The sequence below is a fragment of the Camelus dromedarius genome, chromosome 23 (genome assembly GCF_036321535.1).
Source record: "Camelus dromedarius isolate mCamDro1 chromosome 23, mCamDro1.pat, whole genome shotgun sequence".
Classification (NCBI taxonomy): domain Eukaryota; kingdom Metazoa; phylum Chordata; class Mammalia; order Artiodactyla; family Camelidae; genus Camelus; species Camelus dromedarius.
Genome location: NC_087458.1, coordinates 32132983 through 32709698, shown reverse-complemented (window position 1 = coordinate 32709698; position 576716 = coordinate 32132983). Strand labels below are relative to the sequence as shown.

Sequence of the window (576716 nt, the reverse complement as noted above, 5' to 3'; positions counted from 1 at the left end):
TTAATTGATTAGATAAATTGTTTCACTTCCTTGAGTGCATCATCCAAAGTGACACGGCTACTGAGCCACAAACCTGGGACTGAAAACCACTTGAAAACTGAACACTGCTACACCTCGCAGCCACCCTACTCTGATTCATCACATCACTTTCTGCCGAGCCTACTGAATGTTTGCAAGCATTCTACAAACACAAATGTGATCTACGAGAGCACCCCACTCCCCTACTTAAAATCTGTCAATGACGGTCCACTGCTCTTCAGAGAAAGCCTCACCAGGCCTGAGCACAGCCCAACGGCCCGGCATCCTCGTTCCCTGCGCAGCCACGCCGCCTCACCCACCATGCAGCACAGTGCCGTGTCCAGGACTGGGATGCTGACTCCGTACCACACTGGGCTCGTCTCACTCGAACAATGATCACCCTCTTCAGTGGTCACCTTCTTCAATGCTGACTCTCAGAAAAATGTTTTCTCAGGATGAATCAATATCTTTTTTTCTTACAACTTCCAGTCATTGATAATGAGCTCCCCCAAAAAGAGAGAAGACTTAATCCTCAGTCTCCTTATCTGTAAAGTGGGAATAACAAGGAAATATGTACGGTTTTCAGAGAAATAAAATTCATGTGAGTCTGAGGGACAATTCCCAACATTCAGTAAGCACTCAATATGGGCTTACTTAGTATTAATAAGAATATGTTGCATTCCAGCAACCTTAAATCAATGTTTTAATGCTTTGTCCAACAGACTAATGACAAATAGTTGGACGAACCCCTTTGAGCAGATCAGCACTTGTGTATTGGGAGAGGTAAGCACTGCCTCCAGTTACAGCTCAAACTCTTACATGTTGTTTGAGCATTTAGTTGTTGTTATTGAATAAAGACAGGTGTTCTTTAGTCAAAGCTCCTGAAACATAAATCTTCAAAGATAGATACAAATTAGGTTTCAAGTACAACATTCTCACTAGAAATTACTTGAAAATGATAGTCTTAGCTCCTCTGTACATCAAAAGGGCATGTTCTTAATGTATCTGACTATATACACTGAAAGGATTGTTTAAAAGAAATTAAGATGAAGCCATCCTACATAAGCTCTCAGTATCATCTGCACAGAGCCCCACCCAAGGGTCTCATTTCTCACTTCCACATAGGTGTTCAGGTAGCTTAACCTGGGTCTTGGTTTCTTATAACACAGGGGAGGGAAGAGTTGTGGATAGATTTATGTAGCAAACATAAACCTAGTGTATTTGATGTGTAGGAATCCTAGAAATAAACAAATTGATATATAGTCCCACCCTTAAGAAGCTCAGCCTTTCCATTTACAACAGCATTAAAAATAAAATGGGAGATACATTTAACAAAAATTTACAAGATTTGTACATTAAACAATTTGAAGTATCACTGAAAAGGTTTTAGAAGATCAACATATACGGAAGACATCCCATGTTCATGGAATAGTAGACAATATTGTTAAAAATGTTAAGACTCCCCAAAGTGATCTACAAATTCAGTGGAATCGCTATCAAAATTCCAGCTGACTTCTTTTCAAAAATTGAAAAACTGATCCCAAAATTCCTATGGAAGTGCAAGGGACCCAGGTCAGCCAAAACAATCTTGAAAAAGAAGAGCAAAGTTGGAGGGCTCACTTTAATGGTTACTACAAATCTATAGTACTCAAGTCATTATGGTACTGTCATAAGTTTGGATACATAAATCTATGAGACACAGTAAAAATTCCAGGGGGGAATCTTACATTTACAGTCAGTTTTCAACAAGGGTGCCAACAACACTCCATTGAAAGAATAGTCTATTCAACAAATGGTGCAGGGAAAGCTGGGTATCTGCAGGCAAAAGAATGAATTTAGAATCTGAAACCCCCTATTGTATATAACAAATAAAAATTAATTGAAAATGGATCACAGACAGAAACATAAAATCTAAACCTATAAACTTTCTAAAAGAAGACATAGTATAAATCTTTGTGGTCCTAGCATAGGTTATGGTTTCCTAGATACAATAGCAAGAGCAGAAGTGATAAAAAAAATAAAACCAGATAAACTGGACTTCATCAAAATTAAAACCAATTGTTACAAAAGAAATCATCAAGAACGTGAAGTGAAAGGGGAAGGAGGTAGCTCAAGTGATAGAGTGCATGCCTGGCAATAAATAAATAAATTAAGAAAATAAATGAATAAATCTAATTACCTCCCCTATAAAGAAATTGTCTTAATGTTTAAAAAAAGTAAAGTGGAAAGACAATCTGCAGAATAGTAGAAAAAACTTGCAAAGCATATATCTAATAAGAGACTAATATCCAGGATATAAATCAAATGCTTACAACTGACCAATACAAAGAAAATCGACCCAATTTTTAAATTTACCAAGGAATTAAATAGATACACAAATGGCCAATAAGCATATGAAAAGATGCTCAGCATCACTAGTCAAATCAAAATTAAAATGAGATCTCATTTTACACCCACTAGGATGGTTATAATGAAAACACGGACAATAACAAGTGTCGGTCAGGAGGCAAAAGAATGGGAACCCTCAATATGCAGCCATTGGAAAGGGGCAATGGTGCAGCTTCTTTGGAAAAGCCTGGTGTTTCCTCAAAAGTTTAGTGTTATCATATGGCTCAGCAATTCTACTCCTACATATAGGGTCATCCCTCAGTATCCTCGGGGGATAGGTTTCAGGAACCCACCACCCTGGATTCCATAATCCAAGGATGTTCGAGTCCCTTTACAATCAGCCATCTGGATCCATGAAGTGGAAACTACAGATATGGCGGGCCAACTGTACAGCCAACAGAATGAAAACATATTCTCACAAAAATTTGCACATCAATATTCATAGCAGTATCATTCAGAGTAGCCAAAAGTTACAAACAATATCCATCCATCAATGAATCGGTAAAAAAATTATCAAGAATAGTCCCAAAACTTTTGGTCATTGAATCTTTGACAAAGGAGGTGAGAACATACAATGGAGTAAAGACAGCCTCTTCAGAAAATGGTGTAGGGAAAACTGGACAGCTACATGTAAATCAATGAAGTTAGACTACTCCCTCACAGCACACACAAAAATAAATTCAAAATGGCTTAAAGACTTAAACATGTAGACAAGACACTACAAACCTCTTAGAAGAAAACGTAGGCAAAACATCTGACATGCATCTCAGCAATGTTCTCCTAGAGCAGTCTACTCAAGCAATAGAAATACAAGCAAAAATATACAAGTGGGGTTTAATTAAACTTACAAGCTTTTGCACAGCAAAGGAAACAGTAAGCAAAACAAAAAGACAACCTATGGAATGGGAGAAAATATTTACAATAAATGAGACTGTCAAGGGGTTAATTCCCAGAATATATAAACAGCTTTTACACTTCATAAGAAAGAAAAACAAACAACTCAATCCAAAAATGGGCAGAAGTGCTAAAGAAACTTTTCTCCAATGGAGACATACAAATGGCCAATAGGCACATGAAAAAATGCTCAATATCATTATCAGAGAAATGCAAATCAAAACTACAATCAAGTATCACCTCACAGCAGTCAGAATAGCCATCATTCAGAAGTTCACAAACCATAAATGCTGGAGAGGCTGTGGAGAAAATGGAACACTCCTACACTGTGCTGGGAATGCAGTTTGGTGGAGCCATTGTGGAAAACAGTATGGAGATTCACCAAAAGACAGAAAATTGACTTCCCCTATGACCCAGCAATCCCACTCCTGGGCATATATCCAGAAGTAACCCTAATTCAAAAAGACACCTTCCCCCAAATGTTCACAGCAGCACTATTTACAATAGCCAATATATGGAAACAACCTAAATGTCCACTGACAGATGACTGGATAAGGAGGTTGCAGTATATTTATACCATAAACTACTACTCAGGCATAAAAAATAATAAAATAATGCCATTTGCAGTAACATGAATGGACCTGGAGAATGTCATTCTAAGAGAAGTAAGCCAGAAAGAGAAAGAAATATACCATATGAGATCGCTCACATGTGGGATCTAAAAAAAAATAAAACAACCAACAAACAAAAAGATAAACTTATCTACAGAACAGAACCACAGAGACATAGAAACCAAACTATGGTTACCAGAGGGGAGATGGTGTGGGAAGGGATAACTTGCGAGTTGAGGGTTTGCAGATACTGATTATGTATAGAATAAACAGCAAGTTTATACTGTATAGTACAGGGAAATATGTTTAATATCTTATAGTAACTTATGTTGAAAAAGAATATGAAAATGAATACATGTATATTCCTATATAACTGAAGTGTTGTGCTGTAAACAAGAAACTGATGCAACATTATAAACTGACTAGACTTCAATGAAACCATTTTTAAATAGACCAAAAACAAAAAAAAAAAAAAGAAAAAAGATATTATTAAACCAAAAGAATAAATTACTGTTTCAGGCTACAACATGGATGAACCTTAAAAATGTATGCTGAAATAAGCCAGACACAAAAGGACAAATACTGCCCTTTTATGTGAAGTGTATCTAAGTGTTCATTGTACTACTCCTGTAAATTTTCCGGAAGTTTGAAGTCTATCAAATTAAAAATAAATTGTATTATTCATTAAAAACATAAAACGATTCCTCACAGGAGGGCTTTAAATAATAAATGAAGAAATGCATGTAAATCTCCTGGAACAAAACTTTGCACGTCCACAGTCACTGCTGTCACTGCCACTCAGAGGTTTGTACCAGCGCTGATGAGAGCTGCCTCCACTCGCTGCCCTGCAGACAGGTGTGAGGGCCTGAGGTCTGACAGGCAAGGTGACCTGGAACCTGAGTCAGACACAGCCACGCCACAGACTCTGTGTTACCCAACTTTCTTATACAAACTGCTACATGTAACGTAAACACGCTAGAGGGATGTATCTTACAACATAGGTAATACAGTCAATGTTTTACAATAAGTATAAATGGAGCAACTGTTGTACACCTGAAACATATCATATTGTAAATCAGCTATACATTTAGAAAAAATTAAAAAATAATGTAAAAATGTTATAACTTTAATATCAGTCCAGTTTTTAAGTAACTACTAAACAGCTTAGAATGTATAAAAGCATTTAAGTGTGATGTTTATTAACATATTTATTTACTTTCAGCCTCCTGCTAAAAGAGAATTTAAACAATTTTTTAAACACAGCTTAACAACCATAACAACAAAAAGACAAAACTGAGAGTGAAGAGAAATTGGAGATTCAATACTTAAATGAAACCAGGGGGAGGTAAAGTCATAAAAATGGATGCCATGAAGTCAGGGTAAGTGTTAAAGGCCGACTAGAAATTCAGCTGTAAGATTTTTGGCAGCTAAAGCAAAAAGAAAAAGATGAAGGGGCGGGTGGTAGAGCTCAGTGTTAGAGCGTGTGTATAGCATACGCGGGGTCTGGGTTCAAGCCCCAGGGCCTCCACTAACAAATACACTTAATTACCTACCCCCCCAAAAGAAAAGAGCCCCAAAGAAAAGAAAAAGAGAAATTTGTTTCCTAAAAGAACCTGATATTAAATATAGATTAAATACTTAAAAAAAAAAAAAAGAAAAATAGAAACAAATGAGTGACACAAGCGATAATGCCCATGAGATAATTCTGCGGTGGCAGCTGGCAGGTCCTTATGTCCCACGTGGGAAAATCTGAAACATCCTTCACACCACCCAGAGTCATCCTCAGCCCACCCCACCACTCCCCCTGTTAAATGCAGGAGCACAGCCAGGGCCGGGCCTTTGTTCTCTCTGTGTCATCACAGTGAGACAGGATGGAAGGGGGCAGAGCACAGCCATTCAAGGAAGGCCACAGCAATTAACATCAAAATGGTGAAGGATTCAACCCCCAATAGGCCTTGAGGCTCAAGATGAAGAGATTTAAGTTCTAGCAGATCTTGAGCTTCATTATACACCCATTGTAATAGTAACATGGTGAATAACACGCCCCCAGGCACCATGGCAGTCCAAAGGCTAGCCAAAAAAGTCAAATGGTGGGAAATGGCCAACTCCCTGTGAATTACAGCCCCTTGCTCTTAGGCTGGTCCTTCTACTTATTAGCATATGAAACCACCAAGCCCATGAATACAAGCAACACAGCACCACCTAGGGGTCACACCTCTCTCTCCCGCTTCAGAGAAGGCCCACACTCTGTGGAGTGTGTACCTACTTTTAATCTGAGCATCAAACCCCCACACATCGTGGAATTTCTCTTGCCTTTCAATGAATCTCTCTGAATAAGTCTACCTTTACTCAACAGTGGCTTGCGCTTGAATACTTTCCTGCATGAAGCCAAGTACCCACATCTGGCATGGCACATCCAAGGGGCTCAACCAAAGCCTGGCACACAGCCCTTCTCATGCCCCACTTTTTTTTTCTTGTATCAACAGGACTGGGTTGTGAAGGGAGCTCTAAGGCCCCGGCTAAGGGACAGAAGCAGCCCCAAGGGCTCGAATTGGCGGGCAGCCTCTCCCCCAGCAGGGGCCCTGGGGTCTGCCCGGTTCTCTGTGTTTCTTTGTTGTGCTGAATCCCCAGACATAGAGCGTTCTCCCTAGGCCTGTCCCCACAAAACCCTTCTCTCCAAAATACAAGCACATCATGTCACAGTCCTCTTGTTCAACCAGGAAATGTTCAGCCCACTATTTCCCTCCCCAGTAAAGTACCTAACTGTCCTCCCTCCCATCCCACCACTTCTTTCTTTGTGACAACTCTGCACTCCCCACCCACCATCCTGAACGCAGGTGCCTTGCTGGCTGGGACCGAGATGTTTCAGTCTTACACAGCCTACGTCCTTTCACTTTCCCCTTTCTACCTTAAAAAGCCTTTCCTGAGTCTCCCACCCATCTGATTCTGAACTTCACAAAGTGCTGAGTTTACGGTCACTATGTGCATACATCCCAGGTTTTGACTAGGTTTCCTTCACAAGATCCTCATTAAGGAGCTGCATCAAGAAGTTTAAAGAGGCTATTCTTACATCTGAGAGGAGGAGCCAGCATAAAATTTAAATGGCTTTGAATAGACTGTTAACCAGGGACAGAGAGGTCTCAGGTCCTAGTCAACTGTGTCATGAGGCAAAATGTTCTTCAAAGGCTCAGAGTGGCTTCTGAACACGGAATCGGCAGGGAGGAGGTCACAGGCAGTGAGTGGAGTGTGTGACAGAGCTTACGCTCCCCCAGCTTGGGAAGAATTGAATTTTTTTCTAGTTTTCCAAACAATTTCTTACTACCTTTTTCTCCTATTGTCACATACCATTTCCTACGAATTAAGAAAATCAATATCAGTCATTTGGGCCACTTGGGAGAAGCTACACGATGCCATTCACAGGGCTGGGGCATGACAGCCACGCCAGTCTAGGTTGAAAGACCAGTGGGCGTATTTCCATGGTGATCACGGGCATGCAGCAAACTCCCCAGCTTCAATGACCTCATCTCAAAGGTGGGGCCAATAAAACTACCAAGCAAAGTGCGTGATGATTATGGCCAACATCTGTTTATTAGGTAAGTGCCAATGACAGCTGCCGCTTAATGGGGAATGAGTATGACCAACGAGGCCCAGTCTACCTGGTCACACGCGCCCTGCCTTCCTGCCTTTGTGCAGCAGCAGAGCTTGTTTAGCTGAGATGAACGCCCCCAGAGCAGCCGTGACGGGAAAGGTCCAAGCGCTGCACGGCGAGGCGTGTTCCTTTCCTTCTCAGAGCTGATCACAGTTTGCAGTCATCTTTTTTTATGTTTATCCTTTTTGTAACTGCCTCCACCCTGGAGTTTTGCTCAAGCAGCACAGGGCCAGGTATGTCTTGCTCCCTGCTAGATATTCTGGGCTGGGAGACAGCCGAGCACACATCTGTCTCAGGTGCTGAAAGGAGAGGGCAGAAGGCCCAGGGACCCATGCTGAACTGAGGCCCCTGCACCCAAAATTATGGTCTGACTTTGGGCAAATTACACAGTCTTCTTTACCCTGAGATTCCTCATCTGTCCATGAAAATAACTGCCCATGGCACACAGATTTACCAAGATAAAAGGAAATCACCAAATTCACAACGTATTCAAGGGGCTACCAGTGCATCCTCAACAGACAAATGCTGCCTTTACGGCTCTGACACACGCGAAGCGGGACGTCCACACACAGTGAACACTGCTAAGTGCCAGTGTGTTAAGTGCTTCATGTGTGCTATAATAGTCTTTACAACTTACAACATTCCCAGGAACAAACGAATATTATCATGCCCATTTCACAGATTCACCAACAGGTTAGGAGTGGTTACATTGTAGTCCAAGGCCCCATGGTGAGGAAATGGCGATTTAAACCTGAATCTGGGCCCAGGCCTGGGCTTCATCTCTCTCCCATCCACCTGACCACTTGCCTATGAATTCCACCTGTCCAATACAAAAGTTTGCAGCCGGCCAGCTCTTGAATGCAATGTTTGCCACCGTTTCTCAATGTTCATTAATTACCATAAAGTGTTCTCAGAAGCCACTACAGAAAAGAAAGGTGGGCTTACGTCCCTGCCCACAAAGAAAAGGAATTCTGCCTTCTCCTGTAATGTGCAGAACACCTTCCCTACACCACCAAATTCTTTTGTAAGCTTCCTCCATGTTTATGTTTGCATACGGCTTATTAAATTAGAAGGTACCTGAAGTAATTCCATCTCGGTTGCTTTCCAAGTTTGCAGATTATCCATAATCATTCTGTGACCGAAAATACTACAGTGTGAATGAAAATACTGCAACCATGTCAGTAAACAAAGAATGCTGAAACCAAATCATCAGTGGCTGCCAACACACCCCAGCGAGGACAGGCCTGCAGCCCAGCCTCTACAGCCACTCACAAAGGTGTCCTCTGAGCAGACTCAGAATAAGAAAGGACAGGATACTTGCCCTAGATAGCTAGGTGCTTGTCTAAAGAATGAATTCAGTGAGTCAAAATGTTTGCTTCCTCCCATACATGGAAAAGCACTAAAATCTTGAACTTGAGATACCTGGCTTTCTTTAGATAACAAGCAATCTTTTATTCTTCCAACAACCTTGTCTTTGTTGTAAAGCTCCTATATATCCTAGCTCCTCCTCAACCACTTTGGAACAGTCCCTCCGAGCGATCTGAGAGGCTGTCATCCCGGCTCGAGTCCTCCCGCCAAATAAAACATAACTCTTAACTTTTAGGCTGCACATGTATTTCAGTCAAAAGTTTTGGACACCAGGAAGGGACCCAGAGCAGACTTCTCTCCAGCTGAACTCTCCGAATTACCGGAGCCTTGGTACCAGCATTGGCACTTTGTGCCCATCTGCCTCCTTGGGGAATCCAGATGAATTTGGGCGAGTCTCTCCTGGTTCTCGGATCTCCCATATTGGTTGATGATCCTGAGTTTATTTTGCGGTATATCCAGGTACCTGGCCCTCCAGTTGAAAGAGACTGGGGGGAATTACCCACCAAGTGGAGACATACTGGGTGGGGCCTGGTTGAAAGATAACAGGAAACACCCCACCTTGAGGAGACGTCTGAAGTGGGGCTGGTGGAAACATACCAGGAAAATACTCACCCAGTGAAAACGTCCTGAGTGGGTCCAAGTTGAAAGACACTGGGTTCAGGACTGAGTGGTTATGTAAGAGGCTGGTCTAATGTTGTCCTCGATTTGGTTACCTCCACTGAATTTTTTGGAATAAAAGTAAAACTCCTATGAGGAACCTTTCAACTCCAAAAATGGGACCCTCCTCCTGGCTGGTAACAGCTTTCTTGGGTGATGGAGAAACTTACAGGAATGGTAGATGCAAAGACTTCATGCCATAGTGTTGTCCCTGCGGGAAATCTTACCAGCAATTTTATTCTTAATACCCGACCTTACAATGGGGAATAGAACTTTCAAAAAAAAAAATTAAAAAAAAAAAAACACAGAACAGAAAAGAAAAAGAAATGACAGATTGCCAGCCTCCAACTAATACACTAGCCTGGTTTATATACGTACAAAACTTACAACATTAATTAGGAATTAGAAAAAAAAAAAACTCACCCTGAAAGTAACTAACCAGGCCTGATAAAATATTTTTTGGAATTCTGAACTTATAGGAACAAAATCCCATTTAGGGGGAACTTGGATTTCTCTTCCTGTGTCCTTGAAATGTAAACGTTTTATCTTTCTCTGGGTGTTTTATGTGTGTGTATGTATGTATATATGTGTTTCTTTTATTTTAAACGAAACCTTGGACTCTGTCATACAAAAGGTACAAGTATTGTGTACATATTGTGGCCAAGCAAATAAATTGGGATTCTCAAAAATCCTTTGATTGTACCAATTTTCAGATATTTTGCCATCTTAACCGTTGTTGCATCAGACTGGACCACAAAGGCTTTTAGCTTTTGGAAAGTATATTTTGAATTTTATTTAAGCAACACCCCCACTCTCACGTGGAAAAGTCTCTTCATTTATTGGTTTAAAATCACTATATATATATATTATATAATAATAATATATATATTATTATATATATAATATATATATATAAATTGATGGCCATATGATGGATCCTTTAATTTGGGAAAACTTTTAAATTGGTGAAAGTTGAAAGAGCTCTCATTATAAACAGCCGTTTTATTGGTACCTATTAAAATCAAGTTTAAAGGTAGGAAAATATATCTAATGTTTAACCTAAGAAATTAGTTAAAAAAAAAAAACTGGTTTGAAAAGCTACATTTGTGTTTTTCCTTTCCGATCAATGGTTTTAGAGATGCTAATAAATACTTAGAATAATTAATGTCAATTAGGCTGAATAACTGGAAAAATGATTGTAAAAATGTCGGAAAAAAAAAAAGATAAGGGGCTTATCCCAAATGGATAAATATTTTTATATGGTTATTTTGAATGAGATAAATAAAATGGACATTTTTGGATTTAGATACAAGGTTTTGATACTACACTATGTAAAGTAAAAAAAAAGGGGCCAAAGAGATCACCTACTGCCCCCTAATATTAAAGTTCAAACAAGTCCGCTTTAGCACAGTTTAAAATATATGTATTTATAGAGCTAAAAAAATACATAATTATAGACTGAAATACTTGATCAATGATTGGGACAACAGACCTATTAATCAAATTGAAAATTGAGAAGGGCCTAAGCTCTTTGGCTGAAACTTGGGAATCCCAGAGACTTTTCTATATAATTAGATACAATGCACAAAAAAAAAAAAAAAAAAAAAAAGCTTCTGACACTCCTTCTAGAAATAGGAATTACTGATTAAACCTAATATATATAAAAATTAAGGGTACAAGATTTAATAAAATTGAGATAAAATTTGTAAAATTGGTATATTAAATGGACTTTATATAAAACTTTTGCTTAATTATATTGTGGGATAGATATATTTCAATGGAAAAACGCTTCCCCTTCTTGGTATTATAAGGCTGGGCACATATCTGTCCCTTAGAAAATATTAATTGAACAAAGTAAAGGAAACCAATAGAGTTTCGTGAGCCTTCCAATATAACGTAAAATTAAAAACTAATATTCAGTGGCTAATAGACAATAAAATAAGAGGTTTATCCTGGGTTTAACTTATAACTCAAGGAAAAGAGACCTCACTAAATACCTTATGCAAGCTTTGGAAGACATGCTAAAGTAAATCTTAAAGTTTTAAAACATGGAATTCTTTGTTTACAGCTCTTCTCACTGATACAAAAAAAGCCAAATAAGGAGATACAATTGGGCCTAGATGACAGAGCAGTTCTCTGGGGAACTGGAAGCGTCTGTCTTTGTCTTGCAGATCAGAAATATAAATACAGCAAACAGTGACCTAGGACTGAGCAAAATTAGCTCAATGAGATAATACTTAAGGCCAAGAAATTTTTGGCATTTTAGAACTCAGAATTCTGACGCGTCCTTCAGCATTTGTCAAGAAATCTTAAATGTCGGTTTCATAAATAGTAAGCCTTAGTGATTTGAGCAAGCAAATTCAGCTTACTCCAACTATTATTATACCTATCTTATAAGTAAGTTTTAAAGTGAACCTATGAGATTTCTAGCTTTTGTTTGTTTATAAGCCTGCGTACACATTATAGATGTGAGATATTTCTACAGCTGAAAAAAAAAATCAAAGTCAAAGATCTCTGCTTAATTGACGTAAAAAAAAAATAAGAGCTTACAAATTAAGTATTTTTAAAATAAAAACTGACCAAGTTGACTTTCAGCGTCACGTGAACAGGAAAATATTCAATATTAAGATAATATTTGATATTGTTTAGTTTAAGTATGTTCTAATTAATATAGACATCTTTAAAGTCATCAATATTAAGTACAATACCTTTACTGTACCTAGTTTTAATGAAAGTCAAATAAGATCCTGTTATATCTGTTGCAGAATTGTCAAGAAAAAAAAATAGTAATGTGGTGTAGTAAAATTTTAAGTAAATTAAATGCAAATGAGATGAGAGCTTTGGGTAAATTTTTAAAATATATTTTTAAAATGTATGGTTAAGATAATCTCTAAATGTTTGGTATCTTTAAATTCTAGAGTTGTGCTAAATTAAGTTAAATGATAGGATTTTATTAAATAGCTATGACACTTTCAGATAAAATAAGATTGAAATATGAATTATTTAACATTTAACTTACCCTTACAAAGAAAGTAAAGGTGTTTAGAAATATTAATAAATGGTTGGTGCTACCCTGAAATAATCTCTATTATTAAGGGTATAATCTCAGTATCCTAGGAAAGTAAGATAAATGTGTAAAGGAAGATATATGAATGTAATTATATTTTGTTAATAAAAAATAGTGACTTTCTTCTGAAGCTGGTTACTTCTGAATGGAAGAGAAAATAAAGGACACACTAATGTGAGTATAGAAAGCTGTGGAACGCTTGTGGAAGAGGAACCCTGAGGAAAGAGTTTTGTACGTTGTCAGAATTGTCTAAGTTTAGAATCAACTTGGGCAAAGTAAATGAATCTTAGAAGTAATCTGGTACAAGACTAGATTTGGTTTTCTCTCTGTTAAGATGACAAAATTTTCTAAAAATGTTAATCCACTTTCAGTAACAAATTGTAAAGCTTCTTATACCACATAACTGACCTGTTCTGCTTTTACTTTAACGTATTTTCTTGTTAATGAAAAAGAACTACTTTACAGTGATCTATATGTTTATCTGACCAAGTGTTCTGAAAACCTTTAACAAGCTCCCCAAATATCAATTTCTAATTAAAGTTCTTTTAATCTCCAGTTAAGTTTGGGATGCTACAGAGGGCCCCTGAAACATCCCAAAGAGAGATTTTAAACTAGTAAGTTTCATTTGGCATGCTAAATAACATGGTATTGTCAAATGAATAATAGATCTTCCTAGGTTATATTGTATGAGAAAATATTATTAATATAGATATTCTATAAATTATATGGATTCCCTAAAATTCTGGTATATCTGAAATGTTACCAGTCATAATTCTAGTTATAGTGACCAGCTTTCTTTATCGATTATAGTGTGACGTTGCTTAACCATGCTTTTAAATCACTTGTCATTTATATACAGTTAATTGTTTCCTTCTGATGATTTTGCAAATTGCTTTCTCTTCAAGGAGATTTATTGATTTCAAATAAATTTCGAACTATAGCACTGAACTAACTGGGTAAGAAATTTTAAAGGTCTAATGAAAACTCTGAGTAAAAGAATTAGTTACATGGGACTGAGTAAACTGGTGAATATGGTTATAATTTTTGATTTTGTCTGACATACTACTGGCTTTTAACCTGTTTCCCAGACATAAAGAAACTCTTCTCCTTAAGCTAGTTATGATTCACAGAAATTTGATAAGTTATACCTATGTAAGCAGACTTGGAACAGTTATCTTTTCTCTCTATCTGATCCCTCAAGAGACTAAAAACTCTAAGGTCCCCAGTGGGTCTATCAGACAAATGAGGAAGATCATCTCCTAACAGATATAGCAATCTCAAAGTATTTTAAGGATTTTAAAGAGAAAAGAATTTACCTAAATCTGTAAGGCAGAAATCCATGACAAGCCCTTGACGAGGCATTCTGGGCCTAAGAAAACCTTATTAACATTCTACCCTGAGACTCCTAATTAAAAGTTCCAACACAGCCAATTTAAAAAAAGCCTATATAATCAAATAATCAGACTTAGCTTGTAAATAAATTAATCTTGATTTGACTATATTTGAGAAAACTGAGGGTAACTTTAGAGAGAAAAAAGATTATATTTTAGTGGATATTAATTTCTAGTTTTGTTGATTGAGGTCTATATTTACTTAGACATTTCCCAGATCATTCCTTGCTGTTATGTCACATTGCTGTAAAGGTTAATTGAATTATGAAAAGAATACTCTAGGTTTGTTTCTGAGGCTCAGTAATCTATCCTTGGTAAAGTTCCAATGCCCCATGACCAGCAGCCAGGGTATTATAAATACTGGAACAGGCATGACTTAAAGAACTGTCTCCAACCTGAATGGAAGGACCCTTTATCAGGTACTCTTAACAAGACCATACACACCAAAGCTGAAGGAAACGGACTTTCAGATTCATTTCCTATCAGAAACAGCCCCTGCAGTGCACTGGCCTATAGAGCACTGCTCACCTTAAAACAATGCCCAAATGGAGAAAAATCTACCAGGTCAGGATGAGAAGAAGACAACATCTGAAGAAGACTGCAGACCCAAGACACCGAACCAGGCCTGTATGCCAATTACTTTGATAATTTCTCCTACCTTTGATTATGAACTACTCCAACTGTTAAGTTTATGGTAAATTACCTATGTCTAGTACTTCTGTGTTACCTTGGTGGGTTTCCCTACTCCAAGGCTCTAACTAGATAGCCCTCAGAAACGTTACTCTAAAAAGAAATAATAGTTCTGTTTAGGCCACTGTTGATCTTACAAGATGGGAGACTTCACCTGGCCAATTAATACCTGCTCTGACCCTGACCATAAATATGAAATTTCTCATAAGATCACTCAAACTCAATCAGGAACACAAGGAAAATTTTAACCCAAAAATATAACTTCTCGACTATTAAATTCTTACTCATGACTTTATAAACGTTACTATCTGAATTACTTATATCCTGTCTATATAATAAAATTGTTGTCTGTTACATTTCCCAATGTGTAACTAGGCCTACAAGATTGATGATGGCTAAACATCTTGAAGGAATAGATAAAATTTATAACCCTGTATAAAATAATTGTAATAGTGCGATTCTAGTTATGGTAATGAGCAACGAAGGGTAAACAATTCCTGGATCATAATAGACTAGTTATACAGGCGATCCAGAGAACTTTTAGTATCAATAGGGTCTGATAAAAAACTAGCACCTTGAATGGCAGCTCAGAAGATACTTCACCAGAAGTAGGAATGAGCCATCCTAGCACCATGGGACAAAATTGGTCATGAAACCTCTCTCAAAATATTGGTCGAATTTAGGACCAAGGGGGAGCACTGTGAATGAAAGTACTACAATGTGAAAGAAAATACTGCAACCACGTCAGTAAACAAAGAATCCTGAAGCCAAACCATCAGCAGCCGCTGCCACACCCCAGCGAGTACATGCCTGAAACCCAGCCTCTCAGCCACTCATATTGGTGCCCTCTGAGCAGACTCAGAATAAGAAAGGACAGGATACTTGCCCTAGATAGCTAGGTGCTTGTTAAAGTATGAATTCAGTGAGTCCAAATGTTTGCTTCCCCCCATACATAGAAAACCACTAAATTCTTGAACTTGAGATACCTGGCTTTCTTTAGATAACAAGCAATCTTTTATTGTTCCAACTACCTGGTCTTTGTTGTAAAGCTCCTGTATATCCTAGCTCTTCCCATACCTCTTGGGAGCAGTTCCTCAGAGTGATCTGAGAGGCTGTCATCCCGGCTCGAGTCCTCCCGCCAAATGAAACACAACTCTTAATTTTAGGCTGAACGTTTATTTCAATCAAGTCCCAAAATAGACACAACTCATCACTTCTGTAATGGAATACACTGGATCAGGAACCAAAAGCGTGTTCTAGTCCTGAAAAACTACTGGTTCCTCTTTCTTCCTGTCATTATACAGTCCCACCAGAACTCATTACTTTTCTGTCTGCTCATCTGGTAACCAAACTCAGAGAAGAGTCAACTCAGCAGACTGCCCTACTGGGGAGAACAGCCGGCAAAAGCACTGTGGGTTGCCTGCCCTCCCGCACGCTCTGCTGACACCTAGTGTCCTCTGTGGAGACCAGGGCAACAGAGATGTTCCCAACAGCTGCAAAGTCCCACACGTTAAGAAAATCATTTTATTTTATATGATATGTTACGTATATACCCATCTCTGAAAACAGCTTTGCCAGAAGCCCAAATATTCAACATTAATCTGCAAAGGCATATCTGGTCCCTAAGTGAAAACAAGTCTCAAGACGACGCTAAGGACTCCAAAGTTCTCTCCACGACCATCAACCAAGCTCCCTGCAGGTCTGCAGCTGCAGGCGGCAACATGTCTGCTTTTAAAGCAAACCCATCCTGCCCTCGGGTGCTACAATGTCCCTCTACGCCCTCCCATCTCAGGGTAAGAGCAGCCGCTACAGAACCTCACAGGGAAGCACTGACAGGACTGGACAGAGAGGATCAGAGCTAAACTAAGCCTTCTGATGACACGAGCTTGTCACTGTGTCACTTTAGAGTTGAAGATATATATAGAGAGAACTGGGGTGATCTTGCTCAAAGTCACACAGCTAATAAGTGGCAAAGTCTATAACTCTGCTCCTCCCTCCGGCGTGACGCCCCAGCTGGGATGCCCACAGGGTTCTCTCATGCCTGCCTGACCAGTCCTTTCCTGTCACTCATAAAACACCACAGGGTCTGAACCTAGCCTGCTTTTTCAGCATCTTTTACCTCCAGTCTCTCAGGAACAAGGCTGCTCGGGCCACTGTATGACTTCTGGCTTCCCAAACACTCCGTGCTCAGGCTGGTCTTGCCTGTGCATCCTTCCCCCTGCTCAGAGGCTCTTCCTCACCTGCAGGAGGACGTTTCCACTCTCTGCAGGGACACCCCCTCAGGGAAGCCCTCTTTTCGCCCTCAGCATTGCAGGTGTCCCAGGCCACATCCCGGGCTGCCCCATTAGGACTGCATGTGCCCAGGGGACTAATCAGACTAGCAGCCTCAGAGGCAGGGATTATGCCCGGGTCTCCCTGCAAACCTACTGCCGGCCTAACAGTCCCCAGCCAGCAGGTCACCTGGAAGTCACAGCAAGTGCCCCACCCAATCCAGAAGTCTCTTCATTTGCCAGCACCGCTGAAGAGTGGTTTCCAAACTTTGGTCAGTTTTGCACAAAAAGACCTTCCACTGTGAACCGGGAGGGGTTTTGCTTATGCTACTCACCCTTACTGGAAACGTCAAGGGAAACCAAAAGGCCTTTTCTTGACACTTTTTTGATGACACCCTCCCACCCACAATACTCAAATGTTCAACAGAATTGGGTCCACGTGATTTTGTTTTCCTTACGCTAAGTGGCTCAAAACACTGCAAGGTTCTTTCTCTTTTGAGGGTATTTGTACTAAGTTTATAGGCTTTAATCTGCTTTTGTCTCACTCTTCAGTATCCCTAGCAGTTGCCACTTCTTAATCCCTTCAGCAGCCTCCCTCCCAACATCTAGTCTAGGAAATCAGCTGTGATGAGGGGCCCAGGGGCAGTCACAGAAGATGCAACTAAGGCACAGAGAGGCGACATAATTTGCCCAAGGTGATCAGCTTCCACCCCTAACAGTGTGTGTCACGTCCCTCTGTTTAACTCTTATGCTAAGCAAGTTAACTTTTTGTAGATTATAGTTATAAACAGATGAGGTATCAAAATATACACAAGGACACACATCAAATCTAAGATGTTGATTAACTCCACTATTTTGTTTCTATTTATTTTATTTCTCTTAAAAAATTAAGAACCTCTGCAGTCAATAATGCAAAATGTTACTGGGTTTTAAATCCAGAATATAGAGGTGTTAAGTGTGTCATTGCTCATCCTTATTTGTATGTTCACAAGACAAAATGATTTGAAAGACTCTCTCCCCTCCCCCTTCTCACTACTGGCTCTCACCAGAGCTCCATGTCCACACATCTAACAGCCTTTCATTTACCCACAGCTGAACTCATCAGATTTTCCCCAGAACTCCCTCTGCAGGTTTCCCTCATCACAGCACAGCAGGGCTATCATTTACCTCATTAATCCACCCAGAAACCTGGGCCTTACTCCATTCTAACTTCACAGACAGCATTCATCCTTTCCTTTTTACCATCGAAACATGTCTTCAATCTGTTCGCTTTAACAAACTGACCGTCCCACCGCTCAAGTGGAAGCCACCAACACTGCACTCCTGGACTCACGAGTCTCCCAATTGGCCCTACAGCCGCTCTCCCCTACTTGAGACAAATGGGATTGTGTCACTCCCGCGCTTTTAGGACTCTTTTCAAACCCACTTTTCTTAGAAGAAACTCCCAGTTCTTCACCTGGTGAAGCTCTTTGCCATCAAACTGTCAGCTCAGGGAGGGCAGGACACGCCCTCTCCCCTTGGCCCCACCCTCTGGCAGAGCATCAGCATGGGAGGACCTGCTGAGCTACACCAGCCTGTATTCTAAACCTGGTCTTGATTTCTTAGCAAACTGCTTCACTTATCCATACAAATCCAAGGTAGATTAGAAAGATTTTAGATGTTGATCTAGACTATTGATTTGGGGATTTTGCACTAGCAACCTGCAAGTACATGTTCTAATGATTCTGTCTTCTAAAACCACACCCAGATTTAAGTAGTACTTGTAGAATGTCTTCGGAGTAAAAGGGACTGTAGTTTTACAGAATTTATATTTTATAACATGAACAACCTGCACAGGGTCACAAATTGAACTGCCTCACAAGTGACAGAAGACAGGTGAGAGGCATATAGCAACAGGTCACAAAGATGGTAAGAGAAACGTTGATTCTCCAACCCCCGAAAAAATTCCTCAATGAACTGAAAACTCTGAATTTTGAAAGTAAAATACTATCATATAAAGAAATAAAATAAATAATCCTCTTCATCAGGGTTTCAAGATCTGACTCCAGAATTTTTAGCAGGCTATACTGAATCCTAGCAAAGGAAAATCATATACACTAGTGGTGAGTAAGTTCCAGGGAAACGGCAGCAATTCCTCCACTTGTAAAAGGACATAATTCACTTGTCAAGGTGAATGTAAACTGCATTCTGGAGAAATTCGGTAGCTCCAAGGCTCTGCTTCTGGGTGGCAAGTACACGGACAGCTTCGAAGCATGCTTCTAACTGAGTCACCGGCATTCTTACACTTCAGGGGGAAACGGAGGCCCTCAGTCATGAGCTGAGATGTTCCTGTCTTGTCTCACTGCCCGTGCCTCGGGGACTCAGTGCCCTGCAGCAACCCGGCCCCAGGCCAGGACCCGTAGCGTGGCCAATCAAGCATGAGGTGCACTGTGCTTGAGAAAGCCCATCCCCGATGGGGGCAAGAGGTGCTGGTGGGGTTGTGTGAACCTATAAATGCTCACAGAAATACACCTACATACAATGAAGTGATACAATTAAGAGTAGCAGGCTATTTAACAAAATTTCAATTGTCAGTGGAAATTTTACCATTCCTTTCCACTTGTCCCCTGCACTCTGAGACAGGCTTAGGCTCTCTCACACCTGCAGCTCTGATGCAATCGTTGTGAATTCATTTTGCTTTGCTGCAAGTGTCTTCGCTCCCCTTGTCGCTGTGAATGTCGTCTCTTAACAGAGTCAGATGTCTTCCTGGATCTCTCCCTGAATTCCTTGCTCCTGCTTCTCAGATCCTAAGATAAATGGCAAGTGAAGACACATGAGTATAAAAGGCACTGTGGACTTGACTAAAGCCTTCAGTGTCCCCTAGGTGAGTGCTGCCCACCCCTTACCTTCGATTCTCAAGGTTCTGCCCAGGGTGACATCCAGACAGGATAGCGTCCTGGGCCAATTAAATGCTGTGTGGCTTGGGCGCACGGACAGGTGCAGGAGCTGGTTCCGGAGCCGGGCACCTCCCCACCTCTGCTCGTCTCTCTCCCGAAGCCCCGCTTCCAAGCCCCCAGGCTCCCTAATCTTCTGTCCTTCTCTTCTATTTTACTCCAAGCCCTTTTCCTCTTCCTTTATTCCCTACTTATCCCCAGCTGGAGTGATTTTTCAATCACAGTATCTGAAAAAATTTTCTGCAGCTAAAAAAGAGGTCTCCAGAGGTCAATGCCCATATGCTGGTTCTTGAAGAGAGCCCCAGGTTAGGGAGACCCTCACCAACACTCACAGGGCATCAGACTTGTTGCAGGTTCGACCACCCCCAACAAGAGTTTGCTGTGACCCCAAGGCACGCACAGCATCGCTGCTCACAAAAATGTAGTTGGCTCATTTATCCATTATTGAGAAAAAAAATTAAAAATTGTTCATGTTCCTTACTAAAATTATTTATGAGGTGGAAAAAGGAATTGTAATAGAAAAGAAAAAATTTGACTTAATGTTAGATGTTTTCCTTTGGCTTTAAACCTGTGCCCTGTTTTCTAGGCTTAGACATGCTAGCTCTGCACCGTTTGTAAAAGAAAGTTGCCTTTAGCCTGAAATATCCAGGAGGGCCTATTCTGCGGGCTCTGATCTTTAAGGATGTTAGCTCTTCTACACTTATGTAGAGATGGCAATTTGCAAAATAGAGAATAACCTGTTTGTTTTTTTTTTTGGAGGTTTTAAAGGGTCACCGTGATTTGACCCACATGGACAGCTGCAAGAACAAAGGATTCCAAGGAAATCAATTCGTACAGCAAGAAGTTTGCAACAACCAACCACATCCCCACCCCTGTTTAGTAAAAAAGGAGACTGAATTCTGACTTGGGGAAGAGGGTTCTCCAGGATATCAGTATGCCATCTTCTGGGTCTGCCAGCTTTTCAAATAAAGTCACTATTCCTTGCTCTAACACATCATCTCCCGATTTACTGGCCTGTCATTCAGGAGGCAGAACTAGCTTTGACGTGGTAACTAAATGACTTCATTGGAGGTAGTATGTCTCCACTGTTTCCCCATTTCCAATATGTCACAACCTATAAATTTTATATGCTGTTTAGCAACACAACCAAAAAACCTAACATAGGGAATTGATTCCATGGAAATAAAATTATTCCTACTCCTTCAAATCTTTTTTCTTTTCTATTTTATTTTGTTTTGCTTATTGAAAAGAAAATAAAAGTCAAATCTGTTTATTTCATGTATTTTTGTTATAGCTGCATATTTTAAATACTAAAAAGATATTTAAATTGCAATAAAAAATTGTTCATATATTAGTGTAAAGATATATAAACAATTAATGTGGATTAGGAAATATATGGATATTTACTAAAATTCCACTGCACATCCAGTCTTTTACAAGCATATCCTGGAATATAAACTCTATGATCCAGGGGTCCACCACCCACATTCTCACTGCCGAGTTCCTTAGTAATCAACTACCAAAGCACCAACATAGAACCACGTGATCAGTACTTTAGGTATAAATGAGGGAATTAGCTCATTCAATTCTATAAAAAAAAACCTTAAAATATTTACTGAACTTACTTACAGACAAAGAAAATTGGACACAAAGAAGTACAGTTTCTTCCCCAAGGTCACAAAGCTAATAACTGGTAAACGCAAGATTTGAACTCATCTGCCTGATTCTAAAAACCAGGTGGAAATCCCGTTTGACTGTGGAGGGTCCAGCAGCACAGCCTATCACCATATCTTTGTTCAGATCTAGCCTTAGACAGCCTGAGACAGCACCCCATTCCTTTGGAACTCGAGGGCAAGTGATATCAATAAGGATTTTGTATTCAGTAGTTTCTTAGGCCTCATTTGTATAAAGTGTCAGCAGGTCAGCAGAAAAACTCTGGGAAATATGAGTGGATCCAGAGCTTTTTGCTGATTAGAAACTCAGTCTAACAGGACATTGTGGCCTTCCCATGAGAGGCCACATGGACATAAACTAAAGACAGCTGAGCAATGAAAACTAGCAAGACCCTGGAACTCAAGCAAGAAAGACCCCTGCCATCCCCTGCCCAGTTGCCTCTTCGCCCGCATGGACACGATGGCAGAAGACCCAGGTTCTTGTCCAAGTTACAACATCATGGATTCTCAACCATAAAAATTTACGGCTCTATGATCTTAAGTACTTTCCAACTCAAATATGATTAAACCAATATCTCAGCAGAATGTCTATATCTTCACTGTCTCTCTTCTATTAGGAGAATATTTCTATGGCAACAAAGCAGAAATCCAATTAAAAACACCATGCAAGAAGCCGGGAGAAATTCTGCATAAGAGACTTTGTTCTCACGCTCAGTGAATGGAAACACAGAAAAAGTGTTCCTTCTCCCTCAGCAAGTGGGAGGTAGCCTGATTGTGTGTGTGTGTGTGCGTGTGTGTGTGCGTGTGTGTGTAAATGAAATACAATGAATTCTGGGATATTTACAGATTTTTTTATCTTACAGTCATTTCATGAGGATGAGACAACCTTTAAAGTAATTTGAATCTAGTGTTCTGAGAGAGTCTCAGGCTCTTATGGTGAAAGAGGGGAAAGGGGAAAGGAAAGGAGGAAAGAAGTAAATGTAGCAAAGGAGTACGAATACTGCTAGGGAAAGGCAAGACATTAATTTTTTTCCTAATTACATCATACACAAATTATGGACTGGCTTTCCCCAAGTCTTGTCAAGCACTGAGTTGCAGAAGAAAGGTGACAGCCCATTTCTTACTGAGCTTGTGATTGTACGTGGCATCTCATAGACACAAATCATTTACGCTGATCAAACACTCTAGCAGCAGGCCGTAATTCTCCTGTTTTGAGAGACAAGAAAACAGGAGTTCAAAGCGGATATATAACTTGACAAAAGTCAGAGGACCAGTAAACAAGAGAGGATGAATTCAAACTCAGATCTGAATGCAGAGTCTGCTCTTCCCACTCCAGGACTGGAAAATCCTTAACACACAGGCTGCCTAGCTCCCCTGCAGTGTTCCTGGCCCCAAGCATTTCCCATGTTAATGGTCGCCAGTTCTCACAGTCACAGCGCTCTGTGCAGCCAATGGCCTCCATCGGACCTTGATCATCTACCTGTCACGCCCAACAGGCTTCTCCACAAAGGCAGGAAAGCTCGCTTTCCAGTGCATACAAAGCCATCCCTGGTCTAACCTGGGCTCTTCTGCGGCTTCTCCAGCCTAAAGGCAGCCATGAAACTGCTCAGAGTTTGTACATAAGCCACACTACCTCTCTCCATCTGTCTCCCCAAATATACTACTTAGCTATGACCATTTTGATAATCTTGGAAACAAATTTTTAAAACAGAAAAGAAAGGATTCTGGAACAAGTACTTAATACTTACAATTTTAAATGACAATTTACAAAGTGAGTATTTACAAACCGATTCTGCCTTCCTAGGTGTCAGGTTTAACAGTTACAAAATATAATAGCAAAAATTCTCACTTACAGAATTAACAAAGACATCAACAATAATCTGGAATAAACTCAAAATTAAAGCCCATGTTCTACATGGAGAAAACTACTGGACTCTACTGAGGAGTAAAGTAAGAGGTGTGAATGTAGAGACATCAACATATTGCATGGAGGAAAGCAGTTTTGTAAGATGTACGTTCTTCTAAAGATAATTCAAAACTTACTAAAAAATCCCATGAAAACCCTTATCTGTGTTTTTTAACTTGAACAAAGTATTTTAGAATTCTTCAGGAATAATAAATTCATACTAACCAAGAAAATTTGTGATGGAAGAAAAGAATCAAAAAAAATCACACTTTCAGTTATTAAATAAATTTTTACAATATGTAAGATATAGCGCTGGAGTAAGAAAGTAAAATTGACAGAAATAACCATGAGCTCAAAAAGAGACTCTAGTGTACATAAGTATATTTTACAGTTGGGATTTCAAATCAAAGAGCAAAGTATGAATTCAATAATTTTCCTGGGACAATCAGAGAATCACCTGGAAAGAACAAATTCTATTCCTGTGCTAATGACCACAAGAAAAATTACAGATAGTGATGTAAATATTAAAATACTAATAACAACAAATGCAACTCTTTGCTCATATTAATTCAACTTCTCCTCACTATAACAAGTACTATTATCATCTCCATCTTAGAGATTAAAAAAACTTACAGAAGAGATTTATATCATTATAAGAAAGTGTTTCTAAGAATAATACCAAAGATAAAACCCAAAAGGAAGACATTTACAATCTTAAAAATATTTTGGGCCACAAAGAAAATAAAAAAACTACTGAACAAAATGAAAGGCAAGAAATGACAAGAAAAAGCTCTGTGATACATGTTGATGAAGACAAGGGGTTAATGTTCATAACATACAAAGAGCTGTCACAAAGCAACAAGAAGCTCCCTCACTTAAATGTGTGCAAAGGACAAAAGGGATCATTCACTTTTAAAAAGTCAGATGGCTAATGAGTGAAAAATGCTCAATACCTCACTGGTCATCAAATACAAACTAAAACAATGAAAAAGCACTTTTGTTCATCATATTGGCAAAAATTTATAAACGATAATCTAGCTAGTGTCCATCTGTGAGAGAACAAACTGTGAGTGACATTTTGGAGGACGACATGTCAATGGATATGTAAACTCTGAAAAACGTGTGTACACACAGACTCAACTCAACTTCTAGGAATCATTTCATTTAGAAAAAAATCAGTTCAAAAGATGTACTCATCAGAGCATTTACACAGCACTGTTTACAATGGTGGGATGAAAAGCTGAAGTGAAATCATATCCTGTGATAGAGAATTGGTTACATAAGTTATTTACAGCTTTTCATTCCCACTGGAGAAGCAATTTCTAGAGTCACTTGAAAGGAGCCTGTGATGAATGTAAATGTCACATCCAGGGACTAAATTTCCAGAAGCCTTAACTAAAGGAATACTCATACAAGATCACAGGTATGTTTGTACAAGAGGGATGCCAGTCAAACATCCTTTCTGAAAGTGGAAAATGGAGAAAACTTAAGGGTCCAACATCAAGAAAATGATGCGGTAAATCACGGCAAGATGTGGGCTCTGAAGGGGCCGGCGATTCGGCATTGTCCAGGGCCTTGTCCACATCACTCTCCCACCAAAGGTGTCCTTCCACAAGAGACCACACCTGCACATCAGGAGACCCCTCCTCTCTATCTGAAAGGACCGGGTGAGTCTGGAGTGGGAGGACGTCTATGATATACCCGTGAGTGAATAAAGCGAGCTGCAGAACACATATAGTACGGTCTTATTTTTCAATAAAGCATATATACACACACATATACATAGATTTCTCATATAAGTGTATGTATGTAGGTATGTATGTATTTATGGGTATATATATATGTCATAGGCATAAAGGTCATGAAATATATACACCACATTGTCAACAGCTTTTACACTCAGGAAATAAGGGGAAGGGATTTAGGGGCCTTTCGGTACCACCACAGTTCTCTTTTCAGTATTTCAGTTAAGTATACTTGAAATTAAAAGTTTATTTAAGTCCGAAGTAAAATGGACGATGCCTCCACAAGACATAATGCTATACTGGTCATTAAAAATCATGCCAGCGGAGATAGAATATTGCAGAAAAACATGTAATAAGCCGAATGGAAAATGGAGGTCTCCACACAGTAAACAGGCACAGAGTGATCGCTGCTTTTTATGACAGAGGTGATACACACTGACGAAAAGGACAGAAAATAGATGTTAAAGTGTTTAATTACTGTCTCTGAGTAGTGGACAAGGATACCCTCTTTTTGCCCCTTTTTTCAGACGTATTATATTAAATACACATTACTTTTCATCTGAAAAAAGCATTTTTAGATGTCTAGTACCATGCATTGGAGAAAATACATGAGTACTTACAGAAACAAATAACTAGGAGACACCGCAGCAGCTTCAAACAATGTAGAATGGGCGATCCTGAATAACAATGCGCAGTTACATAAGGACCCACAAAGTGAGAGCACCTGCTGTAACAGGGCATGGCCCCCTTCTATTTGTCAGTTGTGTCTTCAGGGCTGAGGCAGATCTGAGCACGGCCAGTGTCAGTGCTGGTGTCTGGATGGATGCCACTGGAGGTGAGGGCACCTGCAAGCCGAGAGGAAGAACAGAAATCATCCTCTACTTTTTCTGTCTTGTTTCTTTGTTACTGTAAAAGAGAGGCATAAATAAGATAAACTAAATCTTCCCTGCTGAAATTTAAGTAATGAAACCGTTTTTAAAGTCTTCACAGCTTATATTCTGCGTATAACTGTATTTACAACAAAGCATCATATTTATTAAATGTTAATTAACTCAATTAACTCCCTGTTGAAACCTATTAAAGAACATGAAATGCACTACGTGAAAGCACCACGCCTGCAGTGACTACCTCAGCTGTCTTGACGGCAGTGAAGTCAGCCCCCACCATCCCGTGGCCCTGAGCTCCTGATGCTGCAAAGAGAGCACGCTGCCTCCTCAGATGGAGAGGAACTGTGAAAGCATTTTCTGAAGTCAACAGAACTGACAAAACATAACTGACAAATCCCAGGCTTCTTGGAGGATGTCATTTTCTGTTTCTGGCCAACACCCATCAATGAGCAGAACCACCCCATTCCGAGCCATGAGACTCACGTGGGAAGCAGTTTTGGAGAAATTTCCAGGTATAGAATGTAACCAACTATACATAGAACTCTGACAAAGGAAAAGATGAAATACTGTGATTTTGGAAGACACTCAAAATATTCTCCTAAGCCTTAGTAGCTGGAAAGGCTGGGCTTCTCCTCATCCACTTATTTATTTCACATCCAGTGAGAATCTCCCACAAACCCTGTTTCCCTGTGTCTGCTGGGAGCCTCAGGCACACTGTTGCTGTCGATCTTATAAGTCACAGCAATCTTATAAGTCTTATATTTCTCACGCCTGCAACCCTCACACAAGCTCGCCTCCTAGCCTCACTGTCTGAACTTGGCCCCATTTTCTCACCTGTTTTTTGGTATCTGTTCTTCTGTAAGCTGCCTGAAATGCTTTTTGGAACAAGTCAGAAGAATGAGTGGGTAGAGAACTGGACAGATGGACAGGTGAGAGGTGGGCAGACAGACAGAGAGACTCCAAGAAAAGGGGAACAAAGAAAATTTCCTATGCAGAACCCTCTTCTAGTCAGGGAAGAAAACCGCCACGGAGACGTGTGAAGAGGCAGGTGGCTTAGGGCTGTTTCCCTGGATTCCATGAAAAGCCACAACAAGAGATGAGAGGGTAGAACTATAAATAATAAAAGAAAAAAAGCATGCATGCTTGAAAAATATATCTACAATATGTACTTTCTAAAGAATAGATTCAAATCAGCAAGGCCCAATAACACAATTTTTGGGTATTTAGAGAAGTGAGAATCCCACATCCAAACCAGAAGACATCCCTTTGGCACACTGAGAGTCTACACGGGGTGGTCATAAAGCTGTCTCTGCAAATCCATTCTATCCTGCACTTACGAGGAATGAACAGCTGTGCTCGGGCTGCCCACTTGCGTCATTTACACCCCACAGCACCTCTAAGGGGGAGGGACGCCTAGTGAGACCCGTCTCTGCAGGACAGGAAACAAGTATGGGAGAGGCTAAGCCGACCTACCAGTTCTCCATCTCACAGGACTGGTCACTCCAGAGCAGGACTCGATCTCAGACCCATGTTTGTAACCACAGAACTACCGTGCTTTATGTGCTTTTTGTGTGTATAACACATTTGTTTCTGGCATGAAAGGATATTTAATAAATTTTCGGTTGTCTTGTCTATCTCATTAGCTCACAATCAATCTTTATACAGTTGAACTGTACTATTTCAAAAAGAGTACAACGGAAAGAGCAGGGGTCAGAATAAGAGGGGTTGCAATCTTTATCTGGTACCTCATCTCATCCAAGTCCCCAACCAGGGAGAAGGAGCAAATGTTTTCATCTTTTAAAGAGAGGGCTCCAGTGATGGTGACTTACTCAACTCCAAAACCAAGGCTGGGGGTAGGGCACAGGCAGCAACCAGAGCAGTATCACCTGTAGGAAGGAGAAAAGAGCTCACGGGAGGGCTCAGGGGCTCAGCCTGATTTAATTTCAATTGATAAAAGAATACCACAGTTTGAAAATACTACCATGCCATGGATTTGCGCTTTCTTGACATCTAGCAAGTTTCCACAGCCCACATGTAACATTATCATGTACCAGTGAAAGGAAGAGTGTACAGAGAGGGAAAATCAATGCCACAGGCAGGCTGAAAACCAGACTAGATGAAAGGAAGACAAAGGGCATAGTTAAGAGGAGGGGAAAGGCTGGGAAAAAGACATCATCAGAAGGACTCTCAAGCATCATCCAACAATCATATAATCATTCATTCAAGAGAGGGTTAATGAGGTCCTATTTTGTGCAAGATTTTTCACAGGGCAAAGAAAGAGCGCAGCCTACATGGTGGCAGCAATTGGCAGGGCTCAAATACACTTCTGATCCTGGTAACTTGCACACTTTTACTCAGTATAAAGGCAAAGAAAAAAAGTAAAATAATACTCTATAAACAAAATGCATTGCTGAAAAAAATTAAAGAAGTCCTAAATACCTGGACAGACACACCATGCACATTCCTGGATCAGAAGACAGTGTTCTTGGAGTGGCAGTGCTCCCCAGAGCGATCCATACATACAACGTGGTTTCGATTACAATCCCAGCAGGCTCCTCTGCAAAAACTGACTAGCTGCTACTACAATTCATATGGGAATTCGAGGGTCTCAGTAACCAAAACGTACTTGTAAAAGAAAAACAACATGAGAGGACTTGTAATTCTCAATTTCAAACCTTACAACTGTATCTCCAAGTGATATTTGAAGCCATTTTTAAGTTATTATTGTGTTTATCCTTATTTTCCAAATTCTCTAAAATGAATATATCTTTTACAATAAGAAAAATAAAAAGTAAGGTATCTTTTAAAACATGCACACCGATTCATTCATTGGGAAAAAAATATTTTAATTATAAAGAGGTAAACAAATATCTAGTGAAAAAGGACTACTTAAAAACAAGAGTGCATTTACATTTTTCATAAATTGAAATCTGAAAGCACAAACACATCAAGATTCTAAGGAGACCGATGCAACATATTAATATTTATTTCCAAAATTCTAATTTAACAATGAAAACTCAAGAAAGGTAAAATCATGTTTGACAGCCAACTGCAAACACATGGAGAGCAAAGTCCTAGAAATCACAGTTCCTTTAACTCTGCTACTACCTCAGTAGGAGAGGAAATTCCTCACTGAGAGGACAGTGGAATCCCATGCATAAGACAGGATACACAGTACAAACTGCACTAGAATCAGGGGTGATTTTCTTAGACGAACTCTAAGGCTACAACATTGCTGAAAAACTATAAAAACATTGACAGGCATATTAAAACACAGTCATATATATTATACAGAAACATATGAAGTCTGCTCCCATGTTGCATAGAAATACAAACATATTTGTTCATTTATGGGCACTGATTACTTTTTCCCAGGTAGAATATTTCAACTAAAACAAATAATCAATAATACAATCCTCTTGTCAAATCTAGTTGATAAGTTACTCTGCTATGTAACCATAATGTGTCTAAGATAGTTCTAAAATTAGTGAAAAAATCTTTTTATGGTTACCTGAACTCTTCTCAAAATTCCAAGCTAAATTTTAAAATAGATCAGAGCAGTATTTCTATATGATCTTTTCCCTCGTGAAATGAACACAGTCTGTTGTCAAAATTCTGTCCTTAAAATGGTTCACGAGCACTGTATCCTAAAAAAACTGCTGGACAGCAAGGCACTATCCAGACAATGTGACCAAACCAATGAAACACAAGGAAGACAGTGACCCTATTCTGGAGGGCTTATATATGTGTCAACACAGGGGTTTTTATTTGATTGGTTTGATTTGTTAGAAAAATAAAATCACTCAAGTACTTTCTTCTTTGAGCATTCTGTAAGTCATGACTGTGTTTTTAGTGTCATGAGCAGGAAAGACTTAAGCATGACTTGATTAGGTCAACTAGCAACAATCATCACTGGAGAGTGAGTAATAAAGGAGTAAACTGATAGCAATGCTTCTGCCTACATGAGACCTAAAATAAACCTACACTGACCTCTGCAAGGAAAATGAGGAGATGAGGTCCCCAAAGAGAAAACAAACAAGAAATCAAAAACGGAAACACTTTTTCATTAACGATTCCAGGAAGGAGTGGAGCATGTTGATGAAAAGCACAGATGTTGGGGACAAACATGAGGGTCTGAACTCCCACAGCACTGGGTAGCTGTGACACTGATATGACAGTGAAATTTTCTGCATCTCAGTCTCCTGTCCATAGACTGGGGACAACAACAGCACCCGTCTCCTAGAACAGTCCTAAATTAAGTTATTTTATATATAAAAGTTTAAATAAAATACCTCAGATTTTAAATATTACCCCAAAAGCACAAGGAACAAAGAAAACAGAGATAAATTGGAGTTCATCAAAAGTGAAAACTTTGCTTCAAATGACACAATCCAGAAAGTGATAAAACAACACACAGGACAAAATTTTTTCAAATCATTTATCTGATTAGGAATTTGTATCTCCAAAAAAAAAAAAAAATCTCCTACAACTAAACAATACAAAGGCAACTCAATTAAAAATTGAATAATGGATCTGAAAAGGTATTTTTCAAGGAAAATATACAAATGGCCAATAAGCACAAAGAAACGATGTTCAATATCATTAGCTATAATTGAAATCAAGTCAAAACCACTAGGAGAAACTGCTTCACACTCACTAGAGTAGTATATACTCAAAAAGAGAATAACAAACAGTAATGAGGCCACAGAGGAAGCGAAGATCCCAGCCCTTGCTGGTGAGGACTTAACACAGCGAGGCCACTTTGGAAAACAGCCTGGAAGGTCCTCAGAGAGTTAAACATTTGGTTTATGAATGACCCAGCCTTTCTGCTCTCTGGGCATACACGTAAGAGAACTGAAAACAAGTGTCCACATAAAAACTCCTACAGGAATGTTCACGGCGCCATTATTCATCACAGACAAAAAGCAGAAACAAACAAAATGCCTATCACCTGATGAATGGGTAAACAGTGGGGCCCAGTCATACAGTGGAATATTATTCAGCAATTGCAAAGCATAGAGTACTGACCCAGGCCACAAGTTTGACAAACATTGAAAACATTACTCAGTGTGAAAGAAGTCAGTCATAATAGACGGTTTCATTTACTTGAAATGACTCGATTTACATGAAAATGTCCAGCACAGGCAAATCCTCATAGAGAGAACAGTGGCTCCTTGGGGCTGGGGGAGGATGGGGAAGATGTGAATAACTGCTTATGTATACGGGGCTTCCTGTTGGGGGATGAAAATGTTCTAAGATTGACAGGAATGCACAATTCTGGGCATAGAGTAAAAACCGCTGTACATTTTAATGAGTGAATTGTATTAAAACTGTTAAGAACAAAAGCACCTAGGGCCAGTACCTTCCCATAGTAAACGCAAATTGCTAATTTTATTACAGGAAGAAGAAACTGCCCTCAGCATGAAAGCAGGAGATCTTCAAATGTGGGTAAACAGAAATTGGACAAGAGCATTTCACTTGAAACACTTGCTGAGTTTACACGAAATATTCAGAAATAGGAAAATCAGTCTGACATCACGAGGAAGCATTCTGCTTCAAATGAAGATCAAGGATTCGGCAAGCCCAGCTGCTAAAAATGACCAGAGAAGAAACCTGGTTCTTAAAACAAGCACCAGAGCCAACAAGGAAATGGTGGTGAGGAAAGCAGGAGGCCGAAAATCTGGAACAGTTAGCTACAAATAATTTCTCCACTGAAAATTCAAATATAAAATGAAAGCGACGCAATGCTGTGTTGACCTCACGTGAATGGGCTTCCTACGGTGCTCGACATTTCTGTAACCCCGAATGAGAGACTCAGGAGAATCAGCATGGTTACTGGGAGCCCCAAGTGACTGCCCACCAGCACGCAGACCACCATCACATCTGCCAGGTTTCAATTGCAGACAAGAGACCAAGTACTGAAAGGCACAGGAAATGTTGACCGGGGAAGAAAAGGCTGCAGTCAGTCCTGGGACAGAGGCCCTGTGAGCAGAGGCCAGAAGGCTGCAGGTGAACTGGAGTTGCCCTGCGGCAGGAAGGGACCACAAGGAAGCAGATCTCAATTCTCTACTCTCTCTCCCTCGGGTAGGAGAGATAAACCTGCATCTTTCTCACCTGGAACTGTGGGTTCTGGCTGGCAGAAATCTTACAGACACGGAATGATTATTCAAGACTGGAAAAAGTCCAGCAATCGATAGGGAGTAGGGAGCCAACTCCACGAGCCTATCAAATGCTCCCATATTTATTGTGTATAATCAAAGGAAATAGTCATTAACAGTTGTGTGATAGTAAGCAGAAACTTGGGAAAAGTGGATGAGACAGAGATTACAGAATCCAACATGAGTACAAAGTCTTAGTGTATCTTTAGGGAAGTCATGGGGTGAGGGGAACAAAATACATTCTTTAGATATGTGAATTTCAAAACAGACCACCAAACCTGCCAGTTCCTTGTTTTGCGGATAACAGACTATCTAACAGCACACAAGCCCAGCTTTTATAGCTGAGGTCCTGGGTCCTTGCTTTGCAATGAGCAGAGTGCTATCTAAAACCTCAACTACGCAAGCAAAGCACTGTCTCTGCTTTTTAAGGCAAGGAGACAGGAGTGAGGATGCACAGGCGCTTGCTTGCAAAGCAGTTACTAAGCATAGTTTTTCTTCTTAAAGTTGACAGGCGGCCTGGGTCTGCTACAATTTGTTAACCCAATCAAGGGCTCCCACATTGAACCATTATGGAGAATATCCTGGGATGACAAATCCTGGTTTTGGGTCTTTTCCTGCCAGCTTCAGCCACTCTAGAAGGGTCTATGCACATCCCTGAATAACGATCCCACAAAACCACCCACACTCATAACTCCTGGTGCTTGAAACTTAATTTTAGCTCTACACAACTTAACTTAGAAAAGTTTCAAAAATAAAAGATATTATATACTTTTTATAGCTCATCATAGGATTGATTTTTCTGATTGCTCTAAGCTGCTTCTACTTGGTAAAGCACCTAAATCTGCCGGTGAATTCAATACTTTCCATTGGGAATAACTAGCCAGTTTGAGCTCGTTAACTTCAATTGGTCAAATATCGATACACTTAATTGATTTTATTGTTCATCAGTTTCAGCCGGGAGGAGAGGGAGTGTCACTCTGTTCCTCAGCCCACCCTCAACTGTTTTCTCATCAGCAACTCAGGCCTCCTGAAAACAAACAAACAAAAAAGCATTTGTTTCCCTTCTTCTACACATTCCACAAACCAAACAGTAAACATCAGCCTGAAGAAAGAATTCAACACAAATGTTAAAACAAAAATCTATAAACCTGAAGTATCTCCATCTCCGAATCATGATACACAATGACATGAGAGTAAGTATGTCAGGCACAAAGCATGCGTCAGCCTAACCACCTGATTTATATTCTTCAAAGGAAGGAAGGTTTTCGTATTTTTTATTATCACTCTTTCTCATTGCTTCTGATTAAGCCAAAAAATAGTTTATGAAATTATTTAGCACTGCAATAACAGATTTTTGTTGTATCAATTACAGAAGGCATTCAGAGGGGATAGGAAAACCCACCTCTGTAAAAAATTCAAAATATCTTCCCCTGTTAAGAACACGTATACAGAATGCAACAGGGAATTCAAATTCTTGTGGAGAGGAGCAAAAGCCACAGAAAAAAAAACAAAGTAATACTATGAGTCAAATCAAAATTCACTGGACAAACATGCTCAATGCATTCAATGAATTTTAAAGGCACACGGCAAGCCATTCACTTAATGATATGCAGGCTAGAGGAAGAATTTCCCTCTTTAACACACAGCAGAAATCAATAGGGTGCTCCACCAAACAACGACCAAAGAACAATCAAGTTTTTAACAGTTCTGATAAATCAGCATGTTCTAAAGATGAAAATCCAAAAATTTTAAACATTCATTCACACCACAATGAAACAAGCACTTAAAAAAACCAAAAAACCCCAAAGAAACTAAGCATATAGATCATGTACATAGATCAATGAGAATTTCTTTTGCCGCTGGAAGAAAGAACAGGCTATAGCCTTTTCCTTGAAAAATAAAACTACTTTTAAAGATAAATGTTAAAACACATTTCATCATTCATGTTGCCTTGAAAAATCTGAGGCACTTATATCTGATTAGAAAAGCAATTCTGAGTAATAGTAAGTTACAATTCAGTGCCAGTTTGCTTTAGAATAAAAGAGAAAAGAAAAGCTACTGTTCCTCAAATCCTGCACAAAGTGTGAAGTGCCTCCCTGCCTCTTTCTCCTCCCGTTTTCTAAGCTCATGCTCCCCAACCCTTCTGAAACAAGTATGAGAACCTCTTATTCCCAATATGCCAAATGACAAAAGAACATCAATTTATTTGTGTAAATATATGCCTACACCTTGAACTGGAGGAGAAAGGTATCAGAAGTCTATATGGAACTTATTTCTACCTTCCTGAAATCACACACACAATCGTTCACAGAGACACAAACATATTCCCCCTGGATTACTGGGCACTTCACAAGCTTAGGACTTCCAACTTCTAGAAGATAAATTTGTAATTAGTTTAAAATACAAAACTGTCAGCTTTTGAAAGCCTTGATCATCTGCTAAACCATCCAATTATCAAAGAGACCCAATTAGCCTTCTCTGTAGAATGTAATTTCCCATGATGACAAAACAGACCCTAAGAAGTACTGGATCCAAGTCTGGTGTTTATCACTAGCTATGATCGTTTTTAAGCACATTAACAGATTCAGAAAGGTTTGTCCCAACAACATTTATTCTTCTTGATATAGTATACGTGTTCAAATGCCTATACAGAGACTATGTCCCATGATGGTGTTTAAGAGCTCTTTTGTGTATTACAATATTTATTTTTAAGTGCAGACAAGGAGGGTGGGTGTTACTCAGTTGTAGGCCACCTGCTTAGCATGCAAAATATCCTGGCTTCAGTCCCCAGTACCTCCAAAAAAATAAATAAAAATAAGTGCATATTTAAAAATGAGTAAAGATATAAAAAAATGCAGACTAAAAACCACTGCAATCTAGGAGCCACAATTGGAATAAAAAAACAAGTGTTTCTATGAAATATTGACTATATGCCAATCACAGAGACAACCACAAATCACACCTGATAACCATCACGTGTGATTCTCAGCAACACTAGTAAGTAGACATGGATGAGAAACCCGGCACTGCGGATGAGGAGACGGGGCTCGGAGGAGCCGGGGACGCTGACCGTCCTGCTCCCCGTGACACCGCGTCTGCCCAGGGCAAGCTCTGACAGACCTGCTCTGAGGGGACACCCAGCTGTATGGAACGTTGGGGCACTGGGGAGTCCCAGAAAACACAAAAATTTTTCAGTGAAAAACCAGCTCAAATATATTACACTGTGCCACATCCTTTAAACAGGGAACATGACTGAGAATTTTTGATGCCTCTGTGTCCTTTCTGCCATCATTAATATTTGCCCTCTCAGCGTGACCAGTGATGAACTGGACCCCATATGAAGTGCACTCAGATGGAAGATCATTTGAAGCTGTTTTATGAAGTTTGTAGGACTCTGTCTATGCCTCACACAGGCGGTCATCCATCACTTCTCCCCGGTGTGGATGTACCACCTGAAATCGCTCCTTTCTGCTTTTTAAAGTCCCTTCATCTACTCCAGACTTTTCAACAGCAAAGAATCAGCTCAACCACAGACAGTGGACAGTTTCTCACCAAAGGGATTTGAACAGCCCATCGGATTACCTGGAAGCCCTTTTCTTCTATTAAACCCACTTTGAGGTAGTTCATCATTTTCTGATTGGTGGACTTGGCCTCTGACTGGCCTTCTCAGAAAGCTTCCAGCCTCACATCCGGGGATGGGATAGGACCCTGATATTGGGTAAAAAAGTTCTGAAGGCGGACATCATCCAGTCAGGTCTGCAAGGGTAGAAGTGCCACAACGTGCTCAAAAATTATGCAGTCAGCACCCCTGGGCTCCCATGGACTGATTTCACATTAACCAAACTCATGAGACACTGATGCAAGAAAACCAGAAACTTAACTTATTAATGTAACAGAAGACGTGAAACTATGAACCAGACTGAAATATCAGAGTTCAACCATGAGTACATTTTCTCCTCAATGTACCAATCACGGGCAGGCAGTCACATGGCAAGCATGGACAGAAGTAGAGCAGGAAGGGTTTTTAGATTAACTCAATGGACTAAATTTCTGTTATACCAACAGATCTACTGCCTGGAAAATAACGCTAATCACGGTGCACTCTTCATGGACAGTGGCCGAGACACGACTGTGAGCAACTGTGTGACTCTCCTTTCCCTGTCCTTTCTGGGCTAATGGATGCACAGACGTACAGTGATCAAGGCATGCAGATAGATCTAAACACCCAAAGCCCGTCTCTGTGAGCCTCAAAACCAGACAGCCAGGGTTTAAATACAAGCTCTGCCACTTACTAGCTCTGTGACCTTGGCCAACATACCCTCTGTGTGCCTCAATTTCCACACTGTAAAGCTGGGATAAAAATCAAACCTTCCTTACTCGCTTGTTGAGAAGATTGAAGGATACACTTCTGTAAAACGCTCAGAAAAGAATGTAGCACTTTTATGGTGCTCAACAAATGTCAACTTAATATTACAGTGGTTTACAAGTCTCCCTTCTAATCATCTTCTGTGTTTCCTGGCACGTCAAATTTCCAAAGAAAATCCTTATTTCTCCTTTTATAAACTCTTGGGGTGCACCCTTCTGTTGATCCCACCACGTCTTTAAACTGAGGGAGGGGATGCCTCCTCCCCACTCCTCTGGGCCATGGAGAGTGCTTCCCCCTTCACACCCCTGACACCTTGCCCACAGCTAGCCCTCCTCACACTAACAGAGTGAGGTGTGATTCCAGGGAGACAAGCAGGGCATGTGAAACCCTTCCTTTCCCTCCAGGTTTGGCCACCCTTGGGAAGCACCCGGGATGCTCAGCTCCATGGCAGGACATCCCTGTGCATGATGGGGCAGATCCTCTCAAGGGAAGGCCCGCTGTGGCACAGAGATACCTGGGACAGGGTAAGTCTCTACTTCTGGGACACAGTATCACGACACTCATTTACCCACAGCCCTGAAGTTCATGGAGAACGTGGCTTCATCAGTAAAAAATAAGACATTTAACGCCTGCCTACTCTTTTGTGTCATCTCTCAGTTGGCTGCTGGAGACAACATGTGTATAAGTATTGGATCCCCTTAAGCCCCAACATATATGAAGTAACAAAAAATTCTGTGGCTTAACATTATTTCAGGGCCACTGTGTAACAGTTCTGACTCTGCTGATGCTAAATTATGGGTATATGATCTATGGAACCTCCTCAAATATCTTTCATCATAAAACCAGCTTTTCTTATTTTCGTGCTTCTTAGTAGTTGCCAAAGACAGTCAAATGATGGCTTCACACAAAACAGCAGCAAAAGTTTAAGAGCCCTCTTGACATACCCACTGTGGTAAACATTTTACATAACTTCTAATTCTCAGAATTCTACAAAGCAGATACGAGGGTCCCCATCTCACAGACGAGGGGAAGACTCAGAACGAACTGACTCAGGCTCAAGTGGCTCAGTGGCAGCACGTGCAGACAAACCCAAGTCAAAACACTACACCCCTTCTTATATGTACCAAATCATCTCCCACCAAAAAGCACACAGCAGCGGGGTCAATACTCAGGGAACTCAATACACTTTTCACCTTTAAGGTGTTCCAGAGGCCGCTTAGAGCTGTTTTATAAAATTCACGGTCACTGGTTTCTAACATGGGAAGAAAAGTCCGATTTTGCCATTGTTTGCACAGCAAGTCTGAAAAGTTCACAGCGAGATGACAGAATAAAACTAAGATATAAGCAGAATAATTTTTCCAGGCAGACAGACACAATGGACATTGTGGTATTCTGAAGCTTTAAGAAAAGTAATCAAAATAAAATCACGTTGTTTAAGCCTTCTTTTAAAAACAGGAAAATTAAGACTGTAAGAAGGTGCAACAGTGCCACCTATGGCTAAAAAGACCTTCCAGGTTGCCGGGAAACATGCAACACAAAAATTGCCTGTAGGATGAGAAACGAGAATCAGGTAACTAAAAGCTTGTGTACCACATACTGCACTTTGCTTCAGGGGAAGGGAGGGGTAGTCAGTATTTAATCTGATATTGCTAATACTCCTGAATATAAACAAAAGACACAGGCTCATGGAAACTCATCTTAGAAGAGGAAAGAATCCAGTCCAGCCACTTCATTTTACAGGAGGGGAGACTGAGACCTGGGATCTGTCCTCCTGTCAATCCGGAGCAAAGTTCCCCTAGGCCTCATGTCTTGCACTGTAGCAAAAACCAACAGATCTGTACTAGGCCTATATTCATAAAAGTCACGTCTGTATTTATCCAAAAGCAGATAATCTAAGTATCTTGCAAAATACTTCTCAAAGAGCCAGAAATCATATAAGTTTGTTGAAATACAAAAACATTTATTTACATAGTAAAACAGCATGAGCTTTATTCTCTCTATTAAAAAGTGACACGTCAAATCAATGTTTTGATATTTTAAACCTGTTAAGAGTGCAGGAAAAAAAATCAAAATTTTCTTTAATCACAAAATTGAGAAGCTTACTCCCTGAAAATGATCAATGTGGATTTTTCTAAATTTAATGGATCTGTTCAGAATCAGACGAATTTAAATGTCTGAGGGGGTGGTTACACGGCAACATGAATTCTGAGATGTAACAATACATATTCTGAGTAAATAATCTTCAAGGTCGTCTGCTTAAGGCAATTTAACTAGTCCCTGTCTCATTAGAATGATACAGATTTCATTAAAACTTCATACTGCACACAAAAATAAAAAGAATCCTTGTTACCTTAAACCATATTCATATATATCATATATAAACATTTTGAATATGCATCAGAAATAAGCCACATTCTTTAGTATTCAGAGTTGATCATTCTAGCTATCTGGCTTTGTGACAGCATATTTTTATTAAGCACACCTTGGGTGCTTTGTATACAAGGCGTCTAACTCTAACAGTCAGACAACTTAAACAATATTACTCAAATTTCACAAATGAGGAAATGTACTTAAGTCATGAAAACAAATTACATATTCATCATCAGGAAAGAAAAGAGTAAAGATTTTAGTTACAATATTCACTGACAATCTTTTCTTCAATACTAAGACTACATAAAACCAATTCAGTCTTTGTAAGTATATCTGTCAATAAGGGCCACTAGAGAAAAACATGTAACATCATAAGCAATGGTTGGACTTTCAAAGCCCACTACTCTTTTGCACAATAATTATTTTAAATGTTTTGTTTTAATGCTTACAGGGCACTAAAATAAAAAAATACTAAATTTTTAAGTCATTACCTGAGAATAAATCATTTCTGAAAATGTGCAATTTTAATTTATGCCACTCTGTCTCACATTCTCACTGGTGTCTCTCCTTTCAAGGCCTCATCAGGCTGAGATCACTAAAATCGGCCATTTATGGACTTAGAGGTGTTCGGGAATGCACTCAATGGGAGGCTGATTAGAGGAGCAATTAAAAATGCATCCTGTGCAGCCAGGGTTCCAGAACAGAGGTAGCCACCACCAGCTGGGTATGATTTGGGACAAGCTGCTCCATCTGAAAATCCTCAGCTGCAAAAAAGGAGACAATGATACTTACGCTCAAACACCTGCTATGAAATAAAACATGAGGAAAGCACTTTAGCCTTAGGCAGGTGTCCACTCACAGCGAGTTTGGTCATTATGATGATGAGGATGGCTGTTAATAAATTAAGCTAGACCAAAAAGTAGAAATCACCATAAAGGAGAAATATTTTAAGTCAATGAACATTTCCTTTTGGATGGATTGCAGAATAATCTATTGATTTTTTTAATACACCAAGTATTGTCCATTAATTATAGATTTACAGATTCACGGATAAGTCTCCAGAAAAAGAATTAGAGGCCTCTAAACTCTGAATATTAAGAAACTAATGTTTAAAAAAAACAGGGGGGAGATTATACCTCATTTGGGAGAGTATGTGCTTAGCATGCATGAGGCCCTCAGTTCAGTCCCCAGTAACTCCATTTAAAAAAATTTTTTAAGAAATGGAGAATTAAAGCAAAATGATGGAGGAATACAGAATTTTTTTAGAGACTCAACTCAGATTTAAGATGGGGAAAAAAACATCCATTTCTCAGAGGAATTCTTGAGAACTATGTAAACTGGGTCTGAGATGTCTAGTCTTTTAACATTATTCAAGAATTCATATTACCAAGTCTTAAAACTACCTGATAACCCACAGTGGTGATAGTGATCGTAACAGCTGCCAACACGGATCGAGTTCCGGCTAGGACTGCTCTGTTCTGACATCTCTGCCCCTGAGGCCTCACCAGGCTGAGAGCACTAAATTCGGTCATTCATGAGCATCACGTGTAAGTCCTACATTTGTGCTTCTCACTCCCCCCTCCCCAGCCCCTCTGAGGGAAGCATTGTTATCATGTTCTCCACCCGCAGACAAGGCCACTGAGGCACTGAGACTAAACCCGTTCCAGGTCACATCGGCATTAAAGGACGTCTGTATTTCTGCTGTTTTGCTTTTGACAAAGGAATCTGAGATATCAATTCAAGAGAGACTGTTAAATAATCAAGTCTGTCTGGTCTTCACCTCAAAGAGCAGATACTATAAATTCCTGATGTAGGATGAGGCTGCCGCCACAAACTGACTCAGCTTGAAATTAATATCCAAGATGAAGCAGCGGATACACGTAAATATTCACGAGTGTCAACTCCGCTCACGGGTCTGAGCCCTTCACTGCCTGAACGGGGGTGAAGTCCCCACCCGTGTCTGGGAGGGAAGCGTGGCTCTTCCAGGTCGCACCTAGGCTTCACGGGCTCTTTCCCCCCACAGACTGTCCTCAATGATTTAAAAGCTCTCAATATTTTTACACCATGCAAAACTGAAAGACATTTCTGCAGATGGAGTAATTTCTCAGGCTTAAACCTTTTTTGCCTACACTTAGCAAAGGGGAAAAATGAAACATGACTCTGCAAAGTGTCTGAGCCTCACCACTCACAGGAGTAGAAAGGCCACAGCAGAATATGACTCTTCACATTGCAGGATGAGGCCAAAATAAAGCAGCCCCAACAACAGGCACTCCCAGAGACAGCGCTCAGCAGTCTTCTGCACACTCACGGTTGTGCAGCCCTCACCACCATCTATCTCCAGAACACTCCATCATCCAAAAAGAAACCCCCTGTCCACTAGTAGTCACACCCCATCCCCCCTCCACCCAGCCCCTTGCAACCATCACCTGCTCTCTGCCTCTGCATGTGCCTATTCTGGGCATTTCAGATCACTGAAATCAACAATATGTGGCCGTTTGTGTCTGGTTCCTTTCACTTAACATGCTGTTATCAAGGCTAGTAGATGTTGAAGTGGTATCAGCATCTCGCTCTGTTTTTTTTTTTTTTTTGAAAACGTTAAAGTTTATTAGAAGGTGGTAAGTACTATCAAAAAGAGTAGATTGGAGCATAAGGTATTGTGTTTCAAAGGGAAAAAGTCGGGTTGAGCAGTCAGGGTGGACTTCCCAGAACAGGTGGACTTTTTCATCTTCCCCTTTATTTTTTTTTCTTTTTTATTCACTCTTACGTCTGAATAATGTTCCAATACATGGAGATACTACATTCTGTTCATCCATTCAGCAGCTATGTATGGACGAGGTCCAGAAGAATGAGTTTAAGAGGTGACTAGCAGGGATGACATTAAACAAAGGGCAAGATGTGCTTTAAAAAAAAAGCCAACCAATGGAGGCACAAGGAAATTCACTGCGTTTCTGAACAAAGTGCATGTTTGCTTTGGCAGCATTACCGTGCAGGGCTGGGGAGGATATTGGCAGGAATCACGGGGAGGGAATCACCTGAGAAGACGCCCCACTGCAAGTAGCTCAGCCAGTTCTCCTCCCTCATCCTGTATTGTTAGAGCCATGTTTCTTGGTTTCTCTTATTTCAAGTAATAGCACTTTAACTACACATCTGATCATCTGCATCAGACCACCTTACCTCCAAGCCACAGAAAATCATTCACTGACCGGAGCAGCTCCAGGACATAACGGTGATGGATCAGGGAGTACTGCAGCATCCCTGCCTGCAACCACAAACCACACATGTGCCCTGGTGATGTCCGGAAAATAAAATGCATGGAAATATCTCACTGCTGTTACACGACATCTAACCCTAAATTTCCCCAAAATCATGCTGTCAAAGTATTACTCAACCCTCTTACTACAAACAACAACAACAACAACAACAAAAACAGCTAAGAAGGCAAATTTAGGCTCTTCCATTGAAAACCAGCAACCATCAATGCCAGTATCTGAGCTGGAATGCTCCTGACTTCAAAAACCACTGCGCAGTTACTTTTGAATCGTGAAAGGCCCATATGTATTCCGTGGATTATATTACAGTAGGATTTTTCATTTCAAAATTTCCAGTTGCAACTTTAGCACAAAAAAGTTTATGTTTCAGATTTCAAATAAATCAATTATCTTCCACATTCTTAATGTTGATCCTATTATTATTTTATAAAGGGAGCTATGCTGCATATTATAAACCAACTGTTTGGTTTCTGCAAACAAGACCTTTATGACCTCACTATTTCAGAGCAAACTTTTATGATGCTTTGAGAGGTGGGGCCTGGGGCGCTCCCTAACAGCTCTTTAAATACTGACAAGGATGTGCTATTAAATAATGCAAAGGCTCTAATTCCACATTAACTAGGAAACCAAAGAAACTACACCAAAGCCTTATCATTTTTAAATATTCCTATTTTTTGAATATTAATGTTCTTAAAAGATATGATTTTTTTTGAGAAAGATAACAGCTGTATTAAATTTCCTCTCACCAAGAACGCAATTTTTATCAAGAATAAAACACCTATGGAAATCCAAAAGACGGATATTTCTACCAGAGTGTATATGCAGATCTGAACACAAACCTAAATCCTATCAGATCTCAAGCGAACGAGCTCAACAAAGTCCTGGGCTACCCTGGAACTTAGCTCTTCTGTTCCAAATGTTGGCTGAGCTAAGATCATCACACAAGGCAGGGAAGGAGAGAAGAGGAAATTCCACCTGGTGGCCTCCATCTGTTTTCTTCCAGCCAAAAGGCGCCGCAAGGGCGGCCCCGCTAAAAAGCCCTCCCCATAAGAAAATCCGTCATCCACACTGCCCCTGCCGTCCCCAAGCAGCCCCGACGCCCCTCTCCCACGGGTCACCTCCCAGCCTGTGAATGGTTTTCTAATGACCCCCCCAGTTGGTGGCACCCTCCCGCTCTTCCCCGCTACACACACACACACACATACACACAGAGCAACGGCAGCCTTCCCAAAGCACAAATTTGATTACATCACCCCCACTTCAAACCCTTCAGAGGCTCCCTGGTGGAGTTCTAGCCCCACCCCCGACACTGCTCACCCAGCCTCACCACAGTTCCCAGGTCCCCAGTAACCTCAGGGGCCCCCTGACCTGCTCCTACTTCCCACTTGCCTCCAGGCTCATTTTGACTGTTTCTCAAGGAAGCCTTCCCTCCCCCCAACCTCCACACTTTGTTCCTCTGTTCCTAGAACATTCTAGGCTAAGTCAACTTCTGACACTGCTAAGCTCCCAAGAAGCAAATACATTTTGCTTACTAATGTGGGTCCACTCTCTCTCCCCTGGCCACTCAGAAGTGCTCGTGTAATGAATAAATGAATGACGGGGTGGGACTCCAAGTTACAGACATACCTGCTCTCACCCATCCCGACCCTTTTTTCTGTAGAATATCAGAAGCAAAACCAGAAGTAACTTTTCTGAGGGTCACTACCTGCTGACACCCTTCACTGCCTCCTGTGTCAGTTCTAGTAAAACCCAAACTCATCCAAAGCCCTCCACCCAAGGTCATCTCCAGTGTCCTCCCCAGCAGGGCACCCTCCACCCTGGACCACACAAGGCACACTCCCCGAGTTTCCACCCCACAAGCCTCCAGGCCTCTGCCCGGGCTGCTCCTGCCACGTGAGCCATCCTCTTGATGCCTTCTCCTGGCTGACACTTACTATGTCCTCACAACTGAATATAGAGCCCATTTCTTCCAGGAAGTCCTCTCTGATAATGTCCTTTAGGTCTTGACTGGGCTCCCTCTACATCAGCACTGCATGGAGACCAACTGGGTGTTTGCCTGCTCCTTTGAGACCACGACCTCTTGGGGGCCACTTGTGAAGGAGTGAGAGATTACAAGAGGGGTGGGAGAAGCAAAAAGCAAAAATCACAGCTGAAATCCCAAATTCAAGGATTCTTTCTCAGAAAAAAAGAATAAAATATTTCACACGTATGCAATATGGTTACTATTTTTGTGGCTTGTGGACAGCAAGAGCTTGGTGTTCTAGTCCAAAATCCAGGTTACATGCAAAGAAATGTATATATTCATATCCAAAGGAAACCAGAGCTGCTCAACAACAGTTTGCAGTTAGAATTGAAAGGAATATTGATAAGGGCAGTCTCTCTCTCTCTCTTTTTTGTTTTCTAGCATCATATAATTTTAGAAGTATTTGCGTGACTAAGAGATGGCTACAGCCCATAATTCTGCACTGGAGTGTTTGGGGCTGAGGAAGCCCAGATTACATGCACTGTGTAAATGCAATCACACCAACACAAAGACAGCGCCCTGGTGGTGGAGCTGATGTTCCAAAGCAGGCAGCCTTATGCAGTAAGAGAACTCTAAATAGAAAGGAAGAAATGCAATGTTCTCTACTCAATTTCATTAGCTATAAGGGCCATGAACTGATAGTATATCTTGTCTAGTGAAACCCAAAAATAAATTGTCAAAGTCGATTTTCTTCATCTGACCGTTTTATGCTAACTTTATATATGAAACCCTCACTCCATACGGAAAGCTCAGGCCTACGCTGCAGCACATTTACATCCCGCGGAAGAAAGTCTATCAAGGGAGAACTAGAGAGTTTCCCTTCAGAAGCTGCTAAGTCTGGTTTTGCACCTGTACGTCATTTGCAACCACGTCATCGTCAAAAGAGTAAGACCTTACCTCTGTGGGGCGAAAAGCACTGCGGTGCCGAACCATCAAAGAACACTGAGATTTGTGAAACAGTCCTGAGGCACATAAGTTGCACTTTCTCTGAAAGGCTCCAAAACTGACCCACTTCACCATTCCACGTACAACAGGGAGGTACCGGAATTAGTAGAGAAAACATGCTCTTGAAATCTGACAAGGCCCTGCTTGAATCTTGCTACAGCATTTACTAGCCGCAAAACAGACCAATTCCTTAACCCCTCTGAGAAGGCTTCCCAATCTGCAAAAGGGGGCTGCCACCACCCACCTGGGAGGCATGGATGTGAATGCAACACGCAAGTAGGGCGGCCAACTGGTACCTGACACGGGGCCTGGCTCGTTTCCCTCCGCTGCCCTCCTCCCCCTTCAAACTTGCTCTGTTCCCCCCGGTAAGGGTCAAGCCCCCGGAACAGAATGCCTGATTCTTCTGTGTGTCCCCGGATACATGACTTACCCTTAGGAGGCCAGAAAAACAACTGTCTCCTCCCCAGTCACCATCAATGTTCTTAAGAGTCTGAGAATTTTTAACTCTATTTTGCAGGGAGATTATTCCAAAACTGTCCAAGCACCATTCTCCAGGTTGACTCCCCTCCCAGCCCCCATCCCTTCTCACCTCAGATCCTCTGTCTGATTGCCTTCTGTTCATGGGAAAGCGAGTCCAGTAGGGTGGGGACTTCCTAGGCCTCCCTCTCACCCTCACAGATGGGTGTGACTACCTTCTCCCCACTCCAACTCTAGCTTCTGAGGAGATTCCCCTCCCGGACCCTGGACCCTGCAGCCACTGCATCGTCCCAAGACGCGCAAACGTGGCCACAATCTTCCCTTCAGATTTCTTCCTGGGTGGCCCTCCCCATCCCCCCGCCCCTTAAGGTTAAATGGTATTGCTCTGAAAATCGCAAACGCTGCCGCTGACTGACACACCAAACCTGCATTGTCTGGGCATTCCTCTAACCGAGGCACAGCCCTGCCCCCCCTCAGCCTCAGTCTGCACCTCTCAAGATGAGCTCATCCACCTACACGGCTGTGAACACCAGCTAAGAATGACGACTCACAACGTGTATATCTAGACTGGCACCTTCACCTGGGCCCCAGGCTCATAGACCAGAGTGCGTCTTTGAAGTCCTAACTTGGATGACAAATGGCATCTTAAAAATGCCTCATGTCCACCATTTACTCTGGAATTCGATTTCTGGAGGTACCTCCCACGCTCCCCATATTAGTAACAGCCCCAGCACCCACCTATGTGTTTGAGGTCACATTAAATTTCCCCTGTTCCCTCCACCTAGCCCTGCACTGGAATCTGTCTTGTCATTTCCATCGCTAAGCCCATCTCAAGTCTGGTTCTGCAGGGACCACGGCCGGAACCCCACAAGCTCATAGCATGGTGCAGTGAGTCACAATCTTCTGAAGGGAGCTCCCTGGATGGGGAGGCCATCTCCTGGCACGGGTCACCTCAGTAGGCACTGGATTCTCACAAAGGAGGCCCTGGAGAAGGGACTCAAGGTTCTCCCGTGGTCTGAACTTTGAAGAGCCCGAGGTCTGTGGAAGCTCCTAATTAGCAGACACACTTGCCAGTGAGCAGATGAGGATGGAGGAACCCAGGCAAGGCTGTTCTCACTCTGAACCCTGGGCTCTCAGGAGCCACGGGAAAGGCCTGTGTCCAGGGCACAGCCCAGCCATCACAGATCCAAGCCTGCATTTGCCAACCCGGACAGCCTAGACTCCTTCTACTTGTGACACTTACATCTGTTCTCTTCCCCCCGAGAATGTGATGGACTCTTTCAGAAAGCCTGGCCTGTCTCAAGCGAGACCAAGTCAGTGAAGGGTGAAGTGTCGACATTTGGACCAGAGCATGAAAGGAGAACAAGGCCTCATGGCCAGCATGACGGTGGTGGCCAAACACTTCCCCCAGGTGAGATGAACCAGAGTGGGGGTAAAAATCCAAAGTCCTAGGTCGGTCAAAGCTTCTTCCTACACGGCTGATTTAGGTGTTGGAGACTCACTCGGCAAACTAACGACACGGCCGTCAGTGGTGGACGTCAGCTGCAACAGACACAGAGTCAGCTACTTACTGAAAACATGTGTTAAAAGTAAAGTCCTGTGTAGGGAGGACAGCATGGCTGCTGAGCCAAACCACAGACCTGGCTCTGCATGCCAACTGGCTGAAGCAGAGAGGAAGCCACTGTCCCCTTTAGAGGACCCTGTGTCCACCAGATCCAGGTGAGCCAGCTACTTAGGAGAAGGCAATGTTGTCCTGATACTCAGAAAAAACAGCCTCGTAAAGGGAACAAAAGAGTGGCATGGATTTTAGACCCGCTTCTGCCCCTTTATGAAGGCAAAGTAAAATAAATGGCACTGGGAATTTGAATGCAAAAAAAAAAAAAACCGGTGACTGCTTCCTCCAACAGCTGCTCACCCATGAGCCGGCCACTTCCTCACCAGTGACCGCCGGCCAGGCAGCACCATCACGCACGTCACAGAGCGACAGCCAGGAACCGCGTGCCGAGCACGTTTGTGGAAAAGCAGGAATTGAGCAAGATGCTGCAGACTTTGACTTGACAAGATTAAATACTCCATGAAAAGAATCCCTCAGCAGCCGCCTAAATCAATTCGTATCTCACTTCTTAAAAACAATCAAATTTAATAAGGGCGCATTTGTCAACCAATATAAGGAGGACCAAACAGGTTCCTCAAAGCAAGGATTTTAACAGGTATCAAACACCAGTGGGTGATGTGATAACAAAGCAAACATACCAAAAATAAGAAAATAAAAAGATGACTAGGATAATACATGGATCAAGGCAGCTGTTAACTTTTTGTCTTTTAAAGTGATGGAGACTGCACGGAGGGCGATCCAGCTATTTCCAATGCAGGGTGTGCACAGCCCACCTTTTCAGACGCAACAACATACTCAAAGGCCAGTACAAGAGAAAAAGGGAAAAAGAAAAAGGAAAAGAGGAACAAGCGAAAATTAGAAACACACAAGAACAAAAATGAATTTGACAGCCTGTACAAGAATTTACGTGAGTGTGTGAGGCCAGGGACGCAGGGACAGTGAGACCCATTCTCACCTCCTGCTCCAGGGAAGGCAGGGGCCTGTGTGGAGCAGTGCTGCCGGGGGACACCAAAGTGGTCAGAGCCCCAAACCAAAACTCCACCTACATGCGTCTAGATAGATTTTGAGCTACAAATTATGGTCACATTTCAGGCTGGACAGTTTTACTCACTCCCACCAAGAGTAGCAGGAGAGGATTAGGCTCTGCTCCTGCGTCAAACATTGTTTTATAAATTAATGACTGTAGAATAGTAAAAGGAACAATGGAGTAAAAGTGACTGGAGAAGAACGTGCTTGACCCGAGCTCACAGGCCGCGTTATCTCACTGACGTTCTGATGCTGGCTGGGTGCTTTTTGTACCACAACAGACAGACCCACCAGGAGGGAGGTTTAATGCGCTGCTGTATTTTGATGCTGAGAACCATGCCTGGTACACGAGGTTCTGGGTAAACAATGGTGACAGTGTCAAACACTATGGGCTAAGCACACATCCAACTATTCTGCGAAATCCCAAGGAAAGACTTGAAAAGGCAAAAACAAGCTGGCATTCTCTGGTGGGTCTACAGACTCAGAGCCAAGCAGTTGCTGAGCAAAAATGTCACCAGTGCCTCCTATGACAATAGAGGAGGCAATGGCCACGGGGCTGGGGCATGGCTCCAGGCTTCCACTGCTCACGCAGCAGTCTGTCCAGGGGGAGAAGTTAGTCCCTTCTTACGTTGCACCGATGCACCTACCTGGACTAATGCCTGGGGGCTCAGCAGGAGGTGACAGGTGAGGTGAACGGAGCCAGTCTGGGAGAAGCCCGGTGCTGGCAGCTGTGCCTTCAGCAGTGCCCAGTCTCCTAAACCTGCCACCTCATCTCCAAGGAGCAGAAGGGGAGTGCGGACATGTAGATCCCAGGACCCTGTGAGGACAAGTACAGATCATGGCCACGACATTACTTGCCCCTTCCTTAAGCCACAGAAGAATCTCCGGGGAGGAACTGAAAATTCATCCAGAGTTCTCCAGGCAACACACGCAGGTGGGACTCGGGTCCCCTGTGCCTCTCACTCACAGGGATGTTCTGGACTTTCTTTTTATCAATTCTCTGGCACCTTCTCCTCCAACTGACCAACAACCAGAAATTAGGATCTGATCTTAAGTAAGTTCAAGAACCACAGATCACCGCCTCCACAGCGGACCCAGCTGCACATTCTAGGAGCTCCGACCGTCACCTGTGAGACCGCCATGAGCGCTCTCCAGACTCAAGGCCCAAGGCCGTAGGCCGGGGAGACACAGATTCCCTCACTCTCCGCAGCAAAGGAGGACCACCTCTCTGCAAAGGCATCTTAACCTCTCTTGCCCGAGGGAGAGCATGTTGGACACACGGGGAAACAGAGCAGAAAGTGGGGAGTAGGCAGCCCAGAAGAGCTCGTCTGCACTTTCGAGGCAAAGTGAGGCCTTTGACATAATCACAGGGACAAAGTGAATATGAACCTTTCCCTGCTCTGTCCCAAACTCCGTGACAAGCCTTTTCCTGCATAAGGAGTTCTTTCGGAAGTCCCTGGCGGTGTTTCTGATGTCTTAACCTGGCATGGTGACTGTCAGGCATGAAGAGAGGGCCTGAGCCGTGCAGGTGCTGAGCCTAGGAGTCAGGAGACACAGGCTCCACCCCCACCTCAACCGGAGCCTCATTCTGCATCTTGGGATTCAGCATCTCATCTATAAGCAAAGGGATGAGACTATCCCAGGACACGCTGCCCATCAGTAATGAAATGAGATCCATGTAAAGAAAGTTTCCCAGTTGCCACATTTAAAAAGTAAACAAAGAACTAAACAAACAAACAAAAACAAATACTAGAAACTGATTTTAAGAACAGATCTTACTTATTCTACTGTATGTAAAATACTATCATTTTGACATGTAATCAATATAGAAAGTAACAAGATAGTTTACATTCTTTTTCCTAGACAAGTCTCAGCATCTGATGTGCATTTGACCTACAGCACCTCTCAGCTCAGACCAGCCTCCTCCCCAGAGCTCCTAGCATCAGTGGCTGTGGCTAATCTATTGGACAGCAACTCCAAGTGTCCCACCAGGGTTCCTGTCTGAAAAGTGGGAGGCAGTGTCCACACTAACCCTAAAAGGATCTCTCTGAAACAAAGGCGGATTCACTTTTAAATGTCTGTAAACCGGCGGGCTGCACCTCCCTCCACCCTTGGCTACTAGACAGCCCTCTTCCTTGTAGATCCCTTTCTGGATGTAGGGAAGCAACCTGGCACAGAACCAGGGCGGGCGTGCCGCCAGGTAAATTACCTTCAGTCTGTGTCCAGTCCCATGAAGTCCTCCTTCTCAAAGAGGATGCAGAGGAGCGGGATCTTGTCCCCAGAGTTGTCGGGGGCCCCATCCAGCCACTTAGACTTGAGCGAGATGAAGAGTGACTCAGTGAAGCCCTCGATCCTCTTCACCACACTGCAGTCCTTGTAGATTGAACGCCACGTCGGTGCGTGTCTGCTCGGCTACCTCCCCATGCAGCACAAAGACAAAGAGCTGCGAGTCATTAAGCGTGGTGCCATACAGCTCCTCTGCATGTGGAGCTTATCGAAGGCCTTGGCCAAGAGGCAGTCCGCAATGGTGACAAGGCCCACGACCTTGCGGTTGGTCTGGAGTTCGCTCCACCCATTCTCGGGCGCATAGTGGTGCCTATAGTAGATACAGAGTGCCCACTGGGAGCCGCAGGGGATGATCCGGTTCACCAAGGAGATTTGCTTATAAATGCAAAAGAAATTCTCCTCTGAGATGATCCCAACGGCTTGGACCACCACGGGGAGAGTCTTGTAGTCCTCAGCACTCTGAACGTAGTCAGGGATGCTCGTGTTGCAGGCCCTGCAGAGAGGGGAGAGGAGATCGAAGTACATACTGTGCTGCGGGCTGCGGGCCCCTCTGGATTGCGGTGACCTGGTGTGTACCAGCCAGAAGGCAAGGGAAGTCCAAGCAAAGCTGGGGGTACAGTTTGTCCTCAGAGTCTGCACATGGCTACCGTAGCTCGGATCACATTACCCAGCTTTTGGTCTAGGCTTCCGGGCCCTGCAGAGAAGGATCATTTATTGTTTACTGTACCAAGCACCTAGCCAGACCCTTATGCATAGTCAGTCCTCAAAACTGCTGAATAAAGAAATGAACAAAGGAACTGCTTTCCCGAACCCGCTTCAGCAGAATATAAACAAAAGAACCACAGTGGGATCAAAACATCTGGATTTCAACTCCAATTTATTTGAACTCCTAAGTTGCAGAATAATGGATAAGAAAACTTGCCTTGGGGAGGAGGGCACAGTTCAGTGGTGAGCACGTGCTTAGCAAGTACAAGGTCCTGGGTTCAATCCCCAGTACCTCATTTTAAAAAATGAAACAAATAAATAAATCTAATTACTCTCCTCAAAAAATATTTTTTAATTCAAAATTCAAAAAACACCTTGCAATTGACACAACATTGTAAACTTGAGTATACTTCAATTAAAAAAAAATCCGTGCCTTACAAGAATATATCTGGATTATGGATATGTAAAATGTAAAATGCCTAGGGTTCCACCTGCATAAAAAATGGGAACTGTACAAATTTACTATCCCTCCTTTATGAACTATATTTCCTTTGGGGGGTTTATAACTTCGCAGAGCTAATTTTCTCAGATTAAAAAAGAAAATATTACCTGATTATCAGTACTGCTGAAGAATCAGATAACCCTATGAAAGCATCTGACCCACTGAGGTTAGTCAATAAAAGTTTGTTGAATGAATGAATAAACAAGCAAAGTGAATGCTGCTGCCTGCCACAGACCATCATATTGGTACTGCCTGGAAATTCCAAGCCCACATTCCACCTGACTCTACATTAACCATGTGGGTGACCTGGGCATGCCTGTGTGCTTCTCTAAGACCCAGGTTAATCATGAATAGAAATGAGGGCAATAACACAAACCTCAAAGGGTTAGTGAGTCAGTAATGTATTGTATCCCAACTTTGCAAGGTGGAACCATTAAGGAAAATTGGGCAAAAGACCATAGGCCCTCTCCATATAATCTCTTACGACTACATGGGAATCTACATTACATCTTAAAATAAAAAGTCTAATTTTTTAAAGAGGCTATTGAGGTTAAATGAGCTCACAGTCTCAAATAAGGAACACACAGTACAAATAGAACAATGCCCAGCCCATGAGATACACTCAGTTAAATTTCAAACTGAACCCACTTGTCCCTCCAACTTAAGAGCACGAGGATGTGTCCTCGTGGCCAGAGGACATTGCACCTGAAACTAACAAAGCTAATGTTCCCCACTTCCAACAGCCCCTGTCACCACCCTAGGTCTTATTTTGTATTCATAATTTTTTTTTCTTTTTATTAAATAGAAACCCCTAGTTGCATAGCCTTCAGGTCACCAAAAACTGACCACACAGATCATGATGGCAGCCTTTCTTGGTGAAACAATAAAATGAAAAGCCATTTCCACAAGGCCTTTGTGTAAATATACTAGGGAACTTCATCCTGGACTGAGAGGAAGAGGACTGGGGTGGGGGGGCAATCTGAGGCACACAGACCCATGGGCCACCTGTCCCATTGATGGACTTTAGACTCAACCCTCACTCCCCAGAAACTTCAAAATACACACAGACAGATTGCTATGGACAAGATTTTTTTTTTTTTTCGAAGAAATCCCTGACTCCTTAGCAGGTCTTGTTTCTACCGAGACACAAATGGTTTATGTGTATAATGTTTCACAAAAGCCTTAAAATATTATCACCCCAACTTGACACATTAAGAAACTGAGGGAGAGAGGTTTATCACATTGTGCAAGATTAGAGAGAGGCCACGTCAGTCACCGTATTTAAACCCAAGCCCCTACTCCAGTGCTCACACTAGAAAGTGTGACATACTGACCCTTTCCTGCTTTTTCCTTGCAATAAATCACTGAAGAGTCTTTTCTATGACACCTGGAATCACAATCACATCAATTTTCCACAAAGAGCTATGTCACTCCTTGGAGGACTTATCAAAATCTAAATTGTTGGGATGGGAGGAGAGATTTGCATTTTTTGTTTCTCAAAGGAAACATGGCTTAAAAAGAAACTGAAAAGGACTTATCTAGTCTAAACCCTCATTGTGCAGAGAAGGAAATGGAGGCTCAGAAGAGATGAGGAAAGGGCCTTATTAACAGATATTGCCTCAGCATAGCACCAAACCTTCCCTCGGCACTTCTGGGGGAGGATCTGGGAGGCCCAGGAGAATATGTGTTAGAAAAAGGAAAGAGAAGAAGCATACACGTCCTTGTATCTACAACACAATACCATGAATTTCCACCAAATTACCCAGTATGGGTGCAGCCAATATTAAGGTGGGCTAAACAGATTATAGAAACCTGGAATTCTCAACCATAGTGGAAATTCCAACATTTAATATGCTTTTTTCCTAGTTCAAGCATCAGCTCAGTGGGCGCTCCATACCAGGGACGACACTAGGCCTGGAGTTCTCCCAAATACAGATCTCTATTACCACGTGTGCAAAACACATAGAGGCCCACCAGAAAAAAAAACGCCCACAGATAAGATGGAATTACTGAAACTGAAAGCAGCCAACCAGCATATATTACTACGAAAAACGGTGCTGCCAGAAATGGATTCATGTAGATAGAAAGCAAACTGTGTTTAGCAGGCAGGAAAGGGGGGATTAACAGATACACATTAATAAATATAAAATAAATGACAAGGACCTACTATATAGCACAGAGAACTATATTCAATTTCTTGTAATGAGTTGTACTAAGAACAATCTAAAACATGTATATACATATGAATATGTTTATAACTGAATCTCTGTTGTACACCTGAAACTAACATTGAAAATTGACTACACTTCAATGAAAATAATTTAAAAAATAAGTAAAAATAAAAGCAACGCCATTAAGAAAAAAATAGAAGAAAACTCTAATCCCCTTAGCAGTAGGTGGTGGAGAATTCTGGTTGCAAGCACCAAGTCCACTGGATCACTCCAGCACTGACTGAAATCTTTCTCACCATCAGAGAGTTACTTGGCTTCACTGAGGTTACTTTTGTCTCCTGTGAAAGGCAACAGTTGCAACTAACGATGTATAGAATCTCATCATTCACAAGCCCCAAAATTAGTGAGGACTTCCCATGGGCCAGGCTCTGGACAGATGAAAAGATAGGATCCCAGATTTATTCATGCGTAGAAGAAGTTTAAGCCATAAAGACATTAATTCTTCCTGTCTTGATAGACAGTTTCAATGCAATTCTGATTAGAATACCAACCAGATATTTCATGGAATGTAACAAGTTAATTTAGGGTCAGGAACAGCCAAGAAACTTCTTTAGAACCACCACTGGGGAAGGGTAGTTAGGTCATTCATTTCCACTGTTCTTTCTGAAGTGATGAAAACGTTCTAGAATAATAATGGTTGCACCACTGTGAATATGCTAAACGCTGCTGAATTGTACCATTTAAATGGATGGACTTCACAGTGTGTGAAGAATATCACAATAAAGCTGTTATATGAAAAAATATTTCTTGACAATTATTTTTCACTCTATACAACTAGTCTGCCCCACAATTTAAGAAAAAGAAAAAACCAAAACAAACCAAACTGTGCCAGGAGCTCTTTAGGACTGCAATGTCCCTAGGTCTTCAACGCCTCTGGTGGTGCTGTTCCTGTTAACACATACTAGCTGGGCTGGACTACTTAGGGACTGTAACTGTATTCCTAAAATCAGCGGTCACATGTTTCACTCTGGGAGAGGGAAGGAAGGAGGATGTCGCAGCCTCATGCCTTCAGTTCATTTCTAACTGAACAAAGCCCTGCTTTCAACACTGTAATCCCTCTCACTACAAAAACACGTGTCATCAACAAGCACCGCCATCATAAAAACTGAAAGTGTTCAAGGTACTTACCTGGGGCAGAAACACTGAGGGAGGAGAAGGAAGCTCCCTCAGCACTGGCGCTCCCTTTTCCTGACTCCACCAGGAGAAGCTGGGCTTTACAGCTGGAGACTCTCAGCCCGGGGAGCAGCACCCACGCTGCTGAGCTTGTCCTCAGGGAGCGGGAAAGGGAGAGGAGGGGAGCCCCGGGGTCGCGGGGCAGGGAAAGTGGCGGTGTGTGGACGCGGGCTGCAGCCCCGCTCGGAGGCCAGCTCCAGCCCCAGCTGCCCGCCCCCGTTTGGGTCCACAGACCCCGCCTGCCCAGGACACAGCCCTCCCAGGGGCAGGGACGGGCCGGCAGCCGAGGAGAGGAAGCCCGGGAGGAGAGGACTCACGAGCGGGAGAGGGGAAGGGGACGCCAGCCGCGGACTCAGGGGAGCCCGGCTGGGGCGAGAGGCGGCAGGTGCACACCTGGCCCTGGGCAGCTGTGGCCGGGGCGCCGGGGCAGGTGGTGCGATCAGAGGTGCCTGGTCCAAGGAATTCAGCTGAACACACGCTGACTCACGCCCTCGTGTGCTGTGACACGCAGACCGCCCTCCCGCAGCCGCCTGACCCCTTTCCCGGGAGACCCCAACTTGCACTTCCACAGCAAGAGGCCCAGGCTTCTGGAAGGAGCCAAAGCCTACAGGGAGACAGAGTTGAGAAGCCTTTGGGGCCGATTCCCGGCTTGGAGCTGGGGCTTCCAACCCGGCGGTCCAGCGTGCACCGACTTTGCATGCGCAGGAGGACCAGGGATCCTCTTGGTTCTGCGAGAAAAGCTGGGGCAGCAATGGAGGGATAAGATGGGAGAAGGAGGAGAGGAGGGGAAAGTGGAGTGAAACAGATGGACAGGAGGTGCAGAGAGAAGGGAGGGATCTGGAGAGGGGAGGGGAGTAGTGGAGATGGGGAGAAAAATCTTTACCTCTGGGGGCACCACAAAGGAGGAGGCAGTCCTGCCTCTGTACCCTTCTCTAACACTTCAAGGCCCGCAGCTCAAGTTTTACCTCCCTGGTCCAGCCCTCCAGCCAAGGCCTCTGCAGAACCCCTACAGGGATCACACCCGTTGCCCCCACGCAGAGCTGGGTTTTCTGTTGCTCTGGGAACCAAGCGCCCGAAGGTGTTGTCGCTCAGAACTACCTTGGGAAGAGTACATATTCAGCTTTTACACGCTGGGAAACAGGCAGGCACGATCTCTGCCTTGGCTCCACTGTCCCAGTTGTTGGGCTGGTGGGGAGCGGGAGGTAGATCAGAGCCCCAGACAGAGCAGACTGCCTCAGTGTTGGTGCATAGTCCCTATCCCTCCTGGGTAAACCACACCCCACCCTAGTGGAACCATCAAGGGCTCACAGTAGTTCCCTGGGTGTGGGAAAGATGTCCTCAGTTCCAGTGCCCAGCTTGCTAGGTAGATAGGAGTGTTACCGAGTCCAAATTCATTCTCCTCAGTTTAGGACAGGCCAATAAGTTCGGAGACCAGGTGTTGGGGCATGGAATAGCAAGTTTCTGTAGACCTAGATGGCAAACTAATGTCCTGGAAAACCATCTCCCCAAGTCAGAATTCAGGCTCCTTTCCTACGTGCTTAGTTGTAGCAAACTTCTTGGTGTAGGAATTCTTTGTTTTTAGAATCCTTTGTTCTTGCAGCTATCTGCCTGGGTCAAATCTCTGTAAACCTCCAGCAAAACAAACGTTATTTTCTATTCTGCAACTTGTAATCATTTTATGAATGAAAAAGTGCTAATATCCTTAAAGGGCAGAGCCTTCAGAATAGGCTGTCCTGTATATTTCAGGCTCTAGGCAACATTTTTATACAAGCAAGATGAAGCCTTGGAGGCAGAGCACAGGGTTAAAATCAAAGGAATAGATCTAATATGGAGACAGATTTGTTCTTTTCTGTTACCGGGGAAGAAGCCACTTCAGTATTTACATGACTTTAAGTTAAATATAACTAAAACTTTAAAGGAATTTACATACATAGGTGGGAATGTGCATAGCATATCTGGAAAATCACACAAAGATTAGTAAACAGTGGCATCTCCAGGGAGGGCTGAAAGAACAGGGGATGAGGGAAAACTTCTTTCACTTGTGTATTTTTGTGCTCTGTTTGAATTTTTTTAACCACATGCATGTATTTCTTTTTCAGTAAAAAAAATTGTAATGGAGCAAAGGAGTAACTAGCACAGCAAATACAGCAGCCATGGAATCACTGAACCATCACTTTTGACTTAAGCCAGGAACCATTTATTGACTCTCTCCTATGTGCCCAGTGCTGTTTTAAGTATTCCATTATTATTATTATTATTATTAATTATTATTAATAATAATAATAATAATAATAATAATTATTATTATTATTATTATTATTAATTTTATAAAATTGTAACATGCTATCCCTCACCCCTGCCCTTGGTTTGTGTAAAACCCACTGAGTTTTTATTGAGTTTTTTCCAAGGTGTAGGGATGAGTTGTAAACAGAACACATTTTCAGGGCAAAAGAATCGGAGTGATTTCCAGCAAGCCAGATATCTATGAAGAGTTTGTTATAGAGGCGCCCAGAGGCTGAGAGAGAAAGCCTCCAGGACCCTATAAAAAGCTGCCCAAAGTGCCTTCTCCATGGTACTACTGAAGTAGGAAAGAACAAATCTGACTCCATATTAGATCTGTTCCTTTGACTTTAACAAAGCCAAGTTAATATGCTCCAGTCTTTTCATGGGTTATGATGTCACAGAGGAGACGGACAGGTCAACAAGGAACCACTCTGCCGTGATCACGGAGCCAGGGAACGGGAAGGGCGGCAAGACGTATGATGCATCCTCAGCTGTGCCTGCGCTTCTAGGCAGGTACCCAAAGTCACCTCGACAAGGTGTCAAATGCTTGTGACCACGTCCTCATCACCTGACATGAATTAAAGAGAAATGGAAACCTATAAAATTCCAATACACTTGGTGGGTACACCATCCAAAGAACAAAGTCACAGTTTGACAACTGGCCATCAGAGTTCCCTGGGATTCATTCTTGGAGAACCTTAAAAACCACTCCTCTGTCCTCAAGGACTGCTGAATATTTGTCCTATTTTTGGCTCAGGGATGGAGCTCATTCAAGTGAACTTCAATGTCTGCACAGATTTGACTGTCTTTGTCCAGGTTCACTTGTCCATTCTAAAGAGGCTTGAGCTAAGTCCATCCTCCATAAGATCTGTTCCCTCCAGTGAAAACTCATCGAGCCTGCAATTAAAAGCCAACTGAACAAGACTCTCCTCAGCTAAAAAGTTCACCCACTCTTCACTGATTTCTTAATCTCCTTTCCTAGCTAATTGCAACAGACTAACAACTCCCTCCACCAAGCTCCCCAACTATGTCAGTTTGTCTCCCCAAACAGAAAGTGAGGTCCATAAAAGAGGTGACTCCATAGTCACCTCTGAATTCCTAGCATACAGTAATGTCAATAAATAGAACTATGATTATGGCTTCTTTCCTTTAAAACCTTTCTGGTTATTTGAATGAGACCTTGGAAGAGAGGTGTTTGCGGTCCAGTATCTTGATCCACAAGACTCTGGAGGCCTTTTTCGGAATGGCTGTTCACTGATCCATTCAAAACACAATTTCTCATTCCAGGAGTAGCTGTGTTTTTCTGCCAGGAGTTTGTGGTCACTCTCATGCCAGAACAGCTTTAAATTATATCCCTACTTTGGATTTGTTATTTTCCCCTCTCCCAACAAAATTGACTTTCCTTACTTTCTTGCCTTGAGGAATTTTTTTTTCTTAGTTCACCCTTTAGTAAACCAGGCTTCTCAGGATCTGCTTGGCCTTACATAAGATCAGCCACTCAACTCCCATTGTGAGAGGCTTGGGGCTCAACTCCTGCCCTCCTGTCAGGGCATTTGAAACCCAGCTCAGGAGCCAAACGGCCCCCCAAGCGCTTCTAATGCTCGCTTACTTCCCAGAATCCCTTTCTTGTTTGTCTTGGATTCTGAGTATTTCCCCTCACTTTCTTGGCAATTAGCTGTGCAGCTGGAAAGATGAGGAAGGAAGGTTTTATTTCTTAATCAGCATTTTAAGGAACTTATGTAATGAAGGTTTTAACGAGTTTCTATATCACTCCATTGCCGAGACAGGAAACACACTAGATATTTTCTAAATTTAGGTATCATGTGCATTTTTTCTTTGCTTTTCTTTTCTTAACTAACAGATACTGTTTAATTAAAAAAAATAAGGCCCCAAATAGGATAGAACCTTGAAATGGCATACAAAATTAAAGGGCAAAGACAGAAAAATGAGAAATACTCTACAAAGTTAATAAAATACATACATAATGGATCAGAGCAGCAATTCTCAGTAACAGCTAATTGAAACATAACCATGAGGTAGAACTTCTCTCCTGTCAGGAGATGGCCAACAGAAAATAGAATTAAAACAACAAACTGAAATTCTACGTCTGGCAAGGTACAGAAGGCTACCAGCTAAATGTGTCTTCTTCTGGAAAAGAGGGAGGCCCACCAGCTCTTTAATGTGGAGCCAGAGCCCAGGGGAGGGCGGTGAAGAACCGCCCTGTAAGTACCCAATTAGGAAAGTGGGTGATGAATAAAGAGACGTGAGCTTTCATGACAGAGATGATACTACTATTCACTTGTCCTGTAAAGTATGTCTTCACGTTCAGTGATCAATACCTCGGCGTCCTCAGGGATTGAGATTATAGGAAAATGTACAGCCTGAGCCCAGACCTCCTCTTTGAGCTCGTGACATTGCACTTAGATGTCTCAAGGGCACCTCCAACTCCACCTGCAAAGAGCTGACTTCATGGATCTCCTCCCATAGCCGTCCTGCCCAGGGCCACTGGTTGGGGGGCAAGGTCTCTCTGCCTCTCCCAGCTCAGGCCCATCACTCACAGATGTGACTGGACCCATCCTTCAGGGCCCAGATTTCCTCAGTCACCGAGCCCCACCACCCACACCTGACCTACCAGGTACTCACTGGAACTCACTCAGCACTGACTTTGTGCTGGGGTCCATGCTGCACACTGTGAACACGTTATCTCCCTGGATCTCCACAGCAGTCCTGGGAAGTCGGTACGTCACTGCTTTAATTGATTAGATAAATTGTTTCACTTCCTTGAGTGTGTCATCCAAAGTGAAACGGCTACTAAGCCACAAACATGGGACTGAAAACCACTTGAAAATTGAACACTGCTACACCTCGCAGCCACCCTACTCTGACTCATCACATCACCTCCTGCCGAGCCTTCTAAATGTTTCCCAGCATTCTACAATACAAAAGTGATCTATGAGAGCACCCTACTCCCCTATTTAAAATCTGTCAATGACGGTCCACTGCCCTTAAGAGAAAGCCCCACTGGGCCTGAGAACAGCCCAATGGCCCGGCATCCTCATTCCCTGCACGACCACGCCACCTCACCCACAACGCAGCTCTACACTGGCCATGACCAAGACAGGGATGCTGACTCCGTACAACCTGGGGCTCATCTCACTCGAACAATGATCACCTTCTTCAGTGGTCACCCTCTTCATTGCTGACTCTCAAAAAAATGTTTTTTCAGGATGAATCAATATCTTTTTCCTCACAACTTCCAGTCATTGATAATGAGCTCCCCCCAAAAGAGAGAAGACCTAATTCTCAGTCTCCTTATCTGTAAAGTGAGAATAACAAGGAAATATGTGAGGTTTTAAGAGAAATAATATTCATGTGAGGCTGAGGGACAATTCCACCATACAGTAAGCGCTCAATATGTGCTTACTTAAAATTAATAAGAATATATTCCATTCCAGCAAACTTAAATCAACGTTTTATGGCTTTGTCCAACAGACTACAGACAAACTGTTGGATGAAACCCTTTGAGCAGATCAGCACAAGCGTACAGGGAGAGGTAAGCGCTGACTCCATTTACAGCTGCAGCCAACCAGCACTATGGGGCGGGGGCAGTTTGCTCAAACTCTTACATGTTGCTTGAGCATTTAGTTGTCATTATTGAATAAACATGTGTAGTTTAGTCAAAGCTCCTGAAACATAAATCTTCAAAGATTGATGCAAATTGGGTTTCAAGTACAACACTCTCTCTAGAAATTATTTGAAAATGATAATCTTAGCTCCTCTGCACATCAAAAGGGCATGTTCTTAATGTATCTGACTAAATACACCGGAAGAGTTGTTTAAAAGAAATTAAGATAAAGCCATCCTGAATAAGCTGTCAGTATCATCTACACAAAGCCCCACCCAAGGGTCTCATTTGTCATTTCTCACTTCCACATAGGTGTTCATGTAGCCTAACTTGGGTCTTGGTTTCTTATAACACAGGGTTGGGAAGAGATGTGGATAGATTTATGTAGCAAATTTAAACCTAGGGTATTTGTTGTGTAGGAATCCTAGAAATAAACAAATTGATATATAGTCTGCCTGAAGAAGCCTAGCCTTTCCATTTACAACAGCATTAAAAATAAAATGAGAGATACATTTAACAAAAATTTACAAGATTTGTACTTTGAACATTTTGAAGTATCACCGAAGAAAACTTTAAAAGATTTACATATATGGAAGGCATCCCATGTTCATGGAATAGTAGACAATATTGTTAAAAATGTTAAGACTCCCCAAAGTGATCTACAAATTCAGTGGAATCGCTATCAAAATTCCAGCTGAATTCTTTTCAAAAATTGAAAAACTGATGCCAAAATTCATATGGAAGTGCAAGGGGACCAGGACAGACAAAACAATCTTGAAAAAGAAGAACAAAGTTGGAGGACTCACTTTAAAGTTTACTAAAAAGCTATAGTACTCAAGTCAGTGTAGTGCTGGCATAAGTTTGGATAAATAAGTCAATGTGACACAATAAAACCCAGAGGGGAAAAAGTTACATTTACAGTCAGTTTTCCACAAGAGTGCCAACAACACTCCATTGAAAGAATAGTCTATTCAACAAATGGTGCAAGGACAGCTGGGTATCTGCAGGCAAAAGAATGAATATGGAATCTGGACCCCCCATAATGTATATAACAAATAAAAATTAATTCAAAATGGATCACAGACAGAAACATAATAACTAAACCTATAAACTTTCTAAAAGAAGACACAGTATAAATCTTTGTGGTCCTAGGATAGGTTTTGGTTTCCTAGATAGAATACCAAGAGCAGAAGTGACAGACGATAAAGGCAGATAAACTGGACTTCATCAAAGTTAAAACCTTTTTCTTACAAAGGACATCATCAAGAAAGTGAAATTACAGGGGAAGGTTGTTTCTAAGGGATAGAGTGCGTGCTTAGCAAGAAAAATAAAATAAATCAATACATCTAATTACCTCCCCTATAAAGAAATTGTTTTAATGTTTAAGAAAACTAAAGTGAAATGAGAATCTGCAGAATAGGAGAAAAATTTTGCAAAGCATATATCTAATAAGAGACTAGTATCCAGGATATATAACAAATGCTTACAACTGAACAAGACAAAGAAAATCGACCCAATTTTTAAATTTGCCAAGGATTTAAATAGATACACAAATGTCCAATAAGCATATGAAAAGATGCTCAGCATCACTAGCCAAATCAGTATCAAAATGCGATCTCATTTTACACCCAATAGGATGGTTATAATCAAACATGGACAATAACAAGTGTCCTTCAGGAGGAAGAGATACCTTATATGTGGCCATTGGAAAGGGACAATGGTGCAGCTTCTTTGCAGAAGTCTGGTGTTTCCTCAAAAGTTTAGAGTTATATGGCTCAGCAATTCCCCTCCTACATATTGAGCCATCCCTCAGTATCCTCGGGGGGTTGATTTCTGGAACCCCCACCCTGGATTCAATAATCCAAGGATGTTCGAGTCTCTTTACAATCAGCCATCTGGATCCATGAAGTGGAAACTACACATAAGGTGGGCCAACTCTACACCCAAAAGAATGAAAACATATTCTCACAAAAAACTTGTACATCAATATTCATAGTAGCCAAAAGTTACAAACAATATCCATCCATCAATGAATGTATAAACAAAATTACCAAGCATAGTCCCACAAAGTTTTGGTCTTTGAATCTTTGACAAAGGAGGTGAGAACATACAATAGAATAAAGATAGCCTCTTCAGCAAATGGTGTAGGGAAAACTGGACAGCTGCATGTAAATCAATGAAGTTAGACTACTCCTTCACAGCATACACAAAAATAAATTCAAAATGGCTTAAAGACTTAAATATGTAGACAAGACGCTATAAACTTCTTAGACGAAAAGATAGGCAAATCATCTGACATACATCTCAGCAATGTTCTCCTAGAGCAGTCTACTCAAGCAATAGAAATACAAGCAAATATATATAAGTGGGATCTAATTAAACTTACAAGCTTTTGAACAGCAAAGGAAACAGTAAGCAAAACAAAAAAACAACCTATGGAATGGAAGAAAATATTTGCAATGAATTAAACTGACAAGGGCCTAATTCCCAGAATATGTAAACACCTTTTACACTTGATAAGAAAGAAAAACAAACAATTCAATCCAGAAATGGGCAGAAGACCTAAACAAACATTTCTCCAATGAAAACATACAAATGGCCAATAGGCACATGAAAAAATGCTCAATATCATTATCAGAGAAATGCAAATCAAAACTGCAATCAAGTATCACCTCTCACCAGTCAGAATAGCCATCATTCAGAAGTTCACAAACAATAAATGCTGGAGAGGCTGTGGAGAATAGGGAACGCTCCTACATTGTGGTGAGAATGCAGTTTGGTGGAGCCATTGTGGAAAACACTATAGATGTTCCTCAAAAGACAAAAAATTGACCTCTCATATGACCCAGAAATCCCACTCCTGGGCTTATATCCAGAAGTAACCCTAATTCAAAAAGACACCTACACCCCAATGTTCAGAGCAGCACTATTTACAATAGCAAGACATGGAAATAACCTAAATGTCCACTGACAGATGACTGGATAAAGAGGTTGTAGTATATTTGTACATTAGACTACTATTCATCCATAAAAAAATAATAAATTAATGCCATTTGCAGCAGCATGAATGGACTTGGAGAATGACATTCTAAGTGAAGTAAGCCAGAAAGAGAAAGAAAAATACCATATGAGATCGCTCACATGTGGAATCTAAAAAAAAATAAAACAACCAACAAACAAAAAGATAAAGTTATCTACAGAACAGAAACAGACACAGAGACATAGAAACCAAACTATGGTTACCAGAGGGGAGAGGGTATGGGAAGGAATAAATTGGGAGTTCAAGATTTGCAGATACCGACTATGTATAGAATAAACGGCAAATTTATACTGTATAGCACAGGAAAATATATTTAGTATCTTATAGTAAATTATGTTTAAAAAGAATGTGAAAATGAATACAGGTATGTTCCTATATAACTGAAGTGTTGTGTTGTACACAAGAAACTGATGCAGCATTATAAACTGACTAGACTTCAATTAAAATATGTTTAAATAGACCAAAAACGAACAAAAAGAAAAAGGATATTATCAAACAAAAGAATAAAGTACTGATTCAGGCTACAACATGGATGAACCTTCAAACTTTATGCTAAAAAAAGCCAGACACAAAAGGGCTAATTGTGCCCTTTTAGGTGAACTGTATCTAAGCGTTTATTGTACTATTCCTATAAATTTTCCGGAGGTTTGAATTCAATCAAAATCAAAATAAAATGTATTATTCATTAAAAACATAAAACGATTCCTCACAGGAGGGCTTTAATTATTAAATGCAGAAATGCATGTAAAGCTCCTGGAACAACAATTTGCATGTCCACAGACAGTCACTGCTGTCACTGCCACTCTGGGGGTGGTGCCAGCGCTGATGAGACCTGCCTCCACTTGCGGCCCTGCAGGCAGGAGTGAGGGCCTGGGCTCTGACAGGCAGGGTGAGCGTGAACCTGGGTCAGACACAGCCACGCCCCAGACTCTGCGATAACCAGCTTTCTTATACAAACTTCTCCATGTAACATAAACACACTACAGGGATGTATCTTACAACACAGGGAATATAGCCAATGTTTTACAAAAACTATAAAAGGAGCATAACATTAAAAATTGTGCATATATTTAACACCCTGATACTTATATCATATTGTAAATCAGCTATAACTTTATAAAAAATTAAAAAAGTGATTTTAAAATGTTTTCCCTTTAATATTCCATTCGGTTTTTAAGTAACTACTAAACAGCTTAGAATGTATAAAAGCATTTAAGTGTGATAAATTTGTTTACATATATATTTACTTTCAACTTCCTGCTAAAAGAGAATTTAAACAATTTTTTAAACACAGCTTAACAACCATAACAACAAAAAGACAAAAGTGACAGTGAAGAGAAAAAGGAGATTCAATACTTAAATGAAACCAGGGGGAGGTAAAGTCATAAAAATGGATGCCATGAAGTCAGGGTAAGTGTTAAAGGCCGACTAGAAATTCAGCTGTAAGATTCTTGGCAGCTAAAGCAAAAAGAAAAAGATGATGAGGTGGTGGTAGAGCTCAGTGGTAGAGCGAGTGCTTAGCATGCACGGGGTTCTGGGGTCAAGCCCCAGGGCCTCCACTAACAGATAAATACACCTAATTGCTTAACCCCCAAAAAGAGCCCCAAAGAAAAGGAAAAGAGAAATTTCTTTATGAAAGATATCTGATATTAAATTTCGATTAAATACTTAAAAAATAAATAGAAAAAGATGAGTGACACAAGCGATAATGCCCGTGAGATAAATCTGCGGTGGCTGCTGGCAAGTCCCCATGTCCCACGTGGGAAAATCTGAAACATCCTTCTCACCACTCAGAGTCATCCTCAGCCCACACCACCCCTCCCCCTGTTAAATGCAGGAGCCCAAGCAGGGCCTGGCCTTTGCTCTCTCTGTGTCACCACAGTGAGACAGGATGGAAGGGGCCAGAGCACAGCCATTCAAGGAAGGCCACAGTAATTAACATCAAAATGGTGAAGCATTCAACCCCCAATAGGCCTTGAGGCTCAGGATGAAGAGATTTAACTTCTAGCAGAACTTGAGCATCATTATACACCCACTATAATAGTAACATGGTGAATAACACAACCCCAGGCATCATGGCAGTCTCAAGGCTAGCCAAAAAAGGTCAAATGGTGGGAAATGGCCAACTCCCTGGGAATTCCAACCCCTTGCCCTTAGGCAGGTCCTTCTACTTATTAGCATATGAAACCACCAAGCCCATGAAAACCAGCAACACAGCACCACCTCGCGGGCACCCCTCCCTCTCCCTCTTTGGAGAAGGCCCACACTCTGTCTGTGGAGTGTGTACCTACTTTTTTTTTAGTTAGCATTAAAGATTTTTATTTCAAAATACAGACGTTTTCTAAGCATTACAGCCAACAGATGACACTTAAAATTCAGCAACGCTTTGTTTACGCTTTAGCCATAGTTCTAACAGATTTCATGCTCAAAAAAAACAAAAAAAAAGAGAAAGAAGAAATTGAAAATAATAAAAAACCCTGCCATATTTGAAAGAATTAAGATCAACTATAGTCAAATTTCAAGTAAAAATGCATTTCACACAAAATAGAGAAAATGCTCAGAAAGGGTTTTATATCTGGAACCATTCCTTGAAAACTTCCTCACATTCTTTTTTTTTTTTTTACATTTTTTATTGATTTATAATCATTTCACAATGTTGTATCAAATTCCAGTATTCAGCACAATTTTTCAGTCATACATGCACATATTAACACTCATTGTCACACTTTTTTCTCTGTTAGTTACCATAACACTTTGTGTAAATTTCCCTGTGCTGTACAGTATAATCTTGTTTATCTATTCTACAATTTTGATATCCCAGTACCTACTTTTAATCTGAGCATCAAACCCCAAAACCTCGTGGTGTTTCTCTTGCCTTTCAATGTATCTATCTGAATAAATCTACCTTTACTCAACAGAGGCTTGGTTTTGAATTCTTTCCTGCATGAAACCAAGGACCCACATCGGACGGGGCACATTCCAGGGGCTCAACCAAAGCCTGGGGCACAGCCCTTCTCATGCCCCATGTTTTTTTTGTATCAACAGGACTGGATTTTGAAGGGAGCTCTGAGGACCCAGCTAAGGGACAGAAGCAGCCCCTAGGGCTCGAATTGGCGGGCAGCCCCTCCCCCAGCAGGGGCCTGGGGTCTGCTCAGTTCTCTGTGGTTCTCTGTTGTGCTGACTCCCCAGCCAGAGAGAGTTCTCCCTAGGCCTATCCCCACAAAACCCTTCTCTCCAAAATACAAGCACATCATGTCACAGTCCTCTTGTTCAACCAGGAAATATTCAGCCCACATTTTCCTTCCCAAGTAAAAACCTAACTGTCCTCCCTCCGATCCCACCACTTCTTTCTTTGTGAGAACTCTGCACTCCCAACACACCATCGTGAACGCAGGTGCCTTGCTGGTTGGGACCGAGATGTTTCAGTCTCACACAGCCTGCGTCCTTTCACTTTACCCTTGCTACCTTAAAAAAGTCTTTCCTGAGTCTCCCACCCAACTGATTCTGAACTTCAAAAAGTGCTGAGTTTACGGTCACTATGTGCATACTTCCCTGCTTTTGGCTAGGTTTCCTTCTCAAGATCTTCATTAAGGAGCTGCATCAAGACGTCTTAAAGAGGCTATTCTTACATCTGAGCAGATGAGCCTGCATAAAATTTAAATGGCTTTGAAGAGAGAGTTAACCAGGGACAGAGAGGTCGCAGGTCCTAGTCAAGAGTGTCATGAGGCAAAATGTTCTTCAAAGGCTCAGAGTGGCTTCTGAACACGGAGTCAGAAGGGAGGAGGTGCCAGGCAGTGAGTGGGGTGAGTGACACAGGGTACGCTTCCCAGCTGGGGAAGAAATGGTTTTTTTTCTATTTTTCCAAAAAATTTCTTACTATCTTTTTCTCCTATTGTCACATACCATTTCCTATGAATTAAGAAAATCAATGTCAGTCATTTGGGCCACTTGGGAGAAGCTACATGATGCCATTCACAGGGCTGGGGCATGAGAGCCACACCAGTCTAAGTTGAAAGACAAGCGGGGTTATTTCCATGGTGATCACGGGCATGCAGCAAATTTCCCAGCTTCAATGACCTCATCTCAAAGGTGGGGCCAATAAAACTACCTAGCAAAATGCATGATGATTATGGCCAACATCTGTTTACTAGGTAAGTGACCGTGACAGCTGCCACTTAATGGGGAATGAGAATGATCAACGAGGCCCAGTCTACCTGGTCACAAGCACCCTGCCTTCCTGCCTTGGTGCAGCAGCAGAGCTTGATTAGCTGAGATGAACGCCCCCAGAGCAGCCCCGACGAGAAAGATCCCAGCGCTGCACTGCGAGGCCTGTTCCTTTCCTTCTCAGAGCTGATCACAGTTTGCAGTCATCTGTTTTTATGTTTATCACTTTTGTAACTGCCTCCCCTCCGGAGTTTTGCTCAAGGAGCACAGGGCCAGGTGTGTCTTGCTACCTGCTGGATATTCTGTGCTGGGTGACAATCGACCCCACATCTGGCTCTGGTGCTTAACGAAGAGGGTAGAAGGCCCAGGGGCCCATGCCAAATCGAGGCACCTGCACCCAAAATTATGGTCTGACTTTGGGCAAATTACACAGTCTTCTTTACCCTGAGATTCCTCATCTGTCCATGAAAATAACTGCCCATGGCACACAGAGTTACAAGGATTAATAGAAATCACCAAATTCACAACGTATTCAAGGGGCCACCAGTGCGCCCTCAACAGACACATGCTGTCTTTACGGCTCTGACACACGCGAAGCGGGGCGGCCGCACACAGTGAACACTGCTAAGTGCCAGTGTGTTAAGTGCTTCATGTGTGCTCTAATACTCTTTACAACTTACAACAATCCCAGGAACCAAAGAGTATTATCATGCGCATTTCACAGAATCACCAACAGGTTAAGAGAGGTTACATTCTATTCCAAGGCCCTATGGTGAGGAAATGGCGATTTAAACCTGAATCTGGGCCCAGACGTGGGCTCCATCTCTCTCCCATCCACCTGACCACTTGCCTATGAAATCCACCTGTCCAATACACAATTTCCAGCTGGCCAGCTCTTAAATGCATTGTGTTCCAACTTTTGTCAATGTTGGTTAATTACCATAAATTGTTCTCAGAAACCACTACCGAAAAGAAAGGTGGAATCACGTCCCTGCCCACAAAGGAGAGGAAATCTGCCTTGCCTTCTCCTGTAATGTGCAGAAAGCCTTCCCTACACCACCAAATCATTTTGTATCCTTCCTCCATGTTTATGTTTGCACGCAGCTTATTAAAGTAGAAGGTACCTGCAGTAATTCCATCTCGGTTGCTTTCCAAGGTTGCAGATTATCCATAGTCAGTCTGTGAAAGAAATTATTACAATGTGAATGAAAATACTGCAACCATGTCAGTAAACAAAGAATGCTGAAACCAAGTCATCAGCGGCTGCCAACACACCCCAGCAAGGACAGGCCTGCAGCCCAGCCTTTCAGCCACTCACAGTGGTGCCCTCTGAGCAGACTCAGAATAAGAAAGGACAGGATATTAGCCCTAGATAGCTAGGTGTTTGTCTAAAGAAGGAATTCAGTGAGTCCAAATGTTTGCTTCCTCCCATACATAGAAAAGCACTAAATTCTTGAACTTGACATACCTGGCTTTCTTTAGATAACAAGCAATCTTTTATTGTTCCAACTTCCTGGTCTTTGTTGTAAAGCTCCTATATATCCTAGTTCCTCCCGAACCTCTTCTGAGCAGTCCCTCAGAGAGATCTGAGAGGCTGTCATCCCAGGTCAAGTCCTCCTGCCAAATAAATCATAACTCTTAACTTTTAGGCTGCACATGTATTTCAGTCAAAAGTTTTGGAAACCATGAAAGGACCCAGAGCAGACTTCTCTCCAGCTGAACTCTCCGAGGAACTGGAGCCTTGGTACCAGCAGTGGCCCTTTGTGCCCGTCTGCCTCCTCGGGGAGTCCAGATGAATTTGAGTGAGTCTCTTCTGGTTCTAGGATCTCCCATATTGGTTGATGATCCTGAGTTTTATTTGGCAGTGTATCCAGGTACCTGGCCCTCCAGTTGAAAGATACCTGGGGAGAATTACCCACCCAGTGGAGACATGCTTGGTGGGGCCTGGTTGAAAGATAACAGGAAACACCCAACTTGAGGAGACGTCCAAAGTGGGGCTGGTGGAAACATACCAGGAAAGTACTCACCCAGTGGAGACGTCCCGAGTTGGTCCAAGTTGAAAGACACTGGGTTCAGGACTGAGTGGTTAGGTAAGAGGCTGGTCTAATGTTTTCCTCAATTTGGTTACCTCTACTGAATTTTTCAGGATAAAAGTAAAACTCTTATGAGGAACCTTTCAACTCCAAAATTGGGACCCTTCTCCTGGCTGGTAACAGCTTTCTCCAGTGACAGAGAAACTTGCAGGATTGGTAGAGGCAAATACTTCATGCCATATAGTTGTCCCTGTGGGAAAACTTACTAGCAATTTTATTTTGAGAACCCGACCTTAGAATGGGGAATAGAACTTTCAAAAAAAGAAAAAAAAAAAGAAAAGAAAAGAAAAAGAAATGACAGATTGCCAGCCTCCATCTTATACCACAGCCAGGTTTATATACGTACAAATCTTACAACATTAATTGCAAAAAAAAAAAAAAAAAAAAAAAAAAAAAAACCTCACCCTGAAAGTAACTAACCAGGACTGTTAAAAACATTTTTAGGAATTCTGAACTTATAAAACAAAATCCCCTTTAGGGGTATCTTGGATGTTTTTTCCTATGTCCTTGAAATGAAAACTTTTTATCTTTCTCTGGGTATTTTATTTTTGTGTACGTATATATATATGTGTTTCATTTTTTTTTAAAGGAAACCTTGGAATCTGCCATACAAAAGGTAGAAATATTGTGTACATATGGTGGCCACGCAAATAAATTGGGATTCTCAACAATCCTTTGATTGTACCAATTTTCAGATATTTTGCCATCTTAACCTTTGTTTCATCAGCATGTACCACAAAGGCCTTTAGCTTTTGGAGAGTAAACTTTTGAATTTTATTTAGGCAACACACCCACTCTCATGTGGAAAATCCTCTTCATCTTATTGGTTTAAAAAATATATATATATTTTATTTTATATAAATGAATATATATAAATTGATGGCCATATGTTGGATCCTTTAATTTGGAAAAACTTTTAAATTGGTGAAAGTTGAAAGAGCTCTCTGTATAAACATCTGTTTTATTGGTAACTAATAAAATCAAGTTTAAAGGTCGAAAAATATATCTAATGTTTAACTTAATAACTCAGTTAAAAAAAAAAAACTGGTTTCAAAAGCTACATTTGTGTTTTTACTTTCCAATCAATGGTTTTAGACATGCTAATAAAAACTTAGAATAATTAATGTTAATTAGGTTGAATAACTGGAAAAAGAATTGTAAAGATGTAGGAAAAAAAAAGATAAGGGGCTTATCCCAAATGGATAAATATTTTTATATGGTTATTTTGAATGAGATAAATAAAATGGACATTTTTGCATTTACATGCAAGGTTTTGATACTACACTACGTAAAGTTAAAAAAAAAAGAGCCAAAGATATCACCTACTACCTCCAACATTAAAGTTCAAACAAGTCCGTTCTATTTACCACAGTTTTAAATATATGTATTTATAGGGCTAAAATATATATATATATATATATATATATATATATATATATATATATATAAATATATATAGACTGAAATACTTGATCAATGATTGGGACAACAGACCAATTAATGAAATTAAAATTGAGAAGGGCCTAAGCTCTTTGGCTCAAACTTTGGGATCCCAGAGACTTTTCTATAAAATTAGATACAATGCACGGAAAAAAAAAAAAGGCTTTTGGCACTCCTTCTAGAAATAAGAATTATTGATTAAACATAATAAATATAAAAATTAAAGGTATAAGATTTAATAAAATTGAGATAAAAGTTTGTAAAATTGGTATATTAAATGGGCTTTGTATAAACATCTTCCTTAATTATCTTTTGGGATAGATATGTTTCAATGGAAAAACGCTTCCTTTTCTTGGTATTACAAGGCTGGGCACGTATCTATCCCTCAGAACATATTAATTGAACACAGTAAAGGAAACCAATAGAGTTACATGAGCTGTCCAATATAACGCAAAACTAAAAACTAATATTCAGTAGCTAATAAAAAATATAATAAGAGGTTTACCCTGGGTTTAACTTATAACTCAAGGAAAAGAGACCTTACTAAATGCCTTATGCAAGCTTTCAAAGGCAAGATAAAGTAAACCTTAAATTTTTAAACATGGAATTCTTTGTTTACAGCTCTTCTCACTGATACAAAGAAGCAAATTAAGGAGATACAATTGGGCCTGCATGACAGAGAAATTCTCTGGGGAACTGGAAGCGTGTGTCTTTGTCTTGCAGATCAGAAATGTAAATACAGCAAACAGTGACCTAGGACTGAGCCTAATTAGCTCAACGAGATAAAACTCAGGGCCAAAGAAATTTGTGGCATTTTACAACTCAGAACCCTGATGGGTCCTTAAGTCTTTGTCAAGAAATCTTAAATGTCTGTTTCATAAATGGTAAGACTTAGTGATTTGAGCAAGCAAATTCAGTTCACTACAACTATTATTATACTTATCTCATAAGTAAGTTTTGAAGTGAAGCTATGAAATCTCTAACTTTTGTCTGTTTATAAGCCTGCGTACACATTGTAGATGTGAGATAATTCTACAGCTGAAAAAATAAAAATCAATGTCAAAGAGCTCTGCTTAATTGGCGTAAAAAATAAGAGCTTACAAATTAAGTAGTTTTAAAATAAAAACTGACCAAATTGACCTTCAGCTTCATATGAACTGGAAAATATTCAATATTAAGATAATATTTGATATTGTTTAGTTTAAGTATGTTCTAATTAATATAGACATCTTTAAAGTCACCAATATTAAGTATAGTACTTTTACTGAACCTAGGTTTAATGAAAGTCAAATAAGATCCTGTAATATCTGGTGCAGATTTGTTAAAAAATATAATAGTAATGTGGTGTGGTAAAATTTAAATAAATTAAATGCAAATGAGATGAGAGCTTTGGGTAAATTTTTAAAATATATTTTTAAAATGTATATTTAAGATAATCTCTAAATGTTTGATATCTTTAAATTCTAAGGTTGTGCTACATTAAGTTAAATGATAGGATTTTATTAAATAGCTATGCCATTTTCAGATAAAATAAGATTGAAATATGAATTATTTAACATTTAACTTCCTCTTACAGAGAAAATAAAGGTGTTTAGAAGTATTAATAAATGGTTGGTGCCACCTTGAAATAGTCTTTATTATTAAGGGAATGATCTCAGTATCCTAGGAAAGTAAGATAAATGTGTAAAGGAAGATATAAGAATGGAATTATATTTTGTTAATGAAAAATAGTGACTTTGTCCTGAAGCTGGTTACTTCTGAATGGAATAGAAAATAAGGAACAAACTAATATGAGTATAGAAAGCTGTGGAAGGCTTGTGGAAGAGGAACCCTGAAGAAAGGGATTTGTACGTGGTCGGAATTGGCTAAATTTAGAATCAACTTGGGCAAAGTAAATGAATCTTAGACATAAACTGGTACAAGAGTAGATTTGGTTTACTCTCTGTTAAGAGGACAAAATTGTCTTGAAATGTTAATCCACCTTCAGTAACAAATTGTAAAGCTTCTTATACCACTTACCTGATCTGTTCTGCCTTTACCTTTGACGTATTTTCTTAATGAATAAGTACTACTTCACAGTGATCTATATGTTTACGTGACCAAGTGTTTTGAAATCTTTTAACAAACTCCCCAAATATCAATTTCTAATTAAAGTTCTTTTAATCTCCAGTTAAGTTTGGGATGCTACAGAGGGCCCCTGAAACATCCCAAAGAGAGATTTTAAACTAGTAAATTTATTTGGCATGTTAAATACATGGTATTGTCAAATGAATAATAAATCTTCTAAGGTTATATTGTATGAGAAAATATTATTAATATAGATACTCTAGAAATTATATGGACTCACTAAAATCTGGCATATCTAAAATGTTACCAGTCATATTTCTGGTTATAGTGACCAGGTTTCTTCATCGATTATAGTGTAACGGTGTCTAAACATGCTTTTAAATTTTTGTCATTTATAGACAGTTAATTGCTTTCTTCTGATGATTTTGCAAAATGCTTTCTCTTCAAGGAGATTTACTGGTTTCTAATAAATTTCAAACTATAACACTGAACTAAACTCGGTAAGAAATTTTAAATATCTAATGAAAACTGATTAAAAAATTAGTTACATGGGACTGAGTAAACTGGTGAATATGGTTATAATTTTTGATTTTGTCTGACATACTACTGGCTTTTAACCTGTTTCCCTGACATAAAGAAACTCTTCTCCTTAACTAGTTATGATTCACAGAAATTTGATAAATTATACCTATGTAAGCAGACTTGGAACAGTTATGTTTTCTCTCTATCTGATCCCTCAAGAGACTAAAATCTCTTAGGTCCCCAGTGGCTCTATCAGACAAATGAGGAAGATCATCTCCTAACAGATATAGGAATCTCAAGGTATTTTAAGGATTTTAAAGAGAAAAGAATTTACCTAAATGTGTAAGGCAGAAAACCATGACAAGACCTTGATGTGGCTTTCCTGGCCTTAGAAAACCTTATTAACATTCTACCCTGAGACTCCTAATTAAAAGTTCCAACACAGCCAATTTAAAAAAGCCTATATGATCAAATAATCAGACTTAACTTGTAAACAAATTACTCTTGATTTGACTATATTTGAGAAAAATGAGGGTAACTTTAGAGAGAAAAAAGATTATATTTTAGTGGATATTAAATTCTAGTTTTGTTAATTGAGGTCTATATTTACTAAGACATTTCCCAGATCATTCCTTGCTGTTATGTCACATTGCTGTAAAGGTTAATTGAATTATGAAAAGAATACTCTAGGTTTGTTTCTGAAGTTCAGTAATCTATCCTTGGGTAAAGTTCCAATGCCCCATGACCTGCAGCCAGGGGATTATACATACTGGAACAGGCATGACTTAAAGAACTGTCTACTACCTGAATGGAAGGATCCTTTATCAGGTACTCTTAACTAGACCGTACATACCAAAGCTGAAGGAAATGGACTTTTGGATTCATTTCCTATCAGAAACAGCCCCTGCAGTGCACTGGCCTATAGAGCACTGCTCACCTTAAAACAATACCCAAATGAAGAAAAATCTACCCAGGCCAAGATGAGAAGACGACGACATCTGAGGTAAGACAGCTGACCCAAAACACCCAACCAGGCCTGTATGCCAATTACTTTGATAATTTCTCCTACCTTTGATTATGAACTACTCCAACTGTTAAGTTTATGGTAAATTACCTATGTCTAGTACTTCTGTGTTACCTTGGTGGGTTTACCTACTCCAAGGCTCTAACTAGATAGCCCTCAGAAACGTTATTCTAAAAAGGAAATTATAGTTCTTTTTAGGCCACTGTTGATCTTACAAGGTGGGAGAACTCACCAGGCTAATTAATACCTGCTCTGACCCTGACCATAAATATGAAATTTCTCATAAGATGACTCAAACTCAATCACGAACACAAGCAAAATTTTAACCCAAAAATATAACTTCTCGACTATTAAATTCTCATTCGTGACTTTATTAACTTTACTAGCTTTATTACTTATATCCTGTCTATATAATAAAATTGTTGTCTGTTACATTTCCTAATGTGTAACTAGGCCTACAAGATTGATGATGGCTAAACATCTTGAAGAAATAGATAAAATTTATAACCCTGTATAAAATAATTGTAATAGTGTGATTCTAGCTATGGGAATGAGCAACGAAGGGCAAACATTTCCTCGATCATAATAGACTAGTAAGACAGGCGATCCAGAGAAATTTTAGTATCAACAGGTCCTGATAAAAAATCTAACACCTTGAATGGCAGCTCAGAATATTCTTCAACTTAACTAGGAATGAGCCATCCTAGCACCATGGGACAAAATTGGTCATGAAATGTCTCTCAAAATATTGGTCGAATTTAGGACCAAGGGGGAGCACTGTGAATGAAAATACTACAATGTGAATGAAAATACTGCATCCATGTCAATAAACAAAGAATGCTGAAACCAAGTCATCAGCAGCTGCTGCCACTCCTCAGCGAGTACAAGCCTGCAGCCTAGCCTCTCAGCCACTCACAGTGGTGCCCTCTGAGCGGACTCACAGTAAGAAACAACAGGATACTGGCCCTAGATAGACAGGTGCTCGTTAAAGAATTGAATTCAATGATCAAAATGTTCGCATCCTCCCATACATAGAAAAACACTAAATTCTTGAACTTGAGATACCTGGCTTTCTTAGATAACAATCTTTTATTGTTCCAACTACCTGGTCTTTGTTGTAAAGCTCCTATATATCCCAGCTCCTTCCCTACCTCTTGGGAGCAGTCCCTCAGAGTGATCTGAAAGGCTGTCATCCCGGCTCGAGTCCTCCCTCCAAATAATACATAACTCTTAACTTTAAGGCTGAATGTTTCTTTCAATCAAGTCCCAGAATAGACACAACTCATCAATTATGTAATGGAACACACTGGATCAGGAACCAAAAGCGTGTTCTAGTCCCGAAAACCACGGGTTCCTCTTTCTTCCTGTCATTATACAATCCCACCAGAACTCATTACTTTGCTGTCTGCTCAGACCAAACTTAGAGAAGAGTCAACTCAACAGAGTGTCTTGCTATGGAGAACCCCCTGCAGAAGCAAGGCGGTCAGCCTGCCCTCCCGCACGCTCTGCTGACCCCTACTGTCATCCGTGGAGACCAGGCCAACTTAGCTGTTCCCAAGACCTGCAAAGTCCCACACATTAAATAAAAGCATTTTATTTTATACCATATGTTATGTATATACCCATCTCTGAAAACAGCTTTGCCAGAAGCTCAAATCTTCAACATGGATCTGCAAAGTTAAATCCAGTCCCCAAGGGAAAACAAGTTTTATGAGGATACTAAGGCCTCCAAAGTTCTCTCCACTAACTTCAACCAAACTGCCTGAAGGTCTGCAAATGCAGGCGGCTACAAGTCTGCTTTTAAAGCAACCTCTTCCTGCCCTCAGGCTCTACAATGTCCCTCTGCGCCCTCTCATCTCAGGGTAAGAGCAGCCGCTGCAGAAACTTGCAGGGTAGCACTGACAGGACAGGACACAGAGGATCAGAGCTAAACTAAGCCTTCTGATGACACGAGCCTGTCACTCTGTCACTTTACACATCAAGATATATGTAGAGAGAGGTGGAGTGATATTGCTCAAAGTCACACAGCTAATAAGTGGCAAAGTCTATAACTGCTCCTCCCTCTGGCGTGATGCCCCAGCTGGGATGGCCACAGGGTTCTCTCGTGCCTGCCTGACCAGTCCTTTCTTGTCACTCATAACCCACCACAGGGTCGGACCATTGCCTGACTTTTCAGCATCTTGTCCCTCCAGTCTCTCAGGAACAAGGCTGCTCAGGCCACTGTATGACTTCCGGGTTCCCAAACCCTCCGTGCTCAGGCTGGTCTTGCCTGTGTTTCCGGCCCCGTGCTCAGAGGCACTTTCTCCCCTGCAGGAGGATGTTTCCACTCTCCACAGGGACACCCCCTCAGAGGAGCCCTCTTCTCGCCCTCAGAATGGCAGGTGTCCCAGGCTACATCATGAGCTGCCCCATTAGGACTGCGGGTGCCCAGGTCTGCTAATCAGACCAGCAGCCTCAGAGCCAGGGATTATGCCCGGGTCACCCTGCAAACCTACTGCCCTCCTCACAGCCCCCAGTCAGCAGGTCACCTGGAAGTCACAGCAAGTGCCCCACCCAATCCTGAAGTCTCTTCATTTGACAGCACCGCTGATGACTGGTCTCCAACCTTTGGTCAGTTTCGCACAAAACAGCAGCTTCCACTGTGAAGAGGGGGTTTTCGCTCCTCTGCCCCATCCTTACTGGAAATGTCAAGGGAAACCAAAAGGCCTCTTCTCAACACTTTTCTGATGACATCCTCCCACCCACAATACTCACATGCTCAAGAGAATTGGGTCCACGTGATTTTGTTTCCCTTACGCTAAGTGGCTCAAAACACTGCGGGATTCTTTCACTTTTGAGGGTATTTGTACAAAGTTTATAGGCTTTAATCTGTTTTTTTGTCTCTCTTCAGTATCTCTAGCATTTGCCACTTCTTAATCCCTTCAGCAGCCTCCCTCCCAAAATCTAGTTTAGGAAATCAGCCGTGATGAGGGGCCCGGGGGCAGTCACAGAAGATGCTACTAAGGCACAGAGAGACTACAAAATTTGCCCAAGGTGATCAGCCTCAACCCACAACATTGTGTGCCCCGTCCCTTTTTTTAAATCTTATGCTAAACAAGCTTTTGTAGATTATGCTTATAAAGAGATGAGGTATCAAAATACATACAAGGACACACATCAACTCTAAGATGTTGATTAACTCCACTATTTTGTTTCTATTTGTTTAATTTCTATTAAAAATTTAAGAACCTCTGCACTCAATATAACAAAATGTTATTGGGTTTTAAATCCAGAATTTAGAGGTTTTGTGTGTCATTACTCATTCTTATTTGTATGTTCACAAGACAAAATGATTTGAAAAACTCTCTCCCCTTCCTCTACTCACTACTGGCTCTCACCTGAGTTCCCAGACCACACATCGAGCAGCCTTTCACTTTACCCACAACTGAACTCATCAGTTTTCCCCCCGAAATTCCTCTGCAAGTTTCCCTCCTAAAAGCACAGCAGGACCATCATTTACCTGATTAATCCACCCAGAAAGCTGGGCCTTACTCTATCCTACCTTCACAGACAGCATTCATCCTTTCTTTTTGCCATCTAAACATGTCTTCAATCTGTTCGCTTTTACCCACTGACCATCTCACCACTCAAGTGGAAGCCACCAACACTGCACTCCTGGACTCACGAGTCTCCCAAGTGGCCCCACAACCGCTCTCCCCTACTTGAGTCAAATGGGATTCTGTCAGTCCCGCGCTTATAGGACTCTTTTCAATCCCACTGTTCTTAGAAGAGACTCCCAGTTCTTCACCTGATGAAGGTCTTTGCCATGAAACTGTCAGCTCAGGGAGGGCAGGACACGCCCTCTCTCCTAGGCCCCGCCCTCTGGCAGAGCATCAGCATGGAAGGACCTGCTGAGCTACACCAGCCTGTATTCTAAACCTGGTCTTGTGTTCTTAGCAAACTGCTTCACTTATCCATATAAATCCAAGGTAGATTAGAAAGATCTTAGATGTTGAGCTAGAGTATTGATTTGGGGATTTTGCACTAGCAACCTGCAAGTATATGTTCTAATGATTCTCTCTTCTAAAAACCACACTCAGATTTAAGTAGTACTTGTGGAATGTCTTCAGAGTAAAAGGGACTGTACTTTTACAGACTTTATGTTTTATAACATGAACAAACCAGACAGGGTCACAAATGGAACTGCCTCACAAGTGACAGAAGACAGGTGAGAGGCATATAGCAACAGGTCACATAGATGGTAAGAGAAAAGTTGATTCTCCAACCCCCCCCAAATTTCCTCAAAAAACCAAAAACTCTGAATTTTGAAAGTAAAATACTATCATATAAAGAAATAAGATAAATAGTCCTCTTCATCAGGGTTTCAAGATCTGACTCCAGAATTTTTAGCAGGCTATACTGAATCCTAGCACAGAAAAATCAGATGGAATAGTGGTAAGTTTCAGAAAAACTGCAGTAATTCCTCCAATTGTAAGTGGACATGCACTCACCTATCGAAGGTGAATGTAAACCGCATTCTGGAGAAATTCGGAAGCTCCCAGGCTCCGCTTCTGGATGGCAAAGACACGGACAGCTTTGAAGCATGCTTCTAACTGAGTCACCGGCATTCTTACACTGCAGGGGAAACGGATGCTCTCAGTTATGAGCAGAGATGTTCCTGTCGTGTCTCACAGCCCGTGCCTGGGGACTCAGTGCCCTGCAGCAGCCCGGCCCAAGGTGAGGACATGCAGCATGGCCCACCCAAGAAGGAGGTGCACTGTGCTTGAGAAAGCCCATCCCTGATGGGGTCAAGAGGGGCTGGTGGGGTTGTGTGAACCTATAAATGCTCACAGAGATATACCTGCCTACATTCAAGTGATACAATTAAGAGTAGCAGGCTGTTTAACAAAATTTCAATTGTCAGTGGAAATTCTACCATTCCTTTCCACTTGTCCCCTGCACTCTGAAACAGGCTTAGGCTCTCTCATACCTGCAGCTCTGATGCAATAGTTGTAAAGTCATTTTACTTTGCTGCAGGTGTCCTCGCTCCCCGTTTCGCTGTGAATGTCCTCCCTAACACACTCAGATGTCTTCCTGGATCTCTCCCTGAGTTCCTTGCTCCTGTTCCTCAGATCCTAAGATAAAGGACAACTGAAGACACATGACCAGAAAAGGCACTTTGGACTTGAACAAAGTCCTCTGTGACCCCCTATGTGAGTACTGCCCACCCCTTAATTTTGTTCTCAAGGTTCTGCCTAGGGTGACGCCCAGACAGCAGAGAGTCCTGGGTCATTAAAGGCTGTGTGTCTTGGGCGCGGGGACAGGTGCAGGAGCTGGTTCTGGAACCGGGCCCATCCCCACCCCAGCTTCTCTCTCTCCGGAGGCCTCGCTGCCAAGCCCCCAGGCTCCATGATCTTCTGTTCTTCTCTTGTACTCTACTCCAAGCCCCTTTCCTCTTCCTTTATTCCCTAATTTTCCCCAGCTGGAGTGATTTTTCAATCACAGAATCTGAAAAAATTTCCTGCACCTGAAAAAGAGGTCTCCAGAGGTCAATGCCCATATGCTGGTTCCTGAAGATAGCCCCTGGTTAGGGGGACTCTCACCAAGGGTCACGGGGCAGCAGGCATGTTGCAGGGTCGACCACCCCCAACAAGAATTTGCTGTGACCCCAAGGCACGCACAGCATCCCTGTTCACAAAAATGTATTTGGACCACTTATCCGTTATTAAGAAGCAAAAATAAAAAAAAATTGCCCATGTTTCTTAATAAAATTATTTATGAGGTGGAAAAAGAAATTGTAATAGAAAAGAACAAATTTGACTCCATATTAGATGTGTTCCTTTGGCTTTAAACCTCTACCCTGTTTTCTAGGTTCAGACTTGTTAGCACTGGAGCTTTTGTAAAAGAAAGTTGCCTTTAGCCTGAAATATCCAGGAGAGACTATTCTCCGGGCTCTGATCTTTAAGGATGTTAGCTCTTCTGCACTTATATATAGATGGCAAGTAGTAAAACAGAATAAACTTTGTTTATTTTTGGAGGTTTTACAGGGGCACCATGATTTGACCCACATGGACAGCTGCAAGAACAAAGGATTCCAAGGAAATCAATTCGTACAGCAAGAAGTTTGCAACAACCAACAACACCCCCGCCCCTTTTTAGTAAAAAAGGAGACTGAATTCTGACTTGGGGAAGAGGGTTCTCCAGGATATCAGTATGCCATTTTCTGGGTCTCCCAGCTTTTCAAATAAAGTCAGTATTCCTTGCTCTAACACCTCATCTCCCGATTTACTGGCCTGTCATTCAGGAAGCAGAACTAGTTTTGACGTGGTAACTAAATGACTTCATTGGAGGTAGTATGTCTCCACTGTTTCCTCATTTCCAATATGTCACAACCTATCAATTTTATATGCTGTTTAACAACACAACAAAAAAACCTTTGTTAGGGAATTGATTCTACGGAAAGAAAGTTATTTCTACTCCTTCAAACCTTTTTTTTTCTTTTCTATTTTATTTTGTTTTGCTTATTGAAAAGAAAATAAAAGTGAAATCATTTTATTTCACGTATTTTTGTTACAACTACATATTTTAAATTCTACAGAATTATTTAAATTGCATTATAAATTTGTTCATATATTAATATAAAGATATATACACAATCAATGCGGATTAGGAAAGGAATGGATATTTACTAAAAATCCACTGCACATCCAGTCTTTTACAAGCATATCCTGGAATATAATAAGCTCTAGAATCCAGGGGTCCCCCACCCCCTTTCTCCCTGCCGAGTGCCTTAGTAATCAACAACCAAGGCACCATCATAGAGCCACGCGATATATATTTTAATTATAAATGAGGAAATTAACTCATTCAACTCTAAATCAAAAACCTTAAAATAAATACTGAACTTATTTACAAACAAAGAAAATTGAACACAATTAAGTACAGTTTCTTCCCCAAGGTCACTAAGCTAATAACTGGTAAAGGCAAGATTTGAGGTCATCTGCCTGATTCTAAACACTAAGGTGGAAAACACATTTGATTGTGGAGGGTCCAGCAGCAAAGCCTATCACCCTATCTTTATTCAGATCTAGCCTTAGACAGCCTGAGACAGCACCCCATTCCTATGGAACCTGAGGATAACACAAAGGATTTTATATCCAGTAGTTTCTTAGGTCTCATTTATATAAAGTGTTAGCAGGTCAGCAGAAAAAACTCTGGGAAATATGAGTGGGTCCAGAGCTTTTTGCTGATTAGTAACTTTATTTATCAGAACAGCGTGACCTTCCCATGAGAGGCCACATGGACCTTAACTAAAGGCAGGTGAGCAATGAAAACTAGCAAGACCCTGGAACTCAAGCAAGAAGGATCACTGCCATCCCCCACCAAGTTGCCTCTTCACCCTCGTGGGCACGATGGCAGAAGATCCAGGTTCTTGTCCAAGTTACACTATCATGGATTCTCACCCATAAACAGATACGACTCTATGCTGTCTTAAGTCCTTCCCAACTCAAATATGATGACACCAATATCTGAGCAGAATGTCTATGTCTCCACTTCCTCTCTTCTGTTAGGAGAATAATTCTATGGCCACAAAGCAGAAATCCAACTAAAAACACCATGCATGAAGCCAGGTGAAAGTCTGCGTAAGACACTTTGCTCTCACGGACAGTGAATGAAAACTCAGAATAAGTGGTTCTTCTTCCTCTGTAAGTGGGAGGTAGCCTGATTGTGTGTGTGTGTGTGTGTGTGTGTGTGTGTGCGCGCGCGTGTGTGCGTAAATCAAATACAATGAATTCTGGGATGTGTACAGATTTTTTTATGTTACTGTCATTTCATGAGGATGAGACAACCTTTAAAGTAATTTGAATCTAGTGTTCTGAGACATTCTCAGGTTCTTTTGGTGGAGGAGGGGAAAGGGGAAATGAAAGGAGGAAAGAAGTAAATGAAGCAAAGGAGTAAGAATACTGCTAGCGAAAGGCAAGACATTAATTTTGTTCCTACTTGCATCACACACAAATTAGGGACTGGCTTTCCCCAGGTGTCTTGTCGAACACTGAGTTGCAGAAGAGGCAACAGCCCATTTCTCACTGAACTTGTGACAGTACGTGGCATCTTATAGACACAAATCATTTACCCTGATCAAACACTCTAGCAGCAGGCCGTAGTTCTCCTATTTTGAGACAGAAGAAAACAGGAGTTCAAAGCGGATATATAACTTGACAAAAGTCAGAGGACCAGTAAACAAGAGAGGATGAATTCAAACTCAGATCTGAATGCAGAGTCTGCTCTTCTCACTCCCAGGACTGGAAAATCCTTAACACACAGGCTCCCCAGCTCCCCTGCAGTGTTCCTGGCGCCAAGCATTTCCCATGTTAATGGTCGCCAGTTCTCACAGTCACAGCGCTTTGTGCAGCCAATGGCCTCCATCGGACCTTGATCATCTACCTGTCACGCCCAACAGGTTTCTCCACAAAGGCAGGAATGCTGGCTTTCAAGTGCATAAAAAGCCATCCCTGGTCTAACCTGGGTTCTTCGGAGGCCTCTCCAGCCTAAAGGCAGCCATGAAAATGCTCACAGTTTGTACATGAGCCACACTACCTCTATCCATCAGTCTCCCCAAATATACTACTTAGCTACGACCACTTTGATAATCTTGGAAACAAATTTTGAAAAACAGAAAAGAAAGGATTCTGGAACAAGTATTTAATACTTACAATTTTAAATGACAAGTTACAAAGTGAGTATTGACAATCCGAATCTGCCTTCCTAGGTGTCAGTTTGAAGAGTTAAAAAATATAATTGCAAAAAATTCTCACTTACAAAATTAAGTAAAACATAAACAATAATCTGGGCTAAACTCAAAAATAATGCCCATGTTGTACATGGGGAAAAATACAGGACTATACTGAGGGGTAAAGTAAGAGATGTGAATGTAGAGACATCAACATATTGCATGGAGGAAAGCAGCTTTGTAAAATGAATGCTCTGTTAAAGATAATTCAAAACTTACTAAAAAATCCTATGAAAACCCTTATCTATTTTTATTCTTTAACTTGAACAAAGTATTTTAGAATTCTTCAGGTATAATAAAGTCATAATACTAGCCAAGAAAAATTGGGATGGAAGAAAAGAATCAAAAAAAAAATCACACTGTCAGATATTAAATAAATTTTTACAATATGTAAGTTATGGTGCTGGAGTAATAAAGTAAGATTGACAGAAATAAACCATGAGCTCAAAAAGAGACTTTAGTGTACATAAGTATTTTGTGCATGTGGGATTTCAAATCAAAGAGCAAAGTATGAATTCAATAATTTTCCTGGGAAAATCAGAGAATCACCTGGAAAGAACAAATTCTATTCCTGTCATAATGACCACAAGAAAAATTACAGATAGTGATGTAAATATTAAAAAGTACTAATAACAGCAAATACAACTCTTTGCTCATATTAATTCAACTTCTCCTCACTATAACAAGTACTATTATCATCTCCATCTTAGACATTAAAAAACCTACAGAAGAGATTTGTACCATTATAAGAAAGTATTTCTAAAATAATACCAAAAATAAAACCCAAAAAGAAGACATTTACTATCTTAAGTATATTTTGGGCCACAACAAAAGTAAAACTACTGAATAAAATGAAAGGCAAGAAATGACAAGTAAAAACTGCGTGATACATATTGATGAAGTCAAGGGGTTAATGTTCATAACATACAAAGAGCTGTCACAAAGCAACAAGAAGCTCCCTCACTTAACTGTGTGCAAAGGACAAAAGGGATCATTCACTTTTTAAAAGTCAGATGGCTAATAAGTGAAAAATGCTGAATACCTCATTGGTCATCAAATGCAAACTAAAACAATGAAAAAGCACTTTTGCTCATCATATTGGCAAATATTTTTAAAAGTTGTTCTAGCTAGTGTCCATCTGTGAGAGAACAAACTGTGAGCAACGTGTTTGGAGGGCGACATGTCAATGGATATGTAAACTCTGAAAAACGTGTGTACACACAGACTGAACTCCCCTTCTAGGAATCGTTTCGTTTAGAAAAAAATCAGTTCAAAAAGATGTACTCATCAGGATATTTTCACAGCACTGTTTACAATGGTGGGATGAAAAGCTGAAGTGAAATCAAATCCTGCTATAGAGAAATGGTTACATAAGTAATTCTACATCTTTTCATTCCCCACTGGAGATGGAATTTCTAGAGTCACTTGAAAAGAGCCTGTGATGAATGTAAATGTCACATCCAGGGACTAAATTTCCAGAAGCCTTAACTAAAGGAATACTCATACGAGATCACAGGAATATTTACAGAAGAAGGATGCCAGTCAAACATCTTTTCTGACAGTGGAAAATGGAGAAAACTTAAGTGTCCACCATCAATACAATGAAGCGGTAAATCACGGCGAGCTGTGGGCTCTGATGGGGCCGGCGTTTCGGCATGATTCAGGGCCTTGTCCACAGCACTCTCCCACCAAAGGTGTCCTTGCACAAGAGAACACACCTGCACAACAGGGGACCCCTCCACTCTATCTGAAAGGACCGGGTGAGTATGGAGTGGGAGGACGTCTATGTTATACCCCTGAGTGAATAAAGCGAGCTGCATAAAACATGTATTATGGCCTTATTTTTCAATAAAGCGTATATACACACACATATACATAGATTTCTCAGATTCGTGTATGTATCTATGTATGTATGTGTATATACATAGGCATAAATGTCATGAAATATATACACCACATTGTCAACAGTTTTGCCCTCAGGAAAAAAGGGGAAGGGATATAGGGGCCTTTCAGTACCACCACAGTTCTCTTTTCAGTATTTCAGTTAAATATACTTGGAATTTAAAAGTTTATTTAAGTCCGAAGTAAAATGGACAATGCCTCCACAAGACAGAATGCTATACTGGTCATTAAAAATCATGCCAGGGGAATTAGAATATTGTAGAAAAACATATAAAAAGCCAAATGGAAAATGGAGGTCTCCACACAGTAAACAGGCACAGAGTGCTCACTGGTTTTTATGAGAGAGTTGATACACACTGGTGAAAAGAACAGAAAATAGATGTTAAAGTGTTAATTATTATCTCTGAGTAGTGGGATAAGGATAGCCTCTTTTGCCCCTTTTTTCAGACTTATTATATTAAATACACATTATTTTTCATCTGAAAAAAGCATTTTAAGATGTGTAGTACCACACATTGGAGAAAATACACGAGTACATACAGAAACAAGTAACTAGGAGACACCGCAGCAGAGTCATGTAATGTAGAACGGGCGATCCTGATTAACACCGCACAGTTACATAAGGACCCACTAAGTGAGAGCACCTGCTGTAACAGGGCGTGGCCCCCTTCTGTTTGTCAGTTGTGTCTTCAGGGCTGAGGCAGTTCTGAGCACGGCCAGTGTCAGTGCTGGTGTCTGGATGGATGTCACTGGAGGTGAGGGCACCTGCAAGCCGAGAGGAAGAACAGAAATCATCCTCTGCTTTTTCTGTCTTGTTTCTTTGTTACTTTAAAAGAGAGGCATAAATAAGGTAAACTGAATCTTCCCTACTGAAATTTCATTAATGAAACCGTTCTTAAAATCTTCACAGCTTATATTCTGCTTATAACTGTCTTTTCAAAAAATTATCATATTTATTAAATGTTAATTAACTCAATTAACTCCCTGTTGAAACCTTCTATTAAAGAACATGAAATGCCGTATGTAAAAGCACCACGCCTGCAGTGACTACCTTAGATGCCTTGACGGCAGTGCAGTCAGCACTCACCATCCCGTGGCCCTGAGCTCCTGATGCTGCTAAGAGAGCACACTGCCGCCTCAGATGGAGAGAAACTGTGAAAACATTCTCTGAAATCTACAGCACTGACAAAACATAACTGACAAATCCCAGGCTCCTTTGAGGCTGTCATTTTCTGTTTCTGTCCAAACACCGTCAATGAGCAGGACCACCCCATTCCTGAGCCATGGGACTCATGTAGGAAGGAGTTTTGGAGAAATTTCCAGGTATAGAATGTAACCAACAATATGTAGAACTCTGACAATATAAAAGATGAAATACTCTGATTTTGGAAGACACTCAAAATATCCTCCTAAGCCTTAGTAGCTGGAAAGGCTGGGCTTCTTCACATCCACTTATTTATTTCACAGCCAGTGAGCATCTCCCACAAACCCTATTTCCCTGTGTCTGCTGGGAGCCTCAGGCACACTCTTGTTGTCGATCTGATAAGTCACAGGGCAGAGGCGTGTGTCTCACGCCTGCAAACATCACACAAGCTCGCTTCCTAGCCTCACTGTCTGAACTTGGCCCCATTTTTTCACCTGTTTATTTGGTATCTATTCTTCTGTAAGCTGCCTGAAGTGCTTCTTGGAACATGTCAGAAGAATGAGTGGGTAGATAAATGGACAGATGGACAGGTGAGAGATGGGCAGACAGAGAGAGAGACTGCAAGAAAAGGGGAACAAAGAAAATTTCCTATGCAAAACCATCTTCTAGTCAGGGAAGAAAACCACCACGGAGAAGTGTGAAGAGGCAGGTGGCTTAGGGCTGTTTCCTGGATTCCATGAAAAGTCACACCAAGAGATGAGAGAGTAGAACTGTAAATAATAAAAGAAAAAAAGCACGCATGCTTGAAAAAATATATCTACAATATGTACTTTCCAAAGAATAGATTCAAATCAGAAGAGCCCAATAACACAATCATTGGGTATTTACCGAAGTGAGAATCCCATCTCCAAACCACAAGTCTTCCCTTTGGAGCACTGAGAGTCTACACGGTGCGGCCATAACGCCGTCTCCGCAAATCCATTCTATCCTGCACTTACGAGGAACGAGAAGCTGTGCTTGGTCTGCCCATGCACGTCATTTACACCCCACAGCACCTCTATGGGTGTGGGACGCCTAGCGAGTCCGTCTTTGCAGGACAGGAAACAAGTCCGGGAGAGGCTAAGCTGACCTAACATTTCTCCATCTCACAGGACTGGTCACTCCAGAGCAGGACTCGAACTCGGACCCACATTTGTAAGCACGGTACTAACGTGCTCTGTGTGCTTTTTGTGTGTATAATACATTTTTTTCTGGCATGAAAGTATATTTAGTAAATGTTCGGTTGTCTTGTCTATCTCATTAGCTCACAATCAATCTTTATACTGTTGAATTGTACTCTTTTCCCCTGGAGAAAGGAACGGAAAGAGCTGGGGTCAGAATGAGGTGGGGCTCCATTCTTTATCTGGTACCTCATCTCATCCAAGTCCCCAACAAGGGAGAAGGAGGAAATGTTGTCTTCAAATTTTAAAGAAAGTACTCCACTGATGGTGACTTACTCAACTCCAAAACCAACGCTGGGGGCAGGGACATGCAGCAACCAGAGCAGTATCACCTGTAGGAAGGCAGAAAAAGCTCATGGGAGGGCTCAGGGGGTAATCCTGATTTAATTTCAATCGATAAAAGAATAACACACTCTAAAAATACTAGCATGCAATGGATTTGCTCTTTCTTGTCATTTAGCAAGTTTCCAAAGGGCACATGTAAGATTATCGTGAACCAGTGAAAAGAAGATTCTACAGACAGGGAAAATCAATGCCACAGGCAGGCTGAAAACCAGGCTGGAGGAAAGGAAGGGAAAGGGCTTCATTATGAATAGGGGAAAGGCTGGGAAAAATACATCATTACAAGGACTCTCAAGCATCATTCAACAATCATATTATCATTCATTCAAAAGAGAGTTACTGAGGTCCTATTTTGTGCAAGATTTTACACAGGGCAAAGCAAGAGTGCAGCGTCCATGGTGGCAACAATTGGCGGGGCTCAAATACACTTCTGATCCCGGAACTGGCACACTTGTCCTCAGTATAAAGGCAAAGAAAAAAAAGTAAAATAATTCTCTGTAAACTCAAAGCATTTTTGAAAAAAATTAAACAAGACCTAAATTCCTGGACAGACACAGCACGCACATTCCTGGATCAGAAGACAGCGCTCTTGGAATGGCAGTGCTCCCCAGAGCGATCCATAAATGCAACGTGGTTTTGATCACAATCCCAGCGGGTTCCACTGCAGAAACTGACTAGCTGCTGCTACAATTCATATGGGAATTCGAGGGTCTCAGTAACCAAAATGTGCTTGAAAAAGAACAACGTGAGAGGACTTGTAATTCTCAATTTCAAACCTTACAACTGTATCTCTAGGTGAGGCTAGAGGCCATTTTTAAGTTATTATTGTGTTTATCCTTATTTTCTAAATTCTCTACAATGAATATAACTGTTACAATAAGAAAAATAAAAAGTAAGGTATCTTTTAAAACATGCACACAGATTCATTCATTGGGAAAGTAATATTTTAACTATAAAGAGGTAAACAAATATCTAGTGAAAAAGGACTACTTAAAACAAGAGTGCATTTATATTTTTCATAAATTGAAAACTGAAAAGTACAAACACATCAAGTTTCTAGGGAGACTGATGCGACATATTAATAGTTATTTTCAAAAATTCTAATTGAAGAATGAAAACTCAAGAAAGGGAAAATCGTGATTGACAGCCAACTGCAAACACATGGAGAGCAAAGTCCTAGAAATCACAGTTCCTTTAACTCTGCTACTACCTCAGTAGGAGAGGAAATTCCTCACTGAGGGAAGAGTGGAATCCCATGCATAAGACAGGATACACAGTACAAACTGCACTAGAATAGGGGGTGATTTTCTTAGAAGAATTCTAAGGCTACAACATTGCTGAAAAACTATAAAAACACTGACAGACAGATTAAAACACACAGTCATATATATTATACAGAAACATATGAAGTCTGCTCCCATGTTGCATAGAAATACATATATATATGTTCATTTATGGGCACTGATTACTTTATCCCAGGTAGAATATTTCAACTAAAACAAATAATCAATAATACACTACTCTTGTCAAATCTTGTTGATAAGTTACTCTGCTATGTAAACATAATGTGTGTAAGATAGATCTAAAATTAGTGAAAAAGATCTTTATATGCTTTCTTGAACTCTTCTCAAAATTCCAAGCTTAATTTTAAAATAGATCTGAGCAGTATTTCTATATGATCTTTTCCCTCGTGAAATGAACAACACAGTCTGTTGTCAAAATTCTGTCCTTACAATGATTCACGAGCACCGTATCCTAACAAAACTGCTGGACAACAAGGCACTATCCAGACACTGTTACTAAACAAATGAAACACAAGGATGACAGTGACCCTATTCTGGAAGGCTTATAATCAATTCCAACATAGGGGTTTTTATTTGATTGGTTTGATTTGTTAGAAAAATAAAATCACTCAAGTACTTTCTTCTTTGAGCATTCTGTAAGTAATGACTCTCTTTTTAGTGTCATGAGCAGGAAAGAGTTAAGCATGACTTGATTAGTTCAACTAGCAACAATCATCACTGGAAGGTGAGTAATAAAGAAGTAAACTGCTTCTGCCTACATGAGACCTAAAATAAACCTACACTGATCTCTGCAAGGAAAATGAGGAGTTGAGGTCCCCAATGAGAAAACAAACTAACAAGAAATCAAAAAAGGAAAGACTTTTTCCATAACGATTCCAGGAAGGAGTGGAGCATGGTGGTGAAGAGCACAGATGCTTGGGACAAACATGAGTGTCTGAACTCCCTCAGCACTTGGTAGCTTTGACACTGATATGTCAGTGAAATTTTCTGCATCTCAGTCTCCTATCCATAGACTGGGGACAACAACAGAACCCGTCTCCTAGAACGGTCCTAAGAATTAAGTTATTTTATATATAAATGTTTAAATAAAATATCTCAGATTATAAATATTACCCCAAAACACAAGGAACAAAGGAAACAATGATAAATTTGAATTCATCAAAATGTAAATCTTTTCTTCAAAGGACACCATCCAGAAAGTGAAAAAGCAACAGGAGAAAATTTTTTCAAATAATTTTCTGATTAGGAATTTTTATCTTCAAATTAAAAAAAAAAAACTCCTATAACTCAACAATAAAAAGGGAACTCAATTAAAAAGTGAATAAAGGATCTGGAAATGTATTTTTCAAAGAAAATATACAAATGGCCAATAAGCACAATCAAACGATGTTCAATATTATTAGCTGTAATGGAAATCAAGTCAAAACCACTAGGAGAAACGGCTTCACACTCACTACAATAGGTTATAATAACAAAAAGTGTAACAAGCTCTAATGAGGACACAGAGGAAGCGGAACTCGCAGCCCTTGCTGGTGAGGATGTAACGCTGTGTGGCCACTTTGGAAAACAGCCTGGCAGGTCCTCAGAGATTTGAACATTTGGTTTATGAATGACCCAGCCTTTCTGCTCTCTGGGCACACACGTAAGAGAACTGAAAACCAATGTCCACATAAAAACTCCTATAGGAATATTCACGGCGCCATTACTCATCACAGCCAAAAAGCAGAAACAACACAAATGACTATCACCTAATGAATGGGTAAACAGTGGGGCCCAGCCATGCAGTGGAATATTATTCAGCAATAGCAAAGCATAGAGTACTGACCCAGGCAACAACATGGACAAACATTTAAAAGATTACTCAGTGTGAAAGAAGTCAGTCATAATAGACGGTTCCTTTTACATTAAATGACTCGTTTTACATGAAATGTCCAACACAGGCAAATCCACAGAGAGAGAACAATGGCTGCCTGGGGCTGGGGGAGGATGGGGAAGATGGGAATGACTGCTTGTGCGTACGGGGCTTCCTGTTGTGGGATGAAAATGTTCTAAGATTGACTGCAATGCACAATTATGGCATAGAGTAAAAACCGCTGTACATTTTAATGGGTGAATTGTATTAAAACTGTTAAGGACAAAAGCACCTAGGGCCAGTACTTTCAAATAGTAGATGCAAATTGCTAACTTTTATCACAGGAAGAAGAAACTGCCCTCAGCATGAAAGCAGGAGATCTTCAAATGTGGGTAAACTGAAATTGGACAAGAGCATTTCATTTGAAACACTTGCTGAGTGTACACGAAATATTCAGAAATAGGAAAATCAGTCTGACATCACGAAGAAGCATACTGCTTCAAATGAAGATCAAGGATTCGGCAAGCCCAGCTGCTAAAAATGACCAGAGAAGAAACCTGGTTCTTAAAACAAGCACCAGAGCCAACAAGGAAATGGTGGTGAGGAAAGCAGGTGGCCGAAATTCTGGAACAGTTAGGTACAAATAATTTCTCCACTGAAATTTCAAAAATAAAATGAAAGTGACGCAATGCTGTGCTAGCCTCACGTGAATGGGCTTTCTCTGGTGCTCGACAGTTCTGTAACCCCGAATGAGAGACTCAGGAGAATCAGCATGGTTCCTGGCAGTCCCCAAGTGACTGCCCACCAGCACACTGACCACCATCACATCTGCCAATGTTGTATTGCAGAGAAGAGACCAACTTCTAAAAGGCACAGGAAATGTTGACCAGGGAAGAAAAGGCTGCAGTCAGTCCTGGGACAGAGGCCCTGTGAGCAGAGGCCAGAAAGCTGCAGGTGAACTGGAGTTGCCCTGGGGCAGGAAGGGACCATGAAGGAGCAGATCTCAATTCTCTACTCTCTCTCCCTCGGGTAGGAGAGATAAATCTGCATCCTTCTCACCTGGAACTGTGGTTTCTTGCTTGCAGAAGTCTTAGCTACAGTAAATGATTACTCAAGACTCTGTGGAAAAAACCCAGAAATCGATAGGGAGTAGGGAGCCAACTCCACGAGCCTATCAAATGCTCCCATATTTATTGTGTATAATCAAAGGAAAAAGTCATTAACAGTTGTGTGATACTAAGCAGGAACTTGGGGAAAGAAGGGATGAGAAAGAGATTGTAGAATCCACCATGAGTACAAAGTCTTACTGTATCTTTAGGGAAGTCATGGGTTGAGGGGAATAAGATACATTCTTTGATATGTGAATTACAAAGCAGACCACCAGAACAGCTAAGTCCTTGTTTTGGGGATAATAGACTATCTAACTGCACACAAGCCCAGCGTTTATACCTGAGGGCCTGGGTCCTTGGTTTGCAATGAGCAGAGTGCTATCTAAAATCTCAACTATGCAAGCAAAACATTGTCTCTGCATTTTAAGGCAATAAGACAGGAGTGAGGATGCACAGGCGCTTGCTTGCAAAGCAGTTACTAAGCTTTTTTTTTTTCTCCTTAAAGTTGACAGGCGGCTGGGGTCTGTTTCAATTTGTTAATCCAATCATGGGCTCCCACATGGAACCATTATGGAGGACACCCTTGGGTGACAAATCCTGGCTCTGGGCCTTTTCCTGTCAGCTTCAGCCTCTCTAGCAGGGTCTAGGCAGATCCCTGAATAACGATCCTACAGAACCACCCACACTCTTAACTCCTGGTGCTTGAAACTTAATTTTAGCTCTACACAACTTAACGTAGAAAAGTTTCAGAAATAAAAGGTATTATATTCATTTTATATCTCATCATAGGACTGATTTTTCTGATTGCTCTAAGCTGCTTCTTCTTGGAAAAGCAACTAATTCTGCAGGTGAATTCAGTACTTTCTTTGGGCATAACTAGCCAGTTTGGTCTCGCTGAATTCTATTGGTCAAATACCGATACACATAATTGATTTCATTGTTCATCAGTTTCAGCTGGGAGTATAGGGAGTGTCAATTTTTTTCCTCAGCTCACCCTCAACTCTTTATCATCAGCAACTCAGGCCTCCGGAAACCAAAAAAAAAAAAAAGCATTTGTTTCCCTTCTACACTTTCAACATACCCAACAGGATACATCAGCCTGGAGAAAGAATTCAACACAAATGTTTAAACAAAAATCTATAAACCTGAAGTAACTCCATCTCCGAATCATGATACACAATGGCATGAGAGTAAAGCATGGGTGGGCCTGACCACCTGATTTCTATTATTCAAAGGAAGGAAGGTTTTCCTATTTTTATTATCACTCTGTCATTGTTTCTGATTAAGCCAAAAACTAGTGTATGAAATAATGAAGCAGTGCAATAACAGATTTTTGTTGTATCAATTACAGAAGGCATTCAGAGGGGTTAGGAAAACCCACCTCTGTAAAATATTCAAAATTTCTTCCACTGTTAAGAACACGTATACAAAATGCAACAGAGAATTCAAACTGTTGTGGAGAGGAGCAAAAGCCACAGAAACAAAGCAAAGTCATTATTATGAGTCAATTCAAAATTCACTGGACAATCATGTTCAATGCATTCAAGGAAATTTAAAGGCACACTGAAAACCATTCACTTAATGATCTGCAGGCTAGAGGAAGAATTTTTCTCTTTATCAGACAACAGTAATCAATAGGGTGCCCCACCAAACAAGGACCTAAGAACAATCAGTTTTTTAACAGTTCTGATAAATCAGCATGTTGTAAAGATTAAAATCCAGAAATTTTAAACATTCATTCACACCACAATGAAACAAGCACTTAAAAAAAAAAAAAACAAAAAGCCCAAAGAAACTAAGCACATAGATCATGTACCTGGATCAATGAGTACTTCATGTACCGCTGGAAGAAAGAAAAAACTATACCCTTTTCCTTGAAAAATAAAACTACTTTTAAAGATAAATGCTAAAACACATTTCATCATTCATGTTGCCTTGAAAAATCTGAGGCACTTGTATCTGATTAGAAAAGCAATTCTGAGTAATAGTATGTTACGATTCAGTGCCAGTTTGCTTTAGAATAAAAGAGAAAACAAAAGCTACTGTTTCTCACATCCTGCAGTGTGTGAAGTGCCTCCCTGCCTCTTTCTCCTCCCGTTTTCTAAGCTCATGCTCCCCAACCCTTCTGAAACAAGTATGAGAACAACTTATTCCCACCAATATGCCAAATGACAAAAGAATATCAATTTATTTGTGTAAATACATGCCTACAGCTTAAACTAGAGGAGTAATATATCAGAAGTCTATATGGAACTTCTTTCTACATTCCTGAAATAACACACACAATCGTTCACAGGGACACAGACATATTCCCCCTGGATTACTGGGCACTTCACAAGCTTAGGACTTCCAACTTCTAGAAGATAAATTTGTAGTTAGTTTAAAATACAAAACTGTCAGCTTTTGAAAGCCTTGATCATCTGCTAAACCATCCAATTATCAAAGAGACTCAATTAGCCTTCTCTGTAGAATGTAATTTCCCATGATGGCAAAGCAGACCCTAAGAAGTACTGGATCCAAGTCTCGTGTTTATCACTAGCTATGATCGTTTTTAAGCACATTAACAGATTCAGAAAGGTTTGTCCCAACATTTATTCTTCTTGATATAGTATACATGTTCAAATGCCTATACAGAGACTATGTCCCATGATGGTGTTAAGAGTTCTTTTGTGTATTGCAATATTTATTTTTAAGTGCAGACAAGGAGGTTGGGTGTTACTCAGTTGTAGGCCACCTGCTTAGCATGCAAAATATCCTGGATTCAGTCACCAGTACCTCCAAAAAAATAAATAAAAATAAGTGCTTATTTAAAAATGAGTAAAGTTATAAAAAAATTCAAATAAAAACCACTTCAATCTAGGAGCCACAATTGGAATAAAAAAAACAAGTGCTTCTATCAAATATTGACTTTATGCCAATCACAGAGACAACCACAAATCACCCTTGACAACCATCACGTGTGATTCTCAGCAACCCTACTAAGTAGACACAGATGAGAAACCCGGCACTGAGGATGAGGAGACGAAGCTCGGAGGAGCCGTGGACGCTGACCGTCCTGCTCCCCGTGACACCACGTCAGCCCAGGGCAAGAGCTGACAGAGCTGCACTGAGGGGACACCCAGCTGCATGGAACCTTGGGGAACTGGGGAGTCCCAGAAAACACTAAAAATTTTTCAGTGGAATACCAGCTCAAATATATTACACTTTGCCACATTCTTTAAAAAGGGAACGTGACTGAGACCTTTTAGATGCCTCCGTGTCCTTTCTGCCATCATCAGTTACTTGCCCTCTCAGCAAGACCAGTGATGATCTGGACCCCTTATGAAGTGCACTCAGATGGCAGAGCTTTTAAAGCTGTTTTATTAAGTTTGTAAGACTCTGTCTATGCCTCACACAGGCGGTCATCCATCAATTCTCCCCGGTGTGGATATACCACCTGAAATCATTCCTTTCTGCTTTTTAAAATCCCTTCATCTAATCCAGACTTTTCAACAGCAAAGAAGCAGCTCAACCACAGACAGTGGACAGCTTTTCACTAAATTACTCGAACAGCCCTTCGGACTACCTGGAAGCCCTTTTCTTCTATTAAACCCACTTCCAGGTACTTCATCATTTTCTGATTGGTGGACATGGCCTCTGACTGGCCTACTCAGAGAGCTCCCAGCGTCACATCCAGGGATGGGAAAGGACCCTGCAGTTGGGAGAAATCATTGAGGAACGCGAACATCCTCCAGTCAGGTGTGCACTGCTAGAAGTGCCACAACGTGCTAAGAAATTATACTGTCTTTACCCCTGGGCTCCCATGGACTGGTTTCATATTAACCAAACTCATGAGACACTGATGCAAGAAAACCAGAAATTTAACTTATTAATGTAACAGAAGACGTGAAAATATGAACCAGACTGCAATATCAGAGTTCAACCATGAGTACATGTTCTCCTCCATGGCCCAATCACGGGCAGGCAGTCACATGGCAAGCATGGACAGAAGTAGAGCAGGAAGGGTTTTTAGATTAACTCAATGGACTAAATTTCTGTTATACCAACAGATCTACTGCCTGGAAAATAACGCTAATCACGGTGCACTCTTCATGGACAGTGGCCGAGACACGAATGTGAGCAAATGTGTGACTCCTTTCTCTGTCCTTTCTGGGCTAACTGATGCACAGATGTACAGAAATCCAGGGATGCAGATACATCTAAACACCCAAAGCCCGTCTCTGTGAGCCTCAAAACCAGACAGCCAGGGTTTAAATACCAGCTCTACCACTTACTAGCTCTGTGACCTTGGCCAACTTACCCTCTGTGTGCCTCAATTTCCACACTGTATAGCTGGGATAAAAATCAAACTTTTCTTACTCGCTTGTTGAGAAGATTGAAGGATACATTTCTGTAAAACGCTCAGAAAAGAATGTAGCACTTTTTTGGTGCTCAACAAATGTCAAATTAATATTACAGTGGTTTACAAGTCTCCCTTCTAATCATCTTCTGTGTTTCCTGGCTAGTCTAAGTCACAAAGAAAACCCTTATTTCTCCTTTTATAAAATATTGGGGTGCACCGTTCTGTTCCATCCCACCACATCTTTAAACTGAGGGAGGTGATACCTCCTCCCCACTCCTCTGGGCCATGGAGAGTGCATCTCCCTTCACACCCCTGACACCTTGCCCACAGCTAGCCCTCCTCACACTAACAGAGTGAGGTGTGATTCCAGGGAGACAAGCAGGGCATGTGAAACCCTTCCTTTCCCTCCAGGGTTAGCCACCCTTGGGAAGCACCTTGGATGCTCCGCTCCATGGCAGGACATCCCTGTGCATGATGGGGCAGATCCTCTCAAGGGAAGGCTCGCTGTGGCCCAGAGATACCTGGGACAGGGTAAGTCTCTACTTCTGGGACACTGTATCACGACACTCATTTACCCACAGCCCTGAAGTTCATGGAGAACTTCGCTTCATCAGTAAAAAATAAGACATTTATCGCCTGTCTACTCTTTTGTGTCATCTCTCAGTTGGTGCTGGAGACAACATATGTATATTATTGGATCCCCTTAGGCCCCAACATATATGAAGTAACAAAAAATTCTGAGGCTTAACATTGTTTCAGGGCGACTGTGTAACAGTTCTGACTCTGCTGATGCTAAATTATGGGTATAAGAACTATGGAACCTCCTCAAATATCTTTCATCATAAAAACAGCTTTTCTTATTTTCCTGTTTCTTAGTAATTGCCAAAGACCATCAAATGAATGCTTCACACAAAACAGCAGCTAATGTTTATGAGCCCTCCTGACATACCCACTGTGGTAAACACTTCACAGAACTTCTAATTCACACAATTCTACAAAGCAGATATGAGCGTCCCCATCTCACAGACGAGGGAAAAACTCAGAACGAACTGACTCAGGCTCACGTGGTTCAGTGGCAGCACGTACACACAAATCCAAGTCAAAAAACTACACCCCTTTGTATATGTACCAAGTCATCTCCCACCAATTAACACACATCGGCGGGGTCAATTCTCAGGGAACTCAACACACTTTTTAGCTTTAAGTTGCTCCAGAGGCCGCTTCTTGCTCTTTTATAAAATCCCGGCCCACTGATTTCTAACACTGGAAGAAAAGTCCGATTTTGCCATTGTTTGCACAGCAAGTCTGAAATGTTCACAGCGAGATGACAGAATAAAACTAAGATATAAGCAGAATAATTTTTCCAGGTAGACAGACACAATGGACATTGTGCTATTCTGAAGCATTAAGCGAAGAAATCAAAATAAAATCATGTTTTTTAAACCTTCTTTTATAAACAGGAAAATTAAGACTCTAAGAAGGTGCAACAGCGCCACCTACGGCTAAAAATACCTTCCAGGTTCCCTGGAAACATGCAACACAAAAATTGCCTGTAAGATCAGAAAAGAGAATCAGGTAACTAAAAGCTTGTGTACCACATACTGCACTTTGCTTTGGGGGAAGGGAGGGGTAGTCAGTATTTAATCTGATATTGCTAATACTCCTGAATATAAACAAAAGACACAGGCTCATGGAAACTCATCTTAGAAGAGGAAAGAATCCAGTCCAGCCACTTCATTTTACAGGAGGGGAGACTGAGACCTTGGATATGTCCTCCTGGCAATCCTCAGCAAAGCTCTCCTAGGCCTCATGTCTTGCACTGTAGCAAAAACCAACAGATCTGTACTAGGCCTATATTCATAAAAGTCACGTCTGTAATTTTCCAACAGCAGGTAATCAAAGTATCTTGCAAAATACTTCTCAAAGGGCCAGGAAATCATACAAGTTTGTTGAAATAAAAAAACATTTATTTACATATTAAAACAGCCTGAGATTTATTCTCTCTATTAAAAATGTGACATGTCTAATCAAAATGTTGATATTTTAAAACCTGTTAAGAGTGCAGAAAAAATATCAAAAGTTTGTTTAATCACAAATGAGAGAAGCTTATTCCCTGAAAGTGATCAATGCGGATTTTTCTAAACTTAATGTTTCTGGTCACAATCCCACGAATTTAAAAGTCTGAGTGGATGTTTACACGGCAACATTAATTTTGAGCTTTAACACTACACATTCTGTGTAAATAATCTTCTAGGTCTTCTGCTTAAGGCAATTTAAGTATTCCCTGTCTCACAAGAATGATACAGATTTCATTAAAACTTCATACTGCACTAAGGAAAAAAAAAATGAATCCTCGTTATTTTAAGCCATATTCATATATATCATATATATACATACTGAATATGCATCGGAAATAAGCTACACTTTTTAGTATTCAGAGTTGATACTTCTAAAGTATCAGTCATTGTGACAGCATGTTTTTATTAAGCACCTCTACGGTGCTTTGTATACAAGGAGTCTAACTCTCACAGTCAGACAAGGTAAACGATATTACTCAAATTTCACAAATAACGAAATGTATTTCAGCCATGAAAACAACTAACATATTCATCATCAGGAAAGAAAAGAGTAAGGATTTTACTTACAATACTCACTGAAAATCTTTTCTTCCATACTAAGGCTACATAAAAACAATTCAGTCTGTGTAAATTTTTCAGTCAATAAGCTCCCCTAGAGAAAAACTGTAACATCATTAACACCGGTTGGATTTTCAAAGCCCACTTCTATTTTGCACAATAATTATTTTAAATGTTTTGTTTTTAGTGCTTACAAAGCACTAAAATAAAAAATAATTACCTTTTTAAGTCATTACCTGAGAATAAAACATTTGTGAAAATGTACAATTTTAATTTATGCCAGTCTGTCTCACATTCTCACTGGTGTCTCTCCTTTGAAGTCCTCATCAGGCTGAGATCGCTAAAATCGGTCATTTATGGACTCAGAGGAGTTCGGGAAACCACTCAATGGGAGGCTGATTAGAGGAGCAATTGAGATTGCATCCTGTGCAGCCTGGATTCCAGCACCGAGCTAGACACCACCAGCTGCGTGTGATTTGGTACAAGCTGGCCTATCTCTCAATCACTCAGCTGCAAAAAAGGAGACACTGATACCTACCCTCAAACACCTGCTATGAAGTAAAACATGAGGAAAGCATTTTAGCCTTAAGTAAGTGTCCAATCACAGAGAGTTTGGTCATTATGATGATGAGGATGGCTGTTAATAAATTAAGCTAGACCAAAAAGGAGAAATCACCATAAAGGAGAAACATTTTATGTCAATGAGCATTTCCTTTTGGATGGATTGCAGAATATTCTATTGATTTTTTTAATAAAACAAGTTTTGTCCATTAATTATAGATTTACAGGTTCATGGACAAGTCTCCAGAAAAAGAATTAGAGGCCTCTAAACTCTGAATATTAAGAAACTAAAGTTTAAAAAAAAAAAGGGAGGAGATTATACCTCATTTGGGAGAGTATGTGCTTAGCATGCACGAGGCCATCAGTTCAGTCCCCAGTAACTTCATTTAAAAAATTTTTTTAAGAAATGGAGAATTAAAGCAAAATGATGGAGGAATACAGAATTTTTTTAGAGACTCAACTCAGATTTAAGATGGGGAAAAAAAAATCCATTTCTCAGAGGAATTCTTGAGAACTATGTAAACTGGGTCTGAGATGTCTAGTCTTTTAACATTATTCAAGAATTCATATTACCAAGTCTTAAAACTACCTGATAACCCACAGTGGTGATAGTGATCGTAACAGCTGCCAACACGGATCGAGTTCCGGCTAGGACTGCTCTGTTCTGACATCTCTGCCCCTGAGGCCTCACCAGGCTGAGAGCACTAAATTCGGTCATTCATGAGCATCACGTGTAAGTCCTACATTTGTGCTTCTCACTGCCCCCTCCCCAGCCCCTCTGAGGGAAGCATTGTTATCATATTCTCCACCCGCAGACAAGGCTACTGAGGCACTGAGACTAAACCCGTTCCAGGTCACATCGGCATTAAAGGACGTCTGTATTTCTGCTGTTTTGCTTTTGACAAAGGAATCTGAGATATCAATTCAAGAGAGACTGTTAAATAATCAAGTCTGTCTGGTCTTCACCTCAAAGAGCAGATACTATAAATTCCTGATGTAGGATGAGGCTGCCGCCACAAACTGACTCAGCTTGAAATTAATATCCAAGATGAAGCAGCGGATACACGTAAATATTCATGAGTGTCAACTCCGCTCACGGGTCTGGGCCCTTCACTGCCTGAACGGGGGTGAAATCCCCACCCGTGTCTGGAAGGGAAGCACGGCTCTTCCAGGTCTCACCCAGGCTTCACGGGCTCTTTCCCCCCACAGACGGTCCTCAACGATTAAATGCTCTCAAGATTTTTACACCATGCAAAACTAAAAGACATTTCTGCAGATGGAGCACTTTCTCAGGCTTAAACCTTTTTTGCCTACACTTAGCAAGGGTGAAAAAAGAAACATGACTCTGCAAAGTGTCTGACCCTCACCACTCACAGGAGTAGAAAGGCCACAGCAGAAGATGACTCTTCACGTTGTAGGATGAGGTCAAAATAAAGCCGCCCCAACAGCAGGCACTCCCAGAGACAGCGCTCAGCAGTCTTCTGCACACTCACGGTTGTGCAGCCCTCACCACCATCTATCTCCAGAACACTTCATCACCTGAGAAGAGCACCCCTGTCACTAGCAGTCACTCCCTAACACCCCTCCACCCAGCCCCTTTCAACCATCACCTGCTCTCTGCCTCTGCATGTGCCTTTTCTGGGCATTTCAGATCACTGAAATCAACAATATGTGGCCGTTTGTGTCTGGTTCCTTTCACTTAACATGCTGTTATCAAGGCTCGTAGATGTTGAAGTGGTATCAGCATCTCCCTCTTTTTTTTTTTGAAAATGTTAAAGTTTATTAGAAGGTGGTAAGTACTGTCAAAAAGAGTATAGTGGAATATAATGGATTGGGTTTCAAAGATAAAAGGTCGGGTTGAGCAGACAGGGTGGACATCCCAGAACAGGAGGCCTTTTTCATCTGCCCTTTTATTTTTATTTTTTCTTTTTTTGTCACTCTTACATCTGAATAATATTCCACTACATGTAGATACTACATTCTTTTCATCCATTCAGCAGCTATGTATGGACGAGGTCCAGAACAATGAGTGAAAAATGTGAATAACAGGGATGGCATTTAAACAAAGGGCAAGATGTACCTTAAAAAAAAAGCCAACCAATGGAGGCACAAGGAAATTCACTGCGTTTCTGAGCAAAGTGCATGCTTGCTTCGGCAGGATTACCGTGCATGGCTGGGGCTGATATTGGCAGGAATCACGGTGAGGGTGTCATCTGAGAAGACTCTCTACTGCAAGCAGCTCAGGTAATTCTCATCCCTCATCCTGTATTTTTAGAGCCATCTTACTTGGTTTCTCTTATTTCAAGTAATAGCACTTTAACTACACATCTGATCATCTGCATCAGACCACCTTACATCCAAGCCACAGAAAATCATTCACTGACCGGAGCAGCTCCAGGACATAACGGTGATGGATCAGGGAGTACTTCAGCATCCCAGCCTGCAGGTATAAACCCAACATGTACCCTGTTGATGTCAAGAAAGTAAAATGCATGGAAATATCTCACTGCTGGTGCATGACATCTGCCCCCAAATTGCCCCAAAATCATGCTGGCAAAGAACTACTCAACCCACTCACTACAAAAAAAAAAAAGAAAAAAAGCTAAGAAGGCAAATTTGGGCTCTTCCATTGAAAACCAGCAACCATCACTGCCAGTATCTGATGTGGAATTCTCCTGACTTCAAAAACCACTGCGCAGTTACTTTTCAAACATGAAAGGTATATATGTATTCCAAGTAGATGATATTACAGAAGGATTTTTCTTTTCAAAATTTCCAGTTGCAACATTAGAACAAGAAAGTTTTTGTTTCAGCTTTAAAAAAAATCAATTATCTTCCACTTTCTTAATGTTGATCCTATGTTTATTTTATAAAGGGAGCTATGCTGCATATTATAAACCAACTGTTTGGCTTCTGCAAACAAGAACTGTATGACTTCACTATTTCAGAGCAAACTTTAATGATGCTTTGAGAGGTGGGGCCTGTGGCGCTCACTAACTGCTCTTTAAATACTGACAAGGATGTGCTATTAAGTAATGCAAAGGCTCTAACTCCACATTAACTCAGAAACCAAAGAAACTACACCAAAACCTTACTTTATCATTTTTAAATATTCTGATTCTTTTGAATGCTAAATTTCTTAAAAGATATGATTTCTTTTTGAGAAAAACAACAGCTGTATTAAATTTCCTCTCACCAAGAAAGCAATCTTTATCAAGAATAAAAACCCCTATGGAAATCCAAAAGACGGGACGTTTCTAGCTAAGTGAACATGCAGATCTGAACACAAACTTATGTCCTATCAGATCTCACTCGAACGAGCGGAACAAAGTACTGGGCTACCCTAGAACTTACCTCTTCTGTTCCAAATGTTGGCTGAGCTAAGATCATCAGGCAAGGCAGGGAAGGAGAGAAGTGGAAAGTCCACCTGGGGACCTCCATCTGTTTCCTTCCAGCCACAAGGTGCCGCTAGGGCGGCCCCGCTAACAAGCCCTCCCCAAAAGGAAATCCGGCATCCATACTGCCCCTGACTTCCCCAAGCAACCCCGACGTCCCTCTCCCACTGGTCGCCTCCCAGCCTGAGAATGGCCTTCTAATGCCCCCCCCAGTTGGTGGCACCCTCCCCCTCTTCCCCGCTACACACACACACACACACACATAGCCAGGGCCGCCTTCCCAAAGCACAAATTTGATTACATCAACCCCCACTTCAAACACTTCAGAGGCTCCCTGGTAGAGTTCTAGCCCCACCCCTGACCCTGACCCTGACCCTGCTCGCCAAGCCTCACCTCAGCACCATGGTCCCCAGTGACCTCAGGGGACCCCTGAATTGCTCCTACTTTCCACTTGCCTCCAGGCTCATCTTGACTATTTCTCAAGGAAGCCTTCCCTCCCTCCAACCTCGGCACTTTGTTCCTCTGTTCCTAGAATATTCTAGGCTAAGTCAACTTCTGACACTGCTAAGCTCCCAAGAAGCTAATAAATTTTGCTTATTAATGTGGGCTCACTCTCCCCTAGACACTCAGAACTGCGCATGTTATGAATAAATGAATGACGGGATGGGTCTCAAAGGGAGAGACTTACCTGCTCTCGCCCATCCCTGCCCTTCTTTCTGTAGAATATCAGAAGCAAAACCAGAAGTACCTTTCCTGAGAGTCACTTACTGCTGACACCCTTCACTGCCTCCTTGGTCAGTTTTAGTAAAACCCAAGCTCCTCCAAAGCCCTCCTCCCAGGTCCTCTCCATTGTCCTCCCCAGTAAGGGCACCATTCACCCTGGACCACAGAGGGCACTTTCCCCGGGTCCCCACCCCAAAAGCCTCCATGTCTCTGCCCGGGCTTCACCTGCCACCTGAGCCACCTTCTTGACTCCTTCTCCTGGCTGACTCTTAGTCTGTCCTCAGAACTGTATGTAGAGCCCATTTCTTCCAGGAAGTCCTCTCTGATAATGTCCTTTAGTTCTTGGCTGGGCTTCATCTAGAGCAGCAGTGCATGGCGACCAAATGGTGTTTGTCCACCCACTCCTTTGAGACCATGACATCTTGGAGGCCACGTGGGAAATAGGAGTGAGATGACAAGAGGTTAGGGAAGAGCTAAAACCAAAATCAGAGACTAAGTTCAAAATTTAAGTATCTTTTCTCAGAAAAAAGGAATAAAATGTTTCATACGTGTGTCATTTGGCTACGATTTTTGTGGCTCATGGAAAACAAGAGCTTGGTGTTCTAGTCCAAAAACCAAGTTACATGCAAAGAAATGTATATATTCATATATAAAGCAAGCCAGAACTGCTCAACAACAGTTTGCAGTTTAATTCCAAAGGAACTATGATAAAGGCAATCTCTCTCTCCCTTTTTTTTTTTTTTTTTTTTTTGGAATCATAGTTTCAGAAGTATTTGTATAACTAAGTGATTGCTACAGCCCATGATTCTGCACTGGAGTGTTTGGGGTTGAGGAAGCCCAGATTACATGCACTGTGGAAATGCAATCACACCAACACACTGACAGGCGCCCTAGTGGCTGAGCTGAATTTTCAAAGCAGACAACCTTACAATGGAACACAGTTCTAAGTAGAAAGTAAGAAATGCAATGTTCTGTACTCAATTTCATACGTTATATGGGCCATTAACCGATAGTGCATCTTGTCTAATGATACCCAAAAATAAATTGCCAACGTCGATTTTCTCCATCTGATCGTTTTATGTTAACATTGGTTATCAAACCCTCAATCCATACGGAAAACTCAGGCTTACGCTGCAGCAGAGTTACATCCCGCAGAAGACAGCGGATCAAGGAAGAACTGGAGAGTTTCCCTTCAGAAGCTGCTAAGTCTGGTTTTGCACCTGTATGTCATTTGCAACCACGTCATCGTCAAAGGAGTAAGACCTTACATCGGTGGGGCGTAAAGCACTGCTTTGTTTCCGAACAATCAAAGAACACTGAGCTTTGTGAAACAGTCCTGAGGCACTTAAATCGCACTTTTTCTGAAAGGCTCCAAAACTGACCCACTTCACCATTCCAGGTACAACAGGGAGGTACCGGAATTAGTAGATAAAACATGCCCTTTAAGTCTGACAAGGCCCAGCTTGAATCCTGCTACAGCATTTACTAGCCGCTAAATGGACCGATACCTTAACCCCTCTGAGAAGTCTTGCCAATCCGCAAAAGGGGGCTGCCACCGCCCACATGGGAGGGATGGATGTGAATGGAACACGCAATTAGGGCGGCCAACTGGTACCTGACACAAGGCCTGGCTAGTTTACCTCCGCTGCCCTTCTCCCCCTTTAAACTTGCACTGTTGCCTCTGGTAAGGATCAAGCCCCCGCAAGAGACTGCCCGATTCTTCTGTGTATCCCCGTATACATGACTTACCCTTAGGAGGCCAGAAAAACTGCCTCCTCCTCAGTTACTGTCAATATTCTTTAGAGTCTGTGTTTTTTTAACTATTTTGCAGGAAGACTATTCCAGAACTGTCCAAGCACCATTCTCCAGGTTGGCTCCCCTCACAGCACCCATCCCTTTTCATCTCAGATCCTCTGTCTAATTGCCTTCTGTTCATGGGAAAGAGAGTCCGGTAGGGTCGGGACTCCCTAGGACTCTTTCCCACCGTCACATGTAAGTGTGACTACCTTCTCCCCACTCCCCAATCCAACTCCAGCTTCTGAGGAGTCTCCCCTCCCGGACCCTGAAGCCTCTGCATCTTCCCAAGATGCACACATGGCCACGACCCTCCCTTTATATTTCATCCTGGCTGGCCCTGCCCACCACCCGGCCCTTTAAGGATAAATGGCATTGCTCTGAATATCCCAAATGCCACTGACTGACACACCAAAGCTGCATTATCTGGGCTTTCCTCCAACCGAGGCACAGCCCTGCCCTCCCTCAGCCTCAGTCTGAACCTCTTGAGAAGAGCTAACCCACATGTAAGGCTGTGAACTCCAGCTAAGAAGGACAATCCCAACGTGTGTCTCTAGTCCGGCACCTTCACCTGAGCCCCAGGCTCATAGACCCGAGTGCCTCTTTGAAGTCCTAACTTGGATGACAAATGGCATCTTAAAAATGCCTCATGTCCACCATTTACTCTGGAATTCAATTCCTGGCAGGTACCTCCCAGGCTCCCCATTTAACTAACAGAACCATCACCCACCTAGGTGTTTGAGGTCACATTCAATATCCCCTGTTCCCTCCCACCAGCCCTGCCCTGGAATCAGTCCTGTTATTTCCATTGCTAAGCCCATCTCAAGTCTGGTTCTGCAGGGACCATGGCCGTCACCCCATAAGCTCACAGCATGGTGCAGTGAGTCACAGTCCTCCAAATGGTGCTCCCTGGAGGAGGAGGCATCTCCTGCCTCTGGTCACCTCAGAAGGCACTGTATTCTCACACAGGAGGCCCAGGAGAAGGGACTCAAGGTTCGTCCATGGTCTGAGCTTTGAAGGACCCGAGGTCTGGGGGAGCTCCTAATTAGCAGACACACCTGCCAGTGAGCAGAAGAGAATGGAGGAACCCAGGCAAGGCTGTTCTCACTCCGACCCCTGGGCTCTCAGGAGCCACGGGAAAGGCCTGTGTCCAGGGCACAGCCCAGCCATCACAGATCCCAGCCTGCATTTGCCAACCCGGACAGCCTAGACTCCTTGTATTTGCGACATTTATTTCTGTTCTGTTCCCCACCCAGAATGTGGTGGACTCTTTCATAAATTCTGGCCTGTCTCAAGCAAGACCAAGTCAGTGAAAAACGCAGTGTCGACATTTGGACCAGAGCATGAAAGGAGAAACAAAGCCTCAATGTCAGCATTATGGTGGTGGCCAAACCCTTCCCCTGGGTGAGATGAACCATGGTAGGGGTGAGAATGCAAGGTTTGGTCGGCCAAAGCATCTTCCTTCAAGGCTGACTAGGGTATTGGGGTCTCACTACCGAAAAGTAACGACATGGCCGTCAGTGGTGGACGTCAGCTGCAAGAGACACTGAATCAGCCATTTACTGCCAACGTGGGTTAAAAGTAAAGGCCAGTGCAGGGAGGCCTCCACGGCTGCTGAGGCAAACCACAGACCCAGTTCTGAATGCCCACTGGATGAAGCAGAGTGGAACATACGGTCCCCTTTAGAGGTCACTGTGTCCACCAGATCCAGGTAAGCCAGCCTCTTCGGAGAAGGCCATGTTGTCCTGATACTCAGAATAACCAGCCTCGTACAGGGAACAAAAGAGTGGCATGGATTTTGGACCCGATACTGCCCCTTTATGAAGGCAAAGTAAAGTAAATGACATAGGGGAATTTGAATGCAAAAAAAAAAAGTGACTGCTTCCTCCAACAGCGTACCCTGCAGCTGCTCACCCCCGAGCATGCCACTTCCTCACCAGTGACCACCGGCCAAGAAGGGCTATCACGCACGTCACACAGCGACAGCCAGGAACCGCGTGCTGAGCACTTTTGTGTAAAAGCAGATATCGAGCAAGGTGCTGCAGACTTTGACTTTAGAAGTTTAAATACTCCATGAAAAGAATCCTTCAGCAGCCGCCTAAATCAATTCCCATCTCACTTCTTCAAAACAAACGAACAAATTTAATAAGTGCGCATTCGTCACCAAATATGAGGAGGACCAAACAGGTTCCTCAAAGCAAGGATTTTAACAGGTATCAAACACCAGTGGGTGATGTGTTAACAAAGCAAATATTCCAAAAAATTAGAAAATTAAAAGCTGTCTAGGATAATACATGGATCAAGGCAGCTGTTAAGTTTTTGGTTTTTAAAGCGATGGAGACAGCATGGAGGGTGATCCAGCTATTTCCAATGCAGGGTGTGCACAGCCCACCTTTTCAGATGCAACAACATACTCAAAGGGCAGTACAAGAGAAAAAGGAATAAAGAAAAAGGAAAAGAGGAACAAGCGAAAATTAGAAACACACAAGAACAAAAATGAATTTGACAGCCTGTACAAGAAATTACGTGATTGTGTGAGGCCAGGGACGCAGGGACAGTGAGACCCATCCTTACCTCCTGCTCCCGGGAAGGCAGGGGCCTGTGTGGAGCAGCGCTGCCAGGGGACACCAACGTGGTCAGAGCCCCAAACCAAAACTCCACCTACATGCGTCTAGACAGCTTTTGAGCTACAAATTGTGGTCACATTTCAGGCTGGACAGTTTTACTCACTTCCACCAAGAGTAGCATTAGAGGATTAGGCTCTGCTCCTGCACTAAAGCGTTGTTTTATAAATTAATGACTGTAGAATAGTAAAAGGAACAATGGAGTAAAAGTGACTGGAGAAGAACGTGCTTGACCCGAGCTCACTGGCCGCGTTATCTCACTGACGTTCAGATGCTGGCTGGGTGCTTTTTGTACCACAACAGACAGACCCACCAGGAGGGAGGTTTAATGCGCTGCTGTATTTTGATGCCGAGAACCATGCCTGGTACACGAGATTCTGGGTAAACAATGGTGACAGTGTCAACCGCTATGGGCTAAGCACACATCCATCTACTCTGCCAAATCCCAAGGTCAGACTTGAAAAGGCAAAAACAAGCTGGCATTCTCTGGTGGGTCTACAGACTCAGAACAAAGCAGTTGCTGAGCAAAAATGTCACCAGTGCCTCCTATGACAAAAGTGGAAGCACTGGCCATGGGGCTGGGGCATGGCTCCAGGCTTCCACTGCTCACCGAACAGTCTGTCCAGGGGGAGAAGTTGGTCCCTTCTTACGTTGCACTGATGCACCTACCTGGACTAATGCCTGGGGGCTCAGCAGGAGGTGACAGGTGAGGTGAACGGAGCCAGTCTGGGAGAAGCCCGGTGCTAGCAGCTGTGCCTTCAGCAGTGCCCAGGCTCCTAAACCTGCCACCTCATCTCCAAGGAGCAGAAGGGGTGTGCGGACATGTAGATCCAGGGCCGTGTGAGGACAAGTACAGATCATTGCCACGACATGCCTTGCCCCTTCCTTAAGCCATAGAGGAATATCCGGGGAGGAACTGAAAATTCATGCAGAGTTCGCCAGGCATCCACACGCAGGTGGGACTCAGGTCCCCTGTGCCTCTCACTCACAGGGCTGGTCTGGACATTCTTTTTTTCAATTCTCTGGCACCTTCTCCTCCAACTGACCAACAACCAGAAAGTAGGATCTGATCTTGGGCAAGTTCAAGAATCACAGATCACCGCCTCCACAGCGGACCCGGCTGCACGTGCTAGGTTCTCTGACCGTCACCTGTGAGACCGCCATAAGTGCTCTCCAGACTCAAGGCCCGAGGCCGTAGGCCGGGGGTACACAACTTCCCTCACTTTCCCCAGCAAAGGGGGACCACCTATCGGCAAAGGCATCTCAACCTCTTCTGCCCGAGGGACGGCACAATGGACACACGGGGAAACAGAGCAGAAAGTGGGGGTGGTGGGTAGGCAGCCCATAAGAGCTCATCTGCACTTTCGAGGCAAAGTGAGGCCTTTGACCTAATCACAGGGACAAAGTGAGGATGAACCTTTCCCTGCTCTGTCCCATACTCCGTGACACGCCTTTTCCTGTGTAAGGAGTTCATTCGTAAATCCCTGGCGGTGTTTCTGATGACCTAACCTGGCATGGTGGCTGTCGGGCATGAAGAGAGGACCTGAGCCGTGCAGGTACTGGGCCTAGGAGTCAGGAGACACCGGGTCCACCCCCAGCTCAACCAGAGCCTCGTTCTGCATCTCGGGATTCAGAATCTCTTATCTAAGCAAAGGGATGAGACTGTCGCAGGACAGGCTGCCCAAAAGAAATGAAATGAGATCCATGTAAAGAAAGTTTCCCAGTTGCCACATTTAAAAAGTAAACAAAGAAACAAACAAAAAACAAATACTAGAAAGTGATTTTAAGAACAGATCTTACTTATTCTACTGTACATAGAATACTATCAATTTGACATGTAATCAATATAGAAAGGAACAAGGTAGATTACATTCCTTTTATTAGATGTCTCAGCATCTGATGTTCATTTGACCTACAGCACATGTCAGCTCAGACCAGCCTCCTCCCCAGCTCTCCTAGCATCAGAGGCTGTGGCTACTCTATTGGACAGCAACTCCAGGGGTCCCACCAGGTGTCCTGGCTGAAAAGCTGGAGTAAGTGTCCACAATATCCCTAAAAGGATCTCTCTGAAACAAAGGCGGATTCACTTTTAAATGTCTGTAAACCAGCGGGCTGCACCTCCATCCACTCTTGGCTACAAGACAGCCCTCTTCCTTGATGATCCCTTCCTGGATATAGGGAAGCAATCTGGCACACATCGAGGGTGGCCGGGCCTCCAAGTAGACTTACCTGCTGTCTGTGTCCAATCCCATGAAGTCCTCCTTCTCAAACAAGGTGCAGAGGAGGGGGATCTTATCCCCAGACTTGTTGGGGGCCCTATCCAGCCACTTGGACTTGAGCATGATGAAGAGAGAGACAGTGAAGTCCTCGATCCTCTTCTCCACCAGCCTGCAGTCCTCGTAGATTGAAGGCCACGTCGGTGCGCTTCTGCTCGGCTACCTACCTATGCAGCACAAAGAACTAAGTCATTAACGATGTGCCATACAGCTCCTCTGCACGTGGAGCTTCTCGAAGGCCTTGGCCGAGAGGCAGTTGGCAATGGTGACAAGGCCCACCACCTTGCTGTGGGTCTGGAAGATTCCCCACCCATTCTCGGGTGCATAGTGGTGCCTGTAGTGGATACAGAGTGCCCAATGGGAGCCACAGGGGCTGATCTGGCTCACCAAGGTGATTCGCTTATAGATGCAAAAGAAATTCTCCTCTGAGATGATCCCAATGGCTTGGACCACCACGGGGAGAATCTGGTCGTTCTCAGCGCACTGCACGTAGTCAGGGGTGCTCATGTTGCAGCCCCTGCCGAGAGGGGAGAGGAGATCGATATACTTACTCTGCTGTGGGCTGTGGGCCCCTCTGGATTGCGGTGAGCTGGTGTGTATCAGCCAGAAGGCAAGGGAAGCCCAAGCAAAGACGGGGGTACAGTTTGTCCTCAGTGCCTGCACATGGCTACTGTAGGTCGGATCACATTACCCAGCTTTTGGTCTAGGCTTCCTGCCCCTGCAGAGCAGGGTCATTTCTTGTTTTCTGTTCCAAGCACCTAGACAAACCCTAATGCAAAGACAGTGCTCAAAACTGCTGAATAAAGAAATGAACAAAGGAACTGCTTTCCACACCCCTTTAAGCAGAATATAAAGAAAAGAACCACAGTGGGATCAAAATATCTGGATTTCTATCCAATTTATTTGAACTCCTAAGCTGCAGAATAATGAATAAGAAAACTTGCCTTGGGGAGGAGGGTACAGTTCAGTGGTAGAGCACGTGCTTATCAAGTATGAGGTCCTGTGTTTAATCACCAGTACCTCATTTTAAAAAATGAAACAAATAAAAAAACCTAATTACCCTCCTCAAAAAATATTTTTTAATTCAAAATTCAAAAAACAGCTTGAAATTGACACAACATTGTAAACTTGACTATACTTCAATTAAAAAAAAAATCATTGCCTTAGAAGAAATTATCTGGATTACTGAAGTTTGCAAATGTTAAATGCCTAGGTTACAACCTGCATAAAAAGGGGGGACTGTACAAATTTACTATCCCTCCTTTATCAGCTATATTACCTTTCGGGGGGTTATAACCTCTCAGAGCTAATTATCTCAGATTAAAAAACAGAAAACATTACCTGATTTTCAGTACTGCTGAAGAATCTGATAACCCTATTAAAGCATCTGACACACAGAGTTTATTCAATAAATGTTTGTTGAATGAATAAACAAGCAAAGTGAATGCTGCTCCCTGCCACAGACCATCATAATGGTACTGCCTGGAAATCCCAAGCCCACTTTCACCCGACTCTACACTAACCATGTGTGTGACCTGGGCAGGCCTGTGTGATGCTCTAAGCCCCAGTTTAATCATGAATAGAAATGAGGGCAATAACATAAACCTCAAAGGGTTAGTGAGTCAGTAATGAATTGTACCCGAAATTTGCAAGATTGAACCGTTAAGGAAAATTGGGCAAATTGTCCATAGGCCCTCTCCATATTATCTCTTACAACTACATGGGAATCTAAGTTACATCACAAAATTAAAAGTCTAATTTTTAAAGAGGCTATTGAGGTTAAATGAGCTCACTGTCTCAAATAAGGAACACACAGCACAAATAGGACAATCCCTAGACCATGAGATACACTCAAATTTCCCACTGAACCCACTGGTCCCTCCAATTTCAGAGCACGAGGATGGGTCCTCGTGGCCAAAGGCCACTGCACCTGAAGCTAACAAAGCTAATGGCCCCCACTTCCAAGAGCCCCTGTCACCACCCTAGGTCTAAGTTTGTATTTGTAATTTTTTTTCTTTTTATTAAATAGAAACCCCCAATTGCATAGCCTTCAGGTCAGCAAAACCTGACCACAGAGATCATGATGGCAGCCCTTCTTGGTGAAACAATAAAATGAAAAGCTATTTCCACAAGAACTCTGTATAAATCTACTAGGGAACGTCATTCTGGACTGAGAGGAAGAGGACTGGGGAGGAGGGGGCAATCTGGGGCACAGAGGACTATGGGCCACCTGTCCCATGATGGACTTTAGTTTCAACACTCACCTTCCAGGAACTTCAAAATACACACAGACAGAGTGCTATGGACAAGATTTTTTTTTTTTAAAGAAATCACTGACACCCTAGCAGCTCTTGTTTCTACCGAGAAACAAATGGATTATGTGTATAATGTTTCACAAAAACCCAAAAATACTATCACCCCAACTTCATACATGAAAAAACTGAGGGAGAGAGGTTTATCACATTGTGCAAGATTAGAGAGAGGCCACATCAGACACCGTATTTAAACCCAATCCCCTGCCCCATTGCTCACACCAGAAAGTGTGACATACTGCTCCTTTCCTGCCCTTTCCCTGCAATAAATCTCTGAAGAGTCTTTCCTGTGCCACCTGGAATCACAATCACATCAGCTTTCCACAAAGAACTATGTCACTCTTTGGAGGACATATCAAAATCTAAAGGGTTGGAATGAGAGGAGAGATTTGCATTTTCTGTTTCTCAAAGGAAACATGGCTTTAAAAGAAACTGAAAAGGACTTATCTAGTCTACGGTCTCATTGTGCAGAGAAGGAAACGGAGGCTCAGAAGAGATGAGGAAAGGGCCTTATTAACAAATATTGCCTGAGTGCAGCACCAAGCCAGCCCTGGGCACTGTTGTGGGAGGATCTGGGAGGCCCAGGAGAATGAGTGTTAGAAAAAGGATAGAGAAGGAGCATACAAAGCCCTGTCTCTACATCACCATACCATGGAGTACCACCAAATTACCCAGTATGGGTGCAGCCAACATTAAGGTTGGCTAGAGAGGTTATAGAAACCTGGAAGTCTCAACTATAGTGGAAATACCAACATTTACTATGCTTTTTTCCCAGTTCAAGCATCAGCTCAGTGGGCGCTCTCTACCAGGGACTACACGAGGCCTGGAGTTCTCCAAAATACAGATCTCTATTACCACGTGTGCAAACCACATACAGGTCCACCAGAAGAAAAACGCCCACAGATAAGATGGAATTACTGAAACTGAAAGCAGCCAAGCAGCATATATTAACTAGGAAAAATGGTGCTGCTAGAAATGGACTCATGGGCATAGAAAGCCAACTGTGGTTAGCAGGCAGGAAAAGGGGGATTAACAGATACACATTAATAAATATAAAATAAATGACAAGGACCTGCTATATAGCACAGGGAACTATATTCAAGTTCTTGTAATGAGTTGTACTAAAAACAATCTAAAACGTATGTATATACATATGAATATGTTTATAACTGAATCTCTGCTGTACACCTGAAACTAACATTGTAAGTTAACTACACTTCAATAAAAAATAATTAGAAAAATAAAAGCAAGTCTTTAAAAAAATAAAAGAACACTGTAAACCCCGTAGCTGTAGGTGGTGGAAAATTCTGGCTGCAAGCAGCAAGTCCACTGTATCACTCCAGCACTGACTGTCACCCTTTCTGACTATCAGAGAGTCACTTGGCTTCACTGAGGTTACTTTTCTCTTCTGTGAAAGGCTACATTTGCAACTAACAATGTATAGAATCTCATCATTCACAAGCCCCAAAATTAGTGAGGACTTCCCATGGGCCAGGCTCTGGACAGATGAAAAGGTAGGGTCTCAGATATATTCATGGTTAGAAGAAGTTTATGCCGTAAAGACATTAATTCTTCCTGTTTTGATAGACAGATTCAATGCAATTCTGATTAGAATTACTACCAGATATTTCATGGAATATAGCAAGTTAATTTATGGTCAGGAACAGCCAAGAAACTTCTTTAGAACCACCACTGGGTAAGGGTGAATAGGTCATTGATTTCCACTGTTCTTTCTGAAGTGACGAAAACGTTCTGGAATAATAATGGTTGCAGCACTGTGAATATGCTAAAAGCTGCTGAATTGTACCATTTAAATGGATGGACTTCACGGTGTGTGAACAATATCACAATAAAGCTGTTATATGAAAAATAATCTCTTGACAATTATTTTCCCCTCTATACAACTAGTCTGCCCCACAATTTAAGAAAAAGAAAAAACCAAAACAAACCAAACTGTGTGCCAGGAGCTCTTTAGGACTGCAATGTCCCTAGGTCTCCAACGCCTCTGGTGGTGCTGTTCCTGTTAACACACCCAAGCTGGGCTGGGCTAGTTAGGGACTGTAACTATCTTTCTAAAATCAACGGTCACACGTTTCAGCCTGGGAGAGGGAAGCCTGGAGGATGTCACATACTCATGCCTTCAGCTCATTTTTAACTGAACCAAGTCCTGCTTTCAACACTGTAATCCCTCTCAGTATAAAACCACGTGACATAATCAAGCACCCCCATCATGACACCTGAAAGTGTTCAAGGAACTTACCTGGGGCAGAAACACTGAGGGAGGTGACGGAAGCTCCCTCAGCACTGACGCTCCCTTTTGCAGACTTCACCAGGACAAGCTGGGCTTTACGGCCGGAGGCTCTCAGCCTGGGGAGCAGCGCCCACGCCACCGAGCTGGTCCTGAGGGAGCGGGAAAGGGAGAGGAGGGCAGCCCAGGGGTCACGGGGCAGGGAAAGCGGGGGATTGGGGACGCGGGCTGCAGCTCCGCTCGGAGGCCAGCCCCAGTCCCAGCTGCCCCGTCCGGGTCCGCAGACCCAGCCGCCCCGGGACACAGCCCTCCCTGGGACGGGGACGGGCCGGCGGCTGAGGAGAGGAAGCCCGGGAAGAGAGGACTCGCGGGCGGGAGAGGGGAAGAGGATTCCAGCCGCAGACTGAGGGGAGACCAGCTGGGGCGAGAGGCGGCAGGTGCACACCTGGCCCTGAGCAGCTGTGGCCGGGGCGCCGGGGCAGGTGGCGCGGGCAGAGGGGCCTGGCCCGAGCAATATAGCTGAACACACGCTGAATCATGCCCTCGCGGGCTGTGACACTTGGACCGCCCTCCAGCAGCCGCCTGAACCTTTCCCGTGAGCCCCCCACCTTGCACTTCCACAGCCGGAGCCCCGGCCCCAGGGCAGGAGCTAAAGGCTTACCGGGCGACATAGCTGAGAAGATTTTGGGGCAGATCCCCGGCTCGGAGATGGAGCTTCCAAACAGCGGTCCACCTGGCACTGACTGCGCATGCGCAGGAGGGCCAGCGATCCTCAGGTTTCTGTGAGAGAAGCTGTGGAAGTGAGGGAGGGAGAAGATGGGAGGAGGAGGGGAGGAGAAGAAAAGTGGAGGGAGACAGATGGACAGGAAGTGCAGAGAGAAGGGAGGGATCTGGAGAGGGGAGGGGAGTAGCAGAGATGTAGAGAAAAATGTTTACCTCTGGTGGCATCCTGAAACAGAATTCAGTCCTGCCTCTGTACCCTTCACTAACACTTCAAGGCCCGCAGCTCAAATTTTCCCTCCCTGGTCCAGCCCTCCAGCCGAGGCCTCTGCAGAACCCCTACGGGATCACACCCGTTGATCCCACGCAGAGCTGGGTTCCCTGTTGCTCTGGGAACCAAGCACCCGAAGGTGTTGTCGCTCAGAACTACCTTGGGAAGAGTTCATATTCCCCTTTTACACGCTGGGAAACAGGCAGGCACGATCTCTGTCTTAGCTCCACTGTTCCAGGTGTTGGGCTGGTGGGGAGCGGGAGGTACAAGATCAGAGCCCCAGACAGAGCAGACTGCCTGAGTGTTGGTGCATAGTGCCCATCCCTCCTGAATAAACCACACCCCACCCTAGTGGAACCATCAAGGGTTCAGAGTAGGTCCCTGGGTTTGGGAGAGCTGTCCTCAGATCCAGTGCCCAGCTTGCTAGGTAGATAGGAGTGTTACCGAGTCCAAATTCATTCTCCTCAGTGCAGGACAGGCCAATAATTTCAGAGACCAGGTGTTGGGGCATGGAATAGCAAGTTTCTGTAGACCTTGATGGCAAACAAATGTCCTGGAAAACCATCTCCCCAAGTCAGAATTCAGGCTCCTTTCCTACGTGCTTTGTTGTAGCAAACTTCTTGGTGTAGGAATTCTTTTTTGTTAGAATCCTTTGTTCTTGCAGCTATCTGCCTGAGTCAAATCTCTGTAAACCTCCAGCAAAACAAACGTTATTTTCTTTTCTGCAACTTGTTATCTTTTTATGGATGGAAAAGTGTTAAATATCCTTAAAGGTCAGAGCCTTCAGATTAGGCTCTTCTGTATATTTCAGGCTCTAGGCAACACTGTTTCACAAGCAAGATGAAGCCTAGGAGACAGAGCACAGGGTTAAATTCAAAGGAAAAGATCTAGTATGGAGTCAGATTTGTTCTGTTCTATTACCCAGGCAGAAGCCACTTGAGGATTTAAACCCCTTTAAGTTAAAAATAAGTAAAAGTTTAAAGGAATTTACATACATAGGTGGGAATGTGCATAGCCTATTTGGAAAAGCAAACAAAGGATAATAAACAGTGGCATCTCCAGGGAGGGCTGAAAGAAGAGGGGATGAGGGAAAATTTCTTTCACTTGTGTATTTTTGTGCTGTGTTTGAATTTTTTTAACCACATGCATGTATTTCTTTTTCAGTTAAAAAAAATGTGTAATGGAGCAAAGGAGTAGCAAGCTCAGCAAATACAGCAGCCATGGAATCACTGAGCCATCAATTTTGATTTTAGCCAGGAAGCATTTATTGACTCTCTCCTATGTGCCCAGTGCTGTTTTAAGATTTCTTTTATTTTTTTTTATAAAATAATAAAGTGCTATTCCTCACCCCTGCCCATGGCTGGTGGAAAACCAACTGAGTTTTTATTGAGTTGTTTTCCAAGGAGTAGAGATGAGTTATAAACAGAACGCATCTTACGGGCAAAACAGTCGGAGTGGTTTTCCAGCAGGCCAAACAGCTATGAAGGGTTTGCAATAGAGGCGCCCAGAGGCTGAGAGAGAAAGCCTCCAGGACCCTACAACAAGCTGCCCAAAGTGCCTTCTCCATGGCACTACTGAAATAGGAAAGAACAAATCTGACTCCATGTTATATCTGTTCTTTTGAGTTTAACCCTGTGCCCTGTTTCCTAGGTTTAGTCTTGTTTGTTCTGCACCTTTTGTAAAACAATGTTGCCTAGATCCTGAAATATACAGGAGACACTATTCTCAAGGCTCTGACTTTAAAGGATATTAACACTTTTCCATTCATATAAGGTAACATGTTACAGAATAGAAAATAACATTTGTTTGTTGGAGGTTTACACGGATCTGACCCAGGCTAAGAGCTGCAAGAACAAAAGGCTCTAACAGCAAAGAATTCATAAACCAAGTTTGCAGCAACCAAGCATTCCTGCTTCCCCTTTTTAATATAAAAAGAGCCTGAATTCTGACTTTGGGGAATGGTTTTCCAGGACATTAGACTTCCATCTTCTCAGCTCGGTTTCCAAATTAAAGTCGCTGTTTCTTGCCCCCAAAACCTGGTCTCCCGATTTATTGGCCTGTAATGCACGAGCAGAACAAGTCTGGACTTGGAAACACAAACATTCATTGAAAGTACCCATTTGGTATATTAAATGACCTGCTTCCACTTGTCTTCCTGACGTTTTCTTCTCTTGACAACTCCTGCTATGTTTATGAAAACCCTGTCATGTGGACACATTTGCATCTCTAGCCACTACCCTTCCAGGTAAGAACTGATGCCAAGGAGTCAATGGAAGCTGCTAGAATGTATTACCTGGCCAGAAAAGAGCAAATGTTGTTACTGGCTTATGTTCAGGAGCAGGGTGGGACACCTGACAAGATGTCATAAGTACGAATAGACAGCTGGGCACCAAAGGAGAAGCTTCTAATCCTCCATGAGGGACTTGTTGGATAGGAAGGAGAAGTCACAACCTATATCTCTGATCCCACCACTAGCTTCCTGGGCGAGGCTGGACAAGTCACTTAAATTTTCTAGGCCCGTGCTGTCCATCATGGGAGCCACCAGCCACATTCAGGATTATGAAGTTATTATGTAGGCAGACAGAATTATAAATACACATTTTATTGCAAAGGTACAGCAAGTATAATATTTAAAAACATTATTGGTTATCTTGCCCTAACGAGTTATTTTTGTATGTGTAGCTTACTGTGGTTTGCAATGCCTGCGACTAATGTTTCCCTTACAGTGAGTTATTTTGAAATTATAAGTTACTGGACACAGTACCCTCATATCACACTTGAAAAAAATTGATCCACATAAGCAAGGTGATCTGACTTAGTAGTTATGAGCAGGGGCTCTCGGGTCAGCCTGCCTGAGTATAAATTCTCACTCTGCCTCCAGGGGTTCTGTGTGAATCTTGGAAAAATTGTTGTTGTTGTTGTTGTTGTTGTTGTTGTTGTTGTTGTTGTTGTTGTTGTTATTTGTGCCTCTTTTTCCTTCCCTTTTAAATAGCGAGGAATATGTAGACTCTATCTCGTACCGTGTTGCCAGGATTAAATGTGTAAACGTCTGTGCTGCCCACTTCCCTGGGTTTCAGCATTCTCCAGGCAATCAGTGTCAAACTCAGAGGCATTCTCCACTGTCTTCGTCAGTCTGGGATGCTGTAACAAATTACCATGGGCCAGGTGGCTTAAACAACCAGCATGTTCCTTAAGTTTTGGAGGCTGAGGTCAATGCATCTGGGAGATGATAGCCTTCATGACTCGAAGATGGCTGTCTTCCCACTATCTTCATGGGCCAGAGAGAAGCAAGCAATCTGGGGCCCTTTATAAGGGCACTAATCCCATTCATGAGGGCTCTACTCTCATGACCTTATTTTATCCTAGTAATCACTTCCCAAAGGCCCCGCCTCCCAATACCATCACCCTGGGAGATGGGGTTTTGACATACGGATTTTGAGGGGATGCAAACATTCAGTCCACACATCGGCTAACTCTCCCCAACATGCAATCATCAAACCTGTAGCTAATTTCAAAGTAATGTTTATATCTCTCTGCCCATTTCCATTCCTGCATCCACTAACACTGAAGCACTGTTATATTTTATTCCTTATTTTTCTGGTAGAGATTTATTTGATTCCTCTACTCCAATGCTCTCCTCACACCAAACAGTCCTATTAACAGCCCTGCCAGGTAGGTCTTCCTTAAAACACCTTTCCACTGCACCTGTTTGTTTTTTAGGTGAAAATGTCAGAATCCTCTCCACACCCCAGCCTAGAACTTTAATCCCTTACACTACGGCTCACTATGTTATTTTTCTATTACCACTGTAACAAACTTCCATAAGCTTAACAGCTTAAACCAGCACAGATTTATCAGCTTATGGCTGTGGAGGTCAGAGATCCAACACAGTTTTCATTGAGCTAAATTCAAGTTGCCAGCAGAGTTCCTTCCTTCTAGAGGATCTAGAAGAGAATGTTTCCTCGTTTTTGTTTTTTTTTTCCAGTTTCCAGAGGTCACCCACCTTCCTTAGCTTGTGTCCCACGACTTCCTCCATTTTCATGGCCAGCAGCCTTTCTGAACACTGCTCCATGGCTACACCTCCCTCTGATTTTAAACTCAGCTGGGCTACGTCCTCAATTTTAAAGACCCCTGTGATTACATTGGGCCCACCTGGACAATCCAGGCTACTCACCCTATTGTCTCATCTCAGGATCCCCTTCTCCCCTCCCATTCAGGCATTATGTATGTGGCTGTGACACTCACCTTGTGTGACATTTCCTCCCATGAGCAATTTAAGTTTCAAGGCACTTATGAATGACTTTTTGTTTTTCTTCCTTAGTCTTTCTACCTTCAGTATGTGTGGTGAGATTATATGAATCCTTTTTATTTGTGGCCCTCCACTAAACTTTAATAATGTATCATGGGTTTAAAAGGCTAATAGAGAATTTAGAATACCGAAATCCTCTAAGATATTTCTCCTAATATATCTGTCATCCCTTTTGCCATGTACAGAAACATGTCACTGTTGGCTAACCTGTGGCAGGGGAGGAACATGATTCTGCCACCACACTCCCCTCATTCACACCAATTTGATGATCGGCTAACCAAGGATCTATGCTCCCCGCTTCGCTCACTTCCTCCTCCTTTCCCCTGACTATCCTGTTCCCACGGCTCCTTCATTCACCACATCAGGATTTCATGACCACATTCTTCTCTAAATAAAATGGATATCTTGCATCTAATGTCTGATAACTGTTCTTATTGTATATGCACACATTGACCTACACATAACCCCACACATCTGTTTATTTTCCTAGAAGTTTCCAGAGGAATCAGTTCCATGATGATGATGATGATGATACTGACAGTGATGACAGGGGCCTCTCAAGAATTCTGACAAAGAGGGAATCAACAAAGGGAGGGAATCATTGCAAAATTGCCCCAGAAGCAGGATTAAAAGTAAATAACTGCTAAAGTGTTTAATGGAATTGGCTAATATTTAACTATTTTTAAAACTTTGTAACACTGAATTTAAAATTTTAATGGGAATTTTCATTCACCCCTAACCAAGATTCAACTCTAGGACCAAAATCTAAGGATTTCTAACTTCTAACAAATTGTCCACTAGCCTTTTAAACACGTGATCCTTTAAAAAGGGTAAGTGCTGGGCTGAAAATAAGCAGGATTCATATAATCTCACCAGACACAGTAAATGTGGAAAGACCAATGAAGAAAAACAAAAAGCCATTCATAATGTCTTGAAACTTACATTGCACACAGGAGAAAATGTTAGCCATGGTGAGTGTCACACCAACATGACGCCTGAGTGGGATGGGGAAGCTGATCTTCCTCATCAGACATTTATGCTGATTTGTTAAATGCCAACACAGTTTCCTCATTGGATTTGCTTCTAATAAGTATGGAAGAGTTTAGGCTCTACCAAGAGCAGACTAAACATTTTCCCCTGCTGTCAGGTCACTGGACTGAATGTCCCCACAAGAAGGATATGATTATGTTTCATAGGGAAGTCTTCCTGAGAAGTAATAGGCATTTCGAGGGCAGAACTGCAGGTTCGGGCATGGAGGGCTGGAGGAGGGCTAGAGGGGACACTGGAAAAACAGCAGGAGTGAGTTCAGATACTGCTGCTCTAGTCGCCAAAGTCAGCAGTGTTATCTCTAAGGATATGTCATTCTCCCAAAAGTTCCATGAGTGAAGGGGCCTGTGAACACTAAGCAGGTTTTTAAGACACAGCAGCACATAATTTGCATCACAACTCAATTACAGTATGTTTTCATATTTGGAAAATAATTAGCCAATTGTTCTTTGAAACTGCAGCAGTAGTAATAGAAATAAAAAAGACCTAGCCGTCTTGGAGACAACAATCAATAAACAATTCCAAATCTGCAGGATTCCTTGACAATATGCAAACAATGAGATAGACGTGTGCTGCAGATACCTCTTACTGCAGGGCTCACTCCTGCAAAGCATAGAACTAGTTTTCTCAGCAGACAGAGGGAACCAAGTCAAGATTCCTAATCTTGAGAGGTTTACAATATGGCAGGAAAGATCAGACAAGTGCATAAAGCCAAATATGAATAAATGTAATCAAATATTAAGAAATGTGAATGGAGCACAGATGAAAGAGAAATTACTTTCACCTAGGATCTAGAGAGACCTCTTCAGAAAATGTGGCTTTGGAGATGGCCAAAGACATGGGTGGAATTTTGGCAGAAGAGGATGTAAGGAATTTAAAAACTGATTCTAAAATTCACATGAAAATGCAAAGGATCCCAAATATCCAAAACAACTTTGAACAAGAAAAACAAATTTGGAAGACTTACACTATCTGATTTTCAGACTTTTTTTTATAAAGCTACAGTAATCAGAATGTATGGTGTTGGTGTAAAACAGGGAAGTAGAATAATGGAGCAGAATAGAAAGTTCAGAACTAAACGAACACTTATATAGACAATTGATTCTCAAAAGGTTGCAGTGGAGAAAAGGATCTTTTCTACAAGTAGTGCTGGAATTGTTAGATAGTGATATGCAAAAAAAAAAAATGAACTTTGATCCACACTTCACAAAATATACAAAAATTAACTCTAAGTGGATCATAGATCTTAATAGGAAATCTAAAACTATAAAACAGCTAGGAGAAAAAGCATAGGCTTAAGCTTTATGATCTTGGGTTTGGCAAATATTTCTTTGCTATGACACCAAAAGTATAATCTATTTTAAAAAAAGTAACTGATAGAGTGAACTTTACAAAAATGAAGACTCTTCAAAGCTCTTCTAAACACTGCAAAGCAAATGAAAAGACAAGCCATAGACAGAAGCTATTTGCAAATCATATATCTGGTAAAGGTCTTTCTTTGTGTCTGATCCAGAATAAAAAGTTTTCAAAACTCAATAATAATGCAAACACCTGAATGAATGAATGAGGCCAGAAAACACACTTCAGTGAAGATATCCAGATGGATAATAAGCATATGAAAAGATGCTGATTAAAGATGCCATTAGTCATTAGAGAAATGCTTTTAAAAACCACAGTGAGATAGTAGTATACATACCTACTAGAATGTATACGATTAGAAAGACCGACCTTACAAAGTGCTGGCAAGGAAATAGAGCAACCAGAACTGATACACACCACGAGGAATTTACAATAGCACAACCATTTTGGAAAACTGTTTAACAGTTTCTTTAAAAATGGTAAACACCCATCTGCCATATAAGCCAGATATTCCTCATCTGATGCTTTAGAACATAAAAGCATATGTCCATACAAAGACTTGTAACTAAATATTCACTTCAATATTATTTATAATAGCTCAAGTTGTAAACAACCCATGCATCCATCAAGAAGTAAATGAAGAAACAAAGGATGTTCTATCCAAACACTGCTCACAATAAACTATTCAGGAAAAACTCAGCACTAAGCAATACTCTGCTATAAGAAAAATAAGCTATTAATACAGGAACACAGATGACTCTGAAAATAATTACACTGAATGAAAGAAGTCAGACAACATAGAGTAGATACTGCATGAATCCATTCATACAAAGATCTTGAAAATGCAAACCAGTATGTTGTGATAGAAAGCAGATCAATGGTTTCCAGGGGAATAGATGGGGAGGGAGGGAGGGACAACAAAATGCAGGAGAAGAGTTTTGTGGGTGATGGGTATGTTCACTCTCTTGAATGTGGTCATGGTTTCTTGGGGATACACATGTCAAAATGTATTAAGTTGTACACTTTAAATGTGTGAAAATTATTTTGCCAAGTATACCTCAAAGCTGTCTTAAGAAAAACGGCACTTCTGTCCTGACACAACTCAGGGCCTGATTGGAGTGAGATGATCAGTCCCTCACCCTGTCTGCCTAACGGGAAGGTAGAAAACCTCTTACGGAAGATAAGATATGGATTTTTCATTTGCAATGTCTTCCATGTAATAAAGAATTTCTAGACATGCAACATGTCAAGACTATATGATGGATAAAATGAGAATAAGAAATATTAGACAAAGGATGCAAACCCCAGGTGATGTAGGCATCAGAGTTAAAAATAAAGGCTATAAAATACTTTTAACACATTCAAGAAAATAAGGAAATGATGGGAGAATATATAACAGGGTCAAGACTTTCACCAGAGAAATATACTGGAATGTATTTTTAAGAAAAATCAAACAGATACTCTAGAACTGAATCTTTCAGCTCTGGAAACAGGTAAACAGAGCTAATTAGGATCCCTTTTAAGTAAAACTTTCAGTAATGCCGGATAAAATACAACAAAAGTAACACAGAGCTAACTATGGAAAGAGAAGTTCCCAGGTTACAATACAAAGAGGACACTTAACGCCAAAATGGTAATCTTGTGAGCTGATGCCACCGCACCCTGGAGGGAAGGGGTTTTCATCTGCACATAAATAGGGATACAATGTCCATTTAGGAAACAGGGTCCATACCAGATGTAGAAGAGTCTTCCTTTATAGAAACCTCTGCATAAGACGTATTGGAAGACTTGCCTCTTCACTGAAAGGGAGACTCAAAGTTCTCCACATGTGCACACAGGAAAGGGGTGTAACAACCGGTTCTCTAGGGAAAAACAAAGTCTCCCTTAAAAAATCTAATCTCCACGCCCCTGCTTTATATGAATGTGGAATCCAAATTGATACTCCACTGAAGATTCCGGAATTCCCAAACCAAAAATATAATAATTCAAGGTTGATCATATCACCTGGAGCCTTAGGATAAGCAACACAAAATTGTTCTCTAGGGAAACTTTAAAAACCAAGATGTAAGGGACAATCATAGGAAAAAATATGTACTCACTATAGAGAAGCTCCCACAACTCTACACACACACAGACACACAACTAAAAACAGAAGGAAATCAGTGCCACTGGGAAGAAAGATCTAACCGTAAAACACAAGATGATTAATATTCCAGAGCCTAAAATTATGAAACAATCTAAGAGAGAGCATAAAAGAAGTATGACTGAATCATTAAAAGATAAAATGAATCTTATATAACATAATGAACAATCAGGACATCATGAAAAAGAAAACAGATCAATTTTTTAAAGAACCAAACAGAAATTATGGAAATAAAACACAGATATCATTTGGTATATAAAATTCAATGAATGGGTTAAGTAACATTTTAATCTTCAATATCTAGGGTGTTCATTAAAATTCAACAGTAATCTCTAAAGTAATTGTTTAAAAAGAGAATAAAAATAAAGAAGTCAAAATGAAGAACGCAAAATAGGCCGGTCACTATTCTAAGTTCTTCATCTATTTTATCACTTAATGCTCACAGTCTTTGAGGCGGATAGTACCACTTTTTGTACATGAAGAAAGTGAGTCTCAAAGGGATTACATATACTGGTTACATGGTTAGCAAGGGAGGGAACCAAGCCCGGATAGGCTGTCTCTAGACGCCATGCTCTTAACCATGACTGCAAGGTATATAACAGGCAGGAGAAAAGCAGAGCAAAGCAAATAGAAATCACAAAACAAGATGCCAGAAATAAAACATCATCACTAATCACAATGTATTTAGATGAAATATATAATGAGTTGAAAGATTTACAGATTTTATTTGTTTACCTGAGACAAAGCAGAATTAAAACTTAAAACTGGTTGAAAGCTTAGAAGAATAACAGAAAGAAGTCAAAAGTTAGAGCCAGAAAAGAGACACCTGAGAAATACTAATCAATGGAAAGAGAATCCCTCAAGCCTCCCTCAGGTTCATAGGTACCTGAAACCCACCTTGGCCTGACACTTACCAGCTCTGTGCCTGAGCGAAACTCTCAGTCCCCCGGAATCTTCGTTCACTCACCTGTGAATGAAAGGAACGATCCCTCCTTCCATCCGGCCAATTTGTATTGACTGCTGTGCCACGGGTACAGGTCAAGCCACCTGAGGTCCGTCAGTGAACAAATAAGGATCCTTGTCCCTGTAGGACTGAGGAGGAGCAGAACATAAACTACAGTCTTGACAGTCATGTGAAATATATGGTATTCTAGAAGGTGATAGAAATAATATGATCAGGGAGAGGGGGTTTCTGGGGCAGAGACAAGGGGAAGGCAGTTTCCAGGTTAAAATGAGATGGCCAGAGCTGGGCTCACTGAGGACCTTGAGAACGCGGTGCTAGTTGCTGAGCTCCCTCTAACACAGCACCGCACACTGGGTGACATGAACCACAGAGGCTCACTGTCTCACAGCCCTGGGGGCGGGGAGTCTGCAGGCAGGGTGTCAGCAGGGCAGGCTCCTCCTGAGGGCTGGGAGGGAGAGGCTGGTCCAGGCCTCTCTCCTTGGCTTGGAGACGACCGTCTTCTCTCCACATCTCATCACGTCATCTCCCATGTACACGTGTCTCTCTGTCCACATTGCCCCTATATATCCGGACACAAGTCATACTGGATTAGGGCCCAACTTAATGACCTCTTCTTAACCAATGACATCTGCAACAACCCTATTTCCAAGTGGGGTCATGTTCTGTAGTCCTGGGGTTCAGGACTTCAGCATATGAGTTGGACAGAGACCGGCCAGGGCAACAGGCCTGTGGGTGCATGTCTGATATTCCCAAGGGACAGCAGGGAGTCCAGTGTGGCTGGAGCGGAGTGAGCCAGGGAGAAAACCGGAGATGAGCTCAGCTTCGGGAGGGGGAGGAAAGCTGTAAGGTCACCATAAGGACACTCGCTTCTTCACTGAGTGAAATGAGAAGCCATTGCAGGAATTTGAACAGAGAAGATCACACCCAGGGTCTCAATCATGCCTGACTTAGGTGTTGAGGATGAAAATACTTAGGCTTTTGAGCTGATAATAGTTAGACTACATGTTGGACTTTGAGTTGATGGTGTAGTAAATGAGACTCTGGAGGGTGTTGGGATGAGGTGGATGCATTTTTCATGTGGGATGGACAAGAACCAGTGGGGCCAAAGGGAAGAACTCGGTAGAATAATGGCCCCCAATATGTCCACGGTCTGATCCCTAGAACCTAGGAATGTCACTGTGCATGGCAAAAGGGACTCTGCAGGTGTGACTGTCAAGGACCTTGGGATGGCAGATCACTGTGGGAAGCAAACGTCATCACGGAGGTCCTTAGAGGAGAGAGGCAGATTGGTCAGAGACAGAGATGTGATGTGGCAGCAGAAGTCACAGTGACACAGGGCTCTGGGCCAAGGAGTGTGAGCACCTCTGCAAGCTTGGAAAGGTAGTAAGATGAATCCCTCCCAAGAGCCTCAGTGTGGAACGTAGCCTTGGCCACACGTTGGTTTTAGCCCACTGACATTGACTTTGCATTTCTGCACCCTAGAACAGTGAGACAATGGATGTGTGTTACTTTAAGCCACTGAGTCTGTGGTCCTTAGTTACAACAGCAATAGGAAAAGAGCTCAGAAAAGCAACATGAACATGAACCCCAGGCTGCCTGCTGTGCCGGCAGGAAGTCCTTTGTCTCTGATCCTGGGGAAGTGTCCTGTGTTCTGGCAGCATCCACAGACTACCTCATGCTAACCTGGCAGCTTGCAGGGGGTCAAATCTTAACCCTGCACAGTTCTTGATATTTAGTTAATAAAAAAGATGGTGTCATCATGGGTATTTTTCCATCTTTTAAATACACTTCAGTCTTCTAATTGAGAGACTGTGTAAATAGTTTTCAATCTTAATAATAAATAACTGTGGTATTATTTGGTTAATTAAATAATGAATAATAATATTCACATTAGTAAAAGTTATTAAAGTCAACATTTTTCAATGAAAATATCAAATTTCTTTTTGCATGAACATGTATTAACTACAAGAAATGTTCCATGCTTTCTTCTACGATTTAGTGTTAGAGTCTTAAAGAATAATATTTTCCTCAAAAGATATTATGGCGAGGGGATTTCTTTTGGTGGTACAGTTCCTACATAAAGTCTGCTGCATGGCTCAGGCCACTGGGAACCTAGAGATGATAGAAATAAGGAGGCATTATAAACACAACATTTTTAAAGGAATTAAAAAACTGGATGAGTGAAAACAAAGAATCAGAGAATATTTTGGTGAAATAAAAGTATTTTTCAGCTTAAGCAAGACACTGGGTGAATAAATCTAAAATGAAAAAACCACCCAGAGATTAGCAGCGAGTCATGCATGCAGTGTGACTGATCAAAACCAAGTTGTTTCCAAACCAGTGTGTAGGCTTGATGCCTTCATTAATCAAGTCTGTGTGGCACCAGGCCACCTCGAATAAATGTTGATGAGGTATATATAAGCTCTTCACCATCCCAGCTCAAAGCCCACACATGAGCTACACGACCATCACCTACACATCTGCAAAACACCCATCATGGTGAATAGCACTTTTCTTGCTCAGTAGCCGGTGGCAGGGCACTGTGAGCAGACAGAGATACAGGGACGCAGAGAAACAGAGGCACCTCACCTCACTCAGCTGATAACCTTCCGTGCATTCCTGGGGACAGGATTGTCATAAAATGCACCATGGATTGATCCTCCTCCTAGGAAAGGAACGGTAGGGCTGTCCTTAGGTTGGAGCAAGGGTGGCCGGAGGATCTCAGAAGAGCTGTTTCAGCACAACCAATAGAAATGATGGCCACCGTGACCACGAGAGACGTCCCCTGCCATCTCGGTAGGCTCTTGGGCTCCTGACAAAAGCTGGGCTCAGTAAAGGGTTGGGTAGAAGGCACAGGCCTAAGGGATGCCCCAGCAAGAGACAGGAGGTAGGGCCTGGTTTATACTGCTCTGGGTGTATCCCAGCCTCATCCGAATAAGAAATCAGAAATTTGCAAAACAGCAGAGCTGGGATGGATCACCTACTCCAGACTCCTCTCCTTACTGTTAAAAGGGTGGCAGCTCTGAGAGGCAAAGCAACGTGCTAAAGGCAGAGCATGGATGTGGCAGCGCCAGATGAAATACACCGTGCCAATCCCCATTCAAGGCCGCTAACACTGAGTATGGGGCCAAGGTTTCCAACTAGGAGAATGAGACAATGTAAATACTTTGTTCCCCCCAAAACCCCAAATGTTTTTAAAGGCACAAAACTCACCTTAACTAGCTCTCTTCTGAGGGGGTGCTCTTCTGTCCCCGTCTTTCTGTCTGTCTCCATTTCTCTCTCTCAGACACAAACACATACAATTTTGTGAAAGGGGAATTCCTGCCATACAAAGACAAACTTCACATCTTTAGAAAGACACTTGACAAAGCACGTTTCTCAATTCAAGTCTATGTGTGAGGTCTGAGCAACTGGCTTATCTTCTAGAACAATTGGTGGTTCCAAAATCAGGAGATCATCTTCCCCAAAGGAAGAGTTCTGGTCCGTATTGATGAAGTTGGGGATGTCACATTTTATGAGCCCGTTCGCCTCCTCCTCTGGCCACCTGCTGCATCTGATGGCTTCCTGAAGCTGAATATCTCTGTCAAGGGCTATGGTTGGGATAGCAAATTTGGCCTTGTCCAAGTGGCCCACATGATTGATGTAGCAGTGAAAGAGGGACCTAGATTCGTCATTGCCCTGCCAGAGAACACCTTGGGCACCAGCGGTCTTCCAAAGTCTGACACAAAGCTGTTCAGGCTGAATCTCTTCTCGGGAGACTCTGCATTGCTATAAAGAAAACCAAAATAAAAGATCACTCACACTCTAGCTCGGTGACCTGAAGAATCATAGTTTTTGCCATCTACTGAGTGCAAGTCCCTGCACAGAGCATGCTGACAAGCACTGGAAATGAGAGACATCACTTCTGAACACATACAATTAAACCCAAGGCAAAAGTCTCAAGTGAGGGACCTTGGACCAACCTGAAAAGACATCGTTCCCTGAGAATCCTCAGTATTGCTGAATCGCACCCCAGTGTTTCTCATTGGGACACTCAGATCATCTTCATCAGAATTAGTTAAAGTGCTTCTTAAAATGCAGAATTCTGAGGTGCAGACCCTCAGCGTCTCCAGAGTTTGGGACCTGTAGTCTGTATTTTTAGAGCAGCCAAGATCACTGAACACGCTCAGGTTTAGCACCGCGGTCTACATCGGGTCACCTGAGCATCGACAATGCTGTCTCACATGGTGGCGTGTTGCCTTGTGTGTCACGGTTCTGTCCTACCCACGAGACTCCCCTGATTCTCAGAACTGTCAGTGCTGCCCCATTGGGCAAAAAATACCACCATTTCACAATGCATACACAGGGCGCCCGACTGACAGATACAATCAGTGATGGGAGAGGGGACAAAATTCATGTTCCTGATCCCTTGTTTCACTTACTATGGGACAAATGATCAATTCAAAGGTAATAAATCAGTGAATGAGTGAATAACATGACTCTCGTTAGTCCCAAGAGTGCCTGGAAGAGTGAGCCTGGGCATACTGAGGACCATAACAGCCCATCTACTTAATTGCCATCCTTCCCAGATTTGTGTAAAGGTTACTTCCACCCAGGCAGTGACACCTGAAGGGCAAGAATCATGTCTGAACACACTCTCAAATCCAGAACAGAACCTGACAACAATAAGGCTCTGGAGTCTGTGTTTAGCGAGTGTGGAATCTCAGTGATTCCAGCTCTTAGACCTTGCCTTCCCATCCCACCCCTCACGATATGGACCTTATGACCAGCTCTCCCGGGGCTGGGGCCACGGAACCCATTTACAGGACTGGAAGAATCTGATCATGTAAACCAAGCCCCAGAATATCATCAAGAGTCACCTGCATTTCAGGGATCAGTAATCCCAGAAGCTTTGCAGTTCAGGCAGCTGAGGGATTTTTATATCAGTTCTGTCTTCTACTGTGACTGCCTGGGTGACATCAGACAAGGAATTCTCAAAAGCCTGAGCTTTTCCTTTCAGGAATAATCTACTTAACAAATCTCATTGACCATTTAACAAATGTGATCTGAAGATCAATGATTTACACAGGAGTACAACATTCATTAGGTCGTGGATTTTGAATCCGAGAAAAATCATTTGAGAAAGATTGACAGAATGTAGCTTTAATGCAAATTTAAGTATTCTTACCTTTCAGCAAATCATCTTCTTCCCCTACTTATCACTTCATCCAAGTTTAAAAGATGTTTGAGAACAGGGATGATTGTGCCAGGAATCTGTGACCCAATAACCTAAAATGTCACCTAGGAAAAAAAGGGGAGTGACACATTTTTAAAAAGTATGGTGAGGACAGCAGGGCCACCCCCCAACTCCACACTAAGGAGCTCTGAGTAATAGCTTTCCTGCCTGCCTTGGGCATCAGCTGATGTGAAAACCCACCTAGAAACCACACTGTCCAGCAGCTCTTCCTTAACATAGGCTACACATTCTCAGAATTAAGAATTGGGTCCAGTAACCCCTTCGCTGAAGAATAAAGACAAATGAGAACAATAGAGTTCTGCCCCTCCCCAGGGGAGAGCCCAGACCTTGGGCTGCATGCACTTCGCCCACCTCCCAGGAGAAGGAAATACTGGAGAAGGACGTCCTGCGAAACTAGGGCAGCAAAGGTAGAGATGGGAACAAATAGACCAGCTGGCCTGGGACAGCCCCCTCCGTCGCTGCCTTGGCAGCTGCCTCTGCCCCCTCAGCACATCCTGCCCACCTCAGGTGGCTAAGCTGTCAGGGAAACTGTGCTTTGCAACCTGGGGCAACAGAGGCTGCCCCCAGGCCAAGCTGCTGGGGAGATGGGAGCTAAACCACCAGCTCCCAAGCGGCAGGCTCCATACCTTCGACATCACCCCGCCACCCCCGCACCTTAACGCAGCCCCGGGGCAATATGACCCTGAGAAGTGTGACCTGGGAACGAGGGGCGGCAGAGGCCGCCCCCATGTCAGGCCTCCAGAGAGATGGGAGGTTATCCTCCAGCTCACAATAGGCAGCACCCCTCTCCTCCCCAACCCCTGATCTCACCGCGCCCACCTCCCAGGAGCAACCTGACCTGGTGTGGTGTGTCAGACGAATCTTGGGCGGGAGAGGCCGTCCCCAGGCCAGGTCAGGGGAAAGGAGAAGAAGTGGCCCCATTAGGAAGCTGCGACGGCCGGCTGCCCCTGCCCCTCGACCTCATCGCGTCCGCCTCCCAGGAGCAAGCTGACCTGGAGAAGGGCATCCAGCTTCTTGGGCAGCAAAGGACACCCCCAGGATTGGCCGCGGGGAAGAGGGGAGCAAATTGACAAGCCCCGCGCTGCAGGTCCTCTACCTCCGCCTTTGCCACCCTCGCACCTTAAAGGCACCGCCCAGGGCGACCCTTCCCAGCAGGCTGAATGGGACAGGTGTGTCTGGTGATCTAGGGCAGGAGAGACGACTCCCACACCAGGCCATCAGGGAGACAGAAGCCAATCCACCAACTCCCCAAGGCATCCCCATCCCCCCGCATCAGCCACCGCTCCTGCCCCCTGACCTCTCGGTGGCCGCCTCTAGGGAGCAGGCTGACCTGGAGATGGACGTCCGGTGAACTTGGGGCAACAGTGACCGCCCCCAGAGCAAACCATGAGGGGAAATGGGAGCAAATGGACCAGCTTCATGGGAAAACCCACCGCTGCTGCCACCACCCCCAACGTACCACGCCAGGCACCCGGGGTCAGGCCGACTAGGATACACGTGTCCCGTAACCCATGGCAACAGAGACCGCCCCCAGGACAAGCCGCGGGGAAGATGGGATCAAATGGGCCAGCTTCCCAGCTGCAGGCCCCCGAACCCCGCCACCCCTGCACCCTGACTACCCTGCCTCCCGCCCCCAGTTAGCTAAGTGGGACAGGGGTGTCCCGGGACCTGGGGCAGCAGAGGCCGTTTGCAGGCCATGCGGTGCAGACATGGAGCTAATACACAAGCTACCCCGGGGCAGCCACCCTATCCCCGCAGCCACCAACTTACCAGCTCCCTGACCGCACCGCACCCATCTCCCAGGAGCAAGCTTACCTGGAGTAGGACCTCAGGGAAATCTCCGGCGGCAGAGGTCGCCCACAGGCCAGGCCGCGGGGGAGAGAAGAAATGGAGCAACTCCCTGGAAAGGACCCCCTCCCCCTGGCGCCGCTGCTCCCACCTCCCAGGACCAAGCTCACCTGGAGACCGGCGTCCCGCCTCTAGAGCAGCGGAGGCCGCCCCCAGGGTCCGCCGCGGGGGAGTGCGGAGAGAATTGACCGGCTGCCCCGCGGCAGCCCCCCTACCCCCGTGGTCCCCGCACATTAACGGCACCGCCTCCACTCCCCACTCAGCAAGCTGAGTGGGACAGGTGTGTCCGGCGACCTGGGGCAGCAGAGGCTGCTCCCAGGCCCGGCAGCCGGGAGAAGGCAGCTATTCCACCAGTTCGCCAGGGGCAGACCCGCTCCGCCCCCCTACCACTGCCGACGCCTGCTGACCTAACAGCCCCACCTCCCAGGAGCAAGCTTACTTGGAGTCCAACATCTGGCGAATCTCCGGCGGCCAAGGCCCCCCCAGGCCAGGCTGCAGGGAAGAGAAGAAATCGACCGGCTTGCCCGGGCAGCCTCCCACCCGCCGCCACCTCCGCTTCCGCCGCCCCAAACCATTGCACTAGCCTCCCGTGGTCAGGCTGACTGAGAAGATGTGCACTTGCCTGAGCACCTCCCTGCACCCCTACACTCCCTGTACCTCTGCACCCCTGACACTCCCTGCACTGCCTGCACCCCCACAACCCCTGAACTGCCTTCACCCTCCACAGCCCCTGCACCCCTGCCACCACTTACACCTTTGCACTGCTTACAGTCCTGCACCCCTGTATGTCCCACACACCACCTCTTGGGCCTGTGGCAGAGTCTCTGCTGTTAGACCAATGCACATGAACTCACATATTTGCCAGTATATGATGCATCAGTGGACGTCTGGGGTTGGCTGCAGGAAGGTACATGTTCCCGGTCACTAGCCTGGGCCACTAGAGTGATCTCTGTGAGGTCGCCCAGGACGGGCTCAGAGATGCTGTTCTCTGGGAAGAGAGGAGTAGAAACCGGTCTTGAGGGCAGAGCTGTGCTCACCAGGCCGTTCACGCTTCATGTTTTACACAGGGCTTCGGAGAAGTGAAATGGATCCGGCTAAGTAAGACCTGCCTGCTATGCACCCACCTCAGTCCTGGGCTCTGAGGCAGACCAACTGGCTCCCACCTTCAAGACACCTGAATGGGCACCTGAATGGTCCCTTTGAGGCATCCCATCAGTTCTCAGGAAGAAGTCTATCTGCTTCCACCCCATGGCCCTCCCTCCCACTGTGCTGGCCTCAGGAAGGTTCCTTATTTGGGGAAGGCAGCCCACCCCTTACCCCACCCCTCACCTTTCTCTAACCCAGGCTGGTGTTTCTCTGCCCTTCAGAGTCTGGAAAGCCATTCCTCTTCAGTTATGTCCCTTCTGAAATGGACTTGCTTCCACTCAATTCTAGGTGAGGATGCACCATGGAATGCACTGGGTAAGAGAACCAAAATAAATAGTTTTTTCTGTGAGGTTTTCTGTTTATCTACTGGGATGGGCTGTGTGTAGTTTGCTACAGCCATTGGTGTGAGAGGCAAAAGCTGCCTGTGTGTCCTTGTTTTCATCCGCCCGCTGTCTTTGGGTTTTCCCTAGACACTCCTGAGACATTAACTTCTTTTAATTTTATTCCGGTTATTACACAGAGGCCCTACTGACATGGAGGTAAGGTGTTGGGGTAGTGGAACAGAGCAGGGCATCTATACTCCTGTGAGTAGTTCTCATTGAGCCTGTGCCCTGAGCTGTGACCTCCACAAGTGTGTCTCTTTCCCTTCACCCCAATTTGGGTGAGACAGAAGGGATTTCCCTTCCCCCAGGCTGGTTAGGCTCTGGTAAAATAATTTCTCATTTAAAAAAAAAACACAACCCCCCACAATGGAAGAGAATGTTCTGGGTGTATTTCATTAGAGTTATTTTATCCTTTCCTGGCAGGAAGCATGAGGAGTTTTCCTATGATTTTCACTCTGAGAACAGGGTACTTTCCTCGAAGTAAAATGCATGAAAAAGAGCAGGGGGCCCCTCTGACTGGCTCCCTGAAGTTGTCACACTCAGACTTCCCCACGCTGTTTCCAGCTGGCCTCAGGGACCTGTTAAATCTGCCTGCCCCCTAGTTTCTTACAATAGCGGGTTCTGCCCTGGGAGCTGTGACTCTCCAAGCCTGCCCGGCTGCCTCTCTGGGTTGGGAGCAGCTTTCCCCCTCAGTTTTCTTGTGGGTCTAAGAACAGCAGTGGGATTTCAGCTCCCTCAGCTCTGGTGTTGTTTTCAGGACAGAAGGAGCAATTTCTGAGCTCCACACGAGCTGGACCAGAGGCTGGAAGCCTCCCCTCCTCTGCCTCCATGCAGACAATCAGTGGCTGTGGTTCTGGCCGAGTTTCTGAAGATGTGGATTTAAACACACACATCCCAGCCCCACAGGAGCACACAGTCCCATAAATCCCTACAACTTCCACTGGTAACTACGGAACTGATGAGGACACGCGTTTCGGGGCTGCAGAGGCCTGAATGCACGACTTTCTCCGTGGCCTATTAATGTGGTTGTTATGGGCCTTGTCTGAAGTGGCTTGCATACCGCACCTGGTACATGGGAAATATAAAATAAGTACTAGAACCTCCACTTTTTCTCCCTCTTGGGCCTTCCAACCTAAAAAGTAATACGTGAACTCAGACGGCCTAGTCACCACAATGAGGTCAGGCCAGCCCGGCTCTCCTGAGTGATGGGCACTGACTTGTGCATTAACTCGGAACAGTAGGGGAACTGTCTTCCTCTAACTGGGCCTCTCCCCACACCAGGCACTCCCTCAGCTGAGAAGGGGCCAACTCCCCCATTGAGGTGTGTGCTGGTGGCTTCAGTGTGACCTGGCCCTGCCGGGACATGAACCTGCAGTGAGGTGGAGTGTCAGGAGGAGGGGGGGTCCCTGCTGGGGTAGCAGGGGGCCCAGTAGCACCCTGCACAGCCTGGTGCCTGGGGCTCCCCAATATCTCCTACGGCCCCAGGGTCGGCTCTGGTCTGGGCCACTCCATGCACCCTCCCTGTATCTTTTCATTAAGTCCCTTTTTGGTTTTTATCAGCCAGAGGTGGCTTCTGTTGCTTGTTCAGTGAAACAGTGCATCAGGAAACCAGACTATTTCTAAGATCAGTAAAATACGAACTTTGGTCAGCTCGCCGGGCAGACCGTGCAGCACAAATTCCCGCACAGGGCTGTGCAAATGCCTTACGTGAAGGGTCCTCATCATCTGTCTTCAGAGATACAGAAGCTCGGGGTTCAGGTAAAACCTCATGGAGGGATTGAGGAATCCAAAGCTGGTTGGTTTCAAAGACTAACCGGTCGGACCAGACCCCTGAGCTGTGGTCAGAAGCCTGGCTCAATGTCACGCAGACTCAGCACCCTAAGTGTCCAGTGGGGCTGGTGCTGTTTCCTTTACAAGCTCTCGTTGGGGAATCACTGTAGCCCCTTACACTCAGCAGGGAATCCAGCCCTTTTAGCCCCCACCCTGAGTGTTCCATGACACAAATCTCGGGAGTGTTTAATTTTCATCTTTGTTTAGGAGGATGAAGGTGGGGCAAGAGGAGAGATAAATTCACACTTAGTGACACCAAGTCACAGCCAGTACCTCCTCCTCGGAGAGCTATACGCTCCCACAGTGGTGGCTGAGGGGCTGGGCAGAGCCCCTCCTCTGGTCACAGAGGGACTCACTCCTCTGACTGCAACTGATGGGTTGGACAACCAATCCAGAGAGGACAGAGCATCTTTCCCAGGAATTTGGAACTGACACACAGAAATTAATTTCACTCATCTGGGGATTGGGAGGAGGGTGGGAATCAAATGAAACCAGAGCAGGAGAGAAAGTTACAAGTGAATGAGAGAGAGACAGAGAGACTGAACTTGTGAGAGTAAATAGTGTGAAGGAAGGATAACAATCAGGGCACAGAAGAATTCCAGCTCCTGGCTGTCTAGTGTGTCCCAGCCCATCAACAAACCTGCGGGATGGTTAACATCATTCCAGTTTTGCAGATTAGGAAACAGGCTGAAACAGACAGGGGTTGGCTTTGGGTGCACAGTTAATTTAATTGCCACTGGACCCCTTAATTCCCACTGCCTGAAGGCACCGTGTTCCTCACAGGGACCCTGCAGTGCTGACAGCCTAGCACCCTGATCAAAGGGACCCTGCGGGAGTGGGAACCTCTCTGAGTTTGGAGAGTTCCTTGCACCGAGATTCCATGCATCAGCCGGCTCCCGCTCACCCCAGGTTAACGTCTCCCCAGCTGTGTAGTCTCCCGACCCGCTTCCCTCCCTGCCAGGCACCCCCGTTCTTACCACCGAGTGTACTGCAGGAATTCAGGCACAGGGATGCCCAAAGCAACACAAGCCCACCGGCTGTACAAACAGCAGACTCCCAGGCCCAACTGGGCTCCATGGGGATAGTAGGTGTCCTCACCTTTCATGTACCTAAGGCAATCTGTTTCTTCAGCTGGAGGCTATAGAGAAAAATAAAAGGTCCAAAACATTGTTCAGTGAGGAATTCCTCCAAGGACCTGACTTCAGAATCTACAACCAGTTGTGCTGGCCGCTCTTACCCCCGGACTTTGGGTGAGGTGGATTATTGATCAGCACATTTGCCGGTGGCCCAGCTGCTGGGCTTGGCTGTCCAGAGGGGGCTGGGGGAATGGGTAAGGCCAGGGCACTCAGGAAGAGCACAGAGGACCTGACATCTCGCCTCCGCAGTTGTAAACCCTTCCCCATATCTCAAGGCATCGGACAGAGTGCAGCCACCACAATAATGAGATGTTCCCATCTCTTCACTCACTCCTGTTGGTTCACATACATGCTGAGCATCCACTGGGTCACAGGACATGACACACAGGATGGCCGATGGGACAGGCTTGGTACTTCCCCCTGGATCCTGTTCAATCTGATGGAAGAATGATCACTCATAAACGGTTTCTCAAAAGGATACATAGACAGGAGACAAACTGCAGAGTGAATCAAATTTTAAAATATAAATGAAGATCCCCCAGTCTCCCCGCCTAAGGTTAACAGCATAAAGAAAATTGATCTTGCCTTTAATCACCAAGGAAGTGGTCAACCCCTCTCAGGAGGAAAGGAGAGTTAATCTTTGAGCAGGACACAGAAGTGCTCCATCGAATTGGACCAGGACCTCTGCATTCATTCAGCAAATCTGTATAAGCTCCTACTACTTATGGGAATCTAGTAACTATACCCGTTCCCAAGGCTCTTGGGCTTTATTAGTCAACAAAATAGACACGACTCCCCATCACTGGGGGCTCAGAATTTTAGCAGAGAAAACAGGCAACATGATGGGGGTAGCAAGAGCTTGGGGAAAAATAAGAGTGATATGAGCAAACTCAGGTGATGGTGGTGGGGTGGGAGGCAGGCAGGAGGGAATAAGGCAATCCTGGCAGATCTCACGGAGTAATGAACTTGAAGCAGAATAGATCTGGAGGAAGAAGGAAGAGCCGGAGCCAGAGGCCCCCAGAGTGATGGGGAGAATGTGGGCGGAGAGGCAGAGCAGGCCGGGTCCTGGAAGACTTTGGGACGACTTTGGCTCCTAATGGAATGGTGACCCTTTTAGTGAGTTTTGATGGGATGGGTGATGTCCAATTTATGCTTTTGTTTTGGGTTTTCTTGGGAGGAGGTTAATTTATTTATTTTAGTGAAGGTGCTGTGGTTTGAACCCAGGATCTCATGCATGCTAAGCATGCACTGTATCACTGAGCTACACCCACCCCCTCAATGTATGCTTTTATAGGCTCCCTCTGACTCTGTGTGGATGAGATTGTAGAAAAGCAAAGATGGAAGAAGGAGGCTATTTGGTGTCCAACAAGGGGTTGAAGGTGGCTCCTAGGAGGGTGGGGAACAGGGAGTAGGTGGTTAATGAATTCAGAGTAGCCAGGATTTTCTAACAAGCTGTATTTGCTGTGTGTGTGTGTGTGTGTGTGTGTGTGTAAGTGAAAGAGAGAGAAAGAACATGGTTCCAATATCTGGACCTGGAAAATGGGATGGATGTCCTCTCCATCCACAGGGGATGGGACAAGATGGGGCTGAGCAGGTGGAAAGGGGTAGGAATCAGCTCAGTTCTTCAATGTCATGGTTAAGGAGTCTATTAGATATTGCCACAGAAATGCCTAATAAGTAGAGGAGTTTGGGTTTCTTTTTCTTTCTTATTAACATTAAAAAATATAATTTAAATGTATTGATTTTATTATGTGAATGATTTTGGAATTTTATTTCATGCCAATGTATATGTTATAATAGCCAAATGGAAAATATATCAGAAAAGAGGAGAAATGAGGGCTTTCACATAAACTGACTGTCCATAACGTAGGTAAAATTTCAATAAAACCAGTCTTCATGCAAAAACCTCATCTTGGTGTTACATAAAATTAAATGAAAAAGGACTATGTTGATGTATCATTATTTCATGTTACATAATAGCCCCAAACAAACACACTGTTTAACTATGAGGCTTGTAGAAATACTATTCACTTTATTGACATAAATACAGAAATGCAGAAAGGTTCTAAGGTAGAATAAGCATCTTAGTGGAAATAATAGAGATCTGAGCATTTTACATGATATGTATGGACTGATTCAAAATTTGGAAAAGTAATTTACACAGTAGAACATATGTATGAATGTGAAAGCAAGATGAATGAAAGAAAAAGAATATGAGTATCAGGGAGAGAGTTCCAAATGGAAAGGGCAAATCAGGGAGTTTGGACAAATCGAGAAATTGATGGCATGTCAATTTCCAAGTCTGGTTGCTTCCACCAAAGTTATAGCAGAGAGATTGAGGAGAGACCCAGGACCCAACTCCGGGGCACATTCGCAGTAAATGTTTGGAAAAAAGAGGAGACGTTGGCAAAAGACCAGCCAGAAGATCAAAAGCAGAGCGATAGGCTGGAGGTCAAGTAAAGCAGGAACACGGGGGAGGAGGGATGGAAGAGCTGGGTCAAATGCTGCCAAAGGGCCAAGCATGATGAAGACTAAAAACTGACCACTATATTTAGCAACGTGGGGTCACTGATGGCCTTGACAGAGAAGTTTCCATAGAGCGAGGGATCAGGGGAAAAGCCAGAGTGGGTGCAAAAGGGGATGGCTCAAGAAAATATGTCGACAGTGAGTTTAAACTACTCATTAAAGATTTGCTGCAAAGACATGGGGTGGCAATTGGTGGGGGCGAATTAGGGTCAAGGAGTGCTGTTTGTTTCTTTTAAGAGGATGGACTTTTATATACTGATGGGAGCCAACTAGCAGGAGAACAAAATAGATGAGGTAGTGACAGAGAGGATGGATGTGGGAGATACAGCCCGGAGCAGATTGGATGGATGGGCCCCCTGGCGACTTTTGGATGATATGGCTTTTGATGTCACCTGTAATAAGAGGTGGGGAAGCGAGAGTGAGATCACAGACATCAGAAGGTGAGCGGATGTGCTAGGAGTTGCTGGTGAATGTTCTCTTCTGTTGGCTTCAGTTTGCTTGGTTAAAGTAGAAAAGTAAACTTACCAGCTGAGGAAAGAGGAGGAAGAGTTACTGGAGTCATGAGCCTTCAGGGACAATGGGACAGTGAAAAGAACAGAGGGAGACGGGGGGAGTGTGCTCTCAGAAAGTTACATTTTATCTTTGAGGTCCCCAATTGTTGAATGTGTAATTGTCCTTCCTGCTGTCTACGAAATAAAAATTGAGTATGGTTCAGGGAAAATGCTATTTCATTCTAAGAGGCTGCCTGTTTCTCAGGAATGGTCATCTTAAACTGCAAACATTACAAAAATGTTGAAAAGAAGAACTTGTGTACCCAATGACCCACTATTTTCTATAAAATTGGTTGCTATTTAGTTCCCCTATCAATACCACAGAACCGATACTGCCTAGGATGGAGATACATCGATGCTTAAATGGAAATGAAATCTGTATCTTTTTCCTAAACTCCATGGCTTCCTTAACATCCCATTCCCCTTGGAATTTAGGGGTGTCTGGTATAAGAAATGAGAAACAGTTTGAGAAAATCCTGGCTCAGAATTACACAGCACAACCACAGTTAAGTATACAGCCGTAAAAATGTTTAGAAGAAAAACTCCATAACTACTCTTAAAGAATTTTGCAAACCTGGGCCTGCCCAGATGTTTCCAAACTGGAAAGGTACTCCTATCACTTGACCGGTACGGGAACCAGAGGCTGGTCAGCCTTTTCTGTAAAAGCCAGAGAGTAAATATTTTCAGTTTTGCAGATCATTTTGTTGTAACCATGCAGGTCTGCAATAAGAAAGCGAAGAGCACTGGGAGACAGGAAACAAATGGGCATGCCCACACCCACCCTTCCACTCAGGGCAGATTCTCTGTGGTGGGGAGATTTGCCACAATGATTTGTTTCTTTGTTTCCATTGGTTTCTTTTGTTCCACCTTACTGCTCAAGCTCAGAACTTCAAGTGAGCCTGGTCCTTCATCATCCATGCAGAGAGAAGGCTGAGTGGGGGTGGGGACCCCACCTGACAGAGGAGAGATGGCTTGTCACCATGACATGAGACAATCACACCTTCCGGGATGAAAGGGAACAAAGATAAAGGAGGGGAACAGCAGTGGGACCCCTGGGTCACCTGCCAGGCTTGCTCTCCCTCCACGGCCACCCTGGGGGCCTGGGTGGTGTTGGAACTGAGCTACAGTGATTAGGCTGAAGGGACTCAGGATAAACGACCCTCCGTCTCCACACCGGGTTCCAAACGCAGCCTCTCTAAATCTACCCTCTGAGTTTCTGGAACTCAGCTGGAAGAATACATGATCAGGCCAGACCCAGAGCCCAAGCCAAACACGACAGGGGTCATGTGGGTTTGTAACCCCGTGCTCAGTGGTCGGGGTCTCCTTGCAAATCTGCAGAAATCCCTGTTCTGCCTCATTCCTGGGAGAAACTCCATATCTCCTCCTGCTCTGTTCTTCTCTTGAGGCTATTGTCCTGGAGGGATGCAGAGTCCTTGAACCTGGCCCTCCAAACGTACATAAGCAGCCTGTTCAATAAAACAAAGTATGCACTTCTTCACATTTGCCAGTTTTTTGATTCCAGAAAGGCTGCGGGACTCTTTCCCACTGTCTCCTGTGCCCCCACCACTTGGTGGCCCTCTCCTCATGGAAACACGATTTCCCACAACTGCACCCTGCCTCCCAGCTTGTCAGAGGGGAGTGACCCACAAAGACACACGTGTTTGTGAGGATCCTGTCGCCCAGCAGAAAGCCTACTCCTGGAGCCACGGACAGAGATCTGGCCTCCTGATCAGCTCAGCTCTAGTTGAAAACGTAAACTGGGGACCCCAAACATTGCTGAATGACTTTCTGAGTCACCTGGACTGGAGGGGCCTGATTTTTCTTTCCAGGAATGGATGTAGCGCAGCCTCCATTTTCAGGGCTGACATTCATGATGGATCTATTTCCCCGAACTGCACCCCAGGAAGGAAAGGCCCTTCCATCCCACTGGTTAGTATCCCAGCCCAGGGGAGTTCCTAAGCACCACATCGCTGTCAGGTCCATCATCCCTGTAGAGTGGCCCCTGCCCCTGAATGAGCCCCTTGCCTGGGCCTTCCCTGCCCCGACATGACCACACCCCAGATGGTGCTGGGGAAGGCAGGGAGTGCAGTGAGGGGTGGGGGGAGCAGAGCCCCTTGCTCTGGAGTGAGGGTTCTTGGGGAGAACACAGAGCAAGTCACACACCACCCCCACCCTATACCCCAAACTCTTAGCCCCGCCTACACAGGGGCCGCTCTGAGTCCTCTCACCATGGCTCTCCTGTCAGACTGCACCTAACCCGGCATCTGGCACCCCAGCCCTACCTCCCCTCTTATGACAGATCCCGTCTTCTTGGAAACTGCCTAGCAGCAAGTATTCAAGGCCGGCAGCGGGCCTGGCGGATCTGCACTTCAGGTGCCCTACCTGGCCAGCCGTGCGTGCCTGGGCTCAGTCCTCTATCTTGCCCACTGGTAGCCTGGGTCCACGTCCGGTGCAAGCGGAGGTCACGGAGCCCAGGCTGATCCCCACACAGGGACAGGTGAGGGTGTCCCCGTCTCGCTGCCCCGCTGCCCCACTGCCCCGCCCACTGGTGGCAGCACCGCCCCAGCCTCCGCCCGGCGCCACCTGCAGGTCAGGACTTCCGAGCGGCCCCGCCCGGCTGCCCCATAAGCCTCCCCCACCTCCGTCCTGGCCGCGCCCTGGCTCCCATTGGCTCCGCAAGTTCTGCCCTAGCACATCTAGACTCGGGAAGACACTCGACGCAAGCGCTAGAGGATGGCCCTGCGGCGTTGCCATGGTTACAGGCGCCGCGCTCCGCGCGGGCCGGCCTGAGCTTCTGGGGCGGGCAGCGGGCTCCGGAAGTGTGCAGCTGCCCGGGACCATGGCGGTGCTTGCTGCTGGGGATGGCGGCTTGCTCGGCCAGGCGACTAGTTCTGGCCTGGTCAGTAAGCGGCCGACATCTTGTTTGGGGCGGCGTCTCACAGATGGTAAACGTATATCCGCGCCGTCGGCGGGGCCGGTGGACATGAACCAGGGTGGGATCGGTGTTGGGGTGGTGGCCGGGGAGGGCTGTGGTGCCGGGGAGTGTGTTGGGGCGGGGCGGGACAGGGCTTGGGCACAGACTCAAGCTTTCCTCCCCCTCAGGCCCTGGGGCTGGGGCCGCGAGTCTGGGTAGCCCTTGGTGGCCGCGGCCTCCCAGAACCCACCGGGACGGGCAGGCGGAGGACCCCTCTTAGATGAAGCGGGTCCTTACCCGGGTTTTGAAAAGCCCCAGAGTCAGATGTTGGAATGATGTGGTTTATCAGCCTTGTTTATCTGCAGGGAAATTTCAGTTCCATCCAGATGTTGGTTCCTTCAGTCAACCTCAGGAATAAGACACAAGGGTCAGTGCCGATAAGCAGTTATCTAGGGCTTGACTCAAAATAAACTATGCGGGGTGTAGGGATGGTAGATGGGACCCTCCCTCTTGAAGTTAGCAGTCTTCTGGGATTAGAGGCCCCAGTTGAGGATTACATCCTCATCTGCAGTAATGGAGCTTGTGAGAAACACACAGAGAAGGGAGGGGTGTTTTGGCGGTAACTCATTACAGAATCCAGGACCCTTGCCTGGCTCTTGTGTAGAAGAGTCTCGCCTTGGATAGGGCAACAGTTATCAAAGTGTATCCAAGGCCCCTGAGGTGCAAGACCATTTTCATAGAAACGCCGGGATGTCACCTGCCTTTTGCACACTCTTGCTCTCCCGAGTTCCTGCGGGGTTTTCCAGGGAAAACCTGGCCTGCGATATCACAAAACAGGGAATGCAGAGGCAGATAGGAGAATTCAGCTCTCACCAGTCCAAAAGAGATTTGCAGAAATTAAAATCACTGCTATTCTTCTCACTAATGATTTTTCTTTTGAAAAATAGAAATATATTTTGTTTAAGAGTATTAATGGTAACATACAGTAGATTGTTAATATTTTTAAGTGAATTCATACACTTTCTCTAACTTCTTATTTAACTTCTAACACAGGAAATAGTGATAGATTAAACTCACATAAATAGCAGCCTTTTGGAGTTCTCAGTAATTGTTAAGAGTGTATAGGGTTCTGTAGAACAAGAAGTTTGAGAGCCCCTGGAGAACGGGTGCTCAGGTGCTAGTCAGGTGCTTGGTGTTAGACGGATGCCAAGATGTCTTCCACAACTGCTCCCGGACTTGAAGTAATTGGCCACATGGAGATGGGTGGGCAGTGCCTCCACTTTACAAACCAGAAGCTGCTGAATGTGTCTGGATTGTAGGCCATGGGCTGTGCAGGGATTCCCGTTGTATCTGTTCTATCTAAGCCGGGATTCCTGTGCAGAGGCCTGGCCCTGATGACCCGCTCTCCTTTGCTCCCTGCCAGGTACCTTCTGTGTGACGTCAACCCTCCAGAGGGATTCAGCCTCCGTAGGAACGTCTGCATCCACATTGCTTTCCTCCTGAAGACCCTGATGAAGATGGAGGAGCCGGTACTTGTGCTATTCCCTTGGGGCCACCTCTACCACTGGCAGAGCCCCGATCCCTGGTCCGACTCCTTTGACCTCCCAAGTCTCAACAGAAACATCCCTGACATTGAGTACGAGCAGTTCATTGCAGGTGAGGTGGTAATTTAACTGGGGCCAGGGGGTCGTTGTTCTGGTTCCGATCTGAACAACGGGCCATCTTACTTTGGGTTTGTCGGTCTGCTTAGGGGCCCTGCTCATGTTTCCCACACTGCAGGTGAATTTGGTTTTTCCATAGTTTTTTCGGGAAATCAATTTGAAGTGTATGAGCTCTATGTCCGCTCACCTCTGAAAAACCTGGCCTCCTGGTGAGATGGAGCGGTGACAAGGAGGCCACTGCCACAGAGGCCTTGTCCCAGAAGGACTCACTCCCTGTGCTGTTTTGTTAGTTTCAGGTATACAGCATAGTGATTAAGTTGTAAATATACATAGTCTATTCTTTTTCAGGTTCTTTTCCATTATAGGTTGCAAGATACTGAATACTGTTCCCTGTGTTCTACAGTGAATCCTTGTCGTTTGTCTGTTTTACATATAGTAATTTGTATCTGTTAATCCCAAACTCCTAAGTTTGTTTTACAAGTCTGTGAGTCTGTTTTTGTTTTATAAATAAGTTCATTTGTATCATTTTTTTTAAAATTCCACATATAAATGATATCATATGATATTTGACTTTGTCTGACTTATTTCAGTTAGTGAGATAATCTCCAGTTCCATCCAAGTTGCTGTAAATGGCTTTATTTCCTTCTTTGTTATGACTGAGTAATATTCTGTTATATCTAAATACCACATCTTTATCCAGTCATCTGTCAGTGGACGTTTAGTTTGCTTCTATGTCTTGGCCATTGTAAAGAGTGCTCCTGTGAACATTGGGGTGAAGGTATCTTTTGGAATGAAGGTTCCCTCTGGATATATGCCCAGGAGCAGGATTGCTGGACTAGGTGATAAGTCTTTTTTTTTTTTTTTTTTTGTCTTTTGAGGAATCTCCATACTGTTTTCCACAGTGTCTGCACCAAACTACATTCCCACCAACAATGTAGGAGGGTTTCCTTTTCTCCACAGCCTCTCCGGCATTTATGGTTTGTGGACTTTTAAATGATGGCCATTCTGACTGGTGTGAGATGATAACATTGTAGTTTTGAGCTGCAATTCTCTGATAACTGAGCGATACTGAGCATTTTTTTATATGCCTATTGGCCATTTGTGTGTCTTCATTGGAGAATTGCTTGTTTAGCTGTTCTGCCCATTTTTGGATTTGGTTGTTTATTTTTTTCTTATTAAGTTGTATGAACAATTTATATAGTCTAGAAATTAAGCCAATGTCAGTCTCATATTTTGCAAATATTTTCTCCCATTCCATAAGTTGTCTTTTTGTTTTACTTATGGTTTCTATTGCTGTGCAAAAGTTTATAAGTTTAATTAGGTCTCATTTATTTATTTTGGCTTTTATTTCTGTTGCTTGGGTTGCTTAGATTGCCCTAGGAAACCATTGCTGAGATGTATGTCAAATAATGTTTTGCCTATATTTTCTTGAGAGAAGTTTGTAGTGTCTTGTCTAATATTTAAGTCTTTAAGCCATTTTGAGTTTGTTTCTTTTTGGTTTTTTTGTGACTGTATTGTATGCTTTTGATTTGTGGTTACCTTATTCTTCAAATATATCAACCCATTACTATATCTATTTTCTTTAGACTGATAATCGCTTAGGCTCCAACACATCCTAAGAATAATGAAGAAAAAAAAGAAAGAAAAAAATCTATATTTTCTTGTTCCCCTCTCCCATTCCCACCTTTTTTTATTTTGATGTCCTTTTTCATTTTTACATCTTTATGTTTATTCTCTTGTAACTCGTTATTGCATTTCCAACTATGGTTTTCCTGTTTCTACAGCACCCTGCTTCCTTTCTGTTTAGAATAGAACATTGTAATGTCTCTGTTAGGTTCAATATTGCTGAGTTATCTCCCCTCCCCCCTCCCCTTCCCACCCCAGGCCTCTGAATACTCGGTCAAGGAAAGCTAAGTCCATTCTAGCCTTCATCGGTTCTGGGAAAGCAATCTTCAGAGTGGGAAAAAACATTGAAAAATAATATTCTGTGAGTTGCTTTCTACCCTAGTCCAGAGATGAGAAACATCTGAAGGTGGAGGAAAAAAGTTGGAGGTGGGGAACAAAGTCTTTTCTCCTTTTGCTACTGAAGAAATGATTGCTTTTGTAATTAGTGATGGTGCCCTTTAAATTGGTGAGATCGAGATTCCAGAGCTTCAGCGCCTGTGAATAACCAGCCGGGAGAAAGCTCTCTAGGGCCCCTGCAGTGGGAAAGGCAGCCCCTCTGAGCACCTGTTGTTCTGTATTCTTCCTGCCTCCACACGGGTTTGCTAGGCACTGTGCAGGACAATGCAGTTACCCAAGGTGGAGGACTGGGAGACCCCTGCTGTGTGGCGAGCCACAGGAGCCCACACTTGTAGGACAAAATGTAGAGTAGTGGGGCGGTCATATGAACAGAGGATGGTTGAGACCCAGGATAGTGTCCTGGATTCCAGCAGGCGAGGCTGGCGGGGCAGATGGGGCCCTGGGGCATGGGCAGTCCTTGAGGGATATGAAACAAAGATAGGAACAAAGAGACTGGATTCTTGTGGGGGTACGGCGCCCCCGGAGGCTGCGGGGCAGCTCAGCGAGCCCAGGGGGAGCGGGCACTTCCCCAAACCTGGGTTGACAGGTCACAACCAACTCACTGGGGACCGAGAGGCACTGAGACATTTTAACCTTTTGTCCCTCTTCCTGGAAAAGAAACTGCTGCCTGTTAAATAGCCTGTGTCATTAGTGAGAATTAAAGACATGAAGCAAGAGTGCCTCAAAAGTCATCCATTGTGTAGTTGTTAATAAGTGTCAAATGCAAACTTGAATAGATGAAATGAAGCATTCATCAGAGGATTTTAAAATCCTTTAAAATAAAAATTCTTGCTGCCTTTGTTCTTCATTTCAGGGTTCAATTGGTGATAATAATAGTAACCAAAGCAATAGCAAACCCTTACAGAACTCTGTCCTGCTGTTCCATGAACGCTGTGTTCATGACAACCCAATGAGTTCGCACCACTATGAGTTCCACTTTAAAGGTAAGGACATTAATTAATCACACGGCTAATAAATGGCAGAGCTGGGAATTGAACCCAAGATGTCTGGCCCCAGAGCCCCCTCTCAGCCCCTTCACTGCAGCACATCACTTGGCATGCCCGACACAGGCCAGCATTTAAGAGCAGCGTGACCTTGGCCAAGGCTGCTTCACCGCTTGGTCTCGGATTCCTCATCTGTAGAATGGGGGTGTGGGCAGTGAACTCTGTGGGCTCAGTGATCACTTCCTCTGGCTCTGCTATTCTACTGCTTTGAGTTAGTTTGGTAAGTATCCGAGCCCCTACATGGCCCAAACATGGGCTGGCGCTTTGCTAGGCTCTGGGTTACGGAGAAAAGTAAGATCAGCCTGCTTCTCCGAGGAGCCTGTGTCCCTCCACGGGAAGCAGCTTCAAGGCCCAGGCTCCCTCGCTGGCAGTCGGGGGCTGGGCAGGAAAGTCTGATAAGAAAAGATGGAGGCAGGGCCCCTCCGGGAACAGTGGTGGCCACACAGACCTCAGGAGCTGGAGCGTCTGTCCAGGCTGCTGAGAGGGGATCCTCATGAGGCCAGTAGTCCCCCCAACCTAAGCCCTCAGGACAAAGATCCAGCCATCCCTTCAGTGTCACCATAGAGCCAGTCCATCCTCATCACTGTGCCCCTGTGCTCCTTTGTCCTGGGGCCTCTCTTCCCCCTACACCCAGAAGACTCTTCTCCCTCTCTTCTCTGAGTGTCCCCTCACTTCACCCGTGGTCCCTGCTTCCTGGGTAACCATCTCTGGAGTTGACACTTTGCCCCCTCACAACCCCAGTTTGACCAGGAGCCTGGGTTTGCCTCCTTGTGCTCACTTTCCACCTTCAGATGATTGATCCTCCCCTCGTGGGAGCACCTGGAAAACACGGATCCTTTCCTATCAGTGCCTGCCACCCTGGCCTCCCTGCTCATCTGCCTAATTCAGGAGCACCTGGACCACCAGCTCTGTATTGCCTCGCCTCCTACCATCAAGACGTCAAAGTTCATTCTCCCTCCTCCACCCAGTGTGGTCATTTTAGGGTCTTCTTCTCCGTCAGCCTGAGCCAGCCACCCCCCATTCACCCTACCCCCGGGCTCATACCCGGTTGTGTCTCCACCCCAGGTCTAGCCTCTCTCCTTTAAGTGCCCACTTCTAGCCGTCAAGCTGCTTCTCCACCAGCCTCCCTGGCACTCCTTCACCCTCACTGGGGCATCATGCACTGACTCTGCTTTCCTGCCTGTCCTCGTTCCTCTTACTTCCACTTCCCCACCTTCCAGCTCTGCATCCACAGTCAGCGCTCTCTTTATGAGAGACAAAACCCCCTTGAGCCTTGACTTTTTCAGTTCCTCACCAGGCCGACTTCTATCTCGGTTCACCCAGCTCTACTTGTTCTGAGCCTGCAGGCAGCAGGCTCTCCCAGCACAGGTTTCTAAGACTACAAATCAATTCCCACCATGTTGCCGCTGCCAGGCAATCCTCCAGGATTTCTCTAGTGAGCACATTTCCCCACTTATCACTCAGTGGTGTTAACGTTCTCTGCTCTCTGCACACCTTGAAGCTTCCCTCTGTCTCTTCCCTGACTCCCAGCAGATGGCCTTGCCTCCTGCTTCAGAGAGAATGACATGTTACTGGAAAGGATCTCGCTCACCTGCAGCAAACCTGCTCACCTCAAATTTTAACTGTCTCTCTCCCACCTGGACTCTGGCTGTAGTTGTTCTTAATTTAGTGAGTTTAGTTGTCATATATATACACAGTTAAAAGCATAGCACACTATAGGCCACCTTCTAGGGCTTACTTTTTCAATTTACCATAGAGTGTAAGATTCATCCATTTCATTGCATGTACCTGCAGTTCATTTGTTTTAACTGATCTTAAATATTGTGTGTGTGAAAATAACACAAGAGAAGGGTAAGCCAGGAGTCAGGATGATGGTTATTTCCTATGAGAAGAGGCCAAGAACAGGATAGGGAAAGAGGACACAGTATGTCTCTGTCAATATTCCTGTTATGATGCTGGGTGATATGTTCATAACTGTGTCTTTTAATATTAATTTTAATACATAAATACCTCTGACAGGCACCTATGATGAGAATGTGTCATGAACCAAGACATACAATGGGTAAAATTACATCATAATTGTTATGTAATCTTGTTATATTATATATTAATCATAATCTTACATTATTTGTTATGGGTTATATATTACATAGATGCATGAATTATATGTTATGTATATAAACACCTACATATATATTATATACTATCTGCTAATAAATAAACAGAACATAATATGCTAGTATATCTTCTATTATGTATTATTTAATAAATAATATCATTCTATATCTTGTTATATGACATGGCACATAATCTTTAATAAAATAAGAAATCTATCAATATATATTGGTAATTAATAAAATTTAAATTAAAAGCCCTCAGCTTTTAACACCGACACCGCACCAGCTGTCACTGTCTTTTCTCTTCCCTTTCATGGTCGAGGTACTCAAAGTGCTATCCGTTCCCCCTTTCATCTCCTTATCCTGAACCTTCATCCTCCTCCCTTCCCATGCTGGCTTCTGCCGCGTGGTCCCTCTAGTCACCAGCGGCCTCTGGGGCACTGATTTGCGGGCACTGTCTCAGGCCCCAGCTCACCTGCCTGTCCGCCACCTCTGCCACCGCTGGTGGGGGTGGGGTTGGGGGCAGAGTGCACCTCTTGTCCTGGAAGAGAACACAGCACAGACTCAGTGACCAGCATCAGGTGTGGCCAGGACCTGCAGGACTGGGTGGAGAGCCAGACTGTCTGCATCCAGACCGGGGGCACTTGGAGTGTGAAGAAGCCCCGTCCTCACTGCCCCTGAAGTGAGGAAAACACCCTCAGGTGAGTTAAAGTGCTTATGACCTAGGTCTGTTGGCTGGAAAGGAGAAACGGGCCCCTAAGGGGAGGGTAGTTGATGTTCCAGGCCCCATCAAAGCCCTAAGGGCTGGCGGGGAACCAGGCTGGACGCTCCACTGGACCCAGTGCCCCCTCGGGGGTGGGGCTTTCGGGAACAAGCAGAAAGCCCTCGGTCTCTGGGTGGAACCGGGCAGTGTGGGCGCATCCCTGCAGTGAGTCAAGTGAAGTCAGGGCCTGTGGGATCCGTTTGTATGGCCACATCGAGCCTCAGTAGAAGCCACAGCAGGAATGGATTCCTGTCTCTCCAGCTGTCATCCTCGTGTCTGAGTGCCAGGCTTCAGACCCGATCCCCTGGGGCGCTAGGACAGTTACAGAGAGAGGCGGTACGGGGAGGCCTCAAGAGGGCGGTACTGGCCTTCCTGCCGACAAGATTACACAAAGATCAAACAATCCATCGATGGGAAGAAAAGAAGAACCATGGTCACATCTGGACACGAAGCTTAGACGTGGTGCATGGCTGTCATTTATCGACAATCCAGCGAGGTTCTGGCCAGAGTTAGAGGCCAGGGCAGCAAGCCGGGAGTGACACTGAGGAGCATCATTGTGCAGAGGCTGGACTGGTGGTCTGCAGGCTCCTCCCAGGAGAAGCCTCAGTGTTTGGGAGGTGGCTAACATGTCTCCTTCGTGTCACCAGCAAGTGATGCCACCTGCAGAAAATCAGCTGTGATCCTGAGATGGGTCAGCCCTGGGTGATGTGATAAAGCCTCCTACAAGAGGGGGCGCCAGATGGACAGTGAACCAACCAACAGGCTGATGAGATTCCCACCTGTGTTTATCGTGCTTTCGTAGCCAAGAATGAGGAGAGAGTTGAATGGCTCACCATGAATATTTTAACAACTTGAGAGGGTTCCATGTCTCACTGCATTTAAGTGTCACCTGGAGGAATTCAGGCAGTGTTTAGACCCAGTGGAGAAAAACGGCCTCTCGGTTCCTCGTCAACCTGGCAAGCCCACCAGCCCTCTATGGCCAGACATTGGCAAGTGCATTCCCTTGTTAGAACAAAACCCTTCCCACGCACGCCTGTGGTAAGCTTTTGTTTTTTTTAATTAATGGGAATGATGATACATTACAGCCTCCTCAGAACTTTCCTTAGGGCTTCTCGCCTTAGACCCCTTCAAGGGGACACGCTGCCCTCGGTCCTGCACTGTAGACTGTCCCCCTGGCCCTGATACTTCCTCTGGCCACCCCCTCCATCGGGTGGCGTCAGCAGGACCAAGGGGACATGGTCATTGGCTCCACCCCGTGCTCTAGAAAACCAGGACCCCGAATGCCCTGCCTCAGCAGCCCCTGACCCATTTCTAGTGCCTGCACCGGCTCTCCCCGGATTTCAGATACCCAGGACTCACAGAGAGACTAAAGGGCAGCTGTTTGCATGGAGGTTATAGGCAGAGCCCGGACGTGAAATCTGAGTGTCCCCCTGTGCACATCCAAAGCCCCTTATGGCAAGGGATGGACCCAGCATTGGGAAGAAAAGGGTCAGGCTAGTGATCAGAGTCTGGGAATCAGCTCTCCCCTCACGCTCACTTTCTTTGCAGGACTCCCCTGTGTCTGGGAATTCTAATTTTGAACCTGGCCTTCCTGCTTATAATAAATATATATTTGTAAAGGCAGGACTTTAGAACCTACTGCACTTAAAATGTTTAGATATATAGGATGTGAGCTCCCAGGTATGCTCTGGAACTGCACTTCCAAAGGTCCAGAGCATTTATGTTGGCTCTACTGAGACTGTAAGTGGCAAAGACCGTCTCCAGCGACGAAGGGCTCCTGCTTCACGCTCCGAAGTCAGGATCTTCTGAGCGGATAAAACAATGGACACTGAGACCCTCAATTGCAAATTGATTTAGAATAATGCCAAAGGAGGTTATGACATGTGTGTGCGCACGAACGCACCTGGGGAATTTTGTGGTACATGACTGTGAGTGTGTATGTGGCTGTGCACAGGCGCCCCTGGGGATATATGTGGTTGTGTGCATGCTATGTGTGTGTGTGGTACATGAGTCCATGTACGTGTGTGTGTAGGGATGTATGTGGATCAGAGTCAGTGTGTCTGCACGTGTATTTGTGTGTACGTTCATGCATTAGTTTTAACAGTAGAAGCTGTCCTTTAGAATTCTGAAGTAGTAAAATTTGTATGATGTCTTTCGCTGTATAATTCAAAATTTAAAAAATCTTCAGTCATCAGAAATTTATTCCGCCCCGATTCTGATTTTTTTTTTTTACCATATTGATATGTCTTCATTTTACTGTTGAGGAAACTTAGCTTAGAGATGTTAACTGACTCAACCAAGGGCATGGAACTCGCGCGCCAAGGGCCAGGACGCAGCCCAAGCCACGCTGCTCCAGAGGCCTGGAGCCCTGCTCACGATCACGCGTGGCCTCATGGCGGGGGAACAGATTTTGATGGGCTGTGGCCAGCGTGCAGACTGCCCAATCCGGGGACTCGGGAAGCCGGGCAGAGTACCAGACAGCAGACAAGAGTGAAGCCCTGCTCAGAAATCAGATAGGTTCCTAGGTCTTGGATGAGTAAGGAGGCTTACTGCTCATCCTTGATCCCTTTGCTGGTGGCCAAAAGGGACCAAGACCCAAGAGAGCACTTCTGGGAGCTGTCTGCCAAAATCTGGAAAAGGACTGCTCAGGACTGGCTCTGCAGTAGGAGCAGAGGAAGGAAATGACGCCTCTTGGTGGACATTATTGATGATGGCAGTAGGAGGCCTAGCAGCCTTGTTATGGGGGTGGCAGGACAGGGTCCTAGTGGATGATCGTTTCACCTCTCTTAAAAATCATTGCTTCATATATTGTATCCATTTTGTGGTTTAATTTAGGATGGTAAATACTCCATATTAGCTGGATTGATAATTTTTTTTATTGTTAATTTTCTCTTCAATGATTTGGAAGCTATATTGCCTTTCAATGAAAATTCTCTCTAAATTTTTATAAATCATTTCTAAGTTCATAACTTTCTATGTAATTGGACCAGTATTCCTATAACACTATCAAAAATGAAATAATCTATTAGATCCTGTTCCACAATAATGATAAATTTAGCATATTTTACCTCTCTGCTGTTCCAGATTGTGTGTGTGTGTGCGTTTGTGTGTGTGTGTGTGTGTGTGTAAGTGTCCTCCAGTTACTACTTTTTGACAGTTGCTTTCAGTTTGTTATATTAACAATGAAAATATAGGTATAAACTTCTTGGATTTCATTGCTCACTATCACTATTTAATACCATGTCTTTCCCACTTTTGAGTTATTTACTTATCGGGATTTTCAAATCAACTGGACACATGATTGGCTAAGTTTTTCCGAGCGGTGGACTTGGAAAACATTCATGTCTATATGCAGCTTTATGTTCTCCTCCTCAACAACTCTCAGCGTGTTGTTGATGGCCCAAGCCTTGTTTTAAATTATGGCATTGTTTATCATCACCAAAAAACAAAAACAGTTTTCTTGATTTAAAGTGCTGTCTTTTTATGACTGGTTAGTCTTGTCTGCTGGATAGAGATTTCCTTAACCTTCCTCCTTCTTTTCGCCATAACTCAGATTCATTGAGATGCATGTTTTTACCATTTCTCAGATGGGCTTCCACTGTGACTTCTGCTTTAAACCATCACCCCACTCTTTTTCTCCATGCTTATTCCTGAAAAAGTGAGCTCTCTATTGGATTAAAGATGGTTCCCATCCGAGATGTGTGGCTCCCTGTCCAAAGGTCCAAATGAAGAGAAAAGGAAAGATTCCTGTTTCTGGTGGTTACATTTTGTCAGCTTAGAGATCTAGTTATCCGTGTGGCTGCGGTGGAATCTGCAATATCTTGGCACAGAGTTTCCTTTTTCTGGCTTACTAGGGGAGCCGCATTAGCTGGGGTCACGGCGCTGTGGCCGTTGTCAGGATCCCGGGGCTGAGGCAGCCCCTCTCCCTCCTTGTTATTTTGATCTTGCAAACTGGGTCCCAGCTATGTGAACCCTGCACCTGGCGGCCAGGATCGCCCCCCATGCACCGTGTCCCCAGTTCCTCGTCGTCCCTCACTGCTATCAGCTAGTTCCAGTAAGAGTACGAGATGGCTTCCGCTGCGGTCCTTCCTCCTTCCTCTCCAGGCAGGCCCTCCTTTCCCACTAGTTGGCCCTAAGCCTTCTCTCCTGCGCTACATACGCTGACGGAATTCCTCAGGGTTTCCATCAGGTAGATGGCGCTCTTCTATGTTTGGACCCCTTCAGTGCTTGCAGTGGAAATTTAGGAGGTGGGAAGGAGGAGCTTGGGGGTTCTCCGTATCTAGGGGCTCCCTATCCAGCAGATTCAACTAACTGTGGATTGAAAATACTCGGGAAAAAACACAAAGTTTCAAAAAGCAACACTTGAATTTGCCATACACTGGCAACTACTTACATAGCATTCATGTTGTATTAGATACCAGAAGTAACCTAGAGATAATTTAAAGTACACAGGAGGACACAGCAAAAGAGAAAGTGACAACAAATATACGTGTATATTCATGTATAACTGAAAACTTCTGCTGTATGCTGGAATTTGATACAATGTTTTAAAATGACTATATCTCAATAAAAAAAGTTTGTATATATATTGAAAAAGTACACGGGAGGGTGCACATAATTTCCATGCAAGTCCTATGCCATTTTATACAAGAGGCGTCAGCATCCATGGATGTTGACGTCGGGGGAGTCCTGGAAAAAATGCCCCATGATTACCAAGGGATGACTGGAAGTCCAGGCTCCTTATCCCAGCCTGTCATGTCCCCACGTGGTCTGAATCCTACCTGTACCACACTTCCCTTGTCACTCTCCTCCAGACCTGGCAGACTGCCCTCTTATTCTTGAACAGGCCACACTCACTGCGCTTCATGTCTGGCCCCTAGAAATACCAGTTACTTTCTGAGAATGGTCTGCTTTCACAAAATGGGCTGCATTTTCACTAGAGAAGACAGTGTGGAATTTCCTTTAAAAGCTGAAAATAGACTTAACTCATGATCCAGCCTTCCCACTCCCGGGTATATGTCAGAAGAAAACTCTAATTCAAAAAGTCACATGCACCTCACTGCTTAATGCAGCACTATTTATAATAGCCAGGACATGGCAACAACCCAAATGTCCATCGACAGCTGACTGGATAAATATATAGTAGTATATTTATACAAAGGTATACTGCTCAGCCATTAAAAAGAACAAAATAATGCCATTTGCAGCAACATGGATGGACGTAGAGATAGTCATTCTAAGTGAAGTAAGCCAGAAAAAGAGAAAAATGCCATATGATTTCAATTATATGTGGAATCAAAAAAGACACAAATGAACTTAACTACAAAAGAGAAACAGACCCACAGACATAGAGAAACAAACTTACGGTTACCAGGGAGAGAAGGGGATGGGAAGGGATAAATATGGGAATTGGAAAAGTGTCCCTCTTGGGGAGTTACGGAAATGTTAGCTATCTTGATTGTGGTGATGGTTTTCTGGGTGTAGACATCTATCAAATTCATCAAATAGTACATGTGAAATATGTGTAATTTACTATACAGGAATCATACCACAATAAAGGTGCCTGTAAAAAAATAAATAAATAAATAAAAGATTGGCGGCATTGTGTCCTACGTTTTTATGTGTCTTTAGTGAGTGGGTCTTCAAGTTTCCGGTCTGCCATATTTTCTGAACCAGAAGTGCCCTCCTTCCCTTTTCTTTGATAAAATGTCAGTGGGTGGCATTTATTCCCGTGGCTTCAACTGCTCTCTGTCCACTGATTAACTGTCAAATCTTTTCCAGCAAGGACATCTCAGTTCAGTCCCAGAAATATACTTATAATTGACAAGTAGACATTCCTAATTGATTAGCCCATAAAAATCTCAAGCTCTGTGTGTTTGAATTTACACTCGCTCAGTAGTATGTTTACTTCTTCAAACAATGGCATCACTATCCCATCTGTTTTCCGTGCCATACATCTGGGAGTTTTCCTTTACTTTTCCACTCCCTCACCCCCGTCAGTACTACAATTCTATTCCTTAATATCCCCCAACTAAGTCCACGCCCCTCACTCCCCAGTGCATTAATTCCCACCCCTTGCTAGTTTCCCCAGTGCTGTTCTTTAGAGTGAACAATCCACTTTGCTCACTTTTAATGGCTAATCTGTGTCACTCTCCTCCTTAAAACCCCAAAGAATTCCCCGCTGCATAAGTGAGGAAGTCCAAGCTCCCTGATTTAACGTCACACCTTCTCATAACCTAGTTGCTGCTTTTTTTCAGCCTCAGCTTCCGTTAGTTCCTCACAGCCTCTAGCCTCACTGACCTTCCTTCCCTAATTGCAAAGTGCTGTTAGACACGACCAGACCTCTGCACGAGACACGCAAGCTGCTGAGAATCCCGTCCCCACCACGCACTCTCCTGGTCTACAGATTTGCTGGAATCCTTCAGATGTCAGTGCAGAAAGCATTTCCTCTCTGACACCTTCCCTACCTTCTAGAACCCTGCCCCAGGCAGTGCAAAAGCCCCTCTGAACATACAGTAAACATGATGCCAAGTGAATCTTAACACATTGTTTTGAAAACCTATTTAAATTTGTCTCTTCCATGACACACTGTGATCTCCTTGAGGGATGGGGGCTGTGTGGTATTTGTCTAGACAGCTAATGTCTGGCACAGACCCCGGGCCATCGGAAACAGTCTGCTGACTCATCAAGAAGAATTGTTGCCTTTGCGACGTAAGACAGACTACATGATCTCTGATCTTACACCATTCGGCAAGGGTCAAAATAATTTCACATAGAGCTACACAGGAAAAATATGTGTATTCTTTTTCTCTCTGTGAGCCCAAGATCATAGGCAGCCTGGAACGGAGGTGTCACTCTAAGTTGTCTGTCCCCTAGGCTGTCACGTCCAACTTCAACATATTTTTTAGAAGTTGTAGGGATACGTGTACATCACCCCGTCATAGAGTAAACGGCGCTTCATCCTGACCCAGTTTAATGTCCATATGAAAATCAGAAATCTTCCAAACTGAAGCCTGAGGAAATATTTCCCGTCTCTCCTTCCAGTCTGTCTGCCATCTTCATCCCACATCCCCACTGCTCACATGCGTCAGACCACCTTCCATCTATAAACATTTTCAGTGGGACAATTGGATGAGAACTAATTACAGCAGTAATGAAAATGGTCCCATGAACGTAGGCTCTGCACAACAAGGATGCTTTGACCGGAGGCCTCAGCTGTGGCCTGCAGGGTCTGTTCACGTTTTCTGCCTGGCTTCCCTGCAGAAGTTGTACAGAAAATCAAGCCTGCAGTCAAAGTCATAGAATGCCCAAGAAATCCAGAAAAATAGAGTGAGAGTCATCTCCTTGGGAATATTTTTGAAAACCATCCACTAATAGGAAGAAGAGCATTAAGAGGGTCATTTCAGATCAGATGATGTCCAACTGCAGGTGGGTCAGTTTTGTCATTGTTGCTCGCTAGTTGTCTTTCTGCTGCTTCTAACACGTCTCTGTTTAGAGAAGTGGCCTGAGTCTACCCTCAGAGCAGAAAGGTAAGCTGGGCCTGGCGACAGCCTAGCTTCTGTGCTGTGTAGTACCCCACTGAGAATGAAGGGATGGCCCAGGGCTTCCTCTGACTCTCTCCCTCAGTTATAAACTCTCTGAAGGGAAAATGGAGTAAAAAATTCTTAATTCAGTATGGTATTGTCAAAGTATAAAAATAATTGTATTTGGAGGGGAGGGTATAGTTCAAGGGGTAGAGTACGTGCTGGGTTCAATTCCCAGTACCTCAATGTAAAAAAATAATAAGGAAAATTCTGTTTTAACAAAAGAAAAAGAACAAAGAAGAAAAGAGATCTCAAACAATCCAACTTTAAAAGAAAAAACATTTTTTACATAGTAATCAGCTCAGTCTTTTGCTAGATTAGGAGTTTGGGATTAACAGATACACACTACAATGAATAAAATAAATAACCAACTCCCACGTCCTTAATAACCTAGTTCAACCTGAATTCTTTCTCTTTTTTCCCCTAAGCAACCCGTGGAAACCTCTGAAATTCTCACCTTATAAAGAATTCATTTAAAGGTGGCATGAAATTTACTGGTTAAAACAGTTATTTGTGGTTCCATGAATATAAGTCTAGTAAGAAAGATAGACAATAAGCCAGTAAGCAAATAAATATATTATGAACTGCCAGGTGCTTATAATTGCCACAAAGAAACATAAAACTTATTAGGAGAGAAAATGATTGAATAAGAAATATGTGTGTGCTATTTTAAATAATGTGGTCAGATAAGTCCTTTCTGTGGGTAAAATAATTTGAACAAAGTCCTGAATGAAGCAAAAGAATAAGCCACGTATGTAACAGACAAGAAAAGCCTCCCAGGCCGGGAGAAGTGTAGGTATGAGACTTGGAGTTACAAACAGAGCTGTCACATTGGGGACCATCTGGGCGGTGAAGATGGGCTGGAGCAGAACGGTGAGACCTGAGGCTGCAGAGACGGGTGAGGGACCGGATCACACAGGGCCTTGGTAGGGACTCCGGATATCCTTCTGAATACAACAGAAAATCACAAGAGTATTTTGCAAAGCAGAACAACTTGATCTGATTCATACTTTAATAAGACCGCTGTGGGTAACATATGGGGAATAAGCAATGGAAGCAGGGCAAGGTAAGCTGATGGGAATGCACTGGGAAGAGTGCTGCTGACCTGGAGAGAGACACCGAGTTTGGGCTGGGATGATGGTGGGAGAAGGGCTGAAATGGGGACACGATTTGACAGTAACGGTCACAGGCCTTAATGCTCGAGTTGGACACAGACACAGAGTGGTTCAGGGTGATGGGTATGTGATATTTGGGGCTGAGCCACAGTTTTTGTACAGAGACCTGACAGGAGAATAAAGTGGGGACGTTGACGTTGGTAAGAAGGGTTGGTGGGTGTTTAATTCCCCCTAGAGCCGCGTCTCTGTTTCTCTGTAGATGAAGTCAGCAGAGCAGGGATGGGTGTTCCTACTTCTGCAGAGAATTGCGTGTCTCCCTCATCGACAAATTCGAGAGGCCGATCTGCCCATCCAATTGCAACATCTTGAATCTGCTTCTTTCTATCCAGGAGGAGATTTCCAACTAAGATGCCTATCAAAAATTCCCGTGTCCACAGTTAGAGCTGTGTGCCTTTGGAATGATCTCAGAGATGCCTACACAGAGGCTCGGTGTGCTCTCTCTCACTCAGAGCACACAGTTCCCTTCAGTCCACGGGGTCTCAGCAGAGAAGATTTCACAAGTAGCCCCTCTCAGGCCCTGGGGACCAACCTCCCGCTTGGCCGAGTTCTGAAAATGAGCACGAGTTCCGGGCAAAGGGCCTTCTCCAGGGCGCCATCTGGCAGATTACATGAGGACAGTGTACAGAAGAGTGGGAGGGTTGATGGTATAAATGGATTTTAATTTTTGCTCTGAATCTGATTCTGTCCTTCCATTTTATTAAGGAAGTGTTCTTAGGCCAGACATGATTCTCCATTTTTCCTTTCTATTTGATCATCCAAGAGGTTTAGATAGGGTATTTGTTTTAGGGTAAGAATCTTTAAAAAAAAAAAAAAAAACCTTGCAAATAGCGTCTTGTTAGGCATTTGGACAAGACAACCAGTAAATTCTCCCAGCAGTATTGAACCCCATTGTTCCTCCAGGGGGTCTCCAAAGGTATACATGTTCCAAATCTGGCCCAAAAGCAATGAGCTTTTCTTTTTTTTTTAATCACTTCACCATGGACAAAAGATATCACTAAAGAAGGTTAGAAAAGAGCAGGTCCCCAGCATTCAGGGTCCCTCCCAAAGAGCCCACAGAAGTAAAGAGGAGATGAACGAGAGAAACGGTTTATTTATAGACACGTAGGAGCCAACCAGAAAAGTAACTACCATGTTAAATGGTGAAATTTGAAGGCTTTTTTTATCAAACTAACTTAATAGGGCAAAGGGAGAGGAGAAAATTGGTTTCCATGACAGGTTTTCTTCTACATCTATTGAATCTCAGGTATCTTCAGCTAAAGTGCTTTTGTATTAACCGTGGGTTCCATCTGACTTTCCATTCCTCGAACTTTGTTCTTCTTTCATGAATTCTGAGCCCCTGGCTTTTCCACGTGAATTTTATATTGATTGTCAATTCCTGGAAAACACCACCTGGGATTTGGGTAGGCATACTTTGAATCCTTACATCTATTCATGGACTACTGTCATCTTAGTAGAATGAAGCCTTCTGCTCCATGAATATGGGATTATTCTCTGTGAATGTAGGTCTTAATTTCTCTTGACAGAATCTCTCATCTATTGTAATCTTCAGTGTCCATGTCTGGTCCTTCTTCCTCACCTCTATTGGATGCTGATTCAGAAGAGACACGACCTCCTGGAGAACCTCTACTGCCACGGAGCTGACATGGAACTGAGTCCTGAGAAGGCTTTATATTCTTTTAAAAATAGGATTAATGTACATTAATTACTCCATAGATGAGCAATGAATGGGTCACATTAACATAGGATTTTAATCCTTTTAGGATTAGTAGAGTAATAAAGACACAGTATGAAAAATTGAAATACTGCCTAAAAGAGAAGAGATTTGTAATTCCCACCCACAGAGGTGACTGTCATGAATGATTTGGTGCTTATGTCTCAGTCTCTGTGTCTCTCAGTATGTCTTTCTCCATCTCTGTCTCTCGCACACTCACAATCAGATCAGTTTACATCTATACTGATTTCACACATATGTGGTCATGCAGATGGGACCCTGGATGCAGACAGTGGGTCTGCATACTTCCACCCTGAGGCCTCCCTTGACATTGGGTTGAGACCAGACACCCACTTTTCCAACTGCACAGCATTCATTCATCCACATGAACCAGAACTAGTGGATCCAATCCCCTCTCCATCAACATTAGTGTTGCTTTAATTCCGACTGTTGCAACCAGTGCTGTGATGAACACCCTTGAAAAGGCATCTTTGAATAGGTGTGTAAGGATTTTAGTGGGATGAACTGTAAGGATCAGAACTTCTGGGGAAGAGATGCGTCTGTGGCCCTTTGATGCGTCCTGCACCCTGTTCTCCTGAAGAGGAGCGTCCCTTCACTCTTCCCTCCAGGGGATCTGCTGGAGCCTCTGCCTGCTTACATTGTCACCAGGGCTGGTTGTCACCTGACTAAAGACCCGCCAGTGTTATGGTGACCGGTGTTGTCTCTGCAGTGTTTCCGTCTGCCTGTGTTCTCACCTGAGAGGTCAAGCATCTCTAACACACACTGGCCACCTGCATTGCCTCTAATTGGAACTGACCATGTCTGTTCTGTTTCTGTTTAGAACACTGCGTTTTGAAAGATTTTTGGACTACAGGGATGGGAAAACTTTCTCCAAACTTGAGTTATGAGCAATGCTTTTTCCAGGTTGTGGTTTGTCTTTCAAGCAGTTTTTCTGGGCTTTTGCTAATTTTTTTGATTTGTTTCGTTTTGTTTTTGCCACAGGAAGAGCTAAGCATCTCCCTTATGTCTTCTGGCTGTGGTGTCACAGGGGGAACAGCAGTGTCTACCCTGAGATTATGCACAGAGTTACTAAAAGGGCTTCATTTTGTACATCACATCTTTAATCCCCCTGTATATCCCCTTAAAATAATAAAAATGCTGTTTCAAGTGAAAACTGAAAAACCAGCAGCCCCTGCTGAAAACATGTGGGAAGGCACAAAAAGCCAACTATCATAAAGTTTCTTTGAAAGGGAACACCCAGCAGAGGTAAAGACACGCAGAAGGAAAGAGGACTTGGGGTTGTCAGGGGCTGGGCGAGGAGGGAGGGTAGTGCGCTCTCTGGATCCATGGTTTCACTTTGAGGAAAGAAATAGTGTGAAACTAGATGTTAGTGATGGTCTCACAACATTGTCAATGCCCATAATGCTCATGAATTGCACAATTTAAAAGGGGAAAAGTATATTTTATTACATGAAACTCTAAAAAGAAAAATAAAGGATGCCATAAATGATGTGAAACAAAGAAAGGAAACTAAAGAAAACCAAACAAAAACATCTCCAGTGGAAGGAACAGCAAGTTTGGGGGGGGACTGACGGTGGGATTTTGGAGTACATTTTGGAGAAGAAGGTGTGGGTGGGTGCAGAGGGGGCTCTGCCCCAGGGGGTGGTGATGTCTGAACTGGTTCTCCGTTGCCCAGCAGTCCAGCTGCAGATGCAAGTTCAGGATGAGCTGCAGGAGTGGCAGGAGGGAGCTCGGGGTCTCCTGCTGGATCCAGATCGTCCTTTTTTTGGTCTCTGACATCTTCCCCTGCCCCTGCCTCCTCTGTAACTATTGGATGTGGAGAGTGTTTTAAGTCTTGTGGAAGAGCTTATGCTGTGAGAGGAAAAATTTATCCACCTGACTCCTTTTCCATATGCCTCTTTAAAGACAGAAACCTTCCCAGAGCTTTCCAGACAGTCCCACCCAGAAAGTGCCCACACGATGTGTTCTGTGACTGAATTCTTCCAGACAGGTGGTCTGAGGCCATTTTTTGCTCTGGTCCCAACGGTAGTCTCTGGGGAAACCTCCCTGTGTGGCCCAGCCCTCTCCCCTCCCCCACCTGCACACATGCACCAGCCCTGCATTTCTGACCTTCGGGCTCTGCTTCGGGGGCTCCTGGTCCTCCACCTTATTTGCAGCGAGGTGGGCACGGTGCTCCAGGTCAGAGCCGGGTGTGCTGAGTAACCCGTCTGCCCCGGACAGGTCCCTGGGGGGAGCCCTGGGTGTTGTCTGGGTCGGAGGCCTGCCCCACTGATTCCTGGGCCATGGTGGTGGGGACCCCTCATTATTCAGACCCACCTGGATACTGCGCTGGCCCTCAGAAGAGTGGCACATCAGCCCTTCATTTGGAGAGGGGGCGTTGGTATTCTTATTCATCAGCTGCTGTTCAATATATGGTATCTAGTTCTGCAATGACAGTGACCAGCAGCTGACCCGGCCTGGAAGTCTCAGAGCCCTGCCCGGCCAGGAACACTCCTGCTTCTGTCCACTCGACCCTCTGCTGCCAGATCAGACCGAGACTTTGTTCAGCTCAGACACCCGGGAGGGAAAAGACATACCCAGAATGCATGGGCTCCACCTTGGGCAGCAGGACACTTCCCTGGCTCTCCACATCCCAGCCAGCCAGCTTTGCCCTGGGCTGTGGATGTGACCGGCCCACCAGGCCTCTGAACTGCTCTTGCTTGAGGCAGAAACCCATCCCCAGCATGACTGCTCCACCTCCACCAGCCAGGACGGGGCCGTGGGGATACCTGGGTGGGATCTGAGTGGTGGCCCGGCCTGGGCAGGCCTGCTCTGGGCCTCCCTGTGTTACCTTTGGGTCTCTCTGGCCAAAAGTCCAGAGGAATCTTGGGTGAGACATGACCCAGCCCCGGCAGCGTTGGTACAGCCCCTCGCTGCGGGCTTTCCGGGAGCTGCGGCCTCGGGATAATGGGATGCAGCAGAACATGCCTCTGTCTCCAATCAAGTGAGCTGAGTAGGGACTTCTCTACAGAGTGGGTGCCTGGTGAATTTGGTTCCAAGTTCTGTTGGGCTCTATTGCCAGGGAAGTGAGGTCACTTCCTGGGGTCCACTTACCCAAGCTTCCTCCTGACACATAGCTCCCCAAGGGCCTTTCTGGGCTGCCAATCTCTCATTTCTCACTCCATGCCATGTCCACACACAGTGACACCAACTCAGCCCCCCTCATAGCCCTGGAGAGGCCAGGATGCAGCCAAGGCTGCAGCTCTGAAGACACAGCTGGGTTCAGACATGGCTCCCCCCACTCAGCAGTGCTATCAACATGGAAAAGCCATGTTCCTCTCAGGGTCTCCCCAATCTCCCATCAGCACACTGGGGATCATTCTGGCCCCTGTTTCCTAGAGAAGCCATCCTGTCTCTAGACCTAGAAACACCTACTGCATCTGTCACCCACACGGGCTGGCATCACAGGGAGCTCATGAACAGACTCAGCAAATGAAGGACCCCACAGAGGGCTGGCGGAGCACAGAGCAAATGCCACACAGGCCTGGGTCTGCCCTGAGGTCTGGAGAAAGTCTCTTTCCTTATTGCTTGCTTCCCATCTCTCAGTCGTGCGACTAAATTTAAATACAACTCTGACATCGTCCGCTCTGGCATACAACCTCCTAGGTCATTCTGTCATGTTGACATACAGGCCCAGTGTCCCATCTCGGCCTCTGTGGTGGGCTGCCCCACAATGGCTTCATATTTTTTGCCTTCTGTTCCCACGCCCTTGTGTGATCCCCACACCCTCCTCTGGAGGGTGGATGGACTTTGAGACCAGGTTCTGACATGCAGACTGACTTGTGAAAATTTGCGTGAGTTCCACTCCTTCACAGCTCCAGTGTTCCTTCTCTCTGTCTCTGTTTCTCAGTGCCTCTCTCTCTGTTTTGTCTCTCTCTCTGTTTCTCTGTCCCCCTGCTTCTCTGTGTTTCAGTCTGTCTGTCTCTTTTCCTGTATGTATGTGTGTATATATTTATGTGTATATGTGTGTATTTATGTTTGTGTATTTTTCGGGCTCAGGGCAGGTCACTTCTGAAAATCCCTTGATGACATATTGATTATTTTGAATTCATGTTACTAAAGAAAAATTATCTTTGAAAATTGTGCACTTTGGTGGGATCTTATCTAAGGACCAGCACTGCTAGGGAAGGGATGTTCCTGTGGCACTTTGATGTATCCTGTACCTTGTTCTGCTGGAGAGGAGCGTCCATTTCCTCTTCCCTCCAGGGGACCTCCTGGGGCCTCTGCCTGCTCACGTTGTCACCAGGGTTGGTTGTCACCGGGCTAAAGACCTGCCAGTGTGATGGTGGCCAATGCTATCTCTGCAGTCTGTCCATCTGCCTATGTCCTCAAATTACAGGTCGAGCATCTCTAGCACACACTGGCCACCTGCACTGCCTCTCGTTGGAACTGCCTGTGTGTGTTTTGTTTCTTTTCAGAACACTGGGCTTCAAGAGGTTTTTGCACCACAGCGATGTGAAGCTTTACTCCGACCTTAGGTCTTGAGGAAAGCTTTTTCCAGGTTGTGTTTTTTCTTTCCAGCTGTCTTTCTTGGCCTTTGTTTTCTGCTTTAGTTTGGTTTTATTTTGCCACAAGAAGAGCTAAGCATCTCCCTTCTGGCTCTGGTTTCACACTTAGAACAGCAGTGCCTACCACGAGATTATGCCCAGAGTTACCAAAAGGGCGTCATTTGGTACGTCTCATCTTTAATCCATCTGGATTTTCCTCTCAAAATACAAAAATGCTAATTAACATGAAAACAAATAAACAAAAAATTCACCCGTCCCTACTTAAGATATATGGGAAGCGAGAAAAAAAAGCCACATTTTATATGATTTCATTGATAGGGAACCTCCAGGATAGGTAAAGAAATAGAGAGAGAAATGAGATTATTGCTTCTCATGGGCTGGGGGAGGTAGGATGTGTGGTGCGCTTTGTATACAAGCTTTTAGTTTGAGAAGGCAATTGTCTAAACCAGTGGTATTGTTCTCACAGCATTGTGAATGCACTTAATGCTCTTTAAAATTGCACAATTTAAAATGGGAAAGGCTAAACTTTATTCTTATAAACTTAAAACAAAAATAGAATATAGTATAATAAAAAAGAAAAAAATCCGACTCCATAGAAGATCGGTCATTTTGGCTTTAACCCTGTGCCCTCTTTTCTAGGCTTAATCTTATTAGCTCTGCACCTTTTGTAAAACAATGTTGCCTTTAGCCTGAAATATACAGGAGAGCCTGTTTTCAAGGCTCTGATCTTTAAGGATATTAACACTTTTGCACTTATATAAAGATGACAAGTTGCAGAATAGGAAATAACTTTTGTTTTATTAGAGGTTTTACAGAGGCACTATGACCTGGTCTACATAGACAGCTTCAGACCAACATAATGGCAGACTAATATCTTGGAGAACCATCTTCCCCAAGTCAGACTTTAGGCTCCTTTTCTAGTAAATAGGGGAGAGGCTGTGGTTGGTTGTTGCAAACTTGTTCGTGTAGGAATACTTTGTTCTTTGGAATCCTTTGCAGCTGTCCACGTGGGTCAGATCATGGTGTTCCTGTAAAACCTGCAACAAAACAAACTTTTTCTATTCTGCAACTTGTTATCTTTATAGGAGTGCAAAAGTGTTAATATCCTTAAAGGTCAGAGTTTTGAGAATAGGATCTTCTGTTTATTTCAGGCTAAAGGCAACATTGTTTTACAAAAGGTGCAGAGCTAACAAGAGTAAGCCTAGAAAACACGGCAGAGGGTTAAAGGAAAAGGCACAGATCCAATATGGAGTCAGATTTGTTCTTCTTTATTACAGTGCCTTTGGGTGAGAGCTAAGAGTATGATTCCTGGGTGGGTCCTCTATTGTCCCAGGATGGAGTTCAGGCAGGAACCCTGCCAGATGCACCATGACTTTGGACCTGATCTCCCGCAGAAAAAGTGACAATTATTGGATTAAAATTACCTGTCAAAATCCCTTCAATTGCCTGTAAACTATACCACAGCAGGGGATGTCCCATTGGCCAGTCAACTGCCAGTCTCCCCTGATGCAAGGGACCAGCGTCGCCGGCGGGCTCCATGGTGGCCAGGCAAGTGCACCTTCCTACATTTCTCTCCAGCCTTAGCTTCCTAACTTTGATGCTTTAAAATCTCCCGTCCCTCTTCCCTCTGGCCTGGTGTGAATGAACAATATCCCTGCACCCACCTGGGCTGAGGCCAGGCCACACACACAGCCCCATGCACACAGCCCACCATCTGCTGTCTACCCCTGGGCTCAAGTGCACCCTCTGAACTCCCCCACCCCAAAGGTCCGCCTGCCCAGTGCCTCCGCCCTAGGGGTCCAGACCACCATCAGGACCTTCAACCACCCAAGGCCCACAGGCCAGTGGCTGGCAGCCTGGGATCACCTTGACCCATCGGGTCAGATGAGACACAGAGTGCGGGGATCAGGGTGCCAGGGCAGGAATTGGAACCGCCTTCAGCCCAGCCTGCCTCGCCCTGTAGCCTCAGACATTAAATATGAAGGTGCACACTAGGCTGGATTCCCCACTGGTGGCAGTAGTCATCATTCCTGGAGCCCGGATTTCCCCACCCCAACCACAGGGTGAGGGGTGAGGGAAAGAGCTCAGGTTAGGGGTGCGCTCAGAGTGAAGGGGATCCCATGGTGAGGGGGTACAGGTTGTGGGGTGTGGGGCCCACTTAGAATGGAACTGACCTGGCTGAGAGGTGAGGGTGACAATTTCAGGATGTTGGGCCTCCTGTGGTGAGGCATGAGGGGTAAGCTTGTGGGTGTAGGGGCCATAGGTTAGGACCTAGCAGGTTGGAGTGTCAGGGCAGGGACCTCGGTGTGAGGAGAAGGAGCCCTGTCTTCAAGTTCTGGTGGGAGACTGGGCCTGGCCAGGGGTGGGAGGGTAGTAACAGGGAGGGGAAGGTGAGCAGGGGAAGTGGGGCTGGCGGGGTGTGGCCTGGCTCAGGGCAGTCGTGGTTCTATTTCAGTGCCAGGACCCAGTCGGTGGCGGGGTGAAGGCTCTGGGGATGGAGACCCGGCGGGACGAGCAGGAGGGGCCCCACCTGGCTCCTCCCGGCCCCAGTGGCCTGGTCCGGTAAAGCAGGAGACCCACCCGAGCAGTTTGCGCTGCAGGCGGGAGGAGGAGGCGCGCGCACGCGCAGACGCACAGATGCGCGGACGCTGGAACCCGCCCAGAAAGCGTGGAAGCTGGCGGGAGCCGGTTGTTCCTGGACCAGCTCCTGGAAGAGGAACACGGCCTGGGGTCTGGGCCGCCGCTTGCCCTCGGTTCGGCTGCCGCTGCTGGGCAGTTAAGGGGGCGCTGGTGGGGGCGCGCTGCTCGGGGAGCCGGTGGGTGACACCTGGGCTGTGCGGCTGGGGAGGCGTACAGGGAGGGGTGCGGAGGTGAAGTCCAGGCCGCGCGTCCCGTTAGGACCCTGAGGCGGGTCCCAGCCGCCGCTGTAATTCGTGGTAATCCCGCTATTAGTAGTTCCTGAACCCCGCGTTTTTGCCGCCGCTTATGTCCGGGTTTAGGAGAGCAGGCACAGCCCCGGGAGGTGGGAGGGCACAGGACGGCTCTGGAGCATCTCCGACTGGCCCTCAGACAATGGCCTGCTCCTGGAAGGCGGGTGCGGTGCGGTCGCGGGGCCTCGGATGGAATGGGGTCTGCCCCATGAGAGCCCCTGGATTTGCTCCCATCTTCCCCGTGGCCTGACCTTGGGGGCGGCCTCTAAATCCCCAGGATCTTGTGACTCAGGTTACAGGTCAGGCTGCTCCTGGGAGGTGGGCGCGGTGCGATCAGTGTGCTGGAATGGCTGCAGCAGCAGCGGGAAGTGGTTGCAACCCCTGCGCTCTCACAAGGCAGCCCCAATCCCGCCATCGCAGCCGCCGCCTTTCCCTGACAGCACAGCACCCGCCTTCCAGCAGCAGGCTGACCTGTAACCTGAGTTCCACGAACCTGGGGCAGCAGAGGCCAAGCTCAGGCCATGTGCTGTGGAGTTTGAAGCAAATCCACTGGCACACATGGGCTGACCACATAACCAGCCACTGACTGTGACCACACCGCGCCCTCCTCCTGGGAGCAGGCTGACCTGGGGTCCGTGCCTGGAGCAGCAGAGGCCGAGCCCTGGACAGGCCGTGGGGGAGATGGGGGCAAATCGACCAGCTTGCCAGGTCGCTGCCCATCTCCCTGCCGCTACCCCAGGTTCGTGGACCACTTGTTTTCAAGTCAGTGGGTTCCTGAGATACAGGAGCGGTGCAGTCAGGAGGCAGGGTCTGCGGGGAGGGGTGCTGCCCGAGGGGGAGCAGGTGGACTTGCTCCCATCTCCCCCAGGGCCAGACCTGGATACGGCCTCTGCTGCCTCAGGTTTGCAGGACATATGTCATGTCAGCCTGTCCCTGGGAGGAGGGTTCAGGTTACTCGGGGCAGCCTCTGTGGCTGAGAAGGATTTTAGAAGTGGGCTCTAGCCCAGCATAACTAAATCCTTTCTTCTCTTGCTTCCTCAGTTGGTGGCTGTATCGGCTTTTTCATTATAGGTTATTGCTGGATAATGAACATAGTTTTCTGTGCTATACAGAAGAAACTTTATTTAAAATCTATTTTTATATATAGTGGCTAACATTTGTAAATCTCCCAGATTTATCCCTTCCCATCCCCTTTCCCTGGTAACCTTAAGATTGTTTACTAAGTCTGCAAGTCTGTTTCTGTTTTGTAAATGTGTTCACAGTGTCTTTTTCTCTCTTTTTTTAGATTGCACATCTGAGTGGTATCATTTGGTATTTTTCTGTTTCTGGTTGCTTTCACTTAGAATGACGATCTCTAGATACATCCATGTTGCTGCAAATGGTTTTATTTTGTCCTTTTCATGGTAGAGTAGTATTCCAGTATATAAATATACCACAACTTCTTTATCCAGTCATCTGTTGCTACATTTAGCTTGCCTCCATGTCTCAGCTATTGTATACAGTGGTGCTATGAATACTGGGGTGCCGGTATCTTTTCACATTGGAGTTCCTTCCAGTTATATACCCAGAAGTGGGATTGCTGGGTCATAGGGTAAGTCTACTTTTAGTTTTTTGAGGGATTTCCATGCTTTCCATAATGAGTACACCAAACTGGATTCCCACCAGCAGTGTAAGAGGTACCCTACACTCTTCTGCCTCTCTAGCATTTATCATTCATGAAATTCTGAGTGATGGCCATTCTGACTGGTGTGGGCTGATACCTCATTGTAGTTTTGATTTGCATTTCTCAGTTTATTAGTGATACTGAGCATTTTTTCATGTATCTATTGGACATTTGTGTCTTCATTGGAGAAATGCTGGTTTAGGTCTTCTGCCTATTTTTGGATTGAGTTTTTTTTGTTGTTGTTGTTGTTAAGTTGTATGAGCTGTTTATATATTCTGAAAATTAAGCCTTTGTTAGTCGTATCATTTGCAAATATTTTCTCCCATTCATAGGTTTATGTTTTCTTTTACTTATGGTTGCCTTTGCTGTGAAGGAAATTATAAGTTTAATTACGTCCCATTTGTTTGTTTTTTTCTCTTATTTCCATTGCCTGGGTAGATTGCCCTAGGAGAACGTTGCTAAGATATATGTCAGATAATGTTTTGCCTATGTTTTCTTTTAGGAGATTTATCAAGTCTTGTCCATCTGCAGCTTAAGCCTGTACTCTAGATCTGTGCTTCAGTTTTGAATTTTGAGCTTCTTAGAGAACACCTACTCTTAGCTCATATGTCAGATTCAACATGTCTAAAGCTGATTTCATAATCTTTTTTCTTGCAGCGTCTCCACTTATTCAGTGGGATCATCATTCTTCTGGTCTTGAATAGCCAAAGGCTTGGAATGGACTTTGATTCATCTTTCTCTCACCACCCTCCACATTTTGTCAGCTTCTGGAACTGTATGTTTTTGGTTTCAAGTGTCTATTCTGATTGCTGATACTCTGATGAAGAGCTTTCATCCCTGATACATGAATTTTTCCTTCTGTAGAATTCTTGGATATTCTCTCACCTCCCCTTTTCAGTCAACCTACCATTTTGACCTTCCAACATCTAGAGTCAAGTCAAAGACTTACCACAACCAGTTCTCAGACAGGTAGGCTTGAACCTTCATCACTTTGGCCTTACCTTATGTGTTCCAATCATTATGTGACTTAGCCTCCGAGGGTAACCTGTGCCTTATTAAAAACCAGGAGTCACCAGTCTTTTCCTCTCCAGTCCTCAGTTAAAACAGCTTAGAATTGCCCTGAGAACTAGTTGAATCCCTATCCCCTTCATAGAATCTTCCCTATTTACTCCAAATACTTCTAGCTCCTCTTTGTATTCCTGCACTGTTTATGATCGGTAGCCTGTTATCTTGGCTTTGAGTACTGACTTGGTACGATTCCTGGGTGGTTTCCAATGTGTCTCCTCACTGAGCTGGTAACTGGAGAAGACTCCATTGTTCAGCCTCCTTTATACCCTCACCCTGCTTAGCATCGGGCAATAGCAGGCATCCAGGCAGTGCTAAACTACTTTAGTTATTCGCAGGGGTGGTGGTGTGGAGTATAGCTAATAACTATTAATTCAGTGTTGCAATTAAAAAAGAAAGCCAAGAAAATCCATGGAGAAAAACTTTATCTCCATGTTCAGTTTAGCGCTTTACCTCAACAGTTTTCTTAACTCTGTGTTTACATTCACATAGTGTTCAGTGCTTGTACAGTTCCCTGAGGCAAGCAGGTGAGATGTCATTATGTTTGACTTTCACGTTACATTTCATATTGGATATATTTGTGCAATGACAAAACCTTCTTTTATAAGTAAACAGCCGGAAGCCCAGAGAGACTAACAGCCTAACCCAGGGTCACCTGTTTAGTGTTTGGCACAGGCCAGGACCGCGGTTCACATCTTCCAGCTGCTCCTCTTCCAGTGCCTTTTCATTCCAGTGCTGGGAAATGTAGCCCCATCAGCCAAACGGCCAAGTCCCATTGCTGCCCCTTTACCTGCCAGTGATGGCAGTGCTACAAAACGTGGCAAAGGAAAGGTCAGAAATAGGAGTGATAAAAGACATGGAAGTGCTGGAAATGGATCGTCAGCCTCTTCCTCCTTATTTGAGCGCCTCACAAGTGTCCCACTCTGACACTGCTGTTCATTGATTATAACACAGTCTTTAAAATCAGACTGATCTTTTGTAGGACATGCTTTTATCCTGGTCCCTTTCCTGCTAGTAGTCACCGTCATGGGCAGAAAGTGCCTGACTGTGCTCTGTTTGTCACGTAGGTGGGAGGGGAAGTGGGAGAGTAAGCGGGTTGAACTGAAGCCGAGCTTTTTACAGCTCTGTTGTTCTAGGACCAGAGCAGTTCCACTCCTGCTTTCATCACCTCTCCACCTCTGAGTCCCAGCCACCCACTTCTGCATGCTTCCCCACATGCCACGTCCTGGGGGAGGACAGTGTGGTTGGCAATGCCCCCTCCACCCTCCGCCTTCCGCCCTGGGAGGTGCAGGAGTCTGCTTCAACTTTTGAGCTGTTTTGGTAGTTGGGCTTTTCCAGCCTTTCTAGGCATCTGCTTTCCAGCTCTGGGAAATTGGAGATGTAACTTAACCATACAAGTTCTATACTAATGTATTCAGTGGCATTAATGTGATGTTGTCTTTAAGGTGTTCTGGGACTGGATAGGAGGTTTTTAACACAGGATGCTTCACATCCAATTCTAAAGGCCTACAGGATGCAGGTGTAATTCAAGTTCTTACATGGCTGTAAGGCAGACATGGACATTATTTTATAATATGACCATATGTTCATAGATTACGGTTAGTCCGCCGGCTCTGTATCTAATAAAAGTTTAAATTCCAAACGCTTGAAGAAAATTTGCGGACCATGTCTTTTTGCCTGTAACTAGTTGCAAAAACTGAAATCAAGACTCTACCACAAGCCAGTGTTTCCCAGTAGAGAAACCCTCTAATTTTACAACCTCTAAGTAATGCGGTGGTTCTTTGGGTGAGATAAGGGATGCCAGAGTATTTTGTTGGGACACTAGAGTGGCATGACAAGTATTCTGGGACTGGTTACAGTTGAATCTCTGCTTCCTATATCCTGGACTGATTACAGAGTCAATGTTAGTGCGTTAACCAGCTTCTGAATGCAAGGGTAGCTAGGAAGACAACAGAGAAAATAGAAGGATATAAAGTAATGGAGAGACTTCAGAGCAGTACAAATGTTGACTTTGACACCACCAGCTGCTGACGTGAACTTGGAAGGAATTTGTGAGAAATGGTGGGTGTCACTGCAAGCAGGAGAGTCCTGCAGCTTTTGGGGTGAACAGGCAAAGGGGAGAACAGTTATTGTGACCACTCGGGGGCTGATTATTTGTGTCCTGAATGTGAAAATGTCTGGTCTCCTGTTCAATTTTGCAGCCACAACTTCACGTGACTCAGGGCATTATTTCCACCAGAAAACCATAAAAACATAAACAACCTCTGTTTCCCAAAGTGTTTGTTTTCGATCTGAGATGATTGTCCTGTGGTGGGAGGTAAGTGGGCGGTGGGTCCTATTACATCACTCCCTTTCACTAAAAGTCTACCTCGCTGTTTTTCACCCTACTGAAGAGGTGCTGCCATTCTGTTACACCTAGACCTATAAGACGGGCTTGCCTGAATCCTCAGGTGAATAGGGATAGTTATGTGAAATTTTAAATAATTGCTTGGGTCATGTGGTCCTTTGTTCCCTCCATTGGAAATCACTATTCCAGAGCAAATAGTATGAATCTATATAAACTATATTGTTTGTAAGATGTCTTCAGAAGTTTTGCAGTAGGTTTAAATATTTGCTTGGTGATGGCATCTTGATTGTTTGAAGGAGGCAACACTCACTAGGGGCTTTGTTGGCTCCCTTAGAGTTCCCTTACTGGCAGTAGAGTGATTGTAGGCAGAGTTAGAAATTTAACTGTGCTGAGAAGCCAAATTTGCCCTCAGCTGGGAATTGGCAGAAGAGTCAGTTATGGAAGGAAGGCTTTAGGATTATCTGGTAGCAGAGTTGTGGGATCCAAGCACTGGGAAACCTCAGCTTTTGTATAGTATGTTCTGTAACAATAGGCTATTGGATAATTTTAACACTTGTTATGGGATGTAGAGTTGGGGAAAGACTTAAAAGTGAAAGAACCTTAAAAAAGAATCTCCAAATATTTTAAAGAAAACAGTACTCAGATTGAGAGCTTTCCTGGAAAAGAGTAGTTCTTCACTTCACAGGGGAAGCAGGGAGAAGATGTAACTGCACTTACGGTAACTTAAAATGTAAACCTTACCCTCCCACTTAGCTGTTTCCTGGTGTAAGTTCATATTCCACATCTGTAGTTTTAGACATGATGTGTCATTTTCTGGTACTCTATTCTGCTTCTGAGTGAGAGACTGACGCAAAGTCACATAGCAATTGAAAAATTGCACAAAAGTCTTTATTGTTAAAAATGTAGATATGTGGCAGGGTGCTGCATTTGCAAATGACTTTCAGTACAGAGAACACTTAAAAGAATGCAGTGTTATTTCTTTTTTTATTCCTTTAAGCCTTTGAATAGAAGGTTTTCTTTGCAGAGTTTCTGGAGTACATCAGAACAAGCAGGAACTAAAAATAGCTTTAAGAAAGCACCAGTATAGATGTTGCTTATAGTATGGTATCTGTCTTAAAGTTAACTCTTTAAAGCAGGAAGTTGTAACTCTCAATTTCTTAAGCAAATATAAACATTCTTGACTCATAATGACATTCTTTGTGGGGTGAAGCCGCTTTTGCTTCCATTCTGAGCATTGAAAGGCCTTCAAGGATAATTCTACCAGTCCTCAATATTTTATTTTCCCTCTGTTGTGAACTTGTTATTAAACTTGAAGCAGATATAAATATCATTAACTTGCTACATATGTAGATATTTAGTGTTACATAGTCAGAAAGTTTGTGTACATCACACGTATCTACATAATTCCCCAGTTTCCAACTGTGTTCCTGATGAAAGGATGGTGGGAAATGGCATTATGGGGATATGTCTTACAGTACATTGTTTCCCCTGTTCCCTCTACCAGATCTGGATGTTCTTTCATCTTTCGGCTTCTAGAATTTCTAGCTCTTTTTCTTAAGACAGGTGTAACTCTTCCCCCTTCTCACACAAACATGCTTACACACACACACACACAATCTGCCGTAGGGAGTAGCGTGCACCATCCCATTCTCCGACTCCAGCTCTGATCCCACCCACTGGAGGCAGTGTCTTGCACGAATTCATTTGTAAGTTCCTTTTTAAAACTCGAGTGGTCGGGAAATAGGACTGATATCCTCACCTAGTAGGCAGGCCCTCAAGGATAACTCCTATGGTTAATGCAAGGTTATCTTAATGTTTGAGTACCTGGGTTTCATGGCTTCCTGTACCACCTGTGTGACCCATGATTCGCACAGTTCTGTCTCCCGTTAGACTTTTTCTCTCCAACTCTGGACTCTTATAATATTCTGCTGATTTAACATCTTCACTTGGAACTCTGATATCTTAAAACCAACGTGTGTAAAAACTGAGCTTTTGGTCCTCCTACCCCCCAAACTGGTTCTTTATGCAGCCTCCCCCATTCAGTTAGTGGAAACTTAATCCTTCCAGCTGCTTGGGTCAAAAAACTTGGAGTTATTCTGACTTTCACTGACATACCACATGAATTCTGTCAATAGATCTGGTTTAACACTGCCTTTAAAACATATCCAGAACCAAGCCACTTCTCACCATGGCTCCTGCCTCCACTGCTGCTTCCCTTCCCTGAGCCACTGTCCTCTCCTCCTCCATAGCCCTTCTCAGTAGCTTCCCACCTTTCATCTCTGACCCGTTTGCACTATTCTCACCCGGCAGTCAAGTGAGCCTTGAAAACCTAAGTTAGATTGTGTCGTCCTTCTGCAGTGCCTCCTCATTTCACTCCCGGTAAAAGCCACAGTCCTTACAATGTCCTCCAAGGCCATACAGGATCTGCACTGACCCTTCTCCGCAGCTCCAGCTGTGCCCCCATTCTGGAACATGCGAGGTCAAGCTGGCTTTTGTGATGGTTATTCCGTCCACCTGGGACTTCTCACCTCCTAGTCTTAATTCTAACCTCAGTTCACAGTGTGCCCTGCTCTGGTATTTAATACAACATCACCCTCATCCTATACCCTCAACTCTCTTTACTTTGCCCTTTTTACTTTTTTCCATGGTTCCTCTTTCCTAGCATGCCACCTCCTCTGCTGCTCTGTTGTGTGAATTGTCATCTCCACCCCCCACCCCAGCTAGACTCCAACCAAGCTCCGTGAGGACAGGACTTTTGTTTTGTTTATTGATCTTTTCCTAGTGCCTAGAGTAGTCCTGGGTACATTGCAGGCCTTCAAAAATTATTTGCTGAATAAATTAAAAGGCTATTTTAAAAATGAATCATCCTTTCAGGAACAGGTGAGGAAAGGAAGCTGCATGAAGGAAAATGTTGCAGTAAATAATGATATTTGCCTGTTGTACTATGTGTGATATATATATATGTGTTTTAATCTTAATTTGGTATCTCAGTTTCTTAATTTAATAGCTGTATTAAGGTGTAATTTACAGGACATACAATTCATATATTATAATTGTACAAGTCAGCCATTTTAGCTATTTCTAGAGTTGTGCAACTGTGTCCTCAAAAAGTCCCCTTGTGTCCGTCCATATGCAGTTCGCCCTCCCCTCAGTGGCACCCTGATTTTATTTGTTTTTGGTTTTTTTGGCAATCACATCTTAAAAGAATAATTTACACAGCAGTACTAATATAGCTTTGCACTTTTAGAAATGACACACTTAAATATGAAATCAGGAGTCATTGCTGAATGTAGGCAGCAGTATCAGACATCGGTGAGAAGAATGGACTTGAGTGTCAGACTGGCTGCGATATTACCCAGCTCCACCATTTACCAAGTTACCCAAATTATTTTCTGCCTCAAGCTCTTTATCTGTTATATGGGGGTAATAATAGCACCTTACAGAATTGTTGTGAGGATTAAGCAAACAGGGAAACAAAATTTAGTATAGTGGCCAGCTTATGTTATTACCTAAGAAATAGCCTTGCAGGTAGAGAGCAAAATTCAAATCAGTTTCTAAAGTATGTGTAAAATATGATCCAGTTCCTGCCTGGTTTGTAAACACATATGCCTACTGCAGAATATAAAAGCAGGCTAATTTCCAACAGAAAAGATCATTTCTCAGCATTTCTTTCAAAGGTAGTTGCAAAATAATTTTTACTAAATTTTCTGTGCCCATCTCTGACAGAGCTTTGACACCAGGGAAGTAATTATCTACATTTTTGTTAAAATGATGCTGACCATCAGGAAGTGTTCCGAATTATATTTTAGCCTTTATGTTGGGAAATATTGTGAAACTTCTTCTAAATTAATGGGGGAGGGGCATTCACTGTAGCTCTTGTAGCCTGATAAGGCTTCTCTAAATTATCTTTTTTTAAATTTTAATTAAAATAATTAATTAATTTTTTGCAGGGGGTGGTAATTAGGTTTTTATTTATTTTATTTTTTAAGAAGTTCTGGGGATTGAACCCAGGCCCTTGTGCATGCTAAGAATATGATCTTTCACTTGAGCTATACCCCCCTAAATTATCTTTAATAAGGTCTTTTTCTCTGTTTTGTTATTTTCTTTTATGTACAGATGCACAAAGCAGGGTCATCAGAAGCCTCTCAATTCCAAAGATGATTATAGTGAAAAACATTGCACAATGACAGTGAATCCTTGGAATATGAAGAAAGATTGTAAAGTCCTGAATGAATTAAGAAGGAATTGTTACATTAACTTACATGTAACCATGGCTCTCTTACCTTTATTTTTCACTTTATAATGAAGATATTCCTCACCCGTCAAGGTTGCTTTGTTAGATATAGGGAATATCTAAAGCCTTTTCTGGAAGTTTTTTAAATAAATAAGAGCAGGTAATTTATCAGAAGTGTGAATGGTGTAATCTGCTCTGTCTAGTATGGTAGCCACCAGCCACATGTGGCTATTGTGAATTGAGATGTTCTATAAGTGGAAAATACATAATAGATTTTCAAGATTTGTACAACAAAAATAATGTAAAATATTTATTAATAAGTTTTAAAATTGTTAATCACACTTTTGAAATGATAGTATATTGGATATTTTGGGATAAATATAATTATTCCTGGAATTAAGTACACTTGTTCCTTTTTATTGTCTAAATGGGATTACTGGAAAATTGTGACTTGCACTATGTTTCTATTGACAGTGCTGGCTTCTAACTTATTGCAAATAATATGAAAAAAACTTTGATTAAGTATTTTATAATTGAGTAGTTGATTTCCATCATATTATTTTCAGGTGTACAACACAGAGGCTCAACATCTTTATATATTATATTCCATTTAAAATCACCATAAAATAATGGTTATATTTCCCTGTGCTGTATGATACAGCCCTATAACCTATCCATTTTATACATAGTACTTTTTACCTCTCAATCCCTTACCCCCTTCCTGCCTCCCTCTCCTCCTTCTCCCCATTGGTAACCACCAGTCTGTTCTGTGTACCTGTGAGTCTATTTCTGTTTTATTATAGTAATTAATTTGTTTTATTTTTTAGATATACATATAAGTTAATAAATAGAATATTTGTTTTTCTTTCTCTGACATATTTCACTTAGCATAATACCCTGTAGGTCCATCCATGTTATTGCAAAAGACATTATTTAATTTTTTAATGGCTGAGCAGTATTCCATTGTGTGTGTGTGTTCATGTGTATATATGTGTGTGTATATGCGTGTATATATGTAAATATACATATATATATAATATACCACAACTTCTTTATCCAATCATCTGCCAGTGAACATTTGGGTTGTTTCAGTGTGTTGGCTATTGTAAATAGTGCTGCTGTGAACACTGGGGTGCATGTGTCTTTTTGAATTATATTTTTCTCCAGACATATACCCATGAATGGGATTGCTGGATCACACGGAAGTATATTTTCAAGTTTTTTAAGGAAACTCTATACTGTCCTCCATGGTGGCTGCAACATTTACATTCCCACCAACCGAGTAGGAGGGTTCCTTTTTCTCTTAAAAGGTCAAAAATTCTCTACATTTATATACTTTCCTTACAGTTTAGGACACAATTTGGCAAAAGCCAGATAGAATTTAATAGGAGTAAATACAGTATTTTTTCAAATGTCCATGCATTATGGATAGATATGTTATTGATGAGTTGGTTCCCTATTTTTGTAGATGCAGAAGTTTTTATAGCTTCACAGACATTTCAGTCTTGCAGAAAGAAAAATGTCTTTGCATTTTGCTGAACTTGTCCGGGTGGCTTTATGGAATTTGGTCCAGGCCTGCAGAGGTGAATACACATCCAAACCTGAACCATTTGAATGTCTGCAAGATTTTAAGAGTCTAGAATGTCAGATCTGGACTATAACTCTGGTGAATGACATCAGTGAGTGGACTCAAGAAAACTCCATTTGAGTGCAAAGCTTTTCATAAGCCAAAAAAGGCTTTGAAATTGTGGCAAAGCCAGAGACTTTTGTGCACCACATATGGCCACAAACCCATGGGGACAACCACAGGCCTTCTGGAGTGCCAAGGGAATTCCATGTGAGGAGTCCAGCACTCACAGGAATCCAACAAGTCCCTGCCAGCCAGAGCACCTTCATTGCTACTGTGGTATTTTGAGCAAATGTCTTTTCTTCAGGTTCAAATTGGTTTGTTGTTTTTTTTTTTAATAAAAGAAAATCAAACAACTTCTTGTTCCCTTGGTGAAAGTAAAAGCCTAACATTTTCTGATTTCTTTTGACAGAGAAAATTTGAGCCTATGAATCTAAACTCATCTGTGATGGTCTGCAGCTGGGAGCAAGCAGATCAGTGTCAGTCCCTTTGCAGCCGTTGGCTGGGAGCCTGCATGTTCCCTGGAATGATATTTGAAACATGTCACCCTAGCCGTGCCTTCGCTCTGGACTGGGAGGCGAGTCAGTCAGAATCTGCATTATGGAATGTATGTTTCAGATCCAAAGCTAGGAGATCTTTTTTAATAGCCAGAGAATGTAGTCATAAATATATCTATTAATGTATTTATGCAAGAACAATTTTAAAGTGTTTTTATTATAAAAATTTCCCCCAAAATTGAAAATGAAAGAACATTGGAATTAAAATCCAATGGAATTAAAAACAGTGGAATTAAAAATCATCTGTACCTTAGTTATACATAAAGAATCTTAAAATCCTTCTAAACATTTTTTTGTTCAAATGTAGATATTTTTCCCTTCCAAAAATGAAAATTATTATTTCACATTTTTTTCTTTTTCCTTTTATTATATATTCCATATTAATAAATATAATTCTTTTAAATCCTTTTTAATGGCTGTTTAACATTATATTGAACAGATATGTAAATAGTCCTAGGTTTAAGAAATTTAAAAAATTGTCATTACAATGCCCCTGCAAAGAATTTTTTCGTGTTTCTATTTTTAGTTACTAATTTGGACTAAAAGTTAACAAGTTTACTTTTCTTCATCTAAAACATTGGTTATTTTATGAATGAATTGTAAGGATTTTAAATAACTTTTCAGTAATTTCAACAAAGAAATTAACTTTAAGGCAAAAATGTATGATGGTTTGCAAATCTATTTTCATTATATCTTCACTTTTACCAGTGTCATATCTGTGTGTGTTTGCACAAGTGCTTTAACTACCAGCAATGTAAGAAAAATCTGTGTACTAAAAATGTGAAAATAGTTTCCTGGTTTGTGTTTTCATTCTCCCAATATAGGTTTTGGATGACAAGCTTGTATTTGCAAATGTACACACCCTGTGGGAGGTGCTCTGTACATACGCTGAGATACTGTACATAAAATTGCCTCTGAATCCCAATCATCTGAAAACCGTGTCCTCAGCCTTTGATACCTTCAGCTGTTTTATGAAAGTCCTCCAAGTGGATGAAAGTATCAACAACCGGAACAAGAGTTTTTCATTGCCCTATTTGAGAAGAGCTGCGTGAACGACTTTTATATTCAGGATAGAGATACATTCATCAATCCAACCACCAGGAGCCTCACTGTAAGTCTAAACCGAGTTTAGCTGCTGTCTTGGGGGTGATTTAGAACCTGCTGTTGAATTATAAGTGATTTGGTTTTGTTGGTTTGGTTTGGTTTTTAAAAGCTGCCCATAAAAATGAAAAAAGAGAAAGAAAAGAAATATGCCTACAGATTCCTGTTAGGATAGTAAACAGTGGCTGGTTATTTACCCTGTATAAACCACACGCTTTCTTAGAATCTATTTAGGTTTACTTCATCCTTTCTCAGATCAAGTATCAAGTAAGGGACAGTTTTTAAAAAAATTTCAGGATTAACTGGCTTGTGAGCTCCGGGATCTGCAAGGCAGCTTTCCTTTCCCATGGTGTAAGTCAAATGGCAGAAATGAAATAAAGCACTTCATGTATCCTCCGGTGTTAACAGGAAAAGGTGAGTCTTCTTGACCTTGTTACTTCCTGGGTAAAATGAAGATAATATGTCAGGAGTCGACAAGCCCATTTAGGGCAGGAACCATGTTGTCTTGATCACTGCTGAATCCCAGGCACCAGGAAGGCTGAGTTTAACAAGTGGGTGAATGAATGAACTGTAGTTCCCCCAGAGTTACCATGTGGGGCAGTGTGGATTAGCAGCTAAGAGCATAGACTCGAGAGGTGAGGGTACAGCTCAAGTGATGGGGCGCATGCTTAGCACGCATAAAGTCCTGGGTTCAGCCCCCAACACCTCCTCTAAAATAGACAAATAACCCTAATTACCTCCCCACCCCCCACCAGAATTACCTTATTATCTCCCTGCCACCAAAAAAAAAAAAAAAAGGTAGAAGTGGCCAAGAGCATAGACTCAGGCTGGAACACTTGTGCTGGTTTCTCGCTGTCTACCTTGTAAAAGTCATTTAGCCTCTGTGTTTATCAAGTTCCTCATCAATAAAATGGGGATAGTAATAGTACCCACCTCGTAGAGATGCTATGGGGATTAATGAATCTGTTTGAATTTTAGAACAGCCCTGGCTAATAGTAAGTACTATGCATTTGCCAGCTCTTTTCATAATTACTGACAGATGTTATTATCAACCAAAGAAGTATTAGTTCTTTGTAAGGGAAATGCATGTTAGATCATTTCATTTATCATTTTCTGTAATTCAGGCTTTTTCCCTCTGAAATACCATTTTCTGTCTGTGCACTAGTAAATCACAGGGCTTTCCAAATTTCATCTGTCTGAGTTCTTGTCATGATGACAATACTGCAGAGTTTTGACATTTTTTAGGGACTCCATCTGAGATGACAGCAACCCCTCAAATTCAGAAGCACTTCTCTAACTGACAACATCTCGCATGAAATGAAGTTTGTAAAATGTAAGAGCTTCAGACCCTAAATGATGCCATAAATGCAAAGATGTTATATCTAAGCTCTTTAAATAAATCCTGTCATTGAAATAAAGGAAATACTATATTATAGCGCTCTATGACTTTGTTACCTTGCTATCCGTTTATCTGACTCTCTAAGACAAAAGAAAGCAAAGACTGAGATTGATCATTACTACTGTGTGGTACACGTATTTGTGGATGAAGACCATACTGAAATGCACTGTCTAAGATACTAAAATGGACACTAAACAGCTGCTTGATGCACATGTATGAACAGAACAGGGAGCTGGTTGCAGGGAGCAGACACTGAGCTTCCTGGATCAGAGACTCAGCATAGCAGTCCAGCCCAGCAGTCCACATGTTTTATATTTATATCCCAGCAAAATTAGCAGTGAGAGTCTGAAATGAACTTTGGGGACACTTGCAAACAGCTGTCATGATTACTAATGTGGGACACCAGGATTCTACAGTGTTTAGTTGGCATCTGCACACAACCATTTCTTTTCCACTAAAGCCTGTTGTAATTGCTGGTTCCACATCCAGGCTGAGGAATCATCTCATGTGGTGTTTGGGAGGGAGGTAAGTGGAGTCAGGACCCATGCTAAGGCTGGGTGGGTAATAATCTGGTTCTAGTACAGGAGAAAGGAAAGTAGGTCAGGTGGGAAGGAGAATGACTGGATTTAAATTTTGTTTCTTGAGTAAGCTAAATATATAACATCATGTCAAGTTTCTTTATTGTTTATATTCCATGTGCTGTCACCGAATAACTACTGAATTGTGGGGACAAAATAGCCTAGGTTTTAGAATTGACCCTGCCCCTAAACAGCCAGAGTCCAGGTTCCTCTGGGTGTCCAAGGAGGGGGCTGCTGCCTCCACTGAAGCAGTTTGGGCACTTGGGTGGCGTAGTTTTTTTTGCTGTGGAAGACTGGCCCGGTTGTAGGACATTAAGCATCTGCAAGGCCCTCACCAGGTACCCACGGTGGTCCCAGGACTGTAACATCCAAGTGTTCCTTTCCAGCCACGTTTGCAAATGACCCTCAAGGGGTTAGTATTAATCTTCGGTGAGAATTATGAAAAATTATATGGTACCTCCATCCCTTCTGGCAAAGGAGGGCCCCTTATTTACAAATGACCACAAAGTGTTAGCACCACATTTTATTAGCAGAACATTTGAACACGTGGTGACAGTGACGCTCACCTGTTTGCTTCTGCTTCCCAGTGCAACTTCAGCCTCCATCAGAGGACCTCAGCTGCCCCAGCGAACAGGGCCTTCTGTACAGGGAATGTGCTCCTCCTCGAAGCATAGACAAGAAGCAGCCCTTAGATCTCATCAGGTGAGCTGTTGTGGAGAGCACTCCAGTGGGAAGGGCTCAGGGTTGCCCTCATGGCTTCTGAGTGTGACAGTCCTCCAAGAGTGTTACCAACCAGGAAGCTCACAGGAGCTCTGAGCTTTGTTGCCCCAAGTTTTTACTGGAGACTTTATTACAAAGACATGATTTATTGGGTCACTACTGACATGGCTACCCAAAACACTAACTGTAAGTCAAAGCCCTAACATTTGAGCCCCTACCTCTCCTGATGGTCAGTCACTTGTCACAAAGCTCAAAGCCCCACTCCTCTAATCACATGGTTGGTGTCTCTGGCTGGCCAGTCCCCATCCTGAGTTATCTCATGAACACAAGCCATCCAAGGGTCCACCATGAATAGTAAAGACACTCCTATCTTGGGAAATTTCAAGGCTTTAGGAGTTGCCGTCCAGGAACTGGGAACAAAGACCTACCAAATTCTTCATTAAACAGGAGTAAATGTTAGGTTTCACTTAAATTATAAAATAAGAGAAGTATTCTCACTGCTTAGCTTTATCTGCTGTTCGACACCGTTTCACTACACCAAGTGACTGTAATGTCGCGCTCAGCATGTGTATTCTCAGAGCATCAGCGCCGGCTGCTCCCCGGGAGCTTATGCTGTTTGTGCAAGGCTGCTGGGAGGAGGGAGGCCAAGGACAACTGAGCAAACAAAAATAATCGGGCTAATAAGGAAACAATTTCAGATTGAAATGAAGGAAATAATACAGTGTTGAGATGGGAGACTTGGGGGAATGGAGTCAAGAAAGCTATCTTTGAGAAGGTGACATGTGAGCTGAGATGGTGATAAGGAGGCTGGTCTTTGAGGATCTGGGATAAGTCACCCCAGGAATAGAGGCAGCTTGTCCATTGCCCCGAGGCACAAATGTGCTCAGCAGGTTTGAGGAGATACTGGAGCCAACGCTGGTGAGAGTGATGAGACGCGAGGTTTAGAAGGGCATCAGGAGCACGGAAAGTAGTGTGGACTCTAAGTGCAGTGAGAAGCAGTCATGATAGTTTAAGCACTAAGGTAATTTTCTCTCACAATTTGCAAAGATAATGTGGAGAATGAATTGCAGGGACCCAGGAAGCAGGGAGGCCTGGTCGGAGGCTCTTGGAGTGGGCCAGATGAGAGATGGTGGGAGCCAGGGAGAATGCGTTTGGGGAGTGGAGCTGACAGGATGCAGTTATGGGCTGGCTGTGGATGGTGAGGAGAAGAGAAGGGTCAAGGTAGCCCCAGGTCAGCCTGGAGCCAGGTGCCTGATCTTCCTAATCTCAGTGCCCCATTCAGATGCCCACCTACTTGGGCAAACCTCTTAACCTTCCAAGTGAGGGTTTTAAATCACTGAAGTCTTTTTGTTTGTTTCACATTTTATGGAAAGATTCAAACACGTACAGAAGTAGAGAGAACAGCACAGCCAGCCTGTCTGTATCAGTCACCCATCTCCAGAATTATCAACTCAGAGTCACTGTTGTTGCAACTTTCATCTCCACCTCTTCCCCTCCCCCACTTCGGGATCATTTTGAAGGCAATCCTACGTAGCTTAACCTTTCATTAGTGAAATGACAAGGTCTCTTTCAAATACAATTGGAATATTCATTATTTTTAGGGTTACAAAATAATTCCCTGATTGTCACAAAAATACACTTTTAAGCAGTTTTGGGGTTGAAATCAGGATCCAGACTAAGTTCACACATTGCAGCTAGCATATCTCTCAAGTGGGTTCTAATCTATAATTTTCCTGTTTCTCATTTTCCTTGAAATTGCTGAGGGATTTCTCTATTTCCTGTTTGGTTGATTTCATTCTCCCCTGTGGTTAGACTTATTTCTCCATCCTATGTATTGGCTTTAGCTAAGTGATTTGATCCTCCCCTAAAAGCTTGATCTGAACGAGGTTCAAATTTGTGCAAGAATATTTGTTATATGAAGTTTTGTACTCCTGTCATAAGGTACATAATGTCCAGTTGACTCTCTTTTTTGTGATGACAGCAGCCAATAATGATTGTCACCCGGGATCATTATTTCATAAGGGATTTTATTTCGTGTGGTCATACTCTAATTTCCTCCCACAATTATCAGCAGGATCACAGTCATGAAGAGGCACTTTCTCATTAACCCAGATTATCCTGAAGAACAGTTTTAAAAGAGGAAGTTTATATATTTGTAAATATTTAAAGTTGATACATTTTTCTATTGTTTCTAATGTTTTTTTCTAATGGAGGTACTGAAGATTGAATCTAGGACCTTATGCTTGCTGAGCACACACTCTGCCACTGAGTGTACCCCATCCCCCTTGAGATTCATATTTATATGATATATTCCTTCTGTTATTTTTGTTTTATGTTATACAGAATTTGATGGCAGGGCAATGGGTTTGATGGCTATTTAATCATTCTTTATGGGCTTTTGGGGTTGGTGTGTGTGTTTGTGTTTGTAAAGAAAACAATTTTCCCACTATTTTAAGTATGTTTTGTGAAGGAAATTATGTTGATCTGTTCCCTTCTCCTGGTCCATGTATTCCCTTGTTGCTTCCCACTAGTGGCCCCTTGAGCTCTGTGACAAGACTAGCATGTCGTTAATCCAGGTTGAAGGAGATCTGAAGAGATTTATTCAAGGAGATGAAATTTGTAGACAATGAATTGGAAAGTAATGAGAAAGTTATTCATTAGGAGAAGGTATGGGGTTGAATTGTTAAGCGCAGAGAAATCTAAGCTATGAACCACCAAGACAATTATTAACTCCAGGAAAAACAAAGTAGGGAATAAAAAAGTAAGCCTAGCAGACAACTTGCTACAGCTGTGAACAGTCTGTACAGAGTCCTAATAATGTAAAGCAAGGATACTGAGCTGATCAAAATTATAATGTATTTGTATCAAAAGGTTGGAAGAATGAAGGTTTGGGTGTGTAGAGGAGATGTGGTTTGAAAGAGAGCTTAATATTCATTTTCCAAAATAGAAAGTTAAATAGGTGATACATAAAGCTGAAAAAGTCAGTAGGCTGTGTTACAAGTATATTAGTCAGAAATAGGGAGTTTTTATTCCAAGAGTCAGCAGTAGGAGCTGAACATTGTTGCTTCTGACCAGGAAATGGGGTGGTTGTTGGGAACTGCTCCTTTTTACAATCGGTGTTCGAGAACTGTTTGACTCTTTAATGAATGTATGGTATAAGATTGATAAAAAGAAATCAAAGCTGAATTTTGAAAAATTGATGTTAAGAATTGGGGTGTTTTTGACAGAGAGAGATAACAATCAGACAAAACTACATTTGAAGGGATCCTCATTATTTCTAGCCTTTCAGCAAGGACTAGGGGGCAGACATCTGTTTAAGGTTCAAAAATTCTTTCTGACATTCTTGCCGACATGTAACCTTTGGAAGTAATGAACTCTCCGTCATTGTAAATATGCAGGCAGAGGCTGCCTGACCAGCTCTCTAACTGTAGCAGGGTGTGTTTACCATTGGCCAGTTGGAGCAAGCAACTTCTAACATTCTTTCAGTTTTGAATGTGGCATTTTCAGGATGGATAGTTGATAAGAATCTATTACAAAAAGCTTAACAAGAAAGAGTCCAAGACATCTCAAACCCATTGCCAGGGTTTTCTCTGCCAGACACCATCCTGAGCCTGCCATCTGTGAGCCAGGCCACAAAGACCAGTCACATGAGAATGAAAACACTTTGTCCCTCCTATCTGATTTGGCATCGGGCTCAGCCATTTTCCCCATGGAATGGTCCACGCCCAGGTCTCTGACGATGGATCTGGTCTCACAGCAGCCCTGTGAGCGCTGGTCCAGCCCTAGGGGTTCCTGCGTGAAGTTTCTCAGTACTCCAGGCTGTTCTCAGAGCTGAGTCCCCCCTAGGCTAGGCCCTCGGAGCTCATCTCAGCTCCAGACTGAGCCGGAAGCTTCCGAGAGAACTCAGAGCTGAGGAAAGTCACAGGGTTTACCCAGCACTGCCGCGTCAGCAGTGCTCCAGCTGAGGGAAGTATCAGCAGCAGCAAACACACCTGAGCCGCCGCCTCATTGTTCCGCCTCATCCCTAAGCCCACTGTGTCTGCCTGTCTGTGTCTGTTTCCCTTTCAGGACCAGCCTGGCACCGCTTCGTGCCCTGCCTCCTTTCTTCTAATCTTGCCTCCCTGGCCTGTTCCGTCTACTCCAGATTAACTGAGTAACATTGAAGGGTTTTTGAAACCTAGGAACAGACGACGTGCTAGATACAAAGAATACAGGGCAGTTCCTTACTCAGCCACATCCCTCCTGCCCTCTCCCATTCCCACATGAGTTTTATAAATATTTTGTCAGAGAGACATTGCACTCCCAGTTGTTATCATTATCAGCCATTTCCTTATTATCTGTGGTTTACGATGCATTTGCTCCAGGGAAGTTCCCGAGATAAGGCAGACGCAGATGACTGAGCCAGTAGTTGAAGTCCACTTGTGTCAAGCCTGTTAAGAATGATCTTTGGTGGGATTTGTTGAATGTGCCAGACTGTCCAGTGAGTGGTGATGATCCCCTGCATCTGCTCCGGAGTCGGCCTCGTCCCCTCCTTTGCTCTGTTCTCATTTATCTCTCTTCAGCAGGTGAACCAGTGATCTGTATTTCTATGATACGTAAAATACTTCTTATTTCACGGTAGAATTTGGGGGCTGCTGTGAAAACGCATATGTTTTAAGTGTGAATTGAGTCAGAGGTTTAAACTTAAAGCCCCCTTGATTTAGAATCAGAAATTAGTATGATGGAAGGAGGGTATAACTCAGTGGTAGAGTGAATGCCTAGCATGCATGAGGTACTGGGCTCAATCCCCAATGCCTCCATTTAAAAAACAAATAAATAAACCTAATTATGCCCCACCAAAAAACAAAGAAAAAAGAAATTAACATGAGGATGAAGCTACAGAGTGAATATGTGTTTCTTCTGAAACTACCTTCTGTCTTTCTGCAGGAAATTCTACGGAGAGAAGGTCGGAATCTACTTTGCTTGGGCTGGGCTATTACATTCAGATGCTCCTCCTGGCAGCTGTCGTGGGGGTGACTTGCTTTCTGTATGTATATTTTAATCAAAATAACTGTACTTAGAGGTAACTTCTCTTTATTCCTTGTTACGGTGCTTACTTAACTTAGAATAACATTCTCCAGGAGCATCCACGTTGCTGCAAATGGCCCTATATTGTCAGTTTTTATAGCCGAATAGTTTTCCATTGTATAAATATACCACTTCTTTAGCCAGTCATCCGTTGATGGACATTTAGGCTATCTCCATGTCTTGGCTATTGTAAATAGTGCTGCTATGTATATTGGGGTGCAGCTGTCATCCTGAAGTAGGGTTCCTTCAGGATATATGCACAGGAGTGGGATTCCTGTGTCATATGGCAATTCTATTGCTAGTCTTTTGAGGAAACTCAATACCTATTCCACAGTGGCTGCACCAAACTGCATTCCCACCAGAAGTGTCGGAGGTTTCCCTTTGTCCACAGCCTCTCTAGCATATGTCATTTGTGGATTTTTGAATGATGGCCATTCTGACTGGTTTGAGGTGATACCTCATTGTACTTTTGATTTGCATTTCTCTGATAATTAGTGATATTGAGCATTTTTCATGTGCCCATTGATAATTTGTATATCTTCCTTGGAGAATTGCTTGTTTTGGTCTTCTGCCCATGTTTGGATTGGGTTATTTGGTTGTTTCTTAGTAAGTCATATGAGCTGCTTATATATTCTGGAGATCAAGCCTTTGTTAGTTTCATTTGCAAAAATGTTCTCCCATTCTGTAGGTTGTCTTTTTGTTTTACTTAAGGTGTCCTTTGATGTGCAGAAGCTTGTAAGTTTCATTAGGTCCCATTTGTTTATTCTTGCTTTTATTTCTATTGCTTGGGTAGACTGCCCTAGGGGAAGATTTCTGAGATGTATGTCAGATATTTTGCCTGTATTTTCTCCTAGGAATTTTATTGTATCTTGTCTTATGTTTATCTTGCTGAAGAGACTGTCTTTATTCCATTGTATATTCTTGCCTCCTTTGTTGAAGATTAGTTGACCTTAATATTTGGGTTCATTTCTGGGCTCTCTATTCTGTTCCATTTGGCTATATGTCTGTTTTTGTACTAATACCATGCTGTCTTGACGACTGTAAGTCTATAGTATTGTCTCAAGTCTGGGAGAGTTACTCTTCCAGCCTCTTTCTTTTTTTCTTCAGTAATGCCCTGGAAATTCTATGTCTTTGATGGTTCCATATAAATTTTATTGTGATTTGTTCTAGTTCTATGGAATATGTCCAGGATAATTTGGTAGGGATTGCATTAAATCTGTAGATTGCCTTGGGCAGTGTGACCATTTTAACAATATTGCTTCTTGCAATCAAAGAGCATGGGATACCTTTCCATTTTTTAAAGTCTTCTTTAATTTCCTTCACCAATGCTTTATAGTTTTCTGTGTATAATTCTGTCACGTCTGTGGTTAGATTTATTCCTAGATATTTTATTACTTTGGGTGCTATTTTAAAGGGGATTGTTTCTTTACTTTCTTTTTCTGTTGATTCATCATTTGTGTAAAGAAATGCAACTGATTTTTGAACATTAATCTTGTAACCTGCTACTTTGCTATATTCTTCGATCAGCTCTGGTAGTTTTTGTGTGGACCTTTTAGGGTTTTCTATATATATTGTCATGTCATCTGCATAGTGTGACACTTTTACCTCTTCTTTTCCAATTTAGACCCCTTTTACTTCTGTTACTTGCCTGATTGCTGTGGCCAGGACTTCCAAGTCTATGTTGAATAGGAGTGGTGATAGTGGGCATCTTTGACTTGTCCCAGATTTTAGTGGGAATCTTTTGAGGTTTTCACCGTTGAGTGCTATGCTGGCTGTAGGTTTGTCATATATAGCTTTTATGATGTTGAGATATGTTCCCTCAATACCCACTTTGGTGAGAATTTTTATCATAAATGGGTGTTGAATTTTATCAAAAGTTTTCTGCATCTATTGAGATGATCATGTGGTTTTTGTCCTTTCTCTTGTTGATGTGAAGTATTACATTGATTGATTTTCATATGTTGAACCACCCTTGTGTCCCTGAGATGAACCCCACTTGAGCATGATGTATTATTTTTTTATGTGCTGTTGGATTTTATTTACTAGTATTTTGGTAAGGATTTTTTTATCTGTGTTCATCAGTGATATTGGTCTGTAATTCTCTTTTTTGGTGGTGTCTTTGCCTGGTTTTGGTATCAGGGTAATGGTGGCTTCATAGAATGAGTTTGGGAATATTCCTTCTTTTCAATCTTCTGGAAGAGTTTGAGAAGGACTGGTATGAGTTCTTCTTTGTATGTGTGGTAGAACTCCCTGGTGAAGCTGTCCAGTCCTGGACTTTTATTTGTAGGGAAGTTTTTTATTGTTAATTCAATTTCATTCCTAGTGATCCATTTGTTCAAGTGGATAGTTTCTTCTTGATTCAGTCTTAGTGGACTGTATGTTTCCAGAAACTTGTCCATCTCCTCTAGGTTATCCACTTTTCCATGTAGTTTTTCATGATATTCTCATATGATATTCTGTATTTCTATGTTATTTGTTGTAATTTCTCCATTTTCCTTTCTTATTTTGCAAATTTGTGCTCTCTCTTCTTCTTTGTGAGTTTGGCCAGAGGTTTGTCGATTTTATTTACTCTTTCAAAAAACTAGCTTTTGGTTTGATTGATTATTTTCTCTATTTTTTAATCTTTATTTTATTTATTTCCTCCATGATCTTTATTATTTCCTTCCTTCTGCTGACTTTTGTGTGTTTTTGCTCTTCTGTTTCTAGTTCTTTCAGCTGGTGGGTTAGATTGTTTATTTGGTATTGTTCTTCTTTTTTGAGGAAGGCCTGCATTACCCTAAACTTTCCTCTTAGTACTGCTTTTGCTGTGTACCGTATGTTTTGTGTGGTTGTGTTTTCATTTTCATTTGTCTCAAGGTATTCTTTAATTTCAACTTTGATTACATCATCGACCCATTTGTTTTCTAATAGCATGTTGTTTAATCTCAATGCTTTCCTTTCTTTCTCCTTTGTTTCTCTGAAGTTGATTTCTAGTTTCAATGGCATTGTGGTCAGTAAAGATGCTTGAGATAATTTCTATCTTCTTAAAATTGTTGAGGCTTCTTTTGTGACTAAGTACATGATCAATCCTAGAAAGTGTTCCACACACATTTGAAAAGAATGTGTATTCTATTATGGAGGATTGTAATGCTCTGAAAATATCTACTAAATCCAATTATTCTCTTGTATCATTTAATTTCTCTGTTGCCTTATTTATTTTCTGTCTGGAAGATCTGTCTAGTGATGTTAATGTGGTGTTAAAATTTCTGACAATGATTGTATTCCCATCAATTTCCCCCTTTATCTCTGTTAGTAGTTGTTTAATGTACTTAGGTGCTCATGTTGGGTGCTTATATATTAATGATTGTAATATCTTCATCTTGTATCACTCCTTTAATCATTATAAAATGTCTTTATTTATCTTTCTTTATGGCCCTTGTTTTAAAGTCTATTTTGTCTGAAATCAGTACTGCTACACCTGCTTTTTTGGCATTTCCATTTGCATGGAATATCCTTTTCCGTCCATTCACTCTCAATCTATGTGTCCTTCTCCCTAAAATGTGTCTCTTATATGCAGTGTATTGAAGTTTCTTGCTTTATTATCCAGTCTGCTACTCTGTCTTTTGACTGGAGCATTTAGACCATTAACATTTACAGTAATTAATGATAGATGAGAGTTTATTGCTATTTTGAACTTATTTTTGCAGTTGATTTGGTATTTCTTCTTGGTTCCTTTCTTCTTCCTTTTGTGGTATGGTAATTTTCCTTTGTATTGTATTTAGTTTTTGTGACTCACTTGTAAGTTTTTGGCTTGTGATTACACTTTTTTTGTAAGTCTGTTAACCAATTACTGTAACTGTGTAACTAAAGAGATATTAATGTAATCTCAAACCCATCCTACTGAGAACAAAAGATTTAAAAACAAAAGAAGAAAGAAAAAATACTCTCACATTCATGAATTCTCATTTCTGTAGCATCCTGCTTCTTTTCTATTTAGAGTAGACCTTTCAATATTTCTTTTAGCATGGGTTTAGTGTTGCTAAATTCTTTTAGTTTTGCTTCTCTGTAAAATTCTTTATCTCTCCTTCTATTCTAAAGGATAGCCTTGCTGGAGACAGTATCCTAGGCTGCATCTTTTTTTTTCATTCAGGACTTTGAATATATCTTGCCACTCCCTTCTGGCCTGTAGTGTTTCTGTAGAGAAATCAGCTGAGAGCCTTCTCTTGTAACTCACTCTTTGTTTTCCTCTTGCTGCCTTTAGGATCATTTCTTTATCCTTCAGTCTAGCCATCTTGATTTATGATATATCTTGGCATGTTTCTCTTTGGGCTCTTCCTGTTTGGGACCCTCTGATCCTCCTGTGCTTGGGTGTCTGATTCCTTCTTTAAGTTTGGGAAGTTTTCAGTCATGATTTCTTTAATTACCTTTTCCATCCCCTTTGTTCTTTCTTCCCCTTCTGGAACCCCTATTATGCATAGATTGGCATGCTTTATATTATCCCATAGGTTCCTTATATTGTTTTCATTGTTTTATATTTGTTTTTCTCTCAGCTGTTCTGATTGGGTGCTTTCTGTTGTCCTGTCTTCTAGGTCACTTATTCGTTCTGCTGCATTATCTAGCCTGCTTTGTACAGCCTTTAGGTCAGATCTCATTTCAGCCAATGAATTTACCAATTCTACTTGGCTCTTCTTTATAGCTTCTATTTTGTTTTTGATATATTTTATGTCTCTAAAGACTATCTCTTTTAGTTCCTTCAGTAATTTGATCACTTCTTTTTTGAAATCTTGATCTAGTAGGCCATCAATGTCTATTTTATTGATCGTTCTTTGAGGGGATTTCTCTTGCTCTTTTAATTGGCAGGACTTCCTCTGCTTCTTCATTCTGCTCATATCTCTCTGGCACTGTGGCTTAAGGAGTATCAGTTATCTATTGTGGTCCTTAAAGGAGTTTATTTATTTATCTATATAAAGCCTATGTGGGAATAAAACTTAAAAGAGAGAGAGAGAGAATTTTAAAAGAATGGAGGAAATGAAGGTTTGAAAACAGTGTATAATCAATAATAGAAGAGCAATTTGAAGCAGAATAGGAATCGAGTTGAGATATCTTTTAAGAATCTTAATAAAAAGAAGAGAAAATTCAAAATACAATATTTGAAACCTGTGACTAATAAATAACAGATCAAAACCAAGAGAATTAAAAATGAAATGAGAATTGTAAACATATAGAACTGTTTAAAAATAAAGATTAAATATGTAATAGGTATAAAACAGATATAAAAAGATTTTAAAAACAAAGATGTGTTCTCCTAGAGACTGTGTGCTCTTAATGGTTTTATTGAGAGGCCTTTGTGTCTTCGCCCTGTTTCACGAACTCACCTTGCTCTGTTGGCCCCCTTGTCTGTGCTGCTCACAGTGTCTGTCGGCAAGAAGATTGCACCCCTCCAACACTGGGTCAGGTGATCCTTTCCTTTGTGGTGGGTGGGTGGGTCACTCCCCCTCCAGATGCTGCAGTCAGTGCTTGGCCAGTTGCTCCATATGTGGGCTCAGCTTCAAGAGTAATAGCTTTATGGATATATAATTCACATACCATAAAATGCAGCCTTTGAAATTGTGCATTAGATTTTAAGTACATTTCAGGGTTTTGTAGCCATCACTCCCAAAAGAACCAGTACTCTTTAGTAAGTCACTCCCTAAACTTCCTTTCCCTTAGACCCCAGCAGCCACCACTCTACTTTCTGTCTCTACGGATTTGCCTGTTCTGGGCATTTCATATAAGTAGAACCATACAGTATGCTGCCTTTTTTGATTGCCGTCTTTCATTTAGTGTGACGTTGTCAAGACTCATCCATGGTGTAGCATATATCAGTACCCAAAGTCCTTTTTGTGTTCAAATAATATGCCATTGTTATAAATACACCACTTTGCTTATCCATCCATCAGTTGATGATGAATAATTCTGCTGTAAATGCTCATGGACAAGTTTTTGTGTGAACACATATTTTCAGTTCTCCTCAGGATATATCAAAAAATGGAATTGCTGGGATGTATTCTACTTTTAACATTTTGAGGAATTGCTAAAGTAGTTTTTAAAGTGACTGCACCATTTTATATTTCCAGTAGTAATGTATGAGGAGTCCAGTTTCTCCACATCCTCATCAACACTTTTTATTACCGGGTTTATAGATACATATTTATATATCATATATCATATATATTTGTCATCCTAGTTGGTATGAAGTGGCATGTCATTGTGCTTTTGATTTCTGTTTCCCTAATGCCTACTGATGTTGAACATCTTTTTATGTGCTTATTTCCCATTTGTATGTCTTCTTTGGAGAAACATCTATTCAAATTCTTTGCCAATTTTAATTGTATTTGTCTTTGTATTGTCATGTTTTAAGTCTCCTTTGTCTATTCTGGATAAAAAGTCCCTTATCAGGGAAAATATTGGAAATATTTTCATCCATTCTGTGGATTGTCTTCTTACTTTCTTGATGAAGCCCTTTGAAGCACAGAAGTGTTTAATTTTACTGAAGTCCAGTTTACTTGATTTTTTTTCTTTTGTTGTTTGTGCTTTTGCTGTCATATCTTAGAAGTATTTGTACTTCAAAATCCTGAAGATTTTCTCATTGTTCATTATCTAAAAGATTTATAGTTTCAGGTCTGTGATTTATTTTGAGTTAAATTTAATAAATGGTGTTAAGGTAAAAGTTCAGTTTTCTTTCTTTCCAGGTGTATGTTCAGGTGTCCCAGCATCATTTTTGTAAAGATTAATTTTTCCCCATTGGATTGTCATGGAACCTTTATGAAAAATTAACTGGCTACGTGTAAGAGTTTGTTTATGGACTCTCAGTTCTTTTCTCTCAATCTATTTGTGTGTCCTTTATGCAAGTACCACACTGTATGGATTACCATTTTGTTACTGAGTTTTGAATTTGGAAACTTCAAAACTTTGTTCTTTTTCAAGATTGCTTTGACTATTCTGGGTATCTTGCATTTCCATAGTTTTAGGAACAGTTTGCTCATTTCTCCCAAAAAGCCAGATTTGCATTGAATCTATAGGTCATTTTGAGGACAAATGCCATCCTAACAATGATAAGGCTTCTGATCCATGAACACAGAAGAGCTTTCCATTTATTTTAGGTCATTTTTAACTTCTATCAGTAGTATTTTAGTTTTCAATATACAAGTTTCAGACATTTTCCTCAGTATTCCACATATTTTTCTTAATATTCCTAAGTATTTTATTCTTTTTGATGCTATTGTAAATGAAAATGTTTCCTACATTTTATTTTTAGATTATTCACTGCTGTTGTATAGAAATATAATTACTTTTTTATATATCAATTTGTGTCTTACAATTTTGGTCAAACTATTTTGTTAATTCTAATAGTTTTTTTTTTCTCTCTCTCTCTCTCTTTTTTCTTTGTGGATTCCTTGTGATTTCAATGTATAATATCATGTCATCTGGAATTGAAATAGTTTTATTTCTTTCTTTCTAATCTAGAGGCTTTATTTTCTTTGTCTGTTTGCTTTGACTAGAACCTCTAGTACAATGTTGATTTTGGGAGGAAATAATTCAGTCTTTCACCATTATGTATGATCTTTGCTCCAGGTTTTTCATAGATGTTCTCTGTCAAGTTGAGGAAGTTCTCTTCTATTCCTAGTTTTTATCTATTATTCTATTAATATGGCATATTACATGAATTGACTTGTATGTTGAAGTGCCTTTGCATACCTGGATACATCTCACTGAATTGTGGTCTATTTTATATGTTAATGGATTGGATTTGCTTGTATTCTGTTGAGGACTTTTGCATTTATATCCATAAGAGATAGTCTTTAGTTTTCTTGTGATGCCTTTGTCTGGTTTTGGTATCAGTGTGATACTCGTGTCATTGAATGAATTGGGAAGTGTGCCCACCTCTTTATTTTTAGACGAGTTTGTGAAGCATTTTTTTGTTTGTTTGTTTTTTGTTTTTGTTTTTTCTTTAAGTAGTTGATGGAATTCACCAGCAAAGCCATACTGGCCTAGCATTTCCTTGTGGGAATGTTTTGGATTACTGTTTCAGTCACTACTTATTGTAGGATTATTTGAGTTTTCTATCTCTCCTTGAATTAGATTTAGTCACATATCCTTCTAGGAATTTATCCATTTCATCTAGATTATCTCATTTATTGGCTATACAAGTATTCATGGTATTCCCTTATATTCCTTGTTATTTTTGTTAGGGCAGTAGTGACATCCTTCCTTTCATTTCTCATCTTAGTAATTTGAACCTTCTCCCTTTTTTTCTTCAGTACTAGCTAAAAATTTGTCAATTTTCTTGATCTTTTCAAAGAACCAACTTTTCTTTTTGTTGATTATTCTCTGTTATTCATCTATTCTCTATTCCATTTATTTCTGCCTTTACTATTTTGATTAGAATATTTAATTCATTTACATTAATGTAATTTCTTATCAGGTTGAAGTTACATCTGCTATCTGCTTTCTATATGACTTTTTATTTCCCCAATGCTCTATTACTACACTTTTTTGTACAAAGTAGGCATTTTCAAGTGTGCCATTTTAATTTGTTGTTTATTTTATCTTTTTCTTCTCCTCCTCCTCCTCCTCTTCCTCCTCCTCCTTCTCCTCCATTGCCCTGGAGATTATTATTAACATATTGTTTTAAAGCAATCTAGTTCACATGAATGCCAACTTAATTTCAATAGTACACAAAAACTTTGCTTTGATATCAATCTTTTCCCTCCCCCTCCTCATGCTGTCACTGTCATACAAGTTACACCTTTATGCATTTATAAGTGCATCTACACTGTTTCATAAGTATTGTTTTATGTAGTTGTCTTTTACATCAATTAGAAGAAAACACGTACATGTAATACTGTATTTATACTGTTTTATTTTCTTACTCATGTAGTAGTGCTCTTTATTTTTCAGGTGAGTGTCTTTTCATTTACACCTGCTGGACTATCCTTAGTATTTCTTGTAGGGCAGGCCTGCTAGCAATGGATCCTTTCAGATTTTGTAGGAGTGTGTTAATTTCTTCTTTTTTTTTTTTTGAAGAATCATTTTGTTGGCTATAAAATACTTGGTGACAGTATTTTCCTTTTATCACTTTGACGATACCATCCCACTGCCTTCTGGTCTCCATGGTTTTTGATGAGAAATCAACTGTCTTACTGAGGAGCCTTTGAATATGTTGAGCCTCTTTTCTCTTTCTGCTGTCAAGATTCTTGGTTCTTCTCTTTTGACACACTTAGTCTGATGTGCCTATTTTCGATGTCTCTACGTTCATACCACGTGGAGTTTGTTGAGCTGCTGGGATGTACAAATTAATGTTTTCATCAAATTTGGGAAGTTTTCAGCCATTATTTCTTTATATACTTTTTCTACCCCTTTTTTTCTCTCCTTCTTTCTGGCGCTCACATTATATGTGTATTGGTATTGTTGATGGTGTCCAACCTATCTCTGACACAGTGTTCATTTTTTTTCATTCCTTTTTCTTTCTGTTCCACAGACTGGATAATCTCAGTAGTTTTAAATTAACTGACTTTTTCTTCAACAAGTTCATATCTACAGAGAAATCTCTTATTGAATTTTTCATTTTAGTCAATATATTTGTACCTCTAGAATGTCCAGTTGGTTTTTAATGTAAATTTTATCTATTGATATTCTCTGTACAATGAGATGTTCACATACTTAAATTCTTTAGGCATGGTTTCGGTTAGCTCTTTGATCATATGTGTAATTCCTTATTTATGTCTTTGTCTAGTAAGTCCAGTGTCTGGGTTTCCTCAGGGAGTTTCTATTGACTACTTTCTCCCCTGTGTTATGGCCAAACTTTTCTGTTTCTTTGTACATCTTGTAATTTTCTGTTGAAAACTGGACATTTAAAATATTACAATATGGCAGATCTGAAAGCCAGATTTTCCTCATCTCCAGGGTTTATCATTGTTTCCATTGTCATTGCTGCTGCAGATATTTATTTAGTTACTTTCCTGAACAAAATCTGTAAAGTCTGTATTCTTTATCATGCATGGCCATGAGATCTGTATGTGTGCAGAAAGCCTAGTTGTCATCACTGTAATAATGATTGGACAGTGAATTCTTTCAATGCCTGGAGCCAATCGTTTGAGCTGTTGCCAGGTGGCTGTGTGCCTGCATGCTGAGGGATGCCCTCAGCACCGGCAGGCAGTCTGCAGCTATTCTGTAGCCTTTAGTTCTTGCTTATGCAGAACCTCAAGTTCAGCCAGAGTTGAAGGCTTAAGATTTTCTCAGATCTTTCCTTGCCATATGCCACACATGTGTACGGCCTTCTACAATTCTCAGAATTTTTTTGAGCTATTTAACACTACCTCCACCCCCAGAAAGTCTCAATACTCAATTTTGCCTTCTAAGTTTCCTAGTCAGCATCTAATTAGCCTGTACTGGTACCACTGCCTCATGCAGTTGTAAAGTTACTCACTGCTGATTGTTTTCCACAAACACTCTGGGGACAGGCTGTTTGCACAGCATGAGTTTGAGATAGGTGAATTAGTGACAGCTCTCTGGGGGCGGATTTTTTGGGTAACTTCAAATCACTTCTGCCCCTTCCTTGATTGTGAGACTGTTGCTTTTAAAGGCCACCATTTAGGTGAGGATATGGGGATGGGGGTAGTTCAAGTTACGATATGACAAAACTGACTATCTTTATGGAGATTTAGCTGTTATTTTTTCTCAAATAAACATTCCCCTTATTGCTGGAAGCCTTGGTTAAATTTCCAGAGTTCTGCAGAGGTTAATTTTAACAAATTTTCCCATTGTCATTGCTTAACAGAGGAGTAAGTTTTCCAAGATTTTTACTCAAATATTGTAGAAGTGTATCCCATTTGCATTTGTTTTTAACTGAGTTACTTGCAAGAGTAACTAATTCTACAGCTCCAGCCCCATTCACATAAGAGTCCATCTGCATGGCTTCTCCTACAGGGAGAAGTGTGCAACCTGTTGTCCGTTTGTTGTTTTACTTATTAAAGTGTATGGGTTTTTAAGAATATGCTCATGAATAGCCCTTTGTCATTTTTACACGTTACAAATCTTCCACTAGTCTGTGGTTATTTTTTTCCCTTTATTTTAGTTGTTTTAATGAAGTTCTCAGTTTTAAGGATTTTCAGTATAGCAATATGTGGATGCTGATTACACGGGTGAGGCATTTAACTACTGTCTAAACCTCAGTCTTTGCTCTGATTCACTGTCTAGAACATCTGAACATATCTACTGAACCCCATATACCAATGGACACTGACAGTCCTAATTAAAAAAATGCTTTTTAAGTAAAGCAAAAAATATTATCTTTGACACTGGAAAAGACAAATTTCAAATTTACTAGCTGATCTTGTTTTCTGTGATCATTAGCTACATCATGTTTATAGAGCCGAGAGGCATATTGAGCTACTGATTTTATTTCATCGGATTTTAGAATGTAGAACACATTTCAGGCCCACTTATAGCACCATATGTGTATCTTTAAGGATATGTACATATGATGATGTCTTTATTATAAGTACCTTATTTTATTTTAAGTACCAACTGCTGTGAACCTCATTAAGGAAACCTTGGAACAGCGGGACTAAAATTTTTCACACCACCACCATCCCGTAGCATCTCTTTTGCACTTAGATGTTGTGTGGCAGAGTATTTTTCTGCTCCCTAGGAATGATCAATGTTGAAGGGGGAAAAAAATCCCTCCTCTAATTAATAAAGTCCAAATCACATATTTATCTGAACAATGGCCACCATTTTAGTCCACACCAATCCATCTACTCATACTGACTCAGAGTCCTTAACACAGACAATCCACAACTGTACTCAGGGTCCTCAGCCCACGTTGTATCCCCTCCCCATTCTTTGTTGATTCTGACCTACTTTTGTCCAACACGTCCTGCCAGCCTCTTCGCTACCTTACTGCAGTTTTTAATTTTTACCTTTGAGTCCCAGGCTGTGCCTAGTGATTTCCAGAGAAACGCGAGACACCTGGCTCATCAGGAGGGGTGGGGAGGATTTCAGGAAGCTATTACCAAAACTCACTTGCAGATCAGTAAGTGGCTGTTGTGAGCATTCCTTCTAGATCTCTGCCATGCCCGCTGCATCCACCCCAGCAAAATAACGTAGCTCCTCCACCCACCTTTGCCTCCATTCATCTGGGTTTCTGCTTTAAGTGACACTCAGAAGCTGCTGATGGGCATTATATATATATATATATATATTTTTTATTTGAAGTATAGTCAGTTACAATGTGTCAATTTCTGATGTACAGCACAATGTTCCAGTCATTCATATACACATATATATGTATGAATTCCTTTCCATATTATTTTTCATTAAAAGTTATTACAAGATATTAAATATAGTTCCCTGTGCTATACAGAAGAAATTTAGTTTTTTTAGCTATTTTTATATATAGTAGTTAATATTTGTAAATCTCAATCTCTGATGGGCATTTTTAAAGCCACATCTGGAACCCTTGCTGCAGAAGAGTCTGAGAAATATATTTTCAACCTCATAGCATTTTGGTTAGGAAGTTGGAATAAAGGCTGAGCAGTCTCACCTAACTTTTCTGCCTTTGTGAGTAAAGAGGTCTGGAGATTCAAGGCCCAATGAAATGTCCCAGCCCTTCAGTAGCAAACTCTTAAAGCAACCAAAATGCTCCCATTTGCCAGAGCATGACTTGTCCTTAGATACTGCTGGCCATAACCACCAATGCTGTCTAATGCATCGTCTTCATCTGGTGCACACTTTCTTTAGATGTCTAATATCCTGATTAAGAGGACAAGCTGGTTTGGATTCCCAAGGTCACAGGCAGCCTTCTGCCTGACTTTGATGTATATATGTTCATTGAAGAGTCCTCTCTCAGTTCAGCTACAGCTGCCTGGTGTGTGGCTTGCCAGAGAATGTGGGTATATTGCTCCCCACCAGAGTCCTACCAGTTGTTTTATTGCAGGAAGAGAGAGAGCAAAAGAGACAGAACAGAAAGTTCTTGTCCAGCCTCAAGCACAGTCACCCCTGCCCAGGGCCCTTGCTCTGGGACACGAAGAAGTACAGGTCAGCATCGACGTGGCCCTGGTGTACTCCAAAACATGGTGTGGTTTTACTGGGCTATCTGTGTCTTTCATGGACCCTGCAAAATTCTCCCCATTTGTGAAATGGGGTGCTAAGGAACTCCCACCCATGCCTGTAGCTCCCAGGGTTTCCACCCTTATGGGTTTTGAGGATTTGCTGGCAATTCATTCTTTTACACCAGGTCATTTCTCAGTTACACGGCAGTCCTGTGACTTCCTCATCAGAACTACTCCTTAAGTTCGGGATTCAGTGAAAGATGCCATTCATGTTCAGGGAGGAGGAGGAAGACAGCACAGATCAGAATTTCTGTTTTGCTTTTTTTGTTGTTGTTGTTTTCATAAGCCGTCTCCAGTTGTCGAAGAGACCCTGAGCAAATGAATGACTGTTACACTCCCATTTGAAGGATGAGGAAAATGACACTCAGGGAGAGGAGGCAAATATCCTGAGGTTCCAAAGACAAAAAGGGATGAGCACAGAATAAGATCCCTGCAAATTTCTTGGCTGTCATCAGCCTTTAGGTCAGTGACAGAGTGCCGTGTGTAGTAGTAAAGTTGTAGCGTGCATTTAGAAGGGTGCAGATATTCTTGTTTTAGTTGATACAATCACACTGTTTTGTCTGGGACTCTGAAAAAGAGAAATGGGTTAGAAAATGTTGGTTTCTCATCCTTGGTCCTTCCTCACCCTCACCCGTCTCATGAGATCAGTACTCATTCATTTCATCCCTGCCCACCTGTAGGTGATAAAGCATAGCATGATTTTCATGTCCTGCTTCACTGATTCTTGTGAAATTAGGTGTTTGAAGATAGGAAGTCATGAAAGGAAGCTGCTTTTTTTTAATAAAGTGCAGTAATTTTCTTAGCAGTGTAGGAAATTGAGGATTTTCTTCATTGAAAATCAATAGAGATTTCAAGAATATCTGTATTTCTGATGTGTAGATTAAAATGACAAAATCTAGAGGGATTACAGAAACACAAGGATGATACAAAAAGTATCTTTAAAGAGCTTTCCTAAGACTGGGCTTGTAAAGAGACTGTTAGTTGACAGAGACCTTCTTCTCACCCATAGTCCCTCTCCTTAGGTTGCAAAGGGCCAGCGTTTCCCCTGTGTGCAGTCCTGGTGCTTCAAGTGAGTTGTGGAGTAGGGTGGTGCACATGGTGCTGCCTTCAGTTTGTCCACCCTAAGTAACCTCTAACAGTCAAGGGGCGAGTGTGTTGTAACGGCATGAACCATGCGCCATGCTCTCCGGGGTGTGTGCCCATCTCAGCTCATCCCAGCTCAGGTGATGGCAGAGCAGAGAGTGGTGGCAAGAGGTCAGCCATGAGTAGCAGGGAGCACCTGTAGTCAGCTGGGACCCAAGAGGCTAGGAGTTCCAGGTGGAAATCCCAGGACTTCCCACAGCTCATTCATTCAGCTAATACTTCTCCAGCACCTGTGATGTGCTGGTGCTTCCTTTGTGAACAGAACCAAATCCTTGTCCTCCTGAAGTTGATGTTCTAGTGGAAATAAGAAATGATACACACAGGAGCAGATCCTGGTCAGGACACATGAGTGCTGTCTATTTTGGAGTGCACAAGGTGAGATCCTTTGGGAAGGAATGTATGATACAGGAAAATGTGGGGGAGAGGATGGCCATATCCCAGGTCGTATTTGGGTCCCTGGGATGCACCTCACCAAGTGTGGGTCCTTGGTTTGCCCAGCAACGAATTCGAGAGCCACAGTTCAGTAAAAGTAGATTTATTCAGAGAGATATATACACCATAAGCAGAGTGGGCTGTTTCAGAAGGCAACAGAAAGGCCATGAGGCATGGGGGTTGGGTGCTCCAGTTTAAAGTAAAAGTAGATACACACTCCACAGACAGTGTGTGGGCTGTCTATCTCAGCAGAGAGAGCAACCACGAGGTGTGGGATTGTTAGATTTTATGCACTCAGTATCTTCATATGCTAATAAGTGGGAGGAATATTCCAACTGCTTTGGGAAAGGTGTTGGGATTCCCAGAAATTGGGCCACCACTCACCCTTTGACATTTTATGGTCAGCCTTGAACCTGTCCTGGGACCTGTGGGAGTGCCATTTAACATCCTGCTGTATTTCGGTGAGTGTGTATTGAAGCTCAAGATCTACTGGGAGTTGACTTTTCCACCATCTTGGTGCTAAAGGCTGTGCCATTCCTTTATTGGATTTGCCCGGCCCCTTCCTTCCTTTCTCATGAGGGAGCTCTGGACTGATTGCACAATTGCAGAGCAGGGGACACAGTGGAAAGAACTTCATAAGTGGAAGGTGGAAGGCAGTGTTTTCAGTAGAATTCTCAAATCAATTACAAAGTAACGGTCTTCTTTTTGCTGGGGGTACATGGTGTCACATGAGGGAACTGTGAGCCTTGGATACTGTAGTGAGTGGGTGGCTCACTGTGTATACTGTGTTGCTTCTTAGGTGGCCCGAGGACAGTTGGCTTATAGGTGACCCATTCCCTCAAGCAGGGGTCTCTTTGGGGATTTTCTGCATGTGAGGGTAACATGGGTCACTTGGGGGGCAGGACCAGCCAGTCACAGCTTGGTCCACAGTCACCTAGTGCCCTCAAGGCTTTCACCCCATGGATGCATCACCTCCCCCTGGATGGGGACAAGGGCACAAGTGGTGGGGCAGCTTCTCAGTGGTGGAGGCATTGCTCTCCAGACCCAACACTCAACAGCGTGGACCCCTGGTGTTGGCCACAGTCTTGGCTAGATGAGGCTGTTCGGTAGCTGAGCTCATGAGACGTGGGTGCTATGCTTCCATTCTCACCAAGAGCTCTAGTTTCGAAGGTTCTCGTCAGACAGCCACAAATACTCCATAGCCCATAAACAAAGAACAGTCTCCTTCAATCAGGGAAGGGCACACAGAAGGAGAACGGATGTTCCCGAGAGCAGGAGAGGACAAATCCGTCCTGCCATCAGGGATCTGACAGACGAGCCAGCTCAGTTCCTCTTACTAGTTGTTTACTTGGAGGATCTGGGGTATTTGGGTGACCTGCAAGTGTCAGGAAATAGTACACGAGGGCTTTGTAGATTTTCTGGTCCGGTGTTTACTCACCCCATTGTAGCTGTCGTGTAAGGAAACAAAACTTGTTGGACAACAGGCCATGGCCTCTGCTCCCTGGTGGAGCCAGGAGATTACAATATTAAGTACGACTGCGGGGGCATCATTTCTATGTTGAGAGGCCAGATGGCCTTACATAACTCTCATGCTGGATGTCTAAGTTGCAGAGGGAAACTGGATTCCATCCAGCTCTCCAGCCAAGGAGGATACCAGAAGTGGCCTCCGCCACCAACTGTGAGCTCTTTGCCTCCACTGACAGCAGCATCTATAGCAAAAAGCTGGGCTGCCACCTGCGTTTCCGTGTAAACATCCGAGTACCCACAGCAATGGCCTCGTGAGTGTTGGTGTGCCCAAGGAAGCGGTGTGTGAGATGGAGGGAGCAGTGCCGGGGTCAGACACCGGGCGGGCAGGCAGGCAGTGACGACATCTGTGCAGCGCAGGGCCCATGGAACTGAGCCAAAGGGAGGCGGGTTTTGGAGCAGGGAACCTGGGCAGTGCCGTGTTATTCGTAAGAAGATCCTGGGCTCTGGATCCACGAAGTCATTGGCTTGATTCCAGACACTAACCTTCATCTTGGGCAAATGTTTGAAGCTTTCTGTGACTCTGTTTCTTGGTGTCCCAAATGGGGACAATAGTAGCAATTACCTCTGAGAGTCAGGAGTGCCTTTATAGTTGTCATTTCATTACGCTCACAGCAGCCCACGAGCACGGTTCTAGGTCCCCCAGTTTACACGTGGCAGACCGGTAACCTTTTAATCAGTAATCACGCAGCTAAGAATGGTCAGAACGAGCATTTGAATTTGATCCCTGTGTCCAGATTATTTCTATTCTCACCCAGTATTACTGGAAAAGTAGTAAACTCAGAAGAAACACTGCTGGGAAGTGGGTGCTTGAAACATGTTTGTCATTGGGGAGTGTTGAGTTCACGTTCCTCACAGCCCATCCGAGGCTCCCTGCATCTCCGGCTGCCCTTGCTGGGGTCTGCAGGGCTCTGGGAAGCTTCTCCTTGATCTCTACCCCAAGGCTCTCTGCTCTCTACAGGTTGATTCTCAACCCTGACTGCTCAGTAGAGCTAATGTCTAAAAACAAAAAAATGGTGGGGAGGGTATGGCTCAGTGGCTGAGCACTTGCTTAGCATGCAAGAGGTCCTGGGTTCAATTCCAAGTACCTCCATTAAAATAAATAAAACTAACTACCCCCCCAAAAAAGGAAAGTATTTAAAAAACAATATACAGTACAAAGGCCCCACACCAGGCTGGGGCGCACTATGTTTTAAAGGCTCCCAGATGCTTTCCATGTGCAGGACGGTGAGAGCTACCCCTCTACATCTCTTCTCGTGAGCTTGTCCACTCACAACCATTAGCCTCTTGAAGCAGGAAAACTACTTGGCTCAGCCTAGAACTTTCTCCCGATTTCTAGACTTTTATTTGCCTATTGGACATCTCTCCTGGAGCCCACAGGCACCCAGCCAGAACTGAATCAGTTGTCTCCTCTCACGACTTGCTCCTCTTCCTGCCCTTCTTGTTTTAGGAAATGGCACTATAATTTAGGACACTGCCAAAGCCAGAAAGCTGCTCGGCATCTTTGACCTCTTCCTGCCCTTCCATCACATCTGTGGCCAATCCGTCCACCTGCTGAAATGTTTTCTTCTCTCTCCTCCTAGCGGGGCCTCAGCAGGCCTTCACATGAACCTGCCAATAGGTCTCCCTGCCTCTATCTTTTTTCTTTCTAGATCACTTTGCATGTCTCCTTTACCTTGGAGGCACACAGAGTCCTGTGTGATGTGCACCTGTGATCTCTCCACCTGGTTGCCTCACCTGCCTCCCACACCCTGTTCTCACTTCTAGACTATTTGCAGTTCCTGGAAGTGACCTGGCTCTCTTTGGCCTCCCTCCTTTGCATGTGCAGCTCCCCAGGGAGAAATGGCCTTAACATTATAACTTCACCTGATCACTTCTAGGGCATCTCAGAACTCACCACAGTGGTTTCCTCCTCTGGGAGAGCGTTGGCTACAGTTCCGGCTCTCTGCCCCGAGCACCCACTGCTGACTGTTATCCAAGACGTCTTAACACGCCTCCTCAGCCATCATTTCATGATGAGTCCTGTGCACCTAGGAGCTCCCGGAAGCAGGGACTGTGTCTTTTTTCTCTTTATTCTCAGAGCATGGTAGAGACTCAGGTATAATGGTGGAGGGAACAGTGGTTATTCTGGAATTTCTCTAGAGTTAGGGCCTAGGGGTAACAGTCTGGTTGGAAGAAGGGCTTAGGGGATTTACCCTGAAGCCACATTTTTCAATAAACATTTCATGTTGTTTTTGTCTACTATTTGAAGTTACGAGTCTTAAAACAGATTGACGATTTCTAAAAATTACTTTACCGAAGATTGAGGAAAATGGCAGTTTTCCATATTTAAGAATATTATTTTAATTTTGTGTGACTGGGGTGGTGGAAAATAGAAATGCAAGGGTTACTAAAGCATTGTTATCCCCTTCCCCACCCTCAGGTCCTTTGGACAGAAGAGACAGGGATGTGAGGAGAAGGCTTGGAGGGTGGACCGTGCACTGCTTTTAAATTGTGACAGTTAATTTTACTTTTTTTTAATTTTCTTTTTTAATGGAGGTACTGGGGTTGAACCCAGGACCTTGTACATGCTTAGCACGTGCTCTACCACTGAGCTATACCCATCCCCCTGATATTTGTGTTTTTAGTGGGCATAATGTGCTGGTAGCAGGTACTGTAGCATCAGACACAGTCACCTGCGTCTGACCATCACGTTAATAAATTTTTCTTGAGCTAGAGAGCTAGTCTGTTTCCAAAAGTTCAATAAATAATCTACATTTTCTTTTTTCTTAAAAAAAGGCATTAACTCATGTTTCTCTTTAGTATCGCCTATAAATAAATGTGATTTTATTAACCGTTTACCAAAGTGTTAACGGTAATAAATACTAAGTACTGGTTTCTGAAGCATCAGTCATCACTGAAGATCCACATTCTGCTGTTCTCTCTCTCTGTTAGTCACCTTACTTCTGGAGTTCTGGAAGCGGCGCCAGGCAGAACTTGAGTAAAAATGGGACACGTTTGAACAGGAAGAACAAGTCCAGCCAGAATAGGAGGCGCGGTGTCCCCACGTGGAGACAGATGAGATTACCCAGGAAAAGCGGGCGCTCTTTAGATGCACTTTAGTCTGTTTACTTCTGGGCTTGTCAGCCTTGGCTGCATGTTGGAATCACCAGGGTACCTTAAAAAATGTTGGTGCCTGGATTCCATCACTGCTAACTCGGATGGTACTTAGTGGCCTTTGGTGCATTCTGGCATAGGGAAGTTTTTAAAGCTCCTCTGGTTATTCTAATGTGCAGCCAAGTTGAAGGAGCACTGACTGGAATGGTGTACACAGAAGAGAAGTGTGGTCCTTCATTCATAGTAACAGTAAAAAGGGGGAAAAGAAAAAGTCTTGTATAAGTGTATAAGAAAAGAGGCATTGACTTTTATCCTTTCATAACACCAATAAATAAATGCAAAATATAAATTAGCTGCTATGACATAGATGTAGGAGGAAAGACACATTGGTTTTTATAGTTGACTCCCATTTTTTCACATGTGCCTTCATTATTGCCGCCTCCTTTTCATCGTAGACTAGGTGCCCCTTTGTCTTTAACTAAGTCCCGGTCACTGCTCCCACTTCCGGTTGGGATGTGCACAAAGCAGCATGACTCTCATCCTAAAGTCAGAGAAAGGTTAGGAGAAGCAGGGAAACATTTGTTGAGATGCCATCAGTGTTTGAGCAGTGTTTGAGCTAGGCATTTTATATAATTGGAAATGTAAATTTATTGCTGCCACTCCTGCTGCAAAATTAAAAAAATAATAATATATATCTTTGTATCAACGTTCCAGAGCTATGAAAAGATGATTTTTTGAGTCATCTGTATTATTGCTTCTTTCCATCAGCTGAGATAATTTAGAGCTGATGGTACTTGCAGTCAGCAGCAGCAGGACAGTATGTTGTGAACATGAATAACTCTTGGAAAGAAAATGCTTTTACTAGGAGCATCTGAAAATGTCTCCAACTATAGATTTAATAAATTGAATCACAGATCTACAGAATGTTGGCACTGAAAAGTTCTGGAGGGAGCAGGTAAAACTCCTCTTTTTATAAATGGAAAAAAATGAGGTTCAGCTACCAATAGAAAGTGACATTTGTCTTTTACAATGTAATAAGCTTCTAATAATCCCCATTATGAATATTTCCCATTGTTTACAACTGAAGATGGGGGTCAAAGCATATGTTGGTAAAAGACTGTACATTCAGAGTTGAAAGCTGAAACTTAGACAAAATTAGATGTTCATAATGCTTTTGAGTCCTGAAAAACAAAAACGTATCATATTGGCAGCATACAAAAAATACTGAAGAAAAGTTTTTTGGTCATTTAAACTGCCAATTTTAAATTTAAAATTGCCAGCTAATAAGTTTAAATTTTCATTAGAACATGCTTGTTGAAAAATTGAAGATGAAAACTCATTTCACTTTATCGTACTTCCTTTTTTAAAAAATTGCCTAATATTTTTTTGTTTAGTATTTAATTGAAGCATTTTACTTTACTTGCGAAAGTATGCTCCATTGTTTAGAGAAGCCAGCGTTGTGGTAGTGAGAGCTTGGGAATGAAGTTGCCTAAATTCATATTTGAACACAGCAGCTTGCTTCCTGAGTGATCTTGGACAACTTAACTTCTCTGTGCCATAGTTTCCTATAAAATAAGAATAAGAGGGTTTCTTCTTCATGACTGTGGCAATGACGGGTCGAAGTAATGTACAGAATCTACTTGGAAGACTTCCTGGCTCAGAGGAAGGGCCATGTACTTAGGGACAGCTATTATTATACTATATCTGTTTTTATAATCCAGGTAAACCTTGATTCTTACTGATTTCATCTCTTAAAAATATTCAAAATATAAACTCTAAAATGTAAACTCTAAAACTTCATAGTTGTAGCTAATTAACACATAAAGCTCAACCAAGAAACACACAGTGGAGACCAGTTAGCTGCCGACACCTGTGAAACATTCTGTCCTGCACGGACTCTATGCTGTCACTACCGTCACTTCTGAAATCTAAGGCAAGCTCAGGCCTCGTCAGGTACCCAGACCCCCAAGCTCAGACCATGGCAGGGAAATAGTTTACTGTTCACATATGCATTTTCAAAAAATAGTATTAAAATGAACACTGTACGTATTTTGTTGTTTGTTTGACATCGTTAACAGAAAAGAAAAGAACAAAAAAAAGGAAAAAACCCATGCAATTACAAATAATGAGGCTATGTCTGAAAATTATTTTTTTTAAATTATGTTTAGGATTTATTGACCAATTAGGAGAAAAGTCATTTCATTGGTGTAATCCCTTGATTGACTTAACTTGTTTTTTTAATTAGGAAGAAGAGAGTTTTCCATTTACCACCTGGGGAAAGTTTATACATATAACCCTTTGTGCAAGTGCTCTTTTTCTGGGTAAGAACCTGCCACAGACTTTTTAAAATCTAATGTGAAATCCTGAGAAAACTGAAAATCAAGCTGGGAACTATGAAGTCTCATAGAGAAAACTTTTTCCAGAGAACATCTGAGCAAATGCAGGGCGCCACTCTGGAGGTTCCACAGTCTCTTCTGCTCACAGTGCTTCCCCCTATTCTTTTCACCTCATTTGTTCAAATCAGATCAGTGGTTTAGGATTCTCCAGGGTCTGATTAAGAGACCAGATGGAGGCATTAAGATTTCTAAAATTTTCCAAGAGTAACAACAAAGGTAAAATGTCTAAGAATAACCTAAGAAAAGGATAGTAGGAACTATCAAAAAATAAAAGTAAAAACTACTGAAAGATATAAAAGATGCTTTAATCACATGATTCTAGATTAAAAGATCATATCTCCAAAATATCAGAAGTTATAAAATTGATTTGGGGTTTATTGTGAATAAAATCATATTAGTAATATAATAATTAATAAGATAATGAGACTTTTAGTAGTTCAAGAATAGCCAGATTAGAAAATAGGACAGGAAGTCCAGATATGGGCTCTGATATCAATAATAATTTAATATAAGAGATGGAAGGCATTACAAATCAGGGAGATAAATAAAGGTTATTCAGTGAATGGAACACTCGTTAGCTACTTGGGGGGAAAAGAAAAGATTGAAATCATACAGTGAACCATATATTGTGATAAATTCCAGAAACATTTAAAAAGTAACACAATTAGAAAAAAACTAGAAATAAATATGGATGTTTACACAAACTCTAGATGAACAGTAAATTTCTGAGGAAAGTATACAAAGATTTCCATGCATCAGAAGCATCCTAATTTTAAACAAAACACCAGAGGATGTTATTTGTTTACAAATCCAACAAGGGGCTAATTCCTTCAATACATAGAGAGTTCAGATCACTTCAAAGGTAACATCAAAAAATCTCAGGAGCATAGAAGGCAGAGAAAAGGAACACACATTCACAAAGAAAAATAGATGTCACACTCCAATAGTAATTCACTCAGTTCACATCAAAATGAAGTAGTTTTCCACCCCTCAAGTGACACAGCTCTGTTTATGAGGATGAAATGTCAGTGATCACCAATCCCTTGCCTAGGTTACTGGATATTTTTTGTGAAGTATGGTTGATTTACAATGCTGTGTTAATTTCTAGTGTACTTCTCAAGCTTTCTTAGAAAGCAGTCTGGCAGTTGATATCAAGAGTCAAAAATATTCCTATGTTTTAATCAACTAATTTAGCTTTGAAAAATTTTTAATCAGGAAGTATTTCAAAATGGCAGGGAAAAGTCAGTACGGATGCAAGTCACAGACATATTTTTATATGTATATATATATATATATAAAATCTCAGCCAAAATATTCTTCCAACCCTTCACAAAGTACAACAATACGCAGCCATGAAAAAGTGTGTCCATGAAAATATTTTATGACATGTCAAAGTGTTACACTTACGATAGGCTTGAGAATAAAATTAATATATAAAATGATTTGTAATATACAAACAATGTACCCTTCTGAAGGAATTATGTCTATAGGTAGAAGCATTTTCCTTATTTTATTTTTTATTCATTTTCAGAGTTGGAGTCCTTTCATTGTAGGTGACAAAATCAATTTCCAATGTGTTTAAACAACACCCAAAAAATGGGGATGCATGGGATTTTTTGGTTCCTGTAAATGAAAACCTCAGATCTGAGGTCTGGCTTCAGTCAAGGAGAGATACTGTAGCCCAGATGATGTCAAGGGCTGGTCTTGTCCTGTCTTCATTCTGTGTCCAATGATGTCTCAGCATGCTGCTTCTAGGCACTCAGCATCCCAGATCATCCATCCAAACCAAGAGAGGTCTCTTTGGCAGCTTCCTCTCTTGATAGAGGAAGCTTATCATTCACATGGGCACAAGCACGTATCTCCTCACATAATAGTGGCTCTTACTGGGTTATTTGCCAATTCTCCAATCATGTGCGAGGCCAATACAATGAGGGGTATTATTTGTCTTAAACCAACTGAGATCTACCTCTGGTGCTTCAGAATGAGTTGGTTAATCGAGCTTAAATCACAGGACTAAAAACAAAAGGGAGGTTATTTATCCTAAAGCAATTCTGGGCCCTCTTCTAAGACTGGGGACAGATCCAGGACAACAGTTCTGTCCAGTACTGAGTACTTTCAAATTATCTTTAATGAGCAAATGTTAAAATTATGATCAGAAAAGATGATAAATAAGAAGAAACTTGAGGAAGGAGAATGGAAAGCTTTCCTGTTTCATAAGAAATATTGAACCCATTAAGTGCTTGGAAGAAAAATGGAAATGTGTCAAGTTTGTAAAAGTTCTGAAATGAATTACAATTGATTTCACAGACCATGTAGTAGACAGTGCTCTACAGTTAGTGTGTCTTTGGGCTCTTTGAGTATTTCAGTTCTTTCACTTAATAGTTGCTTCATTTGGGGCAAATTGCATCATCTCCATGTGGCTCTATTTCCTCATCTGTAAAAGAGATATAATATTACCTTCCCAACAGGGTGATTGTGAGGATTTAGAAAAATAGATGTGTGCTGAAGCAATAGTAAGCATTTAAAGAATCTTAACTATTAAGTTTACTTAATACATAATTAAAAAATTATTATGCAGACTTTTTAAAAATGCATAGTATTTAAATAGCCTATATGTGCTGTACAAGAGAGGAAGGCTTAATATACCTTGTATAATACATTTTTCACAGCCTTAACTAATTTTCACATTTAATCACACACACACCAAAAAGTTATCCCTTTCACAATCATGAAGACTTACTGTGAAGAAAAGGATGATGAAAGAGAGTAGAGGAGAAAATAAAATGCTTTCTCTACAAAGTGATGGCTTAAAAACTAAGAAAAACACCTTTTTAAGACTTTGGTCACCATATTCATAGCTAATACTTAGGTATAGTTTTTCACATGCCTGTGGTTAATGTTCTAATTGTTTTCACAATTAGTAAATCATTGACTCATCACAATAGTCCTATAAATTGCTATTATTATCCCCCCATTATATGGGTGAGGAGATTGAAGCCCCTAGAAGTTAAGAAATTTGCACAAGGCCCCACAGCTAGCATCGGAGCTGGGATCCAGATGCAGGAGTGTGGCTCCAGGAGGGGCTTGTAAACACTCCATCTGCTCTCCCCTGCAGGTGCAAGCCAGCCTCCCGCTGTTACTGTAAATAACATGATGTGGTTCACCTAGTCTTGAAATTCACATTCTTTGTAGCTTTCTCTCTGGGGCAGCCATCAGGAGCAGCCATGGACCCTGAGTACATGCTTCTGGACTATGACCAAGAAGGTAGATGGAAGGAAAACAGTTTAAAAATGGGACCTTTAATGTGCATTCTTCAGTGGGCAGAAAAATACCTGCCTAGTGAGGAACTGAAGCCTTACCAGCCACGTGCAAATTATGCTTCAGACACTCCCGTTGCCCTTGAGTCCACACAGTCAGAACTACAATGGATCAGGGACATGAATCTTGTGCAAATGCAGGGAGTAGGAGTACCTGCCATTTTAAGATCTCAAGGAGTATGAAAAGCATGTGAAGCTTTCATCAGCAGAGACCTGCAGTCACTTCCACTATTTCCCTCAGGGCATGTCCACAGCTTCACTGGTCCTATTCAGAATGAAGATGACAGCTAGCACCTGCTGACCCCTGAATCAGTGATAGGTTCTCCCTTGAAAGGAAGCATATCCCCTTCATGGGTTACAACTAGTTCATAACCTAAATAATTCTATAGATGTAGAAGGGATACTTTCATTGGTTCTGCTATCACAGACTTGTCTCCAAAAGAACATGCCACCAGTTACTCCATTTTCAGCCATTTAAAGATATACTTAACAGGCTTCCTTCTTTAGTGCAGTTTTAGGTTTACAGAAAAATTCACAGAAAGTGGAGTTCCCATATATTCCTTATGCTCTGCACACAGCTGCTCCTGCTGTCAGCATGTTACATTAGTGGATGTACTCATTCTTTTTGACATCCTTCATTCCTCCTCCCCTAAAATTTAACATGCCGGATATTCACGTCTCTTGTGGCATTTACATGCGATTTACATCACTTCTCAGGTTTATGTGAGGTTTACAGCACGTGCATGTTGTCTGTTTAAGCGTAGATTGGGGGCAAGTTTTCTGTGTAAAAATATGATCATTCGTGAGCCTTATGCTGCTGGGCTTTTGGGTTGTCAGGTCCTGTTGACCATTGCTTCAGTTATTGGGATCATTGTCTACGGACTTTCAGTGTTCATTGTATTTTCAGCAGAACTTCCCAAGAACCTGAATGGAAGAGACCCAATCAAGAAGTACCTGACTGTGCAGGTGGGCCACGCCCATCACTGCTTCCCTCATCAGTTTTAAAATCATCGTGACCCTGAACGCCATATATGAGAAAGTGGCAATCAAGATGACTGAGTCTGTTAAGCTCCTTCTGCAGCTGAGGTCATTTCTACACCAGTTTTAGAACCAGGTCAAAACAGAGACTTTATCTTTTAGGCACTTCAATTCCAGTACATTACAGTCTTTAGAAAACTTCAAGTGTAAACGTATTTTCTCTAGCCTATATGAGAAGTGAATTAGCTGCAGCTATGCATTAGTAAAAGGGACAAAGAAAGCTTTAGAATGTCCAAGCTCTGTGTAAATATGTCAGTGCTTAATAATAATTTCAATTACATTAGATCATGTACCCTATTGTTGAAAGTAAATAGTCTCTCTATTGCAAATAAGTGGAAGAGGGTCGTGGTTCCAGTGGCAGATTTGCTTGTGCGTTACGGAGAGGACAAGTAATCACACTGTTTTGTGTCCTCCCCCCATGCTGTTCCTGTTAGTGTAGCTCCATTCTCATCAGCTGTGGCTTCTATAACAAATGTTTCTTCTCTCTGGCTTGTATCCCAGCCAGCGGCTTAGCGGCCCTAGTTAACTGCTTCCCACACACTGCATGTGGCTGGGTCGTTCTCCCAGTTGTCTGCTCAGTGGTCATCTTCTGAAAACACTAAGACCAATTCAAATTTTGAACTAGCAGGATGTTTTATGTTCCCCAAATGCTTCTAGCAAGTTGCCCCGTGTTTTGTTTGTTTTCTTCAATAGTCCTACCTTCCTGCCGTTCAGGGAGACAAGAGAATTTCACTTAGCAGGATGTTTAGAAGTAGCTTTCTTTCAACTTACACCTGACAGAGGACAGTTCTTGCCCATTGGATACTGTTGTGCTTATAAATTTTAAGGAACGGGTGACTTTGTTTTTTTTTTTGCCTTGTGTGATATTGCATTCATAGTGGGAGAAACTCTTACAACAGTGTGTACAGTTGGAATTAACATAGTAGCTATTTTAAGGAATTCAAAACAGCTTATATGAAAAAAGTGTGAATTGTGTATATATATATATATATACATACTTAGCTTGTTAACTCATGTGTCCGTGGCTTTGATTAGGGTCTCAAAGCTGTTCACAGTTTTACAGACTTAACTTTTCTTTATTCTAGCTGCAGAGATCCCAAGGACCAGACTGACTATGAGAACAACCTAGCCATGAAGGTGTTCTTCTTCCAGTTTGTCAAATACTACTCCTCGTGTTTCTACATCACATTCTTTAATGGCAGATTTGTGACTTATCCTGGAGATCTGGTGTATTGGCTGTGAAAATACAGAAATGAAGACGTGTGAATACAGCTTTGTGTTCGGACAGTCTAACCTGTTTCTTGTATTCTCTTAGTTGCCCAATGAAGAGTGTCTTTACTCTCTGTTCCTTAGATTTTTTAGGCATAAAATAATGACTTTATTTCATGTTAGAGCTATCTAAAATTTAAATGAGATTTTCTTTCTAATATTCCAGTGTGACCCAGGTGGCTGTCTCCTTGAACTGATGATGCAGCTGACAATAATCATGGGAGGACAGTCCATCTGGAATAACATACAAGAGGTGTTACTTCCGTGAGTACTAAGTTATGTGATCTTGGGGTGAGAACGGCCCACCCATCCAAGTAATTTTCCTGCATGCCCATCTCTAAAACAGGGGAGACTCTCTGCTTATTAAAGCTCTCCAGATAAGATGATCCAGCCAACAGTGTAAACATACCTCCTGTTTAATAATTATGTTTAAATTCCTTCCTTTTTATGTTTAAATTAAATCCTCAAGTGCTACAGTTTCTGCTTATTAGCCCATCACTGGGGACTGACTGATCAGAGCCCGTTGAGAGATGGCCCTTTTTGGGGCCATGAACTAAGTTTTCCCACAACTTCCCGCAACTTTCTCCTCCTTTTATACATGCATTTAAAAATCCATAACAGGAATTTGTTGAGTGCCTAGTATGTGTTAGTCACTGTATTAAATGTTGTACATATATGTGTGTGTGTGTGTACAATTTAATCACCCAAACAATCCTTATTCTTATCTTCCTTTTCAAATGAAGATCCTGTGGCTTAAAGAGGGTAAATGATTTGCCCAAGTTCTCATTGCCAATAAGAGACCACTGTGGGACTCAGATGTAAGACCCTATCTCATGGAATTCATGTTCTTCTAAGAACAGAGACTCTCTTGGTGTCCTAAGGCACAGGGCTACATAATATTTTAAGAGACACTTGTCTAAAATAATAACTACAGAGGTTTTGACTTACTGTTATCTTCCTAAAAATGAGAAAAGCAGATGTTAGCAAAGGTCACACTGTCCTTTGGATTTTCACATAAGCCCTATCCCATATCAAAGTGGACATTCCAGTGTTATCTGCAATTTCTGAACATTTCAAGGAGCTTAGTGTATTCACTTTCTTTTGTAACAAGTATCCCCAAATGACATGGTAGTAGGAAGAAAAAAGAAATAGTCTCCACTAAACAACACAAATTTAACCTTGTAGGGTTCTTGAACGCAGGAGCCTGCTGAAGTCAAAATATTGGCACGGCTGTTTCTGAAGGCCTCAGGGGAAACTGTATCTTTGACTTTTCTGGCTTCCAGAGGCCACCTACGTCTCTTGGCCTGTGACCTCTTTTCCTTCTCTCAAGGTCAGCATGGTTGTGTGCCTCTGACTCTGATCCTGTGGTCAAATCTCCTCTCCTCTCTCCCCTCTTCTGTCTCCCTCTTCCTACTTTAATGACCCTGGTGATTACAATGGGCTCACCTCTATAATCCAGCTCGTCTCTCTTAGAGAAGGCTGGTTAGCAACGTTAACCGCATCTGAAATCATAGACCCCCTTTGCAAGGGAAACTGACCTCTTCCTATTTTCTGCTGATAAGGACATAGACATATTGGGGGGGAACATTTTTCTGCCCACCACACTAAGCTTTTTAAGATAATTTCTGGCTTTGAGTTTCTGTCCTCATGAAACTGTTGATCTCTCTTCTGTCTTGCCTTCCACAAAATCATTCTGCTCCTGGCCAACCTAACTGCATTGCTCACCACTCTCTGTGGTGTCCCCCAAAACCAATTACACAAGCAATTCTTACTGTTGTTTGGAGCATGGAGGAGAAACTCAAACAACTTGAATTTTGAAATAAAAACCTCCATCATTTTAAAATCTTCCATGCCACTATAAAAAAAATTATTTTTTAACTTCATTTTTTAATTTTTAAACTATTTTAAACTTTGTAACTTTTTTTAAACTTTACTTTTTTTCTTATCATCCTTCATTGTAAGCTCCAGAAACCTGCTATTCTGCCCACCGCATCCAAGTTCCCTTTCACTGTTTCTCCTCCCTTCCCTAACTTTCCTTCACTCTCCCTTATTACCAATTTTCTGTCCATTCTCTTTATAGGGCAGTTAAATTATTTTTTCTTTCCTTCTTTCTGTTTTTGCAGAGTGAACACATTTGTGTGTCAGTGTGTCCTTCCACATTTCTTCACAAGGTCTTCATCTTTCAGCTTCAGGATGGATTACTGTGGTCTGTCTCTAAACAAAGGCATTTCCCTTGTCCCCCAGCTCACCATGCCCCTCAAAAAAAAGATTCTGATCTTTGCTGTGAAATGAATCTTTTTTTTCCCTACTGTGCAGTAGACAACTCTTACCCTGAGCTCACAATCAGATTTCTCCAGAGGAGTAAAAGTAGCTCATGTGCAAATAATACTACTTTTCTCTGTGAAAAGAAATAGATCAGATAGAGGAAATACTTAACTCAGATTACTCAAAAGCATTTCCTGAAGGAAATAGGTTATTTATTTAACACTAAATTTTGTTGAATCTGGTTATCAGTGAGCTATTTTTACCAATCAAGAAGGATATATTTCCTAAATTGGTACTGAGCAATTCATGTGAAATGAAACTTGCTCACATGAACTAGTTTAAAGTAAAGGATGCATTATAGTATCTGTGGTCTGTTTATACCTTCGCTTAAGTAAGCACATTGTTGTAGGTTCCAGTGAGCTGAACTTTGCCTACATGTATTTCTAATCTGGGCTAAAATATTTAGGGAAAATATTTTGAATTATGTTTCCCTTTTTTGAATACCAGAAATTCTGAATGGTAGCCAAGTTCGAGGGTGGCTTGTGGTTTCCTCACTGCCTCTTCTCTTTGTATAAGGTGCCAGTTTCCTTCTTAATTTTTCATATAAAATCCTAACATACTAAAGATCTATCAATTACTCTTGCTGCCCCAAAACTATACCCATCCTCAAAAATACATAGGAAGGGAAAAGAAAACTTATCAAAGTTAGTGACTATTTTCATGCTATTTAAATATGTCTAAAGGAACATAATGAAATGAATTTTACCATATCTCACCTGCCTCCACCCCCCAATCCCATGTGGGTTTGTTGAGTAGGATTCTGGGAGCAAATGAAGAAGGACAGTGATGCCGTGATCCAGGCTCTCTCTGGGGTCTCCCCAGCACTTGGATCGGCACTTGGTATAAAGTAGGTCTCAGTCCGAGCCAGCTGAATGAGTGAGTGACTCACAGGCATCGAATGAGTAACATCAGTGAATTAACAGCATTCTTTATAGGACTCAGAGAATAAGCTGAGTGCCCTATGGCCTTCCCAGCCTCACGTACTATTTTGATGTTGGGGTCATTTCTGGGAATGTTATTCTGTACTTGACAAAAGTCTAGTACAATTCCAGGGTTAAGTAACTTGCCCTAGGGAAATTTTATGATAAAATATTAAGAAAAATGGTTAAATGCCCAACATGACATAGCACTGTCCTTTGGTGTTTAGATAATGTATGGCTGTAATTTTCTTACTTTATATGCTTTCTACATTTTCCACCGTGTGTACGCACTACTATGTAGTAAGAAAATGCAAATATTTAAAAGAGAATATCTCTCTTCTCCAGATATGATTTGGTTAGAGGATGAGTCAGATAGATATATTAAGAGAATCTTAAATACATGTGTCCATAATTCACTCTTTAAATCCAGGAACAGGAAACTCAGGAATGAAATAGATTAAGAGAATCAAAGATACTTGTATTCAAGATTAGCAAGTAGGAGTGTCCTCAAAAGAAATGGTGATTATCTATAATTCAGGGATTAAATGTGATAATGAACGTACAAAGACAACATGAAGTAGAAAATGCCACGTGGGAAGCACTGAGTAAAGGGCAATTTACCATGATTTTGCCAATATGTGTGGTCAATTCCCAAGCAAATTATTGTGTAACCCCTGCTAGAGGGAGAAAGCTTCCAGCCTTGGCTGGACAGTGGGGAGGATCCAGTGTCTGTATTTTTTAAAATGTCTACAGGTGTTTCTCATGTGCAAATTGGTATCCCTGCATGAGAACCATAAACCAACAGAAAACCCAAAAGACCGAGGACAATGATGGGTTGCCGACAGCCCAAGCTTTTCTGCCACAGAAGAGTGGTTCCAGTCAGGAAGACTGAGCAAGAGGCTCAGAGTCTTAGCTAAGGACAAGCAAGTCGGGACTTCTAATACGACCTAATGTCATCGACGGGGGAGGGCAGTTCAGCACAAGAAGGGAGCACCAGGTGAGTTAACATGGATGTTACATCCTGGATCCAAGCCGTGATGGATTTGGGTCCCGGAGGGTTAAAGCCCTGCTTCCGTTGGGCATGGACCGCATTCCACAAGAGGCTGAGACAGGAATTATGAGGCAGAGAAAAATTCCCCCAGGGGACTCCCGAGTCTGGGTGCCTGGAAGGGTGATGGACGAGCGCGTTCCCAGCTCCACCCGCACCGCAGGGCTCCGAGTGGCTGTGGAGCTGTGCGCTCCCGGCCGGACCTCAGACCTGACTGCAGTGCTCCGGGCTGCGGCCTGGGGAGCGGAGTCAGGAGCAGGCTGTCCCCGTCATTCTCGTAGGTGCTGCAGTGACCCCCACCCCGGTGGCCACGGCGTTCCCAAGCCAAGGGTCTAAGTGACTTCAACCTTATTTACAGGTGACCACAGCTGGTTAGCCTGTGCTGCTCAAAAAGAAGATCCCATATGGGGTTTTGATGTGTTAGGGGGTTTGCTAATACCTGGCCTGCTTTGAATCGTTTCATCTTGACAGCAGCCTGGGCAGTCGAAGTTTCACCTCCCAATTTTATTTCAACATTTTTTGTTGAAAGTATAGTTGGTGTACAATATTGTGTTAATTCTTGGTATACAGCATAGTGATTCACATATACATACATATATATATATATATATTCCTTGTCATATACTTTTCCACTATAGGCTATTAAAAGTTATTGAATGTAGTTCCCTGTGCTATACAGTAGGATCTTGTTTGAAACAAAAATTACTAAACAAAGTAACAAAGGAAGCAGACTAAACCTATCCATGTATACGGCACAGTTGAGTTTATCTCAGGATTTAAATGTGGTTTTGAACTCCAGGATCTCTTTATCATCTTATCATATGTAAAGTGCCTGTGGAACACTTCTCAGAAAAATGTTTAAAAATCATAAGATTTAGAGAGTAAAGAAGGAAGATAATTATACTGAAAAGCAGGTATCAAAATATAGAAATGGGCATTTGTGATACAGTAATATCTGAATTATTGGAAGGACGTGTTGAATAAGAGGATCCAGTGGTGGGTCTACTGACCGCAACATTCTGCCACAGCAGTGAGTGTAAATCAACTTCTGAGATCTGCAACAATTGCATTTTGAATGTAAATAAAGTTAAATAACAAATAAGCCATGAAGTGTGGATTCAGATTCAGGGGTATCTCGAGTCCATATCCCCACCCCCTCACAGAGCTCCCTGCTCTTCCCCTAATGTCATTGAAAGAATTGGCGAAAGTTTGTGAAGCGAAGGGCATGTTCCATTGCAAAGAAATCTCGTAGCAACCCTGGGAGCATGGCCAGGGAAAGGTTAACGCTGAGATCAGAGGCAGTGGGAAACCTAGCAGGGGCAGCTCTTTACAAGTCACATCATATACTCTGTGTGTGTACACGTGTGTGTGCATACAGACGTGTGGGCATGTATGATGTATACACCTGCCTTTCGTGTGAAGCCGCCTCACTGTCCAAATTTGAAATCCATCCAAACGTGCAGTGCAGTCAGCCGAAGCTCCGCCAGATGCTAAGTTGTCTGTTGTTGCTCTGTCTCTTCTGCTGAACTCCACGAGTAAACCACGCGCCAGCTGTTGCTTTCAGGGACAACAGCTCTGTAGGCTACAGGTCCATGCCTTGTTTCACTGCCAACTCCGAATTCCTTTCAGGACAAATTGCCATTTGAAAAAGGGGGAAGAATTCAGTTGTCCCACAAGCCTCTGAGTGAGGAAATAATATAACCTTATAGACAGCTCTGTGAGACAACATCCAGAAGGGGACAGAGCACTGGGCTGCAAGTCGAGGCTGTTTATTTCAAGCTCTGCACTGAATTTGAGGTGGCATGTCACTTCTTTGGCCCTTGATTTGTTCAGCTTAAATTAGGGTCTTGGACCTGTTCGATCCAACTTTTGACTATCAATTTTCTGCTCAGTGATCCTCCATGGCTCCACAATTCCTTCAGAGGGAAAAATGCCCACATCCTCACAGCAGCCTCTAAGGCTCCACCCCCCAAAACCACCACTTATTTCCTATTCACTCTGGCCCACACCAGCCTCCATGCTGTCTGTCCAGCGTGAGGGACCTCAAGGCCTGTGATCACTGTTCCCTCTGCCCACCCCTTTGCCTCCGTCTTTGCCTTATTCAAAGGTCACTTGCCCCATCCACACTCCTCCCTACCACACATTCCTCGCCCTCCTTTATTTTCCTCTGCAGCACTTATCACCAGCTCACAGACCCTGTATTTCTTTCTTTTACTTATTTTGTCTGACAATTAACAGACTGGAAAGGCCATGGTGGATAATAGCAGAGAAATGGGGGAAAAAACAAATGAGGGTAGGTATCTTCTAAAAGCTAAAGTGCCTACCTGAAAAGGAGGTAGGAGATAAAGTAGTAGTAGTCGTTACAATTTTGGTAAACCCAAGGTACGTATTCAGGGCTAGTTTTCACAATATTTGAGGGTAGGGAGGCAGCAATTAAAAGAAATTTATCCTGAAAACAAGAAATTAAATTCTTGGGAAGATGATGTGTTCAGCTTGAAATGTCAGTAATACTTTTATGACCTTGGTCTGATAATATCTTGCCTTATAATTTGATCTGTTTGGCAGCTGGTTCATGAATCTAATGATGCCACAGTTTCGGGAGCAGAACATACCACCCCACGATGGGAATGGGACAACAATCTGTATCCCACGGGCAAACTGGGGTTATTTTATGAATACCCTGAAATGAGTAAGTCATCAGTGGAGATTTCTGTGCTGTCGGTTATACTAGAATATGCTTTGGGTCTCAGAAGCATCGGTTACCGAGCCAAACAAAGACCTAGCATACCGAAACGGAGCCCGCTTTTCTCAATTAGATGCAATTATGCAGTTAGGCTTTCAAATAGGTTGCCTGTGTATATCTTTGTCAATATTTATGTTGTACAAAGCTGAAGGTTTACTGCCAAAGAATGAAATGGAATACTCATTCAGGTAAGTCTCCATCATTGATTCTCAGATCCTTCTGGTCATGTCGTCTAAGGATGAACTCAGAACCGTTACTAGATGTGACTCAGCTCGGGCTGCAGCCCGTGTGGCACAGCTGTTGGCTGATATCCTTCTAAACAGAGTCATGTGAGCCCTCCAGCCTGTGCAGAAAGCCCGCAAGAGCATCCTGCCTCATGGCAGCAAGGGTCACAGGGTCAACCCTTCCACACCTCACACCTGCCTTTGACATTTTTTCTATTTCTTCTGGCAGATGGTTTCTGCCTGGTTCCTTGAGTGACCTCATGGCACATCACTGGCTTGAATTCAGGATGAATTTGCTGATTTGGAGTATTGGTAGAACACAGATCCCCTCCTTCTCCAATGTCTTTGTCCATTTCTGTACATTTGCTTGGCCTTTGTTTCTCTTTGTTTGAACTTGGTTTTGAGCTCTCGTTTGCCTTTAAATTGTTGCATCTCAAAATAGATTTCCATAGGAAACTTCATCTTTTCTATTATGCATGGCGCACATTTATCTACTAGAAGGCTGATGATGTGCACGTTTTGTATCTGAGCCCTTTCAGCTCACCACTGCCTTGAATTACTTTTTTTTTTTTAAGCTTAGGAGACAGGAAAGTATTTTGGTCAATAGGCTTTGCATTTATGCATGCGGGTTCATGTCTGCAAGACACCCCATTGGGCTTCCTGTTTATAAGTCTACAGAAAGAGGTAGTTTTCTTTTTCCTAAATTACATGCTATATATATAATAATTGCTTTTAAAATATATAATATACATAGAAACGCATCTGATTCCCTCGGTGAATGAAAGGTCATTTTGTGGCATCTTCAGTCAGCTATGTTTTGTGGCCTGGTGTCTGATTTGAGTTTCATCTTTGTTTTGTTGTGCTTAGTGACCAGGTTCGATTAAGGGTGCAGCTCCTCTCCCTGGTGTAGAAATTATGTTCGTTTTTTCTGCTTATTTTCAAAAGGACTTTAAGCCAATGACCTGTTATTCCAAAATGAGTCGTAATTGTAAATATTTCTTATTGGGGCTATTATCAGCATTAATAATAACAACAACATTCTGAGGGCAGCATATCATTTGGTATTTTAACACACACGAAAAATGCCTTGGAAAATAGTTATTGTTCTAGTTAAGTCAAATAAAGGTCATTGAAAGGAAAAGTTGTACGCTTTTGGGAGAAATGGATAGGACTTTTAGAACTTTATAGTCTCATTAAAATACTAATTAAATAATTCAGCCTAACTCTACCCTACATAACAGGATGGAGTAACAGCTATTCTAGAGAGATTGTTCAGATTTATTCGTTTTCCTATTCTCTAAATAATCCCTAACGAATTAGAAAATTCAATCCATTTCTGAGAGTAGGCAGTCTGTTATTCTATATTCAACGCTGGAGTGAAACTTATTTTGTGTTCTTTTCATTCATGGGAGATAGAATTTCCAAGTGCTTTTTGAATTATTTTTGTTCCTCTCAAATAAAGTGCCTTTGATGGTGATATCCTGACCTTAGTTTCCTCCTCCCAGTTTTCCCCATGATCATTAATGACACCCCACCTGCCTTTTTAGTTATGCCTCTTAGCTGCTGAAGGGGAACAGCTTCTGACAGATGACCCTGGAGCCCTCCACCCTTGCTTCTTTAGGCCTCACACCCAGCCACCATCCCTAGTCTCCTTCGCCAGAAGTATCTTTCTCTGCTTTTCTGCCTGGAAGGAATCTTGCCAAGCCTTGGCAGGAAACCCTCCACTTTTTAGAGATTTTCTGCTCTCCTCTCTAAACATGAATTGCAGTTGATTCTTGCCTTGATGGTGCGTGATCGTGTCCGTGTCCATTGCGCTCCCCGGCTGGACTGATCCTGTCGGAGGCAGTAGTCAGGCTTTTCATCTTCCCGTGCATGTCTGGAGCACCACAGCCTGGACCCTGTTTGTCATACGTGTTTAAGTGACTTGAGCATGGAGTTTCAACACACTCACATACAACTGTTAGATGAGTTGGCGGTAACATTACCCCCAAGGCCCCCACAAGGTTCTATAGGGCATATGTTTTTTTCTGAGTGAAATTTCTCTTTTATTTGTTTTAGTGATTTTCCCACTGTCCTTTTAGATTATTAGAGTAACCCTGAGTTATTAACCACAATAGCTCACCCCCAGAAGCAAAAGATCCTGCTGTTTGAGAACTCAGACACGGGACATAAGAGAAATAATCTATCAGTCTTAAAATCTGGAAGCCATAAGATACAGTTTTGTACTTAGAGCACCCACAGCACAAACACCAGTCTCTCAAGAACTTGGCACTGCCTTCCCAGAGGGCGGGTGCCGTAAGTGAAATGCAGTGAGTGATGAAGTGAGAGCTCTTCGTCTCTGGTACTGCCTTTTCCATCCTTGCTGTTTTAACTTGATCTTCCCTTTATTTATTATGTTCTCTATTTAATTTACTGCATTTAATATCAGTTGTTCTTCAACATCTCCTTGCACCCGCCCCCTCCATTCCCTCTCTCTCCAGTGCTCTCCCACCCACGCCTCTCCTGCGCTCTCCAGGACCGCCTTTCTCCCCCACACCCTCACCTCTGTTCTGTCTGCTCACCACCTGCACTGACATTTCCTTAACTCCGCAGAATGAACTTTCCAAAATGGCAGCTGAGTAACTGGGGGGGATTGTAGACCTCTCATCTCTTTACTGATTCATTCGTTTATCTATCCAACAAACACTGAGCACCTGCTATGCCAAACACTGTATCAACTGCTGGGGAGACCAAGACAGGTAAGACATGGTGTCTGCACTCTGCAGGGCAGGCGAGACTTGGCGAGTAGTTGATGGATTGCTAAGCAGGTGAACACACATTGGACTTCATAGAGCTGGAAATATTTGAACTGAATTTTGAAAGGTGAAAGGAAGTTAGCTCTCTAATGTGTGGTAGAGGGAGTGGACACTTCATGCAGAGAGGTAGAGACATATAAGAGTACACGGCATGAAGCGGCTTGGCCAGACTGAAGAACAACAAGTAGGGTTAGAACAAAGTATCCACAGGTGGGAATATCAGGTGCACAAGGCCTCTGTCATGATGGGTCTTGTGTGCTTAGGCTTGAATGTATCCTTAAAAAAACAGCGCTATATTGGAATATATGTAAGCAAGAGAATTGCATAATGATTATGTTAAAGAAGATCTGGTTATACTGGCAGCAGAATGGAAAATAATATTTTTGGGGGGAGGCCCATATTTTGGTGGGAAAGGATATTTCGGGGGCCACTCCAGGTAATCCAGACAAGTGGCACATGCCTGCAGAGAGGCCCTGGGCAGAGGGAGAGAGACGTGGGCGGCAGAAGTAGTAACTGCTGCAGAGGGGACTGCAGGGCCGCGGCGGCGGGCCGCAGAGCTGCTGAGGTGACTTTCCAGTGACCCATCTGGAGAGTGGATCTGCAGTGGGAGTGTAAGAGGAGGAGATGCTTTCGAGGAGATGGTTCTGTGTGTGGCATTTTGATTGCAAAGTGTCTATGGGACATCTGAGGAGTGATGCCCGTTGTTAAGCTGGATTCAACAGTCAGGAGCTCAGAGGAGCTGCGGGTGAGGCCGTGGGGGCGATTCATTCCTGCCAAGTGAAGGATTGAGGACGAGGCCCTGGGGAAAAGGGCCATGTACATGGCACATGGGAGAAGAGAAATCCAGCAAGAGAAAGAATAATATCAGAGCAGTTGGGAGAAACTAGTTGAGGCAACACAGAGAAAGCTGTAACCTGGCTTCAGAGGGATTTGAACACTGACTAAAAGGAGCATAGTGAGAAAGGGTGTGTGTGTGGGGCAAAAAAGCAAGAGCTAAAACCCAGCTTTAATTGCCAAGACTGGGGAAAAGGCAGAGGAGGACTATACTTAGGTAGACTTTAAAAAACAGATCTGTGTGTATCTGTGTGTGTGCATATGTGCACACACAATTTTCTGTCTGGGCTTTTTAAATTTATTTAAGTAAAACAAAAATTAAGGGGGGAAAATATTCCACTGAGAGGAAAATATTTGTCCACGGCTAAAGCTAACTGGTAATCAAATAAATAGGAGCTGAAAGTGCCGACTAGTTTGAAACACGCAGCCACCGGCAGTGCAACTCCTGTCTCAGTGCTGCGATGAGGGCCGTGGGGGATGCAGGGCTCTGAGCCCTGGAGAAGTCTTCAGCGCAGGTACTTCTCCAAGAAACTGGACTTTAAAGGGAAGAAGAAAGTGTAGAAAGTATCAGAGAGCAACACAGGACCGTGAGAGAGGGTTGGGCGAGGGTTAGTTTTGTTTTACAGTGGGCGTTTCTGGCCTTGCTGAGTTGCTGGGCCTTTGCTCTTTTTGGTCTTTGTTCCAAAAGCTTTTTAGAAAGTTCTTCTCGCTTGAAAATCTGAACAGATTAAATCATGTTGGGTTATTTCTGGTGTTTTATTTTTTAATTAAAAAATTATCTGGAATTTATTTTAATGTCATAAATGAGGACACTGTACCAGGTCTTCCAATGATTTAGCTAATTACTGCAGTACTTGAATCCACTGATTTGAAGTGTCAGTTTTATAATATTACTAAAATCTCACAAATATCCACGTCTATTCTTGAAATGTAATCTATTTCATTCATACTCTCAGTGCACTATTTCTATAATGTTTCCATGAACATAGATTAATACCTCCTAGAGTTGGTCCTGTTTTATCCTTTTCCAGAATGTCTCTAATACTACAAATTCAAACATCCCTCCTCATTATTTTATTTGTATATATGGGTATATTTCTGGAATACATTTAGGATCACCTTTCAGATTTTTTTCTTAAATCCATTTGGGATTATTAACTAAATTTGCATTCAGATACTAAATTTATTTTGGAGAAAAAATGATCTATGTCCCCCAAATTTGAGTCTGCCCACTGAAGAGGGTGGTGCATTCTACTGTTCATTTTTTTCTTTTTTTAAATCATTTATCAGAATCTTCTTAATATTTTCATTAATTTATTTCTGAATAGTCTGTGCCTTCTTTGTCATTATAAAATGATATCTTTTCTGGGTTTTGATCTGGGTTGATTGCTAATAAACTCTTAATTTCTGGTTTCTCTTGAATAAGAAGGAGATCTGACACCATGAGGCCCTATTTCCAATATGGTGACGGTGAGCATTGCGTTTCCTTAGGATGCCCACTTGCCAATTTGCCAGTGGCTGCACCCACTCCACACATTTTTGCTACTTACCTGCCCCCTTAGGCAGATGAGCTCATGTAGGGTTAGGTGGGTTATGGGACGCAGATACTGACATCACAGCTGCCACGCTACTGACCCTGTGGCGTCAGTAACTCTGGTTCTTGCTCTCTGACCTCCCTGAATATGACAGCTCCTTTTGGGCTGTGGACCTGCTGCATCTTTCCAGCACTATCGGCTTTTCTGCAACACAACCCTGCCTCTCAGGTCAGAAGCAAATGTCAGCTTCTCCTACCCATCCACAACATCCACGGTCTTGCCGTTCCTGGCCAGAGTGGTCCCTACCCCTTGACTGAGCAGTAACACTAAAGGGACTATAAATTTGTTTCTCATCCACTCTCTTAGTTACATACCTGTGCTAGTTTGCTTTAAAGGTCTGCCAGTTAGGAGGGGAGGGTCTAAAAGTCTTTTAGATCTCTGACCTTATCATTTCTAACTGCTCCACCACCCTATGGAACAGCTTACCACAGATCTCTGCTGCCCCATCTGTAGCATTGCCCTGTAAATTACACACAGAGAGAAAAGAACTTCTAAGCCACCACCATAACTTTGACTTCCTGTGACCTCACAGACCATAGAAATATCAAGATAAAAATTCCTGAAGAAGAATATTTTGCTTAGGAAGACACTTTAATTGCATACCTTTCTGTGACTTGTAATAACTTCATAGACCCTCTGAATGTGCTGCACTCACCTTCCCAGACTCAAGGGAGCTTGCTCACTTGCCTATATTCAGTGTATTTCTTCCAACGTTCTCTATGCATACCTTTCCCAAAGGTACATTTCTTATTTCTATTTAAATTGTTAGATACATCCACAATATTCTTTTTTTAATCCTCAAATAAAAATCATCTTCCAAGATTGTATTATTTCAACACTGAGAGTGAATAATATGCTTCAAGATTCCCAAGTTTATTATGAGCAAATAACTATGGTTGGTTGAAGATTTTTAAGTATGTTATTCCTACTAAGGGTATATATGTGAAAGAAACAGGTTGTAATGAGTCTTCTTCCCAGAGATTTTATATTTGCCTTTTGTTTGGATTCTTTCACTGTTGAACATTATTATTACCATGAATGTCTTTTCTCTTTGGGATTTAGTTCACCATTACCCCCTCTCTCTTTACAGGAGTAAAAGAAGTTATGTTGTCCTTCCATCCTTCCACCACTCCATGTTGTGTGTCCATTCCTTCAACAGGTATTCAGTTTGGGTTCACCACAGTATATGTGGCCTCTTTCCAGTGGCCCCTCTGTTGGCTCTGGAGAACAATATATTGGAAATCAGAGTGGGTACGTGGAACCTTGACTACCCAGTATAGACGTATGGTGCCAGAAAAAGCCCAGAACATCTCAGCATGGCAGCCAACCATGCAAGGAACAGCAATTCTGGCTGTGGTGGACCAATGTGAATAAAAAGGCTTCATTGGGTGAAGACTTAGAAAAGTCGAAAAATGCATTGGCGTTGCTTCCTACGGAGTCCAGTGTTGGGTACTGTTTAATATGAGAGGGAGATGCTAACACTAACATCGTTATAAACAACATAGTTGTTGTAACTGTAATTGTTATTATTTTTAATATATTTTCTTTATAATTATTATTTGTGACTTACAAGACCCTTACAGAGGCAGTTGTTAAGGAGCGTGGCCGTTATACTCTTGCTGAAGTGTTAATTCAGTAGAAGCATGGTAAGAGCATTAATAAGTACTCACTCTTTTGATCCTCACATGGCTCTAAAAGTCACCCAGCAGTGCTTGTATAATGGAGATAGAAATCTATCCGTTTAATTGTTTGTAGAACCTAAAATAAGAGCAGTCATTCCACCGCATTTGACCATATATTCCAGACTATCAGTTTAAAGTAGGAACTACCTGATGAGGCCATAGAAACCCTTTGTGCCTCCCCAATCGTTCATTACCTTCCTGTCCCCTGGGGCAGAGTTTCTTCCATAAGGTGGCCCCATCTCTCCTCCCCACCCCACTCTTGGCCTTTGCTACCCACTGTTGGTCATTAGCTAAGCATCCTCATGTTCTGCATGTGTCTGAGCTGTGAGGGAACAGAACTCAGCTGTTTACAAACTCTATTGACTATAACTAGTCTGAACAGCCTCTCTCCTTCCCTGCCCACAACCCCACAGGGCAACAGGGGGCTCACAACCACAGCGATTCCCATGCCAGCCCATCAGGGAACCTTCTTCCCTAGAAATATTCTTACAACCAGGGCTGTTTCCTCCCTTACTTCACTGCCAGTTTCACTCCCAAGTTACAGTCCCCAACAAAAGGCTATCCCAGTTTGAATTTCTTAATCAAGTCGCATTGACCCTGAGTACCTGGCATTTTCACATGAGCACTCATATAAATAGAACAGGGCCTGGCAGTGGCTGTGGGCCAGGTTCCTGGGTGAGGGGACTTGGTTCTGTAGCCTGGCCCGAGCTGAGCTCCCAGCACGGCGTCTTCCCATCTGCATTATTTCGGGCCAGGCTTCAACAGTTCAGAGTTTCATTTTATCATCTGCAAACAGAATAATTCCCTGCTGCATATTTTAAGACTGTTATGTACCACAAAGGGTGCTTAGGGAATTCAGTGAGTCAATGCATGGAAGTCACATAACCTGGTCCTCAGGAAATGTTAGTTATCTTCATTATGCACCATCGATAAATTTGGCTCACAGACTCGGCCAGGTATCAAAGCTACAGGCACAGGAATTTGACAATGTTTTACTGTCTGGATCATAGTCACAATTTTACACAGTAAAACAAGCTACCTGGGACCACCCAGCTGTCAGCCCACCCGACTCCCCACCCCAGGATCCCTCAATTTATCTGATTTGCTTGCTACCCCTACTTTTTGGAGAAAGTTGGCAAATCACAGTCAATGGCTGCTAGGTTATGTCCATTCCCATTCACTCAAATTGCCCCATTTTCAGTATCCACTGTGCTGCAAAACATAGACTAATGTTCAGAAATATGACAGCAAGGCCTTTCCCGTTCCACAGTCAGAGAACTACGAATCTGTCATGTTTAATATGCCATGTGACACTAAGCAAGGCAGGAAAACAGGCTCCTGTGCTTTAAGAAAGTTTTTAACAATGACGTTTGAAACTAAAAGTGTTTTTGTTTGACCTTCAGCTAACCAGAATATTCAATTGACTCCTATTACCCATTACTCAGATGTCCTGGTTTGATTGTATTAGGCACTTTTTCCTCATCTCCCCAGCATGATTTGGCTCCATCAGCACAGATGGAGTGTCTCCAAGGCTGCTCCGTGTGCATGGGCGTGTGAGTGCACACATGTGCACCCACTGAATGGTGCCACTGATTCATATCCAGGAGTTGTTCTGTCTTATAACTCAAGCATTGCTTTATTATATCCTAGAAAACTGCTTTTAGATCATTGATTTAACTATAGACCATCCTCTTGCCCACATTAGGAATTGACATCTTCCAAGACACAGGTCCTATGTGTTTGTATATATGTATAAGTAAGAATTAAATATGTATGTCATCCCCTCACATATTTAATTTGTGCCTTCCCAATTGAATGTGCACAGTAAAGGCTAACTTCCCATAACAGGAGAACTTTTAGGAAGTAAGAAGAATGAATTAGCCACCAGGGAGAAGACAGGATATCAAGCAGGAGTTTGGTATAAAGTCATTTATTCTAAAGCTGCTCTGGCTCAATAAATAAGTGGAATTGACATTGTTGTATCATGCCAGAGCATCTGCTATTGAAGACCGATTTTAATTTACTTTGATATAAGTGGAAAATTGTGTCGGAAGAGCATGGGAAATGAAGAACACTGCATCTATCTGTACTCCTGAAGTGTGTTTCAGAGCTGCTCAATTTTGAGGAAAATTATCTTTTCTGGAGACAATCGAATTATTTTCATTTTTGGAATTATTGTAGCTTCCAGAAGCACATCAGCAGGTGATTCTGTAAAAGTCTAGAGTTGACTTAAATAGCAGGAAATTTTAGCCTATTGAAATCAGGAGAAGTGAAATGTTTTTGCCTACCACCACCACCGCCACCACCACCACCAGGCAAGCACTTGTACACCCAGAGAGATTTCACATCAGAGGGAATGACAAAGCTGGTTCTGTTACTGAGGCCAAACTTGTTCTGCTCACTGCACAACAGTGATAAATAAATAAATCAGGAGACAAGGTTTTGGGGCAAGGAATAGTAACTTTATTCAGAAAGCTGGCAGACCAAGAAGATGGGGGACTAATGTCCTGGAGAATCATCTTTCCCAAGTCAGAATTAAGGCTCCTTTTGAACTAAAATGGGGAAGGGGTGTGGTTGGTTGTGCAAACTTCTTGCTGCCGGGATTCTTTGTTCTTGCAGCCATCCATGTGGCTCAGGCTATTGTGTCCCTGTAAGCCTCCAACAAAACAAAGGTTATTCTCTATTTTGCGACTTGCCATCTCTGCATAAGTGCAGAAGTGCTAACATCCTTAAAGGTCAGAGCCCCGAGAATAGGCTTTCCTGTAGGTTTTAGGCTAAAGGCAACGTTGTTTTACAAAAGGTGCCAAGCCAGCAAGATTAAGCCTGGAAAACAGGGCACAGTGCTTCAAACTGAAGGAACAGATCCAATATGGCGTCAGATTTGTTCTCAATTACAGTTTTAGTTAGGGGAAATTTTGCAGCAGAAAATCCCCTCAGTTGTTTTTCTTGCTTTGCCTGAGATCTTGTTTGCTGGCTTGTGGTCTCATGGTGTCAAAACCATATGATCAGATGAATACTATTAAAATCATATGGTGCACAAAACATACCTATTCTGCTTCAAAAAAATGACTGAAACATTTAGCTTGGTTTATTCCCATAGAATTTGGATTGAATCTATTCTCGACTTTCTTCTTCTTCAAACCAGTTTTTTACTGAAGGATTTAAAGCCCAAATTAAAGAATTTTGGAGAAGACTCATGTAATTTATAAGACGTTTACATCCGAATTTAAGACTGACTCATATTTGTACTTTTAATCAAGGAACACAATAAACTTTGTTAGTCAAACATTTATGACGTTTTAAACTTTGTCCATGTAATCTTTTGGAAGTTGAGAGGCTTAGACAATTGATACAACAAAACAGGTATCATTGCTTAACTGTGTGAATGAAAGAATCCCAGTATAGTTTCCTGAAATTATATTTTATTAAAAATAATAATGAATTCTTTCTCTCTAATATAGCAACAGACAGAAGCACATACTGAGTGTTTAAAATAAATAATACTGTGGGAAAAATTATCTAAGCAACTCAAGATAGTATAGAGAAAAAAGGGTGAACTTGAAGGAAAATAAATATTGTGCAATTAATATCTTATTTTTAAGAAGCAAATGATAAAAAAAACCAATTTTTAAATGATTTATTGAAAAAGGATTTATATAAAGCCAACTTATTTTCATAAGTATTACATAAAACAGGGCTATCTAAATCTATATTATTAAAGAATAAAATATATGAAATATATCTCCAAGGTTAATTGATTTTCATAATATTATAATTTTTGAAAATATAACTTACATATACATATCCAAGAAGCTCTTCAGATAAACAGAGTAACCTAGTATACAGTTATACCTATTCCACATAAAAAATGAAAAGGCAAGGATAATGCCCTTGCTTACGAACTGCCACTGGACTTCTGGATATTCCTTTAGGTTAAAGACCAAAAGCAAAGTAACTAGTCTACTTTGAAGCGGTCGCTCAAGATTTTAAGATATTCACTATCTATATCCAGTTACAGGAAAGACTTAAGTTTTCTGAAGTTTAAAAAAAAGAAATCAACTGCTGAAAACGAAATTCTGTAATGTCTCATGGCCATAACTATAAAGGCTATAAATTAATGCTCCCTTAACTGTTTTTCTACAAGCACAGGTCATGATCATCACATTCAAATTCCATTTATGCTAGATGAACGAACGTCTCCCCACATGCTCAATTCTGAGAGTTAAGTGTGTGTGAAAGCCGTCAGTCACCTACCTTATTGAGAAAACACAGTTTCATTTAAGTGGGAAACAACACTACATACATACATATGGGGAGGAACAAGTTCCAGCTGGGAATTAAAGTGAAAACTGCAGGAACTTAAAATCGGCAGAGGAAACATACTGAGAATCCAGAGTAAGTGTTTTAACTGCAAACCATTTCCCTTAAGCTAGATGAACGAATGTCTTTCCACATGATCAATTCTGAGATATAAGTGTGAGTGAAAAAGTCAATCACGTAGCTTGTTGGGAACACAGCTTCTTTTCAGTGGGAAACTACACTACATACATATATATGGGGAGGTTCTAGCTCCAAATCTGTTTTACAGTAAAAACTGCATGAACTTTCAACAGGCACTAGGAAACATACTGAAACCAGAGTAAGTGATTCTACTGAAACTCACTACATTTGAGTTAGATGAACGAATATCTCTCCACATGCTATGGTCTGAGATATAAGTGTGAGTGAAAGAAGACATTCACTTAGCTCGTTAGGAAAACAAACTTCTTTTCAGTTGGTTTCTACACTACATAAATATATATTTATTGTTACTACCTCGAACTCGGGTTTACAGTGAAAACTGCATGAATTAAAACCCGGCATTTCGAAACAGAATGAGAAACCAGAGTAAGTGATCCTACAGCATCCAATTCCGTCTGTGCTACATGAAAGAACATCTCTCCAAATGCTCAGTTCTCAGGTATACGTGTGTGTGTGGCCGTCAATCATCTAGCTTGTTGGGAACATAAAGTTTCTCTAATTTGGAAGCAACACGACATACATATATATGGGGAGGTACAAGCTCCAACTCGATTTTACACTGAAAATTGCATGAACTTCAAAACGGTACTAGGAAAAATACTGAGAAACCAGAGTAAGTGTTTTTACAGCAACCCATTTCCTTTGTGCTAGATGAACAAACGTCTCGCCACATGATCAGTTCTCAGAGATAAATGTGTGTGAAAGACGACATTCACATATTTGGATGAAAAAAAGGTTATTTTCAGTTGGAAAAAACAGAAAATATATATATGTGTGGAGGTACAAGCTCCAACATGGTTTTAAGGTGAAAACTGGATTAATTCCAAACCAGCACTATTAAACATACTGAGAAACCACAGTAAGTGTTTCTACGGCAACCCCTTCCGTTTCTGCTAAATTATAGAACGTCTCTCCACAGGCTCATTTCTGAAAGATAAATTTGTGTGAAAGCCTAACTTCACCTAGACTATAGGGAACATACAGCTCCTTTTAAGTTGGAAATTACACTCCATACATATATATGGAGAGTTTCTAGCTCCAACACGGTATTACAGTGAAAAATTTAAAGTTCAAACAGGAAATAGGAAAAAGACTGACTAACCAGAGTAAGTGTCTCAACTTCAAGCTGTTCCCTCTGTGCTAGATGAACGAACGTCTCTAAACAAGCTCAGTTCTGAGAGATAAGTGTGTGTGAAAGCCGAACTTCACATAGATTGTTGGGAACACAAAGTTTCCTTTCACTTAGAAACAACACAGCATGGATATATATAGGGAGGTACTAGCTCCAAATAGGTTTTACAGTGAAAAATACAGGAATATCAAACCGGCACTAGGAAAGAGACAGAAAAAACAGAGTAATTGTTTCACCTGCAACCCGTTCCCATTGTGCTAGATGAAAGAAAGTCTCTCAACATACTCAGTTCTGAGAGATAATTGTGTGGGGAAGCCGACTATCACCTAGCTTGTTGGGAACACAAAGTTTCTTTTTAGTTGGAAACTACACTGCATAAATATATACGGGGAGGTACAAAATCCAACACGGTTTTTCATTGAAAACTGCAGGAATTTCTTACCAGCACTAGGAAACAGACGGAGAAAAGAGAGTAATTGTTTATCTTTCAAACAGTTCCCTTTCTACTACATGAGCGAACGTCTCTCCACATGCTCAGTTCTGAGAGATAAGTGTGTGTGAAAGCTATGCTTCACCTATCTTGTTGGGAACACAAAGTTTCTTATCAGTTGGAAACAACACGACATACATATTTATGGGGAGATACTAACTCCTAGTCGATTTTACAGTGAAAACTGCATGAATTTGAAAACGGCACTACGAAAAAGACTGAGAAACCAGAGTTAGTGTTCTACAGCAACAAATTCCTTTTGCGCTAGATGAACGAACGTCTCTCCACATGCTCAGTTCTGAGAGATAATTGTGTGTGAAAGCCGTCCTTCAACTATCTTGTTGGGAACATAAAGTTTATTTCAGGAAGAAACTACATAATATACATATATATGTTGTGGTATTTGCTCCAACACGGGTTTACAGTGAAAATTGCAGGAACATCAAACCGGCAGTAGGAAACAGACTGAGAAACCAGTATAAGAGTTTCCCCTGCAACCCGTTCCTTTTGTGCTGGATGAACGAACGTCTCTCCACATGCTCAGTTTTGAGAGATAATTGTGTGTGAAAGCCGTACTTCACCTAGCTTGTTGGGAAAATAAAGTTTCTTTTCACTTAGAAATTACACTATATACATATATCTGGGGTGTTACTATCTCCCGCTTGGTTTTACAGTGAAATCGGCAGGAATTTGAAACAGGAACTAGGAAGCAGAGTGAGAAAAAAGAGTAAGTGTTTCTCCTGAAAACTTAACTTTTGTGCTAGATGAACAAACGTCTCTCAACATGTTCAGATCTGAGATATATGTGTGTGTGAAAGCCGTCCTTCACCTAGAGTGCTGGGTACACAAAGTTTCTTTTAAGTTTGAAACTGAAATATATACATATATATGGGGAGGTACAAGCGCCAATACGGTTTTTCAGTGAAAACAGCAGGGACTTCAAACAGAACCTAGGAAACAGACTGAGAAAACAGAGAAAAATATTTTCCCTGCAACCCGTTCCCTTTCTAATAGGTGAACGAACGACTCTCAACATGCTGAATACTGAGGGATACTTTTGTGTGGAAACCGTCCTTCAACAAGCTTGTTGGGAACACAAGATTCTTTTCAGTTGGAAACTACACTACATACATATATATGGGGAGTCACTAGCTCCAACTCGTCTTTACAATGAAAACGGCAGGAATTTGAAACCGGTACTAGGAAAAAGCATGAGAAACCAGAGTAAGTGTTCTCCTGCAAACCGTTCCTTTTGTGCTAAATAAACGAACGTCTCTCCACACGCTCAGTTCTGAGAGTTAAGTGCGTGTGAAAGCCGTCCTTCACCTAGCTTGTTGGGAACACAAAGTTTCTTTTAATTTGGTATATACACTTCATACATATATATGGCTAGGTACTAAATCCAACTCAGTTTTACAGTGAAAAGGGCAGGAATTTAAAACCGGCACTAGGAAACAGAATGAGAAACCAGACTATGTGTTTCTCCTGCAAACTGTTCCCTTCGTGCTAGATGAACGAACGTCTCTCCACATGGTCTTTTCGGAGAGAGAATTGCGTGTGAAAGCAGCCCTTCACATATCTTGTTGGCAACACAAATTTTCTTTTCATTTTGAAACTACATTACTTACACATATATGGGGAGGTACAAGTTCCAGCTCGGTTTTACACTGAAAACTGTAGGATCTTCAAACCGACAGAAAGAAAAACACTTTGAAAGCAAAATGTTTCTCCTTTATCACGTTCCCTTCGTGCTAGAGGAACGAATATCTCTCAAAATGCCCAGTCTGAGAGATACGTATGTGTGAAATGCGTACTTTACCTTAATTGTTGGGAAGACAAAGATTCTTTACAGTTAGAAATTTTACTACATACATATATATTTGGGGAGGTTTTAGCTGCAACTCTGTTTTCAGTGAAAATTGCAGGAACTTGAAACGGGAACTGGGAAACTGACTGAAAATCCAGTGTAACACTTTCAACTATTACACTTTCCCTTAGAGCTTGATGAACGAAATTCCTCCACTTCCTCAGTTCTGAGAGCTACGTGTGTGGGAAAGCCACCCTTCACCTAGCTGTTTGGGAACACAAGGATTATTTTTAGTTCAAATTACAATGCATAAATGTATAAAGGGAGGTACAAACTCCCACTCGTTTTTTCATTGAAAACTGCAGGAATTTCTAAACGGAACTAGGAAACAGACTGAGAAAACAAAGTAAATGTTTCTCCTACAACCAGTTCCCTTTGGACTACATGAAGGAACGTCTCTCCACATGCTCAGTTGAGAGAAAATTTTTTGTGAAAGCCGTCCTTCAACTAGCTTGCTGGGAACATAAAATTTTTTATCAGTTAGAAAGTACACTATATGGATATATATATTGAGGTACTAGCTCCAATAAAGTTTTACAGTGAAAACTGCTGGAACATCAAACGGGCACTAGGAAACAAACTGAGAAAGCAGAAAAAAGTTTCCACTGCAAACCGTTTCCTTTGTGCTTGATGAACGAACGTCTGTCAACATGCTGTGTTCTGAGAGATGTTTCTTAGAAAGCCGTCTTTCATATATCTTGTTGAGAACACAAATTTTTTTCAGATGAAAAACATTATCTACATATATATGGGGAGGTAGAAGTTCCAACACGTTTTAAGTTTGAAAACTTCATAAACTTCACACAGGCACAAGGAAACAGACTAAGAAACAAGAGAAAGTATTTTCCCTGCAACCCTTTCCCTTTGTGCTGGATGAACGAACGTCTATACACATGCTAAGTTCTGAGAGATAATTTTTTGTGGAAGCCGCCTTCACCAAGCTTGTTGGGAACACAAAGATTCATTTCCTTTGGAAACTACACTACATACATGTATATGTAGATGTAGTAGTTCCAAGTATTCATTACTGTGACAACTGCAGGAGCTTCAAATCGGCACTAGCAAACAGACTGAGAAAACAGAGTAAGCGTTTCTCCAGCAACCCGTTCTCTTTGTGCAAGTTGAACGAACTTCTCTCCACTTACTCAGTTCTGAGGGCTATCTGTGTGTGAATCCGTCCTTCAGCAAACTTTTTGTGAAAGCAAAGTTTGTTTTCATTTGGAAACTACACTTCATACATATATATGGGGTGGTACTAGCTCCAACTCTGTTATAGAGGGAAAACTGCATGAACTTTAAACAAGCCCTAGGAAACAGAGTGATAGAACAGAGTAAATGTTTCCCCTGAAAACCGTTCCCTTTTTGCTAGATGAACGAACGTCTATCCACATGCTCATTTCGGAGTATTAAGTGTGTGTGAATGCCGTCCTGCAGCTAGCTTGATGGGAACACAAAGTTTCTTTTCAGTTGGAATCTACACTACAAACATATATATGAGGAGCTACTAGCTCCAACTCGATTTTACAGTGAAAACTGCAGGCACTTCAAACAGACCCAAGGAAACAGACTGAGAAATCACTGTAATTGTTTCCCAGCAACCTGTTCCCTTTGTTCTAGATGAACGAAAGTAGATCCACGTGCTCATTTCTGAGAGATAATTGTGTGTGGAATCAGTCCTTCAACAAACTTTCGGGAACACAAATTTCTTTCCCTTTGGAAACTACCAAACATAAATATATACAGGGAGGCACAAGTTCCAACTCAGTTTGACAGGGAAAAGGGCAGGATATTGAAACCTGCACTAGGAAACAGACTGAGAAATGAGAGTAATTGTTTATCCTGCAAAAACTTCCCCTTGTGCTAGATGAACGAATGTCTCTCCACATGCTCTGTTATGAGAGATTAGTGTGTGTGAAAGCCGTCCTTCAGATTGCATGTTGGGAACGCAAATATCTTTTCAGTTGGAATCTACTCTTCATACATATATATTGGTGGGTTCAAGCTCCAACTCGGTTTTACAGGGAAAACTGCAGCCATTTCAAACAGGCACTAGGAAACACTATGAGAAAACAGATTAAGTGATTTCCCTGCAACCCGTTCCCTTTGTGCTAAATGAACGAACTAAATGAACGAACGTCTCTCCACGTGCTTTTTTCGGAGAGATAAGTATGTGTAAAAACCTTCCTTCACCTAGCTTGTTAGGAACATAAAGTTTCTTTACATTTGGATACTGCACTTCTTACATATATTTGGGGAGATAATAGCTCCATTACGGTTTTAAAGTGAAAACTGCAGGAACTTCAAACCGGCACTAGGGAACAGACTGAGAACCCAGATTAAGAGTTTTCCCTGCGGCCGTTCCCTTTGTGCTAGTTGAATGACCGTCTCTCCACAAGCTCAGTTCTGAGAGATAATTGTGTGTGAAAACCGAACTTCACAAGGTTTGTTGGGACCACAAATAATCTGTTCAGTTTGAAACTACAGTACATACGTATATATAGGGAGGTACTATCTTCAACTCGGTTTTAGATTGAAAACTGCAGGCACTTCAAGCAGACACAAGGAAACAGAGTGCGAAAACTGAGTAAGTGATTTTCTTGTAAACGTTCCCTGTGTGCTAAATGAACGAACTTCTCTCCACATGCTCAGATCTGAGAGATAAGTGTGTGTGAAAGCCGTTCTTCACCTATCTTGTCGGTAACATAAAGGTTCTTTTCAGTTGGAAACTACACTACATACCTCTATAAGGATATTTAATAGCTCAAACTCGGATTTACAGTGAAATCTGCAGGAACTTCAATCCGGCACTAGGAACAGTCTGAGAAACCAGAGTAGGTGTTTCTCCTGCAATTCGTCCCCTTTTTTCTAGATGAAAAACTTCTCTCCACATGCTCACTTCTCAGATAATGGTGTATGAAAGCAGTCCTTCCCCTAGCTTGTTGGAAACACAAAGATTGTTTTCAGTTGCAAACTATACTCGATACATATATATGGGGAGGTACTAGCCCGAACTCGATTTTACATTGAAAACCGCATGAACTTCAAACAGGCCCTAGGAGACAGACTGAGAAACCAGAATATTTCTTTTACTAGAATCCACTCCCTTTAAGCTAAATGAACGAACGTCTGTCTATATGTTTAATCCTGAGTGTTAAGTGTGTGGGAATTCTTCTATCTTCTATCTTGTTTGGAACACATTTTCTTTTCAGTGGGTAACTACACTGCATACATATATATGTGGAATTACTAGCTCCAACTCGACTTTACAGAGTAAACTTCATGAATTTCTAAAGGGCACTAGGCAAAGATTCTGAGAAACCAGTGAAATTTTTTCTACCTCAATCAGTTCCATTTTTGCTAGATGAAACATCGTCTCACCACATGCTCTATTCTGAGAGATAAATGATTTTGCAAGCCATCAAAAACCTTACTTGTTTGAAACACATTTTGTTTTCAGTGGGTAACTACACTACATGAATACATGTGTGGAGGTATAGCTCCAACTCCGTTTTACAGTGAAAACTGCATTAATTTCCAAGCGGCACTAGGAAATATACTGTATGTCCAGGGTAAGTGTTTCTATTTGAACCCTTTACCTTTGTGTAGATGAACGAATGTCTCTCCACTTGCTCAATTCTGAGAGTTAAGTGTGTGGGAAACCTTCAATCACCTAGCTTGTTGGGATCACACAGTTTCGTTAGAACCGGGAAATTCACTTCTTACATATATAATGGGAAGTACTATCTCCAATTCGGTGTTACAGTGAAAACTTCATTAACTTCAATCTGGCACGAGGAAAACATACTGAAAACCCAGTAGAAGTCTTTCTAGTAGAAACCATTCCATTTAAGCTAGATGAACGAACTTCTCTCCACATGCTCATTTATGAGATTTAATTGTGAAGCCATCAATCTCCTTGCTTGTTGGGAACACACAGTTTCTTTTATGTGGGGACTACACTTCTTATATATGTATATGGATGTACTAGCTCAAACTCGGTTTTATCGTGAAAACATCATGAACATTAAACCGGCAGTAGAAAACATACTGAGAAACCCGAGTATGTGTTTCTACAAACCCGAGTACGTGTTTCTACAAACCCACTCCCTTTATGCTAGGTTATCGAACGTCTTTTCATATTTTCAATTCTGACTTTTAAATGAGTATGAAAGCCGTCAATCACGTAGCTTGTTGGGAACACACAGTTTCTTTTGTGTGGAAAATTAAGCTAAATAAATATATTTTGGGAGGTACAAGCTCCAACTCTGTTTTTCATTGAGAACTGCATGAATCTCCAACCGGCACTAGGAAAACATACTGAGAAACCAGAGCAAGTGTTTCGACTGCAACCCATTATTTCATGCTAGATGAATGAACGTCTCTCCACTTGCACAATTCTGAGAGTTAAGTTGTGTGAAAGTCTTCAATCAGCTAGCTTGTTGGGAACACACAGTTTCTTATGAGTGGGTAAATTCACTACACTTGTGTAAATGTGAAGGTACTAGTTCCAACTGGGATTTACAATGAAAACTGCATGAAATTCAAACCAGCACTAGGAAGCTTACTGAGAATCCAGTGTAGGTGTTTCTACTGCAAACCATTCCCTTTATTATACACAAAAGAATGTCTCTCCACATTCTCAATATTCAGAACTGAATGAGTGTTGAAGCCATCCTTCACCTACTTTGTTGGAAACCCAGAGTTTCAGTCCAATGGAAACTACCCTTCTTTCATATATATGGGGACTTTCTAGCACGGACTCGGTTTTACACTGCAAACTGCTTTTATTTGAAACCGGCTTTGAGAAACATGCTGACAACTCAGAAAATCTGTTTCTGTATATCACAACCTTCAATGCTGGATGAAAAAACGCCTCTCCACAGGCTTACTTCTGACATCTGAATTTGTTTTGGAGACGTCCTACACCTATCTTTTTGGAAAACCAGATTTTCTGGTATAGGGGAACTACGCAACTTACATATCTAAGGGGAGGCACTTGCTCCAACGTGGTTTTCCACACTAAATCGCTTTTACATTGAAAACGGTGTTAGGAAACATGCTGAAATTTTAGAGAATGTGTGTCTATAATACCTCTGCATTTTATGTTGCATGAAGGAACTCCTCTCAACATGCTCAATTTTCATAACTGTATGAGTTTGGAAACCGTATTTCACCCAGCTTGTTGGAAACCCAGAGTTCCAGTCCAAGGTAAACTACGCTCCTTCCATATATATCGAGACGTACTAGTACGAACTCGATTTTACACTGCAAACCGCCTTTACTTGAAACCGGCTATGAGAAACATGCATAGAAATCAGAGTATTTCTTTCTGTATGTCCCTTAACCTTCAATGCTGGATGAAGGAACGCCACTCCACAAGCTCACTTCGGATATCTGAATGTGTCTTGGAGCCATTCTTCAACTAACTTGTTGGAAACGCAGAGTTTGTGGTATAGAGGAATTAAGCTGCTTACATATCTAAGGGGAGGCACTTGCTCCAACTTGGTTTTCCACAGCAAACCGGTTTTACTTTGAAAACGGTGGTAGGAAACCTGCTGAGATAACAGTGTGTGTGAAGAATACCTCTGCATTTTATGCTGCATGAAAGAACGTCTCTCCACCTGCTCAATTTTCAGAGCTGTATGATTTTGGAAGCCGTACTTCACCTAGGTTGTTGGAAATCCTGAGTTACAGTTAAGGTAAACTAAGCTGATTTCATATATATAGGGACGAACAAGCACGAACTCGGTTTTACACTGCAAACGGCTTTTAGTTGAAACCGGCCTTGAGAAGCATGCTGAGAAATCAGAGTAAATGTTTATGTATGTCACGTAAACTTTAATGCTGGATAAAAGAACGCCTCTTCACAAGCTCACTTCTGACATCTGTATTTGTGTTGGAGCCGTCCTTCACCTAACTAGTTGGAAACCCAAAGTTTCTTGTATAGGGGAACTACGCTTCTTACATATGGAAGGGGAGGCACTCGCTCTAAAGCGGTTTTCCACAGCAAACCGCTTTTACATTGAAAACGGTGTTAGCAAACATGGTGAGACATCACAGATTGTGTGTGTAGACTACCTCTGCCTTTTATGCTGCATGAAGGAACGCCTCTCAACATGCTCAGTTTTCAGAAATGTATGAGTATGGAAGCCGTACTTCACCTAGCTTGTTGGAAACCCAGAGTTTCAGTCCAAGGTAAACTATGCTGCTTTCATATATATGGGGACGTACTGGCACCAACAAGGTTTTTCACAGTAAACCACTTTTATTTCAAACCGGCTTTGAGGAACATGCTGAGAAATCAGAGAATTTATTTCTGTCACTTAACCTTCCATGCTGGATGAAAGAAAGCCTCCCCACAAGCTCACTTCTGACATCTGAGTTTGTGTTGGAGCGGTCCTTCAGCTAACTTGTTGGAAACCCAGAATTTCTGGTATAGGGGAACTACGCTACTTACATATCTAAGGGGAGGCACTCGCTCCTAAGTGGTTTTCCACAGCAAACTGGATTTACGTTGAAAAAGGCGTTAGGAAACATGTTTAGAAATCAGAGAATTTGTGTCTCGAATACCTCTGCCTTTTATGCTGCATGAAGGAACGCGTCTCAACATAATCAATTATCAGATCTGTATGAGTGTGAAAGCCGTTCTTCACCTAGCTTTTTGGAAACTCAGTGTTTCAGTCCAAGGTAAACTACGCTGCTTTCCAATATATGGGGATGTACTAGCACGAACTCGATTTTTTTCAATGCAAACCGCTTTTACTTGAAAACGGCTTTGAGAAACATGCTGAGAAATCAGAGTACTTGTTTCTGTATGTAACTTAACCTTCAAGGCTGGATGAAAGTAACCTCTCCACAAGCTCACTTTTGACATCTGAATTTCTCTTCGAGCCTTCCTTCACCTAACTTGTTGGAACCCCAGAGATTCTTGTATAGAGGAACTATGCAACTTACATATGTAAGGGGGGGCTCTCGCTCCAACTTCGTTTTCCAGATCAAACCACTTTTACATTGAAACCGGCGTAAGAAACACGGTCAGAAATCAGAGAATGTGTGTCTAGAAGTCCCTCTGCCTTTTATGCTGTAGGAACGCCTCTCCACATGCTCAATTTTCAGGAATGTAGGAGTGTGGAAGCCGCATTTCACCTAGCTTGTTGGAAACCCAGACTTTCAGTCCAATGTAAACTTCGCTGCTTTCATATATATGGGGATGTACTAGCACGAACTCAGCTTTTCACTGCAAACCGCTTTTACTTGAAACCGGGTTTAAGAAACATACTGAGAAATCAGAGAACGTGTTTGTACATCTCACTCTGACTTTTATGTTTACTGTGAAACGCTAGTTTCAAAAAAATTACTTTGCTTTGGTAAACTGTTTTGAATCGTGTTCCTCTGCTTTGATATGTAAATTGGGTAGTTCCCGTATTCCAGAAACTCTGGTTTTCCAACATGTTAGGAGAAGGACGTCTCCAACACAAATTCAAATGTCAGAAGTGATCTTGTGGAGAGGCGTACTTTCATCCAGCATTGAAGGTTAAGTGACATACAGAAATACTTATTCTGAATTCTCAGCATGTTTCCTAATGCCAGTTTCTAAGGAAGAGTGGTTTGCTGTGGAAAACCGCTTTGGAGCGAGAGCCTCTGCTTAGATATGTAAGCAGCGTAGTTCCCCTAGACCAGAAACCCTTGTTCTCGAAGAAGTAATGTGGAAGAATGGCTTCAACTCACATTTAGATGTCAGAAGTGAGCATGTTGTGAGGCGTTCCTTCTTCCACCATTGAGGGTTAAGTGACATACTGAAACACTCACTCTGATTTCTTAGCATGTTTCTGAAATCCGTTTCAAGTAAAAACGTTTTGCAGTGGAAATGCGAGTTGGTGCTAGGACGTCCCCAAATATAAGAAAGCAGCGTAGTTCCCCTAGTCCTGAAACTATGGTTCCCAACAAGTTAGGTGAAAGACGGCTTCCATACATATACAGATTTGAAAATAAAGCATGTGGAGTGGCGTTCTTTCATCCATCATAAAAGGCAGAGTGACATGTAGAAACACATTCTATGATTTCTCAGCGTGTTTACTAACGCTGGTTTCAAAGTAAAAGTGGTTTGCTTAGGAAAACCGCGTTGGAGCAAGTGCCTCCGGTTAGGTATGTAAGTAGCGTAGTTCCCCTAGACCAGAAACTCTGGGTTTCCAACAAGTTAGGTGAAGGACAGCTCCAACACACATTCAAATGTCAGAAGTTATCATGTGGAGAGGCGTTCTTTCATCCAGCATTGAAGGTTAAGTGACATACTGAAACACTTACACTGATTTCTCAGTATGTTTTTCAGAGCCGGTTGCAAGTAAACGTGTTTTGCAGTGTAAAACCTTTTTGGTACTAGTGCATCCCAATAGATATGTATGTAGCGTAGTTTCCCTATCCCAGAAACTGTGGTTTCCCAATTAGCTAGTTGAAGGATGGCTTCCAAACTCATACATATCTAAAAATTGAGCATGTGGTGTGGAGTTCTTTCATACAGCATAAAAGATGTAGTGACATATAGAAACACTAACTCTGATTTCTCAGCATGATTCTGAAAGCCGGTTTCAAGTGAAAGCTCTTTGGAATGGAAAAGCCTCCTGGAGATTGTGCCTCCCCTTATATATGTAAGTACCGTAATTCCCCGAGGCCAGAAACTCTGTGTTCTCAAAAACCTAGGTGAAGGTTGGCTTCTACTCACATATGTTTCCAAAATGGAACAAGTGTAGAAGCATTCCTTTATGTTACCTAAACAGCAAGGCTTCATCTCAAGGACTTACCATGATTTCTCTGCATGTTTACTTGAGTAGATTTAAAGCTAAAACCATTTTTCGCTCAGAAACCTAGTTAGAGCTTATTCCTGCTGTTATATATATCGGTCGGGCAGTGCCCCAACACCACAGTTCTGTGCTTCCAGCAGTGTTGGTGAAGGATGGCTTCCACACACTTTCGGTTTTCTCTCCTCCTCACTCTTCTGCTTAGACATCAATGCAGGTTGTGTATTGTGGAAGCCAAGGATTTTTTTTTCATTTAGGATCAGCCTCGGAGAAAACTGAGACCTGCTTCTGCTTCTTTTCCCTGCTAGATTTCCCCTTGGTGCATTTCAAATCCTCAAGGGTGAGTTCCTTTAACCAAGTAATTATTCAAAAAAATGAGCAGGTTTCCATAAGGCCATTTCTTCTTTTATATTCTTGCTTTTTAATACCTCTCTTCCATCTCTTTATCTCCAGTTGTCTTATTTCTATGTCCTTTGGTTTGGGCTGATGGCTAATCAGCATTAGTGTAGAAATTGTTGCTTGATATTACTGATCTATATTCTTTCCATGGATATTTGATTTATCATTGGATTTTAGGGAAGATAGTTTCTTTAAAATAATTCTGGTAAGTAACTTATGGGGGATACTGATTCTCTTGGCCTAGAATTATAATGCTTAATTTCTGAATAAGTGATACTTTCATAGAGCTCAAAATTCCAAAGGTTTGTGTGCCACCACAGTCCCGAAGCCTTTTATACTTTTCTTTGGGGGCACTCAGAACTGAGTGTGTGTGTGTGTGTGAGTTTGTCCTTCTGAACTTAGTTTAGCCTGAAATGAGCAAAGACAAGTACCCTCCATTTTACACAGATGACTTTCACAAATTGATACCTTTTAAAAATATATGAACTGTAATGTTGTAGAATTTTACAAGAGGCAGTGAACTTCAGGGCTGTCAGCAATGGAGGCAGAACATTTGGAGGGACAGCAGGTGCTCGTGCTCAGTGGCTGAAGTCATACAACATCCACGGCCACCTCTGGTTAATCTTATAGAGTTGTTGCTGTCTGCAGGCATTCAGGGCTGTGCCCCCCTCCCCACCAAACATAAATATTAGGAAAAGTGTTGAGACTCAGTATAAGAAACAATAAAGAATTAGTAAGGGAAATTGAGTTTATTGTTTTTAAAAAGAAAAATTAGCATCCAGGTAGTTTAATTTCAGCTCCTAATAGACTGATGTGTTGACATTCACAAGGATGCATAAACACCTGCAAGATCTTGGGTCAGCACCGGAGACTCTGAAGCAGCATTCACCACACACAAAGTTCACTGCTGCCCTTGACAGCCTTATAGAATTACTTGATTAAGACAAGGCCATAGATGTTAAATATCATCATTTTGAGAAACCAGTTCTTTTGAAATCTTATATACAAATGTAACTGAATTGGATAAAGAAATGCTAAATGTGTAATAAAGTATCCAAAGAGGTAATGATTACTGAAAACACCACAAATTGAAGAGGACCACAGCATAATGTGCATATATATTTTAATGATCTGGAAGAATCAGCTCAGCAGTATATTCAAGACATCTAGAGATGATGTCAAAAGGGGGTGTCTTTGGATAGCTTTTTGTGAATGTTAGAGTGAAGTCAGGGTCAGGTACACAAATTAGGTTTAAAAGCAAAAGGTGAACCAGATTTCTTTTCAAAAATCTATTGTGTCTGTTTAGAAATCATCAAATCCATGGGTCAAGGTAAGAAAGGAAAAAAAAACTAGTGACCACGTGACAGTTTCAGGAGCTGGTAGTAAAATGACAGTTGACAATTGTGTAAATTAGATATGATCTTGTTGCCCAACTGACCCAAAGATTTTTAGTCCATGTGCCAAAAATATATCAAGGAATAAATAGTGATCTATGTTTTGTCAGTTCTTTTATCCCCCCTTCAAGCCTGCATTGTGATTGGGAAACTAAGAACTTCTACTGCAGGGAGGGGGATTTTCAGAAATGGAATGTCCCCCAACTGAGAAAATACAGAAAATGTAGCCGTACACTGTAGAGACACAGGGAGATCTGTTGAGCCAGATGACACTTGCTTTACTGTCAAATAGTAGGAGGTGCAGGTTTTGATGAATTGGGTACCATGTTGCTGCTTTTCTCAAGGTATTGCCCAAGGCTCTTGAGAAGCGATGAATTGGGGCCAAGGAATTAGCCTCCGATTGCCCTTTGCCATGGATGTTGTCTGTATTCTCCAATTTTAAGCTTTAGCTTAGACAAGTTGTAGCGTTTTGCCAAGTGGGCTACAGACAGGAAGTGAGTCTTGAAGCATACGGCTCTTTCTTCCTCAGTGCAACAGAGAACCACTGCATTGGAGCATCCTGAGATGTCATCGATGGTCATTTTTCATGTTAGGAATCAGTAAGGATGCTATGTCCACATGTATGAGGAGGGTAAGATTTCAGTCTCTAAAGTGGTAATGATGGGTTGACCTTTTCACTTAAAGAGTCTCACATCAACAAATGCGTGTCTGTTCTGGACCAAGAAGAAGCAAGTGTTTGAAAAAGAATACCTTGAAAGTCAGTGGGACATGTCAAGCATCTTCTTCATGTCTTCAAGTTCGGGTATCAAAAATGCTTTTCCTATCCTGAGTGATACTGACAATTTGCCGTGCTCTGTGCCTCATGAATACTAAAGGCTTTCCTAAATAATATATCTAGAAATGGTAACATTCTTGATATGTGTTAAACCGGGGGAGATGAAGGAATTAAAATTAGTTCCAAATACTGATTTTTTTAAGGACATCAATTTTATAGAAACTTTTGAAGAATTAAAGTGACAGAAAATTTCAAAGCACTTTTCCTTCTGGTAAGAAAGGGTTCTGTATTCCTTTACTGATGAATGTAACATAGAATCAGTACTAATATTGTTTGTATTGTACTTAGTGTTTACAGAGTGATTCACAGATATTCTCCTATTTCATCTGTGCAATGACCTCTGGAAGGTAAGATTTCCTAGTTATGCTTTTTAATGTCTATTTTTAGCTCTGTCTAAAAGCAGATTGATTGAGCTCCATTTGCTCAGTTTAGAAGGCTGGACTGATTAATTGTGTCAGAACATTCCAGGAGGCAGAGGAAAGGAAGAGACATGGGTTCTACATGATGGAAACTGCTCCTGAAATGATTTGACCAGCAGCCTTATCCATTTTTCCCAAGGCTGGAAACAGAACACAACCCAAGACATGGAAAACAGGGAGCCCATGTGACCAAAGCCTTGGCATGTATAGTCACGGCTGTACTCCTGTGCCTTACAGAGGAGGATGCTTTTGGTCTCTGTTCTACAAACTCTGTTTTGCTTCATCTCCACAGTGTCTTGTTTTATTGGCATATGCTGAAACTTGATTTACATTTCATAGCATTAAAACAAAAATCAAGATCTCTTTATCATTTATTAACTATTTGGTAAATAGTTTTTGGTGAATATTGAACTTTATTATTAGGTCTTACCATGGAAATGTACAACACCTAGTTCCCCAGATAACAGCAGTGGCTTAAACATGCTAAAATTGTATTTCCCTCTTACATAAAGAAGTCAAGCAATCGGTAGCCCAGGGCTGGTTTGCATGATGGCCACTGGGTCAGAGAACAAGATGCCTGTTATCTTCAGCCCATCAACATGATGGCCCAAATTGGCTGCCTGAGGGTCAACCATCAGGTCCAAATTCCAGGAGCAGAAAGGAGGGAAGAAATGTGCTTCAGTTCCCTTTTGGGATGGTTCTGTAAAGTCCCTTGTAGCTTTCCTGCTTTTATTTTGCTTTAGACAGAGGGCTGAGAGACAGCTTTCTATGAGGTAAGCTCAATTCAGGACCAGCAATCTCCCTTGAGGGGAGTGGAGGGAGTGGGCGGGAAGGAACCGATCATCCTGCACATGGTGTAAGACACCACGATGAGCCGCCGGGGGCCTCTGCAGTCCGTCCATTGCTTCGGGCTGCACTGAGCAGTTGGTAACGGTTGAAATTTTCACATAGAAGTGCGTGTATGCTGGACCAATTGCTCGGTTCATTTAAACTAGTGGCGACCATAGCACGTTGGAAAACACATTTGTTCTCACCTTCTAGCCAGTGACCCTCCCGCCAGGTTTCTGTCCTGCTGTTCATTTCCACGTTATTTTCCAAGACTTCCAGAAGAAATGTAAGCAGCCTGAAGCTCAAATGCTTTTCTGTGTGATTCCCCCCTTGTTCTTTGCAGGAACAATAATTTGCCTAGAAAAGAGTGGACGAAATTCCAACCCTCCATTTCTTTAAAGCTCTGAGATTTGGTGTTAGGAAATAGAAGAAAATTCGAGAAACACCCTTAAGAAACATTATTCTTTCAAATGTGATTTGGAACAGCAAAGGACAATATATTTTATAGAACAATTTTTAAGACAATTGAATTGGCAGTAAGTTCACATAATGAAACTTCCAACAAGTCTTTATATTTCTCCTGGAAATTCCTTGGTTCTTGGTGTAAATTATTAATAATTAATATCAGCTTTCTATTCTTTCTCTTCCTGTATTTGTAGAGTTCACATGAAAATAGCTCCTTGTGTCACTGAGAAAGCCTCCTGGTCAGCCTTCTAGTTAAACAGCATGTGTGCTTTTCGGTGGCAGGTGTGCTAAATAGTAGTTTTCAGGCACTTGAGGGATGCCCATCACACCAGCACTGCGGGAGCCTATTTCTCACCCACGACCAGGTGAGACCCTCCTTCCTTCCGCTGCCTCGCCCAGGCCCCAGCATTCTGGTTCTTTCTCATGACCCATTTTCATAAAGTTCAGCCCTGCACCAGCCGAGCAAGTCTTGGTTTCTCAAAGACCAGGATCTTAGTTCTAGGCTTTCTGTTAAAGGACAGTGTATAAAATCAGGAAACTTTATATGTCTTTTGAGGCCTCAGGATCTCTGCAATTAAAACAAGAACTTGAGTTACAATACTATTCTTTTCCACTTCTGAATTTCTAAAACTCCACACAATAGCTTTTTTATTAAGTAGCTAAAAATTTCTCCAGAATATATCATTCGAAGATTCACAAATATCTGTTAATTTATATTTAAAGATGCTATATTTAAGAAATGGAATAATTATTTACTTTTAAAAAATAATTTAAGTCAAGAAATATTTGATACTGAATGTTTACTATGAGTTCAAGTATGTAAGCTTAATTTTTGTGGTACTGTCGTTAAAACACACAACGTGAGAGTTGTGGGTTAAGTTTTATCTGGGGCAAAATGAGGACCAGAGCCCAGGTGACAGCATCTCAGAGAGCTCGGAGGAACTGCTCTGACGATGAGGGGGAGCTCAGCATTATATGAGATTTCATTGAATGCTGACGTGCAGTCAAGTATACGTTAAGTCAGAGGCTGCTGCTATTCGAGGAACAGGTGTCTCTGTTAATGATTTTAGTGCTTTTCTAGATAGGAGGAGATGCAAGAATTTGGGCTCATAAAATTTCCTGAAAATGTCTAAATATCTGAAAGATTTTCTGCCCATTTTCCCAGAGCACAGAGCGCCCCATTCCTGAACTCCACACAGAACTACTTTCAGAGGGTGTTGAAGGTCGGCAGCTGCAGTGGCTCATGACTTAATCAAATCAGAGGCAGATGACACGTGCCAATTTTTAGTTGACAATATGTATATATTTTAGGAAAAAATTTGCTTTTCAACCCTACCCCTGTTTTACTTTTAGTTAGAGATCACCTGATAACTGCTAGATGGCTTAAGTCAGACGAGGGGTTGAAGGAGTCGTCTCTTGAGCCAGCCAGTGCTCTATGTCAACCTCCTTGATCACATTCAATTTTCTTTCTCTTCAAACAGCATGCATCTGATTTTATGAAGTTTGGAGCCTGTCCTGAGCTCATGGGGTCTGGAAGTGGCCCTGTTCCTGTGGTCTTTGTTTATTCTGTGAATTATGGTGTGAATCTTTATGTGCCCAAGCTTCATCATAATTTCAAACTTAAAGGATTTAAATATGGGAGATGGATGCCAAATTCTGGGAATAGATTTTCAGGATAACAGACAGGATTGGTAAAAAGTAGGGAGAATGGATACAGCCTTTAAAAAGAAATGTTATTTTACAATTTCTGGCAGATAAATTAAAGTGCTTGTTGGGATTCTGTCAGGAATGTTTAATTGGGAGGCCTATCTCCCATTTTTATGAAATAAAATAATTTTATTATTTGTTTAGTGTCTACTGCCTAACAAATAAGTATCCCCTATGCATATAGTTTTATCATTTAATCTCTACAAAGATTCCCTGGAGAACACACGTGTCACAGGTGAGGGAACCAAGATCATCCAGGGTATGTGGCTGGAAGGCAGGTGGGCTGGATGGCTTACCCTCCTTCAGGCTGAGACAGAGACACCAAGGTTTATTGACAAGCTTGTTGTTGAAGTTGTTTATTTAATACTTTGCTTCCTTGATGAAGTGGATCTGTTGAAATTGTTTATGTCTGGACTATCTTCCCCTCTCTCCTCTGCCTCACGACTTCTCCTCATAAGTAGTATGAATTCAGCCTGAACTGATTCAGGAAAATCAGAAAATAAAATTTAGCCCACACAAATGTCTGATAAGTCTTTGTATTTCAGTACTTCCTAAAACTCTTAGAAACACAAGGAAGGTGTGTTTCCTCGGGGACTGAGTGCATTTGAAGTGTGAGGAATGTAAGTGTGATCTGGTAAAGGCACAGGCTCTATAGACAGTGATCCCTGTTTGGATCCTGGCTCCCCTAAGTACTGGAAACATGACCACCCAGAGCCTCAGTTTCTTCAAGTGTTAAGTGGGCTGATGGAGCTCACCTCCAAGTGGCCAGGTCAAAATGAGATGGTACGAGTGACTCTCAGGCAGAATGCTTGTCAAAATGCTAGTTGCTCTTGCTGCTTTATAATGTCTCATTAGGTAATTCCGTTGTCCATTGGCTTGCGAATACCTCCTCATTTGATTTAAAAAAAATAGCATGCCCTAAAAATTTTAAAAATAAGGAATGAAGATTTACTGATTAATGCTGGTTGTATTTTTATAGGTCATTTATTAAAAAAATGTAGGAGTTCTCTAAAGAGAATTTATTCTTTGTGCCTAGAATAAGATTCAGTTAAAAATGATTTTCCTTTAAATGCTTTTCAGAAATTTTCTGTGATATTTTTCTTGAATAGTAGTTGAAGATTTCTGAGAAGGTTTTACATTTAGAAAAGTTTATTCTTGTAATAATTGACACGTTAAATAAATGATTCAAACCCTGGACAGCATAAAGCCCTGGCTTTTTTTTTTTTTAATATATATAATTTTGGTGGTTAGTGCTATGACATATTATTATTTATTAACGGTTTTGATTTTGCTTCTGGGTTGTCCTAGGTTTCGGCGCATGTGCCTTGGAAGGTCTCTCGGCAAAGATGCTTATTTAAGAAGGTTGTCATTGTAAATGCTCTCAAGAGGATTAAACAAATTCCACAGCAAATAACTGAACATGTTTGGAAGGTTTTCCACCCTCATGTAATTTCCAGAAAACAGACATGATTCACTTGCTAAACCAAACACACAGGTACAGTAATGAGCCTGGCTCACATGACTGGACAGCACGGAGGGAGCCTCATCTATTGGGGTGGGTTACGCTGCAGGAAGCGCAACTGAAATTTTAATTAGAATTTATTTCCAGCGAGTGCTGCTTCCGCGTTTTTCTCCCCAAATTAAGGAAGCGCCCTCTTTGCCTGGCCATCAGTCTGCAAAGCCACACGGCTCACACACTCCCCTGTTCATCAGAAGGCTGGTGGAGTCAGTTTGCTTGGACACACTTAGCTACACTCGCAGCGGGGATCATCAGTCTCTTCTGTGTGTTCACCTCCACGTGCAGAGGAGAAAATCGACTTTTGCTGCCGACAAACGCTAATTGACTACCAGTTGTTTCAGAGGGACTGTGATGTTGAAAACTGGTATCCCTTTCATTTTTATATGTTGGATGCTGACAAATAGCACGGCCACACCCCCACTGTAAGTACACCCACCAGGGAGGGTGTCGGAGTTTGAATCTGTGTGTTTTAGTATTCAGATCCTGGCACTGGTCAGCTTTCAGTGTTCTCGCTGGGTTTGGGAGACTATTTCTCAAGCGATTTCTTTGGCTACCAATAAATTTGCAAAGCCGTCTCCTTCAGTGGAGTTCCGATGAGTTGAGTTGGGAGGGGCATGTGAAATTGAGGAGGGCAGAGAGGTGCAATGAAAACTAGCCACCATCTGGTTACCTCTCATTTTTTATGGGCCAAAGATGCTTGTCTTTTTTCTTTCCTCCTCCATCCATCCCTTCAGGTCAGGGAGTCGTCTTCAAGAATTTCATCCTAAAATGTAAAGTAATGATGAAGGCATTGTGTTTCTGTTGTTGATTTCATTTGATTTGCATTCATTGTTAAAGATTTTCTGGTGAGGTTCTTATGAGCTCTTAAAAGGTGGAAGAGCAGCACAACCAAGGAGAGAAAGTCAGAGGAACGAGTCAGCGGCCCCTGTGAGGTCTGCGGGACGAAGGCAGGAGGTGGGGCAGAGGCAGCACCGTGGCCTCCCCTGCAGCCCTGAGGGCAACGTGCGCATGTAAAGCCAGCGTCTCTTGTCACCATGTGTTCTAACAGGACTCCCACTAAAGGAATGCGAGATTTGGGGAGGCCTTAACTTTTACCGTCTGGTCAAACATCTTTAATGCTGACTGTATTTATTCAAGATGACACAGAGATCACCTGCAGAGCGTGAGGGAGTGGTGCTTGCTTCCTGTCTTGCCCGCCCCTGGCTCACTCATCAGATACCTGATTCTCGGAGGCACTGCAGTGCCCGTTGGGGGAGCTCTGCTCCTGGGGGTTTCTGCTCCTGTGGGGGGAGCTCTGCTCCTCGGGGAGCTGGGCACTGGAGTGCGCCCATTGGAGCCGGTCGCACCAGCGCTGATACCTCTCTACGTGTTGTGCCTTTTGTGTAAGTAGTAGAGGTGGGATCCAGAGTCTTCCTGTGTCTACGGAGCTCTCCAGCAAAGCCAACTTGGAGGAAAGAAAGAAAATGCCTACTGTTCCATGACTGTGTCCTAAGGGTTTAAAGCTCATGCGGAGCACACGTGAGATCTCATTCAGTAAATACTCTGGGGTCTTTTCTCTGACTTGTCATGAATTTGGCATTCTTTTAATGTTATTTCTCTTAAAACATGTCTAAGCAACCATTTTTGTGTGATGGTTATTGTGCGTAAGTGTCCTGAAGAAGCTGTTGTGGATGGAAGTGTGGGCATCAGTGGTACCAGAATGTTTGGTGGCCCTGGGGGCTGCCCGAGCTCCACACCAATTGTTACCAGCAGTCTTTCAGATTGCATCTTATTCCAGAGCTCACTGGGGCTCCCATCTCTCACTACGTATCTTGAGAGAATATTTGTTCAGAGGGTAGGGGACAGGATGCTTCCAAGTCTGGGTTCTGGGGTTCCCTGCCTAAAGGTGGCACTGGCACAAATCCTTTATTCATGGAGTAATGAAGCCCCCCAGTCTCGTGGCTAATTGGGACTCCCTGTCCTTCTTCATGTTAGGAGCCGGAGGGCTTGGGTTAGGCCCCCAAACCTGTTTTGGTGAGCTTTCAGCCCTATCACACCACCTGTGTTGTCCCGTTTCAGTCACATGACTTTGATTTTTGCTGGTAGGTGTGACTCCTGGACAGTGCCTGGGACTTCCAGGTTTCCCCTACAGTAGGGACACTGAAGAAAGTTCACCCCATATGGTGTGTTCGGGGGCCTCGAGGACAAGTAGGGACCCACAAACAGATATCTGGATGGGTGGTGATCAGGCCCGAGTCTTGGAAGAACAGAGATTCCATTACTGTTTTAACAGTGAAATTGAGGGAGTAATTCTGGAAGGTCTGATGCAACTGAGATTAAAATTATTATATGGTTTTATTGTTAGCAGGAGTAGTTTTTAACCCTTAGACCCAGTCCCCCCTAATTATAATAAATATTTTGTAACAATTCTTTTCTGGTGCCCGGAAGTGAACGTCATAGAAAATGTAACCTAACTATAAATATGATAAACAAATAGGTAGATGGAAAGATGTGGTGCCTAAATTCTTATATTATGGGGTATTTTATATTCTATGCTAATTAGTTACCTCTCAGGACAAAAGGCACATACAAAGGGAGTCACTTCTAATAAACTATTTTTCCAACCCTTACCTAACTGGGAAACAAGTGGCTTCAGAATGTTAGAGCACCTCCCATGTCCCCGGGGAAATCTCCTTGTCAGAGTTACAATTGCTGATGGTGTCCTGTGCTAAGTGCAAGCAGATGCGGTTCGGAAGCTGCCCGGAGGCTGACTCCGGGGATTCCTTCTCCGTCGCAGCAGTGAGGGAGCCTTGCCTTTCCTGACCTCAACCACAGAGGCGATTTTGAATCTCTGAAAACTGCCATACCAGTGTTTATCACAACCCTCACAAGATACATTGAATAAAGTAGAAAACTTTAAGTGTCTCCTTTAGGATAGAAATAGGGTATAAAAGAAATAAATTAAAAATTCTAGTGCCCGAATAAGTGCTACATTACACTGGCTGCATCGTAAGGTTAGAAAACTTCATTACCTCTTTACATACCACATCTTGCAGTTAGATTTTATTTATTTTTTTTCCTAAAGAAAAAACAATCATTTGATGAGTTCTTGTGTCAGAGGTGACGAGCAGAAAGCAAGTGTAAAACCAGGAATCGTGGTGCTGGTTAGTCTAAGACCATCTACGTCACTGTGCAGATCATCTTTACTCATTTTACTGCACTTTTTGGAATCACCTTCTCACTTGGAAAAACCCCTGTGTCAGTTGGATTTGTTAGTAAAACAATTCTTTTTCTTACCTAGAACATCAGTGATGTTTTCAAGATGATAAAAAAAATTTGCCCATGGCATTTAAACAGTTGCTTGTTCTCGTAACTCATGGCTCACGGTCTCGTATTTGTCACAATTGGAGAACTGTGTTTTCTTTGTGCAAATTCTCATTGCTTTGGTGACGCAGGGACACTTGTCCTTACTGGATGGAGTATGATAGTAGTTTTTTGCATTCTCTCCCTAAATCTGGAGTCCTGTGTTATGTTTCCTGTTAACTTAAAAAATAGGAATATTGTTATTTACCTAAATATCTAACCTCACACCAGTGGTGCATATCAAATTGGTCCAAATAAGAATTCCAATATTAAATGAAACAGTAATTTCACAACCCACTTTTCCAAAAATTTGGATTGATGGTTCAATTATACCAGGGACATTAGCTGTTTTAATTGAATCAATCATTGCTTTCTTCAATAAAATTTTCCATTCCATCTGCTCTTTGGTTTATTGTTCTTCAGTGTTTCATTTGCTTTCTTTCCCAAAAATATATGATTTTGGCTTTTGTCATTGAAAATCCTTGCTGGTTTTGCTACCTCATGCTGGAGAGGAAGGCTTGTGACTGTTTTATAGTCACTGGTTTCATGGTTGTATGAGTGCTTAATGCCACGTTGCAGGGGTGTGGAGACCTAATGAATTGTGTACATAAAAGGCTTATTATACACTGTGTGCAGGGTTAGTGTTCGCAGCCCATGTCATCAGTATCATAATTAATCCATTACAATCATCCTCTATTAATCAGTGTTATCCTTCTAACGTCTCCAGGAGAGGAAATGTAGTAGTCTAAATGCAAATCTTTGCCAAACTTTGTCAATTCAAAATCTTTAAAGCTTTGCTGTCAATAGGACTGTGTGCTTTCTGTCCCTAATTCTGCTTCTCCTGACCCAGGACGCGGTCTCCACATCTGATGATCCGTGAGACACTGGATTCTTGAACCCATGGCTCTGTGTGTTCTGAGACATCTGGGGACTTCAACACTGTTTTAGGGTCTTTGGTTCCCACCTCTTCATAGCATTGCTGAGATGAGATCTGTGGGTTCACCCTCATTCTTGAGTGTATGGTGCATTTTTTCTAGAACCAACACACGCCATCGTGGCAGCACTGCTTTGACCACGTGCTGGGACAGCGTGTGCTTGTCAGTTCTTGGGTTTAAATTTTCTGTTCTAATTTCTATAATGGGGTATATTGACAGATACACTCCATGTAAACAGAAGCTCTGTGGGGTTTTCAGCAACTTCTAAGAGCATAAATATTCCTGAAGCAGCTAATCTTCCTCCCAACAAGTGAGGAGCAAGCCGGCAAGTCCTGGGTGCCTGTGGCGGCCAAGCTGTGCAGCCCAGGCTGCTCACCGAGGAACAAGGAGAAAATTTTAAAAACCTACTTCCATGCTGTCTTTCACAGAATCTCAGAAATGAACGTTTTAATATCTAAAGAGGGGTGATTTTTTAAAATAAATTTTTTATTTTTTTCCTTTTTCAGTTTTATTAGGTAGAATTTTTACAGTTCAAATTCACATACACATATTGCATGCAAATACATGTATAGAGCATACTGCATTTTTTGTTTACATATATGTACTAATTATTGTTTCTAAGAACAGATTAGAGCTTTAGATTTTTAAAATTAGTTACCAGAGGTTTAAGGACATCTACAAAAGAATAAACAGAATATGGTAATCCAATCACAAAGGACAGTCAGATGTGCTTGCATATATTCAAAAAATCACAACAATATTTAGTTCATTTGTGGTCTTATTATTATTGCTATTAATTTTAGATTCCTCATAAATGAAGTCATATGGCATTTTTCTTTCTATTTTCACCCCACTTTACTTAGAATGACAGTCTTCAGGTCCATCCATGTTGCTGCAAATTGCATCTGTTGTGGCTGAGTAGTATTCCATTGTAGATATGTATCACCTTGTCTTTATCCAGTCATGTGCTGATGGACATTTGTGTTGTTTCCATGTTCTTTGTTCTATGTCCCTTCTGGCAACAATTACGGATTTTAAATATTTTCCACCTTAAAATCCTTCCTGAAGGAGACGTGGTAACAGGAATCAAAAAGAGTTACAGCACAGGGTTGTGTGTGATGGTGCCTAGGGGCTTGGTAGGAAGGTTGGCAGAAAAGATTTCAGATTCTGATCAAATGATTCCTCCTCTTGTAGCCCTGCTGACCGCCTCTCTCACGGCCTGCCCTACTAGTCTGACCAGTCCCTTCTGTGAATCCCACTGTATTGTGCACAAATTTTTTCCAATTGGTGTCATCCCGCAGGGACCTTAGGTGAGGAACCTAAGCTCCTGTGTTGGTTTCTTCCATCAGCCCTTAACTTCCTTGGGAGCCAGGACTGTCTCATTGCCCCAAGGATTCCTAATGCCTAGTGAGATGCCTGATACACCTGGTACTTAACGAGCACATAAGTCAAATGGAAAAACCTGATCAAAGAAATGGCCCTCCTTTTTCAGACATGCCTACTTGAGTACATAGGGTAAAATGACATGTTTTCTTGAATTTGCTGTCAAATACTTCAACAAAGGACAAGTAAAAGAACAAAGGTCTGAATAAAGGAAATATGGAAATGTTTGTGAATTCCTTAATCTGGGTGATGGGCTTATTGTACTATATTTATTGATGTATACTTAAGTTATTTTATAATTTTCTTATCATTAGCTGAATAGCAAGTATTAATACGTATTAATTGAAATCCTTTGAGCCGACCAAACTTACCCCACACAAAATCCTTAATGTACTAGTAGTGTGTCTTACAGAAATCTTTTCCCATAAAGACAGGAAAAAAGGGAAAGACAGATCTGTGCAGTATTTCCACATTGTCAAAAGACCAAAGACCGACACAAAGAAGAGATTCTAAAAAAGATAAAGAGGCTGAAATCAATGTCCTGAAAACCTAGCCAAGAATTTTAAATGTCCCAACTTAACTAACCGCAGCACTGCCGCATCAAGAATGGGGCAAGTAGAACTTTGAGGATTTTTTTAAATAAATAAGTAATGATCCAGTTCCTACCACAGGCAATTATGGTAAGAGTGAGTATTAGTTCTAACACCAACTAGTGTACAAATTATAATTTATACTTGATTCAAACTGCTTCTTCTATAAAATCTGAATCTTTTTATTCTTAAGACAGATTTGTGGCATATGACCTAGTGATAAAATTTTCAACTTGCTTGTATTCAAAAAGTTCACCAATGTGAGAGTTTATTACAACAACTATTGCTTTTTGGGAAACCCATGTGCCTTGTCACTCTCTTCCATAATATTTCCTGTGGAAAATTCAATCCCTCATTCAGGAAGGGGCTGAGCAGTCTGATGGAAAACCTTCATACACTGCAACACAAGAAAATGAAAATGACAGTGAGCAGCCCGTGAAGCCGGCAGACACACACAGCTCACGGCTGTGTTCCCGCAATGACTTTCTGTAACCAGCAGGGAAAATGTGCATTTCAAGAAATAGACATAAACACTTTTCAGGACCTAAGCACATAATTTCCCTTTCAGGGTTTAGTGGGCTTCCATTTAATTCTATGAGAAGTGTTTAAAACAACAGAACAACAGCTGAGGTATGGTTTAAAGTAACATTTGTCTTAGTGAAAATAAAGCCAGCTGATAGTTATCATTTTTACTTTATTTGATCTCACTCTCCTACTTTACCTCCCCAACCTCCTCCACAAAATGATGGTGAACGTCCCCTCCTGGGTCAGAAGGCTAAGTAGAAAGTACCAATCACATGGAGGTGTGCTTTGTTGTTTTATTTTTCAAAAGAAACATGTTTCATTCATGTGATTTAAAATTAAGATCAAGAAACAAACTCTATTCAATGAATGGTAGCCAACACATGTCGTCATAGCTGATCATCAGGTTTGGCCCCACGTTACACACATTTACATGGACATGTGACATGTGCTGTCATGGGACATGGTGCGTGGGGACAGGGTCTCTGCTCTCACAGGGCACACAGCCTGGTCGGGGAGGCAGTGTTCAATCATTGCCTTTTTTTTAATGTACTTACAAATTATGGGAAATGCTATTTAAAAAGAACAAAGTGAGTCAATGAAAGTGAAAAATTCAAGGACAGTATTTAGGCTGAGGAAAGACAGGGAACCTCTTTGAAGAGCTGACACTCCACTGAGACCCAAAGGACAACTCCGGTGCTGCAGGTGAAGGGCAGGGACACATTGATAAAGGGCTGATATCCAGAATACACCAAAATCTCTTTAAACTCAACAAGAAGAATGAATAACCTGCTTAAAAAATGAGCAAAATGCCTCAACACACACCTCAACATAGAAGGAAACTAGATGCCAAAGAAATCTATGGAAACATGCTCCACAGCATCTGGCATCAAGGGGCTGCAGACTGAAACAGCGAGGTATCACTGCACACCTGTCAGAACTGCCAAATCTCAGAACACTGACAGCACCAAATGCTGGTGAGGATGTGGAGCGTCAGGAATTCTCTTGCATTGCTGGTGGGAATGAAAAATGGCCCAGATACTTTGGAAGACGGTCTGGCAATTTTTTACAAAACTAAACGTACTCCTACCATATGATCTGGCAACTGTGCTCCTTGGTGTTTACTGAACAAAATGGAAAATTACGTCCACACACAAATCTGCATACAGATGTTAATAGCAGCTTTATTCATAATCACCAGAACTCAGAAACAACTAAGCTGTTCTTCAGTAGGTGAATGGATAAATAAACTGTGGTCCAGGCAGAAAATGGACTATTTATGGTGTTAAAATGAACTGAGTTATCAAGGCATGGAAAGACATGGAGGAACCTTAAATGCATATTACTAAGTGAAAGAAGCCAATCTGGGAAGGTTCTGCAACTGTCTGATTCCAACTGTATGGTGTTCTGGGAAAGGCAAAACCACAGAGACTAAAAGATCAGTTACTGTCAGAGGCTAGAGGGGAAGGAGTAATGAATGAGGTGCAGCACGGAGCATTTTTAGGGTCACTAAGACAGACTACTCTGTATGATGCTGTGATGGTAGAAACATGTCATTGTACATCTGTCCAAACCCACAGAGTGCACACCACCAAGTGTAAATCCTAGTGTCAAGTATGGGCACTTGGTGATGATGACGTGTCAGTGTAGGTTCACCCATTCTCGCAAATGCACGCTCAGGTACAGGCGTCAATAGTGAGGAGGCTGTGGGGACAAACTGCAGTTCATACACCCAATCAAGCCCCAGCCACTGCTGTGAATAAAGCTCTGTGTGTGTGTGGACTGTCCGGCTGCTCTGGCGTCTGAACAGCAGAGCTGAGCAGATGCACCAGAGATCAGGAGGTTTGCAGATCCTGAAATATTGACTCCCATGCCCTTGACAGAAAAAATTCTGCTGTGTCCTGTTCTACACGAATCACAATTCACCCTGATGAGACAGGAGAGCAGGGCCCAAACAAGGCATGGTTAATCGGACTGAAGCAATGTTTTTGTTCCAAAACCTTTGTTGAAGTCCTGCAGAATCAGTGACAGACTGTAGCCAGGAAGCGTCTGCAGAAGGAGTCGGTAGCAGGCCTTCCCGCCAGGCTCCGGGATGCCGGGGGCCGCGCGCTGCACGGGGGCCACCCACTTGAAGAAGACGGACTTGCAGTGGAAGCCGATCAACTCATAGAGCTCGGAGAGGATGCTGCACTGCTGAATTCTCTCCTAGGAACGCTGAAGCACAGGGAGAAAAGCAACAAGCATCTGAACGAAACATGTAAGTGAAAAAAGACACGTAAAAAATGTTTTCCCATAAAACAGAGCCCTGATGACACAGGAAGGAAGAGGAAGGCTGACTTCGTGCACTGATGGGACCGGATGCAGAAATGCAGGGAAGCAGCACTGTGCAGATGCTCCAGACCCCCTCCGGCCCCACCTCTCCACGTTCATCCTGTCCTTTTCCTAGAAAGGTCTGTATTCCCTGAAACAGAGTAATCTGCTCCCTACACATGAGACGCAGAGATAGGAAGGAGCAAAAGAAAGGGAAAGTAAAGGAACAACGTTTCATCTAGACCCTAGTATTTGGGCAGGAATTTCACCAAACACACATCTTTTCAAAGCACAGAGCACACAGTGAGAAGCTGACAGAGTGACTGCGACTTCTGCTCCTTAATCACCAGCTACCTGCCAGCACATGCTGCCCCCCTTACTGAATCATTACAATCATCTCAGAAACTATTACTACCCCGGCTCACAGGCAAGGAAATCTGAAACTCGGGGAGGAATTATTAACATCCTGGACAATGTCCCACGACCCAGAATTGTCAGAGCCTCCACAGACCCTGGACTAAAATGCTCCACTTCACCACGGGCCCTGAGCCTCAGGCTGAGACCACATCAGGTCTGCATGGGCCCAGAGCACGAGTATGTGGGACAGGGAATGGTCCCACTCGAAGTGCCAGGCCAAGGCCCTCAGAAACCTATGAAATGAAACCAAATCCCCAAACTCATTTCCAACCCACTGCCCTGTCCGGGAGGACTGCTCGGCACATCTGGCTTATCACCTGTGCACAGGCTGTGCAAGGGGCCCAGACAGTGACGTGACGTCCCAGTGGAAGTGGCTCGGAGACCGCTTCATCACAGGACAGACGCTCCCGGCTTCCAACGTTAACTCTCCATTCCATTTTCAACTGGAAAGTAAGTTTAGACTTGTTTTCCTCTCCTAGAAACAAGGAGAGTGGTAACATCAGCAGGAAACTCAAGACTGAGGAAGAGTCTCCTGGCCATCTGGAAGGATAGGCCGGGGAGGGAACAGAGACAGGGATCAGAAAGACCCGTGTTACAGTCCAAAGTCTGCACATCACTCGCTTTGACAGTTTACTTATTAATACAGGTGAAAAAATCTAATTATGATTGTTGGGAAAACTAATTGAAATAACGTATGCCACTAGCATACGTCTAAAATCCTTCATGAGTGTCCCAGAAATGGAAGTGATCGTGGTTAGTTACTGTCTGCCAAGTCTTGGGTGCTAAGCCCACATCAGCCAGCCAGAGATGTGCCAGAGAATGCCTCACCAGCTAGCAGCCTTCTCCAACTTGGAAACTCACAGTGTCTGAAGAACAGGCAGTGGTGGATGCTTTGGGACACTCTGGAGGTAGCACTCCACTGATGACTTTAAAAAGCTGGGGAGAATTTAGGGGACCATACAGTTCAAATACAGAAAACACATTCCATGTCTGCCCATATTCATCTCTAGCCATGATGATTCAGAGAGGAAATACATATTCAAACGTACACCATTTTCCCACATAAGTGCATCAAAACAATTTGGAAAGAATGTAACTTTCTTCTCTAGATCACACAGCGGGGATTACAAGGTTTGTACTGAGAGCCCTACTTGTAAAACATCTGCTAACATAACTGGGTCCACTATCAGTCCATTCAAAGAGAAGGATGGAAAAGAACAAAGCCAAGCTAATATGCTCCAGTTTTTGGTGGGTTACAATGTCACAAAGGAGATGGACAGGTCATCAAGGAACCACCCTGCCGTGATCACGGAGCCGGGCAACGGGGTGGGCGGCAAGATGTATGACGCAGCCGCAGCTGTGCCCGCGCTTCTAGGCAGGTATCCAAAGTCTCCTCGACATGGCGTCCAATGCTTGTGCCCACGTCCTCATCACCTGAGATGTATTTAAGAGAAATGAAAACTAATAAACGGAAAATACCTTTGGTGGGCACACCGTCCAAAGAGCAAAGTCACAGTTTGACAACTGGCCATCCCGGTTCCCTGGGATTCATTCTTGGAGAAACTTAAAAACCACTCCTCTGTCCTCAAGAAGTGCTGCCTACTTGTCCGATCTGTGGCTCAGGGATACAGCACGTTCACGTGGACTTCAATGTCTGCACAGATTTGACTGTCTTTCTCCAGGTTCACTTGTCCGTTCTGAAGAGGCCTGAGTTAAGTCCATCCTCTGTAAGATCAATTCCCTCCAGTGAAAACTCATCGAACCTGCAATTAAAAGCCAACTGAACAGGACTGTCCTCAGCTAAAAATGTCACCCACCCTTCACTGCTTTCTTAATTTCCTTTCCTGGCTAATTGCAACAGACTAAAAACTCCCTCCACCCAGCTCCCCAACTATGTCAAAAAGAAAGTAAGGTCCATAAAAGAGGAGACAACTCCATAGTCACCTCTGAATTCCTAGCATATACTAACGTCAATAAATAAAACTATGATTATGGATTCTTTCCTTTAAAACCTTTCTGGTTATTTAAATGAGACCTTGGAAGAGAGATGTTTGGGTGTAGTATCTTTATCCAGAAGACTCAGGAGGCCTTTTTCGGAATGGCTGTTCACTGTTTCATTCAAAACACAACTTCTCATTCCGGGAGGAGCTGTGATTTTCTGCCAGGAGATTGTGGTCACTCTCATGCCAGAACAGCTTTAAACTAAATCCTTACTTTGGATTTGTTATTTTTCCCTGCTTCCCCAAAAATTGACTTTCCTTAATTTCTTGCTTTGAGGAATGATATTTTTCTTTCTTTCTAATTCACCCTTTATTAAACAGGATTCTCAGGATGTACTTGGCCTTACATAGGATGAGCCATCCAACTCCCAGTGTGAGAGGCCTGGGGCTCACCTCCCGCCCTCCTGCCAGGGCAACTAACACTCAGTTCAGGAGCCAACCGGCACCCCAGGGCTTCTAAGGCTCGCGTATCTCCCAGAATCCCTGCTTTCTGGTATGACTTGGATTCTGAGGATTTCCCCTCACTTTCTTGACAATTAGCTGTGCAGCTTGAAAGATGAGGAAGGAAGGATTTATTTCTTAATCAGCATTTTAAGGAACTTGTGTATTGAAAGTTTTCACGAGTTTCTAGAACCCTCCATTGCCGAGACAGAAAACACAATAGATATTTTCTAAACTTAGGTATCATGTGCATTGTTTCTTTGCTTTTGTTTTCTTAACTACTAACACACATTTTTTAATTAAATAAATAAGGCCCCAAATAGGATAGAAACTTGAAGGGGCAAACAAAATTTAAGGGCAAAGAAAGAAAAATGATAAGTACTCTATAAAGTTAATATAATACATACACTATGGATCAGATCAGCAATTCTCAGTAACAGCTAATTGAAATATGACCATGAGGTAAAACGTCTCTCCTGTCAGGAGATGACCAATAGATAATAGAGTTAAAACAACAAATTAAAATTCTAAGTCTGGCGAGGTATAGAAGGCTACCAGCTAAATGTGTCTTCTTCTGGAAAAGAGGGAGGCTCACCAGCTCTTTACTGTTGAGCCTGAGCCTAGGGGAGGGCGGTGAAGAACCGCCCTGTAAGTATCCAATTAACAAAGTGGGTGATGAATAAAGAGACGTGAGCTTTGATGACAGAGATGATACTACTATTCACTTGTCCTGTAAAGTATGTCTTCACGTTCAGCGATCAATACCTCGGCGTCCTCAGGGATTGAGATTATAGGAAAATGCACAGCCAGGGCCCAGACCTCCTCTGTGAGCTCTTGACATTGCACTTAGATGTCTCAAGAGCAACTCCAACTCCACCTGCAAAGAGCTGACTTCACGGTGCTCCTCCCATAGCCGTCCGGCCCAGGGCCCCTGGTTAGGAGGGAAGGTCTCTCTGCCCCTCCCAGCTCAGGCCCATCACTCACAGATGTGACTGGACCCCTCCTTCAGGGCTCAGATTTCCTCAGTCACCGAGCCCCACCACCGAAACCTGACCTACCAGGTACTCAATGGCACTCACTCAGTACTGACTCTGGGCTGGGGACCACGCTGCACACTGTGCGAATGTTATCTCACTGGATCTCCACAACAGTCCTGGGAATTGAGTACATCACTGCTTCAATTGATTAGATAAATTGTTTCACATCCTTGAGTGCGTCATCCAAAGTGAAACGTCTACTGAGCCACAAACATGGGACTGAAAACCACTTGAAAATTGAACACTGCTACACCTAGCAGCCACCCTATTCTGATTCGTCACATCACTTTCTGCCGAGCCTACTGAATGTTTGCAAGCATTCTACAAACACAAAAGTGATCTACGAGAGCACCCCACTCCCCTACTTAAAATCTGTCAATGACGGTCCACTGCTCTTCAGAGAAAGCCTCACCAGGCCTGAGCACAGCCCAACGGCCCGGCATCCTCGTTCCCTGCGCGGCCTCGCCGCCTCACCCACCACGCAGCACAGTGCCGTGTCCAGGACTGGGAAGCTGACTCCGTACCACACGGGGCTCGTTTCAGTCGAACAATGATCACCCTCTTCAGTGATCACCCTCTTCAATGCTGACTCTCAGAAAAATATTTTCTCAGGATGAATCAATATCTTTTTCCTTACAACTTCCAGTCATTGATAATGAGCTCCCCCAAAAAGAGAGAAGACTTAATCCTCAGTCTCCTTATCTGTAAAGTGGGAATAACAAGGAAATATGTACGGTTATCAGAGAAATAAAATTTATGTGAGTCTGAGGGACAATTCCCAACATACAGTAAGCACTCAATATGGGCTTACTTAGTATTAATAAGAATATGTTGCATTCCAGCAACCTTAAATCAATGATTTATGGCTTTGTCCAACAGACTACTGACAAACAGTTGGACGAACCCCTTTGAGCAGATCAGCACAAGTGTATTGGGAGAGGTAAGCGCTGCCTCCAGTTACAGCTCAAACTCTTACATGTTGTTGGAGCATTTAGTTGTCGTTATTGAATAAAGACAGGTGTTCTTTAGTCAAAGCTCCTGAAACATAAATCTTCAAAGATAGATACAAATTAGATTTCAAGTACAACATTCTCACTAGAAATTATTTGAAAATGATACTCTTAGCTCCTCTGTACATCAAAAGGGCATGTTCTTAATGTATCTGACTATATAAACTGAAAGGATTGTTTAAAAGAAATTAAGATGAAGCCATCCTAAATAAGTTCTCAGTATCATCTGCACAAAGCCCCACCCAAGGGTCTCATTTCTCACTTCCACATAGGTGTTGAGGTAGTTTAACCTGGGTCTTGGTTTTTTATAACACAGGTGAGGGAAGAGTTGTGGATAGATTTATGTAGCAAATATAAACCTACTGTATTTGATGTGTAGGAATCCTAGAAATAAACAAATTGATATATAGTCCCACCCTTAAGAAGCTCAGCCTTTCCATTTACAACAGCATTAAAAATAAAATGGGAGATACATTTAACAAAAATTTACAAGATTTGTACATTGAAAAATTTGAAGTATCACTGAAAAAATTTTAGAAGATCTACATATACGGAAGACATCCCATGTTCATGGAATAGTAGACAATATTGTTAAAAATGTTAAGACTCCCCAAAGTGATCTACAAATTCAGTGGAATCGCTATCAAAATTCCAGCTGACTTCTTTGCAAAAATTGAAAAACTGATCCCAAAATTCATATGGAAGTGCAAGGGGCCCAGGACAGGCAAAGCTATCTTGAAGAAGCAGAGCAAAGTGGGAGGACTCACTTTAAATGTTACTACAAATCTATAGTACTGAAGTCATTATGGTACTGTCATAAGTTTGGATACATAAATCTATGAGACACAGTAAAATTTCAAGGGGGGAAACATTTACAGTCAGTTTTCAACAAGTGTGCCAACAACAATCCATTGAAAGAATAGTCTATTCAACGAATGGTGCAGGGAAAGCTGGGTATCTGCAGGCAAAAGAATGAATTTAGAATCTGAAACCCCCTATTGTATATAACAAATAAAAATTAATTGAAAATGGATCACAGACAGAAACGAAAAATCTAAACCTATAAACTTTCTAAAAGAAGACATAGTATAAATCTTTGTGGTCCTAGGATAGGTTATGGTTTCCTAGATACAATACCAAGAGCAGAAGTGATAAAAAAAAAAACAGATAAACTGGACTTCATCAAAATTAAAACCACTTGTTACAAAAGACATCATCAAGAAAGTGAAATGAAAGGGGAAGTGGGTAGCTCAAGTGATAGAGTGCATGCTTGGCAAAAAATAAATAAATAAATAAAATAAATGAATAAATCTAATTACCTCCCCTATAAAGAAATTGTCTTAATATTTAAAAAAAGTCAAGTGGAATGACAATCTGCAGAATAGTAGAAAAAATTTGCAAAGCATATATCTAATAAGAGACTAGTATCCAGGATAGAAAACAAATGCTTACAACTGACCAATACAAAGAAAATCGACCCAATTTTTATATTTACCAAGGAATTAAATAGATACACAAATGGCCAATAAGCATATGAAAAGATGCTCAGCATCACTAGTCAAATCAAAATCAAAATGAGATCTCATTTTACACCCACTAGGATGGTTATAATCAAAACACGGACAATAACAAGTGTCGGTCAGGAGGCAGAAAAATGGGAACCCTCAATATGCAGCCATTGGAAAGGTGCAATTTTGCAGCTTCTTTGGAAAAGCCTGGTGTTTCCTCAAAAGTTTAGTGTTATCATATGGCTCAGCAATTCTACTCCTACATATAGGGTCATCCCTCAGTATCCTCGGAGGATTGGTTTCAGGAACCCACCACCCTGGATTCCATAATCCAAGGATGTTCGAGTCCCTTTACAACCAGCCATCTGGATCCATGAAGTGGAAACTACAGATATGGCGGGCCAACTGTACAGCCAACAGAATGAAAACATATTCTCACAAAAATTTGCACATCAATATTCATAGCAGTATCATTCAGAGTAGCCAAAAGTTACAAACAATGTCCATCCATCAATGAATGGGTAAAAAATTTATCAAGAATAGTCCCAAAAACTTTTGGTCATTGAATCTTTGACAAAGGAGGTGAGAACATACAATGGAGTAAAGACAGCCTCTTCAGAAAATGGTGTAGGGAAAACTGGACAGCTGCATGTAAATCAATGAAGTTAGACTACTCCCTCACAGCACACACAAAAATAAATTCAAAATGGCTTAAAGACTTAAACATGTAGACAAGACACTACAAACCTCTTAGAAGAAAACGTAGGCAAAACATCTGACATGCATCTCAGCAATGTTCTCCTAGAGCAGTCTACTCAAGCAATAGAAATACAAGCAAAAATATACAAGTGGGGTCTAATTAAACTTACAAGCTTTTTCACAGCAAAGCAAACAGTAAGCAAAACAAAAAGACAACCTATGGAATGGGAGAAAATATTTACAATAAATGAGACTGTCAAGGGGTTAATTCCCAGAATATATAAACAGCTTTTACACTTGATAAGAAAGAAAAATAAACAATTAAATCCAAAAATGGGCAGAAGTGCTAAAGAAACTTTTCTCCAATGAAAACATACAAATGGCCAATAGGCACATGAAAAAATGCTCAATATCATTATCAGAGAAATACAAATCAAAACTACAATCAAGTATCACCTCACAGCAGTCAGAATAGCCATCATTCAGAAGTTCACAAACAATAAATGCTGGAGAGGCTGTGGAGAAAATGGAACACTCCTACACTGTGCTGGGAATGCAGTTTGGTGGAGCCATTGTGGAAAACTGTATGGAGATTCACCAAAAGACAAAAAATTGACTTCCCCTATGACTCAGCAATCCCACTCCTGGGCATATATCCAGAAGTAACCCTAATTCAAAAAGACACCTTCCCCCAAATGTTCACAGCAGCACAATTTACAATAGCCAAGACATGGAAACAACCTAAATGTCCACTGACAGATGACTGGATAAAGAGGTTGCAGTATATTTATACCATAGACTACTACGTATGCATAAAAAAATAATAAAATAATGCCATTTGCAGTAACATGAATGGACCTGGAGAATGTCATTCTAAGAGAAGTAAGCCAGAAAGAGAAAGAAAAATACCATATGAGATCGCTCATATGTGGAATCTTAAAAAAAAAACAAACAAACAAAGAAACAGAAACTTATCTACGGAGCAGAAACAGACACAGAGACATAGAAACCAAACTATGGTTACCAGAGGGGAGACGGTGTGGGAAGGGATAACTTGCGAGTTCAAGGTTTGCAAATACTGATTATGTATAGAATAAACAGCAAGTTTATACTGTATAGTACAGGGAAATATGTTTAATATCTTATAGTAACTTATGTTGAAAAAGAATATGAAAATGAATACATGTATATTCCTGTATAACTGAAGTGTTGTGCTGTAAACAAGAAACTGATGCAACATTATAAACTGACTAGACTTCAATGAAACTATTTTTAAATAGACCAAAAACAAAAAAAAAAAAAAAGAAAAAAGATATTATTAAACCAAAAGAATAAATTACTGTTTCAGGCTACAACATGGATGAACCTTAAAAATGTATGCTGAAGTAAGCCAGACACAAAAGGACAAATACTGCCCTTTTAGGTGAAGTGTATCTAAGTGTTCATTGTACTACTCCGGTAAATTTTCCGGAAGTTTGAAGTCTATTAAATTAAAAATAAAGTGTATTATTCATTAAAAACATAAAACGATTCCTTACAGGAGGGCTTTAAATAATAAATGAAGAAATGCATGTAAATCTCCTGGAACAACACTTTGCACGTCCACAGACAGTCACTGCTGTCACTGACACTCAGAGGTTGGTACCAGCGCTGATGAGAGCTGACTCCACTCGCTGCCCTGCAGACAGGTGTGAGGGCCTGGGGTCTGACAGGCAGGGTGACCTGGAACCTGAGTCAGACACAGCAATGCCCCAGACTCTGTGTTACCCAACTTTCTTATACAAGCTGCTACATGTAACATAAACACGCTAGAGGGATGTATCTTACAACATAGGCAATACAGTCAATGTTTTACAATAACTATAAATGGAGCAACTATTGTACACCTGAAAAATATCATATTGTAAATCAGCTATACCTTTAGAAAAAATTAAAAAATAATGTAAAAATGTTATAACTTTAATAACAGTCCAGTTTTTATGTAACTACTAAACAGCTTAGAATGTATAAAAGCATTTAAGTGTGATGTTTATTAACATATTTATTTACTTTCAGCCTCCTGCTAAAAGAGAATTTAAACAATTTTTTAAACACAGCTTAACAACCATAACAACAAAAAGACAAAAGTGAGAGTGAAAAGAAAATGGAGATTCAATACTTAAATGAAACCAGGGAGAGGTAAAGTCATAAAAATGGTTGCCATGAAGTCAGGGTAAGTGTTAAAGGCCGACTAGAAATTCAGCTGTAAGATTTTTGGCAGCTAAAGCAAAAAGAAAAAGATGAAGGGTCGGGTGGTAGAGCTCACTGTTAGAGCGTGTGTATAGCATACACAGGGTCTGGGATCAAGCCCCAGGGCCTCCACTAACAGATAAATACACCTAATTACCTACCCCCCCAAAAAGAGCCCCAAATAAAATAAAAAGAGGAATTTGTTTCCTAAAAAACCTGATATTAAATTTAGATTGAATACTTAAAAAAAGAAAAAGAAAAATAGAAACAAATGAGTGACACAAGCGATAATGCCCGTGAGATAAATCTGCGGTGGCAGCTGGCAGGTCCCCATATCCCACGTGGGAAAATCTGAAACATCCTTCACACCACCCAGAGTCATCCTCAGCCTACACCACCCCTCCCCCTGTTAAATACAGGAGCACAGCCAGGGCCGGGCCTTTGTTCTCTCTGTGTCATCACAGTGAGACAGGATGGAAGGGGGCAGAGCACAGTCATTCAAGGAAGGCCACAGCAATTAACATCAAAATGGTGAAGGATTCAACCCCCAATAGGCCTTGAGGCTCAGGATGAAGAGATTTAAGTTCTAGCAGTTCTTGAGCTTCATTACATGCACATTGTAATAGTAACATGGTGAATAACACGCCCCCAGGCACCATGGCATTCCCAAGGCTAGCCAAAAAAGGTCAAAGGGTGGGAAATGGCCAACTCCCTGTGAATTCCAGCCCCTTGCCCTTAGGCTGGTCCTTCTACTTATTAGCATATGAAACCACCAAGCCCATGAATACAAGCAACACAGCACCGCCTAGGGGTCACACCTCTCTCTCCCGCTTCAGAGAAGGCCCACACTCTGTGGAGTGTGTACCTACTTTTAATCTGAGCATCAAACCCCCACACATCGTGGAATTTCTCTTGCCTTTTAATGAATCTCTTTGAATAAATCTACATTTACTCAACAGTGGCTTGCGCTTGAATATTTTCCTGCATGAAGCCAAGTACCCACATCTGGCATGGCACATCCAAGGGGCTCAACCAAAGCCTGGCACACAGCCCTTCTCATGTCCCACTTATTTTTTCTAGTATCAACAGGACTGGGTTGTGAAGGGAGCTCTAAGGCCCCGGCTAAGGGACAGAAGCACCCCAAGGGCTCGAATTGGTGGGCAGCCTCTCCCCCAGCAGGGGCCCTGGGGTCTGCCCGGTTCTCTGTGTTTCTTTGTTGTGCTGACTCCCCAGCCACAGACCGTTCTCCCTAGGCCTGTCCCCACAAAACCCTTCTCTCCAAAATACAAGCACATCATTTCACAGTCCTCTTGTTCAACCAGGAAATATTCAGCCCACTATTTCCCTCCCCAGTAAAGTACCTAACTGTCCTCCCTCCCATCCCACCACTTCTTTCTTTGTGACAACTCTGCACTCTCCACCCACCATCCTGAACGCAGGTGCCTTGCTGGCTGGGACCGAGATGTTTCAGTCTTACACAGCCTGCGTCCTTTCACTTTCCCCTTTCTACCTTAAAAAGCCTTATCCTGAGTCTCCCACCACTCTGATTCTGAACTTCACAAAGTGCTGAGTTTACGGTCACTATATGCATACATCCCAGGTTTTGACTAGGTTTCCTTCACAAGATCCACATTAAGGCGCTGCATCAAGAAGTATAAAGAGGCTATTCTTACATCTGAGCGGAGGAGCCTGAATAAATTTAAATGGCTTTGAATAGACTGTTAACCAGGGACAGAGAGGTCGCAGGCCCTAGTCAACAGTGTCATGAGGCAAAATGTTCTTCAAAGGCTCAGAGTGGTTTCTGAACACGGAGTCGGCAGGGAGGAGGTGACAGGCAGTGAGTGGAGTGTGTGACAAAGCTTACGCTCCCCCAGCTTGGGAAGAATTGAATTTTTTTCTAGTTTTCCAAACAATTTCTTACTACCTTTTTCTCCTACTGTCACATACCATTTCCTATGAATTAAGAAAATCAATATCAGTCATTTGGGCCACTTGGGAGAAGCTACACAATGCCATTCACAGGGCTGGGGCATGACAGCCACGCCAGTCTAGGTTGAAAGACCACTGGGGGTATTTCCAATGTGATCACGAGCATGCAGCAAACTCCCCAGCTTCAATTACCTCATCTCAAAGGTGGGGCCAATAAAACTACCAAGCAAAGTGCGTGATGATTATGGCCAACATCTATTTACTAGGCAAGTGCCCATGACAGCTGCCGCTTAATGGGGAATGAGTATGACTAACGAGGCCCAGTCTACCTGGTCACACGTGCCCTGCCTTCCTGCCTTGGTGCAGCAGCAGAGCTTGTTTAGCTGAGATGAACGCCCCCAGAGCAGCCCCGACAGGTAAGCTCCCAGCGCTGCACGGCGAGGTCTGTTCCCTTCCTTCTCAGAGCTGATCACAGTTTGCAGTCATCTGTTTTTATGTTTATCCTTTTTGTAACTGCCTCAACCCCGGAGTTTGCTCAAGCAGCACAGGGCCAGGTATGTCTTGCTCCCTGCTGGATATTCTGGACTGGGAGACAGCCGAGCACACATCTGGCTCAGGTGCTGAAAGGAGAGGGCAAAATTCCCAGGGGCCCATGCTGAACTGAGGCCCCTGCACCCAAAATTATGGTCTGACTTTGGGCAAATTACACAGTCTTCTTTACCCTGAGATTCCTCATCTGTCCATGAAAATAACTGCCCATGGCACACAGATTTACCAAGATAAAAGGAAATAACTAAATTCACAACCTATTCAAGGGGCTACCAGTGCATCCTCAACAGACAAATGCTGCCTTTACGACTCTGACACACGCGAAGCGGGACGTCCTCACACAGTGAACACTGCTAAGTGCCAGTGTGTTAAGTGCTTCATGTGTGCTATAATAGTCTTTAGAACTTACAACAATCCCAGGTAGAAACCAATATCATCATGCCCATTTCACAGATTCACCAACAGGTTAGGAGTGGTTACATTCTAGTCCAAGGCCCCATGGTGAGGAAATGGCGATTTAAACCTGAATCTGGGCCCAGGCCTGGGCTCCATCTCTCTCCCATCCACTTGACCACTTGCCTATGAAATCCACTTGTCCAATACACAAGTTTGCAGCCGGCCAACTCTTGAATGCAATGTTTGCCACCGTTTCTCAATGTTCATTAATTACCATAAACTCTTCTCAGGAACCACTACAGAAAAGAAAGGTGGGCTTATGTCCCTGCCCACAAAGAAAAGGAATTCTGCCTTCTCCTGTAATGTGCAGAACACCTTCCCTCCACCACCAAATCCTTTTGTAAGCTTCCTCCACGTTTATGTTTGCACACGGCTTATTAAATTAGAAAGTACCTGAAGTAATTCCATCTTGGTTGCTTTCCAAGTTTGCAGATTATCCATAATCATTCTGTGACAGAAAATACTACAGTGTGAATGAAAATACTGCAACCATGTCAGTAAACAAAGAATGCTGAAACCAAATCATCAGTGGCTGCCAACACACCCCAGCGAGGAAAGGCCTGCAGCCCAGCCTCTACAGCCACTCACAATGGTGCCCTCTGAGCAGACTCAGAATAAGAAAGGACAGGATTCTTGCCCTAGATAGCTAGGTGCTTGTCTAAAGTATGAATTCAGTGAGTCAAAATGTTTGCTTCCTCCCATACATGGAAAAGCACTAAATTCTTGAACTTGAGATACCTGGCTTTCTTTAGATAACAAGCAATCTTTTATTGTTCCAACAACCTTGTCTTTGTTGTAAAGCTTCTATATATCCTAGCTCCTCCTCAACCAGTTGGGAACAGTCCCTCCGAGCAATCTGAGAGGCTGTCATCCCGGCTCGAGTCCTCCCGCCAAATAAAACATAACTCTTAACTTTTAGGCTGCACTTGTATTTCAGTCAAAAGTTTTGGACACCAGGAAGGGACCCAGAGCAGACTTCTCTCCAGCTGAACTCTCCGAGTTACCGGAGCCTTGGTACCAGCATTGGCACTTTGTGCCCATCTGCCTCCTTGGGGAATCCAGATGAATTTGGGTGAGTCTCTTCTGGTTCTCGGATCTCCCATATTGGTTGATGATCCTGAGTTTTATTTTGCGGTATATCCAGGTACCTGGCCCTCCAGTTGAAAGAGACTGGGGGGAATTACCCACCAAGTGGGACATACTGGGTGGGGCCTGGTTGAAAGATAACAGGAAACACCCACCTTGAGGAGACGTCTGAAGTGTGGCTGGTGGAAACATACCAGGAAAATACTCACCCAGTGAAAACGTCCTGAGTGTGTCCAGTTGAAAGACACTGGGTTCAGGACTGAGTGGTTATGTAAGAGGCTGGTCTAATGTTGTCCTCGATTTGGTTACCTCCATTGTATTTTTTGGAATAAAAGTAAAACTCCTATGAGGAACCTTTCAACCCCAAAAATGGGACCCTCCTCCTGGCTGGTAACAGCTTTCTTGGGTGATGGAGAAACTTACAGGAATGGTAGAGGCAAAGACTTCATGCCATAGTGTTGTCCCTGCGGGAAATCTTACCAGCAATTTTATTCTGAGAACCCGACCTTACAATGGGGAATAGAACTTTCCAGAAAAAAATTAAAAAAAAAAAAAACACAGAACAGAAAACAAAAAGAAATGACAGATTGTCAGCCTCCAACTAATACACTAGCCTGGTTTATATACGTACAAAACTTAAAACATTCATTAGGAATTAGAAAAACAAAAAACTCACCCTGAAAGTAACTAACCAGGCCTAATAAAATATTTTTTGGAATTCTGAACTTATAAGAACAAAATCCCATTTAGGGGGAACTTGGATTTCTCTTCCTGTGTCCTTGAAATGTAAATGTTTTATCTTTCTCTGGGTGTTTTATGTGTGTGTATGTATGTATATATGTGTTTCTTTTATTTTAAACGAAACCTTGGACTATGTCATACAAAAGGTACAAGTATTGTGTACATATTGTGGCCACGCAAATAAATTGGGATTCTCAAAAATCCTTTGATTGTACCAATTTTCAGATATTTTGCCATCTTAACCGTTGTTCCATCAGCCTGGACCACAAAGGCTTTTAGCTTTTGGAAAGTAAATTTTTGAATTTTATTTAAGCAACACCCCCACTCTCATATGGAAAAGCCTCTTCAACTTATTGGTTTAAAATCACTATATATATATATATATTATATATATATTATATATATATATATTTATATATAAATTGATGGCCATATGATGGATCCTTTAATTTGGGAAAACTTTTAAATTGGTGAAAGTTGAAAGAGCACTCATTATAAACAGCCGTTTTATTGGTACCTATTAATACCAAGTTTAAAGGCAGAAAAATATATCTAATGGTTAACCTAAGAAATTAGTTAAAAAAAAAAAAACTGGTTTGAAAACCTACATTTGTGTTTTTCCCTTCCGATCAATGGTTTTAGAGATGCTAATAAATACTTAGAATAATTAATGTTAATTAGGCTGAATAACTGGAAAAAGGATTGTAAAAATGTCAAAAAAAAAAAAAGATAAGGGGCTTATCCCAAATGGATAAATATTTTTATATTGTTATTTTGAATGAGATAAATAAAATGGACATTTTTGGATTTAGATACAAGGTTTTGATACTACACTATGTACAGTAAAAAAAAAAAGGACCAAAGAGATCACCTACTGCCCCCCAACATTAAAGTTCAAACAAGTCCGCTTTAGCACAGTTTAAAATATATGTATTTATAGAGCTAAAAAAAATACATATTTATAGACTGAAATACTTGATCAATGATTGGGACAACAGACCTATTAATCAAATTGAAAATTGAGAAGGGCCTAAGCTCTTTGGCTGAAACTTGGGAATCCCAGAGGCTTTTCTATATAATTAGATACAATGCACAAAAAAAAAAAAAAAAAAAAAGCTTCTGACACTCCTTCTAGAAATAGGAATTACTGATTAAACCTAATAAATATAAAAATTAAAGGTACAAGATTTAATAAAATTGAGATAAAATTTGTAAAATTGGTATATTAAATGGGCTTTATATAAAACTTTTGCTTAATTATACTGTGGGATAGATATATTTCAGTGGAAAAACGCTTCCCCTTCTTGGTATTATAAGGCTGGGCACATATCTGTCCCTTAGAAAATATTAATTGAACAAAGTAAAGGAAACCAATAGAGTTTCGTGAGCCTTCCAATATAACATAAAATTAAAAACTAATATTCAGTGGCTAATAGACAATAAAATAAGAGGTTTACCCTGGGTTTAACTTATAACCCAAGGAAAAGAGACCTCACTAAATACCTTATGCAAGCTTTGGAAGACATGCTAAAGTAAATCTTAAAGTTTTAAAACATGGAATTCTTTGTTTACAGCTCTTCTCACTGATACAAAAAAAGCCAATTAAGGAGATACAATTGGACCTGCGTGACAGAGCAGTTCTCTGGGGAACTGGAAGCGTCTGTCTTTGTCTTGCAGATCAGAAATATAAATACAGCAAACAGTGACCTAGACTGAGCCTAATTAGCTCAACGAGATAATACTTAAGGCCAAGAAATTTTTGGCATTTTAGAACTCATAACTCTGACGCGTCCTTCAGCATTTGTCAAGAAATCTTAAATGTCGGTTTCATAAATAGTAAGCCTTAGTGATTTGAGCAAGCAAATTCAGCTTACTCCAACTATTATTATACCTATCTTATAAGTAAGTTTTAAAGTGAACCTATGAGATCTCTAGCTTTTGTCTGTTTATAAGCCTGCGTACACATTACAGATGTGAGATATTTCTACAGCTGAAAAAAAAAAAATCAAAGTCAAAAATCTCTGCTTAATTGACGTAAAAAAAATAAGAGCTTACAAATTAAGTATTTTTTAAAATAAAAACTGACCAAATTGACTTTCAGCGTCACGTGAACTGGAAAATATTCAATATTAAGATAATATTTGATATTGTTTATTTTAAGTATGTTCTAATTAATATAGACTTCTTTAAAGTCATCAATATTAAGAACAATACCTTTACTGTACCTAGTTTTAATGAAAGTCAAATAAGATCCTTTTATATCTGTTGCAGAATTGTCAAGACAAAACAATAGTAATGTGGTGTAGTAAAATTTTAAGTAAATTAAATGCAAATGAGATGAGAGCTTTGGGTAAATTTTTAAAATGTATGGTTAAGATAATCTCTAAATGTTTGGTATCTTTAAATTCTAGAGTTGTGCTAAATTAAGTTAAATGATAGGAGTTTATTAAATAGCTATGACACTTTCAGATAAAATAAGATTGAAATATGAATTATTTAACATTTAACTTACCCTTACAGAGAAAGTAAAGGTGTTTAGAAATATTAATAAATGGTTGGTGCTACCCTGAAATAATCTCTATTATTAAGGGTATAATCTCAGTATCCTAGGAAAGTAAGATAAATGTGTAAAGGAAGATATATGAATGTAATTATATTTTGTTAATAAAAAATAGTGACTTTCTTCTGAAGCTGGTTACTTCTGAATGGAAGAGAAAATAAAGGACACACTAATGTGAGTATAGAAAGCTGTGGAACGCTTGTGGAAGAGGAACCCTGAGGAAAGGGTTTTGTACGTTGTCGGAATTGTCTAAGTTTAGAATCAACTTGGGCAAAGTAAATGAATCTTAGAAGTAATCTGGTACAAGACTAGATTTGGTTTTCTCTCTGTTAAGATGACAAAATTTTCTAAAAATGATAATCCACTTTCAGTAACAAATTGTAAAGCTTCTTATACCACATAACTGACCTGTTCTGCTTTTACCTTTAACGTATTTTCTTGTTAATGAAAAAGAACTACTTTACAGTGATCTATATGTTATTCTGACCAAGTGTTCTGAAAACTTTTAACAAGCTCCCCAAATATCAATTTCTAATTAAAGTTCTTTTAATCTCCAGTTAAGTTTGGGATGCTACAGAGGGCCCCTGAAACATCCCAAAGAGAGATTTTAAAGTAGTAAGTTTCATTTGGCATGTTAAATACCATGGTATTGTCAAATGAATAATAGATCTTCCTAGGTTATATTGTATGAGAAAATATTATTAATATAGATATTCTATAAATTATATGGATTCCCTAAAATTCTGGTATATCTGAAATGTTACCAGTCATAATTCTAGTTATAGTGACCAGCTTTCTTTATCGATTATAGTGTAACGTTGTTTAACCATGCTTTTAAATCACTTGTCATTTATATACAGTTAATTGTTTCCTTCTGATGATTTTGCAAATTGCTTTCTCTTCAAGGAGATTTATTGATTTCAAATAAATTTCAAACTATAGCACTGAACTAAATTGGGTAAGTAATTTTAAAGGTCTAATGGAAACTCTGAGTAAAAGAATTAGTTACATAGGACTGAGTAAACTGGTGAATATGGTTATAATTTTTGATTTTGTCTGAAATACTACTGGCTTTTAACCTGTTTCCCAGACATAAAGAAACTCTTCTCCTTAAGCTAGTTATGATTCACAGAAATTTGATAAGTTATACCTATGTAAGCAGACTTGGAACTGTTATCTTTTCTCTCTATCTGATCCCTTAAGAGACTAAAAACTCTAAGGTCCCCAGTGGCTCTATCAGACAAATGAGGAAGATCATCTCCTAACAGATATAGCAATCTCAAAGTATTTTAAGGATTTTAAAGAGAAAAGAATTTACCTAAATCTGTATGGCAGAAATCCATGACAAGCCATTGATGAGGCATTCTGGGCCTAAGAAAACCTTATTAACATTCTACCCTGAGACTCCTAATTAAAAGTTCCAACACAGCCAATTTAAAAAAGGCCTATATAATCAAATAATCAGACTTAGTTTGTAAATAAATTAATCTTGATTTGACTATATTTGAGAAAACTGAGGGTAACTTTAGAGAGAAAAAAGATTATATTTTAGTGGATATTAATTTCTAGTTTTGTTGATTGAGGTCTATATTTCCTTAGACATTTCCCAGATCATTCCTTGCTGTTATGTCACATTGCTGTAAATTTTAATTAAATTATGAAAAGAATACTCTAGGTTTGTTTCTGAGGCTCAGTAATCTATCTTTGGTAAAGTTCCAATGCCCCATGACCAGCAGCCAGGTTATTATAAATACTGGAACAGGCATGACTTAAAGAACTGTCTCCAACCTGAATGGAAGGACCCTTTATCAGGTACTCTTAACAAGACCATACACACCAAAGCTGAAGGAAACGTACTTTCAGATTCATTTCCTATCAGAAACAGCCCCTGCAGTGCACTGGCCTATAGAGCACTGATCACCTTAAAACAATGCCCAAATGGAGAAAAATCTACCAGGTCATGATGAGAAGAAGACAACATCTGAAAAAGACTGCAGACACAAGACACCGAACCAGGCCTGTATGCCAATTACTTTGATAATTTCTCCTACCTTTGATTATGAACTACTCCAACTGTTAAGTTTATGGTAAATTACCTATGTCTAGTACTTCTGTGTTACATTGGTGGGTTTCCCTACTCCAAGGCTCTAACTAGATAGCCCTCAGAAACTTTATTCTAAAAAGAAATAATAGTTCTGTTTAGGCCACTGTTGATCTTACAAGGTGGGAGACTTCACCTGGCCAACTAATACCTGCTCTGACCCTGACCATAAATATGAAATTTCTCATAAGATCACTCAAACTCAATCAGGAACACAAGGAAAAATTTAATCCAAATATGTAACTTCTCGACTATTAAATTCTTACTCATGACTTTATAAACGTTACTATCTGAATTACTTATATCCTGTCTATATAATAAAATTGTTGCCTGTTACAATTCCCAATGCATAACTAGGCCTACAAAATTGATGATGGCTAAATATCTTGAAGGAATAGATAACATTTATAACCCTGAATAAAATAATTGTAATAGTGTGATTCTAGTTATGGTAATGAGCAACGAAGGGTAAACAATTCCTGGATCATAATAGACTAGTAAGACAGGCGATCCAGAGAACTTTTAGTATCAATAGGGTCTGATAAAAAACTAACACCTTGAATGACATCTCAGAAGATACTTCACCTGAACTAGGAATGAGCCATCCTAGCACCGTGGGACAAAATTGGTCATGAAACCTCTCTCAAAATATTGGTCGAATTTAGGACCAAGGGGGAGCACTGTGAGTGAAAGTACTACAATGTGAATGAAAATACTGCAACCATGTCAGTAAACAAAGAATCCTGAAGGCAAGCCATCAGCAGACGCTGGCACACCCCAGCGAGGACATGCCTGAAACCCAGCCTCTCAGCCACTCATATTGGTGCCCTTTGAGCAGACTCAGAATAAGAAAGGACAGGATACTTGCCCTAGATAGCTAGGTGCTTGTTAAAGTATGAATTCAGTGAGTCCAAATGTTTGCTTCCTCCCATACATAGAAAACCACTAAATACTTGTACTTGAGATACCTGGCTTTCTTTAGATAACAAGCAATCTTTTATTGTTCCAACTACCTGGTCTTTGTTGTAAAGCTCCTGTATATCCTAGCTCTTCCCATACCTATTGGGAGCAGTTCCTCAGAGTGATCTGAGAGGCTGTCATCCCAGCTCGAGTCCTCCCTCCAAATGAAACACAACTCTTAATTTTAGGCTGAACGTTTATTTCAATCAAGTCCCAGAATAGACACAACTCATCACTTCTGTAATGGAATACACTGGATCAGGAACCAAAAGCGTGTTCTAGTCCTGAAAAACTACTGGTTCCTCTTTCTTCCTGTCATTATACAGTCCCACCAGAACTCATTACTTTTCTGTCTGCTCATCTGGTAACCAAACTCAGAGAAGAGTCAACTCAGCAGACTGCCCTACTGGGGAGAACAGTCAGCAAAAGCACTATGGGTTGCCTGGTCTCCCGCACGCTCTGCTGACCCCTAGTGTCCTCCGTGGAGACCAGGGCAACAGAGCTGTTCCCAACAGCTGCAAAGTCCCTCACGTTAAGAAAATCATTTTATTTTATATGATATGTTATGTATATACCCATCTCTGAAAACAGCTTTGACAGAAGCCCAAATATTCAACATTAATCTGCAAAGGCAAATCCGGTCCCTAAGTGAAAACAAGTCTTAAGACGACGCTAAGGCCTCCAAAGTTCTCTCCACGACCATCAACCAAGCTGCCTGCAGGTCTGCACCTGCAGGCGGCAACATGTCTGCTTTTAAAGCAAACCCATCCTGCCCTCGGGTGCTACAATGTCCCTCTACGCCCTCCCATCTCAGGGTAAGAGCAGCCGCTACAGAACCTCACAGGGCAGCACTGACAGGACTGGAAACAGAGGATCAGAGCTAAACTAAGCCTTCTGATGACACTAGCTTGTCACTGTGTCACTTTACAGATGAAGATATATAGAGAGAGAACTGGGGTGATCTTGCTCAAAGTCACACAGCTAATAAGTGGCAAAGTCTATAACTCTGCTCCTCCCTCCGGCGTGACGCCCCAGCTGGGATGCCCACAGGATTCTCTCATCCCTGCCTGACCAGTCCTTTCCTGTCACTCATAAAACACCACAGGGTCTGAACCTAGCCTGCCTTTTCAGCATCTTTTACCTCCAGTCTCTCAGGAACAAGGCTGCTCGGGCCACTGTATGACTTCTGGATTCCCAAACCCTCCGTGCTCAGGCTGGTCTTGCCTGTGAATCCTTCCCCCTGCTCAGAGGCTCTTCCTCACCTGCAGGAGGACGTTTCCAATATCTGCAGGGACACCCCCTCAGGGAAGTCCTCTTTTCACCCTCAGCACGGCAGGTGTCCAAGGCCACATCCTGGGCTGCCCCATTAGGACTGCAGGTGCCCAGGGGACTAATCAGACTAGCAGCCTCAGAGGCAGGGATTATGCCCGGGTCTCCCTGCAAACCTACTGCCCGCCTAACAGTCCCCAGCCAGCAGGTCACCTGGAAGTCACAGCAAGTGCCCCACCTAATCCAGAAGTCTCTTCATTTGCCATCACTGCTGAAAACTGGTTTCCAACCTTTGGTCAGTTTTGCACAAAAAGGCACCTTCCACTGTGAACCGGGGGAGTGGGGTTTGCTTATGCTACTCACCCATACTGGAAACGTCAAGGGAAACCAAAAGGCCTTTTCTCGACACTTTTTTGATGACACCCTCCCACCCACAATACTCAAATGTTCAACAGAATTGGGTCCACGTGATTTTGTTTTCATTACGCTAAGTGGCTCAAAACACTGCAGGTTTCTTTCTCTTTTGAGGGTATTTGTACTAAGTTTATAGCCTTTATCTGCTTTTGTCTCACTCTTCAGAATCCCTAGCAGTTGCCACATCTTACTCCCTTCAGCAGCCTCCCTCCCAACATCAAGTCTAGGAAATCAGCTGTGATGAGGTGCCCAGGGGCAGTCACAGAAGATGCAACTAAGGCACATAGAGGCGACATAATTTGCCCAAGGTGATCAGCTTCAACCCCTAACAGTGTGTGTCACGTCCCTCTGTTTAACTCTTATGCTAAGCAAGTTAACTTTTTGTAGATTATAGTTATAAACAGATGAGGTATCAAAATATACACAAGGACACACATCAAATCTAAGATGTTGATTAACTCCACTATTTTGTTTCTATTTATTTTATTTCTCTTAAAAAAATTAAGAACTTATGCAGTCAATAATGCAAAATGTTACTGGGTTTTAAATCCAGAATATAGAGGTGTTAAGTGTGTCATTACTCATACTTATTTGTATGTTCACAAGACAAAATGATTTGAAAGACTCTCTCCCCTCCCCCTACTCACTACTGGTTCTCACCAGAGCTCCCAGGCCACACATCTAACAGCCTTTCATTTACCCACAGCTGAACTCATCAGATTTTCCCCAGAACTCCCTCTGCAGGTTTCCCTCATCACAGCACAGCAGGACTATCATTTACCTCATTAATCCACCCAGAAACCTGGGCCTTACTCCATTCTAACTTCACAGACAGCATTCATCCTTTCCTTTTTACCATCGAAACATATCTTCAATCTGTTCGCTCTAACACACTAACCGTCCCACCGCTCAAGTGGAAGCCACCAACACTGCACTCCTGGACTCACGAGTCTCCCCAAGTGGCCCTACAGCCGCTATCCCCTACTTGAGACAAATGGGATTGTGTCACTCCCGCTCTTTAAGGACTCTTTTCAAACCCACTTTTCTTAGAAGAAACTCCAAGTTCTTCACCTGGTGAAGGTCTTTGCCATCAAACTGTCAGCTCAGGGAGGGCAGGACACGCCCTCTACACTTGGCCCCACCCTCTGGCAGAGCATCAGCATGGGAGGACCTGCTGAGCTACACCAGCCTGTATTCTAAACCTGGTCTTGATTTCTTAGCAAACTGCTTCACTTATCCATACAAATCCAAGGTAGATTAGAAAGATTTTATATGTTGAGCTAGACTATTGATTTGGGGATTTTGCACTGGCAACCTACAAGTACATGTTCTAATGATTCTGTCTTCTAAAAACCACACCCAGATTTAAGTAGTACTTGTGGAATGTCTTCGGAGTTAAAGGGACTGTACTTTTACAGACTTTATATTTTATAACATGAACAACCCGCACAGGGTCACAAATGGAACTGCCTCACAAGTGACAGAAGACAGGTGAGAGGCATATAGCAACAGGTCACAAAGATTGTAAGAGAAACGTTGATTCTTCAACCCCAGAAAAAATTCCTCAATGAACTGAAAACTCTGAATTTTGAAAGTAAAATTCTATCATATAAAGAAATAAAATAAATAATCCTCTTCATCAGGGTTTCAATATCTGACTCCAGAATTTTTAGCAGGCTATACTGAATCCTAGCAAAGGAAAATCAGATAGACTAGTGGTGAGTAAGTTCCAGGGAAACGGCAGTAATTCCTCCACTTGTAAAAGGACATACACTCACCTGTCAAGGTGAATGTAAACCGCATTCTGGAGAAATTCGGAAGCTCCCAGGCTCCGCTTCTGGATGGCAAAGACACGGACAGTTTTGAAGCATGCTTGTAACTGAGTCACCGGCATTCTTACACTGCAGGGGGAAATGGAGGCCTTCAGTCATGAGCTGAGATGTTCCTGTCGTGTCTCACTGCCCGTGCCTCGGGGACTCAGTGCCCTGCAGCAGCCCGGCCCCAGGCGAGGACCCGTAGCGTGGCCCACCCAAGCATGAGGTGCACTGTGCTTGAGAAAGCCCATCCCCAATGGGGGCAAGAGGAGCTGGTGTGGTTGTGTGAACTTATAAATGCTCACAGAAATACACCTACATACAATGAAGTGATACAATTAAGAGTAGCAGGCTATTTAACAAAATTTCAATTGTCAGTGGAAATTTTACCATTCCTTTCCACTTGTCCCCTGCACTCTGAGACAGGCTTAGGCTCTCTCACACCTGCAGCTCTGATGCAATCGTTGTGAAATCATTTTGCTTTGCTGCAAGTGTCTTCGCTCCCCGTGTCGCTGTGACTGTCGACTCTTAACAGAGTCAGATGTCTTCCTGGATCTCTCCCTGAATTCCTTGCTCCTGCTTCTCAGATCCTAAGATAAAGGGCAAGTGAAGACACATGACTATAAAAGGCACTGTGGACTTGGCTAAAGCCTTCAGTGTCCCCTAGGTGAGTGCTGCCCACCCCTTACCTTCGATTCTCAAGGTTCTGCCCAGGGTGACATCCAGACAGGATAGCGTCCTGGGCCAATTAAATGCTGTGTGGCTTGGGCGCACGGACAGGTGCAGGAGCTGGTTCCGGAGCCGGGCACCTCCCCACCTCTGCTCGTCTCTCTCCCAAAGCCCCGCTTCCAAGCCCACAGTCTACCTAATCTTCTGTCCTTCTCTTCTACTTTACTCCAAGCACTTTTCCTCTTCCTTTATTCCCTACTTATCCCCAGCTGGAGTGATTTTTCAATCACAGTATCTGAAAAAATTTTCTGCAGCTGAAAAAGAGGTCTCCAGAGGTGAATGCCCATATGCTGTTTCTTGAAGAGAGCCCCAGGTTAGGGAGACCCTCACCAACAATCACAGGGCATCAGACATGTTGCAGGATCGACCACCCCCAACAAGAGTTTGCTGTGACCCCAAGGCTCGCACAGCATTGCTGCTCACAAAAATGTTGTTGGCTCATTTATCCGTTATTGAGAAGAAAAATTAAAAATTGTTCATATTCCTTACTAAAATTATTTATGAGGTGGAAAAAGGAATTGTAATAGAAAAGAAAAAATTTGACTTCATGTTAGATGTTTTCCTTTGGCTTTAAACCTGTGCCCTGTTTTCTACGCTTAGACATGATAGCTCTGCACCTTTTGTAAAAGAAAGTTGCCTTTAGCCTGAAATATCCAGGAGGGCCTATTCTGCGTGCTCTGATCTTTAAGGATGTTAGCTCTTCTACACTTATGTAGAGATGGCAAGTTGCAAAATAGAGAATAACCTGTTTTTTTTTTTTTTTTGGAGATTTTAAAGGGTCACCGTGATTTGACCCACATGGACAGCTGCAAGAACAAAGGATCCCAAGGAAATCAATTCGTACAGCAAGAAGTTTGCAACAACCAACCACATCCCCACCGCTGTTTAGTAAAAAAGGAGACTGAATTCTGACTTGGGGAAGAGGGTTCTCCAGGATATCAGTATGCCATCTTCTGGGTCTGCCAGCTTTTCAAATAAAGTCACTATTCCTTGCTCTAACACCTCATCTCCCGATTTACTTGCCTGTCATTCAGGAGGCAGAACTAGTTTTGACGTGGTAACTAAATGACTTCATTGGAGGTAGTAAGTCTCCACTGTTTCCCCATTTCCAATATGTCACAACCTATAAGTTTTATATGCTGTTTAGCAACACAACCAAAAAACCTAACATAGGGAATTGATTCCATGGAAATAAAATTATTTCTACTCCTTCAAAACTTTTTTCTTTTCTATTTTATTTGTTTTGCTTATTGAAAAGAAAATAAAAGTCAAATCTATTTATTTCATGTTTTTTTGTTATAGCTGCATATTTTAAATACTAAAAAGATATTTAAATTGCAATAAAAAATTGTTCATATATTAGTGTAAAGATATATATATACAATCAACGTGGATTAGGAAAGGTATGGATATTTACTAAAAATCCACTGCACATCCAGTCTTTTACAAGCATATCCTGGAATATAAGCTCTATGATCCAGGGGTCCACCACCCACATTCTCACTGCCGAGTTCCTTAGTAATCAACTACCAAGGCACCAACATATAACCACGTGATCAGTATTTTAGGTATAAATGAGAGAATTAGCTCATTCAATTATATAAAAAAAAACCTTAAAATATTTACTGAACTTACTTACAGACAAAGAAAATTGGACACAAATAAGTACAGTTTCTTCCCCAATGTCACAAAGATAATAACTGGTAAACGCAAGATTTGAACTCATCTGCCTGGTTCTAAAAACCAGGTGGAAATCCCATTTGATTTTGGAGGGTCCAGCAGCACAGCCTATCACCATATCTTTGTTCAGATCTAGCCTTAGACAGCCTGAGACAGCACCCCATTCCTATGGAACCTCGAGGGCAACTGATATCAATAAGGATGTTATATTCAGTAGTTTCTTATTCCTCATTTCTATAAAGTGTCAGCAGGTCAGCAAAAAAAACTCTGGGAAATATGAGTGGATCCAGAGCTTTTGCTGATTAGAAACTCAGTCTACCAGGACAGAATTGCCTTCCCATAAGAGGCCACATGGACATAAACTAAAGGCAGGTGAGCAATGAAAACTAGCAAGACCCTGGAACTCAAGCAAGAAGGACCTCTGCCATCCCCTGCCCAGTTGCCTCTTCGCCCGCATGGACACGATGGCAGAAGACCCAGGTTCTTGTCCAAGTTACAACATCATGGATTCTCAACCATAAAAATTTACGGCTCTATGATCTTAAGTACTTTCCAACTCAAATATGATGAAACCAATATCTCAGCAGAATGTCTATATCTCCACTTCCTCTCTTCTATTAGGAGAATATTTCTATGGCAACAAAGCAGAAATCCAATTAAAAACACCATGAAAGAAGCCGTGAGAAAGTCTGCATAAGAGACTTTGTTCTCACGCTCAGTGAATGGAAACAGAGAAAAAGTGTTCCTTCTCCCTCAGCAAGTGGGAGGTAGCCTGATTGTGTGTGTGTGTGCGTGTGTGTGTAAATCAAATACAATGAATTCTGGGATATTTACAGATTTTTTTATCTTACAGTCATTTCATGAGGATGAGACAACCTTTAAAGTAATTTGAATCTAGTGTTCTGAGAGAGTCTCAGGCTCTTATGGTGGAGGAGTGGAAAGGGGAAAGGAAAGGAGGAAAGAAGTAAATGAAGCAAAGGAGTACGAATACTGCTAGGGAAAGGCAAGACATTAATTTTGTTCCTAATTACATCACACACAAATTATGGACTGGCTTTCCCCCAAGTCTTGTCAAGCACTGAGTTGCAGAAGAAAGGTGACAGCCCATTTCTTACTGAGCTTGTGATTGTACGTGGCATCTTATAGACACAAATCATTTACCCTGATCAAACACTCTAGCAGCAGGCCGTAATTCTCCTGTTTTGAGAGACAAGAAAACAGGAGTTCAAAGCGGGTATATAACCTGACAAAAGTCAGAGGACCAGTAAACAAGAGAGGATGAATTCAAACTCAGATCTGAATGCAGAGTCTGCTCTTCCCACTCCCAGGAATGGAAAATCCTTAACACACAGGCTGCCTAGCTCCCCTGCAGTGTTCCTGGCGCCAAGCATTTCCCATGGTAATGGTCGCCAGTTCTCACTGTCACAGCGCTCTGTGCAGCCAATGGCCTCCATCGGACCTTGATCAACTACCTGTCACGCCCAACAGGCTTCTCCACAAAGGCAGGAATGCTGGCTTTCCAGTGCATACAAAGCCATCCCTGGTCTAACCTGGGCTCTTCTGCGGCTTCTCCAGCCTAAGGGCAGCCATGAAACTGCTCAGAGTTTGTACATGAGCCACACTACCTCTCTCCATCTGTCTCCCCACATATACTACTTAGCTACGACCATTTTGATAATCTTGGAAACAAATTTTTAAAAACAGAAAAGAAAGGATTCTGGAACAAGTACTTTATACTTACAATTTTAAATGACAATTTACAAAGTGAGTATTTACAAACCGAATCTGCCTACCTAGGTGTCAGTTTTAACAGTTACAAAATATAATAGCAAAAATTTCTCACTTACAGAATTAACAAAGACATCAACAATAATCTGGTATAAACTCAAAATTAAAGCCCATGTTCTACATGGAGAAAACTACTGGACTCTACTGAGGAGTAAAGTAAGAGGTGTGAATGTAGAGACATCAACATATTGCATGGAGGAAAGCAGTTTTGTAAAGATGTACGTTCTCCTAAAGATAATTCAAAACTTACTAAAAAAATCCCATGAAAACTTTTATCTGTTTTTTTTTTTAACTTGAACAAAGTATTTTAGAATTCTTCAGGAATAATAAATTCGTAATACTAGCCAAGAAAATTTGGGATGGAAGAAAAGAATCAAAAAAAATCACACTTTCAGTTATTAAATAAATTTTTACATTATGTAAAATATAACGCTGGAGTAAGAAAGTAAAATTGACAGAAATAAACCATGAGCTCAAAAAGAGACTCTAGTGTACATAAGTATATTGTACAGGTGGGATTTCAAATCAAAGAGCAAAGTATGAATTCAATAATTTTCCTGGGACAATCAGAGAATCACCTGGAAAGAACAAATTCTATTCCTGTGCTAATGACCACAAGAAAAATTACAGATAGTGATGTAAATATTAAAATACTAATAACAACAAATGCAACTCTTTGCTCATATTAATTCAACTTCTCCTCACTATAACAAGTACTATTATCATCTCCATCTTAGAGATTAAAAAAACTTACAGAAGAGATTTATATCATTATAAGAAAGTGTTTCTAAGAATAATACCAAAGATAAAACCCAAAAGGAAGACATTTACAATCTTAAAAATATTTTGGGCCACAAAGAAAATAAAAAAAACTACTGAACAAAATGAAAGGCAAGAAATGACAAGAAAAAGCTCTGTGATACATGTTGATGAAGACAAGGGGTTAATGTTCATAACATACAAAGAGCTGTCACAAAGCAACAAGAAGCTCCCTCACTTAAATGTGTGCAAAGGACAAAAGGGATCATTCACTCTTAAAAAGTCAGATGGCTAATGAGTGACAAATGCTCAATACCTCACTGGTCATCAAATACAAACTAAAACAATTAAAAAGCACTTTTGTTCATCATATTGGCAAATATTTATTAAAGATATTCTAGCTAGTGTCCATCTGTGAGAGAACAAACTGTGAGTGACATTTTGGAGGACGACATGTCAATGGATATGTAAACTCTGAAAAACGTGTGTACACACAGACTCAACTCAACTTCTAGGAATCATTTCATTTAGAAAATAAATCAGTTCAAAGATGTACTCATCAGAGCATTTACACAGCACTGTTTACAATGGTGGGATGAAAAGCTGAAGTGAAATCATATCCAGTGATTGAGAATTGGTTACATAAGTTATTCTACAGCTTTTCATTCCCCACTGGAGAAGCAATTTCTAGAGTCACTTGAAAGGATCCTGTGATGAATGTAAATATCACATCCAGGGACTAAATTTCCAGAAGCCTTAACTAAAGGAATAATCATACAAGATCACAGGTATGTTTGTACAAGAGGGATGCCAGTCAAACATCCTTTCTGAAAGTGGAAAATGGAGAAAACTTAAGGGTCCAACATCAAGAAAATGATGCGGTAAATCACGGCAAGATGTGGGCTCTGAAGGGGCCGGCGATTCGGCATTGTCCAGGGCCTTGTCCACATCACTCTCCCACCAAAGGTGTCCTTCCACAAGAGACCACACCTGCACATCAGGAGACCCCTCCTCTCTATCTGAAAGGACCGGGTGAGTCTGGAGTGGGAGGACGTCTATGATATACCCGTGAGTGAATAAAGCGAGCTGCAGAACATATATAGTATGGTCTTATTTTTCAATAAAGCATATATACACACACATATACATAGATTTCTCATATACGTGTATGTATGTAGGTATGTATGTATTTATGGGTATATATATGTATGTCATAGGCATAAAGGTCATGAAATATATACACCACATTGTCAACAGCTTTTACACTCAGGAAATAAGGGGAAGGGAGTTAGGGGCCTTTCGGTACCACCACAGTTCTCTTTTCAGTATTTCAGTTAAGTATACTTGAATTTAAATGTTATTTAAGTCCGAAGTAAAATGGACGATGCCTCCACAAGACAGAATGCTATACTGGTCATTAAAAATCATGCCAGCGGAGACAGAATATTGCAGAAAAACATGTAATAAGCCGAATGGAAAATGGAGGTCTCCACACAATAAACAGGCACAGAGTGATGGCTGGTTTTTATGACAGAGGTGATACACACTGACGAAAAGGACAGAAAATAGATGTTAAAGTGTTAATTACTGTCTCTGAGTAGTGGGACAAGGATACCCTCTTTTGCCCCTTTTTTCAGACTTATTATATTAAATACACATTACTTTTCATCTGAAAAAAGCATTTTTAGATGTCTAGTACCATGCATTGGAGAAAATACATGAGTACTTACAGAAAATAATAACTAGGAGACACCGCAGCAGCTTCAAACAATGTAGAATGGGCGATCCTGAATAACAATGCGCAGTTACATAAGGACCCACAAAGTGAGAGCACCTGCTGTAACAGGGCATGGCCCCCTTCTATTTGTCAGTTGTGTCTTCAGGGCTGAGGCAGTTCTGAACACGGCCAGTGTCAGTGCTGGTGTCTGGATGGATGCCACTGGAGGTGAGGGCACCTGCAAGCAGAGAGGAAGAACAGAAATCATCCTCTGCTTTTTCTGTCTTGTTTCTTTGTTACTGTAAAAGAGAGGCATAAATAAGATAAACTAAATCTTCACTGCTGAAATTTAAGTAATGAAACCGTTTTTAATGTCTTCACAGCTTATATTCTGCCTATAACTGTCTTTTCAACAAAGCATCATATTTATTAAATGTTAATTAACTCAATTAACTCCCTGTTGAAGCCTATTAAAGAACATGAAATGCACTACGTGAAAGCACCACGCCTGCAGTGACTACCTCAGCTGTCTTGATGGCAGTGCAGTCAGCCCCCACCATCCCGTGGCCCTGAGCTCCTGATGCTGCTAAGAGAGCACGCTGCCGCCTCAGATGGAGAGGAACTGTGAAAGCATTTTCTGAAGTCAACAGAACTGACAAAACATAACTGACAAATCCCAGGCTTCTTGGAGGATGTCATTTTCTGTTTCTGGCCAACACCCGTCAATGAGCAGAACCACCCCATTCTGAGCCATGAGACTCACGTGGGAAGCAGTTTTGGAGAAATTTCCATGTATAGAATGTAACCAACTATACATAGAACTCTGACAAATGAAAAGATGAAATACTCTGATTTTGGAAGACACTCAAAATATTCTCCTAAGCCTTAGTAGCTGGAAAGGCTGGGCTTCTCCTCATCCACTTATTTATTTCACATCCAGTGAGAATCTCCCACAAACCCTGTTTCCCTGTGTCTGCTGGGAGCCTCAGGCACACTCTTGCTGTCGATCTTATAAGTCACAGCAATCTTATAAGTCTTATATATCTCACGCCTGCAACCCTCACACAAGCTCGCCTCCTAGCCTCACTGTCTGAACTTGGCCCCATTTTCTCACCTGTTTTTTGGTATCTGTTCTTCTGTAAGCTGCCTGAAATGCATTTGGAACAAGTGAGAAGAATGAGTGGGTAGAGAACTGGACAGATGGACAGGTGAGAGTTGGGAGACAGAGAGAGAGACTCCAAGAAAAGGGGAACAAAGAAAATTTCCTATGCAGAACCCTCTTTTAGTCAGGGAAGAAAACCGCCACGGATACGTGTGAAGAGGCAGGTGGCTTAGGGCTGTTTCCTGGATTCCATGAAAAGTCACAACAAGAGATGAGAGTGTAGAACTGTAAATAATAAAAGAAAAAAAGCATGCATGCTTGAAAAATATATCTACAATATGTACTTTCTAAAGAATAGATTCAAATCAGCAAGGCCCAATAACACAATTTTTGGGTATTTAGAGAAGTGAGAATCCCACATCCAAACCAGAAGACATCCCTTTGGCGCACTGAGAGCCTACCCGGGGCGGTCATAAAGCTGTCTCCGCAAATCCATTCTATCCTGCACTTACGAGGAATGAACAGCTGTGCTCGGGCTGCCCACGTGCGTCATTTACACCCCACAGCACCTCTACGGGGGAGGGACGCCTAGCGAGCCCCGTCTCTGCAGGACAGGAAACAAGTATGGGAGAGGCTAAGCCGACCTACCAGTTCTCCATCTCACAGGACTGGTCACTCCAGAGCAGGACTCGATGTCAGACCCATGTTTGTAACCACAGTACTACCGTGCTTTATGTGCTTTTTGTGTGTATAATACATTTGTTTCTGGCATGAAAGGATATTTAATAAATTTTCGGTTGTCTTGTCTATCTCATTAGCTCACAATCTTTATACTGTTGAACTGTACTATTTCAAAAAGAGTACAACGGAAAGAGCAGGGGTCAGAATAAGTGGGGCTGCATTCTTTATCTGGTACCTCATCTCATCCAAGTCCCCAACCAGGGAGAAGGAGCAAATGATTTCATCTTTTAAAGAGAGGGCTCCAGTGATGGTGACTTACTCAACTCCAAAACCAAGGCTGGGGGTAGGGCACAGGCAGCAACCAGAGCAGTATCACCTGTAGGAAGGAGAAAAGAGCTCACGGGAGGGCTCAGGGGGTCAGCCTGATTTAATTTCAATTGATAAAAGAATACCACAGTATGAAAATACTACCATGCCATGGATTTGCGCTTTCTTGACATCTAGCAAGTTTCCACAGCCCACATGTAATATTATCATGTACCAGTGAAAGGAAGAGTGTACAGAGAGGGAAAATCAATGCCACAGGCAGGCTGAAAACCAGACTGGATGAAAGGAAGACAAAGGGCATAGTTAAGAGGAGGGGAAAGGCTGGGAAAAAGACATCATCAGAAGGACTCTCAAGCATCATCCAACAATCATATAATCATTCATTCAAGAGAGGGTTAATGAGGTCCTATTTTGTGCAAGATTTTTCACAGGGCAAAGAAAGAGCGCAGCCTACATGGTGGCAGCAATTGCCAGGGCTCAAATACACTTCTGATCCCGGTAACTTGCACACTTTTACTCAGTATAAAGGCAAAGAAAAAAAGTAAAATAATACTCTATAATCATAATGCATTGCTGAAAAAAATTAAAGAAGGCCTAAATACCTGGACAGACACACCACGCACATTCCTGTATCAGAAGACAGTGCTCTTGGAGTGGCAGTGCTCCCCAGAGCGATCCATACATACAACGTGGTTTCGATTACAATCCCAGCAGGCTCCTCTGCAAAAACTGACTAGCTGCTACTACAATTCATATGGGAATTCGAGGGTCTCAGTAACCAAAATGTACTTGTAAAAGAAGAACATGAGAGGACTTGTAATTTTCAATTTCAAACCTTACAACTGTATCTCCAAGTGATATTTGAGGCCATTTTTAAGTTATTATTGTGTTTATCCTTATTTTCCAAATTCTCTAAAATGAATATATCTTTTACAATAAGAAAAATAAAAAGTAAGGTATCTTTTAAAACATGCACACAGATTCATTCATTGGGAAAAAATATTTTAATTATAAAGAGGTAAACAAATATCTAGTGAAAAAGGACTACTTAAAAACAAGAGTGCATTTACATTTTTCATAAATTGAAATCTGAAAGCACAAACACATCAAGATTCTAAGGAGATCGATGCAACATAGTAATATTTATTTCCAAAATTCTAATTTAACAATGAAAACTCAAGAAAGGTAAAATCATGTTTGATAGCCAACTGCAAATACATGGAGAGCAAAGTCCTAGAAATCACAGTTCCTTTAATTCTGCTACTACCTCAGTAGGAGAGGAAATTCCTCACTGAGAGGACAATGGAATCCCATGCATAAGACAGGATACGCAGTACAAACTGCACTAGAATCAGGGGTGATTTTCTTAGACGAACTCTAAGGCTACAACATTGCTGAAAAACTATAAAAACATTGACAGACAGATTAAAACACAGTCATATATATTATACAGAAACATATGAAGTCTGCTCCCATGTTGCATAGAAATACAAACATATTTGTTCATTTATGGGCACTGATTACTTTTTATCAGGTAGAATATTTCAACTAAAACAAATAATCAATAATACAATCCTCTTGTCAAATCTAGTTGAAAAGTTACTCTGCTATGTAACCATAATGTGTCTAAGATAGTTCTAAAATTAGTGAAATAATCTTTTTATGGTTCCCTGAACTCTTCTCAAAATTCCAAGCTAAATTTTAAAATAGATCAGAGCAGTATTTCTATATGAACTTTTCCCTCGTGAAATGAACACAGTCTGTTGTCAAAATTCTGTCCTTAAAATGGTTCACGAGCACTGTATCCTAAAAAAACTGCTGGACAGCAAGGCACTATCCAGACAATGTGACCAAACCAATGAAACACAAGGAAGACAGTGAGCCTATTCTGGAGGGCTTATATATGTGTCAACACAGGGGTTTTTATTTGATTGGTTTGATTGGGTAGCAAAATAAAATCACTCAAGTACTTTCTTCTTTGAGCATTCTGTAAGTCATGACTGTGTTTTTAGTGTCATGAGCAGGAAAGACTTAAGCATGACTTGATTAGGTCAACTAGCAACAATCATCACTGGAGAGTGAGTAATAAAGAAGTTAACTGATAGCAATGCTTCTGCCTACATGAGACCTAAAATAAAGCTATACTGACCTCTGCAAGGAAAATGAGGAGATGAGGTCCCCAAAGAGAAAACAAACTAACAAGAAATCAAAAATGGAAACACTTTTTCATTAACGATTCCAGGAAGGAGTGGAGCATGTTGGTGAAAAGCACAGATGTTGGGGACAAACATGAGGGTCTGAACTCCCACAGCACTGGGTAGCTGTGACACTGATATGTCAGTGAAATTTTCTGCATCTCAGTCTCCTGTCCATAGACTGGGGACAACAACAGCACCCGTCTCCTAGAACGGTCCTAAATTAAGTAATTTTATATATAAAAGTTTAAATAAAATACCTCAGATTTTAAATATTACCCCAAAAGCACAAGGAACAAAGAAAACAGTGATAAATTGGAGTTCATCAAAAGTGAAAACTTTGCTTCAAATGACACAATCCAGAAAGTGATAAAACAACACACAGGAGAAAATTTTTTCAAATCATTTATCTGATTAGGAATTTGTATCTCCAAAAAAAAAAAAAATCTCCTACAACTAAACAATACAAAGGCAACTCAATTAAAAATTGAATAATGGATCTGAAAAGGTATTTTTCAAGGAAAATATACAAATGGCCAATAAGCACATGGAAACGATGTTCAATATCATTAGCTATAATTGAAAGCAAGTCACAACCACTAGGAGAAACTGCTTCACACTCACTACAATAGTATATACTGAAAAAGAGAATAACAAACAGTAATGAGGCCACAGAGGAAGCGGAGATCCCAGCCCTTGCTGGTGAGGACTTAACACAGCGAGGCCACTTTGGAAAACAGCCTGGAAGGTCCTCAGAGAGTTAAACATTTGGTTTATGAATGACCCAGCCTTTCTGCTCTCTGGGCACACACGTAAGAGAACTGAAAACAAGTGTCCACATAAAAACTCCTACAGGAATGTTCACGGCGCCATTACTCATCACAGCCAAAAAGCAGAAACAAACAAAATGCCTATCACCTGATGAATGGGTAAAGAGTGGGGCCCAGTCATACAGTGGAATATTATTCAGCAATTGCAAAGCATAGAGTACTGACCCAGGCCACAAGTTTGACAAACATTGAAAACATTACTCAGTGTGAAAGAAGTCAGTCATAATAGACGGTTTCATTTACATGAAATGACTCGATTTACATGAAAATATCCAGCACAGGCAAATCCTCATAGAGAGAAGAGTGGCTCCTTGGGGCTGGGGGAGGATGGGGAAGATGTGAATAACTGCTTATGTATACGGGGCTTCCAGTTGGGGGATGAAAATGTTCTAAGATTGACAGGAATGCACAATTCTGGGCATAGAGTAAAAACCGCTGTACATTTTAATGAGTGAATTGTATTAAAACTGTTAAGAACAAAAGCACCTCGGGCCAGTACCTTCCAATAGTAAACGCAAATTGCTAACTTTTATTACAGGAAGAAGAAACTGCCCTCAGCATGAAAGCAGGAGATTTTCAAATGTGGGTAAACTGAAACTGGACAAGAGCATTTCACTTGAAACACTTGCTGAGTTTACACGAAATATTCAGAAATAGGAAAATCAGTTTGACATCACGAAGAAGCATTCTGCTTCAAATGAAGATCAAGGATTCGGCAAGCCCAGCTGCTAAAAATGACCAGAGAAGAAACCTGGTTCTTAAAACAAGCACCAGAGCCAACAAGGAAATGGTGGTGAGGAAAGCAGGAGGCCGAAAATCTGGAACAGTTAGCTACAAATAATTTCTCCAATGAAAATTCAAATATAAAATGAAAGCGATGCAATGCTGTGTTGACCTCACGTGAATGGGCTTCCTACGGTGCTCGACAGTTCTGTAACCCAGAATGAGAGACTCAGGAGAAACAGCATGGTTCCTGGGAGCCCCAAGTGACTGTCCACCAGCACGCCGACCACCATCACATCTGCCAGGTTTCAATTGCAGACAAGAGACCAACTTCTGAAAGGCACAGGAAATGTTGACCGGGGAAGAAAAGGCTGCAGTCAGTCCTGGGACAGAGGCCCTGTGAGCAGAGGCCAGAAAGCTGCAGGTGAACTGGAGTTGCCCTGGGGCAGGAAGGGACCACAAGGAAGCAGATCTCAATTCTCTACTCTCTCTACCTCGGGTAGGAGAGATAAACCTGCATCTTTCTCACCTGGAACTGTGGGTTCTTGCTGGCAGAAATCTTACAGACACGGAATGATTATTCAAGACTGGAAAAAGTCCAGCAATCGATAGGGAGTAGGGAGCCAACTCCACGAGCCTATAAAATGCTCCCATATTTATTGTGTATAATCAAAGGAAATAGTCATTAACAGTTGTGTGATAGTAAGCAGAAACTTGGGGAAAGTGGATGAGACAGAGATTACAGAATCCAACATGAGTACAAAGTCTTAGTGTATCTTTAGGGAAGTCATGGGGTGAGGGGAACAAAATACATTCTTTAGATATGTGAATTACAAAGCAGACCACCAGACCAGCTAAGTCCTTCTTTTGGGGATAATAGACTATCTAACTGCACACAAGCCCAGCGTTTATAGCTGAGGGCCTGGGTCCTTGCTTTGCAATGAGCAGAGTGCTATCTAAAATCTCAACTATGCAAGCAAAACATTGTCTCTGCTTTTTAAGGCAAGGAGACAGGAGTGAGGATGCACAGGCGCTTGCTTGCAAAGCAGTTACTAAGCATAGTTTTTCTTCTTAAAGTTGACAGGCGGCCTGGGTCTGCTACAATTTGTTAACCCAATCAAGGGCTCCCACATGGAACCATTATGGAGAATATCCTGTGATGACAAATCCTGGTTTTGGGTCTTTTCCTGCCAGCTTCAGCCACTCTAGAAGGGTCTATGCACATCCCTGAATAACGATCCCACAGAACCACCCACACTCATAACTCCTGGTGCTTGAAACTTAATTTTAGCTCTACACAACTTAGAAAAGTTTCAGAAATAAAAGATATTATATACTTTTTATAGCTCATCATAGGACTGATTTTTCTGATTGCTCTAAGCTGCTTCTACTTGGCAAATCACCTAACTCCGCCGGTGAATTCAATAAATTTCCATTGGGCATAACTAGCCAGTTTGAGCTCGCTAACTTCAATTGGTTAAATACCGATACAATAATTGATTTTATTGTTCATCAATTTCAGCCGGGAGGAGAGGGAGTGTCACTCTGTTCCTCAGCCCACCCTCAACTGTTTTCTCATCAGCAACTCAGGCCTCCTGTGAAAAAAAAAAAAGCATTTGTTTCCCTTCTTCTACACATTCCACAAACCAAATAGGAAACATCAGCCTGAAGAAAGAATTCAACACAAATGTTAAAACAAAAAGCTATAAACCTGAAGTATCTCCATCTCCGAATCATGATAAACAATGACATGAGAGTAAGTATGTCAGGCACAAAGCATGCGTCAGCCTAACCACCTGATTTATATTCTTCAAAGGAAGGAAGGTTTTCGTATTTTTTATTATCACTCTTTCTCATTGCTTCTGATTAAGCCAAAAAATAGTTTATGAAGTTATTTAGCACTGCAATAACAGATTTTTGTTGTATCAATTACAGAAGGTATTCAGAGGGGATAGGAAAACCCACCTCTGTAAAAAATTCAAAATATATTCCCCTGTTAAGAACACGTATACAAAATGCAACAGGGAATTCAAATTCTTGTGGAGAGGAGCAAAAGCCACAGAAAAAAAGCATAGTAATACTATGAGTCAATTCAAAATTCACTGGACAAACATGCTCAATGCATTCAATGAATTTTAAAGGCACACGACAAGCCATTCACTTAATGATATGCAGGCTAGAGGAAGAATTTCCCTCTTTAACACACAGCAGAAATCAATAGGGTGCTCCACCAAACAACGACCAAAGAACAATCAAGTTTTTAACAGTTCTGATAAATCAGCATGTTCTAAAGATGAAAATCCAAAAATTTTAAACATTCATTCACACCACAATGAAACAAGCACTTAAAAAAACCAAAAAACCCCAAAGAAACTAAGCACATAGATCATGTACATAGATCAATGAGAATTTCTTTTGCCGCTGGAAGAAAGAACAGGCTATAGCCTTTTCCTTGAAAAATAAAACTACTTTTAAAGATAAATGTTAAAACACATTTCATCATTCATGTTGCCTTGAAAAATCTGAGGCACTTATATCTGATTAGAAAAGCTATTCTGAGTAATAGTAGGTTACAATTCAGTGCCAGTTTGCTTTAGAATAAAAGAGAAAACAAAAGCTACTGTTCCTCAAATCCTGCACAGAGTGTGAAGTGCCTCCCGGCCTTTCTCCTCCCGTTTTCTAAGCTCATGCTCCCCAACCCTTCTGAAACAAGTATGAGAACCTCTTATTCCCAATATGCCAAATGACAAAAGAACATCAATTGATTTGTGTAAATATATGCCTACACCTTGAACTTGAGGAGAAAGGTATCAGAAGTCTTTATGGAAATTATTTCTACCTTCCTGAAATCACACACACAATCGTTCACAGAGACACAAACATATTCCCCCTGGATTACTGGGCAGTTCACAAGCTTAGGACTTCCAACTTCTAGAAGATAAATTTGTAGTTAGTTTAACATACAAAACTGTCAGCTTTTGAAAGCCTTGATCATCTGCTAAACCATCCAATTATCAAAGAGACCCAATTAGCCTTCTCTGTAGAATGTAATTTCCCATGATGACAAAACAGACCCTAAGAAGTACTGGATCCAAGGCTCGTGTTTATCACTAGCTATGATAGTTTTTAAGCACATTAACAGATTCAGAAAGGTTTGTCCCAACAACATTTATTCTTCTTGATATAGTATACGTGTTCAAATGCCTATACAGAGACTATGTCCCATGATGGTGTTTAAGAGCTCTTTTGTGTATTACAATATTTATTTTTAAGTGCAGACAAGGAGGGTGGGTGTTACTCAGTTGTAGGCCACCTGCTTAGCATGCAAAATATCCTGGCTTCAGTCCCCAGTACCTCCAAAAAAATAAATAAAAATAAGCGCATATTTAAAAATGAGTAAAGATATAAAAAAATGCAGACTAAAAACCACTGCAATCTAGGAGCCACAATTAGAATAAAAAAACATGTGTTTCTATCAAATATTGACTATATGCCAATCACAGAGACAACCACAAATCACACCTGATAACCATCACGTGTGATTCTCAGCAACACTACTAAGTAGACATGGATGAGAAACCCGGCACTGCGGATGAGGAGACAGAGCTCGGAGGAGTCGGGGACGCTAACAGTCCTGCTCCCCGTGACACCTCGTCTGCCCAGGGCAACCGCTGACGGAGCTGCACTGAGGGGACACCCAGCTGTATGGAACCTTGGGGCACTGGGGAGTCCCAGAAAACACAAAGATTGTTCAGTGAAAAACCAGCTCAAATATATTACACTGTGCCACATCCTTTAAACAGGGAACATGACTGAGAATTTTTGATGCCTCTGTGTCCTTTCTGCCATCATTAATATTTGCCCTCTCAGCGCGACCAGTGATGAACTGGACCCCATATGAAGTGCACTCAGATGGAAGATCATTTGAAGCTGTTTTATGAAGTTTGTAGGACTCTGTCTATGCCTCACACAGGCGGTCATCCATCACTTCTCCCCGGTGTGGATGTACCACCTGAAATCACTCCTTTCTGCTTTTTAAAGTCCCTTCATCTACTCCAGACTTTTCAACAGCAAAGAATCAGCTCAACCACAGACAGTGGATAGCTTCTCACCAAAGGGACTTGAACAGCCCATCGGACTACCTGGAAGCCCTTTTCTTCTATTAAACCCACTTTGAGGTAGTTCATCATTTTCTGATTGGTGGACTTGGCCTCTGACTGGCCTTCTCAGAAAGCTTCCAGCCTCACATCCGAGGATGGGATAGGACCCTGATATTGGGGTAAAAAAGTGCTGAAGGCGGACATCATCCAGTCAGATCTGCACGGGTAGAAGTGCCACAATGTGCTCAAAAATTATGCAGTCAGCACCCCTGTGCTCCCATGGACTGATTTCACATTAACCAAACGCGTGAGACACTGATGCAAGAAAACCAGAAACTTAACTTATTAATGTAACAGAAGACGTGATACTATGAACCAGACTGAAATATCAGAGTTCAACCATGAGTACATTTTCTCCTCAACGGCCCAATCACGGGCAGGCAGTCACATGGCAAGCATGGACAGAAGTAGAGCAGGAAGGGTTTTTAGATTAACTCAATGGACAAAATTTCTGTTATACCAACAGATCTACTGCCTGGAAAACAACGCTAATCACGGTGCACTCTTCATGGACAGTGGCCGAGACACGACTGTGAGCAACTGTGTGACTCTCCTTTCTCTGTCCTTTCTGGGCTAATGGATGCACAGACGTACAGAGATCAAGGCATGCAGATAGATCTAAACACCCAAAGCCCGTCTCTGTGAGCCTCAAAACCAGACAGCCAGGGTTTAAATACCAGCTCTGCCACTTACTAGCACTGTGACCTTGGCCAACATTCCCTCTGTGTGCCTCAATTTCCACACTGTAAAGCTGGGATAAAAATCAAACCTTCCTTACTCGCTTGTTGAGAAGATTGAAGGATACATTTCTGTAAAACACTCAGAAAAGAATGTAGCACATTTTTGGTGCTCAACAAATGTCAACTTAATATTACAGTGGTTTACAAGTCTCCCTTCTAATCATCTTCTGTGTTTTCTGGCTCGTCAAAGTTCCATAGAAAATCCTTATTTCTCCTTTTATAAACTCTTGGGTTGCACCCTTCTGTTGATCCCACCACGTCTTTAAACTGAGGGAGAGGATGCCTCCTCCCCACTCCTCTGGGCCATGGAGACTGCTTCCCCCTTCACACCCCTGACACCTTGCCCACAGCTAGCCCTCCTCACACTAACAGAGTGAGGTGTGATTCCAGGGAGACAAGCAGGGCATGTGAAACCCTTCCTTTCCCTCTAGGGTTGGCCACCCTTGGGAAGCACCCGGGATGCTCAGCTCCATGGCAGGACATCCCTATGCATGATGGGGCAGATCCTCTCAAGGGAAGGCTCGCTGTGGCCCAGAGGTACCTGGGACAGGGTAAGTCTCTACATATGGGACACAATATCACGACACTCATTTACCCACAGCCCTGAAGTTCATGGAGAACGTGGCTTCATCAGTAACAAAGAAGACATTTAACGCCTGCCTACTCTTTTGTGTCATCTCTCAGTTGGCTACTGGAGACAACATGTGTATAAGTATTGGATCCCCTTAAGCCCCAACATATATGAAGTAACAAAAAATTCTGTGGCTTAACATTGTTTCAGGGCCACTGTGTAACAGTTCTGACTCTGCTGATGCTAAATTATGGGTATAGGATCTATGGAACCTCCTCAAATATCTTTCATCACAAAACCAGCTTTTCTTATTTTCCTGTTTCTTAGTAATTGCCAAAGACCGTCAAATGATGGCTTCACACAAAACAGCAGCAAAAGTTTAAGAGCCCTCTTGACATACCCACTGTGGTAAACATTTTACATAACTTCTAATTCTCACAATTCTACAAAGCAGATACAAGCGTCCCCATCTCACAGACGAGGGAAAGACTCAGAACGAACTGACTCAGGCTCAAGTGGCTCAGTGGCAGCACGTGCAGACAAACCCAAATCAAAACACTACACCCCTTCTTATATGTACCAAATCATCCCCCACCAATAAGCACACAGCGGCGGGGACAATACTCAGGGAACTCAATACACTTTTCACCTTTAAGGTGTTCCAGAGGCCACTTCTAGCTGTTTTATAAATTCCCGGCTCACTGGTTTCTAGCACTGGAAGAAAAGTCCGATTTTGCCATTGTTTGCACAGCAAGTCTGAAAAGTTCACAGCGAGATGACAGAATAAAACTAAGATATAAGCAGAATAATTTTTCCAGGCAGACAGACACAATGGACATTGTGGTATTCTGAAGCTTTAAGAAAAGTAATCAAAATAAAATCACGTTGCTTAAGCCTTCTTTTAAAAACAGGAAAATTAAGACTGTAAGAAGGTGCAACAGTGCCACCTATGGCTAAAAAGACCTTCCAGGTTGCCCGAAAACATGCAACACAAAAAATTGCCTGTAGGATGAGAAACGAGAATCAGGTAACTAAAAGCTTGTGTACCACATACTGCACTTTGCTTCAGGGGAAGGGAGGGGTATTCAGTATTTAATCTGATATTGCTAATACTCCTGAATATAAACAAAAGACATAGGCTCATGGAAACTCATCTTAGAAGAGGAAACAATCCAGTCCAGCCACTTCATTTTACAGGAGGGGAGACTGAGACCTGGGATCTGTCCTCCTGTCAATCCGGAGCAAAGTTCCCCTAGGCCTCATGTCTTGAACTGTAGCAAAAACCAACAGATCTGTACTAGGCCTATATTCATAAAAGTCACGTCTGTATTTATCCAAAAGCAGATAATCTAAGTATCTTGCAAAATACTTCTCAAAGAGCCAGAAATCATATAAGTTTGTTGAAATACAAAAACATTTATTTACATAGTAAAACAGCATGAGCTTTATTCTCTCTATTAAAAAGTGACATGTCAAATCAATGTTTTGATATTTTAAACCTGTTAAGAGTGCAGGAAAAAAAATCAAAATTTTCTTTAATCACAAATTTGAGAAGCTTACTCCCTGAAAATGATCAATGTGGATTTTTCTAAATTTAATGGATCTGTTCAGAATCAGACGAATCTAAATGTCTGAGGGGATGGTTACACGGCAACATGAATTCTGAGATGTAACAATACATATTCTGAGTAAATAATCTTCAAGGTCGTCTGCTTAAGGCAATTTAACTAGTCCCTGTCTCATTAGAATGATACAGATTTCATTAAAACTTCATACTGCACACAAAAATAAAAAGAATCCTTGTTACCTTAAACCATATTCATATATATCATATATAAACATATTGAATATGCATCAGAAATAAGCCACATTCTTTAGTATTCAGAGTTGATCCTTCTAAACTATCTGGCGTTGTGACAGCATATTTTTATTAAGCACATCTTGGGTGCTTTGTATACAAGGCGTCTAACTCTCACAGTCAGACAACTTAAACCATATTACTCAAATTTCACAAATGAGGAAATGTACTTAAGTCATGAAAACAAGTTACATATTCATCATCAGGAAAGAAAAGAGTAAAGATTTTAGTTACAATATTCACTGACAATCTTTTCTTCAATACTAAGACTACATAAAACCAATTCAGTCTTTGTAAGTATATCTGTCAATAAGGGCCACTAGAGAAAAACATGTAACATCATAAGCAATGGTTGGACTTTCAAATCCCACTTCTCTTTTGCACAATAATTATTTTAAATGTTTTGTTTTAATGCTTACAGAGCACTAAAATAAAAAAAATACTAAATTTTTAAGTCATTACCTGAGAATAAATCATTTCTGAAAATGTGCAATTTTAATTTATGCCACTCTGTCTCACATTCTCACTGGTGTCTCTCCTTTCAAGGCCTCATCAGGCTGAGATCACTAAAATCGGCCATTTATGGACTTAGAGGTGTTCGGGAAAGCACTCAATGGGAGGCTGATTAGAGGAGCAATTAAAAATGCATCCTGTGCAGCCAGGGTTCCAGAACAGAGGTAGCCACCACCAGCTGCATGTGATTTGGGACAAGCTGCTCCATCTGAAAATACTCAGCTGCAAAAAAGGAGACAATGATACTTACGCTCAAACACCTGCTATGAAATAAAACATGAGGAAAGCATTTTAGCCTTAGGCAGGTGTCCACTCACAGCGAGTTTTGTCATTATGATGATGAGGATGGCTGTTAATAAATTAAGCTAGACCAAAAAGTAGAAATCACCATAAAGGAGAAATATTTTAAGTCAATGAGCATTTCCTTTTGGATGGATTGCAGAATAATCTATTGATTTTTTTAATAAACCAAGATTTGTCCATTAATTATAGATTTACAGATTCACGGATAAGTCTCCAGAAAAAGAATTAGAGGCCTCTAAACTCTGAATATTAAGAAAGTAAAGTTTAAAAAAAACAGGGGGGAGATTATACCTCATTTGGGAGAGTATGTGCTTAGCATGCATGAGGCCCTCACTTCAGTCCCCACTGATTTCATTTAAAAATTTTTTTTAAGAAATGGAGAATTAAAGCAAAATAATGGAGGAATACAGAATTTTTTTAGAAACACAACTCAGATTTAAGATGGGGAAAAAAACATCCATTTCTCAGAGGAAATCTTGAGAACTATGTAAACTGGATCTGAGATGTCTAGTCTTTTAACATTACTCAAGAATTCATATTACCAAGTCTGAAAACTACCTGAAAACCCACAGTGGTGATAGTGATCATAACAGCTGCCAACACGGATCGAGTTCCGGCTAGGACTGCTCTGTTCTGACATCTCTGTCCCTGAGGCCTCACCAGGCTGAGAGCACTAAATTCGGTCATTCATGAGCATCACGTGTAAGTCCTACATTTGTGCTTCTCACTCCCCCCTCCCCAGCCCCTCTGAGGGAAGCATTGTTATCATGTTCTCCACCCGCAGACAAGGCCACTGAGGCACTGAGACTAAACCCGTTCCAGGTCACATCGGCATTAAAGGACGTCTGTATTTCTGCTGTTTTGCTTTTGACAAAGGAATCTGAGATATCAATTCAAGAGAGACTGTTAAATAATCAAGTCTGTCAGGTCTTCACCTCAAAGAGCAGATACTATAAATTCCTGATGCAGGATGAGGCTGCCGCCACAAACTGACTCAGCTTGAAATTAATATCCAAGATGAAGCAGTGGATACACGTAAATATTCATGAGTGTCAACTCCGCTCACGGGTCTGGGCCCTTCACTGCCTGAACGGGGGTGAAGTCCCCACCCGTGTCTGGGAGGGAAGCGCGGCTCTTCCAGGTCGCACCCAGGCTTCACGGGCTCTTTCCCCCCACAGACTGTCCTCAACGATTTAAAAGCTCTCAAGGTTTTTACACCATGCAAAACTGAAAGACATTTCTGCAGATGGAGTAATTTCTCGGGCTTAAACCTTTTTTGCCTACACTTAGCAAAGGGGAAAAATGAAACATGACTCTGCAGAGTGTCTGAGCCTCACCACTCTCAGGAGTAGAAAGGCCACAGCAGAATATGTCTCTTCACATTGCAGGATGAGGCCAAAATAAAGCAGCCCCAACAACAGGCACTCCCAGAGACAGCGCTCAGCAGTCTTCTGCACACTCACGGTTGTGCAGCCCTCACCACCATCTATCTCCAGAACACTCCATCATCCCAAAAGAAACCCCCTGTCCACTAGTAGTCACACCCCATCCCCCCTCCACCCAGCCCCTTGCAACCATCACCTGCTCTCTGCCTCTGCATGTGCCTATTCTGGGCATTTCAGATCACTGAAATCAACAATATGTGGCCGTTTGTGTCTGGTTCCTTTCACTTAACATGCTGTTATCAAGGCTCGTATATGTTGAAGTGGTATCAGCATCTCGCTCTGTTTTTTTGTTTTTTTTTTTTGAAAACGTTAAAGTTTATTAGAAGGTGGTAAGTACTATCAAAAAGAGTAGATTGGAGCATAAGGGGTGGGGATTCAAAGGGAGAAGTTCGGGTTGAGCAGTCAGGGTGGACTTCCCAGAACAGGTGGACTTTTTCATCTTCCCCTTTATTTTTTTTCTTTTTTATTCACTCTTACGTCTGAATAATGTTCCAATACATGGAGATACTACATTCTGTTCATCCATTCAGCAGCTATGTATGGACGAGGTCCAGAAGAATGAGTGTAAGAGGTGACTAGCAGGGATGACATTAAACAAAGGGCAAGATGTGCTTTAAAAAAAAAGCCAACCAATGGAGGCACAAGGAAATTCACTGCGTTTCTGAGCAAAGTGCATGCTTGCTTTGGCAGCATTACCGTGCAGGGCTGGGGAGGATATTGGCAGGAATCACGGGGAGGGAGTCACCTGAGAAGACGCCCGACTGCAAGTAGCTCAGCCAGTTCTCCTCCCTCATCCTGTATTGTTAGAGCCATGTTTCTTGGTTTCTCTTATTTCAAGTAATAGCACTTTAACTACACATCTGATCATCTGCATCAGACCACCTTACCTCCAATCCACAGAAAATCATTCACTGACCGGAGCAGCTCCAGGACATAACGGTGATGTATCAGGGAGTACTGCAGCATCCCTTCCTGCAAGCACAAACCCCACATGTGCCCTGGTGATGTCCGGAAAATAAAATGCATGGAAATATCTCACTACTGGTACAAGACATCTAACCCTAAATTTCCCCAAAATCATGCTGGCAAAGTATTACTCAACCCTCTTACTGCAAACAACAACAACAACAACAACAACAAAAACGGCTAAGAAGGCAAATTTAGGCTCTTCCATTGAAAACCAGCAACCATCAATGTCAGTATCTGAGCTGGAATGCTCCTGACTTCAAAAACCACTGCACAGTTACTTTTGAATCGTGAAAGGCCCATATGTATTCCGGGGATTATATTACAGTAGGATTTTTCATTTCAAAATTTCCAGTTGCAACATTAGCACAAAAAAGTTTATGTTTCAGATTTCAAAAAAATCACTTATCTTCCACATTCTTAATGTTGATCCTATTATTATTTTATAAAGGGAGCTATGCTGCATATTATAAACCAACTGTTTGGTTTCTGCAAACAAGACCTTTATGACCTCACTATTTCAGAGCAAACTTTAATGATGCTTTGAGAGGTGGGGCCTGGGGCACTCCCTAACAGCTCTTTAAATACTGACAAGGATGTGCTATTAAGTAATGCAAAGGCTCTAAGTCCACATTAACTAGGAAACCAAAGAAACTACACCAAAGCCTTACTTTATCATTTTTAAATATTCCTATTTTTTGAATATTAATGTTTTTAAAAGATATGATTTTTTTTGAGAAAGATAACAGCTGTATTAAATTTCCTCTCACCAAAAACGCAATTTTTATCAAGAATAAAACCCCTATGGAAATCCAAAAGACGGATATTTCTACCAGAGTGTATATGCAGATCTGAACACAAACCTAAATCCTATCAGATCTCACGCGAACGAGCTCAACAAAGTCCTGGGCTACCCTGGAACTTAGCTCTTCTGTTCCAAATGTTGGCTGAGCTAAGATCATCACACAAGGCAGGGAAGGAGAGAAGAGGAAAGTCCACCTGGCGGCCTCCATCTGTTTTCTTCCAGCCAAAAGGCGCCGCAAGGGCGGCCCCGCTAAAAAGCCCTCCCCATAAGAAAATCCGTCATCCACACTGCCCCTGCCGTCCCCGAGCAGCCCCGACGCCCCTCTCCCACGGGTCACCTCCCAGCCTGTGAATGGTTTTCTAATAACCCCCCCAGTTGGTGGCACCCTCCCGCTCTTCCCCGCTACACACACACACACACACACACACACACACACTCAGAGCAAGGGCAGCCTTCCCAAAGCACAAATTTGATTATATCACCCCCACTTCAAACCCTTCAGAGGCTTCCTGTTTGAGTTCTAGCCCCACCCCCGAACCTTCTCGCCCAGCCTCACCACAGTTCCCAGGTCCCCAGTGACCTCAGGGGCCCCCTGACCTGCTCCTAATTCCCACTTGCCTCCAGGCTCATTTTGACTGTTTCTCAAGGAAGTCTTCCCTCCCCCCAACCTCCACACTTTGTTCCTCTGTACCTAGAACATTCTAGGCTAAGTCAACTTCTGACACTGCTAAGCTCCCAAGAAGCAAATACATTTTGCTTACTAATGTGGGTCCACTCTCTCTCCCCTGGCCACTCAGAAGTGCTCGTGTTATGAATAAATGAATGACGGGGTGGGACTCAAAGGGACAGACATACATGCTCTCGCCCATCCCGACCCTTCTTTCTGTAGAATATCAGAAGCAAAACCAGAAGTACCTTTTCTGAGGGTCACTTCCTGCTGACACCCTTCACTGCCTCCTGTGTCAGTTCTAGTAAAACCAAACTCATCCAAAACCCTCCACCCAAGGCCATCTCCAGTGTCCTCCCCAGCAGGGCACCCTCCACCCTGGACCACACAATTCACACTCCCCGAGTTTCCACCCCACAAGCCTCCAGGCCTCTGCCCGGGCTGCTCCTGCCACGTGAGCCATCCTCTTGATGCCTTCTCCTGGCTGACACTTACTCTGTCCTCACAACTGAATGTATAGCCCATTTCTTCCAGGAAGTCCTCTCTGATAATGTCCTTTAGGTCTTGACTGGGCTCCCTCTACATCAGCACTGCATGGAGACCAACTGGGTGTTTGCCTGCTCCTTTGAGACCACGACCTCTTGGGGGCCACATGTGAAGGAGTGAGAGATTACAAGAGGGGTGGGAGAAGCAAAAAGCAAAAATCACAGCTGAAGTCTCAAATTCAAGGATTCTTTCTCAGAAATAAAGAATAAAATATTTCACACGTATGCAATATGGTTACTATTTTTGTGGCTTGTGGACAGCAAGAGCTTGGTGTTCTAGTCCAAAATCCAGGTTACATGCAAAGAAATGTATATATTCATATCCAAAGGAAACCAGAGCTGCTCAACAACAGTTTGCAGTTAGAATTGAAAGGAATTTTGATAAGGGCAATCTCTCTCTCTCTCTTTTTTCTTTTCTAGCATCATATAATTTTAGAAGTATTTGCGTGACTAAGAGATGGCTACAGCCCGTAATTCTGCACTGGAGTGTTTGGGGCTGAGGAAGCCCAGATTACATGCACTGTGTAAATGCAATCACACCAACACAAAGACAGCGCCCTGGTGGTGGAGCTGATGTTCCAAAGCAGGCAGCCTTATGCTGTAAGAGAACTCTAAATAGAAAGGAAGAAATGCAATGTTCTGTACTCAATTTCATTCGCTATAAGGGCCATGAACTGATAGTATATCTTGTCTAGTGAAACCCAAAAATAAATTGTCAACGTCGATTTTCTTCATCTGACCGTTTTATGCTAACTTTATATATGAAACCCTCACTCCATACGGAAAGCTCAGGCCTACGCTGCAGCACATTAACATCCCGCGGAAGAAAGTTTATCAAGGGAGAACTAGAGAGTTTCCCTTCAGAAGCTGCTAAGTGTGGTTTTGCACCTGTATGTCATTTGCAACAACGTCATTGTCAAAGGAGTAAGACCTTACCTCTGTGGGGTGAAAAGCACTGCGGTGCCGAACCATCAAAGAACACTGAGATTTGTGAAACAGTCCTGAGGCACATAAGTTGCACTTTTTCTGAAAGGCTCCAAAACTGACCCACTTCACCAATCCACGTACAACAGGGAGGTACCGGAATTAGTAGAGAAAACATGCTCTTGAAATCTGACAAGGCCCTGCTTGAATCTTGCTACAGCATTTACTAGCCGCAAAACAGACCAATTCCTTTACCCCTCTAAGAAGGCTTCCCAGTCTGCAAAAGGGGCCTGCCACCACCCACCTGGGAGGCATGGATGTGAATGCAACACGCAAGTAGGGCGGCCGACTGGTACCTGACACGGGGCCTGGCTCGTTTCCCTCCGCTGCCCTCCTCCCCCTTCAAACTTGCTCTGTTCCCCCCGGTAAGGGTCAAGCCCCCGAAACAGACTGCCTGATTCTTCTCTGTGTCCCCGGATACATGACTTACCCTTAGGAGGCCAGAAAACAAACCGTCTCCTCCCCAGTCACCATCAATGTTCTTAAGAGTCTGAGAATTTTTAACTCTAATTTGCAGGGAGATTATTCCAAAACTGTCCAAGCACCATTCTCCAGGTTGGCTCCCCTCCCAGCGCCCATCTCTTCTCACCTCAGATCCTCTGTCTGATTGCCTTCTGTTCATGGGAAAGCGAGTCCAGTAGGGTGGGGACTTCCTAGGCCTCCCTCTCTCCCTCACAGATGGGTGTGACTACATTCTCCCCACTCCAACTCTAGCTTTTGAGGAGACTCCCCTCCCGGACCCTGGACCCTGCAGCCTCTGCATCGTCCCAAGACGCGCACACGTGGCCACAACCTTCCCTTCAGATTTCTTCCTGGGTGGCCCTCCCCATCCCCCCGCCCCTTAAGGATAAATGGTATTGCTCTGAAAATCGCAAATGCTGCCGCTGACTGACACACCAAACCTGCATTGTCTGGGCTTTCCTCTAACCGAGGCACAGCCCTGTCCCCCCTCAGCCTCAGTCTGCACCTCTCGAGATGAGCTCATCCACCTACACGGCTGTGAACACCAGCTAAGAATGACGACTCCCAACGTGTTTATCTAGTCCGGCACCTTCACCTGGGCCCCAGGCTCATAGACCAGAGTGCGTCTTTGAAGTCCTAACTTGGATGACAAATGGCATCTTAAAAATGCCTCATGTCCACCATTTACTCTGGAATTCGATTTCTGGAGGTACCTCCCACGCTCCCCAAGTTAGTAACAGCCCCAGCACCCAACTATGTGTTTGAGGTCACATTAAATTTCCCCTGTTCCCTCCCCCTAGCCCTGCCCTGGAATCTGTCTTGTCATTTCCATCGCTAAGCCCATCTCAAGTCTGGTTCTGCAGGGACCACGGCCTGAACCCCACAAGCTCATAGCATGGTGCATTGAGTCACAATCTTCTGAAGGGTGCTCCCTGGATGGGGAGGCATCTCCTGGCATGGGTCACCTCAGTAGGCACTGGATTCTCACAAAGGAGGCCCTGGAGAAGGGACTCAAGGTTCTCCCGTGGTCTGAACTTTGAAGGGCCCGAGGTCTGTGGAAGCTCCTAATTAACAGACACATTTGCCAGTGAGCAGATGAGGATGGAGGAACCCAGGCAAGGCTGTTCTCACTCTGAACCCTGGGCTCTCAGGAGCCACGGGAAAGGCCTGTGTCCAGGGCACAGCCCAGCCATCACAGATCCAAGCCTGCATTTGCCAACCCGGACAGCCTAGACTCCTTCTACTTGTGACACTTACATCTGTTCTCTTCCCCCCGAGAATGTGATGGACTCTTTCAGAAAGCCTGGCCTGTCTCAAGCGAGACCAAGTCAGTGAAGGGTGAAGTGTCGACATTTGGACCAGAGCATGAAAGGAGAAACAAGGCCTCATGGCCAGCATGACGGTGGTGGCCAAACACTTCCCCCAGGTGAGATGAACCAGAGTGGGGGTAAAAATCCAAGGTCCTAGATCGGTCAAAGCTTCTTCCTACACGGCTGACTTAGGTGTTGGAGACTCACTCGGCAAACTAACGACACGGCCGTCAGTGGTGGATGTCAGCTGCAACAGACACAGAGTCAGCTACTTACTGAAAACATGTGTTAAAATTAAAGTCCTGTGTAGGGAGGACTGCATGGCTGCTGAGCCAAACCACAGACCTGGCTCTGCATGCCAACTGGCTGAAGCAGAGAGGAAGTCACCGTCCCCTTTAGCGGACCCTGTGTCCACCAGATCCAGGTGAGTCAGCTACTTAGGAGAAGGCAATGTTGTCCTGATACTCAGAAAAAACAGCCTCGTAAAGGGAACAAAAGAGTGGCATGGATTTTAGACCCTCTTCTGCCCCTTTATGAAGGCAAAGTAAAGTAAATGGCACTGGGAAGTTGAATGCAAAAAAAAAAAAAAAGGTGACTGCTTCCTCCAACAGCTGCTACCCATGAGCCGGCCACTTCCTCACCAGTGACCGCCGGCCAGGCAGCACCATCACGCACGTCACAGAGCGACAGCCAGGAACCGCGTGCCGAGCACGTTTGTGGAAAAGCAGGAATTGAGCAAGATGCTGCAGACTTTGACTTTACAAGTTTAAATACTCCATGAAAATAATCCCTCAGCAGCCGCCTAAATCAATTCGTATCTCACTTCTTCAAAACAATCAAAAAATTTAATAAGGGCGCATTTGTCACCAAATATAAGGAGGTCCAAACAGGTTCCTCAAAGCAAGGATTTTAACAGGTATCAAAAAACAGTGGGTGATGTGATAACAAAGCAAACATTCCAAAAATTAGAAAATAAAAAGATGACTACTATAATACATGGATCAAGGCAGCTGTTAAGTTTTTGCCTTTTAAAGTGATGGAGACTGCACGGAGGGCGATCCAGCTATTTCTAATGCAGGGTGTGCACAGCCCACCTTTTCAGACGCAACAACATACTCAAAGGCCAGTACAAGAGAAAAAGGAAAAAAGAAAAAGGAAAAGAGGAACAAGCGAAAATTAGAAACACACAAGAACAAAAATGAATTTGACGGCCTGTACAAGAATTTAAGTGAGCGTGTGAGGCCAGGGACGCAGGGACAGTGAGACCCATTCTCACCTCCTGCTCCAGGGAAGGCAGGGGCCTGTGTGGAGCAGTGCTGCCAGGGGACACCAAAGTGGTCAGAGCCCCAAACCAAAACTCCACCTACATGCGTCTAGATAGATTTTGAGCTACAAATTATGGTCACATTTCAGGCTGGACAGTTTTACTCACTCCCACCAAGAGTAGCAGGAGAGGATTAGGCTCTGCTCCTGCACCAAAGCATTGTTTTATAAATTAATGACTGTAGAATAGTAAAAGGAACAATGGAGTAAAAGTGACTGGAGAAGAACTTGCTTGACCCGAGCTCACTGGCCGCGTTATCTCACTGACGTTCAGATGCTGGCTGGGTGCTTTCTGTACCACAACACACAGACCCACCAGGAGGGAGGTTTAATGCGCTGCTGTATTTTGATGCTGAGAACCATGCCTGGTACACGAGGTTCTGGGTAAACAATGGTGACAGTGTCAAACACTATGGGCTAAGCACACATCCAACTACTCTGCAAAATCCCAAGGAAAGACTTGAAAAGGCAAAAACAAGCTGGCATTCTCTGGTGGGTCTACAGACTCAGAGCCAAGCAGTTGCTGAGCAAAAATGTCACCAGTGCCTCCTATGACAATAGAGGAGGCAATGGCCACGGGGCTGGGGCAGGGCTCCAGGCTTCCACTGCTCACCCACCAGTCTGTCCAGGGGGAGAAGTTGGTCCCTTCTTACGTTGCATCGATGCACCTACCTGGACTAACGCCTGGGGGCTCAGCAGGAGGTGACAGGTGAGGTGAACGGAGCCAGTCTGGGAGAAGCCCGGTGCTGGCAGCTGTGCCTTCAGCAGTGCCCATGCTCCTAAATCTGCCACCTCATCTCCAAGGAGCAGAATGGGAGTGCGGACAGGTAGATCGCAGGGCCGTGTGAGGACAAGTACAGATCATGGCCACGACATTACTTGCCCCTTCCTTAAGCCATAGAAGAATGTCCGGGGAGGAACTGAATATTCATCCAGAGTTCGCCAGGCAACACACGCAGGTGGAACTCTGGTCCCCTGTGCATCTCACTCACAGGGCTGTTCTGGACTTTCATTTTATCAATTCTCTGGCACCTTCTCCTCCAACTGACCAACAACCAGAAATTAGGATCTGATCTTAGGTAAGTTCAAGAATCACAGATCACCGCCTCCACAGCGGACAAAGCTGCACATTATAGGAGCTCCGACCGTCACCTGTGAGACCTCCATGAGCGCTCTCCAGACTCAAGGCCCAAGGCCGTAGGGCTGGGAGACACAGATTCCCTCACTCTCCCCAGCAAATGGGGACCACCTCTCTGCAAAGGCATCTCAACCTCTCCTAGCCGAGGGACAGCATGTTGGACACACGGGGAAACAGAGCAGAAGGTGGGGAGTAGGCAGCCCAGAAGAGCTCGTCTGCACTTTCGAGGCAAAGTGATGCCTTTGACATAATCACAGGGACAAAGTGAATATGAACCTTTCCCTGGTCTGTCCCAAACTCCGTGACAAACCTTTTCCTGCTTAAGGAGTTCTTTCGGAAGTCCCTGGCGGTGTTTCTGATGTCTTAACCTGGCATGGTGACTGTCAGGCATGAAGAGAGGGCCTGAGCTGTGCAGGTGCTGAGCCTAGGAGTCAGGAGACACCAGCTCCACCCCCACATCAACCGGAGCCTCATTCTGCATCTTGGGATTCAGCATCTCATCTATAAGCAAAGGGATGAGACTATCCCAGGACAGGCTGCCCATCAGTAATGAAATGAGATCCATGTAAAGAAAGTTTCCCAGTTGCCACATTTAAAAAGTAAACAAAGAACTAAACAAACAAACAAAAACAAATACTAGAAACTGATTTTAAGAACAGATCTTACTTATTCTACTGTATGTAAAATACTAACACTTTGACATGTAATCAATATAGAAAGTAACAAGATAGTTTGCATTCTTTTTCCTAGACAAGTCTCAGCATCTGATGTGCATTTGACCTACAGCACCTCTCAGCTCAGACCAGCCTCCTCCCCAGAGCTCCTAGCATCAGTGGCTGTGGCTAATCTATTGGACAGCAACTCCAAGTGTCCCACCAGCGTTCCTGTCTGAAAAGTGGGAGGCAGTGTCCACACTAACCCTAAAAGGATCTCTCTGAAACAAAGGCGGATTCACTTTTAAATGTCTGTAAACTGGCGGGCTGCACCTCCCTCCACCCTTGGCTAGTAGACAGCCCTCTTCCTTGTTGATCCCTTTCTGGATGTAGGGAAGCAACCTGGCACAGAACCAGGGCGGACGGGCCGCCAGGTAAATTACCTTCAGTCTGTGTCCAGTCCCATGAAGTCCTCCTTCTCAAACAGGATGCAGAGGAGCGGGATCTTGTCCCCAGGGTTGTCGGGGGCCCCATCCAGCCACTTAGACTTGAGCAAGATGAAGAGTGACTCAGTGAAGCCCTCGATCCTCTTCACCACACTGCAGTCCTTGTAGATTGAACGCCACGTCGGTGCGTGTCTGCTCGGCTACCTCCCCATGCAGCACAAAGACAAAGAGCTGAGAGTCATTAAGCGTTGTGCCATACAGCTCCTCTGCATGTGGAGCTTATCGAAGGCCTTGGCCAAGAGGCAGTCCGCAATGGTGACAAGGCCCACGACCTTGCGGTTGGTCTGGAGTTCGCTCCACCCATTCTCGGGCGCATAGTGGTGCCTATAGTAGATACAGAGTGCCCACTGGGAGCCGCAGGGGATGATCCGGCTCACCAAGGGAATTTGCTTATAAATGCAAAAGAAATTCTCCTCTGAGATGATCCCAACGGCTTGGACCACCACGGGGAGAGTCTTGTAGTCCTCAGCACTCTGAACGTAGTCAGGGATGCTCGTGTTGCAGGCCCTGCAGAGAGGGGAGAGGAGATCGAAGTACATACTGTGCTGCGGCCTGCGGGCCCCTCTGGGTTGCCGTTACCTGGTGTGTACCAGCCAGAAGGCAAGGGAAGTCTAAGCAAAGCTGGGGGTACAGTTTGTCCTCAGAGTCTGCACATGGCTACCGTAGCTCGGATCACATTACCCAGCTTTTGGTCTAGGCTTCCGGGCCCTGCAGAGAAGGATCATTTATTGTTTATTGTACCAAGCACCTAGCCAGACCCTTATGCATAGTCAGTCCTCAAAACTGCTGAATAAAGAAATGAACAAAGGAACTGCTTTCCCGAACCCGCTTCAGCAGAATATAAACAAAAGAACCACAGTGGGATCAAAACATCTGGATTTCAACTCCAATTTATTTGAACTCCTAAGCTGCAGAATAATGGATAAGAAAACTTGCCTTGGGTAGGAGGGTACAGTTCAGTGGTGAGCACGTGCTTAGCAAGTACAAGGTCCTGGGTTCAATCCCCAGTAACTCATTTTAAAAAATGAAACAAATAAATAAATCTAATTACTCTCCTCAAAAAATATTTTTTAATTCAAAATTCAAAAAACACCTTGCAATTGACACAACATTGTAAACTTGAGTATACTTCAATTAAAAAAAAAATCCTTGCCTTACAAGAATATATCTGGATTATGGATATATAAAATGTAAAATGCCTAGGGTACCACCTGCATAAAAAATGGGAACTGTACAAATTTACTATCCCTCCTTTATGAACTATATTTCCTTTGGGGGGTTTATAACTTCGCAGAGCTAATTTTCTCAGATTAAAAAAGAAAATATTACCTGATTATCAGTACTGCTGAAGAATCAGATAACCCTATGAAAGCATCAGACCCACTGAGGTTAGTCAATAAAAGTTTGTTGAATGAATGAATAAACAAGCAAAGTGAATGCTGCTCCCTGCCACAGACCATCATAATGTTACTGCCTGGAAATTCCAAGCCTACATTCCACCCGACTCTTCATTAACCATGTGGGTGACCTGGGCATGCCTGTGTGCTTCTCTAAGACCCAGGTTAATCATGAATAGAAATGAGGGCAATAACACAAACCTCAAAGGTTTAGTGAGTCAGTAATGAATTATATCCCAACTTTGCAAGGTGGAACCATTAAGGAAAATTGGGCAAAAGACCATAGGCCCTCTCCATATAATCTCTTACGACTACATGGGAATCTACATTACATCTTAAAATAAAAAGTCTAATTTTTTAAAGAGGCTATTGAGGTTAAATGAGCTCACTGTCTCAAATAAGGAACACACAATACAAATAGAACAATGCCCAGCCCATGAGATACACTCAGTTAAATTTCAAACTGAACCCACTTGTCCCTCCAACTTAAGAGCACGAGGATGTGTCCTCGTGGCCAGAGGACACTGCACCTGAAACTAACAAAGCTAATGTTCCCCACTTCCAACAGCCCCTGTCACCACCCTAGGTCTTATTTTGTATTCGTATTATTTTTTCTTTTTATTAAATAGAAGCCCCCAGTTGCATAGCCTTCAGGTCACCAAAAACTGACCACAGAGATCATGATGGCAGCCTTTCTTGGTGAAACAATAAAATGAAAAGCCATTTCCACAAGGCCTCTGTGTAAATATACTAGGGAACTTCATCCTGGACTGAGAGGAAGAGGACTGGGGAGGAGGGGGCAATCTGAGGCACACAGACCCATGGGCCACCGGTCCCATGATGGACTTTAGACTCAACCCTCACTCCCCAGGAACTTCAAAATACACACAGACAGATTGCTATGGACAAGATTTTTTTTTTTTCGAAGAAATCCCTGACTCCTTAGCAGGTCTTGTTTCTACCGAGACACAAATTGTTTATGTGTATAATGTTTCACAAAAGCCTTAAAATATTATCACCCCAATTTGACACATTAGGAAACTGAGGGAGAGAGGTTTATCACATTGTGCAAGATTAGAGAGAGGCCACGTCAGTCACCGTATTTAAACCCAAGCACCTACTCCAGTGCTCACACTAGAAAGTGTGACATACTGACCCTTTCCTGCTTTCTCCTTGCAATAAATCACTGAAGAGTCTTTTCTATGACACCTGGAATCACAATCACATGAATTTTCCACAAAGAGCTATGTCACTCCTTGGAGGACTTATCAAAATCTAAAGTGTTGGGATGGGAGGAGAGATTTGCATTTTCTGTTTCTCAAAGGAAACATGGCTTAAAAAGAAACTGAAAAGGACTTATCTAGTCTAAACCCTCATTGTGCAGAGAAGGAAATGGAGGCTCAGAAGAGATGAGGAAAGGGCCTTATTAACAGATATTGCCTCAGCATAGCACCAAACCTTCCCTCGGCACTTCTGGGGGAGGATCTGGGAGGCCCAGGAGATTATGTGTTAGAAAAAGGAAAGAGAAGAAGCATACAAGTCCTTGTATCTACAACACCATACCATGAAGTTCCACCAAATTACCCAGTATGGGTGCAGCCAATATTAAGGTGGGCTAAACAGATTATAGAAACCTGGAATTCTCAACCATAGTGGAAATTCCAACATTTACTCTGCTTTTTTCCCAGTTCAAGCATCAGCTCAGTGGGCGCTCCATACCAGGGACGACACTATGCCTGGAGTTCTCCCAAATACAGACCTCTATTACCACGTGTGCAAAACACATAGAGGCCCACCAGAAGAAAAACGCCCACAGATAAGATGGAATTACTGAAACTGAAAGCAGCCAACCAGCATATATTACTAGGAAAAACGGTGCTGCCAGAAATGGATTCATGGACATAGAAAGCCAACTGTGTTTAGCAGGCAGGAAAGGGGGGATTAACAGATACACATTAATAAATATAAAATAAATGACAAGGACCTACTATATAGCACAGAGAACTATATTCAATTTCTTGTAATGAGTTGTACTAAAAACAATCTAAAACATATGTATATACATATGAATATGTTTATAACTGAATCTCTGTTGTACACCTGAAACTAACATTGAAAATTGACTACACTTCAATGAAAATAATTTAAAAAATAAGTAAAAATAAAAGCAACGCCATTAAGAAAAAAATAGAAGAAAACTCTAATCCCCTTAGCAGTAGGTGTTGGAGAATTCTGGTTGCAAGCACCAAGTCCACTGGATCACTCCAGCACTGACTGAAATCTTTCTCACCATCAGAGAGTTACTTGGCTTCACTGAGGTTACTTTTCTCTCCTGTGAAAGGCAACAGTTGCAATTAACGATGTATAGAATCTCATCATTCACAAGCCCAAAAATTAGTGAGGACTTCCCATGGGCCAGGCTCTGGACAGATGAAAAGATAGGATCCCAGATTTATTCATGCGTAGAAGAAGTTTAAGCCATAAAGACATTAATTCTTCCTGTTTTGATAGACAGTTTCAATGCAATTCTGATTAGAATACCAACCAGATATTTCATGGAATGTAACAAGTTAATTTAGGGTCAGGAACAGCCAAGAAACTTCTTTAGAACCACCACTGGGGAGGGGTAGTTAGGTCATTCATTTCCACTGTTCTTTCTGAAGTGATGAAAACGTTCTGGAATAATAATGGTTGCACCACTGTGAATATGCTGAACGCTGCTGAATTGTACCATTTAAATGGATGGACTTCACAGTGTGTGAAGAATATCACAATAAAGCTGTTATATGAAAAAATATTTCTTGACAATTATTTTTCACTCTATACAACTAGTCTGCCCCACAATTTAAGAAAAAGAAAAAACCAAAACAAACCAAACTGTGCCAGGAGCTCTTTAGGACTGCAATGTCCCTAGGTCTTCAACGCCTCTGGTGATGCTGTTCCTGTTAACACATACTAGCTGGGCTGGACTACTTAGGGACTGTAACTGTATTGCTAAAATCAGCGGTCACATGTTTCACTCTGGGAGAGGGAAGGAAGGAGGTTGTCGCAGCCTCATGCCTTCAGTTCATTTCTAACTGAACAAAGCCCTGCTTTCAACACTGTAATCCCTCTCACTATAAAAACACGTGACATCAACAAGCACCGCCATCATAAAAACTGAAATTGTTCCAGGTACTTACCTGGGGCAGAAACACTGAGGGAGGAGATGGGAGGAGAGAAGGAAGCTCGCTCAGCACTGGCGCTCCCCTTTCCTGACTCCACCAGGAGAAGCTGGGCTTTACAGCTGGAGACTCTCAGACCGGGGAGCAGCACCCACGCTGCTGAGCTTGTCCTCAGGGAGCGGGAAAGTGAGAGGAGGGGAGCCCCGGGGTCGCGGGGCACTGAAAGTGGCGGTGTGTGGACGCGGGCTGCAGCCCCGCTCGGAGGCCAGCTCCAGCCCCAGGCGACCGCCCCCATTTGGGTCCAAAGACCCCGCCTGCCCGGGACACAGCCCTCCCAGGGGCAGGGACGGGCCGAGGAGATGAAGCCCGGGAGGAGAGGAATCGCGAGCGGGAGAGGGGAAGGGGACGCCAGCCGCGGACTGAGGGGAGCCCGTCTGGGGCAAGAGGCGGCAGGTGCACACCTGTCCCTGGGCAGCTGTGGCCGGGGCGCCGGGGCAGGTGGCGCGGTCAGAGGGGCCTGGTCCAAGGAATTCAGCTGAACACACGCTGACTCGCTCCCTCGCGTGCTGTGACACGCGGACCGCCCTACCGCAGCCGCCTGACCCCTTTCCCGGGAGACCCCAACTTGCACTTCCACAGCAAGAGGCCCAGGTTTCTGGAAGGAGCCAAAGCCTACAGGGAGACAGAGTTGAGAAGCCTTTGGGGCCAATCCCCGGCTTGGAGCTGGGGCTTCCAACCTGGCGGTCCAGCGGGCACCGACTGCGCATGCGCAGGACGGCCAGGGATCCTCTTGGTTCTGCGAGAAAAGCTGGGGCAGCAATGGAGGGGGAAGATGGGAGGAGGGGAGGAGGGGAAAAGTGGAGTGAGACAGATGGACAGGAGGTGCAGAGAGAAGGGAGGGATCTGGAGAGGGGAGGGGAGTAGCGGAGATGGGGAGAAAAATCTTTACCTCTGGGGGCACCAGAAAGGAGGAGGCAGTCCTGCATCTGTACCCTTCTCTAACACTTCAAGGCCCGCAGCTCAAGTTTAACCTCCCTGGTCCAGCCCTCCAGCCAAGGCCTCTGCAGAACCCCTACAGGGATCACACCCGTTGCCCCCACGCAGAGCTGGGTTTTCTGTTGCTCTGGGAACCAAGCGCCCGAAGGTGTTGTCGCTCAGAACTACCTTGGGAAGAGTACATATTCAGTTTTTACACGCTGGGAAACAGGCAGGCACGATCTCTGCCTTGGCTCCACTGTCCCAGTTGTTGGGCTGGTGGGGAGCGGGAGGTAGATCAGAGCCCCAGACAGAGCAGACTGCCTCAGTGTTGGTGCATAGTCCCTATCCCTCCTGGGTAAACCACACCCCACCCTAGTGGAACCATCAAGGGCTCACAGCAGTTCCCTGGGTGTGGGAAAGCTGTCCTCAGTTCCAGTGCCCAGCTTGCTAGGTAGATAGGAGTGTTACCGAGTCCAAATTCATTCTCCTCAGATTAGGACAGGCCAATAAGTTCGGAGACCATGTGTTGGGGCATGGAATAGCAAGTTTCTGTAGACCTAGATGGCAAACTAATGTCCTGGAAAACCATCTCCCCAAGTCAGAATTCAGGCTCCTTTCCTACGTGCTTTGTTGTAGCAAACTTCTTGGTGTAGGAATTCTTTGTTTTTAGAATCCTTTGTTCTTGCAGCTATCTGCCTGGGTCAAATCTCTGTAAACCTCCAGCAAAACAAACGTTATTTTCTATTCTGCAACTTGTAATCTTTTTATGAATGAAAAAGTGTTAAATATCCTTAAAGGCAGAGCCTTCAGAATAGGCTCTCCTGTATAGTTCAGGCTCTAGGCAACATTTTTATACAAGCAAGATGAAGCCTAGGAGGCAGAGCACAGGGTTAAAATCAAAGGAATAGATCTAATATGGAGACAGATTTGTTCTTTTCTGTTACCGGGGAAGAAGCCACTTCAGTATTTACATCACTTTAAGTTAAATATAACTAAAACTTTAAAGGAATTTACATACATAGGTGGGAATGTGCATAGCATATCTGGAAAATCATACAAAGATTAGTAAACAGTGACATCTCCAGAGAGGGCTGAAAGAACAGAGGATGAGGGAAAACTTCTTTCACTTGTGTATTTTTGTGCTCTGTTTGAATTTTTTTAACCACATGCATGTATTTCTTTTTCAGTAAAAAAAATTGTAATGGAGCAAAGGAGTAACTAGCACAGCAAATACAGCAGCCATGGAATCACTGAACCATCACTTTTGATTTAAGCCAGGAACCATTTATTGACTCTCTCCTATGTGCCCAGTGCTGTTTTAAGTATTCCATTATTATTATTATTATTATTATTATTATTATTATTATTATTATTATTATTATTTATTATTTTATTATTATTATTTTATTATTATTTTATAATATTATAACATGCTATCCCTCACCCCTGCCCTTGGTTGTTGTAAAACCCACTGAGTTTTTATTGAGTTTTTTCCAAGGTGTAGGGATGAGTTATAAACAGAACACATTTTCAGGGCAAAAGAGTCGGAGTGATTTCCAGCAAGCCAGATATCTATGAAGAGTTTGTAATAGAGGCGCCCAGAGGCTGAGAGAGAAAGCCTCCAGGACCCTATAAAAAGCTGCCCAAAGTGCCTTCTCCATGGTACTACTGAAGTAGGAAAGAACAAATCTGACTCCATATTAGATCTGTTCCTTTGACTTTAACAAAGCCAAGTTAATACGCTCCAGTCTTTTTAAGGGTTATGATGTCACAGAGGAGACGGACAGGTCAACAAGGAACCACTCTGCCTTGATCATGAGCCAGGGAACGGGAAGGGCGGCAAGACGTATGATGCATCCTCAGCTGTGCCTGCGCTTCTAGGCAGGTATCCAAAGTCACCTCGACAAGGTGTCAAATGCTTGTGACCACGTCCTCATCACCTGACATGAATTAAAGAGAAATGGAAACCTATAAAAGTCCAATACACTTGGTGGGTACACCGTCCAAAGGACAAAGTCACAGTTTGACAACTGGCCATCAGAGTTCCCTGGGATTCATTCTTGGAGAAACTTAAAAACCACTCCTCTGTCCTCAAGGAGTGCTGCATATTTGTCCTATTTTTGGCTCAGGGATGGAGCTCATTCAAGTGAACTTCAATGTCTGCACAGATTTGACTGTCTTTGTCCAGGTTCACTTGTCCATTCTAAAGAGGCTTGAGCTAAGTCCATCCTCCATAAGATCTATTCTCTCCAGTGAAAACTCATCGAGCCTGCAATTAAAAGCCAACTGAACAAGACTCTCCTCAGCTAAAAAGTTCACCCACTCTTCACTGATTTCTTAATCTCCTTTCCTAGCTAATTGCAACAGACTAACAACTCCCTCCACCAAGCTCCCCAACTATGTCAGTTTGTCTCCCCAAACAGAAAGTGAGGTCCATAAAATAGGTGACTCCATAGTCACCTCTGAATTCCTAGCATACATTAATGTCAATAAATAGAACTATGATTATGGCTTCTTTCCTTTAAAACCTTTCTGGTTATTTGAATGAGACCTTGGAAGAGAGGTGTTTGCGGTCCAGGATCATGATCCACAAGACTCTGGAGGCCTTTTTCGGAATGGCTGTTCACTGATCCATTCAAAACACAATTTCTCATTCCAGGAGTAGCTGTGTTTTTCTGCCAGGAGTTTGTGGTCACTCTCATGCCAGAACAGCTTTAAATTATATCCCTACTTTGGATTTGTTATTTTTCCCCTCTCCCAACAAAATTGACTTTCCTTACTTTCTTGCCTTGAGGAATTTTTTTTTCTTAGTTCACCCTTTAGTAAACCAGGCTTCTCAAGATCTGCTTGGCCTTACATAAGATCAGCCACTCAACTCCCATTGTGAGAGGCTTGGGGCTCAACACCTGCCCTCCTGTCAGGGCATTTGAAACCCAGCTCAGGAGCCAAACGGCCCCCCAAGCGCTTCTAATGCTCACTTACTTCCCAGAATCCCTTTCTTGTTTGTCTTGGATTCTGAGTATTTCCCCTCATTTTCTTGGCAATTAGCTGTGCAGCTTGAAAGATGAGGAAGGAAGGTTTTATTTCTTAATCAGCATTTTAAGGAACTTATGTAATGAAGGTTTTAACGAGTTTCTATATCACTCCATTGCCGAGACAGGAAACACACTAGATATTTTCTAAATTTAGGTATCATGTGCATTTTTTCTTTGCTTTTCTTTTCTTAACTAACAGATACTGTTTAATTAAAAAAAATAAGGCCCCAAATAGGATATAACCTTGAAATGGCATACAAAATTAAAGGGCAAAGACAGAAAAATGAGAAATACTCTACAAAGTTAATAAAATACATACATAATGGATCAGAGCCGCAATTCTCAGTAACAGCTAATTGAAACATGACCATGAGGTAGAACTTCTCTCCTGTCAGGTGATGGCCAACAGAAAATAGAATTAAAACAACAAACTGAAATTCTATGTCTGGCAAGGTACAGAATGCTACCAGCTAAATGTGTCTTCTTCTGGAAAAGAGGGAGGCCCACCAGCTCTTTAATGTGGAGCCAGAGCCCAGGGGAGGGCGGTGAAGAACCGCCCTGTAAGTACCCAATTAGGAAAGTGGGTGATGAATAAAGAGACGTGAGCTTTCATGACAGAGATGATACTACTATTCACTTGTCCTGTAAAGTATGTCTTCACGTTCAGTGATCAATACCTCGGCGTCCTCAGGGATTGAGACTATAGGAAAATGCACAGCCTGAGCCCAGACCTCCTCTTTGAGCTCGTGACATTGCACTTAGATGTCTCACGGGCACCTCCAACTCCACCTGCAAAGAGATGACTTCACGGATATCCTCCCATAGCCGTCCTGCCCAGGGCCACGGGTTGGGGGGCAAGGTCTCTCTGCCTCTCCCAGCTCAGGCCCATCACTCACAGATGTGACTGGACCCATCCTTCAGGGCCCAGATTTCCTCAGTCACCGAGCCCCACCACCCACACCTGACCTACCAGGTACTCACTGGAACTCACTCAGCACTGACTTTGTGCTGGGGTCCATGTTGCACACTGTGAACACGTTATCTCACTGGATCTCCACAGCAGTCCTGGGAAGTCGGTACGTCACTGCTTTAATTGATTAGATAAATTGTTTCACTTCCTTGAGTGCATCATCCAAAGTGAAACGTCTACTAAGCCACAAACATGGGACTGAAAACCACTTGAAAATTGAACACTGCTACACCTCGCAGCCACCCTACTCTGACTCATCACATCACCTCCTGCCGAGCCTTCTAAATGTTTCCCAGCATTCTACAATACAAAAGTGATCTATGAGAGCACCCTACTCCCCTATTTAAAATCTGTCAATGATGGTCCACTGCCCTTAAGAGAAAGCCCCACCGGGCCTGAGAACAGCCCAATGACCCGGCATCCTCATTCCCTGCACGGCTATACCACCTCACCCACAACGCAGCTCTACACTGGCCGAGTCCAAGACAAGGATGCTGACTCCGTACAACCTGGGGCTCATCTCACTCGAACAATGATCACCTTCTTCAGTGGTCACCCTCTTCATTGCTGACTCTCAAAAAAATGTTTTTTCAGGATGAATCAATATCTTTTTCCTCACAATTTCCAGTCATTGATAATGAGCTCCCCCCAAAAGAGAGAAGACTTAATTCTCAGTCTCCTTATCTGTAAAGTGAGAATAACAAGGAAATATGTGAGGTTTTAAGAGAAATAATATTCATGTGAGGCTGAGGGACAATTCCACCATACAGTAAGCGCTCAATATGTGCTTACTTAATATTAATAAGAATATATTCCATTCCAGCAAACTTAAATCAATGTTTTATGGCTTTGTCCAACAGACAACAGACAAACTGTTGGACGAAACCCTTTGAGATCAGCACAAGCGTACAGGGAGAGGTAAGCGCTGACTCCATTTACAGCTGCAGCCAACCAGCACTATGGGGAGGGGGCAGTTTGCTCAAACTCTTACATGTTGCTTGAGCATTTAGTTGTCATTATTGAATAAACATGTGTAGTTTAGTCAAAGCTCCTGAAACATAAATCTTCAAAGATTGATGCAAATTGGGTTTCAAGTACAACACTCTCACTAGAAATTATTTGAAAATGATAATCTTAGCTCCTCTGCACATCAAAAGGGCATGTTCTTAATGTATCTGACTAAATACACCGAAAGAGTTGTTTAAAAGAAATTAAGATAAAGCCATCCTGAATAAGCTGTCAGTATCATCTACACAAAGCCCCACCCAAGGGTCTCATTTCTCACTTCCACATAGGTGTTCAGGTAGCCTAACTTGGGTCTTGGTTTCTTATAACACAGGGTTGGGAAGAGATGTGGATAGATTTATGTAGCAAATTTAAACCTAGGGTATTTGCTGTGTAGGAATCCTAGAAATAAACAAATTGATATATAGTCTGCCTGAAGAAGCCTAGCCTTTCCATTTACAACAGCATTAAAAATAAAATGAGAGATACATTTAACAAAAATTTACAAGATTTGTACATTGAACATTTTGAAGTATCACCGAAGAAAACTTTAAAAGATTTACATATATGGAAGGCATCCCATGTTCATGGAATGGTAGACAATATTGTTAAAAATGTTAAGACTCCCCAAAGTGATCTACAAATTCAGTGGAATCGCTATCAAAATTCCAGCTGAATTCTTTTCAAAAATTGAAAAACTGATACCAAAATTCATATGGAAGTGCAAGGGGCCCAGGACAGACAAAACAATCTTGAAAAAGAACAAAGTTGGAGGACTCACTTTAAAGTTTACTAAAAACTGTAGTACTCAAGTCAGTATAGTGCTGGCATAAGTTTGGATAAATAAATCAATGAGACACAATAAAACCCAGAGGGGAAAAAGTTACATTTACAGTCAGTTTTCCACAAGAGTGCCAACAACACTCCATTGAAAGAATAGTCTATTCAACAAATGGTGCAAGGACAGCTAGGTATCTGCAGGCAAAAGAATGAATATGGAATCTGGACCCCCCATATTGTATATAACAAATAAAAATTAATTCAAAATGGATCACAGACAGAAACATAATAACTAAACCTATAAACTTTCTAAAAGAAGACACAGTATAAATCTTTGTGGTCCTAGGATAGGTTTTGGTTTCCTAGATACAATACCAAGAGCAGAAGTGACAGAAGATAAAGGCAGATAAACTGGACTTCATCAAAGTTAAAACCTTTTTCTTACAAAGGACATCATCAAGAAAGTGAAATTACAGGGGAAGGTTGTTTCTAAGGGATAGAGTGCGTGCTTATCAAGAAAAATAAAATAAATCAATACATCTAATTACCTCCTCTATAAAGAAATTGTTTCAATGTTTAAGAAAACTAAAGTGAAATGACAATCTGCAGAATAGGAGAAAAATTTTGCAAAGCATATATCTAATAAGAGACTAGTATCCAGGATATATAACAAATGCTTACAACTGAACAAGACAAAGAAAATCGACCCAATTTTTAAATTTGCCAAGGAATTAAATAGATACACAAATGTCCAATAAGCATATGAAAAGATGCTCAGCATCACTAGCCAAATCAGTATCAAAATGCGATCTCATTTTGCACCCAATAGGATGGTTATAATCAAACATGGACAATAACAAGTGTCCTTCAGGAGGAAGAGATACCTTATATGTGGCCATTGGAAAGGGACAATGGTGCAGCTTCTTTGCAGAAGTCTGGTGTTTCCTCAAAAGATTAGAGTTATATGGCTCAGCAAATCCCCTCCTACATATTGAGCCATCCCTCAGTATCCTCGGGGGGTTGATTTCTGGAACCCCCACCCTGGATACCATAATCCAAGGATGTTCGAGTCTCTTTACAATCAGCCATCTGGATCCATGAAGTGGAAACTACACATAAGGTGGGCCAGCTCTACAGCCAAAAGAATGAAAACATATTCTCACAAAAATCTTGTACATCAATATTCATAGTAGCCAAAAGTTACAAACAATATCCATCCATCAATGAATGTATAAACAAAATTACCAAGCATAGTCCCACAAAGTTTTGGTCTTTGAATCTTTGACAAAGGAGGTGAGAACATACAATAGAATAAAGATAGCCTCTTCAGCAAATGGTGTAGGGAAAACTGGACAGCTGCATGTAAATCAATGAAGTTAGACTACTCCCTCACAGCATACACAAAAATAAATTCAAAATGGCTTAAAGACTTAAATATGTAGACAAGAAGCTATAAACCTCTTAGACGAAAAGATAGGCAAATCATCTGACATACATCTCAGCAATGTTCTCCTAGAGCAGTCTACTCAAGCAATAGAAATACAAGCAAATATATATAAGTGGGATCTAATTAAACTTACAAGCTTTTGAACAGCAAAGGAAACAGTAAGCAAAACAAAAAAACAACCTATGGAATGGAAGAAAATATTTGCAATGAATTAAACTGACAAGGGCCTAATTCACAGAATATGTAAACACCTTTTACACTTGATAATAAAGAAAAACAAACAATTCAATCCAGAAATGGGCAGAAGACCTAAACAAACATTTCTCCAATTAAAACATACAAATGGCCAATAGGCACATGAAAAAATGCTCAATATCATTATCAGAGAAATGCAAATCAAAACTGCAATCAAGTATCACCTCTCACCAGTCAGAATAGCCATCATTCAGAAGTTCACAAACAATAAATGCTGGAGAGGCTGTGGAGAATAGAGAACGTTCCTACAGTGTGGTGAGAATGCAGTTTGGTGGAGCCATTGTGGAAAACACTATAGATATTCCTCAAAAGACAAAAAATTGACCTCTCATATGACCCAGAAATACCACTCCTGGGCTTATATCCAGAAGTAACCCTAATTCAAAAAGACACCTACACCCCAATGTTCAGAGCAGCACTATTTACAATAGCAAGACATGGAAATAACCTAAATGTCCACTGACAGATGACTGGATAAAGAGGTTGTAGTATATTTGTACATTAGACTACTATTCATCCATAAAAAAATAACAAATTAATGCCATTTGCAGCAGCATGAATGGACTTGGAGAATGACATTCTAAGTGAAGTAAGCCAGAAAGAGAGAAAAATACCATATGAGATCGCTCACATGTGGAATCTAAAAAATAAATAAAACAACCAACAAACAAAAAGATAAACTTATCTACAGAACAGAAACAGACACAGAGACATAGAAACCAAACTATGGTTACCAGAGGGGAGAGGGTATGGGAAGGAATAAATTGGGAGTTCAAGATTTGCAGATACCGACTATGTATAGAATAAACAGCAAATTTATACTGTATAGCACAGGAAAATATATTTAGTATCTTATAGTAAATTATGTTTAAAAAGAATGTGAAAATGAATACAGGTATGTTCCTATATAACTGAAGTGTTGTGTTGTACACAAGAAACTGATGCAGCATTATAAACTGACTAGACTTCAATTGAAATATGTTTAAATAGACCAAAAACGAACAAAAAGAAAAAGGATATTATCAAACCAAAGAATAAAGTACTGATTCAGGCTACAACATGGATGAACCTTCAAACTTTATGCTAAAAAAAGCCAGACACAAAAGGGCTAATTGTGCCCTTTTAGGTGAACTGTATCTAAGCGTTTATTGTACTATTCCTGTAAATTTTCCGGAGGTTTGAATTCTATCAAAATCAAAATAAAATGTATTATTCATTAAAAACATAAAACGATTCCTCACAGGAGGGCTTTAATTATTAAATGCAGAAATGCATGTAAAGCTCCTGGAACAACAATTTGCATGTCCACAGACAGTCACTGCTGTCACTGCCACTCAGGGGGTGGTGCCAGCGCTGATGAGACCTGACTCCACTAGCTGCCCTGCAGGCAGGAGTGAGGGCCTGGGCTCTGACAGGCAGGGTGAGCGTGAACCTGGGTCAGACACAGCCACGCCCCAGACTCTGCTATAACCAGCTTTCTTATACAAACTGCTCCATGTAACATAAACACACTACAGGGATGTATCTTACAACACAGGGAATATAGCCAATGTTTTACAAAAACTATAAAAGGAGCATAACATTAAAAATTGTGCATCTATTTAACACCCTGAAACATATCATATTGTAAATCAGCTATACCTTTATTAAAAATTAAAAAAGTGAATTTAAAATGTTATCCCTTTAATATTCCATTCGGTTTTTAAGTAACTACTAAACAGCTTAGAATGTATAAAAGCATTTAAGTGTGATAAATTTGTTTACATATATATTTACTTTCAACTTCCTGCTAAAAGAGAATTTAAACAATTTTTTAAACACAGCTTAACAACCATAACAACAAAAAGACAAAAGTGAGAGTGAAGAGAATTTGGAGATTCAATACTTAAATGAAACCAGGGGGAGGTAAAGTCATAAAAATGGATGCCATGAAGTCAGGGTAAGTGTTAAAGGCCGACTAGAAATTCAGCTGTAAGATTCTTGGCAGCTAAAGCAAAACGAAAAAGATGATGAGGTGGTGGTAGAGCTCAGTGGTAGAGCGAGTGCTTAGCATGCACGGGGTTCTGGGGTCAAGCCCCAGGGCCTCCACTAACAAATAAATTCACCTAATTGCCTAACCCCCAAAAAGAGCCCCAAAGAAAAGGAAAAGAGAAATTTCTTTATGAAAGATATCTGATATTAAATTTCGATTAAATACTTAAAAAAAATAGAAAAAGATGAGTGACACTAGCGATAATGCCAGTGAGATAAATCTGCGGTGGCTGCTGGCAAGTCCCCATGTCCCACGTGGGAAAATCTGAAACATCCTTCTCACCACTCAGAGTCATCCTCAGCCCACACCACCCCTCCCCCTGTTAAATGCAGGAGCACAGACAGGGCCTGGCCTTTGCTCTCTCTGTGTCATCACAGTGAGACAGGATGGAAGGGGCCAGAGCACAGCCATTCAAGGAAGGCCACAGTAATTAACATCAAAATGGTGAAGCATTCAACCCCCAATAGGCCTTGAGGCTCAGGATGAAGAGATTTAACTTCTAGCAGAACTTGAGCATCATTATACACCCACTATAATAGTAACATGGTGAATAACACAACCCCAGGCATCATGGCAGTCTCAAGGCTAGCCAAAAAAGGTCAAATGGTGGGAAATGGCCAACTCCCTGGGAATTCCAACCCCTTGCCCTTAGGCAGGTCCTTCTACTTATTAGCATATGAAACCACCAAACCCATGAAAACCAGCAACACAGCGCCACCTCGCGGTCACAACTCCCTCACCCTCTTTGGAGAAGGCCCACACTCTGTCTGTAGAGTGTGTACCTACTTTTTTTTTTAGTTAGCATTAAAGATTTTTATTTCAAAATACAGACGTTTTCTAAGCATTACAGCCAACAGATGACACTTAAAATTCAGCAACGCTTTGTTTACGCTTTAGCCATAGTTCTAACAGATTTCATGCTCAAAAAAAAAAAGAGAAAGAAGAAATTGAAAAAAATAAAAAACCCTGCCATATTTGAAAGAATTAAGATCAACTATAGTCAAATTTCAAGTAAAAATGCATTTCACACAAAATAGAGAAAATGCTCAGAAAGGGTTTTATATCTGGAACCATTCCTTGAAAACTTCCTCACATTCTTTTTTTTTTTTTTTTAAATTTTTTATTGATTTATAATCATTTCACAATGTTGTGTCAAATTCCAGTATTCAGCACAATTTTTCAGTCATACATGCACATATTAACACTCATTGTCACACTTTTTTCTCTGTTAGTTACCATAACGCTTTGTGTAAATTTCCCTGTGCTGTACAGTATAATCTTGTTTATCTATTCTACAATTTTGATATCCCAGTACCTACTTTTAATCTGAGCATCAAACCCCAAAACCTCGTGGTGTTTCTCTTGCCTTTCAATGTATCTATCTGAATAAATCTACCTTTACTCAACAGTGGCTTGGTTTTCAATTCTTTCCTGCATGAAACCAAGGACCCACATCGGACGGGGCACATTCCAGGGGAACAACCAAAGCCTGGGGCACAGCCCTTCTCATGCCCCATGTTTTTTTTGTATCAACAGGACTGGATTTTGAAGGGAGCTCTGAGGCCCCAGCTAAGGGACAGAAGCAGCCCCCAGGGCTCGAATTGGCGGGCAGCCCCTCCCCCAGCAGGGGCCTGGGGCCTGCTCACTTCTCTGTGGTTCTGTGTTGTGCTGACTCCCCAGCCAGAGAGAGTTCTCCCTAGGCCTATCCCCACAAAACCCTTCTCTCCAAAATACAAGCACATCATGTCACAGTCCTCTTGTTCAACCAGGAAATGTTCAGCCCACATTTTCCTTCCCCAGTAAAAACCTAACTGTCCTCCCTCCGATCCCACCACTTCTTTCTTTGTGAGAACTCTGCACACCCCACACACCATCGTGAACGCAGGTGCCTTGCTGGTTGGGACCGAGATGTTTCAGTCTCACACAGCCTGCGTCCTTTCACTTTACCCTTGCTACCTTAAAAAAGTCTTTCCTGAGTCTCCCACCCATCTGATTCTGAACTTCACAAAGTGCTGAGGTTACAGTCACTATGTGCATACATCCCTGCTTTTGGCTAGGTTTCCTTCTCAAGATCTTCATTAAGGAGCTGCATCAAGACGTTTTAAAGAGGCTATTCTTACATCTGAGCAGATGAGCCTGCATAAAATATAAATGGCTTTGAAGAGAGAGTTAACCAGGGACAGAGAGGTCGCAGGTCCTAGTCAACAGTGTCATGAGGCAAAATGTTCTTCAAAGGCTCAGAGTGGCTTCTGAACACGGAGTCAGAAGGGAGGAGGTGCCAGGCAGTGAGTGGGGTGTGTGACACAGGGTACGCTTCCCCAGCTGGGGAAGAATTGGGTTTTTTTCTATTTTTCCAAAAAATTTCTTACTATCTGTTTCTCCTATTGTCACATACCATTTCCTATGAATTAAGAAAATCAATGTCAGTCATTTGGGCCACTTGGGAGAAGCTACATGATGCCATTCACAGGGCTGGGGCATGACAGCCACACCAGTCTAAGTTGAAAGACAAGCGGGGTTATTTCCATGGTGATCACGGGCATGCAGCAAATTTCCCAGCTTCAAGTACCTAATCTCAAAGGTGGGGCCAATAAAACTACCTAGCAAAATGCATGATGATTATGGCCAACACCTGTTTACTAGGTAAGTGACCGTGACAGCTGCCACTTAATGGGGAATGAGAATGATCAACGAGGCCGAGTCTACCTGGTCACAAGCGCCCTGCCTTCCTGCCTTGGTGCAGCAGCAGAGCTTGTTTAGCTGAGATGAACGCCCCCAGAGCAGCCCCGACGAGAAAGATCCCAGCGCTGCACTGCGAGGCCTGTTCCTTTCCTTCTCAGAGCTGATCACAGTTTGCAGTCATCTGTTTTTATGTTTATCACTTTTGTAACTGCCTCTCCTCCGGAGTTTTTGCTCAAGCAGTGCAGGGCCAGGTGTGTCTTGCTACCTGCTGGATATTCTGTGCTGTGTGACAGTCGACCCCACATCTGGCTCTGGTGTTTAACGAAGAGGGTAGAAGGCCCAGGGGCCCATGCCAAATCGAGGCACCTGCACCCAAAATTATGGTCTGACTTTGGGCAAATTACACAGTCTTCTTTACCCTGAGATTCCTCATCTGTTCATGAAAATAACTGCCAATGGTACACAGAGTTACAAGGATTAATAGAAATCACCAAATTCACAACGTATTCAAGGGGCCACCAGTGCGCCCTCAACAGACACATGCTGCCTTTACGGCTCTGACACACGCGAAGCGGGGCGGCCGCACACAGTGAACACTGCTAAGTGCCAGTGTGTTAAGTGCTTCATGTGTGCTCTAATACTCTTTAAAACTTACAACAATCCCAGGAACAAAAGAGTATTATCATGCGCATTTCACAGAATCACCAACAGGTTAAGAGAAGTTACATTCTATTCCAAGGCCCTATGGTGAGGAAATGGCGATTTAAACCTGAATCTGGGCCCAGACTTGGGCTCCATCTCTCTCCCATTCACCTGACCACTTGCCTATGAAATCCACCTGTCCAATACACAATTTCCAGCTGGCCAGCTCTTAAATGCATTGTGTTCCAACTTTTGTCAATGTTGGTTAATTACCATAAATTGTTCTCAGAAACCACTACAGAAAAGAAAGGTGGAATCACGTCCCTGCCCACAAAGGAGAGGAAATCTGCCTTGCCTTCTCCTGTAATGTGCAGAAAGCCTTCCCTACACCACCAAATCTTTTTGTATCCTTCCTCCATGTTTATGTTTGCACACGGCTTATTAAAGTAGAAGGTACCTGCAGTAATTCCATCTCGGTTGCTTTCCAAGTTTGCAGATTATCCATAGTCAGTCTGTGAAAGAAATTATTACAATGTGAATGAAAATACTGCAACCATGTCAGTAAACAAGAATGCTGAAACCAAGTCATCAGCGGCTGCCAACACACCCCAGCAAGGACAGGCCTGCAGCCCAGCCTCTGCAGCCACTCACAACGGTGCCCTCTGAGCAGACTCAGAATAAGAAAGGACAGGATATTGGCCCTAGATAGCTAGGTGTTTTTCTAAAGAAGGAATTCAGTGAGTCAAAATGTTTGCTTCCTCCCATACATAGAAAAGCACTAAATTCTTGAACTTGACATACCTGGCTTTCTTTAGATAACAAGCAATCTTTTATTGTTCCAACTTCCCGGTCTTTGTTGTAAAGCTCCTATATATCCTAGTTCCTCCCCAACCTCTTCTGAGCAGTCCCTCAGAGAGATCTGAGAGACTGTCATCCCAGGTCAAGTCCTCCTGCCAAATAAATCATAACTCTTAACTTTTAGGCTGCACATGTATTTCAGTCAACAGTTTTGGAAACCATGAAAGGACCCAGAGCAGACTTCTCTCCAGCTGAACTCTCCAAGGAACCGGAGCCTTGGTACCAGCAGTGGCCCTTTGTGCCCGTCTGCCTCCTTGGGGAGTCCAGATGAATTTGGGTGAGTCTCTCCTGGTTCTAGGATCTCCCATATTGGTTGATGATCCTGAGTTTTATTTGGCAGTGTATCCAGGTACCTGGCCCTCCAGTTGAAAGATACCTGGGGAGAATTACCCACCCAGTGGAGACATGATGGGTGGGGCCTGGTTGAAAGATAACAGGAAACACCCACCTTGAGGAGACGTCCAAAGTGGGGCTGGTGGAAACATACCAGGAAAATACTCACCTAGTGGAGACGTCCCGAGTTGGTCCAAGTTGAAAGACACTGGGTTCAGGACTGAGTGGTTAGGTAAGAGGCTGGTCTAATGTTTTCCTCAATTTGGTTACCTCTACTGAATTTTTCAGGATAAAAGTAAAACTCTTATGAGGAACCTTTCAACTCCAAAAATGGGACCCTTCTCCTGGCTGGTAACAGCTTTCTCCAGTGACAGAGAAACTTGCAGGATTGGTAGAGGCAAATACTTCATGCCATATAGTTGTCCCTGTGGGAAAACTTACTAGCAATTTTATTTTGAGAACCCGACCTTAGAATGGGGAATAGAACTTTCAAAAAAAGAAAAAAAAAAGAAAAGAAAAGAAAAAGAAATGACAGATTGCCAGCCTCCATCTAATACCACAGCCAGGTTTATATACGTACAAATCTTACAACATTAATTGCAAAAAAAAAAAAAACAAAACCTCACTCTGAAAGTAACTAACCAGGACTGTTAAAAACATTTTTAGGAATTCTGAACTTATAAAACAAAATCCCCTTTAGGGGTATCTTGGATGTTTTTTCCTATATCCTTGAAATGAAAACGTTTTATCTTTCTCTGGGTATTTTATTTTTGTGTACGTATATATATATGTGTTTCCTTTTTTTTAAAGGAAACCTTGGAATCTGCCATACAAAAGGAAGAAATATTGTGTACATATGGTGGCCACGCAAATAAATTGGGATTCTCAACAATCCTTTGATTGTACCAATTTTCAGATATTTTGCCATCTTAACCTTTGTTTCATCAGCATGTACCACAAAGGCCTTTAGCTTTTGGAGAGTAAACTTTTGAATTTTATTTAGGCAACACACCCACTCTCATGTGGAAAATCCTCTTCATCTTATTGGTTTAAAAATATATATATATTTTATTTTATATAAATAAATATATATAAATTGATGGCCATATGTTGGATCCTTTAATTTGGAAAAACTTTTAAATTGGTGAAAGTTGAAAGAGCTCTCTTTATAAACATCTGTTTTATTGGTACCTAATAAAATCAAGTTTAAAGGTCGAAAAATATATCTAATGTTTAACTTAATAACTCAGTTAAAAAAAAAAACTGGTTTCAAAAGCTACATTTGTGTTTTTACTTTCCAATCAATGGTTTTAGACATGCTAATAAAAACTTAGAATAATTAATGTTAATTAGTTTGAATAACTGGAAAAAGAATTGTAAAGATTTAGGAAAAAAAAAGATAAGGGGCTTATCCCAAATGGATAAATATTTTTATATGGTTATTTTGAATGAGATAAATAAAATAGACATTTTTGCATTTACATACAAGGTTTTGATACTACACTACGTAAAGTTAAAAAAAAAAAGCCAAAGATATCACCTACTACCCCCAACATTAAAGTTCAAATAAGTCCGTTTTATTTACCACAGTTTAAAATATATGTATAGGGCTAAAAACTATATATATATATATATATAAATATATATAGACTGAAATACTTGATCAATGATTGGGACAACAGACCAATTAATGAAATTAAAATTGAGAAGGGCCTAAGCTCTTTGGCTCAAACTTTGGGATCCCAGAGATTTTTCTATAAAATTAGATACAATGCACGGGAAAAAAAAAGGCTTTTGGCACTCCTTCTAGAAATAAGAATTATTGATTAAACATAATAAATATAAAAATTAAAGGTATAAGATTTAATAAAATTGAGATAAAAGTTTGTAAAATTGGTAAATTAATTGGGCTTTGTATAAACATCTTGCTTAATTATCTTTTGGGATAGATATATTTCAACGGAAAAGCGCTTCCTCTTCTTGGTATTACAAGGCTGGGCACGTATCTATCCCTCAGAAAATATTAATTGAACACAGTAAAGGAAACCAATAGAGTTACATGAGCTGTCCAATATAACGTAAATCTAAAAACTAATATTCAGTAGCTAATAAAAAGTTTAATAAGAGGTTTACCCTCGGTTTAACTTATAACTCAAGGAAAAGAGACCTTACTAAATGCCTTATGCAAGCTTTCAAAGGCAAGATAAAGTAAACCTTAAAATTTTAAACATGGAATTCTTTGTTTACAGCTCTTCTCACTGATACAAAGAAGCAAATTAAGGAGATACAATTGGGCCTGCGTGACAGAGAAATTCTCTGGGGAACTGGAAGCGTGTGTCTTTGTCTTGCAGATCAGAAATGTAAATACAGCAAACAGTGATCTAGGACTGAGCCTAATTAGCTCAACGAGATAAAACTCAGGGCCAAAGAAATTTGTGGCATTTTACAACTCAGAACCCTGATGGGTCCTTAAGTCTTTGTCAAGAAATCTTAAATGTCTGTTTCATAAATGGTAAGACAGTGATTTGAGCAAGCAAATTCAGTTTACTACAACTATTATTATACTTATCTCATAAGTAAGTTTTAAAGTGAAGCTATGAAATCTCTAACTTTTGTCTGTTTATAAGCCTGCGTACACATTGTAGATGTGAGATAATTCTACAGATAAAAAAAAAATCAATGTCAAAGAGCTCTGCTTAATTGGCATAAAAAATAAGAGCTTACAAATTAAGTAGTTTTAAAATAAAAACTGACCAAATTGACCTTCAGCTTCATGTGAACTGGAAAATATTCAATATTAAGATAATATTTGATATTGTTTAGTTTAAGTATGTTCTAATTAATATAGACATCTTTAAAGTCACCAATATTAAGTATAGTACTTTTACTGAAACTAGGTTTAATGAAAGTCATATAAGATCCTGTTATATCTGGTGCAGATTTGTTAAAAAATATAATAGTAATGTGGTGTGGTAAAATTTAAATAAATTAAATGCAAATGAGATGAGAGCTTTGGGTAAATTTTTAAAATATATTTTTAAAATGTATGTTTAAGATAATCTCTAAATGTTTGATATCTTTAAATTCTAGAGTTGTGCTACATTAAGTTAAATGATAGGATTTTATTAAATAGCTATGACATTTTCAGATAAAATAAGATTGAAATATGAATTATTTAACATTTAACTTCCTCTTACAGAGAAAATAAAGGTGTTTAGAAGTATTAATAAATGGTTGGTGCCACCCTGAAATAGTCTTTATTATTAAGGGAATGATCTCAGTATCCTAGGAAAGTAAGATAAATGTGTAAAGGAAGATATAAGAATGGAATTATATTTTGTTAATGAAAAATAGTGACTTTGTCCTGAAGCTGGTTACTTCTGAATGGAATAGAAAATAAGGAACAAACTAATATGAGTATAGAAAGCTGTGGAAGGCTTGTGGAAGAGGAACCCTGAAGAAAGGGATTTGTACGTGGTCGGAATTGGCTAAATTTAGAATCAACTTGGGCAAAGTAAATGAATCTTAGACATAAACTGGTACAAGAGTAGATTTGGTTTACTCTCTGTTAAGAGGACAAAATTGTCTTGAAATGTTAATCCACCTTCAGTAACAAATTGTAAAGCTTCTTATACCACTTACCTGATCTGTTCTGCCTTTACCTTTGACGTATTTTCTTAATGAATAAGTACTAATTTACAGTGATCTATATGTTTACGTGACCAAGTGTTTTGAAATCTTTTAACAAGCTCCCCAAATATCAATTTCTAATTAAAGTTCTTTTAATCTCCAGTTAAGTTTGGGATGCTACAGAGTGCCCCTGAAACATCCCAAAGAGAGATTTTAAACAAGTAAATTTATTTGGCATGTTAAATACATGGTATTGTCAAATGAATAATAAATCTTCTAAGGTTATATTGTATGAGAAAACATTATTAATATAGATACTCTAGAAATTATATGGACTCACTAAAATCTGGCATATCTAAAATGTTACCAGTCATATTTCTGGTTATAGTGACCAGGTTTCTTCATCGATTATAGTGTAACGGTGTCTAAACATGCTTTTAAATTTTTGTCATTTATAGACAGTTAATTGCTTCCTTCTGATGATTTTGCAAAATGCTTTCTCTTCAAGGAGATTTACTAGTTTCTAATAAATTTCAAACTATAACACTGAAATAAACTCGGTAAGAAATTTTAAATTTCTAATGAAAACTGATTAAAAAATTAGTTACATGGGACTGAGTAAACTGGTGAATATGGTTATAATTTTTGATTTTGTCTGAAATACTACTGGCTTGTAACCTGTTTCCCTGACATAAAGAAACTCTTCTCCTTAACTAGTTATGATTCACAGAAATTTGATAAATTATACCTATGTAAGCAGACTTGGAACAGTCATCTTTTCTCTCTATCTGATCCCTCAACAGACTAAAATCTCTTAGGTCCCCAGTGGCTCTATCAGACAAATGAGGAAGATCATCTCCTAACAGATATAGGAATCTCAAGGTATTTTAAGGATTTTAAAGAGAAAAGAATTTACCTAAATGTGTAAGGCAGAAAAACATGACAAGACCTTGATGTGGCTTTCCTGGCCTTAGAAAACCTTATTAACATTCTACCCTGAGACTCTTTATTAAAAGTCCCAACACAGCCAATTTAAAAAAGCCTATATGATCAAATAATCAGACTTAACTTGTAAACAAATTACTCTTGATTTGACTATATTTGAGAAAAATGAGGGTAACTTTAGAGAGAAAAAAGATTATATTTTAGTGGATATTAAATTCTAGTTTTGTTAATTGAGGTCTATATTTACTAAGACATTTCCCAGATCATTCCTTGCTGTTATGTCACATTGCTGTAAAGGTTAATTGAATTATGAAAAGAATACTCTAGGTTTGTTTCTGAAGTTCAGTAATCTATCCTTGGGTAAAGTTCCAATGCCCCATGACCTGCAGCCAGGGGATTATACATACTGGAACAGGCATGACTTAAAGAACTGTCTCCAACCTGAATGGAAGGATCCTTTATCAGGTACTCTTAACTAGACCGTACATACCAAAGCTGAAGGAAATGGACTTTTGGATTCATTTCCTATCAGAAACATCCCCTGCAGTGCACTGGCCTATAGAGCACTGCTCACCTTAAAACAATGCCCAAATGAAGAAAAATCTACCCAGGCCAAGATGAGAAGACGACGACATCTGAGGTAAGACAGCTGACCCAAAACACCGAACCAGGCCTGTATGCCAATTACTTTGATAATTTCTCCTACCTTTGATTATGAACTACTCCAACTGTTAAGTTTATGGTAAATTACCTATGTCTAGTACTTTTGTGTTACTTTGGTGGGTTTCCCTACTCCAAAGCTCTAACTAGATAGCCCTCAGAAACGTTATTCTAAAAAGGAAATTATAGTTCTGTTTAGGCCACTGTTGATCTTACAAGGTGTGAGACCTCACCAGGCTAATTAATACCTGCTCTGACCCTGACCATAAATATGAAATTTCTCATAAGATGACTCAAACTCAATCAGGAACACAAGCAAAATTTTAACCCAAAAATATAACTTCTCGACTATTAAATTCTTATTCGTGACTTTATTAACGTTACTAGCTTTATTACTTATATCCTGTCTATATAATAAAATTGTTGTCTGTTACATTTCCCAATGTGTAACTAGGCCTACAAGATTGATGATGGCTAAACATCTTGAAGAAATAAAATTTATAACCCTGTATAAAATAATTGTAATAGTGTGATTCTAGGTATGGGAATGAGCAATGAAGGGCAACGCAGCGCTCGACTGTAATAGACTAGTAAGACAGGCGATCCAGAGAAATTTTAGTATCAACAGGTCCTGATAAAAAATCTAACACCTTGAATGGCAGCTCAGAATATTCTTCAACTTAACTAGGAATGAGCCATCCTAGCACCGTGGGACAAAATTGGTCATGAAATTTCTCTCAAAATATTGGTCGAATTTAGGACCAAGGGGGAGCACTGTGAATGAAAATACTACAATGTGAATGAAAATACTACATCCATGTCAGTAAACAAAGAATGCTGAAACCAAGTCATCAGCAGCTGCTGCCACCCCCCAGCATGTACAAGCCTGCAGCCTAGCCTCTCAGCCACTCACAGTGGTGTCCTCTGAGCGGACACACAGTAAGAAACAACAGGATACTGGCCCTAGATAGCCAGGTGCTCGTCAAAGAATTGAATTCAATAACCAAAATGTTTGCATCCTCCCATACATAGAAAAGCACTAAATTCTTGAACTTGAGATACCTGGCTTTCTTAGATAACAATCTTTTATTGTTCCAACTACCTGGTCTTTGTTGTAAAGCTCCTATATATCCCAGCTCCTTCCCTACCTCTTGGGAGCAGTCCCTCAGAGTGATCTGAAAGGCTGTCATCCCGGCTCGAGTCCTCCCGCCAAATAATACATAACTCTTAACTTTAAGGCTGAATGTTTCTTTCAATCAAGTCCCAGAATAGACACAACTGATCAATTCTGTAATGGAACACACTGGATCAGGAACCAAAAGCGTGTTCTAGTCCCGAAAACCACGGGTTCCTCTTTCTTCCTGTCATTATACAATCCCACCAGAACTCATTACTTTGCTGTCTGCTCAGACCAAACTTAGAGAAGAGTCAACTCAACAGAGTGTCTTGCTATGGAGAACCCCCTGCAGAAGCAAGGCGGTCAGCCTGCCCTCCCGCACGCTCTGCTGACCCCTACTGTCATCCGTGGAGACCAGGCCAACTTAGCTGTTCCCGAGACCTGCAAAGTCCCACACATTAAATAAAAGCATTTTATTTTATACCATATGTTATGTATATACCCATCTCTGAAAACAGCTTTGCCAGAAGCTCAAATCTTCAACATGGATCTGCAAAGTTAAATCCAGTCCCCAAGGGAAAACAAGTTTTCTGAGGATACTAAGGCCTCCAAAGTTCTCTCCACTAACTTCAACCAAACTGCCTGAAGGTCTGCAAATGCAGGCGGCTACATGTCTGCTTTTAAAGCAACCTCTTCCTGCCCTCAGGCTCTACAATGTCCCTCTGCGCCCTCCCATCTCAGGGTAAGAGCAGCCGCTGCAGAAACTTGCAGGGTAGCACTGACAGGACAGGACACAGAGGATCAGAGCTAAACTAAGCCTTCTGATGACACGAGCCTGTCACTCTGTCACTTTACACATCAAGATATATGTAGAGAGAGGTGGAGTGATATTGCTCAAAATCACACAGATAATAAGTGGCAAAGTCTATAACTCTGCTCCTCCCTCCGGCGTGATGCCCCAGCTGGGATGGCCACAGGGTTCTCTCGTGCCTGCCTGACCTGTCCTTTCTTGTCACTCATAACCCACCACAGGGTCGGACACTTGCCTGACTTTTCAGCATCTTTTCCCTCCAGTCTCTCAGGAACAAGGCTGCTCAGGCCACTGTATGACTTCCGGGTTCCCAAACCCTCCGTGCTCAGGCTGGTCTTGCCTGTGTTTCCGGCCCCGTGCTCAGAGGCACTTTCTCCCCTGCAGGAGGATGTTTCCACTCTCCACAGGGACACCCCCTCAGAGGAGCCCTCTTCTCGCCCTCAGAATGGCAGGTGTCCCAGGCTACATCATGAGCTGCCCCATTAGGACTGCGGGTGCCCAGGTCTGCTAATCAGACCAGCAGCCTCAGAGCCAGGGATTATGCCCGGGTCACCCTGCAAACCTACTGCCCTCCTCACAGCCCCCAGTCAGCAGGTCACCTGGAAGTCACAGCAAGTGCCCCACCCAATCCTGAAGTCTCTTCATTTGACAGCACCGCTGATGACTGGTCTCCAACCTTTGGTCAGTTTCGCACAAAACAGCAGCTTCCACTGTGAAGAGGGGTTTTTCGCTCCTCTGCCCCATCCTTACTGGAAATGTCAAGGGAAACCAAAAGGCCTCTTCTCAACACTTTTCTGATGACATCCTCCCACCCACAATACTTACATGCTCAAGAGAATTGGGTCCACGTGATTTTGTTTCCCTTACGCTAAGTGGCTCAAAACACTGCGGGATTCTTTCACTTTTGAGGGTATTTGTACAAAGTTTATAAGCTTTAATCTGTTTTTTTGTCTCTCTTCAGTATCTCTAGCATTTGCCACTTCTTAATCCCTTCAGCAGCCTCCCTCCCAAAATCTAGTCTAGGAAATCAGCTGTGATGAGGGGTCCGGGGGCAGTCACAGAAGATGCAACTAAGGCACAGAGAGACTACAAAATTTGCCCAAGGTGATCAGCCTCAACCCACAACATTGTGTGCCCCGTCCCTTTTTTTAAATCTTATGCTAAACAAGCTTTTGTAGATTATGCTTATAAAGAGATGAGGTATCAAAATACATACAAGGACACACATCAACTCTAAGATGTTGATTAACTCCACTATATTGTTTCTATTTGTTTAATTTCTATTAAAAATTTAAGAACCTCTGCACTCAATATAACAAAATGTTATTGGGTTTTAAATCCACAATTTAGAGGTTTTGTGTGTCATTACTCATTCTTATTTGTATGTTCACAAGACAAAATGATTTGAAAGTCTCTCTCCCCTCCCTCTACTCACTACTGGCTCTCACCTGAGTTCCCAGACCACACATCGAGCAGCCTTTCACTTTACCCACAACTGAACTCATCACTTTTCCCCCCGAACTTCCTCTGCAAGTTTCCCTCCTAAAAGCACAGCAGGACCAACATTTACCTGATTAATCCACCCAGAAAGCTGGGCCTTACTCCATCCTACTTTCACAGACAGCATTCATCCTTTCTTTTTACCATCTAAACATGTCTTCAATCTGTTCGCTTTTACCCACTGACCATCTCACCGCTCAAGTGGAAGCCACCAACACTGCACACCTGGACTCACGAGTCTCCCAAGTGGCCCCACAACCGCTCTCCCCTACTTGAGTCAAATGGGATTCTGTCAGTCCCGCGCTTATAGGACTCGTTTCAATCCCACTGTTCTTAGAAGAAACTCCCAGTTCTTCACCTGGTGAAGGTCTTTGCGATGAAACTGTCAGCTCAGGGAGGGCAGGACACACCCTCTCTCCTCGGACCCACCCTCTGGCAGAGCATCAGCATTGAAGGACCTGCTGAGCTACACCAGCATGTATTCTAAACCTGGTCTTGTGTTCTTAGCAAACTGCTTCACTTATCCATACAAATCCAAGGTAGATTAGAAAGATTTTAGATGTTGAGCTAGACTATTGATTTGGGGATTTTGCACTAGCAACCTGCAAGTACATGTTCTAATGATTCTGTCTTCTAACAACCACACTCAGATTTAAGTAGTACTTGTGGAATGTCTTCAGAGTAAAAGGGACTGTACTTTTACAGACTTTATGTTTTATAACATGAACAAACCGGACAGGGTCACAAATGGAACTGCCTCACAAGTGACATAAGACAGGTGAGAGGCATATAGCAACAGGTCACATAGATGGTAAGAGAAAAGTTGATTCTCCAACCCCCCCAAATTTCCTCAAAAAACCAAAAACTCTGAATTTTGAAAGTAAAATACTATCATATAAAGAAATAAGATAAATAGTCCTCTTCATCAGGGTTTCAAGATCTGACTCCAGAATTTTTAGCAGGCTATACTGAATCCTAGCACAGAAAAATCAGATGGAATAGTGGTAAGTTTCAGAAAAACTGCAGTAATTCCTCCAATTGTAAGTGGACATGCACTCACCTAACGAAGGTGAATGTAAACCGCATTCTGGAGAAATTCGGAAGCTCCCAGGCTCCGCTTCTGGATGGCAAAGACACGGACAGCTTTGAAGCATGCTTCTAACTGAGTCACTGGCATTCTTACACTGCAGGGGGAAACGGATGCTCTCAGTTATGAGCAGAGATGTTCCTGTCGTGTCTCACAGCCCGTGCCTGGGGACTCAGTGCCCTGCAGCAGCCCGGCCCAAGGTGAGGACATGCAGCATGGCCCACCCAAGCAGGAGGTGCACTGTGCTTGAGAAAGCCCATCCCCGATGGGGTCAAGAGGGGCTGGTGGGGTTGTGTGAACCTATAAATGCTCACAGACATACACCTGCCTACATTCAAGTGATACAATTAAGAGTAGCAGGCTGTTTAACAAAATTTCAATTGTCAGTGGAAATTTTACCATTCCTTTCCACTTGTCCCTTGCACTCTGAAACAGGCTTAGGCTCTCTCATACCTGCAGCTCTGATGCAATAGTTGTAAAGTCATTTTACTTTGCTGCAGGTGTCCTCGCTCCCCGTTTCGCTGTGAATGTCCTCCCTAACACACTCAGATGTCTTCCTGGATCTCTCCCTGAGTTCCTTGCTCCTGTTCCTCAGATCCTAAGATAAAGGACAACTGAAGACCCATGACCAGAAAAGTCACTGTGGACTTGAACAAAGTCCTCTGTGACCCCCTAGTTGAGTACTGCCCACCCCTTAATTTTGTTCTCAAGGTTCTGCCTAGGGTGACGCCCAGACAGCAGAGAGTCCTGGGTCATTAAAGGCTGTGTGTCTTGGGCGTGGGGACAGATGCAGGAGCTGGTTCTGGAATCGGGCCCCTCCCCACCCCTGCTTTTCTCTCTCCGGAGGCCCCGCTGCCAAGCCCCCAGGCTCCATGATCTTCTGTCCTTCTCTTCTACTCTACTCCAAGCCCCTTTCCTTTTCCTTTATTCCCTAATTTTCCCCAGCTGGAGTGATTTTTCAATCACAGAATCTGAAAAAATTTCCTGCACCTGAAAAAGAGGTCTCCAGAGGTCAATGCCCATATGCTGGTTCCTGAAGATAGCCCCTGGTTAGGGGGACTCTCACCAAGGGTCACGGGGCATCAGGCATGTTGCAGGGTCGACCACCCCCAACAAGAATTTGGTTTGACCCCAAGGCACGCACAGCATCCCTGATCACAAAAATGTATTTGGACCACTTATCCGTTATTAAGAAGCAAAAATAAAAAAAAAAATTGCCCATGTTTCTTAATAAAATTATTTATGAGGTGGAAAAAGAAATTGTAATAGAAAAGAACAAATTTGACTCCATATTAGATGTGTTCCTTTGGCTTTAAACCTCTGCCCTGTTTTCTAGGTTCAGACTTGATAGCTCTGGAGCTTTTGTAAAAGAAAGTTGCCTTTAGCCTGAAATATCCAGGAGAGGCTATTCTCCAGGCTCTGATCTTTAAGGATGTTAGCTCTTCTGCACTTATATATAGATGGCAAGTAGTAAAACAGAATAAACTTTGTTTATTTTTGGAGGTTTTACAGGGGCACCATGATTTGACCCACATGGACAGCTGCAAGAACAAAGGATTCCAAGGAAATCAATTCATACAGCAAGAAGTTTGCAACAACCAACCACACCCCCGCCCCTTTTTAGTAAAAAAGGAGACTGAATTCTGACTTGGGGAAGAGGGTTCTCCAGGATATCAGTATGCCATCTTCTGGGTCTGCCAGCTTTTCAAATAAAGTCAGTATTCCTTGCTCTAACACCTCATCCCCCGATTTACTGGCCTGTCATTCAGGAAGCAGAACTAGTTTTGACGTGGTAACTAAATGACTTCATTGGAGGTAGTATGTCTCCACTGTTTCCTCATTTCCAATATGTCACAACCTATCAATTTTATATGCTGTTTAACAACACAACAAAAAAACCTTTGTTAGGGAATTGATTCTACGGAAAGAAAGTTATTTCTACTCCTTCAAACCTTTTTTTTCTTTTCTATTTTATTTTGTTTTGCTTATTGAAAAGAAAATAAAAGTGAAATCATTTTATTTCACGTATTTTTGTTACAACTACATATTTTAAATTCTACAGAAAAATTTAAATTGCATTATAAATTTGTTTATATATTAATATAAAGATATATACACAATCAATGCAGATTAGGAAAGGAATGGATATTTACTAAAAATCCACTGCACATCCAGTCTTTTACAAGCATATCCTGGAATATAATAAGCTCTAGAATCCAGGGGTCCCCCACCCCCTTTCTCCCTGCCGAGTGCCTTAGTAATCAACAACCAAGGCACCATCATAGAGCCACGCGATATGTATTTTAGGTATAAATGAGGAAATTAACTCATTCAATTCTAAATCAAAAACCTTAAAATAAATACTGAACTTATTTACAAACAAAGAAAATTGAACGCAAATAAGTACAGTTTCTTCCCCAAGGTCACTAAGCTAATAACTGGTAAAGGCAAGATTTGAGCTCAACTGCCTGATTCTAAACACAAAGGTGGAAAACACATTTGATTGTGGAGGGTCCAGCAGCAAAGCCTATCACCCTATCTTTATTCAGATCTAGCCTTAGACAGCCTGAGACAGCACCCCATTCCTATGGAACTCGAGGGCTAATGATAACACAAAGGATTTTATATCCAGTAGTTTCTTAGGTCTCATTTATATAAAGTGTCAGCAGGTCAGCAGAAAAAACTCTGGGAAATATGAGTGAGTCCAGAGCTTTTTGCTGATTAGTAACTTTATTTATCAGAACAGAGTGACCTTCCCATGAGAGGCCACATGGACCTTAACTAAAGGCAGGTGAGCAATGAAAACTAGCAAGACCCTGGAACTCAAGCAAGAAAGATCACTGCCATCCCCCACCAAGTTGCCTCTTCACCCGCGTGGGCACGATGGCAGAAGATCCAGGTTCTTGTCCAAGTTACACTATCATGGATTCTCACCCATAAACAGTTACGACTCTATGCTGTCTTAAGTCCTTCCCAACTCAAATATGATGACACCAATATCTGAGCAGAATGTCTATGTCTCCACCTCCTCTCTTCTGTTAGGAGAATAATTCTATGGCCACAAAGCAGAAATCCAACTAAAAACACCATGCATGAAGCCAGGTGAAAGTCTGCGTAAGACACTTTGCTCTCACGGACAGTGAATGAAACCTCAGAATAAGTGGTTCTTCTTCCTCAGTAAGTAGGAGGTAGCCTGATTGTGTGTGTGTGTGTGTGTGTGTGTGTGTGCGCGTGTGTGCGTAAATCAAATACAATGAATTCTGGGATGTGTACAGATTTATGTTACTGTCATTTCATGAGGATGAGACAACCTTTAAAGTAATTTGAATCTAGTGTTCTGAGACATTCTCAGGCTCTTTTGGTGGAGGAGGAGAAAGGGGAAATGAAAGGAGGAAAGAAGTAAATGAAGCAAAGGAGTAAGAATACTGCTAGTGAAAGGCAAGACATTAATTTTGTTCCTACTTGCATCACACACAAATTAGGGACTGGCTTTCCCCAGGTGTCTTGTCGAACACTGAGTTGCAGAAGAGGCAACAGCCCATTTCTCACTGAACTTGTGACAGTACGTGGCATCTTATAGACACAAATCATTTACCCTGATCAAACACTCTAGCAGCAGGCCGTAATTCTCCTATTTTGAGACACAAGAAAACAGGAGTTCAAAGCGGATATATAACTTGACAAAAGTCAGAGGACCAGTAAACAAGAGAGGATGAATTCAAACTCAGATCTGAATGCAGAGTCTGCTCTTCTCACTCCCAGGACTGGAAAATCCTTAACACACAGGCTCCCCAGCTCCCCTGCAGTGTTCCTGGCGCCAAGCATTTCCCATGTTAATGGTCGCCAGTTCTCACAGACACAGCGCTCTGTGCAGCCAATGGCCTCCATCGGACCTTGAACATCTACCTGCCACGCCCAACATGCTTCTCCACAAAGGCAGGAATGCTGGCTTTCAAGTGCATAAAAAGCCATCCCTGGTCTAACCTGGGCTCTTCGGAGGCCTCTCCAGCCTAAAGGCAGCCATGAAAATGCTCACAGTTTGTACATGGGCCACACTACCTCTCTCCATCTGTCTCCCCAAATACACTACTTAGCTACGACCACTTTGATAATCTTGGAAACAAATTTTGAAAAACAGAAAAGAAAGGATTCTGGAACAAGTATTTAATACTTACAATTTTAAATGACAAGTTACAAAGTGAGTATTGACAATCCGAATCTGCCTTCCTAGGTGTCAGATTAAAGAGTTAAAAAATATAATAACAAAAAATTCTCACTTACAAAATTAAGTAAAACATAAACAATAATCTGGGCTAAACTCAAAAATAATGCCCATGTTGTCCATGGAGAAAAATACAGGACTATACTGAGGGGTAAAGTAAGAGATGTGAATGTAGAGACATCAACATATTGCATGGAGGAAAGCAGTTTTGTAAAGATGAATGTTCTGTTAAAGATAATTGAAAACTTACTAAAAAATGCTATGAAAACCCTTATCTGTTTTTATACTTTAACTTGAACAAAGTATTTTAGAATTCTTCAGGAATAATAAAGTCATAATACTAGCCAAGAAAAATTGGGATGGAAGAAAAGAATCAAAAAAAAATTCACACTGTCAGATATTAAATAAATTTTTACAATATGTAAGTTATGGTGCTGGAGTAATAAAGTAAGATTGACAGAAATAAACCATGAGCTCAAAAAGAGACTTTAGTGTACATAAGTATTTTGTGCATATGGGATTTCAAATCAAAGAGCAAAGTATGAATTCAATAATTGTCCTGGGACAATCAGAGAATCACCTGGAAAGAACAAATTCTATTCCTGTCATAATGACCACAAGAAAAATTACAGATAGTGATGTAAATATTAAAAAGTACTAATAACAGCAAATACAACTCTTTGCTCATATTAATTCAACTTCCTCTCACTATAACAAGTACTATTATCATCTCCATCTTAGAGATTAAAAAACCTACAGAAGAGATTTTTACCATTATAAGAAAGTATTTCTAAAATAATACCAAAAATAAAACCCAAAAAGAAGACATTTACTATCTTAAGTATATTTTGGGCCACAAAAAAAGTAAACCTACTGAATAAAATGAAAGGCAAGAAATGACAAGTAAAAACTGCGTGATACATATTGATGAAGTCAAGCGGTTAATGTTCATATCATACATAGAGCTGTCACAAAGCAACAAGAAGCTCCTTCACTTAACTGTGTGCAAAGGACAAAAGGGATCATTCACTTTTTAAAAGTCAGATGGCTAATAAGTGAAAAATGCTGAATACCTCATTGGTCATCAAATACAAACTAAAACAATGAAAAAGCACTTTTGCTCATCATATTGGCAAATATTTTTAAAAGGTGTTCTAGCTAGTGTCCATCTGTGAGAGAACAAACTGTGAGCAACGTGTTTGGAGGACGACATGTCAATGGATATGTAAACTCTGAAAAACGTGTGTACACACAGACTCAACTCCCCTTCTAGGAAATGTTTCGTATAGAAAAAAATCAGTTCAAAAAGATGTACTCATCAGGATATTTTCACAGCACTGTTTACAATGGTGGGATGAAAAGCTGAAGTGAAATCAAATCCAGCTATAGAGAAATGGTTACATAAGCAATTCTACATCTTTTCATTGCCCACTGGAGATGGAATTTCTAGAGTCACTTGAAAAGAGCCTGTGATGAATGTAAATGTCACATCCAGGGACTAAATTTCCAGAAGCCTTAACTAAAGGAATACTCATACGAGATCACAGGAATATTTACAGAAGAAGGATGCCAGTCAAACATCTTTTCTGACAGTGGAAAATGGAGAAAACTTAAGTGTCCACCATCAAGACAATGAAGCGGTAAATCACGGCGAGATGTGGGCTCTGATGGGGCCGGCGTTTCGGCATGGTTCAGGGCCTTGTCCACAGCACTCTCCCACCAAAGGTGTCCTTGCACAAGAGAACACACCTGCACATCAGGGGACCCCTCCACTCTATCTGAAAGGACCGGGTGAGTATGGAGTGGGAGGACGTCTATGTTATACACCTGAGTGAATAAAGCGAGCTGCATAAAACATGTATTATGGTCTTATTTTTCAATAAAGCATATATACACACACATATACATAGATTTCTCAGATTCGTGTATGTATCTATGTATGTATGTGTATATACATAGGCATAAATATCATGAAATATATACACCACATTGTCAACAGTTTTGCCCTCAGGAAAAAAGGGGAAGGGATGTAAGGGCCTTTCAGTACCACCACAGTACTCTTTTCAGTATTTCAGTTAAATATACTTGGAATTTAAAAGTTTATTTAAGTCCGAAGTAAAATGGACCATGCCTCCACAAGACAGAATGCTATACTGGTCATTAAAAATCATGCCAGGGGAATTAGAATATTGTAGAAAAACATATAAAAAGCCAAATGGAAAATGGAGGTCTCCACACAGTAAACAGGCACAGAGTGCTCACTGGTTTTTATGAGAGAGTTGATACACACTGATGAAAAGAACAGAAAATAGTTGTTAAAGTGTTAATTATTATCTCTGAGTAGTGGGATCAGGATAGCCTCTTTTGCCCCTTTTTTCAGACTTATTATATTAAATACACATTATTTTTCATCTGAAAAAAGCATTTTAAGATGTGTAGTACCACACATTGGAGAAAATACACGAGTACATACAGAAACAAGTAACTAGGAGACACCGCAGCAGCGTCATGTAATGTAGAACGGGCGATCCTGATTAACACCGCACAGTTACATAAGGACCCACAAAGTGAGAGCACCTGCTGTAACAGGGCGCGGACCCCTTCTATTTGTCAGTTGTGTCTTCAGGGCTGAGGCAGTTCTGAGCACGGCCAGTGTCAGTGCTGGTGTCTGGATGAATGTCACTGGAGGTGAGGGCACCTGCAAGCCGAGAGGAAGAACAGAAATCATCCTCTGCTTTTTCTGTCTTGTTTCTTTGTTACTTTAAAAGAGAGGTATAAATAAGGTAAACTGAATCTTCCCTACTGAAATTTCAGTGATGAAACCGTTCTTAAAATCTTCACAGCTTATATTCTGCTTATAACTGTCTTTTCAACAAAGTATCATATTTATTAAATGTTAATTAACTCAATTAACTCCCTGTTGAAACCTTCTATTAAAGAACATGAAATGCCGTATGTAAAAGCACCACGCCTGCAGTGACTACCTTAGATGCCTTGACGGCAGTGCAGTCAGCATTCACCATCCCGTGGCCCTGAGCTCCTGGATGCTGCTAAGAGAGCACACTGCCGCCTCAGATGGAGAGAAACTGTGAAAACATTCTCTGAAATCTACAGCACTGACAAAACATAACTGACAAATCCCAGGCTCCTTTGAGGCTGTCATTTTCTGTTTCTGTCCAAACACCGTCAATGAGCAGGACCACCCCATTCCTGAGCCATGGGACTCATGTGGGAAGGAGTTTTGGAGAAATTTCCATTTATAGAATGTAACCAACAATATGTAGAACTCTGACAAAATAAAAGATGAAATACTCTGATTTTGGAAGACACTCAAAATATCCTCCTAAGCCTTAGTAGCTGGAAAGGCTGGGCTTCTCCACATCCACTTATTTATTTCACAGCCAGTGAGCATCTCCCACAAACCCTATTTCCCTGTGTCTGCTGGGAGCCTCAGGCACACTCTTGTTGTCGATCTGATAAGTCACAGGGCAGAGGCGTGTGTCTCACGCCTGCTAACATCACACAAGCTCGCTTCCTAGCCTCACTGTCTGAACTTGGCCCCATTTTCTCACCTGTTTATTTGGTATCTGTTCTTCTGTAAGCTGCCTGAATTGCTTCTTGGAACATGTCAGAAGAATGAGTGGGTAGATAAATGGACAGATGGACAGGTGAGAGATGGGCAGACAGAGAGAGAGACTGCAAGAAAAGGGGAACAAAGAAAATTTCCTATGCAAAACCCTCTTGAAGTCAGGGAAGAAAACCACCACGGAGAAATGTGAAGAGGCAGGTGGCTTAGGGCTGTTTCCTGGATTCCATGAAAAGTCACACCAAGAGATGAGAGGGTAGACTGTAAATAATAAAAGAAAAAAAGCACGCATGCTTGAAAAAATATATCTACAATATGTACTTTCCAAAGAATAGATTCAAATCAGAAGAGGCCAATAACACAATCATTGGGTATTTACTGAAGTGAGAATCCCATCTCCAAACCACAAGTCTTCCCTTTGGAGCGCTGAGAGTCCTCACGGTGCGGCCATAACGCCGTCTCCGCAAATCCATTCTATCCTGCACTTACGAGGAACGAGAAGCTGTGCTTGGTCTGCCCATGCGCATCATTTACACCCCACAGCACCTCTATGGGTGTGGGACGCCTAACGAGCCCGTCTTTGCAGGACAGGAAACAAGTCCGGGAGATGCTAAGCTGACCTAACATTTCTCCATCTCACAGGACTGGTCACTCCAGAGCAGGACTCGAACTCGTACCCACATTTGTAAGCACGGTACTAACGTGCTCTGTGTGCTTTTTGTGTGTATAATACATTTATTTCTGGCATGAAAGTATATTTAATAAATGTCCGGTTGTCTTGCCTATCTCATTATCTCACAATCAATCTTTATACTGTTGAATTGTACTCTTTTCCCCTGGAGAAAGGAACGGAAAGAGCTGGGGTCAGAATGAGGTGGGGCTCCATTCTTTATCTGGTACCTCATCTCATCCAAGTCCCCAACAAGGGAGAAGGAGCAAATGTTGTCTTCAAATTTTAAAGAGAGTACTTCACTGATGGTGACTTACTCAACTCCAAAACCAAGGCTGGGGGCAGGGACATGCAGCAACCAGAGCAGTATCACCTGTAGGAAGGCGGAAAAAGCTCATGGGAGGGCTCAGGGGGTAAGCCTGATTTAATTTCAATCGATAAAAGAATAACACACTCTAAAAATACTAGCATGCAATGGATTTGCTCTTTCTTGTCATTTAGCAAGTTTCCAAAGCGCACATGTAAGATTATCGTGAACCAGTGAAAAGAAGAGTCTACAGACAGGGAAAATCAATGCCACAGGCAGGCTGAAAACCAGGCTGGAGGAAAGGAAGGGAAAGGGCCTCATTATGAATAGGGGAAAGGCTGGGAAAAATACATCATTACAAGGACTCTCAAGCATCATTCAACAATCATATTATCATTCATTCAAAAGAGAGTTACTGAGGTCCTATTTTGTGCAAGATTTTACACAGGGCAAAGCAAGAGTGCAGCGTCCATGGTGGCAGCAAGTGGCGGGGCTCAAATACACTTCTGATCCCGGTACATGGCACACTTGTCCTCAGTATAAAGGCAAAGAAAAAAAAGTAAAATAATGCTCTGTAAACTCAAAGCATTGTTGCAAATAATTAAAGAAGACCTAAATACCTGGACAGACACAGCACGCACATTCCTGGATCAGAAGACAGCGCTCTTGGAATGGCAATGCTCCACAGAGCGATCCATACATGCAATGTGGTTTTGATCACAATCCCAGCGGGTTCCACTGCAGAAACTGACTAGCTGCTGCTACAATTCATATGGGAATTCGAGGGTCTCAGTAACCAAAATGTGCTTGAAAAAGAACAACGTGAGAGGACTTGTAATTCTCAATTTCAAACCTTACAACTGTATCTCTAGGTGAGGCTAGAGGCCATTTTTAAGTTATTATTGTGTTTATCCTTATTTTCTAAATTCTCTACAATGAAAATAACTGTTACAATAAGAAAAATAAAAAGTAAGGTATCTTTTAAAACATGCACACAGATTCATTCATTGGGAAAATAATATTTTAACTATAAAGAGGTAAACAAATATCTAGTGAAAAAGGACTACTTAAAACAAGAGTGCATTTATATTTTTCATAAATTGAAAACTGAAAAGTACAAACACATCAAGTTTCTAGGGAGACTGATGCAACTTATTAAGAGTTATTTTCAAAAATTCTAATTGAAGAATGAAAACTCAAGAAAGGGAAAATCGTGATTGACAGCCAACTGCAAACACATGGAGAGTAAAGTCCTAGAAATCACAGTTCCTTTAACTCTGCTACTACCTCAGTAGGAGAGGAAATTCCTCACTGAGGGAAGAGTGGAATCCCATGCATAAGACAGGATACACAGTACAAACTGCACTAGAATAGGGGGTGATTTTCTTAGAAGAATTCTAAGGCTACAACATTGCTGAAAAACTATAAAAACACTGACAGACAGATTAAAACACACAGTCATATATATTATACAGAAATATATGAAGTCTGCTCCCATGTTGCATAGAAATACATATATATATGTTCATTTATGGGCACTGATTACTTTATCCCAGGTAGAAAATTTCAACTAAAACAAATAATCAATAATACACTACTCTTGTCAAATCTAGTTGATAAGTTACTCTGCTATGTAAACATAATGTGTCTAAGATAGATCTAAAATTAGTGAAAAAGATCTTTATATGCTTTCTTGAACTCTTCTCAAAATTCCAAGCTTAATTTTAAAATAGATCTGAGCAGTATTTCTATATGATCTTTTCCCTCGTGAAATGAACAACACAGTCTGTTGTCAAAATTCTGTCCTTACAATGATTCACGAGCACCGTATCCTAACAAAACTGCAGGACAACAAGGCACTATCCAGACACTGTGACAAAACAAATGAAACACAAGGATGACAGTGACCCTATTCTGGAGGGCTTATAATCTATTCCAACACAGGGGTTTTTATTTGATTGGTTTGATTTGTTAGAAAAATAAAATCACTCAAGTACTTTCTTCTCTGAGCATTCTGTAAATAATGACTCTGTTTTTAGTGTCATGAGCAGGAAAGAGTTAAGCATGACTTGATTAGTTCAACTAGCAACAATCATCACTGGAAAGTGAGTAATAAAGAAGTAAACTGATAGCAATGCTTCTGTCTACATGAGACCTAAAATAAACCTACACTGATCTCTGCAAGGAAAATGAGGAGTTGAGGTCCCCAATGAGAAAACAAACTAACAAGAAATCAAAAAAGGAAAGACATTTTCCATAACGATTCCAGGAAGGAGTGGAGCATGGTGGTGAAGAGCACAGATGCTTGGGACAATCATGAGTGTCTGAACTCCCACAGCACACTGATATGTCAGTGAAATTTTCTGCATCTCAGTCTCCTATCCATAGACTGGGGACAACAACAGAACCCGTCTCCTAGAACGGTCCTAAGAATTAAGTTATTTTATATATAAAGGTTTAAATAAAATACCTCAGATTATAAATATTACCCCAAAACACAAGGAACAAAGAAAACAATGATAAATTTGAATTCATCAAAATGTAAATCTTTTCTTCAAAGGACACCATCCAGAAAGTGAAAAAGCAACAGGAGAAAATTTTTTCAAATCATTTATCTGATTAGGAATTTTTATCTTCAAATTAAAAAAAAACTCCTATAACTCAACAATAAAAAGGGAACTCAATTAAAAAGTGAATAAAGGATCTGGAAATGTATTTTTAAAAGAAAATTTACAAATGGCCAATAAGCACAATCAAACGATGTTCAATATCATTAGCTGTAATGGAAATCAAGTCAAAACCACTAGGAGAAACGGCTTCACACTCACTACAATAGGTTATAATAAAAAAAAGTGTAACAAGCTCTATTGAGGACACAGAGGAAGCGGAACTCGCAGCCCTTGCTGGTGAGGATGTAACGCTGTGTGGCCACTTTGGAAAACAGCCTGGCAGGTCCTCAGAGATTTGAACATTTGGTTTATGAATGACCCAGACTTTCTGCTCTCTGGGCACACACGTAAGAGAACTGAAAACAAATGTCCACATAAAAACTCCTATAGGAATATTCACGGCGCCATTACTCATCACAGCCAAAAAGCAGAAACAACACAAATGACTATCACCTAATGAATGGGTAAACAGTGGGGCCCAGCCATGCAGTGGAATATTATTCAGCAATAGCAAAGTATAGAGTACTGACCCAGGCAACAACGTGGACAAACATTTAAAAGATTACTCAGTGTGAAAGAAGTCAGTCATAATAGATGGTTCCTTTTACATGAAATGACTTGTTTTACATGAAATATCCAACACAGGCAAATCCACAGAGAGAGAACAGTGGCTGCCTGGGGCTGGGGGAGGATGGGGAAGATGGGAATGACTGCTTGTGCATACGGGGCTTCCTGTTGTGGGATGAAAATATTCTAAGATTGACTGCAATGCACAATTATGGGCATAGAGTAAAAACCGCTGTACATTTTAATGGGTGAATTCTGTTAAAACTGTGAAGGACAAAAGCACCTAGGGCCAGTACTTACAAATAGTAGAAGCAAATTGCTAACTTTTATTACAGGAAGAAGAAACTGCCCTCAGCATGAAAGCAGGAGATCTTCAAATATTGGTAAACTGAAATTGGACAAGAGCATTTCACTTGAAACACTTGCTGAGTGTACACGAAATATTCAGAAATAGGAAAATCATTTTGACATCACGAAGAAGCATTCTGCTTCAAATGAAGATCAAGGATTCGGCAAGCCCAGCTGCTAAAAATGACCAGAGAAGAAACCTGGTTCTTAAAACAAGCACCAGAGCCAACAAGGAAATGGTGGTGAGGAAAGCAGGTGGCCGAAATTCTGTAACAGTTAGCTACAAATAATTTCTCCACTGAAAATTCAAAAATAAAATGAAAGTGACGCAATGCTGTGCTGGTCTCACGTGAATGGGCTTCCTCTGGTGCTCGACAGTTCTGTAACCCCGAATGAGAGACTCAGGAGAATCAGCATGGTTCCTGGCTGTCCCCAAGTGACTGCCCACCAGCACACTGACCACCATCACATCTGCCAATGTTGTATTGCAGAGAAGAGACCAACTTCTAAAAGGCACAGGAAATGTTGACCAGGGAAGAAAAGGCTGCAGTCAGTCCTGGGACAGAGGCCCTGTGAGCAGAGGCCAGAAGGCTGCAGGTGAACTGGAGTTGCCCTGGGGCAGGAAGGGACCATGAAGGAGCAGATCTCAATTCTCTACTCTCTCTCCCTCGGGTAGGAGAGATAAACCTGCATCCTACTCACCTGGAACTGTGGTTTCTTGCTTGCAGAAGTCTTAGCTACAGTAAATGATTACTCAAGACTCTGTGGAAAAAACCCAGAAATCGATAGGGAGTAGGGATCCAACTCCACGAGCCTATCAAATGCTCCCATATTTATTGTGTATAATCAAAGGAAAAAGTCATTAACAGTTGTGTGATACTAAGCAGGAACTTGGGGAAAGAAGGGATGAGAAAGAGATTGTAGAATCCACCATGAGTACAAAGTCTTACTGTATCTTTAGGGAAGTCATGGGTTGAGGGGAATAAGATACATTCTTTGATATGTGAATTACAAAGCAGACCACCAGACCAGCTAAGTCCTTGTTTTGGGGATAATAGAATATCTAACTGCACACAAGCCCAGCGTTTATAGCTGAGGACCTGGGTCTTTGCTTTGCAATGAGCAGAGTGCTATCTAATATCTCAACTATGCAAGCAAAACATTGTCTCTGCTTTTTAAGGCAAGAAGACAGGAGTGAGGATGCACAGGCGCTTGCTTGCAAAGCAGTTACTAAGCTTTTTTTTTTTTCTCCTTAAAGTTGACAGGCGGCTGGGGTCTGTTTCAATTTGTTAATCCAATCATGGGCTCCCACATGGAACCATTATGGAGGAAACCCTTGGGTGACAAATCCTGGCTCTGGGCCTTTTCCTGCCAGCTTCAGCCTCTCTAGCAGGGTCTAGGCAGATCCCTGAATAACGATCCTACAGAACCACCCACACTCTTAACTCCTGGTGCTTGAAACTTAATTTTAGCTCTACACAACTTAACGTAGAAAAGTTTCAGAAATAAAAGGTATTATATTCATTTTATATCTCATCATAGGACTGATTTTTCTGATTGCTCTAAGCTGCTTCTTTTTGGTAAAGCAACTAATTCTGCAGGTGAATTCAGTACTTTCTTTGGGCATAACTAGCCAGTTTGGTCTCGCTGAATTCTATTGGTCAAATACCGATACACTTAATTGATTTCATTGTTCATCAGTTTCAGCTGGGAGTATAGGGAGTGTCACTTTTTTCCTCAGCTCACCCTCAACTCTTTATCATCAGCAACTCAGGCCTCCGGAAACCAAAAAAAAAAAAAAAAAAAGCATTTGTTTCCCTTCTACACTTTCAACAAACCCAACAGGATACATCAGCCTGGAGAAAGAATTCAACACAAATGTTTAAACAAAAATCTATAAACCTGAAGCAACTCCATCTCCGAATCATGATACACAATGACATGAGAGTAAAGCATGGGTGGGCCTGACCACCTGATTTATATTCTTCAAAGGAAGGAAGGTTTTCCTATTTTTTATTATCACTCTGTCATTGTTTCTGATTAAGCCAAAAACTAGTGTATGAAATAATGAAGCAGTGCAATAACAGATTTTTGTTTATCAATTACGGAAGGCATTCAGAGGGGTTAGGAAAACCCACCTCTGTAAAATATTCAAAATTTCTTCCACTGTTAAGAACACGTATACAAAATGCAACAGAGAATTCAAACTCTTGTGGAGAGGAGCAAAAGCCACAGAAACAAAGCAAAGTCATTATTATGAGTCAATTCAAAATTCACTGGACAATCATGTTCAATGCATTCAAGGAAATTTAAAGGCACACTGAAAACCATTCACTTAATGATCTGCAGGCTAGAGGAAGAATTTTTCTCTTTATCAGACAACAGTAATCAATAGGGTGCCCCACCAAACAAGGACCAAAGAACAATCAGTTTTTTAACAGTTCTGATAAATCAGCATGTTGTAAAGATTAAAATCCAGAAATTTTAAACATTCATTCACACCACAATGAAACAAGCACTTAAAAAAAAAAAAACAAAAAGCCCAAAGAAACTAAGCACATAGATCATGTACCTGGATCAATGAGAACTTCATGTACCGCTGGAAGAAAGAACAAACTATACCCTTTTCCTTGAAAAATAAAACTACTTTTAAAGATAAATGCTAAAACACATTTCATCATTCATGTTGCTTCAAGGCACTTGTATCTCAGAAAAATCTGAGGCACTTGTATCTGATTAGAAAAGCAATTCTGAGTAATAGTATGTTACGATTCAGTGCCAGTTTGCTTTAGAATAAAAGAGAAAACAAAAGCTACAGTTTCTCACATCGTGCAGTGTGTGAAGTGCCTCCCGGCCTCTTTCTCCTCCCGTTTTCTAAGCTCATGCTCCCCAACCCTTCTGAAACAAGTATGAGAACGACTTATTCCCACCAATATGCCAAATGACAAAAGAATATCAATTTATTTGTGTAAATATATGCCTACAGCTTAAACTAGAGGAGAAATATATCAGAAGTCTATATGGAACTTCTTTCTACATTCCTGAAATAACACACACAATCGTTCACAGAGACACAAACATAATCCCCCTGGATTACTGGGCACTTCACAAGCTTAGGACTTCCAACTTCTAGAAGATAAATTTGTAGTTAGTTTAACATACAGAACTGTCAGCTTTTGAAAGCCTTGATCATCTGCTAAACCATCCAATTATCAAAGAGACCCAATTAGCCTTCTCTGTAGAATGTAATTTCCCATGATGGCAAAACAGACCCTAAGAAGTACTGGATCCAAGGCTCGTGTTTATCACTAGCTATGATCGTTTTTAAGCACATTAACAGATTCAGAAAGGTTTGTCCCAACAACATTTATTCTTCTTGATATAGTATACATGTTCAAATGCCTATACAGAGACTATGTCCCATGATGGTGTTAAGAGTTCTTTTGTGTATTGCAATATTTATTTTTAAGTGCAGACAAGGAGGGTGGGTGTTACTCAGTTGTAGGCCACCTGCTTAGCATGCAAAATATCCTGTCTTCAGTCACCAGTACCTCCAAAAAAATAAATAAAAATAAGTGCTTATTTAAAAATGAGTAAAGTTATAAAAAAAATGCAGACTAAAAACCACTGCAATCTAGGAGCCGCAATTGGAATAAAAAAACAAGTGTTTCTATCAAATATTGACTATATGCCAATCACAGAGACAACCACAAATCACCCTTGACAACCATCACGTGTGATTCTCAGCAACCCTACTAAGTAGACACAGATGAGAAACCCGGCACTGAGGATGAGGAGACGAAGCTCGGAGGAGCCGGGGACGCTGACCGTCCTGCTCCCCGTGACACCACGTCAGCCCAGGGCAAGAGCTGACAGAGCTGCACTGAGGGGACACCCAGCTGCATGGAACCTTGGGGAACTGGGGAGTCCCAGAAAAGACTAAAAATTTTTCAGTGGAATACCAGCTCAAATATATTACACTGTGCCACATTCTTTAAAAAGGGAACATGACTGAGACCTTTTAGATGCCTCCGTGTCCTTTCTGCCATCATCAGTTACTTGCCCTCTCAGCAAGACCAGTGATGATCTGGACCCCTTATGAAGTGCACTCAGATGGCAGAGCTTTTAAAGCTGTTTTATTAAGTTTGTAAGACTCTGTCTATGCCTCACACAGGCGGTCATCCATCAATTCTCCCCGGTGTGGATATACCACCTGAAATCATTCCTTTCTGCTTTTTAAAATCCCTTCATCTATTCCAGACTTTTCAACAGCAATGAAGCTGCTCAACCACAGACAGTGGACAGCTTTTCACTAAATTACTCGAACAGCCCTTCGGACTACCTGGAAGCCCTTTACTTCTATTAAACCCACCTCCAGGTACTTCATCATTTTCTGATTGTTGGACTTGGCCTCTGACTGGCCTACTCAGAGAGCTCCCAGCATCACATCCAGGGATGGGAGAGGACCCTGCATTTGGGAGAAATCATTGAGGAAGGCAAACATCCTCCACTCAGGTGTGCACTGCTAGAAGTGCCACAACGTGCTAAGAAATTATACTGTCTTTACCCCTGGGCTCCCATGGACTGGTTTCAAATTAACCAAACTCATGAGACACTGATGCAAGAAAACCAGAAATTTAACTTATTAATGTAACAGAAGACGTGAAAATATGAACCAGACTGAAATATCAGAGTTCAACCATGAGTACATGTTCTCCTCCATGGCCCAATCACGGGAAGGCAGTCACATGGCAAGCTTGGACAGAAGCAGAGCAGTAAGGATTTCTAGATTAATTCAATGGACTGAATTTCTGTTATACCAACAGATCTACTGCCTGGAAAACAATCAACTGTAATCACGGTGCACTCTTCGTGGACAGTGGCCGAGACACGACTGTGAGCAACTGTGTGACTCTCCTTTCTCTGTCCTTTCTGGGCTAACTGATGCACAGATGTACAGAAATCCAGGGATGCAGATACCTCTAAACACCCAAAGCCCGTCTCTGTGAGCCTCAAAGACAGACAGCCAGGGTTTAAATACCAGCTCTGCCACTTACTATTTCTGTGACCTTGGCCAAATTACCCTCTGTGTGCCTCAATTTCCACACTGTAAAGCTGGGATAAAAATCAAACTTTTCTTACTCGCTTGTTGAGAAGATTGAAGGATACATTTCTGTAAAACGCTCAGAAAAGAATGTAGCACTTTTTTGGTGCTCAACAAATGTCAACTTAATATTACAGTGGTTTACAAGTCTCCCTTCTAATCATCTTCTGTGTTTCCTGGCTAGTCTAAGTCCCAAAGAAAACCCTTATTTCTCCTTTTATAAAATCTTGGGGTGCACCATTCTGTTCCATCCCACCACGTCTTTAAACTGAGGGAGAGGATGCCTCCTCCCCACTCCTCTGGGCCATGGAGAGTGAATCTCCCTTCACACCCCTGACCCCTTGCACACAGCTAGCCCTCCTCACACTAACAGACTGAGGTGTGATTCCAGGGAGACAAGCAGGGCATGTGAAACCCTTCCTTTCCCTCCAGGGTTGGCCACCCTTGGGAAGCACCCGGGATGCTCCGCTCCATGGCAGGACATCCCTGTGCATGATGGGGCAGATCCTCTCAAGGGAAGGCTCGCTGTGGCCCAGAGATACCTGGGACAGGGTAAGTCTCTACTTCTGGGACACAGTATCACGACACTCATTTACCCACAGCCCTGAAGTTCATGGAGTACTTGGCTTCATCAGTAAAAAATAAGACATTTATCGCCTGCCTACTCTTTTGTGTCATCTCTCAGTTGGTGCTGGAGACAACATATGTATATTATTGGATCCCCTTAGGCCCCAACATATATGAAGTAACAAAAAATTCTGAGGCTTAACATTGTTTCAGGGCGACAGTGTAACATTTCTGACTCTGCTGATGCTAAATTATGGGTATAGGAACTATGGAACCTCCTCAAATATCTTTCGTCATAAAACCAGCTTTTCTTATTTTCCTGTTTCTTAGTAATTGCCAAAGACCATCAAATGAATGCTTCACACAAAACAGCAGCTAAAATTTATGAGCCCTCTTGACATACCCACTGTGGTAAACACTTCACATAACTTCTAATTCACACAATTCTACAAAGCAGATATGAGCGTCCCCATCTCACAGACGAGGGAAAAACTCAGAACGAACTGACTCAGGCTCACGTGGTTCAGTGGCAGCACGTACACACAAATCCAAGACAAAAATCTACACCCCTTTGTATATGTACCAAGTCATCTCCCACCAATTAACACACATCGGCGGGGTCAATTCTCAGGGAACTCAACACACTTTTTAGCTTTAAGTTGCTCCCGAGGCCGCTTCTTGCTCTTTTATAAAATCCCAGCCCACTGATTTCTAACACTGGAAGAAAAGTCCGATTTTGCCATTGTTTGCACAGCAAGTCTGAAATGTTCACAGCGAGATGACAGAATAAAACTAAGATATAAGCAGAATAATTTTTCCAGGTAGACAGACACAATGGACATTGTGCTATTCTGAAGCATTAAGCGAAGTAATCAAAATAAAATCATGTTTTTTAAACCTTCTTTTATAAACAGGAAAATTAAGACTATAAGAAGGTGCAACAGCGCCACCTACGGCTAAAAATACCTTCCAGGTTCCCTGGAAACATGCAACACAAAAATTGCCTGTAAGATCAGAAAAGAGAATCAGGTAACTAAAAGCTTGTGTACCACATACTGCACTTTGCTTTGGGGGAAGGGAGGGGTAGTCAGTATTTAATCTGATATTGCTAATACTCCTGAATATAAACAAAAGACACAGGCTCATGGAAACTCATCTTAGAAGAGGAAAGAATCCAGTCCAGCCACTTCATTTTACAGGAGGGGAGACTGAGACCTTGGATATGTCCTCCTGGCAATCCGCAGTAAAGCTCTCCTAGGCCTCATGTCTTGCACTGTAGCAAAAACCAACAGATCTGTACTAGGCCTATATTCATAAAAGTCACGTCTGTATTTTTCCAACAGCAGGTAATCAAAGTATCTTGCAAAATACTTCTCAAAGGGCCAGGAAATCTTACAAGTTTGTTGAAATAAAAAAACATTTATTTACATATTATAACAGCCTGAGCTTTATTCTCTCTATTAAAAATGTGACATGTCTAATCAAAATGTTGATATTTTAAAACCTGTTAAGAGTGCAGAAAAAATATCAAAAGTTTCTTTAATCACAAATGAGAGAAGCTTATTCCCTGAAAGTGATCAATGCGGATTTTTCTAAACTTAATGTTTCTGGTCAGAATCCCACGAATTTAAAAGTCTGATTGGATGTTTACACGGCAACATGAATTCTGAGCTTTAACACTACACATTCTGTGTAAATAATCTTCTAGGTCGTCTGCTTAAGGCAAGTTAAGTATTCCCTGTCTCACAAGAATGATACAGATTTCATTAAAACTTCATACTGCACTAAGGAAAAAAAAATTTAATCCTTGTTATTTTAAGCCATATTCATATATATCATATATATACATAATGAATATGCATCGGAAATAAGCTACACTTTTTAGTATTCAGAGTTGATACTTCTAAAGTATCAGTCATTGTGACAGCACATTTTTATTAAGCACCTCTACGGTGCTTTGTATACAAGGCGTCTAACTCTCACAGTCAGACAAGGTAAACGATATTACTCAAATTTCACAAATAACGAAATGTACTTCAGCCATGAAAACAACTAACATATTCATCATCAGGAAAGAAAAGAGTAAGGATTTTACTTACAATACTCACTGACAATCTTTTCTTCCATACTAAGACTACATAAAAACAATTCAGTCTTTGTAAATTTTTCAGTCAATAAGCTCCCCTAGAGAAAAACTGTAACATCATTAGCACCGGTTGGATTTTCAAAGCCCACTTCTCTTTTGCACAATAATTATTTTAAAAGTTTTGTTTTTAGTGCTTACAAAGCACTAAAATAAAAACTAATTACCTTTTTAAGTCATTACCTGAGAATAAAACATTTGTGAAAATGTACAATTTTAATTTATGCCAGTCTGTCTCACATTCTCACTGGTGTCTCTCCTTTGAAGACCTCATCAGGATGAGATCGCTAAAATCGGTCATTTATGGACTCAGAGGAGTTCGGGAAATCACTCAATGGGAGGCTGATTAGAGGAGCAATTGAGATTGCATCCTGTGCAGCCTGGATTCCAGCACCGAGCTAGACACCACCAGCTGCGTGTAATTTGGGACAAGTAGGCCCATCTATCAATCACTCAGCTGCAAAAAAGGAGACACTGATACCTACCCTCAAACACCTGCTATGAAGTAAAACATGAGGAAAGCATTTTAGCCTTAGGTAAGTGTCCACTCACAGAGAGTTTGGTCATTATGATGATGAGGATGGCTGTTAATAAATTAAGCTAGACCAAAAAGTAGAAATCACCATAAAGGAGAAACATTTTATGTCAATGAGTATTTCCTTTTGGATGGATTGCAGAATATTCTATTGATTTTTTTAATAAAACAAGTTTTGTCCATTAATTATAGATTTACAGGTTCATGGACAAGTCTCCAGAAAAAGAATTAGAGGCCTCTAAATTCTGAATATTAAGAAAGTAAAGTTTAAAAAAAACAGGGGGGAGATTATACCTCATTTGGGAGAGTATGTGCTTAGCATGCATGAGGCCCTCACTTCAGTCCCCAGTAACTCCATTTAAAAAAATTTTTTAAGAAATGGAGAATTAAAGCAAAATGATGGAGGAATACAGAATTTTTTTAGAGACTCAACTCAGATTTAAGATGGGGAAAAAACATCCATTTCTCAGAGGAATTCTTGAGAACTATGTAAACTGGGTCTGAGATGTGTAGTCTTTTAACATTATTCAAGAATTCATATTACCAAGTCTTAAAACTACCTGATAACCCACAGTGGTGATAGTGATCGTAACAGCTGCCAACACGGATCGAGTTCCGGCTAGGACTGCTCTGTTCTGACATCTCTGTCCCTGAGGCCTCACCAGGCTGAGAGCACTAAATTCGGTCATTCATGAGCATCACGTGTAAGTCCTACATTTGTGCTTCTCACTCCCCCCTCCCCAGCCCCTCTGAGGGAAGCATTGTTATCATGTTCTCCACCCGCAGACAAGGCTACTGAGGCACTGAGACTAAACCCGTTCCAGGTCACATCGGCATTAAAGGACGTCTGTATTTCTGCTGTTTTGCTTTTGACAAAGGAATCTGAGATATCAATTCAAGAGAGACTGTTAAATAATCAAGTCTGTCTGGTCTTCACCTCAAAGAGCAGATACTATAAATTCCTGATGTAGGATGAGGCTGCCGCCACAAACTGACTCAGCTTGAAATTAATATCCAAGATGAAGCAGTGGATACACGTATATATTCATGAGTGTCAACTCCGCTCAGGTGTCTGGGCCCTTCACTGCCTGAACGGGGGTGAAGTCCCCACCCGTGTCTGGAAGGGAAGCGTGGCTCTTCCAGGTCTCACCCAGGCTTCACGGGCTCTTTCCCCCCACAGACTGTCCTCAACGATTAAAAAGCTCTCAAGACTTTTACACCATGCAAAACTAAAAGACATTTTTGCAGATGGAGCACTTTCTCAGGCTTAAACCTTTTTTGCCTACACTTAGCAAGGGTGAAAAAAGAAATATGACTCTGCAAAGTGTCTGACCCTCACCACTCACAGGAGTAGAAAGGCCACAGCAGAAGATGACTCTTCACATTGTAGGATGAGGTCAAAATAAAGCCGCCCCAACAACAGGCACTCCCAGAGACAGCCCTCAGCAGTCTTCTGCACACTCACAGTTGTGCAGCCCTCACCACCATCTATCTCCAGAACACTTCATCACCCGAGAAGAGCACCCCTGTCACTAGCAGTCACTCCCTAACACCCCTCCACCCAGCCCCTTTCAACCATCACCTGCTCTCTGCCTCTGCATGTGCCTTTTCTGGGCATTTCAGATCACTGAAATCAACAATATGTGGCCGTTTGTGTCTGGTTCCTTTCACTTAACATGCTGTTATCAAGGCTCGTAGATGTTGAAGTGGTATCAGCATCTCCCTCTTTTTTTTTTTTTTTTTGAAAATGTTAAAAGTTTATTAGAAGGTGGTAAGTACTGTCAAAAAGAGTATAGTGGAATATAAGGGATTGGGCTTCAAAGATAAAAGGTCGGGTTGAGCAGACAGGGTGGACTTCCCAGAACAGGAGGCCTTTTTCATCTGCCCTTTTATTTTTATTTTTATTTTTTTTGTCACTCTTACGTCTGAATAATATTCCACTACATGGAGATACTACATTCTTTTCATCCATTCAGCAGCTATGTATGGACGAGGTCCAGAACAATGAGTGAAAAATGTGAATAACAGGGATGGCATTTAAACAAAGGGCAAGATGTAACTTAAAAAAAAAAAGCCAACCAATGGAGGCACAAGGAAATTCACTGCGTTTCTGAGCAATGTGCATGCTTGCTTCGGCAGGATTACCATGCATGGCTGGGGCGGATATTGGCAGGAATCACGGTAAGGGTGTCATCTGAGAAGACTCTCTACTGCAAGCAGCTCAGGTAATTCTCATCCCTCATCCTGTATTTTTAGAGCCATGTTTCTTAGTTTCTCTTATTTCAAGTAATAGCACTTTAACTATACATCTGATCATCTGCATCAGACCACCTTACATCCAAGCCACAGAAAATCATTCACTGACTGGAGCAGCTCAAGGACATAACGGTGATGGATCAGGGAGTACTTCAGCATCCCAGCCTGCAGGTATAAACCCAACATGTTCCCTGTTGATGTCAAGAAAGTAAAATGCATGGAAATATCTCACTGCTGGTGCATGACATCTGCCCCCAAATTGCCCCAAAATCATGCTGGCAAAGAATTACTCAACCCGCTCACTACAAAAAAAAAAAAAAAGAAAAAAGCTAAGAAGGCAAATTTGGGCTCTTCCATTGAAAACCAGCAACCATCACTGCCAGTTTCTGATGTGGAATGCTCCTGACTTCAAAAACCACTGTGCAGTTACTTTTCAAACGTGAAAGGTATATATGTATTCCACGTAGATGATATTACAGAAGGATTTTTCTTTTCAAAATTTCCAGTTGCAACATTAGAACAAGAAAGTTTTTGTTTCAGCTTTAAAAAAAATCAATTATCTTCCACTTTCTTAATGTTGATCCTATTTTTATTTTATAAAGGGATCTATGCTGCATATTATAAACCAACTGTTTGGCTTCTACAAACAAGAACTGTATGACTTCACTATTTCAGAGCAAACTTTAACGATGCTTTGAGAGGTGGGGCCTGTGGCGCTCACTAACTGCTCTTTAAATACTGACAAGGATGTGCTATTAAGTAATGCAAATGCTCTAACTCCACATTAACTCAGAAACCAAAGAAACTACACCAAAACCTTACTTTATCATTTTTAAATATTCCGATTCTTTTGAATACTAAATTTCTTAAAAGATATGATTTCTTTTTGAGAAAAACAACAGCTGTATTAAATTTCCTCTCACCAAGAAAGCAATCTTTATCAAGAATAAAAACCCCTATGGAAATCCAAAAGACGGGACGTTTCTAGCTAAGTGAACATGCAGATCTGAACACAAACTTCTGTCCTATCATATCTCACTCGAACGAGCGGAACAAAGTGCTGGGCTACCCTAGAACTTACCTCTTCTGTTCCAAATGTTGGCTGAGCTAAGATCATCAGGTAAGGCAGGGAAGGAGAGAAGTGGAAAGTCCACCTGGCGACCTCCATCTGTTTTCTTCCAGCCACAAGGTGCCGCTAGGGCGGCCCCGCTAACAAGCCCTCCCCAAAAGGAAATCCGGCATCCATACTGCCCCTGCCTTCCCCAAGCAACCCCGACGTCCCTCTCCCACTGTTCGCCTCCCAGCCTGAGAATGGTCTTCTAATGCCCCCCCAGTTGGTGGCACCCTCCCCCTCTTCCCCGCTACACACACACACACACACATAGCCAGGGCAGCCTTCCCAAAGCACAAATTTGATTACATCAACCCCCACTTCAAACACTTCAGAGGCTCCCTGGTAGAGTTCTAGCCCCACCCCTGACCCTGACCCTGACCCTGCTCGCCAAGCCTCACCTCAGCACCATGGTCCCCAGTGACCTCAGGGGACCCCTGAATTGCTCCTACTTACCACTTGCCTCCAGGCTCATCTTGACTATTTCTCAAGGAAGCCTTCCCTCCCTCCAACCTCCGCACTTTCTTCCTCTGTTCCTAGAACATTCTAGGCTAAGTCAACTTCTGACACTGCTAAGCTCCCAAGAAGCTAATAAATTTTACTTATTAATGTGGGCCCACTCTCCCCTAGACACTCAGAACTGCGCATGTTATGAATAAATGAATGACGGGATGGGTCTCAAAGGGAGAGACTTACCTGCTCTCGCCCATCCCTGCCCTTCTTTCTGTAGAATATCAGAAGCAAAACCAGAAGTACCTTTCCTGAGAGTCACTTCCTGCTGACACCCTTCACTGCCTCCTGGGTCAGTTTTAGTAAAACCCAAGCTCCTCCAAAGCCCTCCTCCCAGGTCCTCTCCATTGTCCTCCCCAGTAGGGGCACAATTCACCCTGGACCACAGAGGGCACTTTCCCCGGGTCCCCACCCCACAAGCCTCCATGTCTCTGCCCGGGCTTCACCTGCCACCTGAGCCACCTTCTTGACTCCTTCTCCTGGCTGACTCTTACTCTGTCCTCAGAACTGTATGTAGAGCACATTTCTTCCAGGAAGTCCTCTCTGATAATGTCCTTTAGTTCTTGGCTGGGCTTCCTCTAGAGCAGCAGTGCATGGCGAACAAATGGTGTTTGTCCACCCACTCCTTTGAGACCATGACATCTTGGAGGCCACGTGGGAATTAGGAGTGAGATGACAAGAGGGTAGGGAAGAGCTAAAACCAAAATCAGAGCCCAAGTTCAAAATTTAAGTATCCTTTCTCAGAAAAAAAGAATAAAATGTTTCATACGTGTGTCATTTGGCTACGATTTTTTGTGGCTCATGGAAAACAAGAGCTTGGTGTTCTAGTCCAAAAACCAAGTTACATGCAAAGAAATGTATATATTCATATATAAAGCAAGCCAGAACTGCTCAACAACAGTTTGCAGTTTAATTCCAAAGGAAATTTGATAAAGGCAATCTCTCTCTCCTTTTTTTTTTTTTTTTTTTTTGGAATCATATAGTTTCAGAAGTATTTGTATAACTAAGTGATTGCTACAGCCCATGATTCTGCACTGGAGTGTTTGGGGTTGAGGAAGCCCAGATTACATGCACTGTGTAAATGCAATCACACCAACACACTGACAGGCGCCCTAGTGGCTGAGCGGAATTTTCAAAGCAGACAAACTTACAATGGAACACAGTTCTAAGTAGAAAGTAAGAAATTGCAATGTTCTGTACTCAATTTCATACGTTATATGGGCCATTAACCGATAGTGCATCTTGTCTAATGAAACCCAAAAATAAATTGCCAACGTCGATTTTCTCCATCCGATCGTTTTATGTTAACATTGGTTATCAAACCCTCAATCCATACGGAAAACTCAGGCTTACGCTGCAGCAGAGTTACATCCCGCAGAAGACAGCGGATCAAGGAAGAACTGGAGAGTTTCCCTTCAGAAGCTGCTAAGTCTGGTTTTGCACCTGTATGTCATTTGCAACCACATCATCGTCAAAGGAGTAAGACCTTACATTGGTGGGGCGTAAAGCACTGCGTTGTTTCCGAACAATCAAAGAACACTGAGCTTTGTGAAACAGTCCTGAGGCACTTAAATCGCACTTTTTCTGAAAGGCTCCAAAACTGACCCACTTCACCATTCCAGGTACAACAGGGAGGTACCGGAATTAGTAGATACAACATGCCCTTTAAGTCTGACAAGGCCCAGCTTGAATCCTGCTACAGCATTTACTAGCCGCTAAATGGACCGACACCTTAACCACTCTGAGAAGTCTTGCCAATCCGCAAAAGGGGGCTGCCACCGCCCACATGGGAGGGATGGATGTGAATGGAACACGCAATTAGGGCGGCCGACTGGTACCTGACACAAGGCCTGGCTAGTTTACCTCCGCTGTCCTTCTCCCCCTTTAAACTTGCACTGTTGCCTCTGGTAAGGATCAAGCCCCCGCAAGAGACTGCCCGATTCTTCTGTGTATCCCCGTATACATGACTTACCCTTAGGAGGCCAGAAAAACTGCCTCCTCCTCAGTTACTGTCAATATTCTTTAGAGTCTGTGTTTTTTTTAACTCTATTTTGCAGGAAGACTATTCCAGAACTGTCCAAGCACCATTCTCCAGGTTGGCTCCCCTCAGAGCACCCATCCCTTTTCATCTCAGATCCTCTGTCTAATTGCCTTCTGTTCATGGGAAAGAGAGTCCGGTAAGGTCGGGACTCCCTAGGACTCCTTCCCACCATTACAGGTAAGTGTGACTACATTCTCCCCACTCCCCAATCCAACTCCAGCTTCTGAGGAGTCTCCCCTCCCGGACCCTGAAGCCTCTGCATCTTCCCAAGACGCACACGTGGCCACAACCCTCCCTTTATATTTCATCCTGGCTGGCCCTGCCCACCACCCAGCCCTTTAAGGATAAATGGCATTGCTCTGAAAATCCCAAATGCCACTGACTGACACACCAAAGCTGCATTATCTGGGCTTTCCTCCAACCGAGGCACAGCCCTGCCCTCCCTCAGCCTCAGTCTGCACCTCTTGAGAAGAGCTAACCCACATGTAAGGCTGTGAAATCCAGCTAAGAAGGACAAATCCCAACGTGTGTCTCTAGTCCGGCACCTTCACCTGAGCCCCAGTCTCATAGACCCGAGTGCCTCTTTGAAGTCCTAACTTGGATGACAAATGGCATCTTAAAAATGCCTCATGTCCACCATTTACTCTGGAATTCGATTCCTGGCAGGTACCTCCCAGGCTCCCCATTTAACTAACAGAACCATCACCCACCTAGGTGTTTGAGGTCACATTCAATATCCCCTGTTCCCTCCCACCAGCCTTGCCCTGGAATCAGTCCTGATATTTCCATTGCTAAGCCCATCTCAAGTCTGGTTCTGCAGGGACCATGGCCGTCACCCCATAACCTCACAGCATGGTGCAGTGAGTCACAGTCCTCCGAATGGTGCTCCCTGGAGGAGGAGGCATCTCCTGCCGCTGGTCACCTCAGAAGGCACTGGATTCTCACACAGGAGGCCGATGAGAAGGGACTCAAGGTTCGTCCATGGTCTGAGCTTTGAAGGACCTGAGGTCTGGGGGAGCTCCTAATTAGCATACACACCTGCCAGTGAGCAGAAGAGAATGGAGGAACCCAGGCAAAGCTGTTCTCACTCCGACCCCTGGGCTCTCAGGAGCCACGGGAAAGGCCTGTGTCCAGGGCACAGCCCAGCCATCACAGATCCCAGCCTGCATTTGCCAACCCGGACAGCCTAGACTCCTTCTATTTGCGACACTTATTTCTGTTCTGTTCCCCACCCAGAATGTGGTGGACTCTTTCATAAATTCTGGCCTGTCTCAAGCAAGACCAAGTCAGTGAAAAACGCAGTGTCGACATTTGGACCAGAGCATGAAAGGAGAAACAAAGCCTCAAGGTCAGCATGATGGTGGTGGCCAAACCCTTCCCCTGGGTGAGATGAACCATGGTAGGGGTGAGAATGCAAGGTTTGGTCAGCCAAAGCATCTTCCTTCACTGCTGACTAGGGTATTGGGGTCTCACTACCGAAAAGTAACGACACGGCCGTCAGTGGTGGACGTCAGCTGCAAGAGACACTGAGTCAGCCATTTACTGCCAACGTGGGGTAAAAGCAAATGCCAGTGCAGGGAGGCCTCCAAGGCTGCTGAGGCAAACCACAGACCCGGTTCTGAATGCCCACTGGATGAAGCAGAGTGGAACATACGGTCCCCTTTAGAGGTCACTGTGTCCACCAGATCCAGGTGAGCCATCATCTTTGGAGAAGGCCATGTTGTCCTGATACTCAGAAAAAACAGCCTCATACAGGGAACAATATAGTGGCATGGATTTTGGACCCGATACTGCCCCTTTATGAAGGCAAAGTAAAGTTAATGGCATAGGGGAATTTGAATGCAAAAAAAAAAAGTGACTGCTTCCTCCAACAGCGTGCCCTGCAGCTGCTCACCCCCGAGCCTGCCACTTCCTCACCAGTGACCACCGGCCAAGAAGGGCTATCACGCACGTCACACAGCGACAGCCAGGAACCGCGTGCTGAGCACTTTTGTGTAAAAGCAGATATCGAGCAAGGTGCTGCAGACTTTGACTTTAGAAGTTTAAATACTCCATGAAAAGAATCCTTCAGCAGCCGCCTAAATCAATTCCCATCTCACTTCCTCAAAACAAACGAAAAAATTTAATAAGTGCGCATTCATCACCAAATATGAGGAGGACCAAACAGGTTCCTCAAAGCAAGGATTTTAACAGGTATCAAACACCAGTGGGTGATGTGCTAACAAAGTAAATATTCCAAAAAATTAGAAAAATAAAAGATGTCTAGGATAATACATGGATTAAGGCAGCTGTTAAGTTTTTGGTTTTTAAAGCGATGGAGACAGCACGGAGGGTGATCCAGCTATTTCCAATGCAGGGTGTGCACAGCCCACCTTTTCAGATGCAACAACATACACAAAGGGCAGTACAAGAGAAAAAGGAAAAAAGAAAAAGGAAAAGAGGAACAAGCGAAAATTAGAAACACACAAGAACAAAAATGAATTTGACAGCCTGTACAAGAATTTACGTGAGTGTGTGAGGCCAGGGACGCAGGGACAGTGAAACCCATCCTCACCTCCTGCTCCAGGGAAGGCAGGGGCCTGTGTGGAGCAGCGCTGCCAGGGGACACCAACGTGGTCAGAGCCCCAAACCAAAACTCCACCTACATGCGTCTAGACAGCTTTTGAGCTACAAATTGTGGTCACATTTCAGGCTGGACAGTTTTACTCACTCCCACCAATAGTAGCAGGAGAGGATTAGGCTCTGCTCCTGCACCAAAGTGTTGTTTTATAAATTAATGACTGTAGAATAGTAAAAGGAACAATGGAGTAAAAGTGACTGGAGAAGAACGTGCTTGACCCGAGCTCACTGGCCGCGTTATCTCACTGACGTTCAGATGCTGGCTGGGTGCTTTTTGTACCACAACAGACAGACCCACCAGGAGGGAGGTTTAATGCGCTGCTGTATTTTGATGCTGAGAACCATGCCTGGTACACGAGGTTCTGGGTAAACAATGGTGACAGTGTCAAACACTATGGGCTAAGCACACATCCAACTACCCTGCGAAATCCCAAGGAAAGACTTGAAAAGGCAAAAACAAGCTGGCATTCTCTGGTGTGTCTACAGACTGAGAACCAAGCAGTTGCTGAGCAAAAATGTCACCAGTGCCTCCTATGACAAAAGAGGAAGCACTGGCCTGGGGGCTGGGGCATGGCTCCAGGCTTCCACTGCTCACCCACCAGTCTGTCCAGGGGGAGAAGTTGGTCCCTTCTTACGTTGCACCGATGCACCTACCTGGACTAACGCCTGGGGGCTCAGCAGGAGGTGACAGGTGAGGTGAACGGAGCCAGTCTGGGAGAAGCCCGGTGCTGGCAGCTGTGCCTTCAGCAGTGTCCAGGCTCCTAAACCTGCCACCTCATCTCCAAGGAGCAGAAGGGGATTGCGGACATGTAGATCACAGGGCCGTGTGAGGACAAATACAGATCATTGCCACTACATGCCTTGCCCCTTCCTTAAGCCAGAGAGGAATATCCGGGGAAGAACTGAAAATTCATGCAGAGTTCGCCAGGCATCCACACGCAGGTGGGACTCAGGTCCCCTGTGCCTCTCACTCACAGGGCTGGTCTGGACATTCTTTTTTTCAATTCTCTGGCACCTTCTCCTCCAACTGACCAACAACCAGAAAGTAGGATCTGATCTTGGGCAAGTTCAAGAATCACAGATCACCGCCTCCAAAGCGGACCCAGCTGCACGTGCTTGGTTCTCCGACCATCACCTGTGAGACCGCCATGAGTGCTGTCCAGACTCAAGGCCCGAGGCCGTAGGCCGGGGGTACACAACTTCCCTCACTTTCCCCAGCAAATGGGGCCCACCTCTCGGCAAAGGCATCTCAACCTCTTCTGCCCGAGGGACGGCACAATGGACACACGGGGAAACAGAGCAGAAGGTGGGGATTAGGCAGCCCAGAAGAGCTCGTCTGCACTTTCGAGGCAAAGTGATGCCTTTGACATAATCACAGGGACAAAGTGTATATGAACCTTTCCCTGCTCTGTCCCAAACTCCGTGACAAGCCTTTTCCTGCTTAAGGAGTTCTTTCGGAAGTCCCTGGCGGTGTTTCTGATGTCTTAACGTGGCATGGTGACTGTCAGGCATGAAGAGAGGGCCTGAGCTGTGCAGGTGCTGAGCCTAGGAGTCAGGAGACACCAGCTCCACCCCCACCTCAACCGTAGCCTCATTCTGCATCTTGGGATTCAGCATCTCATCTATAAGCAAAGGGATGAGACTATCCCAGGACAGGCTGCCCATCAGTAATGAAATGAGATCCATGTAAAGAAAGTTTCCCAGTTGCCACATTTAAAAAGTAAACAAAGAACTAAACAAACAAACAAAAACAAATACTAGAAACTGATTTTAAGAACAGATCTTACTTATTCTACTGTACGTAGAATACTATCAATTTGACATGTAATCAATATAGAAAGGAACAATGTAGATTACATTCCTTTTATTAGATGTCTCAGCATCTGATGTTCATTTGACCTACAGCACATGTCAGCTCAGACCAGCCTCCTCCCCAGCTCTCCTAGCATCAGAGGCTGTGGCTACTCTATTGGACAGCAACTCCAGGGGTTCCACCAGGGGTCCTGGCTGAAAAGCTGGAGTAAGTGTCCACAATATCCGTAAAAGGATCTCTCTGAAACAAAGGCGGATTCACTTTTAAATGTCTGTAAACCAGCGGGCTGCCCCTCCATCCACTCTTGGCTACAAGACAGCCCTCTTCCTTGATGATCCCTTCCTGGATATAGGGAAGCAATCTGGCATACATCGAGGGTGGCCGGGCCTCCAGGTAGACTTACCTGCTATCTGTGTCCAATCCCATGAAGTCCTCCTTCTCAAACAAGGTACAGAGGAGGGGGATCTTATCCCCAGACTTCTTGGGGGCCCTATCCAGCCACTTGGACTTGAGCATGATGAAGAGAGAGACAGTGAAGTCCTCGATACTCTTCTCCACCATCCTGCAGTCCTCGTAGATTGAAGGCCACGTCGGTGCGCTTCTGCTCGGCTACCTACACATTCAGCACAAAGAGCTGAGAGTCATTAACGATGTGCCATACAGCTCCTCTGCACGTGGAGCTTCTCGAAGGCCTTGGCCTAGAGGCAGTCGGCAATGGTGACAAGGCCCACTACCTTGCTGTGGGTCTGGAAGATTCCCCACCCATTCTTGGGTGCATAGTGGTGCCTGTAGTGGATACAGAGTGCCCAATGGGAGCCACAGGGCCTGATCTGGCTCACCAAGGTGATTCGCTTATAGATGCAAAAGAAATTCTCCTCTGAGATGATCCCAATGGCTTGGACCACCACGGGGAGAATCTGGTCGTTCTCAGCGCACTGCACGTAGTCAGGGATGCTCATGTTGCAGCCCCTGCCGAGAGGGGAGAGGAGATCGATATACTTACTCTGCTGTGGGCTGTGGGCCCCTCTGGGTTGCGGTGACCTGGTGTGTATCAGCCAGAAGGCAAGGGAAGCCCAAGCAAAGACGGGGGTTCAGTTTGTCCTCAGTGCCTGCACATGGCTACTGTAGGTCGGATCACATTACCCAGCTTTTGGTCTAGGCTTCCTGCCCCTGCAGAGCAGGGTCATTTCTTGTTTTCTGTTCCAAGCACCTAGCCAAACCCTAATGCAAAGACAGTGCTCAAAACTGCTGAATAAAGAAATGAACAAAGGAACTGCTTTCCACACACCTTTAAGCAGAATATAAAGAAAAGAACCACAGTGGGATCAAAATATCTGGATTTCTATCCAATTTATTTGAACTACTTTGCTGCAGAATAATGAATAAGAAAACTTGCCTTGGGGAGGAGGGTACAGTTCAGTGGTAGAGCACGTGCTTATCAAGTATGAGGTCCTGTGTTTAATCGCCAGTACCTCATTTTAAAAAATTAAACAAGTAAAAAACCTAATTACCCTCCTCAAAAAATATTTTTTAATTCAAATTTCAAAAAACAGCTTGAAATTGACACAACATTGTAAACTTGACTATAATTCAATTAAAAAAAAAATCATTGCCTTAGAAGAAATTATCTGGATTACGGAAGTTTGCAAATGTTAAATGCCTAGGTTACAACCTGCATAAAAAGGGGGGACTGTACAAATTTACTATCCCTCCTTTATCAGCTATATTACCTTTTGGGGGGTTATAACCTCTCAGAGCTAATTTTCTCAGATTAAAAAACAGAAATTTTACCTGATTTTCGGTACCGCTGAAGAATCTGATAACCCTATTAAAGCATCTGACACACGGAGTTTATTCAATAAATGTTTGTTGAATGAATGAATAAACAAGCAAAGTGAATGCTGCTCCCTGCCACAGACCATCATAATGGTACTGCCTGGAAATCCCAAGCCCACGTTCACCCGACTCTACACTAACCATGTGGGTGACCTGGGCAGGCCTGTGTGATTCTCTAAGCCCCAGTTTAATCATGAATAGAAATGAGGGCAATAACACAAACCTCAAAGGGTTAGTGAGTCAGTAATGAATTGTACCCGAAATTTGCAAGATTGAACCGTTAAGGAAAATTGGGCAAATTGTCCATAGGCCCTCTCCATATTATCTCTTACAACTACATGGGAATCTAAGTTACATCACAAAATTAAAAGTCTAATTTTTAAAGAGGCTATTGAGGTTAAATGAGCTCACTGTCTCAAATAAGGAACACACAGCACAAATAGGACAATCCCTAGACCATGAGATACACTCAGTTAAATTTCCCACTGAACCCACTGGTCCCTCCAATTTCAGAGCACGAGGATGGGTCCTCGTGGCCAAAGGCCACTGCACCTGAAGCTAACAAAGCTAATGGCCCCCACTTCCAAGAGCCCCTGTCACCACCCTAGGTCTAAGTTTGTATTTGTAATTTTTTTCTTTTGATTAAATAGAAACCCCCAATTGCATAGCCTTCAGGTCAGCAAAACCTGACCACAGAGATCATGATGGCAGCCCTTCTTGGTGAAACAATAAAATGAAAGGCTATTTCCACAAGAACTCTGTATAAATCTACTAGGGAACGTCATTCTGGACTGAGAGGAAGAGGACTGGGGAGGAAGGGGCAATCTGGGGCACAGAGGACCATGGGCCACCTGTCCCATGATGGACTTTAGTTTCAACACTCACCCTCCAGGAACTTCAAAATACACACAGACAGAGTGCTATGGACAAGATGTTTTTTTTTTTAAAGAAATCACTGACTCCCTAGCAGCTCTTGTTTTACCGAGAAACAAATGGATTATGTGTATAATGTTTCACAAAAACCCTAAAATACTATCACCCCAACTTCATACATGAAAAAACTGAGGGAGAGAGGTTTATCACATTGTGCAAGATTAGAGAGAGGCCACATCAGACACCGTATTTAAACCCAATCCCCTGCTCCATTGCTCACACCAGAAAGTGTGACATACTGCTCCCTTCCTGCCCTTTCCCTGCAATAAATCTCTGAAGAGTCTTTCCTGTGCCACCTGGAATCACAATCACATCAGCTTTCCACAAAGAGCTATGTCACTCCTTGGAGGACATATCAAAATCTAAAGGGTTGGAATGAGAGGAGAGATTTGCATTTTCTGTTTCTCAAAGGAAACATGGCTTTAAAAGAAACTGAAAAGGACTTATCTAGTCTACGGTCTCATTGTGCAGAGAAGGAAACGGAGGCTCAGAAGAGATGAGGAAAGGGCCTTATTAACAAATATTGCCTGAGAGCAGCACCAAGCCAGCCCTGGGCACTGTTGTGGGAGGATCTGGGAGGCCCAGGAGATTATGTGTTAGAAAAAGGAAAGAGAAGAAGCATACAAAGCCCTGTCTCTACATCACCATACCATGGAGTTCCACCAAATTACCCAGTATGGGTGCAGCCAACATTAAGGTTGGCTAGAGAGGTTATAGAAACCTGGAAGTCTCAACTATAGTGGAAATACCAACATTTACTATGCTTTTTTCCCAGTTCAAGCATCAGCTCAGTGGGTGCTCTCTACCAGGGACTACACGAGGCCTGGAGTTCTCCAAAATACAGATCTCTATTACCACGTGTGCAAACCACATACAGGTCCACCAGAAGAAAAACGCCCACAGATAAGATGGAATTACTGAAACTGAAAGCAGCCAAGCAGCATATATTAACTAGGAAAAATGGTGCTGCTAGAAATGGACTCATGGGCATAGAAACAAACTGTAGTTAGTAGGCAGGAAAAGGGGGATTAACAGATACACATTAATAAATATAAAATAAATGACAAGGGCCTGCTGTATAGCACAGGGAACTATATTCAAGTTCTTGTAATGAGTTGTACTAAAAACAATCTAAAACGAATGTATATACCTATGAATATGTTTATAAATGAATCTCTGCTGTACACCTGAAACTAACATTGTAAGTTAACTACACTTCAATAAAAAATAATTAGAAAAATAAAAGCAAGTCTTTAAAAAAATAAAAGAACACTGTAAACCCCGTAGCTGTAGGTGGTGGAGAATTCTGGCTGCAAGCAGCAAGTCCACTGTATCACTCCAACACTGACTGTCACCCTTTCTGACTATCAGAGAGTCACTTGGCTTCACTGAGGTTACTTTTCTCTTCTGTGAAAGGCTACATTTGCAACTAACAATGTATAGAATCTCATCATTCACAAGCCCCAAAATTAGTGAGGACTTCCCATGGGCCAGGCTCTGGACAGATGAAAAGGTAGGGTCTCAGATATATTCATGGTTAGAAGAAGTTTATGCCATAAAGACATTAATTCTTCCTGTTTTGATAGACAGATTCAATGCAATTCTAATTAGAATTACTACCAGATATTTCATGGAATATAGCAAGTTAATTTATGGTCAGGAACAGCCAAGAAACTTCTTTAGAACCACCACTGGGTAAGGGTGAATAGGTCATTGATTTCCACTGTTCTTTCTGAAGTGACGAAAACGTTCTGGAATAATAATGGTTGCAGCACTGTGAATATGCTAAAAGCTGCTGAATTGTACCATTTAAATGGATGGACTTCACAGTGTGTGAACAATATCACAATAAATCTGTTATATGAAAAATAATCTCTTGACAATTATTTTCCCCTCTATACAACTAGTCTGCCGCACAATTTAAGAAAAAGAAAAAACCAAAACAAACCAAACTGTGTGCCAGGAGCTCTTTAGGACTGCAATGTCCCTAGGTCTCCAACGCCTCTGGTGGTGCTGTTCCTGTTAACACACCCAAGCTGGGCTGGGCTAGTTAGGGACTGTAACTATCTTTCTAAAATCGACTGTCACACGTTTCAGCCTGGGAGAGGGAAGCCTGGAGGATGTCACATACTCATGCCTTCAGCTCATTTTTAACTGAACCAAGTCCTGCTTTCAACACTGTAATCCCTCTCAGTATAAAACCACGTGACATCATCAAGCACCGCCATCATGACACCTGAAAGTGTTCAAGGAACTTACCTGGGGCAGAAACACTGAGGGAGGTGACGGAAGCTCCCTCAGCACTGACGCTCCCTTTTGCAGACTTCACCAGGACAAGCTGGGCTTTACGGCCGGAGGCTCTCAGCCTGGGGAGCAGCGCCCACGCCACCGAGCTGGTCCTGAGGGAGCGGGAAAGGGAGAGGAGGGCAGCCCAGGGGTCACGGGGCAGGGAAAGCGGGGGATTGGGGACGCGGGCTGCAGCCCCGCTCGGAGACCAGCCCCAGTCCCAGCTGCCCCATCCGAGTCCGCAGACCCCGCCGTCCCGGGACACAGCCCACCCAGGGACGGGGACGGGCCGGCGGCTGAGGAGAGGAATCCCGGGAAGAGAGGACTCACGGGCGGGGGAGGGGAAGGGGGCTCCAGCCGCAGACTGAGGGGAGACCAGCTGGGGCGAGAGGCGGCAGGTGCACACCTGGCCCTGAGCAGCTGTGGCCGGGGAGCCGGGGCAGGTGGATCAGGCAGAGGGGCCTGGCCCGAGCAATATAGCTGAACACACGCTGAATCATACCCTCGCGGGCTGTGACACGTGGACCGCCCTCCAGCAGCCGCCTGAACCTTTCCCGTGGGCCCCCCACCTTGCACTTCCACAGCCGGAGGCCCCGGCCACGGGGCAGGAGCTAAAGGCTTACCGGGCGACATAGCTGAGAAGACTTTGGGGCAGATCCCCGGCTCGGAGCTGGAGCTTCCAAACAGCGGTCCACCTGGCACTGACTGCGCATGCGTAGGAGGGCCAGCGATCCTCTGGTTTCTGTGAGAGAAGCTGCGGAAGTGAGGGAGGGAGAAGATGGGAGGAGGAGGGGAGGAGGAGAAAAGTGGAGGGAGACAGATGGACAGGAAGTGCAGAGAGAAGGGAGGGATCTGGAGAGGGGAGGGGAGTAGCAGAGATGGAGAGAAAACGGTTTACCTCTGGTGGCATCCTGAAACAGAAGTCAGTCCTGCATCTGTACCCTTCACTAACACTTCAAGGCCCGCAGCTCAAATTTTCCCTCCCTGGTCCAGCCCTCCAGCCGAGGCCTCTGCAGAACCCCTACGGGATCACACCCGTTGACCCCACGCAGAGCTGGGTTTTCTGTTGCTCTGGGAACCAAGCACCCGAAGGTGTTGTCGCTCAGAACTACCTTGGGAAGAGTTCATATTCCCCTTTTACACGCTGGGAAACAGGCAGGCACGATCTCTGTCTTAGCTCCACTGTTCTAGGTGTTGGGCTGGTGGGGAGCGGGAGGTACAAGATCAGAGCCCCAGACAGAGCAGACTGCCTGAGTGTTGGTGCATAGTGCCCATCCCTCCTGAGTAAACCACACCCCACCCTAGTGGAACCATCAAGGGCTCACAGCAGTTCCCTGGGTGTGGGAGAGCTGTCCTCAGATCCAGTGCCCAGCTTGCTAGGTAGATAGGAGTGTTACCGAGTCCAAATTCATTCTCCTCAGTGCAGGACAGGCCAATAACTTCAGAGACCAGGTGTTGGGGCATGGAATAGAAAGTTTCTGTAGACCTAGATGGCAAACTAATGTCCTGGAAAACCATCTCCCCAAGTCAGAATTCAGGCTCCTTTCCTACCTGCTTGGTTGTAGCAAACTTCTTGGTGTAGGAATTCTTTTTTGTTAGAATCCTTTGTTCTTGCAGCTATCTGCCTGAGTCAAATCTCTGTAAACCTCCAGGAAAACAAACGTTATTTTCTTTTCTGCAACTTGTTATCTTTATATGGATGGAAAAGTGTTAAATATCCTTAAAGGTCAGAGCCTTCAGATTAGGCTCTTCTGTATATTTCAGGCTCTAGGCAACACTGTTTCACAAGCAAGATGAAGCCTAGGAGACAGAGCACAGGGTTAAATTCAAAGGAAAAGATCTAGTATGGAGTCAGATTTGTTCTTTTCTATTACCCAGGCAGAAGGCACTTGAGGATTTAAACCACTTTAAGTTAAAAATAAGTAAAAGTTTAAAGGAATTTACATACATAGGTGGGAATGTGCATAGCCTATCTGGAAAAGCACACAAAGGATAATAAACAGTGACATCTCCAGGGAGGGCTGAAAGAACAGAGGGTGAGGGAAAACTTCTTTCACTTGTGTATTTTTGTGCTCTGTTCGAATTTTTTTAACCATATGCATGTATTTCTTTTTCAGTTAAAAAAATTGTAATGGAGCAAAGGAGTAACAAGCTCAGCAAATACAGCAGCCATAGAATCACTGAGCCATCACTTTTAATTTAAGCCAGGAAATATTTATTGACTCTCTCCTATGTGCCCAGTGCTGTTTTAATACTTCTTTTATTATTTTTATTATTATTTTAATTTTTATTTTTATTTTACAAAATAATTACATGCTATCCCTCACCCCTGCCCAACGCTGGTGGAAAGCCAACTGAGTTTTTCTTGAGTTGTTTTCCAAGGAGTAGAGATGAGTTATAAACAGAACGCATCTTACGGGCAAAACAGTCGGAGTGGTTTTCCAGCAGGCCAAACAGCTATGAAGGGTTTGCAATAGAGGCGCCCAGAGGCTGAGAGAGAAAGCCTCCAGGACCCTACAACAAGCTGCCCAAAGTGCCTTCTCCATGGCACTATTGAAATAGGAAAGAACATATCTGACTCCATGTTATATCTGTTCTTTTGAGTTTAACCCTGTGCCCTGTTTCCTAGGTTTAGTGTTGTTTGTTCTGCACCTTTTGTAAAACAATGTTGCCTAGAGCCTGAAATATACAGGAGACCCTATTCTCAAGGCTCTGACTTTAAAGGATATTAACACTTTTCCATTCATATAAAGATAACATGTTACAGAATAGAAAATAACATTTGTTTGTTGGAGGTTTACACGGATCTGACCCAGGCTAAGAGCTGCAAGAACAAAAGGCTCTAACAACAAAGAATTCATAAACCAAGTTTGCAGCAATGGTTTTCCAGGACAATAGACTTCCATCTTCTCAGCTGGGTTTCCAAATTAAAGTCGCTGTTTCTTGCCCCCAAAACCTGGTCTCCCGATTTATTGGCCTGTAATGCACGAGCAGAACAAGTCTGGACTTGGAAACACAAACATTCATTGAAAGTACCCATTTGGTATATTAAATGACCTGCTTCCACTCGTCTTCCTGACGTTTTCTTCTCTTGACAACTCCTGCTATGTTTATGAAAACCCTGTCATGTGGACACATTTGCATCTCTAGCCACTACCCTTCCAGGTAAGAACTGATGCCAAGGAGTCAATGGAAGCTGCTAGAATGTATTACCTGGCCAGAAAAGAGCAAATGTTGTTACTGGCTTATGTTCAGGAGCAGGGTGGGACACCTGACAAGATGTCATAAGTACGAATAGACAGCTGGGCACCAAAGGAGAAGCTTCTAAGCCTCCATGAGGGACTTGTTGGATAGGAAGGAAAAGTCCCAACCTATATCTCTGATCCCACCACTAGCTTCCTGGGCGAGGCTGGACAAGTCACTTAAATTTTCTAGGCCCGTGCTGTCCACCATGGGAGCCACCAGCCACATTGAGGATTATGAAGTTATTCTGTAGGCAGACAGAATTATAAATACACATTTTATTGCAAAGGTACAGCAAGTATAATATTTAAAAACATTATTGGTTATCTTGCCCTAACGAGTTATTTTTGTATGTGTAGCTTACTGTGGTTTGCAATGCCTGCTACTAATGTTTCCCTTACAGTGAGTTATTTTTAAATTATAAGTTACTGGACACAGTACCCTCATATCACACTTGAAAAAAATTGATCCACATAAGCAAGGTGATCTGACTTAGTAGTTATGGGCAGGGGCTCTCGGTCAGCCTGCCTGAGTATAAGTTCTCACTCTGCCTCCAGGGGTTCTGTGTGAATCTTGGAAAAATTGTTGTTGTTGTTGTTGTTGTTGTTGTTGTTGTTATTTGTGCCTCTTTTTCCTTCCCTTTTAAATAGCGAGGAATATGTAGACTCTATCTCGTACCGTGTTGCCAGGATTAAATGAGTAAACGTCTGTGCTGCCCACTTCCCTGGGTTTCAGCATTCTCCAGGCAATCAGTGTCAAACTCAGAGGCATTCTCCACTGTCTTCGTCAGTCTGGGATGCTGTAACAAATTACCATGGGCCAGGTGGCTTAAACAACCAGCATGTTCCTTAAGTTTTGGAGGCTGAGGTCAATGCATCTGGGAGATGATAGCCTTCATGACTCGAAGATGGCTGTCTTCCCACTATCTTCATGGGCCAGAGAGAAGCAAGCAATCTGGGGCCCTTTATAAGGGCACTAATCCCATTCATGAGGGCTCTACTCTCATGACCTTATTTTATCCTAGTAATCACTTCCCAAAGGCCCCGCCTCCAAATACCATCACCCTGGGAGATGGGGTTTTGACATACGGATTTTGAGGGGATGCAAACATTCAGTCCACACATCGGCTAACTCTCCCCAACATGCAATCATCAAACCTGTAGCTAATTTCAAAGTAATGTTTATATCTCTGTGCCCATTTCCATTCCTGCATCCACTAACACTGAAGCACTGTTATATTTTATTCCTTATTTTTCTGGTAGAGATTTAATTGATTCCTCTACTCCAATGCTCTCCTCACACCAAACAGTCCTATTAACAGCCCTGCCAGGTAGGTCTTCCTTAAAACACCTTTCCACTGCACCTGGTTGTTTTTTAGGTGTAAATGTCAGAATCCTCTCCACACCACAGCCTAGAACTTTAATCCCTTACACTACGGCTCACTATGTTATTTTTCTATTACCACTGTAACAAACTTCCATAAGCTTAACAGTTTAAACCAGCACAGATTTATCAGCTTATGGCTGTGGAGGTCAGAGACCCAACACAGTTCTCATTGAGCTAAATTCAAGTTGCCAGCAGGGTTCCTTCCTTCTAGAGGATATAGAAGAGAATTTTTCCTCGTTTTTGGTTTTTTTTTCCAGTTTCCAGAGGTCACCCACCTTCCTTAGCTTGTGTCCCACGACTTCCTCCATTTTCATGGCCAGCAGCCTTTCTGAACACTGCTCCATGGCTACACCTCCCTCTGATTTTAAACTCAGCTGGGCTACGTCCTCAATTTTAAAGACCCCTGTGATTACATTGGGCCCACGTGGACAATCCAGGCTACTCACCCTATTGTCTCATCTCAGGATCCCCTTCTCCCCTCCCATTCAGGCATTATGTATGTGGCTGTGACACTCACCTTGTGTGACATTTCCTCCCATGAGCAATTTAAGGTTCAAGGCACTTATGAATGACTTTTTGTTTTTCTTCCTTAGTCTTTCTACCTTCAGTATGTCTGGTGAGATTATATGAATCCTTTTTATTTGTGGCCCTCCACTAAGCTTTAATAATGTATCATGGGTTTAAAAGGCTAATAGAGAATTTAGAATACAGAAATCCTCTAAGATATTTCTCCTAATATATCTGTCATCCCTTTTGCCATGTACAGAAACATGTCACTGTTGGCTAACCTGTGGCAGGGGAGGAACATGATTCTGCCACCACACTCCCCTCATTCACACCAATTTGATGATCGGCTAACCAAGGATCTATGCTCCCCGCTTCGCTCACTTCCTCCTCCTTTCCACTGACTATCCTGTTCCCACTGCTTCCTTCATTCACCACATCAGGATTTCATGACCACATTCTTCTCTAAATAAAATGGATATCTTGCATCTAATGTCTGATAACTGTTCTTATTGTATATGCACACATTGACCTACACATAACCCCACCCATCTGTTTATTTTCCTAGAATTTTCCAGAGGAATCAGTTCCATGATGATGATGATGATGATACTGACAGTGATGACAGGGGCCTCTCAAGGATTCTGACAAAGTGGGAATCAACAAAGGGAGGGAATCATTGCAAAATTGCCCCAGAAGCAGGATTAAAAGTAAATAACTGCTAAAGTGTTTAATGGAATTGGCTAATATTTAACTATTTTTAAAACTTTGTAACACTGAATTTAAAATTTTAATGGGAATTTTCATTCACCCCTAACCAAGATTCAACTCTAGGACCAAAATCTAAGGATTTTTATCTTCTAACAAATTGTCCACTAGCCTTTTAAACACGTGATCCTTTAAAAAGAGTAAGTGCTGGGCTGAAAATAAGCAGGATTCATATAATCTCACCAGACACAGTAAATGTGGAAAGACCAAGGAAGAAAAACAAAAAGCCATTCATAATGTCTTGAAACTTACATTGCACACAGGAGAAAATGTTAGCCACGGTGAGTGTCACACCAACATGACGCCTGAGTGGGATGGGGAAGCTGATCTTCCTCATCAGACATTTATGCTGATTTGTTAGATGCCAACACAGTTTCCTCATTGGATTTGCTTCTAATAAGTATGGAAGAGTTTAGGCTCTACCAAGAGCAGACTAAACATTTTCCCCTGCTGTCAGGTCACTGGACTGAATGTCCCCACAAGAAGGATATGATTATGTTTCATAGGGAAGTCTTCCTGAGAAGTAATAGGCATTTCGAGGGCAGAACTGCAGGTTCGGGCATGGAGGGCTGGAGGAGGGCTAGAGGGGACACTGGAAAAACAGCAGGAGTGAGTTCAGATACTGCTGCTCAAGTCGCCAAAGTCAGCAGTGCTATCTCTAAGGATATGTCATTCTCCCAAAAGTTCCATGAGTGAAGGTGCCTGTGAACACTAAGCAGATTTTTAAGACACAGCAGCACATAATTTGCATGACAACTCAATTACAGTATGCTTTCATATTTGGAAAATAATTAGCCCATTGTTCTTTGAAACTGCAGCAGTAGTAATAGAAATAAAAAAGACTGAGCCGTCTTGGAGACAACAATCAATAAACAATTCCAAGTCTGCAGGATTCCTTGACAATATGCAAACAATGAGATAAATGTGTGCTGCAGATACCTCTTACTGCAGGGCTCACTCCTGCAAAGCATAGAACTAGTTTTCTCAGCAGACAGAGGGAACCAAGTCAAGATTCCTAATCTTGAGAAGTTTACTATATGGCAGGAAAGATCAGACAAGTGCATAAAGCCAAATATGAATAAATGTAATCAAATATTAAGATATGTGAATGGAGCACAGATGAAAGAGAAATTACTTTCACCTAGGATCTAGAGAGACCTCTTCAGAAAATGTGGCTTTGGAGATGGCCAAAGACATGGGTGGAATTTTGGCAGAAGAGGGTGTAAGGAATTTTAAAACTGATTCTAAAATTCACATGAAAATGCAAAGGATCCCAAATATCCAAGACAACTTTGAACAAGAAAAACAAATTTGGAAGACTTACACTATCTGATTTTCAGACTTTTTTATAAAGCTACAGTAATCAGAAAGTATGGTGTTGGTGTAAAACAGGGAAGTAGAATAATGGAACAGAATAGAAAGTTCAGAACTAAACGAACACTTATATAGACAATTGATTCTCAAAAGGATGCAGTGGAGAAAATGATCTTTTCTACAAGTAGTGCTGGAATTGTTAGATAGTGATATGCAAAAAAAAAAATGAACTTTGATCCACACCTCACAAAATATACAAAAATTAACTCTAAGTGGATCATAGATCTTAATAGGAAATCTAAAACTATAAAACAGCTAGGAGAAAAAGCATAGGCTTAAGCTTTATGATCTTGGGTTTGGCAAATATTTCTTTGCTATGACACCAAAAGTAAAATCTATTTTAAAAAAAGTAACTGATAGAGTGAACTTTACAAAAATGAAGACTCTTCAAAGCTCTTCTAAACACTGCAAAGCAAATGAAAAGACAAGCCATAGACAGAAGCTATTTGCAAATCATATATCTGGTAAAGGTCTTTCTTTGTGTCTGATCCAGAATAAAAAGTTTTCAAAACTCAATAATAATACAAACACCTGAATGAATGAATGAAGCCAGAAAACACACTTCAGTAAAGATATCCAGATGGATAATAAGCATATGAAAAGATGCTGATTAAAGATGCCATTAGTCATTAGAGAAATGCTTTTAAAAACCACAGTGAGATAGTAGTACACATACCTACTAGGATGTATACGATTAGAAAGACCGACCTTACAAAGTGCTGGCAAGGAAATAGAGCAACCAGAACTGATACACACCACGAGGAATTTACAATAGCACAACCATTTTGGAAAACTGTTTAACAGTTTCTTTAAAAATGGTAAAAACCAATCTGACATATAAGCCAGATATTCCTCATCTGATGCTTTAGAAAATAAAAGCATATGTCCATACAAAGACTTGTAACTAAATATTCACTGCAATATTATTTATAATAGCTCAAGTTGTAAACAACCCATGCATCCATCAAGAAGTAAATGAAGAAACAAAGGATGTTCTATCCAAACACTGCTCACAATAAACTATTCAGGAAAAACTCAGCACTAAGCAATACTCTGCTATAAGAAAAATAAGCTATTAATACAGGAACATAGATGACTCTGAAAATAATTACACTGAATGAAAGAAGTCAGACAACATAGAGTAGATACTGCATGAATCCATTCATACAACGATCTTGAAAATGCAAACCAGTATGTTGTGATAGAAAGCAGATCAATGGTTTCCAGGGGAATAGATGGGGAGGGAGGGAGGGACAACAAAATGCAGGAGAAGAGTTTTGTGGGTGATGGGTATGTTCACTGTCTTGAATGTGGTCATGGTTTCTTGGGGATACACATGTCAAAATGTATTAAGTTGTACACTTTAAATGTGTGAAAATTATTTTGCCAAGTATACCTCAAAGCTGTCTTAAGAAAAACGGCACTTCTGTCCTGACACAACTCAGGGCCTGATTGGAGTGAGATGATAAGTCCCTCACCCTTTCTGCCTAACGGGAAGGTAGAAAACCTCTTACTGAAGATAAGATATGGATTTTTCATTTGCAATGTCTGCCATGTAATAAAGAATTTCTAGACATGCAATATGTCAAGACTATATGATGGATAAAATGAGAGTAAGAGATATTAGACAAAGGATGCAAACCCCAGGTGATGTAGGCATCAGAGTTACCAATAAAGGCTATAAAATACTTTTAACACATTCAAGAAAATAAGGAAATGATGGGAGATTATATAACAGGGTCAAGACTTTCATCAGAGAAATATACTGGAATGAATTTTTAAGAAAAATCAAACAGATATTCAAGAACTGAAGCTTTCAGCTCTGGAAACAGGTAAACAGAGCTAATTAGGATCCCTTTTAAGTAAAACTTTCAGTAATGCCGGGTAAAATACAACAAAAGTAACACAGAGCTAACTATGGAGAGAGAAGTTCCCAGGTGACAATACAAAGAGGACACTTAACGCCAAAATGGTAATCTTGTGAGCTGATGCCACCGCACCCTGGAGGGAAGGGGTTTTCATCTGCACATAAATAGGGATACAATGTCCATTTAGGAAACAGGGTCCATACCAGATGTAGAAGAGTCTTCCTTTATAGAAACCTCTGCATAAGACGTATTGGAAGACTTCCCTCTTCACTGAAAGGGAGACTCAAAGTTCTCCACATGTGCACACAGGAAAGGGGTGTAACAACCGGTTCTCTAGGGAAAATCAAAGTCTCCCTTAAAAAAATCTAATCTCCACGCCCCTGCTTTATATGAATGTAGAATCCAAATTGATACTCCACTGAAGATTCCGGAATTCCCAAACCAAAAATATAATAATTCAAGGTTGATCATATCACCTGGAGCCTTAGGATAAGCAACACAAAATTGTTCTCTAGGGAAACTTTAAAAACCAAGATGTAAGGGACAATCATAGGAAAAAATATGTACTCACTATAGAGAAGCTCCCACAACTCTACACACACACAGACACACAACTAAAAACAGAAGGAAATCAGTGCCACTGGGAAGAAAGATCTAACCGTAAAACACAAGATGATTAATATTCCAGAGCCTAAAATTATGAAACAATCTAAGAGAGAGCATAAAAGAAGTATGACTGAATCATTAAAAGATAAAATGAATCTTATATAACATAATGAACTATCAGGACATCATGAAAAAGAAAACAGATCAATTTTTTAAAGAACCAAACAGAACTTATGGAAATAAAACACAGATATCATTTGGTATATAAAATTCAATGAATGGGTTAAGTAACATTTTAATCTTCAATATCTAGGGTGTTCATTAAAATTCAACAGTAATCTCTAAAGTAATTGTTTAAAAAGAGAATAAAGAAGTCAAAATGAAGAACGCAAAATAGGCCGGTCACTATTCTAAGTTCTTCATCTATTTTATCACTTAATGCTCACAGTCTTTGAGGCGGATAGTACCACTTTTTGTACATGAAGAATGTGAGTCTCAAAGGGATTACATATACTGGTTACATGGTTAGCAAGGGAGGGAACCAAGCCCGGATAGGCTGTCTCTAGACGCCATGCTCTTAACCATGACTGCAAGGTATATAACAGGCAGGAGAAAAGCAGAGCAAAGCAAATAGAAATCACAAAACAAGATGCCAGAAATAAAACATCATCACTAATCACAATGAATTTAGATGAAATATATAATGAGTTAAAAGATTTACAGATTTCATTTGTTTACCTGAGACAAAGCAGAATTAAAACTTAAAACTGGTTGAAAGCTTAGAAGAATAACAGAAAGAAGTCAAAAGTTAGAGCCAGAAAAAGAGACACCTGAGAAATACTAATCAATGGAAAGGGAATCACTCAAGCCTCCCTCAGGTTCATAGGTACCTGAAACCCACCTTGGCCTGACACTTACCAGCTCTGTGCCTGAGCGAAACTCTCAGTCCCCCGGAATCTTCGTTCACTCACCTGTGAATGTAAGGAAAGATCCCTCCTTCCATCCGGCCAATTTGTATTGACTGCTGTGCCACGGGTACAGGTCAAGCCACCTGAGGTCCGTCAGTGAACAAATAAGGATCCTTGTCCCTGTAGGACTGAGGAGGAGCAGAACATAAACTACAGTCTTGACAGTCATGTGAAATATATGGTATTCTAGAAGGTGATAGAAATAATATGATCAGGGAGAGGGGGTTTCTGGGGCAGAGACAAGTGGAAGGCAGTTTCCAGGTTAAAATGAGATGGCCAGAGCTGGGCTCACTGAGGACCTTGAGAACGCGGTGCTAGTTGCTGAGCTCCCTCTAACACAGCACCGCACACTGGGTGACATGAACCACAGAGGCTCACTGTCTCACAGCCCTGGGGGTGGGGAGTCTGCAGGCAGGGTGTCAGCAGGGCAGGCTCCTCCTGAGGGCTGGGAGGGAGAGGCTGGTCCAGGCCTCTCTCCTTGGCTTGGAGACGACCGTCTTCTCTCCACATCTCATCTCGTCATCTCCCATGTACACGTGTCTCTCTGTCCACATTGCCCCTATTTATCCGGACAAAAGTCATACTGGATTAGGGCCCACCCTAATGACCTCTTCTTAACCAATGACATCTGCAACAACCCTATTTCCAAGTGGGGTCATGTTCTGTAGTCCTGGGGTTCAGGACTTCAGCATATGAGTTGGACAGAGACTGGCCAGGGCAACAGGCCTGTGGGTGCATGTCTGATATCCCCAAGGGACAGCAGGGAGGCCAGTGTGGCTGGAGCGGAGTGAGCAAGGGAGAAAACCGGAGATGAGCTCAGCTTCGGGAGGGGGAGGAAAGCTGTAAGGTCACCATAAGGACACTCGCTTCTTCACTGAGTGAAATGAGAAGCCATTGCAGGATTTTGAGCAGAGAAGATCACACCCAGGGTCTCAATCATGCCTGACTTAGGTGATGAGGATGAAAATATTTAGGCTTTTGAGCTGATAATAGTTAGACTACATGTTGGACTTTGAGTTGATGGTGTAGTAAATGAGACTCTGGAGGGTGTTGGGATGAGGTGGATGCATTTTGCATGTGGGATGGACAAGAACCAGTGGGGCCAAAGGGAAGAACTCGGTAGAATAATGGCCCCCAATATGTCCACGGTCTGATCCCTAGAACCTAGGAATGTCACTGTGCATGGCAAAAGGGACCCTGCAGGTGTGACTGTCAAGGACCTTGGGATGGCAGATCACTGTGGGAAGCAAACGTCATCATGGAGGTCCTTAGAGGAGAGAGGCAGATTGGTCAGAGACAGAGATGTGATGTGGCAGCAGAAGTCACAGTGACACAGGGCTCTGGGCCAAGGAGTGTGAGCACCACTGCAAGCTTGGAAAGGTAGTAAGATGAATCCCTCCCAAGAGCCTCAGTGTGGAACGTAGCCTTGGCCACACGTTGGTTTTAGCCCACTGACATTGACTTTGCATTTCTGCACCCTAGAACAGTGAGACAATGGATGTGTGTTACTTTAAGCCACTGAGTCTGTGGTCCATAGTTACAACAGCAATAGGAAAAGAGCTCAGGAACCAACATGAACATGAACCCCAGGCTGCCTGCTGTGCCGGCAGGAAGTCCTTTGTCTCTGATCCTGTGGGAGTGTCCTGTCTTCTGGCAGCATCCACAGACTACCTCATGCTAACCTGGCAGCTTGCAGGGAGACAAATCTTAACCCTGCACAGTTCTTGATATTTAGTTAATAAAAAAGATGGTGTCATCATGGGTATTTTTCCATCTTTTAAATACACTTCAGTCTTCTAATTGAGAGACAGTGTAAATAGATTTCAATCTTAATAATAAATAACTGTGGTATTATTTGGTTAATTAAATAATGAATAATAATATTCACATTAGTAAAAGTTATTAAAGTCAACATTTTTCAATGAAAATATCAAATTTCTTTTTGCATGAACATGTATTAACTACAAGAAATGTTCCATGCTTTCTTCTACGATTTAGTGTTAGAGTCTTAAAGAATAATATTTTCCTCAAAAGATATTATGGCGAGGGGATTTCTTTTGGTGGTACAGTTCCTACATAAATTCTGCGGCGTGTCTCAGGCCACTGGGAACCTAGAGATGATAGAAATAAGGAGGCATTATAAACACAACAATTTTTAAAGGAATTAAAAAACTGGATGAGTGAAAACAAAGAATCAGAGAATATTCTGGTGAAATAAAAATATTTTTCAGCTTAAGCAAGACACTGGGTGAATAAATCTAAAATGAAAAAACCACCCAGAGATTAGCAGTGAGTCATGCATGCAGTGTGACTGATCAAAACCAAGTTGTTTCCAAACCAGTGTGTAGGCTTGATGCCTTCATGAATCAAGTCTGTGTGGCACCAGGCCACCTCGAATAAATGTTGATGAGGTATTTATAAGCTCTTCACCATCCCAGCTCAAAGCCCACACACGAGCTACACGACCATCGCCTACACATCTGCAAAACACCCATCATGGTGAATAGCACTTTTCTTGCTCAGTAGCCGGTGGCAGGGCACTGTGAGCAGACAGAGATACAGGGACACAGAGACACAGAGGCACTTCCCCTCACTCAGCTGATAACCTTCCGTGCATTCCTGGGGACAGGATTGTCATAAAATGCACCATGGATTGATCCTCCTCCTAGGAAAGGAACGGTAGGGCTGTCCTCAGGTTGGAGCAAGGGTGGCCGGAGGATCTCAGAAGAGCTGTTTCAGGACAACCAATAGAAATGATGGCCACCGTGACCACGAGAGACGTCCCCTGCCATCTCGGTAGGCTCTTGGGCTCCTGACAAAAGCTGGGCTCAGTAAAGGGTTGGGTAGAAGGCACAGGCCTAAGGGATGCCCCAGCAAGAGACAGGAGGTAGGGCCTGGTTTATACTGCTCTGGGTGTATTCCAGCCTCATCCGAATACGAAATCAGAAATTTGCAAAACAGCAGAGCTGGGATGGATCACCTACTCCAGACTCCTCTCCTTACAGTTAAAAGGGTGGCAGCCCTGAGAGGCAAAGCAACGTGCTAAAGGCAGAGCATGGATGTGGCAGCGCCAGATGAAATGCACCGTGCCAATCCCCATTCAAGGCCGCTAACACTGAGTATGGGGCCAAGGTTTCCAACTAGGAGAATGAGATAATGTAAATACTTTGTTCCCCGCAAAACCCCAAATGTTTTTAAAAGCACAAAACTCACCTTAACTAGCTCTCTTCTGAGGGGGTGCTCTTCTGTCTCCGTCTTTCTGTCTGTCTCCATTTCTCTCTCTCAGACACAAACACATACAATTTTGTGAAAGGGGAATTCCTGCCATACAAAGACAAACTTCACATCTTCAGAAAGACACTTGACAAAGCACGTTTCTCAATTCAATTCTATGTGTGAGGTCTGAGCAACTGGCTTATCTTCTAGAACAATTGGTGGTTCCAAAATCAGGAGATCATCTTCCCCAAAGGAAGAGTTCTGGTCCGTATTGATGAAGTTGGGGATGTCACATTTCATGAGCCCGTTCGCCTCCTCCTCTGGCCACCTGCTGCATCTGATGGCTTCCTGGAGCTGAATATCTCTGTCAAGGGCTATGGTTGGGATAGCAAATTTGGCCTTGTCCAAGTGGCCCACATCATTGACGTAGCAGTGAAAGAGGGACCTAGATTCGTCATTGCCCTGCCAGAGAACACCTTGGGCACCAGCAGTCTTCCAAAGTCTGACACAAAGCTGTTCAGTCTGAATCTCTTCTCGGGAGACTCTGCATTGCTATAAAGAAAACCAAAATAAAAGATCACTCACACTCTAGCTCGGTGACCTGAAGAATCATAGTTTTTGCCATCTACTGAGTGCAAGTCCCTGCACAGAGCATGCTGACAAGCACTGGAAATGAGAGACATCACTTCTGAACACATACAATTAAACCCAAGGCAAAAGTCTCAAGTGAGGGACCTTGGACCAACCTGAAAAGACATCGTTCCCTGAGAATCCTCAGTACTGCTGAATCGCACACCAGTGTTTCTCATTGGGACACTCAGATCATCTTCATCAGAATTAGTTAAAGTGCTTCTTAAAATGCAGAATTCTGGGGTGCAGACCCTAAGCGTCTCCAGAGTTTGGGACCTGTAGTCTGTATTTTTAGAGCAGCCAAGATCACTGAACACGCTCAGGTTTAGCACCGCGGTCTACATCGGGTCACCTGAGCATCGACAATGCAGTCTCACATGGTGGCTTGTTGCCATGTGTGTCACGGTTCTGTCCTACCCACGAGAGTCCCCTGATTCGCAGAACTGTCATTGCTGCCCCATTGGGCAAAAAATACCACCATTTCACAATGCATACCCAGGGCGCCCGACTGACAGATACAATCAGTGATGGGAGAGGGGAGAAAATTCATGTTCCTGATAACTTGTTTCACTTACTATGGGACAAATGATCAATTCAAGGGTAATAAATCAGTGAATGAGTGAATAACATGACTCTCGTTAGTCCCACGAGTGCCTGGAAGAGTGAGCCTGGGCATACTGAGGACCATAACAGCCCATCTACTTAATTGCCATCCTTCCCAGATTTGTGTAAAGGTTACTTCCACCCAGGCAGTGACCCCTGAAGGGCAAGAATCATGTCTGAACACACTCTCAAATCCAGAACAGAACCTGACAACAATTAGGCTCTGGAGTCTGTGTTTAGCGAGTGTGGAATCTCAGTGACTCCAGTTCTTAGACCTTGCCTTCCCATCCCACCCCTCACGATATGGACCTTATGACCAGCTCTCCCGGGGCTGGGGCCAAGGAACACATTTACAGGACTGGAAGAATCTGATCATGTAAACCACCCCCCAGAATATCATCAAGAGTCACCTGCATTTCAGGGATCAGTAATCCCAGAATCTTTGCAGTTCAGGCAGCTGAGGGATTTTTATATCAGTTCTGTCTTCTACTGTGACTGCCTGGGTGACATCAGACAAGGAATTCTCAAAAGCCTGAGCTTTTCCTTTCAGGAATAATCTACTTAACAAATCTCATTGACCATTTAACAAATGTGATCTGAAGATCAATGATTTACACAGGAGTACAACATTCATTAGGTCGTGGATTTTGAATCCGAGAAAAATCATTTGAGAAAGATTGACAGAATGTAGCTTTAATGCAAATTTAAGTATTCTTACCTTTCAGCAAATCATCTTCTTCCCCTACTTATCACTTCATCCAAGTTTAAAAGATGTTTGAGAACAGGGATGATTGTGCCAGGAATCTGTGACCCAATAACCTAAAATGTCACCTAGGAAAAAAAGGGGAGTGACACATTTTTTAAAAGTATGGTGAGGACAGCAGGGCCACCCCCCAACTCCACACTAAGGAGCTCTGAGTAATAGCTTTCCTGCCTGCCTTGGGCATCAGCTGATGTGAAAACCCACCTAGAAACCACACTGTCCAGCAGCTCTTCCTTAACATAGGCTACACTTTCTCAGAATTAAGAATTGAGTCCAGTAACCCCTTCGCTGAAGAATAAAGACAAAGGAGAACAATAGAGTTCTTCCCCTCCCCAGGGGAGAGCCCAGACCTTGGGCTGCATGCACTTCGCCAACCTCCCAGGAGAAGGAAAAACTGGAGAAGGACGTCCTGCGAAACTAGGGAAGCAAAGGTAGAGATGGGAACAAATAGACCAGCTGGCCTGGGACAGCCCCCTCCGTCGCTGCCTTGGCAGCTGCCTCTGCCCCCTCAGCACATCCTGCCCACCTCAGGTGGCTAAGCTGTCAGGGAAACTGTGCTTTGCAACCTGGGGCAACAGAGGCTGCCCCCAGGCCAAGCTGCTGGGGAGATGGGAGCTAAACCACCAGCTCCCAAGCGACAGGCTCCATACCTTCGACATCACCCCGCCACCCCCGCACCTTAACGCACCCCCGGGGTAATATGACCCTGAGAAGTGTGACCTGGGAACGAGGGGCGGCAGAGTCCGCCCCCATGTCAGGCCTCAAGAGAGATGGGAGGTTATCCTCCAGCTCACAATAGGCAGCACCCCTTTCCTCCCCACCCCCTGATCTCACCGCGCCCACCTCCCAGGAGCAACCTGACCTGGTGTTGTGTGTCAGACGAATCTTGGGCGGGAGAGGCCGTCCCCAGGCCAGGTCAGGGGAAAGGAGAAGAAGTGGCCCCATTAGGAAGCTGCGACGGCCGGCTGCCCCTGCCCCTCGACCTCATCGCGTCCGCCTCCCAGGAGCAAGCTGACCTGGAGACGGGCATCCTGCTTCTTGGGCAGCAGAGGACACCCCCAGGATTGGCCGCGGGGAAGAGGGGAGCAAATTGACAAGCTCCGCGCTGCAGGTCCTCTACCTCCGCCTTTGCCACCCTCGCACCTTAAAGGCACCGTCCAGGGCGACCCTTCCCAGCAGGCTGAATGGGACAGGTGTGTCTGGTGATCTAGGGCAGGAGAGACGACTCCCACACCAGGCCATCAGGGAGACGGGAGCCAATCCACCAACTCCCCAAGGCATCCCCATCCCCCACATCAGCAACCGCTCCTGCCCCCTGACCTCTCGGTGGCCGCCTCTAGGGAGCAGGCTGACCTGGAGATGGACGTCCGGTGAACTTGGGGCAACAGTGACCGCCCCCAGAGCAAACCATGAGAGGAAATGGGAGCAAATGGACCAGCTTCATGGGAAAACCCGCCGCTGCTTCCACCACCCCCAACGTACCACGCCCGCCTCCCGTGGTCAGGCCGACTAGGATACACGTGTCCCGTAACCCAGGGCAACAGAGACCACCCCCAGGACAAGCCGCGGGGAAGATGGGAGCAAATGGGCCAGCTTCCCAGCTGCAGGCCCCCGAAAACCGCCACCCCTGCACCCTGACTACCCTGCCTCCCCCCCAGTTAGCTAAGTGGGACAGGGGTGTCCCGGGACCTGGGGCAGCAGAGGCCGTTTGCAGGCCATGCGGTGCAGACATGGAGCTAATACACAAGCTACCCCGGGGCAGCCTCCCTATCCCCGCAGCCACCACCTTACCAGCTCCCTGACCGCACCGCACACATCTCCCAGGAGCAAGCTTACCTGGAGTCGGACCTCAGGGAAATCTCCGGCGGCAGAGGTCGCCCCCAGGCCAGGCCGCGGAGGAGAGAAGAAATGGAGCAGCTCCCTGGAACGGACCCCCTCCCCCTGGCGCCGCTGCTCCCACCTCCCAGGACCAAGCTCACCTGGAGACCGGCGTCCCGCCTCTAGGGCAGCGGAGGCCACCCCCAGGCTCCGCCGCGGTGGAGAGCGGAGCGAATTGACCGGCTCCCCCGCGGCAGCCCCCCTACCCCCGTGGTCCCCACAACTTAACGGCACCGCCTCCACTCCCCACTCAGCAAGCTGAGTGGGACAGGTGTGTCCGGCGACCTGGGGCAGCAGAGGCCGCTCCCAGGCCCGGCAGCCGGGAGAAGGCAGCTATTCCATCAGTTCGCCAGGGGCAGCCCCGCTCCGCCCCCCTGCCGCTGCCCCCGCCTGCTGACCTAACCGCCCCACCTCCCAGGAGCAAGCTTACTTGGAGTCCAACATCTGGCGAATCTCCGGCGTCCAAGGCCCCCCCAGGCCAGGCTGAAGGGAAGAGAAGAAATCGACCGGCTTGCCCGGGCAGCCTCCCACCCGCTGCCGCCGCCGCCTCCGCCGCCCCAAACCATTGCACTAGCCTCCCGTAGTCAGCCTGACTGCGAGGATGTGCACTTGCCTGAGCACCTCCCTGCACCCCTACACTCCCTGTACCTCTGCACCCCTGACACTCCCTGCAGTGCCTGCACCCCCACAACCCCTGAACTGCCTTCACCCTCCACAGCCCCTGCACCCTGCCACCACTTACACCTTTGCACTGCGTACAGACCTGCACCCCTGTATGTCCCACACACCACCTCTTGGGCCTGTGGCAGAGTCTCTGCTGTTAGACCAATGCACAGGAACTCACATCTTTGCCAGTATATGATGCATCAGTGGACGTCTGGGGTTGGCTGCAGGAAGGTACATGTTCCCGGTCACTAGCCTGGGCCACTAGAGTGATCTCTGTGAGGTCACCCAGGACGGGCTCAGAGATGCTGTTCTCTGGGAAGAGAGGAGTAGAAACCGGTCTTGAGGGCAGAGCTGTGCTCACCAGGCCGTTCACGCTTCATGTTTTACACAGGGCTTCGGAGAAGTGAAATGGATCCGGCCAAGTAAGACCTGCCTGCTGTGCAACCACCTCAGTCCTGGGCTCTGAGGCAGACCGACTGGCTCCCACCGTCAAGACACCTGAATGGGCACCTGAATGGTCCCTTTGAGGCATCCCATCAGTTCCCAGGAAGAAGTCTGGCTGCTTCCACCCCATGGCCCTCCCTCCCACTGTGCTGGCCTCAGGAAGGTTCCTTATTTGGGGAAGAAGGCAGCCCACCACCTACCCCACACCTCACCTTTCTCTAACCCAGGCTGCTGTTTCTCTGCCCTTCAGAGTCTGGAAAGCCATTTCTCTTCAGTTATGTCCCTTCTGAAATGGACTTGCTTCCACTCAATTCTAGGTGAGGATGCACCATGGAATGCACTGGGTAAGAGAACCAAAATAAATAGTTTTTTCTGTGAGGTTTTCTGTTTATCTACTGGGATGGGCTGTGTGTAGTTTGCTACAGCCATTGGTGTGAGAGGCTAAAGCTGCCTGTGTGTCCTTGTTTTCATCCGCCCGCTGTCTTTGGGTTTTCCCTAGACACTCCTGAGACATTAACTTCTTTTAATTTTATTCCGGTTATTACACAGAGGCCCTACTGACATGGAGGTAAGGTGTTGGGTTAGCGGAACAGAGCAGGGCATCTATACTCCTGTGATTAGTTCTCATTGAGCCTGTGCCCTGAGCTGTGACCTCCACAAGTGTGTCTCTTTCCCCTCACCCTAATTTGGGTGAGACAGAAAGGATTTCCCTTCCCCCAGGCTGGTTAGGCTGTGGTAAAATAATTTCTCATTTAAAAAAATAAACACAACCCCCCACAATGGAAGAGAATGTTCTGGGTGTATTTCATTAGAGCTATTTTAACCTTTCCTGGCAGGAAGCATGAGGAGTTTTCCTATGATTTTCACTCTGAGAACAGGGTACTGTCCTGGAAGTAAAATGCATGAAAAAGAGCAGGGGCCACCTCTGACTGGCCCCCTGAAGTTGTCACACTCAGACTTCCCCACGCTGAGCCTCCAGCTGGCCTTAGGGAACTGTTAAATCTGCCTCCCCCGAGTTTCTTACAAAAGCTGGTTCTGCCCTGGGAGCTGTGACTCTCCAAGCCTGCCCAGCTGCCTCTCTGGGTTGGGAGCAGCTTTCCCCCTCAGTTTTCTTCGGGATCTAAGAAGAGCAGTGGGTTTTCAGCTCCCTCAGCTCTGGTGTTGTTTTCAGGACAGAAGGAGCAATTTCTGAGCTCCTCACAAGCTGGACCAGAGGCTGGAATTCTCCCCTCCTCTGCCTCCGTGCAGACAATCAGTGGCTGTGGTTCTAGCCGAGTTTCTGAAGATGTGGATTTTAACATATATATCCCAGCCCCCACAGGATCACACAGTCCCATAAGTCCCTACAAATTCCACTGGTAACTACGGAGCTGATGAGGACACGGGTTTCGGGGCTGCAGAGGCCTGACTGCATGACTTTCTCCGTGGCCTATTAACGTGGTTGCTCTGGGCCTTGTCTGAAGTGGCTTGCTTACCGCACCTGGTACATGGGAAATATAAAATAAGTACTAGAACTTCCACTTTTTCTCCCTCTTGGGCCTTCCAACTTAAAAATTAATACGTGAACTCAGACGGCCTAGTCACCACAATGAGGTCAGACAAGCCCGGCTCTCCTGAGTGATGGGCACTGACTTGCGCATTAACTCGGAACCGTAGGGGAACCGCCTTCCTCTAACTGGGCCTCTCCCCACACCAGGCACGCCCTCAGCTGAGAAGGGGCCAACTCCCCCATTGAGGTGTGTGCTGGTGGCTTCAGTGTGACCTGGCCCTGCCGGGACATGAACCTGCAGTGAGGTGGAGTGTCAGGAGGAGGGGGGGTCCCTGCTGGGACAGCAGGGGGCCCGGTAGCACCCTGCGCAGCCTGGTGCCTGGGGCTCCCCAACATCTCCTACGGACCCCGGGTCGGCTCTGATCTGGGCCACTCCATGCACCCTCTCAGTATCTTTTCATTAAGTCCCTATTTGGCTTTTATCAGCCAGAGGTGGCTTCTGTTGCTTGTTCAGTGAAACAGTGCATCAGGAAACCAGACTATTTCTAAGATCAGTAAAATACGAACTTTGGTCAGCTCGCCGGGCAGACCGTGCAGCACAAATTCCCGCACAGGGCTGTGCAAATGCCTTAAGTGAAGGGTCCTCATCATCTGTCTTCAGAGATACAGAAGATCGTGGTTCAGGTAAAATCTCAGGGAGGGATTGAGGAATCCAAAGCTGGTTGGTTTCAAAGACTAACCGGTCGGACCAGACCCCTGAGCTGTGGTCAGAAGCCTGGCTCAATGTCACGCAGACTCAGCACCCTAATGTCCAGTGGGGCCGGTGCTGTTTCCTTTACAGGCTCTCGTTGGGGAGTCACTGTAGCCCCTTACACTCAGCAGGGAATCCAGCCCTCTTAGCCCCCACCCTGAGTGTTCCATGACACAAATCTCGGGAGTGTTTAATTTTCATCTTTGTTTAGGAGGATGAATGTGGGGCAAGAGGAGAGATAAATTCACACTTAGTGACACCAAGTCACAGCCAGTACCTCCTCCTCGGAGAGCTATGTGCTCCCACAGTGGTGGCTGGGGGGCTGGGCAGAGCCCCTCCTCTGGTCACAGAGGGACTCACTCCTCTGACTGCAACTGATGGGTTGGACAACCAATCCAGAGGGGACAGAGCATCTTTCCCGGGAATTTGGAACTGACACACAGAAATTAATTTCACTCATCTGGGGATTGGGAGGAGGGTGGGAATCAAATGAAACCAGAGCAGTAGAGAAAGTTACAAGTGAATGAGAGAGACAGAGAGACTGAACTTGTGAGAGTAAATAGTGTGAAGGAAGGATTACAATCAGGGCACAGAGGAATTCCAGCTCCTGGCAGTCTAGTGTGTCCCAGCCCATCAACAAACCTGCGGGATGGTTAACATCATTCCAGTTTTGCAGATTAGGAAACAGGCTGAAAGAGACGGGGGTTGGCTTTGGGTGCACAGTTAATTTAATTGCCACTGGACCCCTCACTTCCCACTGCCTGAAGGCACCATGATCCTCACAGGGACCCTGCAGTGCTGACAGCCTAGCACCCTGATCAAAGGGACCCTGCGGGAGTGGGAACCTCTCTGAGTTTGGAGAGTTCCCTGCACCGAGATTCCATGCATCAGCCGGCTCCCGCTCACCCCAGGTTAACGTCTCCCCAGCTGTGTAGTCCCCCGACCCGCTTCCCTCCCTGCCAGGCACCCCCGTTCTTACCACCGAGTGTACTGCAGGAATTCAGGCACAGGGATGCCCAAAGCAACACGAGCCCACCGGCTGTACAAACAGCAGACTCTCAGCCCCACCTGCGCTCCATGGGGATAGTAGGTGTCCTCACCTTTCATGTACCTAAGGCAATCTGTTTCTTCAGCTGGAGGCTATAGAGAATAATAAAAGGTCCAAAACATTGTTCAGTGAGGAATTCCTCCAAGGACCTGACTTCAGAGTCTACAAACAGTTGTGCTGGCCGCTCTTACCCCCGGACTTTGGGTGAGGTGGATTATTGATCAGCACAATCGCCGGGGGCCCAGCTCCTGGGCTTGGCTGCCCAGAGGGGGCTGGGGGAATGGGTAAGGCCAGGGCACTCAGGAAGAGCACAGAGGACCTGACATCTCGCCTCCGCAGTTGTAAACCCTTCCCCAAATCTCAAGGCATCGGACAGAGTGCAGCCACCACAATAATGAGATGTTCCAATCACTTCACTCACTCCTGTTGGTTCACTTACTTGCTGAGCATCCACTGGGTCACAGGACATGACACACAGGATGGCCGATGGGACAGGCTTGGTACTTCCCCCTGGATCCTGTTCAATCTGTTGGAAGAATGATCACTTATAAACGGTTTCTCAAAAGGATACATAGACAGGAGACAAACTGCAGAGTGAATCAAATTTTAAAATATAAATGAAGATCCCCCAGTCTCCCCGCCTAAGGTTAACAGCATAAAGAAAATAGATCTTGCCTTTGATCACCAAGGAAGTGGTCACACCCTCTCAGGAGGAAAGGAGAGTTAATCTTTGAGCAGGACACAGAAGTGCTCCATCGAATTGGACCAGGACCTCTGCTTTCATTCAGCAAATCTGTATAAGCTCCTACTACTTATGGGAATCTAGTAATTATACCCGTTCCCAAGGCTCTTGGTCTTTGTTAGTCAACAAAATTGACACGACTCACCATCACTGGGGGCTCAGAGTTTTAGCAGAGAAAACAGGCAACATGATGGGGGTAGCAAGAGCTTGGGGAAAAATAAGAGTGATATGAGCAAACTCAGGTGATGGTGGTGGGGTGGGAGGCATGCAGGAGGGAATAAGGCAATCCTGGCAGATCTCACAGAGTAATGAACTTGAAGAAGAATAGATCCGGAGGAAGAAGGAAGAGCCGGAGACAGAGGCCCCCAGAGTGATGGGGAGAGTATGGGCTGAGAGGCAGAGCAGGCCGGGTCTTGGAAGACTTTGGGACGACTTTGGCTCCTAATGGAATGGTGACCCTTTTAGTGAGTTTTAATGGGATGAGTGATGTCCAATTTATGCTTTTGTTTTGGTTTTTCTTGGGAGGAGGTTAATTTATTTATTTTAGTGAAGGTGCTGTGGTTTGAACCCAGAATCTCATGCATGCTAAACATGCACTGTTTCACTGAGCTACACCCACCCCCTCAATGTATGCTTTTATAGGGTCCCTCTGATTCTGTGTGGATGAGATTGTAGAAAAGCAAAGATGGAAGAAGGAGGCTATTTGGTGTCCAAGAAGGGGTTGAAGGTGGCTCCTAGGAGGGTGGGGATCAGGGAGTAGGTGGTTAAAGAATTCAGAGTAGCCAGAATTTTCTAACAAGCTGGATTTGCTGTCTGTGTGTGTGTAAGAGAAAGAGAGAGAAAGAACATGGTTCCAACATCTGGACCTGGAAAATTAGATGGATGTTTTCTCCATCCACAGGGGATGGGACAAGATGGGCTGAGCAGGTTGAAAGGGGCTGGAATCAGCTCAGTACTTCAATGTCATGATTAAGGAGTCTATTAGATATTGCCACAGAAATGCCTAATAGGTAGAGGAGTCTGGGTTTTTTTTTCTTTCTTTTTAACATTAAAAAATATAATTTAAATGTATTAATTTTATTATGTGAATGGATTTGGAATTTTATTTCATGCCATGGTATATGTTATAATAGCCAAATGGAAAATATATCAGAAAAGGGGAGAAATGAGGGCTTTCACATAAACTGACTGTCCATAACGTAGGTAAAATTTCAATGAAACTGTCTTCAGTGCAAAAACCTCATCCTGGTGTTACATAAAATTAAATGAAAAAGGACTATGTTGATGTATCATTATTCCATGTTACATAGTAGCCCCAAACAAACACACTGTTTAACTATGAGGCTTGTAGAAATACTGTTCACTTTATTGACATAAATACAGAAATGCAGAAAGGTTCTAAGGTAGAATAAGCATCTTAGTGGAAATAATAGAGATCTGAGCATTTCACATGATATGTATGGACTGATTCAAAATTTGGAAAAGTAATTTACACAGTAGAACATATGTATGAATGTGAAAGCAAGATGAAAGAAAGAAAAAGAATATGAGTATCAGGGAGAGAGTTCCAAATGGAAAGGGCGAATCAGGGAGTTTTGGACAAATCGAGAAATTGATGGCATGTCAATTTCCAAGTCTGGTTGCTTCCACCAAAGGTATAGCAGAGAGATAGAGGAGAGACCCAGGACCCAACTCCGGGGCACATTCGCAGTAAATGTTTGGAAAAAAGAGGAGACGTTGGCAAAAAACCAGCCAGAAGATCGAAAGCAGAGCGATAGGCTGGAGGTCAAGTAAAGCAGGAACACGGGGGAGGAGGGATGGAAGAGCTGGGTCAAATGCTGCCAAAGGGCCAAGCATGATGAAGACTAAAAACTGACCACTATATTTAGCAACGTGGGGTCTCTGATGGCCTTGACAGAGAAGTTTCCTTAGAGCGAGGGATCAGGGGAAAAGCCAGAGTGGGTGCAAAAGGGGATGGCTCAAGAAAATATGTAGACAGTGAGTTTAAACTTCTCATTGAAGATTTGCTGCAAAGACATGGGGTGGCAATTGGTGGGGGCGAATTAGGGTCAAGGAGTGCTGTTTGTTTCTTTTAAGAGGATGGACTTTTATATACTGATGGGAGCCAACTAGCAGGAGAACAAAATAGATGAGGTAGTGACAGAGAGGATGCATGTTGGAGAGACAGCCCGGAGATTGGATGGATGGGCCCCCTGGTGACTTTTGGATGATCTGGCTTTCGATGTCACCTGTAATAAGAGGTGGGGCAGCGAGAGTGAGGTCACAGACATCAGAAGGCGAGCGGATGTGCTGGGAGTTGCTGGTGAATGTTCTCTTCTGTTGGCTTCAGTTTGCTTGGTCAAAGTAGAAAAGTAAACTTACCAGCTGAGGAAAGAGGAGGAAGAGTTACTGGAGTCATGAGCAGAAGATACGAAAGAGCCTTCAGGGACAATGGGACAGTGAAAAGAGCAGAGGGAGACGGGGGGATTGTGCTCTCAGAAAGTTACATTTTATCTTTGAGGTCCCCAATTGTTGGATGTGTGATTGTCCTTCCGGCGGTCTACGAAATAAAAATTGAGTATGGTTCAGGGAAAATGCTATTTCATTCTAAGAGGCTGCCTGTTTCTCAGGAATGGTCATCTTAAACTGCAAACACTACAAAAATGTTGAAAAGAAGAACTTGTGTACCCAATTACCCACTATTTTCTATAAAATTGGTTGCTATTTAGTTCCCCTATCAATACCACAGAACCGATACTGCCTAGGATGGAGATACATCGATGCTTAAATGGAAATGAAATCTGTATCTTTTTCCTAAACTCCATGGCTTCCTTAACATCCCATTCCCCTTGGAATTTAGGGGTGTCTGGTATAAGAAATGAGAAACAGTTTGAGAAAATCCTGGCTCAGAATTACACAGCACAACCACAGTTAAGTATACAGCCGTAAAAATGTTTAGAAGCAAAACTCCATAACTACTCTTAAAGAATTTTGCAAACCTGGGCCTGCCCAGATGTTTCCAAACTGGAAAGGTACTCCTATCATTTGACCGGTACGGGAACCAGAGGCTGGTCAGCCTTTTCTGTAAAAGCCAGAGAGTAAATATTTTCAGTTTTGCAGATCATTTTGTTGTAACCATGCAGGTCTGCAATAAGAAAGCGAAGAGCACTGGGAGACAGGAAACAAATGGGCATGCCCACAACCTCCCTTCCACTCAGGGCAGCTTCTCTGTGGTGGGGAGATTTGCCACAATGATTTATTTCTTTGTTTCCATTGGTTTCTTTGTTTCCACCTTACTGCTCAAGCTCAGAACTTCAAGTGAGCCTGGTCCTTCAGCATCCATGCAGAGAGAAGGCTGAGTGGGGGTGGGGACCCCACCTGACAGAGGAGAGATGGCTTGTCACCATGACATGAGACAATCACACCTTCCGGGATGAAAGGGAACAAAGATAAAGGAGGGGAACAGCAGTGGGACCCCTGGGTCACCTGCCAGGCTTGCTCTCCCTCCACGGCCACCCTGGGGTCCTGGGTGGTGTTGGAACTGAGCTACAGTGATTAGGCTGAAGGGACTCAGGATAAACGACCCTCCGTCTCCACACCGGGTTCCAAACGCAGCCTCTTTAAATCTACTCTCTGAGTTTCTGGAAATCAGCTGGAAGAAAACATGATCAGGCCAGACTCAGAGCCCAAGCCAAACACGACAGGGGTCACGTGGGGTTGTAACCCCGTGCTCAGTGGTCGGGGTCTCCTTGCAAATCTGCAGAAATCCCTGTTCTGCCTCATTCCTGGGAGAAACCCCATATCTCCTCCTGCTCTGTTCTTCTCTTGAGGCTATTGTTCTGGAGGGATGCAGAGTCCTTGAACCTGGCCATCCAAACGTACATAAGCAGCCTGTTCAATAAAACAAATTATGCACTTTTTCATATTTGCCAGTTTTTTGATTCCAGAAAGGCCGCGGGACTCTTTCACACTGTCTCCTGTGCCCCCACCACTTGGTGGCCCTCTCCTCATGGAAACACGATTTCCCACAACTGCACCCTGCCTCCCAGCTTGTCAGAGGGGAGTGACCCACAAAGAAACAGGTGTTTGTGAGGATCCTGTCCCCCAGCAGAAAGCCTACATCTGGAGCCACGGACAGGGATCTGGCCTCCTGAGCAGCTCAGCTCTAGTTGAAAGCCTAAACTGGCGACCCCAAACATTGCTGAATGACTTTCTGAGTCACCTGGGCTGGAGGGGCCTGATTTTTCTTTCCAGGAATGGATGTAGCGCAGCCTCCATTTTCAGGGCTGACATTCATGATGGATCTATTTCCCCCAACTGCACCCCAGGAAGGAGAGGCCCTTCCATCCCACTGGTTAGAAACCCATCCCAGGGGAGTTCCGAAGCACCACATCGCTGTCAGGTCCAGCATCCCTGCAGATTGGCCCCTGTCCCTGAATGAGCCCCTTGCCTGGGCCTTCCCTGCCTCGACATGACCACACCCCAGGTGGTGCTGGGGAAGGCAGGGAGTGCAGTGAGGGGTGGGGGGAGCAGAGGCCCTTGCTCTGGAGTGAGGGTTCTTGGGGAGACCACAGAGCAAGGCACACACCACCCCCACCCTATACCCCAAACTCTTAGCCCTGCCGACACAGGGGCCGCTCTGCCTCCTCTCACCATGGCTCTCCTGTCAGACTGCACCGAACCCGGCATCTGGCACCCCAGCCCTACCTCCCCTCTTATGACAGATCCCGTCTTCTTGGAAACTGCCTAGCAGCACGTATTCAAGGCCGGCAGCGGGCCTGGCGGATCTGCACTTCAGGTGCCCTACCTGGCCAGCCTTGCGTGCCTGGGCTCAGTCCTCTATCTTGCCCACTGGCAGACTGGGTCCACGTCCGGTGCAAGCGGAGGCCACGGATCCCAGGCTGATCCCCACACAGGGACTGGTGAGGGTGTCCCCGTCCCGCTGCCCTGCTGCCCCGCTGCCCCGCCCACAGGTGGAAGCACCGCCCCAGCCTCCGCCCGGCGCAACCTGCAGGTCAGGACTTCCGCGCGGCCCCGCCCGCCCCGGCCCTGACCGGCTGCCCCATAAGCCTCCCCCACCTCCCTCCTGGCCGCGCCCTGGCTCCCATTGGCTCCGCAAGTTCTGCCCTCGCACATCTAGACTCGGGAAGACACACGACGCAAGAGCTAGAGGATGGCCCCGCGGCGTTGCCATGGTTACAGGCGCCGCGCTCCGCGCTGGCTGGCCTCAGCTTCTGGGGCGTGCAGCGGGCTCCGGAAGTGTGCAGCTGCCCGGGACCATGGCGGTGTTTGCTGCTGGGGATGGCGGCTTGCTCGGCCGGGCGACTAGTTCTGGCCTGGTCAGTAGGCGGCCGACATCTTGTATGGGGCGGCGTCTCACAGATGGTAAACGTACATCCGCGCAGTCGGCGGGGCCGGTGGACATGAACCAGGGTGGGATCGGTGTTGGGGTGGTGGCCGGGGAGGGCTGTGGTGCCGGGGAGCGTGTTGGGGCGGGGCGGGGCATGGCTTGGGCACAGCCTCAAGCTTTCCTCACTCTCAGGCCCTGGGGCTGGGGCCGCGAGTCTGGGTCGCCCTTGGTGGCCGCGGCCTCCCAGAACCCACCGGGACGGGCAGGCGGAGAACCCCTCTTAGATGAAGCGGGTCCTTACCCGGGTTTTGAAGAGCCCCAGAGTCAGATGTTGGAATGAGGTGGTTTATCAGCCTTGTTTATCTGCAGGGAAATATCAGTTCCATCCAGATATTGGTTCCTTCAGTCAACCTCAGGAATAAGACACAAGGGTCAGTGCCGATAAGCAGTTATCTAGGGCTTGACTCAAAATAAACTATGCGGGGTGTAGGGATGGTAGATGGGACCCTCCCTCTTGAAGTTAGCAGTCTTCTGGGATTAGAGGCCCCAGTTGAGGATTACATCCTCATCTGCAGTAATGGAGCTTGTGAGAAACACACAGAGAAGGGAGGGGTGTGGTGGCGGTAACTCATTACAGAATCCAGGACCCTTGCCTGGCTCTTGTGTAGAAGAGTCTCGCCTTGGATAGGGCAGCAGTTATCAAAGTGTATCCAAGGCCCCTGAGGTGCAAGACCATTTTCATAGAAACGCCGGGATGTCACCTGCCTTTTGCACACTCTTGCTCTCCTGAGTTCCTGTGGGGTTTTCCAGGGAAAACCTGGCCTGTGATATCACAAAATAGGGAATGCAGAGGCAGATAGGAGAATTCAGCTCTCACCAGTCCAAAAGAGATTTGCAGAAATTAAAATCACTGCTATTCTTCTCACTAATGATTTTTCTTTTGAAAAATAGAATTATATTTTGTTTAAGAGTATTAATGGTAACATACAGTAGATTGTTAATATTTTTAAGTGAATTCATACACTTTTTCTAACTTCTTATTTAACTTCTAACACATGAAATATTGATAGATTTAACTCACATAAATAGCAGCCTTTTGGAGTTCTTAGTAATTGTTAAGAGTGTATAGGGTTCTGTAGAACAAGAAGTTTGAGAGCCCCTGGAGAACGGGTGCTCAGGTGCTAGTCAGGTGCTTAGTGGTGTTAGACGGATGCCAAGATGTCTTCCATAACTGCTCCCGGACTTGAAGTAATTGGCCACATGGAGATGGGTGGGCAGTGCCTCCACTTTACAAACCAGAAGCTGCTGAATGTGTCTGGATTGTAGGCCATGGGCTGTGCAGGGATTCCCGTTGTATCTGTTCTATCTAAGCCGGGATTCCTGTGCAGAGGCCTGGCCCTGATGACCCGCTCTCCTTTGCTCCCTGCCAGGTACCTTCTGTGTGACGTCAACCCTCCAGAGGGCTTCAGCCTCCGTAGGAACATCTGCATCCACATTGCCTTCCTCCTGAAGACCCTGCTGAAGATGGAGGAGCCGGTACTGGTGCTATTCCCTTGGGGCCACCTCTACCACTGGCAGAGCCCCGATCCCTGGTCCGAGTCCTTTGACCTCCCAAGTCTCAACAGAAACATCCCTGACATTGAGTACGAGCAGTTCATTGCAGGTGAGGTGGTAATTTAACTGGGGTCAGGTGGTCGTTTTTCTGTTTCCGTTCTGAACAACGGGCCATCTTACTTTGGGTTTGTCGGTCGGCTTAGTGGCCCTGCTCATGTTTCCCACACTGCAGGTGAATTTGGTTTTTCCATAGTTTTTTCGGGAAATCAATTTGAAGTGTATGAGCTCTATGTCCGCTCACCTCTGAAATCCCTGGCCTCCTGGTGAGATGGAGCGGTGACAAGGAGGCCACTGCCACAGAGGCCTTGTCCCAGAAGGACTCACTCCCTCTGCTGTTTTGTTAGTTTCAGGTATACAGCATAGTGATTCAGTTGTAAATATACATAGTCTATTCTTTTTCAGGTTCTTTTCCATTATAGGTTGGAACATACTGAATACTGTTCCCTGTGTTCTACAGTGAATCCTTGTCATTTGTCTGTTTTACATATAGTAATTTATATCTGTTAATCCCAAACTCCTAAGTTTGTTTTATAAGTCTGTGAGTCTGTTTTTGTTTTATAAATAAGTTCATTTGTATCATTTTTTTTAAAATTCCACATATAAATGATATCATATTATACTTGTCTTTGTCTGACTTATTTCACTTAGTGAGATAATCTCCAGTTCCATCCAAGTTGCTGTAAATGGCTTTATTTCCTTCTTTGTTATGACTGAGTAATATTCTGTTATATCTAAATACCACATCTTTACCCAGTCATCTGTCAGTGGACGTTTAGTTTGCTTCTATGTCTTGGCCATTTTAAAGAGTGCTCCTGTGAATATTGGGGTGCAGGTATCTTTTGGAATGAAGGTTCCCTCTGGATATATGCCCAGGAGCAGGATTGCTGGACTAGGTAATAAGTCTTTTTTTTTTTTTTTTTTTGTCTTTTGAGGAATCTCCATACTGTTTTACACAGTGGCTGCTCCAAACTACATTCCCACCAACAATGTAGGAGGGTTTCCATTTCTCCACAGCCTCTCCGGCATTTATGGTTTGTGGACTTTTGAATGATGGCCATTCTGACTGGTGTGAGATGATAACATTGTAGTTTTGAGCTGCAATTCTCTGATAATTGAGCGATACTGAGCATTTTTTTATATGCCTATTGGCCATTTGTGTGTCTTCAATGGAGAATTGCTTGTTTAGTTGTTCTGCACATTTTTGGATTTGGTTGTTTATTTTTTCTTATTAAGTTGTATGAACAATTTATATAGTCTAGAAATTAAGCCATTGTCAGTCTCATCTTTTGCAAATATTTTCTCCCATTCCATAGGTTGTCTTTTAGTTTTACTTATGGTTTCTATTGCTGTGCAAAAGTTTATAAGTTTAATTAGGTCTCATTTATTTATTTTGGCTTTTATTTCTGTTGCTTGGGTTGCTTAGATTGCCCTACGAAATCATTGCTGAGATGTATGTCAAATAATGTTTTGCCTATGTTTTCTTGAGAGAAGTTTTTAGTGTCTTGTCTAATATTTAAGTCTTTAAGCCATTTTGAGTTTGTTTCTTTTTGGTTTTTTTGTGACTGTATTGTATGCTTTTGATTTGTGGTTCCCTTATTCTTCAAATATATCAACCCATTACTATATCTATTTTCTTTAGACTGATAATCGTTTAGGCTCCAACACATCCTAAGAATAATGAAGAAAAGAAAAGAAAGAAAAAAATCTATATTTTCTTGTTCCCCTCTCCCATTCCCACCTTTTTTTATTTTGATGTCCTTTTTCATTTTTACATCTTTATGTTTATTCCCTTGTAACTCTTTATTGCATTTCCAACTATGGTTTTCCTGTTTCTACAGCACCGTGCTTCCTTTCTGTTTAGAATAGAACATTGTAATGTCTCTGTTAGGTTCAATATTGCTGAGTTATCTCCCCTTTCCACCCCAGGCCTCTGAATACTCGGTCCAGGAAAGCTAAGTCCATTCTAGCCTTCATCGGTTCTGGGAAAGCAATTTTCAGAGTGGGAAAATACATTGAAAAATAATATTCTTTGAGTTGCTTTCTACCCTAGTCCAGAGATGAGAAACATCTGAAGGTGGAGGAAAAAAGTTGGAGGTGGGGAACAAAGTCTTTTCTCCTTTTGCTACTGAAGAAATGATTGCTTTTGTAATTAGTGATGGTGCCCTTTAAATTGGTGAGATCGAGATTCCACAGCTTCAGCGCCTGTGAATAACCAGCTGGGAGAAAGCTCTCTAGGGTCCCTGCAGTGGGAAAGGCAGCCCCTCTGAGCACCTGTTGTTCTGTATACTTCCTGCCTCCACACGTGTTCACTAGGCACTGTGCAGGACAATGCAGTTACCCAACGTGGAAGACGGGGAGACCCCTGCTGTTTGGCGAGCCACAGGAACCCACACTTGAAGGACAAATTGTAGAGTAGTGGGGCGGTCATATGAACAGAGGATGGTTGAGACCCAGGATAGTGTCCTGGATTCCAGCAGGCGAGGCTGGTGGGGCAGATGGGGCCCTGGGGCATGGGCAGTCCTTGAGGGATCTGAAGCAAAGATAGGAACCAAGAGACTGGATTCGTGTGGGGGTACGGCACCCCCGAGGCTGCGGGGCAGCTCAGCGAGCCCAGGGGGAGCGGGCACTTCCCCAAAGCTGGGTTGACAGGTCACAACCAACTCACTGGGGACCGAGAGGCACTGAGACATTTTAACCTTTTGTCCCTCTTCCTGGAAAAAAACTGCTGCCTGTTAAATAGCCTGTGTCATTAGTGAGAATTAAAGACATGAAGCAAGAGTGCCTCAAAAGTCATCCATTGTGTAGGTGTTAATAAGTGTCAAATGCAAACTTGAATAGATGAAATGAAGCATTCATCAGAGGATTTTAAAATCCTTTAAAATAAAAATTCTTGCTGCCTTTGTTCTTCATTTCAGGGTTCAATTGGTGATAATAATAGTAACCAAAGCAATAGCAAACCCTTACAGAACTCTGTCCTGCTGTTCCATGAACGCTGTGTTCATGACAACCCAATGAGTTCGCACCACTATGAGTTCCACTTTAAAGGTAAGGACATTCATTAATCACACGGCTAATAAATGGCAGAGCTGGGAATTGAACCCAAGATGTCTGGCCCCAGAGCCCCCTCTCAGCCCCTTCACTGCAGCACATCACTTGGCATGCCCGACACAGGCCAGCATTTAAGAGCAGCGTGACCTTGGCCAAGGCTGCTTCACCGCTTGGTCTCTGATTCCTCATCTGTAGAATGGGGGTGTGGGCAGTGAACTCTGTGAGCTCAGTGGTCACTTCCTCCAGCTCTGCAATTCTACTGCTTTGAGTTAGTATAGTAAGTATCCGAGCCCCTACATGGCCCACACATGGGCTGGCGCTTTGCTAGACTCTGGGTTATGGAGAAAAGTAAGATCAGCCTGCTTCTCCGAGGAGCCTGTGTCCCTCCACGGGAAGCAGCTTCGAGGCCCAGGCTCCCTCGCTGGCAGTAGGGGGCTGGGCAGGAAAGTCTGATAAGAAAAGATGGAGGCAGTGCCCCTCCGGGAACAGTGGTGGCCACACAGCCCTCAGGAGCGGGAGCGTCTGTCCAGGCTGCTGAGAGGGGGATCCTCATGAGGCCAGTAGTCCCCCCAACCTAAGCCCTCAGGACAAAGATCCAGCCATCCCTTCATTGTCACCATAGAGCCAGCCCATCCTCATCACTGTGCCTCTGTGCTCCTTTGTCCTGGGGCCTCTCTTCCCCCTACACCCAGAAGACTCTTCTCCCTCTCTTCTCTGAGTGTCCCCTCACTTCCCCCGTGGTCCCTGCTTCCTGGGTAACCATCTCTGGAGTTGACACTTTGCCCCCTCACAACCCCAGTTTGACCAGGAGCCTGGGTTTGCCTCCTTGTGCTCACTTTCCACCTTCAGATGATTGCTCCTCCCCTCGTGGGAGCACATGGAAAACCCAGATCCTTTCCTAGCAGTGCCTGCCACCCTGGCCTCCCTGCTCATCTGCCTCAGTCAGGAGCACCTGGACCACCAGCTCTGTATTGCCTCGCCTCCTACCATCAAGACGTCAAAGTTCATTCTCCCTCCTCCACCCAGTGTGGTCATTTTAGGGTCTCCTTCTCCGTCAGCCTGAGCCAGCCACCCCCCATTCACCCTACCCCCGGGCTCATACCCGGGCGTGTCTCCACCCAAGTTCCTTGCACTCTCCTTTAAGTGCCCACCTCTAGCAGTCAAGCTGCTTCTCCTCCAGCCTCCCTGGCACTCCTTCACCCTCACTGGGGCATCATGCACTGACTCTGCTTTCCTGCCTGTCCTCGTTCCTCTTACTTCCACTTCCCCACCTTCCAGCTCTGCATCCACAGTCAGCGCTCTCTTTATGAGAGACAAAACCCCCTTGAGCCTTGACTTTTTCAGTTCCTCACCAGGCCGACTTCCATCTCGGTTCACCCAGCTCTACTTGTTCTGAGCCTGCAGGCAGCAGGCTCTCCCAGCACAGGTTTCTAAGACTACAAATCAATTCCCACCATGTTGCCGCTGCCAGGCAATCTTCCAGGATTTCTCTAGTGAGCACATTTCCCCACTTATCACTCAGTGGTGTTAACGTTCTCTGCTCTCTGCACACCTTGAAGCTTCCCTCTGTCTCTTCCCTGACTCCCAGCAGATGGCCTTGCCTCCTGCTTCAGAGAGAATGACATGTTACTGGAAAGGATCTCGCTCACCTGCAGCAAACCTGCTCACCTCAAATTTTATCTGTCTCTCTCCCACCTGGACTCTAACTGTAGTTGTTCTTAATTTAGTGAGTTTAGTTGTCATATATATACACAGTTAAAATCATAGCACACTATAGGCCACCTTCTAGGGCTTACTTTTTCAATTTAACATAGAGTGTATGATTCATCCATTTCATTGCATGTACCTGCAGTTCATTTGTTTTAACTGATCTTAAATATTGTGTGTGTGAAAATAACACAAGAGAAGGGTAAGCCAGGATTCAGGATGATGGTTATTTCCTATGAGAAGAGGCCAAGGACAGATAGGGAAAGAGGACACAGTATGACTCTGTCAATATTCCTGTTATGATGCTGGGTGATATGTTCATAACTGTGTCTTCTAATATTAATTTTAATACATAAATACCTCCGACAGGCACCTATGATGAGAATGTGTCATGAACCAAGACATACAATGGGTAAAATTACATCATAATTGTTATGTAATCTTGTTATATTATATATTAATCATAATCTTACATTATTTGTTATGGGTTATATATTACATAGATGCATGAATTATATGTTATGTATATAAACACCTACATATATATTATATACTATCTGCTAATAAATAAACAGAACATAATATGCTAGTATATCTTCTATTATGTATTATTTAATAAATAATATCATTCTATATCTTGTTATATGACATGGCACATAATCTTTAATAAAATAAGAAATCTATCAATATATATTGGTAATTAATAAAATTTAAATTAAAAGCCCTCAGCTTTTAACACCGACACCGCACCAGCTGTCACTGTCTTTTCTCTTCCCTTTCATGGTCGAGGTACTCAAAGTGCTATCCGTTCCCCCTTTCATCTCCTTATCCTGAACCTTCATCCTCCTCCCTTCCCATGCTGGCTTCTGCCGCGTGGTCCCTCTAGTCACCAGCGGCCTCTGGGGCACTGATTTGCGGGCACTGTCTCAGGCCCCAGCTCACCTGCCTGTCCGCCGCCTCTGCCACCGCTGGTGGGGGTGGGGTTGGGGGCAGAGTGCACCTCTTGTCCTGGAAGAGAACACAGCACAGACTCAGTGACCAGCATCAGGTGTGGCCAGGACCTGCAGGACTGGGTGGAGAGCCAGACTGTCTGCATCCAGACCGGGGGCACTTGGAGTGTGAAGAAGCCCCGTCCTCACTGCCCCTGAAGTGAGGAAAACACCCTCAGGTGAGTTAAAGTGCTTATGACCTAGGTCTGTTGGCTGGAAAGGAGAAACGGGCCCCTAAGGGGAGGGTAGTTGATGTTCCAGGCCCCATCAAAGCCCTAAGGGCTGGCAGGGAACCAGGCTGGACGCTCCACTGGACCCAGTGCCCCCTCGGGGGTGGGGCTTTCGGGAACAAGCAGAAAGCCCTCGGTCTCTGGGTGGAACCGGGCAGTGTGGGAGCATCCCTGCAGTGAGTCAAGTGAAGTCAGGGCCTGTGGGATCCGTTTGTATGGCCACATCGAGCCTCAGTAGAAGCCACAGCAGGAATGGATTCCTGTCTCTCCAGCTGTCATCCTCGTGTCTGAGTGCCAGGCTTCAGACCCGATCCCCTGGGGCGCTAGGACAGTTACAGAGAGAGGCGGTACGGGGAGGCCTCAAGAGGGCGGTACTGGCCTTCCTGCCGACAAGATTACACAAAGATCAAACAATCCATCGATGGGAAGAAAAGAAGAACCATGGTCACATCTGGACACGAAGCTTAGACGTGGTGCATGGCTGTCATTTATCGACAATCCAGCGAGGTTCTGGCCAGAGTTAGAGGCCAGGGCAGCAAGCCGGGAGTGACACTGAGGAGCATCATTGTGCAGAGGCTGGACTGGTGGTCTGCAGGCTCCTCCCAGGAGAAGCCTCAGTGTTTGGGAGGTGGCTAACATGTCTCCTTCGTGTCACCAGCAAGTGATGCCACCTGCAGAAAATCAGCTGTGATCCTGAGATGGGTCAGCCCTGGGTGATGTGATAAAGCCTCCTACAAGAGGGGGCGCCAGATGGACAGTGAACCAACCAACAGGCTGATGAGATTCCCACCTGTGTTTATCGTGCTTTCGTAGCCAAGAATGAGGAGAGAGTTGAATGGCTCACCATGAATATTTTAACAACTTGAGAGGGTTCCATGTCTCACTGCATTTAAGTGTCACCTGGAGGAATTCAGGCAGTGTTTAGACCTAGTGGAGAAAAACGGCCTCTCGGTTCCTCGTCAACCTGGCAAGCCCACCAGCCCTCTATGGCCAGACATTGGCAAGTGCATTCCCTTGTTAGAACAAAACCCTTCCCACGCACGCCTGTGGTAAGCTTTTGTTTTTTTTTAATTAATGGGAATGATGATACATTACAGCCTCCTCAGAACTTTCCTTAGGGCTTCTCGCCTTAGACCCCTTCAAGGGGACACGCTGCCCTCGGTCCTGCACTGTAGACTGTCCCCCTGGCCCTGATACTTCCTCTGGCCACCCCCTCCATCGGGTGGCGTCAGCAGGACCAAGGGGACATGGTCATTGGCTCCACCCCGTGCTCTAGAAAACCAGGACCCCGAATGCCCTGCCTCAGCAGCCCCTGACCCATTTCTAGTGCCTGCACCGGCTCTCCCCGGATTTCAGATACCCAGGACTCACAGAGAGACTAAAGGGCAGCTGTTTGCATGGAGGTTATAGGCAGAGCCCGGACGTGAAATCTGAGTGTCCCCCTGTGCACATCCAAAGCCCCTTATGGCAAGGGATGGACCCAGCATTGGGAAGAAAAGGGTCAGGCTAGTGATCAGAGTCTGGGAATCAGCTCTCCCCTCACGCTCACTTTCTTTGCAGGACTCCCCTGTGTCTGGGAATTCTAATTTTGAACCTGGCCTTCCTGCTTATAATAAATATATATTTGTAAAGGCAGGACTTTAGAACCTACTGCACTTAAAATGTTTAGATATATAGGATGTGAGCTCCCAGGTATGCTCTGGAACTGCACTTCCAAAGGTCCAGAGCATTTATGTTGGCTCTACTGAGACTGTAAGTGGCAAAGACCGTCTCCAGCGACGAAGGGCTCCTGCTTCACGCTCCGAAGTCAGGATCTTCTGAGCGGATAAAACAATGGACACTGAGACCCTCAATTGTAAATTGATTTAGAATAATGCCAAAGGAGGTTATGACATGTGTGTGCGCACGAACGCACCTGGGGAATTTTGTGGTACATGACTGTGAGTGTGTATGTGGCTGTGCACAGGCGCCCCTGGGGATATATGTGGTTGTGTGCATGCTATGTGTGTGTGTGGTACATGAGTCCATGTACGTGTGTGTGTAGGGATGTATGTGGATCAGAGTCAGTGTGTCTGCACGTGTATTTGTGTGTACGTTCATGCATTAGTTTTAACAGTAGAAGCTGTCCTTTAGAATTCTGAAGTAGTAAAATTTGTATGATGTCTTTCGCTGTATAATTCAAAATTTAAAAAATCTTCAGTCATCAGAAATTTATTCCGCCCCGATTCTGATTTTTTTTTTTACCATATTGATATGTCTTCATTTTACTGATGAGGAAACTTAGCTTAGAGATGTTAACTGACTCAACCAAGGGCATGGAACTCGCGCGCCAAGGGCCAGGACGCAGTCCAAGCCATGCTGCTCCAGAGGCCTGGAGCCCTGCTCACGATCACGCGTGGCCTCATGGCGGGGGAACAGATTTTGATGGGCTGTGGCCAGCGTGCAGGCTGCCCAATCCGGGGACTCGGGAAGCCGGGCAGAGTACCAGACAGCAGACAAGAGTGAAGCCCTGCTCAGAAATCAGATAGGTTCCTAGGTCTTGGATGAGTAAGGAGGCTTACTGCTCATCCTTGATCCCTTTGCTGGTGGCCAAAAGGGACCAAGACCCAAGAGAGCACTTCTGGGAGCTGTCTGCCAAAATCTGGAAAAGGACTGCTCAGGACTGGCTCTGCAGTAGGAGCAGAGGAAGGAAATGACGCCTCTTGGTGGACATTATTGGTGATGGCAGTAGGAGGCCTAGCAGCCTTGTTATGGGGGTGGCAGGACAGGGTCCTAGTGGATGATCGTTTCACCTCTCTTAAAAATCATTGCTTCATATATTGTATCCATTTTGTGGTTTAATTTAGGATGGTAAATACTCCATATTAGCTGGATTGATAATTTTTTTTATTGTTAATTTTCTCTTCAATGATTTGGAAGCTATATTGCCTTTCAATGAAAATTCTCTCTAAATTTTTATAAATCATTTCTAAGTTCATAACTTTCTATGTAATTGGACCAGTATTCCTATAACACTATCAAAAATGAAATAATCTATTAGATCCTGTTCCACAATAATGATAAATTTAGCATATTTTACCTCTCTGCTGTTCCAGATTGTGTGTGTGTGCATTTGTGTGTGTGTGTGTGTGTGTGTAAGTGTCCTCCAGTTACTACTATTTGACAGTTGCTTTCAGTTTGTTATATTAACAATGAAAATATAGGTATAAACTTCTTGGATTTCATTGCTCACTATCACTATTTAATACCATGTCTTTCCCACTTTTGAGTTATTTACTTATCGGGATTTTCAAATCAACTGGACACATGATTGGCTAAGTTTTTCCGAGCGGTGGACTTGGAAAACATTCATGTCTATATGCAGCTTTATGTTCTCCTCCTCAACAACTCTCAGCGTGTTGTTGATGGCCCAAGCCTTGTTTTAAATTATGGCATTGTTTATCATCACCAAAAAACAAAAACAGTTTTCTTGATTTAAAGTGCTGTCTTTTTATGACTGGCTAGTCTTGTCTGCTGGATAGAGATTTCCTTAACCTTCCTCCTTCTTTTCGCCATAACTCAGATTCATTGCGATGCATGTTTTTACCATTTCTCAGATGGGCTTCCACTGTGACTTCCGCTTTAAACCATCACCCCACTCTTTTTCTCCATGCTTATTCCTGAAAAAGTGAGCTCTCTATTGGATTAAAGATGTTTCCCATCCGAGATGTGTGGCTCCCTGTCCAAAGGTCCAAATGAAGAGAAAAGGAAAGATTCCTGTTTCTGGTGGTTACATTTTGTCAGCTTAGAGATCTAGTTATCCTTTTTGCTGCGGTGGAATCTGCAATATCTTGGCACAGAGTTTCCTTTTTCTGGCTTACTAGGGGAGCCGCATTAGCTGGGGTCACGGCGCTGTGGCCATTGTCAGGATCCCGGGGCTGAGGCAGCCCCTCTCCCTCCTTGTTATTTTGATCTTGCAAACTGGGTCCCAGCTATGTGAACCCTTCACCTGGCGGCCAGGATCGCCCCCCATGCACCGTGTCCCCAGTTCCTCGTCGTCCCTCACTGCTATCAGCTAGTTCCAGTAAGAGTACGAGATGGCTTCCGCTGCGGTCCTTCCTCCTTCCTCTCCAGGCAGGCCCTCCTTTCCCACTAGTTGGCCCTAAGCCTTCTCTCCTGCGCTACATACGCTGACGGAATTCCTCAGGGTTTCCATCAGGTAGATGGCGCTCTTCTATGTTTGGACCCCTTCAGTGCTTGCAGTGGAAATTTAGGAGGTGGGAAGGAGGAGCTTGGGGGTTCTCCGTATCTAGGGGCTCCCTATCCAGCAGATTCAACTAACTGTGGATTGAAAATACTCGGGAAAAAACACAAAGTTTCAAAAAGCAACACTTGAATTTGCCATACACTGGCAACTACTTACATAGCATTCATGTTGTATTAGATACCAGAAGTAACCTAGAGATAATTTAAAGTACACAGGAGGACACAGCAAAAGAGAAAGTGACAACAAATATACGTGTATATTCATGTATAACTGAAAACTTCTGCTGTATGCTGGAATTTGATACAATGTTTTAAAATGACTATATCTCAATAAAAAAAGTTTGTATATATATTGAAAAAGTACACGGGAGGGTGCACATAAGTTCCATGCAAGTCCTATGCCATTTTATACAAGAGGCGTCAGCATCCATGGATGTTGACGTCGGGGGAGTCCTGGAAACAATGCCACATGATTACCAAGGGATGACTGGAAGTCCAGGCTCCTTATCCCAGCCTGTCATGTCCCCACGTGGTCTGAATCCTACCTGTACCACACTTCCCTTGTCACTCTCCTCCAGACCTGGCAGACTGCCCTCTTATTCTTGAACAGGCCACACTCACTGCGCTTCATGTCTGGCCCCTAGAAATACCAGTTACTTTCTGAGAATGGTCTGCTTTCACAAAATGGGCTGCATTTTCACTAGAGAAGACAGTGTGGAATTTCCTTTAAAAGCTGAAAATAGACTTAACTCATGATCCAGCCTTCCCACTCCCGGGTATATGTCAGAAGAAAACTCTAATTCAAAAAGTCACATGCACCTCACTGCTTAATGCAGCACTATTTATAATAGCCAGGACATGGCAACAACCCAAATGTCCATCGACAGCTGACTGGATAAATATATAGTAGTATATTTATACAAAGGTATACTGCTCAGCCATTAAAAAGAACAAAATAATGCCATTTGCAGCAACATGGATGGACGTAGAGATAGTCATTCTAAGTGAAGTAAGCCAGAAAAAGAGAAAAATGCCATATGATTTCAATTATATGTGGAATCAAAAAAGACACAAATGAACTTAACTACAAAAGAGAAACAGACCCACAGACATAGAGAAACAAACTTACGGTTACCAGGGAGAGAAGGGGATGGGAAGGGATAAATATGGGAATTGGAAAAGTGTCCCTCTTGGGGAGTTACGGAAATGTTAGCTATCTTGATTGTGGTGATGGTTTTCTGGGTGTAGACATCTATCAAATTCATCAAATAGTACATGTGAAATATGTGTAATTTACTATACAGGAATCATACCACAATAAAGGTGCCTGTAAAAAAAAAAAAAAAAAAAAAACAAGAAAACATTGGGGCCATTGTGTCCTACGTTTTTATGTGTCTTTAGTGAGTGGGTCTTCAAGTTTCTGGTCTGCCATATTTTCTGAACCAGAAGTGCCCTCCTTCCCTTTCCTTTGATAAAATGTCAGTGGGTGGCATTTATTCCCGTGGCTTCAACTGCTCTCTGTCCACTGATTAACTGTCAAATCTTTTCCAGCAAGGACATCTCAGTTCAGTCCCAGAAATATACTTATAATTGACAAGTAGACATTCCCACTTGATTAGCCCATAAAAATCTCAAGCTCTGTGTGTTTGAATTTACACTCGCTCAGAAGTAGGTTTACTTCTTCAAACAATGGCATCACTATCCCATCTGTTTTCCGTGCCATACATCTGGGAGTTTTCCTTTACTTTTCCACTCCCTCACCCCCGTCAGTACTACAATTCTATTCCTTAATATCCCCCAACTAAGTCCACGCCCCTCACTCCCCAGTGCATTAATTCCCACCCCTTGCTAGTCTCCCCAGTGCTGTTCTTTAGAGTGAACAATCCACTTTGTTCACTTTTAATGGCTAATCTGTGTCACTCTCCTCTTTAAAACCCCAAAGAATTCCCCGCTGCATAAGTTAGGAAGTCCAAGCTCCCTGATTTAACGTCACACTTTCTCATAACCTAGTTGCTGCTTTTTTTCAGCCTCAGTTTCCGTTAGTTCCTCACAGCCTCTAGCCTCACTGATCTTCCTTCCCTAATTGCAAAGTGCTGTTAGACACGACCAGACCTCTGCACCAGACACGCAAGCTGCTGAGAATCCCGTCCCCACCACGCACTCTCCTGGTCTACAGATTTGCTGGAATCCTTCAGATGTCAGTGCAGAAAGCATTTCCTCTCTGACACCTTCCCTACCTTCTAGAACCCTGCCCCAGGCAGTGCAAGAGCCCCTCTGAACATACAGTATACATGATGCCAAGTGAATCTTAACACATTGTTTTGAAAACCTATTTAAATTTGTCTCTTCCATGACACACTGTGATCTCCTTGAGGGATGGGGTGCTGTGTGGTATTTGTCTAGACAGATAATGTCTGGCACAGACCCCGGGCCATCGGAAACAGTCTGCTGACTCATCAAGAAGAATTGTTGCCTTTGCGACGTAAGAAAGACTACATGATCTCTGATCTTACACCATTCGGCAAGGGTCAATATAATTTCACATAGAGCTACACAGGAAAAATATGTGTATTCTTTTTCTCTCTGTGAGCCCAAGATCATAGGCAGCCTGGAACGGAGGTGTCACTCTAAGCTGTCTGTCCCCTAGGCTGTCACGTCCAACTTCAACATATTTTTTAGAAGTTGTAGGGATACGTGTACATCACCCCGTCATAGAGTAAACGGTGCTTCATCCTGACCCAGTTTAATGTCCATATGAAAATCAGAAATCTTCCAAACTGAAGCCTGAGGAAATATTTCCCATCTCTCCTTCCAGTCTGTCTGCCATCTTCATCCCACATCCCCACTGCTCACATGCGTCAGACCACCTTCCATCTATAAACATTTTCAGTGGGACAATTGGATGAGAACTAATTACAGCAGTAATGAAAATGGTCCCATGAACGTAGGCTCTGCACAACAAGGATGCTTTGACCGGAGGCCTCAGCTGTGGCCTGCAGGGTCTGTTCACGTTTTCTGCCTGGCTTCCCTGCAGACGTTGTGCAGAAAATCAAGCCTGCAGTCAAAGTCATAGAATGCCCAAGAAATCCAGAAAAATAGAGTGAGAGTCATCTCCTTGGGAATATTTTTGAAAACCATCCACTAATAGGAAGAAGAGCTTTAAGAGGGTCATTTCAGATCAGATGATGTCCAACTGCAGGTGGGTCAGTTTTGTCATTGTTTCTCGCTAGTTGTCTTTCTGCTGCTTCTAACACGTCTCTGTTTAGAGAAGTGGCCTGAGTCTACCCTCAGAGCAGAAAGGTGAGCTGGGCCTGGCGACAGCCTAGCTTCTGTGCTGTGTAGTACCCCACTGAGAATGAAGGGATGGCCCAGGGCTTCCTCTGACTCTCTCCCTCAGTTATAAACTCTCTGAAGGGAAAATGGAGTAAAAAATTCTTAATTCAGTATGGTATTGTCAAAGTATAAAAATAATTGTATTTGGAGGGGAGGGTATAGTTCAAGGGGTAGAGTACGTGCTGGGTTCAATTCCCAGTACCTCAATGTAAAAAAATAATAAGGAAAATTCTGTTTTAACAAAAGAAAAAGAACAAAGAAGAAAAGAGATCTCAAACAATCCAACTTTAAAAGAAAAAAAACATTTTTTACATAGTAATCAGATCAGTCTTTTGCTAGATTAGGAGTTTGGGATTAACAGATACACACTACAATGAATAAAATAAATAACCAACTCCCACGTCCTTAATAACCTAGTTCAAACTGAATTCTTTCTCTTTTTTCCCCTAAGCAACCCGTGGAAACCTCTGAAATTCTCACCTTATAAAAGAATTCATTTAAAGGTGGCATGAAAGTTACTGGTTAAAACAGTTATTTGTGGTTCCATGAATATAAGTCTAGTAAGAAAGATAGACAATAAGCCAGTAAGCAAATAAATATATTATGTACTGCCAGGTGCTTATAATTGCCACAAAGAAACATAAAACTTATTAGGAGAGAAAATGATTGAATAAGAAATATGTGTGTGCTATTTTAAATAATGTGGTCAGATAAGTCCTTTCTGTGGGTAAAATAATTTGAACAAAGTCCTGAATGAAGCAAAAGAATAAGCCACGTAGGTAACAGACAAGAAAAGCCTCCCAGGCGGGGAGAAGTGTAGGTAAGAGACTGGGAGTTACAAACACAGCTGTCCCAGTGGGGACCATCTGGGCGGTGAAGATGGGCTGGAGCAGAACGGTGAGACCTGAGGCTGCAGAGACGGGTGAGGGACCGGATCACACAGGGCCTTGGTAGGGACTCCGGATATCCTTCTGAACACAACGGAAAATCACGAGAGTATTTTGCAAAGCAGAACAACTTGATCTGATTCATACTTTAATAAGACTGCTGTGGGTAACATATGGGGAATAAGCAATGGAAGCAGGGCAAGGTAAGCTGATGGGAATGCACTGGGAAGAGTGCTGCTGACCTGGAGAGAGACACTGAGGTTGGGCTGGAATGATGGTGGGAGACGGGCTGAAATGGGGACACGATTTGACAGTAACGGTCACAGGCCTTAATGCTCGAGTTGGACACAGACACAGAGTGGTTCAGGGTGATGGGTATGTGATATTTGGGGCTGAGCCACAGTTTTTGTACAGAGACCTGACAGGAGAATAAAGTGGGGACTTTGACGTTGGTAAGAAGGGTTGGTGGGTGTTTAATTCCCCCTAGAGCCGCGTCTCTGTTTCTCTGTAGATGAAGTCAGCAGAGCAGGGATGGGTGTTCCTATTTCTGCAGAGAATTGCGTGTCTTCCTCATCGACAAATTCGAGAGGCCGACCTGCCCATCCAATTGCAACATCTTGAATCTGCTTCTTTCTATCCAGGAGGAGATTTCCAACTAAGATGCCTATCAAAATTCCCCGTGTCCACAGTTAGAGCTGTGTGCCTTTGGAATGATCTCAGAGATGCCTCCACAGAGGCTCCGTGTGCTCTCTCTCATTCAGAGCACACAGTTCCCTTCAGTCCACTGGGTCTCAGCAGAGAAGATTTCACAAGTAGCCCCTCTCAGGCCCTGGGGACCAACCTCCCGCTTGGCCGAGCTCTGAAAATGAGCATGAGTTCCGGGCAAAGGGCCTTCTCCAGGGCGCCATCTGGCAGATTACATGAGGACAGTGTAAAAAGAGTGGGAGGGTTGATGGTATAAATGGATATTAATTTTTGCTCTGAATCTGATTTTGTCCTTCCGTTTTATTAAGGAAGTGTTCTTAGGCCAGACATGATTCTCCTTTTTTCTTTCTATTTGATCATCCAAGGGGTTTAGATAGGGTATTTGTTTTAGGGTAAGAATCTTTAAAAAAAAAAAACAAAAACCTTGCAAATAGTGTCTTGTTAGGCATTTGGACAAGACAACCAGTAAATTCTCCCAGCAGTATTGAACCCCATTGTTCCTCCAGGGGGTCTCCAAAGGTATACATGTTCCAAATCTGGCCCAAAACCAATGAGCTTTTCTTTTTTTTTTAATCACTTCACCATGGACAAAAGATATCACTAAAGAAGGTTAGAAAAGGGCAGGTCCCCAACATCCAGAGTCCCTTCCAAAGAGCCCACAGAAGTAAAGAGGAGATGAACGAGAGAAACGGTTTATTTATAGACACGTAGGAGCCAACCAGAAAAGTAACTACCATGTTAAATGGTGAAATTTGAAGGCTTTTTTTATCAAACTAACTTAATAGGGCAAAGGGAGAGGAGAAAATTGGTTTCCATGACAGGTTTTCTTCTACATCTATTGAATCTCAGGTATCTTCAGCTAAAGTGCTTTTGTATTAACCGTGGGTTCCATCTGACTTTCCATTCCTCGAACTTTGTTCTTCTTTCATGAATTCTGAGCCCCTGGCTTTTCCACGTGAATTTTATATTGATTGTCAATTCCTGGAAAACACCACCTGGGATTTGGGTAGGCATACTTTGAATCCTTACATCTATTCATGGACTACTGTCATCTTAGTAGAATGAAGCCTTCTGCTCCATGAATATGGGATTATTCTCTGTGAATGTAGGTCTTAATTTCTCTTGACAGAATCTCTCATCTATTGTAATCTTCAGTGTCCATGTCTGGTCCTTCTTCCTCACCTCTATTGGATGCTGATTCAGAAGAGACACGACCTCCTGGAGAACCTCTACTGCCACGGAGCTGACATGGAACTGAGTCCTGAGAAGGCTTTATATTCTTTTAAAAATAGGATTAATGTACATTAATTACTCCATAGATGAGCAATGAATGGGTCACATTAACATAGGATTTTAATCCTTTTAGGATTAGTAGAGTAATAAAGACACAGTATGAAAAATTGAAATACTGCCTAAAAGAGAAGAGATTTGTAATTCCCACCCACAGAGGTGACTGTCATGAATGATTTGGTGCTTATGTCTCAGTCTCTGTGTCTCTCAGTATGTCTTTCTCCATCTCTGTCTCTCGCACACTCACAATCAGATCAGTTTACATCTATACTGATTTCACACATATGTGGTCATGCAGATGGGACCCTGGATGCAGACAGTGGGTCTGCATACTTCCACCCTGAGGCCTCCCTTGACATTGGGTTGAGACCAGACACCCACTTTTCCAACTGCACAGCATTCATTCATCCACATGAACCAGAACTAGTGGATCCAATCCCCTCTCCATCAACATTAGTGTTGCTTTAATTCCGACTGTTGCAACCAGTGCTGTGATGAACACCCTTGAAAAGGCATCTTTGAATAGGTGTGTAAGGATTTTAGTGGGATGAACTGTAAGGATCAGAACTTCTGGGGAAGAGATGCGTCTGTGGCCCTTTGATGCGTCCTGCACCCTGTTCTCCTGAAGAGGAGCGTCCCTTCACTCTTCCCTCCAGGGGATCTGCTGGAGCCTCTGCCTGCTTACATTGTCACCAGGGCTGGTTGTCACCTGACTAAAGACCCGCCAGTGTTATGGTGACCGGTGTTGTCTCTGCAGTGTTTCCGTCTGCCTGTGTTCTCACCTGAGAGGTCAAGCATCTCTAACACACACTGGCCACCTGCATTGCCTCTAATTGGAACTGACCATGTCTGTTCTGTTTCTGTTTAGAACACTGCGTTTTGAAAGATTTTTGGACTACAGGGATGGGAAAACTTTCTCCAAACTTGAGTTATGAGCAATGCTTTTTCCAGGTTGTGGTTTGTCTTTCAAGCAGTTTTTCTGGGCTTTTGCTAATTTTTTTGATTTGTTTCGTTTTGTTTTTGCCACAGGAAGAGCTAAGCATCTCCCTTATGTCTTCTGGCTGTGGTGTCACAGGGGGAACAGCAGTGTCTACCCTGAGATTATGCACAGAGTTACTAAAAGGGCTTCATTTTGTACATCACATCTTTAATCCCCCTGTATATCCCCTTAAAATAATAAAAATGCTGTTTCAAGTGAAAACTGAAAAACCAGCAGCCCCTGCTGAAAACATGTGGGAAGGCACAAAAAGCCAACTATCATAAAGTTTCTTTGAAAGGGAACACCCAGCAGAGGTAAAGACACGCAGAAGGAAAGAGGACTTGGGGTTGTCAGGGGCTGGGCGAGGAGGGAGGGTAGTGCGCTCTCTGGATCCATGGTTTCACTTTGAGGAAAGAAATAGTGTGAAACTAGATGTTAGTGATGGTCTCACAACATTGTCAATGCCCATAATGCTCATGAATTGCACAATTTAAAAGGGGAAAAGTATATTTTATTACATGAAACTCTAAAAAGAAAAATAAAGGATGCCATAAATGATGTGAAACAAAGAAAGGAAACTAAAGAAAACCAAACAAAAACATCTCCAGTGGAAGGAATAGCAAGTTTGGGGGGGGACTGACGGTGGGATTTTGGAGTACATTTTGGAGAAGAAGGTGTGGGTGGGTGCAGAGGGGGCTCTGCCCCAGGGGGTGGTGATGTCTGAACTGGTTCTCCGTTGCCCAGCAGTCCAGCTGCAGATGCAAGTTCAGGATGAGCTGCAGGAGTGGCAGGAGGGAGCTCGGGGTCTCCTGCTGGATCCAGATCGTCCTTTTTTTGGTCTCTGACATCTTCCCCTGCCCCTGCCTCCTCTGTAACTATTGGATGTGGAGAGTGTTTTAAGTCTTGTGGAAGAGCTTATGCTGTGAGAGGAAAAATTTATCCACCTGACTCCTTTTCCATATGCCTCTTTAAAGACAGAAACCTTCCCAGAGCTTTCCAGACAGCTCCCACCCAGAAAGTGCCCACACGATGTGTTCTGTGACTGAATTCTTCCAGACAGGTGGTCTGAGGCCATTTTTTGCTCTGGTCCCAACGGTAGCCTCTGGGGAAACCTCCCTGTGTGGCCCAGCCCTCTCCCCTCCCCCACCTGCACACATGCACCAGCCCTGCATTTCTGACCTTCGGGCTCTGCTTCGGGGGCTCCTGGTCCTCCACCTTATTTGCAGCGAGGTGGGCACGGTGCTCCAGGTCAGAGCCGGGTGTGCTGAGTAACCCGTCTGCCCCGGACAGGTCCCTGGGGGGAGCCCTGGGTGTTGTCTGGGTCGGAGGCCTGCCCCACTGATTCCTGGGCCATGGTGGTGGGGACCCCTCATTATTCAGACCCACCTGGATACTGCGCTGGCCCTCAGAAGAGTGGCACATCAGCCCTTCATTTGGAGAGGGGGCGTTGGTATTCTTATTCATCAGCTGCTGTTCAATATATGGTATCTAGTTCTGCAATGACAGTGACCAGCAGCTGACCCGGCCTGGAAGTCTCAGAGCCCTGCCCGGCCAGGAACACTCCTGCTTCTGTCCACTCGACCCTCTGCTGCCAGATCAGACCGAGACTTTGTTCAGCTCAGACACCCGGGAGGGAAAAGACATACCCAGAATGCATGGGCTCCACCTTGGGCAGCAGGACACTTCCCTGGCTCTCCACATCCCAGCCAGCCAGCTTTGCCCTGGGCTGTGGATGTGACCGGCCCACCAGGCCTCTGAACTGCTCTTGCTTGAGGCAGAAACCCATCCCCAGCATGACTGCTCCACCTCCACCAGCCAGGACGGGGCCGTGGGGATACCTGGGTGGGATCTGAGTGGTGGCCCGGCCTGGGCAGGCCTGCTCTGGGCCTCCCTGTGTTACCTTTGGGTCTCTCTGGCCAAAAGTCCAGAGGAATCTTGGGTGAGACATGACCCAGCCCCGGCAGCGTTGGTACAGCCCCTCGCTGCGGGCTTTCCGGGAGCTGCGGCCTCGGGATAATGGGATGCAGCAGAACATGCCTCTGTCTCCAATCAAGTGAGCTGAGTAGGGACTTCTCTACAGAGTGGGTGCCTGGTGAATTTGGTTCCAAGTTCTGTTGGGCTCTATTGCCAGGGAAGTGAGGTCACTTCCTGGGGTCCACTTACCCAAGCTTCCTCCTGACACATAGCTCCCCAAGGGCCTTTCTGGGCTGCCAATCTCTCATTTCTCACTCCATGCCATGTCCACACACAGTGACACCAACTCAGCCCCCCTCATAGCCCTGGAGAGGCCAGGATGCAGCCAAGGCTGCAGCTCTGAAGACACAGCTGGGTTCAGACATGGCTCCCCCCACTCAGCAGTGCTATCAACATGGAAAAGCCATGTTCCTCTCAGGGTCTCCCCAATCTCCCATCAGCACACTGGGGATCATTCTGGCCCCTGTTTCCTAGAGAAGCCATCCTGTCTCTAGACCTAGAAACACCTACTGCATCTGTCACCCACACGGGCTGGCATCACAGGGAGCTCATGAACAGACTCAGCAAATGAAGGACCCCACAGAGGGCTGGCGGAGCACAGAGCAAATGCCACACAGGCCTGGGTCTGCCCTGAGGTCTGGAGAAAGTCTCTTTCCTTATTGCTTGCTTCCCATCTCTCAGTCGTGCGACTAAATTTAAATACAACTCTGACATCGTCCGCTCTGGCATACAACCTCCTAGGTCATTCTGTCATGTTGACATACAGGCCCAGTGTCCCATCTCGGCCTCTGTGGTGGGCTGCCCCACAATGGCTTCATATTTTTTGCCTTCTGTTCCCACGCCCTTGTGTGATCCCCACACCCTCCTCTGGAGGGTGGATGGACTTTGAGACCAGGTTCTGACATGCAGACTGACTTGTGAAAATTTGCGTGAGTTCCACTCCTTCACAGCTCCAGTGTTCCTTCTCTCTGTCTCTGTTTCTCAGTGCCTCTCTCTCTGTTTTGTCTCTCTCTCTGTTTCTCTGTCCCCCTGCTTCTCTGTGTTTCAGTCTGTCTGTCTCTTTTCCTGTATGTATGTGTGTATATATTTATGTGTATATGTGTGTATTTATGTTTGTGTATTTTTCGGGCTCAGGGCAGGTCACTTCTGAAAATCCCTTGATGACATATTGATTATTTTGAATTCATGTTACTAAAGAAAAATTATCTTTGAAAATTGTGCACTTTGGTGGGATCTTATCTAAGGACCAGCACTGCTAGGGAAGGGATGTTCCTGTGGCACTTTGATGTATCCTGTACCTTGTTCTGCCGGAGAGGAGCGTCCATTTGATCTTCCCTCCAGGGGACCTCCTGGGGCCTCTGCCTGCTCACGTTGTCACCAGGGCTGGTTGTCACCGGGCTAAAGACCTACCAGTGTGATGGTGGCCAATGCTGTCTCTGCAGTCTGTCCATTTGCCTATGTCCTCACCTTACAGGTCGAGCATCTCTAGCACACACTGGCCACCTGCACTGCCTCTCGTTGGAACTGCCTGTGTGTGTTTTGTTTCTTTTCAGAACACTGGGCTTCAAGAGGTTTTTGCACCACAGCGATGTGAAGCTTTTCTCATACCTTAGGTCTTGAGGAAAGCTTTTTCCATGCTGTGTTTTTTCTTTCCAGCTGTCTTTCTTGGTCTTTGTTTTCTGCTTTAGTTTGGTTTTATTTTGCCACAAGAAGAGCTAAGCATCTCCCTTCTGGCTCTGGTTTCACACATAGAACAGCAGTGCCTACCACGAGATTATGCCCAGAGTTACCAAAAGGGCGTCATTTGGTACGTCTCATCTTTAATCTATCTGGATTTTCCTCTCAAAATACAAAAATGCTAATTAACATGAAAACAAATAAACAAAAATTTCACCCGTCCCTACTTAAGATATGTGGGCAGCAAGAAAAAAAAAAACACCTTTTATATGATTTCATTGATAGGGAACCTCCAGGATAGGTAAAGAAATAGAGAGAGAAAGGGGATTAGTGCTTCTCATGGGCTGGGGGAGGTAGGATGTGGGGTGCGCTTTGTATACAAGCTTTTAGTTTGAGAAGGCAATTGTCTAAACCAGTGGTATTGGTCTCACAGCATTGTGAATGCACTTAATGCTCCTTAAAATTGCACAATTTAAAATGGGAAAAGGCTAAACTTTATTCTTATAAACTTAAAACAAAAATAGAATATAGTATAATAGAAAAGAAAAAAATCTGACTCCATAGAAGATCGGTCATTTTGGCTTTAACCCTGTGCCCTCTTTTCTAGGCTTAATCTTACTAGCTCTGCACCTTTTGTAAAACAATGTTGCCTTTAGCCTGAAATATACAGGAGAGCCTGTTTTCAAGGCTCTGATCTTTAAGGATATTAATACTTTTGCACTTATATAAAGATGACAAGTTGCAGAATAGAAAATAACTTTTGTTTTGTTAGAGGTTTTACAGAGGCACTATGACCTGGTCTACGTAGACAGCTTCAGATCAAGATAATGGCAGACTAAAATCTTGGAGAACCATCTTCCCCAAGTCAGACTTTAGGCTCCTTTTCTACTAAATAGGGGAGAGGCTGTGGTTGGTTGTTGCAAACTTGTTGGTGTAGGATTACTTTGTTCTTTGGAATCCTTTGCAGCTGTCCACGTGGGTCAGATCATGGTGTTCCTGTAAAACCTGCAACAAAACAAACTTTTTCTATTCTGCAACTTGTTATCTTTATAGGAGTGCAAAAGTGTTAATATCCTTAAAGGTCAGAGTTTTGAGAATAGGATCTCCTGTTTATTTCAGGCTAAAGGCAACATTGTTTTACAAAAGGTGCAGAGCTAGCAAGAGTAAGCCTAGAAAACACGGCAGAGGTTTAAAGGAAAAGGCACAGATCCAATATGGAGTCAGATTTGTTCTTCTTTATTACAGTGCCTTTGGGTGAGAGCTAAGAGTATGATTCCTGGGTGGTTCCTCTACTGTCCCAGGATGGAGTTCAGGCAGGAACCCTGCCAGATTCACCATGACTTTGGACCTGATCTCCCGCAGAGAAAGTGACAATTATTGGATTAAAATTACCTGTCAAAATCCCTTCAATTGCCTGTAAACTATACCACAGCAGGGGATGTCCCATTGGCCAGTCAACTGCCAGTCTCCCCTGATGCAAGGGACCAGCGTCGCGGGGGGCTCCATGGTGGCCAGGCCAATGCACCTTCCTACTTTTCTCTCCAGCCTTAGCTTCCTAACTTTGACGCGTTAAAATCTCCAGTCCCTCTTCCCTCTGGCCTGGTGTGAATGAACAATATCCCTGCACCCACCTGGGCTGAGGCCAGGCCACACACACAGCTCCATGCACACAGCCCACCATCTGCTGTCTACCCTTGGGCTCAAGTGCACCCTCTGAACTCCCCCACCCCAAAGGTCCGCATGCTCAGTGCCTCCGCCCTAGGGGTCCAGATCACCATCAGGACCATCAACCACCCAAGGCCCACAGGCCAGTGGCTGGCAGCCTGGGATCACCTTGACCCATCGGGTCAGATGAGACACAGGGTGCGGGGATCAGGGTGCCAGGGCAGGAATTGGAACCGCCTTCAGCCCAGCCTGCCTCGCCCTGTAGCCTCAGACATTAAATATGAAGGTGCACACTAGGCTGGATCCCCCAATGGTGGCAGTAGTCATCATTCCTGGAGCCCGGATTTCCCCACCCCAACCACAGGGTGAGGGGTGAGGGAGTGAGCTCAGGTTAGGGGTGTGCTCAGAGTGAAGGGGATCCCATGGTGAGGGGGTACAGGTTGTGGGGTGTGGGGCCCGCTTAGAATGGAACTGACCTGGCTGAGAGGTGAGGGTGACAATTTCAGGATGTTGGGCCTCCTGTGGTGAGGCATGAGGGGTAAGCTTGTGGGTGTAGGGGCCATAGGTTAGGACCTAGCAGGTTGGAGTGTCAGGGCAGGGACCTCGGTGTGAGGAGAAGGAGCCCTGTCTTCAAGGTCTGGTGGGAGACTGGGCCTGGCCAGTGGTGGGAGGGTAGTAACAGGGAGGGGAAAGTGAGCAGGGGAAGTGGGGCTGGCGGGGTGTGGCCTGGCTCAGGGCAGTCGTGGTTCTATTTCAGTGCCAGGACCCAGTCGGTGGCGGGGTGAAGGCTCTGGGGATGGAGACCCGGCGGGACGAGCAGGAGGGGCCCCACCTGGCTCCTCCCGGCCCCAGTGGCCTGGTCCGGTAAAGCAGGAGACCCACACGAGCAGTTTGCGCTGCAGGCAGGAGGAGGAGGCGCGCGCACGCGCAGACGCACAGATGCGCGGACGCCGGAAGCCGCCCAGAACGCGTGGAAGCTGGCGGGAGCCGGTTGTTCCTGGACCAGCTCCTGGAAGAGGAACACGGCCTGGGGTCTGGGCCGCCGCTTGCCCTCGGTTCGGCTGCCGCTGCTGGGCAGTTAAGGGGGCGCTGGTGGGGGCGCGCTGCTCGGGGAGCCGGCGGGTGACACCTGGGCTGTGCGGCTGGGGAGGCGTACAGGGAGGGGTAAGGAGGTGAGGTCCCGGCCGCGCGTCCCGTTAGGAACCTGAGGCGGATCCCAGCCGCCGCTGTAGTTCGTAGTAATCCCGCTATTAGTAGTTCCTGAACCCCGCGTTTTTTGCCGCCGCTTATGTCCGTGTTTAGGAGAGCAGGCACAGCCCCGGGAGGTGGGAGGGCACCGGACGGCTCTGGAGCATCTCCGACTGGCCCTCAGACAATGGCCTGATCCTGGAAGGCGGGTGCGGTGCGGTCGCGGGGCCTCGGATGGAATGGGGGCTGCCCCATGAGAGCCCCTGGATTTGCTTCCATCTTCCCCGCGGCCTGACCTTGGGGGCGGCCTCTAAATCCCCAGGATCTTGTGACTCAGGTTACAGGTCAGGCTGCTCCTGGGAGGTGCGCGCGGTGCGATCAGTGTGCTGGGATGGCTGCAGCAGCAGCGGGAAGTGGTTGCAACCCCTGCGCTCTCACAAGGCAGCCCCAATCCCGCCATCGCAGCCGCCGCCATTCCCTGACAGCACAGCACCCGACTTCCAGGAGCAGGCTGGCCTGTAACCTGAGTTCCACGAACCTGGGGCAGCAGAGGCCAAGCTCAGGCCATGTGCTGGGGAGTTTGAAGCAAATCCACAGGCACACATGGGCGGACCCCATAACCAGCCACTGCCTTCGACCACACCGCGCCCTCCTCCCGGGAGCAGGCTGACCTGGGGACCGTGCCTGGAGCAGCAGAGGCCGAACCCTGGACAGGCCGTGGGGGAGATGGGGGCAAATCGACCAGTTTGCCAGGTCGCTGCCCATCTCCCTGCCGCTGCCCCAGGTTCGTGGACCACTTGTTTTCAAGTCAGTGGGTTCCTGAGAGGCAGGAGCGGTGCAGTCAGGAGGCGGGGTCTGCGGGGAGGGGTGCTGCCCGAGGGGGAGCAGGTGGACTTGCTCCCATCTCCCCCAGGGCCAGACCTGGATACGGCCTCTGCTGCCTCAGGTTTGCAGGACATATATCATGTCAGCCTGTCCCTGGGAGGAGGGTTCAGGTTACTCGGGGCAGCCTCAGTGTCTGAGAAGGATTTTAGAAGAGGGCTCTAGCCCAGCATAACTAACTCCTTTCTTTCTTCCTCAGTTGGTGGCTGTATCGGCTTTTTCATTATAGGTTATTGCTGGATAATGAACATAGGTTTCTGTGCTATACAGAAGAAACTTTATTTAAAATCTATTTTTATATATAGTGGCTAAAATTTGTAAATCTCCCAGATTTATCCCTTCCCATCCCCTTTCCCTGGTAACCTTAAGATTGTTTACTAAGTCTGCAAGTCTATTCCTGTTTTGTAAATGTGTTCACAGTGTCTTTTTCTCTCTTTTTTTAGATTGCACATCTGAGTGGTATCATTTGGTATTTTTCTGTTTCTGGCTGCTTTCACTTAGAATGACGATCTCTAGATCCATCCATGTTGCTGCAAATGGTTTTATTTTGTCCTTTTCATGGTAGAGTAGTATTCCAGTATATAAATATACCACAACTTCTTTATCCAGTCATCTGTTGCTACATTTAGCTTGCCTCCATGTCTCAGCTATTGTATACAGTGGTGCTATGAATACTGGGGTGCAGGTATCTTTTCACATTGGAGTTCCTTCCAGTTATATACCCAGAAGTGGGATTGCTGGGTCATAGGGTAAGTCTACTTTTAGTTTTTTGAGGGATTTCCATGCTTTCCATAATGAGTACACCAAACTGGATTCCCACCAGCAGTGTAAGAGGGTACCCTACATTCTTCTGCCTCTCTAGCATTTATCATTCATGAAATTCTGAGTGATGGCCATTCTGACTGGTGTGGGCTGATACCTCATTGTAGTTTTGATTTGCATTTCTCAGTTTATTAGTGATATTGAGCATTTTTTCATGTATCTATTGGACATTTGTGTCTTCATTGCAGAAATGCTTGTTTAGGTCTTCTGCCTATTTTTGGATTGAGTTTTTTTGTTGTTGTTGTTGTTGTTAAGTTGTATGAGCTGTTTATATATTCTGAAAATTAAGCCTTTGTTAGTCGTATCATTTGCAAATATTTTCCCCCATTCGTAGGTTTATGTTTTCTTTTACTTATGGTTGCCTTTGCTGTGAAGGAAATTATAAGTTTAATTACGTCCCATTTGTTTGTTTTTTTCTCTTATTTCCATTGCCTGGGTAGATTGCCCTAGGAGAACGTTGCTAAGATTTATGTCAGATAATGTTTTGCCTATGTTTTCTTTTAGGAGATTTATCAAGTCTTGTCCATCTGCAGCTTAAGCCTGTACTCTAGATCTGTGCTTCAGTTTTGAATTTTGAGCTTCTTAGAGAACACCTACTCTTAGCTCATATGTCAGATTCAACATGTCTAAAGCTGATTTCATAATAATTTTTCTTGCAGCGTATCCATTTATTCAGTGGCATAATCATTCTTCTGGTCTTGAATACCCAAAGGCTTGGAATGGTCTTTGATTTATATTTCTCTCACCACCCTCCACATATTCTTGGCTTCTGGAACTGTATGTTTTTGGTTTCAAATGTCTATTCTGATTGCTGATACTCTGATGAAGAGCGTTCATCCCTGATACATGAATTTTTCCTTCTGTTGAATTCTTGGATATTCTCTCCCCCCCTTTCAGTCAACCTTCAGTTTTGACCCTCCAACATCTAGAGTCAAGTCAAAGACTTACCATAACCAGATCTCAGCCAGATAGTCTTGACACTTAATCACTTTGGCTTTACCTTATGTGTTCCAATCATCATGTGACTTAGCCTCCTAGGGTAACCTGTGCCTTATTAAAAACCAGGAGTCACCAGCTTTTTCCTATCCAGTCCTCAGTTAAAACAGCTTAGAATTGCCCTGAGAACTAGTTGGACCCCCATCCCCTTCATTGAGTCTTCCCTATTTACTCCAAATACTTCTAGCTCCTCTTTGTATTTCTGCACTGTTCATAATCGGTAGCCTGTAATCTAGGCTTTGAGTACTGACTTGGTACCATTGCCGGTTGGTTTCCAATGTGTCTCCTCACTTAGCTGGTAACTGGAGAAGACTCCCTTGTTCAGCCTCCTTTATACCCTCACCCTGCTTAGCATCGGGCAATAGCAGGCATCCAGGCAGTGCTAACCTACTTTATTTATTCGCAGGGGTGGTGGTGTGGAGCATAGCTAATAACTATTAATTCAGTGTTGCAATTAAAAAAGAAAGCCAAGAAAATCCATAAAACTTTATCTCCATGTTCAGTTTAGCGCTTTACCTCAACAGTTTTCTTAACTCTGTGTTTACATTCACATAGTGTTCAGTGCTTGTACAGTTCCCTGAGGCAAGCAGGTGAGATGTCATTATGTTTGACTTTCACGTTACATTTCATATTGGATATATTTGTGCAATGACAGAACCTTCTTTTATAAGTAAACAGCCGGAAGCCCAGAGAGACTAACAGCCTAACCCAGGGTCACCTGGTTAGTGTTTGCCACAGGCCAGGACCGCGGTTCACATCTTCCAGCTGCTCCTCTTCCAGTGCCTTTTCATTCCAGTGCTGGGAAATGTAGCCCCATCAGCCAAACGGCCAAGTCTCATTGCTGCCCCTTTACCTGCCAGTGATGGCAGTGCTACAAAACGTGGCAAAGGAAAGGTCAGAAATAGGAGTGATAAAACACATGGAAGTGCTGGAAATGGATCCTCAACCTCTTCCTCCCTATTTGAGCGCCTCAAAAGTGTCCCACTCTGACACTGCTGTTCATTGATTATAACACAGTTTTTAAAATCAGACTGATCTTTTGTAGGACATGCTTTTATCCTGGTCCCTTTCCTGCTAGTAGTCACCGTCATGGGCAGAAAGTGCCTGACTGTGCTCTGTTTGTCACGTAGGTGGGAGGGGAAGTGGGAGAGGAAGCGGGTTGAACTGAAGCCGAGCTTTTTACAGCTCTGTTGTTCTAGGACCAGAGCAGTTCCACTCCTGCTTTCATCACCTCTCCACATCTGAGTCCCAGCCACCCACTCCTGCCTGCTTCCCCACATGCCACGTCCTGGGGGAGGACAGTGTGTTTGGCAATGCCCCCTCCACCCTCCGCCTTCCGCCCTGGGAGGTGCAGGAGTCTGCTTCAACTTTTGAGCTGTTTTGGTAGTTGGGCTTTTCCAGCCTTTCTAGGCATCTGCTTTCCAGCTCTGGGAAATTGGAGATGTAACTTAACCATACAAGTTCTATACTAATGTATTCAGTGGCATTAATGTGATGTTGTCTTTAAGGTGTTCTGGGACTGGATAGGAGGTTTTTAACACAGGATGCTTCACATCCAATTCTAAAGGCCTACAGGATGCAGGTGTAATTCAAGTTCTTACATGGCTGTAAGGCAGACATGGACATTATTTTATAATATGACCATATGTTCATAGATTACGGTTAGTCCGCCGGCTCTGTATCTAATAAAAGTTTAAATTCCAAACGCTTGAAGAAAATTTGCGGGCCATGTCTTTTTGCCTGTAACTAGTTGCAAAAACTGAATTCAAGTCTCTACCACAAGCCAATGTTTCCCAGTAGAGAAACCCTCTACTTTTACAACCTCTAAGTAATGCGGTGGTTCTTTGGGTGAGATGAGGGATGCCAGAGTATTTTTTTGGGACACTAGAGTGGCATGACAAGTATTCTGGGACTGGTTACAGTTGAATCTCTGCTTCCTATATCCTGGACTGATTACAGAGTCAATGTTAGTGCGTTAACCAGCTTCTGAATGCAAGGGTAGCTAGGAAGACAACAGAGAAAATAGAAGGATATAAAGTAATGGAGAGACTTCAGAGCAGTACAAATGTTGACTTTGACACCACCAGCTGCTGACGTGAACTTGGAAGGAATTTGTGAGAAATGGTGGGTGTCACTGCAAGCAGGAGAGTCCTGCAGCTTTTGGGGTGAACAGGCAAAGGGGAGAACAGTTATTGTGACCACTCGGGGGCTGATTATTTGTGTCCTGAATGTGAAAATGTCTGGTCTCCTGTTCAATTTTGCAGCCACAACTTCACGTGACTCAGGGCATTATTTCCACCAGAAAACCATAAAAACATAAACAACCTCTGTTTCCCAAAGTGTTTGTTTTCGATCTGAGATGATTGTCCTGTGGTGGGAGGTAAGTGGGCGGTGGGTCCTATTACATCACTCCCTTTCACTAAAAGTCTACCTCGCTGTTTTTCACCCTACTGAAGAGGTGCTGCCATTCTGTTACACCTAGACCTATAAGACGGGCTTGCCTGAATCCTCAGGTGAATAGGGATAGTTATGTGAAATTTTAAATAATTGCTTGGGTCATGTGGTCCTTTGTTCCCTCCATTGGAAATCACTATTCCAGAGCAAATAGTATGAATCTATATAAACTATATTGTTTGTAAGATGTCTTCAGAAGTTTTGCAGTAGGTTTAAATATTTGCTTGGTGATGGCATCTTGATTGTTTGAAGGAGGCAACACTCACTAGGGGCTTTGTTGGCTCCCTTAGAGTTCCCTTACTGGCAGTAGAGTGATTGTAGGCAGAGTTAGAAATTTAACTGTGCTGAGAAGCCAAATTTGCCCTCAGCTGGGAATTGGCAGAAGAGTCAGTTATGGAAGGAAGGCTTTAGGATTATCTGGTAGCAGAGTTGTGGGATCCAAGCACTGGGAAACCTCAGCTTTTGTATAGTATGTTCTGTAACAATAGGCTATTGGATAATTTTAACACTTGTTATGGGATGTAGAGTTGGGGAAAGACTTAAAAGTGAAAGAACCTTAAAAAAGAATCTCCAAATATTTTAAAGAAAACAGTACTCAGATTGAGAGCTTTCCTGGAAAAGAGTAGTTCTTCACTTCACAGGGGAAGCAGGGAGAAGATGTAACTGCACTTACGGTAACTTAAAATGTAAACCTTACCCTCCCACTTAGCTGTTTCCTGGTGTAAGTTCATATTCCACATCTGTAGTTTTAGACATGATGTGTCATTTTCTGGTACTCTATTCTGCTTCTGAGTGAGAGACTGACGCAAAGTCACATAGCAATTGAAAAATTGCACAAAAGTCTTTATTGTTAAAAATGTAGATATGTGGCAGGGTGCTGCATTTGCAAATGACTTTCAGTACAGAGAACACTTAAAAGAATGCAGTGTTATTTCTTTTTTTATTCCTTTAAGCCTTTGAATAGAAGGTTTTCTTTGCAGAGTTTCTGGAGTACATCAGAACAAGCAGGAACTAAAAATAGCTTTAAGAAAGCACCAGTATAGATGTTGCTTATAGTATGGTATCTGTCTTAAAGTTAACTCTTTAAAGCAGGAAGTTGTAACTCTCAATTTCTTAAGCAAATATAAACATTCTTGACTCTTAATGACATACTTTGTGGGGTGAAGCTGTTTTGCTTCCATTCTGAGCATTGATAGGCCTTCTATGATACTTCTACCAGTCCTCAATATTTTATTTTCCCTCTGTTGTGAACTTGTTATTAAACTTGAAGCAGATATAAATATCATTAACTTGCTACATATGTAGATATTTAGTGTTACATAGTCAGAAAGTTTGTGTACATCACACGTATCTACATAATTCCCCAGTTTCCAACTGTGTTCCTGATGAAAGGATGGTGGGAAATGGCATTATGGGGATATGTATTACAGTACACAGTGTTTCCCCTGTTCCCTCTACCAGATCTGGATGTTCTTTCATCTTTCGGCTTCTAGAATTTCTAGCTCTTTTTCTTATGACAGGTGTAACTCATCCCCCTGCTCACACAAACATGCGTACACACACACACACACACACTCACAATCTGCCGTAGGGAGTAGCGTGCACCATCCCATTCTCCGACTCCAGCTCTGATCCCACCCACTGGAGGCAGTGTCTTGCACGAATTCATTTCTAAGTTCCTTTTTAAAACTCGAGTGGTCGGGAAATAGGACTGATATCCACACCTAGTAGGCAGGCCCTCAAGGATAACTTCTATGGTTAATGCAAGGTTATCTTAATGTTTGAGTACCTGGGTTTCATGGCTTCCTGTACCACCTGTGTGACCCATGATTCCCACAGTTCTGTCTCCCGTTAGACTTTTTCTCTCCAACTCTGGACTCTTATAATATTCTGCTGATTTGACATCTTCACTTGGAACTCTGATATCTTAAAACCAACGTGTGTAAAAACTGAGCTCTTGGTCCTCCTACCCCCCAAACTGGTTCTTTATGAAGCCTCCCCCATTCAGTTAGTGGAAACTTAATCCTTCCAGCTGCTTGGGTCAAAAAACTTGGAGTTATTTTGACTTTCACTGACATACCACATGAATTCTGTCAATAGATCTGGTTTAACACTGCCTTTAAAACATATCCAGAACCCAGCCACTTCTCACCATGGCTCCTGCTTCCACTGCTGCTTCCCTTCCCTGAGCCACTGTCCTCTCCTCCTCCATAGCCCTTCTCAGTAGCTTCCCACCTTTCATCTCTGACCCATTTGCACTATTCACACCCGGCAGTCAAGTGAGCCTTGAAAACCTAAGTTAGATTGTGTCGTCATTCTGCAGTGCCTCCCCATTTCACTCCGGGTAAAAGCCACAGTCCTTACAATGTCCTCCAAGGCCATACAGGATCTGCACTGACCCTTCTCCGCAGCTCCAGCTGTGCCCCCATTCTGGAACATGCGAGGTCACGCTGGCCTTGGTGATGGTTATTCCGTCCACTTGGGACTTCTCACCTCCTAGTCTTAATTCTAACCTCAGTTCACAGTGTGCCCTGCTCTGGTATTTAATACAACATCACCCTCATCCTATACCCTCAACTCTCTTCACTTTTCCCTTTTTACTTTTTTCCATGGTTCCTCTTTCCTAGCATGCCACCTCCTCTGCTGCTCTGTTGTGTGAATTGTCATCTCCACCCCCCACCCCAGCTAGACTCCAACCAAGCTCCGTGAGGACAGGACTTTTGTTTTGTTTATTGATCTATTCCAAGTGCCTAGAGTAGTCCTGGGTACATAGTAGGCCGTCAAAAATTATTTGCTGAATAAATTAAAAGGCTATTTTAAAAATGAATCATCCTTTCAGGAACAGGTGAGGAAAGGAAGCTGCATGAAGGAAAATGGTGCAGTAAATAATGATATTTGCCTGTTGTACTATGTGTGATATATATATGTGTTTTAGTCTTAATTTGGTATCTCAGTTTCTTAATTTAATAGCTGTATTAAGGTGTAATTTACAGGCCATACAATTCACATATTATAATTGTACAAGTCAGCCATTTTAGCTATTTCTAGAGTTGTGCAACTGTGTCCTCAAAAAGTCCCCTTGTGTCCATCCATATGCAGTTCGCCCTCCCCTCAGTGGCACCCTGATTTTATTTGTTTTTGTTTTTTTGGCAATCACATCTCAAAAGAATAATTTACACAGCAGTACTAATATAGCTTTGCACTTTTAGAAATTACACACTTAAATATGAAATCAGTGGTCATTGCTGAATGTAGGCAGCAGTATCAGACATCGGTGAGAAGAATGGACTTGAGTGTCAGACTGGCTGCGATATTACCCAGCTCCACCATTTACCAAGTTACCCAAATTATTTTCTGCCTCAAGCTCTTTATCTGTTATATGGGGGTAATAATAGCAGCTTACAGAGTTGTTGTGAGGATTAAGCAAACAGGGAAACAAAATTTAGTATAGTGGCCAGCTTATGTTATTACCTAAGAAATAGCCTTGCAGGTAGAGAGCAAAATTCAAATCAGTTTCTAAAGTATGTGTAAAATATGATCCAGTTCCTGCCTGGTTTATAAACACGTATGCCTACTGCAGAATATAAAAGCAGGCTAATTTCCAACAGAAAAGATCATTTCTCAGCATTTCTTTCAAAGGTAGTTGCAAAATAATTTTTACTAAATTTTCTGTGCCCATCTCTGACAGAGCTTTGACACCAGGGAAGTAATTATCTACATTTTTGTTAAAATAATGCTGACCATCAGGAAGTGTTCCAAATTATATTTTAGCCTTTATGTTGGGAAATATTGTGAAACTTCTTCTAAATTAATGGGGGAGGGGCATTCATTGTAGCTCTTGTAGCCTGATAAGGCTTCACTAAATTATCTTTTGTTAAATTTTAATTAAAATAATTAATTAATTTTTTGCAGGGTGTGGTAATTAGGTTTTTATTTATTTTATTTTTATAAGAAGTTCTGGGGATTGAACCCAGGCCCTTGTGCATGCTAAGAATATGATCTTTCACTTGAGCTATACCCCCTAAATTATCTTTAATAAGGTCTTTTTCTCTGTTTTGTTATTTTCTTTTATGTACAGATGCACAAAGCAGGGTCATCAGAAGCCTCTCAATTCCAAAGATGATTATAGTGAAAAACATTGCACAGTGACAGTGAATCCTTGGAATATGAAGAAAGATTGTAAAGTCCTGAATGAATTAAGAAGGAATTGTTACATTAACTTACATGTAACCATGGCTCTCTTACCTTTATTTTTCACTTTATAATGAAGATATTCCTCACCCGTCAAGGTTGCTTTGTTAGATATAGGGAATATCTAAAGCCTTTTCTGCAAGTTTTTTAAATAAGTAAGAGCAGGTAATTTATGAGAAGTGTGAATGGTGTAATCTGCTCTGTCTAGTATGGTAGCCACCAGCCACATGTGGCTATTGTGAAATGAGATGTTGTATAAGTGGAAAATACATAATAGATTTTCAAGACTTTGTACAACAAAAATAATGTAAAATATTTATTAATAAGTTTTAAAAGTGTTAATCACAGTTTTGAAATGATAGTATATTGGATATTTTGGGATAAATATAATTATTCCTGGAATTAAGTACACTTGTTCCTTTTTATTGTCTAAGTGGGATTACTGGAAAATTGTGACTTGCACTATGTTTCTATTGACAGTGCTGGCTTCTAACTTATTGCAAATAATATGAAAAAAACTTTGATTAAATATTTTATAATTGAGTAGTTGATTTCCATCATATTATTTTCAGGTGTACAACACAGAGGCTCAACATCTTTATATATTATATTCCATTTAATGTCACCATAAAATAATGGCTATATTTCCCTGTGCTGTATGATACAGCCCTATAACCTATCCATTTTATACATAGTACTTTTTACTTCTCAATCCCTTACCCCCTTCCTGCCTCCCTCTCCTCCTTCTCCCCATTGGTAAACACCAGTCTGTTCTGTGTACCTGTGAGTCTATTTCTGTTTTATTATAGTAATTAATTTGTTTTATTTTTTAGATATACATATAAGTTAATACATAGAATATTTGTTTTTCTTTCTCTGACTTATTTCACTTAGCATAATACCCTGTAGGTCCATCCATGTTATTGTAAAAGACATTATTTAATTTTTTAATGGCTGAGCAGTATTCCATTGTGTGTGTGTGTTCATGTGTATATATGTGTGTGTATATGTGTGTATATATGTAAATATACATATATATATAATATACCACAACTTCTTTATCCAGTCATCTGCCAGTGAACATTTGGGTTGTTTCAGTGTGTTGGCTATTGTAAATAGTGCTGCTGTGAACACTGGGGTGCATGTGTCTTTTTGAATTATATTTTTCTCCAGACATATACCCATGAATGGGATTGCTGGATCACACGGAATTATATTTTCAGTTTTTTAAGGAAACTCTATACTGTCCTCCATGGTGGCTGCAACATTTACATTCCCACCAACCGAGTAGGAGGGTTCCTTTTTCTCTTAAAAGGTCAAAAATTCTCTACATTTATATACTTTCCTTACAGTTTAGGACACAATTTGGCAAAAGCCAGATAGAATTTAATAGGAGTAAATACAGTATTTTTTCAAATGTCCATGCATTATGGATAGATATGTTATTGATGAGTTGGTTCCCTATTTTTGTAGATGCAGAAGTTTTTATAGCTTCACAGACATTTCAGTCTTGCAGAAAGAAAAATGTCTTTGCATTTTGCTGAACTTGTCCGGGTGGCTTTATGGAATTTGGTCCAGGCCTGCAGAGGTGAATACACATCCTTACCTGAAACATTTGAATGTCTGCAAGATTTTAAGAGTCTAGAATGTCAGATCTGGACTATAACTCTGGTGAATGACATCAGTGAGTGGACTCAAGAAAACTCCATTTGAGTGCAAAGCCTTTCATAAGCCAAAAAAGCCTTTGAAATTGTGGCAAAGCCAGAGACTTTTGTGCACCACATATGGCCACAAACCCATGGGGACAACCACAGGCCTTCTGGAGTGCCAAGGGAATTCCATGTGAGGAGTCCAGCACTCACAGGAATCCAACAAGTCCCTGCCAGCCAGAGCACCTTCATTGCTACTGTGGTATTTTGAGCAAATGTCTTTTCTTCAGGTTCAAATTGGTTTGTTGTTTTTTTTTTAATAAAAGAAAATCAAACAACTTCTTGTTCCCTTGGTGAAAGTAAAAGCCTAACATTTTCTGATTACTTTTGACAGAGAAAACTTGAGCCTATGAATCTAAACTCATCTGTGATGGTCTGCAGCTGGGAGCAAGCAGATCAGTGTCAGTCCCTTTGCAGCAGTTGGCTGGGAGCCTGCATGTTCCCTGGAATGATATTTGAAACATGTCACTCTAGCCGTGCCTTCGCTCTGGACTGGGAGGCGAGTCAGTCAGAATCTGCATTATGGAATGTATGATTCAGATCCAAAGTTAGGAGATCTTTTTTAATAGCCAGAGAATGTAGTCATAAATATATCTATTAATGTATTTATGCAAGAACAATTTTAAAGTTTTTTTATTATAAAAATTTCCCCCAAAATTGAAAATGAAAGAACATTGGAATTAAAATCCAATGGAATTAAAAACAGTGGAATTAAAAATCATCTGTACCTTAGTTATACATAAAGAATCTTAAAATCCTTCTAAACATTTTTTTGTTCAAATGTAGATATTTTTCCCTTCCAAAAATGAAAATTATTATTTCACATTTTTTTCTTTTTCCTTTTATTATATATTCCATATCAATAAATATAATTCTTTTAAATCCCTTTTAATGGCTGTTTAACATTATATTGAACAGATATGTAAATAGTCCTAGGTTTAAGAAATTTAAAAAATTGTCATTACAATGCCCCTGCAAAGAATTTTTTCGTGTTTCTATTTTTAGTTACTAATTTGGACTAAAAGTTAACAAGTTTACTTTTCTTCATCTAAAACATTGGTTATTTTATGAATGAACTGTAAGGATTTTAAATAACTTTTCAGTAATTTCAACAAAGAAATTAACTTTAAGGCAAAAATGTATGATGGTTTGCAAATCTATTTTTATTATATCTTCACTTTTACCAGTGTCATATCTGTGTGTGTTTGCACAAGTGCTTTAACTACCAGCAATGTAAGAAAAATCTGTGTACTGAAAATGTGAAAATAGTTTCCTGGTTTGTGTTTTCATTCTCCCAATATAGGTTTTGGATGACAAGCTTGTATTTGCAAATGTACACACCCTGTGGGAGGTGCTCTGTACATAAGCTGAGATACTGTACATAAAATTGCCTCTGAATCCCAATCATCTGAAAACCCTGTCCTCAGCCTTTGATACCTTCAGCTGTTTTATGAAAGTCCTCCAAGTGGATGAAAGTATCAACAACCGGAACAAGAGTTTTTCATTGCCCTATTTGAGAAGAGCTGCGTGAACGACTTTTATATTCAGGATAGAGATACATTCATCAATCCAACCACCAGGAGCCTCACTGTAAGTCTAAACCGAGTTTAGCTGCTGTCTTGGGGGTGATTTAGAACCTGCTGTTGAATTATAAGTGATTTGGTTTTGTTGATTTGGTTTGGTTTTTAAAAGCTGCCCATAAAAATGAAAAAAAAGAAAGAAAAGAATTATGCCTACAGATTCCTGTTAGGATAGTAAACAGTGGCTGGTTATTTACCCTGTATAAACCACACACTCTCTTAGAATCTATTTAGGTTTACTTCATCCTTTCTCAGATCAAGTATCAAGTAAGGGACAGTTTTAAAAAAAATTCATAATTAACAGGCTTGTGAGCTCCGGGATCTGCAAGGCAGCTTTCCCTTCCCATGGTGTAAGTCAAATGGCAGAAATGAAATAAAGCACTTCATGTATCCTCCGGTGTTAACAGGAAAAGGTGAGTCTTCTTGACCTTGTTTCTTCCTGGGTAAAATGAAGATAATATGTCAGGAGTCGACAAGCGCATTTAGGGCAGGAAACATGTTGTCTTGTTCACTGCTGAATCCCAGGCACCAGGAAGGCTGAGTTTAAAAAGTGAGTGAATGAATGAACTGTAGTTCCCCCAGAGTTACCATGTGGGGCAGTGTGGATTAGCAGCTAAGAGCATAGACTCGAGAGGTGAGGGTACAGCTCAAGTGATGGGGCGCATGCTTAGCACGCATAAAGTCCTGGGTTCAGCCCCCAACACCTCCTCTAAAATAGACAAATAACCCTAATTACCTCCCCACCCCCCACCAGAATTAACTTATTATCTCCCTGCCACCAAAAAAAAAAAAAGTTAGAAGTGGCCAAGAGCGTAGACTCAGGCTGGAACACTTGTGCTGGTTTCTCGCTGTCTACCTTGTAAAAGTCATTTAGCCTCTGTGTTTATCAAGTTCCTCATCAATAAAATGGGGATAATAATAGTACCCACCTCGTAGAGATGCTATGGGGATTAATGAATCTGTTTGAATTTTAGAACAGCCCTGGCTAATAGTAAGTACTATGCATCTGCCAGCTCTTTTCATAATTACTGACAGATGTTATTATCAACCAAAGAAGTATTAGTTCTTTGTAAGGGAAATGCATGTTAGACCATTTCATTTATCATTTTCTGTAATTCAGGCTTTTTCCCTCTGAAATACCATTTTCTGTCTGTGCACTAGTAAATCACAGGGCTTTCCAAATTTCATCTGTCTGAGTTCTTGTCATGATGACAATACTGCAGAGTTTTGACATTTTTTAGGGACTCCATCTGAGATGACAGCAACCCCTCAAATTCAGAAGCACTTCTCTAACTGACAACATCTCACATGAAATGAAGTTTGTAAAATGTAAGAGCTTCAGACGCTAAATGATACCATAAATGCAAAGATGTTATATCTAAGCTCTTTAAATAAATCCTGTCATTGAGATAAAGGAAATACTATATTATAGCGCTCTATGACTTTGTTACCTTGCTATCCGTTTATCTGACTCTCTAAGACAAAAGAAAGCAAAGACTGAGATTGATCATTACTACTGTGTGGTACACGTATTTGTGGATGAAGACCATACTGAAATGCACTGTCTAAGATATTAAAATGGACACTAAACAGCTGCTTGATGCACATGCATGAACAGAACAGGGAGCTGGTTGCAGGGAGCAGACACTGAGCTTCCTGGATCAGAGACTCAGCATAGCAGTCCAGCCCAGCAGTCCACATGTTTTATATTTATATCCCAGCAAAATTAGCAGTGAGAGTCTGAAATGAACTTTGGGGACACTTGCAAACAGCTGTCATGATTACTAATGTGGGACACCAGGATTCTACAGTGTTTAGTTGGCATCTGCACACAACCATTTCTTTTCCACTAAAGCCTGTTGTAAATGCTGGTTCCACATCCAGGCTGAGGAATCATCTCATGTGGTGTTTGGGAGGGAGGAAAGTGGAGTCAGGACCCATGCTAAGGCTGTGTGGGTAATAATCTGGTTCTAGTACAGGAGAAAGGAAAGTAGGTCACGTAGGAAGGAGAATGACTGGATTTAAATTTTGTTTCTTTAGTAAGCTAAATATATAACATCATGTCAAGTTTCTTTATTGTTTATATTCCATGTGCTGTCACCGAATAACTACTGAATTGTGGGGACAAAAAAGCCTGGGTTTTAGAATTGACCCTGCCCCTAAACAGCCAGAGTCCAGGTTCCTCTGGGTGTCCAAGGAGGGGGCTGCTGGCTCCACTGAAGCAGTTTGGGCACTTGGGTGGCCTAGTTTTTTTTACTGTGGAAGACTGGCCCGGTTGTAGGACATTAAGCATCTGCAAGGCCCTCACCCGGTACCCACGGTGGTCCCAGGACTGTAACATCCAAGTGTTCCTTTCCAGCCACGTTTGCAAATGACCCTCAAGGGGTTAGTATTAATCCTCGGTGAGAATTATGAAAAATTATATGGTACCTCCATCCATTCTGGCAAAGGAGGGCCCCTTATTTACAAATGACCACAAAGTGTTAGCACCACATTTTATTAGCAGAACATGTGAACATGTGGTGACAGTGACACTCACCTGTTTGCTTCTGCTTCCCAGTGCAACTTCAGCCTCCATCAGAGGACCTCAGCTGCCCCAGCGAACAGGGCCTTCTGTACAGGGAATGTGTTCCTCCTCGAAGCATAGACAAGAAGCAGCCCTTAGATCTCATCAGGTGAGCTGTTGTGGAGAGCACTCCAGTGGGAAGGGCTCAGGGTTGCCCTCATGGCTTCTGAGTGTGACAGTCCTCCAAGAGTGTTACCAACCAGGAAGCTCACAGGAGCTCTGAGCTTTGTTGCCCCAAGTTGTTACTGGAGGCTTTATTACAAAGACATGATTTATTGGGTCACTACTGACATGGCTACCCCAAACACTAACTGTAAGTCAAAGCCCTAACATTTGAGCCCCTACCTCTCCTGATGGTCAGTCACTTGTCACAAAGCTCAAAGCCCCACTCCTCTAATCACATGGTTGGTGTCTCTGGCTGGCCAGTCCCCATCCTGAGTCATCTCATGAACACAAGCCATCCAAGTGTCCACCATGAATAGTAAAGACACCCCTATCTTGGGAAATTTCAAGGCTTTAGGGGTTGCCGTCCAGGAACTGGGAAAAAAGACCTACCAAATTCTTCATTAAACAGGAGTAAATGTTAGGTTTCACTCAAATTATAAAATAAGAGAAGTATTCTCACTGCTTATCTGTATCTGCTGTTCAACACCGTTTCACTACACCACGTGACTGTAATGTCGCGCTCAGCATGTGTATTCTCAGAGCATCAGCGCCGGCTGCTCCCCGGGAGCTTATGCTATTTGTGCAAGGCTGCTGGGAGGAGGGAGGCCAAGGACAACTGAGCAAACAAAAATAATCGGGGTAATAAGGAAACAATTTCAGATTGAAATGAAGGAAATAATACAGTGTTGAGATGGGAGACTTGGGGGTAAGTGAGTCAAGAAAGCTATCTTTGAGTAGGTTACATGTGAGCTGAGATGGTGATAAGGAGGCTGGACTTTGAGGATCTGGGATAAGTCACCCCAGGAATAGAGGCAGCTTGTCCATTGCCCCGAGGCGCAAATGTGCTCAGCAGGTTTGAGGAGATCCTGGAGCCAGCGCTGGTGAGAGTGATGAGACGTGAGGTTTAGAAGGGCATCAGGAGCACGGAAAGTAGTGTAGACTCTAAGTGCAGTGAGAAGCAGTCATGATAGTTTAAGGACTAAAGTAATTTTCTCTCACATTTTGCAAAGATAATGTGGAGAATGAATTGCAGGGACCCAGGAAGCAGGGAGGCCTGGTCGGAGGCTCTTGGAGTGGGCCAGATGAGATATGGTGGGAGCCAGGGAGAATGCGTTTGGGGAGTGGAGCTGACAGGATGCAGTTATGGGCTGGCTGTGGATGGTGAGGAGAAGAGAAGGGTCAAGGTAGCCCCAGGTCGGCCTGGAGCCAGGTGCCTGTTCTTCCTAATCTCAGTGCCCCATTCAGATGCCCACCTACTTGGGCAAACCGCTTAACCTTCCAAGTGACGGTTTTAAATCACTGAAGTCTTTTTGTTTGTTTCACATTTTATGGAAAGATTCAAACACGTACAGAAATAGAGAGAACAGCACAGCCAGCCTGTCTGTATCAGTCACCCATCTCCAGAATTATCAACTCAGAGTCACTGTTGTTGCATCTTTCATCTCCACCTCCTCCCCTCCCCCACTTCGGGATCATTTTGAAGGCAATCCTACATAGCTTAACCTTTCATTAGTGAAATGACAAGGTCTCTTTCAAATACAATTGGAATATTCATTTTTTTTTAGGGTTACAAAATAATTCCCTGATTGTCACAAAAATACACTTTTAAGCAGTTTTGGGGTTGAAATCAGGATCCAGACTAAGTTCACACATTGCAGCTAGCATATCTCTCAAGTGGGTTCTAATCTATAATTTTCCTGTTTCTCATTTTCCTTGAAATTGCTGAGGGATTTCTCTATTTCCTGTTTGGTTGATTTCATTCTCCCCTGTGGTTAGACTTATTTCTCCATCCTATGTATTGGCTTTAGCTAAGTGATTTGATCCTCCCCTAAAAGCTTGATCTGATTGAGGTTCAACTCTGTGCAAGAATATTTGTTATATGAAGTTTTGTACTCCTGTCATAAGGTACATAATGTCCAGTTGACTCTCTTTATTGTGATGATAGCAGCCAATAATGATTGTCACCCGGGATCATTATTTCATAAGGGGTTTTATTTCATGTGGTCATACTCCAATTTCCTCCCACAATTATCAGCAGGATCACAGTCATGAAGAGGCACTTTCTCATTAACCCAGATTATCCTGTAGAACAGTTTTAAAAGAGGAAGTTTATATATTTGTAAATATTTAAAGTTGATACATTTTTCTATTGTTTCTAATGTTTTTTTCTAATGGAGGTACTGAAGATTGAATCTAGGACCTTATGCTTGCTGAGCACACACTCTGCCACTGAGTGTACCCCATCCCCCTTGAGATTCATATTTATATGATATATTCCTTCTGTTATTTTTGTTTTATGTTATACAGAATTTGATGGCAGGGCAATGGGTTTGATGGCTATTTAATCATTCTTTATGGGCTTTTGGGGTTGGTGTGTGTGTTTGTGTTTGTAAAGAAAACAATTTTCCCACTGTTTTAAGTATGTTTTGTAAAGGAAATTATGTTGATCTGTTCCCTTCTCCTGGTCCATGTATTCCCTTGTTGCTTCCCACTAGTGGCCCCTTGAGCTCTGTGACAAGACTAGCATGTCGTTAATCCAGGTTGAAGGAGATCTGAAGAGATTTATTCAAGGAGATGAAATTTGTAGACAATGAATTGGAAAGTATTGAGAAAGTTATTCATTAGGAGAAGGTATGGGGTTGAATTGTTAAGCGCAGAGAAATCTAAGCTATGAACCACCAAGACAATTATTAACTCCAGGAAAAACAAAGTAGGGAATAAAAAAAGTAAGCCTAGCAGACAACTTGCTACAGCTGTGAACAGTCTGTACAGAGTCCTAATAATGTAAAGCAAGGATACTGAGCTGATCAAAATTATAATGTATTTGTATCAAAAGGTTGGAAGAATGAAGGTTTGGGTGTGTAGAAGAGATGTGGTTTGAAAGAGAGCTTAATATTCATTTTCCAAAATAGAAAGTTAAATAGGTGATACATAAAGCTGAAAAAGTCAGTAGGCTGTGTTACAAGGATATTAGTCAGAGATAGGGAGTTTTTATTCCAAGGGTCAGCAGTAGGAGCTGAACATTGTTGCTTCTGACCAGGAAATGGGGCGGTTGTTGGGAACTGCTCCTTTTTACAATCGGTGTTCGAGAACTGTTTGACTCTTTAATGAATGTATGGTATAAGTTTGATAAAAAGAAATCAAAGCTGAATTTTGAAAAATTGATGTTAAGAATTGGGGTGTTTTTGACAGAGATAACAATCAGACAAAACTACATTTGAAGGGATCCTCATTATTTCTAGCCTTTCAGCAAGGACTAGGGGGCAGACATCTGTTTAAGGTTCAAAAGTTCTTTCTGACATTCTTGCCGACATGTAACTTTTGGAAGTAATGAACTCTCCGTCATTGTAAATATGCAGGCAGAGGCTGCCTGACCAGCTCTCTAACTGTAGCAGGGTGTGTTTACCATTGGCCAGTTGGAGCAAGCAACTTCTAACATTCTTTCAGTTTTGAATGTGGCATTTTCAGGATGGATAGTTGATAAGAATCTATTACAAAAAGCTTAACAAGAAAGAGTCCAAGACATCTCAAACCCATTGCCAGGGTTTTCTCTGCCAGACACCATCCTGAGCCTGCCATCTGTGAGCCAGGCCACAAAGACCAGTCGCATGAGAATGAACACACTTTGTCCCTCCTATCTGATTTGGCATCGGGCTCAGTCATTTCCCCCATGGAATGGTCCACGCCCAGGTCTCTGACGATGGAGCTGGTCTCACAGCAGCCCTGTGAGCGCTGGTCCAGCCCTAGGGGTTCCTGCGTGAAGTTTCTCAGGACTCCAGGCTGTTCTCAGAGCTGAGTTCCCCCTAGGCTAAGCCCTCGGAGCTCATCTCAGCTCCAGACTGAGCCGGAAGCTTCCGAGAGAACTCAGAGCTGAGGAAAGTCACAGGTTTTACCCAGCACTGCCGTGTCAGCAGTGCTCCAGCTGAGGGAAGTAGCAGCAGCAGCAAACACACCTGAGCCGCCGCCTCATTGTTCCGCCTCATCCCTAAGCCCTCTGTGTCTGCCTGTCTGTGTCTGTCTCCCTTTCAGGACCAGCCTGGCACCGCTTCGTGCCCTGCCTCCTTTCTTCTAATCTTGCCTCCCTGGCCTGTTCCGTCTACTCCAGATTAACTGAGTAACATTGAAGGGTTTTTGAAACCTAGGAACAGCCGATCTGCTAGATACAAAGAATACAGGGCAGTTCCTTACTCAGCCACATCCCTCCTGCCCTCTCCCATTCCCACATGAGTTTTATAAATATTTTGTCAGAGAGACATTGCACTCCCAGTTGTTATCATTATCAGCCATTTCCTTATTATCTGTGGTTTACGATGCATTTGCTCCAGGGAAGTTCCCGAGATAAGGCAGACGCAGATGACTGAGCCAGTAGTTGAAGTCCACTTGTATCAAGCCTGTTAAGAATGATCTTCGGTGGGATTTGTTGAATGTGCCAGACTGTCCAGTGAGTGGTGATGATCCCCTGCATCTGCTCCGGAGTCGGCCTCGTCCCCTCCTTTGCTCTGTTCTCATTTATCTCTCTTCAGCAGGTGAACCAGTGATCTGTATTTCTATGATACGTAAAATACTTCTTATTTCACGGTAGAATTTGGGGGCTGCTGTGAAAACGCATATGTTTTAAGTGTGAATTTAGTCAGAGGTTTAAACTTAAAGCCCCCTTGATTTAGAATCAGAAATTAGTATGATGGAAGGAGGGTATAACTCAGTGGTAGAGTGAATGCCTAGCATGCATGAGGTACTGGGTTCAATCCCCAATGCCTCCATTTAAAAAACAAATAAATAAACCTAATTATGCCCCACCAAAAAACAAAGAAAAAAGAAATTAACATGAGGATGAAGCTACAGAGTGAATATGTGTGTCTTCTGAAACTACCTTCTGTCTTTCTGCAGGAAATACTACGGAGAGAAGGTCGGAATCTACTTTGCTTGGGCTGGGCTATTACATTCAGATGCCCCTCCTGGCAGCAGTCGTGGGGGTGACTTGCTTTCTGTATTTATATTTTAATCAAAATAACTGTACTTAGAGGTAACTTCTCTTTATTCCTTGTTACGGTGCTTACTTAACTTAGAATGACATTCTCCAAGAGCATCCACGTTGCTGCAAATGGCCCTATATTGTCAGTTTTTATAGCCGAGTAGTTTTCCATTGTAAAAATATACCACTTCTTTAGCCAGTCATCCGTTGATGGACATTTAGGCTATCTCCATGTCTTGGCTATTGTAAATAGTGCTGCTATGTATATTGGGGTGCAGCTGTCATCCTGAAGTAGGGTTCCTTCAGGATATATGCACAGGAGTGGGATTCCTGTGTCATATGGCAATTCTATTCCTAGTCTTTTGAGGAAACTCAATACTGTTTCCACAGTGGCTGCACCAAACTGCATTCCCACCAGAAGTGTCGGAGGTTTCCCTTTGTCCACAGCCTCTCTAGCATATGTCATTTGTGGATTTTTGAATGATGGCCATTCTGACTGGTTTGAGGTGATACCTCATTGTAATTTTGATTTCCATTTCTCTGATAATTAGTGATATTGAGCATTTTTTCATGTGCCCATTGATCATTTGTATATCTTCCTTGGAGAATTGCTTGTTTTGGTCTTCTGCCCATGTTTGGATTGGGTTATTTGGTTGTTTCTTAGTAAGTCATATGAGCTGCTTATATATTCTGGAGATCAAGCCTTTGTTAGTTTCATTTGCAAAAATGTTCTCCCATTCTGTAGGTTGTCTTTTTGTTTTACTTAAGGTGTCCTTTGCTGTGCAGAAGCTTGTAAGTTTCATTAGGTCCCATTTGTTTATTCTTGCTTTTATTTCTATTGCTTGGGTAGACTGCCCTAGGGGAAGATTTCTGAGATGTATGTCAGATATTTTGCCTGTATTTTCTCCTAGGAGTTTTATTGTATCTTGTCTTATGTTTATCTTGCTGAAGAGACTATCTTTATTCCATTGTATATTCTTGCCTCCTCTGTTGAATATTAGTTGACCAAAAGTATTTGGGCTCATTTCTGGGCTCTCTATTCTGTTCCATTTGGCTGTATGTCTGTTTTTGTACTAATACCATGCTGTCTTGACGACTGTAACTCTATAGTATTGTCTCAAGTCTGGGACAGTTATTTTTCCAGCCTCTTTCTTTTTTTCTTCAGTAATGCCCTGGAAATTCTATGTCTTTGATGGTTCCATATAAATTTTATTCTGATATGTTCTAGTTCTATGGAATATGTCCAGGATAATTTGGTAGGGATTGCATTAAATCTGTAGATTGCCTTGGGCAGTGTGACCATTTTAACAATATTGATTCTTGCAATCCAAGGGCATGGGATACCTTTCCATTTTTTAAAGTCTTCTTTAATTTCCTTCACCAATGGTCTATAGTTTTCTGTGTATAATTCTCTCACGTCTGTGGTTAGATTTATTCCTAGATATTTTATTACTTTGGGTGCTATTTTAAAGGGGATTGTTTCTTTACTTTCTTTTTCTGTTGACTCATCATTTGTGTAAAGAAATGCAACTGATTTTTGAACATTAATCTTGTAACCTGCTACTTTGCTAAATTCTTCGATCAGCTCTAGTAGTTTTTGTGTGGACCTTTTAGGGTTTTCTATATATATTGTCGTGTCATCTGCATATAGTGACACTTTTACCTCTTCTTTTCCAATTTACTTCTGTTACTTTCCTGATTGCTGTGGCCAGGAATTCCAAGACTATGTTGAATAGGAGTGGTGATAGTGGTCATCCTTGACTTGTCCCAGAATTTAGTGGGAAACTTTTGAGGTTTTCACCTTTGAGTGCTTTGCTGGCTGTAGGTTTGTCATATATAGCTTTTATAATCTTGAGATTTGTTCCCTCAATACCCACTTTGGTGAGAATTTTTATCATAAATGGGTGTTGAATTTTATCAAAAGTTTTCTGCATCTATTGAGATGATCATGTGGTTTTTGTCCTTTCTCTTGTTGATGTGAAGTATTACATTGATTGATTTTCATATGTTGAACCACCCTTGTGTCCCTGAGATGAACCCCACTTGAGCATGATATATTATCTTTTTTATGTGCTGTTGGATTTTATTTACTAGTATTTTGGTAAGGACTTTTTTCATCTGTGTTCATCAGTGATATTGGTCTGTAATTCTCTTTTTTGGTGGTGTCTTTGCCTGGTTTTGGTATCAGGGTAATAGTGGCTTCATAGAATGAGTTTGGGAATATTCCTTCTTTTCAATCTTCTGGAAGAGTTTGAGAAGGACTGGTATGAGTTCTTCTTTGTATGTGTGGTAGAACTCCCCGGTGAAGCTGTCCAGTCCTGGACTTTTATTTGTAGGGAGGTTTTTTATTGTTAATTCAATTTCATTCCTAGTGATCCATTTGTTCAAGTGGATAGTTTCTTCTTGATTCAGTCTTAGTGGACTGTATGTTTCCAGAAACTTGTCCATCTCCACTAGGTTATCCATTTTTTTCCATGTAGTTCGTCATGATATTCTCATATGATATTCTGTATTTCTGTTATTTGTTGTAATTTCTCCATTTTCCTTTCTTATTTTGCAAATTTGTGCTCTCTCTTTATTCTTCTTTGTGAGTTTGGCCAGAGGATTGTCGATTTTATTTATTCTTTCAAAAATCTAGCTTTTGGTTTGATTGATTATTGTCTCTATTTTTTTAATCTTTATTTTATTTATGTCCTCCATGATCTTTATTATTTCCTTCCTTCTGCTGACTTTTGTGTGTTTTTGCTCTTCTGTTTCTAGTTCTTTCAGCTGGTGGGTTAGATTGTTTATTTGGTATTGTTCTTCTTTTTTGAGGAAGGCCTGCATTACCCTAAACTTTCCTCTTAGCACTGCTTTTGCTGTGTCCCATATGTTTTGTGTGGTTCTGTTTTCATTTTCATTTGTCTCAAGGTATTTTTTAATTTCAACTTTGATTACATCATTGACCCAATGGTTTTCTAATAGCATGTTGTTTAATCTCAATGCTTTCCTTTCTTTCTCCTTTGTTTCTCTGAAGTTGATTTCTAGTTTCCATGGCATTGTGGTCAGTAAAGATGCTTGAGATAATTTCTATCTTCTTAAAATTGTTGAGGCTTCTTTTGTGACTAAGTACATGATCAATCCTCGAAAATGTTCCACACATATTTTAAGAGATTGTTTATTCTGTTATGGGGGATTGTAATGCTCTGAAAATACCCACTAAATCCAATTATTCTCTTGTATCATTTAATTTCTCTGTTGCCTTATTTATTTTTTGTCTGGAAGATCTGTCTAGTGATGTTAATGTGGTGTTAAAATTTCTGACAATGATTGTATTCCCATCAATTTCCCCCTTTATCTCTGTTAGTAGTTGTTTAATGTACTTAGGTGCTCATGTTGGGTGCATATATATTAATGATTGTAATATCTTCATCTTGTATTGATCCTTTAATCATTATAAAATGTCTTTATTTATCTTTCTTTATGGCCCTTGTTTTAAAGTCTATTTTGTCTGAAATCAATACTGCTACACCTGCTTTTATGGCATTTCCATTTGCATGGAATATCCTTTTCCGTCCATTCACTCTCAATCTATATGTGTCCTTCTCCCTAAAGTGTGTCTCTTTTACGCAGTGTATTGTAGGTTCTTGTTTTATTATCCAGTCTGCTACTCTGTCTTTGACTGGAGCATTTAGACCATTAACATTTACAGTAATTAATGATAGATGAGAGTTTATTGCTATTTTGAACTTATTTTTGCAGTTGATTTGGTATTTCTTCTTGGTTCCTTTCTTCTTCCTTTTGTGGTATGGTAATTTTCCTTTGTATTGTATTTAGTTTTTTGACTCACTTGTAAGATTTTGGCTTGTGATTACACTTTTTTGTAAGTCTGTTAACCAATTACTGTAACTGTGTGTAGTAAACAGATATTAATGTAATCTCAAACCCATCCTACTGAGAACAAGATTTAAAAAAAAAAAAAAGAAAGGAAAAATACTCTCACAGTCATGAATTCTCATTTCTGTAGCATCCTGCTTCTTTTCTATTTAGAGTAGACCTTTCAATATTTCTTTTAGCATGGGTTTAGTGTTGCTAAATTCTTTTAGTTTTGCTTCTCTGTAAAATTCTTTATCTCTCCTTCTATTCTAAAGGATAGCCTTGCTGGAGACAGTATCCTAGGCTGCATCTTTTTTTTTTCATTCAGGACTTTGAATATATCTTGCCACTCCCTTCTGGCCTGTAGTGTTTCTGTAGAGAAATCAGCTGAGAGCCTTCTCTTGTAACTCACTCTTTGTTTTCCTCTTGCTGCCTTTAGGATCATTTCTTTATCCTTCAGTCTAGCCATCTTGATTTATGATATATCTTGGCATGTTTCTCTTTGGGCTCTTCCTGTTTGGGACCCTCTGATCCTCCTGTGCTTGGGTGTCTGATTCCTTCTTTAAGTTTGGGAAGTTTTCAGTCATGATTTCTTTAATTACCTTTTCCATCCCCTTTGTTCTTTCTTCCCCTTCTGGAACCCCTATTATGCATAGATTGGCATGCTTTATATTATCCCATAGGTTCCTTATATTGTTTTCATTGTTTTATATTTGTTTTTCTCTCAGCTGTTCTGATTGGGTGCTTTCTGTTGTCCTGTCTTCTAGGTCACTTATTCGTTCTGCTGCATTATCTAGCCTGCTTTGTGCAGCCTTTAGGTCAGATCTCATTTCAGCCAATGAATTTACCAATTCTACTTGGCTCTTCTTTATAGCTTCTATTTTGTTTTTGATATATTTTATGTCTCTAAAGACTATCTCTTTTAGTTCCTTCAGTAATTTGATCACTTCTTTTTTGAAATCTTGATCTAGTAGGCCATCAATGTCTATTTTATTGATCGTTCTTTGAGGGGATTTCTCTTGCTCTTTTAATTGGCAGGACTTCCTCTGCTTCTTCATTCTGCTCATATCTCTCTGGCACTGTGGCTTAAGGAGTATCAGTTATCTATTGTGGTCCTTAAAGGAGTTTATTTATTTATCTATATAAAGCCTATGTGGGAATAAAACTTAAAAGAGAGAGAGAGAGAATTTTAAAAGAATGGAGGAAATGAAGGTTTGAAAACAGTGTATAATCAATAATAGAAGAGCAATTTGAAGCAGAATAGGAATCGAGTTGAGATATCTTTTAAGAATCTTAATAAAAAGAAGAGAAAATTCAAAATACAATATTTGAAACCTGTGACTAATAAATAACAGATCAAAACCAAGAGAATTAAAAATGAAATGAGAATTGTAAACATATAGAACTGTTTAAAAATAAAGATTAAATATGTAATAGGTATAAAACAGATATAAAAAGATTTTAAAAACAAAGATGTGTTCTCCTAGAGACTGTGTGCTCTTAATGGTTTTATTGAGAGGCCTTTGTGTCTTCGCCCTGTTTCACGAACTCACCTTGCTCTGTTGGCCCCCTTGTCTGTGCTGCTCACAGTGTCTGTCGGCAAGAAGATTGCACCCCTCCAACACTGGGTCAGGTGATCCTTTCCTTTGTGGTGGGTGGGTGGGTCACTCCCCCTCCAGATGCTGCAGTCAGTGCTTGGCCAGTTGCTCCATATGTGGGCTCAGCTTCAAGAGTAATAGCTTTATGGATATATAATTCACATACCATAAAATGCAGCCTTTGAAATTGTGCATTAGATTTTAAGTACATTTCAGGGTTTTGTAGCCATCACTCCCAAAAGAACCAGTAGTCTTTAGTAAGTCACTCCCTAAACTTCCTTTCCCTTAGACCCCAGCAGCCACCACTCTACTTTCTGTCTCTACGGATTTGCCTGTTCTGGGCATTTCATATAAGTAGAACCATACAGTATGCTGCCTTTTTTGATTGCCGTCTTTCATTTAGTGTGACGTTGTCAAGACTCATCCATGGTGTAGCATATATCAGTACCCAAAGTCCTTTTTGTGTTCAAATAATATGCCATTGTTATAAATACACCACTTTGCTTATCCATCCATCAGTTGATGATGAATAATTCTGCTGTAAATGCTCATGGACAAGTTTTTGTGTGAACACATATTTTCAGTTCTCCTCAGGATATATCAAAAAATGGAATTGCTGGGATGTATTCTACTTTTAACATTTTGAGGAATTGCTAAAGTAGTTTTTAAAGTGACTGCACCATTTTATATTTCCAGTAGTAATGTATGAGGAGTCCAGTTTCTCCACATCCTCATCAACACTTTTTATTACCGGGTTTATAGATACATATTTATATATCATATATCATATATATTTGTCATCCTAGTTGGTATGAAGTGGCATGTCATTGTGCTTTTGATTTCTGTTTCCCTAATGCCTACTGATGTTGAACATCTTTTTATGTGCTTATTTCCCATTTGTATGTCTTCTTTGGAGAAACATCTATTCAAATTCTTTGCCAATTTTAATTGTATTTGTCTTTGTATTGTCATGTTTTAAGTCTCCTTTGTCTATTCTGGATAAAAAGTCCCTTATCAGGGAAAATATTGGAAATATTTTCATCCATTCTGTGGATTGTCTTCTTACTTTCTTGATGAAGCCCTTTGAAGCACAGAAGTGTTTAATTTTACTGAAGTCCAGTTTACTTGATTTTTTTTCTTTTGTTGTTTGTGCTTTTGCTGTCATATCTTAGAAGTATTTGTACTTCAAAATCCTGAAGATTTTCTCATTGTTCATTATCTAAAAGATTTATAGTTTCAGGTCTGTGATTTATTTTGAGTTAAATTTAATAAATGGTGTTAAGGTAAAAGTTCAGTTTTCTTTCTTTCCAGGTGTATGTTCAGGTGTCCCAGCATCATTTTTGTAAAGATTAATTTTTCCCCATTGGATTGTCATGGAACCTTTATGAAAAATTAACTGGCTACGTGTAAGAGTTTGTTTATGGACTCTCAGTTCTTTTCTCTCAATCTATTTGTGTGTCCTTTATGCAAGTACCACACTGTATGGATTACCATTTTGTTACTGAGTTTTGAATTTGGAAACTTCAAAACTTTGTTCTTTTTCAAGATTGTTTTGACTATTCTGGGTATCTTGCATTTCCATAGTTTTAGGAACAGTTTGCTCATTTCTCCCAAAAAGCCAGATTTGCATTGAATCTATAGGTCATTTTGAGGACAAATGCCATCCTAACAATGATAAGGCTTCTGATCCATGAACACAGAAGAGCTTTCCATTTATTTTAGGTCATTTTTAACTTCTATCAGTAGTATTTTAGTTTTCAATATACAAGTTTCAGACATTTTCCTCAGTATTCCACATATTTTTCTTAATATTCCTAAGTATTTTATTCTTTTTGATGCTATTGTAAATGAAAATGTTTCCTACATTTTATTTTTAGATTATTCACTGCTGTTGTATAGAAATATAATTACTTTTTTATATATCGATTTGTGTCTTACAATTTTGGTCAAACTATTTTGTTAATTCTAATAGTTTTTTTTTTCTCTCTCTCTCTCTCTTTTTTCTTTGTGGATTCCTTGTGATTTCAATGTATAATATCATGTCATCTGGAATTGAAATAGTTTTATTTCTTTCTTTCTAATCTAGAGGCTTTATTTTCTTTGTCTGTTTGCTTTGACTAGAACCTCTAGTACAATGTTGATTTTGGGAGGAAATAATTCAGTCTTTCACCATTATGTATGATCTTTGCTCCAGGTTTTTCATAGATGTTCTCTGTCAAGTTGAGGAAGTTCTCTTCTATTCCTAGTTTTTATCTATTATTCTATTAATATGGCATATTACATGAATTGACTTGTATGTTGAAGTGCCTTTGCATACCTGGATACATCCCACTGAATTGTGGTCTATTTTATATGTTAATGGATTGGATTTGCTTGTATTCTGTTGAGGACTTTTGCATTTATATCCATAAGAGATAGTCTTTAGTTTTCTTGTGATGCCTTTGTCTGGTTTTGGTATCAGTGTGATACTCGTGTCATTGAATGAATTGGGAAGTGTGCCCACCTCTTTATTTTTAGACGAGTTTGTGAAGCATTTTTTTGTTTGTTTGTTTTTTGTTTTTGTTTTTTCTTTAAGTAGTTGATGGAATTCACCAGCAAAGCCATACGGGCCTAGCATTTCCTTGTGGGAATGTTTTGAATTACTATTTCAGTCACTATTTATTGTAGGATTATTTGACTTTTCTATCTCTCCTTGAATTAGATTTAGTAACATATCCTTCTAGGAATTTATTCATTTCATCTAGATTATCTCATTTATTGGCTATACAAGTATTCATGGTATTCCCTTATATTCCTTGTTATTTTTGTAAGGGCAGTAGTGACATCCTTCCTTTCATTTCTCATATTAGTAATTTGAACCTTCTCTCTTTTTTTCTTCAGTACTAGCTAAAAATTTGTCAATTTTCTTGATCTTTTCAAAGAACCAACTTTTCTTTTTGTTGATTATTCTCTGTTATTCATCTATTCTCTATTCCATTTATTTCTGCCTTTACTATTTTGATTAGAATATTTAATTCATTTACATTAATGTAATTTCTTATCAGGTTGAAGTTACATCTGCTATCTGCTTTCTATATGTCTTTTTATTTCCCCAATGCTCTATTACTACACTTTTTTGTACAAAGTAGGCATTTTCAAGTGTGCCATTTTAATTTGTTGTTTATTTTATCTTTTTCTTCTCCTCCTCCTCCTCTTCCTCCTCCTCCTTCTCCTCCATTGCCCTGGAGATTATTATTAACATCTTGTTTTAAACCAATCTAGTTCACATGAATGCCAACTTAATTTCAATAGTACACAAAAACTTTGCTTTGATATCAATCTTTTCCCTCCCCCTCCTCATGCTGTCACTGTCATACAAGTTACACCTTTATGCATTTATAAGTGCATCTACACAGTTTCATAAGTATTGTTTTATGCAGTTGTCCTTTACATCAATTAGAAGAAAACACGTACATGTAATACTGTATTTATACTGTTTTATTTTCTTACTCATGTAGTAGTGCTCTTTATTTTTCAGGTGAGTGTCTTTTCATTTACACCTGCTGGACTATCCTTAGTATTTCTTGTAGGGCAGGCCTGCTAGCAATGGATCCTTTCAGATTTTGTAGGAGTGTGTTAATTTCTTCTTTTTTTTTTTTTTTGAAGAATCATTTTGCTGGCTATAAAATACTTGGTGACAGTATTTTCCTTTTATCACTTTGACGATACCATCCCACTGCCTTCTGGTCTCCATGGTTTTTGATGAGAAATCAACTGTCTTACTGAGGAGCCTTTGAATATGTTGAGCCTCTTTTCTCTTTCTGCTGTCAAGATTCTTGGTTCTTCTCTTTTGACACACTTAGTCTGATGTGCCTATTTTCGATGTCTCTACGTTCATACCACGTGGAGTTTGTTGAGCTGCTGGGATGTACAAATTAATGTTTTCATCAAATTTGGGAAGTTTTCAGCCATTATTTCTTTATATACTTTTTCTACCCCTTTTTTTCTCTCCTTCTTTCTGGCGCTCACATTATATGTGTATTGGTATTGTTGATGGTGTCCAACCTATCTCTGACACAGTGTTCATTTTTTTTCATTCCTTTTTCTTTCTGTTCCACAGACTGGATAATCTCAGTAGTTTTAAATTAACTGACTTTTTCTTCAACAAGTTCATATCTACAGAGAAATCTCTTATTGAATTTTTCATTTTAGTCAATATATTTGTACCTCTAGAATGTCCAGTTGGTTTTTAATGTAAATTTTATCTATTGATATTCTCTGTACAATGAGATGTTCACATACTTAAATTCTTTAGGCATGGTTTCGGTTAGCTCTTTGATCATATGTGTAATTCCTTATTTATGTCTTTGTCTAGTAAGTCCAGTGTCTGGGTTTCCTCAGGGAGTTTCTATTGACTACTTTCTCCCCTGTGTTATGGCCAAACTTTTCTGTTTCTTTGTACATCTTGTAATTTTCTGTTGAAAACTGGACATTTAAAATATTACAATATGGCAGATCTGAAAGCCAGATTTTCCTCATCTCCAGGGTTTATCATTGTTTCCATTGTCATTGCTGCTGCAGATATTTATTTAGTTACTTTCCTGAACAAAATCTGTAAAGTCTGTATTCTTTATCATGCATGGCCATGAGATCTGTATGTGTGCAGAAAGCCTAGTTGTCATCACTGTAATAATGATTGGACAGTGAATTCTTTCAATGCCTGGAGCCAATCGTTTGAGCTGTTGCCAGGTGGCTGTGTGCCTGCGTGCTGAGGGATGCCCTCAGCACCGGCAGGCAGTCTGCAGCTATTCTGTAGCCTTTAGTTCTTGCTTATGCAGAACCTCAAGTTCAGCCAGAGTTGAAGGCTTAAGATTTTCTCAGATCTTTCCTTGCCATATGCCACACATGTGTACGGCCTTCTACAATTCTCAGAATTTTTTTGAGCTATTTAACACTACCTCCACCCCCAGAAAGTCTCAATACTCAATTTTGCCTTCTAAGTTTCCTAGTCAGCATCTAATTAGCCTGTACTGGTACCACTGCCTCATGCAGTTGTAAAGTTACTCACTGCTGATTGTTTTCCACAAACACTCTGGGGACAGGCTGTTTGCACAGCATGAGTTTGAGATAGGTGAATTAGTGACAGCTCTCTGGGGGCGGATTTTTTGGGTAACTTCAAATCACTTCTGCCCCTTCCTTGATTGTGAGACTGTTGCTTTTAAAGGCCACCATTTAGGTGAGGATATGGGGATGGGGTAGATCAATTTACGATATGACAAAACTGACTATCTTTATGGAGATTTAGCTGTTATTTTTTCTCAAATAAACATTCCCCGTATTGCTGGAAGCCTTGGTTAAATTTCCAGAGTTCTGCAGAGGTTAATTTTGACAAATTTTGCCATTGTCATTGCTTAACAGAGGAGTAAGTTTTCCAAGATTTTTACTCAGATATTGTAGAAGTGTATCCCATTTGCATTTGTTTTTAACTGAGTTACTTGCAAGAGTAACTAATTCTACAGCTCCAGCCCCATTCACATAAGAGTCCATCTGCATGGCTTCTCCTACAGGGAGAAGTGTGCAACCTGTTGTCCGTTTGTTGTTTTACTTATTAAAGTGTAGGGGTTTTAAGAATATGCTCATGAATAGCCCTTTGTCATTTTTACACGTTACAAATCTTCCATTAGTCTGTGGCTATTTTTTCCCTTTCTTTTAGTTGTTTTAATGAAGTTCTCAGTTTTAAGGATTTTCAGTATAGCAATATGTGGATGCTGATTACACGGGTGAGGCATTTAACTACTGTCTAAACCTCAGTCTTTGCTCTGATTCACTGTCTAGAACATCTGAACATATCTACTGAACCCCATATACCAATGGACACTGACAGTCCTAATTAAAAAAATGCTTTTTAAGTAAAGCAAAAAATATTATCTTTGACACTGGAAAAGACAAATTTCAAATTTACTAGCTGATTTTGTTTTCTGTGATCATTAGCTACATCATGTTTATAGAGCCGAGAGGCATATTGAGCTACTGATTTTATTTCATCGGATTTTAGAATGTAGAACACATTTCAGGCCCACTTATAGCACCATATGTGTATCTTTAAGGATATGTACATATGATGATGTCTTTATTATAAGTACCTTATTTTATTTTAAGTACCAACTGCTGTGAACCTCATTAAGGAAACCTTGGAACTGCGGGACTGAAATTTTTCACACCACCACCATCCCGTAGCATCTCTTTTGCACTTAGATGTTGTGTGGCAGAGTATTTTTCTGCTCCCTAGAAATGATCAATGTTGAAGGGGGAAAAAAATCCCTCCTCTAATAAATAAAGTCCAAATCACATATTTATCTGAACAATGGCCACCATTTTAGTCCACACCAATCCATCTACTCATACTGACTTAGAGTCCTTAACACAGACAATCCACAACTGTAATCAGGGTCCTCAGCCCATGTTGTATCCCCTCCCCATTCTTTATTGATTCTGACCTACTTTTGTCCAACAAGTCCTGCCAGCCTCTTCGCTACCTTACTGCAGTTTTTAATTTTTACCTTTGAGTCCCAGGCTGTGCCTAGTGATTTCCAGAGAAACGCGAGACACCTGGCTCATCAGGAGGGGTGGGGAGGGTTTCAGGAAGCTATTACCCTAACTCACTTGCAGATCAGTAAGTGGCTGTTGTGAGCATTCCTTCTAGATCTCTGCCATGCCCGCTGCATCCACCCCAGCAAAATAACGTAGCTCCTCCACCCACCTTTGCCTCCATTCATCTGGTTTTCTGCTTTAAGTGACACTCAGAAGCTGCTGATGGGCATTATATATATATATTTATATATATTTTTTTATTTGAAGTACAGTCAGTTACAATGTGTCAATTTCTGATGTACAGCACAATGTTCCAGTCATTCATATACAAATATATATGTATGAATTCCTTTCCATATTATTTTTCATTAAAAGTTATTACAAGATATTAAATATAGTTCCCTGTGCTATACAGAAGAAATTTAGTTTTTTTAGCTATTTTTATATATAGTAGTTAATATTTGCAAATCTCAATCTCTGATGGGCATTTTTAAAGCCACATCTGGAACCCTTGCTGCAGAAGAGTCTGAGAAATGTATTTTCAACCTCATAACATTTTGGTTACGAAGTTGGAATAAAGGCTGAGCTGGCTCACCTAACTTGTCTGCCTTTGTGAGTAAAGAGGTCTGGAGATTCAAGGCCCAATGAAATGTCCCAGCCCTTCAGTAGCAAACTCTGAAAGCAACCAAAATGCTCCCATCTGCCAGAGCATGACTTGTCCTTAGATACTGCTGGCCATAAACACCAACGCTGTCTAATGCATCGTCTTCATCTGGTGCACATTTTTTTTAGATGTCTAATATCCTGATTAAGAGGACAAGCTGGTTTGGATTCCCAAGGTCACAGGCAGCCTTCTGCCTGACTTTGGTGTATATATGTTCATTGAAGAGTCCTCTCTCAGATCAGCTAGAGCTGCCTGGTGTGTGGTTTGCCAGAGAATGTGGGTATATTGCTCCCCACCAGAGTCCTACCAGTTGTTTTATTGCAGGAAGAGATAAAGCAATAGAGACAGAACAGAAAGTTCTTTTCCAGCCTCAAACACAGTCACCCCTGCCCAGGGCTCTTGCTCTGGGACACAAAGAAGTACAGGTCAGCAGCGACGTGGCCCTGGTGTACTCCAAAACATGGTGTGGTTTTACTGGGCTATCTGTGTCTTTCATGGACCCTGCAAAGTTCTCCCCATTTGTGAAATGGGGAACCAAGGAACTCCCACCCATGACTGTAGCTCCCAGGGTTTGCACCCTTATGGGTTTTGAGGATTTGCTGGCAACTCATTCTTTTTCACCAGGTCATTTCTCTGTTACACAGCAGTCCTGTGACTTCCTCATCAGAACTACTCCTTAAGTTCGGGATTCAGTGATAGATGCCATTCATGTTCAGGGAGGAGGAGGAAGACAGCACAGATCAGAATTGCTGTTTTGCTTTTTTTGTTGTTGTTGTTTTCATAAGCCGTCTCCAGTTGTCGAATAGACCCTGAGCAAATGAATGACTGTTACACTCCCATTTGAAGGATGAGGAAAATGACACTCAGGGAGAGGAGGCAAATATCCTGAAGTTCCAAAGACAAAAAGGGATGAGAACAGAATAAGATCCCTGCAAATTTCTTGGCTGTCATCAGCCTTTAGGTCAGTGACAGAGTGCCGTGTGTAGTAGTAAAGTTGTAGCGTGCATTTAGAAGGGTGCCGATGTTCTTGTTTTAGTTGATACAATCACACTGCTTTGTCTGGGACTCTGAAAAAGAGAAATGGGTTAGAAAATGTTGGTTTCTCATCCTTGGTCCTTCCTCACCCTCACAGATACGGACCCTTCCTTCTGTAGCTGGAATAATACAGCCCCAGCCTTCCCGTCTCATGAGATCAGTACTCATTCATTTCATCCCTGCCCAACTGTAGGTGATAAAGCACAGCATGATTTTCATGTCCTGCTTCACTGATTCTTGTGAAATTAGGTGTTTGAAGATAGGAAGTCATGAAAGGAAGCTGCTTTTTTTAAATAAAATGCAGTAATTTTCTTAGCAGTGTAGGAAATTGAGGATTTTCTTCATTGAAAATCAATAGAGATTTCAAGAATATCTGTATTTCTGATGTGTAGATTAAAATGACAAAATCTAGAGGGATTACAGAAACACAAGGAAGATACAAAAAGTATCTTTAAAGAGCTTTCCTAAGACTGGGCTTGTAAAGAGAATGTTAGTTGACAGAGACCCTCTTCTCACCCATAGTCCCTCTCCTTAGGTTGCAAAGGGCCAGCGTTTCCCCTGTGTGCAGTCCTGGTGCTTCAAGTGAGTTGTGGGGTAGGGCGGTGCACATGGTGCTGCCTTCAGTTTGTCCATCCTAAGTAACCTCTAACAGTCAAGGGGAGAGTGTTGCAACGGCATGAACCATGCGCCATGCTCTCCGGGGTGTGTGCCCATCTCAGCTCATCCCAGCTCAGGTGATGGCAGAGCAGAGAGTGGTGGCAAGAGGTCAGCCATGAGTAGCAGGGAGCACCTGTAGTCAGCTGGGACCCAAGAGGCTAGGAGTTCCAGGTGGAAATCCCAGGACTTCCCACAGCTCATTCATTCAGCTAATACTTCTCCAGCACCTGTGATGTGCTGGTGCTTCCTTTGTGAACAGAACCAAATCCCTGTCCTCCTGAAGTTGATGTTCTAGTGGAAATAAAAATGATACACGCAGGAGCAGATCCTGGTCAGGACACATAAGTGCTGTCTATTTTGGAGTGCACAAGGTGAGATACTTTGGGAAGGAATGTATGATACAGGAAAATGTGGGGGAGAGGATGGCCATATCCCAGGTCGTATTTGGGTCCCTGGGATGCACCTCACCAAGTGTGGGTCCTTGGTTTGCCCAGCAACGAATTCGAGAGCCACAGTTCAGTAAAAGTAGATTTATTCAGAGAGATATATACACCATAGACAGAGTGGGCTGTTTCAGAAGGCAACAGAAAGGCCATGAGGCGTGGGGGTTGGGTGCTCCAGTTTAAAGTAAAAGTAGATACACACTCCACAGTGTGTGGGCTGTATGTCTCAGCAGAGAGAGCAACCACGAGGTGTGGGATTGTTAGATTTTATGCACTCAGTATCTTCATATGCTAATAAGTGGGAGGAATATTCCAACTGCTTTAGGAAAGGTGTTGGGATTCCCAGAAATTGGGCCACCACTCACCCTTTGACATTTTATGGTCAGCCTTGAACCTGTCCTGGGACCTGTGGGAGTGCAATTTAGCATCCTGCTGTATTTCGGTGAGTGTGTATTGAAGCTCAAGATCTACTGGGAGTTGACTTTTCCACCATCTTGGTGCTAAAGGCTGTGCCATTCCTTTATTGGATTTGCCCGGCCCCTTCCTTCCTGTCTCATGAGGGAGCTCTGGACTGATTGCACAATTGCAGAGCAGGGGACACAGTGGAAAGAACTTCATAAGTGGAAGGTGGAAGGCAGTGTTGGCAGTAGAATTCTCAATTCAATTACAAAGTAAGGGTCTTCTTTTTGCTGGGGGTACATGGTGTCACATGAGGGAACTGTGAGCCTTGGATACTGTAGTGAGTGGGTGGCTCACTGTGTATACTGTGTTGCTTCTAAGGCGGCCCGAGGACAGTTGGCTTATAGGTGACCCATTCCCTCAAGCAGGGGTTTCTTTGGGGATTTTCTGCATGTGAGGATAACATGGGTCACTTGGGGGGCAGGACCAGCCAGTCACAGCTTGGTCCACAGTCACCTAGTGCCCTTGAGGCTTTCACCCCATGGATGCATCACCTCCCCCTGGATGGGGACAAGGGCAGAAGTGGTGGGGCAGCTTCTCAGTGGTGGAGGCATTGCTCTCCAGACCCGACACTCAACAGCATGGACCCCTGGTTTTGGCCACAGTCTTGGCTAGATGAGGCTGTTCGGTAGCTGAGCTCATGAGACGTGGGTGCCATGCTTCCATTCTCACCAAGAGCTCTAGTTTTGAAGGTTCTCGTCAGACAGCCACAAATACTCCATAGCCCATAAACAAAGAACAGTCTCCTTCAATCGGGGAAGGGCACACAGAAGGAGAACGGATGATCCCGAGAGCAGGAGAGGACAAATCCGTCCTGCCATCAGGGATCTGACAGACGAGCCAGCTCAGTTCCTCTTTCTAGTTGTTTACTTGGAGGATCTGGGGTATTTGGGTGACCTGCAAGTGTCAGGAAATAGTACACGAGGGCTTTGTAGATTTTCTGGTCTGGTGTTAACTCACCCCTTTGTAGCTGTTGTGCAAGGAAACAAAACTTGGTGGACAACAGGCCATGGCCTCTGCTCCCTGGTGGAGCCAGGAAATTACAATGTTAAGTACGACTGCGGGGGCATCATTTCTATGTTGAGAGGCCAGATGGCCTTACATAACTCTCATGCTGGATGTCTAAGTTGCAGAGGGAACCTGGATTCCATCCAGCTCTCCAGCCAAGGAGGATACCAGAAGTGGCCTCCGCAACCAACTGTGAGCTCTTTGCCTCCATTGACAGCAGCATCTATAGCAAAAAGCTGGGCTGCCACCTGCGTTTCCATGTAAACATCCGAGTACCCACAGCAATGGCCTCGTGAGTGTTGGTGTGCCCAAGGAAGCGGTGTGTGAGATGGAGGGAGCAGTGCCGGGGTCAGACACCGGGCGGGCAGGCAGGCAGTGACGACATCTGTGCAGTGCAGGCCCCATGGAACTGAGCCAAAGGGATGCGGGTTTTGGAGCAGGGAACCTGGGCAGTGCCGTGTTATTCGTAAGAAGATCCTGGACTCTGGATCCACGAAGTCATTGGCTTGATTCCTGACCCTAACCTTCATCTTGGGCAAATGTTTGAAGCTTTCTGTGACTCTGTTTCTTGGTGTCCCAAATGGGGACAATAGTAGCAATTACCTCTGAGAGTCAGGAGTGCCTTTATAGTTGTCATTTCATTACGCTCACAGCAGCCCACTAGCACGGTTCTAGGTCCCCCAGTTTACACGTGGCAGACCGGTAACCTTTTAATCAGTAATCACGCAGCTAAGAATGGTCAGAACCAGCATTTGAATTTGATCCCTGTGTCCAGATTATTTCTATTCTCACCCAGTATTACTGGAAAAGTAGTAAACTCAGAAGAAACACTGCTGGGAAGTGGGTGCTTGAAACATGTTTGTCATTGGGGAGTGTTGAGTTCATGTTCCTCACAGCCCATCCGAGGCTCCCTGCATCTCCGGCTGCCCCTGCTGGGGTCTGCAGGGCTCTGGGAAGCTTCTCCTTGATCTCTACCCCAAGGCTCTCTGCTCTCTACAGGTTGATCCTCAACCCTGTCTGCTCAGTAGAGCTAATGTCTAAAAACACAAAAAAGGTGGGGAGGGTATGGCTCAGTGGCTGAGCACTTGCTTAGCATGCAAGAGGTCCTGGGTTCAATTCCAAGTACCTCCATTAAAATAAATAAAGCTAACTACCCCCCCAAAAAAGGAAAGTATTTAAAAAACAATAAAGAGTACAAAGGCCTCACACCAGGCTGGGGAGCACTATGTTTAAAGGCTCCCAGATGCTTCCCATGTGCAGGACGGTGAGAGCTACCCCTCTACATCTCTTCTCGTGAGCTTGTCCACTCACACCCATTAGCCTCTTGAAGCAGGAAAACTACTTGGCTCAGCCTAGAACTTTCTCCCGATTTCTAGACTTTTATTTGCCTACTGGACATCTCTCCTGGAGCCCACAGGCACCCAGCCAGAACTGAATCTGTTGTCTCCTCTCATGACTTGCTCCTCTTCCTGCCCTTCTTGTTTTAGGAAATGGCACTATAATTTAGGACACTGCCAAAGCCAGAAAGCTGGCCGGCATCTTTGACCTCTTCCTGCCCTTCCATCACCTCTGTGGCCAATCCGTCCACCTGCTGAAATGTTTTCTTCTCTCTCCTCCTGGCAGGGCCTCACAGGCCTTCACATGAACCTGCCAATAGTTCTCCCTGCCTCTATCTTTTTTCTTTCTAGATCACTTTGCATGTCTCCTCTACCTTGGAGGCACACAGAGTCCTGTGTGATGTGCACCTGTGATCTCTCCACCTGGTTGCCTCACCTGCCTCCCACACCCTGTGCTCACTTCTAGACTATTTGCAGTTCCTGGAAGTGACCTGGCTCTCTTTGGCCTCCCTCCTTTGCATGTGCAGCTCCCCAGGGAGAAATGGCCTTAACATTATACATTCACCTGATCACTTCTAGGGCATCTCAGAACTCACCACAGTGGTTCCCTCCTCTGGGAGAGCCTTGGCTACAGTTCCGGCTCTCTGCCCCGAGCACCCACTGCTGAACGTTATCCAAGCCCTCTTAACACGCCTCCTCAGCCATCATTTCATGATGAGTCCTGTGCACCTAGGAGCTCCCAGAAGCAGGGACTGTGTCTTTTTTCTCTTTATTCTCAGAGCATGGTAGAGACTCAGGTATAATGGTGGAGTGAACAGTGCTTATTCTGGAATTTCTCTAGAGTTAGGGCCTAGAGGTAACAGTCTGGTTGGAAGAAGGGCTTAGGGGATTTACCATGAAGCCAAATTTTTCAATAAACATTTCATGTTGTTTTTGTCTACTATTTGAAGTTACGAGTCTTAAAACAGATTGACGATTTCTAAAAATTACTTTACCGAAGATTGAGAAAAATGGCAGTTTTCCATATTTAAGAATATTATTTTAATTTTGTGTGACTGGGGTGGTGGAAAATAGAAATGCAAGGGTTACTAAAGCATTGTTATCCCCTTCCCCACCCTCAGGTCCTTTGGACAGAAGAGACAGGGATGTGAGGAGAAGGCTTGGAGGGTGGACCGTGCACTGCTTTTAAATTGTGACAGTTACTTTTACTTTTTTTAATTTTCTTTTTTAACGGAGGTACTGGGGTTGAACCCAGGACCTTGTACATGCTTAGCACGTGCTCTACCACTGAGCTATACCCATTCCCCTGATATTTGTGTTTTTAGTGGGCATAATGTGCTGGTAGCAGGTACTTTAGCATCAGACACAGTCACCTGCGTCTGACCATCACGTTAATACCTTTTTCATGAGCTAGAGAGCTAGTCTGTTTCCAAAAGTTCAATAAATAATCTACATTTTCTTTTTTCTTAAAAAAAAGGCATTAACTCATGTTTCTCTTTAGTATCGCCTATAAATAAATGTGATTTTATTAACCGTTTACCAAAGTGTTAAGGGTAATAAATATTAAGTACAGGTTTCTGAAGCATCAGTCATCACTGAAGATCCACATTCTGCTGTTCTCTCTCTCTGTTAGTCACCTTACTTCTGGAGTTCTGGAAGCGGCGCCAGGCAGAACTTGAGTACAAATGGGACACGGTTGAGCAGGAAGAACAAGTCCAGCCAGAATAGGAGGCGTGGTGTCCCCACGTGGAGACAGATGAGATTACCCAGGAAAAGCGGGCGCTGTTTAGATGCACTTTAGTCTGTTTACTTCTGGGCTTGTCAGCCTTGGCTGCATGTTGGAATCACCAAGGGATCTTAAAAAATGTTGGTGCCTGGATTCGATCACTGCTAACTCTGATGGTACTTAGTGACCTGGGGTACATTCTGGCATAGGGAAGTTTTTAAAGTTCCTCTTGTTATTATAATGTGCAGCCAAGGTGAAGGAGCACTGCCTGGAATGGTGGACACAGAAGAGAACTGAGGTCCTTCATTCATATTAACAGTAAAAAGGGGGAAAAGAAAAGGTCTGGTATAAGTGTATGAGAAAAGAGGCATTGGCTTGTATCCTTTCATAACACCAATAAATAGATGCAAAATATAAATTAGCTGCTATGACATAGATGTAGGAGGAAAGACACATTGGTTTTTATAGTTGACTCCCATTTTTTCACATGTGCCTTCATTATTGCCGCCTCCTTTTCATCGTAGACTAGGTGCCCCTTTGTCTTTAACTAAGTCGCGGTCACTGCCCCCCTTCCGGTTGGGATGTGCACAAAGCAGCATGGCTCTCATCCTAAAGTCAGAGAAAGTGTAGAACAAGCAGGGAATCATTTGTTGAGGTGCCATCAGTGTTTGAGCAGTGTTTGAGCTAGGCATTTTACATAATTGGAAATGTAAATTTATTGCTGCCACTCCTGCTGCAAAATTAAAATAATAAAACTATATATCTTTGTATCAACATTCCAGAGCTATGAAAAGATGATTTTTTGAGTCATCTGTATTATTGCTTCTTTCCATCAGCTGAGATAATTTAGAGCTAATGGTACTTGCAGTCAGCAGCAGCAGGACAGTAGGTTGTGAGCATGAATAACTCTTGGAAAGAAAATGCTTTTACTAGGAGCATCTGAAAATGTCTCCAACTATAGATTTAATAAATTGAATCACAGATCTACAGAATGTTGGCACTGAAAAGTTCTGGAAGGAGCAGGTCAAACTCTTCTTTTTATAAATGGAAAGAAATGAGGTTCAGCTACCAATAGAAAGTGACATTTGTCTTTTACAATGTAATAAGCTTCTAATAATCCCCATTATGAATATTTCCCATTGTTTACAACTGAAGATGGGAGTCAAAGCATATGTTGGTAAAAGACTGTACATTCAGAGTTGAAAGCTGAAACTTAGACAAAATTAGATGTTCATAATGCTTTTGAGTCCTGAAAAACAAAAACGTATCATATTGGCAGCATACAAAAAAATACTGAAGAAAAGTTTTTTGGTCATTTAAACTGCCAATTTTAAATTTAAAATTGTCAGCTAATAAGTTTAAATTTTCAGTAGAACATTCTTGTTGAAAAATTGAAGATGAAAACTCATTTCACTTTATTGTTCTTCCTTATTTAAAAAATTGCCTAATTTTTTTTGTTTAGTTTTTTAATTGAATCATTTTACTTTACTTGCGAAAGTATGCTCCATTGTTTAGAGAGGCCAGAGTTGTGGTAGTGAAAGCTTGGAAATGAAGTTGCCTAAATTCATATTTGAACACAGCAGCTTGCTTCCTGAGTGATCTTGGACAACTTAATTTCTCTGTACCATAGTTTCCTATAAAATCAGAATAAGAGAGTTGCTTCCTCATGACTATGGTAAGGACGGGTTGAATTTATGTGCAGAATATACTTGGAAGATTCCTGGCACAGAGGAAAGGCCATGTACTTAGTGACAGCTATTATTATACTATATCTGCTTTCATTATCCAGGTAAAACTTGAGTCTTACTGATTTCATCTCTAAAAATGAAATATAAATATAAACTCTAAAATGGAAACTCTAAAACTTCATAGTTGTTGCCAATAAACACATAAAGCTCAACAAAGGAACACACAGTGGAGACCAGTTAGCTGCCGACACCTGTGAAACATTCTGTCCTGCACGGACTCTGCTGTCACTAGCGTCACTTCTGAAATCTAAGGCCAGCTCAGGAGTAGAGCTTTACAGCTTGGCCTCGTCAGGTACCCAGATCCCCAAGCTCAGACAATGGCAGGGAAACAGTTTACTGTTCACATATGCATTTTCAAAAAAGAGTATTAAAATGAACACTGTACGTATTTTGTTGTTTGTTTGACATCGTTAACAGAAAAGAAAAGAAAAAAAAACAGGAAAAAACCCATGCAATTACAAATAATGAGGCTAGGTCTGAAAATTATTTTTTTTAAATTATGTTTAGGATTTATTGACCAGTTAGGAGAAAAGTCATTTCATTGGTGTAATCCCTTGATTGACTTAACTTGTTTTTTTAATTAGGAAGAAGAGCGTTTTCCATTTACCACCTGGGGAAAGTGTATACATATAACCCTTTGTGCAAGTGCTCTTTTTCTGGGTAAGAACCTGCCACAGACTTTTTAAAATCTAATGTGAAATCCTGAGAAAACTGAAAATCAAGCTGGGAACTATGAAGTCTCATAGAGAAAACTTTTTCCAGAGAACATCTGAGCCAATGCAGGGCGCCACTCTGGAGGTTCCACAGGCTCTTCTGCTCACAGTGCTTCCCCCAATTCTTTTCACCTCATTTGTTCAAATCAGATCAGTGGTTTAGGATTCTCCAGGGTCTGATTAAGAGACCAGATGGAGGCATTAAGATTTCTAAAATTTTCCAAGAGTAACAACCAAGGTAAAATGTCTAAGAATAACCTAAGAAAAGGATAGTAGGAACTATCATAAAATAAAAGTAAAAACTACTGAAAGATATAAAAGAAGCTTTAATCACATGATTCTAGATTAAAATATCATATCTCCAAAATATCAGAAGTTATAAAATTGATTTGGGGTTTATTGTGAATAAAATCATATTAGTAATATAATAATTAATAAGATAATTAGACTTTTAGTAGTTCAAGAATAGCCAGATAAGAAAATAGGACAGGAAGTCCAGATATGGGCTCTGATATCAATAATAATTTAATATAAGAGATGGAAGGCATTACAAATCAGGGAGATAAATAAAGGTTATTCAGTGAATGGAACACTCGTTAGCTACTTGGGGGGAAAAGAAAAGATTGAAATCATACAGTGAACCATATATTGTGATAAATTCCAGAAACATTTAAAAATTAACACAATTAGAAAAAAACTAGAAATAAATATGGATGTTTACACAAACTCTAGATGAGCAGTAAGTTTCTGAGGAAAGTATACAAAGATTTCCATGCATCAGAAGCATCCTAATTTTAAACAAAACACCAGAGGATGTTATTTGTTTACAAATCCAACAAGGGGCTAATTCCTTCAATACATAGAGAGTTCAGATCACTTCAAAGGTAACATCAAAAAATCTCAGGAGCATAGAAGGCAGAGAAAAGGAACACACATTCACAAAGAAAAAATAGATGTCACACTCCAATGGTAATTCACTCAGTGCACATCAAAATGAAGTAGTTTTCCAACTCTCAAGTGACACAGCTCTGTTTATGAGGATGAAATGCCAGTGATCACCAATCCCATGCCTAGGTTACTGGATATTTTTTGTGAAGTATGGTTGATTTACAATGCTGTGTTAATTTCTGGTGTACTCCTCAAGCTTTCTTAGAAAGCAGTCTGGCAGTTGATATCAAGAGTCAAAAATATTCATATGCTTTAATCCACTAATTCAGCTTTGAAAAACTTTTAATCAGGAAGTATTTCAAAATGGCAGGGAAAAGTCAGTATGGATGCAAGTCACAGACATACTTTTATATGTATATATATATATATATATATATATATATATATATATATATATATATATAAAATCTCAGCCAAAATATTCTTCCAACCCTTCACAAAGTAGAACAATATGCAGCCATGAAAAAGTGTGTCCATGAAAATATTTTATGGCATGTCAAAGTGTTATGCTTACGATAGGCTTGAGAATAAAATTAATATATAAAATGATTTGTAATATACAAACAATGAACCCTTCTGAAGGAATTATGTCTATAGGTAGAAGCATTTTTCTTATTTTATATTTTATTCATTTTCAGAGTTGGAGTCTTTTCATTGTAGGTGACAAAATCAATTTCCAATGTGTTTAAACAACACCCAAAAAATGGGGATGCATGGGATTTATTGGTTCCTGTAAATGAAAACCTCAGATCTGAGGTCTGGCTTCAGTCAAGGAGAGATACTGTAGCCCAAATGATGTCAAGGGCTGGTCTTGTCCTGTCTTCATTCTGTGTCCAATGATGTCTCAGCATGCTGCTTCTAGGCACTCAGCATCCCAGATCATCCATCCAAACCGAGAGGTCTCTTTTGGCAGCTTCCTCTCTTGATAGAGGAAGCTTATCATTCACATGGGCACAAGTACGTATCTCCTCACATAATAGTGGCTCTTACTGGGTTATTTGCCAATTCTCCAATCATGTGCGAGGCCAATACAATGAGGGGTATTATTTGTCTTAAACCAACTGAGATCTACCTCTGGTGCTTCAGAAAGAGTGGGTTAATCGAGCTTAAATCACAGGACTAAAACAAGAGGGAGGTTATTTATCCTAAAGCAAAATCTGGGTCCTCTTCTAAGACTGGGGACAGATCCAGGACAACAGTTCTGTCCACTACTGAGTACTTTCAAATTTTCTTTAATGAGCAAATGTTAAAGTTATGATCAGAAAAGATGATAAATACGAAGAAACTTGAGTAAGGAGAATGGAAAGCTTTCCTGTTTCATAAGAAATATTGAACCCATTAAGTGCTTGGAAGAAAAATGGAAATGTGTCAAGTTTGTAAAAGTTCTGAAATGAATTACAATTGATTTCACAGACCATGTAGGAGACAGTGCTATACAGTTAGTGTGTCTTTGGGCTCTTTGAGTATTTCAGTTCTTTCACTTAATATTTGCTTCATTTGGGGAAATTGCATCATCTCCACGTGGCTCTATTTCCTCATCTGTAAAAGAGATATAATATTACCTTCCCAACAGGGTGATTGTGAGGATTTAGAAAAACAGACGTGTGCTGAAGCAATAGTAAGCATTTAAAGAGTCTTAACTATTAAGATTACTTAATAAATAATTAAAAAATTATTATGCAGACTTTTTAAAAATGCATAGCATTTAAATGGCCTATATGTGCTGTACAAGTGGGAAAGGCTTTATATACCTTCTATAATACATTTTTCTCAGCCTTAAATAATTTTCACATTTAATCACACACACACCAAAAAGTTATTCCTTTCACAATCATGAAGACTTTCTGTGAAGAAAAGGATGATGAAAGAGAGTAGAGGAGAAAATAAAATGCTTTCTCTACAAACTGATGGCTTAAAAACTAAGAAAAACACCTTTTTAAGACTTTGGTCACCATATTCATAGCTAATACTTAGGTAGAGTTTTTCACATGCCTGTGGTTAATGTTCTAATTGTTTTCACAATTAGTAAATCATTGACTCATCACAATAGTCCTATAAATTGCTATTATTATCCCCCCATTATATGGGTGAGGAGATTGAAGCCCCTAGAAGATAAGAAATTTGCACAAGGCCCCACAGCTAGCAACGGAGCTGGGATCCAGATGCAGGAGTGTGGCTCCAGGAGGGGCTTGTAAACACTCCATCTGCTCTCCCTTGCAGGTGCAAGCCAGCTTCCCGCTGTTACTGTAAATAACATGATGTGGTTCACTTAGTCTTGAAATTCACATTCTTTGTAGCTTTCTCTCTGGGGCAGCCATCAGGAGCAGCCAGGGACCCTGATTACATGCTTCTGGACTATGACCAAGAAGGTAGATGGAAGGAAAACAGTTTAAAAATGGGACCTTTAATGTGCATTCTTCAGTGGGCAGAAAAATACCTGCCTAGTGAGGAACTGAAGCCCTACCAGCCACGTGCAAATTATGCTTCAGACACTCCCGTTGTCCTTGGGTCCACACAGTCAGAACTACAATGGATCAGGGACATGAATCTTGTGCAAATGCAGGGAGTAGGAATACCTGCCATTTTAAGATCTCAAGGAGTATGAAAAGCATGTGAAGCTTTCATCAGCAGAGACCTGCTGTCACTTCCACTATTTCCCTCAGGGCATGTCCACAGCTTCACTTGTCCTATTAAGAATGAAGATGACAGCTAGTACCTGCTGACCCCTGAATCAGTGATAGGTTCTCCCTTGAAAGGAAGCATATCCCCTTCATGGGTTACAACTAGTTCATAACCTAAATAATTCTATAGATGTAGAAGGGATACTTTCATTGGTTCTGCTATCACAGAATTGTCTCCAAAAGAACATGCCAACAGTTACTCCATTTTCAGCCATTTAATGATATACTTAACAGGCTTCCTTCTTTAGTGCAGTTTTAGGTTTACAGAAAAATTCACAGAAAGTGGAGTTCCCATATATTCCCTATGCCCTGCACACAGCTGCTCCTGCTGTCAGCATGTTACATTAGTGGATGCACTCATTCTTTTTGACATCCTTCATTCCTCCTCCCCTAAAATTTAACATGCCTGATATTCATGTCTCTTGTGGCATTTACATGCGATTTACATCACTTTTCACGTTTATGTGAGGTTTACAGCACGTGCATGTTTTCTGTTTAAGCGTGGATTGGGGGCAAGTTTTCTGTGTAAAAATACGATCATTAGTGAGCCTTATGCTGCTAGGTTTTTGGGTTGTCAGGTCTTGTTGACCATTGCTTCAGTTATTGGGATCATTGTCTATGGACTTTCAGTGTTCATTGTATTTTCAGCAGAACTTCCCTAAAACCTGAATGGAAGAGACCCAATCCAGAAGTACCTGACTGTGCAGGTGGGCCACGCCCATCACTGCTTCCCTCATCAGTTTTATCATCATCGTGACCCTGAACGCCATATATGAGAAAGTGGCAATCAAGATGACTGAGTCTGTTAAGCTCCTTCTGCAGCTGAGGTCATTTCTACACCAGTTTTAGAACCAGGTCAAAACAGAGACTTTATCTTTTAGGCACTTCAATTCCAGTACATTACAGTCTTTAGAAAACTTCAAGTGTAAACGTATTTTCTCTAGCCTATATGAGAAGTGAATTAGCTGCAGCTTTGCATTAGTAAAAGGGATAAAGAAAGTTTTAGAATGTCCAAGCTCTGTGTAAATATGTCAGTGCTTAATAATAATTTCAATTACATTAGATCATGTACCCTATTGTTGAAAGTAAATAGTCTCTCTATTGCAAATAAGTGGAAGAGGGTCGTGGTTCCAGTGGCAAATTTGCTTGTGCGTTACGGAGAGGAAAATTAATCACACTGTTATGTGTCTTCCCCCCATGTTGTTCCTGTTAGTGTAGCTCCATTCTCATCAGCTGTGGCTTCTATAACAAATGTTTCTTCTCTCTGGCTTGTATCCCAGCCAGCAGCTTAGTGGCCCAAGTTAACTGCTTCCCACACACTGCATGTGGCTGGGTCATTCTCCCAGTTGTCTGCTCAGTGGTCATCTTCTGAAAACACTAAGACCAATTCAAATTTTGAACTAGGAGGATGTTTTATGTTCCCCAAATGCTTCTAGCAAGTTGCCCCGTGTTTTGTTTGTTTTCTTCAATAGTCCTACCTTCCTGCTGTTCAGGGAGACAAGAGAATTTCATTTAGCAGGATGTTTAGAAGTAGCTTTCTTTCAACTTTCACCTGACAGAGGACAGTTCTTGCCCATTGGATACTGTTGTGCTTATAAATTTTAAGGAACGGGTGACTTTTTTTTTTTTTGCCTTGTGTGATATTGCATTCATAGTGGGAGAAACTCTTACAACAGTGTGTACAGTTGGAATTAATATAGTAGCTATGTTAAGGAATTCAAAACAGCTTATATGGAAAAAAGTGTGAATTGTGTATATATATATATATATAAATATATATACATATTTAGCGTGTTAACTCATGTGTCCATGGCTTTGATTAGGGTCTCAAGGCTGTTCACAGTTTTACAGACTTAACTTTTTTTATTCTAGCTGCAGAGATCCCAAGGACCAGACTGACTATGAGAACAACCTAGCCATGAAGGTGTTCTTCTTCCAGTTTGTCAACTACTACTCCTCGTGTTTCTACATCACATTCTTTAAGGGCAGATTTGTGACTTATCCTGGAGATCTGGTGTATTGGCTGTGAAAATACAGAAATGAAGACGTGTGAATACAGCTTTGTGTTCTGACAGTGTAACCTGTTTCATGTTTTCTCTTAGTTGCCCAATGAAGAGTGTCTTTACTCTCTGTTCCTTAGATTTTTTTAGGCATAAAATAATGACTTTATTTCATGTTAGAGCTATCTAAAATTTAAATGAGATTTTCTTTCTAATATTCCAGTGTGACCCAGGTGGCTGTCTCCTTGAACTGATGATGCAGCTGACAATAATCATGGGAGGACAGTCCATCTGGAATAACATACAAGAGGTGTTACTTCCGTGAGTATTAAGTCATGTGATCTTGGGGTGAGAACGGCCCACCCATCCAAGTAATTTTCCTGCATGCCCATCTCTAAAACAGGGGAGACTCTCTGCTTATTAAAGCACTCCAGATAAGATGATCCAGCCAACAGTGTAAACATACCTCCTGTTTAATAATTATGTTTAAATTCCTCCCTTTTTATGTTTAAATTAAATCCTCAAGTGCTATAGTTTCTGCTTATTAGCCCATCACTGGGGACTGACTGATCAGAGCCCGTTGAGAGATGGCCCTTTTTGGGGCCGTGAACTAAGTTTTCCCACAACTTCCCGCAACTTTCTCCTCCTTTTATACATGCATTTAAAAATCCATAACAGGAATTTGTTGAGTTCCTAGTATGTGTTAGTCACTGTATTAAATATTGTACATATATGTGTGTGTGCGTGTGTTTGTGAGTAGAATTTAATCACCCAAAAAATCCTTATTCTTATCTTCCTTTTCAAATGAAGATCCTGTGGCTTAAAGAAGGTAAATGATTTGCCCAAGTTCTCATTGCCAATAAGAGACCAATGTGGGACTCAGATGTAAGAACCTATCTCACGGAATCCATGTTCTTCTAAGAACAGAGACTCTCTTGGGGTCCTAAGGCAAAGGGTTACATAATGTTTTAAGAGACACTTGTCTAAAATAATAACTACAGAGGTTTTGACTTACTGTTCTCTTCCTAAAAATGAGAAAAGCAGATGTTAGCAAAGGTCACACTGTCCTTTGGATTTTCACATAAGCCCAATCCCATATCAAAGTGGAAAGTCCAGTGTTATCTGCAATTTCTGAACATTTCAAGGAGCTTAGTGTATTCACTTTCTGTTGTAACAAGTATCCCCAAATGACATAGTAGTAGGAAGAAAAAAGAAATAGTCTCCACTAAACAACACAAATTTAACCTTGTAGTGTTCTTGAACGCAGGAGCCTGCTGAAGTCAAAATATTGGCACGGCTGTTTCTGAAGGCCTCAGGGGAAACTGTATCTTTGACTTTTCTGGCTTCCAGAGGCCACCTACGTCTCTTGGCCTGTGACCTCTTTTCCTTCTTTCAAGGTCAGCATGGTTGTGTGCCTCTGACTCTGATCCTGTGGTCAAATCTCCTCTCCTCTCTCCCCTCTTCTGTCTCCCTCTTCCTCATTTAACTACCCTGGTGATTACAATGGGCCCACCTATATAATCCAGCTCATCTCTCTTAGAGTAGGCTGGTTAGCAACGTTAACCACATCTGCAACCATAGGCCCCCTTTGCCAGGGAATCTTACTTTTCCTATGTTCTGGGGAGAAGGACATAGACATATTGGGGGGGGGAACATTTTTCTGCCCACCACAATAAGCTTTTTAAGATAATTTCTGGCTTTGAGTTTCTGTCCTCATGAAACTGTTGATCTCTCTTCTGTCTTGCCTTCCACAAAAGCATTCTGCTCCTGGCCAACCGAACTGCATTGCTCACCCCTCTCTGTGGTGTCCCCCAAAACCAATTACACAAGCAGATCTTACTGTTGTTTGGAGCATGGAGGAGAAACTCAAACAACTTGAATTTTGAAATAAAATCCTCCATCATTTTACAATCTTCCATGTCACTATAAAAAAATTATTTTTTTAACTTCATTTTTTAATTTTTAAACTATTTTAAACTTTGTAACTTTTTTTAAACTTTACTTTTTTTCTTATCATCCTTCATTGTAAGCTCCAGAAACCTGCTATTCTGCCCACCGCATCCAAGTTCCCTTTCACTGTTTCTCCTCCCTTCCCTAACTTTCCTTCACTCTCCCTTATTACCAATTTTCTGTCCATTCTCTTTATAGGGCAGTTAAATTATTTTTTCTTTCCTTCTTTCTGTTTTTGCAGAGTGAACACATTTGTGTGTCAGTGTGTCCTTCCACATTTCTTCACAAGGTCTTCATCTTTCAGCTTCAGGATGGATTACTGTGGTCTGTCTCTAAACAAAGGCATTTCCCTTGTCCCCCAGCTCACCATGCCCCTCAAAAAAAAGATTCTGATCTTTGCTGTGAAATGAATCTTTTTTTTCCCTACTGTGCAGTAGACAACTCTTACCCTGAGCTCACAGTCAGATTTCTCCAGAGGAGTAAAAGTAGCTCATGTGCAAATAATACTACTTTTCTCTGTGAAAGGAAATAGATCAGATAGAGGAAATACTTAACTCAGATTACTCAAAAGCATTTCCTGAAGGAAATAGGTTAATTATTTAACACTAAATTTTGTTGAATCTGGTTATCAGTGAGCTATTTTTACCAATCAAGAAGGATATATTTCCTAAATTGGTACTGAGCAATTCATGTGAAATGAAACTTGCTCACATGAATTAGTTTAAAGTAAAGGATGCATTATAGTATCTGTGGTCTGTTTATACCTTCGCTTAAGTAAGCACATTGTTGTAGGTTCCAGTGAGCTGAACTTTGCCTACATGTATTTCTACTCTGGGCTAAAATATTTAGGGAAAATATTTTGAATTATGTTTCCCTTTTTTGAATACCAGAAATTCTGAATGGTAGCCAAGTTCGAGGGTGGCTTGTGGTTTCCTCACTGCCTCTTCTCTTTGTATAAGGTGCCAGTTTCCTTCTTAATTTTTCATATAAAATCCTAACATACTAAAGATCTATCAATTACTCTTGCTGCCCCAAAACTATACCCATCCTCAAAAATACATAGGAAGGGAAAAGAAAACTTATCAAAGTTAGTGACTATTTTCATGCTATTTAAATATGTCTAAAGGAACATAATGAAATGAATTTTACCATATCTCACCTGCCTCCACCCCCCAATCCCATGTGGGTTTGTTGAGTAGGATTCTGGGAGCAAATGAAGAAGGACAGTGATGCCGTGATCCAGGCTCTCTCTGGGGTCTCCCCAGCACTTGGATCGGCACTTGGTATAAAGTAGGTCTCAGTCCGAGCCAGCTGAATGAGTGAGTGACTCACAGGCATCGAATGAGTAACATCAGTGAATTAACAGCATTCTTTATAGGACTCAGAGAATAAGCTGAGTGCCCTATGGCCTTCCCAGCCTCACGTACTATTTTGATGTTGGGGTCATTTCTGGGAATGTTATTCTGTACTTGACAAAAGTCTAGTACAATTCCAGGGTTAAGTAACTTGCCCTAGGGAAATTTTATGATAAAATATTAAGAAAAATGGTTAAATGCCCAACATGACATAGCACTGTCCTTTGGTGTTTAGATAATGTATGGCTGTAATTTTCTTACTTTATATGCTTTCTACATTTTCCACCGTGTGTACGCACTACTATATAGTAAGAAAATGCAAATATTTAAAAGAGAATATCTCTCTTCTCCAGATATGATTTGGTTAGAGGATGAGTCAGATAGATATGTTAAGAGAATCTTAAATACATGTGTCCATAATTCACTCTTTAAATCCAGGAACAGGAAACTCAGGAATGAAATAGATTAAGAGAATCAAAGATACTTGTATTCAAGATTAGCAAGTAGGAGTGTCCTCAAAAGAAATGGTGATTATCTATAATTCAGGGATTAAATGTGATAATGAACGTACAAAGACAACATGAAGTAGAAAATGCCACGTGGGAAGCACTGAGTAAAGGGCAATTTACCATGATTTTGCCAATATGTGTGGTCAATTCCCAAGCAAATTATTGTGTAACCCCTGCTAGAGGGAGAAAGCTTCCAGCCTTGGCTGGACAGTGGGGAGGATCCAGTGTCTGTATTTTTTAAAATGTCTACAGGTGTTTCTCATGTGCAAATTGGTATCCCTGCATGAGAACCATAAACCAACAGAAAACCCAAAAGACCGAGGACAATGATGGGTTGCCGACAGCCCAAGCTTTTCTGCCACAGAAGAGTGGTTCCAGTCAGGAAGACTGAGCAAGAGGCTCAGAGTCTTAGCTAAGGACAAGCAAGTCGGGACTTCTAATACGACCTAATGTCATCGACGGGGGAGGGCAGTTCAGCACAAGAAGGGAGCACCAGGTGAGTTAACATGGATGTTACATCCTGGATCCAAGCCGTGATGGATTTGGGTCCTGGAGGGTTAAAGCCCTGCTTCCGTTGGGCATGGACCGCATTCCACAAGAGGCTGAGACAGGAATTATGAGGCAGAGAAAAATTCCCCCAGGGGACTCCCGAGTCTGGGTGCCTGGAAGGGTGATGGACGAGCGCGTTCCCAGCTCCACCCGCACCGCAGGGCTCCGAGTGGCTGTGGAGCTGTGCGCTCCCGGCCGGACCTCAGACCTGACTGCAGTGCTCCGGGCTGCGGCCTGGGGAGCGGAGTCAGGAGCAGGCTGTCCCCGTCATTCTCGTAGGTGCTGCAGTGACCCCCACCCCGGTGGCCACGGCGTTCCCAAGCCAAGGGTCTAAGTGACTTCAACCTTATTTACAGGTGACCACAGCTGGTTAGCCTGTGCTGCTCAAAAAGAAGATCCCATATGGGGTTTTGATGTGTTAGGGGGTTTGCTAATACCTGGCCTGCTTTGAATCGTTTCATCTTGACAGCAGCCTGGGCAGTCGAAGTTTCACCTCCCAATTTTATTTCAACATTTTTTGTTGAAAGTATAGTTGGTGTACAATATTGTGTTAATTCTTGGTATACAGCATAGTGATTCACATATACATACATATATATATATATATATTCCTTGTCATATACTTTTCCACTATAGGCTATTAAAAGTTATTGAATGTAGTTCCCTGTGCTATACAGTAGGATCTTGTTTGAAACAAAAATTACTAAACAAAGTAACAAAGGAAGCAGACTAAACCTATCCATGTATACGGCACAGTTGAGTTTATCTCAGGATTTAAATGTGGTTTTGAACTCCAGGATCTCTTTATCATCTTATCATATGTAAAGTGCCTGTGGAACACTTCTCAGAAAAATGTTTAAAAATCATAAGATTTAGAGAGTAAAGAAGGAAGATAATTATACTGAAAAGCAGGTATCAAAATATAGAAATGGGCATTTGTGATACAGTAATATCTGAATTATTGGAAGGACGTGTTGAATAAGAGGATCCAGTGGTGGGTCTACTGACCGCAACATTCTGCCACAGCAGTGAGTGTAAATCAACTTCTGAGATCTGCAACAATTGCATTTTGAATGTAAATAAAGTTAAATAACAAATAAGCCATGAAGTGTGGATTCAGATTCAGGGGTATCTCGAGTCCATATCCCCACCCCCTCACAGAGCTCCCTGCTCTTCCCCTAATGTCATTGAAAGAATTGGCGAAAGTTTGTGAAGCGAAGGGCATGTTCCATTGCAAAGAAATCTCGTAGCAACCCTGGGAGCATGGCCAGGGAAAGGTTAACTCTGAGATCAGAGGCAGTGGGAAACCTAGCAGGGGCAGCTCTTTACAAGTCACATCATATACTCTGTGTGTGTACACGTGTGTGTGCATACAGACGTGTGGGCATGTATGATGTATACACCTGCCTTTCGTGTGAAGCCGCCTCACTGTCCAAATTTGAAATCCATCCAAACGTGCAGTGCAGTCAGCCGAAGCTCCGCCAGATGCTAAGTTGTCTGTTGTTGCTCTGTCTCTTCTGCTGAACTCCACGAGTAAACCACGCGCCAGCTGTTGCTTTCAGGGACAACAGCTCTGTAGGCTACAGGTCCATGCCTTGTTTCACTGCCAACTCCGAATTCCTTTCAGGACAAATTGCCATTTGAAAAAGGGGGAAGAATTCAGTTGTCCCACAAGCCTCTGAGTGAGGAAATAATATAACCTTATAGACAGCTCTGTGAGACAACATCCAGAAGGGGACAGAGCACTGGGCTGCAAGTCGAGGCTGTTTATTTCAAGCTCTGCACTGAATTTGAGGTGGCATGTCACTTCTTTGGCCCTTGATTTGTTCAGCTTAAATTAGGGTCTTGGACCTGTTCGATCCAACGTTTGACTATCAATTTTCTGCTCAGTGATCCTCCATGGCTCCACAATTCCTTCAGAGGGAAAAATGCCCACATCCTCACAGCAGCCTCTAAGGCTCCACCCCCCAAAACCACCACTTATTTCCTATTCACTCTGGCCCACACCAGCCTCCATGCTGTCTGTCCAGCGTGAGGGACCTCAAGGCCTGTGATCACTGTTCCCTCTGCCCACCCCTTTGCCTCCGTCTTTGCCTTATTCAAAGGTCACTTGCCCCATCCACACTCCTCCCTACCACACATTCCTCGCCCTCCTTTATTTTCCTCTGCAGCACTTATCACCAGCTCACAGACCCTGTATTTCTTTCTTTTACTTATTTTGTCTGACAATTAACAGACTGGAAAGGCCATGGTGGATAATAGCAGAGAAATGGGGGAAAAAACAAATGAGGGTAGGTATCTTCTAAAAGCTAAAGTGCCTACCTGAAAAGGAGGTAGGAGATAAAGTAGTAGTAGTCGTTACAATTTTGGTAAACCCAAGGTACGTATTCAGGGCTAGTTTTCACAATATTTGAGGGTAGGGAGGCAGCAATTAAAAGAAATTTATCCTGAAAACAAGAAATTAAATTCTTGGGAAGATGATGTGTTCAGCTTGAAATGTCAGTAATACTTTTATGACCTTGGTCTGATAATATCTTGCCTTATAATTTGATCTGTTTGGCAGCTGGTTCATGAATCTAATGATGCCACAGTTTCGGGAGCAGAACATACCACCCCACGATGGGAATGGGACAACAATCTGTATCCCACGGGCAAACTGGGGTTATTTTATGAATACCCTGAAATGAGTAAGTCATCAGTGGAGATTTCTGTGCTGTCGGTTATACTAGAATATGCTTTGGGTCTCAGAAGCATCGGTTACCGAGCCAAACAAAGACCTAGCATACCGAAACGGAGCCCGCTTTTCTCAATTAGATGCAATTATGCAGTTAGGCTTTCAAATAGGTTGCCTGTGTATATCTTTGTCAATATTTATGTTGTACAAAGCTGAAGGTTTACTGCCAAAGAATGAAATGGAATACTCATTCAGGTAAGTCTCCATCATTGATTCTCAGATCCTTCTGGTCATGTCGTCTAAGGATGAACTCAGAACCGTTACTAGATGTGACTCAGCTCGGGCTGCAGCCCGTGTGGCACAGCTGTTGGCTGATATCCTTCTAAACAGAGTCATGTGAGCCCTCCAGCCTGTGCAGAAAGCCCGCAAGAGCATCCTGCCTCATGGCAGCAAGGGTCACAGGGTCAACCCTTCCACACCTCACACCTGCCTTTGACATTTTTTCTATTTCTTCTGGCAGATGGTTTCTGCCTGGTTCCTTGAGTGACCTCATGGCACATCACTGGCTTGAATTCAGGATGAATTTGCTGATTTGGAGTATTGGTAGAACACAGATCCCCTCCTTCTCCAATGTCTTTGTCCATTTCTGTACATTTGCTTGGCCTTTGTTTCTCTTTGTTTGAACTTGGTTTTGAGCTCTCGTTTGCCTTTAAATTGTTGCATCTCAAAATAGATTTCCATAGGAAACTTCATCTTTTCTATTATGCATGGCGCACATTTATCTACTAGAAGGCTGATGATGTGCACGTTTTGTATCTGAGCCCTTTCAGCTCACCACTGCCTTGAATTACTTTTTTTTTTTTAAGCTTAGGAGACAGGAAAGTATTTTGGTCAATAGGCTTTGCATTTATGCATGCGGGTTCATGTCTGCAAGACACCCCATTGGGCTTCCTGTTTATAAGTCTACAGAAAGAGGTAGTTTTCTTTTTCCTAAATTACATGCTATATATATAATAATTGCTTTTAAAATATATAATATACATAGAAACGCATCTGATTCCCTCGGTGAATGAAAGGTCATTTTGTGGCATCTTCAGTCAGCTATGTTTTGTGGCCTGGTGTCTGATTTGAGTTTCATCTTTGTTTTGTTGTGCTTAGTGACCAGGTTCGATTAAGGGTGCAGCTCCTCTCCCTGGTGTAGAAATTATGTTCGTTTTTTCTGCTTATTTTCAAAAGGACTTTAAGCCAATGACCTGTTATTCCAAAATGAGTTGTAATTGTAAATATTTCTTATTGGGGCTATTATCAGCATTAATAATAACAACAACATTCTGAGGGCAGCATATCATTTGGTATTTTAACACACACGAAAAATGCCTTGGAAAATAGTTATTGTTCTAGTTAAGTCAAATAAAGGTCATTGAAAGGAAAAGTTGTACGCTTTTGGGAGAAATGGATAGGACTTTTAGAACTTTATAGTCTCATTAAAATACTAATTAAATAATTCAGCCTAACTCTACCCTACATAACAGGATGGAGTAACAGCTATTCTAGAGAGATTGTTCAGATTTATTCGTTTTCCTATTCTCTAAATAATCCCTAACGAATTAGAAAATTCAATCCATTTCTGAGAGTAGGCAGTCTGTTATTCTATATTCAACGCTGGAGTGAAACTTATTTTGTGTTCTTTTCATTCATGGGAGATAGAATTTCCAAGTGCTTTTTGAATTATTTTTGTTCCTCTCAAATAAAGTGCCTTTGATGGTGATATCCTGACCTTAGTTTCCTCCTCCCAGTTTTCCCCATGATCATTAATGACACCCCACCTGCCTTTTTAGTTATGCCTCTTAGCTGCTGAAGGGGAACAGCTTCTGACAGATGACCCTGGAGCCCTCCACCCTTGCTTCTTTAGGCCTCACACCCAGCCACCATCCCTAGTCTCCTTCGCCAGAAGTATCTTTCTCTGCTTTTCTGCCTGGAAGGAATCTTGCCAAGCCTTGGCAGGAAACCCTCCACTTTTTAGAGATTTTCTGCTCTCCTCTCTAAACATGAATTGCAGTTGATTCTTGCCTTGATGGTGCGTGATCGTGTCCGTGTCCATTGCGCTCCCCGGCTGGACTGATCCTGTCGGAGGCAGTAGTCAGGCTTTTCATCTTCCCGTGCATGTCTGGAGCACCACAGCCTGGACCCTGTTTGTCATACGTGTTTAAGTGACTTGAGCATGGAGTTTCAACACACTCACATACAACTGTTAGATGAGTTGGCGGTAACATTACCCCCAAGGCCCCCACAAGGTTCTATAGGGCATATGTTTTTTTCTGAGTGAAATTTCTCTTTTATTTGTTTTAGTGATTTTCCCACTGTCCTTTTAGATTATTAGAGTAACCCTGAGTTATTAACCACAATAGCTCACCCCCAGAAGCAAAAGATCCTGCTGTTTGAGAACTCAGACACGGGACATAAGAGAAATAATCTATCAGTCTTAAAATCTGGAAGCCATAAGATACAGTTTTGTACTTAGAGCACCCACAGCACAAACACCAGTCTCTCAAGAACTTGGCACTGCCTTCCCAGAGGGCGGGTGCCGTAAGTGAAATGCAGTGAGTGATGAAGTGAGAGCTCTTCGTCTCTGGTACTGCCTTTTCCATCCTTGCTGTTTTAACTTGATCTTCCCTTTATTTATTATGTTCTCTATTTAATTTACTGCATTTAATATCAGTTGTTCTTCAACATCTCCTTGCACCCGCCCCCTCCATTCCCTCTCTCTCCAGTGCTCTCCCACCCACGCCTCTCCTGCGCTCTCCAGGACCGCCTTTCTCCCCCACGCCCTCACCTCTGTTCTGTCTGCTCACCACCTGCACTGACATTTCCTTAACTCCGCAGAATGAACTTTCCAAAATGGCAGCTGAGTAACTGGGGGGGATTGTAGACCTCTCATCTCTTTACTGATTCATTCGTTTATCTATCCAACAAACACTGAGCACCTGCTATGCCAAACACTGTATCAACTGCTGGGGAGACCAAGACAGGTAAGACATGGTGTCTGCACTCTGCAGGGCAGGCGAGACTTGGCGAGTAGTTGATGGATTGCTAAGCAGGTGAACACACATTGGACTTCATAGAGCTGGAAATATTTGAACTGAATTTTGAAAGGTGAAAGGAAGTTAGCTCTCTAATGTGTGGTAGAGGGAGTGGACACTTCATGCAGAGAGGTAGAGACATATAAGAGTACACGGCATGAAGCGGCTTGGCCAGACTGAAGAACAACAAGTAGGGTTAGAACAAAGTATCCACAGGTGGGAATATCAGGTGCACAAGGCCTCTGTCATGATGGGTCTTGTGTGCTTAGGCTTGAATGTATCCTTAAAAAAACAGCGCTATATTGGAATATATGTAAGCAAGAGAATTGCATAATGATTATGTTAAAGAAGATCTGGTTATACTGGCAGCAGAATGGAAAATAATATTTTTGGGGGGAGGCCCATATTTTGGTGGGAAAGGATATTTCGGGGGCCACTCCAGGTAATCCAGACAAGTGGCACATGCCTGCAGAGAGGCCCTGGGCAGAGGGAGAGAGACGTGGGCGGCAGAAGTAGTAACTGCTGCAGAGGGGACTGCAGGGCCGCGGCGGCGGGCCGCAGAGCTGCTGAGGTGACTTTCCAGTGACCCATCTGGAGAGTGGATCTGCAGTGGGAGTGTAAGAGGAGGAGATGCTTTCGAGGAGATGGTTCTGTGTGTGGCATTTTGATTGCAAAGTGTCTATGGGACATCTGAGGAGTGATGCCCGTTGTTAAGCTGGATTCAACAGTCAGGAGCTCAGAGGAGCTGCGGGTGAGGCCGTGGGGGCGATTCATTCCTGCCAAGTGAAGGATTGAGGACGAGGCCCTGGGGAAAAGGGCCATGTACATGGCACATGGGAGAAGAGAAATCCAGCAAGAGAAAGAATAATATCAGAGCAGTTGGGAGAAACTAGTTGAGGCAACACAGAGAAAGCTGTAACCTGGCTTCAGAGGGATTTGAACACTGACTAAAAGGAGCATAGTGAGAAAGGGTGTGTGTGTGGGGCAAAAAAGCAAGAGCTAAAACCCAGCTTTAATTGCCAAGACTGGGGAAAAGGCAGAGGAGGACTATACTTAGGTAGACTTTAAAAAACAGATCTGTGTGTATCTGTGTGTGTGCATATGTGCACACACAATTTTCTGTCTGGGCTTTTTAAATTTATTTAAGTAAAACAAAAATTAAGGGGGAAAATATTCCACTGAGAGGAAAATATTTGTCCACGGCTAAAGCTAACTGGTAATCAAATAAATAGGAGCTGAAAGTGCCGACTAGTTTGAAACACGCAGCCACCGGCAGTGCAACTCCTGTCTCAGTGCTGCGATGAGGGCCGTGGGGGATGCAGGGCTCTGAGCCCTGGAGAAGTCTTCAGCGCAGGTACTTCTCCAAGAAACTGGACTTTAAAGGGAAGAAGAAAGTGTAGAAAGTATCAGAGAGCAACACAGGACCGTGAGAGAGGGTTGGGCGAGGGTTAGTTTTGTTTTACAGTGGGCGTTTCTGGCCTTGCTGAGTTGCTGGGCCTTTGCTCTTTTTGGTCTTTGTTCCAAAAGCTTTTTAGAAAGTTCTTCTCGCTTGAAAATCTGAACAGATTAAATCATGTTGGGTTATTTCTGGTGTTTTATTTTTTAATTAAAAAATTATCTGGAATTTATTTTAATGTCATAAATGAGGACACTGTACCAGGTCTTCCAATGATTTAGCTAATTACTGCAGTACTTGAATCCACTGATTTGAAGTGTCAGTTTTATAATATTACTAAAATCTCACAAATATCCACGTCTATTCTTGAAATGTAATCTATTTCATTCATACTCTCAGTGCACTATTTCTATAATGTTTCCATGAACATAGATTAATACCTCCTAGAGTTGGTCCTGTTTTATCCTTTTCCAGAATGTCTCTAATACTACAAATTCAAACATCCCTCCTCATTATTTTATTTGTATATATGGGTATATTTCTGGAATACATTTAGGATCACCTTTCAGATTTTTTTCTTAAATCCATTTGGGATTATTAACTAAATTTGCATTCAGATACTAAATTTATTTTGGAGAAAAAATGATCTATGTCCCCCAAATTTGAGTCTGCCCACTGAAGAGGGTGGTGCATTCTACTGTTCATTTTTTTCTTTTTTTAAATCATTTATCAGAATCTTCTTAATATTTTCATTAATTTATTTCTGAATAGTCTGTGCCTTCTTTGTCATTATAAAATGATATCTTTTCTGGGTTTTGATCTGGGTTGATTGCTAATAAACTCTTAATTTCTGGTTTCTCTTGAATAAGAAGGAGATCTGACACCATGAGGCCCTATTTCCAATATGGTGACGGTGAGCATTGCGTTTCCTTAGGATGCCCACTTGCCAATTTGCCAGTGGCTGCACCCACTCCACACATTTTTGCTACTTACCTGCCCCCTTAGGCAGATGAGCTCATGTAGGGTTAGGTGGGTTATGGGACGCAGATACTGACATCACAGCTGCCACGCTACTGACCCTGTGGCGTCAGTAACTCTGGTTCTTGCTCTCTGACCTCCCTGAATATGACAGCTCCTTTTGGGCTGTGGACCTGCTGCATCTTTCCAGCACTATCGGCTTTTCTGCAACACAACCCTGCCTCTCAGGTCAGAAGCAAATGTCAGCTTCTCCTACCCATCCACAACATCCACGGTCTTGCCGTTCCTGGCCAGAGTGGTCCCTACCCCTTGACTGAGCAGTAACACTAAAGGGACTATAAATTTGTTTCTCATCCACTCTCTTAGTTACATACCTGTGCTAGTTTGCTTTAAAGGTCTGCCAGTTAGGAGGGGAGGGTCTAAAAGTCTTTTAGATCTCTGACCTTATCATTTCTAACTGCTCCACCACCCTATGGAACAGCTTACCACAGATCTCTGCTGCCCCATCTGTAGCATTGCCCTGTAAATTACACACAGAGAGAAAAGAACTTCTAAGCCACCACCATAACTTTGACTTCCTGTGACCTCACAGACCATAGAAATATCAAGATAAAAATTCCTGAAGAAGAATATTTTGCTTAGGAAGACACTTTAATTGCATACCTTTCTGTGACTTGTAATAACTTCATAGACCCTCTGAATGTGCTGCACTCACCTTCCCAGACTCAAGGGAGCTTGCTCACTTGCCTATATTCAGTGTATTTCTTCCAACGTTCTCTATGCATACCTTTCCCAAAGGTACATTTCTTATTTCTATTTAAATTGTTAGATACATCCACAATATTCTTTTTTTAATCCTCAAATAAAAATCATCTTCCAAGATTGTATTATTTCAACACTGAGAGTGAATAATATGCTTCAAGATTCCCAAGTTTATTATGAGCAAATAACTATGGTTGGTTGAAGATTTTTAAGTATGTTATTCCTACTAAGGGTATATATGTGAAAGAAACAGGTTGTAATGAGTCTTCTTCCCAGAGATTTTATATTTGCCTTTTGTTTGGATTCTTTCACTGTTGAACATTATTATTACCATGAATGTCTTTTCTCTTTGGGATTTAGTTCACCATTACCCCCTCTCTCTTTACAGGAGTAAAAGAAGTTATGTTGTCCTTCCATCCTTCCACCACTCCATGTTGTGTGTCCATTCCTTCAACAGGTATTCAGTTTGGGTTCACCACAGTATATGTGGCCTCTTTCCAGTGGCCCCTCTGTTGGCTCTGGAGAACAATATATTGGAAATCAGAGTGGGTACGTGGAACCTTGACTACCCAGTATAGACGTATGGTGCCAGAAAAAGCCCAGAACATCTCAGCATGGCAGCCAACCATGCAAGGAACAGCAATTCTGGCTGTGGTGGACCAATGTGAATAAAAAGGCTTCATTGGGTGAAGACTTAGAAAAGTCGAAAAATGCATTGGCGTTGCTTCCTACGGAGTCCAGTGTTGGGTACTGTTTAATATGAGAGGGAGATGCTAACACTAACATCGTTATAAACAACATAGTTGTTGTAACTGTAATTGTTATTATTTTTAATATATTTTCTTTATAATTATTATTTGTGACTTACAAGACCCTTACAGAGGCAGTTGTTAAGGAGCGTGGCCGTTATACTCTTGCTGAAGTGTTAATTCAGTAGAAGCATGGTAAGAGCATTAATAAGTACTCACTCTTTTGATCCTCACATGGCTCTAAAAGTCACCCAGCAGTGCTTGTATAATGGAGATAGAAATCTATCCGTTTAATTGTTTGTAGAACCTAAAATAAGAGCAGTCATTCCACCGCATTTGACCATATATTCCAGACTATCAGTTTAAAGTAGGAACTACCTGATGAGGCCATAGAAACCCTTTGTGCCTCCCCAATCGTTCATTACCTTCCTGTCCCCTGGGGCAGAGTTTCTTCCATAAGGTGGCCCCATCTCTCCTCCCCACCCCACTCTTGGCCTTTGCTACCCACTGTTGGTCATTAGCTAAGCATCCTCATGTTCTGCATGTGTCTGAGCTGTGAGGGAACAGAACTCAGCTGTTTACAAACTCTATTGACTATAACTAGTCTGAACAGCCTCTCTCCTTCCCTGCCCACAACCCCACAGGGCAACAGGGGGCTCACAACCACAGCGATTCCCATGCCAGCCCATCAGGGAACCTTCTTCCCTAGAAATATTCTTACAACCAGGGCTGTTTCCTCCCTTACTTCACTGCCAGTTTCACTCCCAAGTTACAGTCCCCAACAAAAGGCTATCCCAGTTTGAATTTCTTAATCAAGTCGCATTGACCCTGAGTACCTGGCATTTTCACATGAGCACTCATATAAATAGAACAGGGCCTGGCAGTGGCTGTGGGCCAGGTTCCTGGGTGAGGGGACTTGGTTCTGTAGCCTGGCCCGAGCTGAGCTCCCAGCACGGCGTCTTCCCATCTGCATTATTTCGGGCCAGGCTTCAACAGTTCAGAGTTTCATTTTATCATCTGCAAACAGAATAATTCCCTGCTGCATATTTTAAGACTGTTATGTACCACAAAGGGTGCTTAGGGAATTCAGTGAGTCAATGCATGGAAGTCACATAACCTGGTCCTCAGGAAATGTTAGTTATCTTCATTATGCACCATCGATAAATTTGGCTCACAGACTCGGCCAGGTATCAAAGCTACAGGCACAGGAATTTGACAATGTTTTACTGTCTGGATCATAGTCACAATTTTACACAGTAAAACAAGCTACCTGGGACCACCCAGCTGTCAGCCCACCCGACTCCCCACCCCAGGATCCCTCAATTTATCTGATTTGCTTGCTACCCCTACTTTTTGGAGAAAGTTGGCAAATCACAGTCAATGGCTGCTAGGTTATGTCCATTCCCATTCACTCAAATTGCCCCATTTTCAGTATCCACTGTGCTGCAAAACATAGACTAATGTTCAGAAATATGACAGCAAGGCCTTTCCCGTTCCACAGTCAGAGAACTACGAATCTGTCATGTTTAATATGCCATGTGACACTAAGCAAGGCAGGAAAACAGGCTCCTGTGCTTTAAGAAAGTTTTTAACAATGACGTTTGAAACTAAAAGTGTTTTTGTTTGACCTTCAGCTAACCAGAATATTCAATTGACTCCTATTACCCATTACTCAGATGTCCTGGTTTGATTGTATTAGGCACTTTTTCCTCATCTCCCCAGCATGATTTGGCTCCATCAGCACAGATGGAGTGTCTCCAAGGCTGCTCCGTGTGCATGGGCGTGTGAGTGCACACATGTGCACCCACTGAATGGTGCCACTGATTCATATCCAGGAGTTGTTCTGTCTTATAACTCAAGCATTGCTTTATTATATCCTAGAAAACTGCTTTTAGATCATTGATTTAACTATAGACCATCCTCTTGCCCACATTAGGAATTGACATCTTCCAAGACACAGGTCCTATGTGTTTGTATATATGTATAAGTAAGAATTAAATATGTATGTCATCCCCTCACATATTTAATTTGTGCCTTCCCAATTGAATGTGCACAGTAAAGGCTAACTTCCCATAACAGGAGAACTTTTAGGAAGTAAGAAGAATGAATTAGCCACCAGGGAGAAGACAGGATATCAAGCAGGAGTTTGGTATAAAGTCATTTATTCTAAAGCTGCTCTGGCTCAATAAATAAGTGGAATTGACATTGTTGTATCATGCCAGAGCATCTGCTATTGAAGACCGATTTTAATTTACTTTGATATAAGTGGAAAATTGTGTCGGAAGAGCATGGGAAATGAAGAACACTGCATCTATCTGTACTCCTGAAGTGTGTTTCAGAGCTGCTCAATTTTGAGGAAAATTATCTTTTCTGGAGACAATCGAATTATTTTCATTTTTGGAATTATTGTAGCTTCCAGAAGCACATCAGCAGGTGATTCTGTAAAAGTCTAGAGTTGACTTAAATAGCAGGAAATTTTAGCCTATTGAAATCAGGAGAAGTGAAATGTTTTTGCCTACCACCACCACTACAACCACCACCACTACAACCACCACCACCAGGCAAGCACTTGTACACCCAGAGAGATTTCACATCAGAGGGAATAACAAAGCTGGTTCTGTTACCGAGGCCAAACTTGTTCTGCTCACTGCACAACAGTGATAAATAAATAAATCAGGAGACAAGGTTTTGGGGCAAGGAATAGTAACTTTATTCAGAAAACTGGTGGACCAAGAAGATGGGGGACTAATATCCTGGAGAATCATCTTTCCCAAGTCAGAATTAAGGCTCCTTTTGAACTAAAAAGGGGAAGGGGTGTGGTTGGTTGTGCAAACTTCTTGCTGCCGGCATTCTTTGTTCTTGCAGCCATCCATGTGGCTCAGGCTATTGTGTCCCTGTAAGCCTGCAACAAAACAAAGGTTATTCTCTATTTTGCAACTTGCCATCTCTGCGTAAGTGCAGAAGTGCTAACATCCTTAAAGGTCAGAACCCCGAGAATAGGCTTTCCTGTAGGTTTTAGGCTAAAGGAAACGTTGTTTTACAAAAGGTTCAGAGCCAGCAAGATTAAGCCTGGAAAACAGGTCACAGGGCTTCAAACTGAAGGAACAGATCCAATATGGCGTCAGATTTGTTCTCAATTACAGTTTTAGTTAGGGGAAATTTTGCAGCAGAAAATCCCCTCAGTTGTTTTTCTTGCTTTGCCTGAGATCTTGTTTGTTGGCTTGTGGTCTCATGGTGTCAAAACCGTATGTTAAGATGAGTACTATTAAAATCATATGGTGCAGAAAACATATCTATTCTGCTTCAAAAGATGACTGAAACATTTAGCTTTGTTTATTCCCATAGAATTTGGATTGAATCTATTCTCGACTTCCTTCTTCTTCAAACCAGTTTTTTACTGGAGGGTTTAAAGCCCAAATTAAAGAATTTTGGAGAAGACTCATGTAATTTATAAGACGTTTACTTCCGAATTTAAGACTGACCCATACTTGTACTTTTAATCAAGGAACACAGTAAACTTTTTTAGTCGATCATTTATGACGTTTTATACTTTGTCCATGTAATCTTTTGGAAGTTGAGAGGCTTAGACAATTGATATAACAGAACAGGTATCATTGCTCAACACTGTGAATGAAAGAATCCCAGTATAGTTTCCTGAAAGTATATTTTATTAAAAATAATAAAGAATTCTTGCTCTCTAATAAAGCAACAGACATAAGCACATACTGAGTGTTTAAAATAAATAATACTATGGGAAAAATTATCTAAGCAACTCAAGATAGTATAGAGAAAATGTATGAACTTGAAGGAAAATACATATTGTGCAATTAATATCTTATTTTTAAGAAGCAAATGATAAAAAATACACAATTTTTAAATGATTTATCGAAAAAGGAGTTATATAAAGCCAACTTATTTTCATAAGTGTTACATAAAACGGGGCTATCTAAATCTATATTATTAAAGAATAAAATATATGCAATATATCTCCAAGGTTAATTGATTTTCATAATATTATAATTTTTCAAAATATAACTTACATATACATATCCAAGCAGCTCTTGAGATAAACACTGTACCCTAGTATACAGTTATACCTATTCCACATAAAAAATGAAAAGGCAAGGATAATGCCCTTGCTTACGAACTGCCACTGGACTTCTGGATATTCCTTTAGGTTAAAGACCAAAAGCAAAGTAACAAGTCTACTTTGAAGCGGTCACTAAAGATTTTAAGATATTCAATATCTATATCCAGTTACAGGAAAGACTTAAGTTTTCTGAGGTTTAAAAAAAAAAGAAATCAACTGCTGAAAACGAAATTCTGTAATGTCTCATGGCCATAACTATAAAGGCTCTAAATTAATGCTCCCTTAATTGTTTTTTTTACAAGCACAGGTCATGATCATCACTTTCAAATTCCATTTATGCTAGATGAACGAACGTCTCCCCACATGCTCAATTCTGAGAGTTAAGTGTGTGTGAAAGCCGTCAGTCACCTACCTTATTGGGAAAACACAGTTTCATTTAAGTGGGAAACAACACTACATACATACATATGGGGAGGAACAAGTTCCAACTGGGAATTACAGTGAAAACTGCAGGAACTTAAAATCGGCAGAGGAAACATACTGAGAATCCAGAGTAAGTGTTTTAACTGCAACCCACTTCCCTTAAGCTAGATGAACGAACGTCTTTCCACATGATCAATTCTGAGATTTAAGTGTGTGTGAAAAAAGTCAATCACTTAGCTTGTTGGGAACACAGCTTCTTTTCAGTGGGAAAATACACTACATACATATATATGAGGAAGTTCTAGCTGGAAATCTGTTTTACAGTAAAAACTGCATGAACTTCCAACAGGCACTAGGAAACATACTGAAACCAGTGAAAGTGATTCTACTGAATCTCACTTCATTTCAGCTAGATGAACGAATGTCTCTCCACATGCTATGGTCTGAGATATAAGTGTGTGTGAAAGCCGATATTCACTTAGCTCGTTAGGAACACAAATTTCTTTTCAGTTGGATTCTACACTACATAAACATATATTTATCGTTACTAACTCGAACTCGGGTTTACAGTGAAAATTGCATGAATTAAGAAACGGAATTTGGAAACAGAATGAGAAAACAGAGTAAGTGATCCTACAGCATCCAATTCCGTTTGTGCTACATGAAAGAACATCTCTACAAATGCTCAGTTCTCAGGTATAATTGTGTGTGTCGCCGTCCATCATCTAGCTTGTTGGGAACATAATTTTTCTTTAATTTGGAAGCTACACGACAGAGATATATGTGGGGAGGTGCAAGCTCCAACTCGGTTTTACACTGAAAACTGCATGAACTTCAAAACGGCACTAGGAAAAATACTGAGAAACCACAGTAAGGGATTTTACAGCAACCCATTTCCTTTGAGCTAGATGAACGAACGTCTCGCCACATGATCAGTTCTAAGAGATAAGTATGTGTGAAAGACGACATTCACATAGTTGGATGGAAAAAAAAAGTTTCTTTTCAGTTGGAAAAAACAAAATATATATATGTGCGGAGGTACAAGATCCAACAGGGTTTTAAGGTGAAAACTGCATTAATTTCAAACCAGCACTAGGAAACATACTGAGAAAGCAGAGTAAGTGTTTCTATGGCAACCACTTCCATTTCAGCTAAATTATCGAACGTCACTCCACAAGCTCAGTTTCGAAAGGTAAATTTGGTGAAAGCCGTCCTTCACGTAGACTTTAGGGAACATACAGCTCCATTTCAGTTGGAAATTACACTCCATAGCTATATATGGGATGTTTCTACCTCCAACACGGTATTACAGTGAAAAATTTAAAGTTCAAACCGGAAATAGGAAACAGACTGAGTAACCAGAGTAAGTGTTTCTCAATCAAACCGTTCCCTCTGTGCTAGATGAACGAACGTTTCTACACATGCTCACTTGTAAGAGTTAAGTGTGTGTGAAAGCCGAACTTCACCTATCTTGGTGGGAACACACAGATTCTTTTCAGTTGCAAATTCCAATCCATACATATATATGGGGAGGTACTAGCTAGATCTCTGTTTTACAGTGAAAACTGCAGGAAATTCAAACCGGCACTAGGAAACAGCCTGAGAAACCAGAGTATTTCCTTCTCCTGCAAACCGTTCGCATTGTGCTACATGAAAGAAAGTCTCTCAACATACTCAGTTCTGAGAGATAATTGTGGGTGAAAGCCGTCCTTCAACTATCTTGTTGGGAACATAAAGTTTATTTCAGTAAGAAACTACATTATATACATAAATATGTTGTATTAGCTCCAACACGGGTTTACAGTGAAAACTGCAGGAACATCAAACCGGCAGTAGGAAACAGACTGAGAAAACAGAGTAAGTGTTTATCCTGAAAACAGTTCCATTTCTACTACATGAGCAAACGTCTCTCCACATGCTCAGTTCTGAAAGATAACTGTGTGTGAAAGCCGTCCTTCATCTATCTTGTTGGGAACACAAAGTTTCTTTTCAGTTGCTAAATACACTATACACATATATATGAGGAAGTACTACCCCCAACTCAGTTTTAAAGTGAAAACTGCAGGGATTTTAAACCGGCAATATGAAACAGACTGAGATACCAGAGTAATTATTTCTTCTGTAAATGGTTCCCTTTGTGCTAGATGAACGAACGTCTCTCCACATGGTCTTTTCGTAGAGATAAGTGCATGTGAAAGCCGCCCTTCACATAACTCGTTGGCAACACAATGTTTCTTTTCATTTGAAAACTACACTACTTACACATATATGGGGAGGTAGTAGTTCCAACTCGGTTTTACAGTGAAAACTGCAGGAATTTCAAACTGACAGAATGAAAAAACTTAGAAAGCAAAGTGTTTCTCCTATAACACGTTCCCTTCGTGCTAGATGAACGAAAGTATCTCAAAATGCTCAGTTCTGTGAGATAAGTATGTGTGAAATGCGCACTTTACCTAAGTTGTTGGGAAGACAAAGGTTCTTTACAGTTAGAAATTACACTACATATATTTATATTTGTGGAGGTAATAGCTTCAACTCTGTTTTCAGTGAAAACTGCAGGAACTTGAAACAGGCACTAGGAAACTGAGAAACCAGAGAAAGTGTTTCACCTGCAAACCTTTCCCTTTGTTCTTGGTGAAAGAACATCTCTCCACATGCTCAGTTGTGAGAGATAATTGTGTGTGGAAGCCTTCCTTCACATAACTTGTTGGGAACTTAAAGTTTCCTTTCATTCGGAAACTACACTATATACATATATATGTTGAGGCACTAGCTCCAACTCGGTTTTACAGTGAATACTGCAGGAACCTCAAACCGGCACTAGGAAACTGACTGACAGTCCACAGTGGGTGTTTCTTGTGCACCTGTCCTGTTTGTACTATATGAAATAAGGTCTCTCGACATGCTCATTTCTGAGAGATATTTGTGTGTGTAATCCATCCTTCACCTAGCTTGTTGGGAAGACAAATATTCTTTTCAGTTGGAGAATACACTACATAAATATATATGGGAATGTAATAGCTCAAACTCGGATTTACAGTGAAAACTGCAGGAACATCAAACCGGAACTAGGAAACAGACTGAGAAAGCAGAGTAAGTGTTCCTCCTGCATCCACTTCCCTTTGTGCTAGATGAACGAACGTCTCTCCAAATGCTCATTTCTGAGAGATAAGTGTATGGGAAAGCCGTCCTTCACCTAGCTTGTCGGTAACACAAAGATTCTTTTTAGTTGGAAACTACACTACATACATATATATGGGGAGTTAATAGCTCAAACTCAGATTTACAGTGAAATCTGCAGGAATTTCATTCCGGCACTACAAAACAGTCTGAGAAACCAGAGTAGTTGTTTGTCCTGCAATCCGTCCCCTTTGTTCTAGATGAAAGAACTTCTCTCCACATGCTCATTTCTCAGATAATGGTGTGTGAAAGCCGTCCTTCCCATAGCTTGTTGGAAACACAAAGATTCTTTACAGTTGCAATCTATTCTCCATACATATATATGGGGAGGTACTAGCTCCAACTCGGTTTTACATTTAAAATCGCATGAACTTCAAACAGGCACTAGGAGACAGACTGAGAAACCAGAATATTTCTTTCTTCTAGAAACCACTCCCTTTAAGCTAAATGAACGAACGTCTGTCTATATGTTTAATACTGAGTGTTAAGTGTGTGGGAAGTCTTGTATCTTCTAGCTCTTTTGGAACACATTTTCTTTTCAGTGGGTAAATGCACTGCATAAATTCATATGTGGAATTACTATCTCCAACTCGGCTTTACAGAGTAAACTTCATGAATTTCTAAAGGGCATTAGGGAAAGATTCTGAGAAACCAGTGTAATTTTTTCTGCTACAATCCATTCAATTATTGCTAGATGAAACATCGTCTCACCACATGCTCTATTCTGAGACATAAATGATTTTGCAAGCCATCAAAAACCTTAGTTGTTTGGAACACATTTTGATTTCATTGGGTATCTACACTACATGCATACATGTGGGGAGGTATAGCTCCAACTCGGTTTTACTGGGAAACTGCATTATTTTCCAAGCGGCACTAGGAAACATAATGTGAGTCCAGGGTAAGTGTTTCTATTTCAACCCTTTACCTTTGTGTAGATGAACGAATGTCTCTCCACTTGCTCAATTCTGAGAGTTAAGTGTGTGGGAAACCTTCAATCACCTAGCTTGTTGAAATCACACAGTTTCGTTAGAGCCGGGAAATTCACTGCTTACATATATAATGGGAGGTACTATCTCCAATTCGGTGTTACAGTGAAAACTTCATGAACTTCAATCTGGCACGAGGAAAACATACTGAAAACCCAGTAGAAATCTTTCTAGTAGAAACCATTCCATTTAAGCTAGATGAACGAACGTCTCTCCACATTCTCATTTATGAGATTTAATTGTGAAGTCATCAATCTCCTTGCTTGTTGGAAACACACAGTTTCTTTTATTTTGGGACTACACTACTTATATATGTATATGGATGTAGTAGCTCAAACTCGGTTTTACCGTGAAAACTGCATGAACTTCAAACTGGCAGTAGAAAACATACTGAGAAACCTGAGTACGTGTTTCTACACACCCATTCCCTTTATGCTAGATTATCGAACGTCTCTTCACATTTTCAATTCTGACACTTAAATGAGTATGAATGCCGTCAATCACGTAGCTTGTTGGGAAAACACAGTTTCTTTTGTGTGGAAAACTAAGCTAAATAAATATATTTTGGGAGGTACAAGCTCCAACTCGGTTTTTCAGTGAGAACTGCATGAATCTCCAACCGGCACTAGGAAAACATACTGAGAAACCAGAGCAAGTGTTTCTACTGCAACCCATTCCCTTCATGCTAGATGAATGAACGTCTCTCCACTTGCACAATTCTGAGAGTTAATTTGTGTGAAAGTCTTCAATCAGCTAGCTTGTTGGGAACACACAGTTCCTTATGAGTGGGTAAATTCACTACATTTGTGTAAATGCGAAGGTACTAGTTTCAAATGGGATTTACAATGAAAACTGCATGAAATTCAAACCAGCACTAGGAAGCTTACTGAGAATCCAGTGTAGGTGTTTCTACTGCAAACCATTCCCTTTATTATAGACAAACGAATGTCTCTCCACATTCTCAATATTCAGAACTGAATGAGTGTTGAAGCCATACTTCACCTACCTTGTGGGAAACCCAGAGTTTCAGTCCAGTGGAAACTACGCTTCTTTCATATATATGGGGACATTCTAGCACGGACTCGGTTTTACACTGCAAACAGCTTTTATTTGAAACCGGCTTTGAGAAACATGCTGACAAGTCAGAAAATATGTTTCTGTATACCATTTAACCTTCAATGCTGGATGAAAAAATGCCTCTCCACAGGCTTACTTCTGACATCTGAATTTGTTTTGGAGACGTCCTTCAACTATCTTGTTGGAAAACCAGAGTTTCTGGTATAGGGGAACTACACTACTTACATATCTAAGGGGAGGCACTCGCTCCATCGTGGTTTTCCACACTAAATCGCTTTTACATTGAAAACGGCATTAGGAAACTTGCTGAAATTTTAGAGAATGTGTGTCTATAATACCTCTGCATTTTATGCTACATGAAGGAACTCCTCTCAACATGCTCAATTTTCATAACTGTATGAGTGTGGAAGCCGTATTTCACCCAGCTTGTTGGAAACCCAGAGTTCCAGTCCAAGGTAAACTACGCTCCTTCCATATATATCGGGACGTACTAGTACGAACTCGATTTTACAGTGCAAACCGCCTTTACTTGAAACCGGCTATGAGAAACATGCATAGAAATCAGAGTATTTCTTTCTGTATGTCCCTTAACCTTCAATGCTGGATGAAGGAACGCCACTCCACAAGCTCACTTCGGATATCTGAATGTGTCTTGGAGCCATTCTTCAACTAACTTGTTGGAAACGCAGAGTTTGTGGTATAGAGGAATTAAGCTGCTTACATATCTAAGGGGAGGCACTTGCTCCAACTTGGTTTTCCACAGCAAACCCGTTTTACATTGAAAACGGCGGTAGGAAACCTGCTGAGATATCAGAGAGTGTGTGTGAAAAATACCTCTGCATTTTATGCTGCATGAAAGAACGTCTCTCCACATGCTCAATTTTCAGAGCTGTATGATTTTGGAAGCCGTACTTCACCTAGGTTGTTGGAAATCCTGAGTTACAGTTAAGGTAAACTAAGCTGCTTTCATATATATAGGGACGAACAAGCACGAACTCGGTTTTACACAGCAAACGGCTTTTAGTTGAAACCGGCCTTGCGAAGCTTGCTGAGAAATCAGAGTAAATGTTTATGTATGTCACGTAACCTTTAATGCTGGATAAAAGAACGCCTCTTCACAAGATCACTTCTGACATCTGTATTTGTGTTGTAGCCGTCCTTCACCTAACTAGTTGGAAACCAAAAGTTTCTTGTATAGGGGAACTACGCTTCTTACATATGGAAGGGGATGCACTCGCTCTAAAGCGGTTTTCTACAGCAAACCGCTTTTACATTGAAAACGGTGTTAGGAAACATGGTGAGATATCACAGATTGTGTGTGTAGACTATCTCTGCCTTTTATGCTGCATGAAGGAACGCCTCTCAACATGCTCAATTTTGAGAAATGTATGAGTATGGAAGCCGTACTTCAACTAGCTTGTTGGAAACCCAGAGTTTCAGTCCAAGGTAAACTACGCTGCTTTCATATATATGGGGACGTACTGGCACCAACAAGGTTTTTCACTGTAAACCACTTTTATTTCAAACCGACTTTGAGAAATATGCTGAGAAATCAGAGTAATTATTTCTGTCACTTAACCTTCAATGCTGGATGAAAGAACGCCTCCCCACAAGCTCACTTCTGACATCTGAGTTTGTGTTGGAGCCGTCCTTCAGCTAACTTGTTGGAAACCCAGAGTTTCTGTTATAGGGGAACTACGCCACTTACATAACTAAGGGGAGGCACTCGCTCCAACGCGGTTTTCCACAGCAAACTGGATTTACATTGAAAAAGGCGTTAGGAAAAATGTTTAGAAATACAGAGAATTTGTGTCTAGAATACCTCTGCCTTTAATGCTGCATGAAGGAACGCCTCTCAACATAAACAATTATCAGATCTGTATGAGTGTGAAAGCCGTTCTTCACCTAGCTTTTTGGAAACTCAGTGTTTCAGTCCAAGGTAAACTACGCTGCTTTCCAATATATGGGGATGTACTAGCACGAACTAGATTTTTTCACTGCAAACGGCTTTTACTTGAAAACGGCTTTGAGAAACATGCTGAGAAATCAGAGTACTTGTTTCTGTATGTAACTTAACCTTCAAGGCTTGATGAAAGAAGCCTCTCCACAAGCTCACTTTTGACATCTGAATTTCTAGTGGAGCATCCTTCACCTAACTTGTTGGAACCCCTGAGTTTCTTGTATAGAGGAACTATGCTACTTACATATGTAAGGGGGGGCTCTCGCTCCAACTTCGTTTTCCAGATCAAACCACTTTTACATTGAAACCGGCGTAAAAACACGGTCAGAAATCAGAGAATGTGTGTCTAGAAGTCCCTCTGCCTTTTATACTGAAGGAACGCCTCTCCACATGCTCAATTTTCAGGAATGTAGGAGTGTGGAAGCCGCATTTCACCTAGCTTGTTGGAAACCCAGATTTTCAGTCCAATGTAAACTTCGCTGCTTTCATATATATGGGGATGTACTAGCACGAACTCAGTTTTTCACTGCAAACCGCTTTTACTTGAAACCGGGTTTAAGAAACATACTGAGAAATCAGAGAACGTGTTTGTACATCTCACTCTGCCTTTTATGTTTACTGTGAAATGATGGTTTCAAAAAAATTACTTTGCTTTGGTAAACTGTTTTGAATCGTGTTCCTCTGCTTTGATATGTAAATTGGGTAGTTCCCGTATTCCAGAAACTCTGGTTTTCCAACATGTTAGGAGAAGGACGTCTCCAACACAAATTCAAATGTCAGAAGTGATCTTGTGGAGAGGCGTTCTTTCATCCAGCATTGAAGGTTAAGTGACATACAGAAATACTTATTCTGAATTCTCAGCATGTTTCCTAATGCCAGTTTCTAAGGAAGAGTGGTTTGCTGTGGAAAACCGCTTTGGAGCGAGAGCCTCTGCTTAGATATGTAAGCAGCGTAGTTCCCCTAGACCAGAAACCCTTGTTCTCGAAGAAGTAATGTGAAGAATGGCTCCAACTCACATTTAGATGTCAGAAGTGAGCATGTTGGGAGGCGTTCCTTCTTCCACCATTGAGGGTTAAGTGACATACTGAAACACTCACTCTGATTTCTTAGCATGTTTCTGAAATCCGTTTCAAGTAAAAACGTTTTGCAGTGGAAATGTGAGTTGGTGCTAGGACGTCCCCAAATATAAGAAAGCAGCATAGTTCCCCTAGTCCTGAAACTATGGTTCCCAACAAGTTAGGTGAAAGACGGCTTCCATACATGTACAGATTTGAAAATAGAGCATGTGGGGTGGCGTTCTTTCATCCATCATAAAAGGCAGAGTGACATGTAGAAACACATTCTCTGATTTCTCAGCTTGTTTACTAACGCTGGTTTCAAAGTAAAAGTGGTTTGCTTAGGAAAACCACGTTGGAGCGAGTGCCTCCGGTTAGATATGTAAGTAGCGTAGTTCCCCTAGACCAGAAACTCTGGGTTTCCAACATGTTAGGAGAAGGACGTCTCCAACACAAATTCAAATGTCAGAAGTGATCTTGTGGAGAGGCGTTCTTTCATCCAGCATTGAAGGTTAAGTGACATACAGAAACACTTACTCTGATTTCTCAGTATGTTTTTCAGAGCCCGTTGCAAGTAATCGCGGTTTGCGGTGTAAAACCGTTTTGGTACTATAGATATGTATGTAGCGTAGTTTCCCTATCCCAGAAACTGTGGGGTCCCAATTAGCTAGTTGAATGATGGCTTCGAAACTCATACATATCTAAAAATAGATCATGTGTTGTGGAGTTCTTTCATACAGCATAAAATGTGGAGTGACATATAGAAACACTAACTCTGATTTCTCAGCATGATTCTGAAAGCCGGTTTCAAGTGAAAGCTCTTTGGAATGGAAAAGCCTCCTGTAGATTGTGCCTCCCCTTATATATGTAAGTACCATAATCCCCCGAGGCCAGAAACTCTGGGTTCTCAAAAACCTAGGTGAAGGTAGGCTTCCACTCACATATGTTTCAAAAATGGAACAAGTGTAGAAGAATACCTTTATCTCACCTAAACAGCAAGGCTTCATCTCAAGGACTTACCATGATTTCTCTGCATGTTTACTTGAGTAGATTTAAAGCTAAAAGCATTTTTCGCTCAGAAACCTAGTTAGAGCTTATTCCTGCTGTTATATATATCGGTCGGGCAGTGCCCCAACACCACAATTCTGTGTTTCCAGTAGTGTTGGTGAAGGATGGCTTCCACACACTTTCGGTTTTCTCTCCTCCTCACTCTTCTGCTTAGACATCAATGCAGGTTGTGTATTGTGGAAGCCAAGGATTTTTTTTCATTTAGGATCATCCTCTGAGAAAACTGAGACCTGCTTCTGCTTCTTTTCCCTGCTAGATTTCCCCATGGTGCATTTCAAATTCTCAAGATTGAGTTCCTTTAACCAAGTAATTATTTCAAAAAAAATGAGCAGGTTTCCATAGGGCCATTACTTCTTTTATATTCTTGCTTTTTAATACCTCTCTTCCATCTCTTTATCTCTAGGTGTCTTATTTCTATGTCCTTTGGTTTGGGCTGATGGCTAATCAGCATTAGTGTAGAAATTGTTGCTTGATATTACTGATCTATATTCTTTCCATGGATATTTGATTTATCATTGGAATTTAGGGAAGATAGTTTCTTTAAAAAAATTCTGGTAAGTAACTTGTGGGGGATTCTGATTCTCTTGGCCTAGAATTATAATGCTTAATTTCTGAATAAGTGATACTTTCATAGAGCTCAAAATTCCAAAGGTTTGAGTGCCACCACAGTCCCGAAGCCTTTTATAATTTTCTTTGGGGGCACCCAGAACTGAGTGTGTGTGTGTGTGTGTCCTTCTGGACTTAGTTTAGCCTGAAATGAGCAAAGGCAAGTACCCCCCATTTTACACAGACGACTTTCACAAATTGATACCTTTTAAAAATTTATGAACTGTAATGTTGTAGAATTTTACAAGAGGCAGTGACCTTCAGGGCTGTCAGCAATGGAGGCAGAACAGTTGGAGGGACAGCAGGTGCTCGTGCTCAGTGGCTGAAGTCACACAACATCCACGGCCACCTCTGGTTAATCTTATAGAGTTGGTGCTGTCTGCAGGCATTCAGGGATGTGCCCCCCTCCCCACCATACATATATATTAGGAAAAGTGGTGAGACTCAGTATAAGAAACAATAAAGAATGAGTAAGGGAAATTGAGTTTATTGTTTTTAAAAAGAAAAATTAGCATCCATGTAGTTTAATTTCAGCTCCTAATAGACTGATGTGTTGACATTCACAAGGATGCGTAAACACCTGCAAGATCTTGTGGCGGCACCGGAGACTCTGAAGCAGCAATCACCACACACAAAGTTCACTGCTGCCCTTGACAGCCTTATAGATTTACTTGATTAAGAAAAGGCCATAGATGTTAAATATCATCATTTTGAGAAACGAGTTCTTTTGAAATCTTATATACTAATGTAACTGAATTGGATAAAGAAATGCTAAATTTGTAATAAAGTATCCAAAGAGGAAATGATTACTGAAAACACCACAAATTGAAGAGGACCACAGCATAATGTGCATATATATTTTAATGATCTGGAAGATTCAGCTCAGCAGTGTATTCAAGACTTCTAGATATGATGTCAAAAGGGGGTGTCTTTGGATAGCTTTTTGTGAATGTTAGAGTGAAGTCAGGGTCAGGTACACAAATTAGGTTTAAAAGCAAAAGGTGAACCAGATTTCTTTTCAAAAATCTATTGTGTCTGTTTAGAAATCATCAAATCCATGGGTCAAGGTAAGAAAAGAAAAAAAAAAATCTAGTGACCACGTGACTGTTTCAGGAGCTGGTTGTAAAATGACAGTTGACAATTGTGTAAATTAGATATGATCTTTATGTCCAACTGACCCAAAGAATTTTAGTCCATGTGCCAAAAATATATCAAGGAATAAATAGTGATCTATGTTTTGTCAGATCTTTTATCCCCCCTTCAATCCTGCATTGTGATTGGGAAACTAAGAACTTCTACTGCAGGGAGGGGGATTTTCAGAAATGGAATGTCCCCCAACCGAGAAAATAAAGAAAATGTAGCCATACACTGTAGAGACACAGGGAGATCTGTTGAGCCAGATGACACTTGCTTTACTGTCAACTAGTAGGAGGTGCAGTTTTTGATGAATTGGGTACAATGTTGCTGCCTTTCTCAAGGTATTGCCCAAGGCTCTTGAGAAGCGATGAATTGGGGCCAAGGAATTAGCCTCCGATTGCCCTTTGCCATGGATGTTGTCTGTATTCTCCAATTTTAAGCTTTAGCTTAGACAAGTTGTAGCGTTTTGCCAAGTGGGCTACAGACAGGAAGTGAGTCTTGAAGCATACGGCTCTTTCCTCCTCACTGCAGCAGAGAACCTCTACATTGGAGCTTCCTGAGATGTCATCGATGGTCATTTTTCATGTTAGGAATCAGTAAGAATGCTATGTCCATATGGATGAGGAGGGTAAGATTTCAGTCTCTAAAGTGGTAATGATGGGTTGACATTTTCACTTAAAGAGACTCACATCAACAAATGCGTGTCTGTTCTGGACCAAGAAGAAGCAAGTGTTTGAAAAAGAATAGCTTGAAAGGTCAGTGGGACATGTCAGGCATCTTCTTCATGTCTTCAAGTTCGGGTATCAAAAATGCTTTTCCTATCCTGAGTGATACTGACAATTTGCCGTGCTCTGTGCCTCATGAATACCAAAGGCTTTCCTAAATAAAAATCTAGAAATGGTAACATTCTTGATATGTGTTAAACCAGGGGAGATGAAGGAATTAAAATTAGTCCCAAATTCTGATTTTTTTAAGGACATCAATTTTATAGAAACTTTTGAAGAATTAAAGTGACAGAAAATTACAAAGCACTTTTCCTTCAGGTAAGAAAGGGTTCTGTGTTCCTTTATTGATGAGTGTAACATAGAATCAGTACTAATATTGTTTGTATTGTACTTAGTGTTTACAGAGTGATTCACAGATATTCTCCTATTTCATCTGTGCAATGACCTCTGGAAGGTAAGATTTCCTAGTTATGCTTTTTAATGTCTATTTTTAGCTCTGTCTAAAAGCAGATTGATTGAGCTCCATTTGCTCAATTTAGAAGGCTGGACTGATTAATTGTGTCAGAAAATTCCAGGAGGCAGAGGAAAGGAAGAGACATGGGTTCTACACGATGGAAGCTGCTCCTGAAATGATTTGACCAGCAGTCTTATCCATTTTTCCCAAGGCTGGAAACAGAACACAACCCAAGACTTGGATAACAGGGAGCCCATGTGACTCCAGCCTTGGCATGTATAGTCACGGCTGTACTCCTGTGCCTTGGAGAGGAAGATGCTTTGGGTCTCTGTTCTACAAAATCTGTTTTGCTTCATCTCCGCAGTGTCTTGTTTTATTGGCATATGCTGAAACTTGATTTACATTTCATAGCATTAAAACAAAAATCAAGATCTCTTTATCATTTATTAACTATTTGGTAAAGAGTTTTTGGTGAATATTGAACTTTATTATTAGGCCTTACCATGGCAATGTACAACACCTAGTTCCCCAGATAACAGCAGTGGCTTAAACATGCTAAAATTGTATTTCCCTCTTACATAAAGAAGTCAAGCAATCGGTAGCCCAGGGCTGGTTTGCATGATGGCCCCTGGGTCAGAGAACAAGATGCCTGTTATCTTCAGCCCATCAACCTGATGGCTCAAAGTGGCTGCCTGAGGGTCAACGATCAGGTCCACATTCCAGGAGCAGAAAGGAGGGAAGAAATGTGCTTCAGTTCCCTTTTGGGATGGTTCTGTAAAGTCCCTTGTAGCTTTCCTGCTTTTATTTTGCTTTAGACAGAGGGCTGAGAGACAGCTTTCTATGAGGTAAGATCAACTCAGGACCAGCCATCTCCCTTGAGAGGAGTGGAGGGAGTGGGCGGGAAGGAACCGATCATCCTGCACATGGTGTAAGACACCACGATGAGCCGCCGGGGGCCTCTGCAGTCCGTCCATTGCTTCGGGCTGCACTGAGCAGTTGGTAACGGTTGAGATTTTCACGTAGAGGTGCGTGTATGCTGGAAAAATTGCTCGGTTCATTTAAACTAGTGGCGACCAGATCACGTTGGAGAACACATTTGTTCTCACCTTCTAGCCAGTGACCCTCCCGCCAGGTTTCTGTCCTGCTGTTCATTTCCAGGTTATTTTCCAAGACTTCCGGAGGAAATGTAAGCAGCCTGATGCTCAAATGCTTTTCTGTGTGATTACCCCCTTGTTCTTTGCAGGAACAATAATTTGCCTAGAAAAGAGTGGACGAAATTCCAACCCTCCATTTCTTTAAAGCTCTGAGATTTGGTGTTAGGAAATAGAAGAAAATTCCAGAAACACCCTTAAGAAACATTATTCTTTCAAATGTGATATGGAACAGCAAAAGACAATATATTTTATAGAACAATTTTTAAGACAACTGAATTGGCAGTAAGTTCACATAATGAAACTTCCAACAATTCTTTATATTTCTCCAGGAAATTCCTTAGTACTTGGTGTAAATTATTAGTAATTAATATCAGCTTTCTATTCTTTCTCTTCCTGTAGTTGTAGAGTTAACATGAAAATAGCTTCTTGTGTAACTGAGAAAGCCTCCTGGTCAGCCTTCTAGTTAAACAGCATGTGTGCATTTCGGTGGCAGGTGTGCTAAATAGTAGTTTTCAGGCCCTTGAGGGATGCCCATCACACCAGCACTGCGGGAGCCTATTTCTCACCCACGACCAGGTGAGACCCTCCTTCCTTCCGCTGCCTCGCCCAGGCCCCAGCATTCTGGTTCTTTCTCATGACCCATTTTCATAAAGTTCAGCCCTGCACCAGCCGAGCAAGCCTTGGTTTCTCAAAGACCAGGGTCTTAGTTCTAGGCTTTCTGTTAAAGGACAGTGTATAAAATCAGGAAACTTTATATGCCTTTTGAGGCCTCAGGATCTCTGCAATTAAAACAAGAACTTGAGTTACAATACTATTCTTTTCTACTTCTGAATTTCTAAAACTCCACACAATAGCTTTTTTATTAATTAGCTAAAAATTTTTCCAGAATATATTTTTCGAAGGTTCACAAATATCTGTTAATTTATATTTAAAGATGCTATATTTAAGAAATGGAATAATTATTTACTTTTAAAAAGTAATTTAAGTCAAGAAATGTTTGATACTGAATGTTTACTATGAGTTCAAGTATGTAAGCTTAATTTTTGTGGTACTGTCAATAAAGCACACAATGTGAGAGTTCTGGGTTAAGTTTTATCTGGGGCAAAATGAGGACCAGAACACAGGTGACAGCATCTCAGAGAGCTCGGAGGAACTGCTCTGAAGATGAGGGGGATCTCAGAATAATATGAGATTTCATTGAAGTGGGACGTGCCGTCAACTATACATTAAGTCAGAGGCTGCTGCTAGTCGAGGAACAGGTGTCTCTGTTAATGATTTTAGTGCTTTTCTAGATAGGAGGAAATGCAAGAACTTGGGCTCTTAAAGTTTCCTGAAAATGTCTATCTGAAAGTTTTCTGCCCATTTTCCCAGAGCACAGAGCGCCCCATTCCTGATCTCCACACAGATCTACTTTCAGAGGGTGTTGAAGGTCAGCAGCTGCAGTGGCTCATGACTTAATCAAATCAGAGGCAGATGGCAAGTGCCAATTTTTAGTTGACAATATGTATATATTGTAGGAAAAAATTTACTTTTCAACCCTACCCCTGTTTTACTTTTAGTTAGAGATCACCTGATAACTGTTAGATGACTTAAGTCAGACGAGGGGTTGAAGGAGTCGTCTCTTGAGCCAGCCAGTGCTCTATGTCAGCCTCCTTGATCACATTCAATTTTCTTTCTCTTCAAACAGCATGCATCTGATTTTATGAAGTTTGGAGCCTGTCCTGAGCACATGGGGTCTGGAAGTGGCCCTGTTCCTGTGGTCTTTGTTTATTCTGTGAATTATGGTGTGAATCTTTATGTGCCCAAGCTTCATCATAATTTCAAACTTAAAGGATTTAAATATGGGAGATGGATGCCAAGTTCTGGGAATAGATTTTCAGGATAACAGCCAGGATTGGTAAAAAGTAGGGAGAATGGATACAGCCTTTAAAAAGAAATGTTATTTTACAATTTCTGGGAGATAAATTAAAGTGTTTGTTGGGATTCTGTCAGGAATGTTTAATTGGGAGACCTACCTCCCATTTTCATGAAATAAAATAATTTTATTATTTGTTTAGTGCCTACTGCCTAACAAATAAGTATCCCCTATGCATATAGTTTTATCGTTTAATCTCTACAAAGATTCCCTGGAGAACACAAGTGTCACAGGTGAGGGAACCAAGATGGTCCAGGGTATGTGGCTGAAAGGCAGATGGGCTGGATGGCTTACCCTCCAGGCTGAGACAGAGACACCAATGTTTATTGACAAGCGTGTTGTTGAAGTGGTTTATTTAATACTTTGCTTCCTTGATGAAGTGGATCTCTTGAAATTGTTTATGTCTGGATTATCTTCCCCTCTCTCCTCTGCCTCAGGACTTCTCCTCATAAGTAGTATGAATTCAGCCTGAACTGATTCAGGAAAATCAGAAAATAAAAAATTAGCCCACACAAATGCCTGATAAGTCTTTGTATTTCAGTACTTCTTAAAACTCTTAGAAACGCAAGGAAGGTGTGTTACCTCGGGGACTGAGTGCATTTGAAGTGTGAGAAATGTAAGTGTGATCTGGTAAAGGCACAGGCTCTATAGACAGTGATCCGGGTTTGGATACTGGCTCCCCTAAGTACTGGAAACATGACCACCCAGAGCCTCAGTTTCTTCATGTGTTAAATGGGCTGATGGAGCTCACTTCCAAGTGGCTAGGTCAAAATGAGATGGTACGAGTGACTCTCAGGCAGAATGCTTGTAACAGTGCTAGTTGCTCTTGCTGCTTTATACTGTCTTCTTAGGTAATTCCGTTGTCCATTGGCTTGCAAATACCTCCTCATTTGATTTAAAAAAATAGCATGCCCTAAAAATTTTAAAAATAAGGAATGAAGATTTACTGATTAATGCTGGTTGTATTTTTATAGGTCATTTATTAAAAAAAAATTAGGAGTTCTCTAAAGAGAATTTATTCTGTGTGCCTAGAATATGATTCAGTTAAAAATGATTTTCCTTTAAATACTTTTCAGAAATTATCTGTGATATTTTTCTTGAATAGTAGTTTAAGCTTTCTGAGGAGGTTTTACATTTAGAAAAGTTTATTCTTGTAACAATTGACACGTTAAATAAATGTATCAAACCCTGGACAGCATAAAGCCCTGGCTTTTTTTTTAAATATATATAATTTTGGTGGTTAGTGCTAGGACATATTATTATTTATTAACGGTTTTGATTTTGCTTCTGGGTTGTCCTAGATTTCGGCGCATGTGCCTGGGAAGGCCTCTCGGGCAAAGATGGTTATTTAAGAAGGTTGTCATTGTAAATGCTCTCAAGAGGATTAAACAAATTCCACAGCAAATAAATGAACATGTTTGGAAGGTTTTCCACCCTCATGTAATTTCCAGGAAACAGACATGATTCACTTGCTAAACCAAACACACAGGTACAGTAATGAGCCTGGCTCACATGACTGGACAGCACGGAGGGATCCTCATTTATTGGCGTGGGTTACGCTGCAGGAAGCGCAACTGAAATTTTAATTAGAATTTATTTCCAGCGAGTGCTGCTTCCGTGTTTTTCTCCCCAATATAAGGAAGTGCCCTCTTTGCCTGGCCATCAGTCTGCAGAGCCCCTCGTCTCACACACTCCCCTGTTCATCAGAAGGCTGATGGAGCCAGTTTGCTTAGACACACTTAGCTACACTCGCAGCGGGGATCATCAGTCTCTTCTGTGTGTTCACCTCCACGTGCAGGGGAGAAAATCAACTTTTGCTGCCGACAAACGCTAATTGACTACCAGTTGTTTCAGAGGGACTGTGATGTTGAAAACTGGTGTCCCTTTCATTTTTATATGTTGGATGCTGACAAATTGCACGGCCACACCCCCACTGTAAGTACACCCACCAGGGAGGGTGTCGGAGCTTGAATCTGTGTGTTTTAGTATTCTGATTCTGGCACTTGTCAGCTTTCAGTGTTCTCGCTGGGTTTGGGAGACTATTTCTCAAGCGATTTCTTTGGCTACCAATAAATTTGCAAAGCCGTCTCCTTCAGTGGAGTTCCGATGAGCTGAGTTGGGAGGGGCATGTGAAATTGAGGCTGGCAGAGAGGTGCAATGAAAACTAGCCACCATCTGGTTACCTCTCATTTTTTATGGGCCAAAGATGCTTGTCTTCTTTTCTTTCCTCCTCCATCCATCCCTTCAGGTCAGGGAGTCGTCTTCAAGAATTTCATCCTAAAATGTAAAGTAATGATGAAGGCATTGTGTTTCTGTTGTTGATTTCATTTGATTTGCATTCATTGTTAAAGATTTTCTGGTGAGGTTCTTATGAGCTCTTAAAAGCTGGAAGAGCAGCACAACCAAGGAGAGAAAGTCAGAGAAACGTGTCAGCGGCCCCTGTGAGGTCTGCGAGACGAAGGCAGGAGGTGGGGCAGAGGCAGCACCGTGGCCTCCACTGCAGCCCTGAGGGCAACGTGTGCATGTAAAGCCAGCGTCTCTTGTCACCATGTGTTCTAACAGAACTCCCACTAAAGGAATGCGAGGAGATTTGGGGAGGCCTTACCTTTTACCGTCTGGTCAAACATCTTTAATGCTGACTTTATTTATTCAAGATGACACAGAGATCACCTGCAGAGCGTGAGGGAGTGGTGCTTGCTTCCTGTCTTGCCCGCCCCAGGCTCACTCATCAGACACCTGATCCTCGCAGGCACTGCAGTGCCCGTGGGGGGCGCTCTGCTCCTCGGGGAGCTGGGCACGGGAGTGCGCACATTGGAGCCCGCTGCACCAGCGCTGATAAATCTCTATATGTTGAGCCCTTTGTTTAAGTAGTAGAGGTGGGATCCAGAGTCTTCCTGTGTCTACGGAGTTCTCCAGCAAAGCCAACTTGGAGGAAAGAAAGAAAATGCCTACTGTTCCATGACTGTGTCCTAAGGGTTTAAAGCTCATGCGGAGCACACGTGAGATCTCATTCAGTAAATACTCTGGGGTCTTTACTCTGACTTGTCATGAATTTGGCATTCTCATAATGTTATTTCTCTTAAAACATGTCTAAGCAACCATTTTTGTGTGATGGTTATTGTGCGTAAGTGTCCTGAAGAAACTGTTGTGGATGGAAGTGTGGGCATCAGTGGTACAAGAATGTTTGGTGGTCCTGGGGGCTGCCCGAGCTCCACACCATTTGTTACCAGCAGTCTTTCAGATTGCATCTTATTCCAGAGATCACCGGGGCTCCCATCTCTCACTACGTGTCTTGAGAGAATATTTGTTCAGAGGGGAGGGGACAGGATGCTTCCAAGTCTGGGTTCTGGGGTTCCCTGTCTAAAGGTGGCACTGGCACAAATCCTTTATTCATGGAGTAATGAAGCCCCCCAGTCTCGTGGCTAATTGGGACTCCCTGTCCTTCTTCATGTTAGGAGCCTGAGGGCTTGGGTTAGGCCCCCAAACCTGTTTTTGGTGAGCTTTCAGCCCTATCACACCACCTGTGTTTTCCCGTTTCAGTCACATGACTTTGATTTTTGCAGGTAGGTGTGAATCCTGGACATTACCTGGGACATCAAGGTTTCCCCTACAGTAGGGACAGTGAAGAAAGTTCACCCCGTATGGTGTGTTCGGTGTCCTCGAGGACAAGTAGGGACCCACAGATAGATGTCTGGATGGGTGGTGATCAGGCCCGAGTCTTGAAAGAACCGAGATTCCATTACTGTTTTAAAAGTGAAATTGAGGGATTAATTCTGGAAGGTCTGATGCAACTGAGATTAAAATTATTATATGGTTTTTATTGTTAGCAGAAGTGGTTTTTAACCCTTAGACCCAGTCCCCCCTATTTATAATAAATATTTTGTAACCTTTCTTTTCTGGTGCCCGGAAGTGAACGTCATAGAAAATGTAACCTAACTATAAGTATGATAAACAAATAGACAGGTAGATGGAAAGATGGGATACCCAAATTCTTATATTATGGGGTATTTTATATTCTATGCTAATTATTGACCTCTCAGGACAAAAGGCACATACAAAGGGAGTCACTTCTAATAAACTATTTTTCCAACCCTTACCTAACTGGGAAACAAGTGGCTTCACAATGAGCACCTCCCAGGTCCCCGGGGAAATCTTCTTGTCAGAGTTACACTTGCTTATGGTGTCCTGTGCCAAGTGCAAGCAGATGCGGTTTGGAAGCTGCCCGGAGGCTGACTCTGGGGATTCCTTCTCCGTCGCAGCTGTGAGGGAGCCTTGCCTTTCCTGACCACAACAACAGAGGCGATTTTGAATCACTTAAAATTGCCATACCAGTGTATATCACAACCCTCACAAGATAAGTTGAATAAAGTAGAAAACTTTAAGTGTCTCCTTTAGGATAGAAATAGGGTATAAAAGAAATCATGAATTAAAAAATTCTAGTGCCCGAATAAGTGCTACATTACACTGGCTGCATCATAAGTTTAGAAAACTTCATTACCACTTTACATACCACATCTTATAGTTAGATTTTATTAATGTTTTTTTCCTAAAGAAAAAAAAATCATTTCATGAGTTCTTGCGTCATAGATGACGAGCAGAGTGCAAGTGTAAAACCAGGAATCTAGATGCTGGTTAGTCTAGACCATCTCCGTCACTGCGCAGATCATCTTTACTCATTTTACTGCACTTTTTAGAATCACCTTCTCACTTGGAAAAACCCCTGTGTCAGTTGGATTTTTTAGTAAAACAATTCTTTTTCTTACCTAGAACATCAGTGATGTTTTCAAGATGATAAAAAAAATTTGCCCATTGCATTTAAACAGTTGCTAGTTCTCGTAATTTATGGCTCACTGTCTCGTATTTATCACAATTGGAGAATTGTGTTTACTTTCTGCAAATTCTCATTGCTTTGGTGACGCAGGGACACGTGTCCTTACTGGATGGATTATGAAAGTAGTTGTTTGCATTCTCTCCCTAAATCTGGAGTACTGTGTTATGTTTCCTGTTAACTTAAAAAATAGGAATATTGTTAATTACCTAAATATCTAACCTCACACCAGTGATGCATATCAAATTGGTCCAAATGGGAATTCCAACATTAAATGAGACAGTAATTTCACAACCCACTTTTCCAAAAATTTGGATTGATGGTTCAATTATACCAGGGACATTAGCTGTTTTAATTGAATCAATCATTGCTTTCTTCAATAAAATTTTCCATTCCATCTGCTCTTTTGGTTAATTGTTCTTCAGTGTTTCATTTGCTTTCTTTCCCAAAAATATATGATTTTGGCTTTTGTCATTGAAAATCCTTGCTGGTTTTGCTACCTCATGCTGGAGAGGAAGGCTTGTGACTGTTTTATAGTCACTGGTTTCATGTTTGTATGAGTGCTTAATGCCACGTTGCAGGGGTGTGGAGACCTAATGAAGTCTGTACATAAAAGGCTTATTCTACACTGAGTGCAGGGTTAGTGTTCACAGCCCATGTCATCAGTATCATAATTAATCCATTACAATCATCCTCTATTAATCAGTGTTTTCCTTCTAACGTCTCCAGGAGAGGAAATGTAGTAGTCTAAATGCAAATCTTTGCCAAACTTTCAGTCAATTCAATACCTTTAAAGCTTTGCTTTCAATAGGAATGTGTGCCTGCTATCCCTACTTCTGCTCCTCCTGACCCAGGACGCGGTCTCCACAGCTGATGATCCATGAGGTACTGGATTCTTGATCTCATGGCTCTGTGTGTTCTGAGATATCTGGGGACTTCAGCACTGTTTTAGGGGCTTTGGGTCCCACCTCTTCATAGCATTGCTGAGATGAGATCTGTGGGTTCACCCTCATTCTTGAGTGTATTGTGCATTTTTCCTAGAACCAACACACTCCACCGTGGCAGCACTGCTTTGACCACGTGCTGGGACAGCGTGTGCTTGTCAGTTCTTGGGTTTAAATTTTCTGTTCTAATTTCTATAATGGGGTATATTGACAGATAAACTCCATGTAAACAGAAGCTCTGTGGGGTTTTCAGCAACTTCTAAGAACATAAATATTCCTGAAGCAGCTAATCTTCCTCCCAACAAGTGAGGAGCAAGCCGGCAAGTCCTGGGTGCCTGTGGCGGCCAAGCTGTGCAGCCCAGGCTGCTCACCGAGGAACAAGGAGAAAATCTTAAAAACCTACTTCAATGCTGTCTTTCACAGAATCCCAGAAATGAACGTTTTAATATCTAAAGAGGGGTGATTTTTTAAAATAAATTTTTTATTTTTTTCCTTTTTCAGTTTTATCAGGTAGAATTTTTACAGTTCAACTTCACATACACATATTGCATGCAAATATATGTATAGAGCATACTGCATTTTTTAGTTTACATATATGTACTAATTATTGTTTCTAAGAACAGATTAGAGCTTTAGATTTTTAAAATTAGTTACCAGAGGATTAAGGACATCTACAAAAGAATAAACAGAATATGGTAATCCAATCACAAAGGACAGTCAGATGTGCTTGCATATATTCAAAAAATCAAAACAATATTTAGTTCATTTGTGGTCTTATTATTATTGCTATTAATTTTAGATTCCTCATAAATGAAATCATATGGAATTTTTCTTTCTCTTTCCACCCCACTTCACTTAGAATGACAGTCTTCAGGTCCATCCATATTGCTGCAAATGGTATCTTTTATGGCTGAGTAGTATTCCATTGTATATATGTATCACCTCGTCTTTATCCAGTCATGTGCTGATGGACATTTGTGTTGTTTACATGTTCCTTGTTCTATGTCCCTTCTGGCAACAATTACGGATTTTAAATAATTTCCACCTTAAAATCCTTCCTGAAGGAGATGTGGTAACTGGAATCAAAAACAGTTACAGCACAGGGTTGTGTGTGATGGGCCCTGGGGGCTTGGTAGAAAGGTTGGCAGAAAGGATTTCAGATTCTGATCAAATGAGTTCTCCTCTTGTAGCCCTGCTGACCGCCTCTCTCACGGCCTGCCCTACAAGTCTGACCAGTCCCTTCTGTGAATCCTACTGTATTGTGCACAAATTTTGTCCAATTGGTGTCATCCAGAAGGGACCTTAAGTGAGGCACCCAAGCTCCTGTGTTGGTTTCTTCCATCAGCCCTTAACTTCCTTGGGAGCCAGGACTGTCTCATTGCCCCAAGGATCCCTAATGCCTAGTGAGATGCCTGATAAAGCTGATACTTAACGAGCACATTGGTCAAATGGAAAAACCTGATCAAAAAAAGGCCCTCATTTTTCAGACATGCCTACTTGAGCACATAGGGTAAAATGACATGTCTTCTTGGATTTGCTGTCAAGTACTTCAACAAAGGACAAATAAAAGAACAAAGGTCTGAATAAAGGAAATATGGAAAAGTTTGTGAATACCTTAATCTGGGTGATGGGCTGATTGTACTATACTTACTGATGTACACTTAATTTAGTTTATAATTTTACTGTCATTAGCTGAATAGCAAGTATTAATACGTATTAATTGAAATCCTTAGAACTGAATAAACTTACCCCACACAAAATCCTTAATATCCTAGTAGTTTGTCTTTCAGAAATCTTTTCCCACAAAGACAGGAAAAAAGGGAAATGCAGATCCGTGGAGTATTTCCACGTTGTCAAAAAACCAAAGGCCGATACAAAAGAAGAGATTGTAAAAAAGATAAAGAGGCTGAAATCAATGTCCGGAAAACCTAGCTAACAATCCTAAATGGCCCAACTTAACTAACCTCAGCACTGCTGCATCAAGAATGGGGCAAATAGCACCTAGTGGATTTTTTTTTTTTAATAAATAAATAATGATCCAGTTCCTACCACAGGCAATTATGATAAGACTGAGTATAAGTTTTAACACCAACTAGTGTACAAATCATAATTTCTACTTGATTCAAACTGCTTCTTCTATAAAATTTGAATCTTTTTATTCTTAAGACAGATTTGTGGCCTATGACCTAGTGATAGAATTTTCAACTGGCTTGTATTAAAAAAGTTCACCATAGTGAGAATTTATTACATCAAGTATTCCTTTTTGGGAAACCCATGTGCCTTGTCACTCTCTTTCATAAGATTTCCTGTGGAAAATTCAATCCTTCATTCAGGAAATGGCTGAGCAATATATCTCATGGAAAACCTTCATAAACTGCAACACAAGAAAATGAAAATGAAAGTGAGCAGCCCGTGAAGCCAGCAGACACACAGCTCACGGCTGTGTTCTCGCCTCGAATTTCTGTAACCAGCAGGGAAAATGTGCATTTCAAGAAATAGACATAAACACTTTTCAGGACCTGAGCACACAATTTCCCTTTCAGGGTTTAGTGGGCTTCCATTTAATTCTATGAGAAATGTTTAAAACAACAGAACAACACCTGAGATAGGGTTTAAAGTAACGTTTATGTCTTAGTGAAAATAAAGCCAACTGATAGTTATCATTTTTACTTTATTTGATCTCACTCTCTTACTTTACCTCCCCAACCTCCTCCACAAAATGATGGTGAACATCCCCTCCTGGGTCAGAAGGCTAAGTGGAAAGTACCAATCAAATGGAGGTGTGCTTTGTTGTTTATTTTTCAAAACAAACAAGTTTCATTCATGTGATTTAATAATTAAGATCAGAAACAAAGTCTACTCAATAAATGGTAGCCAACACATGTCATCATAGCTGCTCATCAGGTTTGGCCCCACGTTACACACTTTTACATGGACATGTGCCATGTGCTGTCATGGGAAACGGTGAGTGGGGACAGGGCCTCTGCTCTCACAGCGCACAAAGCCTGGTGGGGGAGGTGGTGTTCAATCATTGCCCTTTTTTTTAATGTACTTACAAATTATGGGAAATGCTATTTAAAAACAACAAAATGAGTCAATGAAAGTGAAAAATACAAGGACAGTATTTAGGCTGAGGGAAGACAGGGAACCTCTTTGAAGAGCTGACACTCCACTGAGACCCAAAGGACAACTCCGGTGCTGCAGGTGAAGGGCAGGGACACATTGATAAAGGGCTGATATCCAGAATATACCAAAATCTCTTTAAACTCAACAAGAAGGATGAACAACCTGATTAAAAAATGAGCAAAATGCCTGAACACACACCTCATCAAAGAAGAAATCTAGATGCCAAAGAAGTCTATGGAAAGATGCTCCACAGCATCTGTCATCAAGGGGATGCAGACTGAAACAGCGAGGTATCACTGCACACCTGTCAGAACTGCCAAAACGCAGAACACTGACAGCACCGAATGCTGGTGAGGATGTGGAGCATAAGGAATTCTCATGCATTGCTGGTGGGAATGTAAAATGGCCCAGATATTTTGGAAGACGGTCTGGCAATTTTTTACAAAACTAAACGTACTCCTAACATATGATCCGGCAACTGTGCTCCTTGGTGTTTACTCGACGAAATGGAAACTTATGTCCACAAAGAAATCTGCATACAGATGTTAATATCAGCTTTATTCATAATCACCAGAACTCAGAAACAAATAAGCTGTTCTTCAGTAGGTGAATGGATAAACTGTGGTCCAGCCAGAAAATGGACTATTATTTGGTGCTAAAATGAAATGAGTTATCAAGGCATGGAAAAGACATGGAGGAACCTTAAATGCATACTACTAAGTGAAAGAAGCCAATCTGGGAAGGTTCCGCAACTGTCTGATTCCAACTGTATGGTGTTCTGGGAAAGGGAACACCAAAGAGACTAAAAGATCAGTGGCTGTCAGAGGCTAGAGGGGAAGGAGCAATGAATGAGGTGCAGCACGGAGCATTTTAAGGTCACTAAGACAGACTACTCTGTATGATGCTGTGACGGCGGATACATGTCATTGCACATCTGTCCAAACCCACAGAGTGCACACCACCAAGTGTAAATCCTAGTGTCAAGTCTGGGCTCTGGGTGATGATGACGTGTCAGTGCAGGTTCACCCATTGTCGCAAATGCACGCTCTGGTGCAGGCGTCAATAGTGAGGAGCTGTGGAGACAAACTGCAGTTCATACACCGAATCCAGCCCCAGCCAACGCTGTTAATAAAACTCTGTGTGTGTGTGGAATGTCCGGCTGCTCTGGCGTCTGAACAGCAGAGCTGAGCAGCTGCACCAGAGATCAGGAGGTTTGCAGACACTGAAATACTTACTCCCAAGCCCTTGACAGAAAAAGTCTGCTGAGCCCTGTTCTAAACGAATCAGGATTCACCCTGATGAGACAGGACAGCAGGGCCCAAACCAGGCATGGTTAATGGGACTGAAGCAATGTTTTAGTTCCAACACCTTTGCTGAAGTCCTGCAGATCCAGCGACAGACTGTAGCCAGGGAGCGTCTGCAGAAGGAGTCGGTAGCAGGCCTTCCCGCCAGGCTCCGTGATGCCGGGGGCCGCGCGCTGCACGGGGGCCACCCGCTTGCAGAAGGCAGACTTGCGGTGGAAGCCGATCAACTCATAGAGCTCGGAGAGGATGCTGCACTGCTGAATTCTCTCCTAGGAATGCTGAAGCACAGGGAGAAAAGCAACAAGCATCTGAACGAAACATGTAAGTGAAAAAAACCCGTAAAAAATTTTCCCTTAAATCAGAGACCCAATGACACAGGAAGGAAGAGGAAGGCTGACTTCGTGCACTGATGGGACCGGATGCAGAAATGCAGGGAAGCAGCGCTGTGCAGACGCTCCAGACCCCCTCTGGTCCCCACCTTTCCGCGTTCCTCCTCTCCTTTTACTAGAAAGGCCCGTATTACCTGAAACAGAGGAATCTGCTACCTAAACATGGGACACAGAGAAGGGAAAGAGGAAAAGGACGGGAAAGTAAAGGAACAACAGTTCATCTACACCCTAGGGTTTGGGCGGGACTTTCACCAAACACACAACCTCTCAAAGCACAGAGCACACAGTGAGAGGCTGACAGAGTGACTGCGACTTCTGCTCCTTAAACATCAGCTACCTGCCAGCACACGCTGTGCCCGTTACTGAATCATTACAATCATTTCAGAAACTATTACTACCCCGGCTCACAGGCAAGGAAATCTGAATCTCGGGGAGGATTTATTATCATCCTGGACAAATTCCCACTGCCCAGAAGTGTCAGAGCCTCCGGCAGACCCTGGACTAAAATGCTCCTCATCACCACGGGCACTGAGTCTCAGGCTGAGGCCACGTTAGTTCTGCACGGGCCCAGAGCATGAGTCTGTGGGACAGGGAGTGGTCCCACTCGAAGTGCCAGGCCAAGGCCCTCAGGAACCTATGTAATGAAACCAAATACCCAAACTCATTTCCAACACGCTGCCCTGTCCGGGAGGACTGCTCGGCACATCTGTGCTGTCACCTGTGCACAGGCTGTGCAAGGGGCCCAGACAGTGACGTGACGTCCCAATGGAAGTGGCTCGGAGACCGCTTCATCACAGGACAGACTCTCCCGGCTTCCAACGTTAACTCTCCATTCCATTTCCAACTGGAAAGTAAGTTTAGACTTGTTTTCCTCTCCAGAAACAAAGAGAGTGGTAACATCAGAGGGAAACTCAAGACTGAGGAAGAGTCTCCTGGCCATTTGGAAGGATAGGCTGGGGAGGGAACAGAGACAGGGATCAGAAAGACCCGTGTTCCAGTCCAAAGTCTGCACGTCACTCGCTTTCACAGTTTCCTTATTAATACAGGTGATAAAATCTAATTATGATTGTTGGGAAAACTAAATGAAATAACGTATGCCCCTAGCATAGGTGTAAAATCCTAAATGAGTGTTCCAGAAATGGACGTGACCATGGTAAGATACTGTCTGCCAAGTCTTGTGTGCTAAGCTCACATCAGCCAGCCAGAGATGTTCCAGAGAATGCCTCAACAGCCAGCAGCCTTCTCCAACTTGGAAACTCACAGTGTCCGAAGAACAGGCAGTGGTGGATGCTTTGGGACATTCTGGAGGTAGCACTCCAGTGATGACTTTAAAAAGCTGGGGAGAATTTAGGGGACCATACAGTTCAAATACAGTAAACTCATTCCATGTCTACAAATATTCATCTCTAGCCATGATGATTCAGAGAGGAAATACATATTCAAACGTACATCATTTTCCCACATAAGTGCATCAAAACAATTTGGAAAGAATGTCACTTTCTTCTCTAGATCACACAGTGGGGATTACGAGGTTTGTACTGAAAGCCCTATGTGTAAATCATCTGCAAAAGTAACTGGGTCCATTATCAATCATCATCATTCGAAGGGAAGGATGGAAAAAAACAAAGCCAAGCTAATACGCTCCGGTATTTTGTTGGGTTACGTTGTCACAGAGGAGACGGACAGGTCATCAAGGAACCACTCAGCCGTGATCACGGAACCAGGGAGCGGGATGGGCGGCAAGATGTAAGGCGCAGCCGTAGCTGTGCCCGCGCTTCTAGGCAGGTACCCAGTCACTTCGACAAGGTGTCAAAAGTGTATGCCAACGTCCTCATCACCTGTCATGCATTAAAGAGAAATGGAAACCTATAAACGGCCAATAACCTCGGTGGGTACACCGTCCAAAGAGCAACGTCACAGTTTGACAACTGGCCATCCCGTTTCCCTGGGCTTCATTCTTGGAGAACCTTAAAAACCACTCCTCTGTCCTCAAGAAGTGCTGCCTACTTGTCCTATCTTTGGCTCAGGGATACAGCACGTTCACGTGGACTTTAATGTCTGCACAGATTTGACTGTCTTTCTCCAGGTTCACTTGTCCATTCTGAAGAGGCCTGAGTTAAGTCCAAACTCCATAAGATCAATTCCCTCCAGTGACAACTCAACGAGCCTGCAATTACAAACCAACTGAACAGGACTGTCCTCAGCTAAAAATGTCACCCGCCCTTCACTGCTTTCTTAATCTCCTGTCCTGGCTAAATGCAACAGACTAACACCACCCTCCACCAAGTTCCCCAACTATGTCAAATAGAAAGTAAGGTCCATAAAAGAGGAGACAACTCCATAGTCACCTCTGAATTCCTAGCATATATTAATGTCAATAAATAGAACTATGATTATGGCTTCTTTCCTTTAAAACCTTTCTGGTTATTTAAATGAGACCATGGAAGGGAGGTGTTTGGGTCCAGTGTCTTGATCCAGAAGACTCTGGAGACCTTTTTCGGAATGGCTGTCCACTGATTCATTCAAAACACAACTTCTCTTTCCGGGAGGAGCTGTGATTTTCTGCCAGGAGTTTGTTGTCACTCTCATGCCAGAACAGATTTAAACTAAATACTTACATTGGATATGTTATTTTTCCCCGCTTCCAAAAAAATTGACTTTCCTTACTTCCTTGCCTTGAGGAATGCTTTTTTAATTTTCTTTCTAATTCACCCTTTTATAAAGCAGAATTCTCAGGATGTGCTTGGCCTTACATAAGAACAGCCATCCAACTCCCAGTGTGAGAGGCCTGGGGCTAACCTCCTGCACTCCTGTCAAGGCAACTGAAACTCAGTTCAGGAGCCAACTGTTCCCCAGGGCTTCTAAGGCTCGCATATCTCCCAGAATCCCTGCTTTCTGGTTTGACTTGGCTTCTGAGGATTTCCCCTCACTTTCTTGACAATTAGCTGTGCAGCTTGAAAGATGAGGAAGGAAGGTATAATTTCTTAATCAGCATTTTAAGGAACTTATGTAATGATGGTTTTCAAGAGTTTCTAGAACCCTCAAATGCCGAGACAGAAAACACACTAGATATATTCTAAATCTAGCTATCATGTGCATTTTTTATTTGCTTTTGTTTTCTAAACTGCTAACAGACATTTTTTAATTAAAAAATAAAATAAGGCCCCAAATAGGATAGAACATTGAAGAGGAAACAAAATTAAAGGACAAAGACACAAAAATGATAAGTACTCTACAAAGTTAATAGAAAAAATACACTATAGATCAGATCAGCAGTTCTCAGTAACAGCTAATTGAAACCTGACCATGAGGTAAAATGTCTCTCCTGTCAGGAGACGGCCAACAGAAAACAGAATTAAATCAACAAAATAAAATTCTAAGTCTGGCGAAGTAGAGAAGTCTTCCAGCTAAATGTGTTTTCTTCTGGAAAAGAGGGAGACTCACAAGATCTTTTCTGTGGAGCCTGAGCCCAGGTGAGGATGGTGAAGTGAGCTCTGTAAGTACCCAATTAGCAAAGTGAGTGATGAATAAAGAGACATGAGCTTTGATGACAGAGATGATACTTACTATTCACTTGTCCTGTAAGTATGTCTTCACGTTCAATGATCAATAACTTGGCGTCCTCAGGGATTGAGATTATAGAAAAATGCACAGCCCGGGCCTAGACCTCCTCTGTGATTGTGGAACTGCACTTAGATGTTTCAAGGGAACCTCCAACTCCACCTGCAAATAGCTGACTTCACGGTGCTCCTCCCATAGCGGTCCTGCCCAGGGCCTCTTGTCGGGGGGCAAGGTCTCTCTGCCTCTCCCAGCTCAGTCCCATCACTCACAGATGTGACTGGACCCCTCCTTCAGGGCCCAATTTCCTCAGTCAACGAGTCACACCACCCAAACCTCAACTACCAGGTTCTCACTGGCACTCCCTCAGCACTGACTCGGTGCTGGGGACCACGCTGCACATTGTGCACACGTTACCTCACTGGATCTCCACAGAAGTCCTGGGAAGTCGGTATATCACTGCTTCAATTAATAAGATAAATTGTTTCACTTCCTTGAGTGCGTCATCCAAAGTGACACGGCTACTGAGCCACAAACCTGGGACTGAAAACCACTTGAAAATTGAACACTGCTACACCTAAGAGCCACCCTACTCTGACTTATCACATCACCTCCTGCCGAGCCTTCTAAATGTTTCTAAGCATTCTACAAGACAAAAGTGATCTACGAGAGCACGTCTCTCCCCTACTTAAAATCTGACAATGACATTCCACTTCCCTTAGGAGAAAGCCCCACTGATACTGAGCACAGACCAACGGCCCGGCATCCGCGTTCCCTGCGCGGCCACGCTGCCTCACCCACCACGCAGCACTACACGTGCCGTGACCAGGACAGGGATGCTGACTCCGTACAACCCTTGGCTCGTCTTACTCAAACAATGATCACTCTCTTCAGTGCTGACTCTCAGAAAAATGTTTTCTCTGGATGAATCAGTATCTTTTTCCTTACAACTTCCCATCATTGATAATGAGCTCCCCCCAAAAGAGAGAAAACCTAATCCTCAGACTCCTTATCTGTAAAGTGTGAATAACAAGGAAATATGAGAGGTTTTTAGCGAAATAATATTCATGTGAAGCTAAGGGACAATTCCCAACATACAGTAAGCACTCAATATGTGCTTACTTAATATTAATAAAATAGATTCCATTCCAGCAACCTTAAATCAATGCTTTATGGCTTTGTCCAAAAGACTACCGACAAACTATTGGACGAACCCCTTTGAGCAGATCCGCCCAAGCGTACTGGGATAGGTAAGACTTGAATCCAGTTACAGCTGCAGCCAACCAGCAGTATGGGGCGGGGGCAGTTTGCTCAAACTCTTACATGTTGTTTGTGCATTTAGTTGTAGTTATTGAATAAAGACAGGTATTATATAGTCAAAGCTCCTGAAACATAAATCTTCAAAGATTGATGCAAATTAGTTTCAAGTACAACACTCTCACTAGAAATTATTTGAAAATTATAGTCTTAGCTCCTCCACACATCGAAAGGGCATTTTCTTAATGTATCTGACTATATACACTGAAAGGATTGTTTAAAAGAAATTAAGATGAAGCCATAATGAATAAGCTTTCAGTATAATCTGCACAAAGCCCCAAACAAGGGTCTCACTTCTCACTTCCACATAGGTGTTCAGGTAGCTTAACCTGGGTCTTGGTTTCTTATGACACGGGGGTGGGAAGAATTGTGGATAGATTTATGTAGCAAATATAAATCTACGGTATTTGCTGTGTGGGAATCCTAGAAATAAATAAATTGATATATAGTCCCATCCTTAGGAAGCTCAGCCTTTCCAATTACAACAGCATTAAAAGTAAAATGAGAGATATATTTAACAAAATTTTACAAGATTTGCACATTGAACATTTTGAAGTATCACCAAAAAAAAATTAAAAGATCTACATATATGGAAGGCATCCCATGTTCATGGAATGGTAGACAATATTGTTAAAAATGTTAAGACTCCCGAAAGTGATCTACAAATTTAATGGAATCCCTATCAAAATTCCAGCTGACTTCTTTGCAAAAATTGAAGAACTGATGCCAAAATTCATATGGAAGTGCAAGGGACCCAGGTCAGCCAAAACAATCTTGAAAAAGAAGAGCAAAGTTGGAGGACTCACTCAAAGGTTACTACAAATCTATAGTACTCAAGTCATTATGGTACTGGCATAAGTTTGGATGCATAAATCTATGAGACACAATAAAAAATCTAGGGGGGAAACTTACATTTACAGTCATTTTTCCAGAAATGTGCCAACAAAACTCCATTGAAAGAATAGTCTATTCAACAAATGGTGCAGAGACACCTGGGTATCTGAAGGCAAAAGAATGAATCTGGAATCTGGACCCCCGTATTTTATATAACAAATAAAATATTAATTCAAAATGGATCACTGACGGAAACGTAAAAACTAAATATATAAACTTTCTAATAAAGACATAGTTTAAATCCTTGTGGTTCAAGGATATGCTATGGCTTCCTAGATACAATACCAAGAGCACAAGTGAAAAACAAGAAAGATAAAATGGACTTCATCACAATTAAAACCATTTGTTACAAAGGACATCATCAAGAAAGTGAAATGAAGGGGAAGGGGGTAGCTCAAGTGATAGAGTGCGTGCTTAGCAAGAAAAATAAAATGAATAAATCTAATTACCTCCCCTAGAAAGAAATTGTTTTAATGTTTAAAAAAACTAAAGTGAAACGACAATCTGCAGAATAGGAGAAAAATTTTGCAAAGCCTATATCTAATAAGAGACTAGTATCCACGATATAAAACAAATGCTTACAACTGACCAATACAAAGAAAATCGACCCAATTTTTAAATATGCCAAGTATTTAAATAGATACACAATTGGCCAATAAGCATATGAAAAGATGCTCAGCATCACTAGCGAAATCAACATCAAAATGATATCTGATTTTACACTCACTAGGATGGTTATAATCAAAACATGGACAATAACAAGTGTCGGTCAGGAGGCAGAGAAATGGGAACCCTCAATACGCAGCCATTGGAAAGGGGCAATGGTGCAGCTTTTTTGGAAAAGCCTGGTGTTTCCTCAAAAGGTTAGAATTATATGGCACAGCAATTCCACTCCTACATATAGAGTCATTCCTCAGTATCCTCGGGGGGTTCGTTTCAGGAAAACCCCACCCTGGATACCATAATCCAAGGATGTTCGAGTCCCTTTACAATCAGCCATCTGGATCCATAAAGTGGAAACTACAGATATGGCGGGCCAACTGTACAGCCAACAGAATGAAAACATATTCTCACAAAAAGTTGCACCTCAATATTCATGGCAGTATCATTCAGAGTAACCAAAGGTTACAAACAATATCCATCCATCAATGAACGGATAAACAAAATTACCAAGAATAGTCCCACAAACTTTTGGTCATTGAATCTTTGACAAAGGAGGTGAGAACATACAATGGAGTAAAGACAGCCTCTTCAGAAAATGGTGTAGGGAAAAGTGGACAGCTGCATGTAAATCAATGAAGTTAGTCTACTCCCTCACAGCATACACAAAAATAAATTTAAAATGGCTTAAAGACTTAAACATGTAGACAAGACACTATAAACCTCTTAGAAGAAAACATAGGCAAAACATCTGACATACATCTCAACAATGTTTTCCTGGAGCAGTCTACTCAAGCAATAGAAATACAAGCAAAATAATACAAGTAGGATCTAATTAAACTTACAAGCTTTTGCACAGAAAAGGAAACAAAAACAAAACAAAAAGACAATCTATGGAATGAGAGAAAATAGTTGCAATAAATGAAATTGACAAGGGCTTAATTCCCAGAATATGTAAACAGCTTTTACACTTAATAAGAAAGAAAAACAAACAATTCAATTCAAAAATGGGCAGAAGTCCTAAAGAAACTTTTCTCCAATGAAGACATACAAATGGCCAATAGGCACATGAAAAAAATGCTCAATATCATTATCAGAGAAATGCAAATCAAAACTGCAATCAAGACTCACCTCTCACCAATCCGAATAGCCATCATTCAGAAGTTCACAGACAGTAAATGCTGGAGAGGCTACGGAGAATTGGGAACCCTCCTGCACTGTGGTGGGAATGCAGTTTGGTGGAGCCATTGTGGAAAATTGTACATAGGTTCCTCAAAAGACAAAAAATTGACCTCCCATATGACCCAGCAATCACACTCCTGGACATATATCCAGAAGGAACCCTAACTCAAAAAGACACTTTCACCCCAATGTTCACAGCAGCACTATTTACAATAGCAAGACATGGAAACAACCTAAATATCCACTGAAAGATGACTGGATAAAGAGACTGTAGTATATTTCTCCAATAAACTACTATTCAGCCATAAAATAATAATAAAGTAATGCCATTTGCAGCAACATGAATGGACCTGGAGAATGTCATTCAAAGAAAAGTAAGCCCGAAAGACAAAGAAAAATACCATATGAGATCGCTCACATGTGGAATCTTAAAAAAAAAAAAAATCAAAAAACAAAGACACAAAAAGATAAACTTATCTACAGAACAGAAACAGACACAGAGACATAGAAAACAAACTATGGTTACCAGAGGGGAGAGGGTGTGGGAAGGAATATATTGGGAGTTCAAGATTTGCAGATACTGAGTATGTATAGAATAAACCGTAAGTTTATACTGTATAGCACAGGAGAATATATTTAATATCTTATAGTAACTTATGTTTAAAAGAATATGAAAATGAATACAGGTATGTTCCTATTTAACTGAATTGTTGTGCTGTACACAAGAAACTGACACAACATTATAAACTGACTAGACTTCAATGAAAATATTTTTAAATAGACCAAAAACGAAAAAAAAGAAAAAGGATATTATGAAACCAAAAGAATAAAGTACTGACTCAGGCTACAATATGGATGAACCTTGAAACTTTATGTTAAAATAAGCCAGACACAAAAGGACAAATAGTGCCCTTTAAGGTGAACTGTATCTAAGCGTTTACTGTACTACTCCTGTAAATTTTCCGGAGGTTTGAAGTCTATCAATATCAAAATAAAATGTATTATTCATTAAAATCATAAAACGCTTCCTCACAGGAGGGCTTTAATTATTAAATGCAGAAATGCATGTAAAGCTCCTGGAAAAACACTTTGCACGTCCACACACAGACACTGCTGTCACTGCCGCTCAGAGGGTGGTGCCAGCGCTGATGAGGGCTGCCTCCACTCGCTGCCCTGCAGACAGGAGTGAGGGCCTGGGCTCTGACAGGCAGGGTGAGCGTGACCCTGGGTCAGACACAGCCATGCCCCAGACTCTGCGTTACCCAACTTTCTTATACAAACTGCAACAAGTTATGTAAACACGCTACAGGGATGTATCTTACAACACAGGGAATACAGCCAATGTTTACAGTAACTATAAATGGAGCATCTATTGTACACCTGAAACATATCATACTTTAAATCAGCTATATCTTTGTAAAAAATTAAAAAATAACTTAAAAATGTTATCAATTTAATATTCAATTCGGTTTTTAAGTAACTACTAAACAGCTTAGAATGTATAAAAGCATTTAAGTGTGCTGTTTGTTTACATATTTATTTACTTTCAGCCTCCTGCTAAAAGAGAAATTAAACAATTTTTTTAAACACACCTTAACAACCATAACAACAAAAAGGCAAAACTGAAAGTGAAGAGAAATTGGAGATTCAATACTTAAATGAAACCTGGGGGAGGTAAAGTCATAAAAATGGATTCCCTGGAGTCAGGGCAAGTGTTAAAGGCCGACTAGAAATTCAGCTGTAAGATTCTTGGCAGCTAAAGCAAAAAGAAAAGATCATGGGGGGGTGGTAGAGGGTGTGCTTAGCGTGCACGGGGTCCCGGGTTCAAGCCCCAGGGCTTCCACTAACAGATAAATACACCTAATTACCTACCCCCCCAAAAGAGTCCCAAAGAAAAGAAAAAGAGAAATTTCTTTCCAAAAAAACCTGATATTAAATTTGAATTAAATACTTAAAAAAAAAAAAAAAGAAATATAGAAAAGATGAATGACACTGTGAAGGAAAAGCCCAGCTGGGCTAACGAGCTAAGTCACAAATCTAAGTGTGATAAATGTCGGTTTACTGATCTAAGTATTGCTGGGCTAACTCGTAAATCTGAAGTTTAGTGTCAGTTGACTGGGCTAATAAGCTAACTCGTAAATCCAAGGTCAACAATTGTCAGTAAAGTGATCTGTTCCAAATTCATAAGATTCAGTGTACTGATTCCTTGCTTTTTGTTGTTTGAGCCTTATTGGCTAATAGCCCCTTACTTGTAACTAACCCTATAGAACCTCATGTGCAGGTCTTGGAGGTGCTCAGAGCTTCGGAACAGAAGCCCCTCTGAGCCCGCCGGCGTAATAAATCTCAGTGCATGTTTCTTGGCTGGCCTGTTGTTTCCGTAACAACACAAGCGATAATGCCCTTGAGATAAATCTGTGATGGCTGCTGGCAGGTCCCCATGTCTCACGTGGCAAAATCTGAAACATCCTTCTCACCACTCAGAGTCATCATAAGCCCACTCCACACATCCTGCTGTTAAATGCAGGAGCACAGGCAGGGCCCTGCCTTTGCTCTCTCTGTGTCATCATAGTGAGACAGGATGGAAGAGGCAGAGCACAGCCATTCAAGGAAGGCCACAGCAATTAACATCAAAATGGTGAAGGATTCAAACCCCAGTAGGCCTTGAGGCTCAGGATGAAGAGATTTAACTTCTAGCAGAGCTTGAGCATCATTATACACCCATTGTAATAGTAACATGGTGAATAACATGCCCCAAGGCACCATGGCAGTCCCAAGGCCAGCCACAAAAGGTCAAAGGGTGGGAAATGGCCAACTCCCTGGGAATCCCAGCCCCTTGCCCTTAGGCTGCTTCTTCTATATATTAGCAAATGAAACCACCAAGCCCAAGAAAACGAGCAGCACAGCGCCACCTCGCGGTCACCCCTCTCTCTCCCTCTTCGGAGAAAGCCCACACTCTGTGGAGTGTGTACCTACTTTTAATCTGAGCACCCAAACCCCACACCTCGTGGCCTTTCTCTTGCCTTTCAATGTGTCTCTGTGAATAAATCTACCTTTCCTCAACACTGGCTTGCTCTTGAATACTTTACTGCACAAAGCTAAGGAACAAAATCTGGTGGGACACATCCCAGGGGCTCAACCAAAGACTGGGACACAGCCCTTCTCATGCCTAACGTTTTTTTCCTTGTATCAACAGGACTGGGTTGTGAAGGGAGCTCTGAGACCCCAGCTAAGGGACAGAAGCCACCCCCAGGTCTCGAATTGGCGGGCAAACTCTTCCCCAGCAGGGGCCTTGGGGTCTGCCCGGTTCTCTGTGTTTCTCTGTTGTGCTGACTCCCCAGCCACAGAGCGTTCTCCCTAGGCCTGTCCCCACAAAACCCTTCTCTCCAAAATACAAGCACATCATGTCACAGTCCTCTTGTTCAACCAGGAAATGCTTAACCCACTTTTTCCCTCCACAGTAAAGTACCTAACTGTCCTCCCTCCCATCACAACTCTTCTTTCTTTGTGAGAACTCTGCACTCCCCACACACCATCATGAACGCAGGTGCCTTGCTGGCTGGGAAAGAGATGTTTCAGTCTCACACAGCCTGCATCCTTTCACTTTCCCCTTGTTACCATAAAAAAGCCTTTCCTGAGTCACCCACAAATCTGATTCTGAACTTCATAAAGTGCTGAAGTTGCAGTCACTGTGTGCATACCTCCCAGGTTTTGACTAAGTTTCCTTCACGAGATCTTCATTAAGGAGCTGCATCAAGAAGTCGAAAGAGGATATTCTTACATCTGAGCGGAGGAGCCTGCAAGAAATTTAAATGGCTTTCAAGAGAGAGTTAACCAGGGACAGAGAGGTCGCAGGTCCTAGTCAACAATGTCATGAGGCAAAATGTTCTTCAAAGACTCAGAGTGGCTTCTGAACGTAGAGTCGGCAGGGAGGAGGTGACACGCAGTGAGTGGGGTGAGTGACACAGGGTACGCTCCCCCAGCTGGGGAAGAATTGGATTTTGTTCTAGTTTTCCAAACAATTTCTTAATACCTTTTTCTCCTATTGTCACATACCATTTCCTATGAATTAAGAATATCAATGTCAGTCATTTGGGCCGCTTGGGAGAGGCAACATGATGCCATTCACAGGGCTGGGATATGACAGCCACACCAGTCTAGGTTGAAAGACCAGTGGGGGTATTTCCATGGTGATCACGGGCATGCAGCAAACTCCCCAGCTTCAATGACCTCATCTCAAAGGTGGGGCAATAAAACTACCAAGAAAAGTGCGTGATGATTATGGAAGACATCTGTTTACTAGGTAAGTGCCCGTGACAGCTGCAGCTTAATGGGGAATGTGTATGATTAACAAGGCCCTGTCTACCTGGCCACACGCTCCCTGCCTTCCTGCCTTGGTGGAGCAGCAGAGTTTGTTTAGCTGAGATGAAAGCCCCCAGAGCAGCCCCGAAGGGAAAGCTCGCAGCTGTGCATTGTGAGGCGTGTTCCTTTCCTTCTCAGTGCTGATCACAGTTTGCTGTCATCTGTTTTTATGTTAATCCCTTTTGTAATTTCCTCTCCTCCGGAGTTTTTGCTCAAGCAGAGCAGGGCCAGGTGTGTCTTGCGGCCTGCCCGATATTCTGGGCTGGGAAAGAGCCGATCACACATCTGGCTCTGGTGCTGAACGGAGAGGGCAGAAGGCCCTGGGGCCCATGCTGAACCGAGGCCCATGCACCCAAAATTATGGTCTGACTTTGGGCAAATTACAGTCTTCTTTACCCTGAGATTCCTCATCTGTCCATGAAAATAACTGCCCATGGCACACAGAGTTACCAAGATTAAAGGAAATCACCAAATTCACAACATATTCAAGGGGCTACCAGTGCATCCTCAACAGACAAATGCTACCTTTACGGCTCTGACACACGCCAAGCGGGGCGGCCACACACAGTGAACACTGCTAAGTGCTTCATGTGTGCTACAATACACTTTAGAACTTACAACAATCCCAGGAAGAAACGAATATTATCATGCCCATTTCACAGATTCACCAACAGGTTAAGAGAGGTTGCATTCTAGTCCAAGGCCGTATGGTGAGGAAATGGCGATTTAAACCGGAATCTGGGCCCAGGCCTAGGCTCCATCTCTCTCCCATCCACCTGACCATTTGCCTATGAATTCCACCTGTCCAATACACAAGTTTGCAGCCGGCCAGCTCTTAAATGCAATGTGTGCCACCATTTGTAAATGTTGGTTAATTACCATAAACTGTTCTCAGAAACCACTACAGAAAAAAAAGGTGGACTTAAGGAATTCTGCATTGCGTTCTCCTGTAATGTGCAGAAACCCTTCCCTACACCACCAAATCCAAATGTATGCTTCCTCCATGTTTATGTTTGCACACGGCTTATTAAAGAAGAAGGTACCTGCAGTAATTCCATCTCGGTTCCTTTCCAAGTTTGCAGATTATCCATAATCAGTCCGTGAATGAAAATACTACAATGTGAATGAAAATACTGCAACCATGTCAGTAAACAAAGAGTGCTGAAACCAAGTCATTAGCGGCTGCCACCAACTCCCAGCGAGGACAGGCCTGCAGCCCAGCAGCTGCAGCAACTCACAATGGTGCCCTCTGAGCAGACTCAGAATAAGAAAGGACAGGATACTGGCCCTAGGTAGCTAGGTGCTTGTTTAAAGAATGAATTCAGGGAGTCCAAAATATTTGCTTCCTCCCATACATAGAAAAGCACTAAATTCTTGAACTTGAGATACCTGGCTTTCTTTAGATAACAAGCAATCTTTTACTGTTCCAACAACCTGGTCTTTGTTGTAAAGCTCCTATATATCCTAGCTCCTCCTCAACCTCTTGGGAGCAGTCCCTCAGAGAGATCTGAGAGGCTGTCATCATGGCTCGAGTCGTCTCGCCAAATAAAACATAACTCTTATCCTTTAGGCTGCACATGTATTTCAGTCAACAGTTTTGGACATCATGAAGGGACCCAGAGCAGACTTTCTCCACCTGAACTCTCCGAGTATCTGGAGCCTTGGTACCATAAGTGGCCCTTTGTGCCCATCTGCCTCCTCGGGGAGTCCAGATGAATTTGGGTGAGTCTCTCTTGTTTCTCGGAAATCACATATTGTTTGATGATCCTGAGTTTTATTTGGCGGAGTTTCCAGGTAACTGGCCCTCCAGTTGAAAGATACTGGGGTGAATTACCCACCCAGTGGAGACATACTGGGTGGGGCCTGGTTGAAATATAATGGGAAATACCCACCTTGCAGAGACGTCCGAAGTGGGGCTGGTGGAAACATACCAGGAAAATACTCACCCAGTGGAGACGTCCCGAGTGTGTCCAAGTTGAAGGACACTGGGTTCAGGGCTGAGTGGTTAGGTAAGAGGTTGTTCTAATGTTTTCCTCAATTTGGTTACCTCCATTGAATTTTTCAGGATAAAAGTAAAACTCTTATGAGTAACCTTTCAACTCCAAAAATGGGACCCTCCTCCTGGCTGGTAACAGCTTTCTCTGGTGACAGAGAATCTTGCAGGAGTGGTAGAGGCAAAGACTTCATGCCATAGAGTTGTCCCTGAGGGAAATCTTACTAGCAAATTTATTCTGAGAACCCGAACTTACAATGTGGAATAGAACTTTCAAAAAAAAAATAAAAAACAGAAAAGAAAAAATGACAGATTGCCAGCCTCCAACTATTACCCCAGCCAGGTTTATGTACATACAAAACTTACAGCATTAATTGGGAATTAGAAAAAAAAAAAAAAAACAACTCACTATGAAAGTAACTAACCAGGCCTGATAAAAATATTTTTTGGAATTCTGAACTTATAAAAACAAAATCCCCGTTAGGGGGAACTTAGATTTCTCTTCCTGTGTCCTTGAAATGTAAATGTTTTATCTTTCTCTGGGTGTTTTAAATGTGTGTATGTATGTATATATAAGTTTACTTTTTTTTAAAGGAAACCTTGGACTCTGCCTTACAAAAGGTTCAAGTATTGTGTACATATGGTGGCCACGCAAATAAATTGGGATTCTAAGCAATTCTTTGTACCAATTGTCAGATATTTTGCCATCTTAAACTTTGTTTCATCAGCCTGGACCACAAAGGCCTTTAGCTTTTGAAGAGTAAACCTTTGAATTTTATTTAGGCAACACCCCCACTCTCATGTGGAAGAGCCTCTTCATCTTATTGGTTTAAAATCACTATATATATATTATATATATATATATATTATATATATATTATATATATATTAATATATATATATATAAATTGATGGCCATATCATGGATCCCTTAATTTGGAAAAACCTTTAAATTGGTGAAAGTTGAAAGAGATCTCATTATAAACAGCTGTTTTATTGGTATCTATTAAAATCAATTTTAAAGGTAGAAAAATATATCTAATGGTTAAACTAAGAACTTAGTGAAAAAAATAAAACTGGTTTGAAAAGCTACATTTGTGTTTTTCCTTTCCGATAAATGGTTCTAGGGATGCTAATAAAATCTTAGAATAATTAATGTTAATTAGGTTGAATAACTGGAAAAAGGATTGTTAAAAGGTCGAAAAATAAAAGATAAGGGGCTTATCCCAAGTGGATAAATATTTTTATATGGTTATTTTGAATGAGATAAATAAAATGGACATTTTTGGATTTAGGTACAAGGTTTTGATACTACACTACATAAAGTAAAAAAAAGGGCCAAAGAGATCACCTACTGCCCCCCAACATTAAAGTTCAAACAAGTCCGTTTTATTTGCCGCAGTTTAAAATATATATATATATAGACTGAAATATTTGATCAATGATTGGGACAACAGACCAATTAATCAAAGTAAAAATTGAGAAGGGTCTAAGCTCTTTGGCTGAAACTTGGGCATCCTAGAGACTTTTCTATAAAATTAGATACAATGCACCAAAAAAAAAAAAAAAATGCTTCTGGCACTCCTTCTAGAAATAAGAATTATTGATTAAAACATAAATATAAAAATTAAAGGTATAAGATTTAATAAAATTGAGATAAAAGTTTGTAAAATTGGTATATTTAAATGGTCTTTATATAAAACTTTTGCTTAATTATGTTGTGGGATAGATATGTTTCAATGGAAAAACGCGTCCCCTTCTTGGTGTTATAAGTCTGGGCACAAATCTGTCCCTCAGAAAATATTAATTGAACAAAGTAAAAGAAACCAACAGAGTTACATGAGCTGTCCAGTATAACGTAAAACTAAAAACTAATATTCAGTGGCTAATAAAAAAATATAATAAGAGGTTTACCCTGGGTTTAACTTATAACTCAAGAAAAAGAGACCTTACTAAATGCCTTATGCAAGCTTTGGAAAACATGATAAATTAAACCTTAAGGTTTTAAAACACGGAATTCTTTGTTTACAGCTCTTCTCACTGATAAAAAATGCCAATTAAGGAAGGAAAATTGGGTCTGGGTGACAGAGCAGTTCTCTGGGGAATTGGAAGATTGTGTCTTTGTCTTGAAGATCAGAAATGTAAATACAGCAAACAGTGACCTAGGACTGAGCCTAATTAGCTCAACGAAATAAAATTTAAGGCCAAGAAATTTTTGGCATTTTAAAACTTAGAACTCAGAACTCTGACGTGTCCTTCAGACTTTGTCAAGAAATCTTAAATGTCTGTTTCATAAATAGCAAGCCTTAGTGATTTGAGCAAGCAAATTCACTTTACTCCAACTATTATTATACCTATCTTATAAGTAAGTTTTAAAGTGAAGCTATGAGATCTCTAGCTTTTGTCTGTTTATAAGACTGTGTACACATTATTGATGTGAGATATTTCTACAGCTAAAAAAATCAAAGTCCAAGAGATCTGCTTAATTGACGTAAAAAATAGGAGCTTGAAAATTAAGTATTTTTAAAATAAAAACTGAACAAATTGACTTTCAGCGTCACGTGAACTGGAAAATATTCAATATTAAGATAATATTTGATATTGTTTAGTTTAAGAATGTTCTAATTAATATAGACATCTTTAAAGTCATCAATATTAAGTATAATGCTTTTACTGTACCTAGGTTTAATGAAAGTCAAATAAGATCCTGTTATATCTGTTGCAGATATGTCAAGAAAAAAAAAAAAGTAATGTGGTGTGGTAAAATTTTAAGTAAATTAAATGCAAATGAGATGAGAGCTTTGGGTAAATTTTTAAAATATATTTTTAAAATGTATGCTTAAGATAATCTCTAAATGTTTGGTAACTTTAAATTCTAGAGTTGTGCTAAATTAAGTCAAATGATAGGATTTTATTAAATAGCTATGCCATTTTCAGATAAAATAAGATTGAAATATGAATTACTTAACATGTAACTTCCTCTTACAGAGAAAATAAAGGTGTTTAGAAATACTAATAAATGGATGATGCCACCCTGAAATAGTCTCTATTATTAAGGGAATGATCTCAGTATCCTAGGAAAGTAAGATAAATGTGTAAAGGAAGATATAAGAATGGAATTATATTTTGTTAATGAAAAATAGTGGATTTCTCCTGAAGCTGGTTACTTCTGAATGGAAGAGAAAATGAGGGACACACTAATATGAGTATAGAAAGCTATGGAAGGCTTGTGGAAGTGGAACCCTGAGGAAAGTGTTTCATACGTGGTCAGAATTGGCTAAGTTTAGAATCAACTTGGGCAAAGTAAATGAATCTTAGAAGTAAGCAGGTACAAGACTAGATTTGGTTTTCTCGCTGTTAAGAGGAAAAAATTTTCTTAAAATGTTAATCCACCTTCAGTAACAGATTGTAAAACTTCTTATACCACTTAACTGATCTGTTCTGCCATTACCTTTGACGCATTTTCTTGTTAATGAATTAGTACTACGTTACAGTGATCTATATGTTTATCTGACCAAGTGTTCTGAAATCTTTAAACAAGCTCCCCAAATATCAATTTCTAATTAAAGTTCTTTTAATCTCCAGTTAAGTTTGGGATGCTACAGAGGGCCCCTGAAACATCCCAAAGAGAGATTTTAATCTAGTAAATTTCATTTGGCATGTTAAATAACATGGTATTGTCAAATGAATAATAAATTTTCTAAGGTTATATTGTATGAGAAAATGTTATTAATATAGATATTGTAGAAATTATATGGACTCCCTAAAATTCTGGTATATCTGAAATGTTACCAGTGATAATTCTGGGTATAGTGACCAGGTTTCTTTATCGATTATAGTGTAACGGTGTTTAACCATGATTTTAAATCTTTTGTCATTTATAGACAGTTAATGGTTGTCTTCTGATGGTTTTGCAAAATGCTTGCTCTTCAAGGAGATTTACTGATTTCTAATAAATTTCAAACTATAGCAGTGAAATAAACTGGGTAAGAAATTTTAAATTTCCAATGAAAACTGTGATTAAAAGAATTAGTTACATTGGACTGAGTAAACTGGTGAATATGGTTATAATTTTTGATTTTGTTTAAAATACTACTGGCTTTTAACCTGTTTCCCAGACATAAAGAATCTCTTCTCTTTAAGCTAGCTATGATTCACAGCAATTTGATAAATTATACCTATGTAATCAGACTTGGAACAGTTATCTTTTCTCTCTATCTGATCCCTCAATAGACTAAAAACACTTAGGTCCCCAGTGGCTCTATCAGACAAATGAGGAAGATCATCTCCTAACAGATATAGGAATCTCAAGGTATTTTAAGGATTTTAAAGAGAAAAGAATTTACCTAAATCTGTAAGGCAGAAATCCATGACAAGCCCTTGACGGGGCTTTCCTGGCCTTAGCAAACCTTATTAACATTCTACCCTGAGACTCCTAATTAAAAGTTCCAACACAGCCAATTTAAAAAAGCTTATATGATCAAATAATCAGACAACTTGTAAAGCAATTAATCTTGACATGGCTTTATTTGAGAAAAATGAGGGTAACTTTAGAGAGAAAAAAGATTATATTTTAGTGGATATTAAATTCTAGTTTTGTTGACGTCCGTATTTACTAACACACTTCCCAACCATTCCTTGCTGTTATGTCACATTGCTGTACAGTTTAACTGAATTATTAATAGGATACTCTAGCTTTGTTTCTGAAGCTCACTAATCTATCCTTGGGTAAAATTCCAATGCCCCATGACCTGCAGCCAGGGGAGTATACAAACTGGAACAGGCATGACTTAAAGAACTGTCTCCAACCTGAATGGAAGGACCCTTTATCAGGTACTCTTAAATAGACCATACACACCAAAGCTGAAGGAAACGGACTTTCGGGTTCATTTCCTATCAGAAATAGCCCCTGCAATGCACTGGCCTATAGAGCACTGCTCACCTTAAAACAATGCCCAAATGGAGAAAAAGCTACCAGGCCAGGATGACAAGAAGATGATATCTGAGGTAGACAGCTGACCCAAGACACCGTACCAGGCCTGCATAAAAATTACTGTGATAATTTCTCCTACCTTTGATTATGAACTACTCCAATTGTTAAGTTTATGGTAAATTACCTATGTCTAGTTCTTCTATGTTACCTTGGTGGGTTTCCCTACTCCAAGGCTCTAACTAGATAGCCCTCAGAAACGTTATTCTAAAAAGAAATTATAGTTCTGTTTAGACCTTTGTTGATCTTACAAGGTGGGAGACGTCACCTGACCAATTAATACCTGCTCTGAGACTGACCATAAATATGAACTTTCTCATAAGATCACTCAAACTCAATCAGAAACACAAGCAAAATTTTAACCCCAAAATACAACTTCCCGATTATTAAATTCTTAATCATGACTTTATTAACGTTACTAGCTGTATTACTTATATCCTGTCTATTTTATAAAATTGTCTGTTACATTTCCCAAAGTGTAACTAGGCCTACAAAATTGATGATGGCTAAACATCTTGAAGAAATAGAAAAAATTTATAACCCTGAATAAAGTAATTGTAATAGTGTGATTCTAGGTATGGGAATGAGCAATGAAGGGAAAAAACTTCCTGGATCATAACAAACAAGTAAGACATGTGATCCAAAGAATTTTTAGTATCAACAGGGCATCCCCGCCCCTTTTTAGTATAAATGTGGACTGATTTCTGACTTGGGGGAGACGGTTCTCCAGCATGTCATTCAGCCATCTTCTGGGTCTGACAGCTTTTCAAATAAAGTCACTATTCCTTGCTCCAACACCTCAATCTCCCGATTTATTGGCCTGTCATACAGCAAGCAGTACGAGTTTCGACTTGGTAACAAGATGACTGCATTGGAGGCAGTATGTCTCCACTTTTTCCTCGTTTCCAATATGTAACATGCACATCATTTATGATCTAGTGCAAATAATTCATCAAAGACAACCACAAAAAGAAACTACACTCACCTAGCTATCAACACTGAAGTCACAACCTATCAATTTTATATGCTGTTTAACCACACAACTAAAAAACCTAACATAGGGAATTGATTCCACAGAAATAAAATTATTTCTACTCCTTCAAAACCTTTTTTTCTTTTCTATTTTATTTTGTTTTGCATATTGAAAAGAAAATAAAAGACAAATCATTTTATTTCACGTATTTTGTTATAGCTACATAACATAAATACTACAAAGATATTTAAATTGCAATAAAAAATTGTTCATATATTGTACAAAGATATATACACAATCAATGTGGATAAGGAAAGGAATGGATATTTACTAAAAATCCACTGCACATCCAGTCTTTTACAAGCATATCCTGGAATATAAGCTCTATGATCCAGGGGTCCCCCACCTGCATTCTCACTGTTGAGTCCCTTAGTAATCTTCTACCAAGGCACCAGCATAGAACCACGCGATCAGTATTTTAGGTATAAATGAGGAAATTAGCTCATTCAGTTCTAAAACAAAAACCCTAAAGTAAATACTGAACTTATTTACAGATAAAGAAAATTGGACACAAACAAGTACAGTTTCTTCCCCAAGTTCACAAAGCTAATAACTGGTAAAGGCAAGATTTGAACTCATCTGTCTGATTCTAAAAACTAAGGTGGAAATCCCTTTCGAATGGGAAGGGTCCAGCAGCACAGCCTATCACCCTATCTTTGTTCAGATCTAGCCTTAGACAGCCTGAGACAGCACCCCATTCCTATGGAACTTGAGGGCAAATGATAACAATAAGGATTTTATATCCAGTAGTTTCTTAGGTATCATTTATATAAACTGTCAGCAGGACAGCAGAAAAACTCTGGGAAATATGAGTGGGTCCAGGGCTTTTTGCTGATTAGAAACTCAGTCTTTCAGGACAGAGTGACCTTCCCATGAGAGGCCACACGGACCTAAACTAAAGGCAGCTGAGCAATGAAAACTAGCAAGACCCTGGAACTCAAGCAAGAAGGATCCCTGCCATCTCCCTCCCTGTTGCCTCTTCATCTACGTGGACACGAAGACAGAAGACCCAGGTTCTTGTCCAAGTTACACCATCATGGAATCTCACCCATAAAAAGTTACGACTCTATGCTGTCCTAAGTCCTTTCCAACTCAAATATGTTGACACCAATATCCCAGCAGAATGTCTATGTCTCCACAAACTCTTTTCTATAAGAATAGTTCTATGGCCACAAAGCAGAAATCCAATTAAAAACACCATGCACTAAGCAAGGTGAAAGTCTGCGTAAGAGACTTTGCTCTCACACTCAGTGAATGAAAACTCAGAAAAATTGGTCCTTCTCCCTCAGCAAGTTGTAGGTAGGCTGATTGTGTGTGTGTGTGGGTGTGCATGTGTGTGTGTAAATCAAATACAATGACGTCTGGGATCTGTACAGATTTTTTTTATGTTACTGTCATATCATGAGGATGAGACACCCTTTAAAGTAATTTGAATCTAGTTTTCTGAGAGAGTCTCAGGATCTTTTGGTGGAGGAGGGGAAAGGAAAGGAGGAAAGAAGTAAATGAAGCAAAGGAGTAAGAATACTGCAAGGGAAAGGCAAGACATTAATTTTGTTCCTACTTGCATCACAAACAAATTACGGACTGGCTTTGCCCCGATGTCCTGTCGAGCACTGAGTTGCAGATGAAGAGGTGACAGCCCATTTCTCACTGAGCTTGTGACTGTACGTGGCATCTTATAGAAACAAATCATTTACCCTGATCAAACACTCTAGCAGCAGGCCGTAATTCTCCTATTTTGAGAGATAAGATAATAGGAGTTCAAAGAGGGTAGATAACTTGACAAAAGTCAGAGGACCAGTAAATAAGAGAGGATGAATTCAAACTCAGATCTGAATGCAGAGTGTGATCTTCCCACTCCCAGGACTGGAAAATCCTTAACACACACACTCCCCAGCTCCCCTGCAGTGTTCCTGGCGCCAAGCATTTCCCATGGCGATGGACTCCAGTTCTCACAGACACAGCGCTCTGTGCAGCCAATGACCTTGATCAGACCTTGATCATCTACCTGCCACGCCCACCAGGCTTCACCATACAGGTAGGAAAGCTGGCTTTCAAGTGCATACAAAGCCACCCCTGGTCTAACCTGGGCTCTTCTGGGGCTTCTCCAGCCTAAAGGCAGCCATGAAAGTGCTCACAGTTTGTACATGAGCCACACTACCTCTCTCCATCTGTCTCCACACCTATACTTCTTAGCTATGACCATTTTGATAATATTGGAAACAAATTTTTAAAAACACAAAAGAAAGGATCCTCGAACAATTACTTAATACTTACAATTTTGAATGATTTGTTACAAAGTGAGTATTTACAAACCAAATCTGCCTTCCTAGGTGTCAGTTTAAACAGTTAAAAAATATAATAGCAAAAAATTCTCACTTACAAAATTAACAAAAACTTCAACAATAATCTGGAATAAACTCAAAATTAATGCCCATGTTGTACATGGAGAAAACTACAGGACTGTACTGAGGGGTAAATAAGAGGTGTGAATGTAGAGACATCAACATATTGCATGGAGGAAAACAGTTTTGTAAAGATGTAAGTTCTCCTAAAAATAATTCAAAACTTAATAAAAATCCCATGAATACTCTTATCTGACTTTTTTTTAACTTGAACAAAATATTTTAGAATTCTTCAGGAATAATAAATTCATAATAATAGCCAAGAAAGTTTGGGATGGAAGAAAAGAACAAAAAAAATCACACTGTCAGATAATAATTAATTTTTACAATATGTAAGATATGGCGCTGGAGTAAGGAAGTAAGATTGACAGAAATATAGCATGAGCTCAAAAAGAGACTCTAGTGTACATAAGTATTTTGTGCATGTGGGATTTCAAATCAAAGAGCAAAGTATGAATTCAATAATTCTCCCGGGACAATCAGAGAATCACCTGGAAAGAACAAATTCTATTCCTGTCATAATGACCACAAAAAAAATTACAGATAGTTGTTTAAATATTAAAATACTAATAACAGCAAATACAACTCTTTGCTCACATTAATTCAAGTTCTCCTCACTATAACAAGTACTATTATCATCTCCATCTTAGACATTAAATAAACCTACATAAGAGATTTATACCATTATAAGAAAGTATTTCTAAGAATAACAAAGATAAAACCCAAAAGGAAGACATTTACTATCTTAAGAATATTTTGAGCCACAACGAAAATAAAAAACCTACTGAACAAAATGAAAGGCAAGAAATGACAAGAAAAAGCTCTGTGATACATGTTGACGAAGACAAGGGGTTAATGTTCATAACATACAAAGAGCTGTCACAAAGCAACAAGAAGCTCCCTCACTTAAATGTGTGCAAAGGACAAAAGGGATCATTCACTTTTAAAAAGTCAGATGACTAATGAGTGAAAAATGCTCAATAACTGGTCATCAAATACAAACTAAAACAATGAAAAAGCAATTTTGCTCATCATATTGGCAAATATTTGTAAAAGATATTCTAGCTAGTGTCCATCTGTGAGAGAACAAACTGTGAGCGACATTTTGGAGGACGACATGTCAATGGATATGTAAACTCTGAAAAACGTGTGTACACACAGACTCAATTCAACTTCTAGGAATCATTTCATTTAGAAAAAAAATCAGTTCAAAGATGTACTCATCAGAGCATTTACACAGCACTGTTTACAATGGTGGGATGAAAAGCTGAAGTGAAATCATATCCTGTGATAGAGAATTGGTTACATAAGTTATTCTACAGATTTTCATTCCCCACTGGAGAAGCAATTTCTAGAGTCACTTGAAAGAAGCCTGTGATGAATGTAAATATCACATCCAGGGACAAAATTTCCAGAAGCCTTAACTAAAGGAATACTCATACAAGATCACAGGTATGTTTGTACAAGAGGGATGCCAGTCAAACATCCTTTCTGAAAGTGGAAAATGGAGAAAACTTAAGGGTCCAACATCAAGAAAATGATGCGGTAAATCACGGCGAGACGTGGGCTCTGAAGGGGCCGGCGATTCGGCATTGTCCAGGGCCTTGTCCACATCACTCTCCCACCAAAGGTGTCCTTCCACAAGAGACCACACCTGCACATCAGGAGACCCCTCCATTCTATCTGAAAGGACCGGGTGAGTCTGGAGTGGGAGGACGTCTATGATATACCCGTGAGTGAATAAAGCGAGCTGCAGAACACATATAGTACGGTCTTATTTTTCAATAAAGCATATATATACACACATATACATAGATTTCTCATATACGTGTATGTATGTAGGTATGTATGTATTTATGGGTATATATATATATGTCATAGGCATAAAGGTCATGAAATATATACACCACATTGTCAACAGCTTTTAAACTCAGGAAATAAGGGGAAGGGAGTTAGGGGCCTTTAAGTACCACCACAGTTCCCTTTTCAGTATTTCAGTTAAGTATACTTGAATTTAAAAGTTTATTTAAGTCCGAAGTAAAATGGACGATGCCTCCACAAGACAGAATGCTATACTGGTCATTAAAAATCATGCCAGGGGAGATAGAATATTGCAGAAAAACATGTAATAAGCCGAATGGAAAATGGAGGTCTCCACACAGTAAACAGGCACAGAGTGATCGCTGGTTTTTATGACAGAGGTGATACACACTGATGAAAAGAACAGAAAATAGAAGTTAAAGTGTTAAATACTGTCTCTGAGTAGTGGGACAAGGCTACCCTATTTTGCCCCTTTTTTCAGACTTATTATATTAAATACACATTATTTTTCATCTGAAAAAATCATTTTTAGATGTCTAGTACCATGCATTGGAGAAAATACATAAGTACTTACATAAATAAATAACTAGGAGACACCGCAGCAGCGTCACACAATGTAGAATGGGCGATCCTGAATAACAACGCACAGTTACATAAGGACCCACAAAGTGAGAGCACCTGCTGTAACAGGGCGTGGCCCCCTTCTATTTGTCAGTTGTATCTTCAGGGCTGAGGCAGTTCTGAGCACGGCCAGTGTCAGTGCTGGTGTCTGGATGGATGCCACTGGAGGTGAGGGCACCTGCAAGCCGAGAGGAAGAACAGAAATCATCCTCTGCTTTTTCTGTCTTGTTTCTTTGTTACTTTTAAAGAGAGGCATAAATAAGATAAACTAAATCTTCCCTGCTGAAATTTAAGTAATGAAACATTTTTTAAAGTCTTCACAGCTTATATTCTGCCTATAACTGTCTTTACAACAAAGCATCATATTTATTACATGTTAATTAACACAATTAACTCCCTGTTGAAGCCTATTAAAGAACATGAAATGCACTACGTGAAAGCACCACGCCTGCAGTGACTACCTCAGCTGTCTTGAAGGCAGTGCAGTCAGCCCCCATCATACCGTGGCCCTGAGCTCCTGATGCTGCTAAGAGAGCATGCTGCCGCCTCAGATGGAGAGGAACTGTGAAAGCATTTTCTGAAGTCATCAGCACTGACAAAACATAACTGACAAATCCCAGGCTTCTTGGAGGATGTCATTTTCGGTTTCTGGCCAACACCCGTCAATGAGCAGAACCACCCCATTCCGAGCCATGGGACACACGTGGGAAGCAGTTTTGGAGAAATTTCCATGTATAGAATGTAACCAACTATACATAGAACTCTGAAAAAGGAAAAGATGAAATATTCTGATTTTGGAAGACACTCAAAATATTCTCCTAAGCCTTAGTAGCTGGAAAGGCTGGGCTTCTCCTCAGCCACTTATTTATTTCACAGCCAGTGAGCATCTCCCACACACCCTGTTTCCCTGTGTCTGCTGGGAGCCTCAGGCACACTCTTGCTGTCGATCTTATAAGTCACAGGGCAGACGCGTGTCTCTCATGCCTGCCACCCTCACACAGGCTCGCCTCCTAGCCTCACTGTCTGAACTTGGCCCTATTTTCTCATCTGCTTATTTGGTATCTGTTCTTCTGTAAGCTGCCTGAAATGCTATTTGGAACAAGTCAGAAGAATGAGTGGGTAGAGAAATGGACAGTTGGACAGGTGAGAGGTGGGCAGACAGACAGAGAGACTCCAAGAAAAGGGGAACAAAGAAAATTTCCTGTGCAGAACCCTCTTCTAGTCAGGGAAGAAAACCGCCACGGAGACGTGTGAAGAGGCAGGTGGCTTCGGGCTGTTTCCTGGATTCCATGAAAAGTCCCACCAAGAGAGAGGGTAGAACTATAAATAATAAAAGAAAAAAGCATGCATGCTTGAAAAACATATCTACAATATGTACTTTCTAAAGAATAGATTCAAATCAGCAGGGCCCAATAACACAATCCTTGGGTATTTACAGAAGTGAGAATCCCATCTCCAAACCACAAGGCATCCCTTAGAAGCACTGAGAGTCTTCACGGGGCGGTCATAAAGCCGTCACCTCAAAAGCTATGCTCTCCTGCACTTACGAGGAACGAGCAGCTGTGCTAGGGCTGCCCACGTGCGTCACTTACACACCCCAGCACCTCTACGGGGGGGACGCCTAGTGAGCCCCATCTCTGCAGGACAGAAAACTAGTCCGAGAGACGCTAAGCCGGCCTACCAGTTCTCCATCTCACAGGACTTGTCATTCCAGAGCAGGACTCGAACTAAGACCCACGTTTTTAATCACGGTTCTACCGTGATTTGTGTGCTTATTTTGTGTATAATACATTTGTTTCTGGCATGAAAGGACATTTAATAAATGATCGGTTGTCTTGTCTATCTCATTAGCTCACAATCTTTATATTTTTGAATTGTACTCTTTTCCCCTGGAGAAAGGAACGGAAAGAGCAGTGGTCAGAATGTGCTGGGGCTCCATTCTTTATCTGTTACCTCATCTCATCCAAGTCCCCAACCAGGGAGAAGGATCAAATGACCTCCTCATCTTTAAAAGAGTGGTCTCCAGTGATGGTGACTTACTCAATTCCAAAACCAAGTCTGGGGGAAAGGCACATGCAGCAACCAGAGCAGTATCATGTGTAGGAAGGTGAAAAGAGCTCAGGGGGTCAGCCTGATTTAATTTCAATAGATAAAAGAATACAACACACTAAAAATACTAGCATGCAATGGATTGGTTCTTTCTTGACATCTAGCAAGTTTCCACAGCCCACATGTAACATTCTCGTGAACTAGTGAAAGGAAGAGTCCACAGATAGGGAAAATCAATGCCACAGGCAGGCTGAAACCCAGGCTGGAAGAAAGGAAGAGAAAGGGCATAGTTAAGAAAAGGGGAAAGTCTGGGAAAAAGATATCATCACAAGGACTCTCAAGCATCATTCAGCAATCATAAAATCATTCATTAAAGAAAGAGTTACTTAGGTCCTATTTTGTGCAAGATTTTACAGAGGGCAAAGAAAGACCGCAGCGTCCATTGTAGCAGCAAGTGGTGGGGCTATAATACAGTTCTGATTCCGGTACCTTGCACACTTTTACTCAGTATAAAGGGAAAAAATAAAGTAAAATAATACTATGTAAACTCTACACATTGTTGAAAAAAAATTAAAGAAGACCTAAATACCTGGACAGACACACCACGCACATTCCTGGATCAGATGACAGCGCTCTTGGAATGTCAGTGCTCCACAGAGCAATCCACATATTCAACGTGGTCTCTATCACAAGCCCAGTGGGCTCCTCTGCAGTAACTGACTAGCTGCTGCTACAATTCATATGGGAATTCGAGGGTCTCAGTAACCAAAACGTACTTGAAAAAGAAGAACAACGTGAGAGGACTTGTAATTCTCAATTTCAAACCTTACAACTGTATCTCCAGGTGAGATTAGAGGCCATTTTAAGTTATTACTGTGTTTATCCTTATTTTATAAATTCTCTACAACGAATATAACTGTTAGAATAAGAAAAGTAAAAGTAAGGTTTTTTAAAACATGCACAACGATTCATTCATTGGGAAAAAAATTATTTTAACTATAAAGAGATAAACAAATATCTAGTGAAAAAGGACTACTTAAAAACAAGGGTGCATTTATATTTTTCATAAATTGAAAACTGAAAAGCACAAACACATCAAGTTTCTACGGAGACCTGTGAAACATATTAGTAGTTATTTTCAAAAATTCTAATTGAAGAATGAAAACTCAAGAAAGGGAAAATCGTGATTGACAGCCAACTGCAAACACATGGAGAGCAAAGGCCTAGAAATCCAAGTTCCTTTAAATCTGCTACTAACTCAATAGGAGAGGAAATTCCTCCCTGAGGGGACAGTGGAATCCCATGCATAAGACAGGATACACAGTACAAACTGCAGTAGTATTGAGAGTGAATTTCTTAGAAGAATTCTAAAGTTACAACATTGCTGAAAAACTATAAAAACACTGACAGACAGATTAAAACACACAGTCATATGTATTATATAGAAACATATGAAGTCTGCTCCCATGTTGCATAGATATACAAACATATTTGTGCATTTATAGGCACTGATTACTTTATCTCAGATAGAATATTTCAACTAAAACAAAAAATCAATAATACACACCTCTTGTCAAATCTACTTGATAAGTTACTCTGCTATGTAACCATAATGTGTCTAAGATAGATTTAAAATTAGTGAAAAAGATCTTTGTATGGTTTCTTGAATTCTTCTCAAAATTCCAAGCTTAATTTTAAAATAGATCTGAGCAGTATTTCTATATTATCTTTTCCCTTGTGAAATGAACAACATAGTCTGTTGTCAAAATTCTGTCCTTACAATGATTCACGAGCACCGTATCCTCACAAAACTGCTGGACAGCAAGGCGCTATCCAGACACTGTGACCAAACAAATGAAACACAAGGAAGACAGTGACCCTATTCTGGAGGGCTTATAATCTGTGTCAACACCGGGTTTTCATTTGATTGGTTTGATTGGGTAGCAAGATGAAATCAATCAAGTACTTTCTTCTTTGAGCATTCTTTAAGTCATGACACTTTTCAGTGTCATGAGCAGGAAAGAGTTAAGCATGACTTGATTAGGTCAAATAGCAACAATCATCATCGGAGAGTGAGTAATAAAGAAGTTAACTGATAGCAATACTTCTGCCTACATGAGACCTAAAATAAATCTACACTGATATCCGAAAAGAAAATGAGGAGATGAGGTCACCAAAGAGAAAACAAACTAACAAGAAATCAAAAACGGAAACACTTTTTCATTAACGATTCCAGGAAGGAGTGGAGCATGTTGGTGAAAAGCACAGATGTTGGGGACAAACATGAGGGTCTGAACTCCCACAGCACTGGGTAGCTGTGACACTGATATGTCAGTGAAATTTTCTACATCTCAGTCTCCTATCCATAGACTGGGGACAACAACCGCACCCATCTCCTAGAACGGTCCTACGAATTAAGTTATTTTATATATAAAATTTTAAATAAAATACCTCAGATTTTAAATAATACCCCAAAAGCACAAGGAACAAAGAAAACAGAGATAAATTGGAGTTCCTCAAAATTTAAAACTTTGCTTCAAAGAGCACCATCCAGAAAGTGAAAAACCAATACACAGGAGAAAATTTTTTCAAATCATTTATCTCATTAGGAATTTGTATCTCCAAATGAAAAAAAAAAAAAACCCTACAACTCAACAATAAAAAGGCAACTCAATTAAAAGGTGAATAAAGGATCTGAAAAGGTATTTTTCAAGGAAAATATACAAATGGCCAAAAAGCACAATGAAACGATGTTCAATATCATTAGCTCTAAGGGAAATCAAGTCAAAACCACTAGAAGAAACCACTTCACACCCACAACAATAGGTTATAATAAAAAAAAAAATAACAAGCACTAATGAGGACACAGAGGAAGCGGAGCTCGCAGCAGTTGCTGGTGAGGACGTAACACAGCGTGGCCACTTTGGTAAACAGCCTGGCAGGTCCTCAGGGAGTTGAACATTTGGTTTCTGAATGACCCAGCAATTCTGCTGTCTGGGTACACACGTAAGAGAAATGATAACAAATGTCCACATAAAAACTCCTACAGGAATATTCATGGCGACACTACTCATCACAGCCAAAAAGCAGAAACAACCCAAATGCCTATCACCTGATGAATGGGTAAACAGTGGCGCCCAGCCATACAGTGGAATATTATTCAGCAATAGCAAAGCATAGAGTACTGACCCAGGCCAAAACGTGGACAAACATTGAAAACGTTACTCAGTGTGAAAGAAGTCAGTCACAATAGACGGTTCCACTTACATGAAGTGACTCGATTTAAATGAAATGTCCTGTACAGGCAAATCCACAGAGAGAGAAGAGTGGCTCATTGGGGAAGGGGGAGGATGGGGAAGATGGGAATATCTGCTTATGCATACGGGGCTTCCTGTTGGGGGGAAGAAAATGTTCTAAGATTGAATGGGATGCACAATTCTGGGCATAGAGTAAAAACCGCTATACATTTTAATGAGTGAATTGTATTAAAATTGTTAAGAAAAAAAGCACCTCGGGCCAGTACCTTCCCATAGTAAATGCAAATTGCTAAATTTTATTACAGGAAGAAGAAACTGCCCTCAGCATGAAAGCAGGAGATCAGCAAATGTGAGTTAACCGAAATTGGACAAGAGCATTTCACTTGAAACAGTTGCTGAGTGTACACGAAATATTCAGAAACAGGAAAATCTGTTTCACATCAGGAAGAAGCATTCTGCTTCAAATGCAGATCAAGGATTCGGCAAGCCCAGCTGCTAGAAATGACCAGAGAAGAAACCTGGTCTGTAAAACAAGCACCAGAGCCAGCAAGGAAGTGGTGATGAGGAAAGCAGGCGGCGGAAAATCTGGAACAGTTTGCTACAAATAATTTCTCCACTGAAAGTTCAAAAATAAAATGAAAGTGATGTAATGCTCTGTTGACCTCACGTGAATGGGCTTCCTTCGGTTCTTGACTGTTCTGTAACCCCGATTGAGAGACTCAGGAGAATCAGCATGGCTCCTGGGAGTCCCCAAATGACTGCCCACCAGCACGCTGACCACCATCACATCTGCCAGGGTTGAATTGCAGAGAACAGACCAAATTCTGAAAGGAAATGTTGACAAGGGAAGGAAAGGCTGCAGTCAGTCCTGGGACAGAGACCCTCTGAGCAGAATCCAGAAGGCTTCAGGTGAACTGCAGTGGCCCTTGGGCAGGAAGGGACCACGGGGGAGCATATCTCAATTCTCTCCTCTCTCTCCCTCGGGTACGAGAGAAAAAGCCTGCATACTTCTCACCTGGAACTGTGGCATCTGGCTGGCAGAAGTCTTACCAGCACGGAATGATTATTCAAGACTCTGTGTAAAAAGTTAAGAAATCGAGAGGGAGTAGGGAGCCAACTCCACGAGCCTCTCAAATGCTCCCATATTTATTGTGTATAATCAAAGGAAAAATTCATCAAACGTTGTGAGATAGTAAGGAGGAACTTCGGGAAAGACGGGATGAGGCAGAGATTGTAAAATCCACAATGAGTACAAAGGATTAGTGTATCTTTAGGGAAGTCATGGGGTGAGGGGAACAAGATACATTTTTAGATATGTGAATTACAAAGCAGACCACCAGACCAGCCAGGTCCTTGTTTTGGGGATAATAGGCTATCTAACAGCACACTAGCCCAGCGTTTATAGCTGAGGGCCATGGTCCTTGCTTTGCAACCAGCAGAGTGCTATCTAAAACCTCAACTATGCAAGCAAAGCATTGTCTCTGCTTTTTAAGGCAAGGAGACTGGTGTGAGGATGCACAGGCACTTGCTTGCAAAGCAGTTTCTAAGCATATTTTTTTCTTATCAAAGTTCACAGGCGGCTGGGGTGTGTTACAGTTTGTTAAACCAGTCATGGGCTTTCACATGGAACCATTATGGAGGACACCCTAGGATGACAAATCCTGCCTCTGGGTCTTTTCCTGCCATCTTCAGCCACTCTAGCAGGGTCTAGGCACATCCGTGAATAACGATCCTACAGAACCACCCACACTCTTAAATCCTGGTGCTTGAAAATTAATTTTAGCTCTACACAACTTACCGTAGAAAAGTTTCAGAAATAAAAGATATGATATCCCTTTTATATCTCATCATATTACTGATTTTTCTGATTGCTCTAAGCTGCTTCTACTTGGTAAAGCACATAATTCTACAGGTGAACTCAGTAATTTCCATTGGGCATATCTATCCATTTTGGGCTCGCTAACTTCTATTGGTCAAATATCGGTACACTTAATTGATTTATTTGTTTATCAATTTCAGCCGGGAGGAGTGGGAGTGTCACTCTTTTCCTCAGCCCAACCTCAACTCTTTTCTCATCAACTCAGGACTCCTGAAAACAAAACAAAGTATTTGTTTCCCTTCTACTCTTTCCACAAACACAACAGGAAACATCAGCCTGGAGAAAGAATTCAACACAAATGTTAAAACAGAAATTTACAAACCTGAAGCAACTCCATCTCCGAATCATGATACACAATGAAATGAGAGTAAGTGTGTCAGGTACAAAGCATGCGTGAGCCTGACCACCTCATTTCTATTCTTCAAAGGAAGGAAGGTTTTTGTATTTTTTTTATCATTCTTTGTCATTGTTTCTGATTATGCCAAAAAATAGTTTATGAAATAATTATGCACTGCAATAACAGATTTTTATTGTATCAATTATAGATGGCATTCAGAGGGGATAGGAAAACCCAGCTCTGTAAAAAATGCAAAATTTCTTCCCCTGTTAAGAACACGTATACAAAATGCAACAGAGAATTCAAATTCTTGTGGAGAAGAGCAAAAGCCACAGAACAAAAGCAAAGTCATTACAATGAGTCGATTCAAAATTCACTGGACAAATATGCTCAATGCATTCAAAGAATTTTAAAGGCACACTGCAAACCATTCACTTAATGATCTGCAGGCTAGAGAAAGCATTTCCCTATTTAACAGACAACAGAAATCAATAAGGTGCCCCAACAAACAAGGACCAAACAACAATCAGGTTTTTAAAGGTTCTCATAAATCAGCATGTTCTAAACATCAAAATCCAGAAATTTTAAACATTCATTCAAACCACAATGAAACAAGCATTTCAAAAAAAAAAAAAAAAAACTAAGCACACAGATCATGTACATAGATTAATGAGCATGTCTTGTACCGCTGGAAGAAAGAACAGGTTATAGCCTTTTACTTGAAAAATAAAATAACTTTTAAAGATAACTGCTAAAACACATTTCATCATTCAAGTTGCATTCAAAAATCAGAGGCACTTGTATCTGATCAGAAAAGCAATTCTGAGTAATAGTATGTTACAATTCAGCGCCAGTTTGCTTTAGAAGAAAAAAGAAAAGCTACTGTTCCTCAAATCCTTCACAGAGTGTGAAGTGCCTCCCGGCCTCTTTCTCCTCCCGTTTTCTAAGCTCATGCTCCCCAACCCTTCTGAAACAAGTATGACAACCTCTTATTCCCAATATGCCAAATGACAAAAGAATATCAATTTATTTGTGTAAATATATGCCTACACCTTGAACTGGAGGAAAAAGGTATCAGAAGTCTATATGGAACTTATTTCTACCTTCCTGAAATCACACACACAAACGTTCACACAGACACAGACACATACCCCCTGGATTACTGGACACTTCAAAAGCTTAGGAATTCCAACTTCTAGAAGATAACTTTGTAGTTAGTTTAAAATACAATTCTGTCAGCTTTTGAAAGCCTTGATCATCTGCTAAACCATCCAAATATCAAAGAGACCCAATTAGCCTTCTCTGTAGAATGTAATTTCCATTGATGGCAAAACAGACCCTAAGAAGTACTGGATCAAAGACTCGTGTTTATCACTACCTATGATCGTTTTTAAGCACATTAACAGATTCAGAAATGTATGTCTCAACAACATTTATTCTTATTGAAATAGCATACGTGTTCAATTGTCTATAAAGAGACTAGGTCCCATGATGGTGTTTAAGATCTATTTTGTGTATTGCAATATTTATTTTCAAGTGCAGACAAGGAGGGTGTGTATTACTCAGTTGTAGAGCATCTACTTAGCATGCACAATGTCCTGGCTTTAGTCCCCAGTACCTCCAAAAAAATAAATAAAAATAAGTGCATATTTAAAAATAAGAATAAAGTTATAAAAAATACAGACTAAAAACCACTGCAATCTAGCTGCTACAATTATACTAAAAAAACAAGGGTTTCTATCAAACACTGACTATATGCCAATCACAGAGACAATCACAAATCACACCTGACAACGATCACGTGTGATTCTCAGCAAACCTACTAAGTAGACACGGATGAGCAACCCGGCAGTGCGGATGAGGAGACGGATCTCGGAGGAGCCGTGGACGCTGACCGTCCTGCTCCCCGTGACACCACGTCAGCCCAGGGCAACCGCTGACAGAGCTGCTCTGAGGGGACACCCAGCTGCATGGAGCCTTGGGGCACTGGGGAGTCCCAGAAAACACTAAAAATTGTTCAGTGAAAAACCAGCTCATATATACTACATTGTGCCACATCCTTTAAACAGGGAACATGACTGAGACTTTTTGATGCCTCCGTGTCCTTTCCGCCATCATCAATTATTTGCCCTCTCAGCGCGACCAGTGATGAACTGGACCCCATATGAAGTGCACTCAGATGGCAGAGCATTTAAAGCTGTTTTATGAAGTTTGTAAGACTCTGTCTATGCCTCACCCAGGCGGTCATCCATCACTTCTCACCGGTGTGGACGTACCACCTGAAATCACTCCTTTCTCCTTTTTAAAATCCCTTCATCTAATCCAGACTTTTCAACAGCAAAGCAGCAGCTCAACCACAGTGGACAGCTTCTCACCAAATGGACTCGAACAGCTCATCGGACTACCTGGAAGCCCTTTTATTCTATTAAGCCCACTTCCGGGTACTTCATCATTTTCTGATTGGTGGACTTGGCCACCGACTGGCCAACTCATAGAGCTCCCAGCCTCACATCCGGGGGTGGGAGAGGACCCTGCTGTTTGGAGAAATCAGTGAGGAAGGCGGACATCCTCCAGCCAGGTCTGCACGGGTAGAAGTGCGACAGTGTGCTCAGAAATTATACCGTTAGCATCCCTGGGCTCCCATGGACTGGTTTCACATTAACCAAACTCATGACACACTGATGCAAGAAAACCAGAAACTTATTAATGTAACAGAAGAAGTGAAACTATAAACCAGACTGAAATATCAGAGTTCAACCATGAGTACATTTTCTCCTCCACAGCCCAATCACGGGCAGGCAGTCACATGGCAACCATGGACAGAAGCAGAGCAGGAAGGGTTTGTAGATTAACTCAATGGACTAAATTTCTGTTATACGAACAGATCTACTGCCTAGAAAAAAATTAACGCTAATCACAGTGCACACTTCGTGGACAGTGGCCGAGTCATGACAGTGAGCACCTGTGTAACTCTCCTTTCCCTGTCCTTTCTGGGCTAACTGATGCAAAGTGGTACAAAGATTCAGGGATGCAGATACCTCTAAACACCCAAAGCCCATCTCTGGGAGCCTCAAAACCAGACAGCCAGGGTTTAAATACCAGCTCTGCCACTTACTAGCTCTGTGACATTGGCCAACTTACTTACCTTCTCCGTGCTGAAATTTCCACACTGTAAAACTGGGATAACAATCAAACCTTCCTTACTCGCTTGTTGAGAAGATTGAAGGATTCATTTCTGTAAAACTCTCAGAAAAGAATGTAGCACATTTTAGGTGTTCAACAAATGTCAACTTAATATAAAAGTGATTTACAAGTCTCCCTTCTAATAATATTATGTGTTTCCTGGCTAGTCTAAGTCCCAAAGAAAATCCTTATTTCTCCTTTTATAAACTCTTGGGGAGCACCCTCTCATTCCATTCCACCACCTGTTTAAACTAGGTAGGGGATGCCTCCTCCCCACTCCTCTGGGCCATGGTGAGTGCTTCTCCCTTCATACCCCTGGCCGCTGGATCACAGCTAGCCCTCGTCACACTAACAGGGTGAGGTGTGAGTCCGGGGAGACAAGCAGGGAATGTGAAACCATACCTTTCCCTCCAGTGTTGGTCACCATTGGGAAGCACCTGGGATGCTCAGCTCCATGTCAGGACAGCCCTGTGCATGAAGGGGCAGGTCCTCTCAAGGGAAGGCTCGCTGTGTCCCAGAGCTACCTGGGACAGGGTGAGTCTCTAATTCTGGGACACAGTATCATGAAACACATTTTCCCACAGCCCTGAAGTTCATGGAGAACATGGCTTTATCAGTAACAAAGAAGACATTTATCGCCTGCCTACTCTTTTGTGTCATCTCTCAGTTGGCTGCTGGAGACAACATGCATATAAGTATTGGATCCCCTTAGGCCCCATCATATATGAAGTAACAAAAAATTCTGTGGCTTAATGTTGGTTCAGGGTGACTGTGTAACACTTCTGACTCTGCTGATGCTTAATTATGGGTATAGGAACTATGGAACCTCCTCAAATATCTTTCATCATAAACCAGCTTTTCTTGTTTTCCTGTTTCTTAGTAATTGCCAAAGACTATAAAATGATGGCTTCACACCAAACAGCAGCTAAAGATTTTGAGCCCTCTTGACATACCCACTGTGGTAAACATTTTACATAATTTCTAATTCTCACAATTCTACAAAGCAGATACCAATGTCCCAATCTCACAGACGAGGGAAAAACTCAGAACGAACTGACTCAGGCTCACATGGCTCAGTGGCAGCGCGTGCACGCAAACCCAAGTCAAAAAACTACACCCCTTCCTATATGTACCAAATGTCCTACCACCAATTAACACACAGCAGCGGGGTCAATACTCAGGGAACTCATTACACTTTTCAGCTATAAGGTTCTCCAGAGGCCGCTACTAGCTGTTTTATAAGTTCCCGGCTCACTGGTTTCTAACACTGGAAGAAAAGTCCGATTTTGCCACTGTTCACACATCAAGTCTGAGATGTTCACAGCGAGATGACAGAATAAAACTAAAATATAAGTAGAACAATTTTTCCACGTAGACAGACATAATGGACATTGTGCTATTCTGAAGCATCAAGCAAAGAAATCAAAACAAAATAACGTTGTTTAAGCCTTCTTTAACAAACAGGAAAATTAAGACGGTAAGAAGGTGCAACAAGCGCCACCTATGGCTAAAAAGACCTTCCAGGTTGCCAGGAAGCATGCAACACAAAAATTGCCTGAAGGATCAGAAACGAGAATCAGATAACTAAAAGCTTCTGTAGCACATACTGCACTTTGCTTCGGGGGAAGCGACGGTAACTCAGTATTTAATCTGATATTGCTAATAATCCTGAATATAAACAAAAGACACAGGCTCATGGAAACTCATCTTAGAAGAGGAAAGAATCCAGTCCAGCCACTTCATTTTACAGGAGGGGAGACTGAGACATGGGATCTGTCCTCCTTGCAATCGGCAACAAATCTCTCCTAGGCCTCATGTCTTGCACTGTAGCAAAAATGAACAGATCTGTACTAGGCCTATATTCATAAAAGTCGCGTCTGTATTTTTCCGAAAGTAGGTTATCTAAGTATCTTGCAACATACTTCTCAAAATCCAGGAAATCATACGTTTGTTGAAATACAAAAACATTTATTTACATAATAAAACAGCATGAGCTTTATTGTCTCTATTAAAAAAGTTACATGTCAAATCAATGTTTTGATCTTTTAAACCTGTTAAGAGTGCAGGAAAAAAGATCAAAATTTTCTTAAATCACAAAAGAGAGAAGCTTATTCCCTGAAAATGATCAATGTGGATGTCAGAATCCAACGAATTTAAATGTCTGAGTGGATGGTTACACGGCAACATGACATCTGAGTTCTAACAATACACATTCTGTGTAAATAATCTTCAAGGTCGTCTGCTTAAGGCAATTTAACTAGTCCCTGTCTCACTAGAATGATACAGATTTCATTAAAACTTCATTGTGCACTAAAAAATAAATGAATCCTTGTTACTTTAAGCCATATTCATATATATCATATATATACATATTAAATATGCATCAGTAATAAGCCACCCTCTTTAGTATTCAGAGTTGATCCTTCTAAAATATCTGTCATTTTGACAGCACATTTTTACTAAGCACCTCTTGGGTTCTTTGTATACAAGGCTACTAACTCTCACAGTCAGACAAGTTAAACGATATTACTCAAATTTCACAAATGAGGAAATGTACTTAAGCCATGAAAACAACTTAAATATACATCATCAGGAAAGAAAAGAATAAAGATTTTCTTAAAATATTCACTGACAATCTTTTCTTCCATATTAAGACTACATAAAACCAATTCAGTCTTTGTAAGTATTTCTGTCAATAAGGGCCACTAGAGAAAAACAAGTAACATCATCAGCAGTGGTTGGACTTTCAAAGCCCCCTTCTCATTTGCACTATAATTATTTTTAGTGTTTTGTTTTTAGTGCTTACAGAGCACTAAAATACATAAAAATTAACTTTTTATGCCACTACCTGAGAATTAAACATCTGTGAAAATGTACAATTTTAATTTATGCCACTCTGTCTCACATTCTCACTGGTGTCTCCCCTTTGAAGGCCTCATCAGGCTGAGATCACTAAAATCGGCCATTTATGGAGTCACAGTAGTTAGGGTAACCACTAAACGGGAGGCTGATTAGAGGAGCAATTAAGAATGCATCCTGTGCAGCCTGAGTTCCAGCACCGAGCTAGCCACCGCCAGCTGCGTGTGATTTGGGACAAGCTGTTCCATCTATCAATCCCTCAGCTGCAAAAAAGGAGACACTGATAACTACCGTCAAACACCTGCTATGAAGTAAAACATGAGGAAAGTATTTTAGCCTTAGGTAGGTGTCCACTCAGAGCGAGTTTGGTCATTATGATGATGAGGATGTCTGTTAATAAATTGAGCTAGACCAAAAAGGAGAAATCACATTAAAGGAGAAACATTTTAAGCCAATGAACATTTCCTTTTGGATGGATTGCAGAATATTCTATTCATTTTTTTTAATAAACCAAGTTTTGTCCATTAATAATAGATTTACAGGTTCATGGACAAGTCTCCAGAAAAAGAATTAGAGGCCTCTAACCTCTGAATACTAAGAAAGTAAAATTTAAAAAAAATCAGGGGGGAGATTATACCTCATTTGGGAGAGTATGTGCTTAGCATGCATGAGGCCCTCAGTTCAGTCCCCACTAACTCAATTTAAAAACTTTTTTTTTAAGAAATGGAGAATTAAAGCAAAAAGATGGAGGGATACGGAAATTTTTTAGAGACTCATCTCAGATTTAAGATGGGGAAAAAACCATCCATTTCTCAGAGGATATCTTGAGAACTATGTAAACTGAATCTGAGATGTCCAGTCTTCTAACATTATTCATGAATTCATATTACCAAGTCTTAAAACTACCTGATAACCCACAGTTGTGATACTGATCATAACAGCTGCCAACACGGATCGAGCTCCCGCTAGGACTGCTCTGTTCTGACATCTCTGCTCCTGAGGCCTGACCAGGCTGAGAGCACTAAATTCGGTCATTCATGAGCATCTCGTGTAAGTCCTCCCTTTGTGCTCCTCCCTCTCCCCTCACCAGCCCCTCTGAGGGAAGCACTGTTATCATCATCCCCACCTGCAGATAAGGCCACTGAGGCACAGAGACTAAACCTGCTCCAGGTCATATTGGCATTAAAGGACATCTGTATTTCTGCTGTTTTGCTTTTGACATAGGAATCTGAGATATCAATTCAAGGGAGCCTGTTAAATAATAAACTCTGTCAGGTCTTCACCTCAAAGAGCAGATAATATAAATTCCCGATGTAGGATGAGGCTGCCGCCACAAAATGACTCAGCTTGAAATTAATATCCAAGATGAAGCAGCGGATACACGTAAATACTCACGATTGTCAACTCCGCTCACGGGCCTGGGCCCTTCACTGTCTGAACTGGGGTGAATAGTCCACCAGTGTCAGGGAGGGAAGCGCGGATTTTCCAGGTCTCCCCAAGGCTTCACGGGCTATTTCCCCCCACAGACTGTCCTCAACAATTAAAAAGCTCTCAAGATTTTTACACCATGCAAAACTGAAATACATTTCTTCAGATGGAGCACTTTCTCAGGCTTAAAATTATTTTGCCTACACTCAGCAGGGGGGAAAAAGAAACAAGTCTCTGCAAAGTCTCTGATTCTCACCACTCACACTAGTAGAAAGGCCACTGCACAAGATGTCTCTTCAGAGTGCAGGGTGAGAAGAAAATAAAGCCGCACCCAACCACAGGCACTCCCAGAGACAGAGCTCAGCAGTCTTCTGCACACTCACGTTTGTGCAGCCCTCATCACCATCTATTTCCAGAACCCTTCATCACCCCAGAAGAACACCCCTGTCACTAGCAGTCACTCCCTAACCCCCCTCCACCTAGCCCTTTGCAACCATCAACTGGTCTCCGCCTCTGCATGTGCCTATTCTGGGCATTTCAGATCACTGAAGTCAATATGTGGCCGTGTGTGTCTGCTTCCTTTCACTTAACATGCTCTTGTCAAGGCTCGTCCATGTTGAAGTGGTATCAGCATCTCTTTTTTTTTTGAAAATGTTAAAGTTTATTAGAGGTTTTTAAGTACTATCAAAAAGAGTAGAGTGGAGCATAAGTGATTGTGTTTCAAAGGGAAAAGGGCGGGTTGAGCAGTCAGAGTGGACTTCCCAGAAGAGGTGGCCTTTTTCATTTTCCTTTTTTTCTTTTTTATTCACTCTTACGTCTGAATAATATTTCACTAAATGGAGATTCTACATTCTGTTCATCCATTCAGCAGCTATGTATGGACGAGGTCCAGAAGGATGAGTGTAAGAGGCGACTTGCAGGGTTGGCATTTAAGCAAAGGGCAAGATGTGCTTTCAAAAAAAAAGCCAACAAACAGAGGCGCAAGGAAATTCAGTGCGTTTCTGAGCAAAGTGCATGCTTGCTTCGGCAGGACAACCGTGCAGGGCTGGGGCGGATATTGGCAGGAATCACGGCGTGGGAGTCAACTGAGAAGACTCCCCATTGCACGCAGCTCAGCCAAATCTCCTCCCTCATCCTGTATTGTTAGAGCCATGTTTCTAGGTTTCTCTTATTTCAAGTAATAGCACTTTAACTACATATGTGATCATCTGAATCAGACCACTTTACCTCCAAGGCACAGAAAATTATTCACTAACCGGAGCAGCTCCAGGACATAACCGTGATGGATTAGGGAGTCCTGCAGCATCCCAGCCTGCATGCACAAACCCCACATGTGCCCTGGTGATGTCCGGAAAATTAAACGCATTGGAAATATCTCACTGCTGGTACACGACATCTGCCCTCAAATTGCCCCAAACTCATGCTGGCAAAGCACTACTCAGCCCTCTCACTACAAAAGAAAAAAAAATGCTAAGAAGGCAAATTTAGGCTCTTCCATTGAAAACCAGCAACCATCAATGCCAGTATCTGAGCTGGAATGCTCCTGACTTCTAAAACCACTGCGCCGTTACTTTTCAAATGTGGAAGTCATATATGTATTCCACGTAGATGATATTACAGTAGGATTTTTCTTTTCAAAATTTCCAGTTGCAACATTAGCACAAGAAAGTTTATGTTTCAGCTTTAATAAAATCAATTATCTTCCACTTTCTTAATTTTGAACCTATTATTATTTTATAAATGGAGCTATGCTGCATAATATAAACAAACTTTGAATTCTGCAAACAAGACCTTTATGACCTCACTATTTCAGAGCAAACTTTAATGATGTTTTGAGAGGTGGGGCCTGGGGTGCTCACTAACAGCTCTTTAAATACTGACAAGGATGTGCTATTAAGTAATGCAAAGGCTCTAACTCCACATTAGCTCAGAAACCAAAGAAACTACACCAAAGCCTTACTTTATCATTTTTAAATTTTGCTATTTTTTGGAATATTAAATTTCTTTAAAGATATGATTTTTTTTTTGAGAAAGACAACAGCTGTATTAAATTTCCTCTCACCAAGAAAACAATCTTTATCAAGAATAAATACCCCATGGAAATCGAAATGACGGGAGGTTTCTAGCTAAGTGAACATGCAGATCTGAACAGAAATCTAAATCCTATCAGATCTCACTCGAACGAGCTCAACAAAGTCCTGGGCTACCCTGGAACTTAGCTCTTCTGTTCCAAAAGTTGGCTGAGCTAAGATCATCACACAAGGCAGGGAAGGAGAGAAGAGGAAAGTCCACCTGGCAGCCTCCATCTCTTTTCTTCCAGCCAAAAGTCGCCTCTCGGGCGACCCCGATAACAAGCCCTCCCCATAAGGAAATCCGGCATCCACACTGCCCCTGCCGTCCCCAAGCAGACTTGATGCCCCTCTCCCAGCCTGTGAATGGTCTTCTAGTGGCCCCCCAGTTGGTGGCACCCTCCCCTTCTTCCCCGCTACACACACACACACACACACCCAGAGCAACGGCAGCCTTCCCAAATCACAAAGTTGACTACATCACCCCACTTCAAACCCTTCAGAGGCTCCCTGGTGGAATTCTACCTCCGCCCCCGACACTGCTCACCCAGCCTCACCCCAGTTCCCAGGTCCCCAGTGACCTCAGTGACCCCCTGTCCTGCTCCTACTTCCCACTTGCCTCCAGGCTCATTTTGATTGTTTCCCAAGGAAGACTTCCCTCCCTCCAACCTCCGCAACTTGTTCCTCTATTCCTAGAACATTCTAGGCTAAGTCAACTTCTGACACTGCTAAGCTCACAAGAAGCAAATACATTTTGCTTACTAATGTGGGTCCACCCACTCTCCCCTAGACACACAGAAGTGCGCGTGTTATGAATAAATGAATGACTGGGTGGATCACAAAGGGACAGACAGACCTGCTCTCGCCCGTCCCGACCCTTCTGTCTGTAGAATATCAGAAGCAAAACCAGAAGTACCTTTCCTGAGGGTCACTTCCTGCTGACACCCTACACTGCCTCCAGTGTCTGTTCAAATAAAACCCAATGTCTTCCAAAGCCCTTCACCCCAGGCTCTCTCCAGGGTCCTCCCAAGCAGGGGAACACTCCACCCTGGACCACACAGGGCACTCTCCCCAGGTCCCCACCCCACAAGCCTCCAGGTCTCTGCCCGGGCTGCACCTGCCACCTGAGCCACACTCTTGACTCCTTCTCCTGGCTAACACTTACTCTGTCCTCACGATTGAATGTAGAGCCCATTTCTTCCAGGAAGTCCTCTCTGATAATGTCCTTTAGGTCTTGGGAGGGCTCCATCTATAGCAACAGTACATGGTGACCAACTGGGTGTTTGCCCACTCCTTTGAAACCACGAACTCTTGGGGGCCACGTGGGAAGGAGTGAGAGATTACAAGAGGGGTGGGGGAAGCAAAAAGCAAAAATCACAGCCCAAGTCCCAAATTCAAGGATTCTTTCTCAGAAAAAAGTATAAACTATTTCACACGTGTGCAATTTGGCTACTATTTTTGTGGCTTGTGGACAGCAAGAGCTTGGTGTTCTAGTCCAAAACCCAGATTACATGCAAAGAAACGTATATATTCATATCCAAAGGAAACCAGAGCTGTTCAACAACAGTTTGCAGTTAGAATAGAAAGGAACTTTGATAAAGGCAATCTCTCTCTCCCTCTTCTTTCTTTTCTGGCATCATATAATTTTAGAAGTATTTGCGTGACTAAGAGATGGCTACAGCCCGTGATTCTGCACTGGAGTGTTTGGGGCTGAGGAAGCCCAGATTACATTCACTGCGTAAATGCAATCACACCAACACACAGATAGGTGCCGTGGTGGTGGAGCTGATGTTCCAAAGCAGGCAACCTTACTCTGTAAGAGAACTCTAAATACAAAGTAAGAATTGCAATGTTCTGTACTCAATTTCATTCGACATATGGGTCATTAACTGATAGAATATCTTCACTAATGTAACCAAAAATAAATTGTCAAAGTCGATTTTCTTCATCTGACCGTTTTATGCTAACTTTGGATATCAAACCCTCACTCCATATGGAAAGCTCAGGCCTACGCTGCAGCAGTTACATCCCGTGGAAGAAAGTCGATCAAGGGAGAACTGGAGAGTTTCCCTTCAGAAGCTGCTAAGTCTGGTTTTGCACCTGTACGTCATTTGCAACCACGTCAGCGTCAAAGGAGTAAGACCTTACCTCTGTGGGGCGAAAAGCACTGCGGTGCTTCTGAACCATCAAAGAACACTGAGCTTTGTGAAACAGTCCTGAGGCACTTAAATCGTATTTTTTATGAAAGGCTCAAAAACTGACCCAATTCACCAATCCAGGTACAACAGGGAGGTACCGGAATTAGTAGAGAGAACATGCCCTTGAAGTCTGACAAGGCCCTGCTTGAATCCTGCTACAGCATTTACTAGCCGCTAAACGGACCAATTCCTTAACCCCTCTGAGAAGGCTTCCCAATCCGCAAAAGGGGGCTGCCACCGCCCACCTGGGAGGCATGGATGAGAATGCAACACGCAAGTAGGGCTGCCGACTGGTACCTGACACGGGGCCTGACTAGATTCCCTCCGCTGCCCTTCTTCCCCTTTAAACTTGCACTGTTCCCCCTGGTAAGGATCAAACCCCTGGAAAAGACTGCCCGAATCTTCTGTGTATCCCTGAATACATGCATTACACTTAGGAGGCCAGAAAAACAACTGCCTCCTCCCCAGTCACTATCAATGTTCTTAAGAGTCTGGGTATTTTTAACTCAATTTTTCAGGGAGAGTATTCCAGAACTTTGCAAGCACCATTATCCAGGTTGGCTCCCCTCCCAGTGCCCATCTCTTCTCACCTCAGATCCTCTGTCTGATTGCCTTCTGTTCATTGGAAAGCGAGTCCAGTAGGGTGGCGACTCCCAAGGACGCCCTCCCTCCCTCACAGGTGAGTGTGACTACTTTCTCCCCACTCCAACTCCAGCTTCTTAGTAGTCTAACTTCCCGGACCCTGCAGACTCTGCATCTTCCCAAGACACACACGTGGCCACGACCCTCCTTTCAGATTTCTTCCAGGCTGGCCCTGCCCAACCCCCGGCCCCTTAAGGATAAATGGCATTAGTCTGAAAATCGCAAATGCCACAGACTGACACACCAAAGCTGCATGGTCTGGGCTTTCCTCCAACCAAGGCACTGCCCTGCCCCGCCTCAGCCTCAGTCTGCAGCTCTCAAGATGATCTAATTCACATGCGCGGCTGTGAACACCAGCTAAGAATGACGACTCCCAACGTGTATCTCTAGTCCGGCTCCTTCACCTGAGCCC

At 42.2% G+C, this 576716-nt stretch overlaps 1 protein-coding gene, 7 long non-coding RNA genes and 1 pseudogene across 13 annotated transcripts; 3 read left to right on the top strand and 6 right to left on the bottom strand.

The window, feature by feature from the left end:
- Nucleotides 1-19300: 19300 nt before the first annotated feature.
- On the bottom strand, nucleotides 19301-69919 carry LOC135319027 (uncharacterized). Of its 4 annotated transcripts, XR_010377594.1 has the most exons (6): nucleotides 69874-69919; nucleotides 69530-69584; nucleotides 28587-28772; nucleotides 27977-28033; nucleotides 25881-26105; nucleotides 19301-19789 (listed from the first exon to the last, which is right to left on the bottom strand). It is a non-coding gene; the product is annotated as an uncharacterized LOC135319027 (long non-coding RNA). The 4 variants fall into 4 exon arrangements; XR_010377596.1 differs by lacking the exons at nucleotides 27977-28033; nucleotides 28587-28772; nucleotides 69530-69584; nucleotides 69874-69919 and adding an exon at nucleotides 50606-50812; XR_010377595.1 differs by lacking the exons at nucleotides 27977-28033; nucleotides 69530-69584; nucleotides 69874-69919 and having other exon boundaries at nucleotides 28587-28627.
- Nucleotides 69920-86898: 16979 nt separating this feature from the next.
- On the bottom strand, nucleotides 86899-116187 carry LOC135318948 (uncharacterized). The gene is made up of 3 exons (XR_010377421.1): nucleotides 116118-116187; nucleotides 111499-111712; nucleotides 86899-86988 (listed from the first exon to the last, which is right to left on the bottom strand). It is a non-coding gene; the product is annotated as an uncharacterized LOC135318948 (long non-coding RNA).
- A 29794-nt stretch (nucleotides 116188-145981) lies between these two features.
- LOC135318947 (uncharacterized) lies at nucleotides 145982-150821 on the top strand. Its single transcript, XR_010377420.1, has 3 exons — nucleotides 145982-146144; nucleotides 149025-149154; nucleotides 150745-150821. It is a non-coding gene; the product is annotated as an uncharacterized LOC135318947 (long non-coding RNA).
- Nucleotides 150822-183769: 32948 nt separating this feature from the next.
- LOC135319025 (anoctamin-6-like) lies at nucleotides 183770-451060 on the top strand. Its single transcript, XM_064478132.1, has 5 exons — nucleotides 183770-183988; nucleotides 185220-185334; nucleotides 190279-190378; nucleotides 217934-218031; nucleotides 450754-451060. The coding sequence occupies exons 1-5, from the start codon at nucleotides 183973-183975 to the stop codon at nucleotides 450770-450772; spliced, it is 348 nt and encodes a 115-aa protein (XP_064334202.1). The 5' UTR covers nucleotides 183770-183972; the 3' UTR covers nucleotides 450773-451060.
- Nucleotides 356244-385645, bottom strand: LOC135319028 (uncharacterized). The gene is made up of 3 exons (XR_010377598.1): nucleotides 385511-385645; nucleotides 380886-381095; nucleotides 356244-356334 (listed from the first exon to the last, which is right to left on the bottom strand). It is a non-coding gene; the product is annotated as an uncharacterized LOC135319028 (long non-coding RNA).
- On the bottom strand, nucleotides 396263-404390 carry LOC135319036 (melanocortin-2 receptor accessory protein 2-like; annotated as a pseudogene).
- LOC135319024 (uncharacterized) lies at nucleotides 406659-411655 on the bottom strand. Its single transcript, XR_010377590.1, has 5 exons — nucleotides 411484-411655; nucleotides 410734-410869; nucleotides 408182-408268; nucleotides 407674-407834; nucleotides 406659-407383 (listed from the first exon to the last, which is right to left on the bottom strand). It is a non-coding gene; the product is annotated as an uncharacterized LOC135319024 (long non-coding RNA).
- A 30344-nt stretch (nucleotides 451061-481404) lies between the features above and the next one.
- On the top strand, nucleotides 481405-487218 carry LOC135319029 (uncharacterized). The gene is made up of 2 exons (XR_010377599.1): nucleotides 481405-481462; nucleotides 487017-487218. It is a non-coding gene; the product is annotated as an uncharacterized LOC135319029 (long non-coding RNA).
- Nucleotides 487219-530414: 43196 nt separating this feature from the next.
- Nucleotides 530415-559348, bottom strand: LOC135319026 (uncharacterized). 3 transcript variants are annotated; one of them, XR_010377593.1, is made up of 5 exons: nucleotides 559042-559348; nucleotides 556906-557166; nucleotides 556357-556581; nucleotides 542880-542975; nucleotides 530415-531459 (listed from the first exon to the last, which is right to left on the bottom strand). It is a non-coding gene; the product is annotated as an uncharacterized LOC135319026 (long non-coding RNA). The 3 variants fall into 3 exon arrangements; XR_010377591.1 differs by lacking the exon at nucleotides 542880-542975 and having other exon boundaries at nucleotides 559042-559340; XR_010377592.1 differs by lacking the exons at nucleotides 542880-542975; nucleotides 556906-557166 and having other exon boundaries at nucleotides 559042-559329.
- Nucleotides 559349-576716: the final 17368 nt, after the last annotated feature.

Bases quoted from the DNA above. Each gene is read 5' to 3' on its own strand.
- LOC135319025 (XM_064478132.1), top strand. The intron at 185,335-190,278 runs GTGAGCTGTTGT...GTCTTTCTGCAG, and splicing joins CAGCCCTTAGATCTCATCAG to GAAATTCTACGGAGAGAAGG. The intron at 190,379-217,933 runs GTATGTATATTT...CTAATATTCCAG, and splicing joins GTGGGGGTGACTTGCTTTCT to TGTGACCCAGGTGGCTGTCT.